This window comes from Gymnogyps californianus, chromosome Z, assembly GCF_018139145.2.
Source record: "Gymnogyps californianus isolate 813 chromosome Z, ASM1813914v2, whole genome shotgun sequence".
Taxonomy (NCBI): domain Eukaryota; kingdom Metazoa; phylum Chordata; class Aves; order Accipitriformes; family Cathartidae; genus Gymnogyps; species Gymnogyps californianus.
The window spans coordinates 81,614,170-82,189,322 of NC_059500.1; the positions used below are offsets into that span (position 1 = coordinate 81,614,170).

The 575,153-nt window shown below is 45.0% G+C and overlaps 7 protein-coding genes and 3 non-coding genes across 12 annotated transcripts; 2 read left to right on the top strand and 8 right to left on the bottom strand.

Annotated features, from left to right (window-relative positions):
• The first annotated feature begins 6,319 nt into the window (after positions 1 to 6,319).
• CTIF (cap binding complex dependent translation initiation factor) lies at positions 6,320 to 118,474 on the top strand. Its single transcript, XM_050913322.1, has 12 exons — positions 6,320 to 6,499; positions 11,756 to 11,817; positions 14,959 to 14,977; positions 27,146 to 27,219; positions 28,130 to 28,234; positions 31,755 to 31,830; positions 58,066 to 58,142; positions 81,984 to 82,425; positions 84,218 to 84,517; positions 102,264 to 102,419; positions 116,856 to 116,909; positions 118,259 to 118,474. The coding sequence occupies exons 1-12, from the start codon at positions 6,320 to 6,322 to the stop codon at positions 118,472 to 118,474; spliced, it is 1,761 nt and encodes a 586-aa protein (XP_050769279.1).
• Positions 118,475 to 146,595: 28,121 nt separating this feature from the next.
• On the bottom strand, positions 146,596 to 172,338 carry SMAD7 (SMAD family member 7). Its single transcript, XM_050913184.1, is given in 5 exon segments — positions 146,596 to 147,238; positions 165,964 to 166,038; positions 171,131 to 171,184; positions 171,812 to 172,021; positions 172,024 to 172,338. Coding segments are annotated over 5 exon segments (1,176 nt in total). The 5' UTR covers positions 172,322 to 172,338; the 3' UTR covers positions 146,596 to 146,699.
• Positions 172,339 to 215,106: 42,768 nt separating this feature from the next.
• On the bottom strand, positions 215,107 to 436,324 carry DYM (dymeclin). Of its 2 annotated transcripts, XM_050912964.1 has the most exons (18): positions 436,262 to 436,324; positions 423,439 to 423,616; positions 412,219 to 412,271; positions 411,447 to 411,540; positions 409,968 to 410,101; positions 402,887 to 402,959; positions 391,041 to 391,166; positions 389,378 to 389,520; positions 351,172 to 351,354; positions 346,856 to 347,034; positions 340,784 to 340,909; positions 329,451 to 329,564; positions 328,004 to 328,098; positions 306,821 to 306,985; positions 280,619 to 280,721; positions 255,996 to 256,178; positions 246,224 to 246,337; positions 215,107 to 216,045 (listed from the first exon to the last, which is right to left on the bottom strand). In XM_050912964.1, exons 2-18 carry the CDS (start codon positions 423,576 to 423,578, stop codon positions 215,896 to 215,898), a joined length of 2,175 nt encoding a protein of 724 aa, XP_050768921.1. In that variant the 5' UTR covers positions 423,579 to 423,616; positions 436,262 to 436,324; the 3' UTR covers positions 215,107 to 215,895. The 2 variants fall into 2 exon arrangements, with proteins under 2 accessions (XP_050768921.1, XP_050768922.1); XM_050912965.1 differs by lacking the exon at positions 306,821 to 306,985.
• A 6,120-nt stretch (positions 436,325 to 442,444) lies between these two features.
• CZH18orf32 (chromosome Z C18orf32 homolog) lies at positions 442,445 to 445,500 on the bottom strand. Of its 2 annotated transcripts, XM_050912716.1 has the most exons (4): positions 445,183 to 445,500; positions 444,772 to 444,877; positions 443,296 to 443,548; positions 442,445 to 442,641 (listed from the first exon to the last, which is right to left on the bottom strand). In XM_050912716.1, exons 3-4 carry the CDS (start codon positions 443,521 to 443,523, stop codon positions 442,567 to 442,569), a joined length of 303 nt encoding a protein of 100 aa, XP_050768673.1. In that variant the 5' UTR covers positions 443,524 to 443,548; positions 444,772 to 444,877; positions 445,183 to 445,500; the 3' UTR covers positions 442,445 to 442,566. The 2 variants fall into 2 exon arrangements, with proteins under 2 accessions (XP_050768673.1, XP_050768674.1); XM_050912717.1 differs by lacking the exon at positions 444,772 to 444,877.
• A 747-nt stretch (positions 445,501 to 446,247) lies between these two features.
• Positions 446,248 to 449,890, bottom strand: RPL17 (ribosomal protein L17). The gene is made up of 7 exons (XM_050912714.1): positions 449,849 to 449,890; positions 449,516 to 449,568; positions 449,388 to 449,428; positions 448,103 to 448,237; positions 447,694 to 447,792; positions 446,875 to 447,066; positions 446,248 to 446,346 (listed from the first exon to the last, which is right to left on the bottom strand). Exons 2-7 carry the CDS (start codon positions 449,553 to 449,555, stop codon positions 446,299 to 446,301), a joined length of 555 nt encoding a protein of 184 aa, XP_050768671.1. The 5' UTR covers positions 449,556 to 449,568; positions 449,849 to 449,890; the 3' UTR covers positions 446,248 to 446,298.
• On the bottom strand, positions 446,712 to 446,785 carry LOC127027888 (small nucleolar RNA SNORD58). The gene has a single exon (XR_007767851.1). It is a non-coding gene; the product is annotated as a small nucleolar RNA SNORD58 (small nucleolar RNA).
• LOC127027876 (small nucleolar RNA SNORD58) lies at positions 447,289 to 447,355 on the bottom strand. Its single transcript, XR_007767838.1, has one exon. It is a non-coding gene; the product is annotated as a small nucleolar RNA SNORD58 (small nucleolar RNA).
• On the bottom strand, positions 449,671 to 449,739 carry LOC127027889 (small nucleolar RNA SNORD58). Its single transcript, XR_007767852.1, has one exon. It is a non-coding gene; the product is annotated as a small nucleolar RNA SNORD58 (small nucleolar RNA).
• Positions 449,891 to 464,638: 14,748 nt separating the features above from the next.
• LIPG (lipase G, endothelial type) lies at positions 464,639 to 474,601 on the top strand. The gene is given in 11 exon segments (XM_050913424.1): positions 464,639 to 464,736; positions 464,947 to 465,143; positions 465,978 to 466,122; positions 466,125 to 466,156; positions 466,837 to 466,948; positions 468,111 to 468,335; positions 468,792 to 469,034; positions 469,544 to 469,664; positions 470,243 to 470,461; positions 471,311 to 471,403; positions 473,032 to 474,601. Coding segments are annotated over 11 exon segments (1,506 nt in total). The 5' UTR covers position 464,639; the 3' UTR covers positions 473,054 to 474,601.
• Positions 474,602 to 554,714: 80,113 nt separating this feature from the next.
• ACAA2 (acetyl-CoA acyltransferase 2) lies at positions 554,715 to 573,012 on the bottom strand. Its single transcript, XM_050912822.1, has 10 exons — positions 572,961 to 573,012; positions 568,374 to 568,540; positions 566,743 to 566,871; positions 564,885 to 565,001; positions 563,303 to 563,450; positions 561,133 to 561,308; positions 559,434 to 559,563; positions 557,104 to 557,174; positions 556,309 to 556,463; positions 554,715 to 555,371 (listed from the first exon to the last, which is right to left on the bottom strand). Exons 1-10 carry the CDS (start codon positions 572,974 to 572,976, stop codon positions 555,287 to 555,289), a joined length of 1,194 nt encoding a protein of 397 aa, XP_050768779.1. The 5' UTR covers positions 572,977 to 573,012; the 3' UTR covers positions 554,715 to 555,286.
• Positions 573,013 to 575,153: the final 2,141 nt, after the last annotated feature.

A 575,153-nucleotide genomic window follows, 5' to 3' on the forward strand; every position in this document is an offset into this window, starting at 1 on the left:
CCTCTGGAGTGGCAGCTCCGGCGTGTTGGCTGGCGGCCGAGGTATGTCCTCTGAATGCTGCTAAAAGCCAGCGTACGGGCGCAAAAATGCTCTTTGCCAGCAAACTACGGGCATGGTTTGATGGGGATTAAGCACCCTCCGCGCCTGTCCTGCTGCAGACCGGGGGATGCCGCTCCCGCCCCATCCCTCCCCACCAGCAGCGACCCATGGGATGGATTACTTCAGCAGGTTGACATCTCAACTTAGAGTTGGATGTGTCTTTTAGGATTAGAGGGCTTTTCACAGCGCAAGTGCCCATTATATTGCCTGGGTGCCCGGAAAGAAAAGATTTACTTTCTGATAATGGTTTCCCTTCAGTTATTTGCAAAAGACGGTACGTGGCGGCCGGCGCCAGCACACGAGCACGTGGTCGAAACGTGCGATTGCAAAGTGTATGGATCAGCTCATTATTATAATGCTTTTATTTAGAACGTGGGCTGTGCTCTCTGCCTGCAGAGTGCTGCCTGCAGAGCTCTGCCTGCGCGGGGAGTTTTGCACCCTGGCTGCTGCTTCCATGGGATCAGGGCTCGTCCCCTGGGATTGCGGAGGAGCTGGGCGAAATACACGCGTTGGTTGCCTGAGGGTTGCTACCTGCGGCGTGCATCATAGGGGGGCACGCGCATGTGCATGGTGTACCTGTGCAAGCTCTTCTGGCAGGAGAACATCCTTCGTTCCTGTCTTCTGGCGTAATTCCTGCGGCCGTCATGTCCTACCCAGCCTGCCGGTGTGATGCTGTGTGCTCTCGGAGGAGAAGCAGTGCAGCTCCGAAGAGGAGATCGTAGAGCATGTGTGAAATCTGCATTTTTTTGCCATTTCTTCAAATATTTTCATTTGGCAACGTTTCCTTTGTAAAGGTGAAAAATAACAAGGATAAGATGTAATGTGGCTTCTTGTTCCATTAGCTTTTAGTAGAAGCAGGGGAATGTGAAAATGGATTATGTCTGACTTAAGTCACAGTTTGTAGTATCAGCCAATGTAGAAACAGGTTATAAAAATCAGGCTGTTCTTGATTCAGGGGTTGGTGGTTGGAGGTTTTTTATGACCCGTTTCAGGTTTTATTTCTAGAAATGCTGATGTATTTCCATGTATTGAATTTGTGTAAAAATCAGGGGACAGGGAGTGTGCCTTGCTGTTGTGCTGCAGCCAGAGTGATGTTCCAGCAGACTCCTTGCCCTGGCATCCCAGGTAGTGGAGCATCCCACCATGGGGTGGGACCAGCGTCCATCAGACAGCCCATAAACCCACCTCCATTCACCTCCTGAAGTTCAGACAGCGGTTTTCTTAGTTGTATGCTGGTTTTCCCTTTCTTTTTCTTGGCAACATCCATCACAAGCCAAAGGTAACATCTTCCCCCCGGGCAAGGAAGCCCATCTGGTGGAAAATTGCTCCAACCTCGTGCACAGATTTGACACGCTAAAAGACTTTGTGTTTCTAAAGGTGACGAGGCTTTGGTTTTGTTTAAAAAGAAAAAAAAAAAAAATCCACCTCCCAACCGCAAAAAATACCTTATTGCAGTGAAGCAAGCTACGTAATAAATTATTGTCTGGGTGAGAATGAGGGATTTCTGGCTTTCTGGTTATTCCTCTCCCTTCCTTGCTGGATCACTGTGTCAAGGCGTCTGTTTTGGGTTGGATTCTGTGGCCTTTCACATTTGGTTGTCTCCTGGCTCGCTCCTTTTTTTTTTTTCCCCCATTTATTTCTGTGTTTATTTTAATGGCTCTGTTTTGATGCACTGTGGCATTCGCCCGCTCTGTTGCATGCCAGGCTCATGGATGGCACTGCAATGTGGTAGCTGTCCTGTCGCTTGGCCTTTTCTGCATCACCAGGTACCAGAAACCAGACCTGAGACTGGAGAGATGATGAAATATATAAAATGCTCAGCCAGCCATGGATGCATCAGTATCTGAAAAGCCCAAGGCTAGCTCCAGCAGCAGTCGCTCGATGTAGTTTTCAAAGGTGCTTACATTTTAATTAGAAAAGGGTCAGATCCAGGATATAATAATTTACATTGCTGCGTTTGATGTTTTGGCATCTGGAAAGATACCGGCTTTGGAGCAGCAGATCCAAACCAGACACGCGATACTTCGTCTGTGCTCGTGGAGATGCAGCAATACCTGGATGCGGGGAGTCATGGTTCATCTCAATTGCTTTCCTTTTCCATAGTAACTGTTCCTGCGGTTTGCTGGATACGAAAGCTGGCCGCCGGCAATAAAGATAAACTGCTCGTTTCATTCACCGAGATGCTCTCACCGCTTTAGAAAGACACATTGCTAATTACTTGTTGTTGGAAATGGGCTGGATTAGGAGAGAGACAATATTGCCGCTGAAGGAGCTCATTAAAAGGAGATGCTGGGAAGGGAGCCGGCTGCCCGCCGGCCGCGGCCGTGCTGATAGGCAGGAGTTCAGACCTCAAACGCAGACGGTCAAAGGTCCTTCTGCCTGTACTCCTGCCAGAGTGTTAGGTGGTGGATGGTTATTTGCAGAGTCAAAGTGTGCAGAGGGTTTCGCCTGACCTGAAGGTGCTGATAAGAAGCAGATAAGGAATAGGAGAGTTGTCCTGCACCACTTGGTTCCACAAGTTCAACAAGCGTGGAGCACCTTTGGGAGAAGGGGAATGAACATACAAATGTCATAAAAAATGCTTGTTCTTATTGAGTGTATTTGCTGATTAAGGGTAAAACTGTATAATTGCCATAAACTGTATAATCTTGCTAGAGCAAGAACCCCATTTAGATCACTCTTTAAAATAACAGCTATTAATAATAATAATTATACATTACAGTAATGCTGATAATTACTAAGTTATAATAAGCAGTTTGCACATCTATTGACTTTTTCTGCTGCTGATTCCTTGTTTTATGGCCATAGTAATGGGCACGGCATGGGCTTTGTAGGAAAGGCTTGGAAGGTAATTTTCAGACCTCCAAAACTTACAGACATTGTGCTTTGACAAAGTAGGGGGAGGAGAGGGGAACAGGAAAAAAAATACAGATTTGAGGTTGATCTCTATTAATTATCATTAAGGAATGTATCTGGGGTCTGGGAATCCTTGGTGGTAGGTGCTATGCCAACACAGATCCAAGGGATCGCCGCTCCCTGAAGAGCTCTCAAGAACACGCGTTTTGCTCAGTTTGGGAAGACATCAGCCGCTTTGATGCTCAAACGTGGTTTTGGGTTTTTCTTTGGAAGCCTCTTGTTTGTACATGTTTTGAGGGCAAGGCAAGATGGGAAACCTGCTCCAGGCACAGAGGTTTCCTGACACGCAGCACCAAGAAGAGCAGGAGACCATCCAGGCTGCGCTGCCTTCCCGGCGGAGAGAGTTAATTTTGGAAAGGGAGAGAAAGTTTAGCATTAGTGTGGAGAGTAAACCTTTGCGGGTAGACTTGAGTTGGTCTTAATCTAGGTGGATGCTTCCCTTCCCGAGGTGCCTCCTGCAAAGGAGGAAGGGCCACCATTTGTGCTCCAAAATCTGTTCCTCTTGAAGGGCCAGGCTGCTTGAACCAGAACCAGCTTGCAGGACCCAGCAAATGGGCCTCTCTAAACCTGTGATTATCTTGATTTTGTTTTGTCAAGCATGTTTTATATACGTGCATCTCACACTTGGTAGGATTAGGTAAAGCCCAGAAATCAATGGATAACAGCTGAAAAAGCCCTGCCTTGAAGAAGCTTCTAGAGGATGATGACCAAAACAACCCTTATCTGAGCGTTGGGACATCTCTGGGCAGGCTAGTGGAATTGGAGAAGGGAGTTGCGTGATAACTGGGAGAGACTCATCTAAAATGGGTGTGACTGCTCAGCAAGAAGTATGGAAAGTAGGCTGAGAGAGCAGAGGAGGCTTTCTTAAGCGATGAAGTGCTTGAGTATCATCTCCTGGAATCGTAAAACCGTTCAGGTTGGAGAAGACTTCAGGAGGTCTCTAGGCCAACCGCTTGCCCAAAGCAGGGTCAGCATGAAGTTCAGACATTACCTCGCTGCCGTAGTGATCAGGCACATGTGGTCCTAACCATGAACCCTGATATAGGAAGGGAACATGGTCAGAAGGGGAATTCAAAGGACAAATTCAGAAAACCCAGAGCTGGTCGCTACCAGGGAGTGCCAGGAGATGCCACAAAGTCAAGATGTTCCTCTGCTTGTTGAGCCTCTTTATTGACGCCCTGGGTTGGGTGGCGGTGGCATATTGGCAGTGGCCCCTGCACAAATCTCCACGTCGGGTGGCTGGTCTCTGTGTCATTACGTGAGTCACACCAACTTGGTGCACCCTAAGCGTATAAAGAAGATTACAGACCGTGACTTGTTAGTCTTTTATCTTCTTATAAGGGTTAGATGTCAACCAACTCGCTGCCCATGCCTGGACGTCTGCTCTAGGGATCTTTGTGTACAATGATGATCCTATCTCAGGTGTATGTTGTAACTCATCACCCTTAAACACAGGGGAGTTTTCTCCCTGCTAAGTTCTGGTTTCCTTTAGAGAGAGGTGAAGGTACTGCAAGATGTCTTGGTTTTAGAGTTTCCTACTAGAGATCCATAAATATCTCAAATACGTGGTTTGTGCTCATTTGCTGGACCTGGTGACTTCTGACAAACCCATTCCCTTTCAGTCCACCGTCTCCCCTGCTGCTAATCAACAAAATGCTGGTTGGGCACGGTGGTGAGCACCCCAAAAGTGGACTGATGTGTTAGGCCTTGCTCTGCTTTATGCTTTATCATGGGTGTTCAAGGTGGAGCATCCCCAGGGCAGTGCCCTGGGCTTGATTTCCTCCAGTGCCACCTTCAAAAAAAAAAAAAAAGGGCAAAAAACCTTTGGGTTTATGTTGCGTGGCCCCAGGGGATGGAGGATACGCTCTGACTCTGCTTGCTCCATCCCAACTGATGTCCCCTACCTCACGTGGTCACCTCCGCACGCCGCCGTGCCCTCCAGGACGCATTGCAGCCACCTATTCTCCCAACTCTTTCTTTAGCACTTTCTATTTAAGAATCGGTGCTTTCCGTTTGGTAATTGGCACTAATTAGCTAAAAGGGGAGAAGCGTGCCCTCCTCCAGAGCTCCATGCTCTCCGGGGCTCCTCTTTTTTTATTTTTTCCTTGTCTATTTTTTTTTTTTCTTTCTCCTTTTTAATACACCACATGATTTTTGTTCAGGAGCTAATGTGTGATATTGATCTACATAATGAGCCTTTTTGACAGTCTGGGCACATTTGGGAATAATTCCTTGAGCAGATGAAATCCTTAGGCCAGAACTGCTCGTTCTCCACAGTTTCCAAATGAAGCCGCAATTGTTCAGAAGTGACAGATGAGAAATAGTTCAGGAGCTGGAAATTACATGAGCTGGGAACAGATTTTTTTTTTTTTTTTCCCTTCCCTTCCGGATGGCATGTGACTCACTCCGAATTTGCGTGGTAATTTTATACTTGTCTCACAACAGACTGTAAATACCAGTTCGTCGTGAAAGAGAGGATGAGGGATGAAGTCGTCGTGTCCTGCAACGTGGTGGGAGCTCCCGTGTCTTCTTCTTCCCAACGGCAGGGAAGGAGGAGTATGAGTCTTACCACAAGACACTGGTCCAAAGCTTAATTTGTGTGCAAACATGCCCAGCCCAGGCACAGGAGCTGACGGTTTCTTTACTTTAAGGTGTGATTGGCATTCAGCCATGGAGAAATAGGAAGGAGGAGAGCATCATAAACTCCCTATATCTTCTATAGAGCCGTTCTCCTGCAGAGAGAGAGGTTTTAAACGTAGATTCTGGTGTGATCTCTGTTTCACCTCCACGTGCAAACCACCTCGCTGGACCATTTACAGTCGTGCTGTTGACTCAGCATCATTTACTGCTGCCGTCCTAGAGAAGCTTTTCAATTATCATCCTCTCCCTCACACCACTGTTCATCATCCCCGGCTTATCACCCTTATCCAGCACAGCTAATGCCATGGGCTTTTTAAAATAAGCTTTTAAATTTTGTTTTTCTCTTGTGCATGTGTCTGGAGGTTTTCAGGAGTTTGGGTTTTAAGAAGGAGGATAAGCAAAACATCCATTGTTGTCCTTAGATGTAGGAACATTACAGAAATGGGACTTTTTTTGTTTGTGCACGCATGGAAGCTCTAAATGTGACCACCTAGGATTATTATAAATGTTATTGGATGTACAGCAAAGGTATCCTGCCTGTGGTAACTGTTAGGCTTTGGCGACTGTTTCTTTAACCTTTTTATAATTACTGGGAAATCATTTCTTGCCTTTTTTTATTTTACTTTCTCAGGCCCCCTCCGTTCTTGGCATCTCTCCTGAAGGGATGGAGAACTCGTCGGTGGCATCGGCCTCCTCGGAGGCGGGGAGCAGCCGCTCTCAGGAGATCGAGGAGCTCGAGCGTTTCATCGACAGCTACGTCCTGGAGTATCAGGTCCAGGGGCTGCTGACAGATAAAACGGAGGGGGACGGCGAGAGCGAGAAGACGCAGTCCCACGTCTCGCAGGTGGGCGAAGGGCACAGCGTGGGGTGGGAGAGGGGCTGGAGGACGCCGGTGGCTTGTTGCCTGGGTTGGGGATGCACGTCCAGCTGAAGCAGCTTTTCGAGCGTTGGGGTGTAAAGCAGGACATAATAAAAGACTGGGTTTGGGGCAGCTTGCTTTTTCAGCCAGATACGAGGTCTCCAACCAGTTGGTAGAGGTCTCCTGCCAACTGGGTTTTGTTTTTCCATGGTCTCAAGGTGCACACCCTGAAGCTTTTTGACTTCCCAAGGTTCCCATTTATAAATGAAGGACATTTCATTTGTAAATGAAGGGTGCTTCTCTCCATCCCAAACAGCATGCTGCTTCTCCAGGGTGGAAGAATCCTGGAGGGATTGGGAAGAGCTGCAGGGGCTGCAGCAGGGGGATGCTCGGTAGTGAGATGTGCTCCCGTCCGTATGTATGCACACAGATATCCATGAAACAACCAGGACCAGAAGGTCAATCAAAAGCCCCAAACGCTCCCCAAAAGTGTGGATTTTGTGGGCATTTTAATATGTGTAATAACCTTGTATTTTAATATGTGTAATAACCTAGCTTGCTTCATGGTTGTTATGTCAGAGAAGGAAATTGCTGTATTTCAGAGGATGGGAATACCCAGTAAACAGAGGGATGGTTTTAGAGGGGATGTGATTTGGTGTTGTCATTAGGAACGACATGGTCCTAGTTAGGTGTTCCTAAAATGGACGTTTTGGGTCCAACACAAGGAGAAATGAAACCTCCTGAAGTGTTGTTGTTGTTCGGAGGGAAATTGTTCGTATCCTGGTGCCACAGCATGCCAGATGCGACATGCTGAAGATATGAATTGTCAAAGGGATAAAGAGCCTGTAGTGCAGGGAGCGGTGAGCTCCGGTCCGTGCCCTTGGGCTTGTAAGGCTGCCGTGATCCTCCGCTTGTGATAGAGGTGCTTTCCTACCCCACAGGGCTCCCGGTAGGATAAAATATTTAGGTTAGAGATCACTTAGATACTGGTTATGAGGACAAAATAAGAATAATAAGCCTGAAGGGTCATAAGGGTAAGGATATGGCCATCATTAGATAGCTGAGATGTGTTTGAGCTGCTGAAGGGGTCTGCTGGTCTGATTTGGGTCTTCGTCTCTTTATATGAGGTACAAGGGAGACTGATCCCAAGCAGAGATCCCTGGACCACTTTGCATTAAGCCTTAATGTTAGTTTAACGGTTAACAAGACTACATAGCAAAGCCGAGCTGGGGGTGCAATGATGGGGAGAAGGGCAGAGTCCAGGCTGGGTTTGTCTAGGACCATGACCTCCTCCAGCATGCAGAGAAATTTTGTTGGAGGTCATTTTGTCTCTCGTTTCATGCTCAAGTCTATTAATTGCTTACAAATGAGGCCCTGCCTCCCTAGGGGTTTGGTTTGCCTTTAAATTGGGAGGAATGGTTGGGGTAGCGAGGGCAAGGCGCTCTCCTGCCAGTTGCCAGAGGTGTCTGCTTCTCCTGTCCCCTGCCCCGTGCACCCAGCGTGCAAAAGCCAATGTCCCCCAGTCCAGCAGAGAGGAGCTTGCTCTCCCATGTGAACCTCATGAAGTTCAACAAGACCAAGTGCAAGGTCCTGCACCTGGGTCGGGGCAATCCCCAGCATCAGCACAGACTGGGGGATGGATGGGTTGAGAGCAGCCCTGAGGAGAAGGACCTGAGGACACCAGTGGGTGAAAAATTGGACATGAGCCGGCAATGTGTGCTTGCAGTCCAGAAAGCCAACCGTATCTTGGGCTGCATCAAAAGAAGCTTGGCCAGCAGGTCAAGGGAGGTGATTCTCCTCCTCTACTCCCAGAGACCTCACCTGGAGTACTACATCCAACTCTGGGGTCCTTCATTCAAGAAAGACATGGACCTGTTGGAGCGGGTCCAGAGGAGGCCACAAAAATGGTCAGAGGGCTGGAACACCTCTCCTGTGAGGACAGGCTGAGAGAGTTGGGGTTGTTCAGCCTGGAGAAGAGAAGGCTCCAGGGAGACCTTATTGCGGCCTTGCAATACTTCAAGGGGGCTTAGAAGAAAGATGGGGACAGAGTTTTTAGTAGGGCCTGCTGCAACAGGACAAGGGGTAATGGTTTTAAACTGAAAAAGAGTAGGTTTAGATTGGACATAAGGAAGAAATTCTTCACTGTGAGGGTGGTGAAACACTGGAACAGGTTGCCCAAAGAAGTTGTGGACGCCCCACCATAGGAAGTGTTCAAGGTCAGGTTGGATGGGGCTTTGAACAACCAGGTCTAGTGGAAGATGTCCCTGCCCATGGCAGGGGGGTTGGACTAGATGCTCGTTGAAGGTCCCTTCCAACCCAAACCATTCTGTGATTCTATATATGAAGGATCCCACCCTTATCTGATATCAGCAGTGTTTATCTGATTTACCTGAGCTATGCAGGTTTGCTGGAGCTGAGGATCTGATCCAGAGCTTTGGACCCTTTATATATTAGCTCGGTGTAAAGAAATTACTAATCAAAGGAACCTTTTCAGGAACAGATTTTGCTGAAGAGGTCTCTTACAATTTGAGGATCAAAGCTGTTAGAAGTGGGAGAAAATAAATTTAAAAATCAAGTGATCCAAAGTACTTTATAGTACATTTTTTTCACCTAAGGCTGGAAAATGGCTGTGTTTGAAGTGACGCTTTGGAGGGACTTCAGGTCAAAGAGGCAAGTGCTGCTTTATTTAACGTGTCAAGTTTAGAAATACTATTGAATTAGAAATAAAGTAATAGTCAAAGTTTTACAGCCACTTGCAGCCTGTCCACACCTCTGCCCATCTTCAGGACAAAAGCTGCTAATCCTCGTGGCAGCCCATGTACAATTTTTGCATTAAGATCCTTGGTTGCCACAACCGAATCCATCTTCCATGTGTGGCAATGGGATTTTAACTTCCCTCCGTCGCTTACCCTGAAAAATAGGAGCTGCTGGGGTTTTTTATTACAATGCTAGCGATGCTGCCTTTAATGATGGTCAAGTTTTATTTTAAAAGAAAAATGAATAATAAATGAATGATGATAAAATAAATAAATAAATAATGAATAAATGTAAATGAACATTGAACCCTTTAATTAGACCTCTTTTAGTGGCATCTCAAATTAAGCAGCTAAATGTGGTTGTACCCCAGACCATTGGTGTCTACGTGGAATTAAGATTTCTATGTGAAACTCCAGCAAAATGCAGTATTTCGTATTTTTAGGGCTGTATGTGGGACAAGAAGCAAGGATGGGCTTTTACATAGGTCACCTGCTTTTATCGATCCATGTCTTAAGGGATGCATTAAGAAGGAATTATCCCTTATCTCCCAAAGATATTAATTTTCCCACCTTGTACCCCAAATTTGTATAAGAAATAATCAGGAATTTTTATTTCTGATTTTCTCTTCCTGATCACTTCTTATCAAAGCAAGGAATAAACATGCACGTATCCTGCAGCTCCCTGGAGTAACCCTGGTGGAAGCCAGCCTGACTGAAGGTGACACGTTCCCTCTTAATGAGAGCTGGAGGAAAAAGGATGGGTTTAGGGGGAAGGCACTGGACTGAGACCAAGAAAATTGTTTTTAACTGCAAGGTTCTGCCAGCAACTTAATCTTTAACGTTGGGCAAGTTACTTAATCTCTCTGCGGTTCGTTTCCTTGTGGCTGTAATAATGTTTTCCCTGCCTGAGAGAGGATAAATCCACTCACCCATGTGTATGAGATGCTCGGATGGTACCACATCCCCAGATAACTGCTCTCCGTGCCGGGGGAAGGAGGAAAAGGTGCATTGTACACTGCTTCATCCTCCACGCCACTCGCAGGGGAGCTGAATCCATCACCAGTCTAGAGAATCCCAAAGTGTGGGTGTCCCCATGGTGGGGATGTCTCCAACCTTGCTCCCACCAGGAAAAAGAGGAAAGTCAGAGGGAAAATGCAATTTGCTTTTGGCTGTGGACGTAATAATGGGTGAGCTGTACCTTGGGAGACCTTTCTAGGCACATGGTTGCCCTCAAAATTGTTAAAGGAGATAGGCATAGGTCTAGCAGAAGGCTCTCAAGTGTGATGGCATCATGAGCTTCTCCAGGTAGGTCAGCAGAGGTGGCAGGAGAGTGATGGGCAGCTCTTTAATGAGCTCATTAAAGGCAAGGCTGAGATCCCCCCATCTGGGGAGCTAGAACGGGCTCTCCGATGAGGGCAGAGCTGTGCAGGGATCATGGGCCGTTCTAGTGGTGGCTCTTCCCCTTATTTTGTGGCCTCGTCCATACCTGTCAAGAAGCTCTCAGGTAGTTGCTGTTTGTATGGAATTGACTTTTCATTGTCTTGGTGCATCAGCCTTGGTGATGGCATCCAAGCGGTGAGTGTCTCTGGAACAGCCGAGCACTTCCAGGATGAAAGACCTCAAAAATGGGGCTGGTCACCAAGGTTCAGTCTCAACTTTGTTGCGGGGGGTGACAAAATGACTTTAGGATTAAGCAGCGTCTTTCATGTTTGTCTAGTGAAAATTGCCTTTTTTTTATAATTTTATTTTTTTCCCCAGTATGACGCAGCCCTTCATTTCTTTGAGGGGGAAAAAAAAACCCAAACAACCCCAAATTGAATTATTTTGGTGGAGGCACCTTGCTGTCAAACCTTGCGGGAAGCTGGCCTAAGCAGCTCGTGCTCCCCTATGGCCGGAAAGTCCTCTGATGCCCACGTCCTTCACGATGGGGCGAAGCCGGTGTGACAGCAGGGCTGCCATCCAGGCTGCACATCACAGCTGCGGCATACGGCAGCGGCCAAACCTGCAGCTTTGGGCTCTGTTTTCTGTTTTCTTTAAAAGAAAAACACAAGTTTTGGGCAGCTTAGGACTCATATCTGTCCCTGAAGCGAACGGAGTGGGGAAAAGCAGAAAGTTCCCAACTTTCCATGGAAGACTCCATGGAAAAGAGTAATCAAGTCAAGCTGCCCTAGTGTGTACCACACGCCCGAGATACCAAACACCGTCGGAGTCGGCAAGGAAATACTAGGGATGGATTTTATTGCAAAGCATCGTTTCAGGTGCCTTCCTGCAATTGTTCCTGCGTCTTCCCTCTGCTCATTGGCAGCGGGTGGAGCGTTTCCAAGCCAAAGCTTTTGGGATCATCCTCAAAAAGGGAGGGGGGAGCCGCACGCATGCAGTGATGCCCGCGGCCGGATGGTGTTTGCTGTGCGCTGTGGACTGACGCAGCAGTTTTCCCCAGCCCGGCTATTATTTTACACAATCCCTTTTTTTATCCCTTTTACAGTGGACAGCGGATTGTAGCGAGCAGCTTGATGGCAGCTGTTCCCCATCCCGAGGGAAGGGCTTGTCGTCTCACGAACACAATCAGGTAGGGGTTGTGTTTAGCTCTTCCTCACCAAACCTTTGCTTTTCTTCTTGTACTGCCTCATCTGACAGCGCGGAGCCTGCCCGTGCTGCCAGCTTTCCCCCTCCCGTGGAAGGGGAGACGTGTCCCTCTGCTCGGCATTCAAAAGCTTGCTCCCACCAAAACCATGGGAGATGGGCAACATCCCGACGTGCGGATGGATGCTTTGACCAGGAGCTTATTGCTCAGCGATAAAGGGGAAAAAATACGGAGTGTCCCATTTATTCCTGAAGAGCTTCTTATTGCCACCTGTGTGAGAGACCTATTTGGAGCATCAAAGCTGACTTGGAAGTATGAGATGTAGCTGAGATGAGGGATCTTTGTGTAGCTGTACTTCTTGGTTATGTGCTGCAGCACATGGATGGTGTTGCAGGGAAGAGGATTAAATAGCTGAGGGGGTGAACTGGGAGAAGAAGCAAAATTGCACGTGCTGAGAGCCTGTGTTGGGTTTGCAATGACGGAAGCCAGGCGTGAGTTGGTTTTGGTGGTTGTATGTGGTGTGAACATCAGTGAAGAGTATTTACCAAGCGCTGCTGGCATTGCTGGAGGTGGCTGTCCCTCCTCTGTGAGAGCACCAGCATGGGAGAGGGTTGGGTAGGGTGAAGGCATGGGTTTGACCATGTCACCTGGTTGAGGAGCTGCTGTGCCACCACGCAACCATCAACTCTGTAAGAGCAGCGTTCGCCCCAGGAGATATGAGACCGAGCCGGCTGCAGGAAAGGGTGAGGTGGCATTTGCAGTTGCTGTGGCTGATGGATGTCCTACCTGGAGAAGGGGCTTCAGGCTGGTGGTTTTGGTGCTCTTGCCCTGCTTGATGTCCTCCAGGCTTCAGTCCCATGTGTGGGATCCATGAGAAGAAGCCTGGGAGCCCCTTGCAGGCTGGTACAAGAGGCCGTGCCGGTCTGAGCACGTCTGAGCGCATTGCAGCTCCCGTTTTGGGCACAGTTTCTTCCCGCACAGAGCCGTGCTTGAAGCTGCTGGGCTGTGAGATGGGGGCTCACGTGTCCCCTCCCTGCCGTGTGCCTGGATGCGAGGATGCTGGGAGCATCTATACAAACACCTGCACACAACAAAGACAAGATCTTGTCATGTAGGAAGGTGCGTGCTGTACGGAGACGCTGCTTCAGATGAGCCTCTGAAGGTGCCAGACGGAATTGTGGATTTAATTTATTATGGCTTTGATCTGCTCCGAAATATTCGGCAGCAAAACCTCATCTGGGCTCCCTCCCAGCGTCGCAGCTGGCTGCTTGAAATTCAGCTGGGAGGCTGGCCGTTTCCATCGAGCCTCCTTGGGTGGCTCGGGGTGTTAGCAGGACCGGCTCTTTTCCCTGGGGAAGAAGATCCCTGGCTCTTCACCCAAGGGCTCAGCTGACGTGCCAGTCTCTCCTGGGTACCACAGGAGGATGCAGGAGTCACACACGAGTGATGCTTTCCTGACTACAATCAATGCAGCCCTGCCATCTTCCATCTACCTTGTGTCATGCTCTCTTTTGTTTCAACGTGTGGTTTTTCTATTGGGGTTTTTTTTTTTCCCTGGGCATTAAACCTATTTGATCTCCTCCAGCACGGAGCTTGTTTTCTATATACAAATAACATTCACTGATGCCCAAGCTGTTTTCCCTGCGTTTGGGCTCTCTCCCAGCCTGCAGCAGAGCTAGTAATTATCTCTCTCCATGTTGGGCTTCCTTTAACAGCGAGTAACAAATTTTCCTTGGCACCAAAGAGGAACTGCAAGCTATTGTTCTTCTGTCCAGGCAAGCGTTTCTCTTGCTGTTACTGATACACGAGTGAAACACTGCTGATGAGAATTAGGTTCAGTTTATTACCTTTCTGGCTGTTGATTTTTAACTAGTAGCTTTAAACATTAAAAAAAAAAAAAAACATTAATAAGCTGTTTGTCTTGCATGTAAATTGTCAGTCACTCTTCAAACCTGCTAAGGAAGAAGCTGGCTAATTATTTCCTAAGGGATGGTGTGGCATTTTTTGGTTGCAATTTTTTATAGATTTTGAGGGGTTTGGTTGGAAAATCGAATTCCTGGTTTTCCTGTTTTATTTCCAGCTGAGATTTCTGCATTGCTGGTTGTGCAATACTGTCCTGGTTTCGGCTGGGACAGAGTTAACCAGTCTTAGTTGAAAAATACTTGGATGTGAAGATTTCTGCTGGCTTCAGCTACTGTGAAAATGTGGGTTATGTATCGGTGACCATGATATGCCTCATGCAGTTCTAACCTGACGATCGGAAAGAGCATTTATGTGGAAATCCAGGTTAGTCCTGAAAATATATTCAGCATCTGGTTCCTTTTCTGCGAAGGCAGGGTAGTCCAGGGCCACATTTTCAAAAGTAATTGGCTTCCTAAAGGTTATAGGGGAGCCTAGAGTGAAGCTGACTTTCCCATCCCTGAAAATCCCCCTCTGTGTCCTGAAGTACCTGATGCCTTTGAAATTCTTGTCTCTAGCATCCAGCAAGGTTAAGGCAAATAAAAGGAAGATTTGTGTGTGTGTGTGTAGGTGTTTTATGTATTTATATAGACATTTCTATATAGTATGCGTGTATGTAAGCATCCACAGGATGTTGTGTAAGTGTGGGGCTGAGAGCAATTCCTGGATAATGTGCAATTGAAGGTATAAGGTGTCTTGATGCAACCTGTACTCCAGGATATTCCTAAATTGCTGTTTTTCTGATGCTGTCAGGTGTCTCTGGGAAAGACCACCCCATACTTGCCCTGCTGTTACGCTCCTTGGTGAGACATCTACTATTAGCAGCTGTGGGAGACTATACGGGGGTCAGCGCCCGTAGGCTGGCACTGTGCATCCCGTACAAAGCAGTTGCTTAAAAATGGGGAAAATTTCCCCTGGAAACCTTTTACGGTGGTCTTTCCAGTTCTCTGGGCAGGTGGCTGCGAGAAGATGGTCTGCTCATGGAGGATCTCATGAGATCCATTTCGTGAACTCCTGGTGCGCTGAGAAAATCCTGGCCTCACGATTACATTCAGCTCACCTATAATTCTCCTTGTTTCCTACAGTGAACGCTTTCGTTTGCTGCATGGCATTGCCGTGCTCCGCTAAGCCCCGCTGCATTTGAGCGATACCCCCCCCCAGAAGGTCTGCTAGCACCCTGTGAGCCTCTGGGGTGAAGACCACTCCATCGATGTACACAAGATACTATCTGAGCACCGTATTGCCTCTGTAAGTGAGGAAAGTTTAGATAATGGAATCATTTTAAATCTTTTTACGTTTGGAATTTTTTTTTTTTTCTAAAAAGACCCAGTGGGAAGATTTTATATAATACTTTATTTGCATTCCCCTTGTGAGGCTGTTGCAAGTAGGAAGCTCTTTGATATATTTCTGAGAGCAATTCATTAAGTAAAAGACTTCTGGTATGGTATGTATTTAGAGAGCCAGCGGAGCTCTTGGTACATGAAAGGCCTGGCAGCAGCTCCATCCCAGGCTCCCCTTATGTAAAAGGCATTAACAAAAACCAGAGCAACTCTGCGGGTTTGTCCCATTTCTCCAGGCGGTGGGAGAGGGAGAACTGAAAATCCTCCTTCCTGGCCAAGTCCGTCCGTTCCCCCATGGTGGCTGGCTGTCACCCATCGTCGCCAAGCAAAAGCCTGTGTTGTTGGCAGTAAATGGGGCTGCAGTTTATTTTACTGTTTATTTGCATGTGTGTCCATGTCCTACCAGGTGCAGCAGGGACTTGTTGCATGACTGGGGACCTCAGGGGCTTCTCCAGTTGATGGTCACGTTGCCTATCTACTGAGCAGTGAAGGAGCAGGCAAGGGTGTATGAATCATATCTGGATTATCCTACACCCTGCTGGTAGCACCCTTCTGCTGTCCTCCCCGAGGAGCTGGTGGTGGAGGAGATGACTTGGTTTGGTCTCCCATGAAGCCAGTAGAAACAGCAGCACGCCTGTGGCAGGCAGAGGTGGTGGGTTTCCACTCTTGGGCTTTGGTTGGAGATGGTTAGCTGGCCGGGGTCAAGAGCATCCCAAGGGCTGTGCTATCAAGTTAACAGCATAAGATGTTGAGTGTCCTGCGCTGTTCAGTAGCGTGGAGATGTAGAGGGCTTTGCAGGGATTGTGTGCCACCGTCACCGAGCCTGACACGTCCTGCCAAAGGATGTCTGAACCCAAGCCCAAGCCTTGCTGATAAGGAAAGCATGAGAAGTTCCCACAAAATCAAATGTAATATCACGTGAAACTTCATCTCTGATGTCTCCATGACTCAAAGAAGCACAGTGCTTCTAGTGCCAAAATGTTTCCAGGCAGGAGATGCTTCACGTTGTGTGAGCTCAGGCTGTAGGCAGAGGACATCTGACCTGCCTGCATCTGGGGAGGTGCAGTCAGGGGGAAGTGTCTTTGACTGCTGTGCGTGGGGTGGGAGCAGAGCAGATCCACTTAAACCTTTCAGGTCCCTCTTTCATGTGTCTCACCTGAACCTCAAAACCCCCTCCGATGATGAGCGCTTGGTTTCCAACCATCGGAAGTCAGGGCTGGAAAAGCTGCTGCGTTGCCAAAGCAAAGGCAGTAGTAAGGATGGGGCGGTGTGTGAAGGTTGTCTCTTGGGAAACAGCAGACTTCAGTGCACAGTGGAACTTAATTTTATAGAAAGTGGAAAAACCAAAGTATCAGTGCAGATTTCTCTTGCAATTCCAGAGCGTTTTTTTGCAGGCATCAGTGCTGCTTGACCGCCTAGGGTCAAACACCAGGAAGTCCTCCCCAATGGATGCTGCAGAGGCAGGTGGCAAGGGATCACTGTCTCGGGCAGTGGCCACGTCACTAGGTCCAGAGTTGGACTGAGGCTCCTGTGACCAGCACCACTGTCATATAAACTTCTCAAGTCGGCGGTGAAGTTGTCTTCTTGCTGGCTTAAATCCGGTGACATCAGCAGGCAGCATGTAATGCCCCAAATCCTTGGCTAACCAGATCAGCACTGGAGAGTGGGTGGGTGCTGCTTGCGAAGAGGCTGGCAGGATCTCCTGAGGGAAGGTGTAATTCATTTCCCCGTGCTGGTAGACAGCTTGTGTCTGGCTTTAGTTGCCCATCCTTGGGTCCAGATCTGAAGCACAGTGATTTCCTTACTCAGCAAAACGTGAGGGATGATCTTGGGGGGCAGTTTGGGGTTCTCCATCTCACCGACCCGCTTGTATCATAGCACAGCACCAGTCTGTACACTGAATTTGGTTGAGGTTGGCCACCACACTGAAGACCTGTTGGGACAAGTGGGTGCTGGCAGATGCTGCAGTTACCGTTGTCTCGTTTCCAAAAGAAAAAGAGAAAGTGAAAGACAGGGAGTTACTTTGAGGCTTTGCCAGTGAATACAGGTTGGTGTAGCCCTGCCTGACGGAGGAAGAAATTAAATCTTTAAGTGGGGTGACCTGCCCATGATCAAAGAGCAGCTCTGAGAAAACCAGTCACTCAATGGTTTTCTGCCTGTAATTGCTGGGTGACACTCCCTCCATGTAGTGAATGCAGCTCTGTTCAATTATGGTTGGAGAGGACTGCTGAGAAAGAAATCAAGTCCTTTAGCTAATATATAGGTTTAACTTTCTCTAGGACTTCTGTTTGGGATAGACCTCGTGAAGCAGCACCGCCTCTTGTGAAGCAGACACCTGCTTGAGTGTCTGAAGATCTGGGAGTGAAACGTTTCACTGCTTTGCAGCCTGATTTAGGAGAACTGTTGCTGCTTACCGAGGATGGAGGAAGGTGTCTTCTAGGCCTGGTGTCACTAGTGACTCATGTGGGAGGACATCTCATCACCCTCAGTTTCCATTTGTGTAGAGCAGACAGGGTGATGCCGGTCTGCCCGCTGAAGGGAGAGCTTCCCACACTATTTTCATGAAACTTGCAGTCACTGAGTTACCTTTGAGGCCTCCATTCTTCTTCCAGATTTGGTTGAATAGGTCAACAAGTGCCAAAGCTCTTGGCAGGGAAGGGATGACATGAGCCATTTCCTCCGAGGCTCAGGCAGGGGCTTGCTGCTGAGTTTCCATGGCATGTCTGAAGTTCTCGGTGCCATTCTGAGTGCTCTCAGTGCTCCTTCTCATCTTCATCCTTGTGCGTAAGCAAGCTATCTAGCACATCCTTGGCTAACACATCTCTTCTGATGTTGTCCGGTAGGAACACAACCACACAGGCTTGGCCCTTTCCTGGGGAGTCCAAAAAGATCTTGTAGGCTTAACCTCCTACTTCCAAGCCCATCAGGTCCTTCGGTCCTGTATTAATGCACAGGTATAGGTAAAACCTTACTTTTCCTGCTGGAAGAAGAGCTCCAAGCGATGTTTGGTGTCCCTTCTGTTGTGCCTTTACAAAAGCAGTGATCAGGTACCATACCAGATTGGAGAGGGCTGGGGAAGGTGGACATGGACCTGGAGAGGGAAGGAGCAGAGCCAAAGTGGTTGGTTTTTCTGCATGATATTTTTATAAGGGTAAGTTTTCTGGTTTTCTTACAGCTTTATGCAATACATTGAGAAGAAAGAAGCTGGAAATTTGTCCCTACTAAAATGTTTAGAGTAATGGTATGTTTTTTTCTTAAAAGGTGCATTTGAAATTATTAAAATAATTAAATCATTATTTTTCCATAGAAGAATGGGAGTGGTTGTTCTTGAATAGGTCTAGAAGAGCAGAGAGATAGTTGGAGTCCGGTGTCAAAATTCTGCATAACTGGAAGATTTAGCTGCAGCACAAAGTGGGTGCGTGAAAACCTGTGCTGCAGAAAAACCTCAAAAAGGACCTTTTACATGATAGCTGTCTTCTCTTCTGACCAGGATTAAGACTCAAAGTTTGGGAGTCATTTGAAGGACACCCCACAACTTGATCTAGGGAGGTCCTTGTTGGTGCACTGGTGAGACCATTGTTAATGCTGGGGGATATCTCAGAGGCTTTTGTGTCCTGAGAAGTCCTCTAGCTTTCTGTTGGTTTTCCTTTTTCTCTGGCCCACCTTAGGCTGTGAATGCTGTACATTGAATATTGAGGTTTTTACATACAATTGAACATGAATCCCGTCAAGAATCCACTGATGTCTTCGGGCCACTTAAAGCTTGTGCTATTGCCACGGTTGGTCTACACCTCTACCAACACAGCCAACTTCACCCGTACTTACCGTCACTGAGAGCAACCACATAGGTGGTCACCGTGTTTCCGTTTATTGCCTGTGCATTGGGGAAGGTTATCTCCTTTTTCTGCAAATCGGATTTTCAAACTTGCACTGAAGCAGCAGAAAGTATTAACTCTTGAGCTGGCAAAGGGAGCAGGATTAATTAGTTCATGCCTCAAAGAGCTAGCTGCGAAGGTGAAAATTGCAGTGTAAGTGAAACATATGATTATCGTTAATTAAAATGCAAATGTTAGATTTGACAGCTAGTTTCCAAAGGAGAGTGGCTGGCAGTGTTAATGTGCACAAGCTTCGCTGTTCCCAAGAGGGTGCAGAGCTTGGCCGGAAGGATTGGCATGGATGAGAGCAGCTGCTGGGAATCAGTCTCTGGAGGGAGTAACGTTTCCCTCCAAGCCCCAAAGTGTGGCTCAGAGGTCCCATCTCCTGCTGGTGAGTGTAGACCATGAATGGTAGGTGGAGGAGCCCAAATAAGAGCTGGGAGCAAGCATTCAAGGGTTATTTGGGGTGTTGGGAGAGACTGGGAGAGTCTTAGTCTTTTGAGGGCACAGCAGGGAGTAACGGGGCCGAATGATGGGGGATTGGGTTGACAAGAGGGAAGGGCATGGGATGGAGAACTTCGTGCCCTTACAACTGTTTCTTCAGCATTTGTCAGAGCTGCGGATAAATCTGTTCCTGCGACATGCTGAATTAATTTAGCAAGAGCACTGTGTGGGAGACATGTAGGTGGCCATGCTGTGGGACCAAGGGTGAGCAGTGCCACGTCTCACTGCCGCAGAGCCTCGGCTTCCTGCTGAAGTCCAGCTGCCTGTATGGGTTTGGGATGGGGTTTTTATGGTTTTTGCGATGATGCTGGTGGAGGGGTTTTGTTGCTCGGTTGTTGTTTTTTAAGGAACGATCGTTACCTGCATACGCTCGCCCGCTCCTCCAGCATCACCCGTGAGGTTGGTGTGAGCTTCCCTGCTCCTGCAGAAAGGAGGTCTGCAGAGAGGGTTCATTTTAGCACAAAAGGGCTTTATTAGAGGACACAGAGCCACCAGAAATGTCTGGGAGAGTTTCTGGTGGACGTATTTCTGTTCTGGAGATTTGAACGCCCGTCAGTAAGATAGCAGTAAAAAGTTGTTCATCTTTGGCAATTAGTCAGAAATTTAGGTAAAATATTGAGCTTGGCTGTGCTGGTGAGTTTGAACATGAGTGTATTTAGGCCATACTCAGTTGGACTGCTTCAGCTTCAACGGAAGTTTCAACAATTTTTAGTTCAACAATTTTTATTTTTAAAATAATTTGGTTTTAAATATAAATATTAATAGGATGTGATAAAGATAAGGAACATGAACAGGTAAAAGACCCCAGGCCATGAGTTAGAGCCGTGAGACAAGCTGATTTAGTGAAAGGGTACTTGTGATTTTTATCTAACTGGTCCGTGTCGTATCCGCTGCCTTGTCTTGGTGAGTTTGGATGTTGATGCATGGTGGTACCAGTCTCGCCATTTCTCACAAGGGTTTTATTGTGGCCAGCCACATTTCTGGAATTTGCATAACCGCAGGTTGTCTGCAGGCAACCACGGCCAAAAATTGAGTCAACTGAATATAACCAAATGGTGATCTTTATTTTCAGTGTGTCTTTTAAAGCGAAGGGTGCATATGCTGGCTTGGTCCCAGCGTAGCATTTGGCACAGAAATTTTTCAGACGTGGATGAACAAGATGTTCAGTGTGTAGGATACAGTAAACTGGTAATTAATCCTTCAAACGTCTAGGTGGTGAAGGTTCATTTCTCCCAACCACCTTTTCAGCTGGTGCGCATCTCTCCCACGACAAATGAGATATTTCTCACTTCTCAGGATGCCTGCAAGACTGGCTCTTCCCCAAGGCTTCCCAAAGTGGCCACCTACCTGTGTCTCACAAGTAGCATCGATCAAGTTTTTTTTTCCCTCCATGCCAATTTAACAACTCCCTTAACTTTGTGCCACTCGATATTTCTCAGCCATCGGGAGATTCAGGTCACGGTGATGAGGAGGGAAGAAGGTGCTTTCTACTGTTGTTGTAACATGTGGTGGGAATAACCACAACCTCTCAAGTTTCATCTATATACAACTTAAAAAACAGTTGACCTCCTCTTTTGAAGTCAGTACTGATTTTAGGCTATAGCAACCACAATATATTTGAGCTTGCTTGAGATTTGCTAGGTTTGAGAATGGAGAACGTGCAACTGGAGCAACACAGAAACCAGTACTGATGCATTTTGCTTCCAGTCCCTCATGCTGGGTAAATACTTACATGTTTCACATGCACTAAGGTCCGTGCTGGACCACTGGGTAGCATCACCTTAGGTAGCTTAGGGTCTGCTGTGCAGCTGTCTCCCTGTCCCATCCAACCCAGGTGGCAGTGGTGGAGCTGGGACCTGGTCTGTGCCCCCAAATTAGTGACCTGGACTTGGCTGTTGTGTGCAAAGAGGAGTTCATGTCTTGCTTTGCTGGCAAGTCCTTTTGGCTCTTGAAGGCCAAGGTGGCTCTGCCCTTGTCTTAGCCCATGGCAGCATCTGCAGGGACTCGTGTAGCCCCGCGAGGATGTCTGAGACGTGAGAAGCCCTCTTTAAGTGTCAGCTCTCACACCAATCCTGAAACACATGCTCCCCTTTGTATTTCCCAGATTTTCAGAGTGCTTGAAAGAGTTGAATGTTCTGCACTCTGTGATTTCATGTTTTTTTAATCATCTGAGGTCACTTCAAAGGTCTTTCCCAAGCCTCTAAGCAAAGCTTTTGGAGCAATGACCCTGAGAATGTCCACCTTTCTCCCCAAGCACCTTGTGGGATGTTTGGGTAGATAGGGCTGGTAGGGCGAGTCATGCTGGTTTTCAGATGACTCATCTTGCCCTGAGGGCTACTGGCTGAACAAGAAACCTGCAGGTTGCTTGACAGCGGAACAAGTGTTAGGAAAATAAAGGAGAACGTTGGGGACAGCTCCTTAATAGGCAAAATAGTTATTTGTGTAATGTGTCTCCTGGTGAACTCCAGGTGTTTTCAGGTATGTGAGTAGCTGGACTCCAACAGTTGGGCTAAGCAGAGGGAAAAACTGACTAAGGAGTTGATTTGGGCTTGGGAGGGGAATTAAGGATATAGGATAGGATAGGGTAGGATAGGATAGAATAGAATAGAGTAGAATAGAATAGAATAGAATAGACTATTTCAGTTGGAAGGGACCTACAAGGATCATCTAGTCCAACTGCTTGACCAATTCAGGGCTGACCAAAAGTTAAAGCATGTTGTTAAGGGCATTGTCCAAATGCCCTTAAGCAGTTTTAGAGGATGTGGGGTTGCTGAATATGCATAATTAATCCTCATGAAGATAGAGGAGGTAAGTATTATTTTTCCCCATGCATAGACTAGAGCACTAGAGCCAAATCACGTCTTCATTGAAGCCTCTCACAATGTCATCCCTTTGCAACGTGTAAATAGAACATTTTAAAGGACTCCAAGAAAGCCCCAAAATCAGGGCGTTGGGCATGGGTGAGGTTTTGTAGGTGCTTGCACGTGTGGTCTGGGAGCTGGAGCTCTCCTGGCTCACCAGGTCGGTGGTTTTTGTGGGCGCAGGATGGCGTTGCCATTGACTAAAGCGAGCTGTTTGTTGTTTCCAGGAAGAGTGGAATCACAGCAGCAGTGGGAGCGCAGGATCCCGGCCGGGATCGGGCTCCAGGCGTGGGTCTGGATCCAGGTCTGGCAGCCACGGGAGAAGCAGCCAGTTCAGGCAATCAGCCAAGGTATACCTGGTAGTGACGTGCTGAAGTTGTGTCCTTTGCTTGCTGTTTATCGGAGGCATCCTCCTAACGATGTGTTTTGTGTGTGTGTGTACACGTAGGGTGTGAGTGCGTGTCAATTATGAAGGACACCTCAGAGACCTACTTAATTCACACGTAATGTGTGACCCGGCTGCTGAGGGCTGTAGCTGTCCTTCAGCCTCAAGAAGTCTGTTGAGGTGTGCTGAGTGCCTTAATATTGGGAAAGAAGTCCCTAGTCAGCTGGTATAGTGCAAAGGAAATTAGGTTTTTTTCTTTATTTGAAGTCTTGGAGTATTTTAATTTTGGGAAATTAAGAGATGTCTGTAATTATTTTTTGGCAAGTCTTCCTTACAAGTTGATATATGAGTGGACACCACATAGATGGTGTTAAATGGTGACCTTGGGGCCAGCTGCCTTCCGTGGGAGCCGTCAGCAGGGCTAGATGGGGAGTTACCTTCCTGCCCTGCAAAAGACTGTAAGAATTTGCTTTTGATTTGGTTTCAGGTCCATGCCTTGAACTCAGACCAGGGACCTCTTCTGCATGTTTTAGTCAGCCTCTGGCCTCCTCTCTGTTCTTGGAGTTGCTCTCCTTCCGCACACGTGAGCACTGGTTGTGCCAGAAGTGGAGGACGGACTCTGGGAGATTTGGGGCCAGTGGTCAAAGTCCTGGTCCATTCATCCATCTCATCCATCCTGGAGAGTTTGAGGAAATAGTCTGTCCTCCTGAGCCATGCTGTGGTGGGAGAGGACCCACAGAACCACGTTGTTGCTGGAAAGCGGTGGTCCTTTCTGGTGGGAATGAGACTCAACATATCCTTCTTTCTTTGAGCAGGGATAATACGGTCCTCCTCAAAATGTCTCTATTTTTCTTATGAAAACTTGCAGTTTTCAACAAGGAACCTTTAATTGGAGCCTTTGCAGACAGTTTGGTACCTATCTATCTATCTTCTTTGTTTTCTGCCAAAGTGCAGCCAGCGGTTGTAGGCAGCTGAGAAGGAGGAAAGGTGGGGGAATCTTCTCAAAACACAGAACTGAAAAATGCTTAAGAAGCAACACATGACACAGGATAATCCCTGAATTTATACCACGGACTCGGCTGACCACTTGGCGTTGTTCTACATTAATGCCAAGCACAGCAATGAGCTAACGCTGTTGTAATCGTGCGACGAAGAGCATGATTATGTATTGGTAGTGGTTTGCTGGAGGATGGTAATGAGGAGTGGCGAGAGGAACCGGTGGGACGCTGAGCTAGGCTTTGAAAAGCTGATGCGTGCATGCAAATGCTGACTTTGTGAGGAATTTGCTGAAGCTGCATGCATGGGTAAACAGTCAGAGTCCACGCGGCCGGTGGCGTGGTCCGTCCCTCTGTTTGTGTGAGCAGCTACAGGGGTTGGGCGGCAGTGGATGGAGATGATGTGTGCTCACAGGGGCTGGAGGACAGAGGTTATGGACGTGCATTTACACCGTATTGCGTGTAGGATCTGCTTTACCGGATCTCTGATCTCTCTGAGTATTGATGTTATTCTTGTCAGTGTGTCTCTCAATCATCATTGCTAGTGGCTTAATTAATTTTCAGCGGTACTAACCCCTTTGCGGTGAAAATTATCGAAAGCTGGGTCATTGGGAGCTTCATGTTAAAACTGCTTATGGCTATAATTGCAGTCCTGGGGGAACTGACAGCAAGTCACTTCTTTTCTTAAATACATGCAATTATTTTTTTTTTTTTTGGTCCTTGGACTTGAGAATTGGCTTTTTTAAAGTCTTGTTATTAAGTCTTGGTACCGTGCTGTGAACATTTTACTAAACACCCTGCAGCTCAGGTTCACTTGGGCAGCAAGCATGCTCCCTGTCTTGTGAGCTGAGACAGAAACCGGTTATAAAGACAGGTAATCAAAGACCGAAAGGACGTCTCAAAATGACCATAGTGACTCACAACTTAATGACAAGTTGCATTATCGTTTGGCCCCGGCACCGTCTTTATGGAGCCTGGCTAATGCTTGGAGCGTCTCCGAGAGGTCACGGGGACATCGTCTAGGAGGACCAGGAGTTGCAGCCCGGTTTGGGTGGGAGCATCCAACCACTGCCTAGAAGCTTGCAGCCATCTGACCTCCTGCACCACCTGAACCATCGCTGCAATTTCCCCTAATTGCTGGGATTAGTGCTGGGGCTGACCTGCCTGTGCTCACCGGTAGAGCACCGATGATGCACCAAGGAGATGCAGGGAGCTGGGTGGGACGGCTTGTGCTGCCTCCGCTTACGCCGCGGATTAGGAGGTGTTGGCACCAAGGCTCTCCATCCACATCCAAACAGATTTCAAGCCGAGCGTCGGAGAATAATTGCTAAGCACTTTATTTCAGGGCTCAAGAAGGGGCTCTTCAGAAGCCCTGTACCGAGCTGAATTTGGGCAACAATTTTAGGATGCAACCTGTTGCATTAGGAATGCACTTTATCTTAAATTTTTGCTGTTTAATATCTTTGTTGCTGATTTGTCTCAGCCTCATTGCAACTGATTACATGTTCCCAGTCTTTCTTCCTGAGCCCAAATGCTTTACTCTTAGGAGATCCTATTGTAGCTGGCTCATTGACAGGTACTTAAAATTTCCCGTGTCCATAGGAAATGGAAAGAGAAATGGATCTGTCTGCAAGAAGTATCTCTTCTTTGGGTGATAGCTATAAAGACCTGCACGTATATTTTCATCATACTGCATGACGATGTTTCTAAGTATTTAGAAAACTAATTTCTCTCCTTGGTGGGAGAAAATTTTGCTTACATTTGCCTAAAATAAAAAGCTCTGCTTCCATGACTGATCGTGAGAATTTTACGTATTTCTGGTCGTTTGTTTCTGTGCAGAGACATGTTGACCTGCAGATCCCCAGAGGTTAAAATTGTAATCCAGAGACCCCTTGGAGGAGACAAAAAAAGGGAACAATGTGGCTGTGTTTGGAATATCTGGTGTCTAAATTGGTTGTTGTGCTGGGAATGGCTGCAAAGCGTGACCATCAGTAGTGTGCACTGAGGATGCGCGTCCTTCTCATTGGGAAAAGACCGATCACTTTATGGGCAGATTGAGGTCTGGGACTTCATTAAGAAATGCTCAAATTTTTATCAGTTTTTCGTGTCTCGGTTATTATTAATAATATTTGAAAATGGCAGAAATTATAGGATGGGGAATATATGAAAGCCGCCTTCTCCAGCACTTGTTTCCCCAGAGTGGGACCATTTGGGCTGAAATACTTGAATAGTCTGAATATGTGTAAGATCATGAAAAATCTGAATATGTGTAAGAAATGTTGGGGGGAAATCGGTAATATGGGATTCCCTATTTGTAATGTATTTACTTGTCCATCCCATATGAGTCTGAGTCAAGTCTGATTTCTTGAACGGTCCTGACAAAATCCAACCTGCTTTACTTCTTCGCCTGTAAAGGGTGGAGAGGGCAGCCCTCTTTCTGTGGGGAGGACACGTGTAGGCTGATGACTGTAAAGGGGCCATGAAGGATGGGTGTGAGGTCTTTGCTTTAGATGCTCTTGCTTCGGATCGCCGATTTTGCCAAAAGCAGCCGCACGGCAAAATTCAAGGGCTTTGCAGTTTGCTGGAGGTTTCTCATAATTCCCACCTGAGTATACTGTGATGCTTTTGCTTCTCGAGGGAAGGAACCGTCACCTTAGTGCGGGCGGGACGTGTGTCAGAATAACTGTGTGAACTCATTTGCTGGTGTGCATGGCAGAGGTGGCACGGTACAGGGTTCTGATGTCCCCCGCCTGTTGTTAGAGCAAGGAGAAGTCATGCCACCATGATTCCCTGAAGAAGCAGGATGGCTTTCCCCATCCTTATTGGTGACAGCAGGCTCTGGTAGCTGCTGGTGAAGAGTATCTCCATCCTTGGAGATATTCAAAAGCCATCTGGATGTGGTCCTGGGCACCTGGTTGTAGGTGGCCCTGCTTGATCAGGATGATTGGACCAGATGAGCTTCAGAGGTCCATTCCCACCTCAGCTGGTCTGTGACAGAAGCTGGGTGTCTTCATGGCCAGGATGTCAACTTGCCCGCTGGACCTTGGTGGGTCTTGGAGGTTGTGGACGGTGGGGTAGGAGGACAGGGCTGGAGTCAGAGCTGAGCCTACGTGTTGTCTGCTCCGTGTTGTCCACAGCTTTGTGTCCCCAAGGCTGAAACTGTGTCACTCCTTGCCTTCACGGTCCGCTTTTGCAGCGGGCGAGGGGACTCTGCGTTGCAGTGAGCGTGGATTCACATGGGAGCAGAGGAACCCACGTGCAGAGCCGGGACACCCCCATGGCTGGCGGTGGGAGAGGCTGTGCCGGGCTGTGCCGTGGTCCGGATAGCACCGCGTGCCTCCTGGTGAGTAACCGCCTTTCCCTCCCTCCTAGAATGGCAACAAGGAGAGCTCCCTTGACATGCTGGGCACGGACATCTGGGCTGCCAACACCTTTGACTCCTTCAGGTAAGCCGGTTTTAAAATGCTTTAAGAGAGAGATGGACTGTGCCCTCTCTTAGCCTTTTCCCGCGTGTCTGTCCTGCCGGTACTCAGGCGCCAGTGAGTACCCTGCGGGTACTCACGTCGCTGCTCCTCCTCCTCCTCCCCATCCCCATTTAGCCCGCGACACTAAGCACAGTCAATCTACTTAAAGCATCCTTTGTGCTTAGGAGAGGCCGCTGGATGGGTTTGCAGTTCAAATATCTGAAAGCGGTACTGATACGATTACTTGTAATCATCCGAGAGCTGTGCAGGCAAGACTTGAGGCAGCTCTGAGCTACCGCTCCAGGATTTGACTCTTCCATTAATTGGAGGTGCGATCATGCGTTGGCTTCACAGCTGCTGGGAAGAGCTCTTCAGCTGCTGCTTCAACACGGGGGAAGCGGTGAAATATGCTTTCTGTCCAGTTTTATGCATCTCTCTGTGCCTGGAGCACTGCAAGAGTCTGCAGGGGTTGAATTCCCACCTGGGACTTGCTCCAGGCCATTGGATCGGGCAGGTTGTGCAGGACCAGAGAGAACATCTCCATTGCATGGACCAGACCACTACCTGTTGCGATACCCTCTTGATACAGAGAGCAAGTATAGCTTGCAAGGTGTGTGCTGCATCATGCTTCATCATACATCAAAACTAGGGGTTTAGTGCAAGCAACAGGAGCTCAGCATCCCCAAAAAACAGAAGAAATGAAAAGAAACGTGATGCAGCAGCGTGAAGGTTGGAGGCCCGCATCCATGTGCTCTGCGGCAGGGAGTGGTGCTTCCAGAAGTACCAGCTTTCCTCATCTGCAGGCTCCGATGTGCCCTCTGCTCTTGAGCTCGGTGGTGTTTAATTAGCAGTGGACTTTCTTTCTTTGTTTTTCCCTGTTTTTCTCTCTTAGTGGTGCGACGTGGGACTTGCAGCCTGAAAAACTAGATTTCACCCAATTTCACAGGAAGCTGCGAAACACCTCCAAACACCCGTTGCCTCACATAGACAGAGAAGGGTGAGTGCCGTGCGTGCGATACCATGTTCTCCAGCAAGGTCTCTAACTTCTCCCTTGCTGTAGGAACGCTAGCTTGGTGGCACGGCTCACGTGGAGGACATGCGGAAGAGGCGCTGGACCACGTACGGGGTTTGAGGATGCCACCATCGGTCTAGCTGGCTCTTCTATCATCCAGTTCTGGGCTGGAGCAGCGTTGCTCACTGTATTTTGCATTGCTTGGTAGAGTTCAGTCTTTAAATCATGCTGGATCCAAGTCTTCTAGTTCCAAGTCTCCTAGATTTAAACATCTCTGAATATTGGAGGAAAGATTCTGGCTTAGTGCTGATCCCGGTTACGGTTCCCAGAAGTGACAGGGCTTCTGCTGTTCTCCCCAGCAAGACTTCAGGGAAGGAGAGAGCATCAATGTGATCCGTGCAGATGCAAGTGTTCATCCCCCAGCTGCTAGCCATAAAACTGAAAACATTAGACAGCTCCTTTTGGTGGTGACAGCTTCCAGGGGCTTCCACGGTATTGCTGGATTCCTCTCTGGTTGTTGGTTGGTCAAGCCAACTAAATGCGTACTGGCACCAAGTGGATCACCGATGTTGCTTAGATGGACATCACCGTTTCTCTGCAGATTCTCTGCAGATTGAGAAACAATCATAGTCTGGTTTTTCCTCTCCTTATCATTCGGTCCTGGTGCTTAAGGCACTGGCAGCGCTGTTCAGGGCTGCAGGCGGTATTACCTGTCCTGTTATCCCAAGTTATGACAAGGCTTCAACTCATCCCTGATGCAGCTCACTGCAAATCTCTGCTAAAGAAAAAATAGAGTAAGGACTCCATAACCACATTTTATCCCATCAGATTTTTGTCATTTTTTCCTAGTCATTAATCAGTTCCTGCCCATAGAGGAAGGAAAAAATGAGAACGAGTCTATAAGATGGGGTTGAGAAGATTGCAGGTGCCTTCTCATTGCCGTGTTGTGTGTAGGGATGGAAATCCTCTCTCAGAGAAGTTTTTCTGTTGGTAAGTTGCTTTTGCCAAAGTGCAGGCCAATGCCGTATGCATGGGTTGCACATCTTCTTTAGAAACACCAGGGTAGCAATCCCACCCCAGCCCAGGTTCAGCTTCTAAGTCACTGAGTGCCTTAGTCGTGTTTACTCCCATTTCTACAGATGGTTTTGAAAAATGAGATGAAGGGCCCTCTGTAAAATAAGATACAATGTGCTCCATGGTTGATAGCACTTGCCAGATGATCCTACCGGTGGCACGTGCTACGTATAGGGAGGATGCAGCAGGGTCAGCTTTGTGGTCTGCCTCTGGTTCCCGGTGTACTGTGAATGCCCAGGGTGCAAACAGGCAGAGAAGGCAGTATGGAGGTGAGAGATTTAATCACTCCTAAATATTACAGCTGTAAAAATGGGATAAGAATTAGTGTACATGCAGAAAAGTTAAACAGATGCTGTCAGCACAAGCAGCGCGTCTCCCCAAATGCAGGTCATATAAGCAACCTGCGCTAGAATAGAGGAAGCACAGACAAAATTGGTTTTATTTTTTAACTTTTAAAGTTGTCTCTGTTGTGCATTCATCAGCTCTCTGTGCTGAATCTGTGCCGAGCGCGATTCAGCTGGCTGAACCTCCAAGAATCTCTACCTGCTAGCTAGGCATTTTCCTTCTTGCATGAGTGGGGGTTTTTAACATGCTGGCTGTGCAATGAAAAAATTAATAGGAAAAAAAAAGGAGAGATGCTGTTCAGTATGTGTTTTCTACACTCTAAGTACCAAAGGGACCATTTTATTCCTTAGTCCGATCACTTGCCCAAGGCTGGCCATGTAGTTGCATCCAGTTGATTGACCTCAAGTGTCTTTTTCTTGGCTGAAGCATTTTCCTCCAGAAAGACATCTGATTTTATTGGAAGATACTGAGTTTGGAGGTATGCTGAATAATCAAAGTGGAGTGGTTAAGGAAAACCAGGGAACTGTACCTTGTTTCTGACCTGAATTTGTCTGCCTTTAATTTCCAGCGTTAGCTCTTGCTGTGCTTTTGCTCTTCCAGTTCAAACAACCTTTTGTAGCTGATATTTTCTCTTCATTCCAGGTGTCTCCCAAGCCCGTGTATCACTTTAGTTTTTCCCGTACTCTAAGAATTTTCTCTACCACCTCTTTGAAGTGTGACTGCCTGAGCTGCCTACGGTCCTGTAGTTCAGGCTTAGCCGTGCTGGCTGTAGAGGAAAGCTGCCTTCATCCTCCTAATCCCTGCCTCCCCTCCTCATCCCCTGCCTTTACGCCACGGTCCAGCATCAGACACTCACCCTGGGACAGTCCCTGTCCTTTTCAGATAACCTTTCCCTACGATACACTTGCTCATTCTGTACCTGCAACTGGTATTATTTGTCCCCAGATGTTTGATTTGATTTTTCTCATATATATATATTAATATTTTTTTCATATATATATTATATATACACACACACTGTATTTTTGCCTTTGCAAATCAAAGTCACTATTTCATCTATGAGGGAAAGTCAATTGTTGAACACCTCTGATGTCCCATAAATCAATTAGGGTGTTAATTAAATTAAGCGTTTCCATTCAGCTTGCTGTTTCTTGAGCCTGGTGCTTTAGCCATTTTTCTGGATTTTTCTTCCCCCATTTGCTGTAATTCCACCAAGATCTGTTGTTCTCTGACTTCTAGGCACTGATTACCTGGGCCTGCTGCTGTCAAAGTTTCCGTCTAATATATGTTATTTAACAATATCTTGTCACTAATCGACCAAAAAATACATTATTGTTCTTGCATAATAAAAATAGATCACCTCAATTTTTTATAAATGCAGAAGGATGATATATATTCACCATTTTTTCTTCTTCTGTATCATTACAAACTCTCTGCATCCAGCTAGTAATTATCTTTGGATTGGTTTTTTTTTTCTTTCTTGATACAAGAAAGTCCTTCAGCTGCCAGCTATGTGTTTGGTCTGTCAGTGCTTGGCTTCTCACCCCAATTTTTGTGCGTTTCAAATTGTATGTTTGTATTTATATCGATTGCTGTTTGCTGTCTGAGATGTATGTTTGTGCTTGTTCGCCGACACCTTTCCCAGCAGGGGAACTGGAGCTCCCGTGGAGACCAACAAATGAGCAGTGCTTCAAAGGAAACATTTTTCATTACATTTTTATGTCCTCATTTTTTTTTTTTTCCAGGTGGGCTGTGCTTTCAGTTTTGCTTGGTCTGGGAATTGAATCACCCAACACTACTGCTCAGGACTGCCTTTCATTTTCTCACTTCTGCTATTACCAAAAGCGTTTGAATGCTGTGGCGGATGGTGCAGGTGGAGAGGACTGAGAAAAGCATTTAATTTTGTATTAACGGCTTTGTGCCCGTGTGGGAGTCTTTTGGAGGCACAGCGTACTCGCTTCAGAGAGCCTCTTTGTTTTCATGAGGGTCCTTTGCAGTAAGAACTAATCTTCCCCATGTGCCATAATAGAAAATTAACTTTGGTTCCAGCGAGGTTTCACGTGGTTTTGTTTTCTTCTTGCCACAGGCTTGGAAAAGGGAAATACGAGGATGGTGACAGCATCAACTTGAACGACATAGAGAAGGTCCTTCCAGTGTGGCAGGTAGGTGATGAGGGCATCTCCTGCCTGTGGTACGGTGGAGACCAGCAGCTCCCTGCCCTACCTTTCCTTAGGAAACCCTCCCCAGAAGTAAGAAAGCTGCTGGGCTGGATGCGCTGAGCTATGATCCTTTGGGATTTGTGATGGTGGTTTCAGCATGCCTGGCTGTGAACCTTAGTGCTGGGCAAGGGCAGTTACCACGTAGACTTCATTGGGACGTGAAACGTTGCGGACAGTATATATATGCATGCCTGTATACACATATATATGTACATGTACACAGGGCTCATATGTTTTAGGAAAGGAGATTCTGAAAAGCATCAGCCCTCCTGACAGCTCCAGAATAAATTGCTGCCAGGAAGCCAGCAGTGACGGTGTGCTGACCCATGTGTTTCCCCTATGGCGTGTGCGTCTGTTTCTGTGCAGTGGTCATCCACTTGTACATTCTCTCCAGCCTGTTCCTTCTCCAGATCTCTCTTTACAGCCCAGTTTCGGTAGTTCTGGTTAAATGACCTTTGATGCTCGGATGTTGGGGAATGGCAAGGTGAGACCCTCAGGTGAAGAGTCCAATTGGATAGGTCAATTTGTCAGCATCATATAATTTTTCACTTTCCAGAGCCCTGGTCCTCAAAGGAGCTGAGTGGCCTGGGCTGGGCAAGTTTCTGAGGATGCTCAGCGTGTTTTTGCTGAAGTCTCCTCTTTGCCTCCAGAGGGAAGGACAGAGACATCTCATGTGCTGTAGTAGCGTTACCCTTTTCAGTGCTGAGCAAAGAGCTTGCCGGGCTTCTTGCTCATGCATCATGTGAGGAAAAGCTTTGCTTATCCTGCAAACCATGTGATGATCTGCCTTACTATTTCTTTTGGGTGAGCTAGCTGGCACTAAATACAGGAAGCAGTGGAAGGAGTGGAGAAGTGCTGCTGACTTTGGCAGGGAGGAGCGCTGCCTGCAGCTGCTTTCTGCTCAGTCTCTTCCATGCTCGGTGTGTCTGGACTTTAGGTCACAGGGAGAAAACGTCAGGTTCAGCTGATACAGGCCCCAGTAATTCTGCAAAATAAGGTTATTTTCCCTGGGGAATAATTGGAAATGAGGAATCAAGCCATCTTTGGTGCGAGGAGCTGACTTTCTTCTCTAGGGTTTAATTTCTTTTCTAATCAACAGCTATTAAATAAGCCGGGTCCTCCTGGTCTGGTTGTCATCTCGTCCTGTCCTAACACCAGGTTGCGTCCATTGGCTCCAGTGAATTAATTCCAATATATACCTTAATATCTAGCTTAATTGTTAGTGTGGCACCTCTGAGATGGAAGACCTAGTGGGAATGCTGGATTTGGCGTTTTGTTTGTGCCTCTGGGCAGATTCGTGCAATGCTGCGTTATTTTGGAGACGCGCTTACCTAGGCACGTACAGTGCATGTGGGAACTAGGAGCCGGGTAGTTCTGGTAGAGGATTTATCTTGTTCGGCGTTGACAAGTGAAATACTTGCAGACAGCTGGTTTAATCCTGACATATCATTGTTAACTGGATTTGAATGCAGTCGTGCAATGCCGACAGTGATTTTGCTGGTCTTTATCCCTTGTTTTAAATGGCTCTGTGGAGCACAGAGCGTGCGGGCATAAGGGAGAATACTTGTGTGAGCCTATGGAAGAAAAATCTTTCACTTTCCATGGGTTTTTCCCACACTGTGGTTATGTTCGTGTCATATCCTGAAGAAGAGGCTTTTCAGGTTGGAGATACATAAACTCTTGTTCTATCTGTGTTTAAAAGCTCGTGGGTTGCTTACAGCAGCCGTGCATGGACAGAGGGGCCGGTCTGAGCATCCTCCAGCACGACTGGGCTGGTCCGAGCATCCTCCAGCATGACTGGACCGGTCCAAGCATCCTCCAGCACGACTCAGATGCAAATGTTTTGCTGCTGAATGTGCTTCAGCAGCTATAGCAGGGTTAAGAGCACCAAGTTTGAGAGAGGTAGCGAGTCTTACTTGCAGGCTGCTTTGGAAATTTGGGTTCCTTTGATGGTAAGGTATGATAGACATAGGACATGAATCTAGAACTAATTTCCAGTATACATCCAAGTCTGTACGTGTATCTCTACAGAGAGATACAGTGGCACCCCTAACGGGTTAAGCAGAATACTCTGGATATCTGGACGTTAATATATATACATGAGTTTTGCTGCTGGAATCTATCAACAGTATTTTAACAAACTATTGCAAGGAAAGCCTGTGACTATTTGGCAATTAAAAGGTGAAAAAATAAACAAAAAGCAAAACAGCCTCCCCGCAAAACCCTCTTTCTTCATAGCTGTCTGAGGGGAAGATGCTTGTTGCCATCTTTTTGCTTTGACATTGGAGAATGCGTCCATCCCGCTCCTCGGAGATGCTCTCGGCTGCCTGCGCGGCACGGCGCGCTCTGCCATCTCGTGGACACGCACAGGCAGGCGAATCCGGCTCCGCTTCGGCGCTGGGCGCAGTTCCTTCGGGACAACTGGTATTTTGAAGCTTCCTCCTGCCCCATCTTTTCAAAGCTCATCTGGAGCGCTTGTTTTTACTGGTAAATAGGCTTTGTTTTGAAAGCTTTGTGGCTAGGAGCTCATGAGGTCATTGCTTTGGCTCAGCTCGTGAGCCGTAACCTCTTCATCTCTCCTTACTCATAGGAGTCTGTAGTTGGATTTGGGCACTAATTCACCTAAGTGCTGCCAAAAAGTGATTTTGGAAGAAAATAATCTTTTGAAGATAAGTATTCCCCATTCATAAGATCTGCTTTTTATTGCACGCCAGGGAGGATCGGTTGTCTGCTGCGTTAGAGAGGCGCAGCTCAGATGCAGAGCCAGTCTTCATCATCCTCTCCGTTTTCACCTTAGCTGGTTTGTTGGAGGAGACCATGTAACCATCTTGGCGTCATGAAGACGTCACAGGAAGGGCTGAGTCAGTGCATTTTGCTTTTCCTCCCTTTGGCAAACGCTTGGAAAGGCTTTCAGACTTGGATGGGTCACAGCCGAATACCCCAGTCCTAGATACGGTCTTCAGACTGCGAGCCCTTGGCAAACTCTACACTTAGCAGAGAAAACAACCCACAGGGTCATGTCCTACAAGATACCCCCCATCCTCCCTGTGAAGATGCTGTAGCTCCCGAAGGATACAGGAAGCTGCATGTCACGGGGACATGCTGTGAATGTTGCTAGACACGAGCAGAGAGTTTTGGGACGCATCCCAAGTGGTTTCTGGGCTGGCATCTTGCAGTTTTTGGCTTTCAGTTTGCTGGACTCGTGCCTTCAGGATGGGCCTGCCCTCCTCCAAACGGTGTGGCTGTGCCTTTGCTGGCCAGCTGCTCCCTGTCTTGTGTTTTCGGAGGTAGAAATTATGCGGCACTTTTGAAAGGTGTGCTGGGCTTTACTGCTGCTATGGGATAAACTTGGAAGACAGCATTGATATCGTTTGGTTTGGCGTCTTAATTGCCTCGCAGCTCATCTCCTTCCGTTTCCTTACTGATTTTTGACCCTTTTTGTCATATGCTTGGAATTACAATAAACTGCTTGTTTCTCTTCTGGCTACGGTTGTCATCCAGCTTCCTTGTTGGATGAGAAACAAGGGAGCAGCTCCTTAGGAGAAAGGCAGACTGTAAGTTGTTCATGTTCCTCTTAGCACCACTGTATTCCTGACTTTGTCCAAACAGGCTTAGAAGTGCCGGGATTCCTGACCGTGCTGGGATCCCACCTGAATTTAGGCACCTAACAGGCCTCTCTGACCACTCTCCTTGGGACCCCTCCTCATTGACAAGTGTTTTCAAGTCAGACCTTACAATTCAGTCCAGAGATCGTGTGAGTAAAGGTGGGACCTGTGCGTAGGCTGGTCACTTGGGGTTCCTGCCGTAGGAGAGGCATGGACACGTTGCGGCATGATTTATTGCATCTCAGTGTAGAGGTCTAGAGAAAGCTGGATGATTCCCATCTGAAGATACCCATGTCCCTTCCCTGCCAGCTCTGCAAGGAGCCCAGAGGGACCAGCTCACTCGTGGACTTGTTCAGATATGGTAGGTTCCTTCAGAGAGATGAAGCCAACCCAGGTGTCCAGGGGGAGAAGGGTGGATCGTGGGCAAGCATCCCCTCTGCTGTCACTCTGCATGTGAGGGGAGGAGGCCGGTGTCCAGCACTGGTGTGTGGGCTTGCTCCTGGACCCTACAGATCACTGACCCTTCCAGGGCGGTGGTGGCAGGGGGACAGGTCTCTTTAAAGCTCAGGGACGGTTCTTTGGTGGGGTGGTGTTATTTACTATCACCATGCAGAGTCCTCATCCTCTCCCCATCCTCTCTTGCCTGCTCTTTCTGTGCTACAAGGTTGGGCAGTTCTCATTTTAGCCAGCTTGTAAGCCAGCCCAGATCCCTCCTCTTTCAGAGCCTTGGCCACAACAAGGTGGCCCTCTCTCAGTAGGCTGTTCTGCATCGCTGGAGCTGGGGTGGGCTCATCCCTCTGTCTGGCATCCCCTCCCACTGGGAGTGACCTGGTCCATGTGGTGTGCCCCACGTGCTGTATGTCCCTCCTGCCACTCACCAGGTCTAACCCTGACGTCTTTTACGTGTCCACCAAACACTTATGAACAAGTTGGGGTGGCTCCCTAGGAGCCCCAAACTAGGGGGATTTCTTCTCCCCGCCCCCAGATCCTGCTGGACTCCATCCAGAGCGTGTAGGCATGGCATTGCTTTCAGAGAAGGTTTCTAGTCTAACAAGCCAGCTTCCCATATCCCAAGGGTCTTTCCAATACTGTAACTGTTAAAACCACTGTGGAAAGTCCCTGTCAAAGAGCCAAGGTTTACTTGAGTATAGGTCACAACATACTGGGAGTCAGATCTCCACTGCTGAGTAAAAAGCTTTTGTTTTGCCGTGACTTCCAGCAAGATATGGTCTTTCTGTGACCTGGTTTTTGTTGCGTTTAACCCAACTGACAATGACCATCTCCTTAGGCTGAGAGGACAGACTGCCATGGTCACCTGTCACCCCTTCAGCATCACTCCCATGTTAGAGTTAAGGCCACCGTTGACCAAGGAAGGCAGATGAGACCATTGGCATCTCCAAAGCATTGGAGAGGAGAGGACTGGACCAAGGCTGGCTTATCTTCCACGCAGGTCACCAGCTTGCAGGTTCTTGCAAGGTCCAAGCCTGGGCTCTGGCAGTAAAGCACAGTCGCTGTGAGCCCTGAACCAGGTTATAAACCCCATGGATTTTATCGGACATGCAGAAAAGGGGAGATCTTCCAGTGGGTTTTTCAGATTATGATGGTTTTCCATATCATATGATAGACTTACTGCACAAAGGAAACACCAGGGAAATGGCCAAGAGCTTTGATGTTTCCATTATTATTATTATTATTATTATTATTATTATTATTAGGGTTCAGAGCTGGTTTCTGATTGTAACAAATGAGATGGACTCTCCCTTCTCAGGGCTGGTTTTATTTTTCTGGCTGTCACCCAGTTCCAGTAGACTTAGCGATGTTGACTCATAATTCGGCGGGCTGTCTTCCCAACCCGGTGGCCACGGAGATGCCTTTTTTATTGTGGTTCCTGGAGCTGGTACTGGTCAGCTGGGCAGGGTTGGGGCCAGGCTGCCCTGTTGTTTGAAGAGTGGTGGACCTGTAACGAGCTCCTGCCAGGTTGGGAGGCGTTGGGTTGCTCTCACACCCCAGTTGGGTCGCTCTCGCCCCCCAGTTGGGTCGGCTGGGTTCAGAGACACGGGTTTGGGATGTGCAAGGAGGGTCGTTGGAAAGGGCAAGGGTGGCTTACGTTGCAGCTCTGAAGGTTGGCTTGGTGTTTGGTGGCCGAGGGGACAGGGCTGGTGGCAGAGGGGAGCCCTGCAGCACTAGAGGGCACTGCGGCCTCGCTGCATGGCCCCGAAACACGGCTCTGCGCAGAGGAAACAAGAGGCTTTTTCCAAAGGCTTTTTCCAAGCGGAAACCTCACTCCGCGGTGGCTGCGTCTCGCACCCTCCTGCGCCAGGTCATGCTGCTTTCCATCCCCCTGTGCCCACCTCGGGCTCGGGGTGCATGTCCAGCACGGGGGACGCTGGGGCTTTGCGGAGGGGGAAGGTGTTTCTCTGTACCCGGGACTGAATTTGGTTAGCACGGTGCATCGTCGTGAGCCTCAAAGCAGATGGAGGCCCTGAGCAGAGCGAGGTTGAAACTGAAGGTGTCTGTGAACCCCCCATCGTTGCCTTGTCCAAGTACCACAACCCTGAGGAGAGCTGGTGCCTAGGGGTTAGACGTGCCCCACAGCCCACGCCTCCCTCGCTTGCATCGCGACACCTCCCCGACTCCTCTTGGAAATCCCACTTTTGCAAATGTAATCCTCAACTCTGCATATTTCCTGTGGGATTCTCCAGTAGGGCTCAGTCCGAAGCGATGCTCCTCACACCGAGGAGCGGTGCCAAATGTGCTGAAGGGCCCTCCCTTTCTCGGGAAGATGCTGCTACCCCATCAAATTTAGGATGTTCCTCTGAACACCCACGTTTCCATTTGTCCATATGTCCCCGTCCCCCATCTACCCTGTTGTCCCCACCCCACTTTGAAGGACACACCAACCTCAGCAGGAGCGAGACGAATACCATGGTGGTGTCCATTGCTGGACCATCTCTGTTCCTTAGACCCCAGTTTGCCAGGCACTGGTTTGTGCTACAAAAAAAAGACGAATAATGGGATTTTGGCTGTTTTGCAGCTTTTCCTTGGAGGAGGAGGAGTAGACACGAAGCGGCTGAGTGGCAGGACTAGGCAGGGCTTACCAATAGGAGGTGGTGGGGTTTGGGTTCACTATCAGGGACCACAAGGAGATGAGAGAAGAGGATGGGAGAGCTGGATGGTTAAGTCTGTTCCTGGGAGGATGATGAAGAAGGATCCTCTGTTTTACTTTTAAGGAGTTCACAAGTAGTTTTAGACCCGAGAACTGCAGTTTTCTGGGGAATTAACTGATTTGGGTATGGGGACTTGTCCTGGGGTATCAATAACAGCTCGACAGGCATTTGAGGCTCAAAAATGTCACCACATTGAGCTCTGGCTTAAACACACCAGAGAACAACACAGGCTTTTCTCAGCCTTATACTTGACTTCCCTTTCAAAAAGGTTTGTTTTTGTGCAGCTATATAATATCCAAAGCAAGCCTGAAAGGTTTGGGTTTGTTTTTTTCCCAGTCTTTTCTATAGACTGTAACACACACACACCCCAAATCCTGCCTGAATTTTAACTTCTGAATAGTGTTACATCTTTTTCTCCCTTGTTTTCCCAGAGGATTCATTAGAAATCTGAGAGGGCTTTTGCTGCACTCCCTTGAATTTGCTGAATATTTTCCTGAAGCCGGTTGTAGAGTAATGATTAAGTTAAAAAAAGTTATTAAAAGTAGCTGAGAAAAAAAATCCAGATTTCTAAAGATCCCGAATAAAAACTCAGTGTCTCTTTGGTCAAGCAGCTATTTCTGCTGGCTTGGCTATTTCCACATCCTAATCCCCTTCCTCGCTCTCCGTGAAAGACCTGAATTTTTAATAAAATAAAGGGAAGGAAGGAATTTTCTCTCTAAAAAAAAGTAGACATACCACAGGACCAGAGAAGAGAGACGTGCATACGTCCCCGTTGGCGGAGGGACCTACAGAGCCTAGAAACACATCGCTCTCTAAAAATCCTGCTAATGGGGGATGTCCTCGTCCCTTGTCTGACAAAATACGAGGTTAATGTTTCCTGTCGCATTTAAAAATTTCTTCTTAACCAGAAGATGCTCTCCCCCCCTTTCTGCTGCCTTTCCTCTGATGTTATGGAAATAGAAACCCATACAATAAGTGAGACCAGAAGTTCTTAAAATGCGAATTTCCTGCCCGGAGGCAGCAGGTAAGTGAATCCCGTCCAGTTTGGGGAGATGTATATATAGCTATGGGTGTAAATATAGGTGTTTAGTGGCAGGATAAGTGTTTATTGCAATCCAAGGTGGTTTGGTTAAAGATTGTCCTTTAAGTGGGAAATTTATTGCTGCACACGACGCCTGGATGTCTCTTCCGCGGGGAGAATAAAGACTGTTTATGAAGGGAATTAAATGATGTAGTTGCCTGCGGTAGCAGACCAAGCTCTGTAACCCAGAGGTCCTTTCTAGTCCGACGTTCATATTGTCCCTCATTTTATGATTTTAAAAATACCTTTGGGGTTTGTTTGGGTTTTTTGAAGATACTCCATGAACTTCTCTGCTGGCTCTAAACATGGCAAGCGCTCAGCTTTACACGTGCTGGCATGGTCAGTGAAAGAAAACGCTGTGCTATCCCCAAAATGCCTTTGCTGGATGGTGGGGTTGAAGGATTTCATTAGGGCTAATAGAAATAGCGAGAGGAACGTGGTCTCCATGCCTTCGGTCACACGATGCTGCCCCGGTGTCCATGTCTCCCAGGGTTATTCTGCTCTGCCCTTCACCTGCTGGTACTGCTGTGGAGAAACTCCTCATTGCTTTCTTTTTAATTCTGGGGTTTTTTTTAATTCCTGTGATGTATGAGCAGAGAAACGACTGGAGAATGATAAAGCTTCATTTCTTCCTGCTTTTGTGACCCGCTTGATTATTTCGTTTCTCATTGTATATTCTTTTGAGGCGCCTTGTCTGAACGGAAAGAAAATACGTATGCTTATAGGAGCCGTTTGTTTCCCTTTGGCTGGGCAAAATAAGACGCCTTGGCTGAGCAAAATAAGCAGGTATCACGTAAGGTACGGATTGCTTCTACTTGCTGGTCCTGGGGAGGGAGCCACCAACACTCACTCCATCACATGCCTGTGAGCGACATTATTCCTTAAAGCTGGTGGTCTGCGTATGCCTTCGTTTGGCCAGCCTTCCTCTTGGGGCTATGAAGAAATACAACATAAAAATATGTGTTCCTCAAGTCTGGGTTGCTGCATGTTTACTAGATAAGAATAAAAAGGTTTGGGGTTGGTAGTTGCATGGACATGGTTTGAAGCAGCAGCGGGAGAGATGAGACACCCTGTCCTGTTGTTTCATGGTTGCTCTGCAGCGATAATAGGGACTGAAGCCAGTTTTTAAGATTGAAATGTGAAGCACAAATTTGCATTTGTTGTAATTTAAAAGAAAACATGAGTCCAGGATGATCTCCAGGTTTCCAGCCTGATGGTACCAGCAGGTCCCACCGCTGCTGCTGGACCTCCTGGGCACACCACGGCATGATAACAGTGACCAGTCCGCTCCAGCCATTGGGCCTGTGGTCAATGAAAGCTTAGTTTTCCAAAAGCAGGGATCTAGGGTGGGCTTTTTTAAAGCTTTCTTCTCGTTTGGGTTGTTCCGGTCCGCACCACTGCATCCATGGAGCTTGTTCAGCCCTACAGCTAGGACCTCTGGTGTAGACAGCACTGGGAGATGTCAAGGATGGAGGAGCTTCAGGGTTGCCTGTGGTTGTACAACCAACTCAGCCTAAAGGCTGTGGAGAACCTGGGGGCTAGGCGGTTGACCGTGAATCATGATTGGACTTGTAGATGCAACCAGCGTGCTAAAAAATCATCTCATTGCATGCAAATTTTGATCTGGAAACCCAGTGATGGGTTTTGATACCTGGATTGTTGGGGTAAAGTTTCCACTTGTGCTTTATTTTGCTTTCGGTGCAAATCAGCCCCGCATGCCTTAAGGCTTTGGGAGCCGGTGCGGTCCCCGTGCTCCCCACGGCATCGCTACCCGGCGCCAACAGTGTCCTGGCAAAACAGGTCACCACCCCGATAAGCAGAAAGGTGAGGAGTCGAACTCACACTAAAATGGCATTTCAGCCAGAAAGAGCAAAGGGTGTAAAAAAATACCCTGACCATTAGTGTGTGAGCAGCCACCTTGTCGTGCAATCACAATATCGTTTTTCTATTTTATTTTTTTTTATGGTTGGCTTAACAATTAAAAGGCTACACTGCACTTTGGTTTTTCCAGTCTGCTGCATTGTGTGACCCCGGTGACTCCGACTTAAGCCTCATTATATAATGGCGAGGTGTTTTTTTGGAAAACCTCCATTTAATCCTTTCGGAGCAGAATTTGCTGGTTTTGTTTTCTTTCATATCGTCGTCTTGTTTCCCCCACCGCCTACCCCTTCCCCGGCGGGCGCACGCTGGAGGCGTCAGTCTGGGAGCAGGGTCCTTTCTTCCTTCTTTTTTTCAAATCTGCGGAGAAAGGAAAAAAAAAAAAAAAAAGGTTTATTTTCGTTTGCTTGGGTTACAGCGCCTTTCCCCGCCGTCGGGGGGAAGGACTACGTGATGTGCAGCAGGTATTTTGTGAATGGAGCACAACCCTGTGACTCCCCGTCGCTTGACCGAAGGGGGAGGCAGGGGAAGGAGAAAGAAAAAAAATAATAAAAAAAAAAAATAAAAACCACCACCCAGTGACTCCATCTGACTCGTTTTGGCTGGAAAACTTTTTCAGCTCCGTGGTTCTTAAGCCAGGAGGAAGCTTTCTTCTGGCCCAAGAACAATAAAGGGGTCAGCAGCCTGATCCTCCCTCCTACACCCTCTTCCTTCCATTGTGAGGGGTCTGTGCAAATATCCCAGGCTGCTTCTGCTGGGGCCTGAGGGACCTGAGCCGCACATGTGACATTAAAGAGAGACTCCGCGAACTCAGTAATCCTGAGCTGCAAAAAGAAAAAAAGAAGGAAAAAACAGAATGAAGTCTCCGAGGCGCTCTATTTCTGGTGTAGCGTTGCGCTTGGAGAAGGTACTGATGGGTGTTTCTCATGGTGGGGGGAAATCTGTCCCCTTCCCGTCCATGGGTGCTCCTCCACGATGCCACGGCAGCATCTTCCCCAGCGTCTGCTCAACAAGTGGCCAAATCCCCACAGAGGGTAGGTGAACCCTCGTGTCTCGCCAGCCCTTGACCTCCTCCATTTCTCTGGTTGTCCAAGACAGGGAATTTCTGCAGCTCTCCTGTGCAAAGCCTGTGTGCTGGTGGTGTATGGTCTCCAGCGAGGACGGGGTTGAAGGAGGCACGGCTGCTTGCCATGTTGTGCTTGCTTCAGGGATTGACCGCCATCTGGCAGCACCCAAGTTTTGAAGCCGGCACATTTAATGACGTGCCTGCTCCTCCTCGGATGCGTATCACAGACCGTGAAGGTCTGAGCCAGCAGTCCCTGGAGTAAAAGGTCTTTGGAGCAGTGCTGTGGGGCCTGACCCACAGCAGTGTGCCCACCATCGTTAAGGCAGCCTGCATCTCTCTGTTGGGGGACGTTGTACCCAGATCAGCGGGCTGCTGTGGTTTCTGTGATATTTCTTGTGAATCGAAAGCAGGCACAAAACTTGCAGACCACGCTAGGTTCTGCCACCATGAATGGTGATACTTTTTCCAGGTGGCATTTGATATCTGCCAGGCTAGATACCACCTACCTTCCCAAAGGAGAAGGTGGGACCTGTGGCCTTCTATGAGAAGGCAAGTTCAATGCAGTAAGCTGTATCATGCACTGAAGACCTGATTCATTTGCCAGACGGAGAGTGGATGATGCTCATCAAATTGTAGGAACCCACCTCTTTTTTTTTTTTTTTCCTTTTTTTTACACAATAACCAGCTAATGGCATGTGTGACCTCCTCTCGCTGTGTTCCAGCTTGTTGGGCCTTGGCACCAAGCAGTCGCATGAATCATGATGGTGATTTTGCCGTAAGGCAGTTCCTGTCGTTATTATCTCCTTGCTGTGTCGATAACGCTTTGGTGGCGATGGTCAGGATTTCCTCGCACTACAGAGCTTTCCTGAAGATCAGCTCTGCGAACGGTGGAGGAAGTAGCCGTTATGAGATTGCTCCTGGCTGCTGAGAACTGGGTGGCCAACTTCAAACGTACGTGCGACCTGACATGATCCGAAGAGCACCGCGGCGGCTCCTCTTTCCCCTCGTCCGCTTTGTCGGCGCAGGCGGGTGGGAACTCCTCTTCTTCTGCAAATGCTCTGAGGGCTGAAGCAAGACCAAACCTGGTTATGGAAAACTGTCAGAGACCAGGACCCCTGGCGATGGAGATGGCGGGGAGTTGTCCCGTGTCTTGCTTGAAATCCCAAGGGCATGGTGGGAACACTCATGGCCAGGGAGAAACTCAGGGTCTCACACCCACCCCTCTTGCAGTGCCACAGCGTTGGGACTACACACACTACGGGGTCCTTTAGTTGAAAGGAAAACTATTTTTAGTTCAATTTATAAATGTTCTAGGCAAGCAGATTTGTTATTTAAACTCTTTGGTTTTTTACAAATGCCCTTGTTTGAAGGTAAAAGCAAGCAAGCTGCGAGTTCTTTCAGCCTTGGTATTATGCTGCTTTTCTCCTGGTACTGGAGCAGCTTTCTGATCCCTGCGTACAGCATCTAGCTCCAGGATTTTCCAAGCAGCGTAGCTACACAAGTAATAAATGATAATTACATGGGCTATGTTGACCTTGGTGGAGGGCAGGTGAAGTGTGACAGACTTCCAAGATACAACTCCTTTGCTGCTCTTCCTCGTCTGGAAGAAGAAATAGTGCCGAGCTGCCCATGGCCAGCGAGGCCACGAAAATATATCGCAAGTAGCTCCAAGGGTTGCAAGCGTACATGAGGCTGGGAACCTGCTGCGTTAGAGGTGGAGCTCCTTGACTACTTGACCATCCTGCCGTTCCTGTCTGAAGTGGAAGCGGATTGCCTTGTTTGGCTTCGTACTTGCCGCGACTTTTCATGGTGCGATTTGCATGCAAGACAGGACTTGAATTTATTGTGCCAGTCCTCAGCTTCTGAGAGTTGTTGGTCAGGAAGGGCAAGGCTGCAGTGCAGCAGCTGATGGCCGTGCCCTTCTTCTGGGAGGTCTAAGGTAGCTTTCCTAACACGAGGTTGGATCAAAAGAGGTGTTTTGGCAGCGCAGAAGTCTTTCTGCATGCGGTACGGTGAAAATTGATGATCTAGTGTGGTTTGCAGTTGGGATGGAGTAATCCAGGCATCTTTCACGGGTGCTTTTCCAAAGGTACTTGATTATTTAGTGCCATTGCTATGCGTAGCCCAGGCAAATCAGATATTCATGCCCTGGTGGGAAGGACTGACTGTTCAGGAGCAGATTATAATGCAGCAGAGGATGGTTAGAAGTGAGTTGGATGGGGACAGGTAAGGGATGGGAGTGGGACGTGGTGATGTTCCGTTAGTCTACTGTCAAGTCTGGGCAAGTTGCTGCTCCTTGATGAGAGCAATCCTGCTTCTGGAGAAATCAACAGCAAATCTTCATCTTCTGTGTCCAGGTTTCCCATCTTCTGCTCGTCTGTTTTGTCCGTATCTTCCAAGTCTTTCCTGTGCTGCCTGTTTGGAGTGGTTGCCTCTCTGTGCCAAGAGGGCTTTCGCTCTGCCAGAACTGCGCACGTGCCCACAGCCACCAAGGTTCTAGCGTGGGTAGATGCAGCTGAAATAAAGTAAAAAAGCTCATATGAAAGGGCATGGAATGCAAAAAAAAAAAGTCATGCAGGTGACCTCCAGCCCTTTAGAAGCTGTGTGGCCTCTTGGAAGATTCTCTGTTGGGTGCTACACTTTGCTACAGGGGAGAGCATGGTGGTTTCATGGATTTTGTGTTGCCACATGTCTCTTCTTCCCCTGCGTGTCCACCAAAAGGCTTTTCAGATCTTAACATGTGGAGAAAGCCACATCCAGGGGTGAGGTTCAAGGAGGTTCCTGCCCTGGGAGATGAGGACTGTGGTAGCTGGGGCTTTCTGCTGGAGCTTTAAGGAGTCTCTCTGGGTTGGGAGCTGTGTACAGTAGGAACAGTCATCAGCTTCATCTTACGTGCACCTCGTCTCACTGGTTAGGATCGTTTCCCCCATGGAAACCATCAAGAATTTCCGTTATTTCCTTTCCTGAGGCTTTGTTTGGGTGGGGATTTCTGGAAGGTATTTCACAGGCAGGTATAATTAAAGAAAGACATGCTTTGCCTGGAGGCTAGACAAGGTTTCTTTAAAGCCAAACCTTTAGCGTGGTGGCAAAACAGAAACCGTTTGTTGCCTGGTCCGATGGAGGGGAGGTTGGGGAAAGGGGGGAGCTAATCAGCTGAGAATCATCCCAGTTAAACGCCGCACACCGGGGTTAAGACCCTTATCCAGCAAATCCTTGAAATATGTGCTTAATTTTAAGTCCCCCTGACTTCAATCTGTTTACTCTTGTGCTTAACTTTAAGCATGTGCCTAAGTGCTTGGCTGGCTTACGGCCAAGGCAAATAGTAGACCTAGGAGCAGATTCGCATAAAGTAAATGCTTTACTGGACTGAGGTCCCATGGGACAGCGGATGCTGTAGCAGGTCTGGGATGATGGAAGGAGACGGTGCTGCGTATTCCAGCTCCGTCAAGTTATTCAGTGTCGGGTACCACGGACCTGGGGCTGTGCTTGCCTTACAGGGAGCATCCTAACAGTGTAGTCTCTAAACGGGTACCTTAATTTCAGTGTCTGTATTTCGCTGTTCTGAAGGCATCAGCCTCACCCGTAGCCTTATGTATACCACAAACACAGTCTTGGGGAAAAAAAATAATTTTTTTCTTCTTAATTGAGAGAGAGGAACGTTTTAGTGGAGGAAAATAGCCTTGATTTTATCATCAGAAGAGGAAGGAGAGCAGATTATATGACCTGACTAATAAATCTTCATAGGAATTTGTGTGGCTGCATTAACACTTACAACAAAAAGGACTCCTGTATTAGCACAAGCTTTTATAATGGCTTTATCTTCTTCTTTCCTGTTCCAAGCTAATTCCTGAAAGCCTTCTTTTAATCCCCCTTTTGCTCATCCAGCCTGGACTTCTTAGAATGGCAAACTTTTTTTTTTCCTTTATTTTTAATCTATGAATGTCAGCGCTTAAAGCTAGTAACTGTAGCTGTGGCACACACGAAAATGAAAAGCCACCATCAGAAAACAAGATCTGTGTTTTTTTGAAAACACCGCTACCAGGGGTTAAGGGAAATCTGCAGCTGGAACAAATACAGCGCTCATCTAACTTCCTCAATAACTCTGCTGGGGGAGCGGGCAGTTGCCAGACGAAGGAAGCGTGGTTAGCCATCGAGTCTTTGAATGCAGCTCCGTTTCCCCCTCAAACCCATGGAATTTATATTAACCTCCAGCTTTTCTTAGCTGGTGGGAATTTTTTTTTTTTACTTTTTTTTTTTTTTTTGCATGAGGAAGAGCCTCGCTTTTGTTGCTTCGGTTTGTCAGAGGAGTGGAGGAGACGGTTCTGCTCCTCGCGTGGCGTTCTTGCTGGCGAAAGGCCATGGATGTTAAATGGATAATTTTTGGCCTTGATAAGGAGAGAAAGGCTGAGGCTGCCAAGCGCAGAGACGCAGGCGTCTGATGACCTGATTTGGGGACGGGCAGGCTTGAGCCATCCCGGCTCACTGGGTTGTCTCTGATCCCAGCAGAGATGCAGGCAGGAGGAAGGACCCCATGTCCTCTTGTACACGGGCGTAGCTATATACAGTGGGCAAAGAGCAATATGCAAGTGAGGATGTCTAAAACCACTTTTGGTACGGTACTTGGCTACCTAATTTAAGCTATAGGTAGACCCTTAGGAGAGCTACCCAGGTGAGCGTGGAGTGTGGCATGGGAGACCTCATTTTGCATCCCGGGGCTGCCATAGGGTCCCTGCGTGTCTTCAGAGCCACCGTGAAGGCGTAGCATCTGTAGGATGCTTATGGCTGCGGTGCTGACGGCAGCGGGCAGGGGTCCTGGACAGAGAAGGGAGCCGGCTGAACGGAGATGGGGGATATGCTGGTTGCCAAAATTCCCGGCTCTCTTTGGTAGCGAGCAGTTTGACGGCCGCTTCCGAGTCGCTCGTGATGCAGTGCGTCTGCTCAGGGCTGCCTGCGGTTTTCCCATCATGTCCTTTTCTGCTCCTCAGTCATACCACTCTCAGTGACCGCTGTCTCAGACCCTTCCCAGCTTTTGGAGCCCAGTACTGCCCATCACACATCCACAATCCTGCCAGCAAGAAGGGCACCAAGGAAAGTAGAAAGGAGCTAAAAAAGCCCTAGCAAGGAGGGGCAACGTGACCCGAGACATCCCAGTAAGCAAGGTCTTTGGTGCTGGTCGCTTGGCACATGAAAATATCGAGGAGTTGGGTTGATTTGTTGAGTTTTGTTGCTGGTTCTTCTTTGTCCCCGCCTGGTTCTGTTGAAACACCTGAAGGTGCATCCTCTCGGCCGATGTGAAATGAATTGAAGGGGCTTCACTGGCAGTCATCACAGAAGCAGCCATAACTCATGCTTTCGCTGGCAGGAAAGCTGATGTTTGAACGATGCCTGGAGAACGTGCGCTTTCCCTCTATCTTTGGAGTTGTCATTGTTGTTGTTCAGCATTTCCAAGACACGGGAGAGCGGATACGGCCGTCTTGCTCCCTCTCCAGTAGCAACTTTTAGATAAAAAGCAGTTTTTCAGGACTTTTTTTTTTTTTTTTGGTGGAAATGCCAGATCTGTTTCCAAATGTCACATTTGGAGACTGCTGTAAAGCGGCTACAAACTTGCTTTTCTTACTCTTCCTCGTTTTACTGTTCAAAGTAGTCCATGGCTCCCAGAGGTCTAGAAAGCACCAGTGAAAAGCCACCGGTGTAATTAATATATGATGTGATATGATTGATACTGTGTGGCAAGTGCATAATGTTTTCTGTGCTTGTCCCTGCATTAAAACCCATTACAGCAGGGGGAATCTTAGTCCTCGATGAATAAAAGGAAAATCCCGGGAGGGAGCAGACGGACACTCAAGAAGCAGTTTCTTCTACCCAGGTACAAACTGCCGGTAACCAGGCAAGGAGAAAGTCAAGCCTTTGTGTTGCACAGCTCACACTCCTGCAAAGGAATGGGACTTTTCAAAGGGAAGAATGAGGCTTTTGTAGGATTAAATTGGCGGTTGCACATCGGGGTATTTTCCGAGTTGGGGTGGCTGCGACATGGGATCCTCGCTTGCTCTCTCTGGGCTGAGCTAGACTAAGCAGAGACTTCAGAAAGGAGAAAAAACATTTCTTTGTGGTATAGTCCCGGGGAAAGTGCGTTGGCTGTGTCTTCAGCCAACTGCAAACAGGAATATCAGTCGTGTGAAAATGTTTCCAGCACAATACAAGGGGCTTGGAGAAGGAAAGGACGGTGATATTCTGCACAGCTTGCTTCAGCCGTGAAGGTCTACTAGAAAGGTCCGCTGGTGGACCAAGAGGGACTGCCACCACCATGACCCTATTCAAGTTGATGGCAAAATTCCCTTTTGCTTCGGTGGCGCAGTGTATAGACCACAGTGATATGGATCATGGCAAAAAATGCTCGTTGACTTATTAACTATTGCCTGCGATCTTAGGGTGTTGCAAAACTTCATGCACTTGGAAGGTCTCCAACGGGAAGTGCCAAGGGCTGAGCGATGAGAAAGTTCTCCTAGCGCCTCTGGATCTGCCCACGTTGAAAGAAAAGAGAAGCCACCTCTTGTTTGTAAGGTTATGAAGTTATCACTCTGTAAATAAGGGGGTTTATCGCTGTGGGACTGTCCCAACCCCTGGGAGTTTGCATGAGCTGGAGCTCCTATGGGCTGAAACCCCAGTCCACCCAAGAGGAGAAGATTTGTCGAGGCCTGGTTCTGGGGGATTGCACAAATGCACATGGAAAACACACAATCTTTTGTTAATAATAAGGGTGAAAAGAAAATATTCTTGGATACAGCCCTTACCTCCTGCTGTGAGCGATGCTGAGGTTCGAGATGAGCACACCCAGCCAGAGGAGGCTGTACCAACGCTGGGGATTGCACAGAGGTTCAACAGACCCTCCAGCTTAGAGGGTGACCTGGGCTCTGGTCCCAAACTCCCTGATGTCCTATGGGCTCTGTTCATAGGTCACCTTAAAAATTCACCGAGGAGGTCCCTATTCTGCCTGCAGGTCTCTTCCTCGTGACACCGTCCACCACGATGGCGTGATGGGGAGGTGTTGAGGGTGGGCGGTGAACAAAGGGTCCTCCTGCCATCTCGCCTGCCCACTTCATCTCGGCTGGAGAGGCATGGTCAAACGGCACATCGAGGTGCACAAGTCGGGGGTGGTAGGCTTTGAAGGGGACAAGAGACGGGGAAAACCAGACTGGGGAACATGAAAAATGTAGAGGAAAAGTATACTTTAAAGAAATGCGAGGTCCCAGAGGGACTGAAATAGCTTGAGTTACAAATATTCCCATAGCAACCTCGTAACACTCTAAGTCTCAGCTAAAGCAATTCTTCCCTCACCCCCAAACTAGCACAAGCCAAGGAAAATGTAGGAAAAGCTTTTCAGAGCAGTGCAGCCCTTTCTCAGGATGAGCTTGGGCTACCTGGACAGACCGCAAACCAAATACCAGATGTGGTGCCTCCTGGTCGCAAGTGATGTGGGCAGTATTTATTCCCAATATTAGCTGAAAAAGGCTCCCTTTTCCAGGAGAAAGCAAACCCAGGTCACCAACACTATTGATTTTAATGATTCTGTAAATATTCTGCATTTAAGGACTCCAAGCAATGGTGTGGTTATATCTATATTTACTGGATAAATGTATTTATTTATGGATGGGATGCTTTACTGCTGACAGTAAGGTTTGTTTTTAAGCCTGACCGGGGTAGAGGAAATACATACAAATAAACAATAAACCTAAACAACACTAAAATAACATCAGTTAAAACAATTAGAGTTACTTCCACTCGTGAAGTATTGTTCCATTTTGCTATAACATGGGAAAAAACTCCGTTTCCTAAGTCAGCTTGTAACTGATTTTGGATTTGCGGATTCTTGTTAACAAAAGGGGATTTCTTTTGTCTGTTATTTATACTCTTCCTATGGCACCGCGTGTCCGTGTCGGTGTGTCTGGAGCACCCCGTTTGAATGCAGCAGCGTTCCCAGCCTGTCCCCATCTCAGTGGCTTAGCCGGGGCTTGGTGGCACTGGCTGGGCTTTTCTTCCTGCCCATCCTGGTTGCACCGATGTGCACGTGTGTGTTTGCAGAGGCAGTTCCTCCTAGGAGACTTTGTCCTGGATTTTAAAGTTTTATTATCTCTGAATTATGTATAATTCAGGAGCTTAGGGGCCGAGAGTTAAAAATAGACCCCGGAAAACTCGCTGTCAGTAATCAGCAGAAGGCATTGAGGAAGGTTCAGGGTACGTTTCACTTGGGATGCTTTGCCTAATTATTCTAATGCTTTAATTGCATTTGCATCCTTCACCCCGCACGGGGAGTTTCACGCTGTGTTGTTCTGCCATTCTGCGTGTCTTTTGTTTCATCCCCGAGCTGGCTGCAGAGGGATGAGGTGGGACAGCTTAGCTGCCACCAAGTATTTAATGCCACCAAGTATTTAATGCCATTTTAAATGCTGTCTTCCCTCTAGCTGGGTGTCCGCTGTCTGCCAGGAGTCGATAGCAAACGCCAAGGAAAGGCGGTGGGAAGATAAGGGTCTAAATGATCCTTCGGGTCTGGGACTGCATGTGTAGAGTCGGTAATTCGTTAAAACACCCACCATTTCGTGAGAGGGGCTGTATAGACCAGCATGAACGCTCAGCAAGCGGGAATCCAGGAGGTTGTGTCCTTGGGGCAACGTGGGAGGGCAGAGCCCTATAGGGAATAGCGCCGGTGTTTTTAATGATAACTAAAGAGCGGTGTTTAGCTGTGACAGTCATGATCACCGTCACAGCCATCACTCCTCTGTGCTCCCGCTCTTTCTTTGGGAAAAGAGTCTCCTCCAAGGTGCTCATCACCGAGGCACGCATGCTGCAGCTACGCGTTCAGCCTTTGCTGGCGATGTAAGATTTATGGTGTGCTCCCCAAAGATGCAGTTAATCAGGAAATCCTCCAAACCGGGACATCTCCCAAGAAGCAACTTCCTATGCCTCCCATGTGAGGCATATTGCGCCATGCCATGATTCATCGGGCAAGCACGTCCTACTGTCAAGGTCCCACGGAGCATCCCTCCTCTGCCGTGGGGCTTGTCGGATCAGCGGTGGCAAAGCCGGAGGAGTTTTGCTCCTTTTCCAGCTCCTGGGTGGCTGGAAACTAAGTCCTCTTTGCCAACCCTATAGTTTGATTTAGCCCTGGCTTCAATGATTGAGGTTGAAGAAAGCATCCTTGGAGGTGGCCAGGACCCATGTGTGCTGTGTTGTGGGTGAGGAGTGATGGGAGAGCCACAACCATGAAGCGCTGTAAGGATTTACCTGCCTTTTATCTTAGGTGAGGATTATGTTGTAAAATCATTGCACTTTCTGTTCCATTGGTGTTGAGCACCGATTGATTTCTTATACAAAAGCAACTATTATTATAAGCACCTTCCAGGAAAAATGAATAGCTTGCAATTTGAAGGAACAGATTTATCACTTAAATTTTAACGGAGAGGAAATCATTTCCAGGCGGCTTCCTGACATTGTTTGGTATTCTTCCATGGCTTCCAAAGCAGGTCAAGGCTTTGGTTTGTGCTTCAGCCCTCTCCTTTCAAGAGGTAAAAAATTCCCCACTTGTAAGAGAGGAGAGTGGGTGGCAGGCCAGCACCGTGGGAGTTCCTGCAAGGGGAAGAGGCAACGGCAAGTAGCCTCCAAGGAGATGGCTCTACTGGAAGTGCCCACAGGACTTACGTGTGTTGATAAATGCTGGCCTGGGGTGGGTAGAGGTGATGGGGATGATGCTGGCGGGGAGGTAGTGGCACCTTTGCCAAGTTTTTCATGTGCAATTGGATGGCTGGGGTGGTTGTACTGAGCATTGGCACATTCAACCCCATAGCCATCAGGAGAGTGGGACCGGCACAATAGAAGTTAAATATATCTGCAGCTCTGTGCTGTGCTGTCCTGGACTTTCCTGCCACGGATAATCCATCCTATAGGCAGATGAAAGCCTTATCGCGGGGTGCTGCAAGTCGTTGGGTTGGTTTCTGCGGATCATTTCTGGAACCACAATATATTTCTTTTTTTACGCTCCCTCCAACCTCGGTCTTTCTGTTGTCGCCTTTGCGCAGGCAGATGGGGCATCTTTGGGGCTGCCGTGAACCCAGCCCCACCTCACCCATCCCACTTCCCCAGAAAATAAATCCCACCCTGAACTTTGTGTGCAATAAAACCAAGCGAAACTCCCAGTGCCTACCGCAGGCCTAATAACCTGTTTGTTCAGTTCAGGCCTTCTGCAACCATTTGTTTAAGATAAGCAAGGGCGGAGATGTTTCTTGAGGGCACAAAAGGCTCTTGAGATAAAGCTCATGCAGACTGATCCTGTGATACGGCCGGATCATTTCTTTTCCTTCTCTCATCACCCCAGCATTGTTTTTTTCCATCAGTCCAGTTGCTTTTCTCAACCTTGCGTTCACTCTCAGGGTTTCAGTGTTGCTATTTCCCATTCAGGCGTCTTCGCCTGCTTGACCATCACGGTCTGGGAGCGTTTCTGCTGCATGGGCAACGTCTACGGAACAGGCTGAATGAGTGGGTATGAATGAAGATGGTCACTTTGTGGGGCAAAGTTTCACATCTAACAGTCAGGCTACGTTAAGCAGACATGAAGACCATACGGACGAAGCAACGAACCCCAACCTCTCATAACACCAGGTCTTTGTGAAACACCCATGAATTTGGCCACCCCAGGCAACAGTTGCACTTGAGAAGTGCAGATGTGGAGGAGAGGGAGGGAGGGTGCAGGTTGGTCCCAAATAGGACCATCCCTTTTATAAGGCAGTTGTTGTCGGATGCCGAAGGAGTCCCTAGGGTTTGCTACCTAAGGGTGGTCGCAGAAGGACCAGCAGCAGCAAAAAACCCTGCCTCGGTTCTGCTTATCTCCTTGTGATTTGCCGTGTGATTTACCGTCACCAGTAAAAGAGGCAAAGCTGGTGCCTTCCTCCAACTTCTTCAGCTGATGGTGCTGCAGAGGAGGCGTGAGAAAAACAATAGCAAAGCTCCTGCTCGTAGCAGGGTAGCTCTAAACCCAACCATTTCCTTCCTCTGGTCCTGCCCCTCTTCCTCGTACCCCTCCCAGGCCAGTACCCCGCAGGTTACTGGGCTGAGATGTGGGGTGGGATGGCTCAGGAGAGGGACGTTGCTGAGGAGGAGCAGGTATCGGTGGGGAGAGAGGCAGAGGCTCTTGGATTGCTGCAGATTGCCAACAAGATCTTGAAAGCTTTTTATTTGTTCTTTCATTAAACTTTGATGTAAATGGGTCTGGGGCAGCGGAGAGGCAGCTGCCGGCTTTCTGGATTCCCACGGGCAGGTGGATGGGGTTGAGGGTTGGGCAGACACCTTCATTAGGAAGGTAAAGCACAAAAAGAGTGGACGTGGGTGTCAAACCTGCTCCTCTCTGCCATCTGTTTGCAGCAATTTTGGTAGATGACAGATTTCCCTTGGCGTATGCTAGCTGGCCATATGACAGTCACCTAAGCTTGCCAGACATCGCCTTCCCTTCTCCAAGAGCTGCTTTCCCCGAAACATCTAAAAATGAATATGCACATCACAACATAGCTGATCTCTAGGGGACTGGCCTGGAGAGCAGACCAGTCCTGAACGCCCTTTCTTTTCCAGAGCTATTGGCCTTTCTTGTTAGAGCGTGCGTGTTTATGATTTAAACTTGACTTACACGTACATGCATTAGAAGTCCCATGGGCTTCTCAGGTTCTGCTCCAAGCTTCCCACCATGTAAACCTCAGAGCGTTTGGCTCCAAAATGGAAAATGACCCCTATTAGCGATCCTTCCTGAGACCATGGGCTCCTTGTTCTTTGCTTTTCCCACACCCCTCGCTTCCAGAAGCAGCAGCACTGAAATGTTGGGTTTGTTACATTCTCCTCCAGCCACCTGCGAATAAATATCAAAATAAAACCGATGTGGGAGAGAAACCAAATGTGATTTTGCTGCCCACTGAGAAGTTGCAAACCTGCCTGTGAAAACCATGAGCACCTGGGCTTGATGGTGTCTTCTGGCACAAGCAGGAGCAAAAACCATCCCTCTTGTGCAGGTCTTCTTGTAGACCCATTGCGGAGCAGAGGGTGGTCTTCTGCCTTGCAAGACATTTCCCTTTGGCTCTGTTCAGGGATTTCAGCTTCATAAAGAGTGTGTCCACTGAAAAATGGAAGAGCTGCATTTCAGATCCATGTTGTCCTCAGCGAGCCAGCTCTATTGAAGGCACTTCCATTGCTGTCCTGCATGACCCGTGGCAGGGAGCAGCCTCCAGACAAACCCAAGAGCCATGTCATCAAGGTGCTCACCGTGCCCTTGGGACTCTGGCCCGTCCCCACCCACGCAGCACCCTCGGTCTTCTCCAGCCACTCCGCTCTTCTTGCAAGTTGCTGATATTTCCTTTTACATCAGCTTGCTGCACAAAAAAAAGTCGACTTTTCTCCCTTCCAAATTTAGCTCTGTTTAGGTACCAAACAAGAGTAGGGATCAGTGACTGGTTTTTTCCAAAACATTGTCTCATGGCTAGGACTAAGGAAGGGAACTGCTTGGCTGGAGAAGGGAGATGTTTGATTTTCCTGATGGGGACACAAAGTTCTCCTCTGTTCAGGCACAGGCAGTGTCCAGGAGTGCTCCTTGGATTAGGAGCCTTATTCCCGTGTAATTAGTCCATCCCTCACGCTGATGCTGTCTGCTGCTGGTGGGCAGAGGTCTGAGGAAGCACAGGGATGCTCTGCAAGGAGGACATGCAGCAGTGCACCACTGTATGTATGGTTTCTAGTTGGAAAGAGGAGAAAGGCAGCTTCTGAGACTTTAACGAAGGCTTTGCGTTGAGGAAATCGGTGCTTTAGGTCCTTGTGTTCTGCAGAGATAGTTTCATTTTTCCAGGGTAATTGTATTTGCACATGTGTCTGCAATGCAGCTTAAATTCTTAAAAATACCCCAAGTTTAGCCTGCTGTGGTAGTACAACATTTGGAAACAGCCTCACAGAGTATTGTATTATTTTTAGCCTGATTTCCTAAACTAGCACCGCTGATGTGATTGGGCCGTGTGTGTCTGCTCCCTCCCTTCCTTTTCTCATTCGGTTTGGTACCCATTGGCCAATTTCAAGCAAATTTTCAGAGGAACAGAGATCTCAGAGATATTAAGCTCCTCCTCTGCATTCAGTGAAAATAAGTGATTGGGAAAATAAGTGATGAGGAAGACTCAAACCACAGCCCTCAGTAATGAAGAAGGTTCAGTATGATTTTAAGCTGTTAGACATCAAAGATGCCACCCAGAATTAACCATGAGGTGTTTGGCTGCAGGAGAAGCCCAAGTCAGACCTGGTTAACTAGGTGATAACCCAACCACAGCCCCAAGAGAGCAGGTTGCCAGCTTTCCCTACTCCCAAACTACCTCTTATTAGTCAAAGATGGGCTATGTTTGAGCGGTGAGGTGAGATCTAGGGAGCATGAGGCGAGCTCTTTCTGGTGCTGGGTGCAGGGACGTGAGCAGAGGACCACAGAACAATGTGCATCGCCGAGCAGATCCTCACTGGATGAGCAGATCTGCAGGAAAGCTAAGGCAACTTCATGTAACGATGGCCCCTGTACCATTGCTGTGAGGGATCACGTAGGATGCTGTGGCTGGTGTGGCAGCTCTGGATGTTAAGGGTGTTTTAGTGGAAGAGAAGGATAATTTGGTCACCGAGAGTGGGTACTACTCTTGAACATGTTTTCTAATGCCTGGGCTAAACCGTATGATCGTGGCACATCCGATTTTCTCTGGAAGAGTTGAAAGTGAAGAAGAAAGTTAAAAGGGAAACTGCCTTCTCAGGAAGCACACTTCAAGACTGCAGCCAAAGCAAGGTTCAGATGGAGACATGCAAGCCAGCAGCAGGACTTACCCAAGGGCTTGGTGAGTTCTTCATTGCCCGAAGTCTCGAAGAGCGAAGGTCTCCTAAGTGGAAGGCTCCAGCTGCCACGGGAGCTGTAGGGTTGTTGCAGTAGCAGTTTCTCCAGGCTCTTTGCAGATGGCCAGGATGGATGGTCACGATGAACCCTGTTGGTCTTGGACTTGGGGATGCCTTCTGTGGTCTGCAAGCCTAAATTCATTACCATCCCCAGCAATCTTTCTCCTCCGTTACATCTTTCACCAGAGGAACTCAAAATATTACTATCTCTCTCAGTAACCGCTACTAAAATTAACTGTCATTTTTAAGGCTCTTCACGCAGAGAAAGAGGGACTTTTTTTTGAGGTCGGTGTGTTATGTTGTCATGCCAATGTGACAAAGCTGCTGCTCGATGAGACGCATTCCCACCCAGCCCTTGCCCTTGCCCAGGCTGCTCCGTCGTGGCCCCTCGCGCGTGGTGATTCACCAGCAGCGGCTGGAGCTCCGAGGCTAAGATAGATTGTGATGGAAATAAAAGGAGCAACTTTTACAGGGCTTTTATTGCCAGCTGGGGAAGTACAATACTGCATAAATAAAATTCATTATGGTTATGACAGCTCTGTGGTCCCTGGAAAATAAATAATACTTTGCACTTACATAGTGCTTTTCGTCCAGGAACCTCAGAGCTCTTTGCTCACATTAACGAAGCCTCAGGATGCCCATAGTAGGACGGTAAATACAGCGTCCCCCTTTTCAGATGAACATACCAAGTCAGAGAGTCGGCACCTTCAGTGGAGAGAGGACAAGACAGCAGCCTGAGTTACACCCAGCTCTTCCACTGACATGGCTGGGGCAAATCATTTCATGTCCTGGTCATCTCAGTTGTTTCTAGTAGGTGGATGCCACCTGTCCCTACCTCAGGGGTGGCATGGGTTGACTAGCTCACAGTGGTTGCCCAAGCACAGCAAGATGCTCGTGACAAAGTCGTCGACTTGCTAACGGCATGGGGGCACAGCCCCAACAGACCAGCCAGCTGTGGCTCATGTTTACTTACTCCAGTATCCTCAGAATGCTGCCGAGCATCGTCCCCATACAGACATTTTTACAGCTCAGTTTTAGATAAATAAATAAATCCGAAGGAGACAACCCACTGAAAGTGGATGGTTTAGGTGCACCAGTATCAGCAGTGTCGTGTGTGAAGTCGGTGAATTCCCTGTAGATGGTGTATACTGGGCTCCATCCATATGTGGTCCAGTTATTTATCCTGTGTGGTTTCTCCCGTGCGGAAATTGCAGATAACTTCATTCCCTGCTTATTGCAGTGGCCCTGAGAGGGTACAACAAGTCAGTGGATTTCCAGACCTGCTTCGATAGCGTCTGAGATGTTGTAAGGATGTTTGGATGGGAACTGTTTCTTTCATCATGCTCACATGTTGGGTGTACAGCTCTGTCTCACTCTGACCCCTTCCACGTTGATGCGTCCTGTATCGTGGGGCTGATCGCTGCTTTTCCCTCTGTTTTACAGGGTTACCATCCGTTGCCTCATGAAGCTGAAATCGCACACACCAAAAAACTGTTCAGAAGGAGGAGAAACGACCGGAGGTAGGTGAAACCTCCTTAATGTTTTTTTTAATCTTCTCTTCTCCATTGCATATCTTCCCCCACTGTCTCATGGAGTGTCTTTGGACAATGCTGCTGTTTAGCAGCTGCCAGTGTTGGGTTAATGTATAAACCCTTATTTGAGCACTAACGTCCTGAAAATACAGTCTGTCCATCCCCCTGGTTTGTCTTTTAAATCCGGAGTATGTGCTATATTGCTCCAGGAGTATCTTAAGGACCTCCTCTTCCCCTTATACTTATTCCAGCATAGCCAGATCCCCCCACTTGTATTAGAAGAGGCAGCTGGCAAGGTATTATCTGTAAAAGCTTTGAGTCCTTGCGCCTTGCTTCCTCTCTTCCTATTGAAAAGCAAAATTTGCTGACTTTCAGGGTCGCCTGCAAAGTGGGTATGGTTGCAAGGGGTTTGCAGCAAGCATCGGATGCCTGTCTGCGTGAAGGAGGGGATGTGTTAAATAGGCAGCTCAGTTCCTGTGGCATTGGTGATTTCAATCCATTGAGTTAATTTAATTGGGTCAATTGGATATTTAATTGTGTAAATTGCATATTTAATTATATGAGGGCATCTAGAGTCCTTGATAGGAATCGTGACTATGGTTAAACATGAAAATAAGCAGGGAATAAGGGAGTTAGTTGTACATGCAGCTTTATTTCTTCCGGTGTGTTCTGCTGTGACTGAGACAACACAACCAGGGCAATAAAGCATTTCTAAAACCAGGAGTTTGCAAGGTTAATGTTATTTAACAAGAGAAAAAGTGGCCAATGTTTTCTCCTAGAGTGATCTGAAATCTGTGTCTGAGCTGTGATGCCTCGCAGGGGGATTTTTGGGAGTCCTACAGACACCTGTAATAGTTGTTGGAGTGTGTTATCAAATCTCCCCATCGCTTCTCGACTCGTGAACAGCCATGATGTAGTTAATTCTGTGCTTGGTTTGGTTTTCCCAAATTTTACCGAGCGACCAAAAAACAGCTGAAAAGAGTTTGCTCAGGCATCCTAGAAACATTCTTCTGTGGGCAGGGCAGTTCGGCAGCAGCAAGCTCTGTTTTCTCTCCCCTTTGGGGCTCCCTCCTTTTTTCCTGTATGCAATTTAAAAGACAATTTCATCTTGTCATTTAGGGGGGAAAAAAATAAGAAGGGCTTGTTTCAGCTGGGTTGCAGCCCTGTGATCACCGAAACGTGGTTAAAACCACGATGAAGTCTGCTTGTGTTGCAAAAGAGAGCTGGGTGGGCTTCCTCGCAGTGCTGGGCTGGGCTCCCCGAGAAATCGCAGCGGAGGCTGGAGCATCCTGCTCCCATCCCGGCTCACCGAGCGGGTCTTCCTCCGCCATCTGAAGAGCGCATGATGCTGCGGGAGAGGAGATCTGCAGAGCCAAGGGGTCTCCTGCCTGAAGCCCCATGCCCAAAGCTGCGCTGGACCGAAGCCACGCAACTGCGTGTTGGTTCTTCCCTCCCATCCAAAAACCAGCCGGTCCGAGGGATCACGCCAGACCTGTGTTTCTATTTCTTTTTTTTTTCTGGTACCTTCAGATAAACCATCAGCAGACAGAAGCATTCAGCCCCGCAGGGCATCCCTGCACAGATGGCAAGGGGAGATAGCAAAAGAAACTGCCTTGGGCTGGGGTTGGAAGATCTCGGGGTGAGATACAGCCCAGACTAAGTAGCACTGGGATAATATCCCAGGAGGAGAGACAGAAGCCTTAAAACCCAGCTGATATGGCATCATGCGGGAGGAGACATGGGACCATTTCAGCCCTAAGCAGTCACAAATGAAATAAAATGGAAAGAGCAGAGGGGATGCGGTCCTGCCTGAGTCCTGCACGGACATCCATGGTGGTGTCCAAGCTTAGACAGAAAAACATACTGATTTTAATTGCAAAAAGCTAAGAAGCCCAAGTTGAGGCAGTGGACTGAAACAGCAGTCTCTTAAATAATTATTTAAGCTGAAAAGGCATGGTCCCATCCCCTAGACTTCAGCTGGGGACCTCAGCAGCCCCCCTCTCCCTGCGCCACATGATTTGATGCTGGGGGTTTTCAGGGTCCCCTTGCCTCTGCAATGCTTTTGGGACTAGGAGCGGAGTTTTAGTCCTTCTAGTGCCACTTGAGATGCCCCTAGAGAGCACTCGCTCCTTAAAATTGATTTCTAGCAGTAAGTGAGGTCTCAGACTGGTTATTTTATGAGATAGAAATAAGGAAAAAAAAGGGTAGAAATAGGGGAAAAAAGGGTAATAGGAAAAAAAACCCAGACTGTATTGGAGCACAAACAGGTTACAAAGCTGTTCACACTTTATTGCAGTGCTATTATCTTAATATCCCAGGCATCATTCTGGGCGAGAAAAGCTTCATTTCGGAGCTCGTGGAGCCACACAGGTGGTATAAACATCCTTCAGGATGAGATTTCATCGCCAGCAAAACAGTCGGAGTTACGGGCTTTTTGATTTAAACCTCATCTGGATATGGAGAGGCTCAAAATTGCAAGACCGTGGATGGGGCATTGGAGGCAGCGAGGCTTGGGAGAGGCTGAGCGGGGCCATTTGGTGTTGCGTGGGTTGGGAGGGGGTTAGGAAGCAGCTCTGGATGCCTGGACCCAAGGGAAGAAGAGCTGGTTTCTTAGAAAGGGGTTGGTAGCAGCCAAGGATGGGAGTAGGGTTGACATGCAATGGATTTGCAAGAAGAAAAGAGGTTGTCCTGTTCCGTTGGGTTAGAAGCAGGTGTGGCCCCAAAGCCCTGGCGCAGTTGGGTCTGGTTTTCATCGGGCAGCTTTTCCCCTTCTCCTGAAGGTGGTGAGAACTTGGCACCAAGCAGCGCTCCAGACCCCAGGAGCAATGCCTATCCCTGGTGCACCGGCTCTCCCTGCCCAGGACCTGCCTCATCCAAGAAGGATGACACATCCCAGGTGACCATGGTGGGCATTCCTCCTGCCCTGTGCAGGAGTCACCGCTCGCAAGTGGACCTCCAGCTTGGGTCGAGGAGTCAACCCCCAGGCTGATCTCTGCACGATGCACAGGTCCAGCTGGCCTTCCCTGGTTGTAGCTGAATTTCAGGTTGGCTGGTACTTTGTATAACACAGCTATTATAAAAGAGCTGATAAAGCACATTGGCGCCCAGAAATCTGCCTGTTTTTTTCCAGCGGGTCTTATAAACGATACCGATTCCCCCTGAGAGCGCATGCGGACTCCTCTCCCCTCCCTGACAGTGACATTCAGAAGGGGCCATGTCTTGGGCTAACGAAGCACCTTTTGTTTCTCATGCGAAACAACGCTGACGTCCGGCCATGCTGTAAATAGCGCCCGTCCCCGCTTCCTTCCCGTCACCTTTCCTCGGGAAATGCTGTCACTGCATTGCAGAGGAGTGCGGCTCACCTACCCCGAGGTCTCTGCCGTGCACCTTTCACTCCCTTGGGGAGAAACAACCCTATGGGCATGCAACCATAGCTTTCTCCTTGCATATACGATACTTTTTTACGTTCCACAAGTCATTTTTCCATGGGATTCATGCTTCATTTGTTGCGTAAGATAGATATGAAGAGCGAATTAGAGGTGTCATTAAAACAGGCTTCGACTTTCCCAGTTAAGGACCACTGTGGGTCTGTTGGGCACATTTTCGGTAACAGCAATCAACATCAGAGCCACATCTGGTGGAGGGTTTGGTTGCACAAGGTGTTGTAAAAGCTTACAGGAGGTGGTGAGGTCCTTGCTGCGAAGAGCTTATGATCAGGGCAGGAGACCAGGGAGAGGTATCGCCCTCCCCACCTCACCCGGCAGAAGTCTCGTACCTGGTGTTTTCTCTGTTGGTTTAGACATACGAGGTGTAACTGCCACCTCCTGATGAGGGTGATGGAGAGCATCACCGCTTGACGGGATCATTGAAGGAGAGCAGCAGAGGCAAGTTTTTTCATAGACGTCCATGTGAGCGAGTGTTAAACACCAATGAGGGTTTTATTGTCCCAAACGCTAATCCGCTGTTCGCTGCCACACAAGACCCACCCTACCTAGATATCACCAAAGGCAACTTGGTTTGACCTCCCATAGGCAGCCACCTCTAGGGAAGGAGGGACTTTCCCTGGGCGGTGGCAGGACCTCTCCTGCCCTTCTCTCCTGCAAGCAGTCGAGAGAAAAAAAAATACTCTGGGATATGGGGCACAACGGACCCATTTCTCAAGTCCTCTCCTCCGACCCTTCCCAACCCAATGCCTCTCTGCTAGCGGAGCACAAGCTGGAGACGTAGTCTCCTTGGGCAGGTGGGCTCTGAGTTTGGCCCCTTGTTTTTCAAAAAGTTCCCAAAAACGCTGTTTCTTAAGTATCTATCGAAGCATTGCAAGTCAGCTTGGTGCTGCACAGGGTTTCTCCAGTTCCCGTGGCATCCTGGTATGATGTGTTTTGGGATGGAGGGTCCGCCTGGCCAAACCCCATGGCCTGGAAATGGATGCACAGAGGCTTGCACCAGCCTTGTAGGAGTGATAAGAAATGTTGCCAATTTAGACAGGATTTACAAGGAATATATGGAGTTGCAATGGATTAAGACAGATGAGTTTGTACCTATTTCTTGGTCTTCTGGTTAAGAGAGCGCTGAAATTGTCCTGCATCACCTAAGGAAGGGGACAGTTTTGCTGAGGACCAGGAAAAGGTTGCTGTGGAAGTCTTAAAAAGTTTGCGCTGTCATAATGACATTGGTTCAATCACATCTTGTTGGATTCAAAAGTCAAATCAGGATGAATACCTTACCAAAAGGAAATCCTCATGTGTGCGTAGGTGCTGGCTGGTATCTCACCGGGCTTTTGGTGGTCAGTCTATGGGCAAGGACAGGAGAGGATGACAGAGGGAGGCGCAGCCCCATGGCTTGGAGAGGATGGAATAAAAGCCTAGGAGTTAATCAATCCCCTTTTTCCAAAAGGCATCTGAATTCCTCTTTTCAATAGAAAAGGTGTGGATCCCTTGTTCTTCCTCCGTGCGCAGCCGGTGTGTCTCCAGGCTTTGAGATGACCAGAGCTACAAGGGGCTGCTCTGCCTGTCCCGGCCAGGGCTGTTGGGGACCACAGCCAGCCTCGGGTGAAGGACCTTTAGCTGTGGCTGAGCTTCGTGTCATCTCTTCCTTCTCCTGTTGGATGGGGGTTTAAGAGGAGTGTTTCTGCACCTGGGAAATACATCCTTCATGAAGTCCTTGCGTTGGCATAAGGAGATGGAGCAGAAGACTGCGTAGGTCCTCCTGGCTCATACCTGGAGAGAAGGGGTGGGAGCAAAGAGGCTCGTTTGCTTTCCCCATCTCCCTTTAGCGTGCCCCAAATACTTACGGCTTTTGACAACAGGATTACAGAAATGTCCCCAAGTTTTCTCTTGCGTTGTCCCAATTTGCTTCCTACCGTTAACTTGGCTTTACACTTAAATGATCAGGAAAAAACAGTCTGGATTTTTGTGTGTGTGTGTGTGTGTGTGTTGTTTTCTGTTTTTAATTAGATTCAGAGCTGGGGGAGGCAGAAATATCCTCCTTCCCCGGAGAGCCACGGGTGGCTGTCAGGACCGGTTTCCTCTTCCTGAAGCAGGAGGGTTGTGTAAGCCCCGCTGACCCCTCCTGCTCGCGCCCACGCCGAAAACTGGGTTAGCTGGGGTGAGCGCGCAGGGGCGGGCACCCCTGTCCTGACTCCCCGGTCAGAGTCCACGTTGCTGAAGGACCTCCCGGGGCCCATCCCAGCCCATCCACGTGGCCCCGGCCGGGGTCTCACACGGAGGCGAGTGTGGTCCTGTATAGGGACAGCCCAAAGGACGGTCACGGCGGGCTCGGGGCCAGGCAGGGAACGTCCCAGATCCGCCGGTGGCTCCGCCGAGGAGCGTAGGCAAGCTGTGATATATTTCTTTTCCCATTATATTTGATTTTACAGACCCTGAGGGACACTCAGCCACCTACAGTGATTAGTTCCACTGATTAAGCTGCTTTTCCTCTTGTGGCAAACTCCTTTTGTGAAGGATTTTCAACAGCCACGCTGCTCGGGACATTGTTCCTGTACAATTTCCTTTCAAAACACCATAAAGGGCACTCTACCACTTTACCCTGTCATAAAACATCACAGGAATCGGCTTTGCCCAGCTTGCTCCTTCAAGGGCAAGACCTCCTCATTCAGGGAGAAGGTATGAGGTCGGGTGGGAGCTGCAGGACTGCATGATGCTGGAGTGAGATGGAGCCATTAGCAAGGGGGATTTGAGATGAGATGAGATATAAAGCAAAAGTTTTCTGCTTTTTTTTTTTTTTTTTGCTATCTGTTAATATGAGGATCCAGGGTCACCCAGGGAAGTGAAGGATAAAATAAACTTGGAAGCCCAGAGAGGGAAACGCTGCTTCGCACATATCAGCTGGTTCAGCCTTGCCTGACAGAGGCTGGGAGCAGATGCAGATGCTCTCGAGGTACCTGGGGGTAAACGGCGCAGAGGGAGAAGGGATGTTTCTGCTGAAGAAACACGCTGCTGTGAAGAGCAAGCAGTTAAAACTGGCCATTTAATTAAGACTGGAAATCAGAGGAAGGTCTGCCTTGATTGCCTCCAAGGGAGTAACAGATGTAGGGAACCGGAGGGGGTTGCAGTGGCACAAGGTCCTTCCTCCCCATGTTCGTAGTTACTCCCATACCCTCTCGCGAGGCTCTCGGGTAGGTCCATACGAAGACCTGGTGTCGTTGGGACCTGGTTAGTCCATCAGCTGCTCTTTGGGCAAGGCGGTGATGGAGCAGGGCGGAGATGGTATCAGGAGGGGTCAAGCAGGAGCCCCCTTTGACCTGCAGAGCCGCGCTGGCCAGACACGCTGGCATCGCCCAGCCCCGCTGTCCTTCCTTCCAGGCGTCAAGGAGAAGGCTCTGCCAGGGGTCACGGCGCTGGCACCCTGCTCCCGGGAGGAGGTTGTTGAGAACAAAGCCTGCACCAGGCTCCCCGTTGAAGGAGCAGTCCTTGAATGATCAAAAAGCCGCCTCCTGACGACCCGCGGGCATCCGGCTGCGGGTGACTCAGCCACGGGTGGAGCTGCTGGGCGGCACTGCTGCTTCTCATCAAGAGGGACCTCCTGGAGCTGAGATCTGGAGGTGGTTTGGCTCTGTCAAGACCCCTTGCTGCCTTTGCACCACGCTCTGGGCTCAGCGAACAGGACACAGCATGGCATGGGGCTGTAATAGTCCAACACCATCCCTGTGCAGTAATCCCAGCCCCAGTACCTACAGGACACAGATGATCAAATAGCTTTGCAGAAGCCACCTGAAGTTCAACCAAGTTTATATCTAGCATCAGTCTTAGACTGGCTCATCTAAGAGCCACTTGCCTGCCCTAGCACCCGTAGGGTCTTCCCATTAGCCGAGCGGTCCATGTGAAACACCAGCAGCAGTAAGGTGGAGCAGTTGGTATTTAGCATCCATCGGGGAGTTTGTTTCGCCTGTCACCCATGTCTTGGTCTGTGGCGGGGTGAGTAGGAGTTTTCCACCCAGCTGCTCTTGTTTCTGCCGTTGTGATCAGCGCTATAAGCCCTTACGCACTTGAGGGTGTCGGTGAAAATATGCCCAGCCGTGAGTCACCCCTGAAGGCAGATGGTGCGGCTGCGATCCTGCCGGCAAAACACACCGCGAAAGGCGATGCTGTATTTACAGCTCCTTTCCCGATGCTAGCAACAACTAAAAGGATTTTGCATTTCATGTAATGTGGGGAAAATGTACTTCTGTAAATATCAGAGTGCTCTGTGGGCCCAAGATTAATGTAAAGAGAAAGATAAACCTTTGTGAGTTCAACAGGACACGCTCCACATGAGCAGGACTTCAGGAGATGCGTATCCATTACTGTTCTCCATATCTGCCCCGTCCTCCTTGTGTGCCTAGCTAAAGGCATGGTGCAGAAGGGTTAAAAGAGACTCATCTAAGCAAATTTAATCCTTTCCTTTCATTGTTCCTTTTTTTTAATGCCAGGAGGCAGTGGCAGGAGAGAGCTGGGTGCGTTTCCCAGCTGCAGGGTTGCCACCTCTCTATTGAGAGCGGCTTTGTCATTACATAAAAACTCTACAACACAAGACTTTTTATTCCCCCCCCCCCTTTTTTTTTTTATGATCTTGGCGACTGAAGTGACCTCTGTCCTGCAGACTAAATTTAACCTGAATTGCCAAGCTGCCAGTAGACTTTATGGCATCGGGAGGCTTTTGCAGGTTGTTTTTCTCCATCTCTGCAGCTGATGATTGAAAGACTTCATGTACCACCGGCAAAACATTTTACTGTTATGAAACCTCAATAGAAATGTAATGGCCTGCTGGATAAGCTCAGGGTCTTATGATGTTACTTCACAGAAAGCAAAGTAATTGCTCCAGCAAAAAATCCAGGAGAACTTCAGTGTGTGGCTGTGGTGGAGGGACACCTGATTTCATCGAAACTCAGTATTTATTAGGTATCTTATTCCTGCGTGGCAGCAGAGGCTGGTCTGGAGGACAGTGAGATGTTGACACTGACAGCTCTTCACTCCTTTTCTGCTGCTGCCCATTCTTGTGAGCATTAGGGAACGGGGAGCAGGAGCTCACGGTGGCTGTACAGCTAGGGAGAAGGTTAGCAAAGCAACCACTTCTGTGTCCAAGGCCTTGGCGGGGGGACATGGGAGACCTCATTTCAGTTCTCACCTTTATCAGAGACTGCTGGGCTTCACCTCCATGATCACAGGCGCTATTTCGGATGCCCTAGCGTATCGTGAAATCCATGCAAGGAGCTAGCAGACACCAGACGTTGTGAAACCTGCTCCAAAATGGGGTGGGAGCCAGACAAGATGCCATAAAGCATCTCCAGTGACACCACCGTCTGAATCCCACTACATATGTCCATAACTATGTTGACTATATATGAACAAGGTGCCAAAATTCCCATTAGGCTCAGAGGGGATGCAGTCAGTGGAGTTCGGAGGATGGTTCACCTCAGCATGAAGCAGGCGTTTGGCCAGGTGACTCCCTCCCCAGTCTCCACCACCTGTAACTGGTTGGGCCGCCATGGACTTTAGATCCCCACCTCACATTTGGCCTCTGGACATCGCAGACACTTAAAATTAGGCAAATTGAACCCACCCTCTGCGTGATGCTGTATAACCCCCTCCCCATGCCTATGTTCTCCATGCGTTAAATGCATCTTGCTGCTGTAAGCTGTTTGGGGAGCAGTTGTTCTGTACGCTAAGCACGTATGCACCAGGCCTGAGGGTCTCCACCATGGCACTCTAGTAAAAGTCCTGCGCAAGACTGAACTTTGTGAGCAACCTTACAATAATCTGGTGCTGCATGGCGAGGAGGGAGGATTCCCCTTCCCCTGGGACAAGGTGGGAATTCCCAAAGGTGGCAATCATAGGTGCTGGGAGAGCCCTGGAAGGCTTCTCACTGAGATCTTCTGGCCCCCACATAAGAAAAATGAGTCTGGCCATCTTACGAGAACAGGTTTCCTTGCTTTATTTTGCCTTCCCATGTTGACCAGAACCAAGGAAGTCTGAAAAACAAAGAGCTGTGGGAGGAGTTGAGCCAAAACACCCCACGCCGGAGGAAGCGCTGGGATGGGGATTTGTTTCTGGGCTCTCTTCAGCAAGAACAAAGACTTGAGACTGGGCATCCCGTTCTCTCCCGTCTCATGGAGGCGAAATCTCTTCTCAGCCAAGGAAGGCAAGGATTTCCAACAAGATATTTTCATGCTCGCAGAGAGTACCACCTTGGCACTTCTTGAGAAGCTTTAGGGGCAGCAGTCTCCACTGCAGACCATGCTTGCCATAATTATTTCTGGTCTCTGTGGAAAATGTGCTTGTGTCTGTACCTGGAAGATGCACGTGGCTGATGAGATCCCTCACCAACATTTAGCTCAACCCCTTGTTGAGGCTGCCTGGCTTCACTGGCCAGAGCGAGCCCCCCCTTACCCATCAGCTGGGTAGGTAGACCCTACCAAGGTCTACCAGCCAAGCTGGCTTGGTGCTGCTAATGAGCAGGAGTTGACACCAGTCACTGGTGTTTCAGCAGCCTGGGTGAAGTGTGTAGCAGGCTTTTTTTGCCCTTGGTTTTTCATAAACAGGTGTCAACAGAACTGTTGTCATCACAGGTGGAAGGGTTTAGCCCTGAGCCCCTTAAAGGCATTGCCAACTCCTGCTACAACCCCTAACTCGTTTTCACTTCAATTAACAATTTGCACCTTCTTCTAGAAGGTTTCTTCCAGAAGGGAGCTGGTGGGTGGATGCCCAGTTGATGAATCTGGTATGTCCTAAGGCAGGAGCTGGCTGAACTGGAGGGGGATCTGAGGAGATGGTGGCATCTCAGGACGTGCATGGCAGTGATACTTTTGGCACTTACATTTCAGACAAAATGTGAGCTGACCCAGACCCTTGGGGTTGGGTGGGATTTTGGGAGTTCGTTGATGAGCTGTAGAGTCCCCAGCTCTGCTTAAGCTGTGTTGTGGATGTATATGTGCTCCCTTGGATTTTGTCCTAAATGTTAAGAGAAGAGAAATATATGTGCCTAGGTGTGTCATGGGCACATGAAATCATGGGAGGATCAGGAATGGACCCTAAAGCAGTGTGGCTCGTAATCCTATGTGTGAGTTTTAAAGCTATTTTCTAGCTTGTATTTAAAGGACAGTATTACTTTATTTTATGTGAAAGTCTGCTACTCTGCATTCATTATTATCTGATTGTGAGTTCTCAGGCACCATCTTCCTGTCCACTGTTTCATCTCTTATAAAAAAAGTGGTTTTCCCTCTTGTTTACCCTCCTTATCTTTCACTCTCTGCTTAAAGTTATATACGTATACACACATACATAACCAAGTTGTCCCAGCATTTTGTCTTGCAAAATGTTTTCTCAGTGGGACTTTACCAAAAGAAAACTCCATGCTTGTTCCCACAAGCATCACGTTGGCAAGTCAAGAGGTTGGGATCACACTTGCACGCGTCCTCTTCAGGCCAGGTAGTTTTTGTGCTGGAAAGATTGCTAAGAAAAGCCTGACCATCACTCAGGAGTGTGCCATGCAAGGTATTTATTTGAAAACTCTTTACAATAAGCTGACAGCCCATATTCATGTCAATTTTCACGCTGTCTTGAAGGGTTGCACTATTTCCAGAGCCACTCCCATGCTGGTCTATTCATGGCCAGTGCTAGGGCTCCTTTCACAAATAAAAATAGCCACAGGAATGGCCCTCACCCTGGATTTTAAGATTGCAAGTTATTTTGGGTGAAGGCGAAGGTGAACGTGTTTTATGGCTGACATGAACGTGTCGTTTGTAAGGCTGCGAAATTTTGGAAAAGCCTTAGAAATCTGTTCTCAGAGGTCACCAGGACAAACCTCTCCTGCTGGGCGAGTGAATAGAAATGAGTTCATAATTACAGAGTATAGTAGTGACACGTTTGCTTTTTCACTGTTTTAATTGAGGTTTTCAGAAAGGAAGAGAACTTAAAACAATACAGAAATGTCTTTTGTTCTTCCAGGGCCGTTTACTGAAGGCTTTGCAGTGAGAGGAGAGGATGTTTATTAAAGAAAGCAACAATATCAAGACGTTATTTTAGTGCTGAAGTGCTGTTCCTAGCTGGAACAAAACAAAATGTTTCGGATGGACTGGGTACTTGCTGAAAACTAGCATTGAGCTGAATGATTTGCAGTGCATTTACTGAACTCAACAAATGGCGTTGAAACAGAAGAAAGAGAGAGGAAGGGAAGGAATTGAAAAGGTTGAAACACCCTTTTCCTTCTCAGTAGGATTTCCAAGTCAAATTAATTAGTTTTAACGGCACGTGGGTCTGAACCCCTGAAGCAGCATCTGGAAATCAGGTTTTCATCCTCCTCCTTATGCTCCTGTCTTCTCCATCCCCTCCTGGGAGCTGATGGGGATTACTGGAGCCACCATGGAGACTCTCTTTGGAGGTGCAGAGGGAACGTCCCAAACCCACCGGGGATGTCATGGCTGTCCACGCTGAGCACGGTGCAGAGGAGTTGAGCCAGTGTAATGGGGGCTGTGAAAAGCTGCCATTCGTGGGAGAGCTCTTCTCCTGAGCAAACTCAGGACCAATAATTTTTTTTTCTTTTTAAGGACAAAAGTAAGTCTCTGGTGGTGTACTTGCCTGCAATGATGAGTAGCAATACTAGCATGTAGCTAAATCATAGTGTTTAGAGTGTAATGATGCAAAAAAACTCTTCTAGGCAGCTGAAAGCACCTAAGCAGAGATGCTGTTAAAATAATAATCGCTGTCCTGCTTAAAATTTAGAAACTTTGAACCAGTGGTGAAGGGCAGGCCAGGTTTTCAGAACAACGACACTAAAGATGCATCTCAGAAAGGAATCATAGAATATCTCAAGTTGGAAGGATCCCATAAGGATCACTGAGCCCAACTGCCTGCTCCTCGCAGGACTACCTAAAACTAAACCATATGACTAAGCAAGCTGCTCTGGCTGAAGCCGCGCATCCCGGAGAACAAGGTGAAGAACTCCTTATTGGAGTGCTGGTCCTTCGCGATGTGGTTCCTTAAGGATTAAGTGTTCATACACATGAAAGTCCCAAGTAAACAGTCAGCGCTTGGCCCGCCTGCCCAAGCAGAGCCGATGGTCGCAGGGCATCAGCCGAGGGGTTGGTTACAGGCAATTTAGAGACAGATCATCATTTCTTTCGGTTTGATTGTCCGCAACATCGCTGGGAGTTATTACGCTAAATTAATTCTCCGAACTGCAGGTCCCCAGAGGACAATATTGTCTTGGCGGTTTGTTCCTAAAAGGGCTCAGCTGGGTGATTGCGTTACTGCGGCTTAATGAATTACAGCACGTGAGCTGGGCGGCGGTAATTGCCTGTGCGTGCTGCTGGCTGTGCATACAGAGCGCCTTACGCTGCAACTCCTCCACCCAGCTGGGAGATAACTCGCCTTATCTTATGGTTGCCATGCCATCCTGCATCAGCAGAGGGGCAGGAGTTTTTTCACTTGCAATTAGATGTGCTAGCGGTGTGCTGGAGCTGGTCAGGAGGTCAGTGAGAGCAGGAGGAGAGCTGCGATGGGTCGCACCAGACCACCTGGCTTGGTGACCAGCAATGGACACCAGGAGGAGCGTGAGAAGAACAGGGTATACATGTAATGCTGCTTCCCAGCAGCGCTCTCCTCTTCTTAACGGTTGGACTCGATGATCTTAAGGTTCCTTTCCAACCAAAATGATTCTATGATTCTCCAGGAGTTTACACTTCGAGGATCTGCAGGACCACATTTGCTCACCTTTGTGTCCAGTAGCTCCTGATGGATTTTCCTTTCATGACTTTGGCAATGTGCTTTTTGAACCCTTGTAAACTCCTGGTACTCACACCTCCTATAGCATAGCTCCACAGTTTAACTGTGCATTATGTGAAGAAATACCTCCTTCTGCTTATTTTGAACCATCCTTCTTTTCATGTCGTGAGAGTTAAAGTGCTCATGTGGCTGTGCCTGCAGTCTAAGTGCCCGTTGAGCACTACCTGAGCTCTTCAGTTGTTTTCAGCAAAGTGGGCGTCAGAATTTGAAACAGGTTTTGCCATTTTGAAAGCAAGACCATCAACAGAAGTGTTCAACAGTGCCTGCTCTGGGATCACAGAATCATAGAATGGTTTGGGTTGGAAGGGACCTTTGAAGGTCATCTAGTCCAACCCCCCTGCCATGAGCAGGGCATCTTCCACTAGATCAGGTTGCTCAGAGCCCCGTCCAGCCTGACCTGGAATGTTACCAGGGATGGGGCATCTACCACCTCTCTGGGCAACCTGTGCCAGTGTTTCACCACCCTCAGCGTAAAGAATTTCTTCCTTCTATCTAGTCTGAATCTCCCCTCTCTTAGTTTAAAACCATTACCCCTTGTCCTATCGCTACAGCCCTACTAAAAACTTTGTCCCCATCTTTCTTCTAAGCCCCCTTTCAGTACTGGAAGGCCGCAATAAGGTCTCCCCGGAGCCTTCTCTTCTCCAGGCTGAACAACCCCAACTCTCTCAGCCTGTCCTCACAGGAGAGGTGTTCCAGCCCTCAGATCATTTTTGTGGCCCTCCACCCAGGGCACCTTGGTCATCTTGGTTGTATTGGTGTTGCTTTGGTAGCTGATGATGTGACTGACTTATTTGTAACCAACCTGGCAGGAAAGTCCTCATCGTGTGGGCAAGCATGAGGTGCTGTTGGGCCAGTTGGCTGTAGGAAGAGTCACAGGGAAGCAATGCAAGAGCTGTCCCCAGGGAAGACAGCCAGAGATGAAACAACGCTGTGGTGTTTTGTCGTCCATCAACCTCAAAGTGCTTTTTGGCAGAGCACTCACCCCCCCCCCCCCCTTTCCCTGCAAGGAAACTGATGCAGAAAGGAGGGAAAGGGCTGTGGTTGGACCTTCCCCCACCGCAGACCTTGCAGTGAACCCATGGCTACCAGATTCTCGTATGTGCGAACCCCGTCGCCCATGAGACTGCCCTTCAAGTCTGCTCTTTTAGTGTCATGTAGTGCAAAACACAACCGTCTACGTGATGCTATTTCAGCCGGCCAGAATTGAGGGAAGGAAATATAGCGGCAGGTTCCTCTGCACTAGGAAACCGATCTGTTATTGAAATGGCTTTCTCTTTGGTGGAGTGTTTCCGGCACGGCTCCTCAGTACTGGAAATGGGTTTATCCATCTATATGTTGTTTTCCAGCACGAGTTCATGGGAGTGTTGTCAGCAGCTGGTTGCTGGAGTGAATATAAAGTGAAATAACTTGTTTCTTTCTCCTGCTTTCAATCCTCGAATATAAATGTGCCGTTGCTGGTGATCGCTTGGAACGAGCACTGAGGGCTTTCTGCTGCCAGGTTGCTCTCCAAAGTTAGCTGGCAACTGAACTGAGAGGTAAGGGCAAGCAGAGGTTGATGCTTTTGATGCGTAAAAAAAAGGTTTTATGGCATCCCATGTGTCACACAAGGTCTTTCCATGAGACCTGGCCCATTTGAAGAAGCCCAGCAGCGCTTCAGTGGCGTGGCTGCACGGTTTGGGTGGTGACTTCCAGTTTTTGGCCATGGCAAGTAGCTGCTCTCTCTGCAGGAGAGCTTTTACCACTCGCTCCTTCTCCCTGCAAGCCCAAGTTGGGGACGTTGGCCCTGGAGACCTGGGAGGGAGCAACATGCTGAAGCTCTGCAGGGCCTCCTGGCACGGTTAGTGTGTGAAGAAGTTGCCAGGTCGAGTTGTTTGGGCTCTTGTTGCAGAAACAATATTTCTGTCTGACCCCAGTTAGCAACTGATGTTTGCAAAATAAAGAAGTCAAGGCACTGGAAATACTTTCCATTCCCGCTCTTGTCTCAGCCCAAAATATTAGTATTAAAAATATTGCATCTATTATATGCAGCTAATATCTCTGCTGGCACGTAAATCACCCAGGGATTTTTCATCTCCATATTAAAAAAAAAAAAAAGTTAACTACGCTCTATTTTTGGATATTTGTTAACTGTTTTGTTTCCATTTATTCCTACTAAAGCCACAGCAGTCTGTCTCCAAGGGACCATCTGTGGGAAAGAGAGTCCCTAGATTGATTCGGAAGGTGCCGGGGTCATTAACAGGCATGAAGGCGCTGAGTATCTGCTCTTTTTCTGATAATGTCTTTATTTAGCGTGACAGCCTCCGGGGCACGAGTGGACAACAGGCTTCTTTCTTTCATTTAAACTAACATTGCTCCCTCCATTCCCAGCGTTGTGCAGATGCTACGGATCATCCCAATTTCCTGATTAAAGCTGGGGGTGCTGGTCCCCGAGCGGCAAGGGCCAACAGCTACGTGGCACTGGAGCTGCAGAAGGTGACCCAGCTCTGCGCCTCCCCCCGAGCAGTGTGTTCCCATCCAAACTGATGAGTGGAAACTCATCCAACAGATAGTAAATTTTTAGAGTGGATCAGACCCTGGCACAGCTCAGCACATCCATGCGAGCATTAGGGGTAGCACGAGAGAGGAGGCGGGAATGGGGTCAAGAGGAGACAACTCTTCTTTTGACAATGGGCCAGACTTAGGTAAATGTTTGGGAAACTGCTTAGGATTGTCACTGGGTTGCAATAAGTCAATATCCAGATCGATCCTAGCTCCCAAAGCTCTACACTAAATGCTATAGCATGCCGCATCATTTTTAAAGAAATTTATTTAATGTGTTTGATAAAGGTTTCTGGCACACATAAGTCCGAAGCATCTCTGCTCCTTGGGTTGGTGTTTTACCAGATCCCCGTGTCGGAAGTAATTGCTTGCCGTTGACTTTGGGTCATCTCATATGTCTGGACAGCTGTTAGGAGATCCTGTCAAATCTTGCCTTAGCTTCTACAGGAAAGACATTTATTTCTTCACTAGAAAGCACTGGTATAAATAGGATATGGAAAAAACCTAGGATGTCTCCTTGCTGCAGGTCAAAGAGTCACAGAGGTCTAAAGGAAGACAGCTGAACAAAAAGGCAGCAGGTGGGGGCTCGTACGTACTATTTAGGATGTGTCTTGAGGGATAGGACCATGGAGGGATGGTGGTGGGCTGTGTCTGTGCATCTTGGCAGGGGTTTAAAGTTTATATCTCTTGGAGGATTATCAGATCTCAGGATAACCGATCAGCCTTGGTGTATTTTTAAAGGAGGCAGCCTGGAGTCTGAGATATAAGCTCTTTTATTGCAAAGTAGTAAAAGATAAATCTATATTCATTCAAGTCACATTCTTACCAGTAGTCCAGGATCCGTGTGTGTTTGCGCTCAGTGGATTTTGGGGAAACTTTGTGTACTGTGGTTGTGTCTTTCAGGTTTAAACTATTTCAACTAAACTGGATTCAGTTCTTTGTCACTGTATTTTCCTATGGTTTTCATGTAATTTTTGCAATCATGTTTACAGTACGCTAAGAATCCAAAAACATAATTCCAAGTACAAATTCATAGTTTATGAAGAGAACCATTTCCAAGCAATTTCTACATGAAATCACTGCAGTGATTTCTACACCAGTCTGGGCAGTCAGCCTTGAAGTCCGAGGGGGTGTCTTCCTAGCTGGTTGCCCGCTCTGTGCAACAAGGGCCTCCATCTGGACATCCCTAATGATTTGTGGGAGATCCAGTAAAGCATTTAAAGAGCTGTCTTGGAGCTATCTCGCATGCCATCTGTACTTGGGATGTCTTTCCCAAGCTGGTGTTGCAAAACAGCTACTTAAATTCCTCCTGAAGATTCATTTCCATGAAGCTTAGAAGAAAATAGCTGACTCAGGCAGCCTGTGCGGCCAAGCGTTGCAGAATGTGAGGACTTTCATTGGACTTCAGCAATAGACAAGTTTGCTCTTCAACGCTTTGCTGAGTCTGCTCCGATGGACTTTGTGCCGTGTCCTTTCAGCCCAGCAGCGCTGTCTCTGCTCCTGCAGCACAGCCTGCAGACCGGGTGCTCATCTGGTGGTCCTGTGAATGGGGTGTCCATCACTGTGGTGGGAGAAGTAGTGGACACCAGTGGTGTGAAGTGATGCTGCAGGAAGGCACAGGGAGAAGTCAGGTCCGTTTCTGTGTTTGGAAAGGCCAAATCAGTCAGCATCCCATAGCAGAAGATAGCACATCCCATGATGAACCGTGCTTTGTGTCAATCCTACGTCCATTTTTTGGATGCGTTATTGTGTGAGCACCTTGGGTGTCTCTGTGTGAAGCCCTTCAGTCATAGAATCATGGAATCACAGAAGGGTTTGGGTTGGAAGGGACCTTTAAAGGCCATCTAGTCCAACCCCCCTGCCATGAGCAGGGACATCTTCCACTAGATCAGGTTGCTCAGAGCCCCGTCCAACCTGCCCTGGAATGTTGCCAGGGATGGGGCATCTACCACCTCTCTGGGCAACCTGTGCCAGCGTTTCACCACCCTCAGCATAAAAATCAATGCTAACTCCTTGGTTTATAGTGAGTCTAGGTATGTTGTAAAGGTCAAATGAAATCATCTCTAGCAAACAAAGACAGATATCATGTCCAGGCCCGAGAGAAGGTTGTCAGCAGCGACTGTACCCCAAGACCAAGGTGGTGACAAGAGGAGTGTGCCCAGGTAGGCAGCTCATCTGAAGGTTTCATAATGCTTTTCCCAGCAGCCAGATGCTGTGAGCCTCATCAAAAACATCTCTACTCTCATAGCATTGTTTTTGTTGGCTGTGCTTGTCTTTTGGAGCTCATTGTATGTTTTCAAGGATGCGTACGTGTAAGACCTAAAGCACGCATTACTTCTCAACTGTTCAAAGATGATTTTTCGATCCTAGTCGCCACCATTTTGACAGGTGGATTTCTACGCTTCCAAAATGCTGTGTCCATCCAGACGCGTGGGCTGGGTCTAGTGATCGGGATAGACTTTAACCCTAGTGATAGAAAGGCATAAAAGAAGTGTGAATAATTTCATTTTTGTTTTCAGGAGTGAACATGACATCTTGTTCCCTTCTCATCTAAGAAAAATGCAAACAAAAATGAAACTGGAGCCAAGCGAAACCAGTTTGAGAGAGAAAGCCAAAGGGAAAACACACAGAAGTCCTGTGTTCTTCATCCTTGGAGCTGGTGGTTGTTGCTTTCTGTGGGATTTTGAGGGTTTTGATTAAATTGTGTGGAACCGTCAAGCTTATTTGAGTGTTTCCCACTCTCAATTATAGCGAGGATAGAAAATGGCCGTGGCTGGACTGTGATGCTCCCTGCACCACAGCAACACTGAGTTATCATTGTATGTGTGCGTAAAACATCAGAATGCCTTTGATGGAGGTAGGCTTGGTGAAGAATACTTCTGGGGGAAGTCAGGCCTCTAGAATAGAAATTCAGACCTTTCTTCTCATTGTATTAATAGCAATATTCCCCAGACCTCCAGGACCAGTTTTAGATGCTATAAAATCCCACCAGCTCCTAACTGGGATCCTTCAGGCCCTCCAGTTTGGACCGCTATGTCCCTTAGGTGCCCAAAGCCAGCAATGATGAGCGTTTTTGACCTACAGCAGCACTGCCATGCCCAAACCCCTCCAGCAGCGCCTGCTCGGGGGTGCCAGTCCGGTTATTTGTGGAGCTGCATCCCGCAAGGTGAAGGAGCTGGTCTGGCTGGAATATGCTTAGTTCAGAAAGGCTGGGCCTGGAGAAATTGTTTTGTTCAGGGGATGTTTCAGAGGACTTTGCTTCTTCCTGCCCTTTCCCTTTTCAGGCTCAGTATCCTGGGCAGCTAGCTAGTACAGCCGGGAAGAACCCAGTTGCTATCAATCTCTGTGAATTTAACTCTTTCAGTGGTGACTCTAAGAGGATTTTTAGTTTCCCTCCCTCAATGAAAAATTACTGGGATTTTCAAAAAGAAGGTGGAGAGAGGTGGCCCTTCATCCCATAGAGCCAGCCCCACCAGTCCTCCATTCGCAGGTACAGTTGCTGCGTGCCTTGGGGGTGCTCTGCTCCTCCAGCTTTGAGGGGTGTCACAGATAAGTGGGATCTGGGGTGCTCATGGGAGTGGAAGGTCCCACAGAGTCCATTTGTGCCGCAGATCTTAATCTATCCCTTATAATGGCAATCGCTAATTAACTGCGGGCATGTTAATAGCGAAGCTGATCATGAGATACTCCCAAGACTTAGCATCATATTCCTGGGCCTGATCCTGGAACAGAGACAAGATCCTGCCTGGGCAGAAGAAAGGGTGGAGAGAAACTCTCTGCAAAATGCAGTGAGGAATGTTTTCATTGAAGCACCAGAAGGATGAAGGGGACGCAGAAGGTTTGACCTTGGCCACGGCATCACTCTTCATTCTCAACCTCTTGCCTGAGAGCCTGCAAGTCCGTATTAGTTGTTAATTGCTGGGTGGCCCTGGCCATGCCCACCGGGTATCAGGCTCGGCACAAAAGCAGGACAAAACCAGCATCCCTTCCCTGCGAGGAGCTTAGCGTGCCCCAGAGGGTTTGTCCTGTGGGAGAGTTGCCTGGGATTGAGGGCAAGCGTGGTGTCCAGGCAGGTTCTTCAAAGGCAAGAGCCAGGATGTCCAGAGCACCCAGTCCCTGAGCCCACGAATGGGATCTCGGTCCGTTCGGCCGTACGGGGTGCTCTGCGCCGCGGGGTAAATGTCTCGAGTGCCGTCGGAGACGTAGCTCCTTACCTCTCAGTGTTTGTAAGAATTGCCTAACCGAACCTCCGTGCAACCACCAGGAGAATGTAACCCCGCGTTGTCCTCCGGCTCTCCACATGCCAGACAAATGGTGGGGGCTCTCGGAGGACTTGTCTCGCTCCGGGGTGGGGATATGAGCAGGCCTGACGGGACAGAGCAACTGTGTTTTAGACCACAGCTGTCCACGTGTCTGGAGTTATTTTCCCCAGCCTTGTGCCTTCCAGCCCCTTTCCTTGGGAGTAAACGATGTAGTAAAAACTTGCAGGAATCCCGTATTTCTGAGCACGTAGGCTGGTAATCACCGAGACAGCTGAAGCCTTAGATTTGTTTGCGTAGGCTTCTCCAACAGAGCAGACATTTGTCAGATCTAAATTCTGTTGAAAGGTATCTCATTTTGTTAATTAAATAAAAAAATCAGTGGAGAAACGATAGCACAAGCGATATCATCCTATTTCCAGCTTGGCAACCCTGACTGTCTCCCCTTGGTTTTTAGTTCTTCTGCAGTTTCTTTGTGACTCTGAATGTCTCTTTAGTTTCCACATTGACCGACAGCCAAATCTCCGCTCCCACTGAAGTCAGGGGGAGTTTTGAGCTGAATCAGAATTTGGCCTTTGAAGTGAAAATAGTTATTTAACGTTAAATAGAGACAAGAGGTAAGAGACCATTGTGCTGTCTAGATACTTTTTCTCGTAGCTGAAGTAGGGTCCCCCGCAAGGCACCGTGTCCTTACAGCAAAGGATGAGCAGAGAGGGACGGAAGAAGGATTTCCCAGTAACTGCGGCATTTTTCTGGGGTGAATTCTTGCTTTTCTTGGAGATGTTGCTGTGTGATTCAAGCTTCAGCTGTTCCTCCCTTCGGCATCGCAAACCTAAAAGCCCGGGTTGGGAGGTGCCTTCGGGTTCCCACATGGTCTGGTTCCCTAAGTTTGGCAGGTCACCCCAAGCTGCCATCTTAGCACCTACACTCCTGCCCTTGAGCAAGCACGAGATTGTTTCCATCAACTCAACCCACAGCGGGTGCGTGTGGTGGGGTGTCCCGGTCCCCATCTTGCCCCTTCCTGGGGCTCTCTGTGTCCCCAGCACCTTGGTCACACCTGAGAGCGAGGATGGGTCATCCCAACCTCCCGGGCTTTGCGATGCTGTGCAGTCAAAAAAGTTTTAAGATCTGGGCCCCGTTCTCCCTGCTTTGGCTCTTCTTTGCTGCAGAGTCCTATTTCTTCTTGGCTTTTCTTCTTCACTGGGGTGTTGGGAAGATAAAAGCACACAACGAGTCTTTGCCTGAATGCTGGATGATCGTCTAGACCCCTGCCTGCTGCCAAGTCACGGACGTTGCTTCTTGTTTGCCGTTCTCCTTCCTTTGCCTTTTCTTTCTTGCAAATTTTTTTCCCTAACTTGTTTAACTCTGGTGTTTTCCATCCTGTGGTCAGTGACTGCAGAGCTTCGGTTTGTGTTTGCTCTGCCTCTTGCCATGGGGATATTGCCTTTTAGCTGTCCTGTACAGGGACGGAGCTGCCTGTCCTCTCCCTGTCCTATTGCAAAAGCTCCAAACCGAACAATCTTGCACATTCCACATTGGCTTAACTGTTTGGTTTTGGTTTTTTTTTTAATCTTAAACCTTTTTTCTTTCACAGCCCTTAAACAGAAATGGTTTGGTTTATAATATCATTGTGTCTTTAGGAAAAAAATGTCCCTGCACGTATTTCTTGCAGGAATTTACAGCAGAGGTTGGTTCCCAGCTCATTTCCAGGCGTTTTGCCTTACCTCTGCTTAAATTAAAGCTGTGTCTGTGTGCAACTTGTATCATTTCTGTGCAATATTTGCAACCGAAATACAGTAGCAGCCTGTCTGGCTAATAACCCAAGACTAAAAGTGCACCCAAACAGTTAAACTGAGATGTTTGAGACGAGAGAAGAGCAAAACCACAGAAAGCAAACGCTGAATTATAGCAGCAAAACTCTTGCACACTTAAGCATGTGAGGGCTTAATACTAGATAAGGGTTTTAAGTAACTTTTATTTTGACATTCCTCTTTTAATAAGCATTGCTCTTTACAAAGCGGTTTATGTGATTGCGTTACTGAGAGGAAACAAAGAAATGCCAGGAAAACTTGATGTGGAGAATCTGTACTCATAAAATGCTTGTAAGCTCCAGCAAACAGGAAAGCTTCCCCCATCTCCTTTTTTTTTTTTTTTTTTTTTTTAATTCCCTGCCATTCAGCTTGCAAAAAAAAAAAACCCCACATTGAATATCTCAGAAAACCGGATCTGGTGGTCTGAGACTAAACACAAATTCTTTCCACTGCCACCATGAACAAGCCTCTTCGTCCTGCATTCGCCAAACACGAGGCCTCGCTCTTTATGGTTAAGAGCCAGTTGGCCCCAGAAAATAGGTTTTAACTCCTGGGGATGCCAAGGAATACAGATTTGATGGGCAGATGGCTTTGGCAGGCAGGGTTGGAGACTGTTTAGCCACTGACCATTGAAATGTATTTGTGAATGGCCGCTTCCTTCGACTGAGCGCCCTTAGCCGAGCGGTGCAGATGATGAAAATAAAATTAACTGCTATGCCACGGGTTTAAAATAAATGCTGCTGTTTTTCTGAATGGAGGCGGGGATTTGGGGTAAGAGATGAGGTTGAGCAGGGGCATTTATAACAGCTACAAAACCCGTACGGATACAGACCGGTGCGGTCACCACAGCGCTCACAGTTGTCTCCCTGTTTCACGGGATGATGCTGGGGGGATGTCCCATGCGAGCCTCCAGCGCTGCTCCCAGCAGCCTTGTAAGGAGCCGAGCATTAAAGCATCCCACGTGCTCTCAAAGCCAATACTGAGTGTTAAAAAGGCAGCAAGCAGGCAGGGAGCTGCCGCCATGCTTAGGGCTAACCCTGCACTGTCCCGGGTGAAGGCAGCCAATGCCAGGACCATCTCCATCTTAATTGCATCCTTGATGATGGCATTCTGGCTCTGCCTTCTCCGCTTGGGACAGCCACGCTGCAGCCCGCGTGGAAATCTGAAATGTCCGAGACTGCCAAAGCATTTCTTCCGTTTGACCATTGTTTTTTTGGGGACCTGCCATCTGAGCTACCGATTACGGTCAGCATACGGGGGCTTGCTGACCTTAGCTTGGTTGGTCCTCAGCTTCTTCATCCAAGCACGCGTCCTGTCCCAGTGTAGTAATGATGAAGGACATGCATAAAGAAAGGCCAAACAAAACCATTTGGTGTGGGCACCTCTTTTACTCGGTAATTTGCATTTTAGCTTTTTTTTTTCCACTTAGAAATTCCTGATGCACTTAAAATGGTTCCCTGCAAACCAATGCAGCAGTATGCCGTGTTGGTACAGCAGAGGTGGCAGGCAAGAGGAGCAAGCGATGCTGTAGGCCAGATGTATCAGGAGCTCCTTAGGTCTTCAGAAAAAAATATCTCCTGATATTTCTTGCCTGCCTGACTTCCCGCTGCTCAGCTGGGACTAACTAGGTCTTCCCTGGTTTAGTGTGGAAGCAACACAGAAAACACGGAAACCTGGGAGAGATTTTCCTGGGAACCAAAGTCACGTTATCTAACCGTTCATGGAAACTTTCAGCTGAAATATGCCTGTTATTGAAAGAGATTTAGAGGCATGAGTTGGTACTAGGTTGTGTTAGATGCCAAGAAATTGGCTCCCCTTTTGTGGTAGGGAGACCCACAGAGCCCACCTGCCAAGGGCCAGGCTGTTTGGTGGGACAGATGTGTTGATCAAACAAACAGGACCATGCAGAAAAGGGTGAACTAATGACTTTCTTTGACTTTCCAGGCGACAGCAGAGACTTCCTGGTGGGAACAAGTCTCAGCAGCACACAGATCATCAGCAAGGTGGCACCAAACACAACAGGGACCACCAGAAACTCTACCAAGGAGGCCAGGCCCCTCACTCCTCAGGCAGGACGGGCCACCACGGCTACAGCCAGAACCGGAGATGGCACCACAACCAGAAGCACTCGCCCAACGACAAAGAAACGCACAGAAACGCCAAAGAGACTGAGAATTTGAAAATCGAGGACACCTCCATCTGCACGGTGCATATTCCCGTGGAGACGCACCGGGGCCCGGAGGCTGTGGAGAAGCAGTCTCAGCAGTACATCCAGGAGTCAGAGACCAAGCGGAAAGACAGTATTCACGAGCGCATTGGGGAAAGACCCAAGATCAATTTGCTTCAGTCTTCCAAAGACAGGCTGCGGAGGAGACTAAAAGAAAAGGTACTATTTCTTAGGGAAACGTTGAGTTTCCCTTTTTCCAGGAGTCTGGCTGTTGGCTATTCTCCATACAAAGGGTGGGTTGGGCTCAAGGGACCTTTCCATGAATGCACACAACTTATCTTAATCTCCCACTGTCAACACTTCTCTTGAAGTGTCTTCGTGCTTCTTCAGGAGGCCTTTTATTGACACAAAGCTAAGGCTCTTAGCTTGACTTCTTAGTTGAGGTACCTACCAGCTTGAGTTGTCCAAGAAGGACTGGGAACTCTCCCCCTACCCAGGCAAAGACCCTTGGGGAAGGCTGGTGCACACATGAGCTGCAATGTCGGTGCTCCTTCCCCAGCGGCTGATCCCAACTGACTGCCTCCCGGTCTACAGAGCTCATGGGCTTTGCAAAGAGGTCTAAAAAAGGCAATTTGTCTCCACAATTACAGAGCTTTGACTTCTGAGTGCTGAACAGTTGAAGTCAGCTACTTAAAAGTTGATATCCATTTATCTCGGCAATGAATTGAAACGCCCTTATCTTTCCCCCTTCCTTCCAACAACCCAACAATAACAAAACTATTGCATGCAAGTGACGGAGGAGAAATCCTTTTTGGAAACAATATTCAGCCTCAGATTCCTGAGGAATTCAGAGTTAATGTCTCCATTTGCCCCCTGTGAAACTCAGATTCTTTCTCTTGAGATTCTTTTGTCAGACTGGAAAATGCATCCGTGGGGGTATCTCCAATGAGATTTCCAAAATGCGTAGCAAAAATAACCTGAACATATACAATTCCATGGGAGTGCATGTTGGAAATGTATACCTTTGAATGCGTGTGCATTTACTATTTATGTATGTGGCATGAGGGGGAGGAAGAGATTTTGTTAGTTATTTTTATGTTCTTTAAAGCAATGGGAGTATAGCAGAGACTTTCAGAGCATTCATTTTAATGCTCTCCCTCCAAATTTTTACTCTTATAAGAAACACATCACGTAACCACCCACTCTTGGGTGGGTGTTGTCAACACAACTGGCCTCCTGATGGGAGTTTTGGACAATTCCAACTGCTGGTTGGCATTGGGGTTGTCCGAAAAATTGCTACAGGTTGGTATTGTATAGCACGTTTTAAGATTGAACTAGAGGAGGAGAAAGGAGCAGACTGGAGCAAGCAGGATGCATGCCTTACACTGGGGGAAAGGGGCAAATGCATAATTAAATGTAGAAAAGAAGCAATAAATTCTGTGGTAATGACATGAAGTGAAATGTGTAACAGCCAAGAGATGGAAAAGTTAAGAGTTCTTCTAATGCTAGGATCATGTGACATCTTTGGTCTCAATTTAGGTCATTAAATGTATATTAAAAAGTAGATATTTTTGTAGGATTGTTATCTGAGCATTTTGCAAACATCAGTGCACTTTTGAAACAGAGGCAAAAAAAATGTCCATTATCACCATTATCACACCCCCAGAAACCCGTCCAAGATGCCGAAGGCAGTCAGGGGTGATCAGACCTTAGCATCCTGGCTCAGGACCCTCGAGCACATCTTCTCCCTGAGCTGAGGGGGAGGACTCTGGGATTGAGCGCTGTGGGAAATGGGGAAAGAGAACATTTCTGGGGCAGGACTCATTCACTTGTGGTTTTCAATGCTGAGATGAGACCATTGTGCCTCTAAAAGATGCTTTGTTTTTTCTGTGTCTGTTTATATGTCTCCCCAATCCCCTTCCCCCTTTGCTGTTTGTGGAAGGACAAGGGCTGATATGTCTGTTTTTTCCTTGTGTAACAGACGCCTTGTCTTTCCCTTTTCACGGACCAGGACGAAGTCACGGTGGAAACCACCAATCCCGAAAAGAACAAAATGGACAAATTAATTGAAATCCTCAACAGCATGAGGAACAACAGCAGTGACGTTGACTCCAAGCTCACCACCTTCATGGAGGAAGCCCAGAACTCTACCAACTCTGAGGAGATGCTGGGGGAGATAGTCAAGACCATCTACCAGAAAGCGGTGACGGACCGCAGCTTTGCTTCCACGGCAGCCAAGCTCTGTGACAAAATGGCCCTCTTCATGGTGGAAGGAACCAAATTCCGGAGTCTGCTCCTCAACATGTTGCAGGTAATGAGATAAAATTAGTTGGTTAGAAGCCTGCAGCTTCACCCTGCCTGGTCTTACCATGCGTTTGGACAGGAGCTGAGCTGTTACGAAATTCCTTTTGAACCCAGTTGAAGAGAGGAGAACAGAAGTGTACCTGCAATTTTGTCTGTGCACATCTTTAATGGTTACCGTAGATAACGTGGCACTGAGGGCATCGTGAAGTTGCTCGTCATTCCCATTTCATGAGCTGTACGTGGAATTATGGTATCTCACACCAGGGCTCATCTGTGAAATGAGTGGGTTGCTTGTGGCAGCATCCCCATGGCGTGAAGAGAAGTGAACTCGGAGGGTCTTACAGTGGAGGGTCTTTGCCACCCTTTTCGGCTGAAGTCCATCTCAGCACCAGAGATACCAAGTTAAGTCGTGGTCCCCGAGTAGGCTGTTGGTTGCATCACGTGGCTGAAGGGCTCGCTCCTGGTTTCTGATTGCAACCCAGGCAGAAATAATTTGTGTATTTGCTAATTATTCTGAGTGACTTGTTTATTGGTGTACGCAGCACTGGTTGATTGTTCTGCTCCAAAACCATCAGTGACAGCAAAGTTGGGGGGGGCAGGAAAAGCACTGGCTCTGATAACTGGTCCGTGATAATGGTGGATGATGGGGAAACAGGACTGTCCTCAACTGCCTGCGGTCTGCTGGGGGGAGCGTGTGTTACTGTAGTGCCACCATCAAGGGGGGGTTGCTTTCTGGGGAGGGCGTCACATGGACCTCCATCTTTTTGCCTCTCTGGAGACAGGACATGTAGAGCTGAAACCATGAATTTCCATCCTTAATTTAATACGCGTTTCCATTTGGCCGTTCCCTCACACACACGTGTCATCTGCGGCACGTACAAAGCTCTCGTTTCATTTCTTTGTTCTCTACACGTGTTCGGTGCCCAGCAGTTTTTGACACATCTTCTTGCCCCTCTTACTCTTGTTGGAGATCATCCCTTGGATGCTGTGCCTGGCTGCCTGTACCTTGTGCGGGCTGAGTTGGCTTTTGGGCAACACGGCAAGCAGGGAAATAAGGAGCGAAATAAAATAATGAAAATCAATATTTAACGTAACCTAAGATAATTCTGCAAAGTCACTGGTCCAGTTTTGCTTCTCTCATTGCTCTGGGCGCGTATCAAACCCAGCATCTCTCCCTGCGCCCACTCCTTCTCCGCTCTCCCGTGGAAAGCCCTTGGGCACAACACACATCTGCCCGTCGCGTGTACTGGGCAGTGATTTTCTCCTGATTGATTTATTTCCAAAGCTATTATAAAGCAGGAGGAGATAAATTGCTGTCAACATCAGTCCCAAATTTAGCAGCGAAAGGGCTCTAACCCATCCGAGCATCCCACTCCTCCCATGCCAGGTCACTCTTGTGTCTTCCCCCGTTTGGCTGAGCGATGCTAAGAAATCCAAAATAAAGTCCAGGAGCGATGGCCAGGGAGCAGCAGGGTGTTATCCAAAAACTGAGGATGATGGCAGTCCTTCTGGGTTAGGGAGGACTCTTCCAACTTGCTTTCTTCTCTTGCCCCAGCATTTCCACCCCTACCAACAGACCCAGTAGACCGATTTATACTGCAGCGTCATGTGCAACAATAACTGGCTTCACATTCAGCTCTTCATAGCATGAATGTAGGATAAATAATATATCTCATATCTCCAGAGAGTCCCAAAGCGCTTCCCAGGAACATGTAGCCAGTCTCGGCGCGATGGGAGCGCGATGTCCGTTGTGGAAAGCTGGGAAGAAATGAAATGCAAAGACTGAGCAGGGTGTGCGGGTGCCTGAGTTCACGTGCTGGAGCATAGAAAAATATGCGAAAGGGATTTGCTTAGCCCCAAACCGCACATCTTTTAAAAATGTCCTGATGGGGCAAAAGGTGACGGATCACTACAGGTCAAAAGCAATGTGCTATGTGAAATTAAATAATTTAACATTTCCTTTCTGATAGTAAAGGATTTTGACTTTCTCCAAGCACAGTTTCTTTTTCCAACCAAAATAGTCGGATGCGTTCACACAGATTCATGGAATACTTTGGTCAAGCCCTAAACTGGGAATTTTTGTGATGCATTCAGGCTTGATAGCCCTGGCTGGAGACAGACCCAGGTATGAAGCACAAAAGACTCATCGCAGCTGCCTTGATGTGAAATAAGGGGGTTGATGGTATTGATATATAATGTATTATCAATATCAATATGGTATATTGGATAATATATGGATATTATGGGGTAACATGGTTATCATATTGATATATTAATATATCTATATGATACATTGATATATGGTTGATGAAACAATGTTGATATATCAATATCAATATGATATATTGATATATATTTCAGTATCAATATGATATATTGATACATGGTTGATGGTATAACATTACCCAGCTCCAGTCCTGGCCCCTCCACCATCAGGTATTTTCCGTCAGCCATTTCTAGATAATTTACCATTAATTAAAAAAAAAAAACCAAACCCAACCAACTTTAATAAAACACTTGCTCCAGAGCTGGATTTATGTCTCTCTAGCACCTTTCAGACTAATCTGATCCCCGGACGTAAGGAGCTCAGCTCGCCGGGCACCGGCGAGCTGGGGAATTACTCTGCTGGGGTGTGATAAATCGGGATCAACGTGATCCCCCCCCAGCGCTGCTGGCGCCTGGGGCCGGATCGCTCGCCCCCCCATCTGCTCCCGGCAGATGCTCCTGTTTTGTAGGGGCTTGTTTGTCCCTTTCTCTCGGGACTGCGATGGCAACGGCTCAGCCCCACCGGAGGATCTCATAAATTAATGCATTAACCCGTTCAGCCGCCCTACCAGCATCCCGGTACCTATAGACAGCATCCCTATACCCCGACGGACCTTAAAACAAGCAGCAAGGGGTTTTCCCACAGAGCAGGCGATAAACTGAATAAACTGTCTTTTTAACCTGGCTCCTCTTATATTTTCAGCTGTTGACAAGGTGCTCACGCTCGGGGGCTGCACATGTTCGCGGCTTATCTCAGGGGACTTGTTTTGATCCCAAAACAGATGCCAGCGCCGCGGCACAGGAATGCTGTCATGTCATCCCCCTCCCTGCCGGCAGCTCCTCTACAGAACATCCCCCCGGCCGGCATTGCACCATTTCAGGCTCTAAGGAGATCTATCGGGAAAATTCCGGTTGGAATTTATCCCACATTCTGTGTTTTGGTCCCAAATCTTGGCCGAGTCTTGAATTTGGGTGCTGCGAACCTTTCGGGATGCCGAAGGGAGACGTGGAAAGGGGAGTCACGGGGTCGAGCTCAGGGAGATGCTGCCATGCGGGGGCTCGGCACTGCGGAGCTCATTTGGGTTTGATTTTCTCCTCATTGAGTTTGGTTTGGTGTTTGGTCCAAGAAGCGATTTGGGGCTGCGCAAGCCCTTGGGATGGACCTGGCCGAATTGGTCCCAGGGAGCTTGGGTGGATGGAGGCATGCAAGCACGTCTTGGTGGACACATGTATGGTTTCTTCACCCCTCTAGAAATACCTTCTTAATTAATAAATTGAAAGTAACTCTCCTGCGAGAGGTTTTTGCTTGTCATAGTTTCACTCACTGGCATGTCCAGGCTGCAGTGCTTTTTTTTGGGGGGGGGGGGAGCGGGGAGTGTTAAGCAATGTGCCACAAACCCTTCACATGTAACATAAGTTGGAGTATTCCTCTGTTGAAATGGCCGTGCTCTTTATAGCAGAGCTGTGTCTGCATCTGAGCTATGCAGAGCCAAGTGTATTATTAGAGTGGACATCACTGGGGCTGTAATTGTACACTGCTCCCCTTAGCAACCGCGGCCAACAACACATCAAACAGAAGGCTGATACCTTCTTTTAATAAAAAAAGAAAAAAAAAAAAAAAGAAACCCTGTGAAATGCACATCTCGACACAGAGCAGCAGAGCCCGCTGCAGAGCGCACGCCGGCGTGCAGCCAGAGCCGGCGCCTGGTACGTCCCTGCGGTTGGAAGTGCCTTGGTGCCAGTGGAGAAGGGCTATTTGTTGCATACCCTATTGTATACCCTATTGCATACCCTCATGCATATCCTATGGCATACCCTAATGCATACCCTATTGCACACCGTAATGCATACCTTGTTGCATACCCTATTGCACACCCTAATGCATACCCTATTGTACACCCTAATACATACTCTATTGCACACCCTATTGCATACCCTATTGCACACCCTATTGCATACCCTATGGCATACCCTATTGCACACCCTAATGCATACCCTGTTGCATTATTGGACACCCTAATGCATACTCTGTTGCACACCCTATTGCACACCCTAATGCATACCCTTTTGCGTACCCTATGGCATACCCTATTGCACACCCTATCACACACCCTATTGCACATCCTAATTCATACCCTACGGCGTACCCTATCGCGTACCCACGCAGGGTTTCTTCATCGGCTTAGTTTAATCTCTTGCTGCCCCAGGAATGGCCCGCCCTTGCTTCGGTGCTGTGCTTCGCTCGGGTTGTAGAAACTTGAGTGGAATCCTGTGGTTTTTGGCAGAGGTCGCGCTTGTGTTTCGGTGGACTCGGATGAGTTTGAGATGGTCGGTGTGACCACTTCTGGAGGGGCTCAGCCAGGAAGGTGGCCAAAAATCTGTTGTCGTCAGCCCAGGCGGAGGATGGAAGAGGAAAATTTAGGTCGGATCCCTTCTTGGGATGTAGATGTTGTGGCATTAGGTACTGGAGAATCAATCGGGGTGCAATGGGAAGTGTTTACCGTGCTGCGCATGAGGATTTGGGAGGAATGAGCTGAAATCCTTCCTCTCCTGTAGGCTTCCTCTTTATTTGAGCAAACGACTTCTTAACCTCCCAGTGACAGCAGCCCTTTCTGCATCATAGGGGTTGTGAGGACAAAGACACTGAGGGGATACTGCGGGAATTGGGACGTGGAAGTAATACACATGGTTAATGCTGAGAGGCAGATTTTTTTCCCCCTTAACATGATTAAGATCTGGGTCTTCGGTGGCGAACGGTTTGTGGTTTGACAGAGGTGGAGGCAGGAGGATCCGAGCGTGGCTGGAGAGCATCTGACCTGTACGCCATGTCCAGCATTGACTGCAAAACCCATTGACCCTCTTTCCGTGGCTGCTTTTAATTTAATTTAATTACAGATGGTCCAGTTCGTGCACCGAAAACCCAGTGGTACCACTTGTCTCGGAAAAGACATTGCCCAGGAGACATCTTTACTGAAAGATAGGTAGCATTTAAGGGGGAATAAAAGGTCCCAAGGTCCCTGGAGCAAACCCCAAGGCCAGAAATATGTGTGTCTTGAGTGCCGCAGCGGTGAGAGTTTGAACGCTCGGCTCCATGGAGCAACACCACATCCGTCTCTTTGATCTGTGCACGAGCCCAACGTCGCTGCCTTCGGTTTCTCTTCCAGAAGAGTTTAATGAGCTCTTCCCAAGGTGAGGTCGTGATTCAATGGGGAAAGCCTCCTCGGCTCGAGCTGCTCCCCATGGCTTTTCGGGGGGGCGGTGAGGGACATCTCGGTGGTGAACCTCAGAGTTGATGCATGCATGGGCTCTGCCGGCCCCGCAGGAGCCCAGCACAGGCAGAGAAATAGCAAATGATGCTGCCCTTGTGTAAACACCTTCGTTTGGGGGTCTGCAGAAACTTGCAGAGCTTAGAAACCTTCTTCCTTACATTTCTGCGCTGATGTTGACAGCGCTGTCCTGGTTTTGTAAACCGTGGTGGGACTCACCAGCAAAAGCTGCCTGCTAAATGCAGCTTTGCAGACGGGATTTATTTTCTATACGCCATGGGAATTCAAAGGCAATTCTAAATTCATGCACGCACATATATATGTAGTACATATAGAGACTTGGAGGGGGACGGGGAGCACAGCCCCATGGGTGGCTCTGAGGAGCATCCCCAGCTGCCTGCATCCTCCTCCTCTCAAGCACAGAGAAAAGGAGGAGTGGGAAGGAGATGCGTTCCCTCTTGTTTGCCCCCAATTGTGTCTCTGAAGATGCTCTGCAATTCTGTAACAGAGTATATATTATCTTATTTTTATTGTTATGATTTATTTTATTACTTTTATAATTTTATATCTATATTTTATTATTTATTATTCTATTATTTTTTATAATTTTCTAATTTTTAATTATTTTATTAGAATTTCTTTATTATTTTGCATAGTCATCGGGGGCCAAACGTAACCCGTGCAAGTGTCGGCAGCGGGCAGGAGAGGGAGCCAGGGGAGCGGGCTGGCACCCTGCCCGCGCCGGCAGGTGAAGGGCAGAGCCGGGCATCAATTAGAGCTGGCCCTGCCGTTACCCGTGAGTCTGGCCAAGCCATCGCCGCCCGCCCGTAGTAATAACGCTCGCTCGGCTTTGCCGTTGAGGTTACGGGAGGCGCTGGCAGACAGGTCCCATGCGGGTCTGTGAGTTATTGGAGAGCCCCGGATTAAATATCGAGCTGCATGCTTTAAACTTGCCGCTTTTCCCAAGCGGAGCAGTGGCTGTAGGAACCGTCCGGCTCCTTCGCAGCCTTTCCGTGACGTGGGAATGTGGCGGGGGCGAGGGAGCGCTGGGCATCACTTCCTTGGAGGCTGATGGGGAGATGAGGTGGGGTTTAATGGAGCGCAAAAAGGAGTTTCACCCAAGATCTGGGGTTTTAACGGAGTGCAAAAAAAAGGCAACAATTTCCCACTGATAGGAAGGAGGGGATGGGAACAGGAGCTGTGCCCCACAAGCACTAGGAGCCCTCCGAGCTGGGAATAGCTGAGCCAGACCCCGCATTAAATCGGCTGCGGGGTTGCACCGCACATCAGTCCTCAGCCCGAGCCCAGGGGTGGGTTTTGGGGCTCACAGCTCCTCGAGGAGTTGAGTTGCAGCTGGAGGTGGCCATAGGGCCACCGATGTACCAGTGGGCATCACAGGGGATGCCAAGCGGGTGGTCCCCACTGCCCTGCAGGTAGCTGGGGGCTGGAGTCCATCCAATGCAGCCACGCTCATGGCTCCGCACAGAGAAGGTGTTTATTTTTGAGTAGCAGGGCATCGTGCAGTTGAGAGATTGACGGGAAGCAGGACTAAGTTGCCAAAAAAAAAAAAAAAAAAAAGCCTTAGAGTTTAAAGAATGGCATAGTCGACCTGAATTCAATGCGCTGGTAAGATTTTATATTGCAATGCTCAAGTGTGTCGTGAAAAAATAGCCATCACCTTTACTCCGTAAATAAGTTGTGCGTGGTTTCTCCTGGCTCCTTTTCACCCTGGAGGGGCCGAGGCTGGAAGGCCGTGGTGGGGACCAGCCCCTGCTCCGGAATGTGGTGTGACCTCAGGGATGGTACGTGGTGTCCCATCATCTCCGCTGGCCAGTGGATGCCCTATCTGGGCATCTTCCACTGGTGGTGGGACTCAGCAGGGGTTCTTCTTGGTCCTGCAGGCTGGCGGTGAGCAATGTCAGGAGCATCCCTGGCTGAGCTGCTGCCTGCTGCTGCTGCCTGCTGCCGCTGCCTGCTAAAAGCCCAGCCAAGTTCAGACCAGGGGTCTTTGGGTGGTGGGACCCGTGTGCGTGGGCTGCAGCGCGGAGGCAACGCGGAGCAGAGGCTCCGCCGGGCTCTAGGTGGAGACTGCAGACTGCGCAGCCTGCCTGCAGCCTGCCTGCAGCCTGCCTGCAGCTCTGGGCCAGATCCAGGCAGCAGGCTACCGGTGGGGTGGGCTCCTAGCTGCTCCCAGCCAGTGCTGGTGGGTGAGGATGCTCGGGTCCCCCTGGGGCTTTGACAGGAGAGGCAGAACAACAACAAAAAAGCCTCAAAATCCATTTATCCATTGACTGAGAGGTGAGGAGATGCCTAAGGACCCCCCTCCACCCGCTACGCTGGAGGCAGGGGGGGCACTTCAGCCTTGAGATTCCCTCAGACCAGGCTGGACTGGCATCAGCTCCGGCTCTCCGTTTTCTCCTGAAAGGCTCAAATCCAAGCCCGGGATGCGGGAGCATGTTCTTGCCAGCCCAGGGACTCAGCCGGCCTACGGCACCCTCCTGCCAGATCATCTGCTCCTGCCTGCTCCGGCATAAATCCGGCTCAGGCTATTGCAGCTGCCCCGAGGTGGGGATTTTGGGATGCTGTGGGGTTGGAAAATCCCCGCTGCCGGTTCCCGCAGCCGCCCTGCCATCCCCAGACCTGCTCTTAGCTGGTTCCCTTCGCCTCACGTGGGGACGGGATTTTCGGAGGCTCATCGGGACCCTGCGATGCAGCACCCTGCCTGGGACCCATCCTGCAAACCCCCACCTTCCCCAGTCACTTTGCTAGGGGATGAAGCATCCTTCTGGCAGAGGAGCACGTTGGAGAAGCAGGTGCCGCGGACGTCACCTCCTGAGCCAAGGCCAGAGCAGACGCAGGCACCAGCGTCAGCCCAGAGCTGGGGTTTGGGCAGAAGGACGTTGGAGAAGGCAGCACCTCTTTTTCTTTCCTGGGAAGGAGGGAAAAAGGGATAGCTTGTGCTTTGCCCATCCCTGGCATCGCTCAGCCGTGGGCACACGGGACACGGGGGATGCTCTTGTGCTCGCCAGCAGGAAATCTCTTTTTTTTGAAGGATTTCTAGCTGAGCCGCAAGATTTTGTACTAAATTCAGTTTCCAACCGAGTGGGCTTGAGTGACGTGCTCAAGCACAGGCTGTCCCGAGCAGATTTTGGCTGGTCTTTACAGCTGGCCTGCTGCAGTGGCACCCCAGAGGGATAGTCCCGTGGGACCTGTAGCGTGGGTGTCACAGTGCGGGCACCCTCAGCATCCCCCGGCCAGGCTTAGGCTCAGTTTTTTTCACTGCTGGATGTTTTTGTGTGTACCTACCTGTCAAAATCTGGATTTGGAGAATCAGTGCTGCCGTGGAGTCCACATCCCCTTTACCCCCCGCCGTGGGTATCGTTTTGCACAGCCTCATCTTTTCCTGCTGCTGACATTTAAACAAGCAAATGCAAAATGTTGGTGTGAAGCGGCTTTGGTGGGATGAGTCCCAGGAGCGGAGGAGCCGGATGATATGTGGCGGGTGAGGAATGAGACGCATGAGAATTGTTTCAGGTCCCTGTCCCACGCCTGGCTGGGGCTGATACTGGTGCAAAACACAGAATCCAAGTCTTGAGGACAGGAGCAAACGATGCGTGGCTGGGTGATGTCACCCCATCGTGACACGTCCTCCGGGCTCATCAGCGGTGCTGCCACCCGTGGGGTCCCCCCCATGCTCTCCCCCCCTCGCCAAGCATCCAAAACCATTGCTTCCTTTTCCCCTCCCAGTGATAAATTCCTCCACTTTTCTTTCTTTTTTTCTTTTTTTTTAATTACTATTGCTCTACGTATTATTTTTTTAATAAAGATGGGCTAGGAGGAGCATCTCTGGCAGCACTGGGAACCCAAACCCAGCGATACCGCCTCTAGTCCAGGAGCAGCGGGAACTGAAAGCAAAGACAGCGAGAGCAAAGTGTGCGCCAGCTAAGGAAATAGTGTCAGGCTGGAAAAACAAATCCTTTCCATTTCTGCTTCGTTAATAAGAGTAAGGCGTGTTTCCTTGTGTGTCTCTCATATTCCAGCCCATGCCATCCAGTGGTCTTACACGGTGATGCTCACAGTCAGCCGCTCTGACAATATGCTGCAAAATATGCCGTGAGCATCCCTTTAGAGATAGAAAGTTTGGAGGGGTCGAGGGGTTTTGCAGGGTTTTGCAAAATGTTGTTTTCTGCAGCTCTTTTCTGTAATCCCAGCTTTTCTGGCACGGATGGGCGGCTTCGGAGGCATTGTAGGGTGCTCCGTACCTGCATACTTCAGGGGATGAGCAGAAACAACTAATGCATCTTTTACATCCGTTTAAAAAAAAATAGCCAAATACAACATTTGCTATAGCAGAAACTCCCTGGCTTCATAGGATTTGTAAATATTAGCCCCTGAGAAAGATTTTCTGAGCTCTTTTGTGTAAATAACATTTTTTAGCAGACTGGTACTTCACCTGCAGGTCCCGGCTTTCAGTGGTCGCCTGTCCCCCATCCCAAGGAGCCCAGAGCTGCGTTTCCAGCAGGGAGCTCCGGCACCGGTACCCGATGCCCATCGGATGCTTGGCGACGGTGGTGGGAGAGACGGGGTGAAAAGCAGGCAAAGGAGATAAGAGGGTTGTCAGCCCCTTTGCTTTCCAGCATGTTTGCTCAGCGACGTTGAGTGCTGGGCCAGAGCCACCACCTCCCTGCAGACTAAACAGTTGCAATGTTTTCTCCCATGACCGAAAGAATTTAGAAAAGGGTCCCGGTATGAAACTTTACACGAACTCTGGGTGCCACGAATATCTCTGGCTGGGAGTCTGTTAACTCCTCCGGTTCCTTCCTTGCCCGTGCGGTTCCATCTCTGGGCAGACGAAGGGAAAACCCATCCCACGATGAATCTGGCCGGCTGCCTGCAGGACCCCCCCTGCTCTCCCACCCGCCGTGTTTCTGTGCACCCATCTTTTTCTGGGTTTTTTGCTTTCTTTTAAAGGAGATCTGGCTGGGGCAGGCCATGGCATTTTGCTGTGTGATCGTGTCTGGGTTCATGGGATAACAGGGCTTTAAAGTGGTGATGAACTGCTGTTATCCAGCTGAGCTGACACCATGGCACGTGTTTGGGAATCCAGAAAGGTGCTAGATAGGAAGGGCGGCAATAAAAATTAAGTAACGAGGAAGACAACTCTGTCACCTGGGTACCACTGGAGGAGGTGCTGGCAAACATCCTCTGGTGAAGCAACCGGAGCTCCCAGAGCATTCCGCTCTCTTTTCCAGAGTATTTCTGCTCTGTGCATTATCCCACTTGGAAATTATTTGGAGAAATAGTCCTGCAATAACACGGTATAAGCCTCGGTAACTCAGCGGAGATGCGAATGTGTTCTGGTAGAAATGAGATTTGCTCCAATTCAGTGGTAAACTCTGCTGGCCTGTAGGACATTATGTCTTCCCAGGATGTGGCCACATCTCAATTCTGATGTTTTCCCCTCCACGAGAGAAAAGAAGAAGGAGATAACGGGAGACCAGGGGATTTCCTTTGGGCTGCCTTTCCTCCTCACTCTGCTTTCTCTGCACTCAGAGGGTCATTAAAGGTTTTTACACCAGGACAAAATGGTGTTTGCTGTTCGTGGTGTGCAGACCATGCTACTTCACCCTCCTGGTCATCTGAGAGCTTCCACTGAGACAGTGCTCCAAGATCTCTAGCAACTGCTAGGTTAACGGCAACGCTTTTCTGTTTGCACATCCATCATTATATTCCCACTTGGGTGCCTTAAACCTCAACTAAATCAATAATTAACTGCTTGCACCTCTGCAGCCCCCAAGGACCTCAGAGACATCGCTGGCTCAAGCCATGAGACACCCACGTTGGGTGGGTAATTGCTGTTGATCCCAGATTTGGAGCCAGACGGAGAGGTCATGGTGAGACCAGGGTGCAGGAGGTTCAAGTGACCACCTACTTGGTCACCTCGGGGTGTTTGGAGATGTGGGAAGTACCCACAGCTCCTGTTGGCTCTGGTTATCGGCTGCCTCGGTTACCCAAACCTGAGGAATTCAAAATTCATGGATGTTCCTAATCCTGGGAGTTTGCTCAGCATCTCCTTTAGAAGAACCAGGAGTTTTCTGACCTTACTTTCCCCTTCCTGCCCAAATCCTTTTGAGAGAAATAAGCGCTATTTGTGTCTATCCGATAGCTGCAGGATCTTTGGTGAGTTGTTCTTGTAGAATTGGTCAGTGGCATTTAATGCAAGTTATATATCGTCTGGTGGTCGGCTGATGGGTGGTAGGTGCCCGCGGGGTGGTGGTCACAGTCCTGGTAACCTGGACCTTCACCACGCGATGCATTTTGGAGACCTCTGTGATTAGAAATGTTCACAGAGCTGTGGCCATCGTGAAACTAGGTCCACCCTGAAGGCCACCGGTAGGATTTGCTGCTCTTCCCAAAGTGGCCGAAACACCCCCGAGAAGAAGCTGGCGCACGTTCATCTGGTGCAGATCCACCTTGGAGGAAACGGCGTGATGCAAGTCTGTGGGAGTGAAATGCCTCATGGCTGGGTGAAGCCAGGACCTTTGCAAGGCTGGGCATTGGGTGTCATCTGTAATTTAAAGGCTTTATCTGCTTTAAATGTCAATAGCTCCTTTGTTGGAGTAATAATAATTGCCGTGATTTGCATGTCTCAGTCACACGCCCCAAAGCACTTTGCAGAGGAAGATGAGTAAATGGTTCCCGTTTGCCAGCTGGGAAATCAGGGTACAGAGGTGATGGGAGCCCACACAGGACTGGAAATAAATCTCAGCCCCCTGTGCTTCTGTTTCCCAGTCCTGTGTGGAAGCTGGTGGCTCAAAGCAGGTTTTCCATCGTCGTCTTACTCTGTTTTGTCTTATTGTCCCTGTGCTGGCAGTAGCATGGGCTGCGATGGTGTGGTGGGATCTCGGTATGGTTCAGTCCTTGGGGAGTGTCAGCAAGGTGCAGGCAGAGAGTCCGGGAGTGTTGCTGCAGGTGGTTGGAGGAAAGAAAGGTTGCGGGTCATGGAAGAACTGATGGTCCCACCTCATGACCCACCGTCTCCGGTGGTTTTGTACAGCAAAGGAGTTTGTGTAGTGGTGTCCATGTGGAGTGAGATGTTCCCGATGAAGCTGTGGGTGGTAGCTCTGCTTCAGAGGCGCTCAGTGGGACCCCGAGCATCCATGGGCGGAGGTGTTCGATCACTCCCTGGTGCTGCCACAGGCTTCTCCAGCACCTCCTGAGCTTCTTCTGAACGCCGGTGCTATAAACGACTCATCTCACTGGGTTATACTCCCCAGAAAGCAAAGCTCCGCTCCAGAGCCTCCTCCAAGCCAGGACCTAAATACAAGTATTATTTAAAGTATAAACAGGGAATAATGCAGCAATGTTAAGTGTGCAAAATGTCATTTATTGGAGTCCTTTCTGGGAGGGTTTAGGGAGGGAGCAGGCGGAGGGTGTGCTCCTCCAGGAGAGCGACAAGGGACGGATGCTGTCCCAGTCTCTACCCGCCAGCTCCCTCCTCCAACCCATTTTATTTCTCTCAGGCCCTTTCCAAAGAGCCTTTTAAGGCTCCAACCTTTTGTAGCACATTGCCAGTAAGATCAAGTATTTAGCACAGCCTCTCTCAGCTTTTTATATAGCGCCTAGCACTGATATCTACGCGTTATATATTTCTTTTTGTGCAGTATTTCTGACTCAGTATTTCCTGCCTCCTTGACAATGACTGAGTAAACAGCAGAGCTGCCAGAGGAAGAGCCCTGTGTTTACAGAGCAACAAGCCCAAATGTGTCTTTTTTTTTTTTCCATCGGAAGGTGGCGATGCTTAAATTAACCCTCATTTTTATCCCGCACTAAACTTTTGCCCTCTAACTTGCTGCTGACAGAGTCAGCCATGGGTTGGTGGGCCCAGATCTGGGGAAAAGTTATTTGGGACTCATCTTAAAAAAAGTGTGGCAAACTCCCAAGGGATGAATTTTCGGCTGCAGCTGTCTGGGCCGGAGTGAGGGCTTAGATCCGATGGCAAAATGCTGCTTCTCGTCCTGCTTGACTCTGCTGCCCACCAAAAATGGTAGAGGATGGATTTTCCTCCTCTCCCATGGAGTGGCCAGTCCTCTTGGCTCTTCTAGCTTGGTCCTGGTCTTGGAGAGGTCTCATGTCTGGGCCAGGAAAGGATAGCATTGCATGAGCTGCATCTACACTGAGATGAGGAGTGGGCTTTCACTTGGGTGCAAGAGTGGAGAGCCCCAAGATAAAAGCATTTTTCTATTTCCATTGCTGGCAGGAGCTTCAGCCAAGCTTAGAAAAGGTCCAACGGGGGATGTCAGAGGGTTGGCTGAGCCGTGGCCCATCTCTGTCATGCATGAACACGGGCCCCCCCTGATATGGTGAGGCCCAGTGTGATGAACATGCTTAGTCTTCAGGTTTATGCCCCAAACTTGTCCTGCATGAGACCTCTTTAGAGGTTCCCTTGGCATCCCTCCGCTTGCCACATGGTTTCCCAATGAACTCTTCTCTCAAACCAGGCAGAGAAGGGAGGTCAACCCTGCTACCTGGTATAAATACATTTTATTTTAAACTCTAGGCGCTGAAGGAAGGTCATCCAGTAAACGCGCCCAGATTATCTACAGACCAGGGCACCCCCAAATTAGTAATACAATTCGTGTTTAAAAATACAGCCAAACTGATGAAAGATAATTTGCTTACTGCCCTGACATCACCACCTAAGCATGGGGCAAGCCAATCCACAGGTTATTTTTATATAACTCCATGAGGCATTTCCAGAGCAAATAAAGTTCACTGGGCAGGGCAGTGACCCAGCCGTCTGGTTTCAGCGCTCTTCAGCCTCCTCAAGGCTTCTTGTCGGTGGTGCGGAGGTCTGTGGGTCAGGGCACGGCTCCATCGGATGTGCCCCGGGCACGTGGAACATGGGTTTTGTTCTCTGCCGAGCCGCTCTTCGCTGCCGGCCAGCTCTTCACCTCTCCCACGCTGTTGGTCTGGCTCACCCGTTTTGGTCGCATACCCTTTGTAGAAGTGATTGAGTTGCTCTCCATGTTCTCCATGCCCGGCATGGTGGGTCGTGGGTCCTGCTGGGAGCACGGCTGACGTGCAGCCAGGTCAATCGCATTCGTAACTCCGTTGACCAAATTACCTGGATGACGGCAGTGGTCTCCTCAAACATGGACACCCCAAGGGAGGTGGGACACCTCTGCATGGGCGGCGTTCGTGTTGGCTTGCCCGTCTGTGCGTGCCGTGGTACTGGTCAAACCTGCTGTCTGAAGGTCAAATTTAAGGACAAAGCTCCCCAGGCCACCTTCCTCGTGCACGCTGTGACACTGGTGTAGCACTGCCCTGCGGGGCTGAAGCAGATGGTTATCTCAGGATGCTTCAGGAGAGCTCTGGTGCTGCAAGTCCGGCTACCATGGAAGTTCAGCTCCTGGCAAGCCCAACTCTTGCCTGTAGGCAGGCATGGTCCAAAAAAATGTAATTCCTACCTCTGGCAAGGTGCTTTTCCTACTTTGTCAAAGGAATTGGTATCACTCCCCCCCTTTTGCAGAGTACCTGTAAACAATCTCCTTTTGCGAACTTTGGCCCAACCAGAGGCTGCAAATGGAGCAAAATTATTCCCGCTGCGGTATCACATTCTGGGTGAAAATGTTCATGGTGACCTCTGCATCCATCCCACGTTCCATCCCCTGCTTCTGTCCTTCATGGGGGTCCATCAAAGTCTGCATAAGCGTTTTCGTCACTTGGGGGGGTTGGGAGAAGACTCCAGTCCCTTTTCTTTTGCAAACGTCTTCTTCAGCTGCAGAGTTGGGGACAGAGTGTTCATTGATGTCTCTGCTGGGTGGCATCACCCAGCGGGTGCCATAGGATGAAAAAAAGGGAGTGCTGGGTGGTGGCATCCCTTCCTGCCCAGCTCCCATCCCAGGCCTGATGAGTTTGGTTTGGTGGTTGTTTTATGGAAATTTTTTTGTTTGGTTGGTTGGTTTGATGGGGTTTTTTACAGAAAATATTTTTTTAAAGAGACAATGTTGAAGAGTCAGTTTTCTCTCTTGCAAGGCTCTGGAGCGGGGTGACGTGTTTGAAGCAGGAACGGGAAGGAGGAGAGTTTCCTGCGGTGGTTTTTATTCTTTCCCAGTAATCTGGGACCGCAGAGCCCACGAGGTTATCCCGAGCTGCTCGGAATTTCCCAGCATACCCCAGGGATCCCGAAATACGGCCCGGCTCCCCAGGCGCATCAGTGTGGACCTTCCCAGGCAGGACAGGGGGGCTGCTGAGGGACATCCAGCCTGGGAGGGGCAGGATGGCTCGGGGGCTGGAGCCAGGTGGGATGCTACGTGAGATGCAGGAGACAGCTCAGTGCCAGGGGATGGAAAGGTCTTGGAGCATCAAGGAAGAGCTCCAGGGTTCAAAGGGTGCTTTTTGTCCCAGGGCAGAGGTGGCCGGTGGGTGACCTTATGGGTGGGCGAGGCTGGAGGTGCCCGTCGGTGCAGACAAGGGGCACGGGATGCTCACGCTTGGTTTTTTAATTTCTCAATAGTCAGGAGATCATTTCTCTTTGACTTTTTTTTTTTTATTAAAATTCAAGTGAAAACTCCAGAACAAGTAACTCGGTAACCCTGGGGTGATAACCTGAGCTGGCAAATAACTCTCTCCTCCATCACCGCCCTGGGACCGGTTGGATAATGAAAGGACAAACTCTGCAAACTCCCCCAGAGAGTCTGAAAAGACCCAACAGGATTTGGCTGCAGGTTGACTTTGGAGTCGCAGACACAGTTGGGCAATTGCCTTATAGAAATGGGTGTAGAGAGGAATTAGTCATCACTGTTTGGTTAATAAGTGCCTCGGTTATTTTACAAGTCTTTTTCCTGCATATGCAAATACTTTTTTTTTCTTTCCTTTTGTAATGAAACATATAAATAGCTCCTGTCTTGGATCTTCTATGCATATGGTTGTGTCATGAAAATAATCATCGCGCTTTTGCCTGGTTTTCTTTAGCAGCTGCTTTACTTACCTTTGTTTCAAAAGAAAGATCTCCCATGTGTTGTCCGGGGCATGAGAGCGAACTTTGGTGTGGTGGCTTTTATATCTCCCTGGCTTTGCAGAGTGCAGCTGCAGGTCGGAGCGTTCGCAGCAGCAAAGCCCTTTGTCTCAGGCAGTAGGAATAAACTGAGATGAAAAAGATAGAAGATAATTTATTTAGTTGCTGGATTTCAAATGTTGTGCAACCCACACTGGGAACACACCGTGTTGAGAACGGACTTGTCCTGTTCTTTAATTTTCCCCTACTTAGTGTCTACTAATTTTTAATACCGAGGAAAGGTCACTATGGAAACAGACAAGCAAAGTGGTGTGGGACATCTTACAAGAAGCTCTGTGGCATCGCCGAGAGCCCAGGGAAACCCTCTTGGCTCGGAGTGCGATGCACTCTCTTGTGCCATCCTCTAGAAAAGTTTTTATTTGCTTTTCTGTGTTGCCCCTTGCTCTTTGCCACACACTCCCAACACACAACCCCCTTTTTTTCTCCCCAGCTGCAGGACTGATGAGGAGGCAGCTATCTCCCCGCGCGCTTCCTCCTGATGTTGCTCCATAAATCACGTCATTCGGATAATCCTTGGTCATGGCAACCATCAGCTCAGGAGCAGGGTGACCTTTTAATGCCAAGCCCGGGCTGCCCTGATCTTCTTCTGGTCGGGCAGGGAGCCAGTCTCTGCCGTAATTTCGCGAGACCCCAGGGAGCAGCCAGGCCATTAGGATGCCACTGGCCAGACGCTGGGTCTGCTGAAGATACTGGAATGAACGGGCTGGGCAGGTCCACCTGGACCACCAAGCCCCGGCATGGCCACCAGCATTCATTGCATTTCCCCTGCATTTCATTTAACCTCTTTGTTGCTGCTTTTAGTCGATCTTGGTTGTGCATATGGAAAAAGAGTCCCCGTGTCTGTCCGAGGGGGAGGGCAGGGCACAGGGGACGCCGTCTCTAGCGCAAGCCGTGACAGTTATTGCAGGGGTTGGTGATATTTCTACAGTACCTGCTTTCTGGTGGCTTTGCTGTGTTGAAATTCCAGCCACTCCGCGTGCATTGAGTAATCTCCCCGCTGTTACTAAAGAGTCAGTCTGTCTGTCTTCCTCCCCCCACCCTGAGTTTCAATTTCCTCCTAATTCTCTCTCTAGACAGCCGTTGCCTCTCCCATGGCGATGCGGTTTTGCTGATGCAGCCTGTTGTCTCTGTCCCTCTTGCAGAAGGATTTCACCATGCGGGAGGAGTTGCAGCAGCGGGATGTGGAACGCTGGCTGGGGTTCATCACCTTTCTCTGCGAAGTCTTCGGCACCATGAGGAGCAGCACCGGAGAGCCCTTTCGAGTCCTTGTCTGCCCCATTTATACCTGCCTCAGGGAGGTAAATGCCTTCAGAGTTTGTCCTTCTCCATCTGCGGGCCAAGCCATTGCGTTGCAGTGCTGAGGTGCCCATGATTCGTAGATGTTTGCTTTATGATTCCTAGAGGTTTGCTTTGCCAGCATCAACACTTCTCACCCCAAAAGTACCGACGTCTGCAGGGATGCTTGGCTTTTTCTGCAGATTGTGTTTCTGCTAATTAAAAGCACGTGCTCCAAGCAAGACCCCTTTGTCCAAGGATTTGCAAAGCCCAACAGTTGGGATTGCAAACCCAACGTTTGAGTTTGCAAATCCCGACGTTGCGAAAATCCCCACCAAAGGGGCTGTAAAAGCTTCTTAAAAGCAGATGAAGCCACCTGAATAGCTGAGACAGACTGAGGGGAGGGAAGAGGGAGAGAGGTGAGGTCCCATATGTCCTTACTCCCCACCTAGTGCAGCAGAAACCCAGCCCTGCCACCAGGGTTGGGGACATTTCGGAACCTGAGCTCCTGATGAGCTCATTTCGGAGCCTGAGCTCCCCATGGTTCAGGGTGGTGGCAGAAACCTCAGTGAGGACAAACAGAAAAGGCAACTCAAGTGTTAATGTTCAGTAGAGCAGGAGAGGGCTTTCCCCCATCCTGTTTTAAAGATGGTTTTGTCTCCTGCTGCTGTCTGTAGAAGATTTTCTCAGAAAAATCTGCCTCGTTGCCCAGGGTTGGAACTGTGAATCTCAAATTGTCAGTAGTGCTTCTGTCAGGCCATAAATAACTCGCTGTAACATAAGTTCTCCGCTAGACCTTGGGCGAGGGAAGGATAAAGAAAGTGCCGGCAACGACTTTTTTACACGCATGGGAAGTTTTCTCTGAATGCAAACAGATCATAAACATTTTGTCTTCGCAGTAATATTGTGGGTAGGGTTTGCAGACGGTGACTGTAGCAGTGAGAAAGAGTCCAGGCATCGTGACGAGGCACACATATCCAGAGGAGGAGGTGGGAGAGGGATGCTAAGAATAGCCTAACTTCCCCAAAACCTCTGCCCACAGCGGTATGTGTCACCTTATGGGGAAGAGCTTGGCGTCTAGCAAAGTCCCCATTCCCTTCCGCTTCCCATCACAGTCGTGACACAACCCAGTCCTGATTCTGCCAGGATTTTTCCCTGCCCACTCCTGTCTGCCCTCGCTGTGCTGTCACGGTCCCTCTTGTCACCTTGCCGGTATCTGGGGACACGGTGGCGATCTAGAGGTGCGCGGAAGGACATGAATTTCACGTATCAGGGATATTTTTTGCTACAGGACAGCTCCATGAAAAGCCTTTACTAATTATATCAAGACGTCATGCATAAATTTGCTTTTAAAAATACATCTCTCTGTTCCTTAGCAGGACAGCTCTATCCCCATGGTGTCGTTTGTCAGAGAAGAAGACTCTTAGCTTAGCTGACATGGGTGAGCCTGAGTCTTCAAGCTCTCCTGGAAGCCCCATAATGGTTGATCTGTGACTGCTTGCTCCACAGGGTTGTGACCTTGACTCACGCCATTCCTCTTCCATGGCTCTGGGATGGGTTTTCGTCTTGCCATCATTTTTTGCTGCCGTCAGCTAATCCTGACGCACAGGGCCAACCCAGGAGAACAGGATCGCCTATTTATCAGCAGTGATAGGTGCCAGGCTCTGAGGTGGTTGCCAGAGCCAAAGCCAGGCTGTAGATGCGGCCGAGGAGGTGGTGGTGAGGCTCTTCCAGCTGCACCCAGGAAAGGACAGGGACATTTGCACAGGCTGGCCCTGCCGGGTGCTCCGTGAGATGGTGGGAACTCCCTAATCGTGCAGAGTGCTCATCCCTTGGTGAGCTTCATGAAGCACATGGGCTGGTGTCCCAGGGCGGGGGGGGTGTCACGATGGCCTATAAGGTTTGGGACCTCCAATTCCCTCGGGACAGGTTCACGAGGTGTAGTAGCGCTCAATCATGGGTTTTTTCCCCTTCCTGCTGATCAGCACGTACGTCCCCGTGTACAACCTCAGCCCCTCACCCCTAAGTCCTTCCCCCTTGGGCATCCCCCAGCAAAGCCCCTCCGTGCCGCCCACAATCCTGCTTAGCTCCCTCTGCCTCCATCCACCCATCCTTTGACGATAAATCATTACCAGAGGCGAGATAACATCTCTCCCTCTGCCTGTCCGTTCAGCTCCTCTTGCTTTTTAGTTTCTCTGTCTCTTTTATTTTTTTTTTTTCCTTTTTCCCTTTTCCTCTATAGCTTTGGCAGACTCAGCCAAAGGTCAGCGAGGGAGTGAGCAAGAGGAAGGGGAAAGTTGCCTGATAACTGAGGCAGGAATGTCTCTTCCCTTCCCCCTGCAAAGCTTCCTCTCTCCAGCTCCTTTCCTTTCCCCCCAAATAAAAGCTTATTAACACCGTCGTTAGTTGTGGAGCTGGGCCGGGTGGGAGGAAGCGAGGATGGCAGCGAGGACATCGGTGCTGGGTGGCCCGGTGACGAGGAGCTGGGGACGTGGCTGGGGCATCGGGTGGCAACGCCAGTGTTATTTATTGAGCGGTGTGGATGGGTTGGTTTTGTGGGCTGGTGGGGGGGGGAAAAATCAAAAGAGAAGTTCATTTCAGGCGAGGCTGGAGTGATAAATGCTGGGGTTTGCTGGTTAATCGAACCAGCGTTCATCACCGTCCTCGGGGAAGCAGGCAGACGGCTGCGTTTTGATGTCAGCCACGGGAACGGGTGTTTAATCACGGCAAAGGAAATTTGGGTCAGAGCTGCCGCCTCGCCCGGGCAGCGTTTCGGGAGCCAAGGGAGTGGCTGTGCCCCTTGGCACAAACGTGGTCCACGCCGAGCCCCCGTCTCGGGGGGCTCTGCCGCATCCTCCTCTGCGCCCGCTGCCTGAGCTGCCTGCTGGAAAACAGGGTGGGGGGAGAAGGAAGGGTCTACCACCACATCCGACATGGTGACCGCGTCTCCCGGGAGCTGAATCCCCAAAGAATCAAAAAGTTTAATTTCCAGAACCATTCTGAGGGTTCGGGGTGAGATTTGTGCAGGCGGAGAGTGTCTTCACAACAAGGTCTGGTGGGGTCAACGTTGGGATTTTAGGCAAAGCGGTGGTTTGCCAAGAGAAGTAAAAGGTGGGTCCAGCTCTCGTTAAAATGGTTTGAAGGAGCACAGGGAGTTTGGATGGTGGTTTGGATGAAAATGCGTTTTTCTGCTTGGAATAGTGCATAGTTTAGGTTGGAGAAGGGAAATGGATACCCAAGCTCAGCCCAAAGATCAGCATTGAGGACAGTTGGGGGAAAGGAGGGATTTTTATGGCGACCGGAGGAGAGCCCTTTGCAGCTGAGAACCAGAGGACTATTGCAGCCATCAAATCTGGGGAGCCTGGGAAAAGAATAACAAAGCAGAGGAGTTAAATAGAAATAAAAGAAAGAGCTTTCCTCCTATTCTTCCCTTGGAGCTTTGGGGAATCGAGGGCGAGCTGGAAGAGGGCGTTGTTCCCAGGGAAAGGCTTTCCCCAGGGATGGTTGTGCTGCAGCCAGGGCACCGTGGGCTCGGCCCTTGCCTGCTTTCAACCCTGGCTGTCCTCACGTGGGACCAGTGGTGGCATCTTCCAGGACCACGTTCCTCCATGAGTCTTTTATCTGGCTCGATGAAAACACTTTTAGCAGTTTTAGGAAGTTGTCCTGGCTCCCGCACTTGATGGTCTAAGCAAGAGGGATGTCCCACTGTCTTCTCCCAGCCCTACAGCCCATGTGCTCTCAACTCTGGCCTCACTTTATTTCGCAAAACCACGCCAAATTTGTCCCTGTACATCTCCTTTTGCCCCTCCAGGATGGTGAGGAGTGAACGTGCTGACATCCTTGCTGCCCCGAAGCCTCTGCCCCATGCCCAAACACCAAGGACCACATTCAGCCCCGCTCCAACAATACTTCACATTGCACACCCCCCAAACCCAACTAAAACCAGGAGAACAACCAAGGGACTTCGGTTCTTGCAGCCTGGCCATATTTCTTCTTTTCTGTGGCCTTCAGCAGAGTCAGCGAAATGTAGAAAATGGGTGAAGAGCAGGGACCAGCAAATGTCAGTTGAACCATCAGTGGGGCAGGAGCACTCCAGAGCCATGTGCCTGCTGCAGCAAGTGCCCTGTGGCTACTGAAGACGTAGCGATAATAAATAATATTACTTGTCATCTATTGTTCACTGATTATCACCACTTTTGCCTTTCCTAGCTCTTTCCTAAGCATGGTTGGAGCTGCCCGTTCCTCATCCAGCTCCGTGCTGCCCATGGCTGCATGTGTGTCAACGGGGTTGGCACGGGCCAGCCCCGCTCACTGCCCTCCCTGCTTCATCCCCTGGTGCTGCTGGGGAGGAGAAGCATTAGGACTGGGTCCTGAGGGACCTGGCCCAGCTCTCGGTGATGGCTGAGGTCTGCAGGGAAGGAAGGATCGTAGCCAGCTTGGAGCCACAGTCATGCTCTGCAGAAGCCGGGACAGATGAGTGGTGTCGGGAGGTTTGGCTCCTCTTGCGTCTCGGTCTCATCCTCAGCGGATGTTGTTGGGACGCCAACCCAGGAGGTGCCTCTGGGCCTGGGAGCTGCCACCTTCCTGCCAGCCCTCTGCCAGGAGGAGCCGCTTCCAGCCAAGGTGGTTGGTGTCGAGTGCTGCTTTGGATGCATTTGTTTATTTTTATGACGCCATTCAGCAGTCAGACCTGGCTTTACAGCCAGGTAACCTGAGCAGTTGCCTACGGCAGCAGAGCGAGGAGGTGGAAAAACTGGCTTGCGGGACCTAAAGCTTGAGAAGATGCCAGATGGCAATGTCACTGCGGTCCCCTCAAGGCACCTTGCCGATTGGGGTCCCACGAGGGCAAGCAACACAGGGTGGGCTCTGCCACCTGCTCCGGGTCATAGATAAGGATGCTAAACAGGGCAGGTCCCGGGATAGACGCCTCAGTACTCCTCATCGCTGGCCTCCAGGCGGAGTTGGGTTGTAACCCAGTAGCTACAACCCTCTGAGCCCAACCATCCAACCAGTTTTTTTCACCCACCTGGTTGTCCACCCATGATGTCCTAGCTTGGATACAAGGGGATTGGATTCCAGGGGTGACAGGGAGCAGCCTTGCTGTGGCACCGTCCCACTCTCAGCACCCGCGGGTGCATCGGACGGGGCTGTTGGGGCAGGTTCGGAGCAAACCCCTGGAAGCAACTCGTCACAGAGAGAGTAATTAAACGGCAGAACTCCTTCGTGCAGGAGGCTGTGGCTGCAGGAGCAATTCAAGGAGGTCCCTCCAGCTTGAGGGGGTTTTTGCTGCTGGGGCTGGGTGGGTACCCTGGGGGTATCACCCTGAGCATCACCACCCATAAGGGAGATGTGGGCATCGACCTGACCCAAGACAGATGCTTTTATGGTCTTATTACCAACCCTGGGGACTGAGGGCAGCGCCCGGGAGTGGTGAATCAGCCCCACAAAGGCAGCAGGGAGCAGACCTGGCAGGCTGGCAGCAGGCAGGACAGTTGCTCCTCTGCAGGAGTTGTCTCCTACCTCCAGTCTGGTTGGCAGAGACGGTCCCATTTCAGCATCATTTAAAATCTTGGCACGCTCCCATCGCTTCCCTGCCTTGGTACACGCTGCTAACTGAAAGCCTCGGGGTGGTGGTGCAGGGAGGATAAATACTCCCCGTCTAATTGCCTTTCCCCCACGTCTGAGTCTGCGGTGCATGTAGACGGGTATCCACTCCCCTCCCTTCTCTTAGTGCCTGTTATCTCCTGGGGCCATGCTGTGTAATTTAGCAAAATATTCTAACACGGTAATTAACGTCTAAACTTCAAGAGGGCACTGCCTTTTCACTGTCTCCTTCAGAGGAAGAGAGAGGAAAACCTTCCCGGCTGCAGTCAGATGAGCGGAGAGGGTGGTGCTGTTTGGAAAAGAAAATTGTATCTTTTAACGTGGGGGGTTTTTTTTAATCACTCTCACTTTTTAAAAAGCATCAGCCTTTTGAGTCAAAAAAGGGTCTTTGACAGTATAATGAGACGCTAGGATTTTTAAGATTATTCTCCTAGTCGGAGAATGAGACAGAATTTTTCCTTTATCGAATGAGCAAAGGCACCGAGGGGGCCGGATTCTGACCCCGTGCCACTCTTCCACCCAGGTAGCTCCATGAGGCCAGATCTGACCGGAGAAAATAAGTCCTCTATGAAGAAGGGGACTTCTTTCCTCATGGAAGTCCCCTTCTGGTCCCCCCATCTGGTTCTGCAAAAATCAGTGGTTTGGTCTCCAGTCCAGCGGGACTGGGACAAACTGGGAAGTGGTTTGTAGGGGGAAAGGATGAAGGAGGGATGCGGGATCCAGGCATAGGAGGGAAGGGATGCCAGGGAAGGAGGGAGAAAGAGGAGACTGGGGGTCAGGCACACGGGAAGGAAGGAGAAATGGGGAGAGCAAACAAGTGGGGAAATGTCGTGGGAATCCAGAAGAGGAGGACTGAAGACCTGGAAGAGCTGGGAGAAAAGTCTGGGATTTAGAGCAGGCGGGGTACACTGATGCGTGGGGTGATGTGGACCTTCAGAGCCATGGCAGGAGGTAGCATGTGGGAGCAGGGGTCTGCAAAGAGGAGGGACGGGCGCCTGTCTGTCTGTAGGACCACGCTCCCGGCAGGAATGGATGTCCCCGTGCCTCGGCGCCTGCCGTGCAGTAAATAAATAAATAGCTGTGCAAAAAGCTCCCGCGCACGCAGACCTCCCGTAGCTGCGCTGGCAAAAACCCTCCTGTGAATGCAGCTTGTGTGGGGAAAAAAAAATTCCCTTTAATGGGCATCGTTTCGGTCAAAGGGCAGAGTTGAGGTGAAGGAGATCAGGTGTTATTTGGGAGCGGATGAGGACAGACGAAAACGAGGAGGGCTGTGCGATGCCTTTGAGCCCAGCTGCTCTGTTGAGTATTTCATGTGCAGGAACATATATCCTTGGAAAGCTACAGGACTCGTTTAGTCCCAGCATTAAAACCGTAATGGCATATTTTAAATAGGGGAGGGGAAATGCCACCCTTTTTTCTCTGGGACCCACGGAGAAGGCAGAGGAAGGAATTAGGGCAGATAAAGAAATGAAGCTAGATACCATCTCACAGGATGGTCCCTCCTCCTCGCGTGGCTTTGTTTTTCTCCTTCGCCCTCAGTACCAGGCATTGTTAGTTCCCAAAAACCCTTTCAATGGGATGTAAACACAACTATTTGCGTCTGCCGCCATGCGCTTTCTCCCTCCCATGCGCTTTCTCCCTCCGCAGAGCCAGGAAAGCGGAGAGCGTCCGGCGAGCCAGGGTGGAGCCCGTTGCAATCAAGCGCGATGGTCTCGCCGCTGTTTCTTTCCATGTTTTGTGTTTCCCCGGGACCCTTGGGATGAGATCACATCCTCCTCTCCCAGGGTTATTATGTCTTCGGCCGGGCAGGATGAAGCCGGCCGTCTGGGTGGCTCGATCTCCCTGTGCGCGCAGACTGGGTGGCTCTGTCCGTCTGTCTCACCCACCTTCGGGTCCTGAAGGTCCACCTCCAGCCAGGGGATGTGTAACCACCTGTTGGATTGCAGTGTCTGGGTTGATGAGTGACCAGATTTTCTTCATCATTGTCTCCAGTAATTGCCTCTTAATGGTTTCCATCTTTGCAGGAATCCCTTCTGCTGTTCCAGATCTGGGGAGAGAGTCATGTTTCATGGTTTCCCTTGTCTACAGTGGAAGGGAGTAGGAGGAGTTTCCCACGACTGGGTACGGGGTTTTGCTCCTCTGGCCTTAATTCAATTTGCTGTTAAGTATCTCCGAGTTCCTCAGGAGCCTGACAAGGAGGATAACCAACATTTTGGTTTACTCATTGCAATAAACAAACTAATCTCTTCTTACCATCCTCCCATGGAGTCCTGCTTGGGTAATAGGAGAAGTCTCCTCCTCAGCTGAGAGCAGCACGTCACTGCGAAAGGAGTAGGTGCCACCAAACAAACTCCTCCAAGTTGTCCAAAATACATTAGAGAAAGTGCCTCCTATGGACACAGCTCTCGACACAGCCGTGCCGGCACAAGCAGCTCCGGCCCAGAGCCTCTTCCCCCTCTGCCACCTCCTCTGGGCAGCTGCTTGTGGGACCAGCAGTGACCCATGCTGGTGGCCTCTTCCTGTCAGCATGTTCTCACCAGGGCTGAGACCAGGCCGCCCTGGTCAGGGAACTGGGAAGAGGGACCCCTCCATGAGATACATGGGCTGGTGGCACCTTGTGCATCTTCAGCGGGCTTGAAGACTTCACCAGATCCCCAGAGAGGCGTGAGCAGAAGGCCGTGCGGAGAGAAGCACCGTTGCTAGTGGATGCAGCCCGATGCAGCTTGCCTTTCCCAGCTCAGCTGGGTTTTCAGAGCCCAACAAATAACCTTTTGGAGCACGGCAGAGCCTGTGCCTCGTGCTGAGATCAGCACAGGCAGCTCCGTAAGGGAAAGGTTTTCCCCAAAACTTCATGTTTGGGCAACCTCAGCATCAAATGGGTGAGCAGAGAAGACGCCACTTTTGCCTGTGGATTTCTAAAGGGCTTTTGTTTCCAAGTGCTCACTTGTTTCTTCTCTAGGGAAAGGTCTCACCTCGCTTCCCTAGCTCCCAGGGTACGCCCAGAGAGGGACTCGGTACCCCTTTAGAGACGGTGGCACTGGCACAGCTTGTTGGTGGGTGCAGGATCAGCCCAGCTGACCTTCTGATGTCCTGGGTCAAGGAACTGATACTTCTAATGGGAGCAGATTGCAGAAATCCTGAAACTGGCCTTCCTGGTGGAGTGTTTTGTAATTACTCATCCCCCACACCCTCATTTGTACTTTGCATTTTCCCCAGTCTCGGCTGTTTTCACCACCCCGTGCCTTGTGACAATAAGAAAAGTGGAGTTGTAGCAATTGCTTGTAGCTCAGAGAAGTGCGTGACTCTCCCCATGCAGAGCAGCCGAGCAGTCCCATGGATCTTATCTCGGGCATCTTCCTTAAAGACTTGCGACAGTAGGTCGATAAGGGGCCGCTGGAAAAGCAGAAAATTGCTATTGATATCTTTCTGCGGAGAGCCTGTGAAGTGCAGCAGAACTGGCTTGTGCTCCCAGGAGGACCCATCTAGCAGACTGCCGGGCTTCCAGGAAGTTTTTGGGGCAGGAGTTCCCCAACTGTGGTCCATTAGACCACCAAGAGTGCCTGCAGAGCCGTGTCAGCAGGACAGCACACCCTGTGCCTTAACAGTGCTCCCAGTTGTAGGGGATGATCATAGAACCGTAGAATCATAGAACGGTTTGGGTTGGAAGGGAACTTCAAAGGTCATCTAGTCCAACCTCCCTGCAATCTTCCACTAGATCAGGTTGCTCAGAGCCCCGTCCAGCCCAACCTGGAATGTTTCCAGGGATGGGGCATCTACCACCTCTCTGGGCAACCTGTGCCAGTGTTTCACCACCCTCATCATAAAGAATTTCTTCCTTCTATCCAGTCTGAATCTCCCCTCTTTTAGTTTAAAACCATTACCCCTTGTCCTATCGCTACAGGCCCTACCAAAAACTCTGTCCCCATCTTTCTTCTAAGCCCCCTTATAAGGGGGTCTCCATGATGATCCCGACTGCAATGCTGGAACAGATCCATCTTGTTGAGGACAAAAAGTCCACCACGGCCCTTCCCAAGGCCTCCTCTGGTTAAAAACAGTTTGGGAAGCCCCATCTCTCTGGCACCCTTTCAAGTACAGTATGTTCATTCTGCTTAAGCTCCAAGTGGCACAAGTAGCTGGTTTTTTTCCTTCCTAAGCGAAATGTGTCTCCGTTTTCACCCGTTGTGTCGTTTTACACCAGTGAGCTGGTTGCTACACCTGGATGATGCGTTTGTAACACGCTGGTTCCTCTGCGGTCGTGGTCCACGCTGCCCAGGGGGAATACCGGCAGGCACCTCCTCATGACCTATACGTTAGACGAAAAGCATACCTGTGGGCAGGGACCGCAGAGCGGTTGCGAGGCTGGAGCTTCACGCCCGAGGCTGTCTGGATGTCCATGCGTGTTGCCACCTGGATGGATGAACTTGAGATGCCTGTCGGGGAGCCGGGGCAAGCAACGCATGGGCTGCGGTCGGTCCGGCTTTCGCTGGGTCTCAAAGACATCCCAACCTCTCCATAGCTCTGGGTGGATATTTTCAAGCTTTCTGTGCTTTCACGCTGGAGTCATCACCCAAGCATCAGAAAACACTGCATGCCAAGAGGTAGTTTGTGGCAAGCGTTGCTTATATGTCATTTTGCAAGCGATATCATACACAATAATTAGTATTGTGCCTTGCAGGGGAAATATCGTTGCAGCTGGAAAGGGTAATGCATGCGTTGGGCTGCTCCCACTCCATCTCCCGGGGAGAATTGCTGAAGAACACAATTAAACCTGCGCGGTTTGGTGATAAGGGACGGTGGGGCAGGTTCTCCGGTCCTGCTCGTGGCGTGGGGCACCCCTGAGAATACCGAGTAAGCACTTGAGCTTCTCAGCAGCCCAGATGGTCTCAGAAAGCAGATAATAAACCCGAATATTCGTGGGTATGTGAATCCCATCAGCTTAGCTCTCTGGTTCGCTCCTGGTGGTCTGCACCGCATGCATGTGCATCCATTGCTGTTCGGGAGGACCAAGCTGGTTCTCTCCGTGATGAAGCACAGCTGCAGTTTTGGGGCTTCTTTGCCCCCTCAACCGCCACTGCATGCCCACCCCACGGGGCTTATGATGCTTACCTCTGCAAAGAAGTAAAGAGCAGGTTTTGGGGCCACAGAGGCCAGGGAGGACTGGTCCCAGTAGCATGCCACGGAAACCAGTTGCACTCAAGAGCCACCCTGCAAGGCACTGCAGCTCCCCCACCACAGGCAGCACTTCCAGGAGCAGACCCTACAATTTATTTTGGGTTGCTGACGAAAATATTTAGCACCCAGAGCCACCCTGGGCACGCTGGCCTCGCAGAGGACCTTGCCCAGTGCTCCATCTCTCAGCAGGACACAGAAATTTGGAAGAGGAGGAGCCCGATACCTTCCACCAGCCTGCAAAGCTGCTAGTCCAGCACTAGAACCAAGAGTGAGAAGTCTTTCGCAACCGAGGTTGGGTATTATATGACTGGCCGGGCAGATTCTGGCATGCAGCCTCCTCTCTTAGGAAATCAAGCAGACTCTTTGTCTGCTTTCCAGCAGGAACTGCTGCTTTCATTGCCCGGCTTCGCCCGATACGGGGGAAACCGGCTGGAGAGCAAAGGGAAGTTTTTCTCGCAGACAGCCCCAGCCTCCGGGGGATGATTACAGGTTAAACCGAGAAGCGTGTGAGTCTCAGCTCACCTGCCCTGTTGTCTGCCTCGCGCTCCTTTTTCGACTCCCTCGTCCACGTTCGTCAGGCGGTTTGAACCGTGTGGGAACCTGGTGGAGAGGGGTGGGATGGTGCCCACGGTGGGATTTGGGCAGATGCACGCAGCAGGGAGGAGCGGTTATAAATAGTTAAATAAATAACAGTTCCAATGTGGGAGTGCTAATTTAATGGGTATAGCGTGTTTACGTTAAAATATTTTAAGTAAATGTGAATTAGATTGCAAACAATGAATGCGATTGGTTGGGTTCAGGTTTATGGTCACACAAGCGCGGGTACTTCAGGGTTGTGATTTCCCTGGAGGTCTCGAAGCGTTTGCACCATTTTTTCTTGCAGTGCCGTCAGGGCTGACACGGGGGGGGTCAAAGAGCTTTGGGAAACGCTGTGCTGTTGCTGAAGCAAGCTTTGGGGTGCCTGGTGCTCGCGCGGGGCAGCCATGGGTGGGGACGAAGCACCCTTTGAGAAGGACATGCAAGACGTCGTCAGTGGGTGAGGACATCGATGGCAGGACCCCAGGCAGCATGGTCGTTGCAGTGTGACCCTTGCTGGCTGCCTTCAGCAGTGGTTCAGTGCCCATGCCAGACTAGGGAGAGTGAACTGGGCTCCTTGCTCTCCTCCTGTCCCACCACGCAGGGGTCAGCAGCAGATAGATAGCTGGTGCCTACACCCCGGGGAAGCTCCAGAGCCCCCCTCTAGCATGCTAGAAACATAGTTATGATCAGGAACACGCAGAGAAACAGTGACGTCTTTCTGATCCTCCTGAATTGAGATCGTTGCACTGATGCAGGTGGCCGACAACCATCTGTGGCCACGGACTTGGGCCTCTGGTTCCCGGAGCACCAGCGGATCTGCCTGCCGGGTTCTGCTCTGCTGCGCAGGGTTTGGTGCCTGGGTTTGGTGGGCAGGCTGTGGGCTTCCCCAACCCACGTATCGCACGCAGAGGTTGAGCTGTGGCCCTTGAAACTGGTATCTCTTGGTGCCTCGATGGAGCAGTTGGAGCACACGGTGCCTCAGCGGAGCACATGATGCCCTGATGGACAAGATGGAGCACATGCATTCTCCTTGTTCAGCCAAGTCACGTCAGATGAGCTCCAGGAGGGCAGCGTGAAGGTGGAGGGTCCTTCCGAATTAATCCTAACTCTACTTTTCTTGCTTTAACTTTCACGTTATGTTCTTTACTAAAGAATAGCAAAAATAATAGGAAAGGTGAATATATATTTAATTTGCAGCCCTGCTTCATGCCATGCTCACGAGCTAAATACCCCAGGAGTGAATTTCTGGACTACTGCCTGTTTATATTTGTCCCTAATTGATATTTTTTTTTCCTTGTTGTTGTTGGGTTTAAAATAATCTCATGCTTTTTTGCAAAGAATCTGTGAACTGTTTGTGAGAACTTATCTCAGAACGTGCAGCCTGGGCTTAACATTTTCCAAACAACTCAGCAGAGAGATAAACTGGGGGGGGAACTGTGGCATGACTTCAAAACCCTGGCTGAACCTTTGGCTAATGCGAGATAAAAACCATTGGACCGCATGCTCATCGAGATGCTGTAAACATCGTCTTCAAAGCAAACAAACTGCTGTCTGCTGAAAACAGAAGAGGGTGAAGACAAAACTTTTGAGAGCAATGATAATTCCTTGAGTTACCTCTTTTTTTCCTAGCTGTTTTCCAGCAGTTGTGGAGCTGGTAAACAAATAGGCGTTTGTTTGTAAAGGAAAGGACACGTGAAAAAATGAGAGTGGGAAGGAGAGATGATAAGGCTGAGAATCAGAATTGTGATTTTAACTAAAGGATGTGACTTTGGAGCACATTTAGTGACGCTGAGCAATTTTTATATGGGCAGTTTTAATTAGTCCAACCACTTTTCCAAAGTTTGCCTTTCCCTGATGAATTTCAGATACTAATGAAGCTGGTTTCCCCAATTTTTCTCCTTTTTCTCAGTGTTTAGTGCATGCACTCACCTCCCTGCTGCACGCAGGGATTAGCTCAGGGCCAGCAGGGCTTGTTCAACCCAAGGTGATGGAGTGGAAATGGCCGTAGCTTCAAGTGTTGCCAGCACTTGTAATTTTATCAGCCGCCTCGTGGTACAGTGTTTTTCATAACGCTTCAGCTCACTTTGTCGGCTGATTGAGAATCTCAGTATTTTATCTACTTGAAAAACAACTAGAACAACTGTGCTTTCTCTTGTGGTTTTAGCAAAATACCTGAAACGGCATCTTTGTGTGCGTGACAAAGTCGTAAAGATGAAAACAAAGAAAAATGTGTATTTTTGATCCAGTTTCAAGGGTCCTTGCTCATGGTTTCAAGGTTTGTGGAGTGAGATGCTTTGCCATTGCCAGGTAGAGCCGTTGACCCTCACTGCACGCCCTGAGTCTGAACCAAGAGAGGCAAGCTGCTTCCTTCACCATCCCATGCCATGCACAGCAACATTTTGGGTCTCTCTTGAAAGTTGCTCGTGCTTACAAGCTCGTGTTTGGAATGCAACGTTCATGGAGAGCAGAGCAGGGTTGGAGTTGGTGCACATAAGACACCGTAGTTTCGCTGCAACCCATTGCACTTGCCCCACTATATGATCAGCCTAGGAGGAGCCGTATTAATTAGGGTGTATTGGATGTAACGCTTTCCCATCAGGTAATTTTGTGGCTGTTAGAAGTGTCCCCACAGGGATGGAGAGGTTTGGTGGTGGGTGGCTGCCTCTTGGGCAGAGCCCTTCCCTTCCAAACAGCTGTTCTCAGGGCTGTCCTGCTCGAATGTTGTCGTCTGATGGTTGTATTTAGTGGCTGTGTATGTGAAACGAGTGCATTTTCTCATTGCCTGCCGTGGGATAAAAAAAGCAATGTAACCTAAATAAAATTTATTTTGAAAGTTGTTAATCTAAATTCTCTATATTCTGCCCCACTTGCCCGCTCTCAGCAGTGGATACGCTGGTGGTGATACCCTGTACCCTGCGTTTTGTCACTGTTTATCTGAATTTTTTGTGTCGATCATCTCTTTCCTCCCCTCTTTCTGATTTTCTGTCCTTTCCTCCTGGAAGTGGCAAAAGCCAAGCTGGACGAAGAGATGGAAGGCAGGTCGTAAGGGAGGAGGAGGAGGAGGTCGTGCATTTCTCACCGCCTCTCTCTCCTCTCTTTTGCAGTTGTTGCAATCTCAGGATGTGAAGGAAGACGCTGTGCTTTGCTGCTCCATGGAGGTAAGGAAGCACCTGCACCCGCCCCAGTCCTCATTGCTTTGCCCCTTCTGTCCTTGGCTACACACGCGTCAAGCAGCTATTAGATGTTTCTAAACCCAAACAGCCCTGTTGACTCTTTGCATTATAGAATCATAGAATCACAGAATGGTTTGGGTTGGAAGGGACCTTTACAGGTCATCTAGTCCAAGCCCCCTGCTGTGAGCAGGGGCATCTTCCACTAGATCAGGTTGCTCAGAGCCCCGTCCAACCTGACCTGGAATGTTGCCAGGGATGGGGCATCTACCACCTCTCTGGGCAACCTGTGCCAGTGTTTCACCACCCTCAGCATAAAGAATTTCTTCCTTCTATCTAGTCTAAATCTCTCCTCTCTTAGTTTAAAACCATTACCCCTTGGCCTATCACAACAGGCCCTACTAAAAACTCTGTCCCCATCTTTCTTCTAAGCCCCTTTGAAGTATTGAAAGGCCACAATAAGGTCTCCCCGGAGCCTTCTCTTCTCCAGGCTGGACAACCCCTTTCCTTTCCTTGCAGAGAGTGGTTGAAATTGCAGCCTGAATGGTTGAAATTCAGCAAAGCGACAGGCAACCAAGGAGGAGAGTTTGAATTTTTAAGGTTAGGACTTCGGGTAGCTCTGCGTTCAAGCCCCACGAGCCTTCCGTGATGGTGGACTCATTGCTGTCCACTCCAAGCTTGGACCTTCTCCTCTGTAGCACCGCCTAGGGCTTATGCTGCTCCATGGAGGCTCTCCAAGGAGTAATTGTTTTAAAAAACCCTTGGCTGTCCTCAGAGAAGCGGCACGACAGGTATAAATGCAGATCTCGGCAGGGCAGGATTTGTTATGCATACAGGAGGGCTCTGCTTATTCCGAGTAATGACTGGGAGTCACTGACAGCTGTGAATCAGCGAGTAAATGAAGGGCCAGGTAGAAGGCAGGAATACCACATCACAGCCTGCACTTTGTTTTGACAATAGCTTCATTTTTAGGTGGGATTTTTTTTTTTTTTTTTTTTTTCAAAAGCAATCCAGCGTTACTGCCTTTGAAGTCAGTGGGACCTGAACCATTCGCTCCTCCAGCAGCCTGGCGCGGATGCTTTTGAAAACCTCACCCTTCATGTTCAGCTCTCGGAGCCTGTTGCCGGGTGGTTTTGGTTTTCAAAAGCCACGACGCCTTTAACCTTGCCTGTTCGCCCCGCCGCACCGAGCAGGGGAGAATTGGAGGGATGGAGAGCGTCTGTAAAAGCCGGCGGGGTGTTTTAGTATCATAGAATGATAGAAGCATAGAACATCTCAAGTTGGAAGGGACCCGTAAGGATGAATATGCCATGGTTGACCTCTTCTTCTCCTGACAGCTGCAGAGCACTGGCCGGCTGCTGGAGGAGCAGCTGCCCGAGATGATGACGGAGCTGTTGGCGATAGCGCGCGACAAGATGCTGTGTCCCTCCGAGTCCATGCTGACGCGGTCCCTGCTGCTGGAGGTCATCGAGCTGCACGCCAACAACTGGAACCCCCTGACGCCCACCATCACGCAGTACTACAACAAGACCATCCAAAAACTGACGGCTTGAGGGGCAGGGCAAGGTGGGGGTGGGAAGGGACGAGAAGAAGACATGCACCTTGACGGGATCCGGCAAGAGCTTTTCCGATTTAAATCCCCCAGCAGACCAAACCCCAGCATGCTCGAGAATACGTTCGTGGGGTGGGGAGGGAGAAGCGTATTTCTTTTTTCAGCCGCATCGCCAAGTGCCACCCCTCTTCCCCGCCGTGGTTTTGTTTTAGGGGTTTCTTTTTCTGAACTCATTGCTCAAGCAGCAGCAACGCATCCCGCCGGGTTATTGTTTGGCTTTCGAAAGAAGACGGCAAATTTGGGGGGGGGGGGGGGGGGGGGGGGGGGGAGAAAAAAAACCTAATCCAAGTGGGGGCTAGTATTGTTTTCACGCCGTCCTCCTGCCTTGCCCCGGCCAACTGGCAGGAGACAGCAGGCAGCAGATGTCTCGGGAGGACAAAGCCAGACACACACTACACCAGACGCTCATAATTGACGGCTTTTGTCGAGCGGGGCTTGCGTTAGGTTTTTTTCCCCCCTCCTCTTGTCTTCGACTTTCTGTGTGTGTCCCCCTGCTCGCCACCCCTTCGACAGCGGATCGGAGAGCGGGATGACTTTCTTATTTGCACTGGGTTTTCTTTTTCTCGAGCATTTGTATTTTCTTCTTATTTTATTGTCTCGTTGAACGGACAATTGCGAGCAGCTCGGAGACGGGGAAAGCAACGCCTTCCCGTGAGCTGACTAATGGTTTACGTGAAGATGCTGAAGCGGAAGGAGTATTTTAAAGGAGTCCAAAAGCCACTGCAGAAGTAGCATAGCCACCGTCGTCTTGCCAGTAACCTCCTCGATGGATTGAGAAACATGTCCTCTGAGCTGGGAGCTCTAAGAAACAGGGGATTCTGCGGCTCTTGCTGTTCAAGTCGCCGTTATCCCTCAGCCACTATAACTCTTTTTTTTTTTTTTTTGGTAATAATTTTTTTTGTTTCCATTGAAGGAGTGCTTTATTGTAATTACTGTCATGGTTGTAATTATACATTTAAATGCAGGCCTGTTATAGTCGGGCCTAATAATGTACAGGGCGAGGGAGAAATGAAGGTTTGATGTTCTTTGGAGACTAGGAAAGAGAAGACAAGATGTGAATAGCAAAAAGGAGGAAAAAAGAAGAGGAAAAAATAGGAAAAGCCAAAAATAGAGGTTTTGAGCCTGGCTTCTAACTAGCTGAATTTGCTATCCAGTGTTTCTAGGTGTGCGGTGTACAGGAGCGGCTCTGTCCCGTGGTCGGTGTAAGTGGCACTGTGTCCTCGAGGGATGGGTGACGCGTTCGGAGGAGGAGAGTTTGCTCGGGGATCCCCGGGTTGCTCCATGCTGGAGCATCTCGAGGGAGAGGGCGGCTGCAGGGGGTGATGGCGAGATGCCGCCTGGGCGAGGAAATGCCCAGAAGGCGAGGAGGCTGGTACGGAGGGACGCGCCACGCCGTTGCATCGCTCCCCAAATCATGAACAAGACTTGGTGGTCTCCTTATTTGCTTGTCTAGCGATGCTTTTACCTACTAAATCACTTCTGGTGCTTATTTCGGTGAAGCCTAATGGGGGTGCGAGCTGCCCATCCCATCTGCGCAGTGGAAGAGGAGCTGAGGAAGGCACGATGCCTGCAGCCTGTCCTGTTTTCCTCCCATTATTCAATCTACTTTCCTTTCCCAGTGATAAGAAGAGAATATATGCCGCAGCACCGGCACGCACGGACCCCAGACCAGGCAGGCTGGGTCTCAGCAGCTCAAACCCATTTTTCCAAGCAAAACGTTGAATTTCTGGTGGCTTGTAGAGAAGAGAGATTTCACCCCAACCTCTTTGGATGTGCAGTATGTTCTCGGGTGCCTTATGAATGTGTTGGTCTGTCTGCGATGGGGAGGAAGCTTTCGCTGCGAGATTTAAAGGGCAGGAATTTTCAGCAGAAAATGCATTGCAGGAGATGAGAGTCCTGACGCTGCGGTTCAATATTATTTGAATTTTCATCTGGTTGTCTGCTGATGCGGTTTCTAATCCGCACATGGAGCGAGAGGAGCGAGCTGGAAACAGGAGCTTCAATTTTCCTGTCTGCCCAGAAAGCAGCAAAATTATTGCTGGCTGCGCTGGACTTTTGTCTGGAAAAATCAATTTCTGCTTCGTGGATTCCAGCCTGGGAGCTTCACGTGGTTACGGCGCCTTGCGTTGGGTCAGCTTCATTAGTAGCAATGGGGTTTGATAGTATTAATGAGCAGTTGAACTTGATTAAAGCGGCAAAGCCCATCAGTATTACAAGGCTCAGGGTTGCGCCCGTTGCTCTTGGCTTTTCCTGCTCCCTGATTTCTCGGGGAGCAGAGGAGAAGGGGATTTAACACCCATCGCAGTGTGCCTAAGCACAGCATCAGTCTTCTGGGAGAAGACCTGAAAAACAGTTTTGTCTTGATTTTTTTTTTTTTTTTTTTTTAAAGAACAGAAAAGTCCTATAACAGGGACACAGCCTGATGGGTCGGGGTGCCAGGGATCCTGCCGGCAGCGATCCAGACCACTGCTCCGGCCCCTGCAGCTTCTCCCTTCCCCTTCCCCTGGAATTTGCTCTTGGAATGTAGTGAAAGAAGAAAAAAAAAAAGAAAAAACCCAGAGAATTGGCGATTTTGCTTCTAAAAACCTGAATTTTCACCCACCAGTGCATCAGGAGGCATTCAGAGGCGAAGTGTAAGCCATGTGGCAGTATTTCTGCTTAAGCATTTCCCTACCCCTACCAGCAGTGAGGGTTTATTCAGTTTTCCCATTGAGGTGCAATCCTGCAACCCCCACCGACCAGGCTTGGCCCATGACTTTTCCCCTCCAACACCGGGATTTCTTCCACTGGAGAATTTTATGTGAAATCCGTCATTTTTTAATGTCTCGCCATTTATCTCTGCTATTAACGTACGTTCATCCAGCCATTAACCGCTTTGGTACGTCAGTCGCTCCGTTGATACGTGAGAATCAAAATGTTGACCAAAAATGGGGGGTTTTCTCCCCAAAATTACGTGCTGCCAATGGTATCTTTCTGAAGTCCATCGGTAGGAAGCCGGCGGGCACGTGGCATCATTAACCATGGTACCGTGTTGGGAAAAGAGGTACCACGAGGTCATTTGATGGGGCAGGATGGGGAGCAGTGCTGGGAAGGTTCTGAGATTCCGAGGTGAGAGCACCTAGGGATGTCATCAAGTATTTTCTTCTCTTTTTTTGGCTTTCTTTAGAAAAGGTCACTAAAGAAGGTAATTCTACAACGTGCGTTTTTGAAGGCGCGAAGCCACCGGCTACGTCTCCCCGAATTAGCCAGATTCCATCTTCGCTGCTCAATAAAAGTATCCGTGTGGGGTTTTAATACATTTTCCCCATATGGCTACATCCGCAAAGGGGAAAATAACCTCCTCGGGCCAAATATGTGTGGGGCCAAACCTCGGGCTGGTGTAAAGGCGAGTGGCTGATGCATCTGCGGAGGAGCGATGCTCTGCACCACCGCCGTGCCGGTCCCCCTCGGATGCAGAGCAGGTTTGCCGGCTCCCTGCCAGACTCCTCAACATCTAATTCACCTCGTTCCCGGTGAAATCATTTCCAAACTGAAGATTTTTGCTCGCCGCCAAGTGATTTGCTCGGTTTCCCCATGAGGGATTTCACCCCTGTTTGGAGAATTCTCATGTATATGGAGGTGAAACAAAAATGAGAAGGAAAAGGGAAAAGTAAGTGATTTGCTCAGTTCCCCTCTTCCCCCGAAGGAGATTAATTAGTATCTATTCTTGGCATGATTGATGGCTTTGAAGGAAAACTTGTCAGAATAACTTATGATTTATTTTCGTGCTTATTTTTATAACATCCCTCACTTGGAAGTCTCTCAAAATCTTAAATACGATTTTTTTTATATTTCCCCGCTGGGTATTTTATGGCTTTACACTAATTTTGCTCTTCTTGGTGTTAGCTGTTAGCCAGTCCCGGTGATACATACTTTCAGTATTTTTTCAGGAGAAACGGCACGAAGGGTTGCAAAGTCCACTGTCAATAGCCAAGGGAGCCGCGGTGTCCTGCAGAACACGGAGTTGAACGCTAGCAATTCATTAATTTTTTTTTTAAAGTATTTATTTGCATTTGAAAAAGCGACATTTTTAATTTAATCATATTTGTTAAACTAAGCGCTTTAAAAAAAAAATTAAAAAATTTAAAAAAAAAAAGGAAAAAGGTTTGGGGGAGAATAAAGACTAGATATTCATACTAGAGAAAACACAAACTCATCGTTTTCAGCATTTCAGAGACTGTTAAAACAAGGGAGCTAATAACTCTTTGTGGCAATTCAGTCTTTGTTTATAGAACATCCAGACCCACTGTATGCTATAAAACGCATCATCTGAGTAATAAATGTTTAAAGCTTGACATGTCCCCATCTCTTTGTGGGTACGCGCTATCACTTGTGCTGGGCTGGGAGAGACCTTCCTTTTGTTTAGGATGGAAGAAAAGGAAGATTTGGGGGGGGGAAATATCCCTAATGGTGGCTACTTGGAAATGTAGCAGAGGGACTGATCCTTCCCTCTGTGGGGATGGCTCAGCCCATGCTCCTGGCGCCGGGTCGGATCCTGTGCGGTGCTGCGGCTACCGGTTGGGGTCGGTCCCTCTCCCCATCGCTTCTGACGGGGGTGAGGATGAAGCCCGTGGGAGCGGTGCGAAGGGCTCGGAGGTCCGTGGGTGATGGATTGGCCCCCCCCCCCTCCTGGTTCTGCCTCCACCTCCACCCGCTCCCCTGCTCCCCAGCCTCTGTCCCAAGGGAATTGCCCATCTGTTTGTGTCCTACCTCGGCTGGACCTGGGGGTCTGTTGGAGGACACCTCCCCCATTTATCACATCCATTTCACCCAACAGCTACAGCACGCAGCAGCGAGGCCTCGCAAACCGCTTCTGCCTTTTAGCGCATTCGACCTCCTTTTAAAAAAAAAAAATTTTAAAAAAAGCAGTTTTTCTAAGAAGCCTCCTCTGGAAAACTCTTCTCTAGCCCCAGCCAATTAATTTTTGGCTAATTGAAATACATGCGTTGGCCCGGGAAGCCGCATGGATCACTGGAGGTGAGCAGTTTGTGCCCGTGTGTCATCGGGCTCCGGCCGGAAAATCAGAGGTGAAATGGTTCCTGCTTTTGAAGAAGTATTCTTGCAAAATGCTGTACATGACGGCGTGTGTGCGCTCGGAGCTCGCTGCAACGCAGCCGAGCTGCAAAGTAAATACAAAGAGGAGGTGGAAGAAGGTGGGGCAGTGGCAGAGGGATCCCCGCTGCTGGCGGGGGCTCAGCTCGTTGCTGTGAGGCCATGAATAAATAGATGAGATGTTAAAATGAGGTGCAAGCCACTTGCAAACCGGTGCAAGTCACCCAGTGCTCCGTGCAACCCCGTATCTGCTTAGGGAAAGAGCCTTGGCTTTATTAAATGCTTCCTGACTTGTGCTGCTGGCCTTCAGGATCGTCTCCTCTTGCATCTCCTAGAAGCTAGATATTAACCTTAAAGTCCATGCAAAGCATTTTATATGAATTTAACTCAATTTGCCAAAAAGCTCACTTCTGCTCTTCTGCCTGCAGCCGAGGTCTCAGCCATCATAAGCAACGTCCACGCTGGCATAACTAGACATAGCCAAGGCCAGGCGGTGGAGAGGGACCCATGTCCTTAACGTAACCGAGTTGATCCACGATGCTTGCTTTCCTTTTTCATAACCCCTTGTGTTTTATTTGCCCCCGAAAGCCCCTTTCTGCTGCAGCTCCCCGAGCGGCACACCCAGGCTGGGTCCCCTGCCCAGGGGACAACCGTGTCCCCACACCTGATCTTTTCTGCACTGCAGGGAGACGACATGACCTACCAGGCAGCGTTACTCACGATGTGGGACATCACCTGATCCATCCTTCTGCCCCAAAGCAGGATCAACCGCACCAGCACCACCCTTCCTGGGGCAGTTTGTCCAACCTGCTCATAAAACCTCTGGTGATGGAGGGCAGATTGCCCATTGCCTCCCCAAAATTCCTTGTGATGGACAATGGCGTCATTCCTGGATGTTTGCATAGGGCTATACATTAGAAATATATAAACCCCCTGTTTAGTCCTTCGCACAATATCACCAGACGTTGCTTTGGGTTATTTTGGTGATAGCACAGGGAAAAACAATAAGCTGGTTTGTGCCATCTGCCGCTGAAAAGCTGACCCAGTAGGAACTGGTTTTGTCATGTTACTTCTAATTACTCCTGGGTCCTTCCTGTAATTTCTGTTGCTGCATCAGCTGGGCGGGAGAAAGTTTTGCGGCAAGTGAGACAAATCACTGCTGGTAAATGAGGGATAAAACCATCCAAATCTCTCTTCCAAAGCCACCCTTTCCAAGGATCCATCCCTAAACGTCCCCATCAACCGCCCCAACCTACAGCCAGACCCTACAGCTCCAGGGTGTGCTGGAGCTGGAGTTTGGCGTGTTCCACCAAATCAAGGTTGTGAGCATCGGGACCGGCTGCGGAAAGAGTTTATCGACACTGGAGTTGGGCTGGGAGCAGCCAAGCCAAGAGTGGGGACGGTCCCTGGGCCCCTGGGCCACCAAGATATATTAAATGAGAGAATAACCTGCAGTAAACACAAGATTTTGGAGCAGATGGATGGGCATTGCTGCAGATCTGAAGCTTTCAAGATGCAGGAATATTTCTGTGAATTCCTCGTGGCTGCCAAAAACCCAGACAGCAGCGAATAAAGAAACCCCATGAATCAGAGTAAGTTCGCTTGGCTTTCCTAAAACACGGCAAGCCTGCAAAGAGCTGGGATGTTCTCCTCTTCCAGCAGCTCCACTTCTAATACTGAATAATAAGCAGAGTTTTTAAATGCTCATGCTGGCGGCAAAATGGATAACAAAGATAAATCTGAAGTGACAAAGCACATTCACACTTAATGTAACAGCATTGCTGCTTTATGTCTATCCCACTCCTTAGGACTTCTCTGAATTAATTCCTAGAGCTGAATTTCTGCAAAAAATATCCCATCCCTGGGCTACAAATTAATGATTTAAACATTTCCAGGGATGCAGACACTGCCTGTAACTCTCGGAGAGTTGCTCTGCTCATCCTCGCTGTTAAAGATGAGCGCAGGGTCTCAAGGATGGATGGTCCCAGGGCAGGCCACCGAAACGGAGCCTTCTTAGGCAGGTTCGGCTTCCTCCACCCCGTGCAAAGGCAGCGCTCCCCTCGGAGCCTTCCAAGGGGGTTAGCAGCGTTGCAAAGGGCAAAGCCTTTGTGGATTGGATGCTAAGCCGATGCCTCATCCCGTGCCGGATCAAAGCCGGCTAACCATTTCCCACCAGCCGTAGCCATGCCACAGAGTTAATGGGGAAAAAATGCAAAGTCCCTCTCAAGAGAAATGCCGAGATTTCAAAATTCCATTCTGTCCTAAATTGTCTGAGTTTTTCACCAAACAAAGCATTTCGTTTCAATGTATGTTATGTTGCTGTAGCAATAACATTTACACAAAGTGTTTGGACTTTATTCGCACAGACCTTTTCAATAACTTCCCATAGAGCTTTCCCATCAAAAGTTTCCACTTTGGGAAAGCAATGCCAGGAGGTGGCGAAGGTCTGATGGGAGCAATCACCTCCACCGTGCCTTGCGTGGTCCTGGGCTTGCTTCAACCTCTGCGCCTCTTCTCCCAGGCCTGCCGGAGGGAAATGCATCGGCGTTTAATGTCTGTCCCCACACGTGTCGTTCTTAGACGCCCAAACACATGACATGAACGTGTGGCCTGGCAGCCAAGACGGGGAGGGAGCTGCACAGACCCTGCTGGTGACCCCACGGCGGTCATTGATGATGGAGGTGTGAGAAGAAATGAGGTCTTGGAGGAGATCAGTGCCTTTGCAGCTGGTAGAGATGTGGTGAATACAGCCAGCTGAGGAACTGGACTGCAATGAGTGTCTGCATGTGCATGAGAGGTGGAGAAAGCGGGCCATGAGATTCCCCAGCGTCTAGGACCTGTTCAAAGTCCAAACGGGTGGTTATGGAGACCATTTCCACACTTCCACAGGCAGCACCGAGCCTGGGTTTTACTTGGGGGATGCTCGGAGGTACCGGTGGGGGTCCCCAGGCTTCCCCGTCCAAGAGACAAATCCCATCGGCTTTTCCTTCATGCATGCACCAGAGAGGAGTTCCTTCTGGCTGTTGTCCTTGTGCGTGGAGATGGGGAACAAGCAGCTCGCTCTTACCTTTAAAAATAATAATAGTGAGCTCTGCAGGAGCCTGGGCTTTCTTGGCGCGCAGCCCCATGCTCCAGCATCAGGTGTGCAACCCTTTGTGCAGAAGCCGGAGCCAGGGTGCCGTCCACAGGCGGGTCAGGAGCAGCATCGGCCCAACGTGCCGTGGTCAGACCAGGTTCCCCAGGTCCCATGTGTCAACCACAGCCTAGTTGTCTGTCATTGGCACTTCTTTGTCCACGGAATAAAACCCGAAAGAAATCCTGATCAGCATTTACTACACCCTGCCTTGATAACTTCTCCTCAATCCTAATGGTTCTCCTATAGGTTGGACGTATCACGGGTAGGGAGAAATCCTCCTGTGTGCTGTCCAGCCATGCCCCAGAGCTGCAGATCTCTCTCACTGCAGGTAAGTGTGTCCCAAACAGGTCCCAGCGTTGGTGCCAAGGGGAAATTTGTGTTTTAATGGATTGCAGAAGGGCCCATAGCAATGGGATGGATCCAGTCTCCTGGAGGTTCATGCCCTCCAGCAGCCTTGCAGGACCATCCTCTTCACCTACCATCTTCTCTCCAAAGCCTCCTGGGCAATCAGGGACCATAGCTGGGACTTGGTCCTCCCAAAAACTCCCAGCCCAACCCTTGATCCTACAGAAACCTCCAGGCATTTCTCCTCGTCCATCAGCCCCGTGGACAGAGAAGCGACAGCACGTCTCCCAGTAGTTAACGCCACCAGCACGCCGGGGCGAGAAGATCACCCTTCAAGCTCAGAGATCAATTTTGAAATTACGTTTTTTGACATTTTTAAATTTTGAGCTCCAAAAGAGCTGAAATTCACCTTTCAAAGCAAGTCTGGAAGAGGCCAGATTCGGTAAATCAGCGACTACGCAGCATGAGGGTGGGAGGAGAAACTGCGTCAGGAGATGGGTTACCAAAAACCTGTCTGGTGGTAATTACACATGTCGTCTGATGAAAAACTGGTTTGAGGGCAAACGCTGTAAAATATTGCTCTGGGGAGAGAAAGACGACAAAGGTTGTGAAATCCAGTTCGTGGATTGTTTTACAGCTAAGGTAACTTCTATCCCTAGGGCTGTATTTTACAACTCCTGCGACAAATCAAACCCCAGTTCGCGGGGCTGCTCTGCTCTTCTTTTAAAGCACAAAAACGCGGCGTATTTGTTAGAAAAGAAGGTTTTGTGCAGGTTAAATGCAGTCTTATTTTTTTCGGGGCGATGAAGCATTTGGGAGAGGGATTGCGTTGCATGTGGAGACTGCAAGTGGTTTTTACAATCGTTGCATGGACGCATCCTCCTGTATATATTCTTTATATAAAATTGCATTTCTGTTGCTTCTGTGAGCACTTAAAAGTGGTGCTGCGGGGGCTCACCGCTCTCCCAGGGGGGCTAAGCCCAAATAACCCGGCTCTGCTGCTTGGGTTCTGTTTTTCAGCCCAATTTACCCGTTTTTTTCCCCCATTTGCTCTCTGTCCTCTAACTTAAATTCCCCTTTGCTCCCTCTGTGTTTGCAGACAGGGCTCCTTCCCCTCTCCAGCTCCATGCTGTCACGTTTGGCCACCTCGGCTCCCTTTCCACATCCAGTCTCCTCCTCGGGGATGATGAGTTGTCCTTGTGCCAGTCCCCGTCTGCACTCACCTTTTTGGGGACAGGCGACCGTCCCTGGTCCCTGCAGTTCCCATTTAGATCCCCAGCACCTTGCACAAGGGTTTTCTCCCTTTTTAACACTTGCTGCTGCTGCAAACACTTTGCCTGGGGGGTGCCAGGTTTGCATCCCAAAAACCCCACCAGCAATCGCCACTGCCCGTGCGCGTCGATGTCACCCATGGTGACAAGGAGGTTGCAGGGAGCCTCATATCCCCCTGCTCCTCCCGCCCCTCCACGCACAACCCATCGCCTCTCAATTCCTCCCCTAATTACCCTCTCCTCCACCTAATTGCCCCCGTGGCGCTGGATCAAAGCGCCTCTCCTAAGGGAAACAAGGAAAAAAGAAAAAAACCCGGAGGAGCCCTGAGCAAAGGCAAGTCCAACAGCAGTCGTCACGTGGAGACCTGGCCCAGCTCAGGGTGGCCCTGGCTGGACACGGTGGAGGACAACTAGCCCCATGGGCTGGTGATGCACCGTGGTCACCTCCAGAAGAAGCTCACGTGGGGTGGCTGGGGCACGTGGCCTCGCGCTCGCTGTCCCACCTGGACGTGGCAGCCGGTGGGCAGGGGGGGTTTGGGGACACTCAAGGGGGGGGCTGGCGGAGGGGTGAGGGTCAGGGCTGCCTTACCCCCACGGCGCCGCGCCGGAGCCGATTTTCTGGTGGGAACGGTCGGGATAAAATTAGAAGTAGGTTGAACTTTATCTACGACTTGAACTGAGGCTGAACTCAGCCCTGTTTTGTTTTGGTTTTTCCAAGTTCAAAAGAGTTCATGGGGAGGGAGGCAAGGGGGGGCCACTGGATTTTTTTTTTTTTAAACTTGCTCTTCCTGTGATTTCGCCGGAGTTTGACTGCCTCATCTGCATAGAAAGGCTCTTCTCGCAGTATTTCCAGTTCGAGATGGTGATGTGGTGGTTCAAATACTGCCACAGTCATTTATTTCATGTCAAATATTTGGGGTTGGGGTAATGCAGGGCTGACCAAGCCTCCCCTGTGCCACCCTTAAGCCCAGCCCTGGGTCTGTCCCAGCCCAGCCCAGGATGGGAAAGCAAAGGGGAAAACTGGAGTGGTTTTGGTGGGTACCACACTGTGCGAAAGGACCACAGTACTCCGCGCTGGGGGTGCTTCAAGGGCTTTTTGGCACGGTTTTGTCCCATGCCAACTAGCTGGGCCTCCAGGCGACATTCCACCATTGCCAAGGGGCTCACATGGACCTGACACTGCTCCTAATCCTCAGTTCTCATGTGGCCACCCCGTAGTGGAAATGAATTTGCTTGCCTGGATGCGCGCCAAGGGACCTGGGAGCCAGAGCTGTGTTCCACGTCCCTGACCCCGGCCCCGTGGGTTGTGCAAGCTGCTGGCATCCATACGAAGGTGTGTGGGTGGTGCAGAGAGCACGTACGGGGCCGTGCACTTCGCTCGGGGGGGGGGGTGACGGTCCCCTCTGGGCCATGGGAGCTGGTGCAAGCAGCAGCATGAGGACACGGTCGCGAAGGTTTCACATCGGACCCCTAGCAGAACTGCCAAGGGCCAAACGGCACGGCATCACTCCTGGGCGAGTTGTGTTTCCCAACGAGCCGATCATCTCTTCCCAGAACAGATGGGAGAATTTCACCGCGTGGTTATTTCACCTCCTAAATTACTCAAGAGTTAGTAAAAACTTTACCAAAACGGACCTTCTAATTTTAACAAAGATGCCTCCCAGATCACTGACAAATTTAGGGAATGCGCAGGGCAGACTCATTTCCTGGAATAGGAGCTACTGGAGAAAAAGTCCCTCCAGGCTGGCTCCTAACTATGACACATTTGATAGCCATTCAAGGACTACTGGGAAACATGTGTCATTTGTCTCCGTGAAGCTTGAGACAGAGTTTCATCATCAAGTCTGACTGCTCCGTGAAATAAAACTGGCTAACATCTACTAGCAGCGATACAACCACTGGTGTTTACGTAGGATGTGTCATGAGGGTGATTTCCCCCCCCCCCCCAAGGTTTTATATACGGGTGCAAAGTGGCTTTATCCCTATTGCACCTTGTTTTCTTTCCTCCTCGCTGGGCGACCTGCGTTGTCCCACGAAGGGTGGCACAAGGCTGTGGGTGTGCCTGAGCTGCCGGGACTGTCAATGAACTTTGGCACCTTAAACCGTGGAAAACCCGACATGTCGGAGGGAGGGATAGGGAGGGAAGGATAGATAGGTGCCCGGCGTCCAGGAGATCGGATTGCCCCGGGGGATTTGCTGGGAGTCCCATGACGAGCCTGGAAGGGAGCCCAGACGGCAGGGCACCGCCGCGCTTTCCACCCAGGGTGCTCAGCCGGGGTCTCCGGAGGACAACCGGCGGCCTCTGTCCCTTACTGTCACCCTTGTGTGTGCAAACCCCAACCCCACATCAGCCCAAGGTCTCCCCAGGGGGTGATTTGCACCCTACCATGTGGGACCACCAATGCATGGGACGAGGGCACGCGGCGGTGGGTTGCCCTGGTGCAAATCCCTCCCGTGTTTGCATCGCTGGTCCCAGGGGACCGTACCTGTGCTGGCCTACAAGGGGTATTTACCACGGCTTGACCCACATCACTCACCCCACGGGCAGTTACCTGACCTTGCTGCCTCGGGGTGTTTTTTAGGACAAGTCTCGATCTCCAGCCATGACCCACTTCCCTGCGCTGCTTCAGGCGCACGAGCTGCCCCGTTCATTCCCAGTTCACGGGAGCTGCAGCTGTGGCCACCAGCATCGTCCATCCTTCCCAGCCTCCCAGGGTCATCCCAGGTCCTCAGGGTCTCCTGCCGCTTTGTTTCGCCTCCGAGGTGTCAGATAGGATCTCAGCGCCAGCTGTTTTGCAGGCAGATGAGGAATCCAGCGCTGCAGAGGGGTTTTTGTAATCTCACCCATCTCAGCTTCGCCATCCCTGCGAGCTGTTTCTAGGAGTCCTTGCCCAAGCGCTCCGTCTCCAGGAAACGCCGTTATCAGCCGCCCCCATCGGCCGCTCCATTTCGAGCTTCCCGCCTCGCTCCCGGGGCGCCCGTTCCCAATCCCATTTCTACTGGAAGCCGATAAGGCAGAGGAAGGAGAGAAGGGCCAGCCAGCAGCCTGGTTACCCTGCCGCTGTCGTCATCGTCCCCCGACTCACAAGCGACAGATGTCAGTGGGGGGGGGGACACACGGGGACACCGTCGGAGCCGTACTTGCAGCCCTGCGGGGCAGTGAGTGGGCACGGCGCGGGCAGCCCGAGCTGCCCAGCCCTTTGGGACAGGCGGGTGGCATCAGGACCAAAGCATTTGGGGTAGATCGGTGTGACGCATTCACCCTCCTTCTTGGGTGTGCGCACCCAAAACCGGCCATTCACAATAACATGCAGGGAGAGGGTTCAAGTTCACGCTGGACTAAAGGGGGCTTTTGCATCGCTCAGTCTTTCATCCCTGTGCACGCTGCAGCATAAGGGTTTTCCTCCCTTTCCTCCCCAAAAGCTCCAGCACAACCTCACACCTCTTTTCCTAAGCACCCCCTTTGCACCCATCTCCTCCCCTCCTCTGCAATACCAAAAGAGCCAAATCAGTGAAAAAAAAAAATAGGTGGATGTGATGGTTAGGGACCACCCATCTCGTCTCCCAGCTGGGCAGTGACAGCTGACTGGTGAATGCCTTTAATTAAAACTAAATGGTTAATAGGAAGCTAAGCAAAGGTCTCCCGCTTGGCTCCCGACGCAGGTGCCAATGGAAATCGTGCCGAGGGCTGAAGCGCTCAGTGTCGTAACAGCCAGCCTCCGCCGTGTCCCTTTGCCAGGCCACTAACGTCACCGCGAAATCTTGCTGCCCAAATACTGCTGCCCTGGTGCAGATTAACCTACGCCTCTGAGGTGGGACATCCCCATGGGCATCCTTCCATCCATGGACCCCTTTCCAAAAGAGTTCTCTTGTCTCCGACCTGCAGTTTGGGTAGGAAATGGTTTTTTAAGCCTGGGGCAAGTTGTATTTTGACTGTTGTCCATTTGTGAACAAAAAAAAAAATAGGAATTACCCAATACAGAGCAGTTTCCCAAGGTTGAGAAGCAGGAAGATGGAAGTAATAATTAATCGGCAGCCGCTGGCGGGGGCTTTGCTCACCTAAAACGACCTGGTCTAAGGGTCACTTCACAAAGGTACCTGGAACTTATAAAAGAAAAAACCTTGTCCTGGCCTGAGGGAGGGAGAAAGAGGGGAAAAAAGAGGAGGAAGGTGAAGCAAGGAGTGACAAAGCCACCAGGATCCCTCAGGGAAATTCATGCCTCCTCCCCAGCCCTCGGTTTCCCCACGCTCCCCCTCGGTTTCCCTAATGCCCGAGCATCTTCTCCCCCTCAAGTAATGGGCTGACAGGACATGACTAAGCATCTCAGAGGCCCAAATTCCCCTGGGATCAGCCACCCCTTCCCAGATCCGACATGTTTGCTCCGGAGAGGAGGGCTTTGGGGGCAATTCACTGCTCTGCCCATCATTAGCGGAGGTGCCTCAACTCCAGAATGATGTCCGCTCCGTGGACACCTCACCTCCTCCCACCTCTTTAAGCAATAGTGGGCTTGAAACTGAGCCTCAGAAAGCTGGATTTGTGATCATCGCCCTTGATGGAGCTGACACCATTAAATGCTGGTGAAGACACAGTTAGATGTATTTGAGCGGGTATTTTAGTCTCAAATGGCCTGAATTAAAATCTGAAGGAGAGTAAATGGAGCTCTTTGACCAAAACCTCTGCAATGCATGCGGACATCTCCACCAAAAACATACCTTTCAAGCAGAAAAAAAAGTGCCCTGCGTCGTTTTTGCATTCAAAACATCCGTAGCAGACATGCAGTGCACACACAGCAATTTGCTGCTTTATCGTACAGATCCCAGGCCAGGTCTTCAACTGGAAAAAATATTTCTAGCTGAGTGTGTTTGGGTAGGGCTGGACGTTTTTATTCTAGCGGGGGGTCTGACGTCCTCCGTCTGAAACGGAAACCCGCTGTGCACTGATGGCTGTTGCTTATCTCACTGGTGATGCTGTTTCTGCAGTTCCAGGGTCCTTATCTTCAGCGGAGTCAACTGTATACTCAGAGCTAATTGCAATAAAAAACACAAAATACTTTTTCTTATCAAAATGCCTTTGTGGAGAAAAACATGGATAAAAAGTGGTGTTCTTGTCCCCGCTTTCATGTAATGCCCGGCCAGGCTGCTGTGCTCCTCCCTGCCCAGCACAAATCTGGGGACTTCACCCTGATTTTCCACGGGACCCTGCAAGTCGGGACTGGACCAGTCCAGGGGTTCCCCAAAACCATGTAGACCTCAGAGGAACCACAAATTTCTGATGCGTGTTTCACACCTCTTTGGGAACGGGGTCCTCGAGCGTGTCTGAGCGATGGTTGGGAAGTCTGGGAACCGCTGAGCTGGTTCTCGTTAAAACCCCCCAAGCTCCCTACGGTCCTATTGCAATTCGGTGCCGAGAATAACTGCTCTTAACACACCCATCCCTCACCTCTGCGAAGCCCTAAAGAGCTGGCAGATGGCTGGACAACAGCTTTTATATTCTATAATGAGAAGAATAAAGATATTACAATAAATAGCATTTACCTGAATAAGTAATGTCTAATGAATGCTAGATAATGATTTAGTAATAAAGGTGGTGAACTAGTAATAGAGGGAGTCTGGAGGAGAGTGTGTAAAGTGCTTAGAAAATTAAAAGATATCCCAAAAAGGAAGCTTGAAGGACCTGGGGTTGTTTAGTCTAGAGGAGAAAAAGCAGCGAGGGGACATAGTAAATCGTAAAATATAGCTACTGAGAGAAAGGAAAGAAACCCTTCACAATCACAGAGGAAGGGCTAAGAAGTCATGGGCTTAAACTGCAGGAAGGAAGATGCAGCCTGGGTGACAGAGGGCAGTTTGCCAGCGGAGGGGATAATTAAGGTCTGGAAAAATTGCCTGAAAGAACAGTAGAGTTGCATTTAACGTTTTTAAGAACAGGTTGGAAAAACACGGATCACAGGTGGTTTAAGGATAGCTGAATTGCCCTTGGGTTTAGGGGTAGAGCAGCTGATTTTCAGTGCTCTCTTCCAGCCCCATTTTCTATTATTCAGTTTATTTTTCTTCCCTGATTGGGCTGCATTTTGAAATTTAAGGAAATGTCTCACTTTAGCATTTTTCTCCCTTGTCTGCAGACCAGCCTTCCTGCAGGGAAGACGTCTTCTCCTCCGGCAAGGCTAACAAATCTCTGAAGGACACGCACCCCGCGCACGCAGGGGGCCAAAAACCCTAGAGCAGAGATTACTAACGGCAAACCCCAGGGATTTAGTAGACATTATTCCAGATATTTAAGGTCCAATGCTGAACAGATGGGAGCTCGGTTCCTAAAATGTCATCTTTCGGAGAGACGTAACCAGTACCAACCCTGAACGCGGGAGACGAAGACTTGTTTCCACGAGATGTTATGTATCTGTCGATAGTGCGGGCTCTTGCGTTCCTGGCACAGATAAAGACCAGCGTAAGCGTGATAAATCCTTTTGATGTTCCTCCAGCTTAAGCTCCAAGGACAGACAGAATGATAGTAAGATGGTGATGAAGAAAAAGCAGACAGTGCTTTACATCTCAGAGCTTTTTATGGAGGAGGCATGTGGCATGGAGAAACACTCCGAATAAAGCTGGGTCTGGAGAGCCTTGGCTTGGGAAGGTCCCAAAAATGAATGAGGTTTTAAGGAGGGGTTACAAGACGAGGGTGAGCAGGGAGCGGTTAGGAGGAATTTTAATTAACATCAGCATTTGCAATGTTATTTAATAAGGTCCAAAAAACATCTGAGAGCAATGAAAGCTGAAACCAGTGTTTTCGGAGCAAACAGAAGCAAGTGTGGGGCTGGGGGAGCAGGGTTGGCTTCCCAGGGGATGAGGGGCACCTGAAGAGATGGAAGCTCCTGGGGAGAGAAAAGCTCAGAGATGGGGTTTTGGGGGACTGCTGGGTCAAACAGCCCTGGGTGGAGGAAGGGCTGAGCATCCCCGGGATGGGAGATGCCCCGTGTGTGCTGGCTCCTGAGGCTGTGCGCGGTGTAGGGGCAGAACCAGCCATCTGAGGTGGCATTTAGGGAGGTAGGAGACCGGCAGCATCAGAAACTGAGGCCCTTTTGGGACCCAGGCACCCCCCAGCCGAGGTGCTGGGTGCGTTGAGGGTCTGGTGTCTGGATTAAGCACCCTGCAGAAGCAGCTGAGCCCTGCATTTGCAAAAGGATGCCAATTCAGGCATGAAATGGAGGAAGCCAACCTTGGGGAAGGCAAGGTGGTGATAGATGGGCGCCCAGATTTGTGGCACAAGGGTGGGGACAACCACGAGACTACAGCAGTGGTGCAGGGGGACAGTGACCACACACCACGCGAGTCCATCACGCCTCCCACGAGCACCTTTCTCCCCCAGGACCCTGGCACGCGTTTTGGCCCCACTGGAGAGGACAACCACGGGGTTCACCAGCCCGAATAACCCTGATGGCGAGCGCGGGAGAGGTCACGGTGTGGGCTGTGCACAGTGCGGAGCGCGCCAGCCTCGACCGTTCAGGCTCTCCCCGTGCCCGAACTTGTCGATGGGGTTGTTCAGAGCGATGACATAATTACAGTTTCAATCGCAGATTAATAAGAAGTGGGTTTTTTTAGCAAACTCCGAGGCATGCCTGAACTGGAAGGGCATTTCACCTCCCTGCTGCCTGGGAGCCGAGGGTGCCATACCCTCTTTGATGTCTCCTGGCATGGAGGTTTTACAAACACCGGCAGCGGCGGCGGCGGCACTAATGTGCCTGCTGCAACTACCCTTCCCATGGCGCGTTCTCCTTCAGGAAGCCACGCAGCTTTCATCTCCAGCACTCAGTTGGGCAACGGGTGTATAAATAGACTGGGGAGAAGCCACCACCAGCCTCTAAAATAAACAACTTCTGCCGGTCGAGGAAAGTCATCCCAGATGCCGTCAAAGGCGCAGGGGCTGATAATTGGGGATGAAGGGGAAACTGAGGCAGAAGCAGCTTGCCTGAGGTTGTTCAGAGCGTTTCTGCAATGTGGCAAGCTTAGGGATGCATCCGAAAGGCTGCAACAGTGGGAGGAACTGGCAGAGCGAGGCTACCATGGACCACGGACCGCTGCGTAACCGTGAGATGCGAGGGAGAGATCATGCCCGTGGGCCGGATACCAAAAGCCAAGCTTAAAGTCCCGTTTTTAGGGTTCTGGGGCAGACCCTGAGATACAACCGCTTAGAGCAAAACCACAGAGGGGCAGAAATTTGTTGCTTCAGGAGATGATGGATATGGAAGGATATATCCATATCCAGTGTGACTTCTTGTCTCTGTGTAAGGTCTCCCATTTTTCCTCCTCCCCCATCACTCAGCCCAGCGCATCTCCCTTGGACCAGGTGAATCTCTCACATCATTCGGGTTAGGAGGTTTCAGTGCCAGACGGAGCAGCTTTTGCATACCCCTGGGCATGTCAAGCCTGGGGCTGTCCCTCAGCTAATCCCATCGGGAGTCTCAGAGCCCAGCCAAGCTCTGCCAACCCAACCATTTAAAAAAAAAGAAATAAAAAATCACCCAGATCCTCAGGCTGACTTAAAAGTCAAGATAGCTCCTAATAACCCTTTTATTTTCTCACCCATCCAGCCTCTGAGTCTTCAGCCTGCACTTTGCAAATTTCTTCTGCCGTTGGAGGACCGGAGAGCTGCGTGTGCTTTCAGCTTTTTCATGCCTACACAGCTCCTGGAGCTCTCGGATGCTTGTGAGCCTCTGGTAGACACCCAGGAGCCACCAAGCAGAGCCCATGGGTGGGAACGCTGCACGGAGCTTAAAAAAGGAGCTGAGACTTTGGGGCAGAAACGTATGACCGAGATCTGCTGTTCCCTGTGGTGTCCTGCTCTTCGTGTCGACCGTCTCCACTTTCAGGCCCATTTTAGACATTCCTCAAATTCTGCCTTATCATGGTCCTGTGCCCCTTATTGCTTCAGCCGAGGTTGTTTTACTGGACTGTCCAGCTCCACTGGAAGGAGGTGAACGTATCTGAAGCTTCTGAGCTCTGAACACCAAAATCGCCCTGTCTCCGTCTTCCCGGAGTTTCCCAAGCTACGAGCAGGTCTGTATCTGGAGCTCGGTTTCCTGTAACAAAGCAGGTCCCTATCTGGAGATCTGCTTTCCTGCAACAAAAATATGCCCCAGGTGAGAAATTTGCCTCCTGAACTCAGCATGACCTCCAAGAGCTGAAAGGCTTTGGATTAGGAGCATCGGGGTTGACTGCGCTGAAAATCAATCCAACCCCAGAGCCGTGCTGCCAAGAGTGGTGATGCATCCCTGCAAAAGACCTCAAAAGTCCCAAGAAATGTTGTTTTTATAGGATACCCACTAAAACATCAGTGCCTGCTAGTGGTCCAGCCCAACAGCCTCTCTCCGGACGGAGGTCTCCAGGGGATGATCCCAATTGTGGGTTGAGGCCCCACTGTCCCTCTCTCCACGGGCAGCAGACGGAGCCGGCAGCGCCTCCAACTAACGATGCTGCTGCATGGGCTTAGTGCTCCACCAGCTGCAGCCTCACGTCCCCCCCAAAAAAACCCTAAAAAAAAAAAAAGGGCCTGAAGAGTTAAAGTAACAATGAAAGTTTTACGAGTCCAGGCTCCAGATGTCGCAGGCAGGAAGATGAAAGCAATCCCCTCTGCCTGGTTGTGGAGGCATTAAAGCCCTTAATAGCCCGTCCTGCGGAGGCAATGCCCTGCCTCCAGCCCTGCTTGACTTCGTGTCCCCGCTGGAAGTGGTTCGGCCGGGGAGCCCACAGGCAGCGAGTCGCTGCACGAGGCCTTTCTCTCCCACTGCTCGCTCTTGATCAATTATTAAAACCAGAAAATTCTCCAACCATGAAATTCATCCCAGCTTCCCCATGGCGTGCCGGGCTGGAAAAATCAAACCGCAGGGCCTACGCTTCCAGGGGAAGGAGCAAATACCACTTCCAGTGGGGCGTTTTGGGGTGCTGGGGCATCTCCAGGGGTTTCGTTTTGTTGGCACCAATGTTTCCCCCTCGGCTCCCGTGGCCACCTTGGCCGAGCACCCTGCCCACCCGCTGCTCTGCGGGGTCCCACCACCCTCCTAGCTGCCCCAGCTCGCGTCAAGATCAAGAAGGTTGGTTGCCCTTCTTTCACCTCCCTCAGGCTCTAGCAAATGCCTTGACACCTGGTTTCTGCTTTCTTTCACTGGACCTCTTTTACAATGGCTTTATTTTCTGTTTTCCTCCTCTTGCCAGCTCTCAGCCTTGGCTTGCCTTGCTGATGGGAGGCAAAACTTGTTTTCTGACCCATTTTCCACTGGAGGTTGGCTCTAAAGTGAGCTAACAAGCTCCAGTAGATGTGATACTGGGGGCCAGTTATGTCCCTTCACTGGTTGAATGATGGGACCACAAGTTGTCCTACTTGTGTTCTTTGCAGGGTGCCTTGTGCAAAACAGATACCTTTGGGGTTAGAAAGTGATTTTTCCTGATTTTAAGCATATTCAGATTGGCATTCTCATCTGGGCAGCTGTGGGGAATAATAGGGGACCCCCTCAGCTCTCACACAACAACTCCCCAGAGGTCTCTGGTGGCCCAGCTCCAGCTCCGGGTATGCACGTGCCTCAGAATAACTTACATATTTTCTACAAGACAGAGGATATAAATACATCCATGGTAATGCCAGTCCTAAGTATTGCCACTACAGCAAAATTAATAGTTAGTTCCTTGCAATAGATGAGATTTTTTTTTTCCTTTTTCCCATGCGTGTTGTAACCCTGGTAACTGACAGCACCCTTATCGTCGTCTGACTTAGGCTGCTTTGTTCCTGTCTGATACGAAGAAAGACTGCAAACACTTCGCCGCCGCTGAAAGCTAATGAAACCAGCCAGATTTTACTCTCAGAGCTGCTCTAACACCCCGCGGGCCTCAACCTCCCTTCCTTTAGCCCTAACCCTGCACAGATGCGGGACTGCAAGCGATGGAGCCAAGAGCTTTGAGCATCTGCCCACAACATCGGGCTCAACCGAGCTCAAAGGGGCTCAACACCTCTTGGCTGAAGGAGCTCAGAGCCCCCACCTCCCGATGGTGCCTACAGACTGAGCTGCGGGTGGTTGGGTGGGTGTAAGGGGACCCCCTCTTGTTTCAGCTCAAATGGGTGCGTATTTACAGGAGAGAGTGCATGGGCTTCCCATCCTCTGCAATAAATATCTCACTATTGCATATGGCACCAGGCACACGCCGGGGCTGGGACGGGGACATCAACGTCCCTTTGCACAGGGTGTCTTAACCACCGAGATAGAGTCCTGCTCCTGCCCAGTCCTGCTTTTCCTTGCTCACTGATCCAATGAGCATCTCAAAAGCCTGGCCACCGAAGGACCGCTGCCCCAGCCCGGACAGCAAAGCACACCCTTGTTCTCACCACAGGGTCCTTCAAGGAGGACGAGTCATGGCACAGCTCGACCTGCCTCTGCTCCAGGACAGCTGCTAATTTGGGTCTTCTCCCTCCACCCAACCTTTTTTGTTTCTGAAAGCGGGAACTGAATTCGCCCTCAGATTTCCATCACACTTTCAGGCTTGGTTGACATTGTCACAAGGTTCAGGAGTTATTTGGTGTGCAGCTGACAGCCAGACAGACGTATGAGCATTGGAGCCTCTTGGCTTTCAGAAACCAGAGTGTTTAGGAAAAAAAAGAGGGTCGTCAGATTCATCACCAGGAGTAATTTGGCAGTTTATGATGCTGGTCCAGTCAGCATGACGAAGAGGAAATGTCCTGGGCTTTTCCACCGAAGCTGATGACAGGGACCTTGGCTAGTAAACGTGTCACAGCGGTGACTTCCCTGTTAACCACAAGAGCTACCTGAGCCTCTCAAGTGTTTCAGGTTTTGTTTCATTTCCTCTTTAAGCCACCCAAAAATTTGTACAATGACTCACTGGAGTGCCCAGGGATGTCCCCCTGGCTCCGCTGTGCAAATGTGCAAAGGCTGGGAAGGGACGTCCTCCTCTCAAAGCCTGGTGACACAGTGGGGTCACGGGGGATAGACCTCTCCAACCATGGGCTGGGGGTTCAGGTCCAGTCCTGGCCTTGCTGTCACCCCCAGCACAACACCTCTCCGCTGCTTGTGCATAGGCTGCTTGGGGCAAGGTCTTTCTCTTGCCCAAAAAGGCACAGGACCACATGTGAGTCCATACTACTGTATGAATAAATGGCACAGGAGAAGCTCCATCCATCACTTCTTGCTGTGAACGTTTCTCCCAATCAGTTGTCCCAGCCCACGTTCATCTCCTCCCTTAAACCGCCAGAGAGGTATCCCCACCTTGACATCTTGTCTCCAACCATGTGCCCAGTAAACCAGGATGTATTTTTAAACACATGTAGACAACACAAAGCAAATGCTGTTTCCATGTATGGGTGTTTTTTATTAATTCATCTTAAGCCAATTCTTCACCACTTTTGCCTCCAGAAGCCCTTGCAGACCAGGACATGCATATATATATATATATATATATAGACCCAAATGAGCTACCATTTGCAGACTGAGTTAAGCTCCACTGGGGCAACTTTACACCAGTAAACAGTGAGAGCAAAGTACAACCAGCATAAGGCAAATACTTTTCCAAGGATTCACTCCTTGAATTGTCTGGAGCTGCCAACCCATAACCACCACATCATCCCGAGGGCCGCATGGACAGAAGGGTCCATTCACCTAACAGGCTTGCAAACAACCTGCAAGACAAGAGCCCACAGATGCCTTGGGGAGGACGGGAACGAGTCAGATGCTGAGCATCACCTAAGTGAGACTGGGATCATGGCTCTGCCCCATGATCCCAGTAGAAATCCATTTGCAAATGGTTTTCCCATGTGGAAAACCGTGATCGCAAGATGGTGGAGTTGTTTTACCTCCTTCCCTTGCAGTACATCAGCAGTTGACACTTGGAGCATATTTCACGTATGATTTAGCAGCAAAAAGTTACATCATTTGACCCTTCTTTATTGCACTCTTCAATTACTGCTCGGCAACGTTGGGGAAAAAAGGCCCAACCGTGCTGTAATTTACTGTGTTGCAGTATATCATTAGGAGATTTAGCACTGATTATGCTGGAGCCGTGGTCCAAAGCAAGAGTACAGTTAACTAGAACAGACTGATTTTGGACATTCCAAATTTCCAGAGAAATCCTTTTATAAGGAAGAGAGGAGGGAGACATGTCCCGCTGGGAAATCAGGACTTCAGACTGTCTCAACCAGCTAATGTCTGAGCCTCTTAAGTGAATGAGATTTCTGTAAGGTGATTTCCAAGGAGAGAAGGGTGGAAACCACAGCTAAGCCGTCCATAGCACGATGATATGTGAGGTCCCAGGGCCACCACTGCTCTGTTGGAAGATGTCCATGGATGTCCATGGATGTCCGTGAAGCTGAGGGTGCTCATACCTGGGGAGGTGCCTGAATTTAGGTGCTGTGGGCATGGAGCAAGAAGGACATCATGTTGCCGGCCAGGAGTGACCTGGAGGCTGGACATCAGCGTTTTCATTTGGGCAGGAGCCGGCTCTGCCCTCGCCCACAGCTCCTCCATTCAAGGGCAGGTCGGGCTGTGGTTCTGCTCCTTAATCCGGGCATCACTGGATCATCCAAATTTGACCAGACCAAGAGCGGTCACATAACTGCATTTCTGACAAATTACCTCCAGCACTCGGGGTTTATGTAAGCGCGTATGTTTAAGCCTGGCTTGGCGCCAGCGGCAGAGGGACTCCTGTAAAGTGAGAGGGGTACAACCAGACGAAGTCTCCGGCTGGACAGCACAATGCCAGCAGGACCGCATCGGACCAGATTTATACCAGGTCAGCACTTTTTGCTTTATGTGGCTGCAGCTTTTCTGAGCCCTAAAGAAGGATTTACAGCATCAGCAAACCCCAGCCAAGGGGAAATTCTTCCTCGCTTTAACCTCCGATCTCTATTTTAACCTTCAGACTACTTCCCACCCTGCATCTACCAGCCCTAGAGCTGAACAAGCTCTGGGTGAATGGGGACACATATGAGCTGGTGCTCAGCATCCTTCTGTCATGTTCTTTTTTCTTTTCCTTTTTTTTTTTTTTTTTTTGCATTGAATGAGGGCTAAAATTAGCTCAGCAGGAGGTGAAGACTGGAACATTTTAGCTAAAGCTGCTGTAGTATTGAAAAGCCATAGTTTTGCTGATTATTTCCCAGCTTTCTTACTGCGAACGGCGTCGCCTGGTCTTTTATTTTGACAGATGAATGCAAGTAAAGATCCCATAAAATACAGTGCTCTGCGAGGTGTTGCCAGACAATCACTGTAACATTTGACCTGGAAAGCCATGTCCAGCTGAAGGTCCAGCCAGCTCAACACGTCTCTAACCATGGCCAGTGGTAGTCACGTAGGACAAGGTGTAGAACGGGGTTCGTGGAGGGTATCCCAGGCTCAGCAGATCCTTGTTGCACCTTGCAAGTGATGCAACAGCCCACCAGCACGGCGCCCATCATGTGGACACCTCCACAGCCAGCCTCTGGGCTTTGCTGGATCATTTTTCCTCTTTGCACTATCATAGAACCATAGAATGGTTTGGGCTGGAAGGGAGCTTTAAAGGTCATCTAGTCCAACCCCCCTGCCGTGAGCAGGGACATCTTCCACTAGATCAGGTTGCTCAGAGCCCCGTCCAACCTGACCTGGAATGTTGCCAGGGATGGGGCATCTACCACCTCTCTGGGCAACCTGTGCCAGTGTTTCACCACCCTCATCGTAAAACATTTCTTCCTTCTATCTAGTCTGAATCTCCCCTCTTTTAGTTTAAAACCATTACCCCTTGTCCTATCGCTACAGGCCCTACTAAAAACTCTGTCCCCATCCTTCTTCTAAGCCCCCTTTAAGTACTGGAAGGCCGCAATAAGGTCTCCCCGGAGCCTTCTCTTCTCCAGGCTGAACAACCCCAACTCTCTCAGCCTGTCCTCACAGGAGAGGTGTTCCAGCCCTCTGATCATTTTGTGGCCCTTATGTATTTTGGAAATCTGTGAAGAGTGTTCATTTAGGGGTACAGTATTTCCATCCTCTGCTTTCAGCTCTCAGGAGGAACAACGGTTTGTAGCCTCTGTATCTCACAAGTGGAAAACCTGAGAAACAGCAAGGTTAAATGAGTTGGTCACATCGCATGGACCGATGAGCGGGGACAAGAACCCTGATCTCAATTCAAGGGACAATGTCATCTATGCTACAATTTGGCTTCAGGGCTTTAACCACCAGGATATGGTACAAGGTGAAAACATCTGCAAAACATCTCTGAGTCCTGAGGTGTGCCCACATGGCTCGTTGCTACTTTGGTGTCATACATCAGGGACAAAACTATCATCTCATCTCTTCTGGGTAAAGACCCATGCCTAGTTGCCAGCACAACAGCTTGGAGGTGGGAAAAGTATGGTGAGCCCAATATTCCCTATCTTTTGGTTACTCCATAGTAAAAGCCAACTGCTCAGCCAGCTGACTGTAACCCTAGTGTGGCCATTGACCTGGTGGCTCCTAGACTTGGAGGGATCTTTCTAACCCCAGGTCCCTACTGCCTGCACAGCCCTGCTCCCGCAGATAAACGCTACAAAAGCTCAGAGGAGTTGAGAGTTGGTTTTGCAATAAAGTCATCTGCTTCATCCTTCATCTGCAGAGCCTTTGATGGTGTGTGGCCCGGGTGGGTGCTGAGGACACCGGCAGGAGCGGTCTTCCTTGAGCTTCTTGTGCAAGCCATCAATACTAGCTTGGCTGCCGGACCACGAACGTGTGATGTGATTATTGGGTATTTCAAGTCCGCCGGTGCAGAATGGAAAGGAAATGAGCCAAATTGTAGAGCAGATGACATTGCCCCAACATCTGCCCTTCCTGGTGTCTCTTAGTGCATATCATGCAAGACAGGGTGGGTGCATCCATCGTGCCCTCAGCCTTCGATGCTGACTCCCACCTGAAGGACGAGAGGTGAGAGCCTGGAAACTCCCATGCAAACCTCACACATGATCAAAAGCTATTTTGAAGCTGGTTCATGGGTTCAGTGACATGAATCCAAGTGAAGGCACAGTTCATTCAGAGCAAACCAAATACTGTATCTCCATAAATCCCTCTGGGTGGGGCACATCTCCATTGAACAGAAAGGCATGGCGTTGAGCGAACCTAGTCCAGATGCTCACAAAGCCTGATCTACTGCTATGGCCACCAACCACGTGAAGGACAGCAGAGGCTGGAAGTCACATTCCTGGGCTCCAGGTGCTTTGGCAGGGAGGGAGCTTACAAACCCTTCTGGACCTTCTACTTCTCCAAATCCTTCAGTCTCCAGGACTCTGGTGGTTGCCACTCAAGGTCCCTCTCCACAAAAAGCAGGAGCTGTAGGGACCTTCTCCCTGGCAGAGGACACGTGCAAGCGGGATGTGACACAGTGGAGCAGTGAACACGTGAAAGCAGGATGAGCCGGGCAAAAGGAAAAATAACTTTTACTTCCAGAGGCATGAGAGGTGAAGGGGGCAAGAAATAGTTGAGGAAAACCCACCGAGAACTGGCTTTCCCCTCCTCAAAGCTTCCTCCTCGCCTGGTGGCATGGGCCACCCGTGTCCCAGCACAGAGCAGAAGCTTGGCCTCCCCGGCACTTCAGGGACTGCGACAGTGTCGAATGGGAGCTGGGTCCCTAGCATGGGGTTTCTTTCAAGTTGAAATTACGAGAAATGGGAATAATAACAAAAATAACCCCAGCAGATTTCGGGCAGCGAGCTGGGGACCCCTGTGCAACCTGCCCGGATCCGGCCAGTCCCTCCAGACTTGGGCTGACTGGGTGCATCCAAGCCGGGGAGCCCAGAGGCACGTGCACCGAATCAGCCCAACGGAGCCCAAAGCTCAGGAGTGACCCTATCTGGGTGCTACCCACGCCGGAGCGGTCCCACACGGGGCTGGGGTGGGTGCCCCCACCGCCGACCCCACGCGGTATCCGCTTAGAGCAGCATCTCTCCTGCCTGCCTCATCCCCGCCACTCAAAAAGCCACTCGGCACAGCCTGGGATCAAGTGTACGTTTTTATTTTTCAATGGAACATAAAACTCCTTTAGAAAAAACATTCATCTGGATGATGACACCCATAGAAAAAAACACCAATCTCGTGTTCTTTTTTTTTTTTTTTTTAATTTGGCATTTGTTATTTGCATTTATATTAAAGCAAAGTGCATCTTTTCTTATTTTTTTCTCGTTTATACACATTGCACAATACATAAATAATGATGCTTATAAAACGTCTTTATATTTACAAGTAATAATATATTTATATATAACATAAAATACATTTTTTTCTTTAATAAATCTCAGGGTTTTTTTAAGGAGTCCTTTTTTTTTGTGTGTTTTATTTCCAAAGCACTACAATGCTAAAGTTCCAATGAGAATGCTCTCTTGTTCATTTAAACCTTTATATTTAGAAAAATAGCTTATGTTAAGGTCTAAACATGCTCATTGAGCTAAGAACAGTGTAAAAGTATCATACTCGTGTATGAATTCAAGAAGAAATGAAAGCACAACTGCATTTCCAGATAGGATGGTACCGGGATAACCTGATCTAAGCAGGTTACAACAGACCAACTATCGTGAACACTTTTTCTTTTGTTTTCCCATTTGTTTTTCATTTGTTTTGTTGGTTTTGTTTTGTTTTGTTTTGTTTTTAGGCTTAGGCTTCTGTCGCTTCGCATCTCAGCTCAAATTATAAAGCACGGGCCATGCACGAGGTTTCTCCGCTGTTGTTTTCTCCCCTTGCATCAATCCATGACCATAAAAAACAAAAGCAGTGGAAGGATGAACACAGTGACAAGACGTGAACCCAGCAACAATAAAATAAAAATTAAAAGGGTGGGTAAAGACCTGGTTGGGAAGGTTTTGCACCATCCTTCGGCAGCAACGTGGGGTTAGCACCGCTGGGGAAGGGGTCTTGGTGTCACCGTCACCAGGGATGGCTGGCGGCAAGGGGAAGGTGGTGCGTAAAAAATACAGGTATCTTGTTGTTGTAATCCAAGAGAAGGAGCTGTAACATATAGCAAGTGGCTTCCGAATCCATCGATCACATAGGATAATCCTTTCAGAGGCGTGAAATAATTATCGTATGCAATCCATCCCCCCGCACCTTTCTCTCGCCCTTCTGAGTTATTGGTCATTCACACTTTTAAAAAATAGATAATATTTATCAAAATACCCAAGGCAAAAAAATCTTTCCATAAGCTATTTCTCAAAATGGGGGGGGGGGACGACGACACGGGGGGACAAACAAAACAAAACAAAAACAAAAAGTTTGCATGAAAAGCAAGCACTCAGAAGGAAATAATAGCAGCAAAGTAGTATAAATGTCATGAGTCCACTCTGTCTCAAGTCATCGGTTATTAAAAATAACCTCCAACCAGCACGGGCAACTGCTGATAAACTGTCTCGTGTAGCACTGGCCCCAGCCTTTCACAAAGCTGATCTGAACAGTAAATCCGGTCCATGGTTGCTGCATGAACTCATGGTCGTTGGGTCTCTGCAAGCTGTACGCCTTCTCGTAGTCAAAAGCCTTGATGGAAAAACCTGGAAACACTTTGTGAACCAGCAACGTCCTGGAGTCGGGGTTGTCCAGTGTGGCCGACTTGATGAAGATGGGGTAACTGCTGCGGTTGTACACCCACACGCCGTCCACTTCCTTGGTGAGCTGGATGCCATAGCCGATCTTGCTGCGGACCTTCTGCACCAGTTGGCTTTTGTTGTCCGAGTTGAGCTGTCCGAGGCAGAAACCATTCCCCTGAGGTAGATCATAGAAGATATCCAGGGAGGGCTCTTGGACAGAGTACAGCCGACCCACACGCGTCTTCTCTTCCCAGTATGCCACCACGCACCAGTGTGACCGATCCCCCGGCTCCTGAAGAACTTGGGAATCTACAGAACAGGAGAAAAAAAGGAAGGAAAGGAGAAATTGAGCACCGGGGGGGTAATACGACCCAAAAGCGATGCAATGCTGGCAGGTCCTTGCTTCATCATGCTCTCCATGCACCCACCAACGCCCACAGCACATCCACCGTTTCCAAAAGCCATGGGTTAAGGCCGCTATTAAGACCATGTAAGTTGACCCAGGTTTGGGGGATTCCCGTGTCGCTTCAGCGCCTAGCTCTGGTTGGAGTTATGAGTCCTAAATCACCAGGTCCACCTTCAGACCCACCAGCAGCACCCGCGGCACAGCCATTCCTCACCCAAACCATCACTAGGACCACCTTCAGTGCCAACAGGAGAGACGAGATGCTCCAGCCAGCTGCATCCAGCAAGACCAAACACCCTAAAACCCCTTATTTGCACCCACCAGACGATGGATCCATTTCCATAAATACCTACTGTGCACAGACGCCAAAAAACAAGGAGGTGCTGCTAAGAAAAGCACATTGAAGGTCACCCCATGGGACCGGAGGGGACAAGGACTTGCCTGCTCTAGTTCATGGGGCTTTTCCCTGCCCGTAGGCAGACCCTGGGTGATGGAGAGGATGGAGATGTCGGATGAAGCCCCGACCCGCGGGAAGCGCTGTGAGACGGCGGCAGGGCGGGGACCAGAAATCTCAGGCTTGTGAACAAAAATAGCCTAAAAAAACTCCAGAAAATCCAGAAATTCATTCCCGTAGACCTTCTTTCAACTCCCTTGCCCATAGCTACCCCATGTGAGCAGTGAGGATACCACATAGGAGGAAAAAGCAGGGCGGGGGGGGGAAGCCATTGAAAAAAGCCCCTTTTCCTGACGGAAGATCCTTAGCAGCCCAGCACTGCTCAGCAGGTAATTCCTTCGAGCCTCGGTAGGCATGTTAAGACCTGGGAGCTATTCATCTCTATAATTGTATTTAAAAAAATAATAATATATTAAACAAAAAAAAAAAAAATCAAGCTGGGAATGCGAGTTAGTGAGCGCTACCGAAATAATCCCCTGCACCATGGGAGCACCTATGGGACTGGGGAAGGTGGGTGACCCAGCACCCCAAAGCTCTCCCTGCATCACCTTAGCAGCCCCCCAAACCGCCCCCCCCCCCAGCATGAACAACGGCAGCGGCACGCTGGCTGCCCTGTTTTCTATATTTTTTGCTATGAATAAGCCCGTTTCCCCAGCACAGGCGTTTTTCTCCCGTCTCCGAGTTGTGCTTCAAGCCCTGCACTGTGCTTTAAAAAAAAAAAAAAAAAAAAAAAAAGAAAGAAAAAAAACAGCCCAGCCACACACTTTTAATTTCCTCATTTCTATGCCAGCGAGGAAAATATTTCTCCAGTCGCTGGAGGCAGCTACTAAAAATGGGCCTGACTGCGTACACCCCAAAAGAGGGACCCTCGCTCCCGGGTGAAACCGGGGATGGGGGTGCTGGCGGCAGGGGGGTGGTCCCCGGGACAGCATCTGTCGAGGTGTGCCCCTGTTTGTCCTTCCACCTCCCCTTTTCGGTGCCTCCCAAGACTTTGTTGCGGATAACTTTATATCCTGCTGAAACCTGGCACCGCACGAGGGAACCGAGGGGGGGACGGGGGTGGGCGGTTTGGGTTACCTTCCCCCTAACCTAAATGGGGTGCCCCCCACCCAAGGGTGCACGCGGTGGGGCAAGAAACACCTTCAGGATGGCGTTTCCCTCACCCGCTCGGGAGACAGAGGAATTTGGGGGGGAGATGCCCAGGACATAGAGGAATCTGGGGCGGATGCTCCTGGATCCAGGGGGAGGATGCTCCTGGATCCGTCCCCATCTCAATCACCCCTCGCCCCCCTCCGCCGCATCCTCCCCGCCGACTGCCTGCCAGCGATGCTCAGAGCTTCTTGGGTTTTGTTTTACAGCAGTTGAGGGAATTTTGGAGCAACAGCCATTGAACCCCGCTGAAACTCCTATAGGTTTTTATTTATTTGAACATAAAAGCATCCCTTTCAGGAGGAAGCGGGGGGAAAAAAAAAACCTTTTCACCTGATATTTGTGCTTGCATTAGCGAAGACCACTTAACAAGTAGCTCATTGCCGCTTACAAAGAGTTATTTAATTGCCAGCGCACTAAAAAAAAAAAAATTCTAAAAAAAAAAAAAAAAAAAAAAGAAAACTGCCTTGGCTATGAATGAACAGACCTTTATGGAGGGCTGGAAGTTCATGAATGAATCCCACTAGGTTTTTCAATGACATGGGGTGACCAGACCTCAAGGACAAGTCTTAGGTAATCCGGGATATTTTTTTTTTTTTTTTTTAAGGAGCCAATGCCAGCACACAGTATAAATATGCCAGAGCCTCTTCCGTTTGCGGGATTCGGCTGTTGACTGGATGTCTAGTCAAAAAGCCATGAGAATATAAGGCTTGAGCTCGGATAAACAGGATCAGGCCTCCCTGCCAGCCACCGCCAAAGCCGCTTTTCACGGTTGTTGGGAGCCCGGCGGAGCCTCCCCGCTCCCACCCGCCTCCCTGATTCTGGCATCCGCCGGGAAAAGGGGTGGGAAAAGCCCGTGGCATCACTCAGGCGACGGAGGCAGGAGAGGAGGTTGCAGGAGAGGAGGAAAAAATGACACAGAGATGCTTCCTATGGGGATGGAGATGTTCTTCCCCAAAAGGCTTTTTTGGTGGCAATGACTACGGGTCTGGGCAAATGAAGCAAACAGGTGGATTTTGCCCCAAAATGCCCCACCAGGTTCATCTGGACCCACCATCCAACTCCCATCTCCGCCTGCTGCAAACCCACACAGAAACTCAGATCCCGGGAAATTTGCAGCCGCATCACCCGCAACGTATCCTCGTGTGCGACAGCCCAGAAACGGCTGAGAAATGCATTGGGATTCTTGTTTTGAGTTAAAAGCATCGTTTTTACGAGCTCCTCGGAGCAAACACATCCCTTTCTAAATGCCTGGAAAACTCCCAGCAAACTGGGAGCGTTCCCATATTCCAGCAAACAATGACAATGTTTAATACTATAAACATCCGCGCTATTATTTCGTTATTAAGCATCCCTCCATTTGCTGCTATCATTGGTTTATTATTATTTTCCATGGTTTGCATTACAGCCTGCCTAGGGGCTCCGTCAGGCTCCCCCCAGCGCATTGTGCAAGCTTATTGTGAAAAAAAAAAAAAAAAAAAAAATAACTGAAAATAAAGCGAGTCTGCCCTCAGGAATTTAGAGAATTAGTCGTATCAATCACCTATAGTTGGGTCTACAGAGAACAGCCATCCAAAGCAGAGCACATTTCTGCATGGAGGGGAGAAATCAAGGCAATAACTTGATATCCCAAAGTCTTTGGGGTAACATTTTTTGGAAATTTGGTGCAGATGATTCATCACCAGCGATGCCCCAGCACAACCACGTTATTAAATATCACATTCCCACCAGAAAACTGATTTTTTTTCCAGATGATTTACACCCTCCTGAATTTTCCTGAGGGGCTGCCCTGACTTTTACCGGCGCATCCCTCAATGAGGAAGGAGTGTCCTCCACAAACGCATCATCCCAGCTACTTCCCAACACACCAGCCAGCATGAGAGGCTCTGAGGTTTCCCACCACCTGCCTTGACCCTCGCGAACATCAAGTCCTGCCCAAAATTGCTCAATAAAAGGCCACAGCCAGGATTTCTCCAGCTTCGGGTGTGCACACGTTGCCTGTGGGCTCGGACATCATCCTGCTCCGGCAAGGGATGCTGCAGAAAATGCTACATCCATACAGAAATCCTGGAGGATGGGATACCAGAGCAATAACCCCCCAAAATTAAAAGCTGCTGAAACCAAGGAGGTCCAGATGAAGGTGAGTATGGGAGATTCACACCATGGAAACACCCAAATTTATCAGTAACGACCCCACACTTGGTTCTCCCAAGCTGCGGCAGGAAGACTCACATTGCACATCGCTTGGAAGCGGCAGAAAATTTCTGGTGTGGCTTTTCTCCTCGACACATGAACGCTTTTAAGATGATGAAACCATGTCATCTGCACTTTTTCTTTCCGAGCTCCGGCAGTTTTATTAGGAGTTTGGGAAGAAAAAGTTTTTTCATTCAGGAAGAACCGAAACATTTCAGCAAAACTGAATTTAAAAAAAAAAAAACAAAACCCAACAAAACCAACGCAGCTCCTGGCCGGCTTTCGGATCGCAGCTTTGTCCCGGTGCCAAGTTCATGAACGTAGAGGGGAGGTGGGCTGGGGATCTTTTGTTTTGCTTTGTTTTGTTTTGACATAGCTAAAGGTTTTCCTGTAATCAACCGACCTCTAAAGAAAACAGCAAGTTTAGCACACACTGGGCTATCTCACCCGCCGGGACTACTCCCATCTGATCAAGTCAAGAGCTATCTAAATTGTCACCGATATCTGCGATAACAACAACTCGTCCCTGAAAATGGGAATACAACTGCATTCCTGATTAGGTTTTTAAATGCCTGTAATTGCATCTTTCCTCCATGATATCAGGATTAGACACAGATTACATTACCCAACTGTAGAAATGTTTCAAACTACATATTTATATTTCTTTTTTTATATATAGAGAGAGAGAGATAGATTTTTTTTTTTAAGAGCAGCTTTGACCCAAAGCATCTTCTCATGCTCTTCCAAAACTTCTCACCATCACACCCCCTCCTCTCCCTGATTCCTCTGTGATCCCTGGGGCTGGATTTCCCACCAAACATCAACCCTGACGCAATACTCACCATGGCATCATCTACCCTGAACTGCTAACAAAAGTCCCCTCATTTTCCTAGAATCATTGAATCATCGAACGGTTTGGGTTGGAAGGGAGCTTTAAAGGTCATCTAGTCCAAGCCCCCTGCCATGAGCAGGGACATCTTCCACTAGATCAGGTTGCTCAGGTTTTGTGGTACCTTCACCTGGGCCACTTACGGAGGTGACACTGCACGCACAACCAGTAACACGAATGGGTAAAGGCAACTGATAAATTCATGTAGATGTCCACCAAGAAATCATAGCACCAAAAGGAGATTGGTCTTACGGACCTCTCCTAGAAGGACCAGGACCCAGACATGAGCTCCTGGGGCAGCAAGGAGACCTGGGGGGGTGGTGAGATCCCTTGCTGGCTTCCCAGGAGGCAGCTTTCTGCTGGAAAACGAGCGACGTGGGCCCCGCCGATGAGCAAATGAACCTATGGTCCTTCCTCCTTCATCCGTCAGCACGCGCAGAGGGCATCTGTGCTTAAAAAAAAAATGGGCTGGACTGGTGTCAGCACAACGTGTCGTCTGGCTGGGGCCAAGGCTGAGACCAAGCTCAGCACGTCTCGCGCCCGGTAATCTCTCTTGGCTGACCTTATGTGGCATTTGCGAGCCTGGGGCAGAGCCATGCCCCCCATCTTCTCCTGCTCGTCGAGACGGAGGAGATGGAGACGCAAACCCCGGAGCTTTTTATGGGCTTTTGCGTGCTCTTCTTGAGGGTCTTGAGGGCAGCTTGGGGCACTCCAGTTGCAGTTTTGCCCCTTGTATTACTGGCAAGTGCTGTTTTTGCAGGATCTCAAGAGAAACACACCCCTGAACTCTTACTCGAGAAGTGAACAGGCATTACATCAAGGTGAGGAGAACACCGAGCATGACGTGCAACCACACAGCTCATCAAAGCAAAGAAAAACGGGCACCAAAAAGGGAAATTTTACTTCCTTTCTAGTCTCCCGGGTAATTTACAGGCTACTTGGGCGGGGGAACAAACAAAAAAAAACCCCAAGAAAAATCCTTCAGAGCCAGATTTCCAGGTATGCTTTGCAAAAGCAAAGAAAAAAAATCCAAATTAAAGGATATGTCCTGCTGCAGAAAAGGGTCTTTGTGCCTTTAACGGAGTTTGCGGGCAGCCTGGAGACACCACCCACAGCAATGTTTGCCCCAAACCTTTTATATCTCCCTGCACACAAGGGCTAGACAGCTTCAGCTTCCTCACACCCCCCCCCCCCCCCCCCCCCCGCTTTTGATGGCTGGGCTGATTTCTGAAAGGCTAATTTAGAGGACGGTGATGTGTTAAGCTCCTGTTGTTTGCAGAGAAAATAAACCCTCACCTACTGCAGGGATGCCACCGCCCAAGGTGGCCCGTGGGGTCCCTCCACCGTGCCAACACAAGAGCCCCCAAAGAGCTGGGACAGTCAGTCACGTCAACACATACTTAGGGAGCCCTTAATCTGTGGATTATTGACACGATAGACCATAACATCTCTTTAGGAGCCATTACAGCCCATCATGTCAGTAGGTACTTACGGAGTCCTTAATCCGCGGATTGACAGGCTAGACCATAAATTTGTGTCTATGTCTAATTAGGCAGCTCTTATTACTCAACATATACAGTAGTCATGCAGGGTAAAGAGCCTTAAGATTATTGCTTTAATTTATTAACAAGTTGTCCACCCAATCACTTAAATGGCTCCTTGCTCCTAGCAACGTAAGTCAACCTTGCATGAAAATCAAAGTCCACCTGAGTTTCCCCCCCAAGACTTCAGCGTGCTGAAGTTTTCTAAGGGCTGGTATCCAGAAGCCAAGATGTTGCCAACAGATCTGAAACCCTGCGAGTCTTGGGGACACGGAGGATAAAATTTGGCAGAAGCCATCAGGGCAAAGAGTCTGGGATTTCCCGATATTTGTAACTAGGGCTTTGGTTCAGACTCATGGTAGCAGCGACCTACAAGCTTGGGAGTGCTCTGCTCTGTCCCCTGGTGACCCAGCCAAAAATTTCCATCACCTTCACCATGGCTGGGAAACCCTCTTGTGAAATCAGGACAAAAACGAGGTTGGGTTAGACGGTGGGTAGAGATGACTGATCCCTGAGGACATCCCCTAAAGTTCCCACCCCAACCTGGTGGCACCTTGAGTCAACCTTCCCCCAACCTGGAACCCAGCCCTGAACTTTGAGGGTTAATTCAGGGATGGGACTCAAAAACAAGAAAACAAATTGAGAAAGGGTCCCTGCAACCATGTTGGTGCAGACCTACAAAGCCTCAAGAGCGGGCACCAGTACAGCAAACGTCATGGCTGGCCCAGGAGGGATGTCCAATCTTGAAAAATACAGGGTGATCAATATATATGTGTGAAGGAAGCCCGGCTCCTCGATGTCCCTTGCATCAAAGGACAGCAAAGAAAGAACCAAAGTGAAACTGCTGAGTTCATGGAGTCCACCAAACCAGAAATTTGATTCATAAACATCCTATTAGTCACTGCTACTGTCTAATTACAGTGATTAATCAATTACCACGGCTAAAAATGACTCGAGAAGAGAAGAACCTTTTTTTGTGCCCACTTTCTTTAAAAGCCAAGCAAGGCTGCAGCTACAAGGGGTGTGTGGGGGGGGAAATACGCAGGCACACACCAAAAATGCCTGTCTGCCTGTCTCCAGCGGTTAGAGAGGAGCCAGCTGACTCCAGTTTCCTCCGTACCAGGCTTCAGGCCTCATCAGCCATGCAAATTATAGAGTACCGTGCTGTCTGAAGGCCGAATTTCGACTCAGCTCAGAGAAAAGCCTTAGAGGAAGGGTGGGGATGAAGAAGCCAGCCAAATCCATTCATAATATTTACAGTAAATGGGCCTCTTTGCTGTTGTTTAGTATACAGTCAGTCTAATTATTTTTGAAGTTTTAATTTAAAGAACCTTCTTTATCTGCCTCTCCTTCTACACTCCTCAAAGGTGTGGGAAAACTTTTCCCTTGTTTCAAAAAAGCAGTAGGACGGGAATCCCTTCCCCAAGCTCCAACCCGGCAGTTGGGTGGGACGAAGGGATGCTTCAAGAGGGGAGACCCTTCCAGAGGGGTGCTGCCAACATCCGTGGGGTTTTTAAGACCCCCGGGTCACCCAGACAGGCACGAGGGCATGCAGGTCCACATGGAAAACCCCCAGAAATCCTATTTTTGCTGCATGTGTCCCCGTTGCTGTTCTCCTGTGCTGGTGGGGATGTCCTGGGAGGACTTGCTGGCTCAGGAGGTGTTGCAGGATGCTCCACAGCCCCCTGCACCCTCCGACCTCCTTCCCTGCCTTGATAGCAACCCGGAATAATCGCATTTTAATGACAATCATCCAAGAGGCTCCTCTGGAGAACACGGGAAGCCCAAGCCAGCGTTCACGAGATGCTGCCGCACGACCACCAAGCGACTCAGGGTTGGTACCAGCCCCAGCTCCTGCAGACGAGCAAACACCTCCGTGCTTCATCCTCAGCAGCTACCGAGACACACCTCTTCTCCACCCACACCCAACCCAGATCTCAACCAGGAACCTTCTGAGAAGGAGAAACCAGCACACAAAGGGCTCCTGACTTACAACGACGCAAATCAGACCTGAAGATGGGCTTGCCAAAATATCTCTCCCGGCTTGGGTTGCGCTGGAGGCTCCCGTGACAGCGTTCTGCCCATCACCTTCCCGGCGCGGGGATAAACCACTGACGCGGATGTCGAAGCCACCAGAGGCCACTGGGCCATGCCAGCCCCGGGTTCACAGCCCCCCCCCGCCTCAACGCAGCCACTGAGCTCGGTTTTAGAGGATGAAGACCTTAAAATGCTTTTGCAATTAAAAATAAAGCTCCGCTGTTGCAAGGAGGGGGAAGGTCGCCTGGTACCCGGCGATGCCCCGGGGAGGGCACGGATACGGCCCCCAGGAAAGCCGCAGCTCTCCACTGACAACATGTAGCTATGTGGGTTACACGTTAAAAACCTTGTAAAGACCTTAATAAAACCTGAAGCAGAGCAGTCTAGGATTTCCAAACGGATACCTAATACACAGATGTGTGTTAGGATTTTTTTTTTTCCCCCCTAACTGCATTCCATGCACACACACGGCATCGCTGCCGCTCTTATTTCAATACCCAAAAAAAAGCCTCTCCCCGCAGCACACCGACCTAGAATTCTACCCAATGACTGAAAACAGACGTAAATGTGTGTTGTTCCCCCCCCCCCCAAAAAAAGACCACCTCCCCCAGCTCCCTTTCCCAGAGCAGCATCCCTCGCAGGGACGTAAACCCATGGAAAAAGCAGGGTTGGAACAAAAGTCCTTTTCACGCTCATCGTGCCCCACTCCGTAACAATTATGAAAACTGTTTAGCTGGGCTGGCATTTGGAGCATTTACTGCATTCCTGCCAATAAATTCCAGTCCCGGATCCGATGGAAAAGGCTCCCCCCCTTTTCCCCTCCCTCCCTTGCCTTCATTCCTCCTGGCTTTCTTTACAACCTAATACCCTGTCGACGCGGGGCCAGGGCCTACTTAGGGGGAAAAAAAAACACCCAGCGCCAGACTGGAGACAGCATGCAGACTGAAAAAGTTAATCATTACTTCTGTCTGCCTTCATAATCTAATCACGCCTATTCCTAAGAGCAGGCGGCAAAGCACGCTCGTGTACAGGCAGGGTCGCCGCCCAGGGACGGACGGACCGACGGACGGACAGCATCAGCCCCTACCTGGGTAGGGGGCAAGCAAGGGATGGACGGACGGACGGCATTTGGCTGGAGTTCACAAGCCTGGCCACGCACACACCCCTCCCCTCGCCTCTCACTTTGCTCTGGATTAATAACGCTTAGCAATTACAGAGAATATTACATTCATTAAGTAATTAACCCTCCCGGCACTCCGGCGGAGTTGGCACCCCCCTTTCGCAGACGGAGGCCGGCAGAGGTTTGCCCCGGGCTATAGAACGGGGCAGGTCGGCAGCACCCAGATTAAAAAAAAAAAAAAAAAAACCCAAACCAAAAAGCTCCTTGTGCTCATCCCACCCCGCTTTCGGTGGCAGCGGCAGAGCCGTGTTCCAGGCGGGGACGGTGCCGCAGCCGGGGTGGCATCACCGAGACCCAGCAGCATCCTTCCATGGGGGCAAAGCCCACGGGATTTGGGCATCACCGAGACCCAGCAGCATCCTTCCATGGGGGCAAAGCCCACGGGATTTGGGCATCACCGAGACCCAGCAGCATCCTTCCGTGGGGGCAAAGCCCAGGGGATGTGGGGCTCGGCACTGCCGCTCAGCAAACCCAGCACCATGCTGGCTGCTCCAGAAAATAACCTTGGTGCAACATCTCAGGTGTGTCAAGGCTTCGTGCTCTTGACACTCGGGATACATTTTCCATGCTCGGCTGTGACAAAGAACAGGAAAACTACGAGCCTCTGCGTACGAAGATTTATGGGTTTGTTCCTTATAATGAGCTAAAAAGTCTCAGCCCAGCTTCCAAAGAAAATGAATTCATCAGTTCAAACGCAGTGATGTAACTTCAGGCTCCCAACTCCTTTTCCAAATAAAACTCCTGTTATTTGATTCCTGCTCGAAGGATGATTTTATGAGGTTATTTACTCCGTCCGCTCTGCCCGGGAAGGTGCCGCCGGAGCCCAGCCGCGGGGTCACCGGCAGCCATCCCACGTGGGCGAGCAGCACCCCATCTCACAGTTTAATTTCTCAACTATTTTGCTATTTTCCCTGCTTTTCTACTCAAAACCTCACCTTGGACACCGATGCGCAAAGAGACACGCAACCCCTCCAGTATTATTTTGCACCACCCGCCTTGGAGGGAGCTCCCCCTCGGTGGCGATGCCCGGCAACTTTTAGCATCCATAAATTCAACCCATCGGTTTCCATCACTGAAAATCACCGGATCCAGAGCCAACTTCACCGGTTGTAAAAGCGAAGGATGTTTGAACTTTCACCACCTTCCCAACACCTGAGTTTCTCCAATGCAAAGCCAGCTCTTACTGATGCAGTTTTGGCGGCTCTACAAACAAGATCTATTCAACCTATATATATTATTATTATACATTATATATATATTATATATAATTATATTCTATATTCATGCTATAATATATTGAATACATTCAACCTATATATATATGCAATTCTATATATAGAATATATTCCTTATATATTGAATATATCCTATATATTATATATATACATATATTCAATATACTAAATATTTTCTATATTTAATTTTGTTGAGTATATAACCATCCATAGCCTCGCTTATTATGTACACATATAGGTACGTATTTGCAACAAGGCTTAGCAGCCCGAGCGGTTCTGAGTTATTCATTTAACGGAGAAATCTGCCTTTCCACCTGCTCAGGTGTTAAGGGAAAAGCCAGGAAAGCCCACGGGAGGCAGGACGTCACCCCAAAGACGGCTCGCCAAAACCCAGCGCCCCACTGGGCATCTTACTTCATCCCCGAGGGAGGATGAGGAAGGACCGCAGAGCCGGGTACCCGCCATCGCACGTGGAGGAGCATCACCGAAAGCATCGTCGGGGACCTCCTGCAACCACCCCGCCGGCATCTTACTTCATCCCTGAGGGAGGATGAGGAAGGACCGCAGAGCCGGGTACCCGCCATCGCACATGGAGGAGCATCACCGAAAGCATCACCGCGACCTCCTGCAACCACCCCACGGTGCTTCGGTGTTGCCGGCATAACCCAACCGGGGAGCTGAAGCCGGGAGGTTTTTTATGCAGCGAGGTTAAAAGGGTAGAGAAGGGCTGAGCCAGCTCTTACAGGGTTTTTTTTTTTTTCCCCTTGCAAGTTAAAACCAAGATAATGACACTGGGTGGGGACCAATTTGAAGGGCTGAGCAGCCAAACCAAAATTAGTCTCCTGGCCAAGAGCTTCCTAGGCCTCACAGTTTGGGGAAGGAAGCTGAGAAAAGGCACGAAAAAAAAAAAAAAAGATTCCTCGGGAAGCTCGAGCGTCGCGCTCAAGCAAAGGTGACCCTGCTAGTCAAATATTTTTTGACATAATAAAAATAAAATCAAGTACTGGAGCAGCCTCCCTCGGAAAAGCGGGGCCCATGGCATGGGGTTTTTTTCTCCTTTTTTCTCCTTTTCTTTCTCCTCCTCCCCCGGCACTTTCTTTCCTTTCACTAATAACTATGTTTTCTTGTATTTTTTTTTTTTCTTGGCTCTTTCCTCATAAAAGACTGATGTAATTTCCTGTCTTGTCCCAATGTTTCCTGTTAATTAACAGGGTGAAAGTTATCATCATGTATTTAAATGGCTACCCAAAAGAGGGGAGGGGAAAAAACCAAGGGGAAAATAAAAAAGAAAATAAAAAAGAAAGGGGAGAGAAGGGCTGTCTGTTAGCAAACACCACGTCACATCCCCAACAGCACAAAACCCGCTGGGAAAAGCTTTTTGGACCCAACGACTTGAGCCCATCAGCAAAGACCCCCCAAGGGTGGCTCCCGCAGCAGGCCGGTGCACAGGGGATGCGAGCCCCCACCCTTCCCTGGATGGGGATGGAAAATCCCTGCAATGCTTGCCCAGAAAAGCTCTTTCCTTGCATTAAAAAAGTGAAATAAAAGAGAAAGAGGAAAAAGAAGAGAAAGAGGAGAAAGAGGAGAAAGAAGAGAAAGAAGAGAAAGAAGAGAAAGAAGAGAAAGAAGAGAAAGAAGAGAAGAGAAAGGAGAGGAGAGGAGAGAAATAGAAAAGACAAGAAAAGAAATTTAAAAAGAAAATAAATTAAACTGCAGAGAAAGTGGCAGTTGGCAACACCCAAGACGCTGCTTTTCTTAAGAGAAGTTAAAAAATAAAACAAAACCAAGGGGCTAATCCAAAGCCAGCGGGTGGAAATCCTGCGAGACGCCGAGCTCCTTCCCTTCCCCGACCTCAGCCCCGCGCAGGATCAGGCCGCTCGCTTCTCCGTGCCCTCCCGTTCCTCAACAGCAGCCGTGACGCAGCCGGTACCCCGGCGGCACCGGAGCCAAGCCGGCGGCCTCGGCACGCCGACGGGGGGTGAAAACAAAGCAATTTAGGCAAAAAGCGAGGGTGGTTAGAACAGAGACCGTGCCTCAGCGGTTAATAATATCTCAGTGCTGAAAATAAACTGGAAAGGAAGCTCCTTTGTGACAGTAGGCAGGCGGCCAGGCTGCGGCGTGGGTCATTCAAGCCGGCCGGGGACGGCGGTGGGGCTGGCACCCACCCGCGCCAGGCCCCGGCCAGCACCCGCCGCCCAGCCCCATCACCCTCCTAAAGCACCCGGTCAGGGGCTGGAGGGGCTCCATACACCCCGTTTTTTCCCTGTGCACCCTAAAATGGGGTGCACCCCGTTTTAACCCAGCATCGAGGTTTTACGGTCTTGGCCCGCTGCGGTTAGAAATAGGCATCCCCCCCCCATGCCGGCGGCAGGGAAATGCATGTGGTTAATGTTACTGGTTCCTCTAGTGTAAGTGATACCCGCTGGCAGACAGCGGGGATGGAAACGATGCAGCCCGCATCCCTGCCAGCCCGGGGCTGCTCCTCTACGAGTGTTTTTGTCCCCACAAGTTTTAAATGTCCCCAACGATCAAGTTGCCGGCGCTCATCGGGACATCTTTTGCGAGCAGAGCGTGGTTTGAATTGACACGTAACTTCCAAAATTCACCTTTTTGTCCTCGTTCCTCCCTAAAAAGCGCCAGGGTGCGGGATAAAACCCGAGTGGTCCCCATCATGGTCGCCACCATGAAAGACTCGCTCGCGGTGGGGTCGTCTTCGGCATTTTATTGTCAGCTGCTCTCAAGGTACCGTTTGGTTGGGAAAATCTGTTGGTGTCCGGAAAAATGGATTTAATGGAGCTGTACAGGGATGGATTGAAACACCCAGCATTTAATGGGGGGGGAGCACCTCTGCCATCAGGTTTTTTTTTTAAAACCCATCCTAAAAGAGTATCCAGGAAAGGATCAAAAGGCTCTAGAGGACTTAAAATTAATTATTAAACGGGTCCTATTTGCTTGGGGGGATTTTCATTAGCTAAGAGACAGGAGCCGGGAGGAGGATGCCCCCAGCATCCCCACAACAGCACGGGGGCTATCCCGGCCGTGTCCCTGGGGGGGTCCCCCCAGGGTGAGATCCCCTTAAAAAAAAAACCAAAAAAAAAACCCACGGGGCCAAAGGAGCCGGAGCGGGCAGCCAAGCCAAGAGCCCCGGGGTCGGTGCCAAGCGCCGGCTCCCTCCTCCCCGCCGGCCACGGTCAGATGATGTGCGAGGCAAGCCGGGAGGCTCCTAGTCTGGCAGGCAGCCTGCTTTGCTCCAGAGGCTCCAGTGCTGTCATCTTGGCGTTAACCCCTGATAACCTTGTCCTTTCCAGGACTGGGACAGTGTTTTTTAGGTAAGCGGGGCTGGGGGGGGTGGGGAGGCAGGCCGTGTCTCCAACGAGGCTGGGAAGGAAAGGGTGCAACACCCTGCGATGCTCAAAGCAAATAAAAAAATATTAAAAGGACGTACGCTCAAAAATAAACCAAGAATAAGTGACTCTAAAAAAAAAAAAAAAATTCCCAAGCAATTGTTTATCCCTGGGACAAATATACAATCCTAGTTCCACAGGAAGATGTCTCAATTTCAGATTATAATAGGATGCCAATTTGTAAATAAAGGCTTTTCACAGGAGGTTATAAACTCTGTACGAGAGGGAGGTGGAAGGAGGGGGGAATGGGAGAACACAGGCAGGACTCTGCAGGAGAAACCGCGCGGGATCCTGTTTACATGGTGGGGGGGGGACGCGATGGGGAGCCGCTTCGGGGGGCGAATAGCTCCGGATTTGAACAAGGTGCTTCTTCCTCGGCGAGCAGATACCAGCGGGGATCAGAGGCATAGTGAAACATTCCCGGCCTGCTCACGATTTCAGAATGAAGTGTCACTCAGCCAAGCGGTCCCTTAAACCAGACGAGGTCCCACCGCTGAGAGAGTCGGGGCAGGGAGCGATGCTGATGCTTCTCCAACCTCCAGAGGTCTTCTCCCGACTTTTCGGCGCAGAGGAGTCAGGAGGGAGAAACTGAGGCCACACTTGCTCCAGAAGAGCCTTGCGGGTCTCCCAGCCTCAAGCCTTGCAGAGCCTTGGTCCAGCGCCCACCAAGCACCATCACTCAACATCCACTGGCTCCAGGAGACCCTGGGGTGGTTCCAGAGTCAGGGCAAGTCAACACGATTGGGCTGAAATCTGAGTAAACTCTCAGGTTTGGTATTTTATGAATAACCCCTATAAATAAAAAAGCAGCGGAGGTGACGAGGACACAAGTCAGCTCATCTTGCTTTCCCTCTGTGATGGCCAGCTCTGGGCTTCTTGGAAAGCTTCGCTTTGCCAGCAAATCCAGCACCATTCACCTGTCCTGCAGGAGAGCCACCTTCTCGCCCACCACGGGCACCACAACCTTCCATCAGCCAAGAGCCACCAGTCCCACACCACACACAGGTCAAGTGGGAGACGTCCAGGGCTGGGTGGAGATCATCCCATGGAGAGCCAGCACCAACACCATCAAGCACCATCAGCTCACTTCTACCCTCAGAGCAGAGCTCCTCCGTGGGTCGTACGGGAATTTGGCTCCCACCGACTGGATGCCACTGGACCACGGGCCGGCTACCTCCAGGCTCTCCAAGCATGGCTTTGCTTGTTTGAAAGAAGAGTCACAACCAAACACATCTGCTGAAAACGAGTCAGCTCAAAATACAGGAAAAACCACCCTCTGTCTCCTATTTACAGAAATTATTTTTATCTCCAATGGGCTATTTTTGCTCTCTTCTTTAACCACGTCGAGGATACAAAGGATCTGGACTGGTAATACCTGAGCACAACCATCTCGGTGGGAGACACTGTGAGCGAGGAGTCCTGACCTACCCACAGAGTGACCACCGCTAAAAATAAAGATCTAAGAAAATAAATAAAGGCGAGAAAATGGAAGCGAGAGCCAGCGCCTCGGGGGGAGTGAGGGGTGCATCAGCCGGAGAACGGGATGGCTGGGGAAGAGACAGCAGAGGTGGGATGAGAAGAGGACACCAGCACGGCGTGAAGGACTACCCGATACTGCATTCCTGGGCCAGGAAGGAGAACAGAAAGCAGAGGGAGGGAAAGAGCGGCTCAGATCGGTTATCGGAAGGGGGAAACACTCCCCGTACATCCCCCCCGGCTGTGCCACTCCCCCTCCCACATCCTCCAGTGCCTCTGGTATCCATCAATGAAACTGCCTTCAGCCTCCAGAAGGAGATTACAACCCCGGTGGTGGCCGGACCTGAGACTCCTCATCATCAAAGGATCCTCATGGAGAGCTGCAAGGGCGCTTGCTTCGATCATCTTTTTAATGCTCCTCTTGCCATCATCCTCTCCAACCTCCCCCCCATGCGGTCTCCCTGCCAGAGGAGCTGTGAACCCCAGGCTGGCCCCATTCCCAAATTCTCGGTGTCGAGAGCAATCTGCCTCATTAAATCCTGCCCTTCCAGCTTCCAGACGTTAGGGCAGGTCTACTGACTTTGAATACCGCTACTACACCAGCATCACTGCCCATCGCTGGTGGCCAAAGCCTACAGTGCGAGGTGGCCAAAGCAACCTGCCCACGATGCTACAGGAACCCACCCACCACCATTCACCCCCGATGTCTTCCTCAGCCTCCTGCTCCAGCTTCCAAATCTACCAAAATTGGGGTTTTTTTGCTTTTCTTAAAGCCGTCCTTTCATCAAGGAACCACAAATCGAGCGTGTACAGCCCTGGTCTGGAGGGGATGAGGGATGCTGGATTCTCCACCCGGCATCACCGATGCCCATCTGCCCAAAACTTAGATAAGACCAAGCCGAAGCGCTCCCCGTGTACCCCGCCAATAACTCATTAAAGCCCTCTTCAAATACGCTCTTCTGCTAACTAAAATACGCAGGGGAGGGGGGTAGAAAAAAGAAGGAGAAAGTGAGCTTTGGAGGATTGCTGCAAAGTGCGTTTATTTTCCTTTCTCGACTGGGTCCCTCCAGTTGGGAATTTTCAGCGCTGCACTTCTGCGCGCGGAAGGGAGATGCCAGTAAATCAGAGCAAATTCAAAACAAATGCTCTTTCATGTGGAGGCATTCGGCTTTGTTTCAGGGCTTGGGTAGCTAACCGTATCCCTTCATGAGTCAACTCTCCTATCAGCTCCTCATTAAACTAAATGGCTACAATTACATTTGGGGAGGAAAAAAGAGCGGTTAATGATTGTAAAAGGTTCTGTTTCCAGGCTGGGGGTGGGGGGGGAAGCCTTTGATAAGGAAGACCAAGGAAAAAAAAAAAAATCCAATCCAATGAAATAATAAAAATATAATAAAATAAGTTAAAAAAATGCATTTTCAGGGGGAAACGTGCTTTCTTTTGGGGAGGAGGCTCTACTAAGGAGCTGGGGCTCCCCTTCCCGCAGCCCTTTGGGAGGCACCGGGAACGAGCCGTGTTATTTCCTGCAGCCCAAGCCCCCACCTCCTGCCTTCCCTTCGGGAGCAGAGCAGCCAGACGAGATGTTATCAATAGGCTGAACCTTACAGAAAGCCCCCTTTTAAAAGCGAGTACTTCCTCTGCTTATTTCATGTGGTATCCTGTGGAACTGAACTCTCTCCTCCCCTCCACAACGGGTGTATTTCAGGAGGAAAAAGGAAAAAAAAAAAAAAAAAAAAGATCTAACAACATCCTTATTGTGTTGTTTTGCTTCTTGTCTTTTTTCTTTTTACAGTCTCTTTTTTTCTTCCCTAAAGCTATAGGCTCCAATAGCACAAAAATAAAGAAAAACCCAAAAGACTTCTGCATTAAAAAAAAAACAAACCAAAACCAGCGACAAGTTTCTCTGTTCCCTCTCCCCCTCCGTTTGATTAATTCTCATTAGGGCCTTTGAACAAACAATATGCTCCCCTCTCAAATAACAGACAGGGTATATATTACACCCAAAGAAAAACAAACAAGGCTCACTTAAAGACATCCACACCAAACGCAATTCCTGGAGAGAGGCAGGGGCAGATGCACGCGCGCGTGCGGCCGCCGCCAACCTATTTCTGAAATTCCAGTTTCAGGGCGATGAATAAATCATAAATCAGGGAGACGTCCCCACAAAGGGAAGCACCTTCAAACATCGGCGAGTACATGCAGGTACATGGTTGCAGACAGTTTAATCCTGGTAGAGACAGAGCCCAGCCACAGACTTGGCTGGTCCGGGGTAGGAGACGAGGTGCTGGAGACATCACACCTTGGAAGAGGTGTTGGGAGTTGGACTAGATGACCTTTAAAGGTCCCTTCCAACCCAAACCATTCTAGGATTCTATGAAAAGCCCAAGAGGGGTGGGGAAACCACCCTCCGAACCCCCATCCCGTAATGGCACCTGGAGGCTGAGGGAGATGGCAAACGGCAAAACGAGGGAAATCATAGAACACCTCAAGTTGGAAGGGACCCAGAAGGATCATTGAGCCCAACTCCCTCTGCAATGTCCTCTGCAAAAAACGGGGTCAGCTTTCCTCCCTGGGCACCATGAGCCTCACGCATCAGATGTGGGATGCTGGTTACCCTACCAGGAGCAAAGCCCAAGCACAGCTCTCATCCCAGAGACAAGAGGTGCCGCCACCACCGCCAAGTCAAGGAGAGCTTGACACCGAATCCTTCCGCAAGGCATGACCGCACCTGCTCCGATAATCCATGCATCCGAACGAACGGGTGGCCAACACCGCTTAGCCTTCCCCAACACGCCTCTTCCTGCCTCGCTCCGAAAATTAATGGAGCGTAAGGCTGGAATTCAAAGGAAATACGGGCTTTCGGGGATGGAGAACCTCGCCTGGGATTTCAACACATCCTCTGCATGAGAGGTACACGGCTGCTACTGAAACGAAACCTAATTCCCCCTTCGAGCATGCCTTTCTCAACGACGCGCATCCCCAAAACTCCCCAGCATCATGTCGCCTTCCGTCGGGACCCTCGGTCAACGCAACCCGCGGCCAAAATCCAGGGCAACAAGAGGTATCTTACCTGAAAGCCCCCCAGGGGCTAGACAATTAGTTCCCCCTGTTTCAGTGGAGGAAGGCACAGAGTCTGGACAATCTGCTGGAGCAGAGGAAAAGAAAAAAAAAAAAAAAATCAGTATATAGGCGGTTCTTCGCAGGCTCCCAGCATCGCCGCAAGCAGTACACACATTCCAAAGGGTTTAGCAGGAAGCGATTACTAATTGTCCGCGCAGAGACGGCAGTTCATCAAGAAGCATCCACCCTAACTCGTCGCCTCAATCAAGGCTGCGCGCTGCGCTTCATCACCAGCCAACACTGATTATAGACCGGCAAAAATTACAGACTGGCTGCCACCTCTCCGGCCAAGTCACTGGGTAATGAGATCAAGGTTGTCGTCGTTCTGATGTAAGCGAGCTCCCAAAAATGCTTAAATCGTAGCTTTACGCACTCAATTTAGTCAACACCTGTAACTCACCGAAATGGGAACCGAAAGGGAAATGTCTCATCGCTGCCCTTTTGCGGCAAACGGTCTACGTTGGCGTTCCCCCGCTCAATTTTTGTCACCGCCAGCTGCTGGCAGATCTTACACCCCGCTGTCACCTCCTGGGACAGGTGGGCAACTGGATCTACTCCTCCATGCACCACCGAAGGGCAAGGGCAAGGTAAGATCGGCCGCCCCATTAGACATTTCTCCTGATGCATGGAGGTGTCTGAGGTCAAGGTTTGGACCCTTCCATCCCAAGCCTGCTCCTCCAGGTGACAACAGCCAGAAGCCAACACCGATCCCCTGGTCCTACAGGCAAACTCCAGCTTTTCAGTCACTACCATGGGGGAGACAAGCTCAAGGACAAGTCTGAGAAGATCCGTGAAGTTCACGCAACCTTCTGGTCCTCAGCAGGTTCTCGGGGACTTTGGGTTTCATCACATTTGGGCTCCCTAATGACATCATTTTGCTCATGGCTGTATCACAGTGCAAGGGCCACCACTAGGAGAGCCGAGTTAATTTTCTCCCTACTGATAAAAGTCATTTTTCCAGATTTCATCCCTGAAATCCCAGTGAAAAAGAAATTCCTGTCTGCATAACCTCATTTTATCAGAGTAAAGTAGCAGCCCTAACAGGAATATACAGTTTAACAGGATATACTTAATCAAACCAAAAACAATAGGGGAGGCAGGAAATGGACTTACTTGTGAAATACTGTATACGATACACTCTCTAAATGCCTTGTAGTGCTTTCTATGCTTTAAAGAAATACGTTTTTTTTTCCTTTTTTTAACCCTTTCTAATCCAGTCAGAAGATTCCCCACGCCCTTCCCCTGAGATGTCTTCAACTGCTTGGGCTACAGATGCTTTCTGAACACAGGCTGGACCACCCTGCCCTGTGCTGGGCTCCATCTGCCCCCGGTTACAGCTCCCTGATGAGTCCCTGCGGGATAAAGGACATCATTTGCCCTTTCCATGTTGTCTTGCCCTAGGGATCATACATGACCAGGTCCTCTGCTAGCACATCGGACAGGATGGCAGGAGAGAAGCCTATCCCAACTTAAAATGCATAACCCTAGCAATGGGGTGATGTGCTTTCAGGACTTCTTTACAGCTGACAGCTCCATTCCCGCGTCCCATCGTCCAACAGCCAGTTCCCTTCATCAATTAATTACCCTCTGAAGACTCTTCAGAGGACACAGAGCTGATGCACCCTCACTCCAGACCAAGCATGATGGTCAGGTGTGGGCTAAGCCCAAAAGCAGGACCCTCCTGGGCTCTCTGCCCTACACATGGCTGGTTTCATCCTTGCATTCCTCCCATCACCCACAGATCTGCCAAGGGCTCCTCCTAGGAGGGGGTACTCAGGCTTGTTTTATTTTCAGCACCAGAGAGGTCGTAGGATCAGAGGTAGGATCAAGCCAACTGCATGTGAATCTCCTCCCAAAACTGCCTTCCCGCAATATAAAACCATCACAGAGACATACAATTATTCCTGGTGGCCACCAGCCCAATCTTACAAGGTGCCGGATAGTTCCTGGAAGCTGCCAAACCTCCAACTCCCCTGAAAGTCGATGCCACAGGAGGGCATTCGGCTCTGCAGCGACATCTCAGTGGGCTTCCTGCACTCTCATACTCCAGCACCACCATCACCAGCTGCCCAGGAGCACGCTGGACACAACCACTTGCAGCCCCTTGTCCCACTCAATGATGGGTCAAAATATCTGCTTGAATTATTTGGGGGCACCACCATTCATCTCGCTTCCAACACAGCCGCGAGTGGCAGCTCCTGCAGGGATACTGGGGATGCTGAGCGCCCACACGCCACCAGGATTGCAGAGCGAGCCTGGCCCCGTGCAAGCCACCGTCACCCATCCCTGCAACCGTCCCGTGTAAGGAAGAGGGAAAGTCCACTCCTTGATGAATGAGCAAGCCAGCCTGGACCTACAGCCTTCCCGCGGGTAACCCGGCTGCCAAGGGCAGATCTTTCCACTCTACGGCAAGTAGAGGAACACCAGATCTATCTTATCAACACACAGACTGACGGGACATTTCACTGCCTGCAGCAGACCCCCCCAGCTCCCTGTCCCTCCCTGCCTTCCTCCAGCTAGCGACACAGCCTGTCCCAACCTCCATCACCTCCAAAAAAAAAATGTAATCCCCTCTTTAAACTAAAAGAGGGGAGATTCAGACTAGATAGAAGGAAGAAATTCTTTACGCTGAGGGTGGTGAAACGCTGGCACAGGTTGCCCAGAGAGGTGGTAGATGCCCCATCCCTGGCAACATTCCAGGCCAGGTTGGACGGGGCTCTGAGCAACCTGATCTAGTGGAAGATGTCCCTGCTCATGGCAGGGGGGTTGGACTAGATGCCCTTTAAAGGTCCCTTCCAACCCAAACCATTTGATGCTTCTACGATCATGGGCACTGGCGACCGCTGCCAGAGCCCATGCTGGTCCAGGTATTCCTGTCTGTCTGTCCATATGAAGCACTTCCAAGACATAGCACTAAATGCTTAAATATTTTTATTACCACTATTGCGCTTGATGGAAAAGCAGAAGTTTCCTGCTGGATCCATGTTCCCAGCTCCATTGGCAGATGCAGCTGCCCAAGTCTAAATGGAGGGACCGTTCCCACCCAAGGTCCCAGGGGAGAAGATGGCTCACATGCATCAGCCAGGTAGAAGGCTTCACACCTTCCCATCGTCATCTCCTGTCCCTTTTCCATCTAGCCAGCCCGTGGCGAGCAATCCTCAACATCCAGCTGGGAAACTGCCGCAGGAGATGGCACCGATGCTGGGACGGGAAACCCTCGGTCCCTCCGCAGAGGAAACGCCGAGAAACCCTGAGCTTGCAAAACCCACCTGCAACAACAGACTTCCAGGCTCCGCTTGTGCCTGTCGCGGCCCCGTCAGTCAGAGTTCAGCTGCCAAATGGATTTTTCTTTTAAAAAGGAAAAAAAAGGAGGACTTTTTGGTGAGTAACCCAGTTGTTTCTGCGTTTCCGATGGGCAGCGTTAATCACTTCCTATTGGCCGATAGGAATAACTTTTCCTTTCGAAATGGCACATTCATGTTCTGCGGCTTTTCTGTTTACACACATTTTGCTACCTTATGTCAACACTTGCTAATGAATAAATATATCACTCGGCTAACTGAAAATGAGGTCCTGGCAGAGGCAGATTGGATGTTTAAACCCTGCTAATAGATTTATCCTAACATCTTCACAGGAAACCAAAGGCAAGCTTTAACCCTTCTCTCCTGCAGCTCCGAACCCCTTCGCATCCCACGCCGGGATCATCGCTGGGTAGAAAGACAGGCAATAAAGGCAGAAATAGAAACTTTTGGGGGAGCATTCCCCAGCAGGGACGCAGGCGAAATGATGCCAATCTATCTCACCCAAACCCACAAAACTCTGCGACCCAGCAGACTCTCAGAGTCTATTATGGAACAACCCTTCTGCATCCCAGCACGTGCTCGGGATGTTGAACCTACTCCCGACAGTCCTCTTTCATTCATGAGCCTTTATCTCCTGTTTTTTCACGCTGAGGCAAAATATTTCTTGCTTTGCAACCCAACTGTTTGTTAAACAGCTTTGCTTATTTCCACAAGGCGTAACAAGACTTATTAGTCTGTCTCAGAGTTCGCAGAGGGGAAAAACAACAGTCCAGCCTCCGAGGGAGTAGTGAGTGGGATGGGACCCCACAACGGTACCCCATGTGTCCGAAGCAACCTCAAGTTTGGGGTTTCTTTTAGTCCTGAGAAACTGAAGAGCAGCAGTTTTACAGAAACTGCTCTTTTGGCCCCCAAAAAAAAAAAAAAAATGACCTGATACTGGTCTTCAGAGATACATCTATCTTTGCCTCCCTGCCACCACCCTGCCCTTCTTGCCTGCTGTGACCAAGGGACACGACTACAGAGACCACCGTGCTCCAGCCACCACTCCAGAGCCACTAATCCTCGGGGAACCAGGAGCCGCTCCTCCCCGAGCACCCCCCGTTTCCGATTCTCCCCACCTCTCCTCCTTCTTCCAGCCCGATTTATCTCACACCCGGCGAGCTCGCTGCCAACCAAGAGTTTATGCAGACAACCGCAAAAGAGCTGGTGCCAGCCTCAAATGGGCTTCTCCCCTGGCACCCTGACATTCAATTACAAGCAACAGGCATGCAGAGCAGTGCTTAAAAAAAAAAAAAAAAAAGGAAAAAAAACCCCAAACTTTTCAACCCCCTTTCCTAATTTTTTCAACCTGACAAGGCGGGATGAGGCTCCTTTATAAAACACAGAAAGACTTCTACCAACTCCATTTGTCAAGGCTCACTGGGATTCCCAGCCATCAAGGAGATGCTAACCCGAGCTGTGCTGGATCCCAACCTAAATCCCTACAAATTCACCCAGGGGTGCAGGAGCACTGCCATTTACAACTGGAGCCCATGGTTTTCCGGCTTTCCAAGTGACTTGAGCGGCGAAGGCCTGTGCTGCATTGCAATCCCTCCTAAAGTTTCCTGCCAGAGTTTTAAAATCCTACTTTGTGCAGAGGGTGTCTTAGATAAAACTGTATGTTAATTCTTCAAGGGGTATCAGAAGGCACAGAAGCACGCAAGCAGCCCAAAAGCGAAATGCATCCCGGCATGACAAAGGCAGGAGACGTTTCCCCTGAGAAAGGGGCTCTTTTCCCTTTTTTATCTGCAGCCTGCATTGAAAAAGTCCACTTACCAGTTGGTTTGAGAAAATCCATTGGATATCTGGAGTAGGGTGGAGGGGGAGACTCTGGAATTAGAAAAGTACAGAGAAAATAAAGGCAGAGCCATGAGAAAGAAAAAAAAAAGAAAAAGAAAAAAGATAGGAACTTATGATAACAGTGGCATTCTTTTAGCAAAACTGTTTGTCTTAGCTCTGGGGGTTGGAGGCAGGGCAGCGAGGCGGTGATTGCCTTGATATTTAGCTGTCAGATAAACAAAAGGGGCCGTCTGGCGCCAGTCTCCCTGCTATCTGCCGCTCGGGCTGTCTGATCGGGGCCTCCTTGGCTCGGCGGAGCCGCGGCAGCGCCGGGGCCGGCCGGCCGCGCCAGGCGGCCCCTAATCCCCGGCACCGCGCGGGGACGGCGGGGAGGCAGCGCCGCCCGCCGCGCCGGGGCCCCCGGGAGGCGGGGGAGGGGTGTCTCACCCCTCCCCTAAATAAAAAAAAATATATATATATACATAAAACACAGCAATGAAAAGTTGTGGGTTTTTTTCTGTTTGTTTGTTGGTTCCCCCCCCCCCCCCCCCCCCCCCCCCCCCCGGTAAAAAGTTTAGTGGGCAGGGAGCCGAGCGGGGCTGCAGCCCCGCCATCCCCGTCCCCATCCCGGCCGCCCCCCCGCCCCCCCCCCCCCCCCCGCAACCTCCCGCCGCCTACCTAGCTCGCAGAGCCGGCTGAGGTGGTGCGGGTTGCAGCAGACGAGCTCGGGGTGAGCCTTGCCGTAGGATTCACAGCAACATAACCGCTTCACTTCGGAGCAGTGGCGGAGGTCGGGCCAGCGGAACACCTTGCAGAGCAGCACCGGCAGCGGGTACCAGTGCTGGCCCAACCGTGAGTCGGCCTTGGCGGGCAGCAGCAGGCAGGGGTCCGCGCCCCGCCGCGGGACTCCACGGCGTGCAGCAAGCCCTCCAGCTGCCGCTCCTTCAACCGCTTCAGCACGGCGTGGGTCAGCGCCTTCAGTTCCGCCTCCGCGCCCGCGGACGCCCGGCCGCCGCGGCCCGCCTTGCCCGGGCAGCACCCGCGCCCCCCGCCGCAGACATGCGCCCGGGCCTCGGCCGCCGCCGCCGCGCCGGGTTCGCCCGCCGCCGCCTCCTCCTCCTCCTCGCCGCCGGGCGCACGGCTCCGCCAAAGCCGCCGAACGAGCACCGAGCGTTTGGTCCTGAACATGCGGGACGAGAGGAGGGGCCCCCGGCTACAAAACGGGCATGTCGTCCGCCGCGCATGAAGGGCCGGGAGCCGAGACGCGGCGGCGGCGGCGGGCAGCGGCAGGCGGCGGGCGGCGGGGGGAAGGCGGCGGCGGCGGCGGCGGGGCCGAGGCGGGCTGTGGCATGCGCCAGTCTCCGCGCTGGGGGCCGCGGGTCCCGCCGCCTCCCGCGGGGGGCTGCGCCGGCCCGCGCCTCTGCCCGCTGCGAAAACAAACAAAAAAAAATTTAAAAAAAATAAAAAATAAAAATTAAAAAAAAAATTAAAGGGGGAGGGAAAAAAAAGGGGGGGGGAGGGAGGGGGGAGCCGCTGCTCGCTCTGGCTTTGCCCAAAAAAGAAAAGAAAAAGAAAAAAGCCCGTCTACACTCTGCGGCGCATCGCGCTGGGGGAGGCGGGTTGAGCTTGCCGGCGCCGCGCCGCCCTGCGCGGCTGCGGAGCGCGGCTGGAGCCGCGGGGGATCCTCGGCCTCCCGGGGGCCGCAGCTCCCATCAACCCGCCAGTGCTGGGGGGGGGGTGGGGGGTGGAGGGGGGTGCGGGGAGAAGGGGGGGGCAGAGGGGGGGAGAGCCGGGATTGATGCGACGCAAGGCAGAATCAAAAGATAAAAATAAAAAAGCAAGCCAAATGATGTCTATTAAAAAAAAAAAAATTAAAAATTTAAAAACCCAAAACACCAACCCTAAGATTCGGACGTCGGAATCGGTTTAAGCATCTGTCACAAAAGAGAAGAACAAGCGCATCCAGAGTGTTGTATCCCTTTTTAAAGCCCAGGTCGTCCTGATGTGGGGCTTGGGGTTTTTTTTTTTCCTCCTTCTTCCCAAAGGTTTTAATCCACACACACACACACGGAGTCTTGATCCGGCTGCTACGAAAAGAAAGAAAGAAAAAAAAATAAATTTAAAAAAAAAAAAAAAGTGGGGCTGTGTCCCCTCCTTCCCCAGAAGCGTACTGCCGGCGGGGGAGAGCCGGGCTGCCTGCCCGCCGCCCCCCGCTCCGCGCCCCTCCGCGCCGGGGCCGCTGTCAGCCGCCCGCCTCTCCCGGCGCAGCTCCCCGGCGGTGCTTACATGGGTGCGGGGCAGCCCGCCGGCGACCCTCTCCGTGCTGCCGGCGCGTCTGGCTCGGTGGTTTTTTTTTTTTTCTTGGGTTTTTTTTTTTTTTTTTCCTCCTCTCTCCTCCTTCCTGCCTTCCTTCCCCTCCTCCTCCTCCTCCTCCTCCTTTCTTGGGTTGGTTGCTTTTGGTTGTTGGTTTTTTTTTTTTTCCTCCTTCCCCCCCCCCCCCTTCCCTCCGCTCGGTGCAATGAGGCGCCCTCCCCGCACCACCGTCTACCGTCTTGCTGCGGGGGGGGGGGAGGAGGGGGGGGAAGCCCCGGCGGCGGAGCCGGGAGCGGCAACCGGTAGCAGCGCGGTGCCTTGCGCGTTGGGCCGCGCCCGCCTCCGCCCCCCCCCCCCCCCCCCGTTCCCCCCCCGCCCCGGCGGCGGCTCGCAGTGCGCAACGGCGCGGCCCCGGCCCGGCCCGGCCCGGCCCCGTCACGTGGGCGTCTAGACACCGTGTCGCTCCGGGGGGAAAAAAAAAAATAAAAAATTAAATATATATATATATTATATTTATCTCAAACCGCCTTGCGCAAGCGGCGGCTCGGGTTGCTGAAAGGTTGTGGGTCCTTTCTTCCCCCCCCCCCTTTCTTCCGCGCCGCGGGGATGCGCCGGTAGCACCCGGGGGTGCTGCCCGCCCGCCCCGGGAGTGCTGCGCGGGTGCGGAGCGGCTGATCCCCCAGTCCCCCCCCCCTTCCTCGGCACCCAGCGGGGGCAAAGCGTGGGGGAGCCCCCCGAAGCCTGGGTGCGCCGGAGAGGCTGTAGCCCGCTGTAAATATTGAAGTATTCAACCCGATCCAGCCATAAAAATAAAAAAAGAAATGCAGAGATATGATTCTGGGCGTCGAAAAGAGGGCACGGCGCAAAAAGCAATAACGCTAATAATACTTTGCACTCTTACAGCACCTGTCGCCAAAGGAAGGGAAGGTATTTCGTAGGGGGTAAGCACGCTCCAATTCTCACAAAATGAGAAGCAGAAATGATTAGCGCGTAGCACTATGACTATTCTTGTTATGGGTACTACTAGCGGTAGTCATTCCTGGCACCCGGGGTACTCCACAGATCCCCCATTCGAATTCTGCCAGCGAGAACCTGCAGAGGATGGGGAAACTGAGCCACCAAGAGGCTGTGCGGCTCGTACAGCCCTGCTGCGGTCTGCAGGCGAGCTGGGAAGTCCGGCTAGACTTCCTAGCGCCAGGCTTTGCAGGGCAGGAGAAGTCCCCAAGGGTCCCCATCCCGCACGCACTCCCACGGATGAGTAGCTCCTTTTTCCTATAAGAAGCGCGGGCGGATAAGTTGCTTAAGGTCACTCGGTAAGTCAGTTATCGCGTTGGAAGTAGAAGCCAAGACTCTTAAACGGTGGCTGCTATAAGCAAATCCGATTCTAAAACAATTGCACCCAACTGAACACGACACCAGCCATAAAACACGGAGGGGACAAAACTAATGCGCCGTGCGGGCAGGGTGTTCCCGGGGTTGTCTGTCCTGGATGCCACAGGAGTGCAGGGATAATTTTAGAGCCCGGTCTTGCAAATATTCACATGAGCAGGCCAGGGAGACTCCTAACAGGCCCGGAATCGCTCACGGCATTTGCAGAATCTGCATCTAAATTAGTTAGAAAGGGGCTAGATTTTGGGGCAGCCTTATTAAATGTTTATGAGACTATACCCGCCCAGGCCCAAAATCTGCTCAAAATCTGCTTTGTGATAAATAATAGTATGAAAAAATTCAGGAGGGGAAGAACACTATTTGCTGGCATCTAAAAGAATAATTTAGGAAGGTTTGTTATGAAACTGGAGGCCGAGGAAAGGGACGGACTCCTCACTTCACCTCCAAATAATGAACGGCACAAGGATAAGCTGCCTATTAAATGGCCCGTCAAATTCTGCAGCTGCTGATGCCGCAGCCGAGGCCGTGTCAGCGGTGGGGTGAGCTGCACGGTGCCCAGGGTGCAGCCGTCTGGCCTTGGGGTGACAGAGGAGGGTGCCAAAGCAGAACAGCATCAGCGTCTGGGTCTGCTGCGCTCGCCAGAAAATCCCACGTTGCTTTTAACACGGTCACTTCCGCCTCCTGAAAAATGGCGATTTGATCACATTTTTCGTTTAACATCTTGTTCACCAGCCTCCGGAGTGACCTCACGTACACTGAGGCCGATTTCCTTGTTCCCTTAGAGAACCTCAATCCCTTTTCCACTGTGATGCATATGGTAAATTGATGGGGGGGGGGAATAGTTCCTTCTCATTCTGGTAGCTGCTGGTGAAAGACACCCTGGACATGTCCATTAATACATGCATTATACTTTTTAAATTTTTAAAACTTTCCAGGCTGTTATAAATGAGATTGATATCTTTAGGGTTTTTTTCCCTTTGCGGTTCCTCTCGCCTCACCGATGACGATTGCTCTTACTTTATTGTCATGAACAGAGTGACAAAAAGCATAACGGGGTGTATGCTGTGAAGGGATGGAGAATAGGAATGGGGTCCAGGAGTTAATAATATATTTTTGGGGCCCTGCCATAGGTACTTTAGGTGATCTTGGGCACATCCCTTTCCCCGTGAGTAGAGACCTGGACTTTGGCACCTCTGGTTGCCCATCCGTACAGCTGGGCCAGCAGCGCTTGCCTGTCTGTGTGATCTCTGCAGGTGAAAATTACACCAGAAGTGCTAAATATTAAATAACTGATAAAGAACTGTTTTCTAATTAACCCTGCAAACTTGTTTAAACAGACCATATGTATGTGCCCATATGGAAAAATACAGAAATAAGCATAATGAAGCCGATAAAAATGGGCATGGTACCTGGCTTGGGGAGACGCTGTGAACGGGGGGTGATGATACCCACAGCCTGTGCTGCTGGGGATGGCATTGCTCCTGGGCGGGTAAGTGTTAGCCTGGACCAGAAACCTGTCCCAAAATGTACCAGGGTTGCTGCTAACCCAAGAGAAGGAATAAAATCTGGTTTAATCGTGGAATCATAGAATGGTTTGGGTTGGAAGGGACCTTTAAAGGTCATCTAGTCCAACCCCCCTGCCATGAGCAGGGACATCTTCCACTAGATCAGGTTGCTCAGAGCCCCGTCCAACCTGCCCTGGAATGTTGCCAGGGATGGGGCATCTACCACCTCTCTGGGCAACCTGTGCCTGTGTTTCACCACCCTCAGCGTAAACAATTTCTTCCTTCTATCCAGTCTGAATCTCCCCTCTCTTAGTTTAAAACCATTACCCTTGTCCTATCGCAACAGGCCCTACCAAAAACTCTGTCCCCGTCTTTCTTCTAAGCCCCCTTTAAGCATTGAAAGGATTCGTATAACGTATTGCATTTGTATAATGTATTTGCATAATGTATTGCATCCCTCATGCGAAACACGTTAGGTCCTGTATATAAAATCCCACCGAGCCCACACTCCCCATCCCTAGACTTCAATTCTCATGGAGGTTTCTGGGGACCTTTCCTGAACCCAGCTGTCTTTGAAGAGCTAAAAGCCGAGTTCATTTGCATTGCAATTCAGCCTTTGACAGACAGTTGGAGCCAAGGCACTGTTAACCTAATTGTTTTGCTAACAGCACCAGGGTGTGAGACTCACCAAAGGCACTTCCAACAAAGGGGATAAAACCGGGCTTGGGGGAAAAAAAACCCTTTTCCTGACATCATTACCGGGTACAAACAAACAGAGCTGATCCCTCTTCATACACTTTCGAGGCGAGGGTCAATAACAAACACACTTTGCTCTTTTGGGGGTATGTCTCTCTTTTTTTTTTTTTAACAGCAGTGAAAAGCTGTTCAGGGGAGGTAGGAGAGAACAAGCCAGGCTGAAGGCAGGCAGGCTCCTGGCACTCTCCCATCCTTTTGTGCACATTAGGAATAGCTAAGCTTGTGGCCCTGCTTCTATTTTTACGCAGTATTTTCAGAGCAGAGCTCTCAAGCAATGTTCAAAGTCTGGGTTACGATGCCATTTTGGCTGTATCCGAGGTCTCCTTCCGCTCCGGCAGTTCACATCGCACACAGCAAATTCAAGCTACGAGACCTCAGGTCTGCAAAGAAAACTCTTCGCCGAGCAACCTTGCTATGTGCTGAGCAGCAGGTCACAGGGAGACACGGACCTCACGTGCTCTTGCTCTTCTCACCCATCATGGGCGAGCTAAAATCATCATTTCCGTGCTGGTGCTCTTGGGTGCTGTCAGCCACTCCAAGGTTGCATCTGTTGGAAAGAGATTCATTGCAAGTGGGTAGAATAACTGAGGAAAAAGAAAAACGTGTAGTGAGATGGACCCTTGCCTGTGCTTATCAGGCGTGGGGAAGACCGCTCCTTTCTCCATCCAAATCAAGTGGTCCATCAGTAGCTATCAGAGGCACCGGCACTGCCTCTGGGGGACTCATCAGTCCTGGGAATACTTGGATTCATCAAAGCACTCACGCATGCCTGACTGTACCTATGTGCTTTGCTAGCTGAAATTCTGTTGGCTTTATGGTTTGACCACACAAATGTTGTATTGCTTAGGTTTTCTATCTAGAGAGGCGTTAAACACAAGGCAGTCTCCTTACCTGGACTCCCTTATGCCAACATGAAGGAAATTACATACATATAAAAATATATATTAAATCTATATAATCTCTCCCTAATTCTAGTAGAATTTGCTGTTTTGAACATAAGATGCTGGTATAAAGATGTCCATCTAAAAGGAATATACGTGGTGCAGGGATCAGGCCGGACCCAGTGTGCTGCGGGGAAGGGAAGAACGAACGTGGGCCGGTGTCGGAGGGCAAGTGCTGCTGGAACAGAGGATCTGGTGTCCCACAGCCGCGATGCAAGCCGAGGTGGGCAGGAGGAGCGGTGCCTGCCCTTCGTGGCACCGCCAGCGGTCACTCACAGCCGTACAGTGTCCATTAAGCCGTGTCACACCTATATTTTTGCCCACATCACACCGCCATCCCCCAAATAACCCGTGACGGCAGTGCCACGTCACTAGTGGGGCTGAGGTTCAGCCCAGCTCCTGCCGAATGTCGCCGGTGGGATTTATGACCGGGAGGTGAGAGGAAAGGGATTTAGGACAGGCAGTCCGGGAGGGGATGACCCGGGAAGTGGGGACTGCAGCGCAGGAGAATGTGACACCGTTTGGGAGCCACCGGCCAGACAGAGGAGATGCGGGTCTGCTGAAGGGGAGATGTAAAGGGGAGGATCGGAGGCAGGTGGAATATTTAACTTCACAGATAAAGGAAAGTCTGCAAATCCTTTTTGCTGGGACACATTATGCTGAGGAAGAGACCGGCTTCTTCCTTCAGCAGTCCAGCCTGGAGATCCCAATGCCTTTGAGATCTGTGTGGACTCTGTGGAGCTCCTTAGGATCTTGCAGAGTGGGAAGCTCAATATTAATACAGAATATAAAACTCTCATGCACCACCTTATGTGGAACGCTTTCTTCATTTATATTGTACCTGTACTTCTGTGTTTCGGATGCCCAAAATAGTAAATACATGTTTTCAGACTGGTTTTGGTGTGTAAGCTCTCAAAAAGGGATTTTTTTCTATAAGGAAACAGAAAGCAAAGTGGCTTTGCTGGAACATTTTAAAGGTAAGCACACGTGGACAATATAGCTGGTATCTTCCTTTCAGCATTTTAGTTTCAGTGGTGTAAATCAAAATCCTCTTTATTTCAAGTAAGTACATTTGCCAGATGCATGAACTGCAATGTTTTATCTGTAGTTACCTATGGTTACCTATACCTATAGTTACCTATGGCAAGCTCTGGACCAGATAACGGGGTATATGTAAAGAGCTGGGGCTGACACGAGATACAGGGGTGCTTGTTACCCTACAATTCCTTCTCCTGAAACCTCTGGAGTCCAGAGTGGAGATGGAGACAGCTACTTTCTGGTTTCAACCAGTGGTCCTGATTTGCCTGTAGACCTCAGGGTACATCCCACGCGTGGATCCACCGTCTCCTGGATGCTGCATATATGGTATATACAACATTGCAACACCTATGCCCAGGGGGCTGGGGAAGGGTGGGGTGTCCATCACTTAAAAGCAGCATTTCAGTCCTAAGATTATCGAGCTAACCCCTGACTTCTGGCGCGAGGTATCCAGCTTTAGGGGGATTTATCAGATTCTGAGAGTTGGGCTGCTCAGATGGCAGCCACAACGCAGGGACGTGCCCTTCTTCAGCATCAGCTGCTTACCCAGAAAGAGGGGGCTGCCGGGAGCCGCTGCAGATCAGTTTACCAGTGGGATGAACCCACAATTCCTTCGTGAAAAGCAAAAAAAACCTACCAAACCCCTTTTTGGCAGAAGGAAATAGTTGTAAAGGGGTCGGGAGAGTAGCAGGCAAAGCAAGAGGGAAATCACCAGCTTCTGTATTTCCTATTGCTAGCAGGTAGGGGTGTAATTTTGGAGTTCCTTCCTCTCTAATGGGGTAGGTCGTAACCTTGCCATCATTTATGTGTCTTTCTGTATTTATTGCGGTGGCCTGGCCAGGCGCGTTGTGGAGCCGATTCCTCTCCCTCAAACATTAGCCACGTCCTCACGGGTGGTGAGATACCAGCCTATGCTTTTCACAGACTTGTCCAGGGAGAATTCCCACTGACGCTAGTGGGAATTTTGTCCAGTCAGAGACTGGGATCAGCCTGTTGTAAAAAGAAGATTCTCATGTTTATGAGGGGTTGTTCGGGATCAGTGTTCCTTATACTGACCTGCAGCTTGACATGAAAAAATAAGTCAATGATCAGACATCTGCGATGCAAGCATTTTGTAAAGCACTGACATTTTCAGCGTAGAGTATTGCAGTTACATGGTGCAACAGTCTGCTTTAAAGAACACGTTTTAGATTTCTTGTCCTCAAATCCAATACAAATTCTCATTTAAAATAACAAATTCTTGGGTGCTTCTTTATGTTCCATTTCTGTGGGAGCATTATATCTCTATATGACAACATTTTGGGCTCTGTATGATACACCCCCATGATGTGCTTAAGAGGGAACTGAGAAGATGCATGCAAATAATTAAAAGATACACCAAAATCAGGACAATTGCAGACAAGTAATGTCTTTTATCTAGAAGTCTGCAATGACCTAGTCACAAAATACCTGCATGAGAAAAAAAAATGGTTTTGATAATGGTTTCTTGAGTCTCTCAAAGATACAGAATGAGCCAAAAGCTGGATGTTCTGCTAGGGGAATACAAGTGAGAAACAAAGCATCGTTTTTCACCGGTAACGATCCAGGTAGAGTAATTAACCACTGGTTGTGGTGGATGCTCTGTCAATAATAATTTTGAAGTGAGGTTTTGGTGGTATTCAGAAGATGAGCTCCAGCTGGTTTCAACCTGTACGGATGCAGGGAGTCTTTCTGCCCTGAGTTACTCAGGTGGGTAGTCTAGACAGTAGGAATAGCCCTTCGTACCTGATAATTTATGAATTAGTAGAGCCAGTGTATTAAAACAGATAATTGAAAAGTCCTCATTTGTCTAAATGTAGGGTTGGGATTTTTTTTTAATAGCTTTTTACAAATATTAAACCCAACAGAAATGCTTTCATGACAGTCTTCCACATGGCTCAGTTCCAGGGAAAACAACCTGCTCGGAACTGAATTTTTCTCTAAAATATCCAAGTGATGGAAATTGCTTGAGAACTGGAGAGTGGCACTGGAATGAAACTGGGACCCCGTCTGATAGTCACTGCCTCCAGGGTGAGAAATTTCCTTTGAAGCTGAAATAAGGGAGTTTCAGGTAAACAAGAAATATAGGATCGGACAGGAACTGACTACCCCAATTTCACAATCCAAATTGCATAAACTGAAGGGGAAAAAAAAAAAGTATTAATAGTAAAGTGTAATTTAAAGATTGGATTTTCAAAAGCATGTTACCCAAACCTGCACATTCATTTCATCTGGAGGGAAGAAGGCATGCCATCTGATAGCAATGATTAATCCAAAGGAGGCCCAGACTTGTTCTCCTCATGTAAGAGGAAAAATTACATATTCTGTGAGAAGGGAAAAGCAGCCGTACTGGCTGAGATACCTGAGGGCTGCTGGATGGGTCTTCTAGGGACTGCAGAACATGACCCACCATTTCTCAAATGTATTAATATTTGGGTTTTTTTTCAAAGACATAAAAGTAACTTTGGATCTGAAATATCCAAAGGATATTACAGGCACTTTTTTTTTTTTTTTCATTTTATGGTTTTTTGGGGGGGGTTGCTGGCATAATTTAATGACACACAGTTGAACCGCTCACCACCACCTATGGAACAGAGAAGAAAACCCATTTGAAGCAAAGAGGGAAAGTACGCTGTAATGGATCCTATGCTAACTGTGCCTTCAAAGACAGACACAACTGAAGTGTATCAATCAACTACAATGAGCAAAATTAAAAATTGTTTTTTTCATTTGACAGCCCTAGTGATGGTATTTAACTGTGACCTCCCCCAACGCCTTCCAACACTCACCCCCCCCCCCAAATCATAGAGACAGGGAAGAGCACTTTACAAAGAATTAAAGGACAAGTTTATAGCCATTGTTTAAAAACGTAATTAACACTGTGTTTAAAGCAAAAGTGAGACAATTACCACCTCCTAAAGGCCTTAAGAAATCTGAGCTGCAGACCTCCTGCCAGACTGAGTGATATCACCGGCACCATAAACAGAGGTTTGCAAGAACCATCCCATTCACAGCCCCAGCAGCTATTGTCCTTACCTGCTAAGTATTATTATTATTATTATTATTATTACTGTCACTGGCTTTGTTTATGGTGACGTGCTAGGAAGTCTGCAGCTCAGGTTTCTCAAGACCATAGTGACTCCTACAAGGAGTAGCCTCACCTCCAAAGGGTGTCAATGGGAGTTTAGAGTTCTCAGGGCTTCCCCACCAGCACTTGGCCCCTTGCAAGGCCCTGCTTAGGGAGGTAGTTTTGTTAGGCTGCAGCATTAATTCCAACATGTGCTTAATGGATAGGACCAGCTACGTCAGCCTGGTAACAGATTTGACCCGTATATACGGCAAGCAAATACAGAGCTGGCCATTTATGCTTGCAAACTCCAGCTCTTCATGTTCCGCTCCAATAACTTGAATCCATAAATTCAATGCAAAATTTGAATGGAGAGGGAAAGAAGGGACAGCAAGATCTCAGTTTCTCGGCTCGAGCTCGAACCGTCACGACACGTTGTCCCGATACCTCTAGTGAGTCTTAAGGTGAGGCGAAGCGCATCATCTTCCTCCGTCTCACGCTGGCCAGCATGTCAGTTTGCAGACCAGCAGGTAAAGTAAGCTGGCACCGATTTGAAGGTTCGTTTAGTTTGGACTAGTTAAACTATTTTGCAACGTATTCATTACAGAAAAATGTGGTAAATTAGATTAAGTAAAGCCAGAAAGCCCTCTTAATTGCTTTGACTTACCGTGAACACAAGACTACTCAGAGTCTCAGAAGCCAGGATGCGTTTTCTATACATCTGAACTATTTTAAGCCCTACCTCCCTGCGTACAACACCCCCCTCCGCACCCCCCCCAAGGCTCTCGCACAGCACCACTCGGGATGCAGCCCCGGGATAAAAGATGGAAGCCGCGCCACGACTCCAGAGCATCCTCCAGCTGCCCAAACGTGAAATAGTCGGTAAGCTAAATAAGTAGGTGTTATTTATTTAACGTACAATAAGACCGCGACCCACGGTGCTTGCCCTGCTTAGCCCCCCCCCACGCAAGACCCCCTGCCAGTCTCGGGTGCAGCTGAAACCGGCCGCTTGCCCGTGGGGCTTCCTCCCTCGGGTGGGGAGGACCGGGGAGAGCCACCGGGGGATTCCCTCCTTCCCTCCCGTCGCCACCACCACCTCCCGCCGCCCTTCGCCCTCCGCCGGCCCCGCCCGACGCCGCCGCTCCGCGTTGCCACATCCCGCGGCGGCCGTGACTCAGGCGGCGGCGGCGGCGGCGGCGGCGGCGGCGGCTCCGGCCCCGCTGCGGGGGAGGCGCGGCCGGGGGAGGCTCACCGGGCTGGGTCCTAGTGCCGCCCTGCTGACGCTGCGTGGGGCTGGTGGATGGTGCTGCGGTGGCTGGGGTGGAATTGTCACGGCATTTGATAGGGAATGTTGAGTGGCCGGGCGTGGGGGAAGCAGGCAAGTAGGGAGAAGAAAAAAAAAAAGTCATTTCAGTTTGAAAGTATGTCGTTCTGTACTAAATAACGTAAGTTTTATAGAGATTTTCATACACTTACAGAGATTTTCATACACTCATAGAGACTTTCATACACTCATAGAGGCTTTCATACACTCATAGAGATTTTTATACACTCATAGAGATTTTCATACACTCCATGGAATTGCTGGTTCAATCCCTGTTCCACGAGACCCTTTTTTAATAGGGCCAAACCCCTGCCTCAGTTTACCACGCTGTAACCTTGCTTACTAACCACCTTACTTGCTTACTAAGGTACTAACCTTACCTTACTCAGGTTCCTCGCTGAGCTATTACTCCAAGGCTGATGAACTACTTGCAGTCCAGAGATGCGCAGTTACTCCCCCAAGACTCTCAAAAGGCAGGTACTACAAAGCAGAACATATTTTTTTTTTATTTACAGTTAACGTATTCGATGGCGTGCATCTCTCTGAAACCTAAAATAAGAAATAGCTAAGAGGGAGGAAATCATATAACAAAGCTAATTTCTCTCTCCCTCCCCCCAAACAAAGAGAAGAAAGTCTGTCATTAGATGACATGGTTTTAAAGGAATGTTGTAACGTACAGAAATCCCATGCCATTATATGCACCCCTGAGGGCAGTGTGTATTTCTGTTCCAGCATCTTCCAAGGCACTCCATCTCTATTCTCTAGACTGGATAGGAAAAACTCAATTAACTCATAGACCATTTGACATTGATTGAAATAATTAATGTCACTATTGATGCTTACCTGGCCAGGCCGTTTATAAGATGGTGTTCACCTTACCTAAATTTGGCCAAAAGAAAGTTAGATTTCTGGTCTAATGTCATCTAGGATCTCTTCAGGGTCCCTGAGAGGAGACAAATCCCTCCAGAGGGCAACTCCTCTCCCTTCTCCTTGACACCCATCACTGTGTGGGTGAGGCACCCTTGGTGGGACCCCGCTTGCTCCCAGGAGATGCCCAGGGAGCTGCGTGGTCCCAGCGAGACGCCAGGGTAAGGCACAGACGAGTGATGCGCTGCAGCTCAGCAAGGTTTGATTCGGGGACCGCTGCTTTGCACCCCAACAAACGCTTGCATCCCGGGAGGTCTGCAGCAGCGCGGAGGGAGATGGTGCCACTGCCCAGCTGGGAGCAGCTGTTTCATAGAACGGTTTGGGTTGGAAGGGAGCTTTAAAGGTCATCTAGTCCAACCCCCCTGCCATGAGCAGGGACATCTTCCACTAGATCAGGTTGCTCAGAGCCCTGTCCAACCTGCCCTGGAATGTTGCCAGGGATGGGGCATCTACCACCTCTCTGGGCAACCTGTGCCAGTGTTTCACCACCCTCACCATAAAGAATTTCTTCCTTCTATCTAGTCTGAATCTCCCCTCTCTTTGTTTAAAACCATTACCCCTTGTCCTATCGCTACAGGCCCTACTAAAAACTCTGTCCCCATCTTTCTTCTAAGCCCCCTTTAAGTATTGAAAGGCCGCAATAAGGTCTCCCCGGAGCCTTCTCTTCTCCAGGCTGAACAACCCCAACTCTCTCAGCCTGTCCTCACAGGAGAGGTGCTCCAGCCCTCTGACCATTTTTGTGGCCTCCTCTGGACCCACTCCAACAGGTCCGTGTCTTTCCTGTGCTGAGGACCCCAGAGCTGGACGCAGTACTCCTGGTGAGGTCTCACCAGAGCGGAGTAGAGGGGCAGAATCACCTCCCTCGACCTGCTGGCCACAGTCTGGGCTGTACCTAGCCCGTGTGCCTGGCCTCGGTTGCCGCTGAGCAGCTGGAGGCAGAAAGCAGCCGTTTCCCTAAAAAAGTGATGGCATGGCCCCGTTTGATAGAAAGCAAACAATGATATGGCGTTTCGCCGTGTAATCCCGCTGAGCTCAGAGCCACCGAGTGCTGGGGAAGTAGGGACGTCCTCTTGCAAAAGCCCGTGTCCTATTGCTGTCTCCCTCTGCGTGGCTGCGAGTCCCGGGAATCCTGAGTCCTGGCCTCCCCGCCAACTTATTGTCATGCAATGGTCGCGATAAGGCAAAAGGTCTGCATTCTTCTTCCTTTCTGGTTCAAGAGTTTTATCGGTAGGAATAGGGGGAGCAGTGAGCGTGGGGAGGTTGAAGGGATTGAGCTGCGGAGGGGAGGGGAAGAAGAACAACGGTAGAAATACGACAACAGTCAGTGCTCAAACCCCACATGTTCTAGGTGTGTCTGTTCACTTGCCCATGGCAGGGACCTGTTCCCTTCTTTCTCCAGATCTGGGTGCCCTGGTTTCCTGCCTGGCAGCAGGTCTCTGTGCCCCACTCACTCTTGCATGTCTGCCCGTTCCCTCGATAGCACCATCTTCATTATTTGTCTGGGAGAGAAATCTTTCAGCCGGCTGGGTGAGCCATCATGGTGTTACGCTGGCAGGCATCAATGGGAGTCACCAGCCACTTGTCTGATCCACAGACGATTACGGAGGCATTTGAAATCCCCTTTTACTTCCCCATCCTGATTTCTGCTTCCCTCTTTACCGCACTTAATTGAGTTTTGCTCACTGAGAGCTGAATTTCCCAAACCAACCCATCCTTAATATTTAAATTACTGCATTACAGGTAGCAAAAACAGCTCCGCATGGCACTGAGAAACATCAACCTCTCGACCCACAGCCCAGCCTGACGTTGCAGGAGCAGAGATGAGGCTGAATACTGCGTCCCGATGACACGGAGGGAGGAGTGAAGCGGCCAGAGCAAAATAACGCGTCAGCCAGAACACCCAGTGCTTCGGGCTCAGTGCTACAGGGTCATTAATAAACACACACACATATATAGGGTATAGAAGGATCATACAGCTGCGTTATAACCCTCCATCATATTGCACGAACTCATAGTGTATTATCTGAAAGAGTCCCCCAACAGCCTCCTTGGGAAATACGTAGTGTTGCATACTAGAATGAAAACGTTCAATGAAAAGGTCATTTTTATGAATGAAGCTTTGGAAATAGAAAAGTACTTTTCCATCTTGAGTATGGTGCATTGAGGAAAGCACAGACATGACTATAAAAGCCAAAGTAAATTCCTTTGCTATGTACTTGATAACAGCGTAGGGTCACTTTGGCACTTATATACGAACATATGTAAAAGTGAGGTGTCCCTTCTTTGTAATTCCCCAACATCTCTTCTTGAGCCAGCGTTTGTAAAATGATATTTCTATATTTACTTAAGCATCTATTTAAAGAGGAATCCCTCATAATTACTCACCACACAGATAGATGACACTGTTTGGCTGTGTTTATTTAGTTTCTATTAGTGATTGGCAAAAAGTCTACTGTGGCTTCAAAGCAGATATAGATGAATGACCCGCTGATCATAAAATAAAGTATGATGATCTTTTCTAGGCCTCGTGGGAAATGGCATGTTTAGGGGATACATATCACTATCTTCTCCTGTCGCTTTGTGATATAATATTAAATCCAGTCATTCTGGTAGGGTTGGCTCAAGGGAAGATGTCCATACAGCGACGGCAGCCTATGGTATAGAATAATGTGAGGAATTCAAGGGAAGCTGTTAGCTTCAAAACATGAGTTCCTTTGTCACTGCAGGTGAGACAGCTGTCTCCAAGTCCCCCGTCAGCTACGATGAACAAAATATTAGCTACCAGAATATTAATCTCAAATTACTGGCTTGCTCTTACCTGCTGGTACGTGGTTCATCCTCCGGGAACCCAAGCACAGGCCATCCTTCGCTCAGCTTCACTCATCCAGAGCTTGTTCACGGAATGACGTGGATGGCACAGAGAGAAGAGCATCTGGACTGGGATCAAAGGGCATATGAAAACATACCGGTTGTCATCGTGTCTTTCGTTGCCCTCAGTAGCTCTGCTCATGGAGTACTTGCAGAGTGCTTCATCCCCCACTTCCTCTCCCTGCCTGGTCTGCCCTTTTTCTGGCTTGGGTGTTGGTGCAAACACCAGTCAGGCGAATAGTTCTGAATTCATGCCTTTTCAGCAGATTTAGCCCTCCAGGTGAGGATAGGTAGGGCAGGAACTGGTCCTGTCTATGCTCAGAGGAGTTAGCAGCAGAATTGTACCATTGCAACCAGATATCCCTTCCTCACAAAATACATCTCATAGGGACTGTAAAACTCTTCCTCTTGTCTAGCTTAAACTGATCTCCCAAATGGCATGAGCTAGAAGAGCAGGAGGACCTACCTGTCTGTGTTGATCATCAAAGTTTACACTACTGCGAGGATATTTTTGCTGATACGTGTTAGCCCTGCCTGTGAAACCTCAAGTCTTATCAACAGGCCATGTTCTTTCTTTTCATTTCCAAGGTGTTGGTTCATGGCCCTCTGTTGACTTGCCCAACCACTTGGACGCTAAGCCATTTATGGAGCAGGAACTGCTACCTCTTGAGAATGAAGAAATCCTCCAGGATTGCGAGGGTGCTAACACTGACAGATAATAAATAACACCAATTACGGTTTTCTTGTGAATTTTCAAAATATGTGAGGTGAGAGGAAGATAACACAGAAGCAGAGGATTGAGTTACTTAGTTCTCGTGCCGTAGCCTCATGCTCTGTGGAATGCCGGACAAACCTAGTACGCACGGTCAAAGCAAGAGCCCACTGGGATTATTTCAAATGAGATGCCAAAATAACCTGAAGTATTTTTAATATGCCTGGAGACAAAGCTTGTTCCCATGGGAGGCAGGGCATCCTCAGTTACTACTGGTATCAGGGAGAGCTTGAAAGTATTTACAACTTTTGTTGGGGGGACAACGCCTTTAAAGATAGAGCTGTCCCTGCCTGGGAAGTTGGGTTTGGTCTGCGTTACACCATGAGGAGCGCATGGTGGCATGGACCTCATTTTCCTAATGTCGACCTTACCGGCAGATGGGTAACCACGGGCCAGCCATAAATGAAGCGAGCAACGAAGGTGGTAGGTCCTAGGAAGAAGGAGCGGAGAGACACGTCTACAGCCCAATTCCAGTCCCAATGCTCACCGCACGCATAGGACTTGGACTTCTGGGCTTTAATAAAAGAGTAACCCATCAAAAAATCTTTTCAGGTAACCGCCTGGTCATGTGTGATTGTAGGATATGCGCAACGAACGGACCCTTTCTGAGCTCTCTTACACTGGCACGTGGTGGGCGAGCTCGTCTCCTCTTCTGGACAAAGTGACCGCAGGAGCTTCTTGGCTCCAGACTCCCGGTCTAGACTGTAGGATTTTTTTCTTTTAAATTGGGAAATAGGCTTCTGTATCATGCTGGCACCTTTGTTAATTTTACCCCAGATCTGTCGTTTCATTCCTCTGAAGTGTTGCATGCTATTTCCAGATTTTTTATATATACACACACACACATATATATTTTTATATATATACTACTGCTGTCAATCATTGTATCTCCTATTCTTTCACTGTACTCATTAACACAACACCTTGTAGACCCTGGCTTTGCTGAAGGCAATTCATCTCCAGTTTGAACTTACTGACTTGAAACAGTTAGATGTTGGATGAATTTCGTCATTTATCCTCGCCTTTTGATAATGCTGCTGTCTGAAGGTTATCAGTTACAGCGATTTCATAATCCTTTTGGGTCTCTTTCATATCTTCAAAAGGCAGGAAATAGGGTTTTTTACCTATTCAAGAGCCACTCGTCTGCAGGTAAAGAATTTAACAGCTTGTGGGAGTGCTACTTACTGCCAGCAATAATGTGACTGATCTTTCTTGGCACTGAAAAAATGCTTCTTAGAAGTCACACAGTGAAAGGCAAAAATGGAGATATTTTCTTTCACGCGTCTGCTAGGAACACTTAATACAGGAAAACAAATACCTAGCGTTGAAAGGGGGCCTGTCTGCGTTGATTTCTGTGGCAGAATTTAATTGTTCGGGTTTTTGGGGGTTTTTTTTGTTTCAAGATTTGGAATAGAAAAGGAACAGCTTGCTCGAGGATTTTCCAATTTAGATGTTTGTGGTAGAAAAAAACCTGTTTAAAGTTAACTTGCCTTTTTTTTTTTTTAGGACAGGAGAATTTAAGACCAAAACCCAAATTGCATAGATTGTCGTATGACATATGTATCCAGATGGTTAGGCTGGCTTATCTTTATTCCGGGATTTGTATGTACTGAGCCCCAGTACATGATTTTGGCATGTATCTCGCTATTTTTCCATTCAGATTTACCTGACGAACTCTTCCTGGTGTAAGCACTGACAGCTATTTCTCTCGTGCTTCAGGAGCTGTACTGTTTTATCTCAAGGCCACGGTGCTGCCTCACGTGCAGTATTCCCATCCCAGGCCTGCAAAAATAGGCAGAAGCACAGGGTCGAAAGTAGTTTAAGAAGAGAACTGATAGCTGCATTTCATCTGATTTGCCTAAAATAACAGGTTGCTGTTGATAGGATTGGTCCAAAAGAACGAACACAGCAACGTGTCCGGCTCCACCTTGCCCGAGATGGTTGTGTCTTTGGGCATCAACAACAAAGTGTTCATTGGGGCACTTCAGTGATGTTTCCAAGGTGTTTTGGATCATCTTGCTTGAACCTAGAATTACGTTAATGGCTCAAGTCAGTCCATCCTGGGGAAAAAAGATTAAAATAACAAGATCAGTGTTACGAAGGGTAACTTTATTATTATTTCACATGCACTTGCAAAATATTCAGATGAAACCATAGTCTTCACTGAGCAGAAACATTACACAAGAACGCTTGAATAAGTTTCTCATCTGGCTTTTGGTCTCCCATTGTAGAAGGTTTTGGAATCCGGAGCTGATTTTGTCTGGCAAATGACTGCTTAATGTCCTGTCTTCCCACACAACAGAAAAACAAATAAATGCCTCCTGTAGGTCAGAAACCTTTTTATGGCTAAGGATGTCTACTTGCCAGACAAGGAATATGGACTTTCTCTCAAGAGGAGATACACGGAGGCGGGAGCACGCTGGGATGGCGGCTTTTATCCCAGGGTTGGCTTATACAGAGCTTCCCAGCCCACTGTCCGGGAAGGAAAAGGGCTCCTGAAGCCCTTTTTGCAGCGGGTAATCCTCTCCTGGAGCTGTGCGACAGATTAGCTGACTTCATGAGCTTCTTTCCAAGCCTCATTTTTCATTTAGTTTCCTAAGAGGAAATGAGACTCCTATTATTTTGGTCCGATGCTCTCATCGGCATGAAAATTACGATGTGAAAATATTTACTAATGATTTTCTTCTAATTAAAACCAATAAAAAGAGAAATCGCATTTTTGTGTTTGTTTTGGGGCACGCAGTCTGGATTTGCTTCCACTTGCCGATGTGTCCCAACTCCTGTCAATGGTTTGGACGTGATGCCAGGAGAGAGCCTGTAACAGGCAAATTGCAGCAACGAACTTACTGGCACGGCTTTTTCTAACAGTTATCCACCACTGGTTGGTTTATACGTTGAAGCTTGGGGATTATCTGTGCATATAAATGTTTATTTTAGCAAGTATAGCTAGGTGATATTTTTAGTAATAATAGTAGTTAGTAGTAGTTTCATGTGAAAGTCTGTAGTTCATCAGCCTTCGCTGCCATGTATCTTATCTAGGAAATGTAAGCGCCTGCCGAGGAATATTGCGTACAATGCCGCCTTCATTGCACAGCACTTAATCTACACAGGATTTATTTATTTTAGCAAATAGAGGAAGCAAATAACCTCTGCGTGTCTCGCTTCAAGGAACTGCATTAATGCTGCGCGATACAGTATCACTCTGTTTAGGATGCTTTTTATCCTTCTTTTAAAAAAAACTCCAAAACACAGAAGCAAAAATCCACAGCCCCAGGCAATGCTGAGGCTATCGTCTGGCCTGGCTTTTCCAGGTACCAGGCATGGTGGAGGGCAGTAGAAAAGCTCTTCAGCAAGCAAAAAAATGCCAAAGTCCTTACTAAAACATCTTCTTCCTAACCACTATCACTGCTTGCGTTATAGAGTGAAACTGGAGAGACATTCTCCACTTAAGTGTTTATTTCTGCTGGTATAATTAGCTGATTTTTTTACTAGTAATAGTGCTTAGTAATGGTTTCCTTTCAAAAATTGTTTTAAGCTGTGCAGATCTTCTTGGCTTTGTGCGCGTACAATGCCTTGAACTGGTAGGACCCTGATGTACTAAGGCAGTGCTGCTAATTAATTCTTGGCTGCAGAGGTCCTGATAAGAGTAAACAAAGAGTGAAATTAGCTCAGGAGAAGACACAGGAATTCGCAGGCAAACCCACATCCTTCCATGATATCATTGGGAATCCACCCACACCCCACCCATACGGTCGACTGAGCCCTGGCTGAAGGCAAGAGAGCTGATTTTTGGGAGGGTGAGTTGTAGATCCTAGACACTCAGTGTAATTTACAGCCTGTAAGGATTTTATTCCCATACGATTAGCTTGGATATAGCAAGATAATTCACATTTACTCTCACACAGGAGAAGCCAAAAGCCTGAGCCTCCACACCCACACCGGCCGTCATCACATCACCCAGCAAAGCCCCTTAAAGCGCTTGATCGTGTCAGATGGCTGCAAAGACGGCACAAAATGTTGGTCCTGGGCTCTTGCAGAGGTTGCTCTATTGAAAAGCTCTGTGCGTGCTTGGGGGAGGATTTTAATAGCGGGCAGGGAGGTGCTATCAAATGCCTGCTGATAGTAATTCTGGGCTGGGCAGAGCAGAGGCAGCTGCCTGAAGGATGCTCGAAACGGGGCTGGCTGGCGATGCTCCCCCAAATCCAGCAGACCTGGTAGCATGGGTAATGCTTCCCCAGGAGCGCTGCTCCCAGGAAACCTCGGTGCTAAACTGCTGCCAAAAATACGATTTTTTTTCCGAGGGAGGGCTGCAGCGAGGAGATGCTGAGATCCTCACAGTGCTGGCATGTGTTGCCATGACATTGAAGTAATTGCTGTTACCGTTCTCTCAGTCTTTCGGAATTAAGTGACCAATTTTGCCAACACTCATCTGCAGGGGGAAAGCAATTTTCTGTAATTCAGTAAATAGATACATTATACCTATGCTTTCACAACAGCAGCGAAGTAAGTATTTTTACTGTTCCTACTGTTTCCTAACACCTTGCAGTTTGCATTAGCAAATCATGGAACTGATGGTAGAAAATAACGAAATGCAATCTCAGAATTTTCCCCGAAGGACAATAAGAAGAGAGCACGCGAATATAAAGGTGCAAGGTGGTAAAATTACGTCTAGACTGGCTACCTTGAAAAACAAATCCAGTTCCCTCTGGATGGCTGCCTTCATGTCTGAGTTGCAGCCCTTTGACTAGGCAGACACTCTGGATGTTCAGATTTACCATTTTTTACAACGTTCTTGACCACGCTCTTGACAGAGCCGCCTAAATACCAAATTGCAGGACCCAGGCTCCATCTATCACGCTTTCTAGCTCAGCAAGGGCCGTTACGTAAAAAGCTTGTTCTAGATAATCCAAGGTAAAAAGCAATTAACTAAAAAGCAGACTGGATCAGGAAAAACTGTAAACTAATAAAGAGACCGAGTGAGCTCTGGCTTAGTGAGCGCAGGGAAACCTGATCTGGTTTAAGGAGCATCCTGATGCCTGGCCATCCCTTGTTCCTGCAAGGAGTTGGGTGTGACCCGTTGGGTTTGGGTTTAACCTCCTCTGTCTTCATGCCCAGCTCTTCTCTTCCTACGCCGCTTCCACCAGCTCTTCCTCTCCCTGCTCCCTCGCGAGGTGGGGTAGAGCTTAGCAAGAGGACTCACTGCAGCCCACGTCTCTCCTTCCTCCTGCACAGCTTGCGTACTCCATCCACCTCCCCAGCCGCGGTGCCTCGTAGCGCACCTCGGCGGCAGAGCTGGAGTCACGATGGCCTTTTGATTTCCATGCGTCGTCCTCTTCGTCATGGGAAGCGGGTCGTGGCATTCCTGTGGGGAAACCCTGCCAGATCCAAGGTGGTATCAGATGTTTTGAGACAGTTCCTGCCAGCTACCTTTCTAGGCAGCAGATTATCAGTCTGCTGATGGAAGACTTCTGCCCAATTCCTCCAGTTTGGAAGGGGTCCCGTTCAGGATTTGGCAGTTTTTGTCCATCTCCTTCCTTAGGGAGCAGCTGACATATCTCTTCTCTTGGATCCCCTCTATCTTAAAAAAATCTCTGTGATAACAAAGGGTAAAAGGACTCCTCACCCAGGAACTTTGGCTTTTGCTATGTAACAAATAGCAGCAACACCTCAGATTTCTATAGCACTTTCTAATTTTTTAAATTTTTTTTCGGAGTTCAACATTCATTAAAGGGGAGCGGGGAATACATAGTTTTCCTCCCCATCTTGCAGATAGAGAAACTGAGGTTAAAGGGATTTGACTCGCAGCAAGACCACCCAGCCAGCCTGTGGGGGAGCTGGCAGATGAACAAAGCCCTCCTGATTTATTAGCAAGCATCCATCCTAGAAGATGTTGCTCTTTCCTCCAGCGAAGTGGATGGACCTTTAATAGCACAGTTAATTAGTGCTTTGTTTTATTTTTCTTTTAATCAGCTCATATTGCACCCCAAAGACTTTTCATATTTTTCCTTCTAGCACCAGTTAGAGGATATTGGAAAATCTCGTTGGCCTTTGACCGCTCCAGACGCCCGATGGCCTCAGCGCCGTCCATGCGGCGTTGCTCTGCCTCCGGCACTTTCCACTGCTGACGCACCGTGCAGCCTTCCCGTGTGAAACAGCGAGTCATTTTGCTGAGGCATGTTTTAAAAAAAGGTTTGGATGTGACCGAATGAGCATCTCGAATGTTTCCTTGAAATCCTTTCACCTCCGAGGCATCAGAATGCCTTTGGAAAGCAACCAGAGCAAACAATCCCCATTCTCTCAGAGAAATGGCAGTCCTGGGTCCCTGCTGGGCGGCATCAGCCCGTCGTGCCTCCACCCTGTTTCCGGACATAAGCCCTTGTCCACTTGCTGAATCCAGAACCGGATTATTATTTCCATTGCTGCATCTCTAGGGTTCACTCATTTTCCTTGAAACCTGTCCTAGGTGTGCGAGACTCTCGCATGTCTTTTGATGACGGCAGGCTCTCTGCAAAGCGCAGCTGGGAATTGCACCCGTTGCACTCCAATGGGAAAAATCCCAACAAAGCAACAGCCACCGTTACTTGTGACGTATGGACCTTCGCACAAGATATACCCGTGTGCTCAGAGCCCCCTTCCTGAGAGAGAAGCTGGATGGCTTCTCAGCATCTCAGGAAACCCCAGCGTGAGCGGGGTCACTGCTCTGCTGGACCACAAATAAGGAGAAAATGGGGACTGGTGGCCTTGAGGTAAGGACATCTCTGCCGTTCAGAGCAACTTGACCAGTACACCAGTCTCCTTCACCAGACGATAAATTGTAAAGGCATTTTTCAACCTATATTACAATATAAGTGTCAGTGCACAAAAACAGCAGACGGAGTACTAAATTGGACCTCACAATTAGACACCAAAATATTAGAGACAACGTCTTCTTTTCTAAGAATGGCTGACAAATAAGATCAGGTCAACCAAGGTGTATTACTAAAACCTGCACAGCCTTTTCCAAGTGTAACAGTTGTGACTTAAGAGCGAAAGTAGGGATCTTGATATTTGGTTCATGCTGGATAACCCAAAAGACGACGGGTTACTGTTGTCAGCGTTGATTTGCACTAAATACCCTATGAATTAGCTTCTGGGTCAGCTCAGCATGCAAAGAAGCAGAAAGATTTTATATATGACTATATGCAATTGGAGAAACAACCCTGTTTTAAAAACACTGAGTGCAGTTCCTTGGGGTAACATCTTGGGTACGCACAAATACCAACCTGATCTCCCCCCAGTCTGCCTTTGGCATTGGACCCTTACCTTGGGGGCAGATAGGATGCCAGCCCTGGGTGATGCTGGGGATCCCCATCTCTCGCTGTTCAAGAACAGGTTTACAAAAACGTTCGCAGATCGAGGCCATTTCGGTGTCCCCAGAGTTCAAGCAGCCGCGAACTCTCGCTGCCTATGCTTTTTGCCAACAAGGACCTGGTGCACAACGACGCCTCGGAGGTGCTGGGTGTAGCTCTGCACGAGTTGTGATGCGCACGAGGAAGGCCAGCATCGTTCTGACTTGCTCTGAAAAGATTTGCCAGGGAACATAGAGGGCTGCTGCAACCAAGATGCATCAAAACGCAACAAGAAAGTCCTCCTTTTCCCAATACAAAGAGTATTTTAAAGAACAAGGGCAACCCCCGCCACCAGTATATGATTATATGGAAATATATGTGTATGTGAATAAGGTACCCAGGCAGACAGTTACGGAATACAGTTTGGCTGTGCCAGAAATGAGTCCAGGAAAGGTGAATACACGATTCACTCTTTTCTGTTTCATACATCAGCTAATTGGTCTTGCAAACAGTGTTTTTATTGATTTGGCACCAGCCTTTTCTTTAATGGGTTTCTGAAAAGTTTTGATCTCAACCATTTGTGTTTCGAGTTAATCACTGATGCTTGCGGAGCCCGAGCTCTCGTTGATGCAAGTGGTCTTTACTCGAGCGAGCAGCTCTGTGGACTTCGGGAAGTCCTCTCCTGGGCCAGGGTTCACAGCACACAGCCATTATGTTGCATTTGATACATTAGTATGTGTTTGTAAGTATGAAAAAGCTGAACATCAATATCTAATTCATTTTTTTAGGAAAAGAAGTCTCCACCTATCCTATGAAGTGCATCTAATCTAAATACCAACAGTTGACAGGAACGCCCAGTGCATTACTTCCACGGCTGCTGAGAAACTGGGGGGCTGTTGGAGTCCTTTTATCGAGAAGGTTTCAAGATAATAGGGCAGTGTCTGATGTAAGGCCTCCAAGCTGATACCCATGGCTGTTTGTGAAGCAAAAAAAATTGTTTTGCATAGTGAAAAATCCCCTAACCTTCCCTAACATCACAGCATTTGCTGTCCACGTTCAAAAAAGAAATGGGGAATACTTTTTAAATTGAATGCCAGGGAATAAGGCACATGGTAGGGCTTGTTTTTAAGGGGAAGTTGACTGGCACAGTAATAGTATAGTAATTTTTATTGTTATGGCATAAGTCCTGCATCTAGCACCCTCTTCCAGCATGTGAGTGATTTTATTGTGCTTCCAAAGAAGACAAGAACAGCCCTACTGTCCGCATGTGGCTGGTTGTGGTTAAGCAACGAAGACACAGACCCCTTAACCCATGAAAATTCAAACCGCTGACCCCAGTCCACATACAACGTACATCACTTGGCTTTCAGAAATGTCAATACACATCTCTGCCGTTGGCTTGTATCATTTCAATGTATAGCAAAATCAATTTTTAAAGAGCCTGTCAATGTGTTCTTGTTTTTTCCTCAACCAGTCGGATTTGCAAAGGTAAGTAATACCAGTACATAAAGAATAATTTAACTCTGGTAACCCATAACTGGAACAGCAAAATTTTCCTCTGGGCTGTCTGCAGAATCCACCTTTCACCTTCTCCTCCCTCCATCGGTCTCCACCAAATGAAGGTCTCATGCGCCGGAAAGCCCAGGTTATACCAGAGCTTAGACCTAACAGAACTTACAGACATGCGAACTACAGCAAATATATTTGTAAATCTGGCCCATGTCTGTACTGAGGTGCTGTATTTCAGGCATGTAGGATGAACTCACCTTCCCATGCAGACCAAGGGTAAAATTAGCTAAACAGGTTCAGGCAATATTCAGAAAACTAGCGATCTGAAAGTGCTCTCTGCTCGTTGCTTTCATTTATTGTCCTATTGTGTCACTTAAAGCACTTGCCTGTGATAGCTAGCCCTTTCTTGTCCCACCTGCTCTGCCTCGGTTTAGTTGGTAGCAATGAACAGTCATTGCTGTCCTCTGCTTGGCCCAGGCTGTAGAAGAACGTTTCTCACCGGCAGCTGGAAAAGGTCAGAGCTCACCCTTGCTGGTGGTGGTGGGGATCTTGCAAGAGCTGGGGTGCTGCCAGTGCCCAACCGGCACCGTCTCTGCTCCAGGAAGAGCATCCTCGTGCAAACCCCGCTTCGCCGGTGGTTTAAATGGTTTGCGGGAAGGGTGATCAGGGTGAGGGACACAGCAGTAACGCAGGGTGTTGGGGAACTGCCTTGCTGCTGACCAAAGGTGCCAGGGTTGGGGTCAAGCTTGCGAGGAGGAGCTGTACGAGGACTGGCACAGCCACCGAGCGAACAGCAGTGGTGTTTCACCATGTCTCTAACCGCCAGCTCTTTGCTTCCACCCTGTTGCTGGAGGGCGCGGAGCTTGGTGTGGGATGACTGATGAAGGCAGGCTGAGCCTGGGCTCCTGGACATCACGCTAGGATGTGTGCGCTCCTCCCCTTCCTCAGGGCACCATCTCCTGGCATGAACTTTTAATGAGACATATTGCTAATTCCACCTAATAATACACGCTGGGAGTGGCGATCATGTTGTAGACCACCTCTGGATATCCTGGTGAGCCACAGATCAGAAGCTTAGCTACATTGAATTAGCACTTATTTGTCAACGTCTTGGGTCCCCCACTGGCCTCAAACCCTGCCATGGGCAGCAAGACCGGCAGCACGCCATGAAAAGCCTCGTTGCCCTTAGATCTTTGTACAGTCAAAGGAGGGACTCGGCCAGGGTGACACGAGCCACAGCAGGCAGCACCCTCCCAGTACTGCTGGGGACCTGGCGTTGAAACACGTGCTCCAACTGGAGGAGAACAGATCCGACCTACGAGGGGAGCAGTGATGGAAGGATGCTGACGATGCGGCCTGCTCGATACCCCAGCAAAATATAAACACCCTGTCATCTGCTAATGACCTCTTGCAGAGGAACAGCTCCTCTGAGGTTGAAGCACACTTGCAGACCTTTCAAACGCAGGATCACTCGACCCCAGCAACTATCCTTGTTTGTATATAAGAGTACACGGACAGGTGAACGGGGCCAGACAAGTCCCTTCCCTGGGAGGCTTCGGGTTTGAAGGCAACGCGAGTGCAACAGCCCCGTTCCCCGACCAACTGGTTTGAATAAGTTATGGGCTAAAAATCTGGAACATTTGTTCTTGTGCATATTAATGGTGATCCCTGGGTGCTGATGTTTATCTAACCAGGCCATTTAAATAATTGGAAGGCATATGCATGAGTTCAAAGCCACCAGCTAAGCTGCGTCGCCTTCTTCTGCCGTTACTTGTGTGCATGTCAGGCGAGGCAACCTCCGCCAGGTCTTCAGCCTGATAGTTTGTGTTCGGGCAGCTTCAAAGATGTCTGCGAATGGATGCAAGGTGCTGTGCTCAGAAGCATCCCTGCCCCACAGAAATGAGCAGGAAAGAATTCTATAAAGCTGCTTTCTTTACCCTATTTTTTTTGAAAAACCAGCATTGCCATTTCCTTAACAAGCACTGATGGGCCACATGCAAATCCCGCCTTCCCTTTTTACTCCCTGCAGCCGTGCGGCTGTTGCAGTGGTACTGATAATTTAAACATCTCACACTTCAGGCAGGTCCCTGATGGCAGAAAAAAAATTTTTTAATTAAAGTAGTTCAGACAGAGTCTCCCTCGCTGGCTCCTTAGATGCTGGTTTTACAAAGGACATTTGTTTATAAAGCTCAGCTGGATTTTTCTTAAGAAGTTCCCTAAGCATTTCAGTTGCCATCTGTGCACCTTTGTTGTTCAAGTGCATTAGCAGAACTTCCCCAGTTCAATCTAAATTGATAACTTTATCCAGTCTCCACTTAATATCACCATAGAGCAGCTGCTTGTGGAGTTGTTTAATCTCCATTAGAGCGCTTAGGTTAAAATCCAAGCTTGCATCCATATGAAAGCATGACAGAAGCAAGATGCTCTGCCTCGGCAGGGCTTTCCAGGCCAAGGGTGTCTGAGGCCGTTCAGAGCTGGATATTTAATATTTGCTTGAAAACCGGGCTGGTTGTGGGTCTCCCTGGGGACCTCGTGTTGCCTCAGGAGGCGATCCTCTTTCCTTGGTGCGTTTTGCACCCCCAGTTTATTTTTTCCATCTGAAATTCATTTTGTGAGATGCTGAGATCACCGTGGTGGGCTACTCGGTGCCAAAGCCGGGAAGGAGAGCTGGTGTTTATTCAAGGAAATATGCTCTATGAAAGCCTTTCTTTTAATCATCTCAAGTGCTTCTGAAGGGATATATGTTACACCTTGTTTTGTCTGCAGGCAATGAAATGTGGATGGTTAGGCTCGCTTTAAATTATGTCTGATAGAGAAATGGAATCTCGATTATTTTTAAATCTCCTTATTTTGTTTCTACATCTTCCCATATATCCATCTCAGCTGACAGCCGGGGTGAAATGCCCGTCAGAGAAGTTCATCCCCAAGATTTATTACAGGGAAGAGAAATTATTTTCTGGGCTAATATTTACGTATTGGAGAAAAGAAGAACTACTTTTCCCACTCATTCCTCGATAATTTTTCATCAAACAAATAAACCAGACATGAAGTATCAAGCTTCCTCAGTATTAGTGTCTCAGTCCTCTCTCTGAGTGTAATACTGTTGGGATTACAGCCAGAAATCACTCTTTCGCGTGCCCCACTGCTTTAGGAGAACCATTACTCCCTGTAAGACAGCTGGGTTTTTCTTTGTGCTCTGGCCCTACTGAAGACAACAGCAGTTTTATCATTGATCTCGAAGGATTCAAGCTTCCAGCTCCTGTATTTCCATCTACATTAGATTTTGGCTGGGCTGTTCCTACCAGACCTTAAATTTAAAAGAACTTACTTGATTTCAGCCACCAACTACTATTGTCCCACCTTCAGAAAAGTCCGTCCTTACTGAGCCACATGTCCCATCAGGAAAGGGCAAGAAAGCAGCTCACGGCTGCAGGATGCTGTTGTCCAGCCAAAGCAGGGAGTAACCCAAATTTCCTGTGTCCGTGTCCCCCGTGGCCACCAGCAGTGATGAAGGTGGAGCAACCATCGTGGACCAGCCTCTCTCCTCAGGACAGCGGGGTGGGATGCAATATAATATATAATATAATCCTATAGGGCCAGGAGTTGCACATTTTGGCTGGGATTCATCTCTCCTAATTTTAGCTGTCTAAAAATTAAACCCCCACACTGGAGTGATTGCCCCTACCTTAATTATAGTCGGGACAAGGGCAGCGCAGCCTTGGACATCCCGATCCAGGACTGCGACCTCCGCCAGCGAGGGAAGAGCCGTGCAGCATCCCCGGGCGGTGGGAGCCAGACAGTCTCGCACCTTGCAGAAGCTGCGATTCCCACTGTGAAACTCGCGGCAGCCCTCCCCTCGCGCTCAGCTTGCTGAGAGACGGGAGAGCTGCTCCTGAAAACATATGACAGTAACCTGCAGCTTATTTTCTCCAAGTTTCTGAATAAGCTGGGGGGCAGGAAAGCGAGGGGACGTGACCGTTATATGGGGGCCTCGTCTCTTCTTGTTAACATGCACTTCATTACATCCCCCCTTGGCATGCATGTCATTACATCCCTCTCTACACCCCTGCACCTATTGTGGATGCGGAGAGCCCTGAGACAGCCCGGCACGTGCTGCCGGAGGTAGCGCTGGTGCAGACGTGGCTGTGCTTTCCTGCCTCCTCCACCTCATTTGCAATGACCAGGCAATATTAAGACATTGCGATGGGCAAAGGGGATCAAATCAGAATAATTTGGTCCGTGCTGTAAAATTATCAGCGTCCCTCCTGCCATCCTGCCTGGAAGCAAGCTCCCTGCCTTGGCATTGCCATCAGCACCAGCATATTTGTCCTCATTTCACCGAGCAGCTCCTCCGTACGCCCGAGACCTTCTACCCTGATGGAGGCACTCAGTGTTTGCCACCACCGAGTCCATCTGCATCGTTGTTATTCGTAGAATCACAGAATCACAGAAGGGTTTGGGTTGGAAGGGAGCTTTAAAGGTCATCTAGTCCAACCCCCCTGCCATGAGCAGGGACATCTTCTACTACATCAGGTTGCTCAGAGCCCTGTCCAACCTGCCCTGGAATGTTGCCAGGGATGGGGCATCTACCACCTCTCTGGGCAACCTGTGCCAGTGTCTCACCACCCTCATCATAAACAATTTCTTCCTTCTACCTAGTCTGAATCTCCCCTCTTTTAGTTTAAAACCATTACCCCTTGTCCTATCGCTACAGGCCCTACTAAAAACTCTGTCCCCATCTTTCTTCTAAGCCCCCTTTAAGTACTGGAAGGCCGCAATAAGGTCTCCCCGGAGCCTTCTCTTCTCCAGGCTGAACAACCCCAACTCTCTCAGCCTGTCCTCACAGGAGAGGTGTTCCAGCCCTCTGATCATTTTTGTGGCCTCCTCTGGACCCGCTCCAACAGGTCCGTGTCTTTCTTGTACTGAGTTATTGCTCACGTCAACTCCGGGACTCGCCATAATTAACTGGGACCCGACGCTGTGATGGCCGCGAGGGTCCATCACATCTCTAACCCCGCAGCAGCATGGCAGCTGCGCCGACGGGCGATGGAAAGGACCTTCCCCCGTTACCTCCTCTAAGGTTTTCTTGATTTTTTTTTCCACAACTGACTTCCTGAGTGCATTACCCACATTAAGAGACTTTCCCCCCCGCAAACCGCACGCATTACGGCGCCCGGCCCTGCGTCACAGCGTGCCGTGAGAAAGAGCAGGAGCCCGGCGCAAGTGGGAAGCCATCCATATGCTCCCGCAGGCCGGGCTCCAAGCATTAATGTTATCAAATTACAGCTAACGGGAGCAGATTAATGCACGGCGTGCCCCGCGCCGCTGGAGGAATCACCGTGCCGATCAATGCGGGGCGGAGCGTGCGGCGGCGGGCAGCCCCGGCTCCCCCAAATGCCGTGAGCTGTTTGGGGAGAACAGCATGGACGCAGCTATGGGATCAGTCGGTACGATCTGAGGGATGCAACAAGGAAATCAATGAACGTGGAGTGGGGTGTCTCCTGGGTGCAGGGAATGCGGCTATCCCCCGCTAAATGGGCAAAATATAATGGAAAAAATATGCTTAAAAAATATTTGTTGTCCCAGCGGTGGCTTTTCAGCAAGGATTTAGCATAACCCTTGCCAACACCCTTCATGAAGGGTGAAACACAGGAAAATGAAGCAGCTCAGCTCAGGTCCCCCCCAAGATGCGGATGGGGGACCCCATCCATTATCTTTCTGCTGGGGCACTGAAGGCTGGACCTCACACGGCAGCAGCTACTGCAGGCAGCGATCAAGCAACAGGCAGAAATTTGGGCTTCGCGATGAGAGATTCTGGGGCAACTCAAAAAATGGGAAGTCCTCGTTGCATCTCAGGGCTGCCCAGCAAAAATAATGTCCCCAGCTAGCCAGGCACCATCGCGGTGGGCTTTCTGTACGTCAGGGCATGAGATTTGATTGTTCAAATATAATGAGAGGACATTTGCTTCGCTTGCAGTGAGCGTTTGTCAGGCTTAAGGGCATTGCTCAAAGGGAGTGCTGACAACAAAAATAAGATTATTCAGCATTTCTGTGGCATTTTACATTTTCAAGATGCCTTTCAGGCACTAACCAGACATTAAACATGAGCTAATCTTTTGTTATAGCTCCTCTGCAGCCATTAGATGGGATTAATTCTCAAATTGGGTGGATGTTGCAAAAAAAAAAAAAGAATCAATTAAAAATATTCAAGTGCTTTTAACGATTTTAAAAGGGCCCATACCATGTTCCATGTGTTATGAACAATAATGAGCACTCACACACTTCACATCGGTCTTGTAAGAATATCCTGGGCGACGCTGAGTCAATGCAATTCAAAACTAGTCAAAGCGGTGGCAAAATCAGGAATGTGAAGAGCCCAGTGACCAAACCCAAATGCCTGTACCTCATCGGAGCATCATGTTGCCCCATGAGGACTTTGGGACGTGTCTTTGATGAAGGATGGACTGTGACCACTGCTGTCGCCCAGCGTTGGGTGCCAGCAGAGAGGAGAGTGGTCCAGCATCTTGGTGGAGATGGGTGAGCTTCCTGGGCGGTCTGGGACAAATCCCTGAAATCTTGGTTCACCACCTGCAAAGTGTGGATGAAAGCACTTCCACAATACACAGGGATGCTGGAAAACGCCCAGATTCGATAATAAGGATTATATACAGACCCTAGCTAAGGAGTGATGAGGTTAATTGCCACCGCTTTGGTTGAAGACTATTTTTTGGTGTCCTTAGTGGGTTCTTGGGTAAATGGCATTAGGTAGCTGAGGGATCAGCAGCACCCATGGGTGATCCCAGAGGGGACGGCTGCAGGGTGGCCACTCTACAGGGTAGTTTTCCCATGAGATGGGTTTTGTTCATGGGAACTGTCCGGTTTCAGCGTCTCCCTGGACCACGTGCCAGCCCGGATGCGCCCCAAGCATCTCCAATAGGGAGGGGGATGTTGTCCCCTCCCGGCAGCCCTGGGAAGGTTCTCAGCAACTGCCGTTTCCTTCGATGACGAATGGTTCAAGGAACCTCACTTTTGGGTTCAGTGTTTTCAAAACAGAAGAAGTCAAAGACCATTAGTAACTTCCCCAAGCTGGAGCAGGACCCTGCCTTGCCACACAACTGACCACGGAAGGGCTTTATAAGGCAGGAGCCAGCATCACCGAGGGTGAAGCAACTCGCCCGGCGCAACACGGGACATCGGTGGCAATCCTGGGAGCTGATTCAGGAGATCTGGGTACGGAGTCCGGTCCCTTAACCGCAGTCCTCTCCTTCCTCTGACTCTTCCCACAGCGCGGCTGCATGGGATGCTCCAGGCAGATGCTCTGGGAAGCAGAGTAGCACTGAGCTACTCCTGGTGACCTTGACCACAGAAACAATGGTTGGCACTGACCCCAAGGAGAGCACGGGATGGTGCTCCTCAGCACCACGGGGCTGCTCAATGTCCTCAGACCCACAGCAGACCTTGCTCAGGGGTTAGGGCATCGCTTCCAAGTGGGTTATGTTGACCAGCATGGTCCCCCATGTGCAGTTACGCGCACCCCAGCACACATCGCTCCATGGCCCTGCTTGGCTGGAAGATGCTGGTCCCCCCGGTGCCGGTGATGAAGCAGATGGAGGGGAGCGGGAGAGCTGCGTACTCGATAATTCCCAGCCAGAAGATTGCCAAGAGGAAATGCACTTCCCGTAAAGTAGGCACTGTTACCGGCTTGTTTGCTGGAATTGCTTGAGTGGTAATTATGCTCCCTTAATATTGACATATTTAAATAGTTTCCAAGCATAATAAGAGCCCTACCCCGCTCCCCCCCTTTTCCAAATTTCTGTGGCGAGCTTTCACTTTGAACAACGGATTATCTGGAGGGGCGTGACTTGCCCACGTCTTGTTTATTGTACAGCATGTCCAGATGTTTTGCTCTTGTGTGCCGTGCATTCGGATGTGCTGAGCGTTTGGTGGTGCGCTGCCCCGTAAAGGAGCTACAGGCGTCCATCATGCAGAAAAAAAAAATATATGTATCTCCATCATGCTGCTTCATGTGGGAGTCTGCTGGTCACGGCTCCCAGCTCACGCCTTGATCCTGACGGGGTAACACACAGCGGCGTCAGCATCAGTCCCACAACATTTGTCTTTCATTCGTTATTTGTCAGAAGTCCTGAGACACTCTGTCCTGAGCACGGCAGCCAAAAAAGACCATTCCCTTTTTACGTTGTTTCGTGCGTGGGCCACTCTCATGCATGCTGCAAAAGAAGTTTGGGTTTTTTTTTTTCCCCCAGAAAAAACATCTCACGCTAAACACGTGGTAGGAATCTGGGTTACTTAATGCCCCGAGTGGTACCCCGGTTTCCTCGGTCTGCGGGACGTCTCATGCATAAACTTATCTTGGTGGATGCAGACCCCCAAATTCGGTACCTTTCTCCCCCCCAAATAAATTCCCTTTTCTCCTACGCTGCATTGCTGCGGTTGTTGGTCCCTGTATCCCTCTGAGCATCCATCCAGAGAAAAGTCCAGGCACGGCTCGTACAGACTCCTGTTCCTCCTAGTCCTGGGCAGCCTCTGGGAGGACTGGTCTTCGCAAACATCTCCTTGGGTTTTCCTCTCCACCCCAAGACGGGATTTTTCTATCGCAAGTGCTGGCTGACCCCAGAGGTAACCTCTCTTTGACTTCTGCTCCATGCCCAGGGTCATGGTACCCACGCCGCGTGGGCTGGACATCCCGTGGGGCAGCTCTCCGAGGGACGGTGGTGGTGGTAAGGGACCCATGACCCTTTCCACGGGGCAGGACAGAGACAGGCACCTTGCAGAGGTGCAGTTGTGCAGCCATCGGTCCTCATCTTGATCCGAGGGCACGTTTCACTTAAGCCGAGCATCATGTTGGCGCATTTGCTACATGACCTCGGGTCCAAAGGAGAGAAGAGCTTCTCACCCTTGTTTGGTGAAAGCCAAAACAGGAAAAACTCTCACGCAGGCCACAAACCACCAAAGCTGGGCTGGAAAATGAGCCACTTCCCTGGGAATCTCTGTAAAGGATGGAGGAGAGACTGCTCTTTCTCCCAGGGGTCTGGTTGGGTTGCTTACACCAAAGGGTGTGTGTGCATATTTTAAGCTATGTCAGAGGGATGAGAAAGCAAAGAGAAAGCCAGCAAAGTGCCAGGGAGGTACCAGAAAGGGATCTGGAGAAATGCAACGCAAAGCGAGGGAGCGGGGAGGCACACGGGGCGTGCAGGAGTGGCTCCAGGCAGGCTCGGGCTTGGGCTCAAGGCTGTTGCAGCCTACTTGGTCCTGCGGTGTTCGGGGAAACGGGACTTTACGTACTTTCCCGATTAATACACAGAATTGCATCAAAGAAATACCTGGCTGTCATCATCAGCGTATCCTCCCAGTGAAAACGATCTTGGCAAGACCTTGAGCGAGCCCAGCGTCTCAGGCCAAGAGCCAACAATATGTTCAGTACAAGTTTCTTCACCTCCCCGTCTTTCATCATCTCCCACACTCACGCCACCAACTTGCCGTCCCAAAGGTGACTGTTGAGGTAGGAGAAAGCTAGTAAGCAAAGACACTCTTAATACTTGAAAGGGCAGCGCTGCAAAGGCATCATTAAAAATCCTGACCCCTATCCGCCTGTCCTAAGCCTAACCCCTCTCCATCTCGCCTTCTCCTGGGAGTGCAGGGTGCCAAATCCTCTTCTGAGTCTCTTAAATCAAGAGAATTCACTGGGCAACTTCTGGTCCTTATGGTCCATGATGGGGGACGGAGGCACTGCTAGGATTTCTTGGCCACATTTCCCAGCTTCATGAGTCCCAGATCCAAGCCCCAGACCGTGGAGAGCTGAAGAAAAAGCCCTGGGTCCACCAGCCATTGCCAGTAAATCTCTGCAGGCCATGATTTGGGACGTTTCAGAGATGCTCTCCATCCTATTCTACCTTTTTTGGGGGGTAAGGTAGGGTAAGGGTCTGCCATGGCACGGACGGCTGCTGCCTTTGCTGATAGCTGCTGCTGGTGCACACCAGAGAGGTGAAAATAAGGGCTTCCCAGGACCAGGTCCTAAATAGTTTTCACCTGAAGATGACTGTCAGCCCCTCAAAGCTTATCAGAGCCAGTTGTGATGCTGAAATACATCAGTGCAAACAGGGTTTTTGCTCTCCGTTGGCTGCAGAGCAGCCCAAGGCCACAGGACAAGACACGGGATGTCAGGTCTAGGTTGGAGGGAAGGCTTTGGGACTTGGAAACTGAGGGCTGGGGGATAAGCTGCCCTGCCAGCCCCGATGTGAGGAGTGGGGAAGGAAGGGATTTCTTCCTTGCTCTTGATTTCAGTGGGAGCAGAGGGTTATACAACAGCGAGGCAGATGGAAATGTCACAACAGCGAGCTTGGCAGCTGCACAAACACAACTAATCTGCCCTCGTTTAATGCTTGTAGCCACAACATAAACATACGTGCCGCACAAGGTAATAGATGAGGTAAATCCGTCATCGGCAGCCTCATTACACGGGGCGCACTGCCTCGCCGCCCGTGGCTCCTGCTCCCCGGCACCCTCCTGCCACCCTCCCGAAGCCCCAGCGTGGCGGCCAGCATGGCTGGGCTGGCTGAAACCAGCCTGGGAAAAGCCTGGCATCCCCTAAAAATCTTGCCCCAACTGCAGCTGAGATGCTACCTGTAGTCATTACTCACCCATTGCCTCTTTATATATGTAGTGTACTATAGGGCACCCACCCAAACCCAACCAGCAGTGTGCCTCCACTCATGGCCCTTCAACAGATAGGGTGGTACCATGAAAGGGAGTCATTTTATAGATAACGACAGAATAGATAATAATGATGTGCCATTTTGACATATATATGTACATACTATACATCTACATTTACATTTACATCTACATCTACATCTACATCTACATCTACATCTACATCTACATCTGCATCTACACCTACATCTACATCCAAACTGCCTGTCTAGGCTCAGTCCCTTCCCAATCAGTGTATTTTCTTCCTAATTATTAGCAATTTGGGTCAGGACCACGGTTTCTGGTTTATTCTCTAGCACTGCTCCTCCGTCTACTCCCTGGACTTTCCTTTGGCTGCACAGAGTCAGTGACAACGAGCAGGAAGGTATTGCTTGAAAATGGCTGTTTCTTCCCCAACAGTCAAGAAGGGCCTCTGCCGTCTGTCTCCAGCACACACCAGCGGGGAAGTTGGTACCCTCAAATGTGGCATCAACCCATCCGTCCCCATGCTCCAGCCTCCTACCTTCTTCCCTGCTGCGGGGAGTCACGGGCCAAACTCTGCCCCCTTCTTCCCTGGTAAAGGAGAGCATCACCTCCATCCTCTCGAGGCCACCCTTGGTCCTGGTGGCCACGGTGACCTGGACACGGGCCCCTTGGTCTTGCTGCTGACGTATGCCGGTGTGGCTCTGGTGTGGTTGTACGTCCCGTGCAGCACAGCTAATTGAACAGAGAAACACAACGCTGTGATGAGTGAAAGAAGTGCTACTGGCAAACGTCTTCTGGGTCTATGTTAGGGATGGACATGCTGCAAATCCACCTCCTGACCAGACTAGCTGCACCACCAGAAACGGTTTCCAGTCCAAAACTGGCCAGACTCAGGCAGCTGGGAGAACGTTTGTTAAACTCAATGTCTTTGGTCCTACAGCAATGGTTCTGTAAGACGTGCAAGTGGCCTCTGAAACTGCTAACGTGTCCTCCAGGAAACCAAAGCAAGAAAGACAACGAAAGAAAGAAAAGAGGCAATCCCGCCTCCTGTGGTGCTGGCGATGCTCGTGTTCCTCCGGGACCGCTGCGGATGTGGGGCTTTATGAGCTCTCTCCATGCCACCTTCATCAGGAGCTGCCACTTCCCCGGCCCAAATGTGCTCTGTTAGGAAGGAGAAGCCAAGCGAGGAGATAAAGGCAGCCTAAAGTTTACAGCTATTGTTTAGGTCAATAACGTATTGATTACGTATTTTGTGGGCTAAAAGGTTGACCTTTTAAAGGGCAATTGGCGCCTGTGAGATTTGATTTAGGAGAAAGAAAAGAATTTAAATTTAATTTTCACTTCGTATTTCAGCTGGGAGAAACTTGCAAGATTGCAGACGCCAAAGCTGCTTTTTCTTGGGGGGAGGTTGAGGGTCTTTTTCTGGAGCCATCACAAAGAGCTTCGTTTCAGAGTGAAAATGGCTCTGTTGCTTCTCTCCGCTCCACTGCTCAGCGCTGCAGAGACATGTACAAGACACAAGGCACGAAGCAGAACATTTAATCTGAAGCTCAGCCACGTAAATATACCGGATACTGAATATCCCATCTCAAGGAATGAAGGTGGGTTTTCCCCCCTGTAGGAACAGCCTGAGCGACAAAACAACCCGCAAGGCTGTATTGGCAAAACCCCCACATTTTTAGGCAATTCCCAGTGACCGATTCTTTGCCCACCATTTACTCCCCGTTTCCCCAGTGAGGTGCCTTTCCCACCCAGGGCCGCCATCCCAGGTGCAGTCCCTCTTTCCCCACTGGTTTTGCTGACCCAGACCCCATCGGAAGAGGCCACCGGCGGTCCCCAAGCACCTGGTTTGGAAGAGGAATTTGAATTTCCAGATCCAGTTTTGTCCCTGGATGGTTTATTCCCGTTATTCTCTGGTTGATACAGTCCTTCAATAGGGACAGCCAGCTCTGATGGGACTGAGCACCCCAGGTCCCCCGTCCCCTGAGCACCCGCGCTGGGCAGGATTCACGGTGGGGGCACTGCAGACTGGGATGCAGGCGCTGTGCCAGGAGAGGGGACGGACCCTGACGATGGCTTCAGGGACGAAAATAGAAGCGGCAGAGCGAGGACAGCTGTTCCTAGTTTAAATTGCCAGTTTTTAATAAGCTGCTTTGCTCTTTGAAAAGCATGTGTTTCGTCGTTTCATAAATAGGAGGAAGGGCCGGGATAGCATCACTGGGGACGTCACTTGAGTTTGTCACCGCTCTGTAGCAGCTCTCCGGATACTCGAAGATCTCCAATTTTCTCCCGGTGCCATTGGATTTAAGGTTTTCAGCAGCACAACGTGACTATAAGGAAGACTGAAGTCTGCCATTTAGTTTGCCAAGACAGCTGGCAAAAATTTTATGTACAGCTGAACATTTCATCACGTCTGCGAAGACATATTCATTTTGGATTAATTTTAAGACAGTTTTTAAAGTGATGATGAAGGATTATGCCGTGCGCTTCAGCAGCATTAAAAAAAAAAAAAAATCTCTCTCTTCTTTAAATCTCTCATTCAAATTGTCCCAGTTTGGCAGCTCAGCGGTGTAGTTCATTTGTGATTTGGAGGGATTCACCGATAGTGACATTTTCATTTATCTGAGTACATGTAAGTGCTGGCACAATCCGTGGGTGGTAGCAGCACCTTCAATATTAAACATGGCTACTTGAAGTAATTCATTTGCAAGAACGCAGCATAGCCCTAACATATGAAAAGCATCCATCCAGCAATAACCTAGCATCTATGATTAAACGCTTACAAGCTTTTCGTGCTGTCATCTCAGCTGGAGCCTTGCAGTTCAGGGTTAACTACTCTCAAAGAGCAAAGTATTTACAACACTGTTACTCCAGAGTGGTCCCAGGTCTTCCCAGTGAAGGGATGCCAAAATCTGTAGTCAGGGACACGCAAAGGAGGGATGTAGCTCGTGTGTTGCGGCTTTTGAGACCCCAGCTCATGCAATCGTGCAGCCATTTCCATGATTACCTTAAATCATTGCCTCCACGGCCCATAGCATCTCCCTGCCCGGCTCCTAATGAGTTGTTGTACCCAAAGTCACAGCAGGAAGTACAGCTCTGCTGTCCCGGTCAACTGAGGTTGTAAGAGTTGCCCTTTTGTCTTTGAAATATCATTACCTTCCGATAACAGAACTGTTATCAGCGTAATGAATGATGCTGGTGACGTGCGTTGATGTCTCATGCACAAGGAGGACTGCCCCGGGGCACTCGGGCAGCGTCTCTCGGTGATGCCACAGCAGCCTGGGGACGTCCTGCCAACAGGCTGCTTTCCTGAAAGGGAAAAAACAGGCAAACTCCATGCTTTCATGATCCTTTCCCTGAACCCATCCGCACGCTGCTGCCCCCAGAGCCCTGCTGCTGAATCTGAATGTCATGAACGAACTGTGCAAAGGCACCATGAATGAGTAATTCTTTGAGTTAAAAGTCAGCCGTCTAGCCAAGCCCAAAATAATTGCCAGCCCCATCCAGCACAACCCAGACAACCAATCTTGTGACATCCAGGACATCCTTCCCCGCAGAATTTAGTCTCAAGGGATATCTGCACTGTACTGAGAGCTCGCGGCCACCACGGCTTCTGCTAGAAGATGTCCAGGAGCTGATGCTTCATCGTCCAAGCGCTCAGGACGCCCCGAACAAATTTGCTGCTAAGAGCTCTTTGGCACTAAACCCAACTGGCTGCCTCCAGCCAGCTCTTAATGGTCAAGATGGAGCAGTCTGGATGGATCCAGCAGATGGATCTAGAGGCCACCTCTGGTGGAGCCGAGGAGAACATCGCTCCTGTCTAACCAGCTGACCGCAGCTTGCCAAGGGAGCGGACAGATATTTTCCTCCCCTTTAAATGACAAATGACATTTGACTGCCAGAAATGTTAAAAATGATTGGGTCTGTGTCATGCTGCTGAAGACAATTTTATGGATTATCTGTCGTGTAATTAAAGGGAAAAGAGCCCTTTTGGTACCTTTTGGGTGCGGGTATGTGCTTGATACAGGATTTAACCCAATAACATTGGCTGGAGAAACCTCAAAGGTAAAAACCTTCATGCAACTTTCAGTACCAGCAAAAGCTCCCCGAACTGAACAGTTGTAGCAAGAGTAGTGCCCTGATCCAGAGCTTAGCACCCCGATCTGGGCTTGGGGTGGAGAGGGAGAGACCACAACTATGTACAGGTATGAGACACAACTGAGTAAACATTTCCTTCCTCTGAATCCGCTAACTCCATCGAGGCTGTTCTGTGTTGCTATCCATCAGATGCGCAGCCGTTACCTTAAACATTGCTAGTTGTGAGTTAGTAGAGTCTGTTATAATAATAGAGAATAATTATTATAACTCCCCCGAAACCAAACTAACAACAAACCAAACACAAAAGCAGCTGGGACCCTGAATTTTGCAGTATTATGGGTACCAATGGTACAAATTTTTAAAGCTAGCTAGGTAAAGTGGCCAAAGCCCTGCTAATGGGCGAAGACCGGAAAGGATTTACGGTGGTCAGGCGATTATAGAAGTGCAATCGTACAGAAAACTCCCGGTCTTCAAGCACAGAAGCCAGGGTTTTCGCAGGCTGAGCCCAATCAATGAGGAGAGAGCCTGGGGTCAACTAAATATAAGATGGCATTTGACCTTTGGTTGGCTGAATTAGACAACGTACGCAAGAATAAAACCGAACCGCCCAGTAGAAAAGGTTGTACAAAAAGCTTTAGAGTTTCCAAAGAAGCGAGGGGGGTTGTTTGCTTCTTCCTTTCCTGTTTAACTGGTAGATCAACAATCTAGCAGGCACGTAGAAAACAGTTTGGGTTTTTTTCCTGTAACTTGCCTAATACTCTTCGGTTTTAGGCTAGTAGGGTCAAGAAATGCCATGAAATCTGGAAGGTTTTTGGACTACTTTTGCCAAAGTGAATGACGCCCGACTCACTTGTAGCTTCCAACCCATCACCTCGTTTTCATAGCGAGATCAGAGTTTCCTCTCAATTAAGTGAGGAAGGGCAACTTCTCCCTCATCAGGGACACGTGCATCAGGCTTCACATGCACAACCTCCGCTTCCCTAACAACTTACACAGCAACTTGGTTTCCTGCCTGTTCTCCCAAAAGCTTCAAACCCCGAGGAGACTCATGGAAGGGATGGTCCTCTGAGTGAGGACAGAGCAGACCTCCCTTCTCCTCCCCAACCCTGACGCAATGGACTTCCCTCTCTAACGCTACTCAAGTCGCCTAAGCAGATGGTGTCACCAGTGATCAGCACTCAGAGCAACAATATGGGCACATTAAGGCTAAGAGCCCGGTACAACACCCAACCCAACCCCCCAAAACCAGGGAGACACCATCTGCCTAAATGGTGTGGCCGGAACAACAGGAAAGAGCAACTGAGGGTGCAGCAACCCATCACGTCTGGTCTGGTCTGGTCTGAAGGGAACAATCCTGTCCCTCTCCTCTGCTCCCCCCAACAACTGCATGTTCCCAGTGCCTCCTCCAGGCTGTACCTATTGTGACCGTAGAAGTTGAGCTGGCAAGAGCCCTCCGTTAGGTGGGATTCAGCACGACATTGCAGCACGCCGTGTCCCTTCTTTCACCAAGCACAGATTTAAACAACCATCTACTTAATACAATAAATAATGTTCTTTTTACTGCCCGTCATGGAGAATGTTATAAAACCTCGTGCACGTTAGGTCTGATGACCACACCAAGACCCGCTGGCCGAACGTCACCACGTGGCAGCTATCACGTAAAACAAATACAACTACACCCTGTATTTACTGTTTTAAAATTTTTTTTTTATTACGCATAATAAATCTTTCACACAAAGTAATGAAAAGGATCCCTAAGGTGACACTTTACAGATCTGAAGGAAAACAGAGTATTTGCGACCACGCCAGACTGCAGGCATCAGGACACTGCCAGACCCACATAATGCTCCAACTCTTGGAAGAGCCAACGGGGCTCGCATGGATTTCAGCATAAATCTTGGTCTGGCTCTGCTGTTTCGGCTTTGGATTGTAACTCCAGCTGGGCCCTGGGAGCATTGCATATTAATTAAATGCACAAGGAAATTATGCGATCGGAACAAACCTGTTCCTTCTGTACTTCAATTCAATGTCATCACAACAAGAGGACAGCGAGAAATAATTTACTGTGCGACGCCTACATTGATTCAGCAGCTGGTTTGACCTATTCTATCAGATTGCTGCTTTATGTACCCTTCTCTTTATAAAAAGCCCTTTCAAAGAAAAATCAGGTTCTCTCCAGTTTGACACCCGGCTGATAAGCAGCTGCTCTGGCTGAGCCCTCTTTCATGAAGCGCTCCACTTCTGCTGCAGGCAGCGGGGTGGAGGGTGCTCACCTCGGGGCAGGTTCAAGTGCTCACGGGCGGTTAAGACAGATGAAAACTGAGCCATCCCAGTAGCTTCAGAATCCACAGTTTAAAAGTGCATCTTCAGACTGACCTTTCCGAAGGCTGGGCAGCCCTGCTGACTCACAAACACTCTTAAGTCTTTTAATAAAGACAAAATTACAAATCACTACAGCAACCAAGAAGAGTCATTCCCCTTTGACGTTCGCTCAAAGACAAAAAAAAAAAACAAACAACCATAAATCCAAAACACAGCATAAACTTATGTGCAGCTCAGTCATGGTTCATTCATTTCTCCTATTTTCCTAAGAAAAACTGTATCTCCAGTCTTACTATTGCCTTTTCTCAAAAGCTTCTGCCATTTTAAAGTCCTAAATGCTCTTGGGCTGTATATGGCGCTTTGTAGCTATATTTAAATAAATTTGGAAAGCTCTTTTTTTTTTTTTTTTTTTAAGCCAGCATTTCCATTTGTGTAGGACTCAAATGGACTTCCACCTCTAAATAAGCAGATAAAAGGAAAGTACAATCCTAGCGCATCCTTCGGGGGGGGAAAAAAAGAAAAGGGTGCAAGAAATTCTATTTAAAGCCACTCGAAGGACTGTCTGAAAGCAAATGCACCCCATTCTTCAGGTCACTGAACAGAACATGCTGGAGCAGGCAGTGAATACGGGGGTTGCCATGTATGTTTAGGAACTAATTCCTTGATATTTATGTTTCGGCATGCAATGGACTGGTGACAGTCCTCCACACAGCAGCATGTGGGATTAGAAGTGTCTGCACGCATGTGCAGCGGGCACCGTCAGGAGCCTCCCCAGAGAAGAAATGAGCCTCATTTTGAAAAATGAGATGTTCTTTCCAAATCAGGTCAAGCCACTTCTTTTGTTCTTCCAACTGCAGAAACAGGTAAATCAGGAAAGGACACTTTAAAACAACAAAAAAGAGAAGTATTCTACATTCAGATAAGTTTATACTTCTGCCATAAAACCTTTAATAGCAAACGGGGGATTTTCAACACAGAACTTTGCCAAGGATCCCCACGACACACTGTCACCATTACACACAGTTGTACAGGACACTGGTCTATTTTACAATCTTATAACTATTTTCTTTGGAGATTTCCCACCACACCACCCCCCCCCCCCGTTCAATTTCCAGGAACAACTTTTGCACAGAAGCACAGTAAAACAAGTCTGTAAGGGACCTGACTCTGAAAGCTGGTGTTTCTAGCCCTCTATAGAGTATTTGCCAGTCAAACAACAACAAAAAAAGACTTGCTATTGAAAATCCTCCCACAAACATTTTGACATCTAAATCAAGTGTTTTGAATCTGCCTGGGAGCTAATCTGAATAATATGCTGCTTGCTTAGTTCACTCGGATGACAGTGTAGACACCAATTAAACGACTGCAGCCTTGACAGTGCCACCAAAATGAAGGGCTGTGAGCGAAAGCATGGGATTAGGTAATGAGCAACCCACGGCAGAATCCAACAGACCATAGAAAGCTTCACCCAACGAAGCTGCCTCGCCTGAAAGAAACGAAAATACAAAGGCTGCTTCCAAATCAAAGTCCGCAGTCTCTTTCCTCATTTACCCCGTTAAGTTAAAAGAACAATCAGGTTTGTGGTTGGTAGTGACATCATACCCCATGTGTAAGGCCTCATTTTCATCAAACAAGCTCTAGGTTATAGGACTATAAATACAAGGTTGCCTACAAGCCGTCAGTTCCTCACACCACAGTCTGCTGCCAGCGTGTCGGTGGCAATCTGCTTCCAAAACGTCGACGCTGGACTGTACACTAGCGGCAAGCTTCATTCTCCGTAAGCTTTGGGGTCAGAGGGTGCACACTGGAAGGGGTTATGTATTAACACGCGGTGCGGAGTTTCGTTTTCTGTAAGAAGACGGAGTTGAGTTGGCTTGGCTGGGGCATCTCCTTCAGCCGGAGTCCATAGTGAAGAGCTGGATGTCGTGCGGGTTCCAGTACAGGGCCACGGCGGAGTTGTAGACCAAGGACCAAACGTAGGGGATGAAGAACTCCTCGGGCTGCTCCTCCTCCACGTACTTGAACTTCAGCTCGGGGAACTTCTGCAACAAGAAACCAAAGTCCGCTGAGGGAAGTTTTGCATGTCTGTTTGCAAACACGCAGCCCACATAAACACTGAAGAAAGAGGTCTGCTGAAAAAAATAATGGAAGGAACTGAACCATTAGACCCGAAGGAAAATATTTACGGGATAAAGAGATCATTCATAATTTCTTCTTTGAACTGAATGCTACATTGGCATATTGTATACAACCCTTTTACTGTTGGTCACACTCAATTTGCCTGTTAACAAAGACTAAACATGTGAATCCTTTACAAAACACAAAGGTCTTGAGGAACACTCATTTTTAGCAGCCCCACAAAAGCCGCCTTGCTTGCGCACGGACAGACCTGTTTATTGCAGTTTTCCCTAAAAAGCATTTTGCTATTAATTGTACTCAGCTCCTTAGCAGTACAATCCTTTGGAAAGGCTGCAAGAATAAACACAGTCTGTGACATGTTTTCAGGAACCCAGTATTACGGCAAACTGACTTTTTCCACCTAAGTCTCAAAAACTTTATGTATGTACAAGTTTCCAGGAAAGAAATGCTCTTCCTCCAGGAAGCACGGTGGGCAGTGTGTCTAGGCTCCGTGGGTGGGCTCCTGGGGTCCAGGAGGCCACTTCCAGTTTTGCTACAGGTTCTTCTGCGGTTTTGGGTAGGTCATTACCTCTGTGCCTTGGCTTCCCCGTTGCCGAGGAGCACACTAATGGCATCGCTGTGGCAATTGGAGTGCAAAACCCTGCAAGCTCCTCAACTGCAACGCGTCACGCATCTATCCCACTTCAGCTTCTAAGGCTGTAACTACAAGACCTGTGCACGTAGACCTTATTGCCCATCCATGCAGATATCTCCCCCTCCTGGAAATTACAGGCTAGACAATATCATTTCCAAAAAAGCCCCGTTTTTCAATACCAGCTTTAAGCAAAGCACTTCCAGAATTAACACGCATCAGATGTGCTAGCCCAGCCCATCCTAACTGGATAGACACACTGAATCCTCAATTTTCCAGTTTTCTCTCATTTCTTCCCTTCCAAAGCAGCGTGTACACTGCAAACCCACTGCGTTCGCTCTCGGTAAGCGTGTGTTTTGGGGAAGAGCTGAGCCTACTTTTGTACTGTGCTCTTCAATCACTTTATCTACTTCTAAATGTTGCCTGTGTCAAGAGCTTGGCAGAGTCTCAGATAAAAGCCGCATTACAATGATCACTGGGGTAAGATAAAACATGACCCATTTTATTATTTATAAGGCTGTGGCTAAGACTAAGAATAAACTCTATGGTGTGACATGATCAGAACAAGCACGGCAATGGCTAAGAAGCCTCTTTGCCCATTAATAATGAAGGGATATCCTATCGTCCTTCTTGAGCTCCCAGTGTCCTCTTCCCTTGCATTAGGGTGCAAGACCCTTCTGGCTGGAACAGTCTCCTTTGAAGGGGCACTTCTTGGCCACTTGGCTTTCAGAGTTATTTATTTAACTTTTACACACCCAGGTTATTTGTATTCTTGGAGTCAGAAAACACGGAAACTATTCTACTCCTTCCTCGTGTTGCTGCTGTCGCTACAGCAGTTTGGTGCAAATACTGAGCATACAATTACACCAAGCCACAAAGGTGCCACCTGCGTTATGCTTTACGAGGAAGATGTCTCCGTGGACAGCTTCATTCAACCACAGGTGACAACGTGCCATCTCCTACACGTCTCCATGGACAGCTTTTTCGGCTTCACTCAACCACAGCCTTGGGTGACAACGTGCCATCTCCTCCATTGATGAAGACGACGGTGTCACCTTCCAGCATGCTCCAACGTTCCGGAGCTGCTGCGGTTTGGCTTATGTTGGGGTCAGGCCCTTCACCACAGCTCTACTTAGCTGGATGCCAATATTTAGCTTGGCAGGAACCATTTTGCCCATCGGTGTGGCTGTCAATATTGTACTTGATGACTTTGGAACATGTGGGGAGCTCATCCTTGTAACAATCAGGGAGGGAAGGAGGGCAGTATTGTTTCCAGCAGTATCATCTCTGTTTAAGGAACTAAGGCAGCTAAAAGATAAGGTTGTTAAAGGCACTTCCGCATCTAACTCCTGTTGAGTTCAAAGCCCAGAACCTCAAAGGTACATCAGCAAGTTTCATTTCCTGCGTCAGACATGCAGTTTGTGGTAGAGCAGCTCTCCCATAGCCCTTTTGTGCCCCTAAACCATTTTCTATCACCTCTCTACAACCTCTCTCCCCAAGTCTGTTTTGACCAGCCTGTTTAATCTTCCACATAATTTAGTTGCCTCACTCTTAAGTGTCTTGCACCTATACTCACCCCCAGCTCTAATATCCTGTCTTCTAGTCTCCCATCCCCAACTCCCTTCCACTGCACCTTCATGGTCTCTCTTTAGCATATCTTTCTATTTTATACTTGCCCAAGATTTCTTTTTTCTCATCAGCCCTGCGAGATCCTCCTTTGCATTAACATCCTCTATCCTTTCCCATCTCGGCTCCAAGTCCTCAAGCTGTGCCTGCCTTCCCCCTCTGCCGCCCCATCCCTCCTCTCAGGACACCACGATTCTTTTGGTAGGTTAAGCCTCACTCCAATCAAGCCCTCATGTAGATTTTAATTATTTTTTTTTTTTTTAAAAACTGATCTTCTACTCTGCTTATCCTCAGTGTAATCTTCCCCACTTCCCTCCTAAATGCTTCCTGACTTGTGGTCAGTGTAGACAGGAACATGTTCAGTTCAGCATCGCATCAGCAGAATGAATGGTTAAACCTCATGATTAAACCACTGCAACATTTCCTAGCAGAGAAAAGCCCTTACACAGCTGTCGTTCTTCACCCCAAAGGTGGCTGCACGCCAGTACTGCAGCCTGTAGTAGTCCTTTTGGGAGGGAAGGGGGAAAAAAGTGATTGAAGATGCTAATTTCAGTTGAATTAAAGACAGATAACTTTTTTCACCTTCAAGGTCACAGATTATAGCTACTGGATTTGCAAACACTCATGGCAGTAGTCTGGGACCATTCAGGACTCTCACGCAGCTTAACAAACATCTTTAGCTTTAAAACAGTAGGTAAAATTGTATTAGAAATTCCAATAGCTACATCTGAGATGCTCAGCTCTTACTATCCCATTATCTCTCAGCTGGAAGGACAGCATAAAATAAATCAGCTAGCATTCGTATTTTCAGGCAATAACAGTCATGCATCGATTTTATTATTAAGCCCTTCTTCAGACTGATCAATGTTGCCATCTATTGTGATCGTACTGTAGCAATTTAATAATCAATTTCAGATTAAAGACTATAACTCACTGCAATCAGCCTGGACCCTCTCACACTCAACATATGCCTTGAACAGTCTGCCGGTTTATCTTGGAAATGTAGACAAGGATAACGAGATTTTTAAGGAGAGATATAATACACATTGCCATTACATACACACAATTTCAAATGTACCTTTATAAAAAGAAGGTAAGTAACGGCAGAAGTGATGGATTTTTGGTGGTCCACCCGAACAGCGGACTCAGGATAGCTCAATGCACTGCTAACGAGACATGGAGAATTTGACTTCCAGGTCAGTAATTCAAACCCAGCTTCTTTAGATGACTGCACTGATCCATGGCTGTGTGATGGCCATGCTTTCTCATTCATTAACAACAAGAAATCCTAGAGGCTCAGCATGGAGGGAACTGCACCAGTGTCTATCTTGCAAGATTTACCAGCATGGCAGTCATCCACTGTTAGGATAAAAAACTACCCATACTGTTTCATTACTAGGGTATTCACTGAACACAAAATTTGTTAACATTCAAAATCATCAGATTTAAGTCACCTCAAAAAGTTTCTGACTTATCAGACTGACTTTAAAACAATTTATAACAGCAAGGGTTAAACACCACATAAAAAGATTGACCGATGCCATAAAGCTTTAGGACTTTTGATGGGTGATAGTTCAAGGGATGTTTAAATTCAGCTCTGTGCCGTTTATCTCCTGCACGCTCTGCTTCCAAATGACTGATCAGGAGCCTTCACCACGTGCTGCAGACAGACAGGAGATGACACCAAATGAATGTTTCAGGAGAGCTGTAAAACAACCAGGTCACAGGAGTCTCAGGGCACTCCCAGAAAACACCCCAGCCAGCGCTGGTGAGGGTTTTATCACGGTTAACAAAATTCCCAAAGTGGCACGTCAAAGCAGGAATGTAGAAAACCATTTTCGTCTGCTTTGCTGCTGTTGCGTCCAACTTAATCCTGGAAAGACATTTGCTCCCCAGCTGGTGACACCCAAATGAACCTGATTTTTAGCACTTTCTGAAAAGAGGGACCACTCTAAGGCATCTTAAATGGTAGTCTTAATAATAGAGGAAAAGTCTTGGCATGGGATAAATCATCCCTTTTTTTCCTTCACAGCCCTATTCGTTCAGCTGGACGGTGTCGAAAGATGTACAAGTACTTCGTTACCCGTTGGCTTCGCTATTTAAGTTTTTGAACTCATTGCCCTGGCATAAACGGGTCCAGCGGAGCCATTAGTTGCATTTCTCTCCAGTCATTACCAGAGGAGAGACAACCCCAACCTGAGACAGTACTTGAAAACTTCAGAGCTGGAGGTAACACTAGGATTTGAACTGCACAATTTAAATACAGACACCACTTATCAGCTCTGGTGAATCAACCTACCACAGCACCCTATCTTGTTTTCTTCTGCCAGACAAAGCAGAAGTCAGATTTAGTGGTTGGGACGAGGGTACAAACTAGACAGACCAAGAACTTTGCAGACTGTCTGCGCTGTCAATCATATGATTCGATGAAAAACCACAGGAAGTCCGATGAACAGATGCAGAACTGAACTGCAATAACTCCCCTACCGCAAAAGTTCAACAACATCGGGGTTTGTTGGGGTTTTGGTTTTTTTTTTTTCGCAGTTAACGATTAGGAAGATAGCATCACGGCCAGCCAACAGCACCTGGCACGGCTCCAGGCAACTCAGTGGCATTTGAGCTAGAAGACTTGAGCCATACATTAAATAAAAAATCCCCTTCCTTTCACAAATGAACCGTCGGAGCTGCTGTTAGGCTGCAGTGTCATGTCAGTGGATGATCTCCACTCAGATAACATAAACAAGGGCAGATGGAGCTGCTTTAAGAGCGACGGAGTGAAGCTATGTCTTTGCTTGTTCAGTGATCTAGATGCTTGACTGGATGAAAAGCAGCCCTCATCAAAGAAACGGGGCAGTCGCTGTGGAAAAGAAAGAAATCAAACAACTGGATTAACATAAAACTGGAGAATCCTTTTTTCCTCGAGTCCTCGGTTAGAAACACTGGTTTCTGAAACAGCAATCCAAGGCAAGTCAGTGTTTTCAAAAGCATGTGACTAGTTTAGGAGAAAAGTACCATTTCCAAAGGAGTCGGAACACATTCGAGAATCAAATTCACATTAACTTTCCATCAATCTGAAGCTTCACTGTCTTTCTGAAAATGGGATTTGTGTGCGTTTGAAAAGCTTACCATGAGTCTTGTTTGGTAACCTATTGACATGCTGGCAAATTATGTGTTTCATATTGCTTCGGCTAAATATAGTAGTACTGCCTGGGGAGCATCTGCAGGATTGGACCTTATTAGCAATATATATATAAACTGGCAAAGAAAAATAAAAAATAAAGAGCTCAGATTCAGCACCATATCAAGTCTTCATTACAGATGCCGTAACGAATATTTACCCCAGCAAGGTTTAGTCCTACAACATGCCTTGCACCAAACATACCAACCCGGAAGGAGTTTGGGCTGGGGAAGAACATTTACACTGGTCTGCAAAATCCACAACGCCACTTTGAGATCTGGTCCCCAAAATCCTAATCCGAGTCAAATCGATGGCTCGTGATCTTGAAAACAACTCAACAGTCATGCCTGGTACACTGTTCACGGTACAGATATACATGCACATATGTAAACATTGATATACTTCATTTTTATATAAATATAAGCATTTAAGTGCTTTGACAGAGCACAATTTATGGAAGAAAATTTCTCAGTACTTCTTCTAAGATAGTGATAGATTGAATTTTTTGCAATCATTTAATTCTTCCGGGGAGATAACGCTATTTCACCTTTCTCTGGTTCTCTCTGCATTTCGTTACAGTGCTTCTTTTAGACTGAAGACAGAAAGTCTATGTGGCTTTGGTGAAATATCTGTATAGGCTACACCACACCTGCCCGATATCATCTTTGTCTCCTTCGCGGGCTTGAAGCACAGACAGCCCAGCAGAAGATGATGGTGGGGAGATGAAGGAAGCAAACAGGAAATCTGCTAGACTAAGCACGAGCTGCACATCTTGTTCAAAGATCTGTGTAAGGAATAGGTGCAAATTCAAAGACGGAGAAGAAAACAGTGGCTCGAAGCGTGTCAGGAGGTTTTGAAAAAGAAATAGAAAACTCAAGATGATAAGAAGAGGTTCAAAACAACCTATGCACGGGCTAAATATCCCCAGTTTAAGCAATCACACGAGCTGTAGTAGAAAACAACGTTTTTCCCAGGGAGTAAAATTCAGTAAGTAACCCATACTCATCTAACGAGATACAATCTTCCCGGTCCAGAAGGGCAGGGAAGTTTATCTATAGAGAGACAACTCTTTTAGCAAGTTAGGATCACTGATGTGCGATTTCCGTTTTCAGATCGCTCAGAGTAAAGGTTTGCACCACTACAGCTACATGAAAATAAATGCTCAGGGAGCGAACAGCCAATTTGTGCTGCAAGATCTGAACTGCCACCAGAGAAGCAGGCGTGCCTCTAGTGAGAGTTCAGCAATTATAGTTTTTTTTTATAGAGTACTGAGAAGCCAGGTCAGTTTTGGAAAAATCAACCAAACAGCTGTGCCTAGATGTTTATTGGTAAAGAAACAATGATTTAAAGAAGTGAAGTATTTGCAGTAACCCTGCCAGGGCGCAAAGCTTTGCGGAGTATCACATTGCTAAAAAGAAAAGGATTGCATTTCTTTCTAGGATAGGCTGGCAAACACTGACAGCTTTCAAGTCCTTCTAGAGAGTCGGGGATGCACATACATACACACTTCTTTCTTTTTCTTACAGCTAGGAAATATTGCTGATAAATGTCAACAGCTCCAAATCGTGCCATAGAAATTATTTTCGTCTGCTTACCGAGTCGTTAATCTGTACAAACTCCAAAAGCACTGTATAAAAGCATAAATTTGAGTTTAGGATGAGGCCAGGTACCCACTTCAGGCTGCCCTGGGTACCCACCTCAGAAACATCTGACTCCGGGCTACTTCTAGACAGGACAGTAAATAAATTGGACCACTGGTCAGCAGCTTCTTCAGCAAACCTGGCTGAAAACGTGCCACCTGAAGAGCTGATCCAGAGAAAATCCCTGAAGTGGTTAGTTTGAGAAAACAAGGGGATCCCTGCTCAGCTTCGCGGATACCGCGTCTACCTGGAGAAATTTCAGAATGGGAAGAAAAGATTAAGAAGATGATGAAAGACTAAAGCAAGACTCACATATTATGCGCTGTTAAGCATCATCAACCTCTACATAACATTGTCAACCTCTACATAACGTGTATACAGTCACAATTCAAGGATTTACAGTTATAATTACAATTTGCTTGCCATGTCAGGATTGTTCTGGATACCGTGTTGTCTAGATGGATACACGTCTTTTCAGAACATTTCCAAGATGACAGCTCAACAGCCAGGAGCCAGACAGAGCTGGGACTTGCTGCCAGACCAGAGAGAGAGGGAACTGCAACAGGAACATTACAGCGACGTTTGCAACACTGCAGAAAATACAATATATGCTGGTTTTGCCAAATAATAAGAAAAAAAAGGACTAGAGACCAATCTATGTAATTACACTTTAAGCTTGAGTATGAAGGCACGATGTGTAGATGAGGTACCATCAACAAAAAAATAGAACTTTCATCCGCTTCAGGGCTTAACCTGAAAGAACAATAGTTCTTTGAAAATACAGAGGCTTTTTAGAAGAAAGAACATAGGCATGGGATCTGAGCAAAAAACGAATCACCTCAAAATGATGACAGGTAAAAATGAGGAATGTTTTTAAAACTGAAATAAAACTAACCAAGAAAAGATTTAAACACGTGGAATGAAGAAAGCTACTGGCCCAACTCACAAAAATGGTTCTAGTGCCTGACCTCGCTCGAGCATTCATGATCCTGTTACGTACACACAGCGACTACTCAGATAAATAAGTAAAATCCTTTGTGTGCTTTTGAATTTAGGGAATTAAAGCCTGAAAACCAGAATAATCCCTGGACCCATTTCTCAGTAGCATTAAAGGGCACCGCTGCACAAATGGGGATGAACCTATCAACTCAGAAAACTTTTATCGATATGAAGTGGATTTTTAAGTTGTCCTACCACGGGATTTGCAGAAAATGCACATTTCATAACAGCAGACCCTATTTTTACCAGTGCTGAGGAAGATGTAAATGAGTTTAAGCCCTGGCTTCCTGCGTTTCAGCTCGCAACCCATCCTTCTCTAGAATAACGTGCAAAGCTTTACACAGCAGTGAAAACCAGTATGTTTGCAGCAAACACGTTTCTTAAAACTGGAATGCGTTTAGAAATCACTCATTCACTGCCAACTTTATACAGAAGATTTGTATAGTTGCTAAGAAAAGGTTACATGATTAGGAGTAGATTTTGGACACTTTACTCTTCTACAACTCACAATTAAATCAATGGTGCTTTAGTAGTACCCTCAAAGAAGGGCTTGGACATCCAGGAATTTCCTAAGTCTCAGAATTAAACCCTGCAACCTTATAAAGACCTCCCAAAAGGCAAAATACCATTCTCCCCCCAAACAAAGCAGATTCAAGGCTGAATTTTTTCTTTCCAGAATTTTATGAAGGAGACAGTTCAAAATCTGCCACTTTCAAGTATGCAAAACGTAAACTTTAAACAAAGAAATTGGCTTTAATAACTCAGTTGGGAACCTCTCACTCACTTTTGCATCTTGTGTAAATCAAGGTGGGGGGGTGGGAAATATCAGCTCTTTGAAGGTCTTGAATTGGGCAAAAACTTAAGCTGTCCTAAATCCTTATCTGTACTGTTTGGATCACTCTGCCAAAGACAGAAAATATTAAGCTCAGCAAGCAAGTGAAGGCAGGGGAGGATCAGTTATGCAGTCAACCAGCAGATCTGTGAGAAGCTGAGATGCTTGGTCCCTCCAGAGAAAGCTCATGGTGCCTTCAGAGCCCCAGCATCACCTGGTCAGTGGGGAAACCCTTATATAAAACAAAAAGGGCTTTTGATGGGTCAGGACTTGCCAAAGATCAAAAGAATCCCTCCCATACAATTTGATTATTTGCAACAGCATGGAGGAACTCAAAGGAGGGTAAAATAGGGGTGAAAAAGGCAAAGTCTCCTCTTGGAGATATCATAGATGAGAAGAGAAGCCTGCTAGGTGAAGACAGCAGAGAAGAATTAACTCGTGTATCTGGGCTACAAAATCTGCTCCAGCTTCTGGATAAAAATTACAGATCTGTGTCCCCTTCATCAACCTTTTTTTAAAACAAAAACAATACAATAAATGCCAACCACTATTCCAGTTGTCACATCAGAGACAACTATCTGCCATTTATTTTCTGAAAAGTGAGTTGCATGCTTTTGGTCTAATTGATATAATTTATTAAACATTAACAATAAAGAAAAACTCACCTGAAAAGTTTTAAAAGGGCCTATGAAGCATATGAACAATGGAAGGTCTGGCGAAAATAATCCTGCTGAATAATGAATGCATACTAATATGTGTAGCTATATGCTCAAAGACAGGGCGAATCTACTCTACACAAATCTTAGAGCCAACTATATATTTTAGATTTCCAGCAGCGAGTGCTGCTGTTTAAGTCACAGCAGCTGTTCTGATTTTGATAGCAGACTAATCTAAAATACGAGGAATGTTGTTTATCGTGGAAATGCTTTGCGCTCCAGATAAGATCACCGACGATTGCTCCACCTAGCCTAACGCACCATCCCATCGTCCTAAAAGAAACCCCAGATAAACCTCTCACTGCTGCCCGACCTCTTCTACTCCCACCAAAAACCCAGCGGCTGTGCAAATAAAACTCCTGCCATGGTGTGCGTCATGCAAACAGCAACGCAAAATGAGCACAAGTTGTTTGCTACAAGCATGGCAATGAAGGAAACCATTAAACTTCAAGAACATGACCCACGTTTTTGTGTTTTGGTAAGGCACCAGAGCAAGCACTCTGCCTTGCTGCAAGAGGGACTCGCCTCAAGAACCCTGTCCGGACAATGTACAAATTCTGACCCAGTAATATGTAAATATTACCCTTTTCTCACTTTTTCATAGGAACTGTCATGCCCAGGGTTAGATTTTTCTTCCCCCACCCTGGGAAAGGAGCTGGAGATTTCACCGTCCGTCTTTACAGACGCAGTCCCACCTTGCGCTTGCTGGTGGAGTTGGTGACCACCTAGGAAGTCTCTAGCGCTGATCTCCCTGCTCTTCAGGATCCAAGATGGGAAGGGACTGAAGCATGCTGACAGCATAAACCACACTAATTTCATAGTTAAAGGATTTTTCCTCTTGGAAACTACCTATATGAGCCCTCTCTGCTGCCCTAATACAGTCTTGGGATTATCCAGTTGAAGCAGAGAGGCAGACGATCGAGAGGTCGAAATGCTGTTTTCACCCGCCTGTTGCTTTCAACCCAAATTCAGAGCTACTACAATGTCACAGTTGTTTGTTTTCTCATTTAGTTGCGTAGAACATATTCCCCCAACACAAAAGGTGGCAGGAGAAGAGCAGAGTGATTCAGTTTGCATATTTTTCCAGTGATGAGGTCCCAGACATGCTTTCACTGGAAATTGGTGCAATGCTGCAGCAGCATCCAAAACATCCCACCAAGCCAAAAAGAACATTCCTTTGGACAACTGGGACCAAGCTCCTCTCAGTTATCACCGTACAGGGGTCCAAAACACCGCCTAGACTTTGGCTTTGTGCATCAACCAGGGAAATGAGACCCCTCTCCCCGCTGAGTTTAACACCTTCGATTTGCCTCGCGGAGGCTGACATTTACAACACATTTCCTCGCGCGGAGGGCTCCTTGCGGCTCGTTTTACGAGGTCTGACTTTTACATAACAGCAGCCACAAAGACGAAGCCCGAGCCGACATCCTCCTCCGGTCCCTCCCACCCAGCACGGCGGCGGGGCGGCACGCCAAGCCCAAACATCCTTCCCCTCCCCGCGAGCGCCCGTGGAGGAAGACCTCCTTTTGATTTTGTACTTTTTAATCTGAGAGAGCCAGGCCTGTAAATATTACAAAAAATGATAACAATGACTTGAGAACAGAGACAGACTCGCTGTCACCAACTGTTAACTCTCAGATCAGGCCAGCCTAGGAAGTGGACCCTTATCTGCCTGAGGTTCAGGACATGCTGACTAACACCTCTATTGAGCCTGCAGACCTTTGGCTCCCTAATCTCCCCGAACTGGAAAATGTACACCCCGACGGACATACTCCCTTCTTAAGTATTTCAAGCCTCAGCAAACAGACAAATCGTGCCGTGAGATGAGCAGCGCTGCCCCGCTACATGCAGGAAATCCAATTTATTTGTCTTGAGGAGCGAAACGTGAAATGACAGTAAAACTTCTCCAGCCGTAGCACGCGGTGCCAGACTGCAGCCTTATCTCTGCTGGGACCGCGAGCCGAGGAATCGGTGCCAAATGTGGACGTTTACACTCTTTATTTTGCGGATGTGGACTTCACAGTTGGTTTTTTTTTTATTTACCCTAATGCTGAGAGTCCTGTGAAGACAGACCCAAGCCAGGGGGGTTTAAGTTGACCTCAACATATAACCAGGGTGCTTTTTCTTAAATGGATTTTTAGGTTGTTCGTTCCATTCTATATTCTATTCTATTCATGAAGGACATGAAGGTTGTGATAGCACGTTCAAATTAGCTACTGGAAACAAGCCTTTATCAATGATAGAGGCAAGTAGTGTGAAGGAGGGAGAAATGGATAGCTACTAATGAGTAGGACAAGGATTCCTTCAAGGTGGAGGACATCTTTATGAGTCTTGAAGCTGGGCAACTGCATCTCCTTGACCAGCTAAGTATGGGGACTCAGGAGCTGACTGCATCCAAAAAGTGATCTGTATGCTTGGTGTCCTCCTGGAGAGTGCTAGTTTTTAAACTGGTGGCTCCTATAGTGAAACTGCTTTTTTTTGAATGCAAACAATCACCTCAATCTGAAAAGGGGCCTCAAGTGAGCTGCTCTTTCAATAATGCATGAAAATTACTTGTGTTTTCTGTTTTACTACGCTTTAGATGCAGTATTTCCAGATTTGTTTGCCTTCACTGACCTTAACTGTATTCAGACCTCCTACTCTGCTAAAGACTGTCTTTAGGACATGAATCAAACTGTTCTAGAGAACACCCCGCCTCAGGCTTGGGAATTTAAAAAGTCATTTATTCATAAATGTTATTATGTCCCTTTGTTATCGAACACGTCTGCCCCCTTCCTCCCTGTGCGTTCAGGTCAAGATTGTTTACCCTGGTGACAACAATCAGTCTTTGCTGGTCTTAGCACAGGAGGACGCAAAACCTGATGGGACAGATAAGCACGAGGAATTCAAATAAAGTTTTGCTGCCTGACTCTGAGCTCAGAGCTACAGGCCCCACTTGAATCTCACGGGTCTCACATTAAGGACTACACGTAAGTTTAAGGGCTGTGCTCTTCTCCCACTCTACTCCGTAGATGCAAAATTTCCTGCTCTATTTTGGAGTTGCCAGTTGCTCATACCATCTAGCAGACCTTCCTTCAGTGAGCTATCTGATATAAGCCTCTGGTTTCCTATCTGTACAAACCAAACCTTGCTGGCGTTTTTGATACCTAACATGTGGCGGCAAAGGAAGGGAAATCTTCCTCCTGGAGCTTCTGGATGCTGCCGCAGCGTTATCAAGCTGGGAAGTTCTCACCCCACCGCTATACTGTCGGTCCTCAAGCCGAACTCAGCTCACGAGCCACAGGTTGATTGCTCTCCCCATAGTTTAAACATCTTTTGTGACAAAGAACTAGTATAGATTACCTAGCTAGCATGCAAGGAGGAAATGCAATGTATGTCCTGCAGCACTCCCTGTCTCTCCTCATCTCCCGTGCTCTAAGAGCCCATGGTGGCTGAAAACACTTAGCACCTACCTGAAGTGCTAGTATGGTCATTAAGCGCAAGGAGAAAAGTTGGGTAGAAGAGAGTATAGTAGGGTTTATCAGGGTAAGGAGTCAACACGAGAACATGGTCAAGAAAAATCACTCTTTTTTTGCAAGCTCAACAGATTGTGGGTTGGGAGTTACAACCTTAGGAACCATAAACCCAGCCTAAATCCACACGGATTCAAGATTCAATGCAATCATCTGATACTACATAACAAATACAGCTACAGGAAAGGCACGGCGACCTAAACCAGCTGCCCTCTAAATCCTAACAGCAGAGTCCTCAGCAGCGATGCTGATATACATGAGAAATCCCCTGCTCGGCCAAGAAAAAGCCATCTACATCACTAATCATCCTAAGCAGGAACAAACAGCCTGTAAATCAACCGGAGAGAAGCATTGCAACTTGTACCAAAGGTTGTGACAAAATTAAACTCAGTATGGGAATGCAGTTGAGGCACCCATCAGCTGACAAAGTACATTTCTTCCTCATTCTCACTTCTTGGTGTAGTTGCTGTAAACATTCAAGACATTTCTCTGATTTATGCATTTAATTAAAAGATATCTATAACATTCATGCTGTTTACATTTAACTCAACGCTGCAATGAAAGCTCTAATTTTGTCTGGGATTTATATTCTGTACTCAAATTTATTTTGATTCCTTGATTTAAACATACACACAGAAGTGAAAATGTGTCAAATCATGAAAATGGAAAAGATTATACTCCATTATCTAGTTCATCTGTCAACCAGGGCAGAAATCTTCTGAGGACTGTTTTTCTCAATCTGCCACATGTTATGGAAACTTAATTTAAAAGACTAATTCAGAAAAGACAGCTAAACCTTAAAAGTGGAAGAGCAATTGGACCGGTATAATTGGAAGTTAGTTACATGATTTTTCCTCCCTCTATCTTGTACTCAGTTGTTCATAACTCGCCAAATCTTGCACCTTCTGGGATAAAATTGTTGGCCTCTGCCACAATATTTTATATTTTTTTTAAAAAAAGAGATTAATCCTTTTTTTTTTAATGGAATGAGAAAAAAAAATGTGGGGGTTTTTTTAATCAAAGTAATAAATTCATTTCAAATGCAACTTTTTTTCCTTTCCAGCTACCCTGCCTACACTGAAGGTTTGCAGTAGAAAACGAACACATGGGTTGGAAATAGCTCTCAACTGAGGAGAGAGAAAAAAAAAAAAAAAGTCAGAGCATTTCAGCGTAATTTTACTTCGCTTTGACCAAAGTTGCAAGATATTTGGAAACAACACGTCATGCACATGCACTGCATTTGGCACTGGACTTTTCATTAGACTCACAACATATGCAACTAAGTAAGGGAAGGCTGCACAACACATGCGAAGCAGATTTAGTCACAGCGAAAAACGTAATAAAAGTATAGGGTGGCTTTCTAGGGTATGGAGGAGGGAAACTTGGGAAATGTTATTTAGCTTGAGCAAATGTATAGCTCTTAAGTTAATAGGGGATGGGCTCTGGCTCGGAGCCCTCCTGTAAGATGTACTGGACGGGGAGTTATGGGCTGCTCATGAGCGCTGGGCTCCTGCCAGGCTGCTGCGAAGCCAGCAAAGCTCTGCAGCTCTGGGCAGGGAAGCTCCTCTGTGCTCTCTTTCAAAAAATGGGATCATCCTTGAAGGCTAACAGAGTTCAAACTCTGCGGCAGGCGAGCGGTTAGCAGAATGGAAGTAGCTTTGCGAAACGTACACACGCAAAACGTTGTTTACCAGTGTCAGAGATCTGTTACTGTGGGGAGCGACTTGGAAAGTCTCACACTGCTTTCCCATCCTCTCATTTCTCCAGTGCTTTCTGTCTGCCTTATATTTTATATGTCTTTCTTGTAGTAGCTTCCTTAAACCAAAGAAATCAACCAATTTAATGTAGCTGGTGACAAACAATCAGATACACAAAGATAGACTGTTTCATGTTAGAATCTGTAACGTTTAAATTCTTCTGCTCAAAGTCTCTACATGTGCCCTTCCTTCCTATAGAGAATGACCCTATCTTTCTATACGCCACTGAAAAATTAAATTTAGGGAATATTTTTTATTTTTAAGTTGCACAGCTAAATCAAAGTAGATGCATTGACAGGCAACGCAGCTTCTCAAGAGCTCACATGGAAACATTGGATTCTGTTGCTACGCTCACTTCCAGTCTCGTTGGGTATTATTTCACAGTGCAATGAAAGGCCAAGACCAGACTTCAGTTGTGCCTAAAGAAATATTTGATTGATCTCTTTTGGCAATCCACGCTCCTTTTAGTGACTGGAGTTTGTATGTCATCTCCTGACCCTTCCCCTCCACAAAGTTTGCAGAGCACCTGACATCAGGCCCCACATTTATCACCGCCGGCAATGCCTTGTGCAAGGATGCTCCGCCATCTGGAGAACGGCAGCAGGAAGGCAAACATTCCTCATCCTGGGTGACAGTAGGAAAACGCCACCACTTACCACTTTTTTCTCCTCCAAAACAATATTCCTAACAGCGATGGTTCCTGCTCATCACTGCAAAACAGCCGCCTTCTGGGTAAGAACTGGTTGGGGCATCTTTCACCGGACATGAAATGAAGATGCTGAAGGGCCTCTCTCATGCTGACTGTGTCACCAGCAGAGCACAACCAGACTCTTCTGATTCAAGGAAGGAGAAGATCGTTGCAATGGACTTCCCTTGTGTCCATTACAGAAATATTTTTCTGCTCCCTACAGGATGCATAAAGAATTACATATTTATTTCTCAAGATTCGTATTTAGACACCTGGATATTTTCATACAACAGCAATTTTTATCTGTCACTCTATTTCAGGAGAAAAGGCAAATGTTAACTGTTAGTTAAGAGGTAACCAGCCTCCACAAGAATACCACTGCTGCTTCTTCATTATCATTTGTTATACTTTCCTTCATACTCCCTTCCTCGTTTTTATGACCGGGGGTGAAAGGATGCTAACGAAACCCTTAGCAAATGCTGAACAGCCAATTCTGTGCTCCTATCAGTGCTGCTCTTTCCCAGGCTACATGTCGAACAGCTCTTTCAACCCGTGGTTTTGGTTTTTTTATTTTTTTGTTATGAACTTTAATCACAAACACGAATAAACAACTTTCTTATTACCTGGCCACATGATGCATTTGAAAATCCTGATAACTAACCCTCCACCTTCTCCTGTTCTGCCCAGACCCCAGCTCTGCTCCTGCTCAGGTTCAAAGGAATCCTTAACTTTACAACAGCGATAGTTTCCCGATGGCCTAATCCTGGGTCAGAAAGAAAAAAAAAAACCCCAAACCCTTTAATAACCGTTGTTATAGGACACTATTCCATCTTCTAAAGCTGCTGCATGTAACTGCATGAATTCTCATCTGTTGTCTTAATGGGAAGCAGTTAATTACAATCCACAAGCTGCCACAGGCAAGGCTGAGACATTAATCAGCTCGGCTGGGTACGGGGCTATAACTGCAGTTACAGTTCTGCGTAGCAGTGAAGGGACTAAACCCGGGTGACGGCAAAGTGAAGACAACCACAGGAGAAACACACTGGGGAACAGCAAAACTCTTGCACTGCTGCTCACCCTTGCTCTTAGAAGGGTTTATTTTCCCTTTTACATTTTTCTTGGTTTGAAGAATTAGTCTCAGAATCACTAACAATACGTATTCTTGTGTTAATATTATTATATTTGCTTTTATGCAATTAAATTGTTATTATTACGTATTACATTTCTCCTGCCTGGGTAGAGAGGACCTTGTCATCGGAACATTTTCAGTTTATTCTCAAAACTGGTTTTGGATAACCAAAACACTGTCCAGACTTCTGTGGAAGGCTGACCTGCGTAACAATATTATTGAATAGCTCTTCTGAAGTAGCTATGGTAACTCCAGAATAAGGTGATTTCATTCCAGTATAATTGTTCAGCTTTGTGAAGAAAGCAATTACCCTGGAATGAAGTGACTGAATCCAGAATGCAGCTTCCAGAAGGTAACTGGAAGACTTTTCAAGGGTGGAGGGGACAGACGTTAAGCCTCCATGTAAATATTAGTCTCCATGTAGACAACAGCTTGGGAATAGGAGTGTCCTGTGCTAGCCCACCCTTCGTCTTCATCTTGGCCAATGCACCTCATTCCTGAACTGCAGAATCACTGTTACTCAAGTCACTCACCCAAGGCACCACCCTCCCAAGCTACCTTGTCTTGTTTTGCAATACCCAGCTCTTGCTGCATTCCTTCATCCCTGGATGAAATTTGCTTCTCTGGATGCCAGTAAGATAAACAAAGCCCTCTGTATGAACAGGATGCATCTTTCCTAGAGAACCGTGATCAAACTACGAGTAGGAGGTAAAGGAGATAATAAAAATACATAAAATATTGGATTTAAAAACCACATAATCCTGAAGCCGACGAAAGCCTCACCAGTGCTTCTGAAAACCCTACATGTAAGGTTTTCCTACATTATATTTGCATTTATACAATTCACTTATTATTATTACCTATTACTCCAAATTAGTCTATTTTCAGCCAGTCTTTTATCTTGTAGGTCTTAAAGAAAATTAAAATCTTATGCAAGGCTTGAAGAAAGAAACTGGATTAAACTGTTTGGAGCTTCCCCTGATGATAGTAATGGTCCTTTTGAGACCATGACAAGTTCACCGATTTTTCAACATATAAAGCAAGCATGGATTTGAGTGTCAGAGCCACTCTGGCCTTGACGATCATCAATAGTCTCTCGTCAATAGACATGAGGGATCTCCAAGCGCGCACAGACCTTAGCAATCTTCTGGCTTCCCTGGTTCAGAATGGAAAGGACCAATGTTCTGAGATTCTCAGTAGCATATATATGGTACGCTATTGTAAAACGTCTGGGTTTTTTCAAGGAAAATCATATTTATACTACTAAACCACAATTTTTTTTAAAAGCAAGGAATGCTACATTTGTAATATTTTTAAGTTAACTTCAGCTGCAGACAGAGCTTTGAAAGCATCTGATTTTTACCAGTCCCAGTTATGTCAGCAATGAGGCCAAGTCATCTCCTTATCTTCTTCTGCAACGGCTTAGCCTTGGAGGACGCAGGCTGTGAAGGGGGTCCCTCGCTGGCATCAGCCACACGCTGATCCTGCGACACCAGCTGAGTCTCAGCGAGTGGTAGCTGAGACTGACATGGCGCTTTCATAGGTTGCAGACAAGCTGTTTTCAGCAACTTTTTGTTTACGGACAAAGGATCCAAAATTGGAACAAAGTTAAATGAGCTAAGGGAGCTCGAAATATTTTCACGGTGATCCATTCTTAACAAAAAGGAGAAAGAGCTCTGATATAATAAAGTGCAAAAATTCTCTTTACAGGATCTTCGTATAAGAAGCAATGAAATTAAGTAAGGCTGTATTACTTGCTACTGCTATCAATTAATGCAGCAACCACTTCCAGACATAATAATTACCATATGTGCACTGTGCTTTACCTCTGGGCTTATTAATTTCATACACAGGAGGTTACAACTATTGATTGCATTAAAACCTATTGATATGTTACAATAGAAATGCTCCCGCTGCAACGCATCATTGCACAAACTGAAATGATTCGAGCGATATAGAAACAGCCATCTGCACCCATCAGCGGACAACTTGCTAAGGGTCATTTCTCCATCCCCTCTTAAACACACAAACACAGGATTGCAACAGGAGAACGGCAGCAGTTAGCTCAGCTGCTTAGGGACAAAAAGCATAGGGTCTTAAGAGACAGATGTTGACCACTGGATAAATGCAAAATCACTAGGAGTACCTATCAATATAAAGAAATGAATTAAAAAAAAAAAAAAAGGCTCTTATTTCTCACTGCAATCTGCCCCACTGAGAATTTGCTCACGTAGAAGCAATTGCCACCCAGCGCTACCCTACCAACTTCAGAGCAGCCTGAAGTTTGGTGAGTCTCAGAAAAATAGGCATTTGGATTTTTAAAAGTGCGTTCGATTTTTGACGTTTGCTGAAAACTTGATATGTAATGAAAGATAATGACATCCAAATAGCATCTAAAAAAGGCGGTGGCTGCGTTGGCATAAGACAACTGGGATTCTAACTACATGCAAACACAGCAATACATTCAGAAACAACTGCACCTTGGTTGCACTTGGTTTTTTTGCTGTCATCCTATCTGCAACATTAAAGATACATTTCTATTCAATTCCGCTTCAGCTTCTATAAATTATACAACCTGCTTTAAAACAACAAAACACTGTTTGTATTTTTAATAAATCTTAATTTTCCCTCTTCTACTTTAGACGACACATTTCAAGCAAGACAACACTGAATTCAGTAGGCAAATCTCACATTAAAATAATTCAACTGTCCTAAAATAATTCAACTGTCCTAAAATAATTCAACTGTCCTAAAACAATATTTATAAAGACAGTGGCAACCGTGATGCAAAGGAACAAATGTAACAGGCAAAATTCTCGAGTTCGCTGCATTGGTAGTACATTCACGTACTGTGAAAGCGTGTCGGCAATTTTTAGAAACCTTTAAAAGTTAGAAGGAACCTGGCTTTTTTTCAGCAAAACCAATAAAAACAAGTACCAAGCACAAAGAGTTAATGCGTTCTTCCTACTTCTGAAAGCAGGAACGAACCCGATTTCGTCAGTGAGGTTTGGCAACGTGCGAAATCCTGTAACCAATTTCATTTCCTGATAAATGAACGGTCCGCAGGGGAAAGTCAGCCAGAGGCTTTGGGAACTGTCGAGAGCTCAGACATGACCGAGAGGCTCCTGGAAGGAGCCAGACTGTCTCTTTGCTTATCGCCGCCCAGCCAAACGGCACCATCCGAACGCCGGCGCTGCCAGACTCCATTGCGAGCCGGAGCTGCGGCGCGATGCGATAGCGCTTCACCAACACGTGGGTTCCCCTGAAAAAATAAACCAGCTCCAGCACACGTCTTATATTAACCGGGCTGAAAACACATGGTTGTATAAAAGAGGCGTTGGGATGCAACTTGTAACCGTCTGCATTGTTTATGTGTTTTAAAGCCAAGTGCTAGGAGTGACTTGGTATTCTGGAGTTTAGAATCTGCCCCCCCCGCCCTTCCAGCAGGAAAAAGCCAAATACAGAAGGATAAATCATTCATTATTGGATAGATTTTGGCATTAGTGAGACTGCGGAGGATGCATTTTCAATAGGAACTATAGGCTGCGTCGCGTGGAAAGCCGAACGTCACTCTCAGTTTTAAACTATAAATCGATTTTTTAAAAAAGTTATCCCCATAAATGTGACTGATAGTCTTACTGAATCTCAACAGTAAATATCAGCTCTAATTGCGAAATGACAAATGTACCTCAAGACAAGCTCAGCTGTGAGTTTCTGATCTATCTGAATGCCACCTTTTCATACAGAGTTAACCTGAATGTTTGTTCGCTTTTATATTATTACAAATTGATTCACAACTCCAACATTTTTACAGGAAAATCAAGTAGCTTGACACACAGAGATTTGAACTTTTAAAAGTCTAAAGTTTGAGCTTGTAAAAAAAAAAAATATTGCCAGTTTGATGACCCCTGAAGGGAAGATAAAAGGAAAAAAAAATAGCTCAAATAATAACTTCAGGCCCTTCATTACCAAAATCCTGGGTAACTTTTCAAGTGGCTTGCAGGCTTATAATAGCAACAACGTCTGCAATTGATTAGCTACCCCAGCACAACCAGATGTCACAGTGACAGGGAGAAAGTACCGTTGGTTCTAGAGTTTACTGGGAAGCAGAACATCATTTCACTGAAAAACAAAATATCTACAAAGGAAGTTGGGGAAGCTAAAGAAATACTATATTTGTTCTCAACCGAAGTGTCTGAATTCAGTTTTATTGCATCTTCTAGTTCTCTGGAAAGCCTGGCATAAATGCTTTCTTGCTCCCAAGGAAAATGCTGCTCACTTGACTCAGTCTGCCCTTTGTCACACCACCACCACTCATTGCTTTGTTGGGATCTTTGATGCGTTCTGCTCAAGACTGTGACAAACACAAGCTAATATCAAAAAAGACCGTTCTCTGTGTTAACTATCTACCCAGGTTTGTAAAGAAGGTACATGGCCTTGGAGGAATACCAGAGCACGACTCCAGACACAGCAAGGTCCATGCTTAGAGCAAACAAACTCAGGAGCCCCATCCCCACTGCTCCTTCCATGACTTTACTCATGTTATTTAATGCACGCTTTAGCCCCCAAATGAGAGAAGCAATGAGAATACCCGAAAGGGACATGAAGAGGATCAGTTCTTCTTTCAGAAGATTTATTTAGGTATTTAAAGAGGTATTTAAATACGTCATATTAACAATACTGCTGCCTTTGAAAGTATCATTGATACTTTTTGGGCTACTGCTATGCTTTTACCAAATATCGCGACGACTCCACGCGCATCATTGCAGAGTGAGCAAGAAACGCCACGGCAGGAAAACAAGCAGTCTACTTTCTTCTCTCTTCAGGCTGCGGCATTAGAATGGGGGACAATACTTCAGGGTATGATATACCGTAGACTGGTTGACATAAGCAAAAACCGGCACTGTAATACTAGTATTCATGTACTACTTCTAAGACAAGCAGTCAAAGCACATTGAAGGGATTTAGCCATCAGTGTCTTACTTCAATTATAACCTGTATAAGAGAAATTCCTCGTTGAATAGTTCACATTTTACCATCCATTTCAACATGGGAGCTTGCAAAAGCCGAATGGATTTGGTGTGGGTAACCAAGACTCACTCCCAGCTCCTTCAAGCTGATCGTTCACCAGTTAACAGGGCTCTACCTCCATCTCTCCTGCTCCTTCAGCTGCTTCTCTCAAGCCACTTCAACCAAGTTGGCTGAAGCTCAGAAGCTCACAGATTCATTTTTGCTGCTCTGTTCGCACGCAGCATAGGAAGAAACACAAAGATCTCATGCTGTGAGATCTTCACCTGACTGCTGACCACCGTGGGCATGACTGCCTTGCAAAGGCATGGACAGCTTTGCTTGGTAGCCCTTTGAACTACTGCAGATGTAGGCGATGGGGCTGCTCTCCTTACACCTACAATGATGCAATACAAAAAACCAGTCCTATACTGTCCTTCAAAGCAACACAGGAGACACAAAGCCAGGACACATCTTCTCAATTTTCTGAGCTACTGCTCAATCAATTTGACTCCAGCAAACAGCAGCCAGGGAAACGAGGGAGGAAGGGGATAGAGAAAAGTGAAGCATAGTCCCTCTTCCCTCCTAATTAACACCAGTCAGCCAGAGCCACATACTCCCCACCATACGATAGGCAAAGTCCGAGGCACCTGCCCCATGTCCTGCTCCCATCGTGCCTGGTAGCATCTCATAAGCGTGAAGACACGGCTTGAAAACCTTAAGACTGTTGTAACCAACAGCAAAACTCTCCAGTGAGAGCAGGATTTTTCCCATGGATCTCTGAAGCGTTAGGATATAGCAATGAATGTTTCAGTGACTAGGAAGAAAACAAGGTTGAAGTTCTCCGTTTATTCTTCATCTGTGAAGAAAAGCTTTATACAGTGCTCTCTCCAAGTTGAAAGCATGATTATTATTTTCTGTTCAAAGAGATTTTGGCTCCTTTACAGTAAAAAACTGATATTACATGAGAAACAGTTTAAAGATCAGAGATCCAAGAGTTTGCTAATGCATATTTTCCTATGCTGATGCTGCAATGTTTATATTACTCTTCAATAAGGAGGTGTCAGAAAAGCATTAGTATGTTTTTAACTGTGTGCCAGGCAGACAAGCAAAATAAAATAGCTGGTTTTTTTTTTTTCTTTGTTCTAGTCAACAATGCCAAAAGTTACTGTTTATTTTTCTCCACCCCCATGGAAGAATTTATAACCACTGAAGTAAACTAAAGTTAAAAAGCTGTTTTTAATTCCAAAATTGACTGACAGCTGCTATGTAAAAGCAAACCTAATTTGTCTGGGTTCTCAGGAGCCTTCACATTTGAAAAATTAAGTTTCCTGAAGCCATTTGAGGGGTGGGAGGTTTTTTTTGGTCCCTTCCCTTCCCCCTTATGCTAAAAAAATAATTTAAAAAATGTGATTCTGTGTCATTTTTACATTCAGAAGACAACTGGGGAGAGGTGGAGAGCACATCCCCTTTTTCGAATAGCCTTGAGAGTAACCTACAAATATGGTATCGGTTACAGCGTTAGCTAACTCTCTTTGGGAGCGCCAAAGACAGGTTGTGAATGCCACGGTACGCACCACCGCTGTTACACCTGGCAATATTCAAACAGATAATATACTCAGCTGTAACTATGACCTTATGTGCAAAAGGACTCGTCTTACACCACACCAAAGAAAACCAAATCTTGACATGTATGACACTCAAAATCCATGCAAACACTTACTGGAATGGTAACTGTACGAAGAGTTCTGGTTGGTTTTTTACTTAAAAATATTAAAGCAAACTTTGAAAAATAAATAAATACGCTTTATAAGTGACTCACCACCACTACCAGACTATGCCAACTTTTCAAACGTCTTGAGTCCAGCAATATGAAGCCCCATGGATCGCAAGTTTCAAGTCAAACTGCATTTCAAAGGACTGCAGTATAATTTATTTCACTTTCCCTAAAGCTTCTAAGTTAACCGATTTCTTCTATTTTATGAGAAGGATGCTTCTGAAAATGAAGTGGTGTTAGTATTCAATCCAACTCATCAACTGTATTTGCATTACACATAGCTACAAACAAGTCTCTCTAAAGACTGCTGAAACCCACTTCTAACCATGGAACAAAAGGAATCACCACATTTCAAAGACTTTGAATCCACAGATGCTAAAGCTAATTTACTTCGGCCCTTGGCTTCTTCGGTGTTAAAAAAAATAACCAGGCATAGAAGAAAAATGTTTGAACAAGCATAAAGGTTGCAATTTTGCTTAAAAATATACACGGCCTTCACTGCAAAATTTGTTACCATGCTACATATTCTAACTAGCTACTCAAGTCTACATCCTACTAAGGAAGCATTTCTGTGGATTATCATATTAACATTCCAAAGTGACGGTGGTATTCATTTCTGAACTACAGCTCCAAAGTTTTGGTTCCCTTCTGGGATTATGGAGCTAAGAGCCTGACTTCTGACTTTCTTTCTGTAAGTTTTTGCAATGCACAGCCAAGAGTTCCCACATGATGCAGTATGTCAGCAAGCATCTAACTTTAAGTACTATAATAGTCACAGTTTTTCCATAATATTTTTCACATACTTTAGATCTTGCCTACACACAAGTTTGCACCTTTAATTAAGTAGATTCAAATGATACAAACTCCTGCTTGGACATACTTATTATAAAGTGGTGTCATTCGGTTTAGTTTCAACTCATTCTCAACAATTTAAGTAGCTGGCCTTATATTAACAGAAGAGTACCTGCATAAGGGTTTGCCCTGGTTCAGACAGACAGACAGACAGGTTTATAATCCCACTTTAAGGTTAGCCAGAGTCAGCTGACTACAGACATGTCTTTGACTGCCTGCTCACAGCTTCATGATGATAAGTTATTTTCTGAGCACAAAGCCCATCAAAACTTTCAAGATCATTTTTCCTGGAATTTTGATTACCCAAAATCATACTTCTCAAGGGATGGGGAGTATATTCTTCTCTACCCGAGGTCTCTGAGAATCTGACCTCTAAAACGAACGCCTTCAAAAGAAACGTGAATTATTGTTCATCACTTACAGGTCAGCTCGTGGAAGCAGGGAAGTCTGACATCTTAATTGAGGGTATAAATTGCCAGAGGGAAATATATAATCCATAAATATTATTATTCTTAGCATATGTTTGGTGTTTTGGAAAGGCCCCAAAAGCACTTCTCTTACTAATCTGATCTTCTTCAGGTTAAGGGTTAACAGCAGTTGAGGGTCAGCAAAAGCAAGCCTGCATTATAGATACCTGCCTAGCATCAGACCTAAGGATGTAGAACAAGACCTTTGACCCTTCAGCCAGAAAAACATAAATATCAGGAAGAATTTGATGAATTAATTTTTTAAGGAAGTTTTCTGTCTCTCTTGCGTAGTGCTATGCCCTAGAGCTCTGTAAAGGAGTTGCTGGTCTCCATAACTCCTCTGCCCCTACCTCTTTACAGTGTCATACAGAGCTAATTTATGCGGTCTTCTACCTAAACCCCATGGTAGTGAGGTACTGTTACAGCAGTAAAACAAATGCAAGGAAGCTGTACATAGCTTAAGAATTACAGATCTGCCCCAAGGTTTAATTTAGATCATTAAAGACCACTGGGCTGGATTCTGAAGCCAGCATCTTAGCATGGCCAAATAACAACCACTGAGGACTAAGGACATCAGGGCGCCGGAAAAAAAAACCCCCATCATCAGGAGCAATTGTAATGGAAGATGGGGCAATGGATGGTCCCTCAGGATCAACATCACGTTAGGTAGGATGCATACATATAAAATCTTACCAATTTCCTTCGCAATCTGGGGCACTGTGTGAGTGCTGCCCATGTCCTGCCCCTCTGCATGGTGTGACGGTACAAATAACTGTTGAACAGATGATGTTTCCTCCCTAGGAAGAGCATCTGCAGAAACAGGGTAACCTTCCCAGAGAGAGCTCAGTAGCCAAACCAAGAAACTGTTTAGTCGCCCTCAGTTTTGGGGACTTCACATGCACTTTCTTTTACAGCTATACCTTCTTTCCAGAGTTGAAAGTACCTACGCTTGACGTCCCCCATCGAATTCACTGCCACCTCAGTCTACAACCGTGTTATTTTAATGACATTTTTGGTAGCCGAACTTTTGGTGTCGGCGCCGCTTCCCCAGGAGCGGGGTGATGTGCCACGACAGAAAGCTGTTCTGGCCCAGCTACCATCGCTCCGATGACAATTTACTCTTTTCCCCTTCGCTCTGGTCCCTCGATGAGTAGGGGCTTTCTCCAATGAAACAAATGGAAGTTGAAGCAGTTGGAAGTACATCGTTAATAGAAGTGGACACCTACGAGAAGTGCTTTTAACATCTAAAGCGAAACTTGTTCTGTCAAGAGACTGAAGGCTTTTACCTCTGCTCCTGTTACATATTCTGTGAAATTTTAATGCCCGAACTAGAATGCACTTCAATAAATATTAAATTTTGTACCAGACCAAAAAGGTGCGAGTTGATGGCATAATGGCATGTCTGCATAGCACGTCAAGAACATATGACAGAATGCACACTGATGACAAAATACTCATTGACACAGGGAGAAAAGGAAGAGGAGAAAAATAAAAGCAGCTCAGAATATGTTCACGAAAATGAAATCTCTGCCTTAAGTGGCTTAGCTAATGGGAGCTTTTCTTTTCTAAAGCATTAAACGTGGTCTCCCAAGTGTGATCATTCCATGAACTCAAATGTCAGCTTCCAGTCACTAGCTGGCATTCGAAACAAGTTTTCCCACTTATTGTAAAAGAGCGGTTATCTGCTGGCTAACTCCCCTTGAAATCCTGAGATAACTCGCCGACTCCAGACGCAGTCCCACTTCTCTCACGCTCCTAATCCTGAAAGTACAGATACTTCACCAAAGGGAAGAAAGGCAGCCTGAGAACTTTAAAAAAATAAAAATAAAGAAAGAATGAGGCCAATTTTCACCTATCACTATGATCTCTAAATTGCCTTTAATAAGCTTCTGCAATAAACCAGGGAGCCTGGATTGTGGGCTGCTCGTCTGCGAAGGAGACAGCTCTATCTCCACGCCGTGGCTTCTGCCTCCGTCCGGGCATATTAACTTCATTTATCTCCTCCCACAGACTGAAGGAGAAATAACCAGCTCTTGATTTCAGCACCTGCCCTTTATCTCTCTGTTTATGCGGAAGTCTTCTAAAAGGCTAATTACTCAGCTTGGACTTTCCCTGCCTTCTAGAGAACACGGCAAAAAGCGTATGCTTAAAATAATGTTAATTATATTGTTTGTCTCCAGTCAGATTGCTCCAGGACTGGAAGGAAAATATGAGTTAGATCTCCTATTTCCCAATAATCACTTGCTAAGAAAATGCAGGATATCTTTCCTAACACACACACAAATATATATATATATATATGACCTACTGCTAACACACATGCTCCCTTTGCATCCCATGTTGCTTCCCACAGTGAAAGGGAGCAGGAGCACCAGGGTGTGCTACAAAACTGATAAGCTCCATTATGCAGATCAGGATCGTGGCTCTAAGTGCTGTTATTTTTAGTTGACGTTTATTCATGTTTGAACTACGGTCTAAGCAACAGACTCAAGACCTGAATACATGTAACGCCTCTTGAATGCTCACTTTCTCGACAAAGGCCAAGATAAGCAACTCGAAAACATTCCCTATATTTATCTGTGCATACATTAGGTACTTATACATAAGAAAAAAACCCCACCGTTGTCTGAGCTGCAGGGAAGCAAGTGAGTAAAAGCGCTGCTTCACTCCTCATTTTTTCCAAATCAAAACCTCTTTGTGTTTCAACTGCCTCCCTCAGAGTGCTTCAGCTGAAAATGGTAATTTCTCGGAGGTAGGAGTAATATCTCTGCAGGTCTCTTGTACTTTAGAGCACTTCAGTATGTTATGGCAAAAGGCAAGGATGGCTTGAAAATTAATTAGCAATTAACTGCAAAGCCCATCTATAAATTCTCAGGATTAAACTCCACCGCTGTGCATGTTGTAATTACGTGTAGGTCATGTCAACCCAGACGCAACAGACCCATAATTCCTCCACACGCTGTCCAAGCTGGCCAGGCGCAAGCCAACTCCTATCCAGAAGCCACTTCTCTGAACTGGCTGTGCCCAAACCAGCCTGTGTTAGAAAACTGTCCCTTCAGCAGGCAATATTAGTTGGTCGACGCAGCTAGAGAGCTTCCAGCTCGCAGACTCGAGCTTAGCGATGCGAACAGCCACGGAGCCTATTGTGCAGGCACAGCGACTGTGGGTAGGGCTGCTCCCACCCATCCAGACATGCCCAGAGAGCGTCATTAAAGACATGTGGATTAAAGCTTTCTCCTTTATTTAGCTGCTGAAATTCCTCAGAGTTGCCAGAGTTGTTGCGTAACTATATCTTTAGTCTGATCTTACTATGATTTTGTCGGGCTTTAGAATAGCTTCTCCTGAAAACCTCAGAGACTGAAGCGGGAAGGCCTGAGGAACTGTGGGACTCCTAGGAGAGAGGTAGAAGGACAAAAGGCATGAAGACTCACAAGGTCATTTCTACAGGAGGGAATCGTGCGCTGCTCATCATTACTGTCTGTGCAAAGAAAGGATGTTATTTGCATTTACAAATTAATGCGTGACGTTACAGATAACAAGGGCAGTGTCACCAACTTTCCTCCACACAGGAGTAACCTGCTCTGGCCAACAGGCTGCTCAGCAAAAGGATTTTGAAAAAAAATGACAAAACTCAGTGGGTATAAGCGGGCAGTGTAGAAGAATTATGTGCCAAACTGTGTTCACTCGGTAACCCTGCCCCCAAACTCAAGTCGTTCAGAGGAAAGGTAAGTGCTCTAAGTCACACTATAAGCATCCTTAAAATTGTAAGTACTAGACTGCTTGGTGAGGACTTACAGACCTTGGCACCTGTCAAAAAATTGTGATCTGTTGATTTAAGTGGCAATATAAACATGTCATTTTGAACGCCGCATATCATTAATGCGCAAAATGTAAACTCGAGGGGATTTCACTCCAGAAACAACATTTCTTTAAATTGTGGCCCAACATGTAGGTCATCTGGACAATAAGTAACTGATGAAACCTTCATTTTTTTGTAAGCAGAAAATTCATTGAGCAATGGCTCTATGTCAAGGAGGAATCGCTGTAGCCTCTTAACATAAGAGCTTTCAATTATCTGCGTGTAAGAATGAGCTGTCATAGAAAAAGCAAAAGGTCCAGTGTTTCTCTGTATTCACAGCATCACAGCGTAGCAAGGACACAACCTGAAGGGCTGGATTTGGATCCAACAACTCCTCTGCTGTTACTTAGGCTATTCCTGTATTACGGCTCAGGACTTGGACTCTAGACCAATCTCTCCCGAAGTAATTCAGTCTGAGTGACTAAATACGTGCCATCTCAGGGACAGAGGGAACTGTAGGAAAGACATTAGTATATGCAGCCAGCTAGACAATTCCCACTGGGTGTTTTAAAATTATCAGGGTATAAATAAATTACCAGCCGTCGCCAATGGCCATGCGTACTCAGTGTGCCTTATCAGATGATACTTTCCTAAAGTTACCATGAAAGAAACGGGTCTTGAGAAGACGCTCATGCTCTCTTACCATGGAGTAAGAACAAAAATGGTTCTGCAGAAAGCAGACAGTATTTAAAATACACTTGGCAGAACGGAGAAGCAAAATTTGTTGTGTGTTTAAAAAACACACGTAACTCCCATTGACTTACCTACCTACTTACACAGATTTCATTATTGCAGTATTTAAACGTCACACAGCCATTAATGGATTTTAGCCTCACAAAACCTGTCAAGTTAGTAAATCCCTCACAAGATTTGAGAGATTCTCAGAAGGGAACGGAGGAGTCTGCTCAGGATTATACAGAAAGCTTGTCATCATGTTGACCAGACTTACAGGTCCTGAACTGATTTTCTCTAGGTTGGTTAATTCTTAACTAAACCTCAGAAATTTATCTTTGTAGCATTTTATATAGACCCAGATGGAGGTGCAGAACACTAGAAAGAAGAATAAGTTAACAAAAAAAAAAAGAATGATCAAAGTTTGGTTACAGCTTAACTAAACAACGGATGGAGAGGTGAGACTGCATCTTCGAGATATGATGAAGAAAACCTTAGCCTCAGCAAATTTTGAATCCTCCACACGCTTCAGTTTAATAACTAATCAAGAAAACTCACCCAAACACTTAGCACAAACTAGGAATTTAAATTAAAACATACACATATGGCAATCCAGAATGTAACCCCTTATCAGCCGCTATTGATAGGAGAAATGATGTTTTGACATTACGGATATAAAGGGTATGTATGTAATTGATTGGAACAGTACACTTTAATTGACGAGGTCTTGAGCACTTACTCTTAGCCTGTCTTTGGGCAAAGCAACAGCTCCTTGCTTGATGATTTCCAGAACTCGCTCCACAGACAGCTCAGCTCCAGCTTGCTCTAATCGGGAGCTGAAAAAGCTGATCACCTGGAATGAAAAATCAGAGCACATAAATAATAGAAAAGAAGAGATCTTTGTATCAATTTACACACGAAGCTGTCATCTTCTTTCCCCGGATCAATGTATCTGTACTTCTTAAAGAATAATCATGTTATTGCTTGTGTCACGGCCAGGGAGACTTTGTTAATGTCAAATTAGCACAATTATCAGTATCCTCCTGCAGTCATTTATAAGAGATAGATGATTTTACAATTTAACACGCACAGCTGAATTAATAAATTTACATTTTCCAGTACTGTGCACTGACATATGCTTGTATTTCTCTCTCTCAGTACTTCTGCACGTCAGGATTTTTGAGGCCTTCCAGTCTACTTTTTATAGTTTGGGCTAGAAATTTACTGTCATTTTCAAGCATTAAAGTAAAATCCTTATAGTTTCAAAGACTCCCGGACAGAAGGCTTTAAGACAACTATTAAATATCTCAATACAACTACAAGAGCCTACATGACTTCCTGGGGGTTTTGTAGCGTTCAAAGCCACAGCAATTGGAGGAGGGGGGAAAAAAAAAGCCGACAAAGCTCCTCTTCTCCCCAAATTAACCACCCGAAGTGCCCCATGTACCTTCCCCATCACAGATTCCAGGCCCAAGGACCTGTACGTTCCCTCTCAATGCTCTCCTCCTCCACACATCTCCCTGGTGAGGCCAAGCTGATTTTCACCATACTTCCCTCCCCACCCCCTTTTCTGTGACCCAGCTGGTCCTTGTTAGCTAGAACACAGTTAGGTCAGGCTTTAACTTTTATCCCTCTCCAAGCTCAGTAGGTCACACCAGAAGCAGACATCCCACCGGCAGTTCTCCATGTGGGACATCAGAAAACCTCCATTTCTATAGCGCCTTTCATCCCAAAAGAGCACACTTTGTAAACCCCATCCCTTATCCCAGAGGAACTCATCAGTCACGCAGGAGATCCGAAACTCAAAACAACTCAAAAAGGGTAAGGGGCAAAATTTCAACACCTACTTAAGAGTCCTTTGAAAGTACCACAAGATGGTCAGAGCCACTCGGTAGAGCCTGTCTACACGTGAGCACCCTTGGCTGGAGGCAAGCACAGCTTTCGCTCGCTGCCCGTGCTGCTGGGTAGGTTCCCCAACGTCTCGTAGGCTTCAGACACGCTCTCCTCTGAAAAGCACTAATGTCCACTTGTATCTGAATCACAGCCTCCAGCACATCGAGTAATCTTTGTTAATTCTTCTGAGTAGAAGGGAGGGGGGGAAAAGTGTATTATACTACAAAATCTCTGCTGAGCTCTCTTTGTTCTGTAGTGAGACACAGCTGGAGCCAGAAACCATTACCCTAATTATGCCTCCCAGCTCAACTGCTGTTAATAAAACAAAGACAGCTGATGGCTTGCTTACTGTGAGATTCAAATTTGTTGTTCCTCTCTTGTGATCCCCAAAACCCTAGCCCTTGTTTTGAGCAGGTAGATTTGCTGGATCGCAGAGCAATTTTCTCTAGAAACTGAAGCACCAAGCGAGCGAGATAGAGAGAGATGACCCTTGCTGGAAGTTGCTTTTTGGGGTTGTCGTGGGGTTTCGGTGGGGTTTTTTTTTGTTGTTCTGTTTTGTTTTAAACAACAAAAGCATGGAAATCAGTCAAGAGAAAATTCAGGTTTAACCTTCTGTACTGTCCTTACAATTATCTCCATACTTGAATAGAAGGGAGAATTTCACTGCCTCTGGCAGATGCTGCAGGTAGGTTTTATATTCTTACAGATAAGGACCCAGGTAGCGCTGTGATCTCTGATCCTTGGAAAAAAAAAACCAAACCAGGAGTAGGAAGATGTGCCGAGTTCATAAGCAAAGGAGCTGGAGGGAGGAACCAGAAACTACAGAGGAAAACGGCAAGAAACAGCTTGCGCAAAGAGCGTGAGGACCTTGGAGCGAGGCTGACATGGGTTTGGCATAGAGTCTGGGACAAATTGCTGGTAGAGGATACACAGCTCATAGAGGAACGAGAAAGTTGCCCACAAACTTCGAAAGAAAAAAACATCTTCCTGCATTTCAACACTCCTCTGATGTCAGTAATCACTGGTGAAACCTATCCTCGCCCAGGGCAGGCTCACGCAGAGAATCCATCCCACTAGTGCTGCCTTGTTAGCTCAAGTTCTGCTCAACCACAACAAAAGCAAAATTTAATACTTGGCTTTTAATCAAAAGGATAAAATACTATCATAATACATACGCATAAAAACCTGAATGAAGCTCACAGATACTACCTGAATTCTGGCGTTTCCTATTTTGGAAAGTCAAAGCCTCCAATCTTAACATGTTTTTAAAAGACTTTTATGTTTTTGTGGTAAAGGTACTAAACTTGGTTGAGTTATATTTCACAACGAACAAAAGCAAGACAGGCTTCCAATATTTTCAGGCTATGTTAGCATTTCACAGAACGTTGAATGGCTATTTTTGGTATGCAGTTGATGACCGAAATTAAAAATATCTACTTTAATAATAACACTTATCTCTAAGCGTTATTTGCCTTACTACTTCAGACAATGTAGAATTGGAGTAGTATTGGAGTAATTCTCTTCCTAACCCTGAGAGCACAATATCCTAAAGAGATACTCAGGTACCCAATGAGTACCCCAATGAAATAAGGAAGAAAAAAAAAAGATGAGTTATACAGAGGAGATCCTAAAAGAGGCATTTGCTTATTACCCTTAGATCAGTAGTAAAACCCAAAAGCATCCAGCACTGCATCCCTACTGCCCAAGCTCCCACCTCTTCTGTAGCAGAAGGTCTAACACTTTACCTAGTAATCTGCCCAAATATAAAAACATAAAAGCTTAATATAATATTACGGAAGAGTAGCCTTTTCCTTTGAAAGAGCTTTAATTATCTTCCACACGTAAGTAACAGAGCTGTGTTTAAAATAATAATGAAAATTAACAGATTTCAACTCCTTGTCCACTTAAAAAGAAAACGAACCAGAAAAAGCAAATTGGCTGGATAATATTAAATGAGTTTCAAGTTTTAGCACAGGCTTCAAAACCCAATGCTGAGCATATTACTGTAATGTATAGAAATAAGCAGATCGCAGGGCAAACGAACTAGGCTGAGAGATGGTGTCCATTTTTTGATATTCTGAAAATTGTTTTTCTCATGAATTATTTGGGCAACTGGTCTAAGAAAACAGAAAATAACTGCAAAGACGGCTTAAGAAGAAGAATAACAAGAAACTTAACGAGTCGCTGTGAATTACTTGTATCCAAGTCATGCTGTGTGCTGAAAGGCCCTCTCCACGCAAGGAACATAACCCGTTTTAAAAAGCTCTCTCTCCAATCTGGCTTCCATATTAACAGAGATTAAAAGGCATGTCTAATCCTGGATTAGACAACCCCTCATCAGGAATATCTTATCAGCGTCCAGATAAAACGGTGTATCTACAGCGCCTTGCCCTGTGCAGAGAGCCTAATTCTGGTTGTGCAAGCCGCCCAACCACGTGGTGTGATGGGCATGCAGCGACATGGCTTGGTCACCATCAGCTCAAGGATTTCCAGGCTTTGTATTAATATACCATTAATATAATCAAGATCTCTAAACAAAACCTGTTTACTATAGTGATTTCCAAAATCGGTTTTCATAAAGCTTTTCCATTTAAGAGGTCAATTTTCCCTGAGAGACTCATCTTTAGTCCTTTTGTTTTCTAAACAATAAATTTACAAAATATTTCCAGAGATTAAAAGTGCTACAAGAAAGCCACAATGACTTAAAAGAGCCATTTACAGATTTTTTTTTTTTTAAGATTGTGAGGGAATAACCACAATGTCTATTATTTCACCCATCTATTGTTTTCAATAAGGCTGAAAGGCTGAAGTAAAGAAAAATTTCTATTTACTGTAGCATGCACCAAGCAGCAGAGCTATCAAGGACAAGATGTTTTCTCCACTTGGATTTTTTCAGTGGATGCTGAAGTGCTGTGATGCCCCAGCCCCATTCCCAGGCAGTGCCACTGCCTAACTAACACTACAGCTCCCTCGCTTTCTCCTCCAGCTAAAAATAACAGCGCGATTTGCTGCTGCCTCCTCTGCCCGCAACTGTCAAGGTTAACTCTGCAAAAGAGGGGAAAAAAAAAAATAACTTGGCACCAAATGAAAAAGTTCTGATGCCTTTTTCGTCTTTTTTTTTTTTTCCTTCAGAAAGTGATGAAAACAAAGAGACGCACATTTTGACATTGGCTATTTTACATTTCCAGCCGTGTTCGTCACTGGGAGAATAACACGCTGTATTGACGGCACACTGAAAGGAGAAGAAAAGGAGAAAACAAAACTCTTGTCATAAAGTACCACAGGATTAGCACTTCAGCTAAGTAGCTTCCTTAGGAAAACAGAAATCACAGCTATGTTCAGTAGCCGATAGTCATACTCTCTGTCCTGGAGCAAAAGTGAGGCAAAGCCAACCCTCGCTGATTTAAGACGGGACAAAATGGCTTCAGGGGATTCAATAGCAGGAGAAACACAAAGGCTTATCAGCAAGCTTGAAGTACTGAAGTTTTTCAGATTCACCTTGAAACTAGGAGCGTGTTCAAAGACACATGAACTTCCCAAGGTACTCTGCTCTCCTCATCTCCCCAGTCCCAGCAAAGAAAGTGGGTAGGAGCGGGGAGAAAAAAAAAGAAAAAAGAAAAAAAAAAATCACTTACAGTTTTTAGCCAGGCTCTAGTAATCAGCAGGATCAAGATTTTTCTATGGGCATTGTAAAGAAAACCATGAAAGGTTAGTTCTCATGTCCACTGCAAGTCCTGCAGGTCTTGAAACAGGAGCTGCTATGCCAGAGCCAAGCCAACTCAACTGATTTTAAAATCTAGCAGGGAAATGTCTTTGGAGAATTAAATTCCTAGTAGGAAATTGCATCAATCGAATCCTTTGCATCACTAAACCATTGCTCCCGACCTCCTGATTTCTATCACACTATTTTGCAAACAAAATTCTAGCAGCTCCTAGTTAAGCCTGTTCAACCACATGGTATCTATCACTAGCTCATAGGAAATATGAAAGTAATGAAAGCCAATGAGTTCTCACGATGGCCATGAACCAAACTCATCTTTAGGAATTACTAGCGGAGAGTCTCTATCAAATTCCTGACACATCTGAGGTTGCTGACCAAATTACAGACCACCTCTGAAACAGAGGCATATAGATAGTTCACAGCTGAAACATTTCTGCAGGAGGCCAGAACAGGAACCATAGCATTCCTCTTTGTTCACCATCCAGAGGAAGAATATCCCATTTAGCTAAACAAGATGCACAATATCCTATTAAGATGACTTTCTAAAATGAAAAGTAAATTAATAGGAAACAGAAGGTATTTTGATTTCAGTTTCTTCTGTACAGCATTAACTGTTCCCATATGTTCCCAATCAGCTGGCAATGGTGATTTTTAGCTTATTTAAAAAAACCCAGAGGCAAATAAGTAGTTTTCAATTAAAAAGTGTTCTATACACTGATGACCCTTAAACATTCACCCGTTTTTGCCTCGACGATGAAGCACACAGAGGTTACGTGTTATCTCCAGGGTAAACTGAATGGTCCAAATCCTGAGGGAAAGTCCATAGTTACTGTGACCAAGTCTGTAGCGCAGTTAACGTGGGCAATCGCCGCTCTGGTCTGAGCAGCTGGTGGAGCTGCAGAGCCATCCCCATATTTACGTGCGCCTACAGACATGTTCTGCTCTGTCCTCTGCCCCAGTGTCATCCTGCCAAACGTCTGCTATCCAGAAGTCTCCAACGCTGAAGTCCCTGGAAACCTACCACAGTGCTTCGTTATTATTAACATTAGAAAGTCTTTCCTTATGACCTGCGAATCCACAAGTATGTGAAAAAGGTTATTCCCTTTCCTTTCACAGCAGCGTTTTATTCGAAAAATATCACATCACCTTTAGCCTTCCTTTGGCTAACCAGCACCCATTCTGTTTGTCCTTAGAGGTCCTGTTTGCCACAGCTCTTGTTTCTCCCCAGAATTTCTTCCATGGTGCTGGCTGAATATGAGCCAGCAGTGTGCCCAGGTGGCCAAGAAGGCCAACAGCATCCTGGCTTGTATCTGCAATAGTGTGGCCAGCAGGACTAGGGCAGTGATCGCCCCCCTGTACTCGGCCCTGGTGAGGCCGCACCTCGAATCCTGTGTTCAGGTTTGGGCCCCTCACTACACGACAGACATGGAGGTGCTGGAGCGTGTCCGAAGAAGAGCAACGAAGCTGGTGAAGGGTCTGGAGAACAAGTCTTATGAGGAGCGGCTGAGGACACTGGGACTGTTTAGCCTGGAGAAAAGCAGGCTGAGGGGAGACCTTCTCGCTGTCTACAACTACCTGAAAGGAGGTTGTAGCGAGGTGGGGGTCGGTCTCTTCTCCCAAGTAACAAGCGATAGGACGAGAGGAAACGGCCTCAAGTTGCGCCAGGGGAGGGTTAGATTGGATATTAGGAAAAATTTCTTCACCGAAAGGGTCGTCAAGCACTGGAACAGGCTGCCCAGGGAAGTGGTGGAGTCACCATCCCTGGAGGTATTTAAAAGACGTGTAGATGTGGTGCTTGGGGACATGGTTTAGCGATGGACTTGGCAGTGTTAGGTTAACAGTTGGACTCTATGATCTTAAAGGTCTTTTCCAACCTAAATGATTCTGTGATTCTAAACCCAGAGTAATCCAGCTAACATGTTGCCAGCATGAGGAGGCTTAGAGGACACCTCTGGGCTATTCTCCCTTTGCATACCCACACAGGACTGTAGCAGATGCCTCTTTCTATCTGGACTGTCAACTACTCATTACTACCTTCTCAGTACATTTTCCAACTAATTTTGCATCCAATTTTTTAGCATTTTCACCTCTTCCGTGCTTCCTATTTGGTTTATGAGAACATTATGTGCAACAGAGTAAAAACAGTAAGTATTAAACTCAAGATATGTCAGATCCATTTTATACATTCTTGACAAGGCAACCTGGCAACTGTTCTGGTGTCCAAAACTCATTACAGATTGCACATATTCTGTATTTTGGTCAGATTTCTTCAGTATAGAACATTACCATGCTGTCTGTTAGTAGTTCTGTATGAAATACAAATCTGGACTTATTTAGGATCAGAGAATCTTACACCCAATGTAAGGAGGATTTTGCTGAAGCACAGAGGGATGTCACAGTGACCCAGAGCATAACACACACTTTCTGCTCATGTGAACCTCTAGTAGCATCTGATGATGGAAATTACACTCATGCTTCCACGGTAGCGTGGGTGGAGACAATCCAAACGTACTTTGCTCTGTAATGACCAGAAAAAGTACCAATGGAGGGAGTCAGGATGCAGCAGAGCCCCTGCAGATGTGCTTTGGGAGCTTCAGAAAGGTAACTTCTCTTCCCCACCGTTCCATTACCAAAAGCTGCGACATTTACCATTTACACCTATGATTTACAGGCTTTGGGCCACCAAATTACATTGAGCACAGCAGCGTGAAACCCAACAGAGCTCCCTGATACATGGGAAGCTGGTGGATCCTTCCTCCTCTGAACAACCAGCCTTGGCCACACGAAAAGCCTGGCCAGCTCACTATTCTGTCTCTCACAGCAGGCTGGGATGGGTGCTTAAATAAGAATGTAAGAGCAGGTCAAGAATAAGGAGATCCTCCCCATGAATACACCCTCCCAGCTTCCAGCAACATACAGTTTAGGAAGTTATTGAGCCAAATCTTTAAAGATTTTTTTTCTCTGCTATTTTCTGACTCCTTTTGGAGCATAGCTACATTTCAGACATTCACATCGTCCTGCATGGCAGTAAGGATGGAGCTCCCACCTCCATTACTGCAGAGAAAAGCCTGAGCAAAGTCTGGGAGCCAGGATCTCGTTTTGATTCTTCTCAGATACTGCCCACATGGTCCCAGACAAGCTCCCCCCATGCGTATAGTAAAACTAACATGATTTGCCACTTTTTCAAGGGACAGGAAGACCTGTTAAAACATTTTGGTGGCAGCACACGAGAAAAAGACGGGTTCTGTCTGGGATGGTAGTGCTGCCGATACCATGTATGAAGTGGAGGACGTGACAGGGTAGAAGAGGAGTCAGCTAAACCTAATCTTTTGTTCAGATCTGCAAGCCTGACAGCTCTCAGCACTTGCCAGCTGGTGACAGGTACATTTAAAAGAAAAAAAAAAAGAAAAAAATCTTTTTTTGACATCCTCGCTTCTCTGACAAAGGAGCTATTTAAAAATTCAACATGCTCCCTTAGAAAGCTTTAAATAGTTTCTGAATGTAACTGGCATTACGCCGTAACCCAATATTAAATAGTTTGGGGGAGGAATTGTTTAAATTGTTGAGGAAAACCTACATTTAAGTGTTACAAAGGAAAGGACGTGCTGCTATCTGTGGGAGGCACGGGGCTGTCATGCAGAAGGATCTGGCCACCACTAGTCTTCCTGGATCTGGACAAGTAACCAGAAAAGGTCCCTATCTCAGTCAGGAATGAAGACGACTGTTATCCTCACTGCACCATATCCTCTCTTTACACAACTTGAAGACATCTTGTCCTAATCATCCAGGCAGTATCCTGCTAGCTGTAGTCTGCAGCTGCCAAAAGTTTGGAGAGTTTTGAGTTCCGAATCCTCTGCTCTCCAAGCTCCTGCATGACCAGAAAATATGAAGTGAGAACAGAAGAGGAAGGGATAGGTACAGAGCAGGATTTCAGTGCGACATTTAAAATTACTTTCCTTTATGGATCATCAGAAATCTGTCAATCTTCTGTAATATTTAAAATATTTTAAATAAAAGCAGATCAAACCAGAACCTCAGCAGATCTTTATTCACACCAAATAAATGCGCTATTCACTGCAGCAAGAAATTCAGCATCCTGTTCAGCCTCCCTTTCCAGTATTTTGCATCCAGTGGTCATAGCGTGACTTCAAGCATTGCTCAGCTCTGCAAATACTGACTAGAGGACAGAGGACCATTTCTTGCACTTAAAATCTGTTATTTTCTAGCAGGAATCATTACTCGGGTTCTCAATATGAACATGAAAGCCACTATCAGATGCAGCAGTAATTAATTAACAACTGTTTTCCAAAGTCATACTCCGTGGAGAGCCACCCTGGTAACAGCTTCTGATCCACAGCTATTTTCTTTTGTTTTCTTCTAAAATGTTTACTTTCCCAAAGGGATTGCTGTGGAGAGACACTTTGCAGGTGAAAGCAACGCACATTCAGATACAGCCCAGGGAATAAGGCAGCTGAATGCCTGCTCTTAGCTATTTAAAAAAAATTCCCTGTAATCATTAATAGGCTGGTGATGGGAGTAAGAGAAAAGAAAAAGATTGGTTGATGATGAAAATCTGCTTTTTCTCTCGTGAAAGACAGGCTTCTAACAAGGGGCAGTTAAGAGAAGCTGACGCTGTGCTTCCTTAGGGGAATGAAAGATGTGTCACAGGTTGGGAATTCCTTACCAGAGGCATCCCAAATGCCCCCTGGCTCTGCCGAGTTAAAGATGTTGCCCAGAATAAGTCACAGTGGAGGCTCAGAAAACAGGGGAAAGAAACTCAACATTTTAATACTTTCTAAAAGAAACTGATAGACATGATGAATATTTTCCACCTCTCAAAAGGATAAAGAGATCAAATAGCAACGTGTAAGCATCCTTTAAATAATGTATCACTCACCAGATCTATATTTTGCATTATGTCCTGGAAGGAAGGGTGAGTTCGAAACTGCTCAAACAGATCCCGCTTGTAAAGCAGCGCGTACACCAAGTTTGGGTTGTGATGAAGAGAATTTGTCAGGCAGGAGTTGATGATCTCCAACATCATTCGGATCACTTCCTCGATCACATTCAGGTCTTGTGCCTTTAAGAAAGGAATAAAAGGTTAGTGTGCCCTTTTCCACTGTAAAATATATTAGGTAATAAAGACAGCGCACAGGTAATTATTACTAATGGAGCTATTAGCTGGTTAACGTCTCAATGGTGAGCAAATCTGGCATGCCTGTATCTGGAAAGAGATCTGTTTTCTCCTGTAATAACCAAAATTTCAACCGAAATGCATTGCACGCTAGTATTCAGCCTCATAGCTTGGTTCTCTCAACAGAAGCCATCTTCTCATGCCAAAAAGCATTAACATACTGTAATCAGCCAAATTCACTAAGGGTTAAGTGAACTTAGTCTTTTCAACCCTTCCTATGCTAAGTAAAAGCACTTCAGCATACATTTAATTTAATACATTTTCTGTTGAGCCCCTGCTTGGGGCGGAGGGACAGGGAGAGGAAGAGAGGGGGGAAAAAAAAAAAAAAAATCAGAAAAATAAAAAGTGGCTGGTGAAAGAGAAAAGCAAAGACAGGAGAAGGAAAACTGACTGGACTGAAACCCATTGCACCTTGAACATCTGCCACCGTTCTCCAGACTTCGTCCTTGGCCTTTTTTTTTTTTTTGTATTTTTTTGGCATTGAAGAATACTTGTAATAAATGAAAAATCTCCTTTTGTAGTGCACTAAAGCCTTAATGCTCAAGATAAACTTGTAGAGCTTTTCATCTTGCCTTTGACAAACCATTCCTGATGATTTTGAAACTCATACTTTCTAAGCTGAACAAGCTGGCACGTGAATCCCTGCTAGCCTTCTGGATTTCCCTCCTTGGGCTGCACATCAGGATATGCCTGATACGGTTGTTCAGACCGGAGAGCTGTCTGTCCTCCCTTGGGATAGAGTCAAAAAGGCAAATCTACTTTGTTTGTATCGTTAGGTCTCTCCACCACATCAAACGTTGGACTGTGAGACTTTACAGATCTGGCAAGAACGTGAATCATACCAAACCGGCTTGAGTTTTTCAGTTTAATACGAACGCTGAAACCACTGGCATTTCCTTTTGCCGACTGCCTACAAAGCAGTCATTTTCTGAGTTATCATAAGGCACTTAAATACTTCGTAACAAGGCTGTACTCGCAACAGCATTTTATTGGACTGTCAGTCAATCTGTACATAGTTGAGTTATTTTCTGCTATAAGGTAGCGTTGGAGGAATCTTCACTTGTCAGATATATGTTCTTACCAAGGCAGAAGAGAATATGGGAACTTGTCATTATCCTGGTTACACTCATACAAAGAGCAAAATTCTTTGCTACCCCTCTGCTCTGGCTACTTTCAATGGAAAGCAAAGATATGTTTCCTCCTGCAAGAATGGATACGGCCCTGCAGAAGGCAGCGTCATTCCCCTAACCCGCTCCTCCATTTCTTCCACGGCGCTGAGGACCGTGGAGAAGGCAGTGCCATCCTCATACTGCTGCTGAAACGCAGCAGCACTCTAATTTGGTTATCCACACGGCTTGTCTTCTGTATGTACAAAGGAGATTTAAGTGATGAAAGCCTTTTGCAATTCTTGTTTGAAGAACAATATTTGCTGCACACGCTACAATGAAATTTTCGTCTTTAGCAATGATGTCTGACTGACTGGAGGTTATTTTTTTTTTTCCCCGAGCGTGAGGATCTCCTCCTCTTTTTTAATGGCTTTGTCTCAGCCACCTGAATTACCGTTGTAGTGTAGCTAACAATGTTGGCAGAACTCCTTGCAAAGCTGATCACCGCAGCTACTTAGTCTGTCAATGGGATCGCATTCTTCTATGACAGAAACAATCCTTGCATTCAAAACACAGGTGGTTCCTCCGTCTGTAGTTTCCTAGTTAGCGTGCTACGAAATAGCACCCCAGTTAGATGCTGTCAAATGTGTATCATGCAAAATACTAGACAAAACCTGAAATAATTGCTTCAGCTGGGATCTGAAGAAAAATCCAGACCTGGATAACTCATCTGCGGACTGGTACGTGCCTACCAACTTGGATTGAATTCAGAATATGGTATATCATAGTGGCTTTTAAAAAGCTCTAAGCATTGGTGTAATTCTGTTCCCAATGCAGCAGGATGACCTGGTGACTGACACACTATCCTAAAATACAGAATGCATTACTTTTGCAGAAACATTATGATTCAAGATCAAGTGAGATCTATCCAGTTACCAGAAAGGTAACAAGCCACACAATTGCTTTTCAAAAACTAAATGCTTTTTAATAAAATATGTTCACCTTAAAACCCGGGCATGCAGCTAGTTTAAACAGAAGCCGTTGCTAACCATCTCCAAACATGTCATTTCAAGAAAAGGCAGACTCTGCTATCGGTCAGCTTCAAACAATTAAAAGTTACCAGAGGTTATTGCTCAGTAATTATATTTAAAGTTTTTAGAAGCTGATGGACAGAACCAACCGTCTGTTTTTCAGCTATAGTGTTCCAGGTGAAGAATCGCGGACCCAAATGAAGAGAACCAGGAGCTACAGTGAAGATTTTTACCCGTAACTGACTATACCAAAAAAATCATTTCTGAGAAGAATGAGCTCCATAAAAGACAGAGAAGTGGGACTGAATCCCAGTATTGCATATATGTTATCTGGAGAGCTGTACGCTCCTATAATTAGCAATTAAAGCATTTGTAAAGGCTTAAAAGTTTTCAAAACAGGAAAAAACAAGCCGAAAGCCAAGGACAGCATTTGGATGAGACAATGGAGAAATGCTGTAAGAGCTGATAAAATGCTGTGTGCTTTTGTTGCTCTGTATCACCAGTATCAAGCTACAGCCCCTCTGCATCTAGACATGGCGTCACGACAGATATAAATAAGGTTACAAAAACATTTCGCAGTTGAAGAGAAGTTTATCACCCTGCGTATTAACTTTCAGACCAGCTGAACACAGCTGAAACGCTGAACATGTACGGCCAAGACAAGGACTACCACATCAACCTTGTAAGACTATTTTTTTGACTGAATTAGCTGTTATATGAAAAGCAAAGCCAGATATTGATTCTGGGGGGCCAGGTAGACAAGTTTCAATCTATTAAACAGTACATTTAAATAAGAGAGGAGTTAAAAGTAATGGCATTTTCCTATTCCTTACAATTGACAAATTCAACGTGGCATTCACATTTAAAATTATTACAATATTCCTTTACAAAACAGGGCTCAGTTGCCTCTGTTGATACTGATGAGTACCAGCCCTCTCCCTCTTTTTTTTTTTTCGTTTATGCCCATAGAAATAATTATACCCATCATTAAAAGAAATGTGGAAGCTAAAGCTTGGTACCAACTTTTTGAGACTGCAATCATGCCTACAAAAGGGATGGTAACGTAGGCACAGCACTAACATCACCGTGGGTAATCCTAGGTAACCACCTCATGGTTCCTTCTCAGGATAGGAATTAAATGTGGTACTTTTTTGCAAAGATTTTCATTTGTAAGGCAAAAAGCCAGATGCTTGGTCTAGATGTTCTAGTTGCACAAGGAACAAACCAGGCAGCGACAGCTAGGAGAGATGCAGGTACAGTTCTGGGTAGTTCTTTCTTTTGTTAAAAGAAAAAGGAACAAACAAGGGATAATGCCAGAGAAAAGAGAATGGAAACAAGCTGAGAGGATGCAGTGGAAAACATGGTGAGCACAGGAATAAGAACATTATCTGGAGAAAAATAATTTGAGTTTGATAAACACTAACAAGGAACGCACAAATGTGCAAAGCCAAGGCAAACTACGGGCAGAGCTGGATGTCCTTATCTCTGACCATCCTGGAATACTGCTGCTTTCCTTACTGCAATATCATTAGTAATTAGCATGACATCCTCCTGGGCGAAGACTTCCAGAGAATTCAATACTTGCATACTGCTGGAAAGACACTGATGCATAAAACCAGTTGAAAAGTATATGGCTTATAAAATATCAGAGAAGTCAAGCAGCCTAAACACCAAACCCTGGGCAGGTGCTCCCAGTTCGGTTCCTTACAGGCATGGTTACCCGTCAAAAAATAAAGCAGTGGAATCGCTGTCAGTGGAGGATGCAAGATCTCAGTCTCACCAAAAACCTGCTTAATTTACGGTACCCATCTTCTGTTTCCTACATCGGAACATTCTGAGTGCTCATCCTTTTAATTTAATTAGACATTAAATTAATTTTAATTTTTATAATAATAGAGAACGGGTTAAAAAAGTTCTATTATGAATGAATGCAAATCTCCAGCCTCTAAATGTTAACAATTCTTAAGAGAAAAAGGGAGGCATGTCCATGTGTCATTCAGGTTAACTTTGCTTAACCATCCCTCATGGCTTGTACTGTCTAATAAAAACCGAGACAAAATTGTTCTGCTTTCTGTTTTCTTTCCTCTTATGCTAGTTTATATGGAAAATAGTCCTTTGAAAATCAGAATTTCAGTCACTTGTGATGTTATGAAGAGACATTTATAAGCAAGGGTGGACATGAGCCTGTCTTTCACGATGCAATAAGCTTTGTATTAAGTTTCAGAGAAAGGAACACTTTTAAAGGTTTCTGGTAGTCTCGCTGAAGCCATTTTCTCTGCAATTAAAGCCTGCGATCTCAGCAGCCCGATGTTCACTTCAGCCATTTGAGTGCTCCTGCCCCTGCCTTGGCTCCGAGCCGCGCAGAAGCCCTTCGCTTGAGCCCAGCTCGTCTTTTGACCCTCGGTCCCGGGTACAGACTGTAAGCCGAGCGCTGCCCCGTTTCTGGGTGGTACCCGGGGTATTTCACAGCACGGATGCAAGCTGGATGGTGACAGATTTCTTAATGACATTTTGCATTTTTGACCATTTACCCAGAAAGATGGCAAAGATCTGCTGGACGCTCAGCTACAGCATCCCATCCTGGCCATGCAACCTGAGCTGGGTTAACCAGTCAACTGCCAGCCACCAGTTACCAGCAGTGACAGTACAGCTGAATTCAAGGAAATATTGAAGTCTTGATTTCAGGGTGAGGAATGAAATAATTACAGTTTTCTTTAGGCTAAAAATTTAGCCTTTCAATACTTAAAGGGGGCTTAGAAGAAAGACGGGGACAGAGTTTTTAGTAGGGGCTGTTGCGATAGGACAAGGAGTAATGGTTTTAAACTAAAAGAGGGGAGATTCAGACTAGGTATACAGAAGAAATGTTTTATGCTGAGGGTGGTGAAACACTGGCACAGGTTGCCCAGAGAGGTGGTAGATGCCCCATCCCTGGCAACATTCCAGGGCAGGTTGGACGGGGCTCTGAGCAACCTGATCTAGTGGAAGATGTCCCTGCTCATGGCAGGGGGGTTGGACTAGATGACCTTTAAAGCTCCCTTCCAACCCAAACCATTCTGTGATTCTAAAAAGCACTAGTGCACAAACTTAAGTCTCATATCGTGTCCACACGATGTATTATAATATGATTATATATTTATTTATTGCAAGCTAGAATTCACTTAAATGCAACAATTCTTTTTTTTTCTTTTTCTTTTTTACCTGGATGGATAGTAATCCGCAATCCAAAGCAACAAATAATTGTAAGCCTAACCAGGTCTACTTTGCAACTTTTTTAAAAATCACAGATCTAACAAAGCAACTTTTCCTACGTGGCAAGATCCATATGAATGATGCTATGCAGCATACAACAATACGGGTATACATCCAGGACACTACTGCCTACTAAAAAAGCCCCACTTCTCACCGTGCACTCACATCGCAGCAATTTTCCAGCTAACTGATACTTTCAGCTAAATAACTGCTAGACGTTTCTGCCTCTTGAAATGGCACGACGATGACTGCTATCAAGAAGGCAGTTATACAGTTAGCACAATCTGAGCAGGAAGAAGCTTATCTGCCTAAAAAAAACAAAACCCAAGCAGGGATGGGTAATGCAATATGCTACAACTGCACAATGTAAATAGGGTAAAAAAAACAACTCAGGAAAGGCACACTGTAGTGAAGTCTTAATCCAAAGAAACCTGATGAAATGAAGTGGAAATGTCACCTATAATAGCAAAAGAAATACATGATGGAAATGCAGGCTGACAAAAAAACATGTCCAAACACAACTCTGAACTTACTGCTTATGACAATGAACGGCTTTTAGCGAGTGGTATCTCGCTGCCAGTAATAGGATGCCTTGACATTTGAATTTTCAAAAGTGCAAGTTTCTTTATGTTGAAGCTCGGTGGCTTTAGTTCACAATTACCGACACTGCAGGCGCCTCTCCGGCGGAGCGAGGAGCGCGTACAGTATGCAAAAGCTGTAAAGAAGCTACTTAAAGGAGCTTTAGCTCGAGATGCTTTAATAGTTTCCTTCCTAGCAACTCCACAATTCAAAGCAGCAAAACCATCTCTGACTTTCCACTTTCCCAGCTAGCTCTGACTGCCCCCTCAAGGTCATTTGCTCCCTTTGCCTTTCTCTGCAAGTTCCATCCTCCTCTCCCAGCCAGGTAGCATGGAGGAAGAGTCAGAGGAAGGTGCAGCAAGCGGCGGGTACGGCACTCTGCATACCGGACAGGGCTGCATCACGGTTGTGTTGCTGCATCCATGCGGTGGGGACCACCCATCCTCCGATGTGAGGCCGAAGGCTACCATATGGATGAGGGAATAGATAGAGGAAAGGTGAGGGTGAAGGTTGCTGTCGTGGTTTAACCTCCATCCCAGCCGAAACCAGGACAGTTGCACAGGCAACCTTAATCATGGCTTTTCTTTATTCTGAGCCCTTATCCACGATGCCTCGCTGTAATTCTTCACGTGTAATATTTTCAGTGAGATTCCCCCCCCAAAATATAATTTGCAAACATAAAACATAAAAACTTGTAATCGTAAACAACCGCTTCCTTCATGATGCAGATATGACTTTAAAGGCAATTTTGTCAACAATAGAAAACAAAAGGATACACGTACCATATACTCAACACTTATCAAAAAGACTAAGAATGCCAAATTAACCCCAAACAGACAGCTCTTGCCAGTCATCTTTTTACCAGGGAGAAACAAGGAGGAAAAATTTGGTAAACTGTTCCAGATCCATCAGCTGCATCCACAAAAAGTCTAGCTGAACAGACAGCTTCAGTTCATTTTCCATTACATTTTTTTCAGCTAGCTTTATACATGCTAAGGAACACTTCAAATGATTATGGTTTTGGACATTCAGTAGTTAGCTCTTCCTCACCTGCCTGTAACGCAGCTACTGTAAACTCCAGGGTGATGTACTCTTTCATATGGAACAGACAAATTGGCACTCCAGGGAATTTCACCTTGATAACATAATTTAACAGCATCCACAATTATAATGATGTAAACTTCCCTTTCCTCTTTACAGGGGAATTTCTACAGTTAAATAGTTTCAAATAATTTACTTTATTTTTAGTTACTTTAAGAGAAGCATATGTATCTTGTTTGTATTAGCTTTGGGGAGCTTCCAAGAGAGCTGTCTGAATTTCCTGCATTTTCAGCAGAAAATAAAACCTTCAACAAAATAAACTTGCTCTGCCAAAGGATCGGAAGAGCGGAGGGGAAAGAAGGAAGCGCACAAGAAACCTGCTCTTACATTTAATGCGCAAATGAACCTCAAAGCCAAGCCTTTGGTGACAGAAATCTTATCTTCATCTATTTTACTGGCACATACACTTTGGCTGTTCTATGTCAAACCCAGATAACTTTTGGCCATAATGTTGAATTGTGGGAAAGTAGATATTAAGTGAAAAATTGCAGGGCTTATGGTGAATATAACCTCAAAAACTAGCCCCGGCATCTCTGATCACTGCTTACAAATTAACGTAGAGCTGTCAAATCGGGAGCAAAGTTTGTTGCCAGACACTTTACTGAATAAAAATACCATCCTAACACCCACTATCGTTGCCTTCCCAAATAACCGAGTAAGCTGAAAAAGCAGATTTTCAGCAATGTCTCACCATTTTGTCAAGCCAGCCCACGTGGCAATGCAACATTTCCCAAGAGAAACACAACGCTTTCAGCCCGTATCACGATGCAAACCTCCAGGACAGCCTGCGACAAGGCTACACTAGAGGAAATGCCGTGGTGGTGTCCTGTCCCAGAGAAAACAGCCTGGGAGCAGTCTGCTCCAAGGGAAAACAAGCCGAACGACACCTGCCAAGGTACCAAACCCAACTGCTTCGATCCTCCAAAGACCTGTTTGCCACAGGATTTTACTTCAGTAGCCACTGACCAAGAAAACATAAAGCTGCTTCTGAGGACATGAATATATCTGAGTGAAGGTGCAATTCTTTTATTGGTACTTCTCATGCGACTTCACCGTACCGTGTTTATTATTCGGCCAACCTACAGCTAGTCCACAACTCATCTCTTGGTCACATCTTCCCCTTCATCTCTTCTTCCATCCACGCGCTTGCTATCTTTCAAATTCTAATCCTGAAACACTTCACGTTGAAATACTTTAACTTATCCTCTATCTCCCTACAAAGTCAGGCTCCCAAATTGATCAAAAATTTCTAGACATTGGCCTAAATTCCCTCAGTGCTTTACTGATTCTTGGTGATGCTTCCCTCTCATAGCCCTGTGCCCATTCTACCTGTTTACTGAGGATTTTACAATTGGGAAATCTTTCCGTTTATTTAATTCTTGTACTGCATATCCCTGTGTGACATTAATAGTGACATGGGAAGTTAACTGGCAAACAGTTTTAGCAGAGTAACTCCTTCACTGAATGAACAGCGAAGTATATTCTCTTTTTAGAGAGGATCTCTGCTGGCAGCATGGCAAAACTTCATCAGGAAGGACAGATGATGACTCCACTTGCCGAACCTACAGTCTGGTTATTAGGGAGACGTGACCTAAAGGTGTTTCACTTCCCGGGGGAATGCTACGACTACTAAGCTATTCTGTAAGTAGGGCTCCTCTGCTTTAAAGGGAAAGAACGAGCAGCCATCCGGACCCAAAAGGACGGACAGGCACCTAAGTGCAGGAGAGATACAGACTTTGGCATTTTTGTGAGACTGGGATTCAGTATCACGACTGCAGAAGGCGTTCAGTTCCAGAGAACAGGACTTTAGATAGTCCTCCTCTTTGGCATTTTATTCCAGCGTCCCAGCTTTTTCAAACTCCATTCTTGGGAACCTCCCATCTAATTCAAGTGCTGAATTCCACCCTGGAAAGCAAAGGCTTGACAAGTCTCCTTCTCCAGTAATTTCCTCAGATGGTAAAATGACAAATCAAATAAAATGATTTTCACCCCAACTGGCTTAGAAAAAGTAAATGACTATGGAAGGCGTTTACTCAAGGTCAAGCTTCAGAGGCCGGTCTAAGCTGACCGAGAAGCTCCAGCATAATAGAATCCACCACAGTGCCCAAAATACCGACAGTCACCAGCTAGGGGCTCTGACACTGTCCACGCCAGAACACAGTATTTCCAAACCACGTGCAACCGCGACAACAAAATGCAACTAGTATTTAGTAGAACTAAACCCGATCGTTTTCTAAGGTCCCACAAAACCTGGGAAGCAACTGCTGCGAGGAGAATGACAACGTTCATACTAAAAAAATTAAAGTTGAAACTGTGAATCTGTACTTTTCTCAAATCACGCCTGAAATAATAATGAAATTTTCCTGCTGTTGAAAGGAAACGGAGACTTCTCCATTTCTCTTTGCAACTAAGCAGTATTCCCTAAAGGTATGGGAAGATTTTGCTTGGTTTGACTGGTAGAACAGGAAAGGACAAGTTCCATGTGCAACCCCAACTCCACCATACAAAGGTAAATAGATCATCATGATACAGGCTTTAATTAACAGAACCTGTCTACCTTGAGGAGAGTTCAAGGACTTTAAAGATGTTACTCAAGTGAAAAAGTTTCTGATTCTAGCACTACACATGCAACTTAGCTGTAAAATGTCACCAGCAAAACTGTTCGGAGGTGTTATGCAGTAATTACTGCCACGTGAACTGAAACTTCGACACTTCCTAATTCTTTTTTTTTTTTAAATTGCATGGCAGTCTTATATAACACTCACATCAAGTTTCACATTTTTGCATTTAATATGTAAGTGCTACTTAACGAAATCTCTAGACCTAAAAGCTTATTCCTTAAAGATGACTTCTGAGGAAACTCTTAACACTTTTTGCAGGAGGGTACAGTTGCTAACATACGCACTGATGCTTGTGTTTTAGCATGTACTTAAGTCCAGATTTAAGAATCCTTATCAGATCTTTAATGCTTGTTGGGAATGGATTCTTATCCTTTTTATCCTACGTGATGTTTAACTGAAGTATAGAAGCCCTTATTTTCTATCATGAAGTAGAATAAGATGGAAAAACATTGCATCTTGCAAACAGATAGAAAAAACACCAATTAGCAATTTAAAGCAAACAGTTTTCTGCACATTTTCCCTTCACATCTCCCAAACTTTCCTCCATACAGTACACCACAGTTATAGGAATGTCATTTATCCACCAGTTCCTTATAGCCCCAGCATTATCTCTGACTATATTATCAACCATTTTCTTCACCCTTGGTATTATGTTTGGCAGTAACAACTACGACACTCATTGCAAAATACATATACATCTAAGAGCGTATTTCCAATGAACCAACTGCTGTCATTCAAGAAATTCACTCAGTGCTACAGATTTTGCAGACCTACCTTCAGTTTCTAAGCAAATTTAATCGAGAAAGTATCAAAACTAACTGAATAAATACCAATCCCTCCCTAAAGCTGTCAACTGCACAGAAGCTGAATTCAGAAGTTCTCGACTGGTTCCTCACTGATTAGATCCTGTGGTTCAGCATCTTTGCCATGACATTTCAAAACCATCATTGCCTTGGAACTATGACAGTCATCTTCCACTGGAAGTACCACTCTGAATAATTTTGACCCTACTTAAGAGAAGAAACATCACAAGCGAGACTGTGGAATCCAGTCCTCAATAATAAACATGGACTGCATCAAGTTTCCATAATTTCCATACTATCCAAGCAGATCTTCTGGTCCTGATGACGCACAGGATGTCAGTGGGAAAAGTCATGCTACTCTCCACACACTCAGGAGCCAAAAGACTCTGTATGCTTGCCCTTAGGGTGAAAATTGCTATTGAAATTTGTGTGGGAGGCATAAGAAAGTCAGAAGGAGTTTCCAGAGTAGACATTTCCATCATTACAATTTGGGGAATGTCAAGGAGGCAAACGAAGCGGTGTTGCTGCTGAGGCCACCCGGCATTCCTCCCGTGCCTCAGCAGTGTAAGACTCCTGCTTTGCTCAAACAAGAAAAATCCCTGCAAAGGTAAACTGAGTTGAGGAAGACATTAACAGAAAATCACCACAAAATAGAAGAAAAACCTGTAGACTGCCTCCTGACAATATTAGCCATGTTTAAAAATAATAATAATAATAAAAAAAAGGTTGATTTAACCCGTTGCTGTTCATACAGAACGCGACAGCGTGCACGCAGAAAACTTCGGATGACGGTGCAGTATTCTTTGCATGTTGTAGCTCCTTAAATACCAGTGAGTGCATGATAAAAAATGTCAGGTCCCAGATAACAGACACTTGATAAGGGATTACGGTACAAGATTCCCAAACTGTTGTGAGCCGGAATACGCTGCTTTACAGCCATCGTTTTACCCCAGAGCTGAAGATAAATCATGGAGAAGGCTTTTACTTCTTCTGACATATTAAGATATAGCAGCATGGTTAGAAAAGTAATTCAGAAATACAACTCTCTATGAGACCACTTGGCATACGTAATATACTTTCATAATTCTTTCAGTGGTGTTAAATACTTTGAAAATTAAAGGGGATAAACAAAGACGTGAGAAACCTATCATATTAAAAGGAAAAACTGCATTATTGATCTTTGAAGTGGTTTGCAGTCTAAAGGATCTGTAGGTAAGCCCTTCTAAAATATAATAAAGTATAAGAAAGTGTTTTTTATTTGTTTTCCTTTTACCTTACGACTTCTTCAAAACTAGTCACTGCCAGTAGTAGTATCATTTATTCTATTAAGATGGGCTTGAAAAACCTCCATAACCAAACTTCAAGAACTGCTCTCTCCAACTGAATAAAATGCAAATAGGAAGGAGATGAGAAACAGCCTTTTGAGAGCTGATAGCAGGCAAACCAAATAAATGGAGTAACTTTTAGATTAAATGTTGTTTTTACTACATTCCATCTTATTTTTCAAGTGCATTCCCCTGGACACTGCATCAATTCTGATAAACACAGCAGCTGATGACCACTGCTCCGCTTCCTGCCGAATGGTCTGGAAGCACACAGCAGCCGTAGCCTGAACGCCGAAAAATGAACCTTTAACTGAGATTTGGAAAACCTAAAACTCACAGAAAATAATTCTAGAAGTCTATGTACACAGGTACCTGGTCCAAAATGAACTATAAGCAACAGACGACATCTTCTCAAATCTTGAAGCAAAACACTCTTGATAGAAATATGTAAAAACTGCATTAGCCAACTAAATAAAATTTCCTGAAAAACTTATGAAGTCTCCTCTATTTTGGGACAAAACTTAATTTTGTGTCGCCTGGTTCATAAAGCACAGCAGTGACAGACATGGACAAGATGAGAGATCACTGAGTTTGAAAGAAGCACTTGGGTGTTTTATATCCATCCTGGAGTCAGTCAACTGTTCCTTGCCAAAACCCTGTAAGCAATTATGATTGTTTACCTATAAATTAAGCTACGTTTTCTAATGAATTCTAATTAACAGAGTCCACCACAAGGTAAGATGGCTAATTTATTGCGGAAAAATAATTTTATATTTCAGAAAAATTCAATGAAGCTTTTTCCCACGGGAATGTGACATGACTCTTCCTATCATCTCGATTTATCAAAATCTAAAAGATTAGTGGGGGAATGGGAAAACTTGTCATTATTTGTTCAGATAATTTTTTTCTTTTTCTCTGCATTGAGTAAGCGTCTGATTTCTTTGCAAGTGCCACGGATAAGCTGCTGGTGAGTAGCTTAAAGACCTGCCTTCAGGAACTGCAACATCCATTCTCTTTTCAGTTTATCTGGAGGGAAGAAATATACTCAAGTATTGCAATGAAAAAATTCAATCTAACCTGTAATGTTACAATCCATCTTCTTTTCTCTTGAATAGGATGGCTGGTTTTTGTTATTAGTAAACAGTTTCTTTAAGGTCAAGAGTTTGGGTTAGCACGCACACAACTGCTGGAGTGGAACAGCCTCTGTACACGCTGTACCAGCTTGATATCAAGAAAAATGCAGCAGAACACAGTGTCTTTGAAGAAGATGTCATATACTTCAGTAGCAGGCCACAGCTCACTCGGCTTGGGCTCAAGCCTAAATATGTGCAAGAGCAGTTCTGGAAAACCTCCACCACATTCCAGTAACATATCTGAAGGGCAATAAAAAAAAAAAAAAAAAAATTCTTACTCGTCTCAACTTTGTTTCAGAGCAGCGTAGGCAATCACAGACATCTCCCAACAGCGTTGGGGATAAGAATATAGCAGGATTAAATAACGGTAATATATTAGAGTCTTCTCTTGTTATGAATGTTTTAAAAGATACTTCCCTGAAATGGCTTTATGTTTGGTATCTCACTGGCAGAAAACAGATGTAGAATAAGACTATCAGCTTTTTGTTTTGGTTTTTTTTACTTTCCCTCTTGAAAAACACTAGAAAATTTTATGTTGGTATAAATCAAGAAAAAAAAGAGTATTTATGTGTTAATCCAAAACCTCTCCTGCTGTTGCTTTAAAATTAAAGCTGCAGCGTTAAACCCTCAAAAGCCAGACATCAGACTGAAAGCATAGGCTTCCCCTTATCCCAATGTATATGAGTATTTATACACATGTATATGTGTAATTAAATACAATTTAATTACAAGTCCACATAACAATCATCACACAGAGTCCTGTAACCATTATGTTTGTATCTAACTCATAGCGTGTTAAGAATTGATACTTTTTGTCCAATTTCTGGGTTGCTGTTTCTGTAATTAACCAATTCTTCCACAGAATTGGTTAATTACAAAAACTGATTTAGCGTATGAGATGTGGAATGTATTCCTCTATCTCACTTAGCTCCTAAACTACAAAGAAATGAGAACTTAAGAGAAATTGCTGGTTACATGAAAGGGAAATAAAAGTGAATCTTTCCAATTACGCCTGTGAAAAACATTAGGGTGACTTTATAGAATTCAATAAACACAAAAAATAGAGAGTCTTCTAAATTTCTATTTCTTCTAAATCTGCTCTTCACATGTTTTGACAGGTTTCCCACAAGTTATTTCACAGAGAACAAGAAGCCACCACTGTCAATAGGGATAAACAAAACTAAAAGTCTCTCTTCCACATTTCTTTAATGCGCTTTTCAGGCCAGGTGATGAGGAAATCAGTTTTCAGTAAGTGGCTTAGTTTGCTCCATGTGATGCTTCTTATGCGCAGCAGGAGAGGAACCAGCCCTGGCAGGGTATTTTTGGTTTTGAATTTCTGCCTATATCAATTATTTTCCTTCTCCACACCTTTTTCTTTTTCACTTCATACCAAGACTGTCTTTCAATTTTATTTGACTCATTCCCTTTAAAATATTCTCCTTTCCTTCATCCCGTCATTCGGTCCCCTGGCCACCCACACTGCCAATTAACAGCAGTTAACTTGCATGACATTATAGGTAATATTAAAAACAGCCATTAATGGGAGAATTGCCATCAGCGAGACAGCGTGTTATGTTGTTGAGGGGGATAATATCTCTCCAAGAAAATAATCCGTAAGTTGGTGAGACCGTGCTTCCCTAACTTGGACGCGACTGGAATAGATGTGGCTCTGTAGAGGTCACAAATGGTCCCGTTTTAACTTCTTGACGCTTCAGTTCAGACAGATTTGAGCAATAATTTGACAGGTGAACAACTTCATGCATGATTTTATCCACAGTCTGAAGCACACTATCTTCCTCTTATCTTTTTCAAAATCACTACGTCTTGATCTTCCTTCATTTCTCTCATTTTCTCTGGCTGTCTTTCCAATTCCAAATCATAGATATCTGCAATGAAAGAATCTAAAGATCTCTGTTATGCTATTTTTCTAACTGTTTACTACCCTTCGATATAAATAGATGGATTTTTTTTTAAACAACAACTAAAAGAGTTCCCAAACCTCACTGGTTAGTCCATAAGCGTCCCTGTAAAATTTGAAGAGAAGAAGTTGGCAATAGAAGGCGCAACATCAAAAAGTTCTCATGTTTCACCAATATCTCATCTAGAAAAAGTAGCGTAAAAGATTCCAATTCCAATTAAGTATTTAGTACCAAACAGCCTAAAAGGGCCTGAACAGACTTCCTTCTGCATCCATTTCCTTTACTTTATATGGCTGCATGTTTAAAAAAAGAACTACTGAGATGTTTATAACATATGGTAACATACTTCTGGTTTTGAAGCACTACATTTTTCAATCAAAACCTTGCTTTAGGAACACGAAAAGTTTGTTTTACCACATTGTTGAAATACACAGCAGTTACAAAAATAAATCCTACTCTTTGGAGAGCTACTGCACTGGGTTTTTCTGTTTGTCTATGGAGGTTTGACAAAGACGAACCATCCAGAGCAATCAACTTCTCCTGAAAAGCTCTGAACAACCCACTCGTGTGAAGGAGGCAGCAAGAAAAGTGTCTAAAGACCAAATCAGCAAAGAAAGATGCTTCGGAAGATCAGTACTGTTACTTTTTTTCATCCAAGCACTTCAAAATTTGTCGTTAGTCTGAACTGAGCAAATGTTGGCTTACAAGGCAGCAATAAACAGTATTTAGAGAGAGGCTTGTGAAGTCTTTCTCTTAATATATCACGTATTCTATCTATAGCTTATGTTGTATCACACCTCAGGCCCTTCTAAAATCCCTGTATTGCATCAGGCTGCCAGCTCTCTCAAATGCAACACAAGTAGATGCACAGCAGAAAAATGAGCGCACAAAATTCTACTGCTTAATTTGGGGAGGCGTGAAGGGACCCTGAGATAGTGCTCATCCATTTCTAAAACAAGCTCTCACGTCTTCTTTAGCTTAATCGTCTTCTCTTTTAAGGACACTCGTTTAAACGGTCATGTCAAAAAACATGTCTTTTAAGTACAAAAATGCAAACAAATGCTATCATTTCTATCCTTTACTGCAAAATAACGACAATGCCCTAAACCTATATAACTATTAAAGGAGGAAAATAAGTAAGAAATTATGATGTTCATGTTTGGCTTTCTTCAAATGTGTGTAATGACCAAAATAACTGTTTTTTTAAAAGACTTCAGTAGGTGTTTATATTGCTAATGTCAGAAGTTCTTCCCACTTTACAAATTTGTTCTCATGTCTCATAAAAACTGGAGAATGAAAGATTTTCAATCAGATGATCATAAGATGCTGCTGCCACACTAAATGTTCTTTTTTTTGAAAAAAAAGATAGTAATTTTGACCCTTATTTTCCCAAATATTGAGAATTTCTAAGTGAAATAAGGCTTAGTGCCATCTACATAACACGAATACCAGACACCAATGGGACTTCTGTGGAACTCCTGAACAACGAAAGAAGAACGTATTTTTGAGGAACATCTTCTTATGCTCTTCAATATATTTGTTCAGAAATCCTTCAACCACAAGCATATTATTAAAGACACAATAATGTAAAAACCAACTGCAAATAACTATTAGTCCTTCATACTAATATACGGAAGTTTAAACAGACTGAACTTCACCATCATCTTTGTCGCAGGATTTTAGGATAGTTCCTTCTGTTTCAGGATAATTTATGCAGCATTTTCTCAGGAAAGTTTCCAATTCATTTCAAGGAAAGAACTGATTAAGAATTCAGACAGAACTGCAGAATTTGGCTATTACTTAATACAAAAGCTTGCTTTAGATTTGGGTTGGGTTGGTTATTTCAGTCTATTCTCAAATTGCTATTTTTTGATGACACAAAAATAGGGGGATTAGGTAGGAGTAATATTCTTTAAACTAAAATATAATTAATCTGAAGGAGGGTATGACTAACATTCAGAAAATGTATTTATAGGCCTTTGGCTCAAGACTGGAGTGGAGACAGGCATACCCAAGAATAACCTGATATTGAAAATGTTACTTCTGCTCACGAGCCATCAACCCAGCGTAATCAAAAAGAAGGTAATTTACTGCAAAACAACGCGATTCTCCTATTAAATGCAATTTCAATTGCTAGAATCCACATACTATACAAAAACATTAAAATATTATATTGATGTACCATATACTACCTTCAGTAAACAACATTCTAAAAAAAATTTTCTTGTATAATCATATTTTAAGTTTATTACAGTAGACAACAAAAGGATCTAAAAATTCACACACAAAAATGAAGTTTTTTAGACTATTAACAACGCATGGCTAATGCAATCAAAAAATCGTACCAAGTTACTTAGTGACATATAAAATGCAAAAAACAGAGGCAAAGAGAGTACTGAAAGAGAGCTAGGCAGTGCTTTTGGTGAAAAGTAGGTGGCTTCTGAGTTTTGAAGAAACGTTATGACAAAATAAACTACCTTAGCCTCCCCCCCCCCCATATTTGACAAATACGGACATATCTCAATTAGGAGTCTTGATTTAATTTGGTAAAAATTTCCCATTCTGCCAACAGTGCATTCAGTTCTACAGCTAAACAAGTAATACACATTTTGTACGTTCACAGCAGTTACCACCAAGCAGTATTTTTACAGACTACCAGCTAAACAACGTTAATTGCATCATACTAACTCTATTATGGCTGACCAGTTTATTTGGAAGTGGGTTTAATTTCATTTCTGCATCATTACTAGAGTCATCAGACGATCGCAGGGAAGACTTCCTATTTCTTCACAATAGCACGCATTTATAAGAAAACACTTATGTCTGGTGGCAGAGTTCTGCATTAAACCAATTCTTTAGATAATTAAAAAAAAATCAGATAGAGCTGCAGCATATCTAATGCAATATTAGATACGTAAGCACAGAACGTATTACAGGACCCCAAAACATCACAACATTTATTTGCAGTTGAAATACTGTTCACATCGATAGTAAATGAAATACTTGTTTTCTATGTGCTGGATAATGGCTAAAACCATTAACTTATTTGCACGGCATCCTTTGTAAAAATATGCCTTCAGCACAAGATCCTATAACCTTAACTGAAATATCAAACTACTACATGAAAAAACTCTGGTTAGTGCCATGAAAGGGACAGAAAAGGATTTATACGACAATGTAATGGTAGACAAATACAATAGATAAAACATTTTAGTCTACAGCTGTTAATATTACATATTTCTAGAACATTAATTTTGCTTTAGTTGTTTAGCAAGGCCACGACTAAACTGCAGACACTGAAAATAAGGCTGACGAGTCTTTTGAATCTATGATACTATCATCTTTCATCCACGGTAATGTAACTGAATCCAGAAAATTTATAGATTTTAGATTTGTTTCATTATGTTTAAAAGACAGCTAATACTGCAGTTCACAGACCTTATTTTACCTAGTCTTTAGCAATTCCAAATTTCTAAGATAAATATGGAGCCCTTACTTATAAAAGACAATTTCTTCCTAAGGAGTAAATGAAACAGAGGAACCTTTTAACATCTATCCATGTATAGGAGGGAGATTAGGTTGGTTCTCTGTTGGAGAAACTAAAATGAAGGACTATTTATGAAGTACTTGCAGCTTTGAATATAATCAACTGTAATAACAAGATACAAGTTACAAAAAAAATTCTTTTTGTTGAAACCACTTTTGTAATACTGCTTTTTAATAACCCTCATAATGGCCGAATTAGAAGGACCCCAACTGAAGTCATTCATCCCACATAAAACAAACATTGCTTTTTCTTCTTAGCTTTGTTTTACAAGCTACATTATTTCCAGATGACGCTTGAGGGGCCTAGGAGTTTCAAGAATTAGATGCTTAAATAGACAGCTGCTTTCTATTTACCATATAAATCAAGGATAAATCAAAGAAGAATCTAAATATTGGACTTCATTTAGCCCATTATGGAGCACAAACTGAGAAGGAAAAGAAAAAAGAAATACAGAAATCTCATCACCCAAATGCAAAGTTTAATTCTCATTATTAAGACAAGAGAAAAAGTCATTGACATTCGCAGAATTCCAAGCCTCCATGTAACACCAGCTCTGCACAGCAGGTAGATTTAACTGGATTGGTAAGGAGCCAGGAAAAGAGTCAGCTCTGATCAGGAACTCTCCCAGTACCACCAGGCTTTGCTACTGCAGACTTTATATATATGTGTGTGTATATATATGTATTTACACAGCTCACTGCATTCATATTCTTTACATTTTTCCCTTCGGATTGCCAACATGCATTTATTTCTGTGCCTTAACTAACACAGAAACAGCAGATTTTGGACAGGGGGTTAAAGGATGGCTCTTCATATATTCACAGGAGCACATTTGTAAATATGAAAAGTCTAATACTACACTACATTGTTTCTATCACTGACAAAATTCCTCCACCATCAAAGTGCTGTTTAAGTGACAGTGCTATATATGAAATAATTGAAGATATGGGCACTAAGTGGGATTATTTTTAGAATTTTTCCTAACACATTTAAGCTTCATCTGGATAGAACAATGCCTTTTTTTAACAGCCAAAATTTAGAAGGTTAAAAAAAAAAAGTTAAACTGAAGTGCTTTTTTGGAATTTTTCCTATGTGGCTAGTGATCGTCTTACCTCCACTATTTTCTGTTAATATTATTCCATTAAAGCAAGTGACGGCTGTCGGTAAAATCCCCATGGATAGTAGAGAGAAGAACTCCCAGCAGACGGCAGCGTGGGGTGCTCAGAACCGTGACCCCTACCCTGGGTGCTAAGTGATTCTGAAAATGTGCTCCAAGGAGTTTTCCTTTAACTCCTAAGCCTTCACACCCACCACCAGTAAGCAAGAGCTTGGGCTCCCACTGACATAAAATCCCTTGTCCCTCTGTTGCATTAGATGACGTTGAAATAAATTTAGAAACCAAATCAAAAGCTACGTATCCAAATACAGACTCAAGTGATGATGCATGCTAAACGATTCGAATCCGAAACTATTCCTACATTTGATTTTTATTTTCCTCAATTTTTGCATTAAGCAATTTTTTTTTCTTACATCAGCAAGAGAATTCTGAACCTCTGACATAAGCTTGCCAACATTCAAAATTTACTCTCTTCTTCTCCATCTCCTCCCTTCCTAGAAATAGTTAAGGAGAATCTCTCGTTACCAGCTGCAGTATAACGAGCATTGACGTGTTCGAAAAGCATACACAATACTATGAAATCCTTAAAAAGCAACTGTTTGGGTAGATGGTAGCTCCAACAGGTCTGACGTGCTACTTTCCAAGGGAAGTTAGCATGCCACCAGTTACGCTGTTAAGTGTCTATGATTTAACAAATCACATTAGGCTGGAATAACATTACAAAGAAAATCACTGATATGTTTACTTAAGTAATTTGTCTTGATTTGAACTGAAAGAAGCAAAATTCTCAGTTATTTTATTACCCGTCTTCTTGTTTGTTAAAAATTTTGGAAAAAGTGCTTTCATTGAATGCAAGAAAGCAATAAAAAAACCTAACTGGATTTTTCCCATTTCGTTAAGCGTGGAGATACTCGCGGACAAGGACAACTTGACCGAAGTGTGGTATTTCAAAACAGGTCATTGCTACTATGAAAATAATGCTTAATAATAAAGCTGATTAAACAACTACTAAATGAAGTAGCATGAGAATTGGTCTAACCAAGGATCCTGTCTCTAAGGCAACAGTTTCATGACAGGGGGTTCTTCTCTCTTCCCCGCTGGCTTCTCCATCCTGCTCCTGAATCCCATCACATTGACTACAGTTTATCAGGAAAGGACCAGGAAACCGGTCCAGTCTTAATAAATGAAACAACTTGCTCTTTTCTTTTTTAAAGCTCAGAAAACCTCAGAAAGAACAAACTAAAAGCCAACTGGGTCAGTTCCTTATTCTAGTTCACAGCAAGATACCCGCAGCTTTGTTGGTACACCAGAGACCTGACAGTAGTCTGCAGCAGATACTCACAAAAAGACCACAAGAAACACAATAGAGGAGAATCCCAGTATATTCTTAGCACCATCAGTAATCAGCAGCTTAGGGACTGTATATTAGGTCAAAAACTTAGGTTTTTACAGTAATGAAAACAAAGTACAGTAGAAACGCTACTACTGCTCGAGCACTCAGAAATCAAGAGATGTCCATCTCATCTAATCTCCATTTGCTCCCTTTGCCCGTATGCGTTACGGCACAGGCATACCGTGCCACAGCACCTCTCCATCATATGACGTTCACAAAGGACGGGGCTCAACTCAAGAACACTGATGGTGCCTTTTTCCTTCCGTATCCTTCCTGGCCCTTAGAAGGAACACACAGTATTTACCGTAATTTGTTTTTCAAAGTCTAGTACTCACAAATGAGCAGAAAGGCATGTAAAGGAAGACAAGACCATAAGCAACACCTAGGATAATTTTATGTACGATTTAACCCTTGTGACCCAGGTACCATGAAAATTCACTTTTGGATTACACAACACCGTAAGAAAAAAAAAATCATTTATGAATTAATTAAATTGAAAAAGAATTAAAATAATGAGAAATCCATTTCTAAAACACATATTTGACTGATCTGAATGAAACCTATGGAGAGAATAGCCTGCTAAGCAATCCTCCTCTTCTTCTCTAGACATAAACCTGGGCAGAGCAGGCAATCTCGGTGCTATCCCTTTCTTTAGCTCCACACTGGGATACAGCAGTAGAACAGGCTTCAGGACTTCAGACACTTAAGTTATCTCAGTTCCTAGATTCTTCACTCTTCCTACAGACAGCACAAACATGGGCTTTCAGAAGCAGAGTATGCTGAAGTAAATGAAATCCGGCCTCAACTTTTATTTAGTCAACTGCCTATGCCTCAGATTGAGCTGGAACATGAGCAATTTGGAGAAAAAAAAGCAAGCCACGCATAAAAGTATACATTCTTCTTTCAAAATACAGGCCATAAACTTCAGTGATTTTACTCTCCACTACAGCAATCTTTCCAACTGCTCCCCTTCTCTCCTCCCTCCCTACGTCATACCAACAATAAAAGGGACGAAATTCAGTGAGGTATCTAAGTCGCTGAGCTGTATTCCAGAGCGCTTTCCCAGCGCTGCTCCATAAACTGCATTTCTCAGCTGTCTCCATCTGTAAGGGGACAACTTTGTACAGAGAGCACCTTGGGTGTTCCCTTAGCTGCAGTACAGTTTGCATCCAGTAAGGTAAAAAGAAGTCCAAAACTTATAAAATAGTTTTCAAGCATCCAATTCATACACACGCTGAAATATATACCTATATATATGTATGTATACCCACATACATGTAAATATATGCCTCTCTGTGTGCACACATATATATATTTATTTATATGTGCCCTTTTACAAACGTATGTGTGTATCATGTTGGTTTTTTTCCTCTGAACAGTGAGGATGGTAATTTGTTTGTCTAGAGAAGAAAAATACAAGGGTCTCTCTTCATAAATCATGGGGTTGGAAGGGAGCTTTAAAGGTCATCTAGTCCAACCCCCCTGCCATGAGCAGGGACATCTTCCACTAAATATCAATATCCTCCTTCTGACAACAGGCCCTATACAACTGCCGTCCCTGCATTAGGGATACAAGTTAGTGTTAAAAATTTCAGCCCTCTCCTCTAGACATCTGCAGATGCTTGACAGTTATTTAACCAAGACCCGACCATGTCTCAGAGGTTAGCTTCAAAATACACAGCCTTTAGCAGCAGTTCCAGCTTATGGAGCCCCTGTGCCCATAAACCCAGTCCCAAGCGCTCACTCCAACCCCTCTGGGCTGTGATACTGCATGTTATGTGGAACTATCTCATGGTATGGTATGGTATGATATGATGTATCTCAGGTATGAAAAGCTATCACCTCCACCAAAGCAGCCTCCCTTTGCCCTGGAAGCCAACTGAGGCACCACAGCTCTCCAGGACAGCTCAATAAAGAGCCATGAGACCACAGGAAGAATTTGAACGTGTAGCTGTGTAATTACTTAAGCTGAACCCTGGCATGACACTGGGGTTAATCACCTCTGAGAAATACGGCCCCAAGAGCCTTATCCATCACAACGCTCAGAAACGCTCAGTGCATCCAAAATACTGCAGTCCTCACAGCCGTGGAAGCCCCTACACCACGAGCTCCTATTCCTTGAGGAGCGAACCCATGGGAAAGGGCCACCAAATCCTCTCCAAGGTGTCTGAAGTCCTGGGGGCTTTCAGTTGTTCACACCCATGCAGATGGAAGAGCTTTATCCAGCTTGTGTATCACCTTACCAGGCAAACAGAAATGGGATCCCTTGCTCTTTAACCACAAACTAACTTGAGGGGGTTCTTGCTGAAATGTTTCAAGTTCCAAAAATTAAAGGTCAGACAGCAACTTCTGGGAGAGAAATCAGAAGCCCTAAAACCACAGGTGGTGTAAGGAGCTTCACATGAATTAGGGCATGGTAAGACAGCAGGAATACACAGGAAAAACCTGCAAGTGGTTCATTTGCTCTATAAACCTGCACGTCTCTGAATAACAAAGTGCCTCTAGTTTGTATGGTACGGGTCAGCAATAACAACTAAAAGATGCAGGTTAAGAAACCTGGTTAGTTGAATTAGATTTAAGTCATTAAACTACTATATCAAATTATCTTTTTAGGTATTTTTATACTTCATGCTAGAGTAATATGATACGTAAAGTCTCAGGCAGGCATATCCTGGAATGTGTATTAACACTGACAATAAAACAGTTGTTACATTTTCATCCTCAAAAATCCAGAGCAACTGATAAATCAACTGTTTGGTTTTTTTTTTTTTTTTCCTTACACAGTATTGCAGTGAGAGTTCAAATGAGTACAAACCAAAGATACTTCAGTAGTACAAAGATATTATTCAAGTCCTTGGAAGACGTCTCCTTCTTGTACCAAAACTAGAGATTTTCCAACAAGCCGTGCAATTAAATTACAAAATTGTTGCCTATTTGTGGGTATTGGCTCAGTAAACTGAAGAGGACTGCATGTATCCACGTGTTCAGAACATACCAATTTGCCCCATGACTGCAGTACTCCCCCAAAGGCTCACTGGGAATTGTTTTCAATCATTTTTAGGCATTTTAACATACTGTGGATGCCAAAGCCCTGTTCTTAAAAATAATGTTTTTAACTGTATGATTTAAATTATCCTGAAATACAAATGGCTTGAAAATTGCAAGTTGACAGGGTACAGTAAGTCTCTTAGCTATGAATAGTTGCGGTTTTGTTTTGCCATTTGTAAGTGTAATTTTTTTTTTTTTTAAAGACGTTTCAGACATGACATCATTCATACAGGTTCCTGTATTTTGGTGTTGGTGGTTGCTTAGCTGTCACACATTTTGATAAATCTTTGCAGATTTAGGGATGTACCACTTCTATTTTGAAGCACCGACTAAAACATTATGTTCGATACTCACATAATCAGGAAGCGGAGAGTCATTTGAACCGAGGGAACCTCTTAAGGACTGCGTGGCTTGCTCCAGCACTTTGTTGTGTTTTTTAGACAACAAAGAAAATAAACTGGAAGGGGGAAAAAAGAAAAAAAAAATTAAAATAAATTCACAATAATGTTCTGAAATAGTTAGACTATCCAGTTAGAAGAGATGTTTTATTATATACACGAACTTGAATAAAGAGATTTTTAGAACGCAATGCACAATAGTTATAGAATTTATTTATTTATTTAACATCTGGGCTAAGCAACAGCAGAATTTGAATTAGAAATATTCTATACAATAAATGATGTGAAGAATATCGTATGTTCATGGTTAAATTCTTAGAAGTCAAACTGTAACAGAAGGAATGGTATACATGCAATTTTAGTTCATAACTAGTATGTGTTTGCTAAAATGCAATTTTTAAGTGCAGTACCTCATGCAATATATTGCAATATATCCTTAAGCATCTTGTGTATTATTAATTTCAATAACCTAATTGCTTAATACAGGAAGAATCCAAGTATATGACAAAAGCTTTGGGTATTTGGAGGCTGAGTTTTTGCATTTTACTAGTATATATTGTTTTCAAATTTATTTTAGCTTAAGACAAGGAATAAAGTATTACCTTAGCTTTATAAATAATCCATGAAATCAGAGGTCCATATACAGAGAAATAAACATATTTTTTGTGCATTTTGAAAAAAAGCATGGCAATGACACCCAGAGAAACTGGTATAATCTGATATATAAGGAGAATGTAACTTGACTGCACTGGTGGAAGGAGAGATGAGAAGTAAGCAGAAGCAGTGGACAAAGGCTACCAGCTAGTGCTCAGCAGCTTCAAGGAGTCAAATACTTCTGTAAAGCCGCTGGATACCTCAAACATGGTTTTCAATTCATAGATAACCCACTTTCCTCGCTCCCCATCTTGGTATAGGTCATATGTTTTAAGGCTTTCTCTGTTTAGAAACATTCTTCTGGCTTCTTTTTGGAGCATTACAGGACTCCTATCAGGCTTTCCTAGGATGATTGTGCTGGTCCTTAGAGGGTAAAAAGGCTGCCTTGACAAATAAGCATCAAGAAAATTCACTAATGCCTAAGCATGCTGCTCTTGGAGTTGGTTACACTTGTTGATGGGACAAGGAGCAGTAGCAGACTTCTTGTTCACCAGACTCAGTTACAAAATATTAAAGTCAGTTTTGTAATTAAAAAAATAAGTGGCAAAATACCACCTCAGTGTTATATTCTCGATAGCCTCCATTTCTTGGAGCTGGAGGACAGCTTCAGGGCTCGGAAGCACGTGCTTGGAAAGCTTTTCTGCCTCACGAAGTGATGCTCAGTGTTTGAAGAGGCCCTCTTTATTTTTTTTTACTTAAAATATATCATTGATATTGTATCCTTCACAGACGGTAGAGCAGATTCCTCAGAGTATCAGTCCTCGTCCCCTCGTTGCTAGTCAAGAGCCTTAGGAAAAGGCTTTTCCAACATTTCTCACCGCCACAAGGAATTAGTTACACTTCTCAAGCCCAAATCTTACCTCTCGAGAGCCAACTCAACAAATTCCACCATTTCCCAACACCTCTTCAGCCAGATATTTCTTAGACCAGATTAACAGCTTCCTTTTAAGGACAACCTTCGCCGCACTTAAGGCAGCTAATTAACCCGCGTGAGAGCCCTCGAGTAGGTTGTACCATCCTCAAGGTTCAGCCAGAGTCTGCCAGCACGAGGAACAGGCTCGAGATGGCACGGCCGAAACCAGGGTCGGTACCGCAGCTGCCCAACTCCCGGTCCCACCAGGACACTATCGCTGAGGTGGTGATAATCGCAACTGGACTGATATGGCAAGAACGTCAGATAAGATTACAAGACCTCCGTGGTGGTTACAAGGGTTGAGAACATTTGGTGTTTTCAGGATAACACAATATATTTGAAGTCATGAAAACTGGAATCTTATTTTTTTCGTTCATGCTATCCAACAGAGCCTTGACAAGACGTGTCACTCCTGGGACCAAATGCCAACCTCCCACTAATTCACAGCTATTCATTAAAACCACTAGAAAATTCCCTGTTAAAAAGAAGCAACACAGAAATAAGATACACTAGTAGGGTTTCCATCTTTTTCCCCTCCATAATCAGTCTGTATTCACAGACTGAAATTTTTGTTCAAATCAAAATTTGGATTTGCAAACTGGTCCTTGGCCTGAAACAGCAGCGCTACTTGTCGAATCGCTGGTATTTTTGAAGGCTCAGATTTCAGAGATACTGTCATCAGCACCATCTAGTGCTGCGGAGACAGAATAATCGGTCAAAACCAACCTGGTGATGCTTATGGGGGGGCTGCAGCAAGAACAGGTTAAATCTGGTGTGTCTCTGCTAATTTCACAAAGAAGAATTTGGAACAAAAAGAATTTCCAACTAGTAGATTCTTCTCCAAAATACATAAAGCATTTTGGTTATAAAGGAAATTTAAATATAAACAAAGAAGTGGGATCAGGATTTTGAAAAGTGCATTTATTCAATACATGTGGAGAGGAAAATGCACATACATCGGTATTCCGCATGGAATTGGAATAGCAAAGACCAAATTTATTTTCTCTGACAGAAATGTAGACAACTGGGAAAAAGAAGGAGAAAGGAAAAAGACGGAAGACTATTTCTTTATATCCTATTTTTGCTTCCTTAAATATTTTCCTTTTTTTTTTTTTTTTTTTAATTAAGTGTAACGTAACTAAACTACAGTGCTTCTTTATGGCATAAGCAAGCCCTTGGTGGCTGATTTCTATTTCCAAAGCAGCAGCGAGAGGGTAAGCTCTATCATACGTTGTCTTTGGCACCGGGGCTTCCCCTTGCAAAGTTTTGCTTTCCTGCCACAGCTCATCACCTTCGCACTTGTGCTGAGACACTTCTTTGTGGGACCGCTGCCCAGAACACCAATATTCAGGTTGAAAAAACCCCAACACAATTCTATTCTTCATAAATTGGTTATCCTTCTCAAAGAACCATCCCTTAGAGGAGCACGAGGGCAGGGACACGTAGGCAGGAACTTTTTATACTGAGAATAAAAGCATATCACAGAACTGCACCCACAGCAAACTGCAATCCCTCAAAGGGCTCCACAGAACCACTACAACTAAACAGAAAAAACTAAGGCCAAATACTGTGATTAACTACCGAATTTGGAGGTCCAAAGGAAGTGGCATTGCCTCCCGAAATGGTGTAAAACTTCACCACCAAGTAATTCACTTACTATGCCTCTATGTCTACCTCTGAAAATCACCTTGATAAATATCACCTTCATTTTTAAAGTATCGGAACAAATTTACAATCCTCAAAAGGCATTTGCATGAAATTTAGCTCATAAAAATCTTTTATCATTGACAAACGTTGTCTTCTAAAGGAGATGCGTGATTTTGCGGCAGTCACATCTGCAGTGTCTGTAAGGTTTGGGGTTTTATTTTGATTTTTAAAGCATGAATAATGCAATTAAAAAAAGGAAACAATGTTTTACAACAAGGTTGTTCCCCTCCCCACAACAAGGTACAAGAGACAAATGCCAGTTCAAGCAGAGGTGGAAATTAAGACCGTCTCCCAAATTTCCCTCACATGTCTTAGTCACGCTTCTATTTTTGCCCCACTAAAAATCAAGTTGAGATCAAATTGAAAAATATATATGTAGTATTGTGGTCACAGAGGGCAGCCTGCACAGGCTGACAAGAATATGGATTTTTCTACCAGAATACTTTTCCTCTTTCTTCCGTTCTTCTCCAGCGACTGACAGACAGGCTATGGAGCTCGACAGCCCTTTGATCTCACTCATTATGCCCATTTTATAATAATAACTAATTCTGTTCAGAATAATGAAAATGTCCTGGTACCTCAACCCATCTCTCGCTCACAGAAGTACTTATGGACCAATGTTTAGCAAGCAAAATAATAGGTCGGAATAACAGCAAGATGAAATAACAGCTGGCATCTATTACAGATCATCAAATCACACCGTGGATGAGCTCAACCAACGAGGAAGACTCAAGGCTGAACAACAATCTCAAGGTCTTGTGTTTCTGATTTTTAGGAATTAAGAAAGCATTGGTTCCTTAACTCCCTCTACACAGATGAAGTTTTTAATTTAACACAAGGCTGAACTTCGATCAATAAAGAAATGATTACAGACTACACAGTAATGGTTGCCTAAATGCAAGTGATTTGATTATGTGTTATTTGCACACACAATAGAATTCAAACCAGTAATATATGAACTTAATGCTTTCATAAAGCCAATTCCACAAAGCCTGTGGATCCAAAAAAAAAAAAAAGCCAATAATGGGAACTCATTTAACAACTTTCTTCTTGGTCCACCAAAAATCACAAGCCAACAATCATGAAAAAAAAAAAAAAGCTTCTGCAAGTTCTGCAGAAAGTTTGATTTACGGCAGATTGAAACAGCTCATAAAGTACACTTCTCACATACAAAAAATGAATGTATAAAATGGATCTTTTATAACTAAAAAATTAGGAAAAAAGATAAGGGAATTAAAATTAGAAGTTGAAAGTAAATCCAAAGTTAGAATTTGCCAAAAACTGGAGCTTTCTGAAAGCTCTGGGCAACGAGAAGGGAAGGTACCAGTGTACTTTATTTTAAGAAAGTAAATAGGATAACCCAAGATAATGACATGCCAGTTAATCCTGAGCATAATAATGGAACAGCGACCATGAGACTTGTTCAAAGAAGAATATCACCGGCATAGAAAAACAGACCTTGTCAAGCACACTCAATTTTTTTTCAATGAGACTAGAAAGAAAATAAAGCACGACAGTACCTCTGTTGTAACAGGCCTCTACACGTCATTTATATGACTTTGTTCCACATAGGATTTTTTTTATTAAGAAACTTGAACGATAAAAAGCAACATGGCATGTGTTATACGAACTTAAAACGAGACACCTCAGCAATCTGAAAAATCTTCAAATTTGAATCTTGAAACAAGTTTTCTTAATAGGGCCAAACAGGAATATATTCTTGGACCTTCTAAATACCAATAGCTATTTAACGTTTGCTAAAGCTACTGAAATACTTTCAATGATACAGAGATGATATATAAGATGATGCATATCACTGATACACATCATCGATAAAGAAATATTATGGTTAAACTTCGCAAATGGCACAGTCATTACAGGAGTGTCAAATAAAGAGAAAAGGGCATTTTTATTAAATCTTTCTTTATCTTTCAAGAAGTTGGACACAAAACAAACTTGCTGAGATTTAAGGCAGCCAATCTCGAAGACCTAAATTTAGCAGCAAAGAATCCAAGCTGCTCCCTAACCGTGAAGGATCTCACCCTGGGAGCAGCAACTGAAGACTACCAGACCAACAAAAAGCTGCTGAAAGAGTAACTGTCTTTGGTACTCACAAAAATATGGCCCCTCACTACAAGAAAGACACGGAGGTGCTGGAGCACGTCCAAAGAAGAGCAACGAAGCTGGTGAAGGGTCTGGAGAACAAGTCTTATGAGGAGCAGCTGAGGGCACTGGGGCTGTTTAGCCTGGAGAAAAGGAGGCTGAGGGGAGACCTTCTCGCTCTCTACAACTACCTGAAAGGAGGTTGTAGCGAGGTGGGGGTCGGTCTCTTCTCCAGGTAACAAGCGATAGGACGAGAGGAAACGGCCTCAAGTTGTGCCAGGGGAGGTTTAGATTGGATATTAGGAAAAATTTCTTCACCAAAAGGGTTGTCAAGCATTGGAACAGGCTGCCCAAGGAAGTGGTGGAGTCACCATCCCTGGAGGTATTTAAAAGACGTGTAGATGTGGTGCTTGGAGACATGGTTTAGCGATGGACTTGGCAGTGTTAGGTTAACAGCTGGACTCGATGATCTTAAAGGTCTTTTCCAACCTAAATGATTCTACAGTTCTATATGCAGCAAACTTTTGCTCTACAGCACCTGCCACTGGCATCCTCTGTGCAGATTTCACCATGATGGTTTGAAAACACAAAGGTTCAGAGAAAAATCAGGATATTAGTTACTGAACCAGAAAACGCACCTCTCCATGAAACATTCAAGAAAATAAATTATTTCATAGAATCATCATAGAATGGTTTGGGTTGGAAGGGACCTGAAAGATCATCTAGTTCCAACCCCCCTGCCATGAGCAGGGACATCTTCCACTAGACCAGGTTGCTCAGAGCCCCATCCAGCCTGCCCTTGAACACTTCCAGGGACGGGGCATCCATAAATTCTCCGGGCAACCTGTGCCAGTGCCTCACCACCCTCACAGTGAAGAACTTCTTCCTTACATCTAGTCTAAATCTACCCTCTTTCAGTTTAAAGCCATTACCCCTTGTCCTGTCACTACCTGCCCTTGTAAAAAGTCCCTCCCCGGCTTTCTTGTAGCCCCCCTTTAGGTGCTGGAAGGCTGCTAGAAGGTCTCCCCAGAGCCTTCTCTTCTCCAGGCTGAATAACCCCAACCCCAATGGATTTGAGAAAAGATAAAAGGGTGATTTGACCAAAATACAGAACTATGTACATGGAGAAAAGAAGTTTGTTTACAGAGGAACCTTCAAGCTATCGGAAGAAAAAAAAAGTTATTGAAACAGAAACTAAAGTACCGGTTGCATGAGCACAGCTCTCTCATACAGAGATGGTTGAAACCAGGCTTGAAGCGTAATAAATTCCTATTTACACTGTCACAGCAATGGCAGAGAGGAGAGAAAAATCTGGGAGGAAAGAAGAGAATCTCAATACCAAGCGTATGAGTTGAGCTTAGACTGATGCTATGACACAAAGAAAGAGATGGAAGTCTGAAAGAAAGGGGCACTGTCAGAGAGTGGGAGACAAACCGAACACATTAGCAGAGGAAGGTCAGATCAAGTTATATGACAGAAAAAAGGAATAAGGATTGGACTTCTCTCAATCCAAATCCCTTGTGAGCTTCTCAAGGAGAAAAAATTTCAATTATCTGAATACTTAAAAATATTCTATATGCGCTGAGTAGAGAATTACTTGAGGACTAAAGCACGGCTCAACATAATTTATTTGAAGCTTGGAAATTCAGATGTTCTGAATCTTTTCTCCTCACTCTCCTAGTTCAGAAGTATACTGCAAACAAACTGAACGGCACACAAACACAAAACACTATCTGGTGATGGAAAAAACCAGTTCCATGGATCAAAAAATTTGATGATCAATGTTCTCAAACAATTCAGCAATACTCCATGCTGTTCCTTCTCTCCACTCTCATATACATGCCAAATGTACTATTGTTCTCAATTTTAAAGAATATAAACCCTAAACACCGAAACCATGTTATGCAAACACTCCCTAAACAATAGGGTTTTACAATGCCTGCATGAACACCACAATCATATTAGAAAAAAACTCCTTTATATAGCAAGCTCTAAAAATATCTTCATTTCGAAACCTGACATCTAAAAGTTAAAACCATACCTTAATTCCTATATACGTAAGGAACACTTCTTGGTTTTGACCTATTTTTCTAATGGATTGCAGCAAAAAAGAGAGTGCTATGGCATGAGAACTCTACACATGTACTGGATAAGATGCCTGCACAGACGTTTCCAAGCAGAGGACCTAAATCGCTCATCTGCTTGAATAACAGTTCATGTATGGTCACATGAGCGGTGACACCAAAACAAAGGCACCACACTGTTTCATAGGAAATACAATAAATGCATTGTCCTATAGTCCTATACGGGGGGACTGGTTGCAAGCAAGTGCCGTAGGGGCAGTTGAGCAGCCTTTCTGTGGGCAACGGAGAAGTGCTTTGTAAGTACTTCAGGAACCAGGCCCTGGGAGAAATCCATTTAGCATGAATAAGTGCAGAAAAATCACTAAGTTCCCAAATGCCCATGTCTACTGAAGAGCCCTTGAGGCATTTTGCATTTGAATTATCCAAGCTGTAACGGCACATAAATAGGAATAATGAGAGAGAATAGCCATGGAGAACTCCAAGGGCTATGCGGGGCAGTTTACTCCATGGAGGGACACTGCTCTTACTTGAGCCCAACTCTAATGCCTGGGAGACATTTGGGATCCCAGAAAGAGAAGCTAACCAATTAAGATATCAAATTGCTAAACAGAAAATAAGAACGTACTGTATATCTTTCTTTTTAATCTTCTGAAGTGAAGCGTGACTAACTGCTGCTGAATAAAGCTTTGCTATATTTACTATTAGGTCCACCTGGCTTGTGAAGATGATGTGAAACCAAGAGACTTACGGTGTGCAGTCTCCACAAAGCTCATATATGCAAATAAAATGGTTTGTATGGGTATCACTGACGGACTTGTTCATCAAAGAGTGTTTAAAGAGATCAGGGAAAGAAAAGGGCTTCTCCCAGGTAGCAAAAGGTCCACGTGAGGCTGGTATTGCCACGTTCTGACTTTGCTGGTCGGTGATCAGACTTTTTTTGACTTTTCTTGTCTAGTGCCTTCTCAAAAATGTAAGTTTGTGTCCCGTTGGAAACAGGCTGTGCACCTCAGCTGCCTGCTCTTTCAGGGCAAATCCCAAAGCATCACAAATGATTTTAATGCATCCTGGGTAAACAAATGATTTCTATCCCATCTTCCTGTTCAACAGCAAGCATTAAAGAGCATTCTTTTAATTCTACAGTCCTAAACTTGATCATAATAAATGAACTATTTCAAGGTATCTTTAGTTCACGACGAAAGCTTCTCATTAATTTTAAAGAGTATCCTTTTATCTGCCACTGCTTACATATGAACAGAGATCTATAATTCATGTGCTATAAAGACATTCCAAATTCTGTCTCCTAAAGAAATTTTCTTATTAATAAGTAGAAAAACACGCAGTCACCATACACTTGTGGCACAAGTAAATAAGCAAATTCAGAAGCAATTTAGAACAATTAATGGAGGCTTTGTATTAACAAGCAGGATTTCCTGTTAAAATAGAATCAAAAAGACAAAGAGACTAGAAAAAACATGGAAGCAAGGAATTTGATGTGGTGAGACAAAAGTAAATATTTACAAAAGTAAGCTGAGAGTTTAATTTGCAGAGAGCGGGAAATGTATTTTTCAACTGAAGGCATAAATTGTTAGGCAGCTCATGGCCACTTTCCAACGAATGTTGGGGAATTGATGCTCCTATCGCTAGAGAAGTAAAAGGCACAGAAAGCAGTAAAATCCTTCCACGGTATCTTGGTACAGATAATTTCATTCCCCTTTTGTCTGGCATGCCAAATAACATCCTCGTAATTCCATTTAAAGGATAGAGTCAGGCAAGGATGAGGAGCACCACCTAGAAACAACGTCTTCCTAACTCCACTTCGTATTAAAGTCAATAACCAGACTGCTATCTACTACAGATGTAACCCCCCACGCAAATCTGCTGTATTTTTCTCTAACTGGCAAGTGGCAAACTAAATTCAGAAAGGCTTAAAGCTATGGGGGAAAATGTATGCAGTCCAGGATAAACAGAATACATGTTTGTAAAGCTCAGCCTAATTATAAGGTTTATTCTGAGCTAAATATTCCTAAATCTGCCTTAGGTGTCTCAAGGCATGAATGTAATTCCTTTCAATGTTCCCTGTGCTTGTCCTGTTAATATTTTATAAGAATACTGAATGGGCAGAGTCCACAATATTTCAATTTCATCCACTTGCTCTTAATTCAATAGGATAAGCGTTTCATAGCTGCTGAGAGAAGACATTTGTCTTGAATTAGGACAAAACTCTGTGGGTGAGAATCAGAGGAAATTGCTGGAAAAAGCAGCCTGAGCAAAACTCCCACCCAAAAACCCAAAGACAGACTCTGAACAATGAAACAACAACAAGACAATTAAAAAAGACATCACTGCCATGCAATCTAAGGTCCAAATCCTTATCCTTTGAGCAGCTTTTATTTGGCACGGCTTTGCTCAAGCACACTGGGTGTGTGCGTACATATGTATTTATACGTATTTTTGGTCATTGCTACACTTACAAAGAAAATTGCTGTGCCTCTCTGTACTCTCTGACAGGAAAGAATCTGGATCCACATTAGGAGTTAACAGACTCATTCCATACGCAGAGGATCACAGGGTATGTGCGTGGCTAACAGCCCTCTTTAGGCTAAGACTTAAGCAAAACACAAGTCTCGAACCGTGCTTCCGTCACCGAGAGTCCTCACCGCTGGCATCGCACATCACCTGCACCCCGTCCTTACAGCAACCCCGCTCGGCACAGGTCTGGCTTTTTAGTGCCCCGACATGGTTAAAATGAATTGTTCATTGCATTCTCCTTTGAACCTTGGAAATAATATCATGGCTTTGACCTAACTTCATAAAACTGAGTTTCAATACTGAAGCAGTAGAACGAGAAACAAGCTGCTAGAGGACACATTATCATACTGTAGACAGATAATACTAGTTTTGTCTTACACCTTCATTTCCTTTTCCCCACCCTTCTTCAAAGCCCTGTCCTAAAGGTCTCTTTGCCATTCTTGCTCCACAGGAATGAGTTTTATTGTTTTCCTCACGGACTGACCTTCTCTTCGGTCGGGTGTCCTTCCTGATCACGTCCTCCTCCCTCCACAGTGATCCTAGCGTGTTCCACTAACGGTCACAGAAAGCATCCACGTGCCTCTCCCGAATCACTACAGATAGTTTAATTACCCTATTGACATAAAACCTCTCAAATTTTAAATTGGAAACATCTTTTTGGAGAAAATAAAGACAATCAATTGCACCTATCAGGACTCTATAGTAAAGCTATTGCTACGGACCTTACAGAAATGACCAAAAATTCAAACCACATGTAGGTCTCGCCGCTAAGACACGCTCCCAGATGTAATCTTGGATGCAAGGACTGTCTCTTGCACAACAATGAGGTCATTTCTAGACTTCTAAAACCCCATAAGGAAAGAAAATTTGAAAGATTATGCATTTGTATCTGTAGATAACTTCCGTAATTGCTCATAATGGGTAGTAATTTTTTTCAAATCCAAATCATAAATACTTTGTATTTTCTTTGTGAGTATTCGTGAACCACTGAGAAACTGATATGAGTACCATGGGATCTAAAAAAATCACTAATTAAGGAAACGAATATTTCTTGTCTCCCAGACAGAGTTTAGATGGCGTGTGTTCAGTGTGCCCTGAGGCCACACAGGGAATAAAGACGATAAAAACAAAAAGCATGAATAATACTACATTCACTGAATGATGCTCTGCTTCAGAACAAAAAACAATGCACAGTCACTCAAAGATTGTGTTTTTGCTTTTGAAACAAAGACGCTGAATTAAAACTTCACAGACAACCTTAATCTATTATTTCCTAAACTTTGAGTGAAATTCAGTGTTGATCAAGGCAATTTTATTTTTTTATGTAGTAAGTGTGTAAAACATAATACATGGACTTGAGTTTATTACAAACTCCTTCAGCAGAGTACCTCCATCCATGCTGTGTTAGTGATTTTGGCTCAGAAATCTAGCTTTAACTGTATTTCCAGGCATGAAAAAAAAAATGTATAGTTTGAGCTGCACTACTAAAAAGCTAACGTCAGAGCGGCAGTTTGTTCATCCCCCTACAATTTCACCAGGCAGTTATTCAGAAGGATGTTCCTTCTTGATACACAAACTGCAATTCCCAAGGCATGTGTATTCAAACCAGCAAATACAGAATTTCTAGGCAATTTTCAGATTTTACTTATGCATTCCTTTCTGAATAAATCACGTTGGACATGAAATACATTGAAAGGAATAGAGAAGACTGCTTTCTATTAAAAGTGTATGGTACTTTATCATGAACTCAAAATTCACACTACAATATTTGGTATAACATAAATGTACGCACATACGTACAGATACACACAACTTCCTCCAAGAGAGACATTTGTTGGAAATATTACTTCTGTCTGCAAATAGCACTGACATGCAGGTATACTTTGAAAGAGACTGAAATGCTTAAAATTTTTCAGAGGCACATGAAGGTACTACTACTCGAAAAAAGGAAAAACGCAGGATAATGTCAAGTAATGTAATATATTAAATACTTTTCAACACCAAGACCAAGATTAAGTTTAATCTCTATTACTAAACCTTTCCTGTAAAAGCATGACAACACTGTACTTTAGAAATAAATATCACCAGTAAAAATTGTCTACATCCTTCATTGTAATGTCAACATCAATCCCCTTTGTTGAATTTCTGTGGATTTATGTACCTAGATATAAACCTGCAAAATGTAGCCAATCATAAATAAACCTCTTTGCAAAGGAAAATTCATGTCAAAATAGATCGAAAATAAAAAATAGGTCTTCTCATCCTGAAAAATATCTGTGTCACTGAAAGAAAACATTCATCAAGTACACTAATTTTTTTTTTTTTTTAAAAGGGATGTTAATATCCAGTCAGAATCCAACAGCAGCAGATGCTGAACAAAACAAGGGATAATGAAGCATTTCGTAAGAGTTCAATTCACTATGGAAAAAGCTACAGTTAACGATCCACATGGAGGTTAATTTGGCTTTAGGAAGCCCCAGCCTGCCCTTGCCCAGTTCAGTACAAGTGCTGCGCCAACGTCCTGGGAAGCCAGCCCATGGCATTTTCTTAATTCCTGTTATTCAACATTTTTCTTTATTTTCTTTATTTCTTTCTTCTTAGTAGCTAGAGCCTCTCAACAGCACGCATGCCCATTCCTACATATGGGTTGGAAGTAACGCCAGGGCCTTTCATCTGCTTTATTTCCCATGCATCTTTATTATAAACAGTAAAGCTGCCCTTCCTAATATCGCATCCCAAATTTGAAGAGTTCAGTGATTTTCTGCCCCTTGTTCTACAGCTCTTAAAATCCCCCCCCAAAACGTAAAAGGGAAAAACAACCTGTGCAAATATAGAGCAAGGACCTGTAACAGTTACAAACACAACTCCCGAGTACGGCATATACGTTATCAAGAACGTAACATGGTCTTCAGCATCTACAGAACATTTTTAGAAATATATTACAGACAGTTTGAAACGCTCTAAACTACTCGTCATTGCAGAAAGATGACAGTTTCGGAACAGATCATCTGGAAGCCTTTAAGGAAGGAAAAATTGTTTGGAGTACTGAATTCGCCCAGCTTTTGTCTCCATCACCAGTACTGCTCTCCCAAATGACAAACGCGTGCGATCAAAATCGCGGCGGCTCACAGCAGGAAAAGGCTTGTCAGCATCCTGAAGGAGCTCTGTCTTTGACCGTCCCTTCATCTTTTATAAAAATATTTTCCATATTTAGCAAAAAGCACGTCTTACCCATGTTTCATAATCCAACCTTGACAGACCTAAAATGTAATCATGTTTCTTCCTTGTAGTCTGCCTCTCAGGGTTTTTAATTTTGTTCTTCAGTTAAAAAGGTGTTACAGACATTAACGGTAAGATTTAGAAGTGTCACACAGGCATGAAGAGCCCTTATGAAAGAGAAAGCAGATTTTATTTTAGGTAACGCTTCAAAGTTATTGTTCGTTACTTTTTCAGTAGGAAAAAGGTCATTATTTCCCACATACTCTGTCATCCTAAATTACCTTATTCACTACTGAACTTGTCATTCTAAAGAGAGGTTATTTTATTGCCTCCAGACAAACACACTCAAGTCTAGGGATCGGTGGGAAAACTGATACAGATTTGATTTAATGATTCATTTCAGCATACTTGCAGTTGTGCAATATTTTTCCATCTTAAAAACCAACATTTTTTTTTTTTAAGTCCCAGTCCCTCAAGCTGCACAGTAATTAAATTTACATTGTCTTCAATTTATTTGGAAATTAACCTCATTCCCACAGAGAGAAGAGGTTGTGTTTTTGCACTTTACCTCCCACTCAGCTTTATACATCTTATTCCCCTGTGTAATTCTTTCTGCCTCTATCAATTCAAAAATCCTCCCAAATTCCTAAAAAAAAATGCCCTCCCCAAAATGTACTTTTTAAAAAGACAAATTTCTGTGATGTTCCAGGTCATTCTCCGTTTTTCATAAAGCAAGGAAAACAGTTCCAAGAACTGAATTAGCATGATGATAAAGCAAACACCAACAGTTTTCTATTCTATACTGTACAAAAAGCAAGTACAACCCTCATGGGTTGGGATGTTCATTCCCCTCCACGTTGGGAAACAAATGACAAAGCTAGAGCATGGGACCAACTACAAACTGTGTTTCAATGGGATATTCAAAAGAGACACAACATGGCTTTCTAGGCACATACAAATATCTTTCTGAATTTAAATTTATCCAGGTGACAATGAAAGGCGTGCAAAGAAGAGTTTTCACAACCCTGCCGGTGTGATCTGGATTAACCTGAGGCCAAAACTATTCTGGATACTAAAGCAATTTGTAAATGTGATCAACTACACACACAGTATAAAGGCTCTCAAAAGTACAATCAAGATAATCACGGTATTTTCAAATTAAGCCAAGTTGTGACAAACTGATGAAGTTGAGGCTAGGTAAGTGGACAGGGAGGTGGACAGAAAACTGGCTGAACGGATGGGCTGGGAGAGCTACTGTCAGCGGCACAAGTCCAGCCGAAGGCCAGTCATGAGTGGTGTACCCCATGTGTGGATTCTGGGGCAAATGGTCTTTAACATCTTCATTAATGACCCGGCTGGTGGGGCAGAGGGCACCCTCGGCAAGTTTGCAGGCGATACAGAACGGGGAGGAGAGGCTGATGCACCAGACGGTTGTGCCGCTATTGAGGGAGACCTGGACAGGCTGGAGAAACAGGCCAACAGAAACCTCGTGAAGCTCAACAAAGGGAAATATCAGATCCTGCACGTTGAGGGCCGGCCAGCTAGAAAGTAGCTTTGCAGAAAAGGACCTAAAGGTCTTGACGGACACCAAGTTGAACGGACGCCAGCAATGCAACCTCACGGCAAAGAAAGCCAACGGCACCATGGGCTGCATCAGGCAGATCGTTGCCAGCCCATCAAGGGAGGTGATCCTTCCTCTCTGCTCAGCACTGGGGAAGCATTATCTGGAGTGCTGGGCTCCCCAGTAGTAGAGACATGCACATACTGGAGCGAGTCCAGCAAAGAGCCACAAAGATGATTAAGTGATTGGAGCATCTGACATGCAAAGAGAGGCTGAGAGACCTAAGACTGATTAGCCTGGGGAAGAAAAGGCTCGAGGGGATCTCAGTGCATACAAATATCTGATGGGAAAGTGTAAAGATGATGAAGCCAGACTCAGTGGTGCCCAGAGAAAGGACAAGAGGAAACGGGCACAAATTGAAATACAGGAAATTGCATTTAAACATAAGAAAAACAACCAAGTTACCCAGAGAGAGTTTGTGGAGTCACTATCCTTGGAGATATTACAAATCAATTGGACGTAGCCTTGGGCAACTGGCTGTAGGTGACCCTGCCTTGGGCAGAGGCTTGGACGTGACAATCTCCAGAGGTGCCTCCCAACCTCAGCCACTTGGTGACTCCCCGAAATCGCCATGAGCATGGCTGAACATTTAGCACAGTTGCAACAAACAACAAAATGCAAGGAACACTGCCTGATGGAAATGAGCACCAAGTCAATGTAGAAACCAGCAAAGCCACAACTGCACTACAAAGCGCTTTGGGAAATACAGGAAATATATTTTAGGGTAAAATCCTGCAGTAGCAAGAGGATGGCTTGGTGATTAATTGAAGAATGCAGCATCAGAAAGACCTAATTTTATTTATTTATTTTTAGTTTTTTTTATAATCACCAATTTTTAATTTCTGCTAGGCGAACACCACATTGAAAGCAAGGACTTGCATCTTTTTGCACTGTGGAGAAAAGTAAAATATCTACGTTGAATTCTCTTAAAACTATTCTGCAAAACTGAGGAGCAATCACAGCAGAGTTCACAGTAAAACTCTAATTTACGAAAACATGGCTCTTTGTAGGACCGTGCACTACCAAACACATAACAAGAACTTCAGTGCTGTCTAACAGTCGGTAGGGTTGAGGTTCACCTTCAGTACGGTAGAGGTTCCTCTGAGGCTCACTTCTCAGTGGAAGACCACTAAGCTGGACTGCGCTTCAATCTATGCAAGCTTACAAAATGTAAGGGTTGAATTTTCACCAACTGGAAGTCAAAAAACCTATCACACTATTCCTGACGGGTCACTTCCCTTAGAGGTACCTTATTTTATCCTGCCTACAAAATTGGATTTTCCTCTGTCATAAAATGTTCTGATAACTAATAAGGAACATAGATGAGATGTGATACTGCACATTATGCACCCAGAAGTATTTAAAGTAACCAAGTACGTGAGGCAGGAACATTAAATGGAAACTTTAAAATCTTCTTTCATTAGTGTACACGTATTGAACTAGTTTTCAGCTAGGCTGACGCCCCAGAAAATTTTTCCAGCATTCAGAAGAAAAGCCAAATGCTAATCACTGTCCTGGAGGTTACACTGGGGCTGCAGGATTAGTCATCTTTGGAAACCAGTTGTGGTTGTTCTTATTTTCCTCTCCCACTGCTTTTTCTGATCTGCGGCTGGTGCAGTGGGAGCATTCTCATCAATGTTTTCTCACAAATTCAGCTTACAAACACGAAAGAACAAAAACACTTAAGAATAGCTCACAGCTCTCAACCCCTACATCCTGCTGTAGAGTGGGCATCCAAAACCTCCTTACACAATTTAAATCAGTCCTTTGGAGGATTAGAATAGAAAGCTGACTGATTTCCCCCCCCCCCCCTTTTTTTCCCCCACCTCTGCATTTCTTGGTCATACAGGCTGTGGTGAGGAATGGTGATACCAAAATGTGAGAAGAAATTACAGTTCTTGTAGTTGGATGTTCTCATTAGAAGCTGGAAATGAAACGAACAGAAGAAATAGTTCTTACAGTGTTACTAATTCTGCAAATCTGGAATGTTTTGGGTCACTTAGATCAGTATGAATGGAACTGGATGCCAGTTTCCAAGACTTTAGCAGCTACACCTCCGTTAAGCAAGTCAGCAACGTTCCCTGTTCCCTCCCATCCAGCTCCTTTCCTCCCCATCCTGCCCCAGCCACCCAGGGGCTGTGCAGCCTCCGTGTCCCCCCCCGGGGAGCCAGGCCACCTCTGCGGGACCCAGCAGTTTGGGGGCTCTGCCTTCGCTGCAATGTGCTCGCAACACCTTGCTGGTGGCACTTGCCTCTTTGCTGGAGAATCACTAATTCAAACTGAACGGCTGACCAGCTGAGAGACCACTCAGAACTACTCCGGAAGGACAACCATGAGGATGACGCTCCTAATCACTTATATGGTTAATCAAATATTAAATAAAGAAGATTTTTTTTTTTTTTTTTTTTTTAAACTTTTCTACACTCATGCTACTTGGAGCTGCAATTAATTAGGAAAACGAAAACTCTCAGGTATTTTCACTAAGCACTTCTACCCTGTGGCTCCTGTGCAGAACATCTCTGCAGCACATATCACAACATCTGCGTTGGGACAGTCTGGGCTTACGGAACAAAACTCTGGATTTTACTATATCAGGTTTATCTCTTGGACTCATCACTTTTAAACTAACATACCATTAAGCATCCTGAAGTCAGCCAGCACGTGTAGAACAACTAGGTGTGCTTACACAATCAGCCTAAAATCAGCAGACCGCTCGGCCACACATCTTATGCACGGTATCCCATTAACCAAATCACATTTCAAGTGAAAGCCACCTATGATGTTCAGAGTATGTTGTGAGGTTTACTTTTTTTTTTTTACTTTATTAACTGCACTATTGATTGTTGGGTTTATTGATTAAAAATTACTGCTGAACTAAAATTTTATATATTTTATGGAGCGGGATACTTTGCATCCCACCTTAAAAGCCAATGTCTTGTCTCCCACATTAAGAACATAAATCTCTTGTTGCTTCTGTTCTTCAGAGTCCTTTCCCAAAACTTCATTCATCACCACTGTTCATATGCATGATTTGAATCCCTTAATCACCTGCATCTCTGTCTCCAAGAGACTCCTGCAAAGTTATTTGCTCAACCTTTCTTCCAGGGTACTTGTGAATCATTTGTTACTCAGGTTTGCAAAGTTCTTTGAAATGTTTTAGTACTTAAGGCACTACCCAGTTCCAGGTAGATACCCAGATCTCTCGCTAGACATGCACGTGTATGGATTAAACATTTAGTTCTCAATTCATTGCAAGATGTAGATATTCCTCACTATTTAAAAGGAAAAAAAAGTATACATTTTGATGCTTAACTTCAGGCATTCTGGTTGGACCACCTTAATCACAATTATCAGTTATGATAATTCTAGCTGCAGTCAGTACTTTCCACTAGTTTCATCGGAACATAAGGAGTGCTGGAATCACAGCTACAGTCTGTTGATTTGCAACGAGAGCTCATGATGAAGAGGACTTCTGCATAAGCCAAAACGTAGCTTTGGTGAGAATCTGTGCTTTAATTTGACAAATTGGAAGATGTTTTGAATCAGTAACATATGTTTGTTATTTTCTAAGTGAATAATTTTCTATATTTAGGCAATAATTACACATTTTACTAAGTTGCCTTCACTAGCCAAAGTTCATGCAATGCTGTCTGGGAAACCAAAACAGATAACAGCGCATCACCTAAACGGACAAAACAAAGAATGCCCACGCTGCGCTCCGTGCTGCCAGCGACAACGACTTATCGAAGCTGCTGGAGAGGTGATGTTCCGCACCCTAGGGAAGTCCACAGATACGACAGAGGAGCTGAACCTCAGTAAGGCTTTTTGGTCTGAGCAGAAGATTGGCTTACATGAGCATAAATCCCTCCTGCTTTCAGCTATAAACTATTAGACTATATTCAGTCTGACATTCATTTTATTAGCGTTCTCCTGAACTCTTCAGGCAAGCTATAGAATATTTCTCTTTTTAGTCTCCAAACAATAGCTTATTTACATACTTGTAAAAGAATAAGACACCCTCCCCAATCCTGATTAATTGCCAGACATTACGTATGAACGCAAAACCCCCGGACTCTGAACATACTGCTACAATGGAAATGTGTGAAAGTAATTTTGTTCCAATTTCATCTCTTGGGAACGTGGGCTCATAAGCATTCAATTAAAAATAATTCCGTCTGATCGAGATGTGTTTTAGTTTCACAGGCTAATGTGGCAGAATGCGTCTAGATCATGTCTGTCATAAATTTTTACCAGGGTGGGAGGAATAAAGATTATTATATAGAAAGAACATGGCTCTTGCAATTTTTCCGTTTCAATTTAGGTTTTTTGTGCGCATGAGAACGTAGGGTTTTGGCAACCCGTGCTGTTTTCTACTATTTGGGTCAGATCACCTGGGGGATAGTACCTGAGAAGATAACATTTGGAATGAGAAAATTCTGAACCAAAATGCAGGCTTTTAAAGAAATCTGTAAGACAAACAAAACGACAAAATCCTGCATGGCAATCTGCCTGTCACTCCGATTTTTAATGCCAAAAGAAGCCACTTTGATCAGCTTGTCTGACACAAGCCATAGGAATTCCCACAGCTACTTCCTCCTTCAAGTGCAATAGCTGTGGCTGGACTTGGACGTATCTTTTAGGAAAACATCCAATCTCATTTAAAAATTCCAATCTTGGGAAATCCAGAGCCCTTGTTAAACTATTCCAGTGAATCACCCACCGTGTAAAAAAACATGAACCAGTCTCAATTGGTTTTGCTTCAATTTCCAGCTACTGGAGTGTATTATACTTTTGCATACTAAAGGGCTCCTTATTAAAGAATTTATTTACCCTTAATCTCCCCAATCATTTCAGAGTAAACTCATAAAACTGCCTAGAGTACTTGTGAGTCCTTTCAAAGTCAATGCTACCTGGAGCTCTTATCCCGAGAGCGTGATCTACATGCATGAAATTCTACCGGCTCTATGAAAATACACCTTGCTTGCATCAGGCTTTGATGATTACTTTTTGATATCAGCTATCTTTCCCCTTCATTGATCATTGCTTCCCTAAAAAACTATTCTTGATACATTATTTTAAATAGGGCAGGAGTTAATGAACCCATGCACAAGGGTTTCCACTAGATGCGCACCCACTTGATGAGCATCCAGTTAAACTGCATTTTGAGACCTACAAGCTAGGCAATTTTTCACCCACCGAATACCCACAGCATTGATTTTATATCTCACTGGTTTCTTGATCGATATGCTGTGCAGTACGAAGACGAAGAGTCTGTAATAGAATTATTTATAAACAATTCCCCTCTGCCAAGTCACTCAATGTTGAGTGTACAGTGATCCTTCCATAATAAAAAACCCCAGCCCTTCAATAAAATTATCAGCAGCTGACTAAAAATCACAGTCAAAAAGCAATAAAACATTAAATTATACTTATTCAACAGACCTCTGACCATTTTTTTTTTATTATTCTATTTTTTTTCCCAAATGAAAATGATTAAATGAGCTGGATTTCAGGGCAATGTTGTTCCACACCATCGCAGTGGCCAAAGAAAAAGCCTCATCTCATGACCTGTGATCCCAGATCGGGAACTGAGTCCACACAAAACATCTTGAGTGGAAGCTCAGAGAACAGTTTCCATAAAAACTTACAGGCTGCTCTACAGAAATCTCAGCATATTGGTATTAATAAACTAGCCTGCATCTGCAAAGAAATACTAATGTAGCTTGATTGTCTCTTTTTTCCTTTGTCCATTTTTACTTATTCTTACTTCTATTTACTACTTAGGTGAGTTAATTAAATTTTGTCAGCTGCTCCATGGTCTACCTAGGACTGAAATTTAAAGTGCACGTACCATAACCATTGAGATTAATGATTATTACAGCAACCCACAGCATTGGGTTTGCATTAAAAATAAAAAGTAAAATAATGAATCTTAAACCCATTAGGAAAAAAACCATCTTTGAGTCTTTAGGTTAAACACTGGTAATTGCAGCAGTTGGAATTTGTCAGTGTACAGGTGATCACATTAAGAGAAAACTTTGGTTAACCGTCACAAAAATGCACAGTTTCCAATTCTGACATTAGAAGCTGGATGAATAACGCCGTATGTCTCAATAACCAGAAAAATTTCCCGACCAACCCATAATTATACTCTACGATAACGCAATGGTATTGTAATCCCTGAATGGGTACCAATTCTGTTCTCATCAGCCTTCTGGCTTGGCAGGATGCCGAGCGGAGCACACGGATTAGTGCTTGTGGCAGCAGAAAGAAAAAAGGAAAGGAAAAGGAAAAGCACCCACAGACTGTTCGGTCAGATGCCAGTTTTAGAGGCAAGGTGCAGATCCTTACTAAAACGTCCTGCAGAAAAGAAGTTTTTATCAGTATTGTCAAAAAAGAGTATCAAGTTAGTTTAATTTAGACAAGTCCTTAAATCTACCAAGATTTGCAGACCTTTTCATTGGAGAAATTTTTTTCGGGGGGAAAAAAAAAAAAGAAATTAAATTTTTAAACTAAGTTATCTACCAATCCAAAAAAAGTTTGCTTTAGTGATAAATGAAGTGAAGCTATTTCTCGCCTGTGACAGGTCCAGACTCTGCCATTTTCATTATTCTACTTCTAATCCTATGACATAAGTGGGTTTATTCATAAAACGTGAAAAAAGCGAGCTGTTGTTCAAAACTTACAGAGACTTAAAAAGCCTTTTCAATAAGGTCCAATTCCTACATCACAAATTATTTTCCTTTCTCACAGATTTTTATTGAGTTATCTATCAATAAAGATTTTCAATAGGTCCTGTAACTGGGGCCCCTTATGAGGTAAGACTCAAGCATAATTTTCCTGCAGAAGCAAGATCTTTGTCACCTTTGGAAATTGTCTCATCCTCAACCAATTTCGTCTGCCTACACCAATTTACAACAACATTTTTGTTTTCACACCCCACTTTGGATGGAAGCCTACCTGCACTGACTTCACTCTGTTTGGGAGGCTTGTTTGCCGAGACAGCCGTGTTTACCCAAGGTGTGATACCAAACAGAGACCTTCCCATTTAAATGATCGTTAAAGTCAAAATAATATTGCTCATCTTGTTGATTGCTGTGTTTATATGTTGTCCCACCTACTAGATGTTTATAATAGAACTGTTATTAATTCTCAATAACGCTTTGATTCTCTTTCCATGGTGAACACTTCCAATATCACCTCTCACAGGTTAAGCTCCCAGTGAAGTAAGGATCAATATTTGGTACTTCATATTTAGAATATCACACAGAGCAAGTATCAGAAGTGATATAAATTATTTTCAAAAGTTATAAATAACTGAGTGCTTTAACTGGAAACAGCAGGAAAATAGAAAAGGACCAGTTTTCAGAAGGCTGAAGGGGCTCTTGAAGAGAACACCCAGATCTTCCGTTATCCAGCCAGTACTCATGCAAGGCTGATGTGCTGACTATTTTACTTGCACTAACTTAGGGTGAGATTTTTATATTAACTGCTTAAATACTGAGTGTAAACAAATGCTCAAGATGATCTATAGAATCAGAGAAAAAGAATTCACACCCGTCAAAACCCATTTGAAAGAATACTAACTGATGTACTTCTCCATATTGCATTAATCCACACAAAAACTATTTAAGGTTCAATAACAAACATAGTTGTCTCATGTTTCTCCCCACCTTCCCTTCACAGGCTAAAGCCAAAGAAAATACGTCAGACTTGCAAATGTTTTAGCTGTTTTCGAGGATGATACTCTGACACCTTTCCTGTCTGTACTGAAGGACGGGCCAGTAACCCATATCATGACAAAGCGCTGTCTATACATTCCCGAGATCCAGCCCCGATGCCCCAGCACAGCTCACACTCCAAGGAAAAAAGGAGCTGGCAACTGGATTATGAGTACAAGTTGGCTTTATGCAGTACTTCACCATCACATTGCAGCAACAGAAACATTTCTGGTAATTGGCAGTATTTTTCAAAGCTAACCTCCAAGGCCCGATCTTGCAAAGACTGCACATTCTTAAATTAATGTAATTGCATAATTCCATCGACTCTGATGGCATGGGAGGAGTATGGTTGCAAAGCTTATCCTCTACAGGCTTCAGACAATGTGCCAGAACACTTCTGAAAGGGAGTATTAAAAACTTATTAGATAAGTTTTGCTGTTTAAACAAACCTAGCATTAAGTAATAAAAGATATGCAAAATGGGTAAACTGTGTGAATTTGACATCACATTCCTTTGTCTTTTTTTCTCCGGGCAAAAAAATTTAATTCAAATGAATCCATATGATTTTTCCTTTTGCTCTACTGCTTCATGAACATGTTTACTCAATTTACAAGGCTCAGCAAAACCATATTTCCTGCTTTCACACACACAATGTCAAGCTAGCTATGAAAATAAAACTGTCCTTAATTTGTGCAGCATCCCAAAACAGATCACTGCTTGCTAGCTGCCTTTTGCTAGTACATGCACTAAGCCAGTTTCATTTTCAAAAACAATTTTCCTGAGATTGACTGCAACCCAAAGAGGTTTAAAACAAAAAGGGAACACACACGAGCATTAAGAACATCACACGGTGAACATGCAATTCAAAAGGAAACCGTAATGGTAAGAGTGGGAGAACATATTTCACATCACGAAGCACAGTTACTGCAATAATCAATACATAGCACAGCCACAACAGAATTATTAGACAGTAGCAATGACACATTACAATCCCAGGCTCAGTATTTATGCTATGCTAATGTGTTGCATAATAAAATAGGTATTGTCTCTCCTCTGTTTCTATAATTTAGAAAAGCCACCAAAAGCAACACTGGCACTAAATCCCAGCTAAAGTTGCCTGGAGACCTAGTGTTGCGGGCTTACTCCCTGCGGGATACCAGAATATTTACTATTTTCCTTCCCCTCTCCCCCACTTTAACCAGTGTTAGCTGTTCAGGAAGCGTGGGATGTGGCGTGCCTATAGATTTGACAGGTCACCACCAGTATCTTACACAAATCCATGGTAGCTTGGAAATGTGGACAACATTCATCAGCCAGCAGCATAAACGCACTTTTATAAGTGCTTTAATGGAAAACAGTGGTTATTAACTACTACTAATTAGTCAGAGCTATCGTTCCAAAGCCACCTCCATCTTTTCTCCTTTGTTTTACTTTTATTAATTCCCTCTCCCCACCTCCAAATTCAAGGTACAACTGTTCATGTACGTATTCATGTTTGCACACAGAATGTACCAAAATAGTAATAAAAAACTTTAATTCTGTGGGACGTCTAAAGACAGGCAACATCTTCTAGGGGTATCAGCACAGCGTTAGAGACCAGCCGTTACTCAGGGCTAAGTCTAATATTCTTTACCAGGAGCACTGCAAAGAGGCCTGGACGGGAGGGTCGTGATTTATAAATTGCCACAATTAATGATCCTCTGCCTTTAGTAATTTATGCATTCCATCTCTTCTCTAAGCAGGCTGTTCACAGGATAAAATACTGCAGTCCTTAATACAGGATGGATGCACAGATTCACACAAAACCCACTTTTTTTGACACCTCCATTTATGCCACTGTATTTGATGCTATTTACAGACTTACGCAGGCAAGTTTCCTGAGCACACACTTTTCTAATCATATATTACCAGAACAACAACAGAGAATTAGCCACTAAAAACTGCTACCTATATATTTTTCTAGCAGCAATTTCTATTTCAAATACTCTGTCCTCCTCCTATCTCATAAAAGGATAGTCTGTAATGAAAACCTGAGATTTTACAATCTCCCAGGCTGATATATTCTAATATATCTCAACTCATGCATAACTCCCATTTCAGAAAGTAATGCCAGTAAACTATTTCTCCATCAATTTCAGCACGGGGACTAACGAGATGAACTTTTTGCTCTAAAAACTTCACAAGCTTCTATATAGTGTTATCAGTGCTTATTTTCATCCACAAAGCCACCTGAAAGACGCAATATCCATGGAGTAGTACTTAGTCTCCCAAGGATGATTTTGCCAACTTAATGTTGTAGTGTTGTCATTGTACAGAATTATCATAATTTCATTGAAACAAGCTGGAATAATTAATGCCATTTCTTTTATGTTTTCAGGATATCATTCCTACATGTAAAACATTCCATCTTAAAGAAGATTTTGGTGCGGACTGCCCTCACTATTATTATTCATTTTTAAATAATGCCTTTGAAATCTTAGCGTTTTGCCTACTTTAATACAGTACCCCTGTTCCAAATTAATCTGGAGAATGCCCCTGGGACAGCTAGATTTTCATCTCCTGTTGAGATCCTTCAGTGTAACTCTCCATCATCATGTAATACTATAAAACTTCTTTTGTACAAAAAGAGCTATTTCAGCTTGCATGCCATATTTTCTTCCCTTGACAATCAAGCTGGTTTTACTTATGTTTACTGTGTGGTCTATTGCTATTGTATGCCGGCTTAGCTGGGAAGCTGCGTTTCCACCCTGGATGCTTTCCATGTTCTGATCAATTTTGTCATGCAATTTTTTCCTTGTTTTCCTAAAACTTCTAGCATCTTGGTTAATATATTTAATTATCCGCAGCATCAACAGTGAAATAGTAGAACTTAAATTTTTACATGAAGTAAACATCTTAGAGAAAACATTTGGGCATTGCAAGTAGAATTTATTTTTAAACTCCTGCTATTTTACAGTTTTGGTAGAGCATCTGTATTTCTGCATCATGAACAGGGGGTTTGTGTTGTCATTTTGGGCTGATAGATTCTCACCATTCTTATTCTGTATAATCAAAACGGATCACGCATATCAAAAAAGGTAGATCTTTCTTAATTCATCATTAAGTGCCATGACTATTTACTGAACTTGAGGGAAAAGTTCTATCGTCCTCATTCTTGAAAAGCAATTTATATAGACAACGTTACCGAAATAACGGGCGTCAAGGAAGTATTAGACACTTACATGTAAGACAACTTATATCTCTGCACTAATTCCAAACAAACTGCAGGGAAGCTTTGTGAATCACAGCTTATGTTTGTATGTCATAGCTTTGGAAAAGGATTAAAATACTTTTACTCTAACATAAAAAGCGTTTAGAACTTCCAAAGGCCACCCATTAATTCCAGAAGTTGTCTTCTAAATTAAAAAAAAAACAAAACCAAAAACCAAACCCAAACCATTATTAGACTCCCATTTCTACCACACTTTTTAGGACATACATCAAGGATGCCATAAAGACACAAACCATCCCCTTAGAAATTAACGTTATTCATCAGTTCACGGAAAACATGCACAGATCAGTCACGGAGCATGCAGCATGCAGTAAATGGAGAGCAGAGGTTAATAACCTGGAAGCATAGGATCTGAGAATGTGAGAACAAGTTAAAGACAAGAGTTCCTCTCCATTGTCACTGAGGGTCGAGAAGCAATGCTGCAGCGTAGAGCAGTGAGAGTGGGGGAAATACAGTTTGTCCAAGACATATACATATCTCCGCAAGTGGCGGCAGGTATAACTGAAAGACAAGGGTAAAGGGAGAAAAAACAGAAAAAAGAGGAATTTTCCTTTAAGAAAGCTAATTTATGGTTTAATGTCCTTAGTTTTTGTGCCAAGAGTCAATGGAAGATGCCAAGTAAGCAATGGAGCAGTTTGACATAAAACAACAGTTTCAAAAGACAGAAGGATCTGTTAGCCTGTGCCCATACGCTGGTTCTGTCACTACCGCAAAGGGAACTCGCCAAGCCTCACATGTTAGAGATGCAAGAAATCGGGCTTTTTTTTTTTTTTTTTTCTTTTTTTTGGTTGGTAGTATTAAGAAAAGGTTTTGCCTCTCTCCATTTGCCCCGAAAATATAAATGCATGAGTCTGAACCTGGCTTACAAAGTTTACCATTAAAAAACCCTGAGAGTATTCACAAAATTTAACTGATTTTCATGGAAATTGACATCTGACTTTAGGGGAAAAAAAATTCACACAGAATTACTGATCAGTGCAAACTGCTCTCGCAGCCTGGGATTCCAGTGGTAGAGGATTCCTGTACTCAGTTCCAGTTCCTCAAACATGGTGCTTTATCATACCCAAGTTACACACTTAAGACCTGGTCAGCTTTTTCATGAAAAACTACAATCACTTCCATGAAATAACTATAGAGCAATCAATAAAACACTTAGCATTCATACTAACCAATTCTGAATGCTCTTGAGTAAGAGATACTGCCTATACCTATCCACAGGATATCCTCCCACTCATAATGGAAAGGAAAATAAATTAATTAGAGTAGTTCACCCGCAACAAACTGCATCACTGATAAACTATGAAGCACATACATCATATAACCTCGAACATCTATTATTACAGGTTTTGCATAGAAAATACTTCACTCCATAACGGTGGACGGCATGGACGGCCCAGGGTACAGAGCGTGGCAAGTCCTCCAGAAAGTGCCTTAAGCAGCCTAATACATTGTGAGAGAAATAAGACAGCTCTTCATAAGCATCAAGATGCTCCTACCAGACTGTTTGCTGTCCCCGTTGCAGCCAGGGTATCTCTCCAGTACAGATGTACCCTTGGAGGGCTAAACTGGGAAAGTTTCCAGTGCAGAGAGTGGAGACTAAGTGATTTGCGAAATTGAGTCTCCTTTGCTGACTTTGGCAAGAATCAGCAAACACCTCAACTCTAGGCTACAACATCCTTACCAAATCAGAAAAACATCATTTCATAGCTTCATAGGTTGAAGCTTGGCCAATGGGTTATCTACTCAACTGTCTGCATTTCACAGGCTAGTATCTCTCTATAATCCCTTTATTGGACGTAGTCATGTGTGGCTAAAACACTCCTTCAGGAGATCAAATTATTCGTGTACCTTGGGCAAAGAACAGGACAGAAGAGCGTGCCACCAAGAGCTGATCCTTGGGTGCAATCAGTGGGGCTCTGAGCCTAAGACTTTATCAAAACCAATATGTCTCCCATTGCTTTAGTTTAAATAGCATTCACTACTGGGTTAAAGTCAGTCATCTACCTTTGCTCTGGAAGCTGAGGAACACACAAACCCTTCTGGCACTTCATTTGCAGATATACTAGTTTTCAGGAGAGGAAGCAGCTGCAAGGAGGCAATTTCTTAAGCCATCATGGCTTTTTTTTGACCACAGCATGTTTTGAGCAACACAGGCTATTCTCTTCACTCCACAGGCCGGGGATGGAGAAGATAAAGAATGGTATTTACAGGATTCCATACCGAGGGGAACCCTCAACACATGAGCCTGCCCTTCCAGCTACCCACAGAGGCCACAGAATTTTTTCCGAAACCAGATTAAAGAGCATCTTTTAGAATGATGCAGCTTAGAAGATTTAAATGGTCATGAGTCCACCACTCCCATTTAGTATATTGCACCAGCCTTGTTACGAGAAAATTGTACCTTATTTCAAGCCTGTATAGGTCTCATGCCAGCCATTTGATCTTGCTTGACTTTTGTCAAGAAATTGAGAGCGCCTTCTATTATCACTTATCTTTGATCCCTGTCAATGCTCTCCGTAGAAAGGAAAAACAAGACTTGATCCCCAAAGCATGACGACCACGTTTAGGCTTAACTGACAAACTGGACGAGAACGCAGCAAGCAATGGGAGGAGGAGAAATTTCCCAAAAACTTCACCCAGGGGTTTCGTGTCCTGTTGAGACAGACACAGGGTGAGACGGTGCCAGCAGCACTGCCCTCCCACCGCTGCCAGCCTCGGTGCCATCACCTCGTCCTGCCACAGCACGGATGGGACGGAGCACACGAGGGAGCGCTTCTTTGGGCGGACAGCTTTCAGAGCCAGCTCCAGGTGCTGGCGGAGCTGCTGGCTGAAGGTGCCACTTCCTCCAGTGTCAACACTTTGGAAAAACAACCTTCAGGTGTCACCAGTCCTCTTGGGTATTTATACAATATGGCCAATGCAACTCTGCAACCCTCCCTTTCAGCATTTCAGGTAACAAGGGCAAGGCAATTCCTGTTTTCGAAGTTGAACTTGTTTACTGAAAGGTGTGATTTTAAACCCATACCAAGAGCAACGCAATCCTATAAACGTGCATTTTCTAACTTGCTTTACAGCCACTATGACCAGCATAGCTTAAATCATAAAGACTAAGCATCTCCGTTATTAAATCCTCTAAGCTAAACCTGAATAAAATCAAGGCCTAGATCCCTCAACAGGTATGTACATTAAGAAAAATTTACATCCAACTTTCACTGACTAATTGTGGATATTGAGTTTGAAATCAGACTTACTTGATCCACCAGAAATCAGTTTTCCAGCAGCCGCTACATCTACGGTTACATGTTACTGAAATTTGTTTTCTGTATGTTTTATGGGGCACATTATTTTTACTTTACAGCAAAAGGCAATCTTCAACTACAATATAGTACTGAAAAATTTGAAAAGGCAATATTGCAGAAAATAAAGAACATTATATTTGATTGATGGCGTGTGCGCGCATATTATTCATGTATTCTGTTTACCCCGAGGACAAAACTTCAGCTCATATTGTATTAGAATCCCACTCCAGAAGAAGATTATAATTCCCTCTTATAAAAAGTAAAAGCCATCTGATCAACATTTTGAATTCTGACAAGAAAACATTACAGTGTCAACCTCTAATAGCCAAAAAGTGGAGTGTCTGGTTACATAAGTCTGGGAAATCAGGGTGGACGTGAGTTATCCCAACTAAAAAAATAATACATACTCATACATAACAATAAACTTTCACTTTTTTTTTTTGAGGTAATGAAAATAATAAAACTCCTCTAATGCCTTCTCACTACACAAATATTACCATAGCTACGTTCTCTAGAAATTTAAAAATATTAAAGAAAAAAAAAATTCCATATGCTCCATTAAACTTTAAGTTATCAACATTCTTTGTCTTTAATAGCCATGGCTATTAAAACCACAGAACCCCAAAATCTTCAGATCCAAACCAACAGAGGTTAGCATCAGTATTTTGGAGACTAAAGTGACAGGATCCTTTCTGTCTGGTAGTCATCCATCTCTCACATCAGGTCAGCTGTGATTCCTTGTGATTCCAGAATGCAAACTGGATGGAAATGAACGTGAACATGGAAACCCAACGACATCTTTAAGATAAGTGAAGATGCTCAAAACTGACAGGGATCAAGTCAAAGCACCAAATTCAATCCTTTTCAAGTCAGGAAGTGGCATTTAGAAGTCTCCAAGGGTTTACTCCCATGAGCGGTTTTTTGTGGGTTTCTTGTTTGTTTTTCACTTTCCCTGCTACACATAGCAGGTGGGGAATTGAAAGAAGAGAGACCAAAATTGAACAAAACACCAAAACCAGCACAGAAAAGGCTCATTTGCTAACCATGAATAATGTGTATTTTTGAATAAAAATATACCTAAAATAATTTGACGCTAGAAAAGACAGCATAGAGAACCTGATGTCTGTGAAGAAACCTGTAAACTACGTACTACTTGAGAAAATCTTCTACTTAAGTTTCTGGCATCTATGAAAATGTTTCCTTCCCTGATCCCGGCATTGGCTAGTCTTGCCCAGCAACTGGGATAAAATGAGAAGGCAGGGAGGCAGCTTCAGTATTGGCTGGGCAAATGAGACAAAAAAAGGAAAAGAAAAAAACCCAACAAACTCTTTTAGAAAAAGAAAAAAAAAGTAAGTTTGCTCAAGAGGGAAACTGCTCTTCCTTGTAACTCTCCCCAACTTCTGGAGTCGTCCTTCCCGCTGCCACCCTGCAAGGACAGCCTGTTCTCATAAATCTTCAGAGGTGAAAGCCTACACTCGACTGCCATCAGTGTATACTCTCACGGGCTTATACCAATCTCCTGTAATGCTGGAGCTCTGCTCCTCTCTTCCCGAGAGCTTTTTAGATTTGTCTGAACCAGCAGTAGTTAAAATGAATGCTCTCATCATCACTCTGACCTCAGAGAGGGCAGAGACCCTTCCTGTACACACTCATCACTGCCTGCCACCCAGGCACATGCAGGGGAAACATATAATTTTCATATACACATAAAAATTAAACCAATATATCTATATTTATTTGTAATTTAGCACACATTTGATGAAGACAAAGAAAGGTTTCCTTTCCATAGAGTCTGGACAATCCCGATCAGTAAAGGTATGCTGATGACAGCAGTTAAACAAGGGCATCAAAAAACCACTTTAAAATCAATTGGAGTTTGATGTCTAGAGCCACTGGGGAGGTGGAGGTTAGCTGCGAGCTGAATTGCCGCTCGCCTGACGGCAGAGCCGCATCCCACACGCGTACAATAGAGTCTTTTCAGTGGGAAGGGACCTACAATGACCACCTAAGTCCAACTCCCTGACCAATTCAGGGCTGACCAAAAGTTAAAGCATGGTATTAAGGGCATTGTCCAAATGCCTCTTGAGCACTGACAGGCTTGGGGCATCGACGACCTCTCTAGGAAGCCTGTTCAGTATCTGACCACCCTCTCAGTAAAGAAATGCTTCCTAATGTCCAGTCTACATCTCCCCTGGCGCAGCTTTGAACCATTCCCAGGCATCCTGTCACTGGATCCCAGGGAGAAGAGCTCAGCACCTCCCTCTCCACCTCCCCTCCTCAGGAAGCTGCAGAGAGCAATGAGGTTGTCCCTCAGCCTCCTTTTCTCCAAACTAGACAAACCCAGAGTCCTCAGCTACACCTCACAGGACATGCCTTCCAGCCCTTTCACCAGCTTTGTTGCCCTCCTCTGGATGCATTTACGGACCTTCACATCCTTCTTAAATTGTGGGGCCCAGAACTGCACACAGTATTCAAGGTGAGGCCGCATCAACGTTGAATACAGCGGGATAATCACCTCTTTTGACCGGCTGGTTACGCTGTGTTTGATGCACCCCAGGATGCAGTTTGCCCTCTTGGCTGCCAGGGCACGAATGGATGCCCTGGCTTCCTGCAGCTTTACCGAGTCTCCCTGATCGTCTGGAAGCCCTCTGAGGACCTTGTGTGGAGCACGCAGATAATCAAAACCAACAAACAAATGAGACTTTGCTAAAGATTCTTCCAAACCTACTGTTTCTTGTGTTTAATCTGAAGAAAATTCGATGTCCTAAATGGCCATTGCAATTGTTTTGGTTTAGGTGATCATATCACTTCCAATTTTTAACTCAAACTCCACATAATTGAAGAGGTGTACACAAGACTACAGCCACAGACTAAACACTTGGCAAAAATAAGAGTTAAAAAATAAGAAGTGCTGAAATTCATGATATGCTCCCATTAATTTTTTCATCCAAGATTTTAAGGACTTGAATGAGATAACAGCACTAAGTAAAACATGCAAAGCCACTTACATCCTCATCTATTTAAACCAGAAAGCTGATATTTTCTCTAGAAGTGAACTGTAATTTTAAAATAAATATATCAAAGACAAAAACATGAACAGCACCAGGCCAACATCTTTTTAACAACACAGAAATGAAGCAAATTGGGCAGGGTATAGAAAAGCGGTATAAAAACACTAACCCCTCTATAAATACAACCTAGTCTGAAATAGCATATACAGGATTCAAAAGAAAAATTCCCAGTGCTAACGTTTAAGCAATTGTAATTCATAATCTTCCTCTTGGTGCATGCCAGATTTTACGAAGGCTACAAATCTTTAACATTATTGAGAAAAAGTAAGGTCTTAAAGACATACATGCCACATGTATTAGCTCAGAGAAACTAGATTAATCTGCAGCAATAAAAAAAGCCAATTCTGCTAAGCCTGATTAAATATTTAGGTCATATTGTTTCTGCGGCAGAATTTGAAAAATGCACAGCAAATAACATCTTTCGCTGAGTTTGAAGACTTAATCACTATACTTTCAAAAGGGAGTTATGCTACAACATGACTCTATGGGGAAAGCCAATACGAAAGCCTTTTTAAAAAAACAAGCCAATGAAAGTATAAGCTAACTAAACTAGCACATGTTAGTCAGCACCCCACACTGTCTGTATACATGCGGGGAGAATGTCGTGACGTGCTATGAACATTTTATTACTGTGCATGTTAGATAACTTGTGTTCTAGGAAGTCCTACTACTCATTACTCTTATGTTCCCAAAGACAAACTCAACCAAAATACATTCTATACTCAAATACTACAGAGATGATGACAACAACTTATTAGATCATCCACTCCATGAGAATGGTCAATTTATTCTCTGCCTAAAACATCACCTATAGATGTTATTTCATACAGTATAAACAGCAGAAAGGCAAACCATCAAAAGCCTATCCACCTTCTTGCCAACAGTAAAATACATCATATACATCATCCAAAACTAGAATTTTGGATTTAAGTTTTCATTTCTGTTTAGTACTCTGCCATTGATGACATGATGAACTGTGGTACTGATGAACCGCAGCAGAAAGAATACTATGTTTTTCAGTACCGAGACTGTTATGAAAGATTTACATGCGTATGTCCACGGAAAGGTGGTCTGGGATCCTTTGGGGTGGGTTTCTGCCACTGTGGTGTTAGCACAGTTAAGCTGCTTAAGGTACAACAAAAGTCGGTACTGGGGATGCAGGAGACCGCATTGGCCTTTACCATACTAGAACACTTAAAACAATTCCTCCTTTTTCAGCCAGTTTCAATAATTTTTTTTTAATTATTCTTATCTTACAGTCATAAAGTTGAAAGGGACCTTAGGAGGTCTCCAGCCCAACCGCCTGCTCAAAGCAGGGTTAACACTGAATCCAAACCAGACCAGGGTTTTGTCCAGTTGGGTCTTGAAAGCCTCCAGAGAGAGAGACTCTACAATTTCTCTGGGCTGCTCTCCCAATGCTTCCCTGAGCATGAAAAATTGTCTTCCTCCATCAGGCTGGAACCTTCTGACTTCAATTCATGACCATTCCCTCTCATCCTCCTGCCACACTCTTCTATAAAGAGCCTGGCTCCATCTTCTCAGTAACCTCCTCCTACGTGTGGGAATGCTGCTAACCCTTTCTCTGAAACTCCTGCCCTAGCCTTGCCCTGAAGCCTTCTCTTCTCCAGGCTAAACAAGCCCAGTTCCCTCAGCCCATCTTCTGACACCAAGTCCTCCAGCCCCCAACCATCGTGGCAGCTCTCCACTGAACTTGCTCCAGTTTAGCAACACCTTTCCTAAGTCCAAGGGCCCAAAACCTGGATGCAGTTCTCCAGATGTGATCCAACAGACAGTGGTCTTGCAATGGCATGAGTCAACTCTCATAGCGCTCTCAGATGTGTTTCACCAGGTCCCATGGACATGTATGTGTCAGTTCTCAAGTAATCCCTGACTTGATCCTTTTTTACTACTGGTACTTTCCTTCCTCCCTGATCCCCACCTAACTTCCTAATCTAAGTAACAGGGTGACTTCTCTTAGCTTTCTAAAAAGACTTCATTCTTGCAGGCTTATTTTTCAGATTCAAGTATCACTAAATTTATATCTTATAGCATAGAGTGATGACAGGATTTTAAATTACATTATTGCAAAACAGCAGTTTGGGGGCGAGGGGTCATTATAGGGTTAAAGGTGCCATAACAACACAGAACAGAGAAGCATGAAAATTATTTAAATACTTAAGAAGCGATTATTCGTGATAATGTGTCACAGACATAAGTTCCCATGCCCCGAAGCAGCACTCTGTCACAGTACTGGCCAAATGTACACAACAGGCTTATGAGAGGAATATTATCTTAATGCATGGAAGTATTTATAGTGAAGGAGGGCAAGGAAATGAAAACCAAACAAGTTCTGGAGATGTTTGATAGACTGAAGAACTAACGATAAATATATGAGATTCCTCTATAGAAAGGCTAAATTACCTCTGTACAGATGAAGTTCTATCAAAAAGAACAAAAGGATTTGTATATTAGAAGCAGACACAAGCATCTGATGACCCATAAGAAAAAAAGATATGAAAGAGTTCGGAGGAAGTGTCTATTCAGTACTGATGTTTCAGACAAAGAGAGGAGGCTTTAATCACCCAGATGCACCGGTTACTCGGAAGGCACATATCCCCGGCAGCTTAAGAGATGCTACTATGGGAATGTTGCTTTTGAAACCTCCTGCGCTTTTATCCTTTGGCTAGACACTTGTGATAATTCACAGGCTCTGCACGGGATTACAGGAGATGCCTACGACACCCGCATTAACGCAGACATTTGCATCTCAGTCTGCGTAAACCTGAAAATCCTCCGTCGGGAGACAACGGCTAGAGCACCGCGAGAGAGGGCACCGCGAGGAGTCGGCAGCGCTCGTCTGAGCCCTCGCCCTGTTCCGCAGCAGGATTCATCCCATCTGAGCCCATGTAAATTGTGGTATTTGGAGAAAGACCTACGTGTGGACCCAAGAGCACAATTAATGAGTTACCGAAACATGTCTCTACACAACTTCACAGCAAATTTATTTACTCATTGCAGAACTAAGTGAATTTACTTTACCTAAAAGCCTGCTCTTTCCTAAACTTGCTGAAGGCCATTACCATTAAAAAGGTTGAGTCATTCAACAGTTAGAAAGACCTGATGCACATTAAAGTTGTTAAATCTTGATTCTTTCTTCTGTACCTATAGTTTCACTCTCCATTTAAAAGTGGCAGATGTTTCAAAGTGCAATATTCTCTTTGCGAGCCACGCAAACTATGGTGAAAGCATATGGTGGTGGGAAATACCTTGGCTCGAGTACTTAAGAGACTCAGAAATTTCATAAACTGTTATCTAGTATTCCTAAAAATCAGTTAGAAAGCCTGTTTGAAAATCCTCACTTAAGTGTGGGGTCTGAATGAATTAAAAATTTCCATGTGTGGCAGAAAGGAAGGTTTTCAGGAGCAATTTGGAGGGCACCGACACAGTTCAGTTGGGTGTTATCAGTAACTGCTCTACTTCCCTCCCTGCAGCCACTCATACCTCTCCTGGCTTCACGCACCTCAAGAGAGAAATTAGTTCACTGAACTGCAAAGCTGGAAAAATGTTAGACATATATAATGACGTCAGTTAAAATGTGAAATAAGCAGCACCCTGACAAGAAAAAAAAAAAAGATTTATAATCAATGCTGTATTTTTGTTTCGTACTAATGCCTACTTATAGCCATAATACTATTTTAGTTTGTCAGATAAATCCTTGTAAGTTCATTACTCATTCCTTTCTTTAGATCATAGTCCACAGTTTTTTCCAAAGAGAAAATTTCTAAAAAGGAAGGAGTACATGTTGTATCTCAATAAAGCGGTTAATGAGCCAAATACCCTGCAACTGAAGATAAAAGACAGGTTCAAGCAAGTCATTATCTTGAGTCACCTCTATTTCTGTTAAGGAACTCTGTCCTATAAATACGTTCCATTCAAAACAAACTGGGAAGACAAGACTGCAGTTTCTAGGATTCTACAAGAATAGCAAATAATAGTAGACTTAAAAAAAAAAAAGAAAGAAATCAAAAAGAAAATCAAAATTGCACTAGCAGGACTGGAATAATGCTCCTGGCTTTCTCATTTTTGCTTCCTTTCACTATTAAACATGCAGAAAACTTAAGTGACACAACTCAGAACCTCAGCCTACTCTGCAAATTCACCTGTAAAACAACACTGGAAGTGTATCACAAAAATAGTTATTTCTGTACAGGTTTCCTCAAATATTTCTTCCTCTGCATCGTAACAGATTCGCAAGATGAACAGTTTTAAAAGCTGTAAGGTTCCACCAAAAAAGAAAAGTTTAATTCCCCAATTTGAAGACTATTATCAAACCGTACTGTTTCCAAAGAGCTTACGTGGCACAGTAACTATGAATGGGCCATTCATAATAACTAAAGATGGGACAACGGGACCTTCTACCTCCAAACTGCTGCTCTTGGTTGCATGCAAGTATCTGTGTGATGCTCTAGATTCCCTGAAACAGGTATCAAGACTTCAATAAACCTCAGTTCTACGGCCAAGATTCTGTGCTAATTTGCGTCACGTTCATTTAATCACACATTCTGCCAAGCGATGACTTGCAGCTTGTAAGGCACTGAGGTACCGCACAATTTCCTGGGTGGCAGAAGACTAATGAGATGCTGTAATGACTTCCCCCCACAAAATGACAGAATTACCACGATGGCTATGTCTTACAAGTCAGCAGAGACACAAAAAGTGGTCAAGGGAAGAGCAAACTATCTTGTCCAAACTTGAGCTTTTAGAGTGGTACGTATTTAGATATTAAAAACCTTTTTAAGCCAGATCAGCAATCAACAATGGCATTTTTAGGGAGTCTTGTGCCATGATATGCAGAGCAGAGGATAACATAGTTCAACCACTCTGCTTCATGTGAGAAGACCCTGAGACAGAGAGAAACAACAGTTTGCCCAAGACCCTCCGTGGTTCACACTGATCCAATCTATCTCAAAATAAAGCTGTGAGTCTGTCCATCTGGGAAGTCTCCATAACCCATGAGCTCCGGGGTCCCGGGCTACGAACACTTCCAATGGCATGCAGGGCACTCAACTGCTCATGCCAGATGGGGGACGAGGGTATTACTGACCCATCAGGTGCCCACTCAGAATCCCCAGCAGGTTCAACCAGGCTTAAACCAAGTTCAATGATATTTCCACGTTGGAAACAGCTGATATCGGCCTAAAACCTCACCTCCATATGTTACACACAGGCAAAAACAGGCGAGCCCACATGGAGTACTCCTCTTTCTGTTGATACAGCTAAAGCAGCATTTTAATACGTTTGACCACAACTACACTCAATGCATAGTAACAAAGGATGCTTCGTTCCTTTTAAAATTTAACTCAATTACATTTACTTTGCTAAGTCACGCCAGCAAGAGGACGTTTGCTACTAATATTCTCTTTTCCCTTATCTGAACAATTGTTGTCTCCCCTTTTGTCACAGCCTTCCCTACTAATTGCAATGACATCTCCCAATTTTGGAATGGCTGATCAGCTTATAAGCTTCCCCACAGCTAATCTAGGTCAACAAGCTACTAATAAGGCCAGCATATGTTTCTTTTATTTAACACTATTGAGATCTTTATAAATTGCTTCTGTCTCCCAACAAAAGCCACTCCACAGATTCAGGAACCTCTGTATAAGAAGTAACAGTGACACAGTGGAGCATGAAGAGCATAAAAAGCATCTGCAAACAGACTAGTGCGTCTGTGCCTGTGAACAGCTCGTGAAAGAGCAAGCCAAAGCTGCCCAGGGTTGACCAGTTGACACCAAAATCTCTCCAGGTATCCTACTGTGCACACAATGTCCACTCCTCAGAGTCCACAGATTAAAACCAAAGTTCAGACTCAGTGGCTTGGAGCTGTTTGATCTTCCATTCCCACAATGTCCTCTTTCAAACACGGCCTGAACATGAGAATATCCTGAAGGCCCTTTTTCTGACAAGCCATTAGTTTTCACTCGGCTTGGAACATCTAATAAAAACGGGATTATCATTTTTGTAACATACTGCACTGCGGGGGTGGGGGATCTCATTATAAAGCAGCTTCTCGTAAGTAGAGTACCATTTTATATCCAGGTTAGATAATAAATGTTTCCTCCTCTAAATTAAAATGCTACAAAACTATTTCAAAGTTAAGAAGCATTAAAAGCAAAATGTCTTTGAGGGTTTTAATTCTTATTTTTGAGGCAATGTCAACCAGTCAATTCTGTGGCCTTCCATGCTGAAGAGAATTTATTGCTAAATTCTAAGGCATACAGCACACGGTAAATGTCACCAAAGCGAAGGACACAGGGCAAAAAAATTAATACAAATATTTCAAAGTAACAAATTCACCAGCCAGAGTACTACACGGCAATGAAAGTTTGCTGGGATGAACAGGTCATTTTCTACTGCTTTAAAGCAAACACAGAAAATCAAACAAGCTGGTTGAGTTGCAGATAAATCACCCAAAGTCAAGTCCACAGAAAGGTGCTTTTTCCTTCTTTATTTCAGTGACATGATGTCTGCATGAAAATATTCGGGGACGGGAATTACTGAAAGCCACTGTTTGTATCAACAGGTCCCCCCAAAGCACCGAATCAGAGTCCAGGGTTGCAGGGCATCCTGCACGGTCATGGACCGCACCATGAGCACCACCAATGAAATCCAACATAAGCCTGACGTTAAAAAAAACCCTCTTGTTTAGAAAACTTAGAAAATAGGCATACTGTTGCAATAACTTTCATTAAGGTAATTCCCTTCTAGCACAACTACAATCCACATGTGATGCAAAAGAGGAGAAAAAATTACCTATTATTCTTGAACAGCTCAGACCAGAGATCCTTAGATTTCACTATCAGAAACCAGGGATTCGTGACTATGCCCCTCCCAGTATCTGCAGAGGCAGATATCACTGGTTTAGTGAAACTGTTCATTACCCTCAATTCCTTTCTTCTTTTCTTTTGGTTATAAAAAAGGAAGAGGGAAGCTGATGCTCAGAGGGTTCAGTATTTAACAGCTCTGGCCACAGGACATTAATTCCAAGAACCCCTTTCAAAGCTTGATCTTTTATTATTATATAATTAGACTTGTGAAGTCTCTTGATGTACACTGGTGTGAGAGCAGAAGCAGCCTCTTTTCTCTAGGGTTTGCTATTATGAACACTCCTCTATTATGATTAAGAGATCAGTAAACTGAGATTTCATTTAATGGTCCAATTAAGATTTGAACCCAGAATATAAAAGACTTGTCTATTGATCGTTCTTACGGTGGCATTAAAGCCTACCCGAAGTCCAGGCTCCCAGTGTGCATGGTATGATGCAAACCTGCGTGTTTCAAAGCATCCTCGGAGCCACGCAGCTCTAAGCAACAGAAATCCCTTGTTACGACAGTACCAACAGAGAAGTAATAAAGGAAGCGGGAACTAGTTTTCATATTATGTGTTAACAAAGGTACAGGTTGGCTATTACGCTATAAATCTATCACTGACATCTTACTAGTATTATGCTGCTTTTTGATTACTGAAAACTGAAAGTTGATGTTTCTGAAATAAAACTTTTCCAAAATAAGGTTTCATAGGGTCAAAGGGTTCCAACTCCTAAATTCGGAACAATTTTAGGAAATTTCCTATCTGAAAAATGGCTCTAATTTAACACCATGCGTTCCCTGCTGTAAGAAAGAAGCCAGAAAGATGACTTTAATAGAAGTACTGCATACCCTATTCACCTAATTACTTTTGCTCAAGTCACATATCTCATCTAAAGTTTGAAATGCTTACTATGCTAATACTTTATCTTTTAAAAATCACGATTCCTGTATGAGACGCCACTCTTCTGTTCCTATACTTAAGTTTTCAAATACGAATGAAAAACAAATGCGAATTAGAAACCAAACAGCTTTGAAGCATTCCTGCAGCAACCTGGCTTTTTTTTCCAAGTTTTTCTCCTTAAGGAGTGCCTTTGACTTGGGTAACTCAGTTTCACTAGTTTTCTGCACCACCTGTCCCATCGCTATTCTCCAGTGAAAGAGGAAGCTATATGTTAAAGAGCTTCCCGAAAGCACTGTGGACATCAAAGAAAAAAAAAAAAGGCAGGAAAACCAGAATGCTCACAGAGCGTAAAGCCATGTGGGAGAGAAATTTGTTTATCTTCCTATGCGAGCAGCCTAATGAGTTTCGAGCCAGCAATTACATCTCATTATTGGCACTGTTAAAAAATTTTATTAAGCAATTGGTAAATTGTAATTTCACCACATTCACCCACTAACAATTTCAGATTTTTCAGTTGAATGTGGCCCCTAATAAGCAGGTCAGATCACACATGTCTTGCTGCTGCATAAACCTTCTTCTTCTTTGCTGAACACACATACTGGGCTATTTGAATAAACAAATGCCCAGCAAACTCAAAACGTCTTCTGCTCTATACACAGAGATCCTTGTTGAAGAAAGTTTAGGTTTAAAAACACTTCACCAATATATATATAAAATAAATTAAAAAATATTTTCAATAAATACTCATAGGCCAGAAAAAAAGGCCATGGTAGCAGATGGAATTAACACATGCTTTACAGAGTCATCATCATTCTGCCAAACACAGCAACATGTGAAAAATTTGATTCGTTTCCTCCTTATCCTTAATTTATAAAAGCAACAACTGACGTAATCTAGGGGAAAGCAGAGGGAAGTAATATGCTTTCTTCTTCTAAGGACAATACAATATGAAAATTGACAATAACAACAATTAATCTGATTACTCACAGCCTATAAAAAGGTAGGCAGGAAAAATAATACGTCACACACTCCATCAAATAACATGCGGGATATTACAAAGATGTGCAATTCTATAAAGATGACTGAAAAAGGAAAACATTGCAAGAAAAATTTAACCACTTTATTAAGGGACACTGTGAACTAACCAAAATTCAAATTCACAAACCCAACAGGTATTTATATTGTAAGCAAAACCCATTCTTGGATAAGCAGTGAACTCTGTTCTGCAGAAAAACTAGTTTTCATTTCTGCAAACCCAAGTACTCAAGAATTATACCAGTACCCAAGAACAAGGCACACATTTAAATGATTAAAAATTGTGTGCTAAAATAGAAAAAAAAATTTCACGGCAAATGTTTTTATAATTCACTTTTTAACGTGGAGTTACTGTTTTAATCACAAAAGTTTTACAGTACTCTCACAATTTTACTTAGAGCAATTAGGGCCATCATTGAAAAAATGGCTGATAAACCTGAAATCATTAGATTCTGGATGCACATTACTCCATATTTTAATAAACTAGCCACATGGTTTCATATGCAGGAATATAAAATACATAGCTACATGCATCTATTATCAAAATTTGGAGACTTCCTCAGGAAAAAGTCAAGTTAAAAGACCAGTCATGAGAAATGCATTTTCTCCTCACGCCATGCGTTTTTTTCCACTCTGTAGCATTAACCACAGTTAGCTTTTTTCCCTCATCCAGCATTAAATTTGCTGATGAAAGCCACTTGCAGCTGGCAAGTACTTAATTATTAATAAATACATTGCAGTAGCAATACAACGTTTCTACAGAAACTCACACATGACAACTTAAAGACAATTTTTAATCCAGCATAATCTTAAACTGAGTTTAAAAAGTGCAGTTTAAAGCAACTTCATATGCTCTTGTTCTTAAAGAACTGTCATAAATATTTTCACTCAAGAAAATCCCGTCAGACTCCTGTAAAAGGAAACAGCAATAGAAAAATTAAATAACTAACACAGGAAACCGTAAAACAAATGGTTTGGCCGGGGAGGTGTAACTTCTCAAATACAGCAGCACATACCAGAACGGACGGGAAGTTTTCTTGGTAGCTTACGAAGCATAATTGACCCTACAAAATGACGAAGACTTTGCTGAAGAGCGCAAAGGGAAAGAAGGGCTTCAGCCTCCTCTCAGGTGAGAAAAGGCAGACTTAGGGAACCACAGGGATGCAGTCATCCTTTACAAGCATGGATATTTAAGCACACTACTTACAACTGTACTTAAAAAAAAACAAAACAAAAACCAATATTGAGCTACTCCAGTGGCCAGCCTCATGCTCCAGGATATCCTACAGCATTCATCACCATCAGCTTCGAGACTGGCTGACCAGTGAGAAGCAGGGTTACTATCTCTGCTTCTTCCAGACAGCAACAGAATCAGTACGGCCAGCTCTACGTCTCACGCTTTGCTTTCGTAACAGGTATAGCAGGGCTACGATGACACTCAAGTACAACATACTGCATCCTACAGCAAGCACAAGTTAAAGTCTCTGATCCGCACCCCTTTTAAGCACACCTTTTTTCCTAATTCCACCCAACTCCTATGAGCATCAGGAGGATGACAGAAACCTCTTTCTTCATATCGTTCCCTGAATCCCACTGAACTCTCTACAACAGCCAAAGAAATCAACAAAATATGACACTGATATAAATACGTGCCATCTTTTGATACTTAACTTCCTTAAGTGATCCAATGGGGAGAAGTGCAATCAATAAAGTGTTCTTAGCGGCTCACACAGCCCTGCATGTGAACAGCTGTGGTGACAGTGCAGAAAAAAAGGAAAACTGGATAGTGTTTCTAGCCCCCTAAAGTCATTTAATGTTAAATGTGCATGTCTAATTAGCGAGGTGTATGGCAACCTCTAGTGGTATATGCCTACTTAGAAAACAGCAAACATTCCAATATCTGAAGCTATAGGAAAAGCATTTGCTTTAAGTAATCAGTCGTCTTCTGGTCACTAATTTTATTAGAAGGACGTGGTGATGAGATGTCAGAATACAGATGTTCAGAGAAAGACTCTCCTCTTCATTTCCAAGTGTCACACATACTAGAGCAGGCGGGCTAGCTGTAGAAAAGCTGAAGATCATGAAAGCTGTTTCCAAATAGGTTAAAGGAATTAATGCCAACTGACTTGCAGTTTTAAGTGACAAACTGAATACCTGCCCTAGTATGCTGGTTAGGTGCATGGCTTTACTTTTTGGTAATTGTAATAGAAACCGAGCAAAGGAAAAACCTACCCTCATTGCAGGTATGTGACACTCCACCTGGTTGTGCTTTGTTGCTTAGAGACTATACAGCCACCTCTGGTAGTCATTTGTGACAATAATGACATCAACACACATTTTATTTTATTTTTTTATAATAGTCTACCAATATAACTTAAAGATACTACAAATGTCAGCACTCCACAAATGAGAGACACAGTGCAGTGCAATATCACCCTTGGCACTATGCTGATAAAAGAGCTCTGTGAAATTAAAAACAAACCAGTGGTAACAGCAGATAGAGAAGGGAAGGATCTCAAAGTCAGGGCAGTCTACAATAGAGGACATCCAACATTAAATGAATACTGCCCTGGATCTTATTATAAAACATCTATTACATCTATTTTTACTTCCAGCAGCTGCTTGTGATAGATTTATACAAATCTGTCAATTTTCACGCTCGCTGGAATGTGATATAAATTACCCAACATTATGAAGTTGTATTTTACTGAGCTCTTAAGTACACTACATTGTTTTAAATTCTGAAGACTATTTTCTACAAAAGAATTAGCCGGGAATATTCAATTGGCAGTCTCTGCTCAGAATAGGATTAGGAAAAAGCTTGCATGGAAATGGAATTACTTCTCACATTAAGGAAGGAATCATTAGAGCATCTGGTGAGGCTTAAATTATGACTGTCTATTCGGTTGTATTGCTAAGCAGATTTTAAGTTAAGTGTTTCACAGCTACTTAATTTAAAAACCTATACCTTAAAATAATATAAAGTACCACCTTCTTTTTAGGCTTTTCCTTCAGAGAAAACACTTTTTCATTATGGATACTGTGGTTTCTTCTCTCAGAGATGCTTACACTCTGACGGTAGAACCAGAATAGGAATTTAAATATAAATATTCTGCTTTGGCATCATGGAGCAAGCTGGGTCCATCAGCGCTGTCCAAATTTAATAGTAGTGGCTAACAGACTTCATAAGGTAGGAAAAGGAAGGACAACGTATGCCTCGAAACATCAATCTCTTAGGAAATATATGTATTCCTGTTGCTTTTCTTGATAACTGAAACTTCATAACAAATCTGTGTATTTTGAGCGGAAATCAGATTAAAATACTTCCTTTATGATGCTTAAGCCTGCAGGGAACCCAAGGTTGTAAAACTCCTGAGAAGAAAATGTTACTATACTTGCAGTAAAGTCTTATAGAAGGCAGACTGCCCCTGGAACTGACTCTTCCTTCCAGCCTGCCCATGTCCTAGCCCCACAGGACATTTTACAACAGATTTTAATACATTTTTATAGTAGGGTCTTTTGATTTATAAGCAATCATGATCACAGTGGCAAATCAAATCCCATTTTTGCCTATTGTCCAGGTGTACAGTCTTCTACCTGCAAAATAAGATCTTCGCTTAACATTACACATAGAAACTGAGGGGAGGGCAGGGGGGAGAAAACCAAACATATTCCCTAAACCTCCTCTTGTTTTTCTGGTTCTGTTTTAAATTTAAATTCACCTCCTTCATTACAATTTCTACATTATACTAATATGGAAGCGTCTGGCTACAACAAGGCAGAAGCTTAAAAATAACAGCGTGGAATATCTTTGGACTATGTAAGAATATCATATTATATATGATATAATATATATATCATACTGCCTTTTTGTTTTGCTTTTTCAGTTGATGAGTATGTCCATTTTCTGTACCTATCCTTAATTATATCCAACTACAAAAATACAGCTCCAACCCTGCTGGCCACCCACCGGTTGGTATAACCAGCACCCTTCTCAGACTGCTATCCTACCACACCACAGTTGGTTGGATATCGTTTGGTTATTTTTTGTAACACTGCCCAGCTCAGATCCCAGGCAAAGTCTCTCTGCTAAAAGCCATACAGAAACCAACCCACAGTAGCTACTGAGAGCTTACATCTTCGGAAGAACTAAGAGTTTTGAATACGCCAGTACTGTGTGTTTGCTCTAAGGTCTCTCTTTCTATCTGGCACATTTCAAGTGTGGCTGTGTTAGTCCTTCACACAATAAAAACCAGATAATTTGACAGACAATTTCAATGTGACAATCTTTTTTTGCCGTTTTCTGCCATTCACCCCTATTGCCTCTTTTCCCCACGCATCAGTGTCAAGCAACAACAGAAGTCTGTCTGCCTTCAACGAGAATATCAGCACAATTATTTCACAACTAAAATCCAGCAGCAATGTTAAAGTCACATTGTAACTATGCATGTCTGGAGAGATGATGAATAAGGCACCCAAACGTCACAGCCGATTGTTGAAACATTGCGTACACGGAGTGCAAGAGGATTTCTGGGTGTTGCACGTCCTTCCTTGCGTCTTGAGATGGGTCTTAAACATCAGGGAGCCAATCTGCCTCAAAGATGCCATTACAGACAGTGAAAACCGCACGTGAGAAGGCTGGAAAAGGCTGGTGTAGGGAGGAGCCTCACAGCACGTAAAGGCTCCTTTTACGTTACTGAGTTGTAAGGTTGAGGCGAGACGTGTGTGCAAAGGTACTGAGGTTGCTCCTTCTCTACTGATGGCTGCCACCTCTTCTGACAAGCCAGCAGACCACATGCTTAGCCATTTCATAACCCAATTAAATCAAAATAATCCAGCTGAGCTTACTTTGAACCATGAGTTTAAATTTTGAACAGTAGATGTCCATAAACTCAGAGCATTTTGACAAAAGCTGAGCCACACAGAAATACACATGCAGTTACGCTAGATGACTACAAGATTACTGAGTGGCGATAACAGCCGGCTGTAACGGGACTAGCAAGATAACCTCTTCCTGGCCCAAATATAACCGGAGGAACACATCTTGCTTTGGTCTCTGCAGAAACAGCAGTAGAATAATATGGAACAAAATCAGAAACCGGGAACATAGGAAAAAGCTCTGAAGTAGCCAACAAACTATCACACTAAAAACCAAACCAAGTTTTTGAGCATCAAGGTAGCGTATCTCACGCCACGCCAGGATCTATGATTTCAGAGGCCAACATTTGTAAATGTTTGGAAAACTCAGACTCCATGTCTATGATTTGAGAAATGAAGAGAGCAGGTATTTGAGACAATGTCTGTGATACGTAATGGGAAAATAGCTTCAACTGAAATTCTGAACGCTCATTATCACTGCCAAGGGTATGAAAAGAGGGCGAGTATCAAGCAGGGAAAAGGTAATGGCAGAATGCTTTCATCTTGGTTACTTGTCCATACTTTTACAACCAACCATTTCCAAAAGAGAAGGGGCTTGGAGACAATTAAATCCTAAAGAGCAGTGGTTTAAGAACAAGATGTATCTCTTGTAAAGGATCCCAGTCCTTTACAAAGTGTACAGGCATGCAATTATCATTTACTTATTTTTGGCACGCTGTCTGTACTTAACAAGCACTTTAACAGTTTATTCCAGATCGCATTAACAAGGACCTTCCCAGTTTCCCTTGGAGCGTGGAGCAGGGCTGGCTGCCAAGACGAGAAGGATGCCTGACGCACGATTACCTGCCTTTACAAAGTGGTCTGCAGCACAGATACAAACTACGAAGGACCGACTTCAATATCTACTTCTTTAAAGTTATGGCCCTGTTTTAGAACCAGACCAGATATTGGCTCTTTATTACTATACATGCTAACAAACTTTATCAGCTGAGAAGCACGGGTGTGGGTTTTATTGCCCATATTTGCAGGGCCCTGTCACAAAATGATCCTTGCGTTATGTCTGATTTAACAAACAGATCTTTTGCCAAATACGCAGGAAGAAGTAAAGCAAGTTGAAAACCCACTCTGCGTAGTACTTGAGAACCACCACTCAGTGCGTTTTTATAATACCGTGATACATGACTAAAAAAAGCATGATTCACACAAATCCCTGAAAACCTTCCAGTTTGAAAGCAGCTACTGAGCTGTTCTGTTAAGAGAATCAAAAGTCAGACAGATAAACTAATATTTTTTATGCATTCAGAACAGATTCGAGTATAAAGCAAATAAAATTTATTCTGGGATTATTTAGTTATTCAGTTATTTCAGCTATTTAGTTCATCAGTATCTATTAAGGCATATAAAATTCAAGTTTCTCTACTCCTGAGTTTCAGCAAAGATGAGTTTCAAGAGAAGTCTTTATATTTACCTGATGATCCTCTGAGCAGCATACTGATGAAGTGAGCGGAACTGTGCTGACATATTTGCTAAGGCTGCCAGACAATTTGTATGAAGGTATTTGTCCTGTCAGAAAGAGGAGGAAAGAAGAAAAACCACATCAAACTGTCCTTCTGATATACACTGACACCTACTGCAGGAATCATTCAAAAGACTGAGTAACGTATGTTGCTTTAAAGGACACGGTCAAAAGCATAGAGCAGAAATGCAAAGTGTATATACTTGGTGAGGTTTTAAATATGTTTTCTTAAAATACAAGGCTTATAAAAGAGCGATTCTTTCATACAAATTTCAGAGTGTATATGTGCATATGTACACACACACATGTATATGTGTATGTCTTCATATCTTTAGCAGTGTTGATTTACAGTGACATCATAGATATAACAAATACTGAAAGACATTCTCCTCCTCTCCCTTCCTCTCTCTCCTTTTTGTAGTCTTATCCTAAAATTTTCTGCTTCATAACTCATCTCCCTATTAACTCTTTCAAAGTATTCGATATATCCCACAACTATAACCATACGATACTTCAGAGATCCCCTTGTTAGCATCCCTGAAACCATTTGACCAGATAAGCATTTAAATGATGGCCCTATCAAAGTCAAGGGTTTCCACAGAACCAAACTTGTCCACTTATCCAATCCAATAGGGATTTATTTTCCCTATTCAAGTCTAAAATATGCATTTACAGAACACAACAGATTCCAAATCCTACAAAAATATGCCAAGAATGTCCTCGTTTCTTCCAATTCTTTTGATCAGAAAAGTGACATCCTTAAGTTTTCCAATTTAAAATACATTTAGATTTTTTTTGCTACTTTTTCATGTAAAAACTTCTGTGCCTTTAACTGTTGAAAATATTCAAAAGTGTATGATACCATGCTTCTGTGTTTGAGATACGGTACAGAATCAAATGCTTGAAAAAATGCACAAAAACAATCTGATACGAGGCTATAAAGTCGAAGCAGTCTTGCTTTGCTAGAGCTCAAAAATGTTTTATGGCCCAGTCACTGTCCTACTTCATAAAAACACTAACAATAAATAGAGTGGAAATTCCCACTTCTGAGTAACTGAATAGAGACAAACAACCTATAAGGAATCAATTCTTCTCATCAACCTAAGGAACTTTTCCTTCTCATCTGAAGATGAGCCATTCGGTGCCTGAATCGTGGACTTCAGAGAAACCTACTCAATGAATTGAACGATAATACAGAGATGGTGTTACAAGTTCAGAACCACTTAATATTGTGCTTAGTTAATACGGCTGATCTTCCCATTCCTTCCCTCCTGTAAATTCAGATGCCAACCGGTTGCAACAGAACGAAGAAAAATCCCACACCCTGTTTGAAATTGAATTCATGCTGTTGAAGTTAGAAATCCACACTACGTGCGCAAGTGATACACGTAACTCTTACCCTTGTCCGTGTCATGTTGTACTGGATGGTTCTTATCACGACTAGTATCAGGAGACTCCCAAGTGAGATCTCTGTTAAGACACGCTCAGCATACCAAGTGATATTTTTCAATATCTGAAAAAAAAGAACAAAGTTCTTCAGCACGTAGGTCTGAATAAGAACATAGAAAGTTGTCTGGACTCTCGCATTCATTAAGATAGGCAAATTAGCTTCCAGCCTCAAATGTGACCAAAACCTATTGTATGCCAAAGCAAGAATTAAAAAAAAAAAGAAAAAAAGAAAAAGAAAAAAAAGACCTCTGCAGTATTACCACCTAGTAGATCTCATCAATCATAAGTCATGTGGAAACACAATAAGTGTAGAAAGATGCTTAAATTTGGCAATTCCCTAATTTCTAGGCCCTGTGCCACCACACTCCTATATTCTTTTTGATCTTACCCTTTACACTTTATAAAGTCTCCAGTTCCACCCTAGCCACCTGAATCATGTTGCCAGTTCCTTCCCATTTTCCCTCATTACAAGTTGGGCAAGAGGCAGCACGTACGAGCTCTGACTGATCGGCAAGAGCGCACATGCTGAAGGACGCAGGGCAGATCAACAGGTTAACTGTTGACTTCACACTGAAACCTTCCTCTTGCCAGCAGTGAGGTCTCTTCCCTTAATAGGTTAGAGAAAGTCATCAGCTAGGTTAAGAGCTTCCTGTCTTTCAGTGCTCTCCGCTATCAGGGTGGATGAAGTTTATAACCGTTTCGGAGTTTACTGCAGAAAGAGAATCAACCCACTCTTTCCTCTTAAGAGTACTCAGCCGACCAACCTGGAGTGATACAGCAAACAGATGCACAAAAACCCCCTGCCTTAAAGGACAGGTAAAAATGAGTCAACAGGAACTGCCCGAAAAACATGGAGAAGATCCTCTATATAACTTTGATATATTTGATATATTAAGTATGTTTCATTCAAACTTCACGTTCAGATGTCTTAAAAAAATCCAAACCCCACCAACCTCACCGATCAACTTCATTAACCTCTTCTCTTAAAAAGTTATACAAAACCACACTTCTGACTATATCCCTTCTTCCCACCTCTCCTTCAGATGAGTGAAAAGAATTGTCACCCCTCATTTTACATCATTTCTGCTTTTAGAATTCCCTCTTCCTCCCACTAACAAGATCGCTCAGCAAAACTTCTTCTTTCTTTAAGAGAGAGGATGGAGAAGTAGCAACCGATTTCCTATGAGGAGATATGGAGAGTTGGCCACTGAATGACTTGCAGAAGATAAAGGGAAAGGCAATGCTGGGAACTACTTCAAGCTCCTGCTGATTTTATACTATCTACTCCTTCTGTCTAAGATATACATATTCATATAAACCGTGATGGGAGGAATCATAATTTTATTTCTGAAAAAGAAGGGGTATCTGGAAAGCAAAATTAAAATCATATATATATTTAGTGAAATCCTGAAATATTTAAAAAACAGCACTTTCAGAATCTAAAGCCTCATACAGCTACCTAAAAAAAAGGATAATCTATGCAATGATATCTACACAGGCTTCTGAAGGAATATAATACTAAATTCTGCAAAATCTGGGGCAAAATCCAAGCCCAAAGTTTAGGCATCTGTCATTACGAAGCGTTACACCATAGCATCATCCCTTGGTTTGGTAGTGCAGGACTCTTCTACTACAAGTCAACATTGCCACAGAGAAATGATTCCACATCTGAAAGTAAGAACATTGGTTGTACTCACACATTCAGGTAACCTGGAGAAATGGACAATCAATACATAGGTATTTAGATCTCGTTATTTATTTGTTAAAGGTACAAAACACCGCCTTGTGTCATTAATGGTAATGGCAAAGGGTTACTTTGTTTCCCTGATAATCAGGTGTTTACTTTACAAACAATTGTATGTCATGTTTTTAAATGATGTAGTCACTTGCTAATCACTAAGAGAGCACAGAACTGGAATCCAAAAAGGTTACCCTATATTTGTAGTTTCCATAATATTAAATTTGCAATTTGAAACTCTGTATTTTATATATTTAAGGGGATTAATAATTATGGTCATGCACACTGTTCAGCTCAAAGGCAGTATGTCAAGCAATCTTTTTCACTTTGTCTATATTTGAGAGGGAAACAGGAGACCAAGAGCTATTTTACTAACATAGCTTCTTCCATTCAGCCCAGAGCCTGGATCTGTGCAAACCTTTCTGAATTACAGAATCATAGAATCATTTAGGTTGGAAAAGACCTTTAAGATCATCGAGTCCAGCTGTTAACCTAACATTGCCAAGTCCACCACTAAACCATGTCCCCAAGCACCACATCTACACGTCTTTTAAATACCTCCAGGGACGGTGACTCCACCACTTCCCTGGGCAGCCTGTTCCAGTGCTTAATAACCCTTTCGGTGAAGAAATTTTTCCTAGTATCTAATCTAAACCTCCCCTGGAGCAACTTGTGACTGTTTCCTCTGGTCCTATCGCTTGTTACTTGGGAGAAGAGACCGACCCCCACCTCGCTACAACCTCCTTTCAGGTAGTTGTAGACAGCGAGAAGGTCTCCCCTCAGCCTCCTTTTCTCCAGGCTAAACAGCCCCAGTGCCCTCAGCCGCTCCTCATAAGACTTGTTCTCCAGACCCTTCACCAGCTTCGTTGCCCTTCTTTGGACACGCTCCAGCACCTCCATGTCTGTCGTGTAGTGAGGGACCCAAAACTGAACACAGCATTCGAGGTGCGGCCTCACCAGGGCCGAGTACAGGGGGCGATCACTGCCCTAGTCCTGCTGGCCACACTATTGCGGATACAAGCCAGGATGCTTTTCATACAGTGGAATATGAGTAGGCTATATAGGAGTCCTATAAGAATATTAACAGCACAGTTGTCATTGCAGATGACAACTTGTTTTTAAATAGAACATATTTCTTTGGAGAGAAAATTAAAAGTTGTATTATAAAAAGAACACTTCAACTAGGAAGTTCTTATTCTCCCTTTCTAATTATCTTCCTGATCTCTGTTTCTCTTCCGTCAGTCTGCTTTGGTTTTGAATTTTCCCCATGCTCCCCATAGCTGGGTTTGGAATATCATCAATATAATCAGCTAACAGACCGCTGTTGACCAATCCTTCCGAATATGAGTCGCAGCAAGGCAGTTTGATGTATATTACAGCACGCCTGTTGCGGAATTTCTTTTCTAGTCAGCAGTCTTAATTTTTGCAGTACGTTTAAGACACATACACCAAGCACATGCCTTCCACAAAGCCCCATAAACTAAGCAAATGATTTATATTACAATCCGTGAAGCACCAAAGATCTTAAGTACTATGCTGTTTTGAGGACCCAATAGGCACTCAAGTATCGCAGTAATGCAAGTTGTATTAGTGTTGAGAATGGAGAGGTTAGACTATAATTATGTCACCTACTCTGAAATACACACTCAAAAAGCCCTGTAACCTACATATAATTCTGCTTCGTTTTATCCATCAACTTTTGCCCTTAAATCCCAAACATGTATGTCACAGGCTCTCTTTGCTTTAAGGGTTTCTTTTCATTATCAGTCAGGATCAAGTCCTCCTTCCCTTTCACACCACACTCCCACCTATGCCTTTACAAGCTTTTTTATCAGCTCCAAAACCAAAGCAAAGTAAGACCTATCCTATCAAATACACAGCACGATGACAACGAAGACTTTCGAGAAATGCGTCCAACAGTTCCTCTCACAGCAAAGTCTGCAGTCATGACAGACCTATGTGTGATTAATCTGAAACACTGAAAGCAGCAGAATTAAAAGGAAAAAATAAAATTTTTTTAAAGGAAGCATTGTCATAGGAGTCCTCCTTTGGGGCAGAAAAGCAGCCCCCACTTTCACGTAACTGATTTTCTCGGCTACCCCCAGCTTGATGCCCCCCGTAAGTGCCCAGCTGCCCAGGTCACCCATCGAGGCACTTGCTTTTCGATTACTCCACCGCAGAGCACCCCAAGCCGAGCTCTGCAACGGGTACTGTGGCTTCTCCCAGCATTTGTGATAGGAGTATTGCCGGCAAAATCAGGGTATTATTTAACACAAGGCACTGGGGGATATTATATTTCCCTTAGTACTGTGTAGGATCCTACCGTAAGTAATACTTAATACTCAAGACATAATTACACGTACATTTTACCAAAACTCTTAGTCAATAGATTCTGAAGCAAAACTCGAGTGGAAAAAAAAGAATCCTATGAAGCTTATTCTAGACAAGGGTAATACCTTATAAGCACTATCTTTAAAACGCCTTTTTTTGGTTTGTTTTTTTAAACTTTTTTTACCCTTCCAGGCTCTGCAAATTCCACGTGCACGTACATTTCTTTCATTTACCTCCCACTCTCATTCTCACCTTAACTCCGTGTCTCTTGAAGCTCTTTTATAGTACAAGTGACATTTGAAATAGCATCTTAATTAGGATTCATCAAACTCTCTCCTCCCTCACTTTACTCCTAGCATACCTGAAAGCTGCTCATTTCATAAAGTATTTCAGAGAAGATTGTATTTGCCTATGCTGAAAGATCTTGGTGTTTTTTTGATGAACCTCCTAAAAAGGAGGAACCTCCTAAGAGGATTCTTACCCATTTATGCTTTGAAAATCATGCCTACAAAGGCCTATGCAACAAGAGGTACATCCCAAATATCATTACAGACTGGATACTCTAAAATGAAAAAAAGATATAGCCACTGAAGACATTTGGTAGCCTCAGGAAATTAATGTTAGTAGGTAATCTGATGCAGTTTGAGATACAGAAGTCATTTCTGTACCACATATGAAGAGACAAAATAAAAGTTTTTTAAAATAAAAAATAAAAAAAGGTATCATCTCCTTTATCACATGCTACCTAGTACCTGACTTTTTGTCAGCACCTTCCTATTTCCCACAAGGGAGCTAAAGTGAGGCCAATGACTATAACCTATAGATGGGAAAACCATTGCTTAACAGTAGTGCAGTGCTGGCTAAGGTGACAAACATCCCCAGTAACAGGCTCAAGTGTGCCAGTTTCTGGTAAACACCTTTTGCTAAAAGGAGAGAAAAATCAGAATACGGGGAAGAGGGAAAGATTTGAGGTATTTAAGGGAAGAATGGTCAAGGCGGAGGAACAAATAGGAAACATGAAATCACTACAAGAAAGGTTTCCACATATAGCAGGCTATGAGTGGATGCAGAAACAGGTATAATTTCTGGTTATAACAAGTCACTAATACTATTTCAAGACAAAGTGATGATGGTATAAATGAAAGTAAGTCATCCAAGGAGTTCCAGTAAACAAGGAGAACTAGTCAGGACGGACAACACAGGTGATTAACAGCAATAGCCTGAAAGACAAAGAAAAATCCACATGTGTTTTCACAAAAAAGCTGTTAGTTGTGTAATTAATGAATTATACATATGAACTTCACTGCAAGAAGATATTCTGCTAGAGGAGAACTTGACCATCCCGAGGCTGCTAAGCATAAACCTATGATCAGATATAGCAAGTTAGTGGGTTACTTCACAACTGCAAAATGCTAAAAGAAGTCTAGACAGTCACTTTGGTTGCAATTAATTGTTTGCGATTTCTTAAAACCAGCTGATTTAGGACTATGTGAATATATCTATTTTCAAGAGAAGATCTTATATAAAGAAATAAATGAACCGCTTCGACAACGAAAAATATCTCAAGCTGAGCACTTGAACCTTCCAGAAAAAAAAATATACTGTTATTTGAAGAATCGTATATGATCATTAAGTAATGATTACACTCTGTAATACATAAATATAACAGGGATAAGTTGTGGTTGCACATTTCATTTCCTGACTTCTGAATGCTTAGGTTACTGAAAATTTAACGTACTCTTTAAAACAAAATACAGCTATGAAAATGGGTAGTATAAAACACTATTTGTTTTGACATGACGCATAATGTAAATCCAAACCAACAGGACATAAAGGGACATATTTCCAGATGCTTATTGAAAAGAAAGAATTTCTCTCAATTTGCTCTAAAACAATACCCAAGGGTTGGGTTTTTTCCCCTCTCTGAGACACTTACCCAGACAAAAAAGATCAACTTCCTGATTAAATCTCTAATAAGCTATTTCTTATAGTCTCTCATTTACGAGTGAAATAGCAAAGCAACCTCCTCCCACAAAAAAAACAAGGCCCACATTTCCTCCCACCCCGTGGTGCTATTCTGTGGGGCACATCCCTGTACTTTAGCAACCAAAGTGGAAGTTCCTTGATTCACACTGTGATGGAACGCAGGAGTCTCAGGTCCCATCATGTGCTCTCTCACAAAGGGTGTCCCCACGGGACAAGAGGAATGGGACTGGAACAAGTGAGATAACCTCAAGTAGGACCTTGAGCCCTCCAACATCTCCAATCACACCTCTCATATCCACCTACAGCTCCCTGGGCTATGCACAAGCCGTCACCCTTCCCGTTTTCCCTCCCTGTAGCTCATTCCCAGCTCCTTGCCCTCCCAAACCCCAATTCCTTCTCAGATTTTTCTCTTCCCAGCTTCCACTTCCCCACCCACATCTTGCCCATTCCAGTCTCTCATCAAAAAGAAGCCTGACTTCACCTTCTCCAGCATTTTGTCACTCTGTTCCTATCCTACTTCTTCTCTCATTTCTTTCCTCAGCAATCCCAAATCTTACCTGTTCCTTGTTTAATTCATCTCTCTCTCCCCCATTGCACCCATCCCATGTTCCTTGTGCAGCCAGCCACAGCCTCTTTCCAATTTCTCCTAATCGTTGTCATGTCAAGCTCCTGTTCCTATACGCCTTCTTCAGACGTATAGATGTGATGCTTAGGGACATGGTTTAGTGTTGGACTTGGCAGTGCTAGGTCAACGGTTGGACTCGATGATCTTAAAGGTCTTTTCCAACCCAAATGATTCTATGATTCTGTGCGGCTTCAACCATCGCCAAGCAGCAACAGAAGCATCACTGGGAGCACAGTCCCATCCCACAGGAGCTGGAAGCTGCACTCACACAAGCTTCAGCTTGTCCCTATGTATCTCAACTGATACCTGATCCCTGGGCAGGGGAGGATGCAAACAGCCCAGCTGGCTCTGGGAGCAGCAAAATGAGGATATTCAATCACCACGGACATCAGGCCACCTCCGGCTACGTATCTGCTGTGCAGAGGGAAACAGACTGCTCCTCTTCCCCCGGAGATTTATAATTTGGTCAAATTTAGTCAGATATCAGCAGCGGAGCCCTAGCACAAAGGCCACCTGCCAAATTTCGAATTCCTAATGCAAAACATGAAGTCACCAGAGCTTGTTAAAGAACACGTTGACAGTGGTAACCATGGACAAGACATGTTCGTGCCCTAGTCTCACTCCAGAAATGGCCAATGGTTCTCACTGAAACTTTAGAAACACCAGCCCTGGAAAATGACATTCACTGAGACAACTATGCCTTGGCATAGTCCACTACTCTTAAAAACAAACAAACAAAAAAAACCAACCACAACACAAAAAACCAACCAAAATTCAAAGTTACAAAGTTACATACCAGTCCCTGTCACCTCTACTCTCCTCTCCCCCATACTGAAGAAAGCAACCATAGCAGGGACGCAATGAAATGCCTATTTGAAAAACAACAGCAACCGCCACTATCCCTCACCTGGTTTTGGGTTTCAGAAGCATGAAACATGCAAGTACCTTAAATTTCAAAATCATCTACCTGAAATCAGTGCCACAATTTGAACAATCTCATTGGTTTGCAGATAATATTAAAAAGGGAAAAAAAGAAAAACAAAGAGCTTAGACCTGGGGTGGTCTTGCAAGAATAATTAAAAAAAAAAATTAAAAGGTTTTGATTAATTAATCTTTAACACCAGGCTCCTGGACACCTACAACTCAGGGTGCAAGAACTGCAGATGCAAATAACAGGAACTCAGTTCTATATATAACGAGCACCGAGATTCTCAGTTTCCCATAACTTTGCTTGTGAGATATTTCTTAACACAATAAACACAGTTAAATTGTGATTTACAGTCTACCATTATTTACTACAGCATACAGTACTATAGTAGTACTATAGGTTACTGCTACGTTAAGTATTATATGATGTTATTTTGACATCTGATGTCATTTTATTTACAGTTTCACAAATCAGAGAAGAAAAATCACCAATACTTGTCCCCTTTAGGGAATTCTTGCATTTACTCGTTTACTCTGTTGTTATTATTAGTGAAAGAAATTGAGCTCTACGTGGTTAGAGGGACCTAACTGCATCAAGCCAACTGCAGGAACAGGACCTATGGTTTGCATCATATTTTCCAGGCAGTTAAGACCACATTCATTTTAAATAAAAAATGCTTCAGCAGTCAAAAAGAGTTTCTGTGGTTTCCTGAGCTCTTTACCAGTCGGTATAATCACAAGATTTATAAAACTGTGCTTACTAAAATTAATCTTAAAAATCAATAAATAAATGTGGGTCAAATACCACAAAGGAAAATAGCCCATAAATGGACTGTACACTCATGGTTCTTATAAGAACAGTACACAGGATACACAGCAGGAGAGAGAAAAACAGGTTGATCTAAAATACATCAAATCTTTTTTTCTTCATACTTTACCCAAGTGATTAATCCTGCTGTAATTGCTAAAATTTGATAAATATTTGCAGTCAATAAGAGTTTCATTCCAGTTGTGTGACCGATGCTAGATGTTCACATTTTACAGAAACACCGGTACAGCTTTCCTGACTCCATTCATTTTGCTGCCTTATAATGCCCTCTCAGCCTTTAGGAGATGTGCAGTTAATATTTAAGAAACTATGAGACTAATTTCTTACTTTATACTGTAGTTTTCGAATAGTAACTTGGTCATTCATACCTGGAAACATCCATTTAAATAACGCAAAAAGATGAGCGAGGGGAAGTGATTTATCAGTATGATTTTGAATCCTTTTTCCACAAAGTGGGGCACTAACTACACTTAACTCCCCATCACGGGATCTGTAGGAACCCACTACCCTATATTCATTCCCCAGCAGTTCACAAGCTAAGATGTGACGCTCACATTTCTATTCCGATATCCACATCCCTCTGTAAAGTTCAGGAATGGCATAGATAATGTCGGTCAAGGTAACTTTATTTTTTTAAAGTATAACATAATGTGGTGTTTCTATAAATAAGGAATCCTTTCTACAAGGAATCCTTAGGAGTTGGTATCACAGTCATCAACTCTCTTGTCTATATCATAGTTTATTTAGGTGACTTTCGGAGGGCACAGTTTAAGATCTGAACAAGGGGAGACCTCCTCTTTCTCCTTCACTGCATCCAATCCATCCACGTGACACCAAGATTAAGAGCATGGGGCAAGAAAAAGCCTTCAAATTCAATAAGAAAAGCACTGCAAGGGTGGAAAAGCATTCCGCTTTGCCTACAGGTTTGCTCTCTCCTTTGGCAGGAAACATGCCTCATCCATCAGAGAACGGAGAAAAGGGTAAGAGAAAGAATAGTAAGGAACAGAGGAGACAGGAGGAAGAATTAAGGTTATTCCATGTCTATCCTTTGCAGTGTCATAGAGTTCCTTTGGCTTTTGATGGTAAAAGTTCCATTTTCACAGCTTTTTCTGCAGTAGGGCTGACAGAAGAAGTTCACATAGACAAGCCTGTACGCTCAGGCACTTTACAGCCACCTCTCATTATCTAGCTAAGAAGCAAACCCAGCCAAACTCTGGCCACATAACGCTATTAATAAACGGATGCTTCACACCAGACACTATGGAGTGGGAAAACACAACCACAGAGTAAAAGAAAGCAGCAGTTCGTGAAAGTCTGAATTAAAAGCAAAGATTAAATTGAGAAGAAGGTGGAAGAAGCAAAGGCAGAACTGAGAAAATCAGTGCAGGGTAAAAGGAACAAGGCAGGGTTTGGGTTTGGTTTTGTTTTTATTAAAATGGAAGTCGTAAACTAATATCCACATTACACAGAAAACACTACAGCTATATTGGCAGGGTTAGCTGCAAAGGCAAGGATAAACTGGACAAGAAAACTTGATTTATGTTTTCATTCCACAGCTGGATCCTCATTAACAATTTTAGGGAAATCTTCCACTTTTACTTATCCAGTAAGGAATTTATTGAAAGACCATGTGTAAAGCCTTTAAAATGAATGAAGAATGATGGGGGAAGAGACTGAGGCAGGAGTGAAACCTTGTCTGCTGTACTCTAACCCTCAACAAGCGCTGTTTATGAGAGAAGTTAAATGACTTAGTGATAGGGAACTGAAAAATACACATCACACATGTACGTGTACGGGGCGTATGTATAGGTTCAAGGCACAAGAAGGTGAGGCAGAAGAAAGCTTCAGGAAAATGTTGGTTCAGTCATCTGCATGGTTACTATAGGTGCTCCTCCTAAAAGCTGCTTCCTAAAAGGTACTCCCAGGAAACTGCATATAAACATCATCTCTTCTTCCTTTCTATATACAGAGCCATAGGAAATAATCTGAAATTTCAGAGAGTAAATACTGTAAGTCTCTACCGCTTGGCACCAAGAAAAATGCCAGTTCCCTCCAAAACAGGCAGCAAATTTACCTGGGAGAAGAGTTGTGCTTAGACACCTTGAAACTTGCTTCCAGCTTTTTGCATTTCATTAATTTCACATAACCCCAAAAGAGAGTTTCCATGTCCCAGGCAAAAAATTAAACAAAATCAATGCAGACATCTTCTGCATTATCGTAGCTTTAGAAGCGAGGAAACTAGAACATAATTGTCCAAGGTGTTCTCCAGCACAGATAGTCAAGGCCCATCAAAGCTAGTCAAAGTTTGGATCTTATTACATGGACAACATAAAATAGATATTAATCTAGCAGAAAGACAGAAAAAGAAATGCCAAGTAAGGAAGTAACATTCAGTCTGGAAAATAAAACCCCAACTAAAAGCTCCTCTCAGCTGCTTCAAACTGGTTAAGCAAAGTTTTTCAACAGAAATAAAAAAGGTTTTCTGTTTTTTTCCTCTCTTCTAGCCCCTCCACTTCCATGGCAAACACTCAGCATCTTTGAGGCAGCCTGCCTGGCTATTACTACGTTAATTTGTAACAGGAAGCACCAAAAAAAGACAGAAAAAGAGGTATATGCAGCATCTCCTCTACAAGAGGGAGCGTGTTTGTTCATTACACTCAGGAAAGTCTTGAAATGACTCTTTTAACTTCAGGTTAGCAGTCCTTACGAAAGAAATACGTATATGCCATCAAATTTTGACGAACACAGCCTCTGCTGAGGAGACAGATATACAGATGTATCTTTATAAAAATAAATATTTAAGCGACTTCTAGAGCTGAAGAATTATTTACCAAAACAACAACTCACCACTTCATGAATAGATCGGTTGAAGCCATCATCCTCTGTAAGGATCAGCAAAATGATAAGAGCCATGTAAACGTGGTGTGAATTCCTTTCTTCAACGTGATACAGAATTTCAAGAATTGGCAGAACCTTTAGGGAAGGAAAAAAGTGTGTATTAGTTTAGTCTTCAAATACCTCAGACAATAAACAGAGGAGACTCTAAACCTCCCGTGTATCACCCTGCCCTTAACAATATCATAGCAATTCCTCCCTCTTGAAATAACCACCCCTAAACAGTGACGTACAGTGTTCAAACACCTTCCATCTGTTTTATTCTGTCTCCACAAGAGAGTCTAAACAAATTCTTTCTTGTGGTCAGACATGGAATTTCAATTCCTAATAAATGAGATTTCCAGCCATACCAGTTACCATAGGCTCTGAAAGCTTTAGTTCCCCTCTAGACTATGGGAAAATAAAATCGTTAAACAAGATTTTCACACATTCAAGCAGGAAAACAATTGTTTCTAACCATTTGTGCTAGCACAAGCCTGGTCTGAAAGGACTGTTCTCATCAAATATAGCCAGACATATTGGAGCTGAGGTGCACAGAGGCATTTTGAGACCTGAAACTCAAACCCCATTTTGGTGTGTGGAGGTAATCCCAGAAAAGAACCAGTTTGGGTTGGGTTAAGACTAGAAAAGGCCTGTTTTTCCAATTCTAGATAATATGCAGCCAAAGAGAACTGACATTATGATGAGAGTTCAGCCCAAGGTCTTGCAACATTTCCACCAGGATGAACAGCTTAAGCCAAAGTCTTGCAATAATAATGAAAATGAGATTTCATTGCAACAGCAAGCATACCTGAATGCTAGTCTAAAGTTAATCCAGATGCAAACGTTGTCTCTCTACCAACTGAAAATTAGCTTTCCACTGGCTCAGTACAACGTGGCTTCCCCGGGCTGCAGAAATAGGCCTAAATCGCAAAATACCCTGGAAAAAGGAACTGGAGAAAACTCTCAATTCCAAGATAGCGGATGAGATGCAGAATTCGTTCCAAGAAGCTTCTAGACACCTAAAGACTTGCTGTTTTTCAAAACAGGCCGAGTGCAGCAGGATGAATCATGTGAAACCTATTCTGGTGAGCGGCCAGGACACCGAGTGCTTCACAAGCCTCTGAAGTTACCAGAATGTTCTCCTACAAGCAACCAGTCCCAAAACAGTTGGAACATATTAAAACACACAACAGTTTCTATTAAAACCAATGAGATTGATCTAAATGCTGCAGGCCACAAAACCTTTTGACAGATGCTTTGGCCAGGGTCAAGAAAACACCACAACAAAAGCAGAGGGAAAAAAAAATATTTACACATTGCAAACATCCTTGATTTACCATTTCAAAGGATCCTTCACAAAGCTCTCTCTCCAGTTGATACTGGAGTCTATGTCTTTGTGTTTTGTAAATATAGGTCTTGAGAGTAAAGACCAGGTTTTCCCTAGAATATCCACGTAGCACATAGCAACAAACCCCACATTAGTCCTTTTCCTTGGATGGGGCAAAAGGGAGACAAACATCGCTGCATTAGTCCACTGTTCAAATTATTTCCATCTCCAATATTTATATTGCACGTAGCTTTGCACTGCATAAACTCGGAGTCATTTCCAAGTCTAAGCGTTATGATAAGCTGCATATAGCAGGAAGCAATATAAAACTACCGAAGAATTGCATTTACGACTTGACTTTGCAGGGAGAACAACAAAAGCCTTTCTGAAGGTAACCAGTGGAACAACTTCTTAGTTTTTAAGACAGCTCCCAAATAGCCACGTCTTAATTTTTACAGCTACTCAAAATTGAATATACTGCCTTATACAGTACATGCCTTGCACTCCGTCAGTATAACTGTGATCCAGTCTGGTTAGTGCTAAATAATACCATACAAAGCACTCTGGCGAAACAAATTCCTTCAGAACGGCCCAACATATCTCCTCTGTCAATGCACATTAATATTAGGTCAAACTGTTGCCGAAAAAACGCATTTGTGTTCCTTAAGTGCTCGAAGTCCTTCAAAGCGTGTTGCTACAAACTACATTAGAAAAGGGTACCTTGATTCTGACATTGAGACATTATAGACATTTCCGTATGAGCCGATACGTGAACGTACTCTTACTAAAATTTCATACTAGCTCCTGAAATCACTCTCACTCTGAAGAGTGATTTGGCTCTCCAGATCACTGCATTCAGTCTTCCTGCCCCAAACACACCTTGAAAGCTTTCGAAACCTCTTCTTCCCACCTCTACTCCTCTGGCCATGCTTTCCTTTCCACTCCTCTTTCAGACTTCTCTTCACCTACATACCAGACCAAACTCAAGGAGGCAAACGGCAACCTAACTCTCTCTACCTGCCATTTCCAGATGAAAACTGAATCAATTCACACAGTTTCTGTAACCCTTCCTCTTTCAAACACTTTTTCCTTTGTATACTGATTGCTGAGGTATACAGACCTTTAGGACAAGTATTACTGTTCTCAGAACAAAAACTACTTGACAAGCCAGCATTTAAATAAAAAACAGTTAGGATATAGGATTAAATTAAAATTCTAATTATATTAAAATTTATGCAGATTTGTAACCAAAATGCAATTCTACACTTTTATGTTACACACATAGATTAAAACTTTTATATCTGTCTTCTTACTCAATGGCACTGTCCAGCCACGTACTGAGAAGACAGTAATTGCTGGCCTTTTTATTCACAGTCATTAAACCATCATTACTGCACTACTACTAACACTCCTCCATCAGGAGCAACTTTTTACTGGCAGGACACAGCCACCATGAAAAAGTTACTTTTAATCCCCAAAGCAAGGGGCAGGCAAAAACAGACACTGAAAATTGCAGGTGCTATATTCAGTCCAAGGTCAGGAACAGTTTCCCCAGCAAAGAGTTTTAAAATAGCTTGTCTTTGGTATACAACAAAATACAAGACCACATAGCCACAGGAGTAACCTGCTTAAGACAAATTTATACCACAGGAAAAAATATTGCTGTACCATCAGTTGACATAAATATATCATCATATACGTTATTTCAGTCCAGACATGTTGAGCAGAAACAAAATGTGAACTCAGCAGCCAAAGCAAACATATTCAATAGAAATAGCTTATTTCTTATAAGCAGATATCTCACTGGTATTTTTACCTGCAATATGGGTGTTAACTGCTCTTTCAAACAGAAGGCGGCTCAACGTTCTCCCATCCACAGACCATGACACTATGCTTCTGAACAAATTTGCTAATTGCCCCCTATTTCACCAGTCCCACCCCTTCCTGGAGAATCCTTGCAATTACTTTCCATAAGATAGCCAAATTCCAGATGTGAACATCCCTAACGGCATCAGATATTCAACCCAATTATTTTATAAAATTATACAAAGTGACATGCTACAAGTTATGGAAGACACACAAACATCCTATTCATTCTACCAAGCAGACTTATTATAAGAGCAAAAAAGATGCACTGCCTTACTAATGATAAAGCATTATAAAGCACAACAGAAGACGAAGGTATTTATCTATAACTGACAGAGGTAGATTCATATACAAATTATGAAGCAAGCTGAGACATTATCTATTACAACAGTTAAGAAAAACACACTGAATCAATTTACAAATTAAACTGAAGTTACAAAAGAGCAAAGACACATTTCAAAAACCCCTAGGAAATGTCACAGAACATCTGCTAGTGATGCTTCCTGCGCACCAAAACTGAGAAGAATTAAAATAGGGGAAAACACAACAAATGTGATGCACTGAGTGCAGTGAAACAGGAACAACCTGCAAAACCCTAAAAGTTTAAGATGAGCACTCAGCTGACTGCTGACGTGATCTCTCATATAGCACAGACCCCTACACTTCACCCAACTGCCTCTGTATGAAAAGGCCACTGACTTATGCCATATTCCTCCAAAAAGTCATCCACCCTCATTCAAAGATATCCATAGAGAGCACTGTTTTGCCTCTGAATTAATTACCTTAACTGTTTTGCTCCCATATCTCTAAGTTGTGGAATTCAACCTCCAGGCTTCAGTTCTTATCACACCTCTCTGCAAGCGGAGAGTCCTTTCTGTTCAAGGCTTTCCCCTTGTGAAGGCACATACACATCCTGATGCTTCTCAAGCTCTTTTCTGACCAACTGAGCTAAGTCAGCTTTCTAAGCCTCTCACAGTTTTATTGTTAATTTTAAAGCAAAGGAAAAAAAAAAGTTCCTCTACACTCTCTCCATTTTTCAATAGCCTGTAAATATTTTATGAAGTATGGTACTACACCACCAGAATAGTATGCAGCGTGTTAGCACCGCTCTTGCAGTTGCCATATAGGGAAGGGAATAACCAGCTCCATTACTCCTGCCCCTTCGTCTCGTTTACAAGCCCAAGACTGAATTAGCCTTTTTCACCACAGGGATGTAATTGGGAGATCATGATTTCTTTGTCCAGTAACCCTCCCACCCCCAATCCTTTCTGGGTCTGGCTCAGCCTGCGTTACTAAGCAATGAAAACTGCTCTGCTCAGTTGGCCGCTGCTCATCCTTACCTACTAGCCCACTAAAACCAAGAGGATTGGACAAAGATGTCAGTAATGTGTCAGCAGCAATCACAAAAAGGAACAGTATGCATGAAGAGCAAAATAAGAGTAGACAGTTTCAAATTTTCGTACTAAAAAACATAAATCAAACATGCTGTTGACTTTTCAGTGATGCTTTTCTCAATTTTCTCAGCTTTTCCCACAAAGCGTTTAACGTTGCTGATTATTTCTGGGATTTTCTGGGTTTTTTTTTTTTGTTTTTTTTGGTTTGTGGGGTTTTTTGGTTGTTATTGAGGGGGAGGAAAGATAGGTGATAATATATGAAAATATCCCACATTGCAGAGCATCTGAGTACCTGCATCTGGAGTTGTTTTGACACACGCACCTCATGCTTTTTCTGGAAGTTTTACAATATATCAGACATCATAATTCTAAAACAATGCACACATCTAACCTTTATTTCTCTAAAGATAAATTGATACGGTTAGCAGCTGTGAAACATGTCATATCACATACTAACAGCCCAGAAAATAAAATATGACCATTTGTTCACAGAATTCATGCAAAATGACTCAGCCCTCACCTAGATAATCTGCAGTGGACTACACAGGAGTTCAGTCTTGAATCAATTCAATATCAACCATCTCACCCGAGTTTGCCAACAGTGGCGTCTATCAACTCTGATTTTAGCAATACATCTGCTAGAACTTGGACCGAGACCAAAGTCATTCCATATCTGCCATCAAACAGGCAAGGGATCTAATTATCTGGCAAGATTTCAAATATTAAAATGGAAAGGGTTCTCTATTCCGTTACCAATTCCCCTAGACAGCCATTATCTTATTAAAGGAATGCTTTTTAATAAGTAAGATTTGTTAAAGTGGTTTGTGACATTACTAAACGTAGTGGGGAGCATAAGCTAATTTATAACCTACAAAAACTGTACCAGGTGTCTGTTCTATTGGCCATTAACCACAATCCTATTTAAAGCAGCTAAAAAGTCGCTACAGTTGCATTTCTATAAAATCTGTCAGCTGCTCCTTGAGGAGTTTCAGCCTCAGGTCAACCCTGAAAGACATTTGGCATATTAGTCAAGTTACAGCTCATTTTGTTAACTATTATCCCTGTATGCACACAGTAAGCTTGTGTAACTTTGTGGCCTGAATATCTAAAAAAAGAAAAAGAAAATAATGAATAGTACGATATCTGCTACCGGTTTCTTTACACCGTGCCTAGAGGTCAGCAGGTTTGACCTGGATCAGACAGTGGCACTCAGAAAAAGGGAATCAAAGACAGCCTGGTAGCTTTATCAGTACTATCTTTTACCGCAGTGACATGTTTAGCATCATATGCCTGAGATGACATAATAAAAATGAGTAAGTGAGGTAGAACTGGCGATTAAGTGAGCCAGAACCTACTACTCCCACCACAGAACAGGGGACACTGGCAGCTGGTGACACCCAAGCTTCCAGGACCATCCCCTCGTGATGAGTATAAGGCAAGCAGAGCAATACTTACAAGATTTTCTATGTCCGTTCGCGCCAACACGTACGTCCGTACGTTGCCGTTTTGATGCAGAAGCATGTATAAAAGAAGAGTCGCTTGATCAGATTTCTGCTGCTCACACAAAGCTGTGTATAAACTGTTAAAATTAATCTGGAAAGCGTGTGGATTTGATGATGAAAAAGCAGTGCTATCTGAAACAAAGAAATCAAAAAAACAATTTTAACAACTACACTTACCATCCAGCTATTTGTCAACTTTATAAAAATCTCTCAGTGAAATATTTTGTACAGACGCGACAGTAAGGAGGAAACAAAAATCATCCACAACACTTATCACCGATGGTCATAAACCTCATGAAACTTCAATTGTGCCAAAAAATTGAGGTTGTCCTCCCACATGAGCTCCAGTAAGACCCCTGTATCAGCACAAGACACTCATCTTTTTTCATAAAGCTATTCTGTTCATCCGAATGGCTTCCACTGTTAGAAAGGAAGGCAATCCCAGGAGCTGCTGCAAGGAAGCCAGCTACAGTGTCTTCTCTGGAACCGATGTACTGATGTCTCACGTGTTTCCAAACCCTGCACCCCAAACTTCCAGGTTTAGTTCACTGGCATCAAGGTGGAGTACCCCCTATCCATTTCTCAGCATGAAGGACAGATGCGCATAGGTCAAGACTACCAGTATCTCCTCAGTGAAACGTAAGTGTGGTCAGGACTTTAAAGATGCCTGTGTGGTGGGGAGTTTAGCGGGTTAAAGTGATTGAAAACATCATGTCATATAGTCTAACATCCCTCAAATCAACAGCAGTTTGTTCATGTTCACAATATAACCCATGCCAGAGCTGGAAGGGAGAATAAAACAGATTTCTGTTCACAGAACCTTTTCACAAGAAGCTCTACCAGTTTCAACAAAAACGTCCACCAGCACGGATCTCTAACATCTAGGAATTTCCAGTGGAAATGGAAAAAGCAAGTGCGACAGTCGATGCACTCATACTCGTGTCAAAGCCAGATTCATGTCCTTGTTCAGCCTCCCAATCTCCCCAAGTCAGAGATTTTGCCTTTGCTTTCTTCACAAAAAAGCCCTTTGAGAGTACAAGGTTTTTTGTTCCAGTGCAGAGCAGGTACATTTCCCAACTCTCAAAAAGCTTCACAGAAATTTGTATAAAGTATTTTCCTGTCCAGCTCTGTCCAAAACATCCAACCAAAACACGCATCTTCTGTGATGACACATGAAGTAGGACGAGTCTGCCTTTTTGGGCTGATTTATTTCAGCACCCTGGCAAGTGAATACAAAGGCTATCTTTTCTGAGCGCACAAACAAGCTATGCATATGGAAAAATTACAGCAATTTCATGGCAAGATGATATTCTGGGAACAATAGCAGTTTGGATACTAAAGTATACTAAAGGTCTGGACTTAAAAATTTCTGTATTACTATGAACAAGATGTCCGAAGTTGAAGAATTTAACTAAAATTCCTTAGTTCCCACAATAACAGAGTACAGATTTCTGAATTGTTTATCGTTTATTAAAAATGCATTAACTTAGGAAATCTCCGTTGTATAAAACAGCGTGAAAATACTACTATTACTCCTGCACAGTGATTTGTGGACAGAAGGGATTTTAAGGAGAGGAAGAACAGACTCAGAAGAATAAAGGAAAAAAAAAAATATGCAAATTTCAAAACCTGCATTTTTACAAGCCATTTTACAGCCAACTGTATTACGATAGCTGGCATAACAGGCAGCAACTATTGCATTTCATCCAAATCTTCCTTCTTCCTCAAATCCTGAAAGACTTCTCAGATATTATAGACTGCATCACCACGGAAAACTGTGAGAACAGTGTCACCACGCGTGTGCCCATGGGCAGCAACTGTGAGCCAACATAAATTTGGCTCTTAAATGAATACTCCCATGGTATCTTACCAAACTTTTCCACTCTTCTGGAGAAACCTCTATACTGGTAGGGACTGATCACACAAACACTCCCTACACCCACCGAGACGTGGGTGTCTCTCTTTCCCCTTTCTTTTTAGCCTGTATTCTTAGCAAAGTTTCTAAATAGCTTTCAGCATGGAAGAATGTGGTAGCTGTCACTTATTTTGAACAACATCTCCACCCTCTTTGGAAGGAAAAAGTGCTTGGAAGACCTGCAGGAGCCCCACAGGAGCCCTGGCTCCCACCGGATTTCTGGGGGCCCGGCGGAGACGGCGTGCCGGGGAGCCGCTGCTTCTCTTGGCCTGGGCGAGGAGCGACGGCTCCAGCCATTCAGCTGAACTCAACAGGAGGCACTGAAGCAAACGCTTCTCCTTTCTGCAGGAGCTGGGAGGCACTGCCACACACACAGAGGCGAGACGCAGCCCATCGGCGATGGAAACCTTGCCTCTCCCCAAAACGACGTACCGACAGGCAAAGGAGAGACCAAACCTGGCTTTTCTGAACTACTATTTCCACCCCCAAGCCCCCTTCAATCACCGATCGTGATTATGGACCGCTTGGTTTAAAACCGTCCCGCTTCAGGCGAGTATTTCTCTTTACTAGGGAAAATTTGGAAGTAGACAGCAAAATCAGATCAATTCAGCGTGCTCTATTAAGCAGCAACTTGATGCCACGGTTCGTTAGCTGAGGAGCATCCATTGACTTTCAGGCTTCACTTCTGTGGATGTTTAAACTGTGCCACTTATATTTATAGCACTTCACTACCTGTTTTATTAAAGGATATTTAAAAAACTGTAAAAAAAATCTAAACAGTATTAAAGAAACTTATCAGCAACAGCAGCATAACCTGTATTATTCTACAGAACATTAAACTGACCAACAGAAAAACTAAACTATTCTAGACCACGTAGAATAAAAAAACTATCCTGAATTTTATTAATTTTGTCCCAGTTAAACTGTATAAATTACTTCAACAAAAAAGCCAGTTTTCATTTTATAGTCACATACTATAGATCATTATGACAGTAACCAGCCTTTCTTTTTCATATCATTCTCCTCTTACCAGCCCCTCAGAATGTTCACAGGAATCAAATTTAAGCTCAGTTATACGAGTATTGCTAGTGGAAACAAGTTTATGGGAAACAATAAGTCATTCTATAAACGTGCACATCTGGAGAAAATACGGCTTTTCATGCTACTTTTGACATAGACTAAGTTCTTTTAAAATTTTATAATGATAGATGTACAACAGTTTTCAGTGAAATACATTACTAGTTACTGATGACATGAAACAAAGTCAACCAAAATAAAACATTCATAGAAGTTCGCAGTTCAAAAAACAGAACAAAACAAAAACCTTATCAAGAATTTGATGTCAATTGCCTGTAAACAGTATCCAATAAATCAAAGGGGCACGTTAGGACTAAGAATTCTTCTTGTGAGAACAATCCTCCATCCTCATAACCCCCAAAAATTTCCTAGGTAAAGGTGAACGAATTTAGAGCTCAGCCTGCTAAAAACTTAATGGTTAAAGGAATATAAAAACTCCTTCCAAATAAAGCGAATAACTCAGAGGTATTGATGTGGCTTCACAGGTTATCACGCAGCACCTGAGCTGTGCTGAGCAGCTCTGTGCATGCTGTCGACCTGCATAAAGCCAACGAAACGTAAAACTCAACGGCTAAAACTTGCAGAGATCTAAGCGTATGGATAAAGTACGTGTGAAAACAAGCACACTGCCTGCAAGCTGAGCTAGCTAGCTAGCCCAGGCTGTGTCAGGGCATTACTGTGTCCCAAGTAAGACCCTCTGCGGCAGGGCACTGTGAGTCAGTACAGCATGGCACCTGCAGTTACCTGATACACAGACTGGAATCAGCCTTCTCAAAAACCAGGCAAGCACTAAAACAACTCCGAAACTTTCCGTATGTGTAAGTCTCATGAAAGCGTTTACATTAACCAGTTTCTCCTCACATTTGCCATACAAGAATACAGTTAGCAAATCAATCCAGTTAGCAATTCAATTGCTTATCTTAGCTCTAAGGAACATGACTCCAGTAAACAGAAATTCCCGAAGTGCTATAAAGTTTTAGGGGACTCTTGGATAACCGACCTACTTATAGGTCAGTTTTATTTATATTTTATGAAATTACAAAGCTTTCTAAAATTTCTCAAGTCTGAAGGAAAGAGTATCCTTCTCCCTCTGCCCCTTCCATTAAGTTCCAGCAGCCAAGGAACTCCACCTCAAAACTCCCAGAAGAAAATGTATGCTCCTCCACAGGCTGGCTGGAGGGAAAACAAATTTTGGAAAGAGAACCTCTAAGTAGTCGCAGCAACTTAACACTTCATTTTCATTTAGTTCGTGCTTAGAAGTAAGAACGGATACAAACCTTGTGTGTTTTTGAAGGACATGATAGCTTGCCTGTAGGGATTCGGCGTATCTGGAGCATCGGTCAGATTAGCCAAGACCAGGAGAAGCAGCAGACTCTGGTTAGCTAGAGGGGAGCACTGCTCCAGCTGCGGCGTTGGTTTACTCCCCACCCCGCCTAGCGTGAAGACTGTCCACAGGCCAGCTAGAGAGAAAAAGCAAAAAATATTACGTTTGTTCACGTTTTAATGAACAAAGCTCCTTTAGAGGAAAAGAGAGCATCTGACACACAGGTAGAGAGAAGAGGGAAAAACAGTTCACCCCTGTACAATGAGATGACAGGTCTGGCTACTTGATTTCTCAAAGCAAAAATTTCAGGAGTAACACAGCAGTGGGCATGGAGAGGTGGGAACTGAAAGATTACTGGAAATTCAAGAAAATTAAGTCACAGGAATATATGAAAAGGAAATAAGGCGAGGTGAACCAAAAGCATATGTTTGAAAGGGAGAACCTTAAACGCAGAGCGGATACCAGCTGAAGGATTCACGTAGCAATCCTGATGCTGCTAACATATTAAGAGAAGAAAAGGAGATTGTATGTTGCCTTTTTAATAAAACCAACGTGGTCCATCACGCAGCGTTTTTCTCATGTATTCTATTTTTAATAAACTCAGCATATTTTAGGCAAAACACAATAACAAAAACTAATACTGCTTAAACTAAAACCTCCAGATTTAGAGTCCTGTAGAGATCATCATCATTGCTCATTATTGTGGGTAGACAACATAATAGCAAATAATAAACTTCATGGAAAAAAAGACAGGATCAACAGCAATTTAAGCCTCATATTTTTGCATTCATACAGAAAATGAAACAACTTGAAAAAGCACTCCAGTTGGAAGTACTTACACTGCTCTGAAATTCCTTTTTAAGAGACTGCATATAAGATGTAAAGGTATGGAAGTGCAAATTGTTTACAATAATTTGAAGTTAAAAATCTAGTTAAAAAGAAATAGAAGTTTGAAGTGACAAATCACTATTGATACTGTCAAAAAACCAGACTGATTGATTCCTCTTGCGTAAGCAAGTTTTTGTCGTCTCACAACTGCCTCGAAAATACACATGTAACAAAGCACCAAAACTTCATTCATTTTAGACCCGCAAAAATTTATTAGGTACGAAAATGCAAATAGCTCATCATTCCACACCAACTCTCAGTTCTTTGCTCATGAACTACAATAAGAATGCATGTTAGCATACCCCCCCCCCCTTTTATCTAGGTGTATATATATGGTGCATATACAGCTCCGGTATTAAAGCATAAAGTATAAAGCCAGTATAAAGCACCTGAAGGCTGCTCGTTAAAACTCTCATTATCATACTGTTTAAACTTTGATGTTTGAGCCTGAAATGCAGAGTCGTTTTCATACTTAATCTTTACAGCGTTAAAATAAAAATTAGCTCCAATACTAAACTACTGCATTTGAAATTCCTGTTCCTAATTACAGCAGCATTGGTGAACCAAGTTGACCAGCTACGTGCCCAAATACAGATTAACAGGAGACTGGAAGGGAAAAGGAGCAGCAGGGGAGGATTAGAGGACTCCCCTCAGCCATCTCCAGCAGATCCATAAAGCCTTTTTCCGTGCCATCACTCATGAGACTGTATTACACTGGGGGGGGGGAAGAAGAAAAGCACCAAAACTGAAGCAGAGATGCTGCAGACTCAGCATTGCTGGGGAAAAAGTGAGGGGAAAGGATAACACTTGCCCCCGCCACGGCTATGGTGGCACGTGACAACTTCAGTGTCACTGGGCATCTACCTTTATCACATCTGGGCTCCTGATACATTCCCAGGTGATAAGAAGCAGCCCCTCCCAATCACATTGGATTATATTCATCCCCAAATGGCTGCTTAACAGTTAATTTTTTTGAGTGTATCTTGAAATTTTATGGCAGAGACTGAGCATTTCATCAAATTATTCATTTAATAGGCCAAAGTCTTGAATTCTACAGCACAAAAATATGAAATAATCTCAATTTTTAAAAAATCCAAAATTCTTATTTCCTTTTTTATTAATGCCTAAATTAAAAAATAACACACTTTCTTAAAGACAGAAAAATTAAGAAAGTTTAGTTTTCAATCTTCTAGTCTGCAAGATTCAAGGTGCAAAGGATAAAAATCTGTAAGCTATTTGAATGCAAAACGTAAGTATAGTATAACCAATTAAAATAATTTAAAGTGCTCTTAGCCCTACAAAATTTCAAGCCAGCCAAAGAGTATTTTTCTTCAAAATGTAATTATATAGTCAGATTTTGTAATAAACCAACACTCTCTTCATCAACACAATTGCAAGGCAATTACTGCCATGTCAAGGGCAAGGGAACTAATGCCATTCAGTGTTAAGCAGCTTGAAGGAGTTCTTATAATAAAAAGCACTATAATTACAGCTGTCTTAACAAAAATTTCATGTTACATTAATAATCCTTTATCACCATGTTTTTGATCCACTGTCCTTAAATCAGAACAAAGCTGAATAAAAATGCTGACCACAAAGTTAGCTTTTAAACTCACCTGAGTTATCCAGATAGGTAACACGCAAACAAATTATTTTTTTTAGAAACTGAAATAACCATATATTTATCGTCATGTGTTAAAGGAATTCAAATTCTGCACATTTCCTTTCTTAAAGTTTAGTGTAGTCCTCATTTTTAATTTTCCACCACCCCACCCTTCTGTGGCTGGCATCTGCCATTACTACACCTTTCCTCAATAGTTAGGAAAAGAGGGATATGGCCAAAATACTGGCGAGTAAGTTGAATCTTCCACGAGGGAGACTGAGGTAATTATGTCCAAGAGAATTGGTCACATGTGTACCATATATCATATATATCAGATTGATATATGACCCAAGCAACGTCCTGAAGTTCTGTCTCTTGTTGGCAATTGTATTCCTCCAGAAAGGCAATCCCATACTAATGGGTTCATGATATTCCTTTCAGTTCTGAAATGCAAGGTCACATTAGGTGCTAAGCACTGGCTGGTGCTCCCAGCGTACTCACGTTAAGAGCCATTTGTAAGGAAAATAGTGTTTCTGATCATTAACAGCAGATTAAAGTGTGAAATAGATAAACAGCTTGGGAGGACAGAGAGACAAGCAGTCAGTGTTTCTACTTGTATTCTATATGTTCACAGTGTTTGAAATACCACTTTGCTACACCTGGTTTTATACTGATGTATATTTCAAAATTAAGCTATATTTAAGTTTTTCAGCACGCAAAATAAAAATAATTTATGCTGCAACCCCTTAGAAGCTCTCCTCACTATATTCTTTTCAGATCAGAAGTTAGAGTTAACAGAAAACAGACAAAGAATATACACTGATACAGAAAAAATGGCCAGAATCACATTTCAGATTCTGCTTCTTCGAAACATCACAGAAAAAAACAGAACAAAAGGAAGAAAATCCCATGTTTAAAATTCCTGTTTAAGCCAACTAAACCACCGAACTGTGAAAAGAATGAAGCGGGTGGATTGCCTGCAATAGCATCATGACCCAAACTGCTTCTGAAGCTCTACAAACGCTGAAAAAGCTCCACATTACCAAATACTACCTTTCTGGTGCTAATTATAAGTGATGGAGTTAATAATCCATAACCCTGTAACAGTCTCTTCAACTTCTATGTATTTGGATCACTTATTTAATCTATACAATTTACTGTTTTCTGAAAAATACTCGTAATCTATTTTTAATTGTAATTCTCTAATATAACTTTATTTCTTGACTCAGTTCCACATCGAACCACATTACTAGAATTTTTGTCAATTAGAGAAATATTAAAATTTTGCCAATTATTTCTGGCAAATACACAGATACTTTGAGAAGCAACAGACTGCTTTTACCTTTAAAACAAAATGAGCAGATCCATTTTTTCCTTCTCTTCCACAAAACTACCCATCACAACTTCATTTCTCCCTATTCATACAATTCTGTGTAAGGCACAGCAAGGAAAGCAGGTCTTGCTTAAGAGCAAGGTATGTTTTCTTGCAACAGAGAATCTGAGGTCTTCTGTAAGATGGCTAGAAACGCTGCTCATAGCCATGAAAACAAACCCAGGATTTTAATCAAGTTTGACAGTCTGTGGAACAACACTTAATGGCAAAATGAAGTTACGACACATTCGTCAAAAAAAGAACTTTCTTTCACCAGACTTATTTAAGGTAAACACAATTCTGCAGAAATCTCAGCCTAACGCTCTGGTCTCTGTTACACAAGAAGAAGATACAAAGAAGGTGCATGTTTGTACCTACTTGGAGAAAAGTTTCAATGCACTTACTTACAGTTCCATGTGATGAAGCAAAATTTTAAGAGCTTGATTTTAAAGACATTTTAAAACCAAAAGACAGGCAGGAATGCAGAGGGTACTTTAAAAATTTACTCAGTATAAAGCATTGAAATTTATAGCCAACTGAACTAGCACTGCATACCATTATTTCAAGTTAGTGTATCAACAAACAGTGAGCTACAATTGACTTGTGAGCTTTCTTGGGGTATTTATTAAACTAGTTGTAATTCTTCCACAAAACATGTCTTACTCACTTTCCAACCTTCAGTGTAAAGGCTTGGAAGATAAACCCTCCGAGCTCTCTCCCTGGCAAGAGCATTAAATTAACGCAGAGGAAATTGGTGTTACTTATTTCAAAGTATCTTTCTGGGAAAAGGAGAATTTTTTTTATTCTTTATGTAATAGCAGTTGCAAAATGCAATCATGTTAATAATTGAACTTCATCAAGTTTTCCTTTGAATGGCCCGTCCTTCATTAAGTTTAAACATAGGCATTAAATTTCAATTAATGCTGGCATAGCCTTTTTGAGTATGCTCATTTCTCTCCTCACTGGAGCTTGGTAACAGAGCAGATCCTTTCCTCATTCCTCCATACACACAACCTGACTCCTATCATACATCACTAGCATCCTGCCAATGAGTTTTATTGCTTTTGAAACTATTTTGCAGAGTGCACCGGATTGAGGTGCAGCCCCGGGCTGCTTTCGAGACTGAAAAGGAAGACGTGAGAGTTTTGGTAGACATGAAGATCTTCAAAAGACCTTCTTGATCTCTTCCTGTCATTTTAACATTTCTAAAATGACAATCCTGCTCCCTTGTTGCAAAAATGGAAAGAACACAAGTCGATGAGGCTAGAGAAGTCGGTTAAAAAGCGTTAAATATCAGAAAGAAAACCCAACCACAAAAAAAACCACCAAACAGAACAGATCTAACTTATGTTTCAGTAGTGTGTTCAAATCAAGTCCTAGCTCCACACCCTGCTTTCCTATTTATGAAACTTTCAGCATCCAGAAGATTGTTCAATGCTGCAACAACATCTAAGACAGCAGTAAATATACATTATGAAGAACTAAAGCAAAAGTGATTTTCATTGCATCTAATTGATACCATCATGTACTTCCTCCACCAAAACCAGTGAATAACGTATTATTCAAAAACATTACAATTACTATTTCACTCTTATTACATTCAAGCAGCAGCTCTGGGAACTTGAGGGTTGGGGTTTGGGTTTTTTTTTTTATTTAATGCTTATTATGTGTGTCACATTTCTTAAGTCAATTCAATGGTTCTCACACTGTGGTCTGATGAACACTTTCTGGTGGCCCACGGAGAGCTGGCAGTTCATGTTGTGCTGGCTCTTGTCCTTGTTTCCAGCTGCTACATTGTGTTAGAAGAAAGCTAAAAATACATAAATACTTTCCTACGATTACTTTTCCATGTAAGCAATTTCTCAAGTTGCCACGGGGATGTTATGTGATAATGAACGGGAGAGGAAAAAGTGGTCCATGGAATCATAAACAGGAGAGGCTGGATCAGTGAGGCAACTGCTATATCAAGATGCAGTTCACATAATGTCTCAAGTCAAAGTCATTTTATACTTTATAAGCACATCCTTAACATCTCAGGTCTTTATTTAAGCAACTCAAAACTGCTAATGGTGAAGAGCACCGGGCATACTTGCTTAAAAGACTATAAAAACAGCAGCTACATTAATTTTAGGAAAGTCCCATTGCAAGTTTTTGGAAGATTCATTACAGCAAGAAACTAGCAAAGCTGAAGTATAGGAAATATGGAATAATTTTTATGTGGTTAATGAACTTGCATGTTAAGTATTCCACGCTCAAGCAACATTAAACTCATAAGGAGCATAAACACACTGATGTATACACAAACTGCAGCCTCTGACTGAAAAAGTGGATCTGATTACAGTGCAGATTTTTTAGGTAAGGAGATTATAAAACTCAGAAGCATAAAAATGGCTGTCCTAAAGATGGCAGTCACTTTTTGTTTGCAGTAACTTTTTTATTGCAGTGACTTTTTCAGCTGACACAAGTTCTTATAAATGATAGATTTTTGCAACATTATATCTGATATGGTAATACAGATGACAAAAGTAACAATTTTTAGTTTTCAGCAGTATTTCTCATGCTTTCCACAGCCTGGCATTAGACTAACAGAATTAACCCAAGCTAGCTTGAGACATAGAAGGAAAGACGTTTTAAAAACAACTATAAATGAAAAGTTTCTGGGCAACACACAGTCTAGCAAAATAAATTCACGTTTTAAATACTGGTAGGCTAGCTGGTTTCTAAGTCATCAGCAGGCTGCAGCAAGAATTCACACGTGGGAGATGCTAAATTTAAAAGCTTGTGTGCAATGCTGTAAGCATTTTGAGACAACAGCTATGTACCAGTCCATCTTGACTCTATTTACTGTTTGGAATATAGGAACGGTAAAGGATGTATATCAGGGTAAATGCGTGATCGGTTGAAATAGCGTATCTAGGCTTAAAATCCTATCAAACTACTACTTAGTCCTTGGTGCAAAGTGCTGTGCAAGGTCAAAGTCACACACGTCTCAACAATTTACACTGTGGATTGCCATGGGCTTTATTTCAGGTGCTTTATTATTACTACACTTTATTTTCAGTATTTAATTCCTAAATACTCCAGAAAAGTGACTGCAATGCTATAGAAAGACTAAGAGCATGTTTTAGATAACTTCTTCAAATGTTTAAAAAAAAAATTGTAGAAGACATGTTTTAAAAACAAGTTATTTTCTTCTCATCAAATCAGTGCAACAGAACCACTAAGACTGGCTCATTGAAATATATGACTGAGTACAACTTATTTGTTCGAGGTTTTTCACACCTAATAATACTATTCTAAAAGGAGACAAGTATTTCATCCTACTTGCCAAGAACAGCAGAAGGTAGTCATTTCTGTGAAGCCAAGCTCTGCAACACAAATTCTGCCGCCCGCCCCACGCCTGATCACAGCCTCTCCAGGAATAGCCCAGTTCGTGTCTATGTGCATCTGTATTTTTAAAACGCACCGCGGGCACCTGATCTTTGCCCATCCCCATTGCTCCCGGCAATGCTGCAGCAGAACGGGAAAGCTGCGGGGAACGGCTGAGCTACAGGAGCCACTGGAAAAAAAGACAGCCCAGCAAAACTCCAAATAAACTCTCCGAAAGCCGCAGCACCGAGAAGCACCGACATGTCCGAGGAGGCCGGGGCCGTGATGTCATTAACACATTCTGGAAGCAGTTTTTCAGGAAATGAATCATGGAAGCAAGTGAAACGCGAAGACGTATTAGGTAACTGTGTTCATCCCCTACCCATGCAACAGTGTTCCCTCCAGTACATTTTGTTATTCTATCCAGTCTAATTTTAAGGGACTAGTAATGGAGCTTGAACCACATCCTTTGGGAAGAGTGTTCCATAATCTAATAAACCTCAATGTTAAGATTTTTTTTCCTAATATTCAGCCTAAGCATTACTTTGTTCAACTTGATCTACTTATTCCTGTAAGTGGTTCTATGTAATACCATAAAACACTTCTTCCCTAGTTCAGTGTTTACAGCCTTTAAATAAAGGGCACAGTCACGTCTCCTTTGTTGCCTAGCCAAGTTATATACACAGATTTTTCTTTCCTTTCTTTGAAAGTCTTTTCCACTTCGCTTCCTGCGATTAATCCCAGCTCCAACACTTTGCACGATCTCTCAAACATCACTGCACTGAAAAAGATTACAAATACTAAACCACATAGATTTAATATAATAAACAAGCATATTCCTCAATTCACTGCAAAAATAGTGTTTATTTTATGTTTAAACTATTTATCCTCTTTTTATCACTAGATCTCAGGAGTTCTTTACTGACATCTAAAATGATTTTTTCAGGGCAGGAGTCCCATCTATGCCATTAGATTGCCTAACTCTTTTTTTGTTGTTGTTTTGAACTTCAAAACAAGGAGAAGACCACCTTCTCCCAAGAGCCTGAAGTTCAGCTGCAGACCTGCGTTCCCACCAAAGCTTTTGACACTATGGCTGTATCAAAAAAGTATAAAGACAGCCCCAAAAAATTACGTCATCTGAAAAACTACAGAAACATTTATAAACAAAGTCAACACCTTTAAACTGTCGCACTGAAGTTACACATTTAACATTTCCAGACGGGGTCTACTTCTCTTACTTGCACACAGACGCTGAAGAACAGGATAGCTTTGTTAGCTGGAAACCTCTGAAGACATTTTTAGTATCTGCAACGTGAATCTGAGTGGTAGACATATCTGGTGACAGACACCTTGAAGAATTAAGTAAAGCAAATTACATACCACATTCCTGAATCAAAAGGCTATAGAATTGCCAAATAAAGCTGGAAATAACTCTAGTAAACCATTAATTCACTTCAAGAAACATATTCAAAAAAAACTATAGAAAGGGAACATCTTAAACAACGAAGGAAATCTTCACATTTTTATTAGCTCCACTCCTGCCCACTGCTGGAAACACCTATTTCAACTCCTCTAGACACAAGTGATACAATTTCTGAGATGGAACGATATTTCTGCTGCACATTTGAAGAGTGTCCAGTATAACCGAAGCTGCAAATGTGACCACAACAGAAAAAAAAAAAAAAAGGGTTTATGGTATTATATAAGAACAAAATACCACAGTATTATGACTATTTGAAACCTGGGAAACTAAGTGCAAGCTAGAAAAGAAGAGGGTGAGAGGAAAACGTATGAGAAATGTGGGAAAAACTGCAAATCCACCCAGTGCTGGATTCAGTTTTACAACAACTGTCTGACTCAATCAGCTATCAGCTTTGGAACAGCAAACCTCAAGCCAATAACAAACTCACATAGTCAGACATTAAAAAGGAGTTGTCGGGTGTTGGGTTTTGGGGCTTTTTTGGTTTGGGTTGGGTTTTTTTTTGGGGGGGGGGGTTGTTTTTTGGTCTTTTTTTTTGTTTGTTTGTGGCTTTTTGTTTTGTTTTTTAAATAGAAAACTCCTCTGGCTTTTGCCCAGGGCACTATCCTGGTACTTTATTGTTGTGGTCAGAACAGGAGAGAGCACAGTGAATGTGTATAATCCCACTGACAGGGGGATTTTCAGTAACTTTTTTTGTCAACACAATCAGACAAAACTGGGGACAGAAACAAACATGGAAACATGTTCAAAAAATACCTTGGCAAAGTGAGGGCAACATTTATTTGCAGCATTGATTTTGACAAGAAAACGATCAAGCTAGTCCATTGAAGAAAAACACTTCCAGGACCAAACCGATGGCTCAAAGAAACCAGATGAAGAGGATGGAAAAGACAGAGAAGTTTTAAAAGTTCAGTAGAAAGGAAGAAATAACTTTTCAGAGCGTAAGATCACAGGATGATTCAGGCTGGAAGGGGCCTCAGGAGGTCTTTGGCCCAACCTCCTGCTCCAAGCAGGGGCAGCTATGGGGTCACACCAGGTTGCTCAGGGCTTCATCCAGCTGAGTCTTGGAAACTTCCAAGGATGGAGATGGCACAACCTCCCTGGGCAGCCTGCTCCACTGCTCAACTGTCCTCATGGTCCTCACGCATAAATATTTCCATAGGATTCCAGAATCTCTTATTTTTCTTTTGAAACTAATTTTTCATTTATAAAACGGAAAAGAATTCCCCTTCCAATCCTACACGTTTAAAACAGGATTAAGGGAGAAGGAAGACAAGCAACAACAAAGTTTTCAGAAGTACAAAATAAATTTTTCAAGAAGAAAAATGAGACGTAGTGACACCGATATCTGATCTTATAATTTCACATTCATTCCTCCCTCTGCCCTCAACAGAGTTAAAGTCAGGTGCACAGAACTGTTGGGGAAACGATTTTAAGATGCATACATGCTCAAAGAGGAGGTATTTTGAATGAATTAAAGAACACCTTTAAACCTAGTGCCAGCACATGCAAACATTTAAAACAAACTAAATACTAGCTTTACTTACCAATATCAAAGTTACTTTTGCTAACACAAAACCAGTAAGTCCAACACTTGTCAGCTGTACTTGCCAGTCATTATTTCTTTCGCAATGAAGTCGCTAGGCACTTATCAGCAATCTGAGCTACACCTACCTCTGCGCAAGGCATTGTAATATGCATATAGGGAAGGCATGCATCTGTTTTAAGAGTTTATAATAGAGAATAGAAGGAAAAACATAAAAGCTGAAAGAAAGGTGCAGAGAACAAAACAGATGAAGGTAATTACATATAGTATACTATATAATAGTTAAGAATGATTAAGGAATGTATAGTGTAATCCATCAAGGTGAATCGATGATACTGGTCTGGCTATAAACAGCTTGAATATTTTGACAAAGACAGTAGTCAGAGTAACATGTGAGTCTTCTTGGAAAAAAATCCACAACGATCACGCTCACGCTACCCTAGACAATAACGCCTACGCAGCCATGTCAACGGTGCCCAGAGAAACGATTTACTAGAAGTGATCAGTGTTGTAAGTTTGGAGATGGAGTAACAGTAAGACTGTATTCTGAATTTAACAAAACTCTGGAAAATTAAAAGTGAGAAGTCTTTCAAGGGTCAGGTGTCCAGAAGTGCTCCATACACCACATACAGACATTTCCAGGAAAAACTATCTCCCATTTACACACTGCAGAAGAGGTTTTAGATCTTCAAGTAATGATCGTGGTAGAACATAAACTATGAACCATAAGAACAACTGGAGCTGCTGACTGCCAGACATTTCTGGAAGTCTGATTGCTATTTACTGGAGAGTTGCAGCCAAAAGTTTTTAAATAGCTCCTAGCATACTGCAGAATACTCTCCAGATTTATCCTGATAACCTTGTCCTCAAATTATTTTTGGTTTACTGTGCACTCAGAGAATTGCAAGTATTTGTTATCACAAATTTATGCACACCTTGATTAACCTCCCTTTCAGAGAGAGGGAAGAAAAACCTTTTAAAGCCCACTTAACAGAACAGAGCTGCCAGCATGAATTCCTCTGCATAGCAAAAAGGCCAAATATTACTTTAATGGTTTTTTTTATGTAGATAGATACATTTTGGGATTTATATATGTATATATAAATGATATTTTATATAATAATAACATCTAGTTATATAAATTATAAAATATAATCTAGTTATATAAATTATCAAATATATATTATATTAATGATAAACATATAACTAAGGCAGAATCAGGAAGTACTCATCATTTCTAAATACATATTTGTAACATATGCATTAAGTGCAAATTTTCTCCAAGCACAAGGGCTTCTCCTATGGGCAACTTGCTGGCATTCCATGCAAACGGGCTCTGCTGCACTTCAAACACAACGTAAGACCTAACTTAAAAGTGCGGCGTTCAGGTACTGAAACAAGCGGTAATAACAGTTTGTAACACTTTCTCATTCTTCTCCTACCGCAATGTCGATCTGTTCCAGTCATGAACCGCAAGATACACAAGCGACACAGACGGTCACAATTTCAGGCAACTGCAAAAATCATGGTTGTCCACGCTGTTTATGCAGAAGATACCAAAACACTTACTCACGGGCATCCGCATTTTCTAGGCCTTAGATGATCCCATCATAAATGAGAGCACTCAAATTTTCCTTTTTACCACCAATCTTTATTTCTTGGATTCCAGTATTATTTTTAAATAGTGCTAATCAGGGTATCGATATTAACTAATGCTTTTGAAGCAGTACCCTCAGAAGAACTTCATCCTTACATAGAGAGGGAAGAAGAAATTCAGACTGCTGTTGACAGAAGCGACCTGTAATGTTGCTAGACAGATCAAGGCATCCAACAACTGACTTTTCCAGAGCAGCCAGGATTTTGTATCACTTAGCAAGTTTAACACACTGCTCCTGTTGACTTGTTGTGACTGCAGGCACTCAATTCAAAATGAGCTCGTTTCCTAAGTGAGACACGAGAACATGGGGAACATGAGCAAGTGGCTCCTGGGAAAGTCTCCCTCTCGAACAATCTGCCTAACGTCCTAAAAAGAACCAAAATAAAATAAAATGCAAAGAGGCAAGGGAGAGCTACTTTTCTTCTGAACTCAGTTGCCTAAAACACAAGATAATTTTCATCGTTCTTTTCCCTTACTCGTTGAATGTAGCAGCTCAGTTTCCATGGCAAGTATCACGACAAGACATATCCCAATTCCATGACGAGACATACCCCTCGTTGGAGGACTTCAGAGCTCATTCTTGCTACCACTCAAGGGGTCAAATCCAGACTTCTGTTCAAGCCCAGTATTCAGGAAACAACAAGGGTCACCTTCAGCACGGCAAAACTCGGCATCTCTCTATCTGTGTTTAACCTAAGGAATTGCGACGAAGCAGGATGAGGTAAGGGGTGAATTCACCACCTGAATCACAACCAGACTGGTTAGCAGACCTGCTGGTCCCAGCTCTGCGAGGATGCACCTCTCCTCCTGGTCCCAGTTTTCATTATTCCCTCCATCCCATTACTGAATCACATCTCGACAGCTAAACCTCAGCATCTTCCCCAGCCACTTCATGCCCTTCCTTCTATTGAAACAAATGCCTGCTTGCTCCTTTCCCCAGCCTGCTGCACATATGCCAGATAAAGATCCCCCAATCTCCTGGTTTTTGTACCAAACAAAACTAAGAAGGAATAGGTAGCACAGCAGTCATCACAGATCTGCTGCTTTCTGCTAGGCCTAAGTTTCACTCCTCCAAACTTGTGAAGCACCTGAGCACTGGTACCTGCAGAAGTTCCAACCAGCTTCTCTACTAGAGCCTTCAGGAGAGCATTTAAAGTGACTAAATAAAACTCCAAATATAAGTACAGTTCGAAAACTCGGTGCTACATAGTTTGGGAGTGCTCTGGCTGCCACTCTGTCCTGGTTTCAGCTGAGACAGAGTTAATTTTCTTCCGAGTAGCTGGTACAGTGCTGTGTTTTGGATTTAGGGTGACAATAATGTTGATAACACGCTGATTGTTTAGTTGTTGCTCATATTTCTGAGGAGATTCGCTCACGCTCCTTGGACCCCGCCACCTCTCCCCGACGCACACATGCAATGGGCATGTTGTTTTTTAATCCACCCCAGTCCATCCCTATTTTTGTTCTAAGCCGTAACATTTTGTAATGCAGTGAGATAACTTCCTCCTCTACACTACCTGCTGTACCAAGGAAGAGAAAGTCCCCAAGTGTTAATTCTCTTGCTTGAAACCTGGTCCATCAGCAACTGGATAAAGCAACTGCAGGGAAAGTCCCCCCCCAGCATCCTGGGACAGGCTCACAGACTTCACGAGGAGTGCCGCATCCCAAGCCTCACTGGCATGACACTCTGTGGAACACACTTCACGAAAACTCAACTTTCAGACAATTTTGCTGCCAGTTTTTCAACAAGTTTCTGCTCATATGCAAACAGCGAGTTTCAGGACCTTGTAACTTGGCCAGATTTAGTAAACTTTAAGAGGGACTGCAAATGGCACATCTTTGTCCACAGTTTCACTCCCCTAAGCCCCACTTCCCAAATCTCAAGAGCCTGTTCCAAGGCATGAAGGCTTTAAAACTCCTCAATAAAACAGATGTAAGAATTCAGCATTGGTTAAGTAACATTTTTCCCTAACCTCATTCTCAGAAACAGAAGAACTGTTTTCAATTAAAGCAGTGCCAAAAAAAAAAAAATTAAGAAAAAAATCAGCCTAAGGAAGATACTCAGCATGAAAAGTTTCATCAGAAACAACTGAAGTTTGAAAAAAATTATGAGCAATTGAAAATTGGATTTCACTACAGAAAGTTCTATATAAGCTTATCTACAGGCATCAGTACCAGCTCCAGCCATATGAACATTATTAAAATGGTACTTTTAATGACAAAGCATCGAGAAAAATGGCAGTCCTGAAGAATGAAGTCCTATCCCTAGAACAAGCGTACCACAGGCAAACCAGGGTAAAATTTTTCATGATCTTGACTAGCAGAAAATGCCACCTCAGCTGAAAGAAGCCGGTCTCCCTGCTCGCTCTTCAGAGCAGGACATAAATTACTGCTGATGTTGATGAGCTGTTTTATGTTAGCACCTGCCCTTTGGCTTCGGTCTCTGAACTGCAATCAACTCCAGAGGCATCAGATAGTAACAAGTTTTTGTCACCAGGCACCACGGTTGGATTCAAACCAACAAAATGGAGCTGCAATACCCGATATCCTATTTGAAGTCCTCTTATGCATCTAATACCTATTAAGTTGCTTGTCTTTTGGGTAGATGGCCAGCGGTGGAGGGAATGGTGTTGGGAAAGGTTTTGGTGTATCAAATTTGCTGACGACAAAAATACAACACTACGGGGGGAGGAAAAGGCTGACTAAGTATTACTAACTCTGCCTATATATACACACACTTTTTTATAAAGAGATATTTTTTCCAACAAAAATTGATAGTTAACATTGAAATTATATAGAAACATGTGCTAACACTCATCAACTTTACTATTAAAGACTTAAATTACATACAATGTATTAAGAAAGTTTTGGTTCCAAATACTGATTTGCCAGTTGTTATTAACCTACCTTATGGCATGAATTATACAAAGATTTGCATTTATCCCAATATGAGAAGTCACATTTAGAGGCATTTTATTTTGTCTCTAACATGCATGCTCAGTTCCAAAATGTTTCATCTTCAGTACCCAAAAATGTTTTACCACAGGGCAAGGGATTCCTTTAGGCTTTTCCTGTTCATAAGGATTTTGCAATAGTGCCAAGCCATAAACAGTAAAGCGTTTGCTCTCTGGGAAGACAATTAGGAAATACTGACAACTACCCATGACTGCCTTCTCTGCTATCACCTACAATAGGTCTAAGCCCACGATTGAGAAAGAGAAGTTAATACAGCTTCTTAATATAACCGACAAAGTAATTCTCATTCTGCGCAAGACTAAGCAAAGCATTAAAAACGCCGATTTGAGCAGCAGGACTGCCCTCGAGGGTGACAGCTGGCATCACTGCCTCCAGGGCTACTACACTCGCTTTGGAGAAGTGCTCCCGATTTTCATGGAGCGCTCTCTTCTGCCGAAACTATTTGGCAAGCTCTACCTAACCAAGTCCTGCATTGTATACAAGCTTTGCAGGCCTTCAGCATCAACAGCTGCCACTTGTGCAGAGTGATCCTTTTTAGGCTACCTGTTTTTGAGTAGACAATTCGAATACTGTAATATTTCTCATAAAAACATTTCTGCTTTCCCATCATTCACGCCATATTCGCGCAACCATTACTCACCTAACTTTATGCAAAATCACAAATGCTGCCAAGCTGTTTGGTACGTAGGCTGTCTCGCAAGCCACAGCACGGAGCGCTGACAAGAGGACCTTGCGACCGACCCCTGCCCAGGGCTGGCACTGGTGGGGCTGGCCCACGGCTCCGGGCTGCCTTGGAGCCTGGGCACGACGGCGTCCCGACTGCCTGGACAGCCAGCCGAGCTCCTCTTCCTGCTCTTCTCCTCCTTGGCTGCTCTCTTACCTCCCATAATCACCCTTATGGAGGCTGGCTGATGATACCGTCGCTTTTAACACACAATTTCAAGCTCTGTCAACTTAAATACTCATATACTAAAATATTCAATGGTATTTGTATCTATCAAAATTGTAGTTGATCTGACAGTGTTTCGCATTAATTACCTTATTACAGGGGTTCCTCAGGAATACTGACAACACGCTTCCTCAGAAGGGAAAAATGGATATTGATTGCCTACGTCCTAAACTCCACTTCGCAAAACAAAGAATTACGATTAGCAAGACCAGACAAAAAGAGACACACGTATATGCTGTATATACATCTTATAAAATCATCTGAAATTGTTAGTTAAGTGGGGATCTCACACAAGTTATCACATGCAAACAGCATGTTTTATTAACCTTGAAGCAAGGCCTAGCAGTTAAATCATGAGGATAAAGATCAGGACACTGGAATTTTATTCCTAGTTGTAATGTCAACTCATTGTATAATTTTAGTCAAACTGCAAGCATGTTATTTCCTCTATTTCCCCTATCTGTAAAAATGAGAATTTTCTACTTAATAAGGGCATTTACCTCTTGATGCCCTTGGCCTGAACGTGAGCTGTTTGGCCTGGTTAAGGCACTGGACAATATCCATTTATCATCTCCCCCGACATCCCAGCTCAGGAAGGTACTTGAGCACAAGAACAATTCCACTGGCTTTACCAAAATTACTCTCATAATTACAGTTTCCCATGGAGGTAGGGAGTGAAATAATATTTCTGGAAACAATCCTTAGCTTTATAAGCGATTCCTGAATCTGGACCAAAGAACAATTATCAACGAGTACTAAACTACCCAGCTTCCCGATTACTGCTTCAGGAAATAAAAACAACGCCGCGCTGGTGCAAGTCAGGGACGGGACCGACGGCTGCCGCCGCAGTGAGAAATCCCGAGCTAACATCCCAATTGCCTAAGAGATCTCTGAATCATTGAAGAGAGTTCAAATAGATTATACATACACTGGAAAAGATTATATATACATTGTGTATATATATGCACATGTATATACACATAGAATTATAGAAATACATAGATATAATGTATACATATAGAGAAAGATAGATCTTCCATTGGCAGACATTCTGAGAATGCCAATTGCTGAGAGAAGCAGTTCCATAAATATAAGCTATTGAGGCTCATTTCAGACGTCAGCAGTGAGTTACGTGGATAAACCTGAAGCCAAAACTAAAATCATGCAAGCCAAATATGTTTTTTTAACAATATTTTTATATTTTTATATTATCTACATTCTACATATCTACATTTATTTTAATATATTTATATATATTTTAATCTTTATATAACATGATCTTTAGAGTTGCATAACAAATTATTCTGATATAAAATTTATATTTATTTTTATTTCTACTAGGTATTTTGATACCTACCAGGTATATATATTTGTATATATACACACACTAAATTTAAATATATATAGTATACAAGGTCATATATATTTTTATATTATAAAAATGTACTTATGTTTATATTTTAAAAATATAGTTACTATGTTTTGTTTATATCATATAGTTTTCCTATTACATAAATACACACACACACACACACACAAAACTAGTGGGTATCAAACACCCATCAACTGCTGTGGTGCCTAAAAACATCTCCCATTCTCGGCGGAATTAATTTGACCCAGATTTTCCTTCCGGAGTAAACTCTGCTGAAACCTCCCACAATTCTACTTTCCCTTCTCTTTCAGACAAGGAAAATCTTTGCTCAAGGTCATGATCTGATTTTCTTCCTAAAACCCAAAACCCTCACCAACCTCCCACATAGGTATTGCCCACAAGCATTCTTAATTGAAGTCCGTTAACTATAAAACGTTCAGAGGATTCTTCCAGTTTCCAAGTATCTTATCAAAGTGGAATTAATTTTGCTAGTTAGCAAGTTCAGCGTTGACACAGCATTTACCCAAAAGATTAAGAAACAGGTAAGAAAACAGGCTCAGCTTATGAATTGCTTGTAGATGGCAGTAAGACAACTTAAAGTCACTGCATTAAGGGCTCAGAGGGGATGTATACCAGATATTAGAGGCCCCGAACAGAACAAAAAAGCACCGTGACTCAACTGCAGAGGAAGGAGACTATTAAATGTAAAAAGATTAAGTCTTTTCCAAATCAGGAAAGAAAGAGGTACATAAGCTTTGGCAAGTTCAGTGCTAAATCATATCGAGTCAAGCCAAAAATAACTTAGGAACAGCTTGCTAAAGGTATAAAAATTAACAGTAAAAGCTTTTTCAAACAATCTGAAGTAGACAGCTCCTCAGAGAGGCCAAAAAGCGATGGAGGCGTTAACAGAGCACTCCGAGAAGGTCAGGCTCTAGCAGATGAGCTAAATGAAGTATGTTGGGTGCATTTTCCAACACACTCTGGATTCATCATCATCAGATCTGACGCAAGACCAGCGGAAAGAACAGTTGCTGTGGTGTCCCCGCTCAGCCTCTTTTGGCAACAGGTCATCTTCACTCAGATTAAGGCTCAACAGGAGGCTGCCTTTGGAGAAATAGTCTTCAAATGAAGGGTCAGGAGAAGATTTAGGAAGAAATTCAGAATAGCCACAAATCATCAAGACCAGAGTGCTCACCTCGTAGTGCTAAAGTAACTCTAGTATAAACCTCAAAGAGAATGAGTCTGTTAATAGAGAAGCATAAGCTGGTAACTGCAACATCAATCTGAAGAGCTCCTTTGGATGCAGGACACGACATTTCCGTACCATCACTGTAGGCAACGCATAAGCAGAGGAGTGACTACAAGCAGGAGACACATGGATAAATTATGATTTTTAGAGAAGATTCAAATCAGACTCTTACATAGGTAAGTCATACCTATTACAAAAGTTGCACTGACCCTTCGCATTTGCTTAACATTTATCCATATGTTTATCTTGCAGACCTTTCAAAACTTTTTGAAGGAGTCAAACAGGAGTAAGAGCGATCTAGTTGATACAGAGCGCATGTCAGAGTTTTTAATATAGCTTCCACCAAAACCAGCAGCCCCTTCCCTTTGCACATTCCTTCCTACTTTCTGTACCCTTCTAAAAAAAAAAAAACCAAACCAAAACAACACCCCCCCCCAAAACCCCCAGTATTTGTGTAGCCACACAGGAAAACTAATTTCTTCAGCCAAGTTGAGGGGAAGGACAATTTTCAGCTAGCTCAATTCTCTGCGACAGCTCACCACGTGGCCACACAAATGCAAATATATGGAAAAAACGGAGAGGCAGAAACAGGCAGGCAAAAGCGGTAGCGTGTGGTTTAAGCTTCTTTCAACAGCAGCTCATACTTCTGTTGGATCTACAGTGAATGCGGAATCACATCCACTACAACTGGATTTCTAAGAGACTTTGTCTTTTTTAAAAAAAATATAAAATCAAACTTCTGAAAGAATAAGAAAAGCATTCATAAGATTTAACAGGGACTAAATAAAGGAATAAATGGTCAGTTTGCATAATGAAGATTATCTGTAGATTATCATACAGCTAACTGGGGTACTACTACCTCTGATTTTCCATACCTATCTTGGAAACCAAGAAAGCACTCGGGGGTTAGAATCTGAAGATACAAAAATCTAATGCAGATCATCAAATCTAAAGTGACTAAGAGTCACAGAATAATCTCCTGATGGAATGCCAGCCAACTACTAGAGTGATAAATGCAAGGTAGGACATACATACACATCGCGGGCTAAGAAATCTAAGCTACATGTCATAGCAAATTCTAAATTAACTAATTCCATTCCAGAAAGAAATCTCAGAACTATTATGGATAGTCCCCTGAAAGTGGCACCTCAAACCTTACAGTCATCCAAAAGGCAAAGTGATGGGTGTTCAGATCTGTGGAGTACAACCATCCTTTCCCCCACGCCTCTGATTTGAGGCTGGTCAAAGTGAAAACACTGGAAGACGTTTAGGTGTTCTGACGGTGGGAGACAGAAACATAACTGAGAGTGGCGGAGGGGGGACAAACCACCACACTCTAAGCCAGCGTCTCGCCCCCATAGTAGTCCACCCACCTAGACCATAATACCCCATGCAAAGATGATACGGGAGACTGTCAAAAGCCTTAATAAAAGCCAGGTAGACAGCTTCAACCACTCTTCCCTCATCCCCAAGCTTTGCCATTTCACCATTGCAAAGGCAATGCAGTTGGCCAAGTACAACTTACTTTTGCTCCAGCCATCTGACTGCTGTAGCTAAACCAGCACCATTTCTACAGCTGGCTAGCGCTGCTGCAATAGCATGCCAGACAAAGATTCAGAACTATATAATTTCATGTTTAAGACATGTGGCATTTTTAGATTGTCCCACAAGACTCAATATCCACATCGAGTGTTGATTCTCAGCATTTATCTGTATCTGGACTACAGAGCTTCAGCTGTACAACTGAAGCGATGCACATCTTTACTTTTCACTGTTCATATGAATTTCACACCTAGGAATCCTCACCGTAGATATAATTACGGCTAAGCCAAGCTTCTCTTGCTTGAGTTTATGCATTTAAGTAAAGCATAAGGAGCTATAGAAACACCTGCCTCCACAATAAGGTACGCCCTGACGTAGTTATCCCAGTAAAAGCCTCAGTTCTAACTCAAATACCTAAGATCAGTACAAAGTTGTGTAAACAGGCCTTACATACTCGAGCACAGCCTATGGACCTCATTAACTAGTTTTTAATCACCATTTGGTACAAGCCTAAAGAGAAAAAGAAGACACGGTACTGCTTACTTAATATCCCAAACACAGCATTAATTTCTTTGAAGATGATGTGAATTAAAGGACTGCAAAACACATTCAGAACAAATTTTAAAAAGAAAGTGTACAATATATCAACTATTATATCCCAAGCTTTTATTACCTCCCACACTTCTCACACAGACATAAGAGTTTAACGATAAGACACCCACACGCATGCATGATTATAATTTATGGATAGTGGACCACATTCAATTCTAGTTAAAAGCATTTGGCATTCTAGCAGATTATAAAATCCCTTCCTACGCTTGAGAAAGGATACAATGACGATTTCCATAACGGACACCACACTTCATAAGGAATTATGTCTAGCACGACACCCACACTAACCAGACAGAACTATAAATTTTAATTTATACAGTCATTATTTCTTTTCAAAGTTTGCCTCCTAAGGAGGATAAAGTGACAGGGAAAATGTCAGCTCTATACAACAGAAGGATTAATTTGTACATAAGGTGCAAAAATTACAAGTATTTCAGGTTTCCATCCTTAGTAGTTGCCTTGTGCTTGTTTCAAGTATGTGCCAAACCACAGTGAAAATTTAATTTGAAATTAATTAACTGGAGAGCTCTAAATATATGCCGAAGCAAATTTTCTTTTTTTTTTTTTTAAACACAGTTTATATGCTTTATGAATTGACTGCTGCAATTTGCATATACGCCAGTTCTTGACATACCAATCAGATGCTGAAATGACTTTAAAAAATGACTTCAAATATCAGAGCATGCCATAAGTTTAAGAGACTGGTGGTGGTTGTGGTGGGGGGAGAGAGTGCAAAACACAGAGGGGAAAAAAAGATGCTATTAAAAAGACAGGAAGAGAAACACTGTAACAGTGATTGAGAACACATTATTTTCCAATACACAAACTGCAAAAGCGCACAAGGTTATTTTTTCTTCTTCCAGTGAAAATACTAAGAAGCCAAATGGCAAAGATAAACGTTTTCTGTTTAGCGAGAAGAAAAATTCCACAAGTAGCTACAAATTATGTGACAAATCATTAATCTGACTAGACAAGCTACATGGGACTATGTTTAAAACATTTTAATTCTAATTATCTTGAAATTAATGATTAGATTTTATTCTCTATATACTGTTTAAAGTAAGTTTACCTAAACCTTCATTTCTGAGAGACTTTTACAAGTCAGAGACTTGTACAAGACAGTCAGAGACTGTCTACAAGTAGACAGAGTGCACCAAGGGAACAGAAAAACAGAGGAGGAAGAGACAAGACTCTTACAGTCTGCTATTTGTTTTCTTCATATCACTTGATGCACTTATTTAGTAAACTTACACAGTTCCAGGAGAGCCCATATTAAACGTAATGTATTTTCAAGTCATGAAATAGCACTAGCTTAAATGGCAAATGCACTCAGACCTGCCACCCTCAATAGCTTTCCCTGCATTTGTTTATTAAACCACTCGGTTGCACCAAGTGCTGTCACCAGAACTTTGTCTTGTGACCGCACAGCAGCTAAAAATTGTTTGTTTGGGAAACAGTACAACAACTTTTGCAAAGCTTCGGAGTGTTTTAGAACTCAGGATAGGGCACGTAAATAGATCTCAAAAAGGGGAAAAATTATATAAATCTTTACTAATAAGCAATTCTAACCAATACAGCAATTATAACAAAAAAATGCAGTGACAGCAGCCATTGCAAGTTAAAAGTTTACAGAAAAATTAAACAGAACATTGGGCAAGAATAGGAATGTGGCTAATGAGCACATTTTCCATCTATGCTAAGACTATTTCAGGACAACTTAATTGCAGAAAGGTAGAATGCTGCACTTTGAATTGCATAAAGCTTTTACATAATAAGCAGTTCTCTAACCTAGATTACATGTAATTCCTGTCCAAGAACAACTGTTACAAAAATCGTAGGCTCTATAGCTTCTGTCCATCTCCCAGGCTGCTCTGACCTAGAAGCAACAAACACCTTGAAGGCTACGTTGTGCAGCAAATCCCTAATTTAACCTTTAACAGAAATGACACAAACAATCTCCAAACTGAAAAACAGACGAGGAAGGCAAGGAGGAAAAAAATGCTCGAAATCGGTGAAGATTTCTCCGTAACAAAGTGAGATTATGTTTAAGCGTGGTGGCAAACTCCACTCAATGATCACCGAACTATTACTGAGATTAGTTGAAACAGCAGGCCTACCTCTAGAAGTTGTGGTGTGCAGATCTTCGATTTGATTTTGGGAGCAGATGCTCCAGATGCTGTTTGAGAGAGACCTTGGAAGACCAATGCTTCTTCTGAAAACGTCAATGGAAGAACACTTTGCCTCCCCTCCCTTCTTGGTCACAGGCAGGATAATTTAAAGAAGCTGAACAGAAGTCATCTCGATGACTTTCTGATTACAGTCATCTGATTTGTTCTACCAAATGTTTGGCAACAGGAAAACCCATGGATAATCTCAAGTAAGGTCAGACTTTGTAGCAATGGAGTCCCCTATTTATTCAAGTATGGGAATGTGTCTGCTTGGAGTAGCGCCCAGACTTGCCATTATTCTCATAATGAATCTGGTTGGTTGGGGTTTGTTTTTTTTTTTAATTCCAAGAAAACTACTCCAGATTTGTTGCTGTTTGTTTGTTTTCTTGAGACTAAACAACTGGATCATTGAGCAAACTTACAGATAACTTATTTTACTGTATGGAGATACACGTTTGAACCAAGTCCTTCATGTGCACATACTAACACTCAGAGTGGCTCACCATGAACAACAACCATTCTGTTTCTGTTCCCAGAAAGTTATCAGCTTTTGAGGACAGAGCTTATTTCCAATATCCATAATTTCAACTGAATTAAGATTCCTCAGTGAAAGTATGACTTTATGATAAGTCTGGACTAGTGCCCTGAGAAGCTCTGAAGTCGGCCACATGCATGTTTGGGTGAAACGCAGTCTCTCTCTGTCTTGGCTTTCCATGTTGTGAAATGGAAAAGTAGCACTCACTTTAGCAGCATAAGGAGTGGTTTTGCTTTCATTCCCATTGCCAGAAGAATATCTTGGTCTAACAAGCCTACACAACCTCAACCAAGTATTAATTTCACAAAGTCCAAAATCATTGTTCAAAACACTTGATATTTCAAATTACCTGACTTTGTAAGCACAGGCCGACTAGCTGGTTGTCTTCATCGGATTATTAGGAAGAGGAATTTTTATTTTTACTTTTTCCTCCAGGAGATTGCAGGTGATAGAGCTGCAAGCAGCTGCTTCACTTCCTCCGATCAGCTGTTTGAAATGCATGTTTGGGAACAATCCCTCCTACCAGAATTTAGTATATATTCCATACCAGGACATACAGCTTCCTAGCAAATCCTCTGGATAAAGAGAATACATGTGTTTTTAGCAGTGTACTTTCAGATTTACAACAACTACTTTTTCTCCAAGGAGACACTTTCCAACCCAAAGGAATCTTTATTCCTTTACCTAGTACAGGTGTTGTTTCTGGTTAGATACGTGCAGTCGTACAAATCATTTTTGGGGTAGTCACTAGGTCTCAGAAGCACGATGCCAAATTCCGTTCAGAGCTGTCACAGGCATTCCAGCTGCTGTGCCTGACTGCCACCGCCGCAAGATCATAAACGGTTTACTAATATATCCTAGCAAGCACTCTTTAAGCAATTTGTTGTTAAACTCATTACATTTCGAAATTTGCCTATTACTATTCTACTTTCCAGCCACGTTTTTATAGCAGTTGTTATATTTTAGAACCTCTGCTCTGAAATTGTAAGAGAACAGTTTCCTGTAGAGGTAATTTGTCATGCACATCTTGGTATCTTGCTTGACCTTGCACTACAGAAATCCAACGGAGTTCCAAACATTGTACTTGGAAAATAAAATAATTATGTCCTCTGTTTAGTAGAACTGTTTTCTTTAGACTTACTTTGTTCCATTTGCCACACTCTTCTGTAAGAAACAGCACTTAACACAAAAGACCTAAGTGCTCGCAGCTGACTACAGAAATACAAGTTCTTCATAGTACTATTTAAATGTCTAGATATCAAGAAATTTTGAAATTGCATCTTAAGCTTTAAGCTCTTTCATCTGAAAGATGTCATGGACAGCCTCAGGACTGAAAGTGGCTGGAGACATTTCATCACAATGTTCCCACCAGACATCAAGGTGCTCCACATATGTTGTACCACATGACGTACCTGGTTTACAACTGGAAGGCTGCACCATCTTCCTTCTTCAAATGCTTAAATACTGTGACTTTACACTTGTTCTAATTGTGGTTTCCTGATTGTTTTCAACATCATTGTTTAAAAAAAACCCAACATACTCCACCTGGTATACCAGGAAAAATGAAATGTTCCTGTATTTCTTCCATGACTACAAATCACAGAGCATCATCAAGAAGTGTCCCTTCTTCCCTACAAGCATTCAGGACCTTTGCTAAAGCTACAGAGTTGAAAGTTCAGGCTCTCATCTCAAAAGATTTCCACTGAACCTACTGGGATGCTGCACAAGCACACAATGTCTCTGTGCATAACCACACCTCAGAATCAGCACCATACCCAGTTTTGAAGCCATAAATACATGTCCTTTGCCATGTAGAGCAACAGGAAGGCTTTTATACCACATATCCTAGAATTTGCCATTGTCATCTATGTTTAATGGCAATCCTCAGGGTCTGTTCTCTTTTGTGAAAGAACTGCATAGCTTCTGATATGTTTACACAAAAACTTCAAAAGCAAAGTATTCAGAGAGTAACATAAGAGCAGCTTATGCAGTTGGAAAAAAGACAAGCCTTCAGGCATGCAGCCTCTAGTTAAATTTCTGTTTCAAAGAAATGACATGTTCCTTTGCCAGTCCAAAATAAAAGTTTGTAAGCCTGATAACTATAATACAGGATTTTCCTTGAGAATACAGAGGAAAAAATAGCTAAGCAGCAAATGATTCACTTCTCGTATATTCTACTGGCTAATCCTTCTCCCCACTTTTTTTGAATTTCACTTCACAACGCAATGTATTCAGGCAGATATTACATGACTGGTACAGTAAGAACCAGTTGCGAAAAGAGCTATTTCTTGCCTGCAAAGTCCTAGTTCATTTAAGCCCTAATTCAGATCTGCTTAAAACTAGTTGGTTCTAAAGGCTCAAAAAAATTTATAAACCCACCTTTCCCAAGGGTTCAAACCTAGCTATATGACAGACATCACAGAGTTTCTAACGGTTAAATTTCTCTAACGTAAAACTAGGGCTTACGTACTGACAATACACTGAGTGGCAGAGTAAACTTGGTTACTTCAGATGGAGCAGTTGAGGGTCCTGGCAGTCCCCTGCAGTCCCCCCTGCAGCCTCTCCTGAGCCTCCGCAACAGGAGGAAGGGTGGGCGCGCACGCCTGCATTTTGCAGGAGGAGGAGTTATAGTAGGATTGTAAGAGAAGAACTTCTTTTTCACTTAACAAAAGGAAATGCAAGACTTCAGTTTCCCACTCCCCAGTTCTCTAAAAGAACAGAAAGGAGGAAAAGAAAACAAGAATCCCAAAGAAAATGAAAAGCAAACCCCTGTGTAAGCCGCGCCTGCTACCCCTTCCTAAAACCCTTCAGCTGCAGCACTAGCTGTGAGCACGCACCAGGACATCTCACTTGCGTAGACTCTGCCTGCCACAGACAGAAATGACCCAGGACAGTGATTACAGGTGTCTTGGTGGAAAGAAAGAAGATCAGATGCAGAACGTCCTCTTGACAGCCCTGTGCATGCCGTTATAATCACCGTGTGTTCTAGGAATGGGGTTTCTGATGAACGTCTGCACATTTTAGGTATACTCTTCACAAGACGTGAAGTGCAAAATAAATCTGGGAAGCCAACCTTAAATACCTTATTGAAGCCTTATTATTAAGGGCTAGCTGAAGCTGACCTGAGAAAGCCTACTGATATAAGTCTGTCACCCTCAAGCACCCTAAAGACTTGTACGTTGCCCCAGACACATGTTAAAACTTGAAGTCCTACAACAACTGTTTAATACAGAAGTAAGCCTCATGTATGTGCATGGCAGAAATAAATGGGCTTAAACTGATTTTCAATGTTAGCTGCAGCATAAAATCAGCTCACTTAATGTGAGGGTTTTGTGTGAACTAAGACCAACGGGAAAGTAAAAATTTTCAGTTCCGTCAGACTGAGACTACAGGTCTGTATATTTATCAGTTACAGGTTCTCATAATGCTGAGCAAAAATCCAAAATATTATCAGGAATGCTAAGAAATTTTGTCTTTTAACAATTATAAGGAATTACTCCAGTTAGACTCATTCTAAAATTTTTCATTTAGACAGAAAACCTTGTCCTGTTCCTGACCACAATTCTCTTACGAAAACTAGTTTCGAATTTATTACCTACACTATTCAGCAGAAGAGTGACAAGGTCTCAATTCTGTCATTATTAATATTCACAACAGGAAGACAAGGTTTGGATCTCGGCCAAAGAAAATCTGTCCATTGAATTGCAGCAGTTCCCCTGATAACAGTCTACTTCAAACCTCACAAAATGTTCCAAAATGAGTGGGAAAAAGGGCGATGCTTGGCACAAAGGAAGAAATACTATCCAGAGACCGATCTAGAAAGGCTAAACATGAAAGCATTTGCTTAACATGCTAAATAAAAATAACGTGCAAGAGCTTGTCAGACCAACACGCTCTCCATTTTGCATGAGCAAGCCCCTAATGATACCCCAACAAAGGAATTTTGTTTACATTAACTTCTTTGTATATACACTCACATCAGGAATGTTTTTATGTCCACAACAGTAATTTACATATAGGCAAGAGCTTTCATGTCAGCCAGCCAAATCATAGCTGAGTTGAAGAGATACCAGAAAGTCATCCTCCTCCCTACACCTACTTTGCCTTCCCAGCTCCATGCCATCCCCATTCCTTCTGTCTTACAGGACAGAAACAGAAGATGGAAAGGACCAGAAGATAACATGGGAAATTCGTGCAATAAGGCATTTGCTTCTGTGCCTTCCTCTCCAGCCCCTCATCTATCTAGTCCTTCTCTTACGTTCCACGGTGAAAGAGATACAGCCATAAGTTTATTAGGCTTACTTTTATTAAACTCAAATATTTGTTGATGAAAGATTAAATGAATAAAGCTGTATTCCAGCTATGATGCTGGTAACAGAATTTATACTTCAGGATCCCAATACTGTTCCCAGTAAAATGGTTAGAGAAATCTTCCTTTGGGTGCCAACATCCAAGTCTTTAAGCCCTCTCCTAAGGTTAAATTCTTGGAAGCTGTGCCATCTGAAGATGGTTTGGGTAGCACACGTATGGTGTTACACTTCACATACATCCCTGTGTTATTCCAACTGCAGCAACTGGTCTACTGAAAAATATTGCCTCTCTCTACAAAGCTCCCCTTTGTACATCATCCTACAACACCACCACGACAACTTCACAGCTATTCCTGTCAGACTCAAAGACCTTCTCTTGCGGACACCTTCGGGAACGCCACCATATTAAACTGTCATCAGCAAAGCATCCTTAGCACAGCAGACACCAGCAAAATGCCATTTCTTCCCACTTACTCCAGCCCATCACCCACAGTAAGCAGGGGGGGCAGAATGATCAGGGTGAAGCTTCGTCATTAAGCCTGTCCTAATGTGGCTGCGCCCTCCCAGTCAGCAGCCCAGCATGCACAAAAGCAGTACGTCACTTAGGTCTGAGCCCTGTCCCCCCCACCGATGACAGTTACAGCCGTCAACCAGACTGACACAGCTTGGCTGCAGCACGGCTCTGGACTTGGTGCAAATTCGAAATCCAAATAAAAATCAAATTACTGAGAAGCAAGCAAAAATTCACACTTTCCTATAAGGATAGTAATTGAATTTCCATGTAATACAGAAATTTATTTTTCAATAATGGAAATCCATTCTTTTCACCAGGATGTCTATTCCTAGGTGCCACATTCTTTTCTTGTTAATAGTATTTTTCTTTCCCCAAAGTGAGTCACTCTGGAAAATGCCACTCGCTTGAAAGAGAAAAATTGACAAACAAACCCAACTGTCATGAAAATGAATGTTCAGTGCTCTATACTACAACTACCACATACCGATAACTTAAACTTCAATCAGAAAAGAAAAGTTCCAAATTACTCAACAATAGTAACTGGCTTCAGGACAAGGAAATAAAATTTAAATCTGCAACTGTTAAAATAGTTTCTACTAATACACTGCTAAGCACATGATCTGTTTGGCTTTGCTCTAATTTGGCTGGGAAGTCTTTCGCAGAAAGACGGAAAATGTTTTTGATGGCTTGTTCAAAAGGAAAAACAGCCATTTATCAGGTTATGTAAAAATCTCATACTTGTGTTGGAAACTACAGTTTGGCAGAACACATTTAATTACCATTGGCTCTTCTAGAACATTAAGTAAAAAATAACTATGTTATAATCGCATTAAGGGTTTGTCTTTGTTGGTTTAAGACAAAGATTTTAGTCAAAGGCCTCATTAAATCTTAGATCATTCTTTGCAGAGCTTAGCTCCTCCACGGGTCTACAAAAACAAGGAAGTACAGCTATAATCCATAGAAATAAAAGAAAGATGGAAAGACTTCCAAGCTTTTTTATGCTCAAACGTAAAGAGGAACTTTTTCCCTCTCAAACAAAAATTGTTCATTAGAAACTATAGCTGTTGAAATGAAATTATTTGTGAAATCAGTCCTCAAAATCAGTCAAACACATCAGTCCATATAGGCAATACTGTAAATATGTGCTCTTAAGTACATACCCAACGAGGCTCAAGAGAAAACACACTATGAGCCACATCCAGATGGAGTGTGGCTCCAGCAAGGTTATACTACCTCAAAATTACAAAATTCATTACAGCCAAGATTTTCATAGCATGTCCACTTATCCTCCAAAATATTTTTGTCTCGCACTATGCAAATTCAATGTACTCTTTGCATAGAAAAATGCCCTACACAACTGAATTAAAAACAATGTTGCACAGGAAAATAAAAATTATAGTTCTATGATCCAAGTCAAGGCTGAAAGCTTCTGTATGAATCTGCAAGACTGCAATTTTGAACTACAGATGTCCTAATGCACACAAATATTTTCATTACAGATTAATCAGATTCAAGTGTTCATCTGATTTTGAGTTTTGGCACCAGTGAAAGTTTTGCTTTTATAAAACACTTACTGTTTTGCTTCATTTCCCTTAGAGCCCCTGCAAAACCTACCACAGCCGTCATATCTTAAAAGCACAGTATTCCTTTGCACCATGTATATTCAACAGCCAGAATGACATCTTTCTACTTGCATTAACGACTTCATTAACAAGGTACTTAATTATCCACCTCCTTCTGGACAGGTTCTAAGCATTGGCAAGACAGCTACCACTTTTTCTGCAAGGAACATTCTTGTCTTGTAAGTACCAGTATTAAATAAAAGTTCATCTGCAAGCTCCTTACGTAAACTGTTCTTTATATTTAAACATTGCAGTTGAGTAAACTGACACCACAGATTAAGGCTATATTCATACCAAATTCATACACTAGATCTGATCTGTTATGTAAATTAAAGTGTCTACTGCTGATTGGAAAACCATAAGCTCTGCTGTATCTGCAAGGTGTATACTTAGGAAGTTCTGCTGCAGTAATTTAAGGATTTAATTTAAGGATTTAATGCAATTAACAGGTAAGCAAACTCACTGCTCCTCTTGTCCACTTAAGTGACAGACGTTGCCTCCCTCATCTCCCAGCCATGTATGAGTACGTCCCTAACTGTGAAAATGTACTCTTTAGTTTTTTAAGTTCCACTCCCTTTCCAAGGCAAAGGCTGTTTTAATTTATTTTAAGCTTTGAAGTAATTTCTCCTCTCCCCTGACAAAATTATTGGTAAGGCAAATAGAACTGTTTCAGAACTTGAACTAATTTGATCATGACACAATACTTCCACAACTGACTTGTGCCGCTCCTATCAGTAATTCTATGCCCAACATAACAGATATCACACGAATAAACTTCTCCTCTTTCACCTTCTACATGTTAAAAAACCTACCAGACTTCAGGAGTTATTTGAGGAAGGGGTTAAAATACAGATTGTCATTGCAGATGCACTAAAAAAAAAATCCATCGTCACTTATTTTGGGGAAGGAGCAGGAAGCTAAAGGTGAAAGGGAACGGGGAACTAAACAGAAAGCACACAGACACTTTCAGCTTCCCCACGTGTCACCTATAATGTGTAAATAATAAAATAAATAAAATTAAAATGAAAACATAAAGAAAAAATGCAAAATAACGTGGCAACTTTACAGAACTGGTACTCCAGTAGCCTACTGGAGAAAAAAAAATAAAAACAAAAAAAAAAAAACCAGGAAAATGGAGCTAGCTAATCAATATTCCCAGGCAGGCAGTCCACAGCATAGCCTTTTTATTTCTTCAGTCTTTACAGACATGACCAATAACTGAAAAACAAAATTTAACAACAAAAAGGTGTTGAAGTAGAAGTGCACGCACCAGCCAGGATGCAAAGCAACTCCCCTGCTACGCTGAACCTGGGCAATGGTTAATCTGAATGATCTGATGTCCGAACCCTCCCACCCCAAACCACGGTACAGACACCTGGCAGGAGAATGAAGGGAAACCAGTTAACATGTAACTTAACAACAAACGTAGCTTTGGATGAATTTAATCCATTAGCAGACCTGAAAACCAAATTTTGACACAGAGCAGTAAGAAAAAAAAGAATTTGTTGTCCTTATCACTGTTCCTCACCCCAACCTGAAATGCAGCTCAGTTTTTCCTGTCCATTCACTTTCCAACCTGTCCAAGGGACCCGCCAGTAATCAGACATCAAGTGTAAACCCATTCATAACATAGTATCGGTGCATCTGAAACCAAACAGACCATCCTTTTTCCTGAACTACTGAGGCATTTTCGTCAGAAAAGGTGCAGCAGAACACCACATCCTGAGTGATTCACTGCAGATATTTTCAAAATTATGAAGACTAAATGCCTTATAGAATTAGAAGTCACAGGTGTTAGTTCAATACCTCATATTAGTGCAAAAAACCCCACTCTTTCGGTCACATATTAACCCTACATACTCTGTATCCATCATCCAGAAGGATGACCATCAAAAAGTTTAAGATCTGTTAATACTTTACGAGAAGCACTGTGGCCTACTGGAAGAAGATGCTGAACCTGAAGACTTTAATTCCCAGATTTTGGTCTGTTTCTTAGATGGCATGGTCAAGCCTCTTTATCATTTGCAATACATTCAAAAATGAAGTGGAAATAATGGTGTTTACAATCTTTTTAAAGCATTTTCACATTTATTGCTAAAATAAATGCTACGTAGGAGATGAACACTCTTGTTGACACTGGATTGTAAGGCAAAGAGGTACAGATTTCTTACCGTTCCCTAGGTGAAAATTGTAGCACTTTAAGAAAAGCTCAAGTATAACACTTTTTTTTTTTTTAAATAACTGATTATTGAAATTTTATAACTATAAACATTGTCTTTATCTCAATTTCTGGAATTCTCTAGAGCTAAGAAGAGTTTGGAAAGCATGAAACACCTCCTTCTCACAAATATAAAATCCCTTTTTCCTAGCCCTCATGCTTGCAAGATATCAAGTTTTAAAACTTTTGTTGTTACAATACATCAGCTTGATTCTGGGTTTCCTTTAACAAGCAATTTCCCCTGAAGAATTAAAGAAGAAAAATCATTTTTGAGCCAATAGGTTTTCTTTTTGTTTTATAATGGGTTATTTGAAGCTGCTCAGGTTTTGGAATATCAGGATAAATGTCAGGGAGATAAATCACCAACACACCTCGTGAAACTTGCTACAGCACTCTCAGTAAACAAGCTGGAACATATGGTTACAATTATGATTTGTATGACCACAGAAATCAGAGGCTCTAGTCACGAACCACAGCCTCGCTATGCTATGTATTGTACATACTCAATGATGGCCCCTACCCTAAACAGCTTACCACCTACATATAGGGCAAGAGACAAGATGGATTAGCACAGAGAGGGGCTGGAGAAGAGGCAGCACAGTAGCAGAGCTCCCAGCACACCGTGAGCCTAGGCAGTGTCAGGTACATATCACAGAAAAGAGGCTTTACAGAAGACTTAAAAACACATAAGCCTTGAGAATGTTTAGTATGAAATATTTTGTCACTGCTGTAAGCGTGGAGTGGTGGCAGCCAAGGGTCCCCAGGAGCGTCTACCTCTCCGAAGGAAAGAAAAAAAAAAAAACAAAAACGCTACCGTTTGCTCCCTGCAAATGCGTAAGTCTCACCAATGGAAGACTCCCAAGAACTATCAAGCCCAGGACCTGACAGTATAAATTGCTCTTCTGGGAACGGATGCTTTGCTATCATTGCCATCAGCATCTATGAAAAGAGCGGGGGTCCCAGAGCAAAACTCTATGCCACCTGTCCAGCTAGTTCTAAATCACTGGTGGTTTACTATCAAAAATATGTTGGTGAAGCTTGTAAGATTGATCAAGAATTTCTTAAATAATTATACTACAACTCTTTTGGTTTCAGATCGTTGTGATTGAGAGCCCCAAGAGTTTGGTGGACCTGGGGCCAAGGCATGCTACCAGAAGTGCTACTGCTGTGTAACTCTTCTATACTCTCGCATCATTCAAAACCACAAAAATAAATTAGATTACAAGAAAAACAAAAAACACAACACAGCGTATGTCAAAGGAAGTGTGCAAGAGCTTGATAGTGAATACATCTGTGGCCTGCAGAGATTTATGCCAGAGGCAATGTTTTTCTGTGCTGCTGTGATTAAGACAGAAGATGAGTTTTATCTCACGAAAAAAAGGCAACGAAGACCCTGAAAGGGGACATTTGGGCACCGCTCTGACAGTAGTTCAACCGAACTTCAAACCAGCTCCCGCGGTCCTCATAGCAGCAAAGCACAGATTTCAATCAGGATGAATCTGCTCTAGAAGCCAGCTTGCTGGGTAGCTTTTACAGACTGAGCCTGCCACAGCTACACTACTATTGATACTCAACTACTTAGTCTCAAAGAACGTGTGCTTGAATTGCATCCACACGTTTTGCTCCAGTTCAGACACATCTTTGGAGAAGCTAAGAGAAAGGTTAAAGATCTGGACACTATCTAAATCTTCACATTCAAGCAGGTCAAAATGCCACGATTACAGTGACAAAAGGATGACGCTGTTACGGACTGTAAGCAAGAAGGAAGATGAACGGACAGAACCGGGAAAGAAGTCTCAGGTCTACATTTTCATTATGGTGAGCATGAACAGGCAATTAAACATTGACTAAGCACCAGGGAGACAGACAAGGTTGTAGTTATGTAGCAGATCATACACCAGATCTGTGACACATCATGAAAAGGCTCTGGAAGGTAGAAACAAGCAGCCTGAAATACTTGTTAGTAGAAAAAAAGGTTGATGGAATCGTAAGAAATAACAGACACATCGTTAGTAGCTTTTTGTGTGTCTCTACTTCGACATGTTTTAATCTAGATATTACAAATCAGACTACATAAAATGGAAGAGGAAAAAGACATTACCATAAAATGCTAAATACAAATAAATAGTTTTCTTGTAAAGTTAAAGATAACCATGCAAGCGCTCCTATTAACCAGAATGTAACACCAAAAAAAAATAGGAGTAAGCTATAGTATATATGTCACAGATGTACAACACAGGTCATTAGATGCCTTCAAGTACACTAATGCTGAATGACATAATGCAGAGTGAAGCATACACTTACATGATAGAAAGTCATTAATGGTCAGGAATGTTTGTCTAGTTCCAACCAAAGAATACAGACATGAGAAAACGGGTCATTATTGACCACTATACACTGAATTCTGCAATTTATATTAAAGCTACAACAGTACATTTGTGGGCCAGATTAGTTACGATGATTGCTTAGGTGATTAATGAAGATGAATCCGGCTACTGCCTTTTCAGTAGTTTCTTACAAGTACAACATTGTACCCATTACATCTATAATCATCTAAACAGCACAAACTAAGTCAATTAGATCTTACTGTTGCAGTAACTCCTAAGTACTGCAAGATGCATTAAAGTGCATTGCTTTTTTTTTTTTAATAGCAAAGTATCAACTGGATCAACCATTTCAAATGAAACCACTTAAATTGAGTTATTTTTCAATAGTCTTGAGTAGCACTAACATTTTCCTGTCTTAGCATCTGTTTGGCAGTTCCTCACTGTAACATGAATTTTATTTTGCAAGAAATAAAATGACTAACTAAAAAATTTTGCTTGCCCACAAAAAGTTCTCTCAACTTGGTTAACTGTGGGCCATGAATTGGCAAATGCTAATAATGCTCCAAAAAAAGAGGAGGGGATTTAAAACCACCAACAAAAATATTTTTTGAAGGTAAGTTGGTTCAATGTACCTTGTGAACCAAGAAAAATGAATTTCTAATTTCTAATATATAAGGTCTAATCTCTACTGCCACGCATATTGATGTCATTTATGCCTTCCCAACACATCAACAACATAGCACCAGATCTACCAGCACTTTACATTTTGCACACCTACAAAAAGACTGCAAAGACAAAGCAAAGTTGACTCAGTATAGAACAATGTCCTTTATGAAGTTACAAAACTAAAATATCATTATTTCCCCCCTCATTCCAAACCCACAATTGTTTATTTAACTACTGGAGGATAGCATAATTGGCAATACAATTCTAATCAAGGTATTTTATATGCAGGATGGAGAAAGGTACTCGTACACAGATAACTTGCACGCAGTCAGAGGCCAAACCAAGGAGGAGTAATTGGTGTGAGGATGTTGGCTGTATGGTTTCAGGGTTAAGGAGGCTCATGAGAGCGGAAAAAAAACAAAAGGCTAAGGAGGATGAGAAGCAGGAGAAGGTTAACTGTGGGAAAGGGTAAATTTCTGCTCATAGCACGTATAATTATCACTCCTGCCGAATCACAAGGAAGGAAAGGGGGGGTGGATTTAAAATACCGTGCTTATAAGAGTTTGTTGATCTACTGCTGCTGTGCAAGTGACTACAAAATATGCATAAGGTAATACATGGTAACGCAGACGACTGCGGTATCAAGTTAAATAATTTCAAATTAACAAATACAGTAATTATCTTGGGCCTCGAAATTTTGTATGAAAAATAAATGATTTTTAAAACCAGGCTCCTATCTCCTTTCATCTTAAATAGATTATATTTAGACCATTTCAGGAAACTTATTTTAAGCATTATGTGGTATTTAAAAGACACTGAGCAACATAAAAGTGAATTTTCAATTCTTCCATTCTTCTTTCAATTCTTATCCTGTAAAGATTATAAAATACACAAAAATAACACAATACAGAAACCATCTCTAAGTTTTCCACATCTGTTCATTGCTCAAAACTTCCTTCTGTTCCATAACAGACTATCAGTTTGTGTTGCTGTCTTCTAATCTGTATTGCACTCTACCCATGTACCTGATGCTATATAAAACAAAGGATTGCAAAGGGTTAATTCAGAGGTATTACGGAGGGGCAAATTCGCCATTTACTCTACCAATCCTATTGTGTGCAAGTTTCATTTATAGTCCAACGTCATACACAGGCAAATAATCAGACACAAAAAACATTAACCAACTGTTTGGGCACAAACAGAAAAAAATTTCAATTTTCTAACAGGATGTGGTACTTATTTTTTCCCCTTTCCCAGGCAGGTCATTAGAAAGCTCTTTATAAAGGCTCTTTTACTTAAAGCTTTAAATGAAGATACTTAATTCACTGGGAGAAGAGATGGCGCTTCAGGTACTCATGAAAGAAGCAAGAAAATAAGCGTAGGAGTATGCCAAGGGAGTTGTTAAGAGAATGGTTCAAGAGGAGTGAAGGGGGTGGAAGTGTAGGAAGAGACAAGAACAGACGTAGGCTGAAACCTTAAGAGTTTGCATTAAGAAATGCAAACTCCATATACAAGAAGTAAAAAGCCATGGGGGGATATGAGATCAGAAGAGCTACAGAGGAAGGCAGGAGTGGTGGCAATTTGGATGGACTTCACAAAATAAATCAGGTAACCAGAAGAGGAAAAAAAACTATTTTGCCTGTGGCAGCACTAAGGCAGAAAGACACTCAAGCGTGACTAGAGATTAGAACCAAGAAGAATGAAACCATCAGGTAAGCAGAGGTATCAAAACACGCAGTGAGAACTGCTCTCCGGTCACAAGCGAAAGTACAAACCACATACTGAAAACTGCTTCGGCAAAACATTATAAGAGCATTCTTCTCTAGCAATTGAAAAGAAGGAAAAGAATGTACCTGTTGGGACTCTTGAATAAAAATGTTGTAGAGAACAATTTAATTAATTTCTTCTCTGTTTAAATAAACTGCAAACCAAGCAACGGGTTTTTGACGCATTTACGTTACGGGCACAACCCAAACATGGCAGTGGTCCACCCTTGAGTGTGTAAACTGGAAACCAGAAAGGAGACGCGTGTTCCAGCAGCACACCGAGCTGTGTGTAACCTCATCTTACGCAGAAGCAGGGATGTGTTTAGGCTACGCTGCACCGAGACGTGCTCTTTTACTGCCTCCATGAGGAGATCCACATGCACTGTCGCAGACTGTAAAATATTTTCTGGCAGACCGCTTGCGGCCTGAACTTTAATATCCCCTAGGGATGCTGCCAGTGAATGGGTTTCACAAAAGAGCAAAATAAATAGTATCAGTTTTAACAGCGACTGACTTGCAAAGTGTTACTCAGTTTATCGGGGGAAAGAAAATAACATATACCTTTACTGTTAGCAATATATTACATTTTATTCTTATTATATGGAAAAGAAAAACCTTTAGGAAGAATTTTTATATGTAATACACACACCAATAAAACACATCTGGTGTGGGGAAGAGAGCAACCACCAACCAAAACACGGTATATAGTATAACAAACACAAGAACTCTTTTTCTTAACAAAAAATGGCATCCAGTCTTTCATATTGTTCAGGCGATACCTCTCTATAGCAAGCAGTCCACCCACAAAAGGTCAGAATCTAGTCATACTATTCAGGAAAAAACATTAGTCAAGCTACTGGGAAAGGCATACACTACAATACGTTACAAAAATTCCTATCTAGGTCACTACCTTACATCACAGAATCCTTGAGACTGGAAGGGACCTCTTGAGACCACCTAGTCCAACCTTCTGCTCAAGCAGAGCCACAGAGCAGGTCACCATACCCACTGAGTAATTATAAAGAATAAAATACACACATAAAAGTATTTCTTACAACATTTTAAGTAACTCGAAGCACATGATTTATCAAACGGGGCACTACTTGTTTGTTTGTCTGGGTTTTTTCTAATGTCTTAATAAAAGAAAAACAGGGACTAAGAGCTACTTTTACCACGTGCTGCTGTCCTGCACGTATCCCTGCAGTGCCTGCAGATATAATTGCTTCAGATTCTAACACATCTGCAGATGGACCGTATACGATCTTAATCCAAGCAGGCCTGTGGACAGCTTTTCCATAGTGAGCATGCACACTGGTATCACTTGTTGAAAAAGAAACGGGCTATAGGTGTAAGAGAGGTCACATAGAAGGCAATACTTCATAAGGTTTGAAATATAGTTTCTAGAAAATAAGACTCACTTGCCACCCCAGATGCAATTCCGTAAAGTAGTCCTCCTCCATCTGTTTGCTGCTGAAAGACATGGGTCCCTGGAGGAGGGCTTCTTTCTTGTCTAATGAAATTATATAGTAAAGTTTTCACAAGTCTGCTGGTATACGGGAGACTGAAAAGAAAAAGAAAACAGCTTTAGTTGATTCACAGCTCGCAAAGTTTGGCACAACAAAGCCCAGGAAGGGTGCAAAGGCTGGTGTTTGGCATTAAAGACAGACAGTAACTCTCCCAGTGCTGAGCAGACTGGAAAGGGAAAGAACGCCAAGGTCTCGCCCATGCAAAGCTGCACTGACTTCAGCAGGGCTCTGCAGGAGCACCTTCAACAGCAGGATGATGGAAACTATTTTTTGTTTTCTTTTTTCAACACTACTTTTAAATCAATCATGTAGTTTGTGGAATCATTGTATTCTTTTACCTCAAGACACAACTGGAAAAATATTTATGCAAGGGAAAGAAACATTATATTTGTTTAGTTTTCGCTCCATGCTTTGGTTACATAGAACAGGGTAACAATAGTATTTCTCCACCCCCCCCAGTATTTTTGTCTGTGTGCGTGGCTGGGGCCAATTTGCAAAGACCAATGAAATATCTGACCTCACATCAGTGATTTTGACAAATGCACATAAAATTTGTTGGATTTAAATAAAAGGTTACAATATTTCCAAAACAGAGAAGGATTTCCACAGAAGCAAACAGTTGGTTCCCATTCCCATATGATTTAGAGGTGAACAGACAGGGGCTGTGTTATGATGAACTCCAGTTCCCTCTAACCAGTACCCCTCCAACACTTCCCATTGCCCTAGATCCCCAGCCACCAAATTCCCACCCCTCTCTCCAGAGGCCAGGTACCTGCTACTCCCAACTTAGACCTACACTTACTACCTCTTCTCCCAAACATTCCCCATTTTGCCCCAAACCCTCAATTCCTTCCTGAGCCTCCCTCCTCTCCCTGCATGTCACCCTACAGCAGTACCTCTCTCTTACATCTAGTAGAAATTCCAGAAAACCAGACAACAGCTACCTTTACTAAAAATCTGCCCACATGGAATTTGAAGTTGAAAGAGGATGAATGGTAGCCTGACTAAAATGCGTATAAGCCACCATGACAAAGCATTTAAACAAAACAACCGACTCGCCAGAACAAGTGGTATTACTCACACGACCGAGTTTACCACCTGCTAAGTATTTCCACTATTGCAGCTTAAAACGCAGCGTAGCACATATTTGCAGTCTTTCGAGGGGCTGCTATTTATTTGTATCGCAAGAAGGCTCATCAGCATTTCTGAGGTACGCAGGCTCTCTAGACTGCAGTGTTACAGGAAAATACCCATGGCTGAATCAAAAAAAAAAAATCCCGAGAAGTAAAAGCTGGTTTAAGTTAATGAAATTACCCTCAAAAAATGAAAATGGCTTCCAGAACAGTTTTATTGAAGTCTGGGCTGTGAGATTTAAACCTGAAACCTTCCAACAGCTTTTACAAATGTTTGCTTTTGTGTTCTGCTTTCTTTTGAGCAGAACAAGTTTTGTATCAAAATGTATTTTGCTGTCTTTTGTTTTCAAGTACAAACAGTCTAAAAAAGTGATCAGAAGCATTAGCTTTGCCATTAGGTACCACCCCAGAACACAACATACCATCGACCATGCATCAGGTATTTGTGAATGATGCTCTCTCGTAGAATTTCTTTGTGGAATAATTGGCAGGAGAGGAAGACGATGAGAGTTGTCACAGCTTCCAAGGAAATGCTGTATGTAATATCTCTGCAGGAAAAAAAGGAAAATTTATAAAGATTAGTCTACTGTGTTTGTTTACAAAATGACTTCCAAGAACACTTGGTAGCTTCACCTGAGGTTATACACTGTTTAGCACAGCAAGTTTCAATTGGGAACACATAAACAACAAATTCAAAAAAACCACTCAAAAAGCAGCATCACTTCATACCAACAATGGGTTGTTTTTCTTCAATATAAGCTTTGCCCCCCCCCCGATATGCCAGAAGACAAGACAATGTAAAAACATTGAGGTATTGCCCAGAACATTCCAGCTGCAATTTTCAGACTACACTTCACTCTAAAAATAATAAATATATCTCAAAAGCATGTCCTTTGTCCTGTTAAATAAAATTGTCACAAAACCATCATGCTAAGTCAGGGAAATGTCCAGCTAGCCAAACACAGCTCCATCTGCCAGGAAAAGTGGATCCCTAAGACAGGAATAAAATACACAAATGCTAGTTTAAGCGCCAGAAATGCTCAGGATATCAAGATACTACACATAGTTGTTCAGTTTTAAACAATATTTTTGAGGTAACAATGAAGTCTAAAGTTTCAACATATTACAGCCAATCCCAGTGAATGTGCTGTAATGACTGAATACTGACACCAGAGAGTTTAGCCAAGCTCATTAAGCTAAGGTTAATTAGGAAAGCCTATGCAGCAAAACAGATGAGAGAGAGATCCACTACTTGGGATGTCTTGTGCTTTCTGTTCCCACCTCTGCCCATGACAACTTTGTTACATATCTTATTTTTAAAAAGGGGGAGAAAAATGGCATTTGCCTCCTTAATCAGTCATAAATTGCAGACTACATGAAACCTTTTAAACACAATGAAATAACTTGGACATGAACCAGTATCATTCTTGCTTTCAACCAAAGACCGTTTTTATCTCCTCCAAAAGTAAGGAGATACTTCATTTGGTGCAACAGTACCATCCTGTAATCCACTGGAAAGATTGTTAAGTACTTTTAATGTTTCCCCCACTGTTACTACTTAATTTCCACAGTATGCTTCACAATCCAGCATCATGGTTACAACAGGTGTCCAGCATCACTTATCAAGGTTTTTTGACAAGGCACCTACTGAAAATTCAAAATCTATTTATACTTCTCAAATTCAAAGATTTTTATAGTATCTCTATTTAAAATTAAAAAAAAAAAAAAATCAGCATCAATGTGTGTTCAAGCAGCGATGCTAAGTTTTTCTTTCTTACAATGTCACTTTCCAAAAATTACATGTAAAAGAAGTATAAACACAAAACTAAGTGCTCTTTCAAATAACAACAACTTAAAAACTACAGTGTAATCTCTCTTGAAACAAAATAAATCAACCACAGAAAAGACTGGCTAGAGTAAAACTCTTCATTAGTCTCAGGATCAGAACTGGTGTGGTCCTTACTAAAATGAACAGGATTTCATTTAGAAGAAGTCATTTCATTTAGAAGTTTGATTTTTAGCACCCTCAAATACTTTAATATTCTCAAGCGTGGTGCTAGAAATGCTGTAAATAGCATGCATTACCGTAAAGCATGAGAAGAGGAGTTTCATGCATCATGGTGTATAGACAGCTTAAGTTAAGCTCTTCTGCAGTAGCTCTAGGCCAGAGTTTCTGAGCAAAGAGAGTGCTAGTTATTTGCTCAAAGTCAAGAGCAAACTGGAATCACAATTTCCTGGATCGCGGTCCACAGGCCCGCACTACCTCCGATACAAAAATGTTTTTGAAAGTGAAGGTTATGCAAACTCGCTGTTTTTATTTTCTCTCGCATGATTTAAGTATTTGAATCTGTAACATTTTAAGCTATGGGTCAGGAAGACACGTACTGCTTGAACAACATTCTTCCTTAAAATCATGAAGCACATTTTAATTACTTCTAGTTTTTGTGAGTTACCTGACTTTTTGCCCACTAGTGAGGAAGTTAGCCAGTGTAAATGCTGATAATTAGATCAGGCCAGAGGTTACACTGTGATCTGGTTCCACTGGAAATTCATCTCGGCCAGAAGCAAGGCGGAGCTAGGAACGGCTCCCACTCCCTCTCCAGAACAGTGATGCTTTGCAATCCATTACCCACGTTCACCCCAAGCAAAGCAAGGAAGACCTATATATTTCAATTATTAGAGGTTTAGCCACCAGCAAAAAAAAAAAATAAGAAACGTTTTTCCATCAAAATAAAAACAACAGCTTGGAAAAAATACTTTTTAGCTATAGAAAAAAAAAATTCAGAAGCTTATCATTACCAAGGCTGAGAATACAAGAATAATGTCTCCAACCCTGAGCTGATGAATGAAAAGGCTAACTTCATGACTTCAACATCCACTGGGTCACTTTGCTGAGAGGAAACAAATTTTACAGTCTACTATGCTTTTTCTCCATTTCAATCATTCATTCATTTTTCTGACAAACCATACAAGTGGAATAGCAAATTTGAGGAGACATTACAAAATTCTTCTCTAGTTTTATAAGATTCAGTGTAAAGAAATAAACAAAGAGGTTACTGTAATGTATTAAGTAAGTTTTTTGGGGAAAAAAATCCGCTTTCAATATCCTTATATAACTCTGAAAGAAAAAAAAAACAGAAAGCAAGCTAAATTCATGCAGTTCCAGTTAGTGAGTTATTCTCATTTTTCTATTCAAAACCCCGTTAGGGCACATTTAACTGCAGAAACATTCCACTCAACCTGTAGAATCTGTTCAAATTCAATCTGCTCTGAATAAACACAGCCAGAGTCCTGATATCTGGGGTAACTCCTCAGCTACAGTCACCCTTAATTTCTCAGCACAAGGATAAAGCTTCAGAGCAAAATTATTTTCTCCACCAAGGGTCAAGTGTACAGTTTTCTGAAACTCAAGCATTTCTAAAGAGTCACAAGAACTACCAGGAACCTCTTTTAACTTCAAAGAAAATACTGTTTATTTATATTGAGAGACTATAGAATAGAGGGTTTTGTTTTTGAATTTTTTTTTATTATTATTCAAAGCTATCAGTCATATAGAATGACTTTACATGGAATTTATGCTGATCTCCAACTTCCTCTGAAAACTGTTTGCCTGCAGATAAGGAGGAAACTAGAAATAATGAAGTCATGTATCAATTACATGTCAAAATTATTTAGCTATTTATTTCAGAAAACCAGAAGAACTGCATGATGTTTTGAGTTTCTGTGGGTTTTTTTCCTTCCCAAGTGTCTTACAAAACAAACAAAAAATCCACAGAACTCAGATAAAGCTCACGTCCCAAGTAAATGGACTTCATAGAGCAAGGTACGAAAGCACACACAGTTTTGTGGTTGGTCCCCCCCCCCCCCCCCGCCTCCTCCTTCTGGATTTTCTCTTTTGGAGATTTCAATAGTTATTCTCACTTAATTTTTTCCTCTTTTTCTCCCTCTCCTTCCCACTGGAAGATATATTCCCATATCAGGTAGACAAGCTAACATGATATTCTTTTGTCCCTCTTAAGACGTATTTCTTTCATGAGGGAACAATCTGGCATAGACTGAACTCTAGAAATCCTGGCAATCGTTTCTCTCCTGTATTTGGGTTCTTTCCTTATTATAAGTAGCTGTCCTCCTTGGTATCACATTTCTTACACAGCGACACAAAGCAAGCGCCTGTTTCTTTAACCAGATGGAAAAGGTCTAGGTTCTTGCATGTGACACCCAAGTTAAAACTGATTTCTGGCAACAAAACTTAGATATACACATTTAGTCTCTAAAGCAAAGACGTATCATATATATCCGTGATCATCTTAAATTAGGAATTCTTCAGAGAATGACGACTTGAGCTCCAAAATGCAAGATTCCTAGATGCTAGCATAACATAAATGTGTGCATGTATTTAGCACACACTTTAGTATCTACATTTCAATGAGAAACAGTTGATACGCCGATGGGTTCCTTCCAAAAGCAATGATACCAGATCATTTCAACGAATGCTTTTAAATTAAACAACCACGTACAATTTGTATTATAGCAATCTTTAGACAACAACTCTTTAAAATCAAATGACAAAAATTCTACCAAGTCAGTGACACTTTCCATCTTAATCTGTCAGGTAGATAGCAGAGATCCTGGGCTCCTCTTTGAGAGATCTATGGCCCTGGGAGTACTGCTTTAAAGCAGTACTGCATTTAGACTTAAAAGAAGTACTGCTTTAGAAGAAATCGGTAGAGTAACTAATTCTTCCAGGATACAAACTGGAAAGATTATCACTTCTCTTCCGGCCTTCCATCAAGAACATACATTTTTATTGATTTTTTTTCTTTTTTTATGAATTGTGGTGGCAGACTTGTAAGTTCCATCAGAGCTATCAACCTTCAGGCGTTTGGGGCCGGAGAACCGCCCCAGACCATCTATCTGCACATCACACCCTCACAAGGTTTTGTCTGCTTGAACTGGACCAAGACTTCACCTTGCCCTTTTACAGATGCTTATTTCAAATACATCACAATGCTGACACTGCACTTAAAAAGTTCCAAACATCTGAAAAAGAGGTCTATGGTCAAAACAGTAATCTTTAACAAAAATAAAAGATCATCTTTGCGGTAGAAACAGGAAAAGAGCACACACAAGCAGCCAATTAGGGCAATCTGCCTGAGCAATAACTCTTCCAACTGCAATAGCGTGAACACTTGCCATTACTTGCTTGCACCCACAGACCAGTGCTCACACTAAATGGTACCACATATCAAAGAGATGCCACACCATGACACACCACTAGGTTTGTAAGTAGATTTCTTTTGAGCTAGAAAGAAAACGCTGGAGTCTGAAGCGGACCAAAGCATGAAGATCTTAATAGCAAGGTCATCTGTCAGTTGTAGCCTGTGGGGAAAATACAAAACCCAAAATACTCTTGTCTACTCCTGCAGACTCAAGTAAAAGCAATAGGAGCAGTCTGTAGGAGTCTGATGCTACCAGCAGCTTATGTATCTAAATCGGTAAGGGGAGAGGTATTAGCATAACTACTGTTTCCAAATGATGCACTCGCCCCCCACAGAACAAGAACTATGGGCCTGTTAAAACCTCAGCTCCCCAGTGTCCTGGCATTGGCTTTTTCCATTCAAAACCACGTGGATGACCTTCTATCAGTGTCATTACCGAGAACTTCAACAATCTACCTATGTGTCACCATCTTGCTGCTGCTGGCTTCTCTCCAACGCCAAGCACTGCTCACAACTGGTTTCTGTGCTCACCGCATCATTCAGCTTTGTTCCCTGCCTCCAAGAGAGGTCTGTGAAAGACGGACCAAGATGAAGCATAGAGGCAATATATATTGAAAATCTCAGCTAGGAACTCCAATTACCACTCTGAAGGCACATGCTGTTGTAAACACTTTAATTACTCAACGAAATGCAGCTATTTCTATACCTTAGCAAACAGAGGCTGAGAGCTCATAAATGATTTCACACCTACAGAGCAAACAGCCTGAACAGTCAGAAACAAACCTCTGAATTTCAACTCACACCACGAGACCAAACCCCCTCTCAGTTTAAATATTTTCCTGAACTTTCACCCAGCCAGAGCTGTCTACTCGGAGTATTAAAAGGTTAAAAGGTAACTCATTTTCTAATTTAGGAGAGTTGCCAAAAGGGCTGATTCATACAAAAACTCTCAAATCGTACAGGAACCAGGTTTCATTTCCCTGCTTCCTGAGGGCCCACCAGAAAGGTGAAAGAGGAGTCACCACAGAGAATAGGATCAGTTTTGAAAACTGAAAAGCAAGTAGAATATCTGGTTATCAGTCTCAGGATACAAGTACAACAACCCAAAGTGAACATAATCTTTCCTCTTGGAATCACTCCTAATTTTACACCCACTGATGGCACATACGCACCGTGGCGGCCGATAATGCACTATCAGCTCATTACAGCCGACTCCAAACATTTGGGAGATGTCCCAAAGGGGCACTCAAGAAACACCAACTGGAAGCAGAGAGCATCTCTGACATTTCCTACTGCATCTCCCCCGCACCGGCTATTCTTGACTGAGAGACAGAATGAGAGTGAGAAAACAAAAAAGATGGGAATACTCTAAAGGGAGTATCTAAAGGATCAAAATGACAGTTGGATTCAAGACCCTTTATTCCCAGACCTATTCCTAAACCATCTGAGACTACATGGCCGTGTACATTTTCACCTCACTGGCATTCAGTTCTTCCCTCTACAGATTAAAAATATCAGAAAAAGTCCAGGACTTTAAAATGTTGCACAGAGAATCTATATTCTTCTGTATTTACCTTTCATATCAACAAGTCTTGTTAGCAATACCCACTAAATCTAAGTAAAAGACCTTACCCTTCGAAGAACAGAACACAAGAGAGCAGTCCAAATACCCATAAAAAAGGACAGCTCAAATGACTGGGCTTGTGTAGCTTTGAACCCCCAGGGAAAAGGCAGCCACAGAGAAGATGACCCATGTGCTCAAAAAGCTACCGTAGACCGTTGCAGAGATCCGGACAGACCCAGGCCACAGGAATCACGTCCTGCGTTCCAGCCGCGTAGCCCGTGTGAACGGTGGACCTGCTCCACGGTCTCTCTGTAACACCACTTCGCTCAAATGTGCTGGTTTCAAGGCAGAGCCATCTGGATGTAGTGGCAGCAATCATCTCTCTGGGTCTCATGCTTGTCTAGGCAACGGAGAAAAAAAGGCTTACGCCTGTCAACCCAGTCACCGTCACTGATTTGAAACAGTCTGCAAACTCTTAAGGTGCCAAAAAGAGATATGCTTGACTTCAGCGCCTAGGTGTCTTTGCTGCCCAGACCAAAGACCAAACGCAAACACTAACAAGTGGGTGTTTTTCAAGATCCAATATTTTTTGTGAAAACAGGGCTGAAAACCACAACAGAAAGCAGATTATTAGGAGCTTGAGTATACAGCACAATGTACGATAAACAGTACAGACCTCTGATACTATGCTCTGTGATTAGAAAGTTTGTTACAAGTTGAATGTAAGTTAAAGCTTGCCTAGTGAAAAGACAGGTCAGAGAAACACTGATCTAAATCCAAAATAAAAACTAAATTAGAACAGAATTAGAACAGAAAAAAGAATATGTGACACAGATAAAGATTCTTCTGCTTAGGACTTTTAGACACTTAAGAGGCCACACATCTGCCATCAGAAAAGAGAAAAGGATATAAGAGCGATGAAGAAAATCTTCCAAATAAATAAATATTTTTTACTTGCTGCACCACCGCAAGGTGCAGCAGCAAATAAAACTCTCTTAACACTCATCAGATCCCTCCTACACAGAGCACAATAGTCTTAAACTTTGAGGACCTTCAAAGTGAAGCAACACAAATCTCTTTCAGTTTGGATATTTTTGCTAGCTTCAACATAAGTTCCAACAGATGGAAGTTTCCCTTTGATGATTAGACAAAGTTGCCAAAAATGCTGAAGTCAAATAACTCTTCAAATACTGGAGCTACTATAATCTTGATAAAAGTTCCTTGAATAGTCCTTTTTAAAAAAAGCACTATTCTGACCTATTGTTTTGAAAGTAACAAAAAAATTAAAATATGACACTCCTGAAATAGGAGAGAAAACAGTTCTTAACCTCTTCGCTGCTCACAATTAGCAAGGAAAAAAAGCCTGAACATTTCTCATCATCTCTACATGGCATCGTTCCTACATTGTAATGATTCCATAGAGCTTTATAACCAATTACATCACCCTTCTTCCTCCTACATTCGACTTTTAAGCTCCCAGAAAATGTAGCTGGCATCCTTAAACGAGTCAAAACCTTGTTAACATTTAAATTTGGAATTAACTAAATTTGCAACCTAAAACAATTGTAACTACAGAAAATAATGGAATGTAATAGAAATATCAATTAACTTCTACTGGCACCACAGGGTGCTACTTAACAGTGATGTAACTAGATCACAGTATTTCATTTTTCCTCCATATGCATTTATAGGTTTTAATGAAGTGAAAATGTACTGATAACAACCAGATGTTCAGTTATGTATACCAGCTCTTAACAAGCTGCTGAAAGAAGCCTTCATAATTTAAAGCTTTGGGAGCTCTATCTTACAACAAAATGTTAGCAATAGTTTCTACATAAAAGTCATGCAATTAAATAGTGAAGTTGCATCTTTTTGCTGACTATGCAGTTTTACTCATTAATGTACACTCGAGTGCTAACATTAACAAAACCAAAGAAAAAGCAGAGTATCCGTAACATACCCAAGGGAGCCATAAATCAAACATCAACATACTGTAACACAAGTGTTATAAGGGACGGCAAAGTCTAATTCTTGAAAAGCAATAATGTTGCAGTTTCTATAAAATGTCTTAAAATTAAACGTGAAACCTTTCTCCTTGGCATTTTGTACAATGCAGCAGAGCCTGCTTTTCAAAAGGGTAATTCAAGATCTTTTTAATAACTCTCAGATACAGAGCCACAATGCTGCAGTCCCATGGTCCCTACTACAACCTCTTTTAGCTATGCTGAGTGTTACTGCCTTAAAGCACATTTGCCTTGTCCAATATAAACTACCTTCGAGAAATAGTTTCTTAAATTCATCGTAGACAATTCTGAGACACTCCTAGATATGCTTTGCTGTACATCCTTGCAGCCTTTCCCAACAAAAATCAACACATTTTGGTTCTTCAGTTATATTTCATAGTGAGGTATACGGAGAGGTGGGTTACAGACTTACCATTTGTCGTCTTCCCCATCTCACACACCTTCCTTATTAATTTTGAGCCGGACTGCCCACCTGCATTTTCCAATTATGTCTGTAGGTTATTTGTAGGCAGACATGAGCTCATTCTGCCAAGGCTTCTAGTAGAGCAAGCTCAGAGGTGAGAGTAAGCTCTGCCCACGCTCAGGAAAGACTCGAGCCTTCATGAACTCGGTGCCCCTGCCAAGCCCAAACTTTTATGCCTGCTTTTGGTCAGTCTGGAACATGGGTTAAGATTATGTACCTGTCCGCAAAATACCACACACAGATATCCTAAGCTCTCCTCCCAACAGTACCTGTCACCTTACATACACATCTTCACAACATAATACTCAGTGAAGAACAACAGGATCTATGTTATAATCACAAATTTCTCACTACTTCATAACGGTATCTACACAGCATCATCCAGCAATGCTGTTTACTCTTCAGTAACACATTTGCAAAAAAAAAAATTAAGACAGCACATCTGAAATTATATATAGAGAGGGGAAAAACAATTACATTACCTCTGAAACGTACTGCTTTCACCAAAAAGCACCTGACGTGACATTTAGAACAATTTCAAAAGCAAAGAGCGCAGGCCTGTTGCACAGGTACCTCTGCTCCTGCGTTTTGGACAAGGAAATGGTCTTCCATGCTTTAAAAATAATCTTAGTATTTCAGGGAAGGAGAAAAAAAGAAGCTTGAACTGGGGTATAGAGAAGCAATATATTTAGACAGCAGCTGCCAGCTGTATCCACTCCTTCATGAAACTGCATCTACAGAACCCAAGGGACACACTAATTGTGACAATCCTCTGTTAAGGCTATTGAATGCTCCTAACAAAAACTTTGCTATTCCAAATGACGCTTCAAAGACAGACTCAGCATGGAGATTTTAATGGTCTGTCACAACAAAAAATCATCTTTAATAGCAGCTTTACAGACACTCTGTTAGCAGTGCCACTGTAAGCTGCCAAAGCTGCCTATCCTCTAGCAAGTGATCCTAAGTCCTGCTACAGAAATCATCACAAGTTTGAATATTTCATGTATTCCACTCAATGTACTCGTTCCCAAAATTCACATACTAGGCTTGTAATTTTCTTGATTTATTCCAGCTAAAGACAGAAGTGAACTACTCCCTTGATACAAAGTAGGGAAAGAATTTATAGTGTAAGTCTGACCAAGGAGAGGGAGGGAAATAAAAAGTAAACTCACTACTAAAATAATGCTGAAAATTCTCCTGAAAAAAATTAATATTACAGTAAGCAAAAATGTCTCAGCCTTAAGGCATCTTTATGATGAACAGAGTTGGACCGTGTATTAGAGAAAACAAGTTTTCCTTATCTCCTTTCCCCTACCCTACTTCCCCTTCGATGACATGGGGATAAAATCGTTAGTTAAGGCATTATCACATTGTTTACCAGTATAGTATGTTTAACAAGACAATAATATTCACTTTTGTAAGTGTTAGTATCTTACTAACAATTCAGTAGCATGCTTTTTCAGGAAAAATTTAGCTATGAAAACTTATTTGACAAAAAACCCCAAAACCTTCCACATCTATCTCTTATGAAAAGTGAGTATGTTTTCAATATAGCTGAACATTAAAGATTATAGACAGGCTTTATAACTTCTTCTTTTTTAATAAGCCATTATTGTCACTATATTATATAGTCAACTAAGTGCTTTCAACAGCTACTTCCATTCCCAGCAACCACAGTCACACAGAAACAGAGATGCTGACAGGTTCAGTTGTTGAAAAGGGTTAAGAACAATCATGCCTGCAAAACTTCTTCTGCCAGAAAGACAGAATAAATGATATTGGACTGCACCCACACATTGGAACTTCCAAGAAAGAAAAATAAAACCCTGCAGGATTTATGAACTTGCCCATATATCGCAGTCCTTTCACCCCTTTGTACTTCCTCTAATCTGCTCCAAACAAAAAGTGTATCTGTTCCAGGAAGTCCTGACAAGCTTTGCAGAATGACACTCTAAATCATATCACTAATTCATTACACACTACCTACACAAAACCCTCATGTAATGTTGACAGAGTTGTATTTAATGAGAGCAATGTTTCAAAAACTATTGCATCTTTGTCAGCTTTCCAACCAAAAGAACAATCCGAAGTACAAAAACTAAAGCATCAGCAGAGCTATATACTACACTATAATAGATAATCTGAAACTCTTCCAAAGCTGTGATGCTTTAATTGGGGCACTACATTTTAGGCACAGATTACGATGCAATTTAACACAAAAGATACTGCTAACACTATCTTTGGTAAAGTTTACCTTGGGGAAAAAAAGACATTAAAACTTATCAGGACAGGTGTGGAAAAACATTTTTATTTCCAAAGAACAAAGTAAGTTCTCCTTCACATAATACTGAAGTACGTTTCATGACGCACATCCCAATGAGATGTAGAATCAACATATCTCAAATACAGCAGATGCATGAAAAAAGCCATGTAAACAAATCTGGAGATCTACAGAAACATTCCACTTACTCTTTTCTCTTCTCTCTTCTTCAGACATCAATCGCTGGTATTTCAGAAATTAGTATTAAATAAGTCATATGACTTATTTAATGCACATGCAGTTCAAAAACCCACACAACTGCAGAAGAACTTTTGTTTGCACCTTGCTGCATCCCCCAGAGATGAAGTGACACCTCCGATGTACCTTTCCCTGTACAATTAGCACAACCATTCCTAGCCAAAAGTTAGCAGTAACGGTCTGTGTGCTGACAGAGGTACTGAAACAAACGTCAAAACTCCTACAAAATAAAAGAGGATAACTTCTGTTGACGGTTGGAACTGGGTGTGAGATGCTCATCATGTACTTCTGCCACCAGAATATTCAGGGCTCGCACTGGCAGCAGGTTATCATTATCAGTACTGCACCATCACATGCAGCGTTCATATACAAGTATTTAAACATTATAACCCCATCACTCTAAGTTTTATATTCTCTCAAATGCTCAATTCATAGAAAGAAGCCGGGGCGGGGAGGGGAAAGGGCAAAAAGCAAACTTACAAGAGGGGAATTTCAACAATGAGCTGGATGAGGCAACACAGCAACTCTTCTATGAGGTCTTCACACTCTGTTCCTGAAAAGAAGCATACCAAGGGTTTTCTGGATGTTCAAATAACATAAGAAAGCAAAGATTTAAACACATAGATCCAGATAATCAATATTTTAATTAAGGAACAAACACTAGAAGAGTTTAAGGAGATGGCATTCTTTCCTGAAAGAGAAAGCACTTGGGATTATCACCAGAGAAAATGGTCATGCTTAACCTTTTTTATATATAAAACACATAACTAATAACAATTGGATAAATTAAATGAGATGTTGCTATTGTAGGAATATGCTAATATTAAGCACATCAAGCCTTACTTTACTACTTACCTAAGGTCATATTAAATGGCGTTATTACTAACAGTTGAACTGATCACTAGTGACTTCTCACTGGTCCACAGTTCAAGTCTCCTCTCAAAATTGCCTGCACTCTGCATATTTCCCCACCCCTTTTTTTTAATCCCAAGCAGAGACAGACAGAAAACACAGTTTCATTTGCCTAACATACACTGAACAATATTCTAAATTGTGCTCTGTCAAATGAATGCAGTCTACCGTACACATCACTGCTGCTCTTAAGCAATTAAAGCTACACACTATTTTTTCATGAATACGCATTTATTTATTGGAGCGGTTTTACACATTTCAATGACAAGTAAGGATTCATGAATTTGCAAAGTCCATTTTAAGTGAGCAGAAATTATTCTCTACTCAAACACAATGTGACAAAATGCATGGGATGATTAAAAATTATTTTAAAAGTGCAACTATTCTAAGCAATAAAACATTTGCACTGCAATTTTTAAAAGCAACTCTAACAAAAGACTTGCAAGACTTACTGAGGAAAAAGCTTATGAAAGCATTTGAAGTTGTCATATAATACTAGAAAAACAGAAGACAAATCTCTTTGCTCATCAGGATTTTTTCTGCTTTCAAAATAAAATTATAAGGAGAAACCTACAGCACAAAGAAGTGTAGGGTTTGATAGTGCTGAATGGCCTAAGAGCAGTCTCAGTTTTTGCCTCTGCATTACCTGACAGGCACTACAGCACTGCAGCACACTGATTACCCAAATGCTTGTTTATTTTGTATTTTCAAATAAATACATCTTGCAATAAACACAACATTATAGCCAGGTTATGGCAGCTTTACTCTGTTTAACCCAAGTTTGTTCTTAAATCAAGGACTCAATTTTAAGAAGCACACCAGAGGGAATATTCACAATAAAGCAAAATTATTTCTTTCCACAATCGGTTTATTAAAAACACATTAAAAATTGTCACCTAGTGAACTGCACATTCTAAAGGAAATCAGTTTTTTTACCACAGAAACGTGGTTTCCTTTATATAGAATCCCCCATGAGTAACACAATGTAGCTCCTGTTAGTAAAAACCGAGAACTGCTAGGAGTATTTAACCTTAGACAGAAACCACAGCCAATAATGAAGCCCAGATAACATATTCTAAAGTAACTTGAACATGACAGTTTCCTAAGGTTTTCTGAATCTAGGAAATGCTTATAGAGCAAGACTGCTATTAGTTCCCAAAAGGTACCTAATTTTTTCTCTTGACAATTGAGGAAAGGGAGGAGGAGAGAGGAAAAAGGGTGAAAAAAAGTAAAGAGTGCATTTTAAGAATATCATTTCTTCCACCATGCTATATACACAACTCATTTGAATTATGTTACTTGAATATGAAAGAGGGCTTTTCCCCCACACTATACTCAAAATAAAGCAAGAAAATACGGGTTAGCACAACCACGTAGAATGGAAGATGTTAGTCTTTCCTGCTCTGTTCTCAAACTAGTTTTCTTTAAAAAAAAAAAAACAAACAACCTTAATTGCTGCAATCGATGTCATTCAGCTACAATAATTAATGTATCCTTTTCCCCATTGGGGCACATGCATTCTTGTTTAATTCTTGTCTTGCCGAGACAATGAGGCAGATGCATGCCAAATCTATAACGTGAGAGAGAGCTATAAACATGGAACACTATGTGTTTTCATAAACAATGCCTTTTTCAATAGCAGGATAAAGACAATACACACAATACTCATTCACATTAATAGATCACATACTTGGATCAAAGACACGTGTAAAGCCTTGGGGAAAATAAGTAAAGGGTGAATCTGTCCAGATAAGATTAAAGCAGACTTGCAGAGAGAGGAATCATAGGTGCATCTTCTGAACTCTATCACACTGCACAAGTAACTGCAAAAACACAGTTTTTAAAAAAGTCCAGTTATGCTGTGGCACCATTTTTCATCAGCCATATTTAAGTCCTCAAACATGTGGATTACTTGCATTGTGGGTTTTTTGGCTTTTTGGTGGGGTTTGTTTGTCTTGGATTTGTTTGGTTTGGTTTTTTGTTGTTTTTTTTTTTAACATAAAAAAATACTACTTTGGGTTTAACTTTTTCAAAGCTACGCAGATTACAGACACTGGATTAGCAGGCACTACACAGGCAAAATGGCTTATCCAGCGGAAAGTATATACGCCAGGAGACACCAGTTCTAGTAGAACCAGCCCAGCTCCATCCTTGGCCATGATACAGGGTCTGACAGTAAAACATTCTTTCTTCTCAAGAACCTAACTGCTGTGTTGTCACAACCTGATGTGAGCTGCTGTAGCAGCTGGATGTGCCTAACGTTAACAAGATATTCAGGCATAGCAAGGTATAGCTTCACCTTAGATGCTACTTGGTTTTCTGCCCTATTGCTCCTACAGATAGGATAGAACCTGGACACCAGTAATGAAATAATTTCTTACTTGTAAAACAGTACCTAAAGCCTCACCCATTCAATTCATGACACAACCAGCAGACTTAAAGCTTCTTTGGGTTTTGTGGTTTGATCTTCAGCTCTGAGGACTCTCAAAAGCTCCCAACTTTCACTTAAGACTGTTAATAATGAGTACATAAACTAATTGCCATGCCTCATTTCCTTTATACGATAGCTGAACACTCATGAAATCATTTAAGGGTTGCAGTAAATGTATTGTTATTTATTCCCTCCTCTATGTCCTCTTATTTGCTATAATACATCAAATACAATCCTTAGCAGCCTTGTGATAAAAACTTCTCTATAGGGAATGAATAAAGTTTCCTACTACGGGTCAAGGAATAGGTTAAATGAATTGATGGTTTGATTTAGAATACAATACACAGCATATGCTCTCTTACACCCCTGAATCACAATACAGTTAAAGACCGTGCAGAAATTATGGGATACGGACAGCGGAAGCCTCATTGCAAGATGAAAGATTTGTGTTAGCAAGACTAACTCCAGCTTCAGATCAGCATATGCTCAGTCTAGTTTTGGATTTATCAATATCAGGATTTTTTAGCTGAATCTTAAAGAACATGGTTTAAGTCTCCATAAGGATTTTCCTACAATCAAAATTGTGCAATATCCTCCAAAGTTACATGCAAATTCCCAATTATGGATGAAGAGGCAACAGTTGCGCTTCCTGGGCTAAAGAACCATCTGAAAAATCTGAAAACTGTCAAAAGGAACAAACTTCTACTAATGGTCTGACTATTCCTGAAGGAAGTCAATACACAGTGCTGTTAGCAGGGACTCGATCCTGTGCAATTTATTCATTACAACTTTATACTGGTAGGCTACAACATATCCATGCACTCAAACTTTTTGCAAAATGAAAAACCTCGATAATCACACAAAGCACAATAGCACAGCTTTCTTCTGAGCTTAAAACACAGTCCAGCAGGGAAAAGCACAGATTGGACATTCAGAAAAAGTGAAAGCATATGAATTGCAAAATCTGGGAGGAGAATTCTTCCAGATAAGACAGTTATAAAAAAATGCTAACTAAACAATAGTGCTATGTCATATATAACGTGTCGAAATACAAGACACATTGCTGAGTAGCCGGTGACAAGGATATTTTCCATACGTCATTACTATCATACACTATACACTTCTGTCCAACATACCAAATATTGCACAGCAGGGGCTGATGCTCTGACTGACTGCAGCCTGAGCAGCCTGACGCGCTGACACTGCAGTTATGCACTCTAATGCTATATTTAAACTCAGAGAACATGGTACTAGGATACATCCTCCAACTAGACGGGGAAAAAAGCGATGCTCATAGTTTAAACAGGGAAACAAACACCACCACACAGTGATTTCCAAAGGAGTTTTAAGATGATCCTGAAAAGAACGGTTACCTTTTCTCAGAAGGCTGTGAGACTGAACAAGGCATACGAAAACAGATCACAGGAGAGAGAGGTTGTTTGTGGTGTTAGTTGGTTGTACTGTTCTTTCCAATAACTACTCACCAGCCATTAAGAAAATAAGCAAACAGTACTTCAAAATTCAGACACTGTATTAAAGCTTTTACCTATATGGATATTTTATTTTCATTATATAATTAATACAATAATGTATTTTATAAGGTTTGTTTTATCGCACTCGCAATTGAAGAATAGTAAAATAATATCAAGCTCTGGTAAATGAAAAGACAGCAAGGACGACTAAGAAGAACTTAAATTTTTAAAAAGCATGTTCAGCAAAGATAGTGTTAAACTTGTAAAACTTTAGTAAAAGTACTAATAAATCTGTGTAAACTTCACAATAACAAGGCATGCTCTAGTTTCCAAAGAATAAAAAAAAAAAAAAAAAAAATCAAGAAAGCTACACTTGACTTAATTATGAAAATACAAACAAAAAACCATTTCATTTTTTTCTGCTCCCTTTAATAGGCCCTAACACAACAGCATTTTATTACACTCCATTAATGATACTTCACTTTTCCTCTAGCTAAGCACAAAAGCTATAGAAAGGCATGCATCTTATTACCATGCTCTATATGTATTTAAAAAAACGTACGTGAAGATTTATTAGGAACCAAAAATGATGGCTATGTAAACACAGCACGTCATGAACCTCAATACCTTGAGGAAGGTCACAAGAACCATCTCCAATTGGAAACCCGAGTCGAAAGCAGCAGCGGACTCGAGCCACGGCTGAGCAGGGAGAGCCGAGGAAGAGCTCGTTTCCTGCCTCCATCCCTGCTCTCACCAGCAGACCACACACAATTATCTTCCTAATCAAGAACATCCAGCGAACGATCTGCTCAAAGATAATTGCTAAGTACATTTTCCATCAATATGCACAAAATTATCACTAATAAATGTCACTGTGAATTACAGTCAAGTGCTACTAGACATGGTATAAACATGGATCTACCCCAGCGACAAGAATCACTTTTCATACCGTGCTGCGAGGAACTCCCAGCGTAAGGAATAAAGATCGCAGGGGTTCAAGCTAACAAAACGTCTCAGCTTTTCCATCGGTTCTGCTGTGCTACACTATATCACTGAAGCAAGAGGTGGGCAATTTTTTTTTTTTTAAACCAAGTATAAACCCATAGGCAGTCTGCAGTGATAGCTTATGATAAGCAGGTGTTACTTTCTAATGCATCGGTTAGCCGACTTCATTCTTGGAGATTACTCATCACAGTTTAAAATACATTAAACCATTTCAACACGTAGCACTTAATCTTTTGGCACCAGAAGTCCGATTTCCCCAGAGCAACGGCGGGTGCCAAGGAGTTAAACAGATTTTAATGAACAGTTTTCACTATTCAGTGAGCAAGCAGCGATTAGGCATTCTCAACACATGTCCTTGCTGGACAGACTGAGGGAAATCCAGTCAGATACTTTTGGTTGTTCTTCCACATTTCACTCACACTGTATTAGCATTCTGATATCAGTCCTTTTTGCCAGACCATTTTTGGCTTTATGCAATAAACAACATGCAATTACAAACTCAACAGTATCTTTACAACAAAGCAAAGGAAATCAAGGCTCCTGTGCCGGCATTATCCATCATGTGTTCTGTAAGAGCGTCTTGATACAGCGCTACACAAAGATTTGTGGCAGACAGTGTTATGACTTTCTTTTTGCTGTAATCAAATTGATTTTGAACGCATTCACATTATTCATGTTCAAAAAGAAGGACCAGATAGCAGAAAGAGAACAGTTAGATTATTTGAGCGTCTTCCCTGCCATCTTGCGTCTTGTGTTATACATGCTCCATTTCCTGGAGATGCACTTATTTTTGAACATTCTGCCTAATTTCTCTGACTTTTCCTGTACTCTTGTATAAACTACTGCCCACTAACTAAATCTTAGCAGTTGCCTTTTCAATGTATCAGTTCTAACCACAGTACTGTTATCTTCCCTCACTGGATTCCTAAACATTGCATTCCTTCCACTCCCTGGCTGCTGCTGGTTTATGAAACATATGTGGAAAGAAACACTAAATAATCGCAACATCACCATTCCTACAGTAGTATGTGGTCAGCTTCACCCCAATTCTATTCTGTTCTTCTGAAGAGGATCGTTACCACCTTTCAAACTGTATGAAAATGACTAAAGCTAAGGTAGGTCTACAGCATCACTTCTGAACAACTGTTTAAAAAAATGCCACATTAAGTTTCTAAATAAATGACCATGTTACATTTAAGACAAATCTTTAAAGAAAAAATTAAACCAAACAACTTAAACTCTGCCCTCAAAGAGGTCTATTTTGCTACAAGAACCTGTAACATGCCAACAGCTTGTTAACAAACATTTAATTCTAGCAGAAGACGAGAGTCAATACGTTATTAAAAGCTGTCACCACATTTTGAAGGCGTTCTCTTTCACATGTATGATACAAAGGAAGATGGTTTACACCAAATTACTTCAGACACCAAAAGAAGTCAGTCAGTTTTACTACTGGCTACATACTTTCAATCTCACAGGTTGTCCTGAACAGTAAACATCTTGTATGTTACCTCATTGGTACATCATTTCTAGTTTTAAAGCAGAGTTTGGGATTCTTAGTCTAAACAAAACACAGAATCATAGAATTATTTCGATTGGAAAAGACCCATCGAGTCCAACCATTAATCTAACACTACCAAGTCCACCACTAAACCATATCCCTAAGCACCACGTCTACAAACATCAGAACTTTTTCGTTTCTTGTGGGATATATGTTTCACTATGGCTAGTGTGTACCTACCATATGAGCCTGGTGCTTTGTCTTCATAAGTAAAATGAAGTTGCAGCTCCTCTTCTGACATTTGACTGATGAATACTTTCAGCAAACAGCAAATAATAAAGAGTGCATTGTGAGCCTGCCAAATAAAGAGGTGACTAGAAAAGAAGCAGAAACAAACAAGAATCAGTAACGCTTAACCTGCGAACATGCATCAAAAACCACAAGAAAATATATGCTAGAGTAGACAAAGGGGTTCCTACAGTTAAAGCAAGGAAAAGCCAAAGTGCTTAAGCAGGGAGTCTTCAGTTGATTCTACAGCAAACAAATTGGAAGTGTATTTAAAAGTAGTATTTTTTTTCTTCCCCCAAGAGAACACAATCTTATTCCTAACTAAGTTTGTACTGTTAAAAACACCACAGTTGCCAGAAGTACCACTCTTCGAAGAGCTCACCCAATGGTTCAGCATATTTCTTAAGTTTTCTCAATACTATGGACGCAAGCCACCCAGACATCTGAAAATTTCCAACAGCTTCAGTGTGAAAGCTGCTCTGGCTCCCTGAACCTTAGCACTTTTCCCAGGCAAACAGCCCTCAGATGACCGTAGGCATTTAGGGACTTCAGGAGCACAATAAAGCAAGATTTTTCTATGCAACACACACAGGTATTTCCCAAGCTTTCTGAATGCAAGGGGAATATAGCTTCATTATGTTTTTATTGAGTCCCAATAAGCAACTGCTGGGAAGCCCATACAACAGCGTATAGTCAAGCTCTTGCTTGAAGCTATATTTTCAAGGTATTTTTGGATTAAAGCAGCAGGAGCTATCCAGGCAGGAATAACTTCTTTCTTCAGATATAAGCAAAAAGGTTGAGGGCAGTCCTGCGAGCAAGGGGGCATTAAAAAGAAAGTCTTCCTTTTTGAAGCCCCAGACCTGATGAGAGTTGGACATTTGTCTATGGGTGCGGGGGAAAAATTACAGAAAGCTTCCTGCAAAAAAACTACAGTGCTGCACACGTAACCTCTTGGAGTGCCTTCCTACTGCTGAAAGGGGCAAGCAAAACCAACAGCAGTTGCATGATATGATTTGAAAGCAATGCCTTTATAGAGAAATTTGTGTTCACATCCAATCCAATTTAAAATATTTCCAAGATAAAATACTGGTTCATACATTAAGATTTAGCCTAAAAGGTCAGGTGATTTTTAAACAGCTCTAAACCCATAGTAACCAGAAGTTACACCATTTGTACACAAATGTGTTTATGTAATACACAGGATGAACACAAACATGTCTTTTTCCCCAGCAATCTATTTACCTATTACACTTAATCTTCTGTGTTTGGAAACATACTAGATACTTGTTCTGTTTCAAACAACAATTTAAGAGAATTCTAAGTTTTGGTCCGTGAGTATGTTAACTAGCAAAGTAAAAAACTGAAGAGCTAGCAGCAAAAGGAACATTTAAAAAGTGAAATGGCACACACAGCCTTTCTCCAGGTACTTACTTCTGACATTCTGCTGAAATTTTTAACTCTTTGGTTCTAGAAAGAAAGACTTTAATCAACGACCCAAGGTTTCCTGTTCGAGGATTCTTCTCAGCTAGATGAGGAAAAATAAGATATGATTATATAGCATGCGTAAGTTGACACCGTTTAGTTCAAACAATATACAGAATGAAACCAAATTTCAATGTCTTATATTTCTACATAAAGCACAGTATGTCCGTTTTTCTGTACAGCTGTTGTTCTTCTTTTAAGATTCTCCGGTACATGCTTTACTACTCCATAATTGTTTTCTAAACATACTTTTTATCCTAGATTTAAAATATCCAAAGTGTGGAGCTCATACTGCTTCCTTTCCAAGACTTGTCTACAGCACAATAGTCTCCTGTCACAAAACTGGGCAGGTTTTCACAACTAGCTTTTACCTTCTTGCAACATCGTTGATGACATTTACATCATCCCTTCCTTTCGTCCTCTGATTAATTCTTTCCCCTTAATGATCAGCTTAGAGCGCAGAGGGAAAAAGAGGTAGTAGGGATGGAGTTATTTGTTTTAAACCTTTCAGTCATTTCAAATTCTACAAAACAGTTAACGATGGAAGTTTCTAAAAGTCTGGGATATATATAAACACACTCTTTACACTACTTTAATCTTATTAGTGGAACACACACAAGTAGAGTTAAGTATACTAAAGACATGGATGTGCACACGAATGCTGTTTCTTAATTTTTCTGACAAAGCACATGGAAAAAGTTAAGATGTCACAGTTTCTCACCTAAAGACTTGCAGACTGAGATTGTGGCTTCTTCCAAGAGCTTTAAGTCAGCACTAGGAGAGGGGGGAAAGAAAATAAAAATGGTTACATAAGCAATTGGGTTTCTGTACTTGGAGTGAAAATTCATCACAAAACAGTAGTAAAATACTTCCATGAAGCACTTAATTTTACCAATCCATTAGCTGGTTTACATAGATATCACAGAAGCACAGAGTGGTTGAGGTGAGAAGGGACCTCCAGAGGTCATCTTGTCCAACCTCCCTGCTCAAGGGCCACCTAGAGCCAGTTGCCCAGGACCACGTCCAGATGCCTTCTGAATATCTCCAAGGACAAAGACTCCACAACCTCTCTGGGCAACCCATTCCAGTGCTCGGTCATCCTAGTCTCAAGCAGTACAACATGCATTTGAAGTACGGGGACAATAAAACAGGAAACTAATATTCAGAAGTGAATTGTTTGTCAAAGGGAAATGATGTCACTACATCATTTGCGTTACTACCACCTTTGTGGCTTCAATGCTGCCATGCTTACCTTGACGCCACCGAAAATACACATACAACAGCAGCCTACAGAAAGAATTTGATTTTTTACAAGAACTATCATATGAAATAACGTCTTTTTAAAAAGCGTAAATTAAAGAGTCCTCAACCTGACATTGAACCCCAAGCTAAGCACCACTTTCCTTTAACTAATGTTATTATATTAATGCAACAATCACATCAGATACACCAAATTTCTCGTAACTTCATTAATTGCTTGTTGGTATGCCTCAATGAAAACCATCAGCTGAAAAGAACAATAAAGCACTAAAGCAGAGCCTGCCAACAACCACTGAAAGTAAACACCAGCTGCATCAGACACATAAAAACACATTTATATACTTCTATCACTACAAACCTACCAGTAGAGAGTAACTGATCCTCGAAAACAAAACAGAAGCATACAAGGGAAGTATATTTTTTCCTTAACAGATGGGAAAAAAAGACAAACAGTCAGATATTGTGTCCGATGCCACATTAAGCAATATGAAGGTGTCCCCATATTAACACCTAAAGGGCAACCTATTCCAGTGTTTCACCACCCTCATTGTAAAACATGTTTCTAGCCTGAATCCACTTCTATCTAGTCTGAATCTCCCCTCTTTTAGTTTAAAACCATTACCCCTTGGCCTATCGCTACAGGCCCTACTGCTCAGGATATTGGAGAAGATTGTACAGCCTCTATACACACTCAATTAACATACAGTCTGACCTACAGGAATGGCAGTCCTTCTAAGTTCCTCAAATTAAAAGCCAGTCAAAAAAAACCAGTTCAGTGCTTGCAGACATAACATAGTATGTAATACAGGCTGAACAATTTCAGAGCTCATGCAGCTACATCCTTGTAATTAAAGGTATGAAAATCACCATCCTCAGAATAAATAGGAAAGTAGCAATGTAATGAAACCTGAATAGTAACTAAGCCTATAAAAGTCAGTGGTATGGCCTCCATTCAAGCACTCCTCATATAAAAATATTGCAAAACTTAATGCTGCCATAATTAGATTGCCAAAGTCGCTGTTGCTTCCTAAGCATTAAATTTTCTGATGAGTAACCTGATTTATATATAACATCAGAGACTGAAGACAAAAAGGGCATGGTACCGCATGCACTCTCTCTGTCCCACCTGCTCCACCCCATCTTGGCAACCACCCGCAGCTCTGCCAGTGAACTTCTAAAATGCAGTGGTGGGGGAAACAGTCCCCTTCTTTCTGTTTTTAAATTTAGATGGTAATCCAGTTTACAGCACAGTCCTAAGAACTGATGCATCAACCTGAGATTAACCGTGGTGCTGTGTGGGAAGCCCCTAAACCAGCTCCACTGTTGAAAACCCATGTGGAGCTGTGCTCTTGGAAGATGTTGAATTTGAGCTGTGCCCAAAACTCCTGAGGACTAGAAGAGGAGGTAAGAATATTGGTGGAAACAGCAGCCAAAAGAATTAATTCAAAACTTTTCAATAGGAGATGCTTCAAGATAGAGGCATCAAACAAATTAAGTTTTAAGATGCCTGCAAATTTTCCTGTATATCAAACTAATTTGCTGTGCAGTGAGCTGACAGCAGAGACAGCTCTTCACCTACAGCTGAATATCCCAAGACAACTTGAGATTATGCAGATTGGCTTTTTTTGATATCAAATATCAGCATTCTTTCCTCCCTTACAAATTGCTTTGCAACAGAAGTTTCAGAAAGAACAAACTTACACTTTCACATATACTTTAAAAACATTAGACTTAGTCTCAAAGGTGGTCTCGTTTCAGTGCTAAAAACATGCAGAGTAAATAAAAACAAATGGTATAAAGCTAGAACACCCCGCCAGCAACTACAGACACCACAGTTTTCTAGGTCTATATGAAACAAGGACTTTTTGCACTTTTTTTTTTTTTTTTAAAAAAAACTTCTAAATTTGTCCAGCTGGCTGCTTGTCATCAGGATGTATTCCTTCCTGCGAGCTGACAGGCAGGGTGAATATTATATTGGACACCGACTGACTAGAGAGTTCTTAGATACTGAATAATCGTAATCAACACAACGTGACCCACCACCCACCATCCAAAGATGCTGGGGACTTCTATAATACAGACTGAGTGATTATTGTAATTGCTCCAGGATTTAAACTATAAATGTAGACATACAGCTTTTAATTATGGTTCATTTTTCCCCTAATTTCTAAGCAGTTAGGTTTTAAAGTATAGCATACTTACAGGGCTTTTTTTTCTTCCCTTTAAGTTATTAAAAGCCACACAAAGTCCTCAAACAAATTCCACAGAGTTGCCTAATTTCTACAAGTTGCCAGGATCAAAAACAGTGGCAAAGAAAGCAAGACCTTCAGGTCTTCAGCAAAGCTGTTAACACTTGAGCCATTCTTTTTCCTACCAAAATGAAGTTTAATGCTTAAAAATTAACTACATCCCACTCCCCCTTATTCATACAACAAGAACACAGAACTGAGTTTTGCCATCCTCAAGACTAGGCAACATCATCTGCAAAATTTCAGTGCATGCAATAGAAACACCCAGTGAGAAGGAACTACAGCAGAACACCACCCCAACATGCACACACACAGTGAAATGGTGTTCTTACACTCAACAGAAGTAACACTACTGCTACATCCCCAAGGATGGATTCATAGAGAGAGTAGGAGGGGGGTACAAAAAATAGCAGCCCATTTCCAGGTAACTGGGGCAAAGCTTAGCAGTGGCTTGCTTTCCTTAACTTGGGCAGGAAAGAAAAGTGAGAGACGTGGAAAAAGCTGTCTGCCTATTTTTTTGTGCTGTGAAGACAGGAGATACATTATATTAACACTTGGGCAGAAAATGCCAGGGCCAAGATTCATAAGGTGGCACAAAAAAAATGCTACAACCAGCTACAGTATTGACTTTGCTTTATAATCCCTGCGGAGATGACATTTGGTTATAATGAATGAATATAAGAATGGAAACCTAACACTAAAACATCCGTCCTTTCATTAATCCACAGAGCAGCACTGGTAGTATTCAAACTATTTTTCAGCACTAACAACAAGAGCAAGCACTGATAGAGTGAAGCTCCTTCACTGCACTGATCACAAATAAAAGTTCCAATTCTCTCTGAAAACCCTCACCCGAGGAATACAGACTGCCTTGTTGCCGAATATATGTGTATACACATGCACATATATAGATATATATTTTACGAGCTCGCTATTTGGGACAAAAAAAGTCTACAATGCATTTAAATTGATCCCCTTCAATGCATTACATTAAATTTTAATGAAGCACCTATGGGAGGATCCAGGAGAAAAACACCTTTCAGAAAAGAAAAGGAAAAAAATCCCACACATTTTCCACTCTGCAATTTTATCTACCAAGAACTGGGAAAAGAAAAATTACACTTTTTCAGAACTGAAAAGAAGCTTCTGAAAGACAGTATTTTCTAGAACATGTAAAAACAGAAGAGAGATTCACTAGGGATGGAGGAGTAAAATATCCCCTGGTCTATGAGAACTGTTAGCACATTCTCAACAAGAAAAAGATTATCAGTTTCTAGCAATAAACAAGCTGCAAGGTAAGTAAACCCTTCCTGCTGCTTGATGGCCCTGCTGAGCATCGCTAGGAGAAACCCAGGCACCCCAGTAACATCCAGTAAGCCCTGCCACGGAGGAGACACCACTTTGGAAGCTGCTCACGGGCACATGGCAACAAACAGCAGCTTCAGGCCACGGATCCTAGGTAAGTTCGTACATGTAATCATATATTTCAACTGGCACTACCTGAACTAAACCATTTGGTTTTGGGAAAGCAGTACATATCCCAATCATATTTACCAGTTCTACAATTTTCTGAGGCATGAGCAAAAGAAATCCCCGGTCTGGGGATTCAAACAGGTTGTGAGCACTGGGGGAAATATTAAGAATTCAAAGAAAAGTACACTTAACCAGACAGACTTGACTAGCTCATTTAGATCCAAGCAAATGTGTGAGGTGCAGGATTGCTTCCCACACACTTTAGGGAAAAATTCCAGACTTCACAGGAATTTCTGCCTCATCCTGTGATCTGGTGGCCAGCATTTTCAAAGTCTTTATAAAAGCAAGAAATAATTTTATTTGCTTTTTTATGTAGAGGGTAAGCCCATAGGCTTCAGCAAAACTATAATTAATAATAATAGTGAAATTTGCTTCCTGACAGCACAGACTTCTTTAAAGAAAATGGTTTTATCTTGTTTTATTTTAAAGGTCTCAAAACATGAGAGGTTTTACAGTGGCAGTGATTATTGTCTTGTAACATCTCAACACGGCAAGCAGTAAGAATATTTTGTGTACCAACTGTCACTCCAAACCCATCTATGCACAGGAAGCATCTGTGTGACACCAGGTAGCACACATCAGTGGTCGAAGTAAAGAGTAATCAAGGGTAATCCCCTTCTGTAGGAAAGAGGACAGCACAACCACTACACCTAAGTCACATAATAAGGACTCCGAACTAGGAAGGGGAGAGAAGAAATCAAAATTAAGTTTAAACTTGCAAGCTCAAACACTGCCTCTCTGATACTAGAGGTCACCTCTTTTTCCTGATACAAAAGTTCAGTCCCTCAAATCTGTACTATCATATAAATGCCATTTGGGAATTTGATGCACACACACCCACTCAAACATACAGGAATACTAACACAAGCCAAAATTGCCTCTATTTCACAAGGAAGAGTGAAAATTATGAGTTATCTATCATGTATAGGCAATGATTATTGACCAAGTAAAACATATACTGCAACAGTATTTAGACAATACAAATTCTGTTTTGTCTTGCTGAAATTGCTCTTCTATCATTTCATAATTGAACTTATGTTTTTTTATTTTGTTGGGATTTAATCACTTTGTATTTGTAGTTACTGATCATAGTACAAGGAGTTTCTTCATCAGCAAGTTAGTTTTCTGTAAGAAAGCATCTTTTCAGTAGAGGTGGGGAAGAATGGTAAATTAAGCAGTCTATTGCTCAAAAAAATTTCATAGTTTTCATTGACTGCAGATTTTTATTTCTGGCTTCATGCTACCAGAGAGACGGATTCTGCGGTCAGCTATTCTGGCATATATTGTAAAATACCATTACTTCCAAAAAGAAGGGGGGGGGAGGGGGACGGGGAAAGGAAGGGGGGGGGGGGGGGAAATCAGTGGAGTTATTTTAGAGTGGTTGAATTCAGTTGTCTTACTTTAAATTTACTAACAATCAGTCCCATAGACTTCAGCAAAACCGTAATTAATAAAAGACAGTGAAATTTGCTTCCTGACAGCATTCATCTTTGAAGAACATGGTTTTATCTGCTTTTATTTTATAGGCATCACGATGTAAGAGGTTTCAAAGTGGCAGTGACTACTGTTAAAATATCTCAACGTGGCAAGAAAAAGTATTCTGCATACAAACTGTAATTATAAACATATGCATACCGTGACTCCTACCCTTATTACCTATCCTATCTTAATTATACCTTATACCCTATACTGATCTTATTATGATAAGAATAAGACCCAAACCAGAGCAGACAACTACTCCCTCTAAAAGAGGAGGAGAAAAAAAAAGAAAAAGGGGAGCAGCTTTCCTGACAGTTTTTTCCTCTAAGTAAAGCTTTTTTCCTTGCTATCAAATACAAAACAGAAGAATCAGCCCATTCAGTAAATTCATACTGTGGGAACGCTGACTTTAAGGGACTGGTTGGAGGAAAGACGTCAAAGAATAAAAAGCTGCATATAATTTATTGTACCAATTTCAAAATGTACCATATTAAGGCAACATAAAAGTTGCTCATTTTTATGTCTTTCCATTAAAGGCTCATGCACACTATTCTTGAACCAGGCACTCATTAAAAACTCCGGGGAAGGAACAAAGTGGAACAGTAAATATTAAGCACATGATTTTCAGCAAGTTCTGTGTTAGTTAACTCTGTTTTAAGTTTTCCATCAGGAAAGAATTGTAACTAATACCACCGCTAAGGAGGAGGTTGCATTCTTGGTAGCAACTTGTAGGAGAGCCAGACAAACATAAAGGTTTGCCTAAACTGAGAGCTAAGACTCCAAAGTAAACCTCACAGCTCCTGCTTGTAACAAGAACTAAAAAAGTCATCCAGAAAAGCTGTTTTGTTTTTTTTTTTCCCAATATCCAAACATTATTCAGATTGATAAGTCAGCCACTTGAAATGTAGGGAGTGGCAGATTTAAGAGCTTTTACATGATGTTAATTCAGCTCCCATGAGTCCATTCTGTGCAACAAATAAGGATCCGTGAAGGAAAAAAATGAACATGCAGGAGTGTGAATTTAGACCACCAAGTACTTCCTAATGACTGAAACCAGAAATTTCTCAGCAGACACTTCTGTAGCCCAAGGGGATTTTACCTGCTTAGCATCCATGACCTGCTTTACAGAAGAGGCTATCACAATACACCTTTTACAGTGAAAAGCATGAGGCAACCTAAAACTAAATTGCTGGTAGCTTTTCCTTTTACTATCACTTATGCATATGTTACTTATCTCCTACCACTCCTAAATTGTGTAAGGCCCCAGTGGCTTTACCTGCCAGATACCCGAGACCGGCTCTGGCTGTTACTATCACTCATGCCAGGGGAGTCACAGGCAGTGAGCAGAGATTCAGCGTCAGCTCATTTCTGATTACTAAAGGCTGATTCATAATCAGGGTTTCTGAATGCACAGACCAAAATTACTCCCACTTAATATTCTCTCTTAATACTTGCTTAACTATTAAGAAAATCAACATTATGAGAGGAAGAACAAATGCCCCAGAAAAGCAGAATATTACACTCCAGCAGCCAGTTCTGCTTTGACCACTTGCTTTCACATTCATTTTTGGATGGCACATCAGGTTTAAGCAATCCCACCTTTTAGCCCAACAGTCTGCTGTGCCCCAAAAATCAAACCCTCCTTGTGCCAGAATTGTTTCGTGGTGCCATACTATGAATCACTCCAGGGAATTAACTCGGCTGAAAAAATAAACACTTCTTTTTGCTGTGTTGTTTTTCAGACAGATTAGTTCCTGATTAAACCCACAGCAGACCCGAATAAACACCGGAAGGGATATTGAAAGGGCAAGAGTATCTTGCATCAGTACTGCTGACAGAGACACAGCAGCTTCGCAGTCAGTAGTGTTGGTATTTGGCAAACTTTATTCCCCCTGCAAACTACCTTGTGTTCTTCACAGAAACAGATGAAAAAGTTAACTGGACTGAAAAAATAAACCCAGTAAAGAAGACATGGCTGAGTAAACGAGCAATGCTAAAGAACTATACACAGAACAACACAAAGAGAGATTGACGTATACAATCAGGTAGGGGTGGGGAGAGAAAGGAAAAGAGAAAGAACCAGGAAGATGAGAAACGGATGAATGGAGGAAGAGATCAACCAAACTGAAAGGGGAATGGGAGAAAAGCAAAACAATGACAAAGAAAGAAAAGAGTACAAAGTGCTGAGAAAAGCAAAGCATAAGAAAATGAAGACAGAGAGAAGAGCAAAGAAAGCAGTGCCATTAAAAAAATCAGATATGGCATCATGCCTTCATCTTTCTCAGAGTAGAAAGCCAGTAATTCACCAACTCTCAAGCTAAGGCCCCGGGCTTCTGATTTTGGGGATTAAAAGACTATTGTTCCTCAGAAGATCCAACTCTGGCAGCCTGAAAGATCTTCCTTTGGCAGCTGTGATCAGCCGTACCTGGACTAATTCGGAACAGCTTCTGTGAAGCAAAGCACTATTCACATATTCCTCACTAGAGAGAAAGCATACACGGAGAAGTGTTAAAAACCCCACATACTTTACTTATACACGCTGATTCAAATCTCCCTTAAATGTATCAAAAGTACCCTTTGTATTCCTTGCAGACACTGGTTCTTTGCTATGGGCAAGGTTTCGTGAGACCGAGGTGAATGTCAGGCATCTGTCGCTGAAAGAAGGCAATCTACCCCCGCCCCACCACCTCCCACATGTCACTGGTTTTTGGTTGGGTTTGTTGTTGATGGTTGCTTGCTTGCTTTTCCTATGACCACGCATTTTCCTACTACCTTCTCTTTTCATGTTTTTTTCCTCCTCTTTCCCTACAGTACTGCCGAATGCAGAACAGAAGTATGTCCAAAGCAGCATCCAGAGAATACAACCCTCTTCTCCCTGGGGATCATATCAGTCCCATCTTTGCAAAAATTTGGGGAAGTAGGATAGATCTTTTACTCTAGAGTATCACCAATTACCTCCATGAAAACAACACACAACATTTATATGGCTCCCAATAACACTTGCAAACAGTCACTGATTTTGCAACAGACAATTGGAAGAAGTATAATTTGAAGAGAAGAAAACTTTAAAATTCTGTCCTGTTTGACAGGTGAGAACTGGCTCCTTTCCACAACGGTCACAAACTAGCATCTTGCTCCTGTCAAAAGTATGACCTACACTCAAGCCTCATTAAAACAAAACAGAGTTGACTTGATATTTCGCAAGCTTTCAATCTCAGAAATGAACATTGACCTCTATTGTTCTGTTCCTGCAGGCAAGGTTATCTGATTTAGACAATGGCTGAGGGTGCTGTGCAGCCAACATCATCTGACATCGTTTGTCAAATGGTTCTCTCAGGTAGATGCAACTTAATGGGAAATTTCTGTTTCCTTCCAATTACTAAGCTGCACAAAAGATGCCTCTAAAAATATTTCTCTTCTAGCTGCCAGGCAAGAGCACCATCTGGTGTTCAGCTAATTAAACTTTCAACCTGCTTGTGGATCAGCTTTTTTGTTTGCTTGTTTTTTTAATTATGTTTCTTGTTTGGGGTTTTTTTGGTTGGTTGGTTTGGGGGGGGGGGGGTTGTGGGTTTTTTGGGGGGTCTTTTTGTGGGGGTTTTTTAAGCAAACTTACTCTGCATTGCAGCTGACTCCAAGAAATAGGCACAAAAAAGGTGCAAAGCAAGCTATGAAAAACTCCTTTACTTTGGTGGGGGAGGGAGGAGCAGTAGAACAACTGAAAGAAATTGCTGGGGTTTTATATATAACTATTTCCCCCTAAAAAAACCCAAACACTGTGGTATTATATGACTTCTTAGAATATTGTCCATCTTGTTAGTCATGGGCAGGCTGTAAACAATTCTTGCATCTTCAGGGATCTTAAGAGAAAAAACGACTGCTCCCTCACCCGCTGCCAATTATGTACCACCCTTTACAAGCTTTACAACCCTTCACAACACTGTACACCTTCTTGCTAACCTCTGGCCATTCTCTCCAAGCCAAAATCCTTCCTCCTCCTCACTCTTTACAAAAAATAAAGTCTATTAAATGCCTCCCAGTTGTTTCCCTTATCCATTTTCCCTCCCAGTTATCTGAACTTTCGCTTACTCACAGGCACACAGTAGGAGACAGATTATCCACCTGACCTGCTCCTAAGTGTTACGAAAATAAACGTGTCTCTTTGCCTTTCAGAACCTACTGTGCACAAGACACAGCACAGAGGTAAGTCATGTAACATGTAAACTATACCTCACTAGAAATTGTATTCCATTCTTCATTCAGTCACTAATTTATAGTCAAGGTTTGAGAGCTCAGGGTAGTCATAAATCTGCACTCGTTTTTCACCTTCTGGAAAAAAAACCACCTTTGACTACCATTCATTTTGACAGGAGCTCTGTTCTAACAAAAACAAAAAAAATTGAAATATGACAATAAAATTGGCCAGAACAGCTCTCAAACACGTTTCCAATTTTAGCAGTAACACATTGTGGCCTATTTAAACCTGTTACACAAGTGTTTAGATGTAGTCTGTTACGACCCTTTACGAAAAAGCTAGATCCTTTGCAAGGAAATACTGCTAATAATACAGGGCGCAAATAAGACATTCACCTGACAGGAAAGTATCAGGTCACATTATAAACTGTAAAAACAGTTTAAGTACTACTTAAAGTATTAAGTAAAAAGTATTAAGTAATACCAGATCGTTCTTGTAACACTGATATTCAACACACAGGCCAATGAATTTAGCAATGGACTTGGGTTAACAGAAGTCACAAGGACTTACGTTCTGTATTTCTGGAGATGTGCTATGGATCCTCTCAAAAATATTAATTCTGTTTATATCTACACCACTTGCTACAGTGAAAAGACATGCAAAACTTGAATTCTAGATATTCAGAAAATGTTTTTATGGAGACAACGTGCCAAGCTTCTTTTTAAAATGTAAAAGAAGAGGGGAAAAAAAGCCATACAGACTAAGTAACTCAACTGCTAACCTACAGTTAAGTCAGGGAAGATGTATAATTCACTGTAAGTTGAGAGGAAACATCATGTGTTGGAGTCTTCAGCAACTCCGGAGACACCAGAGGTTTTCTTAAAGGAAAAAAAAAAAGGCACCCCAGAACAACCACCAAAAAAAACCAACCAAAGAAAAAATGAAAAGCTCCTCCCCAACACTACAGACCCTACTTCTGATCTTTCCCAGCTATCAGGAGAATGAACAGCAATTACAACTATTATGAAGAAGAAAGGAACCCACAGGAATGGAAGAGGTGGTGGAAAAGAGCTTCCAAAATTAGAAACAACAGTCCATTTTACATAGGCATTTATTCCTCTGCTACCTAAAACAGGAAAAATTAAGATAACCACTCATTTGCTTTCAGACTTGTCACTTCTTATAAATATATTATCAAAGTTTAGTTCTTCAACAAGCACCCTCTTACCTGTTTGTTGGAGTGGTAAAGCTAAAAGACAGCAGCTGATTCCAGAACGGGTCATTCTCGGAGATGGGCTCTGCTCCTGATAATTTTTTTAAGTACTCGTTTTCTGGAAGCTCACTGATGCTGCTGCTATTTGCTCCCATCTTCTTTATTTGGCAAATCCCTTTCTAAATTTTCATTTCTTCAAGGAAAGGGAAAAAAAAAAAAAAAAAAAAAGAGAGAAACATTTAAAGTCTTTTGTACAAATAAGGAATATACAGACCTTAAACTAGCTATCAGTAAAGCTTTAGTTCACTACCTTGAACAATTACTGAAATGTAGAAAATGGGTGCATAGGAAGACATTAAAAAGGTTTTCTTTCAACAAACTTAGGACAATAACATCTTCATCCAAGGAAGTTAAAAGTTACTGTGCTATATACTTCAGTTATCGTCTCACTTGGATTTTCATAAATTACACTCGGCGAGAACACAGGGTCACAGTTGTATCAATATCAAGGCTGCTACCAGTGGTGAAAACTGCAAGGAATTCACAATTTAAAAAGGGGTGTCAAGTTGACAAGCTATTAAAAATATATTTTCCAACTGAATATGCACAGATAGAAAATGACTCCTACTGTCAAGAAAGGGAGTCTATCACGCAGCAAATTCCTGCGTGCCATCAATGATCTACACCTTGAAAGCCCCCACCTTGCCAGAGTAAGCATAGCTGTTATGCTGCGCAGTTATCCTGAATCAAGTGAGGAGAAAGGTACTACTGACCATACAGGAACCTCCTGATCTTTGTAAAATAATGTGGCTGGTTCTAGCCAACTACTTCAATGGAGGAAAAGCTAAAAAAATTGAACACATCAAAAACACAACTGCTTTTTGAAGCAACACCGCAGAAGTCGTTAGAGATGCACTCCAAAACCTCTTTTCATTACTAGCGGTGTTGTACTTGACCTGTGCGAAGAATGAGAAGATTTCAATTCTCCACGCTGCTTGTCAGCGCTTCTCACCTTTATAAACAACTTAATTAAAGGAAAAGCCACCATGACGCTATTAACTATGTGCCAGGGATGCTCCTAAGCATCTTACATCTTTCCAGGACATCAGCTTCAATAACCTTCCATCTTTTGAGAAGAAATAACTGTGACTAATAGCTTTAAAAGTTTATATTTAAAAAAAAGCACCCCCATCAAGATAAAAGCACTGTGCAATGTATCACTGTGTAACCTAAATACTCCTGAGCTGGCATAAGACATAAGAACAGGGACAGCTATATTAGAAGATGTAAGCTACTGCCCAGCAGCAACTCTTCCCTTGGTCTCAACAAAGATATAGGATCTGTTTCAAGAATGACTCCAGTACTGATTCTCTTCGACTCATCATCTTTGCAGAAGCAGTTACTTCCAGAAGAGACCATTCTAGAGGCAGTTAGTATTAATAAAGAACTGTACAAACCAAGGAAAACTTACTAAAAAGAAACGAAGAGATGCAACAAAAAGCTGCAACGTTTGCAGCCATCATGGAGGCTATCTGAAGAACTTATATTCGAGATTTAGAGTGCATGCACAGTACTCAAATATTTCAGAAACAACAAAACGCCAGCACAGACGGAGAGTAGAATATAGGATACTATTAAGTAATACAGAGGTCTTTAAAAGCTGAGATCCTACAAAAATGAGAAAAACGTTTATTATTTTCTGAATTTTGTTTGTAGGGGACACTATAGGCTGGCAAAATACCACTCCACACTCCTTGCCTCCATTCTAGTACTCTATCCTCCACCATCACTATTAGCTGCTCTAGAAGACAGAATACAGCGAGATGAAACTTCACACTTACTCAATATATCTGCTCTTTTAACAACTGCATCACTGTAGCTCTGCCATCGTGCACCCAGGGAGCTCTACTTTTATGAGGCAGTTTTGTTTCTACCACCTCCCTTTATATCTGACCAAAGGGGAGAGAGACACAATAACCCTATAACCTCATGTGCCTCATTTAGCAACAAGCTCTGAAGACACTGTCTATAGCATTTTGCAGAAGCCATTTTTGTCATGGGGACTACCTGCAGGAAGAGAAATTTAAAAGTGGCCTAGGAGTGAAAATGGAAATTTGCGCCAGGGAATTCTGTGGAGAAGCATTAAAGGATTAGAAAATGTAATTAGTTTAAGAGGATTTCCAGAACTTTGGTTGAATATTTACTGACAGAACAGAATGAATGCATCTTACTTGAATACAAACCTTGCCGCTTCAAAGAAAAAAGCCCAAGACTCAGTGTACGCTACCTTTGAAATAAAGCCAATGAATCCTAAAGCTACAGAATAAAGTAGAAGAGAAACCAGTTTGCATAATATATGAGAATACTGGATCATCACTTCGAAGTAGAAGAATCAAGGTTCAGCTTGTACATGGACACATCCACTCTGCAGCCGCTGGTTTGCACATGCCCAACTACTGCAAAAGCCAACAACAACGCTCTTGGCCCTGGACCCATATTTTGGCTTAAGTCCCTTCCCTGCACCTTTAAATGACTTAAAGGTCATACATTTAAATCTTTATTTCTTGGAGTACAGACAGTTCAAGTCCGTGTCTGCTTCAAGTTCCAGTCCTCTGCTCATGCTTTCCAGCTCACGTAAGGAGCAGCTCACTTGCTCCAAGATGAACACCCAAGGGAGAAGATAAACAAGAGGTAGCTGGAGCCCTGCCTTCCAATTCCTCCACCTTAACCTATAACTCTTGAGTTTCCCGTGTCAGCGCTCTGACCGTGCCCTAAATCCTTAGCCCATCCTCCTAAAGCGACTAACTCCACTTTATTCTCTATTTCACAAGCTATTCTCACAGCTTGCTGCAGCCCCAAAGCCCCCCAATTTAACCCATTTCCCCTGCAATATGAGAGCGATGGGAACAGGTTGCAAGCTAGTTCTTGAAAAGAGTCTGCGTACTTTCCAGATTTCCTGCAGTATCCCAGCAGATTAAATTCCATTAAAACAAATCCTCCAAAATAAACAGTGCTTTAAAAGCAAGTTTTAGCAAAATATTTATTGTCTATTTTCAGAGTCATTGTCAAACTCGCATAGCCCAAGAACATGCCTACTTCTGTGGCCAAAGCCATACTCTCGAGCAACACAGCAAGTTGCTGGCTAGAATCCTTTGTGAGCTCTCCCTGTGCTGTAGCACCTGGCTGGTTCCTTCCAAACTGCAGAGAACATTTTTTTATTCCACAGTGCTTCCTCAAAGTGACAGAAAAATAAGGCACTAGCTGATTTTTTTTTCCCCCCTTTAAATGAAATAAACATCAAGCCATTGAGATCTGTCAAAAGAATCCAACTGCTAGCTCGAGCTCTAAATACTTGTAGACCTAGTTAGTAGGTATGTGGACTTTGCGAGCTATGCCTTCTACTAATTTGTGAGTCAACAAATCTTAGAGGATCTCAGCAAGTTCTACTGATACTTATTGTAGATGACCATACTTAGAAACAACATACAATGGGTGTAACAAAGCTAACTCCTTCAGGAGCTTATGTTATCTCAAAACTTGCTGAAGCGCTCTGCGATGACTTTATGATACAGCCTGAGCACCTTCAGCTCCTAAACCTAAACAGCCATAGGCCCAGCTTTAAATAAGTAAGACATTTCTGAGGAACTCCAGCCATCAGGTGACAGAGGAAACAAGTCTTTCCTTCGGCACTCATGAATATCCTACAGGACAAATGTCTAAAAATAATTAAAAAATTTTAAAAATAACCAACATTTAATTTCCTGGCATTTTAACAACAGTAACAGATTAACCCCAATGCTTTAACTTAGATGGTTACATGCTATCCGTGATCTCCAACACATTTCCAAGACAGATGCTATTAAATAATACTAAATTAAATTCCAGTCACCACCTTAAATAATTTTCAAACATGCCATTAAATAGCAGATGCATTTCTTTTAGAAACAGCTGCCTTTAGCTGAAAAGATCACTCATATAAAACATGTAACCACTTAAATTTGCAAATTGGTTTTGATTAAGAGGCACTACTGCTGTAGACAGTAGAGGTTCAAGTCTTTAGACGACATAAAAGGTTGGTCAGTATTTGGAAGACAATTAACACAGTATTTTTTTAAATAGTATCTAATCCTCACTTATCCATGATTTTCCCTAAACCTGACTTTCATAACAGCCCCCGCTGCACAGAAAGGCTGCTCCAGGGGATCCCAACATCACTGCTGAACACAAGGTTAAACAGATTCTGCTTTCTCACATGCGGAAGTAGGATAGCCGCAAGAAACACCAAATAATAGCAACTCCCCTTTCACTCCAGAAAAGTCAGTCCTAACCCCAGCAGTAAATTACCAATGAAATCTAAAAATTTTTTTCTTGAAATACACGCAATAAATGCATGGTTCATAAAAAAAAAGTTCAGTCTTCTCTTGAAAAGCAATTAATCTTATTATTTGCTCAAAAAAACCACAGACACAATTTATTAGCAAGTCATTTAGTTTAATACGGTATTATTACCTCTGCCAACAACAACTCACTCTTTCTAAATAAGCTGGGAACACCCCCAAAGAATCATAGCCTGGTCTACAATTGTCATGCTCTATTAAACCCAACATCTGTTTTGTCCCAGAACTTGGCTCCACGATGCAGAAGCAGACACTTCAGAGCAAACACAAGGGAGTTTGTTTTGCACATCAGGACTCATTCCAATCTCAAATAGCTAGGGGTAGATATAAATCCCAAGTCTACTGTCCCTTCTAAAAGATTTTAATATTAATTATTAACAATGTTTACAAGAATATCATTTTTTCCTCTTCAAGTTAAAAGCAATTCAGCAATACATACATGCTGTGTCTGAGCTCGTAAGTATAACTCAAGGTACAGTATGTGTACTGTTGAACTTGGAAAAAAACTTGTCACACTCTCTAAGCCTTCTATTTAAATAATTTTAGACAAGTAATTATAGTTCCATTAAGTATTAAATCTCCTACTGGTCTCACAACTTAATTGCCAACGCTGACATTTTGCTAATCTGTCCAGTATAGCCAGCTCTCCCTTCCAAAACTATCCTTGCCACGATTGTCTGGCTAAGTCTGCAGACAACCTGAATAATATAGATGATATATACCTTTTTTTTTTTCAAATGAGTACTTTAAAGTGTAAGAATTTGAGACGGTCATGCAGATGATTTTACCATGCCATCTGAGATCTGGTCTCTAGGTTGGGTCTTTAATACAATCATATGAAAATAAATTAAGAAGGGATGCTATTATACATTTGAAAACCTAACAAAATTTCATTTGTGTATATAACAGCACTTTGGTTACCTTTACAGTTTGCTGCTTTATGAACTAAAACAAACGGACATTGTTTCCCTTTCAAGCAAAGCAGCCAATATCACTGTAAAGACGAGAACATATGAGATGTAATGCTGCTTACACAAGTATTAGCAAAGCTGCTGCACTGAGGTTTTTGGCTGATTCCTATTTGCATTCAAGAACTGTATGTTTCAGACCGTCTTTCCCCTGTGAGACATTAAAACATCCCACAAAATCCTAACATAAAACTTCCCGCACAGTTATGAGACTACTGCAATATATATGTAATTCTCCATGCAACAGAAGACACAGAAGATATATTAACAGGAGGTATTGTTCAGCTCCAATATTGGAATTTTACTGTCCACACAATATATTTGAGTTCTGTCTACTCATTCATATTACAGTAATATTTATACCTAAGGATCAAATGCTTTGTGGACCAAGTATCATACACAACACATACTTACACAACTTACGAACAGGTATCGCATCCACAGATAAAGAACAGTCTAAAAAAACCCGAAGTTACACCTTGTAGATGTATTTTCATGTGCAGGATCAGAGTTAGTGGTCTAAAGCACGCCAAAGTTAGCGGTCTAAAGCAGCTGCACAGCCCTCAAGTTTGTTCATGGGAAATATTTGTTTAATGTGTTTCATCCTGCTTTATTAGAGCAGGGAAAGCTGCAGTAAACCAGAAGCCCTGCTTCTTTTGCCATCCTTATTAAGATCCTCAACTTTCTGCTCCCAGCAAACCAGCTTTTGCAACTCACTAGCCTACTTTTGTCACAGTCTCAATGCTCTGTCCTAGCTTATTCCCAAATACGAGATTTTATTCCTATTAAAATATTCCTGTTTTCCATGCAACACACAAAATATCTCAAAACATCTCTAGGCACACTGAAAGGGAGGTAGTCAAACCAAAGATGGGAGATCAAATAGGTCCCAGATGATCTGAGCAAGCGCTTGCATGTACTGGTTTAATCCTTGCTCCTCTGCACCTCGGCTTTGCTACGCCTGTACCACGTTTCATCACATCCCAAAGACTGCAAAATCTTCATGACGTAAGAGATGTTATTTCTGTCCATCAGTAAACAACCATGCAGCACTTTGGGACACAAAAGAAATGTTCCAAATAAAAACATATGCCTAAAGAAACAACGTCACCTGGTCCCCCACTGTACCTAAAAATCAGAATCTTTGTACTGACTAACTTTAATTGCTGCTAGAAACACCTATGGTGTCTATACAGAACAGTTTTCCAACAGGAAAGTGAATTGGGTACCACACATACCCAAAGGTACCAGAAAAGGACTAACAGATCTTAACTGTAGAAATGAACACTGATGCTGTAAAAATCAAAAAGCTTTGATTTCAGCAGCTAAACTACGGTTTCTTTTATCTACATACCCTCTAGTTGCTTTCTGCCCACTTCCAGAAAAGAAGCCAACAAACATTAAGTAGACCTTGTCATTCAAATCACAGTTAAGTTAGCTTTCCGAAGCATGCACTTATATATCTGAAAAGCAAAGTGGCAAAGCTCCCTTAATAAGGACGGCTTTGCAGCTTTCCTGGCATATTAAGTGTTTATTCAACTGCACTGCTTGGGGAATTGTTTGGGGGAAGTGTTGGTGCTGTTAGTGAGGCTGGGAAAAAAAAACCAAAAACAAAAAAACCAAGAAATGTGATCTGATCTTTCTTCAAAGATAAAAAGCAGTTATACAAATATTTCACTCATACCAAGAGATCATTCATTAGACTTCACATATACTCCAAAGTGAGGTACAAAAGCGTAAGAATTTTGGTTTTACCAATTAAATTGGTAAAAGTTTGCTAAACAAAACTAACGATGCAGAAATATACAGCAATGAGAATTCATGCCTATAAAAGGGATCTTTAGGAAAAAAAAATCTTTACAACCCTCAGAATTTAGGAATTTTTGCCATTTTTAATCAGAGAAAAGCACTGAAATAACCTTTGTTTTTAAAGCATGTTAACGAGTCAAAATATTTCAGCTATAACTTCATGCCTGGCAATCATCAAATGCAATCAAACTACGACTAAGAATTCACCTCCTCTTATACACCAGTCACTTACAACCAAGCGGCAGGGGAGATTTCAAAACGAAATAAATGCATCCTTCACAACTACAAATTAAAACATCTCCTACTGTTTGTAAGTTAATGAGTTACGCAGAAAAGACTGTTTCTGCTCATTTTACTTTTCGCTGTACTGATTTGTAATTTTCCTCCCCTTTTCTACTGCATATTTGGCGACCACTCCTTTCTCCAATTCCCTTTACCCACGCCTCTTACTTTTCCACGCTGAAAGCGTTCAGACACATACAAACACAAAAAAAAAACCACCAAAAAAAAGGTTTTGTGCAAAGTAGGGGGAGACAGGCAAGCTGGTTTTGTGAAAGATACAACATAGGAGCTCTTTCAGAGAACCTGGTTGACCATAAAGGGATCTATCTTTGCAACACGGGGGCAAATACCATCTTTCATAGCTTTCTAGATATTCGTCAAATTCTCTCTCTCTCCTCTACCCACTATTTTTCAGACTCTACCAAGTTTGATGGCTACCGTCTAGGGTCATGAAAGTCTCTGCTATATCTACAGTCCTTTAATATATTTTTGCAGCAGCACAGCACACTAACCATTCACCAGGTACCAAAGTATGTTTCCTTAAAGCTCAATACCTTAGGAGAGACGTACTTCTGGACAGCAGTAAGTAATGCAACGTAACTATGAAGTGGTCCACACAACGCTTAAGTACAAGAAAAATAAAGAAAACCCCATCTTAAGGTCTTTAGGTAGCTCTCAACATAAATTATCTGACTTGTCCACTGTTTACTCTGCTGGATGAACAAACAGAGCATCTTTTTTGGTCCTCCTGGCCAGTAACTTGTTCTAGTAGCAAGAGCCTGAACAAAGCAGCACTGCAGTGACATTAGTACGGTCCTTATGGGTTCCACTGAAGCCTAAAGAGTCTTGCATGTAGCAGAAGTGATTAATCTCGATAGATTTACTGCAGGCAAAGAAGGCCCCTCCTAGGGAAGGCAAACAGCAGCTGAAAAAACTAGTGACGATACTGTGTTTTCTGCTCCAGTTCCTTTTCCACAGGCATTTTGCGTGGGAGTCAGTCGTCAATAAAAGCCGAATTCTGAAGAGCACAATCTGCTTACTTCGCGTCCCACCTACGGGACAGTTGTTCCGCTCACAACTGAAGAAGGGATTTTTCAAGACCTTCTTGGTTAGGCAGCCTATTTCAAGCAGAAGAAATCGGATGTGAGTGAGCCCAGACATTGTCGTCCTTGACCAAACTGCTCAACAAGAGATGCTATAAATCACCTTTGTCTTTGCCAGTTCACCCTACGGTAATCCCACAGTTTGCTGACTTTCAATAAAGTGTTCTGAAAAGGAGGTGAGAGAAAAATGAAAACCTAAATTCTATAAATGAGACTGAGACATACAGCTTATGTATTTTCTCAGCGTCATCTCAGGAGCCTCACACACGTTTTCTTTCATTCTTTATAACAACATATAATCACTAACCAACAGGTTACTGTTGTGGTGATCAAATCTACTAATTTTGATCACTAAGGAGATGCCTGTTTACTAAGCTCAAAATAGGTTATTTCGGATGAACCACTAGTCGCCTTCAGCAGTCACGTTCACAGCCTTGTCCTGAACTGGAACTACTGACTCATAGGGGGGAAAAAAACAACAAACCTTGCTCAAACTGCCTTTCTCTAAAGTTAGACAAGACCCAAAAAAGCTTGACATAAAAATGCCATTCCTTCTTACTGTTCCAACCTTTTGTCTCAGAACAAAAACACCTGACACACAGTGCTCTAAAGAATAGGAAAATGTTACATTATGGCACTGGACACCAACAAGCAAATATATGCTTGTGTCAAATGATAATCTTGTTTTGAAGACCTAAACCCCAAAACTATCATATTTCCATCCACCATGTATCAGCCCTTACACCAGCACATACCCACGAAGTGGGGTAAGAAACTCCTTGAGATGACTAATTTATATTAAGCTTATTTGTCCTCTCTCCCCTCAGGCACAATGTTTTGTCAGAGGCAAGACAGCATTACCAAACCTCTTGAAGGAGCTTTTGCTGACGGGATTTGAGTCCCACAAACACCTTTCTGTTAAGAAGCTGATGTCACTTCAGAGAGCTTTCATTTCACTTTTACAGGTAAATAAACATTTATAGCATTTAAGTACTACTTTATCTAATTTACACACATGCCAGAAAACATGTCTCTAGTTCATTAATATAAAATTCCACAAGACCTCTTAGGGACTCCTTAATTTTGTCTATTTTTAATGCTGCTAGTTACACTCCCGCTCTAAAGCATGACACTTGTGGCCAAATCTCCCTGACGGTTCAAAAGCCTCTAAAATTTGTCATGAATTAACAAAATTTAAAGCTACGGAAACGATAAAGATCATTTTTCTGACCTCCTACATCATTCCAGTCATACCATTTTATTAAATAATTACTGCACCAAGCCTACCAATTTGAGAGTAGAATGACAGCATCAGTTTTAGAAATACATCCTATCATAGAGGGGAGGAGAGGTGGTGTGGGAGCAATTAAAAAAAATTACCTCTATCCTTACTCTGACATTCCTACGTCCCAAGTAAAAGTCAGAACTCAAACACAGCAAGCGTTCTCTGGAATACATGCAGGAATAATTTCTTTAATCTGATTAGCAAAACACCATTAGAAGGGAGGAAGGCTGGCTCAAGCACACTTTGTATTTCTGTGTAAAAGGCTCAACTTTTCTCCACCTGTTAAGTAACTACTACAGGTACAGAACATTTTTCAAAAGTTTCAGGAAGTGAAAATTCAAATACTAATTCTGCTCTTCGCAGTGGGCAGATATTTCTTTAAAGGTTTTGTTTGCCCTCACCAGTGAGATTCCTGCTGCGTGTAGGACAGCTGTACTGGAACTATAAAACGAGAAGAAGAAATTGAACTTTAAACAAGAATATCAATGGAATACGGAGCTTAAAAAAAAAAAAGAGTAATCAAGAATATGCATAACCCATACTGAGACCTGACTTTACAGCTTAAGAATATACTGCATATCAGTACCAGTATTACTGGTTTGACCATATCTTCTTCCAGTGGCCAAAAAGAGACTTTTATTACCACAAATACAGCAGTGGTTTTCAAAAGCACAATTTTACACAAACTACCTGACAATCTATGATGGATTATAGTGTTGGAAATTTTGTTCAATATGAAAGTGTTTTATGATTACTGATGCATTTGTCCCTCTTCTTTTTTTTTTTTAATACTCAGTATACCTACCTAAAAATCAATTTATAGTAATACATTCAGTTACTACCATAATTAAAATGGGCAGCTGGGTTGGATATGACACAAGTCATGCTAAACCTAGCACGATTTAATAATCTAAGTAGCTACTAGCTTGGTGTAATTATCTCTTTATGGAAGGGATGTTAAGATTATCGTTACACATATTTAAGACTTTCTCCCTATTTCACACTCAGGCATAAATAAAACTGGTCTAATGAAAGAAGAATTTGACTCCCTTTTAAGCTTCAGAAAGATGCTTAGATGTTCATTAAAAGGTCTGCAATTTTGTGAATATTGGTATATTTTGCTATACATCAAAGGTTATACAATTCTTTTGTCATCTGTACTCTTCCCACAATTGGGCATTACGCATATTTTTACAACAGAGCAATTTGTCTCTGCTTTAAATGTTTCCCACAGCTAGAAATCTATCTACAGCATAAAAAAAATGCATTTTGTACAGAAGGCCAAATCTGTTTTGTATGTACAGCTAATTTTATATTATACTACACATCATGATTTATATCGCCTATCTCCAGGGTCTACCGCAAATTAAGTTATACTTACTATAAGGTGCAATAGGCTTTCCACTCTAGAGAATACACTTTGAAGAAATATCGTTATCATCTTTATCCATCCACTTTGACAACAGTTCATCAGCCACCAAACAGGATTTCTTACTTTTAGTATCTTCTGTCAGTCATCAGCATGTTAAAAACATCCTGGGATCTTCCTATTCATCTGATAAAATCACTGGAAGCACCAGCGCCATCTAAGTTTAGTATTAATTTGCTATAAATACTTTTCTACTGAATTTATCACAACATATTAAGCATTAGAAGCTGTGCTAGTAAAACATCAGCACAGGACTGGAAGAGAAGTAGCTGATGGTTGCTTCAGCCAGGTGAGAGTGCTGAGCAGGGTCCAACATCCCCAGGGCTGTCCATGGGCTTCTCCTGATGCAGCAGCAACGTGAAAAGAGAAAACAGCCCAGGGAGAGGGCAGAATGAGGCCTGCCTGAGCTCCTGACAATCTAAGGAGCAACGACAATTTTTAAGTCACCCCAACCAGAGCAACTTCAACGGTTTTGACTTGGGAATTGACAAAATGGGGGATTACACAACCCAGCGGCCTGCATTAGGAAACCGGACCCAACCACCCAGGAGCTTCTTTCCATTCCCCTGCACTCAAAAAGTGCTCAATGCAGGAAATATTAACAGTCTACTTACTTCTACAAATACCCCAAATGATTATAACTGCAGCCCAGCATGTTATCCCTCGGTACACACAATGAAAGAAAACAGATTACAGCCTCACAGACTCACTACACTCAGCACAAAAGATTAAAAAAAAAAATACTAAACAAACAGTGTTTGGCATGAAAGCATACAAGACAAAACCTGATGTCAATTAAGGTAACATACAAATCCTCTTTTAAACCAAAATATTTCCCGCTCTTGCTAAATATTATCCTTCAGAAGTATGAAAACAAACTGGCAAGAGTGACCAGGAAGCAGAGTGAGACTGAGCAGACCCGTTATATTGCAAAAACAATCTGGAGCACTTTTTATAGTGGAGCACTATAAAAACCCTCCGGTTCACAAAAGCAGAATGGAAAATATGCCATTTTATAGTCTTTTCATTAATAATAAATGTCCCTAAGAGTACAGAACAAGAAATACAGGTATGAATCTCTCCTATTCTGGTTTTGACCGTGTACGAAGCGACAGCGGGCACAACTCCGCGCCCCAGGAGGGTCCCTGGGGACCCTGCCAGGGAGTACCCGGAGGGGCACCGCAGGCTCCCCTGCACCCCAGCCCGGCCGGGGACACAGCGGGTGCCGGCGGCCCGGGAGCGGACACCCGGCAGAGCCGGCAGCCCCGGGAACTCTCCGCAGCGACGGTGCTGAGAGTCACAGCACAAGCACAGCCCTCTGTCGCGATATGGGGCCGAGCAAGAGTGGGTGTCGGGACAAGGGGACAACCGGGACGTTTAGGGGCGGGCGGCGGCCCCCCTGCGCTCCCTCCCCTTTCGGAGCCAGCACTGAAGGGAGACGGGGCGCGACGGGGCAGAGCCGCTGGGGTCCACCCGCCACCGGCCCCGTTGCCCTCGCCCCTCGGCCTCCCCGCCAGCCCCCTGCGACGGGACGGGCCCGCAGGTACCGCCGAGGCCCCGCTTACCCCGTCAGCGGCGCCCGTCCGCTCAGCACCGCCGCGCCACAACGCTGTACGGCAAGAGGCGGCCGGTACCGCGGCCCCGGCACCCCGGTCCGCCGCCGTAGACGGCTCTCCGCCGGCCCCGGCAGCCTCGCCGCCGCCGCGGGGCCACCCGGCCCGCTCCCCTCAGCGCCCGCCGCGCTCACCCCCCCCCGCCGCCCCTCACGCCGGCTGCCCGCACCCCTCCGCGCGCCGCGGGGGCGCTGCCCAACGGCCCCCGCCCGGCGCAGGCGCGCACCCACCGCTGCCGCCCGCCTCCAGCCTTCCACGTCGCCAGCGCGTCCCCGCCGCGCATGCGCACAGGCCGGCGGAGGAGGGGGGGAAGATGAGGGGCGGTGCCGCGGGGCACGCCGGGAAGTGTAGTCCGGCGCGGGAAGGCCCAGCCGCCGCCGCTCCGGCTTCCCCGGGCCGGTCGTCATCCTCCGGGTGAGGCCTTCCTACGGCAAGAGGCTTCTCTCGATAACCCGCGGGGTGGTCAGGGGCATGGGCCGGCTGCCACGGCCTCCTCTCCTCTGCGGCCCGCTTTGTCAGTCAGCGGGACATGAGGTAACTCGAGAAAGCGGGACCGAGAGCCAGAGGGAGGGGGGATTTATCCCTCCCTGCCCTCACACTGCTTTTAGTCATTGCTTGTGCCTCTGGTAACCTCCATCTCTGAGGTGTTTTTTGTGCCATCGGTAGCTGGTTCTATAAGTACCCGATGGTTCCTTCAAAAGGGAAACCCTTCCCAAGCGTCTGACACTGTCCCGCACGACATCCTTCTCTCTACATTGGAGAGACATGGATTTGACAGATGGACTGCTCTGTGGATAAGGAATTGGCCGGATGGTCACGCTCAAAGGGTTGCAGTCAATGGCTGGATGTCGAAGTGGACGAGTGGCATTCCTCAGGTGTTGGTACTGGGACCGGCGCTGTTTAACACAGAATCACAGAATGGTTTGGGTTGGAAGGGACCTTAAAGATCATCTAGTTCCAGCCCCCCTGCCATGGGCAGTGACAACTTCCATAGATCAGGAACTTTGTTGGCGACATGGACAGTGGGATTGAGCGCACCCTCAGCAAGTTTGCCGACGACACCAAGCTGTGTGGCGCGGTCGACACGCTGGAGGGAAGGGATGCCATCCAGAGGGACCTCGACAGGCTTGAGAGGTGGACCCGTGTGAACATCATGATGTCCAACAAGGCCAAGTGCAAGGTCAGGGCACGGGAAAAACAGGAGGGCTTTTCTGTGCAGGTCAGTTATGTCCTGGGCTGCATCCAAAGAAGCGTGGCCAGCAGGCCGAGGGAGATGATTCTCCCCCTCTACTCCGCTCTCGTGAGACCCCACCTGGAGTACTGCGTCCAGCTCTGGGGCCCCCAACCTGTTGGAGCAGGTCCAGAGGAGGGCCACAAAAATGATCAGAGGGCTGAGGCACTTCTCCTGTGAGGAGAGGCTGAGAGAGTTGGGGTTGTTCAGCCTGGAGAAGAGAAGGCTCCGGGGAGACCTTATTGCGGCCTTTCAATACTTAAAGGGGGCTTAGAAGAAAGATGGGGACAGAGTTTTCTAGTAGGACCTGTGCGACAGGACAAGGGGTAATGGTTTTAAACTAAAAGAGGGGAGATTCAGACTAGACAGAAGGAAGAAATTCTTTATGATGAGGGTGGTGAGGCACTGGCACAGGTTGCCCAGAGAAGTTGTGGATGTCCCCCCCTGGAAGTGTTCAAGGCCAGGGTGGATGGGGCTTTGAGCAACCCAGTCTAGTTGAAGATGTTCCTACTCATTGCAGGGGAGTTGGAACTGGATGATCTTTAAGGTCCCTTCCAACACAAACCATTCTATGATTCTATGAATATAATTAGTCCTAGTATAATCCTGTTATGATGGTGCGTGACACTAAATACGCAGCCCAGCTCTTACACGTACCTGTAACTGGGCTGCACAAGCAAACAGCACGTATGCAAACAGCGTATGTGCAAAGGTGGGGTGTAACCACTTCATATACATTGCCTTGTAAAAGCAAATATCTTGGCTTAGGGTTTGGCCTCATGTTCATACCGTGTTTGATCAGACCACTACGGCAATAAAAATGGCGCACAGTCAACAGTTAGAGTGGCTATAAGAGAGGTAGGACTCTGCACAAAAAAGGAGTTGAAAAACAATCCTCATGCAACATACAAGTATTGCTACATCTATCTACATATAAATACATCTATTTACAACATTTCAAATAATTTATGTTTCAAATACAACGAAAGAAAGATACAGCACTATGATCTAAAAACATTTCTAAAGCAAGAGAATCACTGTGGCAAACATGGTCTTCTAGACCATTTCAACTAAACTACTGCAGTCAGGTTCATTGAAAAGCAAAAATAATGACAGTCTGCAAAACCCAAAATATTATTTGGTTCAGCAAGCATGTTCTAATGATCAGAAAACTGCACAAGGAAGATAATCCCTTCTTTCATGTCTTAGGCAGTTTAATGAAACAGAATTAGTTCTCATTGAAGGCAGATTTAGTTAATCTAAGCGTAAATTAAATTTCTCTTCATTTCCTTTACCTGCAGCCTCTCAAAGACTGTTCTTTCAGCAATAATGTTCTGCATTGTACAGAAATCAAGAGGGAATGACTCCAAGGATTGAACCTTAGCAGCATGCCCAACAGCTCCCAGAACGCTGGAGCGTGATTGCTACATTTGGGTAATAACAGCATATTGTATTACTGTCATTAGATCAGCTTTGTGGATAGAATTTAACTGTGTTTTATGAACACATCCAAATAAAGATCATTTTACACAGAATTCATTGTCAGTTTAGACATCCTTAGAGGTTGATCATGTTCCATTTAACCTGCTAGAATTTCCTTTGCCTGCAGAATCAGGCCCATCAAAATAACTGGCAACATAAAACCTTCTCAACTTTTATTTAAGAATTTTCTGCATATACTCGCAGTTTTTTAAAGGTGTATTTCAATTAAGCTTATTTTAAGTCCTTGCCACCCAGCTACCTGTGCAAACCAACACATGGAAGGTACCATGTCACATTTGGACCTTCCCATAAAGAAAAAATACTTGGAATTAGTTGATTTGAATGTTATTTTTTCAAATATTGCTTCATTTCTTGATTCTTCCTCAATAGTATTTAAACAAAACCAAACAGCTTTAATGCTGAAGATCTTAGGACTAAATTTGCAGAAGTACTTTGGTCCCTAAAGATGCCTACTCTGCAATTTTCTGAAAGTCTTCAGTGTCAATGAAGCTGCTACCTGCTCTCGGAAATTCTGATAGATGTCCACCCGCCATCATTAGGTGCCTAAGCCCTTTTGTAAATCTTGCTTTTAGGCAGTAACAAACACACGGAAATTTTCTCAGTTAGATTAAACTTACTTGATATATATTGTTCTCTCATGTGAGGATTTCCTTAATTTCTATCTACTTATTTTTCTCAAACAAGGCTTTGTGCACTTCTTTGCATCCCAGCAGATGATCTCCTGCACTCCTGCCCAGGCTCTGGCAGTTCCTTTGCTTTTACCTGTTTTTTGACTCATTTTTTGCTTAACTGTTCACAACACAATAAGATTACTGACCTATTCTTGGAAAATTTTGCAACACAAATCTGCCAGGACTTCCAGTGAAGTGCCTCATTCAGGAAAGCTTTGTGATGAAGCTTAGTCACATTAGTGTTTAACTGCAGCTAATAAAAGTACTGAAGCACCATTCCAGAAAGCACAAACGGTGTCATTTTACTTGCATTATCTGCCTATTTTGCTTTTTGCAGTCTTTTCAGTAGGCCTGGTGTTTAAATATCATGTTGGCACACAGCTAGAAGCCCAGTTCAGCCTGCAGTCTAATTTACTATAGTTTATTTTCCATGTTACTGTCTGATGCGCTTCCTTGGATAACAACATCCTAAATAACTCAAAGTAAGTAATTATGTACACTTTATAAATCGACTGCGTACATTTACATTTATGAATTAAAGGAGCCCAGGTACAGCTCTTGCTCTACTTTTTGTCCTGTTCACAGCTGTTAGAGGTGAATATATTACTCCAAAACTTTGGCCTGCTTATCAGATGCCCAAGATTTCCAAACCGTGGCTAAGGTTACCTGCCCTGGGACAGGAAGCGCAGCGGAAGGGACAATCTTTTCAGCAATGCTTACAATGTAAGAATACATATGTATGTTCAGCTGCACACCTGCAACGAGTCTTCATTGCTATAGCCATTTGAAAGACCCTGTGCATGACCTCAGTTCTAGAGTGACTTTCTCAGGCAGTTTACTCCTTTCTCATTGCAAGGTCATTTCAGACCCTTAGAAGTTCCTGGCTTTCAGATTGAGAGCGCGAACTTTGACAGTAGTGGTAGCAGAGGAATTTATTGTCTGGGGTGAGGTGGGGGTTGATTGCTTTAGAAAACCCAATCCACCACAGCAAAGATTACACCCACCTTTTACCAGCTGAAGTTTTGATGGATAGGGTACGGTTTGTTGCAACAACATGGGCAAAATATCCAAAGATACTGAGGACAAAAACGATCGGAAGCTAGTGTGGCCTCTTACCCTTGCTTCCCCTATCCAGTCCCTGTCTTTTCTACTACATGATCCACACAACTATATCTGGGAGAAGTTACAGGAGTGCTCAGTTAGTATTGTTATCTTTTATTGTATGAATTATACCATGCGTGCATGCTCAGAATAATAAAACCAGGTTTTAATATCACACAGGGTAGGTACTTCACCAGTCTAGGAGAAAGCTATATCCATGATACACGGATCAGATGGGGGATTACGTTCCAAGGATGATGCAAAGCTGATTAAACAGCAATACCAAATTCACTTCCTAATAGACTAGCTCATTAAGGGAGAGCAAACAGTATTAGGCAACGCCTTACAAGGAGTTTTCTGTGATTCAACTCATTACAGAAGTAACGGTTGTAGCAACAAGGGCCTGATATCCAGCTGTGAACATTGCAGATCGATTCACACAAGACCTGACAAAACCAGGTAGTGGCAGGAAACAATACACCTCACCAGAGGCATTTGGCGGGCATCAAGCAAGTCTTCGGAATAATCAATTATCTGGTAGGAGAAAAGACGGTTGCAAGAACAAGACTGGACCTCAGTGACGGTTCAAGGACTGCAGATATGAAAAGGCATGCCTTTTTAGGCATACCTTAGGTGGGACTTTTGTGAAAATGATAAATCCTAAAGAGCAATCCAAAAATCGCTGAAATGGTTTTGTTTTGAACCTTTTAAAGAGCGCTCTGGTTTGGCAGAGAGGACAAAGGAGGAATTATCACTTCTATTCCTTCCTAGGCTCAGGGACATCTAAAACGCTTCACAATTGCACTACCACGTTGGGATGCAAGTCACTACCAGAATGCTTCCTCCCTGGAGGAGGCAACGCTGGACTTGCTGAGTTCACTTTCTTTATCATGAAGTCAGTAGTTTGATGACCTTCCTTCTGCCTGGGGCCTGTCTACAGGTTTTCAAAGATTTTGTTACCACGTTAGATATTTATAGCTCAGAAGCAAACTTATTTTTAAATAAAATCCTGGTTTATTATAATTCAAATTCCACAAGCATGTTAAAGAGTTTTTAGTTGGATTTTTTTTTTTAAAGGCAGAACTGCACCATTTTAAACCACCGCAACAGAATACAAAGCAACAATTCTCTTGCATCATGCCCCTGCTGCTCCTCTTCAAGAAACAAAAGGCACAATGTTTCAAGGAAAATAATTAACGCAAGTATCAAATCAAGACTTTCTGCTTTTAGTAAGCTAAGTAAATTTTGCATATAGCATAACTCCTTTAGCTCATCCACAGATTTGACATAAAAAAATCTAAACTCTTCATAATTTAACCATGACACTTATGTTGCCACAATGCAATTCATAGCTCTTTAGCAAGGTCAAGAACAGCCATAGTTTTTAAGGTGAAAGCCTGAAGTATCGCACCAGCAGTTAGTGAAACTAAGATGCTAAGATAACATTTACCTTCCAAAGCTAGATTTATTCATACATTATTTAACCTAAACTTGAATCACACCAAATAGATCATAGATGAAAAGTAGTTCATCATTTCCAAGTGAGGAAAAGAAAGAACTTCAATTTTCAAACATTTTAAATTAAGAAATGTGCTAGCTGCCATTTTAGTGGCAAAAGAGACCCTCTCCTGTAAGCGGTAACGGTTTTTATTCAGCTAAAATGTGCAAAGAAAAAAAAAGTCTGAAAGTGAGAGAAATATCACCAGTTCATATTGGACACAAGGGAATAAAATCCTTATGAATGAATTCCTTTAATCCGTTTTCTTGTCAGAAACTTCTGTGGATCTCTTTGCGGCAATTCCATTTGCAACGCCATTGCTTTCAAACTGCAAATAAAAGACAGCATCATTAATGGGATGTCAAAAAAGGACTTCACACCCAGAACAGTAACAGTCGGTGATGAAAACGGCTTTTAGAAGCAACGCCAGTGAAGATCTATGAAGAAATCTGCAGCGAGAACCAAAGTGGTGGTGTCTCTTTAGATTTACACATAATTATTGCTTTGGGGGGGGAGGGGGGAAGTGAGGGCAGAGACAACATATACAAATCTTTGCATTTTGTTAGAAGAGATAAATAATAAATGCACAATTTACACACGCTAAACATTTTCCCCCATTATGAGTGGCAGAGCTGGCTGAAGAGTGGTGGGTTTTTTTTTTTTAATTCTGCTTCATGTATCTGGTGTGATGTACCAATTATTTGACTTCTTCCTTCTCTGCAAGAATAGCCAGTCGTTTAAAAAAAAAAAAAAATTAACTAAGCTGTTTCAGAAAACAGATGCAATTCCTGTCCTTCCAAGACCTACCAGAAGCTTGCTATTTCTAGCTGGCTCAGTACTGGTAACTCCCTTTCGTAAGAAAATAGCCACAAAAATATCTGTAAAAACACCCAACTATTTACTCTTTTGTGGTGCCCACCCTGAACTATTGCTGGGTGCTTTATCTGGCATTTCCCTGGTTAGCTAAAGGCATTAATCTTACTTTATAAATTCCAGATTCATCCTCCTGATCTCTTTTCGTGGCTGAAGGTGCCCGTGGATTCCCAGCGCTGCCTCTTTGACCTTGTTTTGTGGCTGTTGTTTCTTGCACAGCTTTCTTGGGCCATACACGCTTAATGAAAGGTGCGATGACGGGATAGATATACGGTTCAAGGAATTTCTTGTAGACCCAGAGGAGAACCGGAATGACTATACAAGGAATGCACACCATGGCTTCCTCTTGTTCTGTGACAAAGCTGGTGAGGGAAAAAAAAAACCCCAACAACTTAGGATGACAGTGTTTGTATGCCAGGAGCTAAGAAAACAGTCTTAAATAATGAATAAAGTTTGTAGTTGATATTCAAACATAAAAGATTCTTTAATTACAGATTAACTGTTAAAAGTTTCAAAAACGCTGTGTGTTCCAATGTTATGAAGTCCTCAACAACCAGGGAAACGTTTTTGACATTTTAACAAAAAAGGAGTAGAGTTTGCTATTAATTCATCAGTCCTATAGCTGCAACCTAGGAAAACAAATTCAGAAAATAAAAGTTTTTGCTTAAACCACACAAAAACAGTTTAAGCAGTGAGCTGCAGATATTAGCCCAGTTCTTACTATATTACAACAGAAGGTCCAAAAGGTTTGTTTTTCTCATTCCCTTTTTATTTAAGGTGAAATTAAGTGGCAGGACTCCGATCCATCTAATGGCTTCCTACAACTGAAGGGCAGGTCGGTGGGAGGCGGGGAAGAGAATCCCAGTCAGGATTTGAGAAGAGGAGCATATGGGTTACTTCCTTCCTCCTGCACAGGAGGAATCCCTTGATCCCACACCAATCCCATACAGTTGGCCAAACTATTAGAAAATTAATCCTTCCCTCTCTCCTAAAACCAGGAAGAAGCCTTCAAAAACGGCAGCCTGAAGTCTGCAATGAAATAAAGCAGAAAACCAAAGCACAGGGGCGGAAAGGTACAACTGGGAGAGGAAGCAGTTAAGCAGGATTAGAGCTGTCCCTTTCAGCGCTGATGCGCAATATGTTAGATATACACTCCGCTGCGAAGCTTTGCCCTTCACATTCCTCCTTTCTAGGCTGCTGACATCTGAATTCTTACATTAAGAAGCGAAACAAAAGCTTTCCAGGATGCAGAATGAAGAGGCAGATGTATACACTTTGTCTGGGATCAAAATTTCACTTTCTTTTTAAGCTATGCTAAAGATTTTTAGCCCCAGGGTGAGGGGCTAAAATAATGGCTATATAATGGGGGTTATAACTAACCTATTAAAGCCGTTCAAAAAGACAGTTCAGGTACTCTTTCTGCCAGAACTTCCCAGATACTAACTTTCCAGCCAGATGTTGTGGCTTCATCCGTTAGCTAAAGAACGTGGCTGGAGGGAACACCCCAGGCTGTCTTTCTGAGGCAACAGCAAGTGTCTCTGCAGCCACGTCGCGTCAAGATTCCAGAACGAAAAATAATTCATACCTCTGCCAGATACAAAGGCAAGCCACTGCAAGTACACCACCAGTCCTAATGTATTGAAATACCGCGCACGAGTTTCTTCTGTCATTTGGTGATGATGCTCTGTTGCCTGATGAGCAGGCAATTAATGTTTAGAGGAAAAAAAAAAAGAAAAAAGAAGAGTAAAAGGGCAAATGGTCAAATTTGAATAGCGAGCTTATTTCTTTGTGATACAAGGTTTTGTTTATCTCTGTAAGCCACCATACATTAGGGTCAGCAGAGAGAACATGCATGACGTTGCAAATTTAAGTACATTTGGTCTTTGTTTCCCATGTTTAACTCAGTCGTTAGTCAACTATTATGGAAACAGAAAAAAAAAAAAAAAAGCCTACACAGACACAAGGGCTTTCCCCTCCCGCCCCCATAAAGGCTGACCTAGTCTGGAAGGGCTAATTTATGCAACACGCTCCAGTTCTGCTTGCCTGTAGGACGACGTTCAGGCCGGAATATTCCCCAGAAGCCAGGCCGACCTTCCCGGTTTACGGTAAACGCCGAGCAGCGGCGGCGTTTCCCCCTCCCGCTGGTACTGAGGTACAGCCTGGAGCGCAAAGATTTTCCGAATCGGTAAAGTTCCACTCAAACACGCGTTGAAACCAAAGAGCTCCACACCTCAGCGTGAGCTGTTACGTTTCGGGATTCACCCCGTCCGCTCCCGGTTAACGGAGCCGCTCCGGCCGCAGAGAACAGCGGCAAACGGCGAGGCGAGGCCGGTCCCCGCGGACGCCTCCAGCCGGGCAGCCATGCCCGGGCTCCGGCCGGGATGGAGGACTAGCAAACCACGAAGGGACCCCTCGGGAGAGCAACCCCGGCCCCGCCGGAGGAGACGGAGCCCAGCCCGCCCCGCACTCACCTCAACCGGACCCACCGCCCTCACCGGCTGCCGCAGCCTCCACCGCCGCACCGGAAACAGCCCCCGCGTTTCCGGCTACCGCCCACCGCGGATTCGCCACCAATGGGAGAAGGCGGCGTACGCGTCACGTGCCCCACGCTCCGCCTGAGCTCACCCCCGCGGCCGGGAGCCGCTTTGAGGGCCCGGCCGTCCCCGGGCCGCGCTCCGCCGGGCACCGGTACCCCCCCGGCCCTGCCCCGGCCCCCGAGCTCTGCCCACAGCCGCCGCCAGCCGGCCACGGACGGACAGACGGGAAGGACGGACAGACCGAACTGCACCGGGGCTGGGGCACAGAACCGGTTCTGGCTTGTGCCCAGGGCACCGGGGTAAGGAAACATCAGCACCCGTGTTTGCTCCAAATTACCTGGGTTTATGTACGAATACTACCGGTAAGATGTCATCAACACCCCCACCGCTGCAGGGACACGCTTTCCGACCGCAGCGCGTGCTGCCCAGGACTCCCGGGGCGTCCCACAGCAACGCGCCGGCGGTTCGGCAAGGCGAAGCAGATTTCCAGCAAAACCCCTGAGACAGCAAAGCAGCGCACGCAATGAATCTGAACTTTTTAATTTTATTTATGTACATCTGTTGCAGCGTCAGATTTACTCCCGAGCCATTAGCTTTTGCTTCTTCAGCTTCTTTTGGGATATCTGAAAAACAAATGCAGAAATGAGAAAACAGCGGTAGCCTACACCTTCCCAAAACATCTCACGAGTAAGTTTACAGTCGTCCTTTGAAAGAAGTACTGAGAACTGTTAGAAATTTCTTCACCCGTTTGCAAAAATGATCCGCTAATCGTACTTGTGCGCAATTAGGTGTTCTCACAAGTACTACGTTGCTTGCAGGCTGTCAACTCGACTTAAGTTTTATTGCAACACATCACACCTTTAGACGCGCGGACGGGGAACGCTGCGACCGCGCTGGGGGAGGGAAGAACAAACCATCTGTGCCGTATAAACCTCCGAGAAGTATCTTCCCCCCAGTTCTCAGCGTTGTGTTTACGATAAATATTGAGGTTGCTCAGAAATAACAACTTATTTTTTTTTTCACGGGTATTCCAAAGGTGTCCTAAGATAGTCATCACAGCAACCCCTCTGTCTGAAAAACGCAGAGCGTTCACGCTCGGGATTTCTCTACAGGGACATTAAAAAGAGGACGAAGGATACGACGCTCGGTACCTTTTTCTTTTGAGCAACTTCTTCCTCTGGTTTGGGAACGATCTGCTCCTTCTCGGTGAGGATCATCTCGATGTGGCAGGGGGAGCTCATGTAGGGGTTGATCCTACCGTGCGCTCGGTAGGTGCGCCTGCGCATTTTGGGAGCCTTGTTGACCTGGATGTGCTCGATGACCAGAGAATCCACATCAAGACCCTGAAAGATAAAAAAAAAAAAAAAAAACACCACACTTGTGACTCTTCAAATAGATAATCTCCGCAGCAAAAAAGTGAAGGAGCACCCACACACACGCGTCGCTGCCGGCAAACAGAACAGCTTAACAATACAGAACTGAGTTTTTACCAAGCAAGCACCAGCAGAAGTCAGAAAGACACCGACCACCCTTCTACGGGTCACAATGAATTCAAAATGACACTGATGGCTCAGAAAGAAGGAATTATTTCATGGTTATTCCAAAGGTGTCCTAAGATAGTCATCACTGCCATCAAAGTTACCAAATTAAACGCCGAGTATATGACAAAAATACAAATTGACCAAGAGTCCACAGATTTTGCTTTGGTTTGTAGATTTTTAAGAGATCTAAACCCTGCTTATTCTAAACAGTCGATAAACCTGCACAAACTAGGTACCTGTGAAAAATGACTACTCACATTTTACCTTGGAAAACACCCGCAGCCTAATTCAAACGGACGGTACACCAAAAAGCCTCTATACAATTCAGTTTCATCGACAAAGCCGGCCTTATCCAGCCTCCGAGTTGAGGAGCGCTGCCACGCAGCGCGCCACGGACGCTTCGCATTCAGTAACGCCCAGGCGGCCTACCTTGAGCTCAGCGTTGCTCTCCGCGTTTTTGAGCATGTGCAGCAAGAACTCCGCGCTTTTCTTGGGCCAGCGTCCCTGCGTCCAGCCCCACTGCTTGGCCTGGAAGAAGAAGAGAGTTCCGTTTTTGCCCTGGAGCAACACAGCTTGCTGTTTATATGCCACTAGCTCGCCGTTACGTCCCCTTTTATTAAGACTGCAGACCAAAATAATTAAATTTGATCAATTACTTGACCCTGCAAGCAGATGCAATGCTTGCTGTACTGGAATTAAGAGTAACTCTTACATTTTAACACGACGTTATCACCACCAGCGACAGACCGTTCCCCACGCTGTCTCAACGTCACCTTTTCCTCTTCTTTACCCAGCCACAGCCAAAGCCTCCTTCCCACATTTTCATCTCGGACCTCACCTGGGCGCATCTACCGACTCCCCCGTTGTAGCGACGGAAGGGAACGCACTGCTTCTTCAGGGTGACGTCCTTCAGGTACTTGGTGGCCTTGCGGATGTGCATGCCCTTGATGGCCTGGGCGGTCTCTCGAGTGTTCTAGCAACACAAAGCACAGCGAAGTTCCTCTTTAGGCATTTTTCCAAGTTACAATGGGAGCAAAAGCACTCCTCTCCCTTTCCTGGATCCTACTCTTTTTGCTACAAGCTCAGTTTAAAAGAAGCCCTCACACAAAAAAATAAAATTAAAGAATGAAAAATAATTAACAACTTTTTTTTTTTTTTTGCTACATGCTCTTCTAAGCCTTGGTATCACTTCCATTACTGAATTTGGCATGTCTTTATTGTTTTTTACCTAATGCCTAGATCTTTCCAACCAGCAAAATTAAAATTTGAGTATTTATACTTTTCATAGCTCCTCTTTGGCCACTAATCCAAAAAAGCAGGAGCCTGAAGGATAAATTCCTACTAAGGTGTCAAATACGGCATCTCAGAGGAAGCGATGAGAAAACAAACTACACAAACAAGCTACAAACAATGTAATTATCTCTGTAAGGGAATGATAAAGGGGAGAGAAAAAAAGGCTCAGGAAGAAAAATCAAGGATAAAGTATCAGTGCTTAAGACAGCATACTAAATGTGGAAGTCAGAGGAACTATAACGCTACCAGATCATAATAAAAGAGCAAACCAAAATAAGTGAAATGTCTTTTCACCTGCACTATGTAACACGAGCAGAAAACCATCCGCTCAGCTTTGGTTTTGTGGTTAACTCGAACGCGTCCCGAATTCGCTGCCGCACCTAAACCTCTTCCAGAGGAACCTATGTCCTCATGCCAAACACTGCCAGCCTCCCCTCCCATACTTCTTGACCAGCAGCAGCATCAGATGAACCCGATGTTCTTTCCAAACCAAAAAGGCAGAGTAAGGCAAATGAAACAAATCTCTCATCTAACACTAGCCCAATTCCTCCTCCTAAATTCACCGCAACTGTTTTCCTATTGTATTTTCTTTTCTACGTTAGACAGGACACACCATCTTGGTTTTGTTCCTGTGGATAAAAAACATGAGAAGCAGCTAAAGCAAACACAGGCCATAAACCTACGCTGCCACCCTTAAGTAACTATGTAATGACACAGGAGAGTAAAAGACGCTTCCTTCAAAAATATTACCAACAAAACAACAAAACAATAACCAAAAAAACCCAAACACCAAATGAATTTGCGTTCCCTGCCATGCACACACTGCGTACCTTGAAATGCACTCGCAGGTTGGATCCCCGTGACTTGCATGCTGCGGGAAAAAAAGACCAACTTTTGGAATTAAAACCTCAATGGCTTCGGTGAAGTCCTACGCGAACGTTCACGAAAAACAACTCACATTTCGTGGGGTTCTCCGGATCGAGAGAGTAGCGCACCATTTTTGGAGCTCAACTGCAAAAAAGCAATTAGAAAAAACCCCACCCATATTAAGCTTCTAACACAGATATGTAGAACCTGGATGGTTCACCTTACTGCCGACAGCTAACTGAAGGAGCTGCTCAGAAATTACGCTTTCTTTTCACAATTAAATCCAAAGGTGTCCTAAGAAAGTCATCACCGCAGCCATGGCCTACTCCCTAGGGCCTGCTTCCACCTCACACCCGCCGGCCACCCCCGAGCTCCGCCACCTCCGTCCCCCGCCCGCCCTCCCCCGCGCCAACCCCGCAAATACCGAGGGCGTCCGGCGAGGCGGACGGAGCCCTCGCCCCCCTCATCGCCTCCCCGGGGCGCCCTGGGCAGGATGGCACCGGATTGGGACCGCTCCCCGACCGCCATGGCTCCCTCACCTCAGGGCGGCGGCGGGGGAAAAGGAAGAGCAAGGCATGCCGGGAGCCGGGAGAGCCGCCCGCTCTCGCGAGAGCCTGGGGCGGGATTTCGGACAGGGAGCGTCGCGAAGGTGCCGCGCCGAGCGCGGGGCGAAGTTGAGCTGGAGGGACCGTCGACAAAGGCGCGGCGGCGAGGGGCCGGTCAGGGCGGCACGGCCCCGCGTGTGAACCCGAGATGTGAAGATAAAACGTGCGTGTGCACCAGCCCACGTCCTCGTGTCTGTGTGCGGGAGCGTGGGCGCAGGCAGGCACCTGTGCAGGGCTCCCCGCGGCCCCAGGCCTAGCCCCGCAAAATGGCGCCGGGCCCGCCGCCCTGAGGGATTAGCCCCTTGGTGTACGGGGAAGACTCCTGTTTTAGTCAGGAAAGACTGACATTGGAGCCAAGACGCGCTGTTATTAACCCTCAGCTCAAGGCCAGGGGTGGTTGCAGACCAGAAATCAGTCGAGGCTAGACCCAGGCGCAAGCCCAAGGGCTGCAGCTAGATGGCAGTTCAGGATGAGAATAGAGAGGAGCACACCGCTTAACAGAGGTATCCAAGAGGTGAGACCGAAGAGATTCATGTTTATAAATTGCAACTGGTATTTATTGCACCATTACAAAAAAAATCAAAGGCTTACTTGTTAAAAAAGATTTTTTTTTCCATTTTCAGCTGCGTTCGCAACTAGAACTGCTTGAGAAATTTGACAAAGCAGCGGTTCAACAAAACCGAAACGTTTCCTGAAAGCGGTACCCAGCTCCAGCAAAAGGCTCGTCGAGAAAAGTTTGACAGAGTGGAAAAAAAGAGAAACATCTTCCCGAGCGGCCAGTAGTCTGGTGCCCAGGCACCTCCCTGGCACGAGAGAGTCCGGGTTCAACTCTGCGTTTAGAAATAAGCAGAGCGGAGCAAGAACTTACTGCCTGTGTAAATGCTCTGACCAGGAGGCTATTTTTGGCTCTCTTGTTTAGCGCCAAAAAAACCCCAAAGCTTTGAAGCTAGGATTTCACCCAGATGGGAAGAGGAAAATTTTTGAACCGTCACAAATATTTACATGGCTGGAAACTGCAGAGCTCTAATTTTGACTGCAGCTCTCCATTTACCTGCCTTAAAAGGTGCCTTTTACTTTGCTTTCAAGGAGAAGCTTTCTGCAAAGTCTCCAAGTAACTTCTAAGCACCGATCTCAAAGCAGGGAAACCTGCTGGGATGCGGGCAAATATTATGTCTTCTTTTTATGTAGAAAGTTCCCCTGAAAAAAAGAGTTAGGAGCCGTGACTCACAAGAACACACACTAGCTTTCAGTCACGGATGCTTATTTTGAGATACTCAAGATGAGTTTTCACCGATTAGCACTTCCATCATCATCCATGGGATTAGAAGCCACTCAGCACCTCAGTACACACAACCATCTCAGAACAGTCGTAATGTGAAGAAGGATCAGCGCCGCCAAAATACACGCACGACAGCCTTTCTAAGTAAGTCGGTCGAGCGTTACTAGAGACAAATAAACAGACAAGAAGAAGTGTCCCCTCTGGGGTCTCATGACTTCGAGGAAACAGTAAATATGTAAAAAGAGATCTCAGCGATGACTTCCAACACTTTCTTAGTGTTTCAGTTCTCCTTCCTATGGAACAAGAACAGTAATATTTCCGAGAGCACTAGGTTTCCAGATGCGATAAATTAAAACTAGCAAAAGCTGAGGCCCTCAAACACTTCCATGGCCTTCCCCACCATACTGTGGGAATCTCCTCGCACAGCCCACGTGAATGCAACTTTATTCCTTCGTCGTTTCCGCCCTCCCTGCCGCACGTGCCTCCATGTAGGAAAACCAGTGCTGGTGGAGGAAAACCAGCCTTTCCGTGGGAAGCACCTTTACACGCAGCTTCTTCTTAGCAGCAGAGCACAGAAGCAACAAGACATTCAGAGAAAGCTGGAAGAGAGGTGTGAAACATAAGTAGTTGACACATGGTGGGAATTATCACATGGTCATTGTGTTCATCAATCGAATCCAAAACAAGCAGGGCACGTTTTCTGCTACTTACGTTTTCTGTTTCCCCGACATGTGGAACTGTTTATGATCAGCTGCTGAGGGCTTGCGGTGGTGGAAGTGTAGAGGTAGGAGCTTCTGCGGATGGTGTCAGGAAATGAGATGCATGTTTTCATCTCTGTTGGGAGGTTAACAACTGCTCTCAGAGGCAGCCTAGCACATATCTGGTGCTGAGATCAGGGCTGAGGCAGCTGAGCATGTGCCCTTGTTGAGATTTACCCAGATTATTCCCCCAGTGCACCAGCTGCCTTGGATATTTAGCTTGCATGAGCTGACTCTAAAGGAGCTTTTGGATCCTAAGCAGAAAATTGAGGCACGTAAGTCCAAAATCATGTTGCTGAAAACCCCTGCGTAGGAGGCAGCTGCCTTCTAATCCTACTGGAATCTCAACTCCATAGGACTTTACCTTAAACTCCCCAGGTGCCGTCCCTCTCAGCTCCCCTGTCCATACCACCCAGCCCTGGGGATTGTGCTGTGCATGCCCAGGAAGACCTCAAGCTCTCAGCAGGCATTGAAGGCAAAGATCCGACTGTGTTCGGACCCAAACCGTTCCTCTGCTTTGCGCTCTGGAAGCTCCTGCTGGTAGCATCCTCCCGCGAAGGGCTCATCACAAGGGCAGCAAAGGTTTCTACCGTCTCCTGAGGTAGAAACCTGCAGAAAGCGATAGTGCCCATCTCAACCCAGCGGCGTGGTGGCCACAGCACACTCCCAGGATATGGGACATCCACTTTCAATTTTCTTCCCTTGAGAGGTTTCAAAGCCGCAGCCTAACCACGAGGCCAGAGGCTAGTCTGTGGCAAAGATGTTCCCACCCTTCCTGCTGCAGGTTTTCTGCCGAGCAGCCCGCAATGCGTTGGCTTCACACCTCGCCTCTGGATGTGTTCCTGGGGCTGGAAGGGGGCTGCACCCGTTAATCTGCCCTGGAAGAGCCCAGCAGACAGCGGGGAGCGTACAGGTACAGGAATGTTGTATCACGTAAGTCCTTTTGTAGCTGTGAATAAACAAGCGGCCTTATCGCTCCTACTGGAATTGCCAAGCCAAATGTCATCCTAAGCAACAATCAGTCAACGCCCTTGATAGCCACCATCCCTCCTGGCCAGAGGGAGAGATGAGCTCCGAAACTGGCCGGGGCTATGGTTTCACGGCAGGTCTGGAACCAAAAAGAGGGGTCACTTCCAGCCGTAGGACCCCCCTGCTCACCTTCCAGCAGCTCTGGAGTTCAACCACTGCCACAGCAGATGCTGTGACAGAAGCAAACCTGTGCCTGTCCTCAGCCAGCCGGTTCAGAGGCCAAGGCATCACTTTCAGTCCCTACTCTGTCGCAGCTCGAGTGCCTGACCGTCGGCTCAGGCACACATCTGCCTCTGCCGCCTTGCTTGGGGGCAGTAATTTCTAACAGAGGGGCAGGTGGAGCGACAGGAGGGTCCGTGCTAAAATCCCCGTGACAGATAGATCCATCGGGGCTGATCGGCCAAGCTTAACTGGCTCGCTAAAACACACCGCGTGTCCGCCGTGCTATAGGAGGGGGTTTTCACCTGTTCTTTGCACAGGAACGGAAGCCAATTCCTCAAACTTTTTTGTAGATTTCTTGGCGTTTATCTTGCAGACCCAGTTTTTCGAGTCCAAGGGTTATGTGGGGATATTAACTGTCATTCACAAAATTACATACAAATGGGTTGCTTGTCCTAATGGTTAAGCAGAAAATCTTGGAAACAAAGACATTTTAAATTGAAACCAGCTTGAACGCTGGAAACACTGAAGCTTTCCAGCCTTCAGACAGCTGCCTGCACCGTCTTTCCCTGAACTCCTCTCTCCTGAGCAGCCTGCGGACTCCTGCACTCCTCCTCCCAGATGCGTGGCTCCTCCAGAGGCACAGCTCGCTCCCGTTGTTTGCCTTTTCCTCCCACGGGCAGCAAGGCAGCGGCATTTGGACACGTGGTAGGTGAGTCCTCCAGCTAAGCCACTCTCCACAACCATGTCCTAAAATCTATTGACCCAGGCAGTGAGTCCCAGGAGCAAGATCTGTGGGCTCGGAAAAGGAGGAAATGCATCTCCAGAAGATGGACTGACCATCGTCAGCAGGACAAGACACTATAGGAGTTTTGCTCTGCATCAGTAATTCTGTCTTGGTCACTTGAAGAGCTCAATTATGTTATATATTCCTCCCTGTAATTTTTAAGAAGCGATGCTTCCACAGGGGACCGAAAGTTCCTTACTTAAGCAGATATATAATAAAGTTAGTTATTTATATATATTTATGTGTATATATCTGTATATCTGTGTACATATATAAATCATCGTAAGTGTATCATCTGAAACATGTAAGCAACTGGAATGCTTCTGAGGTTACCTACACAGCCTATTTATTTCTGTTGTGTATATACTGTACCCAGTCCAGGGGTGCGGAAACAGCCAAGGCAGCTCGGCGTCATGACGGCTGAGTATCTGTCCTCTACCGTGACCACTGCTCAAGTGTGACGCAGCAGGCACAGCACCTTCCCCACGCTGCTGGTGACCAGCCGGCCAGGAGCGTGGTCAAAACAAAAAACCACAACAATCGGTGATATTATCTTAATACGCAACTTTTTTGGCATATTGTCCTAGAGCTACGGGTTCATCCACCCCCTGCACGGCCAGCCAAGAGGGAATCGCCAGTAAAATAAACCCCCTATGCGATTAACTAACCTTGCAGCTGAAGTTTGTGTTTATTCAGTGTATTTCTTGCCAGCAAACCATTTACGCAGGTTGTGCAGGTCTATGACTGCTTGTTCATGGCTTTAATTGCCAGAAATGGACCAGCCAATTGCCTTGATGAGTAAGGCAGTAAATAAAGACATCATGCAAGTGCCTGATCATAAACACTATTTGGGATAAATTAAATCCTGGGCTTACGTTTGCTCTAACATGCCTGGCCCATAACTGAGAAGTACTGCTTTAAATGTGCTTTAACCAAACTGCTTTTGGTTAATGAAACCAAAACTATCCCTGGAATCAGGGATATTGCCCACAATTTGCATCCACAACTTAGGCACAAATTAAAATATGGGGAATTCTGTTTAAACGTAAGAGAAAACCTTTTTTTTTACTGTGAGGCTGGTCAAACCCTGGAACAGACGGTCCAGAGAGGTTGTGGAGTCTCCATCCTTGGAAGTATTAAAAAAAAAACTGGACCGCATCCTAGGCAACCAGCTCTGGCTGACCCTGCTGTGAGCTGCAGGGGGGTTGCTCCAGATGATCTCCACTGGCCCCTTCCAACCTCAACTCTTCTTGATCTGTGACTCCTATCAACATTTCTAAAGCTACGTGTGCTCTGTACTATGAAACACAGCCTCAAACTCCATCCATTTGTTGCATTGCATCCCCTAACCAAAATGGATCAAAGAAGCTGCCTCCTCTCCTCTGTTATTATCTGCTCTATCTTCCTGTGGCTGCCCTGGTCAAGAGCTCCTCTGGATCAGCTGATGAACCACAATCAAACCTGGTCTTCTCTTCCAGGGGCTTTTGCACCTCCACCTCCCTCCGGACAGACACGGCACGGAGGGACCCGGAGCGGGAACGGTCCTCGCAGGCAGGAACCATCTTTGTCACCCCTGCAGCTCTCTTTGTTGTGAACCGAGGCGGAGATCTGCTCAGAGCCTGGGAAGTGAGGTTGGATGATGCCTGTTAACGCAGTCTGTGCAAAAGTTGCAGCCAGCAGACGGGGTTCTGTTCGTGGCATGGCAAGAAGCGACAGCCCTGAACATCTACTCTCTTCCAAACTTAAGGTCTGTAGCAACCCTTCCAGCATCTTCATTTATCATCCCAGCGCGTGGTTTCTGTGTTCATTCCTTCCTATTCTTATTGCCAGAGATTTTCACCAAGCTTCTGCTTGCTCCTGCTCTGACGATTGCAGCACCTTCCTCTCCACAAGATGCAGACTTCCCCACTTTGATCCCAAATGTCACCTCTGAGGTCATCGCTCCCTCCCGGCTCGCTCCTTCCCTCCCTCTTCCAATCATCCAGCTACCTCCCCCTTCACTATTGTGACAACTCTGACGCAAGCCCCCTCTTTCAAAGCTTTCCCTATCTGTCCACGCTTACTAATCCTGTCTAGCTGAGCCGCCCTCCCCCTCGCCAACCTCTCCTCTCCGCTCCGCATGGTCTTTTCCAGCATGCATGGCCCAGTCACATGCCGGTGCTCGGGAAGGTCATATGATGGGTAGGGACCGCCGGGCAAGGCTGCGGCAGGCATCTGCTGAACGCGGGGTCCCGCGAGGTAGCACACCTCCAGCTCCCAGCCCATCTCACGGCCATCGGCCACCCCGTGACTCGGTCAGGTGCTGGACCTGCAGCGCGTGGGGACGCGACGCCGATGGCACGGGCACGGGACGGGAAGCAGAGGCTGTGGGGTTGCATTGCAAATGCAAGGAAGGAGCGTTCCGCATGGGGAGGCGGTTAGCGGGACGAGTCCTGCACCCGTACCCCAGAGCGGGCAGGTCTGCTGCCACTGCTCCCCTGGCCTGCCTGCCCGGCAGGTCTCTGCTGACACCTCCTACATTGTGCTCTGCTTAGAAAATACCACCCTTTATCTGCAAAGCATATTATCGAATCATGGAATCATAGAATAGAATCACAAAATGGTTTGGTTGGAAGGGAGCTTTAAAGGTCATCTAGTCCAACCTCCCTGCAAATCTTCCACTAGATCAGGTTGCTCAGAGCCCCGTCCAACCTGACCTGGAATGTTGCCAGGGATGGGGCATCCATCTCTGGGTGACCTCTTCCAGTGTTTCACCACCCTCATCGTAAACAATTTCTTCCTTCTATCTAGTCTGAATCTCCCCTCTTTTAGTTTAAAACCGTTACCCCTTGTCCTGTTGCAACTGCTTAAAACTCTGTCCCCATCTTTCTTCCAAGCCCCCTTTAAGTACTGGAAGGCCGCAATAAGGTCTCCCCGGAGCCTTCTCTTCTCCAGGCTGAACAACCCCAGCTCTCTCAGCCTCTCCTCACAGGAGAAGTGCCTCAGCCCTCTGATCATTTTTGTGGCCCTCCTCTGGACCTGCTCCAACAGGTTGGGGGCCCCAGAGCTGGACGCCGTACTCCAGGTGGGGTATCATGAGAGCGGAGTAGAGGGGGAGAATCATCTCCCTCGGCCTGCTGGCCACGCTTCTTTGGATGCAGCCCAGGACATAACTGACCTGCACAGAAAAGCCCTCCTGTTTTTCCCGTGCCCTGACCTTAGTCTGTCCGCCTGTCTGTCCTTGGACTGGGAGTTCCTGGGATGAATATCGGCAATGTCTGTACATCACAGGCAGGAACACGAGTACAAAGTACTAAGAAATGCCCCAAGCTTTTCTTAATTAATTACAGAGCCACTGACTCTTCCTAATAAGATCCACACACTCAACAAACACAATAAATGGGAGAAGTTAGGCAATTAGGAATAAATGGCCAGAGGGTGAAGCAGAGCCTGGTGGGGGACCAGCATCCTCAGGGACATCTCATTCTTTCCCATCTATTTCCTCATCTTTTCCCATCTATTACCGCATGCGATAGATGTCCTTTTCATTGAGACACCGAGGAATGAGACCGGATTCAGGGATGGGATAACCGATGGATTCTCAAAGTCAAATGTGCAAGCTGGTGAAAAACGAAATTAATAATATTGTTGGTATAAGTAGAGCCAACATCTGAGGAAAGCAGGAGACTCCACGTATCTCCAAGGATGGCTCGAAGTTTTCTCCTGTCTCAGGCAGATCCCAGCGCTACGACCTGCTCAGATTTGAGAAGGTAAAAGGTTCAAAGGAGAGGGTAAATGAAAAACAGGGTGCTGGAGAACAAACGATACCGACCTTGATGATGCACAGCACCATCCTGTGCTGCTTATTTCTGTGCCCCAAACTGTTAGTCACACTTTTTCTGAAATACGGAAGATAGTGTGTAAAGTCTTACGTTTGTGGTTTAAAATACCATTCCCCTTTAACGTGAATCACAGTAAAATACTGCCAAAGGATCTCCTAAACACCAGCCAAATCAGCAATCAGGACCACAAAGAGAGGAAGAACATGCATGAGCTGTCTGACACAAAAACAGCCCAGGAAGAAAGAATTATCTGAGATTTGCAACCATAAAGCTTGGGTGCAAATTAGCAATAACGGAGAGAACTAACATTATATGTTTTTATAGGGCTTTGCTAAAGTAAGTAACAAATTAATTGGTTTTAATAAATAACTCCCTTTCTTTCCTGTAGGCACTGGGAAGTTGAGTGGCATGCTCAGATTTTCCTTGTTTTGCTGTCCATCCAGATTTACAGGATCAGTTTTGAAAGCCTGAGCGCCACTGAGATAAATTTAAAGTGGATTTAGGAGTGCTGAAAAGGAAGCTCTCGATGGCTGGTTTGGGGTTTCGTCTGGGAAGTTTTCGGAGAAGGAGGAGCTATCAGCTTTCTAATTATTCTGCCAAAATGCCAACTTGCAAGATCTTTTAGCTGCTAATTACCAGAAATGAGCCCAAAGACAGAGCTGTGCCCCAGTCTGACAGACCCATCTAAGCAGGCAGGAGAGCCGCTGCCTGCTCTGCCAGTTCTTACGGTCTCCTCTCGAGCTACTGTCCAGCTGAGCGTTGAGTACACCTCATTGATGGTGCTACCACATCCACTCCAGACTTGGGCCAAAGATTCCTGCAGATTTGAAGAAAAAGCACCTGGAGAAGGGTATGCACTCAAAAGCAATCCCTAAACCAAACAACCGCCCCCCAAACTCCTCTCTGGACTCCTCTAGCAGCTCCAGGCTCCACTTACAAAAAAGGCAGGGGAGCAGTGTTAGTAATTTACTATTTTTTTAATCTTTTCCCTTTGCTGGATGCAGGAGAGTTAAAGCAGAAGCGCCGCTGGGGGCTCACCATCCACCATCTGAAGGGTCAAGTGATCACAAACTTCTGAGACATTTCTCCAATCCCCTACCAAAATAGGACCTCAGAAATGAGCAGAAGCAAACATCGCCCTGGCCACCCACGACACCTCTGCGCTGCCAATGGGCTTGGCTCCAAGGCCATGTTCAAGCCCAAACATGCTCAGCATTCATACAGCTTGGGTGGAAAAGCGTGGGCTTTGGATAAAGGCACGTGAAGAGAGAAAATATACGTCATTCCTCGGCACAGACCTAAAGACATCCTTGTCTGCAGAGTGGATGGAGCAGGCCCACCACCCACCACTGGGTCTTCTGTCCGACACAAAGCAGCCAAGCGGTCTGGATCCATCTCACGTACCACGGGACGCGCTGGGAATGACAAGCCGCTGAATTACACTTATCCGCTTGGACACAGGGAATAGGCGTCAGGACACACTGAGCTCTCGCTGACTTTCGGCCTGTGCTGCTGCACAGCTCTGCTGTGGCTGGAGATGGCGTAAGATCACCCGAGGGTCTCTGCAAGAACAACACGCTCAGTCAGAGCAACCGGGGGACTAATGCAAGGCATGGGCAGGGGTGAAAAGAGATAAAAAAACATCATAAAAATCACTTCATGTAGCTCGGCACATCTGGGAAAATGACACAACAAAGAGCGGCCAAGAAGAAGTTTGTCCTTGGTGAAGGGTGGTCCAGCGGCAGGACCGGGGACCTGCCATGGGGAGGGGGCGGCTGGCGGGGATCAAAGCCTTCTGGAAACCTCCCTGTGGATGGCGATGCCTGGAGGCAGGTACAAACTGTACCGTTCCTCCCTGTGTGACAACGTTCACAAGAATTAGCATTTCGCAGGAATGCAGGGATTTATTCTTCAAGGCCCACCGTATCCGCGAGCGCTACAGCCCAAACACTGCACCAACAGAGCATGTGCTTGATAAGAACCCAGGAACAGATGCCAGCGGATTTAATGTGGGACAGGAGGCCCATTGCAGGTTTGCAGGCTGCTGGCAGGGTCAGCTGTAAATATTCCCTCACAATCAAAGGCATTCATCTAAGGATTACATGCTGGGGGCTTTGTGGTAAAGTAAATTTGCAACTAACAGGACCATTAATAGTCAGACAGTTTAGTTGGCTCGCTGGCTGCCATTTATTTTCCCCCCAGTCATTTTTACTACATCTAAATACCGTGGGGATGTGGGACTTGAATGATGTGGCCTAAGAAATCAGCTTAGAAGTGGGAGAAGGGGTTACTTCTAACAAAGAGAGCTCAACGGGGATCGAACGGGGATATCAATAGCGGGTAATGCCACTGAAGCATGTGAGCTGATTTCATAACCTGATGGAGGTCAGCCTCTTCTGTAAGCAAAGGAATATGAAGTATTGGTCCTATAAAGCATGTTCGTAGAGGGGCTGTATTTGAAAGGCTGAGGAGGGGAGGAGAGACTTTGTGGGGTAAGGAATGGCTGCGAAACAAAGACACCACGGCCTGCTTTCACCCCAGTTTGATGCTCGCAGGACAAAAATATCCAGAGCAGAAACTGTGCCGCTTAAGTAATATCTCCCCCCTCTGCAGTAAGCGCTAAGTATAAAATAATTGGTGGCATGACGGGATGATGAGAAACCAAGAAGTCCTGGGCTGAGCAGGCACAGGCTGATGCAAGGATTAACCCGGCATGTTATTTCACCGCAGAGCTGCCTCTCCAGGACCGCAGACCCTTTTGGGGTGCAGTCAGCTCTGCGCACCCATCCAATGCGGGGGTCCTTCGCCCTGGCTCGATGCACCCCGAGGTTGCTGCCATCCGAGCAGCCCTTCCCTCCCTCGGTTTGTTCTCCAGCCCCGTCTCTACCCCTCCTCCCCCATCATCGCAGAAACAAATTAGGCAGAAGGAGCCAAGAAGGAAACTAACACCAATCCCATTAAATTCTACTGCCTGGGCTGTGTTTTATAATTGAAAAGAAAAACTGTTTTATAACTAAAAAAAAAAGAGAGAACAATCCCTTTCTCTCCCCTCTCCTCCTATCGTGCAAATCCTACTCCCTCTTTCATTGGAGAAAAGGGATGAAAATAGGGAAAAACCAGGCGGGAAGAATGGAGGGTGTGTAAAACACTCTCAAGTTTCTATATGTGGAATTAAAAACTTGCAGAATAGCAATAGTCACTCCCTGACGCTGAATAAGTGACCTAAAGCAATGAATTCAATCTTTGGCTTGTGCAAATGAGCAATCCTTAAGAGAGGCATCTTTGACTCTTGTCGTTGTGCCATTGCTTTCAGTAACAAGCACTCCAGGAACCCAAGAGCCACAATTTTTCCCCATCAGGAGGGGTCACTCCGGCCCAGTGCTCCACTTACGCCTTCCTAGCGATGTGAACGTGACGGGTTGCAATCGTAGCCGTGAGAGTACTGTGCAAATCCCTCCTGCAGCCATTCACCGAGGCGGTGGTACCCTGTCCTGGGCAGCAAAACACTCTCTCTGCTGCTCTCTCCACGGCAGATCATCCCTGGGAGAATGCGGGATGCAACGTCGGCAGCGCCGTTCATGCAAAAGGCTGCTGTTTATTTTCCTTGTGATCTCCAGAGCCGCTCACACCAGAATTAGTCTACCTCTGCAGGTCTTTAAAGAGGTCGTGTGATGCTGAAGGCTTTTCCCCCTTTTCCCTTAATGCTCAGCTCTTTGATGGTGCGGTTCATCCGTACTTCTTGCTGTGATTTCTGCAAGGAAAGGAGGTGTCAGCATGCTAATTTTAAAGACAGAGAAATAGAAGCATTGAAGACAATTATTTTACAAAAGGCTCCTGACTTCAGTCTCCTTGAGCAGGACGGTGACAGCCTATTTCTATCAATCAGAGATACCGAGCTCCCGCAGAAGACACTGACCATAACCCAGGTCTGAGATGTTCTGCTCATACGGAAACGGCATCGAAAGGGTCTCATTGCTGGATGCATGGACATGGGAACCTCTCAAATTAAATGCTGCTGATGACAAACCTGTCTAATCCTGCCCCGAGATCACCAGCAGACTCCAGACCTTTAAATATTTTGGCATATTAATTTACATATCGTACTGATTTTAGCTTTTTGCTACTAAGAAAAGAAGCTTAACTCCTCTCATGTCCTTTCTGCCTCTGTATCTCATGGCTCTGCTCTGACTCACCACGTTTGGTGCTGAAGAAGAAACCAGCCTCGGCCTCAGCCACCCAGCACCCACAGCTTGTGAGGACAGCTGAGTGGGACATTTTTCTATTATTTCCTATAAAGATGCTCATGATTTCAAAAACATTCCCGTTCTGCTTTTGGACTGAACTGAGGTCTTTAGGAAATCACCGTGGGGATGGAGAGAATAAGAGAGCCAGAAAGATGGGGCCAAGAACAGCCACTATCTCCCCGGGCATTGCCCCACTCACACCAGCTGCTGGATAAAGCCTCCGACATCCCTACCAGTGCTGTAAATATTGAGCTTCCAGCTCTTTTAAGGTGGATTATTTACCCTGGTTTATTATTTATTACCTATTACAATATCCAGAAATTCCATCTGGGAGCCATGAAATCTTTCCCAGTGAAAAACTAATCAAAACTAGGAATTTCTCCTTAAAATTATTGGGCTTAACGAACTGTTATTTTCCAAGCAGCTCTGGGTGGGAGCCTTCTTCTCCCTAGGCCATCAGGGTTACAGAGAGGTCAGTGCAGAGCCGCGCTCTTTGCATTGATACCATGCCCATCACAACAGTTCCCGAGCATCTCCCCCGACGATCGTCACCTTTTGGCCGAAGCAGCCAGGAATTATTTTGATGCACTTCTTCCTTGCTGTTGCTAAGCTGTTCTCACTGCTGCTGTCATTCGTGGAAGCCCGAGGCGAAGAGCAGGACCCCCCTCCCGGAGAGCCTGGCGTTGCACAGACAAAAGGAGGACACGTCCCCACCGATCGCAGCTTTACAATGGCAAGAGGCAACAGCTGAATGCAAAAGCACGGGAGGAAGAACGAGAAGACGTCGCAGTGACCGACGGCCTGGCAGGGTTTTGTTGGCATCAGGAATTTTTTAAAATGATGAAGCGTTTGGTGATGACCTTTAACTGATTCATTTCCTGCAGGAGCAAGTCCGGTCGTGGGCCAGCAGCTGAGAAACCTCTGTCCTCTTTTTTTTTTTAGGCAACTGCTGTCAGGATGCTGCTCTTCCTCGAGAGGGACCACACAGCTGCGGGAACGGCTGCATCCCCAGGACGCTCCGCTCAAACCCACGCTCCCTGGGGAGAAGCAGGTAGCGTCATCTCCAGCCTCCTGAAAGGGGAGGTGCTCGAAGAGCTCCCAGAACACGTATTCATTCTGCAGAGTCAGAAACAAAGAGGTTCTGGGAACGATCCCCAAGAGGAGAAGAGCAGCAGTCCCCAGCCACGACCTGCTGCACGTATGAGAGCTATAAGAAAACCTTGCAGAACAGAACAGAATAGAATATTTCAGTCGGAAGGGACCTACAACGATCATCTAGTCCAACTGCCAACCCACGCGGAATCAGGAGGTGGCTGGGTTGAGCAAGGCTCGTAGGGGCGTGGGGTACGAACTCAGCACTCCGGGAAAGCGCTGCTGGAAAGTCAGATTAATTCTCTCCATCGATATCTACTCGCGAGGGCTAAAGCAATTCCCACACCTGAGTTCCCATTACTTCCCTTGCTGTTGACCGCTTTTAGGCCTCCACCTTTTCCTCCTTGTCTCTGCCCATCATTTACCTGCCCCTTTTTCCTGCCTTCTCCCCTACCATTTTTATACACCGCAGACCCTGGTGCCTCCTCCTTCCCTCCTGCTGCGAGTTTGGAGGGAAAGGGAAAGAGCCACAGGGCCGAGGAAGGGGAAGAAAACGAGACCAGGAAAGCCACGTGTCGCGGAGCATCACCTCTTCTCCTTACACCGTGTGAGGCGAGGCGGCAGCAGAATAAAATGAAATATCATCTTCTTACTATTACTAGTAAAAATACAGGCCATAAAAAGGGAGGAATAAACGGTCAGGTTTTCACAACAGAGGGTTCAAAACTCTTTACGGCATCGCTAACGTGACTGCAGAAGCCGACGGGCCGCGAGCCGGGTGATGCCCTTCGGGAAGTACCTTGCGCCCATTAGGTCCAGAGCACCCCGAGTGGCAAAGAGCTGGGGGTTCCCGCGGGTGGACCTGAAAACCGCAGACCCACGCGGGCCCCTGGGTCGGTGGGTGCGGCAGGGGAGCGCTGCCGCCCCATCCAGCCCTTTGCCGCGCCGCGTCCCGCTGCCGCCGCTTATGCCCACGCGAGGGACGAGTTTCCGTCCCCGCTGCCCCTCGGGGTAACGGCGCTGGGTACTCCCCCGCTGGGGACCCACCCGTGACCACCCCGCCGGGGACCCACCCGTGACCACCCCGCCGGGCTCACCCACCCAAACACCCCCGCGTGGCCTGGCTCTCCCCCCCCCCCACAGCAGAGCGCGGGGTCCCCACGCGGAGCGCTCCCGCGGGCCGCCCCCACGCGTGAGCGCCGCGCCCCGCCCCTGCCGGCGCGTGGCCCTTCCATTCAAGCTCTCCGCGACGTCAGGGAGGGCGTGACCAATAGGAGCGGCGCTACGGGCCGGCGCCGCCAGGGCCGGCCCCATCGGGCCACGAGCGCCGCCTCGGCGCGGCCCCTTAAAGCGCCCCGCCGCCCGCGGAGCCCCGCGCCGCCGCCGCCGCGCACAGCCCCGGCCCGCCGTCCGTCCTTCCCTCCGTCCGTCCTTCCGAGCGATGAGGAGGCTCGTCCTTCTGCTGTGCACCGGCGTGACCTGTTGCATCGCGGCGGGGAGCGCTCCGCGGGGCGCGGAGGCTGCGCTGCTAGGAGAAGGTGGGTGAGCGCGGTCCCACGCGGGACGGGATCGGTGTGTGTGTGGGGGGGGAAGGACCCGCAACGAGATGCGCGGTGGGGCAGCACCCGGCTGCTCCGCTCCTCCCTGCGGGGGTGCGGGGAGCAGGTTCCCCTCTCCCAGGTGAGGCTGAAGCCCAGCGGCGGGTTCAGAGGGGCTTTGCTGACCCTTCCTCCTCCACCGCTTTGCAGATGCCACCATCACCGAGCTGCTGGAGGACAGGCAGGAGCGTGTGCCGGCACCGAAGTCGCAGGTGAAGTTCAACCTCCGCTCCTCGCCGGACGCCGAAGAGGACGGTTGCGCGCTCGCCGTCGGCCACCGCAAGCGTCTGGAGGACTGCAAGTTCAACGTGACAGCGAAAACCTTCTTCATCATTCACGGCTGGACAGTAAGTATGGAGGATCCTGCACGGCTCTGGGCGATGCTTAGTGTTCAGTTCACTTAGAGAGAGCAAACTGCCCTGTAAGTGGTCCGTGTCTCTAGAATACGTGGGATTTGGGACAACTTTTCATGTTTTGAGCGCTATAGCCTCTTAGTAGCTGCACCTGAGGTCTCTGGAGCAAAGTGATGTGGGTCATACTTAAGAACTCTGTGAAACCACCCGACTCATTCACAACTGCCCAGGATCACTTCATATCTGTATAATGTGAACGTGGTGAAGGGAACTTGAGATTTTCCCTAAAATCCAACTAACTGACCGCTGTGAAGGTGGCACTTGGCTTGTCACGCATCCAGACTTTCTGTCATTTTAGCTGCGTGTCCACAGTCTGCACTTCTGCGTGGTATCCTCGATAAAGAAACAGAGAGGGGAGACAGACTTTATCAAGCTTTCTTCTTCTGCATTTGATGTGGCCGAGTGTGTGGCACTAGGGGACTTATCACCTCTACCAGGGCTTATGCAAACAGCGGTGCCAGGACTGGAAAATAATTTTGCAATCCATCAGAATTGCTAAAACTCTTGAGGAAAAAAAAAAGAGCGATAAGGTGGCATGTAACGAATGCCTCTCCCTCCTGCCTTAAAAGGCCAAGTGGCTAATTGCATCCAGAGTCTCTCAAAACCTGTTTTTCTTACACCATTAGCGCAGCGCTGAGAGGCAGTGGGGTTTGCAGAGGCGCGGCATACAGCTGGAGCAGAATATGTAAATGATATACAAATAACTTAACCATGAATGTGTAATCTTGGTCCTGGGAGCTGGAAACTAACACCTGAATCTCTTTCTAGATGAGTGGCATGTTCGAAACCTGGCTGGGCAGCTTGGTATCTGCCCTTCAGGAGAGGGAGAAGGATGCCAACGTGGTCGTGGTGGATTGGCTTTCGCTCGCCCACCAGCTCTATACCGATGCTGTGAACAACACGCAGATTGTTGGAAAAGCATAGCGCGGCTGCTTGACTGGTTACAGGTAACGTGAGTTAAGAACGGTCTCTGTTGTAATACTCCGTGAGGGACTGTTGCACAAGGGAACGGAGTATTCGCCAGCTCCAACGCTCACGCGTGGGGAAGGCTGGGGTGTAATCCCAACCCCAAGGCTTAGCAGGGCGATGGCTCGTAGCTAAGGTGCTGCGTTCAGCCCTCGCGCGAGCAAGCGCTACCGTGCTTTCCTGGGAGATGCCGCTTTGCGGCGTGCTCGGATCGGTGATGTCGAAGCGGACCTCAAATTTAGGAGTCGTGTCTGAACGACGCGAACGCGGGAGTTGGGCATTCAGAGTCAGCGCTGGCTTGGCAAGAGGGTGGAAAAGGAGAAGGAGAAGGCCCACGGTGCTACACTTGGACCCTCGAGTCCATGGCCAGCACTGAGGTCTGCTGGCAGCTCCCTGGGGGAAGGCTGCTCCAGATGCTGCTTAAACAAAGAATATCGTAACTGGGGTTGGAAACTGGGGACTGTGGTTGGGGGCAAGCCACAGTGCCATCCAAACCATTCAACTTGTACTTGTCGTGATGAAATAAAGAATGAAGCATGCTTGTCTGCCCCCTCCCTCCAATCTCTTCTTAGAATGGACTTCAGAGTCCTGCAGATAGGAGCACTGCAGATGCCCTGAAAGAGGGGGGGAAACTATCATATCTTTTTTTTTTTCCTTGCAGGAGAATCCGCTCTTCCAGCTCGAGAATGTCCACCTGATCGGGTACAGCCTGGGCGCCCACGTTGCCGGCTTTGCTGGTAACCACGTCCATGGGACAATAGGCAGAATTACAGGCAAGTGGCTTTTTAAGCAGGCTCTTACCTTTCCTTTGCGGCAGTGAGTTTCCCCGAAAAGGCTCGTTTCCTGTGTTGCTGCGATGTTGTTTTGGGCTTGCTCCTTCGGAAGTGACAAGTTTCCTACCTGTGGCGGCAGCGGGGAGCGCGCGGCTCTTCACATGAGAAAGTACCTTAATTTTGAACCCCAAATGTAGGGGGAGGTTCAGTGAAAAACCTTTCAGAGGACAACCTGATCTCGAGTATATTTGAAGTTAAACATGGGTTCAAAACAAGTCCAGCTCAAGCTCTTACTATCCAAATCCTAAGCCTCTCAGTGATACTGTTTTTGTAATTACAGCTCATAAACTAATGGAAGTGAGAGCTATTGGGTGCTGCTTGTCCCATGGGACGTTTGGTCAAAAAAAAAACCCCAAACCACCCTAACCCTTCGTTCTGAAAATATCTTGAAGAGAGTGCTCCAGAGGAAAGCTGATTTCAACATGTGAGAACTTAGGGCATGGTACAAGGGCTTAAGCGTTTAAATCTGACACTGGCAGTGAGAATTCCTCAGAACCTAGCAATAAATATCTGTATTTAGTTAAGCAGGACAAATCACTTAACAGTCAAGTTGGGGAATGGCTCAGGAGCACAGCTTCAGGTTGGGGGTGAGGCTCAGAGGTTAACCAGAACATCGCAACCCCATCATGGGATCTCAGATGCAGGGATTACCTGGCTGCTGCTTAAACTCGTATTAGTCCCTCCAGATGTCCAGTCTGAACAGAGACTAAATGTTGCCAAGGCAGCTTTGGCTACCAGCGATCTCTGTGGGGGTGCTGGACCTCTTCTGGTATTCGGTCAGCTGCTCCTCTTGAAGTATCTCTTCACTGTGACCTAGCAAAGACTCATGGCTTCCAACAGGCGATCTGAAGCCATCGTTGTAGAGCAGACTGGTGCTACTACTGGGTTGTATCGCAGCAAGAGTGGTATTCTGGGACATCTTCATTTGTTCCCTCAGTGAGCCCATGGTGAAGAGATCTTGGGGGACAGTATCAGCAAGGAGGCAGGGACTGTCGGTGTAGCACCTGGTTAGGAGGGCTGCTAGCAGCAGGCTCCTGGCTATGTTCTGAATGAAATAACCCAACTTCTTACCTGGCATCTTCCGTACTGTCTCTAACACCAGGCTTGGATCCAGCTGGCCCTATGTTTGAAGGAGTGGACCCTAGCAAGCGCCTCTCCCCCGATGATGCTAACTTTGTGGACGTCCTTCACACCTACACAAGGGAAACACTAGGTGTTAGCATTGGGATCCAGATGCCTGTAGGCCATGTTGACATCTACCCCAATGGCGGAGACTTCCAGCCTGGCTGCGGTTTAAGTGATGTCTTGGGAGCAATTGCCTATGGGAGTAAGTTCTCATTACTTATTTTGCCTCTGGTCAGTGCAGACTCCTCACAGATAGACTTGGGTGGATGCCGGGGGATGATCTGGTTTACAAGAGCAGAGAAAACTATTTTTTTCCTTTTAAACTGCCTGCACTACTGGAGATAGTTGCTAGAAACTAGACCTGCTTTTAATTCTGAAATAGCACGTTCTCAATCTAACACCTGATCATAAACTATGGTCTTCTTATGCTGGGTCTAGAACCCTCTTTAAAGCTCTCTTCATGGTAGAGACTAAGAAAACCACCCTCTTCAAGTATCTTCCACTAACCTCTTGAATTGCTACTGTTTCAAAAATGTTGAAGTTTGGCCATGGTCAAGTCATGTTGGGCTACAAAAAGGCATAGCTCACTGTATCTTGCCAGCTGCTGGGGTGACAAATGTTTAAACAAAACTTATCCCTTGCAACTCTGCTTCTCTAGCAATTGGTGAAGTTGTTAAATGTGAACACGAGCGGTCTGTGCATCTCTTCGTGGACTCCCTCGTGAACCAAGATAAACAAAGCTTCGCGTTTCAATGTACCGATTCCAGTCGCTTCAAGAAGGGCATCTGCCTGAGCTGCCGGAAGAACCGCTGCAGCGGCATTGGCTACAATGCCAGGAAAACACGGAACAAAAGAAACAGCAAGATGTACTTAAAAACAAGAGCTGACATGCCGTTCAAAGGTACGCTTTCCCTCTTAGAAAGAGCGTAGTCTCACCTGTAAGAGCAGACTCCCAAAGTCAATGTTGGGAAAGATATAGAGGTGGAAGAGTAGCATCACCTCAAAGCAGCGCAGCACCAGGCATTAGTCTTTTGCTGTTACCTGGCTCCATTGCTGTCCTGGGGCATTACCGTGCTCCTTCCTCCATGTAAAATAATCATCAGGACTCTGGCCATAAGGACACTCTGCCTTTTGAGCAGGACTACAGTTTACACATGACATACTTGCAAGACCACCCCAACCTTAGAGCAGCGTAAAGTTTGGGGAGCCCTCCCCTGAGTGGACTTGCTGTTGTTGTTGTGTAAGTGTCAACCGTGCAATCAGTAAGGGCAGGAAAAAGAGATCAATGATGTCTTGATAAAGAAAGGGTCTAGCCTTTGCCAGCCAACACTGTTTCACAAAGAGCGACGCAGAGCAATGCTGTCTCTCAACAAAGTTGGTTCCATCTATGCTCTCCTTGTTTCTCTCCAGTCTACCATTATCAGATGAAAATGCATGTCTTCAGCTACGAGAGCTTGGGAGAGGCTGATCCCACTTTCTCTGTCACCCTTCATGGCACCAACGGAGACTCTGAACCTCTCTCTTTAGAAATGTAAGTAAGCTGGCCTGTTGTGTTTACTTAAGTAAGGCGGCCACTGGGACTAGACCAGGTGGCATCATTCTTTTTCCTCTGGTGACAGACACTAGCATTGCACCTAAGCCTAGCGGCCTCACTTCATCGCCATTCAAAAAACTTTTCACCCAGTAACTTAATTATAATTTATTGCTGAGAAAGCAATTTGATGTGCCCAGTCGTCTACATATTAGCCTTCATGGCTCATTGTTGAAGTGCTTTGTTTTGCTTTTCCCCTCTACCATTTGGATATGGTCTGAAAGCACCCATATCTCTGGAGGCATTGTTGACCTCCTTTAGCCTCTCCCAGAAGAAACACAAGGATGAAATTCACCTTTAAGCTATGGAAAGATGGCTGAGCCAAATACACGATGCATCGTATTGAACCAGCTATCCAAGCTCACTTTCTTTACTGTAATCAGTAATTAACTGGTGACACTTGAACGTGGAGTACTTGATAAACTGCAAAGGGCTCTGTTTAACTTCTTGCATGGGATGAATGAGCATCTGATATGCTTCCACAAGGAAGAAACGTTGAGGCTCTGCTTGTCTTTCAGGCTTGATCAAATTGGCCTAAACGCTACTAACACCTTCCTGGTCTATACTGAAGAGGACATGGGTGAACTTTTAAAAATAAAGCTCACCTGGGAGGGAACATCTCAGTCATGGTACGATCTATGGAAAGAGCTGAAGAGCTACTGGTATCGGCCTGTGAAGACTCCCCAGGAACTGCATATCAGACGTATACGTGTGAAATCTGGGGAAACGCAACAGAGGTAATAATTGTGTTAGACTGCATACAAGCTGACTCAAAACTTCAATCAAAAGGAGAAATATTCAGAATCTAGCAAGAAAAGTTGGGGTTTTGAACTTAGTTGGTATCCTGAACTGTCTTTCATTTTTAGTGTTACCAGCTCCTGCTCCCTCATGGTGTAGGAGAGGGGGTTACTTGCCAGCATGAGGTTGCAAACTAGGCTTTAAGCAAAACTAGTCACTGCAGATCAGATCTGGGACGTTCTTTTACTTTATTTAGATACTGTGACACTGTCTTGCCTGCCCTTGGGGACTAAATTAGCTTACCTCAAGGTTTAGATGGTTTAGATCATACCTGAAGGGTTAAAGTACTGACAGCACCAAAAATACTGAAACATAGATGGGCTTGGCTATTATTTACAGGCATAATGTGCTGATTTGGCACAACAAGCTAGACCTAAAACTGCAACCGGTAACACGGTGACACCAACTCCTTGAGCACTATATTGCTCCTTTTGAGATCTCTCTAATTGGAAAGCTACCCGAGCAACCAACAAGAAGTAAAGCTGCCAAGCATGTAGCACTGTACTCCCAAATCTTGTGTTAATGTTGTTCTGAAGGTAACCCGGATCTGTCAAAGAACAATTGACAATTTCCCACATTTCTCAGAGCTTTAAATAAGCATCACCTATTATCTGTAAGGTATCCTGCATCCTAGTTTCTATAATCTATGAAACATAGGGGTAGTAGAAGCAAAGATCCCCAAATAAAATATTGAAGTAGGAAGAATTAGCTGCAATCCATATTACATGTTATTTGTTAATCATGGAGACAACAGGTACCTTCTCTTGACTTCCGATTCCTCCTCCTAGGTTTGCTTTCTGTGTGGAGGATTCCCAGCTAACCAGTATATCTCCTGGCAAAGAGCTCTGGTTTGTGAAGTGCACAGAGGAATGGCAAAAAAGGTAGGGAAAAACACCTAAGAGAAATCCTGTCCGATGCCTGTGGCTGTGCTGGGATGAGTGGAGCCTTTTTTTTTTGTTTTGTTTTGTTCAGACTCCTAGAGCCTCTTTTTCTTTCAAAAAAGTTAATAAATTCTAGCCCAAGATTCCCAGCTATTGGACTTAATTTTCCTGTGTGCCTTAACTATCACTAACTAGGTGATATTACCCTCACTTCTGATCTTGGTTTGTCGTCTTGTACCTGCGCATGCTTACTACCAAATTGGTATAACACAATCCTTGGGCCTAAAGAACTTGTCTGCTTGCTATCGTGGTAGATGCTAAAAATGAGGTGCTACCGATACCCAAGATCCGTGCACTAGTGGAGAGCCAAGTAGAGGCATCTATTAACTGCCCTGTAAAAGAGAGGAAAGCTGGGAGTGCAGGGGATTGCCTCAAAGATCGTTTCAGCCTGGTAGAAGATCTTGAGCTGCCAAGGAATCTCTTGATTAAAATTTGAGCTCAACTGCATGAGCAAGACAGAGCTGAGGACTTGCCGTGGTGTTACAGTACCGACTCCTACTGCTTCATCTCCGGCTACGCTAATCTCTTCTGGTTCAGGAGGGTGCAAACTCAGCCGCTGCCAGAGCATCTCAGCCCTGCTTAACCTCTGGGGGACTTTCCAGGCACCTAGGATCAGTCCTCAGAGCATGACTTCCAGTAAGTCTGGTCCCAGCAGTGACAGCTTGATTGCTTCAGGCTGCCTCTAGTCATGTTTTGAATGAATCCCTGTTCATTTGACTAAATGACGCTCTCCTTCAGATGAAGCCCAGCCTTTTGGCCTCTCTTAAATTTCAATTTGTAAACTTAGAGCTTTGTCGCTTCTAATCCAGAGACGAAGCACTTGTTAGGGCTAGCAGAGCCCTGTGGAAGTCGTGCTTTGCACAGCCCTCTTGGGCGGCAGAGCTCAGCTCAGAAATGCGAGCTGGTACTGTTCCAGGTTTGGCAGAAACCAGCAAGCTGTGCTACATACAGTAGCAAACAATTCTGTGAATGAAACCCCTGTGCAAAAACTTGTTGCTCTGCCGCAAGTCCTGAAAGATCAATTAAGTATTCCTGCAGGTACAATAAAAGGCTGTTTTGATATGCTACTCAGTAACCCCCATAAAACAGAATTGCTGGCAGATGCGCCCTGACTGCTTGCTCGTGCGAGTACAGCTTTTGCACGAGGCAGAGGAGCAGATCCGAGCTCCAATGCACTCCGGTTTCTAGGAAATGATCCTTCCTCCCACAGATCACGAGCAATTACTTGCTGTTCAGCTCTCCATTCCTGCCAAGTCGCTGGAAGATTATAGTTCCCTACTTGGAGACTGAGTCTGCAGACGTCTGTCCACCCTCAATGGCTCTGAACAGGCAGAGTCTAGTGTCAAGACCTGTAATTTCTGTTTGCAGCCTACTTGCGTGCATAATGTCTGCTTCAGGCTCTCATTGAGTAGCTACTGGGCAAAGTGCTGCTTTGACAGAATAAAATACCAACCTGTACTGTCTAAACCTGTTCTTAGTGTCCCAGAGTTTCTTAGGAACTCTTTATTACTCCTCTTAACTTCTGCATTTAACTAGATCTTTTTTTTTTCCCTCTCTGCTTTTCCCAGATCTGTCTCAAATTTGCTCTGAAGACTTCTCTAAAGACTCACAACTGAGCAACCTAGAGGCACAAAGACCACACAGGTGGCAAGATGCTCTGGCAAAAAAATCTGGCTTGGTAGCACTTAAAGCAACGAGCTCTTCAGGACAAAACATCTTGGATCAGATGCAAGAAACTGAGGAGCAATTGATGGACTGTGGTCCTAGACCTAGAATAACTAAAACTACATTCTCCCTTCCCCAACGAGCCTGGCTTGTGCATTTAACCTTACCTTGACTGTTACACGCCGCATTTCCCGCCCTGCTCCCATTTACCAGGACTACAGATGAGATCTTCACAGATCTGGACCTCAGCAATGATCTTCTGGTCTGCCTGCCAGTGGAGTTGAGAAGATAACCGTGCTAACTGCCCATCAGACTGTTGGCGACAGAGCTGCCAAGAACAAATTAGCACCTAGTGTAGGAGTTCCCGTGGGTCCGATAGCGCTATGGGCTGTGGGAAGATGAGACCAGCGCAGGTCAAGCGTGTGGGGTTCTTCAGGGGAGGGCTGGGAATAAGCACAATGCCACTTAACTTCAAGTTGTCCTTTGCTTGCCTTAAAAATAATCCGTTCTGTGTCTGGCTGATACTGAAATCGCTATGTATTTATTACCTTATAAGAAGGTAGTACTCCGTCCTCCCTGTACCTAGGGCGGAACACGGTGCAGATGGCAGGTGATGGTGTTGGCAGCTGCTCCTTGCTCCCCAGTCGGCGTCTGCAGCGAGACTGCCCCGGTCCCACGCGTTGATCTCTTTGCAAGAGGCAAATGGCAGCTGCCCTTCTACTGACTGTAGGGGAAGAGGAAGGGAATGAACCTTACTGCTTCAGGAGAGCTTTGCACCCGTCCTTTTAACTACTGAGAATGCGTTCCGCCTCTGTTCAGATGCTGTTGTAGCACCAGTGCATGATCAAGACCTTATTTTTGTGCAAAGTATTTAACTGAGCCAAACGGACGACATCCAGCCCTCATTGCCACAACACGCCGGTTGGATTCCCTGGTGCCAGGTGAACTTGGCTTTGCTCTGAGTTTGACAGGCTCTACAGCAGTCCTGTTTGCTACAGCAGAGTGGACCTTGTCAGAGGTGAACTAGATTGTTTTTTTTTTTTTTTTCTTTTTGGAAGGAGATTTGGTGTAACAACCCTTGAACTTTTGGCATGCAGAAAGGCAACCTCAAAAAATGGTGTTGCCAGATGGTGCGCCAAGTTCTGAAGACTTAGCAAGTCCTTCCCAGGCCTGCAATTCTCTGAGGTTTTGTAGAGCTTCAATCCAACCAAAGCAAGCACATTTTGGAGATTTCTTTTCCCCCCCCCATGGTTTTATGCAAAGGCTTCAATAACTGAAGCCTTTGGTAAGTATCTGTGACTTGTCACCGTGCCATACTTAGAGTGGTTTCAAAGGCCTATTTGTATATTGTGGTTTTGTATGACTTAAAACATAATTTATTTCTCATATTGTACATATGTAAAGTTTTAAATGTTTTGGTTTTGAGTAACAGTTTTTATAAGCCTTAAGACAAAAAAATAAAGAGCTTTGTAAAAATCAGTGAAATCTTGTTCTTGATCTACCACAAGCTTTGACGTGCCTTGCCAGAACAACAGCGTATGGCCATCCTGTCCCTCTCCTGCAGGTCACTGAGGCCAGCAGAAAGAGGACATGAAGGCAGAGCAGCAGCCAGGTAGGTGCTGGCAAGTAGGTGCCCTTATCCAGCACCCTCCTTCCAAGTCCTCTCCAGGCCGCGTTGCCAAGGTAGGCTTGTTCCCTCCACCCGCGCACCACCGAGTGCCTTCAGGAACGGAGCAAAGTCACTCTATATCTACTCCTGCGTTCTAGCTCGAGATGCCCATCATACAATGTCACAGGTTTACTTCTAGCTTTAGCCTAGCAGCGAGAACATGGTTTCTACAGTGTCCAAGGGACCTTTTTTTTTTGGCAGAGTGCATATTACAAAATAAAAATCCCTGTCTGGGTAGCAGTGGAGGGGTTTTCTGTCTGCCCTTTCCCACAATGGCTATTCGACCTGTTCAGCAGGGGAGACTACCGAAACCATTCACCTTTCCTTCCCACCCTGTTTTCTTTCAGCCATAGCAACACCACTACTGCTTTTGGCTGGGGGAAAGCAAGATTTTGTGTTACTTGCTCTCTATGGCTATTGCAGCGAACGCAGCGGACTCTGGAAAGACCATTGCTGCTGTGCCAGGCTAGCCAGGACAAGTTAGGACAAACTCCCTCTTCTCTGTCGATTTCCTGCATTAATGCTTTTTTCTTCCATTGAATGTCACATTTGTTTTTTCCTGAAATGCTTCACCTTTGCCTGACTCCAATAGCTAGCCCACTGGTGAATACTTTTAAGAAAACCGACCCAAATCTGATCACTAACTGAGTTTTCCTGGCTTTTCCCAGCAGCCGCACCATCAAATTTAAGGAAACCTCTTACTGTGCTCTGCCTCTGCCTAACACAAATTGGTGGCACAAATCCAGCAGCAACAGAAGGACTTTGCAAACAAAGTAAATACCTCCAAGCTGCGGAAGATTTACATGAAATCACTTAGTTAACCTTTTCCTATGAAAAGCCCGGCAATGGCTGGACTGCAAGGAAAACTACCTTTGTAGATTCGGCAGAGTGATGGGGAGGCTGTGTGATGCTTGTAGGGCCCCCGGTTATTCTGTACCCCAGAGCAGAATCATTTTTCTGATGCCTTCCTGTGGGGCTACCTTCCACCCTGTGCAAAGGGGGGGGACACCAATACCAGATGTCATTCCAGACATCCAGGACTCATTTCTTGCGTGCTACCCCTTGGATACAGCTGCAGTGGAAAGGCTGGTACCTCTTGCAAGGTGATGCTCCTGCAAGGAGAGGTAGAGGCTGGCCCCTTTCACATCCAGCTGCTCTCTACAAGGGAAAAGGTGAAGAATATAAGCTCGCAAGAGACGAGGAACATGCTGCAGCTCTTTCACATCCATGGGCATCCCTTTCAGGCACCTGGCCCTTCACGCAGCAAATGTGGGCTCCCAAATGCATCACTCCTGTTGCTCCGCATATCACACCTCCTGGCACATCAGCATGCATCCCTGCACAGCTCCCCTAGTTATGAGTTTGGTTGTGCATCAGACAAGTGAAAAAAAACAAAGAGAAGGGGGCATTTTTTTTTTTTTTTTTTTTTTGAAGTCTCTAATGAATTTAGGATCAGCACAGCAGGCGCATCCCAAATCTGTGCCAGGCAGGGCTGAGGCTGCAGGCTGGACCTGCCGTGAGGCTGACCACCATGCTCTCAGCCGCCCGGCATCCCTCCCCCTCCCCCAGGTTTATTCGGGATCGCTTTTTCACAGTCATTCCATTCAGCCCCACGAGTCGGGTCCCACCAAAGGTCAGGCTGTGTCTCTGGAGGAACAATACGCCCCGCACGGGGAATGTTTTACAACCCTCCTCGCCTCCCACCCGGGGCTGCCCCAGCTCCAGCATCCGAGTGCAAGCACCAGCTCCCGCGAGCAGCAGCAAATCGGGCACCGTTTCACCAAGTACACCCCAGCATCCCTGCTTTTGAAGGGAAGCTGAACGCAGAAGTCTCTTTGGAGTTTGCTTCTCCCCCATTTCCCAGTGTAACACCCCCGCTTTGCCCAGTGCTGTGAGATGGGTCGGCAGAAGTCCCTGACACGGGAGGTGCCGGCTGTCTCATGTAGACAGTTTCCAAGCTACAAAAATCTGGGCAGAATAAATTTGACACAACAGCTGTGTTCGGGAAGAGAAAGACCAGCCCGTCCTTTCGGGAACAAGGACGGCACATTCTTTGCCGGCTTCCCGTGCGGAAATAACGAGGCATCCCCACTCCAGCAGGTAAAGCTTTTCAGCGGTCCCCAAAAGCAGCCTCACCGAAAGATGACCGCAACTGTCCAGGAAACCCAAGATCTTGCTCCTCGGCCCGCGATAATGAGTTGTAATTTTACGCCTGTTCAGATGCTGACATTCCAACATAAATTATACAGCTCATTGCCTTCCTGGCAATCCCATCCAGCCCAGCAGCAAACACAAAGAATCTGGCAACTTTTGCAAATCCATGCAAAAGTATCGGGAGACCTCATGCTGCCCAGAGGGATGAGTAAAGCAGCTTGACCCAGAGCTGACCCAACTCTAAAAAGAAAAATCAGATCACTTTTTATTGCTTGATTATTGGGTTTTTTTTTTCCTGTCTGTGTCCTTTCTGTTCTAGGTTGTTTTCCAGCTGCTTCACAAAGCTTTAGGATGTTTATGGCAAACCCTATAAAGAAGACACAAAGCGCAAACGTTCAGAATCCTTTTTGTCTGACCCAACTTGTAATAAGATTGAAAAATGAGGAAAAGGGACCAATAAAAGTAAGGCTTTCCAGGCCATGCCGTTCCACGTCTCCTAGCCAGCTGTCCTAATTATTGCAAACAGGCAAACCGCCTCAGACAAAGTAAGAAATGACACAAGACTTGGACCAAACCTTAAGGCAAATCTGGTTGATTTTTTTTTCCCCCCTCCTTTCCATATGGCTTTCCATATCCTGTTTTTGGCTGAAAACAGATATATCCTACCAAATTATGAAGAGAAAGGCCGCATTCAGCTCAGCTGGAGCTAAGCAAGTATAACTGAAACAATCTTACTCCCATGCCATAAAATCTGCAGATGTTAACGAGAAGATGATCCTTGCTCTGCAGATCTCTGCGAAACAGCCAAATCTGTTGGTTCTTTGAATAACCCGTTAAAGAAACACCCATGGAAAAGCTGGATTATATATTATTCATGCATTGCAATGGAGGGAACTTCCAATGCCAGATCTCAAAATACCTGTTGGATAATAAAGCTTGAAATTTCCCTCTAAATTTCAGAACGGTGGATCTGGCTGGTTTACAGACGACTAAGGTTATTCAGAAAGCTTGCTGCTCTCTATACAAAGAGTTTATTAGCATTGACTTTATTGTTGAGGAACACAAATCCACGCGATAGTCATCGCTAACCTGCACCGCTGTGAATAGCATCAGAGCACAAACCAAGGAAGCCTGGGAGCGAGAGCAGCACAACTCTCCTTTCCGTGATCAGGCAAGGCTGCAATCCTCGATGCCTTAACATGCAAATAATTAAATTCAAAGCCAACAAAATCAACCGATAGCACAACAAGATTAACAGCTTTGCCTTAAGAGTGCTCCGCAAGTCAGTAACAGCGACAAACCCCAGATGCCTTGACCTTGGATAACTGCTCAGGACACACACCAGAAGGGTGCATGGTCTTCTCTTCCGAGCAGTTTTCAGGCACAGAAAAATAGCTGAAGAGTTTCTTTTGCTTACTGAAGCTTTCTCCTACTTGTTCAGCCTGGTCTAATATGGTCTACACCCCCATCTCCATATTATATACCAGAAGGTGAAGGAAACTGGAAATTAAAAGGGAGAGAAGGACATTCCTAATGGCTGTTACTGTAGAACATCTGTTCTCAGGAGAGAAGCAGCGCATTTACACACCGTACGTATTTGCCTTAACGATTTCCGTAAGCAAAGCCAAAGCTGCAAAAGCAGGGACACGTTAGCTTTTCTGCGAGTTGTGTCTGCAAAGCTTCCTCCCGGCTGAGAAGGCGGTCGCTCCGGAGTCCTCGTCTCAAGAGCTCTGACCAGCCGCTTTCGCACCAGTTCAGGTTCACCCGCCGGGGCACCGCTCGGTAGGACACGCACACCGAACACAGCTAAGCACGTGCACGAGTCTTCCAGCTGGGTTCCCTTTGAAATCTGCGGGAGTTTTTCCTCAGACTTCAGCAGAGGTTTGGTGGGTTGTAACCCACGGAGAGATGCTGGTTCAGGCAGGTGCCAGAAGCGGACCTGTTGCTGAAACGCTTAGGTGAGGAGCACGCTCTGCGCTTCGCGAGACTGGTTGCAAAAGGTGTAAATTTAGAAAAATTAAACTTCACACACTTTTTTTTTTTTTTTTCCTGTTTCTTCTTCCCATCATCCTGAGTTACTGGCCTAAATTCCTGTCTGGAGTCCAAGCCACACGCTGCCTCCAAGCCAGCTCCAGTAACAACATCAAAGCCCTGACCTAGACCGATTCTGCGTTCTGGCCAACAGCTACTTAACAGGACACAATGAACTTTATATCTAGTGCATCTTTACAAAGCTGAGCCAAAAGAAGCTCCGGTTTTTCAGTTTGATCCAAAGATCCTCAGTTAACTTTTGCTGCTCTGTAATAGGATTTTAGTGTTCTTTAAAGTTGTTTCCCCTTCCCAACTGGAAGACCATGAGAAATAAGTGGAGAAAACCTGCCAGCTACGTGGGAGAAGCAATGAACCTGACTGTATAAATGCAATGCTGTCAAAGGATCAAGGAAAAAAAATGGAAAAAAAAAAAAAAAAGAGTAAAAAAAACCACCCACCCGTCAGTGTTTTCTTTTCTTCCAGTCCTATTACAAGTTATTAAGTAGTGGGGGAAGGTGAGGACAAAAATCAAATAGACTTATGATATTTAAATAGATACTATCTCCTTAAGATAATAATCACTAATACTGGAAATAACTGGGACAGGCGAAAGTAACCAGAAAAAGTTTTCCACTCTTCCACTTATACCAAAATTGTGTGTTAAAAAAAAAAAAAAAAAAATTTTGATGAAGACCATGTTAATTCAAATCACATCCTGTACAGGCCACTGGAGCCAAAGCCAAGCTCTGCTGTTCATCATTAGTTTCCAGAAACTGTATAGAACACCATTTTTTTTTAGTTATTCTGCATAATCACAACCCCTCTCACCTTGCAGCTTGTGAAAGCCAGCCTGCACCCCACGTTTCTGCAGCCGCATCCTGCGGTTGGCTCCCACCCACGAGCCACTGCCTCTCCCCATATCAACGTTCCTCATCGCTTTTTCTGCCAAGCTTTAGAAGAATTGGCCCCTTCCACCCCTGCCTACATTTGGAGAAAGAGCGAGCCCACGCTTGTCCTCCAAAGGCTCAATATCTGCACCCAAATACTAGCTGGAGAATTAAGAACCCCAGCGGCTGCTGGTGCAATCCCACCAGCAGTGCTGCGGCTGGGGACGGCTCCCCCTCCGACCCCCAAGCCCACCTCTTTCTCGGTCTTTTCCTTCCACCTTCTCTGTTTCCCATTACTCACCCACAATTAACTCCTCTCCACCATGAAGTTATGCTCCATCCATCTGGCTCAGCCTCACCACTTCCAACCTACCCACTGACATGACATTACCCAGGAGGTTCTTCCCACCACCATCGCTGAGAAGCAACCTCACAGCACAGAGCTCAGCAAGGACAACCTGCATTTCGACTCTCTCCAAAGCTCAGACACCATCCTGAGAGCCTCCTCATCTTCTTCCCATGTGCTCAGCACCCCCAGATGTAACTCCTGGAATACTTTGAGCACTCTCCCCCTCCTTAGCTGAGGAACGGCCAGGTATAGAAGAGCATCCAGCGCAAGCTTTGAAGTACCTGAGGATGAGTTGCTCGCACCCTGGAGAAGAAACCCCGCTCATGACCCCAGTAACACCCAGGGTAAGATGAGCAATGACATTGCCTTAGCGAGTGGACAGTGTGGACGTGGGTTCCCGTATCCCTGCGCCTCCAGAGCCATGTATCAAAGTGGCCGAGATCAGGGAAGTTATTTTATAAGGTTTGTCCGTAAACAGTGATGGAGGAGAGCTTGCTCCAGCCAGGCCACCATCTGCACCCTCCCTTTGGGTGCTGGCGAGGCTGGAAGAGATGCAGCCCTTAGCTCTGCTTGTGCAGAGGCACTCGGAGCTCAGTCTTCTCAATCTGCCTCCTCTCCTAGGACTTCTCAGGAGAAGCACAGCTAGGAGCCCCTCCTCACCTGCATCTTACAAAGGCAAACCTCTCTGCTAAACTTCCACAGAGAGGTGGAAGGCACAGATGGGTGGAAGGAAGGCACACGTGCATTGCTGGGCCCCATCCCTCTTGGCTGGGTCATGCCGCTGCCGGCCACGTTGGCCACCTCGTAAAGCCAACGCAACAAACGCCTTCCAGGCAGTGCGGAAATACCCGCCCAGAGCTGTGATAACAGCGGCAGGCATGGTGCACCCAGCCACGGTGGAGGCCACCAAAGGTCAAGCCTGTTTGCCAAGTCTCTGCCCTCCCCATTTACAGTGCTCCCCCCTCAATATCTTTATGGATCCTGGCTTGAGCATCCGGAAGAAACAGCTACGACTCATGGCAAGAGCAACCTTTCCTGGGAAGTCCCCAAGATAAGCTGGGGTTGCAGCGCTGGTTCCTGCGCTCTGCTGTCGTATCAGCAACTTCGGAAGGATATATGGGATGAGAGCTCTCCTCCTGTGTGCTTCTAAGCTATCATCAGCTGGTGATCGTATGATCATATCCAGCCCTTACCTAAATTTGCAGCCAGTTTGGGAATTCAAGTTGAAGGACTACATCCTCCCCCAGCCAGGCTCCTTGCCCTGCTCGGGGGGGGGATCCGCAGTGGTTGTACAACAGCAGAGCTTTGCTCTCTGCTCACTCTATCAATTTAATTTTCTTTTTTTTTTTTTTTTTTAAATCAGGATAAAGCCACCTGCAGCATCTGCTTTACAGCAGCTCCAGACCTGGCCCAGAGAACTGAAACAGCTGCTCACTGTCAGGGGCAAGCTGGGGCTGATTTACACCTTGGGAGATGGGCACACGAGCAAGCATGTGTGTTTGTAAACCAAGGATGATTTATTCCTCTTATTAATTCAGTATCCTTCAAGAAGGCACACTATGTGAGCCCCATTCAGCAGCCCTTTTATTTATTATTTTATTCCTGCATAATCTGTGCTTCGAACAAAGATGCACATTGTTCTACTCTGTGGCTGACAAACTGATTTTTAAATTCCTGCTGTGTTGTTTTCTCCCAGTTTTGCCGAATCAGCTTTTAACTTCCATTAAAAAAAGCTTTCTATTTAAGAAAGAAGCAAAATCTGTTTTTCTAATCCCACTGAGTTACCTCCTTACCCAGCTTCAACAGCATTTTGTTGCTCCAATGAGCCAGGAGCTTGTTTGTGCCAGCTTACCCAGACGGCTCTGCCTAGAACATCCCATCCCATAGATTTAATGGGACTGAGCTCAAGAAACGCAGCACAGGACTGGGTCCAGGCTTGGGCACGTACTGATGTAGCCTTTCATCCTGCTTTTGGGGGAAAAAAAAAAAAATATATATATAGTTGTTAACAGGTTGTAGATTTTAGGAGCTGTTAATTTGAATTTTGCTGTTAACAGATCCACTGCCCCATGACAGAAAGGTCCAGGGAAGATCACAGGAGCCAAAAAGATTAAATAAATAATAATAATAAAAAAAAATCTCACAGTGCCTGTAAGACTGCAGATGGTTTCTGTACCCATTGCAATTAGAGCTGACCATTTGCAAAATACACACCAAGCATCTCCCTCCTGACTATTGGACTCTTGTTGACTAGCCAGAGTCTCTGGAGATGATGCTGAAGCAATCGCAGATGTAATATTTTGACTGGCTGGCTGACCACAAAAAGGGTCCCTGGTTATAGCACAGAACAGCAAAGTAGATCCAAGGCTGGTCGTCAACACTGATACTTAAGGACAACCTTAAGGTCACAGACTAGCCCAGACATACCAAATATGCTATAAACCCCGCAGAAAACTGCTGAAACCAGATGATGAGGTTGCTGGCCTCTGCTCCCGCAGGATGCTTGAAGCCTACCCAAGTATTCAGGTCTTGAGCCCAAAAATCCCCCAACAGCATGCCCATAACTCCCTGTTCTCGCTGCACCTACTGTCCACGATTGCAGGTGAAACTGCTTCAGGTCTGGACATGAGCCACTTGTTGAGGCTTGAGGGCGGCAAAGGATGTTACCGGCAACCCAGCCTGGTTGAAGGTGATTTTCGAGGGTGAAATCTATTTAAAGAAAGACAAACATTTATGCCAGCCCCATCTTGAGCTTGTGGTTTCTTTCTTTGAGCTGAAAGTCTGATGGCTTAAGACAATTATATTGCAGATCCACAGCAAACGCAGGACGATATTGTGGAGTGTAGGAAGGCTACCAAGGGACGTCTTACGACACGCCAAGTGTGACCCCAACTATCCCTGTGGCAATCCTGTACACAGCTGTGCGTAAGCACAGGTTGGAATAAGCAGAAAGACAGAGTCCCTCTCAACCCCACGCGTGACATCAAGGACCAGCGTTGACCAAGGGTGAAAAAAGGACACGCTTACTTTGGCAACTACAGCCTTTTTCAACAGTAGGAGAATGCTATCACAGCTCCTACCTCATTGAAGTCTGCAGAAGAAATAGTCCCTGACGTTGGGTCACCAAGCGGTAGCTTTGAATTCCCAGCTTCTGGGTACAATCTGGTCCCCAGCACGTTACTTGCACCCTCAAGGGAGCACACCAGAAAGACAACATTGCTGCTGAGGTCCCTCGTTAATCCTGCAAAGCTGCAACGCAACCTCCCACCAGTTACGGGAGTAAAATCAACTTGCTCCACTCATCCACGACCAGACCTCTTGGGTAAGAGCAGAGGGATGCGTTCCCCAAGCACCTCCAGTTTGGGGGTGTTCAAGCTGGGGGGCATCAAACCGGAGGGGCCATTTGCTGTCAGATTGCAAGCCAAAGCGGTGACAGCCTGCGACTAGGAACTTTCTACGGACCATTGGCATTCCTGCACTGCCCTCCGAGTATAGCTGGCATTGCAAAATAAGCGAGGAAGAGTTAGGAAAGGGGATTTCATCCTTTTTCCTGCTCAGCCACTTTCTAATCACACAGAAAGTCCAGAGAGGACAAAGACACAAAAGAGTCCGAAAGAAGAATTTGTGCAGTAAGACCACAGATAAAGGACTTTTCTCTGCCCATGACAACATGTCTGGTCTTACCCGTATTGGCCTTTATGATCCAGTTCAGGGTCCTAAAGTAACCCAACTGAGTACTTCTAAGGGGTTCAGGTGCCAAGGGAAGCAGGTGGGAGCAGAGTGGGCTCTTCTGAAGGGCTTTCTTCAAAGGGTGCACCCAGCCATGCAGAGGATGTGCACCCCGCCTGTCCCTTGATGACCTCCCCCTTTGGGTTCATCATCTGCTGTTATCATGTCCCTTATTCTTCAAAACTCTCAGAAACCAAGCCTAAGATGATAATACTCCCTGCAAATATGCCCTTTCCTACAGCAGAGGAGATCGTACCGTACCTAAACCCGAGGCCCCAGACCAGTTCTCCAGCATGTTTGCAAGGGCTCCCGCCAGAACTTGGCATTTTATGGACTTTGCGGTTGATGCTTTCACTTGTCAAGAGACAAGAAACACAGGTTTTGCACAGGATTTTCTACATACGCAGGAATTTCAGTCTTGGAGCACCCCAGATTTCTAGATCTGTAGATAAATCCTCTTCTCAGGTCTACGCTCACCTGCTGCACCCGGCCTGGACTGTATGTCAACCCTTCCTTGACCTCTTTCTTGTACCTCCTGGAAAAGCTGGCCCAAGTAAAGTGAGAGGACACTGAAGCAGATCTCAAACTGCTGGAAGCCCTGCCTTCGACATGAAAATCGGCGAGTTCAGGTTATTAAAAAGGTGCTTTGAGTTCCCAGAGCCTCACGAGCTGGGGAGTGCCTCCTACCATGTGCTTGTCATCCTCCCATCACGAAGGGACCCTGCCCTTGCCTGGGTATGGGACAGAGCATAAAGACCTGAGAGAGCTCCTCAAACAACCGACGACTACTGCAAGAAGCACATATTCTCACTTTTTTGCCCTTAGACCTCACTGACAGGTAGGGAAACCAGGCTGGAAGAATAAAAGAGAAACAGGAGCACACTTTGGGATGAGTTTTGGAGCATATGGCTGCATGGGCCATGTGTGCTCAGCCCCCAGCACAGTAGAAGAAGGAGAGGTGCATGCGTACACCTTGTTTAAATTATCAGCATCCTGTGGAGTATGGTCTGCGGAGCTGAAATATCCATCTAGCTATCGATATACATAGCGATAAAAAAACCCAGTTACCCTGATAACTCCTCTGCAGCTTCTATATTGAGGTCTTTATCCTTTTTTCCTTAAAAAAAAAAACAACAACAAACAAAAAACCCCACAGTCGACTCCTCAGCTCTTATGACAGCAAAATTTTAGATGCAACCTAAACGCCTAAGGTGAAACTTGAGATCCAACTTAAACACCTAAGATGAGGCTGTAATAGCTGACTTTTTGGAATTTAATCAAGGCTCCTCCATCTCACCCAAATTACAGCCAGCTTAAAATCTTCTTTATGGGTACTGGGAACAGCACTGAAAGCTTTATCAATTTCCACATCGTACAAAGAGACCTTTGCAAAGTCAGAGTCTTACATCAATATATTGCCTTTATCTACCAAACCCATAATCTCCCCAAGGAACAAACAGGGCTGTTTCGACAAAAATCTGCCATACGGCAGCGGGGAGCCCAGCATTTAACAGCGCCAAATCCTCGCTCTGCGTTTTAACACAAGACACTTTCCCGATGGCTCGGTCACGATCAAGCCTGCTTCAGCATCACAAGAAAATAACACTTTTCTCTTTACTTAGCCAGTTTACCTGCTGCTGGTTGCTGGTTATTTGTCACCTGCAGGTATGATCAGCTCTTCACTAAGTCAGTGAACTGGTCCCGCATTGGCAGAAGCCTGGGAGTGGGAGCAAAACTACTGTTTTTTTGATATTTAAAACAGGGGAAGAACAAACAAGGAATTAGCTAGTAAAATCATCACTGCTACGTGGTAAAGAGAGAAATCTTGAAGAAATTGTGTCAGACGTTGTAGCATCTGAACCCTATTTGCTACCAAGGAGAACAAGATAACATATATTTTATTTTGTCTCTCACAAACCAGTTTTGTTTTGTTTCGTTTCAAACCAGGTTTCCAGAGTCTGGCTTTGCAATATGATATTTTTCTTGACCGAGTTGAAGGATAATCCATTTTTCTCTCATCTGGAAACACCTTACAACAACATAGTCTGCATTTACGGAGTACCTTTCATCTTGGCTGAAGTGTTTATGGACCATGGGCCTCATTCCACTTTCAGCTGCGTCTGTGCAAGCCCGTGCTGGTTGGGAGAGAGGTGAATTAAAGGAGGGCAAAAATCACTGCACTGTGTGCAACAGCAAAACAAGAATTAACTCCATATGAAGCCCATTTGGCTCTGGCAGGGCTTATTTGTTTTCTCTGTTTTTCTTTATTCCTGCTGCTCAGTGTCAAGAGAAGACAAAGAGATGGCTGTAGATCACCTTGCATAATAGAGCAGAATTTCTTCCAGGGAATTTAATTGGTATGGGAAAGATAGTAGATCTTGGAGGCCGCAAAATAGATCGAAATCCCATTTTTCCAGATGCTGTACAGGTACCCACTAAATAGTCACTTCCCCAGGATCACATTACATAAAGCAGCAATATGAAGTGCGGGAAGGGAAATTAAGGTATAAAAAAAGCGAGGTGAATCAGCCAGGTCACAAAACCCATCAGTAGCTCCCAGTCCCCTGCAGTACCCACTAAATACCTACGCACACAAGCGCAGGTTAAATTATCTCCCCAGGGAAGCACAGCCTCCCTCCCGTGCCCTCCAGGCAGTCTCAAGAACCTGAGGTCCATCCACGAACGAAGATCCCATACAACGCTAACGTAACACTCAATGTTCCTGAAACACCAAAAATCTTTTGGAAATTATTCCAAAATTTTGGAAATCCTCCTTCCAGTTTGAAGCACCAGGTCAGCCGAAGGCTCAGCGCCCGGACGGCACGCAGCGCTCGCCGCATTTGCTGCGGAGCGGGAGCAATAACGCTGTGCATTAAAAGCACGTGCTTCTTCACGCCGCTCTGCCGACAGCCAGGTTGGCTTGGTGGGTCTGCAGAGGTTGAACATCTGCTAAGGCTTTCACCTGGAGGGGCAGAGATGGTGCCATTTCTCCTTCAGAGATCTTGCCAGCGCGTTCACTGATGGATACCAGGAGGAACTCCTTTGCCAGGAGTTTTCCCCAGATCTCCATGGGTTTTAGAGAAAATACAGAAGTTGGGACGCTCAGGAATTCTTACCTTAAAAAAACCAAAACAACACACAACCCAACACTGGCACCTTCTCTAACCCAACTGCTTTCTCTGCCTAGATGAATCAAGGAATTTCTTCTCCAAAACTTCCACTGTGGGATTCACTAAAGCTTCAAACACCTTTTTGTCATGACAAGGACTGGAACAAGGTAGACCCGTGCTCATGACACACAGTGGGCGATGGCGCAAACCCCTCCTGCTCTCACTGCTGCCGTAGCACTGTCGTCCCGGGGTCCTCTCTGGCTGCTCCCAGCCCCGGAGAAAGTAAGAAAGACCCTACAAGAGGAACTATTTTGTTTGAAGGGCTTAGCCAAAAGGCTGCCAGGTGGAACCTGGCCAAGAGGCAGCAGACCATGATGGCCAGACCCACAACATTTAGACAGCAGCAGCTACCCCAGGGAAGAATCCGGCCAAGGACAGTGAGCAAAACACGCACACACACACGTACACATCCACACTCACATGCGGGCCCATTGCAGCCGGGGGTCAAAGTCCAATTAGGTACTTTATTACTCGTTTAAGTCTTGTCTGGCTTTCAGGGCTGGAAGAATGGCGGTGTGTGCACGTGAATCTGCGCCTCCGCCGGGGACGAACAGTGATTTGCATTTGAAGTGAGCCACTGATCCCATTCCCAGGAGGTTTACTTGATGCATGGCTTAGCAGAGGGGCAGTTCAGCTTTATTTACCGCCGGACTTGGCACACGCTGGCGGCTCCGTATTCAGCAGCGGCTCCAAGGACGCCAGCCCCGCGAGCTGCCTCTCATTTGCAGAGACCACATAGAAAGATGGTGGCTGCAGGTTTGCACAGGAGTGTCAGCTCCTTAGGACTTCCCACCTCCTGAGCCTGGTCCTCTCCTCTATAACTGATACTCTCAAGACTTTCCTGAGCAGTTTTGGCACTCTGGGTAGAAGCGATGTTGTGGTCCTCCTTAATAATTTTTTAAGATACCACTCTGTCTAAAGTAAATATACTATTTATATAGGAACTTGCTCATCTTTAAGTATGGGCGGCTGGGTGTGAACCCCTCTGGCTTTTGTGCTGCTGGAAAAGGAAGGTTGTGCTACATGTCACCAGAGGATCAGTTGCCTCTCAGTCAGCACTAAGTTCTCAGGTCTGACCTTGACCTTTTAGCATTAGCTAAGGCCATGTTGTCCAAAACACGGAGTCCCAGTTTCTCAATCTCTGTGTGGCTGCCCCAAGCACAATTAAGACAAAAAGCATGTGACACGCGTGCAAAAGTAAAGAATTGCTTATACTCATTCAACAAAAAAGGTCACATTGACCAAATACCAATCTCAGTAGGACTTGTACTCACTTACTCTTCGCCTATTAGGTAGTAAGTGCTTTCACAAAGTTAAAAAGTCAAGTGCCTGCACCACAGAGCTCCTACTCCAGGAAAAACTGTAAAATCCTTTTTACGGTAGCCAGTTTTGAAAGCTGGAACAGTTATTGGGAAGATCACTGTCCTTAGGCTTGCAGTCTTAGATGCAATCGACATGATAGGTGGCCGCCACAATATTCTTATTCTGCTAGTATAGCATACATGCGGTATAAGATGTCATCTCCCACGATATTTTAACTATACTCAATGCTGCATATTTTTGTGAGCAGAGGAATATCAACTTCAATATCTCAGCAACTTGCACGCCCAAATTCCTAGTCACCGTATTTGTCCACAGAAGGCACCAAAAGCTTGTGAAGATATAACAAAAAGCTTACCAAGAATTGTGTGTGTGTGTGTGTGAGGGGTTGTCACCAAACCAGTTACAGACCTACAGGGTATTGTCCAGGTCACTGGTGTATCTTCCTGAAAGGTTTTACAAAATCCCCCATTTAAAAAAAAAAAAAAAACAAACCAACAACAAAACAACCACCAGCAGTAGTAGAGGAACCAGCCACTAATGATTCAAGTTTCAGAGATCTGAGAAAGAAACCATCAGGGTTCAGTGGAAAAGTGAGGACAGCAACTGAAAAGCAGCTGAGAATGGGAGACTACTCTAACCTTGTATTTTTAGGCTTGTAACTTCTGTGTTTATGAACCGCAGGCTTCCTACTGAAAAGAAACATTTTGCACTTACAGACAAGATAGTGGTTAAACGTCTTCCCTTCCCAGGAATGTGGCAGTTCAGTTTTTGAACAACACCTCTCACCAATGCATGACTACTCAGCTGGCTTCACCTGGGTAAGGACAGAGATTTTGGTTCCCCGTCCAGAAGGCACCTACAGTAGTGATCCAAGCTCCTTTAATCATAGAATCATTGAGGTTGGAAAAGACCCTTAAGATCATTGAGTCTAACCGTTAACCTAACACTGGCAAGTCCACCACTAAACCATGTCCCTAAGCACCACATCTACACGTCTTTTAAATACCTCCAGGGATGTTTAGTTAATTTTTGAAGGTCATATTCCTTGTGGCAAAAACACGGCACTAAAACATGCTAGGCATCAGCCAAAAAGGAGAAAAAAAAAACCAAACAAAACAAAAACCCAAACAATTTAATTTGAACCTGAGCAGCTTGTGGAGTACTGCATTCAGCTCTGGGGCCCCCAACATAAGAAGGACACGGACCTGTTGGAGCAGGTCCAGAGGAGGCCGCGAAGATCATCAGAGGGCTGGAGCACCTCTCCTATGAGGACAGGCTGAGAGGGTTGGGGATGTTCAGCCTGGAGAAGAGAAGGCTCTGGGGAGACCTTCTAGCAGCCTTCCAGTACCTAAAGGGGGGCTACAGGAAAGCCGGGGAGGGACTTTTTGCAAGGGCAGGTAGTGACAGGACAAGGGGTAATGGCTTTAAACTGAAAGAGGGGAGATATAGACTAGATGTAAGGAAGAAGTTCTTCACTACGAGGGTGGTGAGGCACTGGCACAGGTTGCCCAGAGAGGTGGTAGATGCCCCATCCCTGGAAGTGTTCAAGGTCAGGTTGAATGGGGCTTTGAGCAACCTGATCTAGTGGAAGGTGTCCCTGCCCGTGGCAGGGGGGTTGGAACTAGATGATCTTTCAGGTCCCTTCCAACCCAAACCGTTCTGTGATTCTATGACTGGTGGCCTCATTCACTTGGTGAAGATAAGAAAGAGCAAAGCTTGGAGAAGCCGAGGCGGAGCAGAAGAGGCGAAGTGACAGACTCTAAAGAAGAGGGTTAAACCCCCTGCCAAAAAACATAACCAAGAAAGGCTAGGAGATACATAAGTGTCAAAAACCTAAATGTAGTAGGAAGCAAGCACGTGGTAGGAACCAGAGTGTTCTGAGTCTTGGTTCAGAAATACCACCAGCCTCAGCTGGCAGGAGCCGAGCAGAGAGAAAATGATGGACTAGGGCAACCAAACAGTCCCAGGGAGACACGGCCCAGAGGTTACCGGAAAAGAGAGGTTGATCGAGGACAAGGGCAGAAGCTGGATGTGGTCGACACGCATGGAAAACCGCAACGATAACAGGGAATGTAACAAGGGAGCGAGTGAGAGGGTTTCAAAATAAAGCTTTATCGGCTTCCTAAATATGTTTATGCTGACTCAGATCTGTCCTCGCACCAGCCTCCCGCGTGATGGAAACAAGTCAAGCGCAGCCAAACAGCTGAGAAGGTCAGTTCAACAGGGTGAACACTCAATACATGGAAATACAAAGCAGTTGTTTCAGATGACAAGTGACTGAAATAAGAGAGAGATACCGGGGAAGACAAGTCATTGATTCATCAGATGCCCAGGCACATGGAAAAGTGACCACTGATATCAAATTCAGCTCCAAAGGAAGTTATTTAGACACCAAAGTAAGGCCCTGGATCTTGAAGGGAATACAAAAATACCAAGGGGTGCACAAAAGCTGGCTGCAAGGATCAAAACTGAAGTTGCCTTCCCTTAGCAGTCTAAACAGGACCTACGCTTTTTAAAATCTGTTTCAACTTGCAGTACTTGGGCAGCTGAAAACCCAGCACAGGCTGGGGCTGTGTCACAGGAGGAAAGGCTTTTCCTCCCAAATCTAAAACCATGTGCAAATACACAGGCAGAAACCCGATACATCCAGTCCCAGAGCCTGGCCAGCAGCACACTGATGCACACAGACCACTCTCCTGAGCTTAAAAATAAAATAAAGTAAAATTCTCTGTTTACTTGTGGATTTTCTACCTGGAACATTAATTTGGAATATTATCAGCTACACACGTTTTGGGAGAGTCCGTTTGTTTAATATCCATCTGTTCCTTCTGGCATAAAGACACAGGTTTCCCAGATCTAGCTGCTTCTTTCAGGCCAGCACTGTACTGGTTGGGACAATGAATCAGGAGCCTTAGCCCTGCAGTAGCTGGCAAAACCAATACTCTTGGTGGAGCGCCTGATTCTGCGACCGGTGCATCCTAAAAGGAGCTGCTTACATTTATCCAACTGCCTAAAGGCAACGTGAGCTTTTTCAAAGTCTGGCCCTTGTTGTATATCCTCAGCGTCTGAAAAAAAAATGTTGCCTGAATGCACCCCAGAGTGACTGCGTCATAAGGGTTGGATCGGCACCCGAGAGCCTGAAAGCTCCAAATGTCACGAACCTGCAAACCTGGGCAAGAACCTCACTCCCTGTATCACTGGTGTTCTCCGATTTTGCTTGGAATGGGCCCGTACTGCAAAATATAGTCTCTGTACAGTTTCAGGGGTTTAGTAAACGCTAACTGGGATATTCACGTCTCCATCTATTAATGTCATTATTATCCAGTGTGTGTACTTACGGGTCAGCTAAAGGGCTCGCTATGCTGACTCGGGCTCTGCACGAGTCTGACAGCATCACCCCAAAGAGTTTGTTATCCAGAATCTGTGCTGGGGACTCAGGTTACACCAGACTCTGGGGAAGTAGTGGTGGGAGCCAGCCTTTTCATCTGGCCACCTCTGCAGTTGAAGCAGTTGGAATCTGGGTACTCAGAAAGTCTTGGGGGGGAATATACTATATATATATATATATATAGTAATATGGGCTGGGGAGATAAGGGGGAACAATCAAAATTCTAAACATTGAAACAGTAGGAGACAAAATTCAGCAAAATTGAGGGGCAAAAAAACCATAAAATCATAATGATTGCATGAGAGGAAGGAGGAAGAATAATTTGAGTTGATAAAAATATTTCAGATACAGCTGCTGAGCTGAAACCTTTGCTAAGGGGAATTTAGCAGTTGGCAGATGTGGATTGCTTGCTATCGCTGTGCCTAGAGGTGTATCTTCATTTTTTGGCACTCCCAATCCGTCTGTTTTCTTTTTCTTATATTCAGACCACAATTCGTTTGGGATAGAGACTCTTTTTGGTGTATGTATGGAGGACTTTGCCCAGTGGGATTCTAAGCATCGAGTTTTCTACGGGCAATAATAACAATAAAGACAGCTCAACCCTGAAGAACTGAGTTTTGACAATCTAGAAACAGTCAAGACACTCATTCTTTCCTGCCAAAAGTTTAACTTGTGAGTTATGGATTTAAAGCATACATATGAAGTACATACATAAACAGGAACACTAACTTCTGTTTGTGGGAAACCTACAGAAACTCACTGCATCAGAACAATAGCAACGGATCTTTCCCCATCCAGCCTCCATCACGGGGTCCTCCCGAAAGCCTCTTTCCAATGGGCACTCACCAACTTCTCCTCGACTTTCTGAGATCTGCCGCAGGTAATTTTGAGCCAGGTTAACCAGGCATCTCTGCTTTACTGCCTTTGCTTTTTCAGAGTGTTTTAGGGATTGCATAAATGATCAGACAGACATAAACGGCCCCAGTGAATATCTAATTGTTAAGGAGCATATGTGTTTATGTCACAACGGGCCTTCTTCCCTGCTAGGATCCTGTTTATCTGGCCATGGACCTCATGTGTATATTCTATCCCTCTACTTCAACCCCCAACTGAGAATCTCTGTCAAATCCTCTGAACGCTCCTGGAAAGTTTAAAATTAGATCAGATCTCTGTGGGTGGCTCTTACTTCTACAGTGGATGACATCCAAACACGAGGCTGAACTGCACACAGTTTGGAGGCTGCTCTGGAAGGCTCCATCCATCGAGTCACCCTTGTACCGGGGCCAAAACCTTACATTTGCCCAAAGCATAACCCCCAGAAATGCATTAAGGCTGGGATCAAAGAACAGAAGAAATGGAGAATCGCTGCTGGACTGCTAATCCTCCTCATCCCCAACCCAGTACCAGTTTCATGCCAATAGAAACACAGCGATTATTTGTTGGTTTTAATCACTTCAAGGTCTAAAACTTTTTCTTAAAAACGCTTCTTCAAGCTTCAGCCTCTAAATCAGCCAGAAGGGGTATACGTGCATTTGGCAGGTGTCCTGCAGAAGGACACGACGGCCCATGTGAAGCTGGAAGGTCACATTTCCATCGCAGCAGATCGTGGTTTGACCAAGTGAAACACCAGGTCAATAGGTGTGTGATGGATGCGTCTATGCATTCTCTCTACATAGGCATTTCCCTAAGTGTAATCAGGCCATTTTAGTCACCTCTGGGACACTATTTGTGCCAAACCTGGATCTCTAAATCAGTTCTTCAAAGAGAAAGGCTACACTTCCCTATGTGTTTACACAGCACCGAGTGCACTAAACTTCCAATTCTGAAAGGGCCTCCAGACAACCAATACCAAAAATAAGTATTCATGCTAAAATACAGTCGTTTCCTTGTTCAACACAAGACAAAAATTCATCAAAAAGTCCAGAAATATCTTAGAGTAGAAGCGCCCAGACAGTCAGATAAGAAACAAGTCAGTACTTTTTTCAATTTCAAAATTCAGACCTAATACAGAGATTCACTTCCCATTTATCCAGGATAAAAGGCTCACTGCAGGGGGCAAGTTCAGCTGAAGAAGGAATTTGGTGAAATAATTCTCCGAGTCTGTGAGGTTGGAATGACTCACTCTGAGCAGATGCAACAGGACCTCAAGTGTCTGCAGCCTCAGTCAAACCTCCTGCCTGATTACCCCCCCGACATTCCCTGGAAAAATCTTGCACATTCCTTTTTGCACCACAGAGATACATTGCCAGACTGCACACACCTATGTTTGGGAGGACTCCACGATCCATCATGCTCTGGCTACGAGTAACAACAGATTTCCCATGTATTTTGTGAATTAGTAATACCGATACTTGCAGATAAAAGGATTGGGTAAGGAACAGCTCCAAGTCCCTCTCAGTTCCTAAGGAGTTACCAGTCTTCACAAGAGATGGGTTTTCCCTAAAGCACGGCCACTGCTATGAAACAACGCAGGAGTCTTGATCTCTTGCTTCGGCAAGAGCACTTGGATCCTACGAGGACCAGGGAGGTCAGGGAAGGAGGAGGGAGAGGAGGTGCTCCAGGCGCCAGAGCAGAGATTCCCCTGCAGCCCATGGGGAAGACCATGGTGAGGCAGGCTGTCCCCTGGCAGCCCACGGAGGTCCACGGTGGAGCACATATCCAACTGCACCCCATGGTAGGGACCCACGCCGGAGCAGTTTGTGAAGAGCTGCAGCCCGTGGGAAGGACTCACGTTGGAGAAGTTCATGGAGAGCTGTCTCCCATGGGAGGGACCCCACGCTGGAGCAGGGGAAGAGGGTGAGGAGTTCTCCCCCTGAGGAGGAAGGAGCAGCAGAGACAACATGTGATGCACTGACCACAACCCCCATTCCCCATCCTCCTGCGCCGCTGCAGGGGGAGGAGGTAGAGAATTCAGGAGTAAAAGTTAAGCCCGGGAGGAAGGAAGAGGTGGGGGGAAGGCGTTTTTAAGATTTGGGTTTATTTCTCATTATCCTACTCTGATTTGACTGGTAATAAATTAAATTAATTTTTTTTCCCCGAAGTCAAGTCTGTTTTGCCTGTGACGGTAATTGCTGAGTGATCTCCCTGTCTTTATCTCGACCCACAAGCCTTTCGTTATATTTTCTCTCCCCTGTCCAGCTGAGGAGGGGGAGCGATAGAGCGGCTTTGGTGGGCACCTGGTGTCCAGCCAGGGTCAACCCACCACAGGAGATTAAGAGACTGCCAAGATCTTTGCCCTTCCTACATCTCCATTACATCTTTGCAGCTACCAATGGAGGTAAAAAAAAGGCAATTTTGGCTCTAAGGCGTCAATGTTTCAATGCATTGAATGTCTCCTGCCTATCACCTGCCAGACAGACACTAGAAAGGACATTACCAAGCCAGTAGCTTTCTCCTCCGTGGGCTACGGGTACATTCTGCACGTTATCCTGGCTGACAGCTGAGCCATACCTCTCTCAGTCCCTATGGATAGCTTTGCCAGGGAGGCTATAGACGAGCCCTCTTTGGAGGGGACCCAACAAGCCATGTCTCCTCTGGAAGCTGTTGCACCTCAAGGCAATCCAGAAAACCCAATTCATTATTTGCAGAGAGCAATCCCCAACATCTGAACAACAGGTCCAGCTCCCCCTTCCAGTAACGCACAACATCTCTGCAAGCCTGGGGATGCCACTTCCTTCCTGGGGCAGAGGATCCACCCACACCACCAGGTTATACTCCGGTCATGTTTTTCAAGATTTTTTTCTTTTTTTTTTTTTTTCCTTACAGTCAAGATGGCCAGGAGCTTTGTTTGTTTATTTAATGAAAGCTGAGTTTCTCACAAACACAAGAAATCAGGCTTTAGAAAAGCATCACAGCAAATTGCAAGAGTTATGAAAGAAACCCATGACTTGGCAACGCTACAATTATATACAGGAATTTTTGGATTTAAGAAATCAGGGCTTCAGAAGAATGCTTGTACCAAGAAACACTGTGCTGGAGAACCAACTTCAAATCCAACACGAAGCCAACTAGTTGTGCAGCAACAATCCTAAATACCATCAGTTTTGCCTTTCACCCTCACCCCATAAAAATCCAGAGGAATTAAATGAAGTAGCTTAGCACTGAATTAGCAACTGAGTTCTTCATGGCCAAGCAATTCCCAAAGTTAGGTGTTTTCCCTGCATTTAACTGGTATACAGGCTTACTTAAATTGGAAGTATAAAAGGGAGACTTGAAAATATAAATAGGTTGAGATTTGCTGAACCATGCCCCTTGCAATATTATTAGTTATCTTCTAGAAACATCACTTTTCCTTCTGCAGAGCCAAGGGTTGTGTGGCACATTCAGGGCCTTAAAGAGCTTCAGTGTGTGATACTCAAGAAGTTCTGGGAGACTGAAACTCCAGATTATTCAGGTTAGCTAAAGTAAAATTCAGAACATTTTTTGGGTTCAAAGAAAAAAAGTCTCCATATCCGTTTAGTCTTATAATTATAATGGTTTAATTTTTTTAAAAACCTGTTCACAGAAGACTTTGGGATTCTTGACGACTTTTTGTTGTGTGGAACGTTACAGAAAACGGAAGAATTTCTTTCTTACTATGTTTTTGAGAAATCAAGTATCTTTCTATTTTTAGTTGTCTTTGGTATACATGTCTGCAGAAGAAAAAGCCTATGGGAAAAAACAGGGTTTTTTAAAAAAAAAAAAAAGAAAGGCATTTTTGGAAAAAAAACCACCAAAGAACAACAAAACCAACCAAACAAGCCACCGCAATTTGCATTTCCCACTGGTTTGGCCATTACTGTGGGCTCAGACCTCTCCGAGAGCAGGAACAAGCTTGGAAAACTTTCCAACTTCTCACCACTCCTCCTGATGAGCATGCCATAGCCTCCGTGTTGAGGGACCTTCTGCCCCCTCATCCTTCACATGTTCCCCTTCCTCCATTTTTATACTTTCTCATCAAGTCTTTATATGCCAAAATAAAGGCTATGAAAGGAAATAGTCAGATGTACTGTACGAGGTGTGCTGCAAAGCAACGCGCGGTGCTGGTATTCCACGTGCACCGCACAGCTATTCAGTATCTGTCTTGACTCTTTTCCTCTACAAAATTAATTTTTCATATCAGGTATTTGTCTCCCAAGAAAGAAATCACAAGATGCGTGAACAGAGTGACCCAAAATCCTGACTGTGCCTTCCTTATCCAGAGCAGCGTGAGTCAACAAGCAGCAAATACACCTTTGAGAAGGTTCTTGTTGGTACTTGCGACTTCAATTCCCATTAAACTTCATGCGAATCAGCTAAACTGAACCCATTCTGCCTCTCAGCGTCTCGTGGCTTTTGCCAAACCTCACCACCGATATCAACAAGCTACAGATCTTCTGAAGTTGCCCACATAGCACCTGCTCCTGCTGGGTTTGAATTTTCCCCACTGTGATCCCTGTGGTCCTACCTCAGAGCTGCAGCTTTAACTTTCCACGGCTGCTGCGTGTCTTGGGATCTAAGAAAGCTTTGTGCCTGCTTGACACTCTTAACTCCAGCTGGACACTCAAAATGAAGATAGCAAAGCTTGGCATGGAAAGATGTGCCTCCAACGTGGACGCCAGCTTTAGAGGAACATTGCAAATGCCTGGCTGCATGCAGGGTTTTGTAGCTGATGGCAGCTTAAGGGAAACAAGGAAACTGCCTTAAAAGAAAGAAAGGTGGTGTAACTATGCCCAGGAATAAGTGTTTATAGTTAGCATCTACACGTAATTAGAAGGTGCATCTGCAAAAACTCAGACACAACTGCCTGCTTTTGTGCAGTATTAAAAAGATTATCGCAGATCCCATTTCGATGCCCAAGGTGCCTATTTGGCATCCACACTCTTGCAACCCAAGTACAGGGGGGCAACAAATGCAATTACCAGGTAGAAGCTTCAAAAAAAGGCATCAGGAAGGTCCTTTTTCATCCATTGCCTCACGAAACTGGGGAAAAACCATAGACATAACGACATTGGTCCCAGCAGCAACAGGTTGGAAGCAGGATTAGGCACTTTGAAGGCAGCAAAGTCCATCCCAGCTGCAGATATCACCTCTGGCTCAAGAAGTCCCAGTGGTGCAGCCTGCAGGAGGGCATAGCTGCAGAAACACTGCTATGGCCTTGTCCTTTTTTTATACTTTCCTGGAGCATCCGCTATGTCTGAGCGCACCCATTTGCACCGATAACACAACCGCCCAGCTTATTAGACGCAGCGGTTGCAAACTGGAGAGAGACAACGTAAATACCAGCCGTTAGCTGCACACCCTGCCTTTCCAGCCGCCTTCCCTGCTGCTAACAGCTGCTGCCTCGCTGGTTATACGGGTGGAAATCCTACGTAGAAGTGCCAAATCAGAGACTTAAAAAGGCCTTTTCAGCGGGAACACGTCTCCTTTCTAACACTCTCCCTGACGTCGGCTGGAAAGACCAATGCAAAACAGGGAAATAGAAACAATAAAATATGTTAATCGCTCTTTTGCCTACCGGAGAGCAGAGCCGGGCCCCAAGGGGCAAGCGACATTTTGGTGAGTTTTCTCTCAGCGGCACCGCTCCCTTCAGCTCTGAAAAAATCAGTGGTAGCAACCGCTTTTTCATTACAACTATCTGAATACTCAATATGTAATTTCAACTGGCCTCGGATCTGTTCCTATAGCTGCCATCCCTCTGAGAAGCCCGGTGAGTCTAAACTGCCGAGCTGCTATCTCCCGTCAGGTTGTTTTGTCTAAGTCGGAACTCTCTTTGTTTTGGGAAATGAAAACAACCCTGCCTGCTTCAAATGACTTTCACTAGGATTTCACACACAAGGACAATTCTGCAGCGCTCCTGTTGTACACGATGACCAAGACAGCAATTAGCTGAACAGCAAGAAAAATCTTCCTTCCCCCAGAAATTGAGAGGGCTAACTTTTCATTCTGTTTTGATGCCGAGTGCAGCATCACAAGCGGAGGAAAATCAGCGTTTGCAGTCTGGAAGGGATTTTAATGGAAGAAAACATTCATTTTGAAGAGGAAGAATAGAGCCTTTGCAGGAAAATAAACTTGCTGGGCTTAAAGAACTCAAGGAAGGGCCTTTGAGATGTGAAGGGTTCCCATGTCCCCCTCCCTACCCCCAAAAGCGACACTTCGCCTGCCTGTACCTACTAGGGAGGTGATGGAGTGCATGTGGGCTCTGCATTCAGGACTCCCAGCTCACGGTCCCCTGTGTCCTGGTAAACAGATGGTGCCCTCTTTACCTGGGCACTGCACTGCAAAACAAGAGCCACAAAAGCTGCATCTACCTACTCCTAAATAAAAAAGTCAGGGAGTAAGTTCAAGTACTGAAACAACTGTATTTGTACTACCAAATTATCTGCATACTTACTAGCACCTTTTTTTCCCCCCCTCCGAGTTAACATGACCCCAAACATGATTTGGGCATCATAAGGAGGATAGTTCACACCATGTTGCCAAAGGCAGCACAAATAGGACTGAGCCAGGCTGGGCTACCGCCACCCAAGGCTGGGCTCAGCAAGGTTAGCACCCAGGGGCACACGTACCCCCTCAGGACACTATTGCAGAAACTCCCAAAGCCTCAGCCAAGCTGCTGCAGAACATGCCTCCAAGCTCCCAAAGCACATCCCAACCCAGTCAAGGAAGGGATAGCCCTTTCGACTCAGACACTGGAACATTTTAAATGGGGTGAGGGAGCACCAGCGTTAAATCCTCCTTGCCTAGGTTTGAGCTTGGGTCCTCTGCCCTCAGCCACCATCTCCTGTTGAAGCAGCTCCCACTTATATAAAAATAATTGTGTATAGCTTGAAGAAGAACAGATTGCAGCTCAATGCTCTTCAACTTCTCAGGTGAGCGGTCTCTCCGTTGGACTACTAAACCTGAGATAGGAACTGCTTTGCTCCGTTTTCATAAAAAAAAAAAATCCCCCTTATCACCCTGCCTTAGTTTTGCCTCCCAAATTGAAGAGAAATGCTTATTTATCTCAGAAGGGCCAAACTCCAGCGACACTCGGGAGGATGCTCCAGTAGCTCCAGCACTCCCCCAGCCTCCTGAGCTCTCTCCTGGGGGTCCAACCCTCCCATGCGAGGAGAAGAGGGGAGGTGGTACCCTGGTCCTCCTTTCCCCAAGTCCCTCAGGGCATTTAGCCCCTTATTTATAGTGGATCGCCCTAGCAAGCCTCTGCACACAGACGCCTCCGTTACGCAGCGTGCTGCCTGTCTGCATAGTCATTTCATCACTACAGATATTGTAGCAACAGCATCTCTTACAGCATAAAATACCTTCAGAGCAAATTAGTTTAAGTCTATTGCTTGAGGCGCGAAAATCTAGAGTGCTCAAAATAATAGAAAGCATCGGGGTGTGTAGAGGTTTACTTATAAAACTCTTTGCTCTTGTTTGGTTAATTGTGTTCGACATATCAACCTTTGGGCAATCAAGTTACTTACATTTGAAAGTGTACTGCTGCATCCATGTGATATCAGCAGCCTTTTATAGTCATTTTTGGATTGTTGCACGAAATACGGTACCACTGACATCAGCTTCAAGAAGCATTTTAGTTTTCTGGAAAGTAACACAGCTGGGAGAAAGGAAAATCTCAGCAGCTGCGAGAGGAAGAGAGAATTCCCTGCTTCCATTTGTTTTGCGCGTGTGCCCAGTTTCTGTAGTCTCTGGGGATCTTTCAAAGACCGCAATTACAAAACGTGGGAAGGTGTGTTTGGGAAACTGCAGCACCAGACGAAAGTGTCTCAAAATGTCTTCAAATTGATTTCCGTAAAAAATTTACTACCTTCATAGTTAATTAAATCCTTTGAACACGCTGGTGTGATACACAGGAGATGAAGGATTTGTTGCTGTTATTGCATGATGTCAAGAGAGACACGCCACGAGCCCACGTAACGCTGGGAGCAATGCGCTCCCCTCGTTGTGCATTCACCCAACGCGCTCCTCGAGGCTTCAAGGGATGCCGCCGCGGCCGAGTCAATGCCAAGGAAAGAAAATAATAAGGGCCAAATGGAGGAATTAAGTGTCTTGTCATTTGAGATCCTTTTTCCTGGCACCACGGAGAACACCCACGCTATAAGAAACTATCTTTATCCTGAATAGGCTTTTACTTTTCCCCCCTCTTTTTCACAAAAAAAAGGAGGGGGACAGAGAGGGCAAGCACACCACACCTCCTGCTTTTTTGGGAATCATGATCCTATTTCACTGTATCAGGACAACACTGGGAAAAAAAAAAATAGATGTCAGTTTGGGAATATTTTGCAGGTGGAGTCATAAATCAACTAAAAAACAAAACATAAAATCTCTTGGCATTCCGTTTTCACATGCACAGCCAAGATTCCTGCTTTGACTTGATCCGGAGCGAGGGAGGGACCACAGCCTGTTCCTCTGACATGCTGAGATGCAAAGGGTGTTTGTTCTCTGTTATCAGCAAAGAGCTGTTATGAGCTTACCGGCCTGCACCATCCATGAGATAATCTATTTTTTATTACTGTGGGTTAGGCCAAATGCACTATGGTTCGGAACAATAACAAAAGACTTAAAAATCCCCCCCAAAACTGAAAAAAAACCCCCACCCTTCTCTTTTGCATTTGTGATATAGTGGTATTTTTCTGTCAGAGTGCCCACCCTGAAATGTGCTTTAATAATATTAGTGCTTATTACATGTAGAGCCGGCTTTTCACGTCACACGAGCCAAGCTTGAAAGCAATTCTCAGCCTCTCCGTGAAATCCACTTGATCCCCGTGCTGAAACGCAGCCATTTCCAGATGATACAAAGCACCTGTTTAACAGGGGGCTGGGGCGGGAAAATCCCATATTCCAGCCAAAACAGCGGGAAGAACTTCTGGACGATTTAACCGAACTACTCAGTTGGCCACGTAAGCTAGATTACGGGTTACTGTCGTGCTTCGACAAAAATTATTCCACCAGGAAAGTGTCCCAGCTGCTTCCTGATCAGGGCTGAGTCAGAAGGAAGCGTCCTCTGCTCCCACCCCAAGCACACAACCAGCACGACCATCTTTTGCCGCGACTACAGGGGACCCACGTTCAGCTGGCATGGCTGCAGGCTGACCAGTTATTAACGTAATTACGGTGTTTGGAAGAGAAAGAGATGGTACAAAGATCAGCCACACGACTAAGCAAGTCAAGGCTCCTGCTTGTGGAGGAGACCTTTGAGCACATCTCGGCATGAAGCAGGAGATGCTGCTCAGATTCTCCTGTAAAACTCCACAGAAACATCTTCAGAGAGAAGAGGAGCTGGAGGCTACTCAGGGTAAGTGAAATTATTTGCTCAGGATGAACGGCTGGAAGGCATTTGGGAACCTGTTCTTCCCATGCTTGCAAAAATCTGAATGAATAGGCTTTATCCAGATTCAGTTCCTAGTTGTGGCAGGAAGATTACAAAATAACTCATATTCGCAGAATAAAAGTAAACTGACCTCTCCTCTTCCTGTCTTCCCAACCCAACATAGTAATTCACAGACTCTGATTACTCTTAACCTATAGGTCCGACACCATACATCACTTGCAGGATCATCCATAAAGCATGCGGAGCCCATGCCACCCTGCTCCAAACGCTTCCAGCCTCTGTACCACAGGAGTTAAAACAACACAGAAAACGTCAAGCAAGTCATAGTGCCCACAAGATATGCTGCCAAAACCTGACGAGGATGTCTCTTACGAGCAAGAGTGCACGAATAAGAGAACAATGTGATTAAGAGCAGACAAAAGGCTTGAAAGCTGAGCCACCAACATATCCAGGCAGCAACTGCTGCAAACGCTCCCCAGGCAGAGCCTGCTAAAGGAGAAGGATCTGCGTACACCCAGCTTTCTCAGGTGCAATCAAAGCAAGAAGAATGAAGATATCTCCACAGACCTAAAGGAGCACAGAGAGAAACAAGGGACAGCTGGAGCGTCCAGCCCGGGCACCCAAGGCTCCTGCGAAGGACAGAATTTAAGAAGCAGCTCTGAACGTCCTTGACTGTCTAGATGTTGTTTCTGTGCTGTTGCATAGGCAGTGCCAACATTCGAAGCTGAATAAATGAAGGGAAAAAAAAAAAACCACCACCCCTAACTGAACAGAGAAGGGGCTTGCTCATGCCAAGCATTCACAAAGGATGAGTCACAGGCCTTCTAAAACATCACAAAGTTAGAAAACAGAAATACTTCCGTTGTGACATCTAAACACCCAGGGCACGGTTGCTTCATGCAGAGTTCCCCTGCCATGGTGATGAGCAGACATCATTTTAAACTAAAACAGGGAACCTCGACATCCTTCCTGAAATCCAGCACATGGGACCCTTGGGAAAGAAACTCCTGGGATGTCACAAAAACCATCACGCCACCGGGCTGGGTGACGCTGCTGTGACAGGGGTCCGAGCCTCCCCGGCAGGACAAGGGCTGACACACCAGGATGGAGACACCACTGTGGTCCACCACAAAAGAGCCAAAATAAATATTTCACAGGTCACCAAGTCGGAGTCACCTCACTTAATCTTAGACTGCTAGAAGTTTGACATTCAAGTCTCACCAAGAGGATTCTTACAGTCAGTGGAGATAATGGGCACTTTAGAAGATGATTTATCTCATGTTTATCCTTTTCCTTAGGGCAGGATGGAAACTCTTGAAGAGCCTCTCTGGCTCTGCTGCCTGCAGAGAGGTTCTCCATAACCATGTGTGGGGAGTCCGCCATGAAGCTACTCTATTTCCAGATGTGTCTTCTTCAAGGAATCACTTTTATCTACATTAATATTTGCGTTTTTCATAGCCTCCTTTGTTTCCCCACTCAATGTCAGCAACGTTGAAAGAATTTAGTCTTTTCAGAGCATTTCATTTTCAGGATGTTCCTGAAACAGTTTTCGGTGCAGTTCTACTGATCACATCACTAGTACGTCTTTGAGCATCAGGCAACCACGAGTTAAGTGGCAAGTGAAGCATCATCAGCTGCACACAGGGAAGGGTTTTGTTGTTTCTTTTTTGTGGTTGTTGGTTCAGGGGGGGTTTTGTTTGTTTTTTAAGTAAAGGTGGCCAATGGACTTGGGGTTCTCCCTGCGTTTTCCAGCAGGGCATATCTGCAGTACTACAGCCCTGAGCTGCAGGCTAGGCACACTTCCAGTTTTCACCGGCTTTAGTCCCAGTATCAACTGTTTGCAGACAGTTGTCCCTGTAATCTGCATGCTGCAGCTCGTACCTAAGAGAAGCCAAAATAATGCATATTACAGGAAAGGTGGTGGGCAGAGCTGGCCAGGAACGTTCTCCCTGCTACTGGTGGAGATATGTAGGTTTTTTGTTTAAAAGCCACATTTTGGATGGAGAGGGAGAATCTTAAAAGAAACCTGTTCTGAGGAGTTATTTGGAGCTTTTAATTTGCAGCCAAATTTTTGTTGTTGTTCTTCCATTTCCCCGAATTTGTCTTTCGGTAAAAGAAAAAACGCATTTTCTTTCTCCTTCCTACCTGTCGGGTGTTCCTGTTGTCATTTGCTGACAGTGACAAAGAGCTTTTTACATTTCAGTCCCTTAGAAAAGCTGAAAATAGCTATAGAGCTTCTGCTCAGAGACATGCAGCGGCCTGCGTACAGCTGGAAAGTGCCACCAATTCGTTATTAAGGATCTCTGCCCGGTGGACATTTAAATCCAGCCAATCCATCTGACAACGTACATACAAAGAGGGGAAGCAGGAGCAGAGAAAGAAACCACCAAACAGGGTAGCACTGAAAAGCTCTGTTCAGTGATCCCCTATAGGAAAAGAGGAGTTGTTTCTATTGTTTGGTTGGGTTTTTTTTCCTAATTTCTTTTTTTTTCCCCCCAGGGTGGCATCAAAACTTGGAGGCCACTTGCAAAACGACAAGGGTAACCCCAACAAATGGGACACCTGCAGCTCCCGCCATGCAGACCCATGGACATCCCTCATGGCTTCACCTGGGGAGGTCTGATGTTTTGAAGGCAGGACAGCTCATCCTTCAGATGTATCCCCAAACCCTCTTCATCCTGTTGCGGCAGTTCAAGCGGATGAAATTTCCAAGAAACGTTTGTGCCAGAAATGGATATGTTATTATGGATATAAACATGGATAAGCCATTTTTAGTGAAGAAGAGACAGCGTTTACTGTTTCTGAGCAGTAGATAGATAAATAAAAGTATTCTCAAGTGTGTTCAGCTGCATACTGTTACAGGGAACCACAGTGGTTGTTGATAAAACCTTTACAGACCAAATATCAGCAGTTTTTCTCACTCAGTGCTGCTTGCACACCTCTCCTTCCACAGGAGCAGCTTTTTGTTAGGAGCAAAATAATTGTTAATAATTAAGTCCATCATTTTTTGGTGAAGTGTTTCTGTGATACTGGTCCTTCGCTCAGCAGGAACTGGGAGGGAGCCACCCTGTCTCCCCAGCATCTTCATCTCATCCACAGCCTGGGGAGAGTTTCTGCTCACTGCAAACATGACTTTGTACCCATTGCGTACAGGTAGGGCATTCAATTCTCTCGTTTTGGAGATATCATTAAACAAAATTATTTCTTGCAGGATACCTGTGACAGATACTCAACCTCAAGAAATTACCTTGCATCTAAGAAGGTGAAAAAAAACCCCCACCAACTTGCCACCACCATAAATCAGTCACATGCAGAATGTAAATTGGTGTAATGCGGCTCTGTCAGCACTTACAGCAACGAGTGCTTCCCGAAGATTTATACAACATGAACATTTTTGTCTTTCCTAAGAAATCTTGCACTATAAGTTCACAAACTTTCCAGAAAATGTGACAAAAATCCGCTCATCAGTACTGACCATGAGGGTTCAGTCACAGAGCTCATAAAAAGGAGTTTTCCTTGTCAATGAAAGGAACCAAAAAGCTACGTTTATCTCTAAATGTTTAGGGAAGAAGGTCACTTACGGCACATCGTGATGTCATTGCAACGTGAGAAGGTGTTTTGGGAAGAGTTCAGCAGATGATGAGGGGGGAAGCGAGCAGTAGACCAACACACTCCTGGCCTTTACAGGCTCTAAGGACATAACCCAGCATCAGCCTGAAACAGCAGTGAAACTCCTACTGAACCCAATGGGGCAGGGACAGATATTACTCCATTTGTAAGACTTTGCTACCCACTCATATTTTCAGCTCTGCAGCACTGGCTGCAGGAGCAGAGGCTCTTCTCCAAGTGCAGCAACACTTTTCGCCTATGTTTTCCCATGGTCGCTTGCCTCTTAAATCCTGGACGCAGATAACGCCGCTGCTACACCAACCCTGGAGCCAAGAACGCACCACAACATTGTGCTTCTCCTCTCGGCTCCTTCAAAGTTTGTACAGATGGTCCGTTAAGAGCAACACCCTCTCCCTCGTGCACACTGACTGACAGATAACTGCTGATTCTAGGACATTTCAGCAGTCTGAAACACAAGCAGGAGGAGATGCAAATATCCATCGTACTTTGCAGGGTTGTATCAATACTGGGTATAATGTGGGGTTGGGGGGGGGGAAAAAACCACGGGATTGATTTCTCCCTGCAGAGTCGCCTTTGGGAAAAGCAGCCAAAGAGGTGACCCAGTGCATGCTCCTCCTTTTTTTTTTTTTTACCCCCCCACCCCGGGGAAAAGCACCATCATTCCGTAAGACTCGCCAGCACTTAACAATTTCTTAATACTTGGTGTATTTGTAAAGCTCTTTTGCTTCCTGTTTTGTCTACTCCAGTTCTCAAGGCTTTATGCAGCATTATAAATCAACAGCGGGAGGGAGCTTGGGGTATCAACAACGAAAGCAGACACACAGACGGATTTTACTTGACTTTGTGACAAGACAAGCCTTACACCGGTTGTCTTTGCCTCTCCTTTGCCATACAGAGCGGCTCTCTTTTTAATGGGATGCAAACCTGTTCAACGGAGCCCCCGGGGTGCCCATACTACCTGCATGGTAGTGCCAAACCTGCTAAAGTGGGCCCAGAGGCTCGACTCTGCTTCTAAAAAACATCCTTGTCAAACAATAAAAAAAGCCAAATAATGAAAACAGGAAACCACAAGTGGTTTCACCCCTAGTAAGTTAAGCTGTTCAAAAAGAAAAAACAAAAAAAAACCCAGAACCAAAACAAAACCCCAAAACACACTGAGCTGCATTTTCTGAGACAGGCTGTCCTGACACCCTCTCATTCCTGGCTGTTTTCTGTCATCCACCATGCCCCAAGATATCACCCTGCTTTTCAGAGTATCGCCTTATCAGTACCCAGTTAGTAGTTTTGCTCACAGCGAAGAATTCTTCTTGTTTTGCTGTTGTCGGCAACCCTGCCCTGCAGCCAAGCCTCCCTCCAAGCAGTCTTGCTAACAGGAGAGGAGGAAGTTCTCAGGGACCTTCATCCCAAGGGAATTTGGATTAATCACCCCAGGAGGAGGCCTGGGAGCTCTGAAGTCTCCCTGGTGCCCTTCAGAAGTCAATGCCCGTCCACCAGTGAAGAGACTGCCTTGCTCCCGTGCCCTGCTCCCAACCCACCCCTGGTACTCCACGTCCATCCGTCCTTCCTCCCCTTGGTCTACCAGTCACGTGCCCGTGAAGGAAGATGGTAAGGGAAAACATTCTTGCGTAAGAAAGTTTGATTTCACATTGGGGATTTAAAACCAACAAACAAGCTAGCCTCCCCTCCCCAGCCCAGAAAGTCCCTAAAGGGGGACTTTCCAAACGCCAAAAGAAGGAGCCAAAAGTAGCGAATTCCTGCTTCTGCCCCAAAACTGAGGCAGAACATACCTCTTCAGATACAACCTAATAGAGAAAATGACAGGGCTTCAGGCGGGTGACCGTCCTGCTTTCTTTCCCCCATCTCACTCGTATCACAGGTCGCACAGCCCTCTCCCTCCCCGTGGAAATCCTTTCGTGATCAGGCAGACGTGCTGGAAGGCACCCGACCCATGCCCAGCTCCCCGGCCAGCGACTGCTTACCCAGACAACACTGCCCAGCCTCAGCTCAGGTTTGTGCAAAAAAGGCACAACCAGGTTAAAACATAACAACAAGAAAGCACCAGGCCAAGTGCCGAGCAGGCAGGGTGAAGAGATCATCCCCTGACAGCCCTGCCGGGTGCTCTGCTTGCTGCTCCGTTTCATTACTGCACTCCCCTTCTCCCCAAGCATGCTGCCCTCTCCCTCATCACCGCCTCCTCTCGCCCTGCCTTCCTCCAGGAAAACACAGGACAGGGACATCCAGTCAAAGAAATCACATCAGCTCCACACGTGGAGCTTCTGGTGTCAACACCGTGGTCTGGAGACGACACCGATGGCAAGCAGTGTTTTATCTCACTCCAGCCATCGCCATAGGAAGCATCTCATCTACAGCCAGCAGGAGCATTTCCAGAAGAGGGATGATCTCAACATAAAAAGCAACGTGTAAGATGATACATGGGCAAATGACTTGGAGAAGTCTTGTCCCGGCATAAAAAAAACCCTAAAGAAACAACAAAAACCCCAGCGCAGTTGGGCTGATCGCTTCCTGAAGCTCTCTCTCTCCAGCAACTATGGAGAGAAGCGGGATGGCTAACTTTCCTCCTTCAGCAGCCAAGTGAGACAGCGAGACACAGCTCACCTTCACAACAGGGAACAGATCAAAGATTATTTTATTGTAAATGGAATTTGTATCTAATAACACAACGCTGCGAAACAGGAAAAACATGCAAAGGATGTCATGCAAGGGTGTACCTTGACTCCCCAAATACTCAGGGCTGGATTATTTGTACGCAGAGCGCTGCATGTCAAGCGATTCAGTAACATGCAGTGCTTCTGGGACCCTGAATGAGGAAATGATCTCATCTTTTTATCGTCAAAAATCCCAGCTCTTCAGTTCTGTAGAGCTTCTGGAATTTGTTGTCTTCATTCCCTATCCCAGCGAGGAGAGAATTCTGCTTTTATAAACATATAATTTGATGGATTTCTTCATCTCAATAATTCTATTAAAACTGAGCTTCAAATGGATGTTAGTTTTAACGGTACATGTACATAATTTCAAGAACTGATTGCAAAATTGAAGATGTATATTCATTATATATTCTGAATATATTTAAACTGACAATAAGTATGATTTTAAATGATAAAGGGAAACTTTGACAAATGAACCTTATGCTTGAAGATTAGAAGTGTTCATGCTATATTAATGAAAATTATTTTTTCCCCAAAATTTAAGAACTGTCACTTATTTTTCCAAGTAGTTCTTCCGTATTCCATACAAGATATACACTCATACTGTATTCTCTGAGAATAACAACATGTAGATACATAAAATAAAAAAGCTATTATGATAGAATAGGTAAACAACCACAAAAAAAAAAAGCAAGCCAGGATATGAATAATTCATGATAACTTGTTTTCCAAACACTATACTTTCCAACTCCATTACCATTCCAACAGTTATATTAGACTCTTAGCCAGGAAACATTTCTCAAGTAAGTCTAGTAACTGAGTAGAATAACGTCTCCAAGAAGAAAAATCCCCTACTTCATTTGTCAGTATAAACCACTCCAAAATCCCTAAAACCTGGAAAAAATACAGCAATATCTCTATTCTCTAGTTTGCAGTCACAGTCTGTCAGAAACAGATGAAGTGCAAAAGACCCTAATTACCAGAGCTGGAGATACTGTGTCCTTAGCTACACAAAGCTAATATTCAACAGCACGCTTGTACAAAGGGAACAGGAGAACGCCCCACCGTAGCTAAACGAGCAAACACCCACGCCGCTGTTTGCACGTCCGTCCACACCAGCACATCCTCCTCCCTGCCCCTTCAAAATAACGACCCCCACCAGCCACAGCAAGCGCTTATGAAGAAAATCAATAGAAATAAAACACTTATCTTTTTTTGAAGTGAATGTCTCAGCTGGAAATAAAGCCAACGGAATAGCTTCTACGCCATGGGGTGGCTTGAAGACACTACTGCTCCATCACCCATCCTCCTCCTGCTATCCCAGTGCTGCTCCAGCCTCACTGCCCAACTCCTTGCAAGGTTAGCAGGGGGAGGCCGACCTAATTACCCCTCCTGGCTGATGGGGTAATTAGCAGCAGGGGTGATTGTGCTCTCTGCCAGCAGCAAGGGCACGTGTCCTTGGGGCCAAGGCCTCCTGAGGAACCATCTGTGCAGAAACCAATGCAAAGCTGTTGAATTTAGGCAGTGGTTTTACTACAGGGTTATCTTTACCTCCCATTTTCCACCCCTGTACCTGAACTAGGGATGAACACGTCGTTCTGAGCTTGGTGAGCTCAGTGACGTTCCTGTGTGCAGGAGTGGACGTGCCACATCTTCAGCGAGGTTTTTTTCCTGAGCTTTTTGATTGCATTTGGGTTTCTGAAACAAAGCTACGCATCCCCTGCTGACGGAGAGAGACGCTCCTTGCTTGGCAGACTTTCGGTAATTAATTGCGGATGTGTTCAGAAACAACCCACCAGTATTTCTCCTTGTAGGTGAGTCGCATCTTCTGGTGCTAATTCTGAAGATGTTCTCAGTGACAAAGGACACCTGCAGACAGACTGCGCTGAAGGGAGAGGGGAGCTACTTTATACCAAGATAAGACTGACTTTCATGGCTGTGTAGCTCTGGATGCGGGAACCAGCAGTGATTTATGGGCTGCTGAGACCGTCCAGATCTGTGTCAGTTAAAAGAATTCCAGGCACTGGCGTTCTTCCTGCCATAGGAGGAAATACACAGGTAATTAATTGCTCCAGGTTCTCGCAGGCACCCGCAGCAGCTTCGTCATTGCATAAATTGGATGATGAGGAGATTTAGCTTCTAGGTGAAAGAGAAAACTCTGACTAACTCCTCCAAGTTAATTGATAACTCAAGTAATCCACCTGGAACTAACTGTTAGCTGGCTTCCTGCGGTTATTAGGTGATTTTCATAAAAAAAAATAAAGAATTTCCATAAAAAAATAGAAAATAGGGTAGGATAGATTTTTGAGTCCATCCCTCCGGCCAAGACCGGAACAGGTAGTACATAAAGCCATGCTTCAGCTCTGCCCCAGACAAAGTCTCATGATGACTGAACTGAGTAAAAAGTTTAGCTTGTGTCCTGCATATTTAACTTTTTCCCTTATGCAACACGGTATGACGTTCACTGCTTTTGCAACAGAAAATCTAAGAGGTTTTTGATCTCCAATGCATCTTTGAAGAGCACTTGGAGGTTCAGAACATTTCCGAATATCAAAGTATGCTCTCCTTCCCACCTGATTTTTAAGCACAAATCAGTTCACACTTACTGTGTAAGTGTGGATACACAATGACCTCACTTTAAATTAATTCAAATAGGAACGATTTCTGTTCTGGAGAAGCACAAAGGTTTGATCCCTTTGCTTGCACAAAGTGACCGGGAAGAAGGTGAAACAGGATGACACTAATTTTAGAAGGATGTCGCATTTTTGCAAAGTCAGAGCGTCATTCACATTTGACAGTAATGAACTGAACCCATCTTTGTTTCAGACTTTAAAAAACCTAGAACAAGTGGAGCTGGTGGTAATCCCATGGGAAGAAAATGCAATTCTGTTTCCAAATTCTTTAGGTTTAAAGATATAAATCATTCATCCAGCACAGGACTGCGAGGGGTGAGCTAACACACAGCTCTGAATCTGACACCATATTTCTCCTGTCCTTATTAATTAACATCAGATGAATATGTCAGTATGAGCACGCATTCTCCAAAATCTCCAATATACCTTTATTTTGAAAAATAGCATCCTTTGACCTACCAAAACCACATCCCTCCCTGGTAGGAAAACTCATCAGGACAGCCACTATATTAATATCGTGCGGCTTCGGTGAGCAGTCCCCATAACTATTCCTGGGATGAGCAGATCAAGTGTCCTGTGTATTTTTGGTGAATAACGGTCAGCAGAACAAAAGGTGTCAGTGAGAGTAGCAACGAGATTCAGCCCAAGATGAGAGACACCTGAACTGAGGTGTCTGTATGTGTGCTAAACATCTGAGCTCCCATCAGAGTCATCTGAGATCTGATCGATGCAGGTGATGAAGGCTGGAGAGCACTTTGCGCACCCTAAAGCAGCCACGGGTCATCCTCCAGCCGCTTGACCACACGGATTAGATCTCTGCCAGCTGATGGGAACTCAGACACCGACCACACACGGAGACACCAGCGCATATCTACGTTTGGACACTGACAATCTGGACCTGAATCCCACCCACTGTGTCCTTCTTAGCAGCTTCCCAGGATGGAAATCCTCACCAGGATGCTGGATCAGGCCCGCTACAGGAAATTCGGCCTCCTCAGCCTCCCCCAAACTTCTCTAATCTTATCCTCAGCTACTTTCTGCTTTCCGTTGGTACCTTCTCCTCTTTCAGTTTGGCACACTCGAAGGTGAAGAGCAGATTTCAGGTAGGACCCTGTGAAAGTCCTATGATTTCTTCCCCTACACACCCACAGGGAACACACGTTGTCTATCGGTCTCAACACCGACAGCCTGGGAGGTCTGGACTAAACAACATCCTTTGCGAGAAGAGCTGAGATGGCAGAAAGGCGACTTTCTCCGAGGTACCACTCATGCCTTCCCTTTGCTGGACGGAGCCCAGGAATACGTAATGCATATCAGCACTTGCCCATTCCTAGGATATTTCTTAGCGCTGCAGAAAAACGTACTCAGGCATCGTCTTCCACTTCGAGCACATGCACTATTGTTCTCCAAAGCGTGTGTTGAAGTCCTTGGCAAGCCTGTGGTCCCCCAAAGGACAGCTCAGATTCATCTGCTCTCTCTCCCAGTGCCAAGAACGGAGGTGAGAGGTAGTAGATATATCATCACACACATTTGGGGCACATTAGCTAGGGTCACCCGAGATGCACGGTGCAATTTTAGGTCATTTTTTCCTCTCTCTTGTCTGTGCACAAATCCAGGTTAATCCTTGCATGGCTTGTGGCCTGTAACTGTGGTGACCGAATTTCAGACAAGAGGTGTGTCCACACTGAGCACTTTTCCTCTCTGAGGTTGGAAGTTTGCAATTAAATAAGGAAATAAACCACCACAATCAACATTTTGAAGCCCTGAAGTCTGCTCTGTGGCTCTTATTTCTACAGTATTTGCCTTCAGCAGTGAGGAATGAGAGACTACGAGGCAGAGATGGGTCACCACGTCCTAGTACTGCCTGTGACACACAGCCCTGCCTGCCCTCCACACTTCAGAAAGATTTATGAGTTCCTCCTTCATCTCATAATCCTTCATTTCACCACGTAACCTCCCCTGAACCCACTGTGAGTCAGCAGGACTTGTCTGTTAAGGAAAGATAGAGGCACAGCTTTGGAGCAGATAAAGCATGTTCCTCGCTCAGCCAGAAGGCGTTTTGGCAATATTAACCATCTCTTCTCTCATCCCCATGCCCCAGAAGAGGGATGGAGCGAGTTCAGGACCTGCACGAAGATGCTCCAGATGCTGTTGCCTCGCTGACCCTTCCCCAGACAGGCTGAGGTCTGTGCTGCACAAAACCGAGGGCATCTTCCAGCCCCTTTGCACAAATCCTGTGTCCCGCAGCCGTGTTTTAGGCTGCTGGAGAAGTTTTCTTCCAAATGGGAGAAAAACATGAACATTGTCAATTGGTGCGTATTAGGGATGGCATGGCTGGCAGAAATGTTTACCCTGGGGTCCTGGCCAAACCCTTCCCACATGGTCAAATCCTGCCTCCCAAAGCTCTCCCAGAAAAAAAACATACCTAAAGTCGGTGCTGTAGTTTGCTTTAGAGGTGGGTACGTGTCAGGAATGAGAGATAGCTGAGAGCAAGCACTCCGTTTCCTGAAAAAAAGCCCCAGAGCTTGATATGGGAAGTCAAATCTGCCAGCTTAAATCACTTTATTTCTTAAAAGTCGCCACTCTTGGTGACTATATCACGGCCTTCATCTAAAAGCGACGTTGCCTGTGAATGCCATTGCATCAGATGTGGACCGCAGCTTCTTTCATCCGCGGCAGAGGAGGGCTGTGGGCTGCAGGCTAAGGTTTGAAAAGATACTTTTCTTTGGAGATGCCAACAGTTTCCTCAGCAGATTTCTCCCCCTCACCCCCTCCCACCCCAACCTACTTTCACAAAAGAAAAAAAAAACACCATATAAATGGATCCTGTAGTGTCTGCAATGTAAAGAATTAGCTGAATGGGAAGAAATGAACCATGGTCTTTATGTCCTAGTTACAGTCAGCGCAAACATTGCCGCTAATCCCTGTTGTTGGAGGGGACTGGGGAAGAGGCACGGATAGATCCCACTGGGAACATTTTGTCTCTCTCAATCTACACTTGAGATCACATTTTTTTTGTGTAATAAGATTGAGTTGTATTAAGAGGCCTGTGGATAACGTAAAGCTGGGGGGGGATATTGTTCGCCGTCTCTTCCACCGAGTGTAGCACCTACAATCTTCATATGCAGGGAGGTCTTAGCAACCCATTCATTTCAGGGGAGAAAAAGAAAGCTATTCATTCCCAGCAAATCCCATTTTGCCATGGCAACCCCCCCTTCCCGCCCCTGGCGCACAACAGTTGTTCACAGGGGCTGTTTAAAACAAGACAACAAAACCAAACCATCGCCCATCCAGCCCTGGCATTTTCTGCTTTGAATTTTCTGGTGGCGTCCGGCCACCGCGCCAGGGCAGGGATAACCCAGTGACGGGGAAGGGAAGGGGTAAACACGCCGCGCTGTCACCTCGCCTTGTCCCCTGCCATCCCTGGTGCCATCACACCTCGTGTCCCTCAACGGGACCCATCTCAGAGGTGGGGTGTCCTGTACCCCTGGAGCTCCCCGGTGGGACAGCGAGGGTGACCATGCCATGGAAGCAGGAGCTGACATGGGGCACTTCTTTTCTACGCTGTTGTGCCAAGGAGAGGTTTTTGGCGTGCCAGAGCCCTCGCAGGGGCTGGGGAAGGGAAAAGCACGTGCCCTCCCAGCTCTGCCCCAACCCAGCAGGACCAGCCCTGTTTGCAGCTCTCCCTTCCATGGGGAGCGTGTCCACGGTCTCATCCCAACAGCCGCTTGGGACTAGCCCAGCTCCCACCAGTTTGGGGGCCTCCAGCTGTCCTGGCCCCCTCCAGCCATCCTTGGGCACGAGGCCCGCAGCTCACAGCCCACAGCCACAAACAGAAAACTCCAGTTTGTGCTGCTCATGGAGCATTTGGGGGTTACTAAAGCTGTGTTCAAGCTGCTGGAGAAGCCCAGGAGATGCAGGGCTTCCCCCGGCATAACACATCCAGCTCAAGGTCTCCCCTCTGCCTCTCCGTCTCTCTCCCTTCCTGATGTCCCATCCCTGTGGAGCCATTAGACCTGCAGGGAGGTTTGGGGTACAGGAACGGCACCCTGGGTGGCCGAGGTTTTTTGGGACACTGAGACCCAGGCCATTTTGATCTTGCACTCAAACCACATCTCAAGCTACAATTTCAACCAGAGCAACCAAGAGCTGTGTTAGAGGAGACTCATCTGGCAAGCAACGAAGCAGAGAAATACCAGCCAGAACACAGCCAAGCAGTGTTGGGAAGACACGACCTCCTCAGCGTGTGCTATGCGGGCTTTAACTTTGCAGCGTCACCTCTGCCGACCGCAGTACTTCCCACAGCTAAAAATCACGCCAATTTTTGGTTAACCTGAATTCACATTTAAGAGCGAATAAGGGATTCCTGGCATAAACACAATTTCAGTAAAAAGTAGAATTAAGAAGTGGTTTTGATGAAGAATTCATGGCTCGTTTTATTTTTATAAATGCAGAGAGAGTGCAAAACGTCGGGAAATAAAAACAAGTGTTTGTGCCAGGTGTTTTTAGAATAAATCTCAGCAACACCACAGATTTTATCCTGCACTTCATTGTTGACTGAGGTAAACGAAGCCTTTCTGGTGACCCAGACTTTTCCCTGCTCTGTCCTGGCCATAAAACCCTCCCTCTCCACAGACAAACAAGGTTAGTCAGTTGGTCACACCACAGCCTATTAATATGTAGATATTTTAAACACCGTCCAGATCCTTTGGCAAATTGCTCCGCGTGGTTTTTTCAAAGTGCACAACTAATTTCCTGATTTTTAGTGGCACTTCTCCTTCAACGGTTTCTCGTCTCTCCAGAACACCTCCCCTTCCCAGAAGATCCAGCGCATACTGGGATCTACCCCCAGCGCTGCAGCCAGAAAAAGTAACTTTAGAGTCAGACAAGACTCCTGTCTTCAGAAAGCGAATTGTCTTTCTCTAAAACCAAGAGCTAATTCAGCTGAACTGACCATTCCTGGATGCTGCTCCTCTCCATTCACAAGAATGAGCATTTGACTTGCTCAAACATTTAAAATAAGTTGCAATGAATCCCACCAAAAAGTCTCCCTAGAAATAAATCCCTTAATGACAGAGTTTGGCTCACACTAGATTCACTGCAATCATGGGGTGGAGGGTGAGAAAAGGGAGGAAAATAAATCCAAAGGCTTCTCCATTCTCAAATTTTCACTCAGAAGGCTCTGACATGAGCAAAAGCAGATTAAAACTAAGCGGCTGGAGAAATTACTGCTCCCAGCTGTCTGTCCTGCCTCTTTCCCCTCCAGTGTCCCCACATACGTGACACAGACAGCCTGGCTCAAGCAACAGCTGTTAAACCACTGGAAATTTCACACAGATTTGGGGTTTCTTTCATATACGAAGTGTAACCTGCAGCTGTTGGGCAGCTGCTCCGCGGGAGCTTAACCACCCGTGCAGCAAAGATGGGGATCCCGGGCGAGGGGGAGAATGAGTACCTGGGGGCAGTGACAGCCAGAGCACCCACTTTTAATCTGCCTGTGTCCAAAAGCTTGGCTGTTGGTCCACATCAAAGCTTCCTTTTGGCTCGGGAGCGTGCTTTTGGGGTAAATCTCTGAAAGGTCCCCGCTCCCTTGGTTTGGCTCCCAGAAGGGATCTGGCTCTGGGTGCGCAAACCAGCTCAAACCCAACTGGAGGATGCATTGAAGAAGTGCTCTGACCTTGCAAACATGGTCGCATCATGGGAGTCCTCAGAGTATTCAACCATGCGATATTTGGATTGAAAGATCTGCACAGCAATGAAATAACAGGACGTATTTGGGAGAAGTTAAGAGACAGCCTCTCTGTTAGTTGACTTTTTTGCTTGGTGAGGACCAGCGTATTTCTCATCCCTTGGCTATGCCAAAAGCCTTAAACATTGATGGCCGCTTGGCGTTTGCTAAGACTCCTCGAGACTGAAATGAAGCCCTGGGTTCAGCACAGGGCGTCAGGAACGACGTTGTGCGGCCGCGTGGGAGCTGCGAGGACCCTGTTCGCTCCTTTAAGCCTCATTAAAAGCAAATGTAGCTTTAGTATCTGGGGCAAACTGCCTTTAGACTTCACAAGCCAGGCTGAAACAAAAGGTTGCATTGTTAACCCGAAGGGCCACAGCCACCCTGGGAGTGCAAGGATTCAGGTGCCCCTCCACCAAACCAGAATTGGCAGCACTGTTGCAGGATTTGTTGGGATTTGTAGCTCCTGAACCACCCGAGCTGCCAGCAAACACCAGGAGCTACCCTGGGGGCTGCTGTTTCCACAAGCTGGGCCACACTTGTGTCTTGGAGCTGGCCTTTTCCTACCCTCCTCTCTATACATTTCTCTAAGGCAGTGAGAAGATGCTCAGGTGAGATTGTCCTAGGATCCTATGATAACTTTAACAGATTAAGTATGGCCATTGGTTTATAATATCAGCCTCTTGATCAAGAACTGTCAATTTTCCACCATGCGCAGAAAAACATCTTAATTTTACCATAGTTCCCTCATCCACTCTAGACGAGCAAAGAAAACCAAGCAGACATCAGCAAAATCTCTCCTTAGAAAAAGCAGTCAAATAATTTCTGTACACCACCCTTCACATAAAGAGAGTTCCGGTTCATCCCATCCCATCCACTATATTTCCCATAGGGATGATCTTGTCCTCTCACCAGTCTCAAAAAGGAACTGCATAAAAGCTTAAGACGAAATCAGATTCCTCATTGCTTCCGCTGTATAAGCTGTTTTATTGATAACTACAAGTGAATTTGTTTAACCTGTTGGTACCCATTTAAGAAATACTTATGAGAAATGCTCCAGATCAGTTCCAGTGGTGTTTCATCAGTGGTTCCCGATGAGACGGACAAACCTGTGTACTGTCCACTGTCTAAAGTGAAGGGAAAAAAAAAAATTAGCATTGCAGAATTCTATTCTATATCCACCCTGTCGGGGGCCATGTTTTTGCCACGCACATCATATTGCAAATGCTTTCCTAATTTCTTTGCATGAAATCAATTGTGAAATTCGGGCGGTACGTTTTAAGCATTCACACGCCCCACGACAGTTTCACTGAGGGTGTATGTTAAACATAAATAAAACATTTGCTCTGGGTTGTTACTTCATATCAGCCTCGGCCGAAAGATATCCCACTGTCAACACTGGACTCCCCGGGGTGGAAAATACTGCTACTGACAGCACAACCCCTGCGAGAGTACCCAAGCCTTGCCCACGTGCTTTGGGGTGACGGAGCAGAAGAGTTTCCAAAGAGAAGCAGTGGCAGTGCCGTTGGATGGACTGTTTCAATTTAGGAATGGACCCGGGGCAGAACCTCAGATCTACCCGCCCTTGAATTTCCCAGAGTTTTTCTGTTTGTGTTATGGCATGAGTTTGTCTGTTCTTGCTCTTTGACATGCTCTCAAAACCAACAAGGCTGTTGAACTCCCACTGAGCAGCACTTACAGAGGCTGGCACGTTTCTCCCAGGAAAAAAAAAAAAAAAATTCCTACACAAAATTCCTACATCACAACCAAACCATCCTCATCCCCAGCTACGTCTGCCCCACAGGTACTGTGATGGGAGAGAGTGTACCTGTAGATATCAGGGTGGGCAGAAATGATAAAAATCTCCAACTCAAGAGGCAATTTCCTTCATGCAGCATCATCTCTCTGCTGCTTTTAAAGAAAGACTTTCACAGCTTTGGAATCTCAAGAATTTGGAATCAACTCTGATTTTTTTTCTTAAGTGGGAAATATTGCAATGCTAATTGACCTTTTTAATCAATATGAGCCTGAAATACGCCTACACAACGCTGCTGATAAAATCTGCGGGTAATATTAGCATTGGCAGGACAGCAGCTATCATTGAGGGCAGGGCAGTTGCACACAGGATGACGGGGATTCTTCAGCCAGCCAGACATATTCAGACAAATCCCGCTTTCACTGAGCTGTACGGAAAGTTGCAGTTGTAGTTGTTATCTATGTGGTGGGAAAATGTGTCCTGGAAGGTTTCAGCTGGAAAAGATGCAGATGCAATGATATCGCATTGATGATGCATTGCAGACGCATCTGCAATGCTATTGAAAAAGCTGGTAGTGATGGAAAAAAAAAGGATTAGACAAATTATTTGAAGGTAGTAGAAATATTTTCAGGTCTCTGCACCGCAAGGAAGGACAAAAAGCAAATGCAACTGCATATTCATCCACCTTGCGGGGGGGGGCTTCGCAGCTCCGGCTGGGGCTGCGGCATCCCCACGGCAGAGGAGCTGGGACATACCCGGCTCCTGAGCGTGGCAGGGTGAGCTGCGGGCGCTGAAGCACGGGGAAATCCTCGCCAAAATGCACAGGCGCAGACAGACCCGACCTGCCCCTACAGCGGTCACCCCAGACCTGCAATTCGGGGAGAGCGGGATGAAGGTCTCTCCTGAGCTGCCTGCAGTCAGGACTGCTCAGAGTTGAAGCAGGATAGCTGGGCATGCCCTCTAAGCTAAGAGGTTGGCTCTAGGCTAACCAGCTAGCTAAGGAAAGGGGTTATTAAATCGACACCTGAGCTGGTAAGATTTTTGAATATTGCACTCAGCTATGGGCATTTGCAGGCTGACATCCTTGCCCACTGGAAGGTCTCACAGCGGACTCCATCCACCTTGGGGTCCAAGGGCACCCTCCTCTCTGGTTTAGCAAAAGGAGGGTTGAAGGGTGTCTTGGTCACCACATATGAGAGCCTGGATTGGGAAAAAAATAAATGGGTACTAAGGGACCCCCAGCAGCTGAAGCCAGACTACTGCAAATTAAGAATAAAAAGTGCCTTTTTGCAGAGGGTTTGATTAACCACATGGGACAACCGTCATGGGAGACGATAGATCTGCATTTCTTGATATCTTCAGCTCCAGACAGCGCCTTTCTCAATAGCGTGCTTTAGCCAAATACAAGTTATTGTGAATAACAGGGGGAAAACAAGGAGAAACTGGATAATGTTCCTTTGCTGAAGAAGCCTTTGGCACCATGAATCAGCCATTCAGTGGGAAGCACCACTTAGTAAGCAATACAAGAAGGATTCTCTGAAGCATGGTCTCTCCTTTTCAGAGAGAAAAAAACCTCCAAAATCACATCTTGTTCTTCCTGCTGTGCTAGCCAACCCTGATCTTACTCGGGGGACGGCTTTGTCTTTCTCCAGTTGCGTCAGGATATTTGTCATCACTGCACAGGAGAGTTTTCAGTAATTGCCTGATGTTTTAATCCTTCCCCTGCAGAAGTCAGTGTCTTTCCAAGTTGATTTCTCCTCCTCTTGCTAAGGGCTGAGCAAGCATGAGGGCAGCTGGCGACGTGGGCATGCCAACAAAGACCTAGAGGGAGCAGAAAAGCCACCAAGCAACACATTTAGCCCTCAATATCGGTAGAAATGCACTAAACTGGAATAACCTGCCAGGGGTGCTCGGCAGGGCTGAGGTTGATCAGCAGAGAGTCTCTGCGCCAAGCACAACCCATGGCAACAACCCAACACTTTCTAAGAAGGTGGCCTCCAGCCACTCCTCAAAACAAGGGGTGCAGCCCATGGAGATAGGGGCCCCCAGCCTACAGCCCTCCCTCTGTAAAGACTCCAGATGCTGCAAAGAAAAAAGAGAAGCAGCCTTTTGAGAAATTAAATCCATTTGGGTAGGGGGCTCAAATTAGAGTCGTATCTCTCAGGTTTTAGAAAAACACGTGTCCGTGTCCTTACAGCGTCGCTGCCGGGGCCAGCTGCTAGCGGCCACCACGCCAGAGAGGGATGCTCCGTGCTGGAAGGTGTTCGCTTGTTAGTAAATCCTTGGAGAAATTCAGGACAAGCTATTATTTGCTCTACTTACGACATGATGTTTTCTGTCCGACTCCTGGTAATGATGAACTGAGCAAAGTGAAGGGAAGCACCAACTTTGGGGGTTTTTTTTTATTTTATTTTTTTCCATTCTTAGAGTTGTACAGTGTAAAGCTCATTTGCTTAACAGCCTGCATCATAGGGTTTCCCTTCCGTCTGAAGGCTCCTCATAGACACCTTGCAATAATTTTATGCTTATGAAATTGTTCCAACCTCTGCAGCTCGGCTCTCCTTCGAACAATGCATTCTCTGTGAGCCCCTGAATAGAAAACATCAGCCCATAGTGATAGAGCTCCAGTTAGCGCCCAGCCCTAGGCATGGGATAAAAGTGCTTTTCAATGTGTACTTGGAAGAAAAAATGTCTTTTAATGCTCACACAGTACTCCTTTTAAAATGCTAACGCCACTTACAGCTATTGATAGGAAGAAGTTGGACTAATCTTAGCAAGAGGTTCCCATGACCTTTCAGTATCTGCAATACTGCAACTTTTCTTAAAATTATCTTTGCAGGGAAAACAATGTAAAATATATCAAAGGATTTATAGCAGACAAACGACTACTTGTTAAGAAGCCAAAATACTAGAAGAAGAGATTTGCGGTGTCTTTACGAAGCTGGTACTGAGGCGAGCAAAATTCACAGTGATCAAGTGGGAATATTGAAGAGCAAAATAAAAGTGAGTCAAAGGGTTCAGCAGTGTTTTCATACAATGTGAAGCATACCTGGGGAACTCCCTGCCCTGTGATATCGTCTCAAATTAGCCGTTAAAAATGAAGCAACAGGGATGAAAGACTGTGACCCCCTTCACTTTCTTAGCAACAATAAAAAAGACTCAGGAAAAAAAGTTTCAAACCCTCTTTTGTTAGGAAGCAAGCCCGTGAAAGGTTGGAAGAATCAGCGGATTAGAGATGGTAAAATGAATCTTTAAGCAAATTCACATCGAGCAGCAGCACTGGGGTACCAGATCTAAAGGAAGAGGAGGCTGAATTAGAAAAAAAGAGAAAGACAGAAGGAAATTTCTCCTCCCTGATGTCTTTGTGTACAGTAAACCGTGCTCACCGAGAAGTTATTCAACACCTCTGCCAAACAAAGCTTTTATTCTGGCCTCTACATGTTGTAGCTGGCCAGGCTGACCGAAATCCCAAAGAAATATGACAGCTGGAATAAAATAGGAAACCTGGCAGAGCAAAGACGTCAAAATGATACAAAATGGTAACAGAAAAAAACAACTTTGAGGGACCAGGAAACAATCAGAGGCCAGAACTGAAAAAACGAAATGCAAATAGGTCTTGCGGTGCAGGAAAAAAATCATGCTCTTGAAATGTGTCATCTCATGACACGTTTTGGGGGAGTAATACTGAAAACCAGCGAGCTGTAAAACAGTCATCTGTTTCCAAGTGGGAAGTGCACAATTTCAGAACCAGACCTTTTCCATACATAAATGGTGGGAGAAGCACTTCATTCTTTTTATGGCATGGAACAACAACAAAAAAAAACACCCACAAAAAAATGGGACTATCTTTGGCTGCAATTAAAATCCGATGGTGGGATGCACGCTCGTATCAGTCTGGCTCTGCTGGGACTCCTGACAATGACTCTGTATGGGCCAGCCTGCGTGTCCTGATGTGATCTCTGGGTTTTGCATTTCAAAAGCGAACCTCCAGTGCTTAGCTCAAAACCTAAAAAGCCAGATTAGCTCGGTTACTTGGGGATTTTCAGCACAGAAGTTTGCCACGGCGCAGGTACGGTTACTCCTGGGGGGATTGTGGTAGTACACTTGGGAAAACTGTCCATGAGCCTAATGTTTTTTACATGTATTTTAATATTTTTAAACACAAGCAAGCTGCTTTTTATGCAAGTAAGTGTGCAAATATATGCAAAAATTGAAATAGATTCCTTTATTTTCATCAGGCCTTAGAGACAACAACACCAGCTCTTTACAAGCTGTCCTTTTAAGATTTTTTTTTTTTTTTATATATGGCTATGAGGAGACAGGCCCTGCAGTTTCTACTCAAGTAAAACTCTTTTCTGCTGTCAGTGAGTAGTTTTTTCCTAGTAAAAACAATCATTATTTTTACTAGCAACAGCTGTTGTCCTGGACTCAGCTTAGCAGCACCCGTTCTCCTCATTAGATGGGGCTGGTAAGCCCTTCAATCTGGAAAACACCAACCCAAACTCCGATCTTTTTTTCTTTTAAATTAGGTGCAGCTTTGCTTGCCCAGCCCTCGACCAGGGATGAGCGGGGCCCGAGTCCGGCCCCTCGCTCTCAGAAACAGCTCAGTGATGTTCGGCACCGCAGCATCGCGTCGGCAGCGGAATAACCTGGGGGGGATGCAGATGGGTAGCGATGCTCATGGCTGGGCACTCCACGCGGCCAACCTACGGAGAAGAGGTCTACAAAGCTGAGCCAGATCGAAGACCACAGCTTGGGCACCTTGAACGTTTGCACGCCGAGCATCCCCCGTGTCCGCACCAGCCTCCCGCTGAGCATCAATGGGATTTGGGTTCCTAAACCCCTTGGCATTTCTGGGAAACTCCAAAAGAGAGGAAGAGGATCCTTTCCCCGACGTTCGGTGCATTGAAGGTTTGCGACGCCAGACATTTCGGCTTCCTACATTCAGCCTAAAGGCCTCTTTGTCTAATATGACTTATTCGTAATTACTCAAGCTGCTAATTTTACTCTTATGTAAATGATGTTGGGAGGCAAAGCACGAAGGCAGCTAGGCACGTATGGGATAATGGATGGCAGGAGGAAAGAATAAAGCCAGCACGACATGGGAACAGCTCTGGGTGCTGAGCAGCTTCCAGCAAACTGAAATGCTGCTGGGAATTCCCTAGAAATTCAGGTGGTACAAAAAAGTTCCGCTTCAGATTAACGACCAAAAAGGTGGAAGGGTGAACGTTCCCTCTCATCTGGAAAAAAAATCAGTTCTAGTGCCACGGTCCTCCCCAAATCAGCCCCATCACTGCCTCTTTTAGCACTGGGGCCTTCGGTTCAGCCATCCCAAAGGCACAGCCCTTGGAGATGGCTGGGTCAAGACTTCGGAGGACATCCTGTCTTTATTTACTCTGCTGGCAAAACTTCAAATGAGGCCTTATAAACAAGCTCATATTTTTTCACAGCATCTCCACCTGACAGCTGAGCGGCCATCTCCTGGGAATACGCAGTGTTTAGCACGCAGCCACCAAGCACTCGCTTGCTTTTGGATGCAAAGTAAACACAAGCAGATGCACACAGTAATTATCAGGAGGCTATCCTAGGCACTTTGATTTCGGTGCTGGTATTTACCCGCATAACCACCACTTGTTTTCCATCTTAAACCTCATTACTCTTTAATAAAAGGAGTTTACACTCACAGTGCATGCCTTAGCTATCTGGCTGGCTGCACCGTGTATTTTGCAAGCCATGAAGATGTCAAGAGAGGACAAGACTGGATTTTCACAGAACGCTGATGTTGTTACTTGTCTCACATAATGTGGAGAAGTGCCGAAAAGCAAAACGCAGCCTTTAAAAGACCTCCCAGAAGTCCAGCGAATTCAACAAGTCAACAGAGTTCAGCAGTAATTTGTTCAACTGTAAACCTTCGCTTATGAACCACAGATGTGGGTTGAGGTTTTCACAGGTCTTTGTTCATTTTTAACATAATGGGTCTGAACCCTACGGCCAGCATTTTCAGCTCTTATTTCCTGGGCCTCTGACTTTTTCCCACGGAAGCTTTGGCCTCGTGTACGGGAACACCTATTGGCAGCACGTCTCCTTTCCTTGGCTACCTTGCACAGACCCCCAACAAAGTACCCATGGACTTCATCATATAGTGCTTCTAGGGAAAAAAAAAGTTATAAACTCAGCTAGCAAAGTCAGGATATTCTCAAGATATAAAGAGTTTTACTGATACATCTTTAGACAGCTGAATAGGGAGAAAGCAGCCAGAGGCCAGTGAAGTGCTAACTAAGATGCAAACGTTCACAGAAGGCTTCAGGAGGACAGGACTTCACCTCTCCCAAGTCCATGCACCGTCCCACCGCCCAGTCACAGAGAATAAGGTGCGGAGCTTTCTTGAACAGACACACACAACTAGAGGCACTTGAGCTTGGGCTTGTTAACAGGAAGGGTCACAGATTTTCCTCTGGACCTTTTCCTCTTCCAGAGGAGAGGAAACAAAGATGTGGGATCTGTCTCAGTTACTGGAGGAAAGAGGGAGTGATTCCAGCTTCTTTCCAGGAGAAGGAGCAACATGTGCCCGTCAAAGTGCTGAGTCAGCTAAGCACCATCTCTGTAATTAAGCATAACCTTAAGAATGTGTTTTCTTGTTTTATCTTCTTTTATCTTTGTTCCTTTACTCCAAATCTATGTTTTTAGCCTCTTGTACTCTTTCATCTGTCTGTCTTGTCTAGTGGTACAGCTGGGTGAGCATGAACTGAGACCCAACAAGGTATTCTCCTCCCCTGGGGTTGGCAACTCTTCAAACCGGGGTACAGGGACATGATCCCCCAGCGCTACCTCCCCAAAGCACTGCTTTGATGGGCATGGAGGTTTGCTTTGGGTCAGACACTACTTGGGTCACGAGCGGCTGATGGTCAGCTGCGGGAGAAAAAAAAGTGTCTGCAGTGATCAAAAAAACTCAAGAACGGTCTCTGACCTGCAGCAAGATAGTTGAACGCATCCGTGAACTCACGGCCCCTAAGAAATGTGCAGTGCTTTCCACCTAATATCTGCATATTACTCAGCAGGAACATCATCATCGCTCACCTACGCCTTGACACGCTCCTTGGCCCAGGCACCTCACTGAAACGGTTGTGTCTAAGTCAAATAACGGCCTACCTTGTGTGGCACCAGCTGGTGCTGTTCAGAAGTGTTCTTCAGCTTTTCAATGCTATTTTTATTTTAGCTCCCCCGCCGCCATCTGCCTCAACGTGAGCCATCTACCACACGTAAGGCCTTTCAGCTCCACCAAGCCACAGCGGGCAACTTTGTGCATAAACCCCTGATTTATCATACGGTTAAAAACCCTCGTGCTTCGCATTTTCAAATGCAACTTTGTGAAGCAGCATGCTCTTAGGAAGTCACCCGATGGGTCTATTCCTTCTTTCCTGCCCAGAGACACCCCTCAGCCTTCAAGGACTATAGCTCAGGGCAGCAACCTACCCCTCCTAATTTCTGTTTACCAGTCGGGCTCAAGAGCACAAAATGGGGCTGAGAATACCGTGATGTCAGTAGTCCGTTTCCAAATTGCTCCATGTTCTGCAGAGCTTCGTAAGCACTAAGCCACCTCCTGTCAGATCTCTTCATCCCTTGCTATCTCCTTTTTCAACAGTTGGGTTGAGGCTGCATGAATCAGTGAGTTGTAAGAGAATAAAATTATTCCTTGAGGCTTAACTGTGATTTTACATGTTAACCTTTCCAATATTCTCTGGAAGTCAAATTCTAGCTAAATAACAGTCTGGGGCACCGTACTGAAAACCAAAATGCTTCCATGTTTGTTCAACAAAGGTGGTACAAAACTACTGAACAGCTACTCTGCGTGGGGCTGAAGTTTTCCGCTCCCGGGGAGGATATCAGCACAAGCTTCCAGTTCCACATGGAAACCTCACGTTATCGCTTCATGTACTAAAAATCATCGGCACCATCGTATCCCTTCACAGAGTTGGAAACGTGCCCGAAGAACCTTCACCGTCATTGAGCAGGCATCAAACAGCAGAAAAGACATCTCTGTTTCCGTTGTACATCTTCTTTATAAACTAAAAGCACAGCCAAGTAGTGGAATTACACACAAGCTGAGCCTCGCATGTCCAAAGCAGACTGGTACCTTTCACGACGGGATAATAAATTAAATCAGAGCTGCCTCACTCTTCTTCACTCTTACCACCCCCTGAGGTTCATGGTGCTTAGTGCTTTCTTTAAAATCTTAGCTCCTGGGCTTCTGTGCTTACAGGGAAAATTTAGCTGTCGCCAACATAAAACCAAAACCTGTTTCTTGTGGATGCTGGAAAAACAATGACCAAAAAGCTCAAAAATGAAAAGGTAAACAAACCTCACTGAACACATGATTTCAAACAAGCCGCTGTGATTTCAAGCAATTTTCTGTGTTGGGAAGAAGAGATAGGGAAGTGATTAAGTTTTAATTAATGTGAGAGGGCCAGGGCTGAAGCTGACACTGAATTCAAATGCCTCTGTAAGAGAGAGGTGAGGAGGGACTGTTTCAGGAGACACCTTCATTTCTGGCAATTCCTGGTTGAGTTTGCGATCTCTAAGCACTACTTCTACTGTATCTTCCCATAATATAATCCTATAAAAACAGAAGGAACTATTGGGAAGCAAAATTTTCAGTTTCTCTTTTGAACTCTATCATGCAACAGTTACTTCCCCGGGAAATAACTGGCCAACAAGTTGGGCCAAACAGAACTTTTTTCAGGGATTTTTTTGTTTTGTTTTGTTTCATTTTGTTTTTTTAAGTCTCAATCCTGATAAATACAAAAATGAGAAACTAATAGCACCAGCACCCAGGAAAGGTTCTGCCTCTCTAAAGTATTAAAATAAATCCATTTTCAAAATTTTTTAGGGGGAAAAAAAAAAGTTGCAAAGCATCTATTTCAGCAAAAATACTAGCTCTTGGTGCTGTGTTATTTGAAGATTAGGCTACAGAGATGCTAATCAGACAATGGAATAATTTCAAGGCAGATCGTCAGAAGGGACAATTTTGTTATTGTCAGATTATAGCATTTACCTCATGAACATCAGCTACAGGTGAGAAGCAAAAAGCATCTACCTAGGAACGTGGTCCATCCATAGAGATTGGTTTGAGGGGAAAGAAAAAAAAAGGGGGAAAATCATGACTGGGGATGTGGGTTTCTTCAGAATGGCAAAACTAAAGCCAGGTATTAATAAGCTTCAATCAGCAAAATTAACTGACATTAATAGGTTTTAAAAAAATGTGTTTTCTGAACACTCACATGCAAGATCGATATATCTGATTCTCCCCAAAGTCATGCCTCCCAGGCTTACAGCAAGCGATCCAGGCATGGGACTAGGGCTCAGCAGAGATTTTTTTTTATGTTTTACTGATATGAGATTGCACTGGGGTTTTTCTTTGAAGAGCAGCAGCTGATGGCAGCAAACCAAATTCCCCAGCTAACATTTCAAGGAAATGAGAAACGTCTCAGCCCATGTTGAAAGCCTCTTCTGTCACTGCATAGCACGAGCATATCCGCTGAATTAATTCTGCAAAAACCCCCTTCTCGAGTAAGAGCTCTGAAACTTTCTCAGAAGATGAAACCCCACAAATTTCTCTGTAGTAGAATGTAGATATTTCTGTCTGTCTGTCAGAAGCGTAAATTTGCCGGGAAAAAGAAAAAAAAGAAAAGATAGCTTTGCAGAATTTACTTAGGGAAAGCCTTTGTAATTGGGTTTTATTTTAAACACTTGTGCAATGATAGGCTTTCCCTTCTCCAGTCAAAGATGTGGAGAGAGAGCAGGGACCCCACAACCCTTCCCGGCTCGCAGGACGGGATGCTTTAATGGCACCTGATGCTTTTACAGGCTGGTGCATTCCCCTAACACCCATCTTATGCAAACAGCAACAACCCGTCGGGTAAAACACGGCTCAGCCCGGCTCAGGGACAGGCAGTTCCTGGCTCTCAAGTGGCAAGTTTGGTTCATGGTCTCACTGGGACCCTTCCCACACTGCGGGGCATGGTGGGGTCCCTCAACAGCTACCCTCGTTTATAGAATCATAGAATGAATCACAGAAGGGTTTGGGTTGGAAGGGAGCTTTAAAGGTCATCTAGTCCAACCCCCTGCCATGAGCAGGGACATCTTCTACTAGATCAGGTTGCTCAGAGCCCCGTCCAACCTGCCCTGGAATGTTGCCAGGGATGGGGCATCTACCACCTCTCTGGGCAACCTGTTTCTTCCCTTGAAGATGGACAGCACACGTACATAGTGATTTTTGGCCGCGGGGAATTATTGTCCGTGGACCATAGGATGAGGCTTTCATCAGAGAGATCCTGACGGTGACATGTCTGGTTGTCATTTCCAACCGAGGCCCTTTCCCACTAACCCTGCAAGTAAAAGCCAGGTACTTTGAGTCCCTGCCCCAAGCCTTTACCAGCTAACGTGAAACACATGCAATGGCTGGAGAGTGATAAATAACGGGAAGAGGTAACAACGGGGAGATTAGCTAAATCTGCTGGCTGAACCATGTCCAGATAAGTGCTCCCAGCTCCCCCAGCCATCCAGGGAAGCTGTCACAAGTTGAGTCCCGTTTCGGTTCTCCTCGGCACACGAGTCAAAGCTGCCCCGGCCGCAGCGATACCTTCAGAGCAGAACACGGTCAGCCCGAATCTTTCTCTTATTATTCACAAACCGTAATTAGACAGGGCTTTCTCCACCCATGCGGTACGCAGCGGAGCTGGCTACATCATTTGCTTTGATGCTGAGCTACATCAACCAATTTGGCCCTATCCAAGGAGCTATTTGTCCAGGAGACCCCCAGCCTGGAGAGGAGATCGGGTACCTTGAAGGGTACCACCTCAGAGCTCCTCTTGGACGTGGGATGAGCAGCATTGTACCATTCTTTGGAGCAGAGCCATGAGCAAGCATTGCTACCAGCTCTCCCTTTAAGGCAGATCTGAGAAAATTATTTTCTAGCTCCTTTCCATATGAAAAGCCCTAAAAATGTGAATGAACCAGTCAGTATGGCTGAGACCAGCTGCACTTTGTTTCTTCAGCAGGAAGCCAAAGGGATGAGAACAGCCTTCCCGACACATATATTTGATGGGAAATGACTTAGTTCAGCGTTGGTAAAGCTCAGGATAACATCCAGCCTGGCACAGCAGCAGAAGAGAGGCGGACAGGGTCCTGAGGAACAGCAAATTTTTTTTTTTTTTTTTTTTTTTTAAAGTCTCATTCCAAAAATACTAGAACTGTATTTGCTCGTAGAAATATTTAGTTTGGCCTGGGACAGCCCTTTCTGAAGCCGGTGTGGGATTATTTACCTAGGCAGAAAATCGCAGGGCATAATCAGGTAGGAATAGCGTGACCTCAGCCGGGATCTGATGCCGTCACTGGTCAAACAACCGGCCCGGCGGAGCAGCCCATAGGGCCAGGTGATAGAGAATTCCTTTTCCCTCCTGCCTCAGAGGAGGATGCAACGTGAAAGCTATTGCATCTCCTTGCAGAGCCCCCGAGCAGGGTGAGAAGAAGAAGATGAAGGTCGTTTTACTCACACTTCCCCCATGCACGCGGGGGCCCGGTGTTCTGTGGCATCCCCCTGTGCTACTCAGCCTGTGGTGGGATGGGTGGCAGAGTCACGGGGGATTAGGGGAAAAACACCCATTTCAGGCAAAGGCAAGAGCTGTTAGAAGGTCAAAGTCTATGGAAGAGAAAAATCACTGTCCTGCTCGCAGCTCTTTAACAGGGGGGTATTAGGACCACAGACATCTCCTGTCTTCTGGGTATCTGCATCAGGTGGAGAAGAGTCCACCTGAAGACCTAACCAGCAGCTGTTGATCAGAGCTGTGTTGCAGCCCCCTAAACACACAGAGGGACTGGGACAAGCCTTGCTGAATGCTTTCACTCCCTGACAAAGTTTTGATCGAATTCTGCTGGGAAATTGTCTTCAGCAGTTTTCCCAAGACAAGGGAGGCAGCTCGCACCCCCAGCAGTTACCTGCTTCAGCCGAACACCGTATGGGTCCCTCTCTCCTTTTCTTTCCCATTAAGCCACTTCTGATCTGATGTCAGGAGGTTGCCGCTCCGTAATTCGCCCCTCTTCCCATCCTCCCCATATTATTCTTGCGCTTTCCCTGGCAGCTGCTGCTGCGGTAGCAAAGGTGTGTCAGAATTGCGCCCATTTCTCTCCTGCAATGAGGTATGTAGGTCAGGAGGGTGGCAGAGCACGGGCTGCAGGGACAGGCGTCCTCAGGCATCCCCATGCTTGCCGTCCAAGGGGGACGAAGGTCTGACGGCAGAGCCAGGACTACGGCATTTTGGTGGGGGTACCACAGACGGGGCTGCAGCCCCCTGTACCCTACGGCGTCTTTCATCCTATGGATAAAACAGGGATCTCATCATCTTTGGTTCTGGCACGTCTCATGCACATTAGGAGGAACACAGAGTAATATAAAAGAGAAATATTTCCCAGATCTGGCAACCTCGTAGCCGATAATGAGAAACATTTTCTCTAACAGAAGACTTCCAGGGATAGAAACATTAAGAAATCATCTTAATGTTAAAAATGAAGGCAAATTATTCCAACCCAAGACAAGGATTATAGGAATCTGTGAATTGGTCCCGGCAGTGGAAAGGGAGAGACAACAAGCATCTTGTCAGGAGGCCACGCAGAGGTGGGTACCGCTCCAGGAAAACCCTAGCTAAGCTGTCGGGGGCTGACCTGCCCCTCCATTTTACCCCAGTGCCGAACAGTAACGGGGTCCCGGGGTCACCATCCCGGCCAGGCAGCACTGCTGGGGACAGCGGGCAGGACACCGAGGAGCAGCCCGGAGCAGGAGGTGGAAACCTGCTTCAAAGCAACCTCGGACAAAACGCCGCAGCTAAAAATCCTCTGGGCCAATTGCTCTGCAACTCCCAAAGTTTCTGTCTTTGTCCCGGATAGGAATTTCGTGATAAGAGTGCCAGCAGGTATGCAGAGCCCACAGAGCATTTACAGGACTGTATTTCACCCAGGATAGCAGTGACTCATGCTCGGTTAAGTAATTTCCACCCCCCCCCCCCATACTTCTTCCCCTGCCCCATCTGCATGAACCAACGTGGGTGCAGAACCATAGAAACTGTATTAATAATGGTCTTTTATGTGGGTTTAATCATCTCTCAGGATCTACCAGACCGCAAACTTGAAACTTTATGAATATGACTCACTCCCAGAGCAAACGCTCATTGGTCGACAAACTCTCCTGATTTCGCCCCGTACAAGTCCTTTTCCTATTGGAAGAGAGGGCCTGAGGTGTTACCTGCGCTGCAACTGCAGTTCACTGACTCGAAGTAACCCCAGATATTGGTATCACATGATTTTATACTCGTTCATTCATCCTCGAGCAGCCTGACAATAAACACTGACCTCTTCAGCAGAAACCCTCGCAGAAATTCCCCTTTGTACAGACACACTTCCCACTTTTGCAGCCAACGTGTTTTACAGGGTAAGACTATCTGCAAGACTGGGGGGAAAAAAAAAAAAGTTATTTTTCTCCTCAAATGTATTAAACATCCAGATTTGCCACGGTGCACTTGAAGAAAAGGATTTTGATGAAAAGCCTCAATCTGTTTTGAATCAGTATCAGATCTCACTTAGGAGCTGGTGTCTGATCTGGAGATAAATGCAGTACAGCTAGAGATGAATGAATTTTAGAAACATTTCTAGAGTCAACTATGGGCTTTGCAAGTGATTCATAAGGAAGAAAGCTGACACATATGGATGCTGTATAGTTCAGCCCTGGCAATTTAAGGTGAGCCGGGGTTCCCGCAATATTAAAACTTATTGAATTGCTGCGTTGTACAAAGATCTCTCAAGTTCCTGCTCTTCTGCCTCTCCCAGAGCTGCAGATGGACGGAGGATCCCCGATCCGGCTTACGGACAGCGTTTTGCACGCATGAGCCACGGAGCGGATTAGGGGCTCATGAATATCATCACATCTCTCTCCTAGGCCAGAAAAACAGAAAGGAGAAATTTCCTGCTTACAAAGAGCCAGGAAATGTCAAACTTGGCAGAGGCGTCAAATTCAAACCCTGAACACAGGTGATGGGCTCAGCTGCTAAAGAGGAAACTATTCTCAGGGGGGACATAGAGAGACGTATAGATTTGACCTCCTTAACAAGCATCTGGTTTTCAAGTTCACCACGTACATGAGCCTAGAGGGGTATATCTCCTTTGTACGTGTTTATTTATACATCTGCAGTCGTAGCACTATATGGAGTGTATCCCACCAGGACCAGGGCTGCTCTTCAGGTAACCTCCCAGGTTACCATTCCAGTGGAACAGAAATCACCCCCAAAATCTGGACCGACTCATTTCAGTAACACATTTACACCAGTTAAAGCGCCTCATTAGAAAATTCAGAGCGAAGCAGACAAGCAAGAAGTAAATGCATTCATAAATTGCTTCTCCAAGGCACTGGTTTCTCTGCGGAACGGGACATCATAAAAAGCCAGCATCACCACAGCTTGTCATCCCCAAACTGAGCATTGGCTCGAACATTAAAGAAAACATCTTGGATGTCTGCGTGGAACATAGCCGCTTGCCGACAGCCTGCCGTAACATTATATACATGGCTATTTTACCTTCCAATTACACCCCCCCAGGATGTTCCCTAAATAAGACTACGTTAGATTATATTAGGTAACCCTCCTTTTTTTGATAGACACTTATTTCCTCCCCCCCCCCCCAGTTTATTCCAGGCATACTAGAAGGCTGAATTAAAAGCACTGTTGAACCCTGAAGCACACTAAAATCTTACTTTAAAATCATAACTTTTGTTTTACATGCTTCTCAAAAGCCTTCAGTATCCTGGTGCATCATGCTGATTATTCAAGTTACCGATACATTTTTTTTTCCCAGAGCAGATATCTTTACTGAGTATTTTTCTCCCTTCTCTGCAAGGAAGTTGGTACTAGGGGCCAAAGAGGAGTGGAAAGTCCCAAGGATGGATGGATGGAGAATGAAAGGCTGTCTCTTCTCTAGCTACCCGCTTCGGATGCAATAGCCCACTCGCAATACTATAGACTTCCTATCACATAGGAAAGGTCACTCACATCACCCTTTTTTTCCATCCTGTATTTGCACAATATATTCAGCTTTCCAGTGAGTTGTGACCACGTCAATGTTGGCAAACTCCAGTCCAATGTTGACATCTTTTGCAAACACCCATTTCATTCAACAAATGGCATTAAAAAACACACTAAATTATTTGAGATGTCAGCGGAGCTAAATAATACACACATGGATATTTTTCCCACGTACTCATGAACTGGAGAAAATCCTTAATTACCACAGATTAGCAGACCTCATCTGTTAAAAGACTAAAAAAACCTCAGCCTTAAATAGAAACAAACAGACTTATTTGGTAATCATGATGCTAAGATCATTCCCGTGTTCCTGTCAAGCTCTTTGTCATCCAGCCTTACAGAAGTCAAACATGCCTACAAATTGTTGTGATTGCAGTCATCGATGTGTGGTGAGCAGTTGGGCAATGCTGGGAGACATCGCTGTGCCGCATCCATCACACGTTTCAGAGCCTTGAACCCCAGCCAACGACCCCCAGTTGCCGTCATCCTGTGCTGAGCGGGAGATGCAGTGGGGCAGCTCCTGAAACTCACCGTCTAACCGCTTTCTTAGGGGCTGATACAAGAAGAAAAGAGGTGCAAAGCCAACCTGACAATAAGTGCCCAGCCTCCAGCTGCCATACAAGCCTCAAAAAACCCCCAAACCTAATCAGGGATTGCCAGCGCTAACGTCTGGATTCACCGAATCCATGTCATGGCTTTAATTTGCTGTAATTCACCTGTGAGATAAATTCTTCAATGAGCTGCATCAGCTATAAGGTAGAAAAATATATCCCTATACGCTTTTTAGAAAACCTAAAGCACATAGATATCTTGGTTGAGGTCAGGCTTCCCGGCGCTCGAGGATGCCTGCCCCGTGAGCCTACGGGGCTCCCCAAGGCAGCGTGCATGGCAGACTTCCCTAGAAGCCTGCTCCAGTAATTCTGTCGTCAGATCATCTCTATTTAAGGGTGTTCATAGAAGACAGAGAGGGATAATCGTCGGTGAGCAGGAAAGCGCAGGCTGGATGAAATCCAGAGCGAGCGTGCTGCTTTACCACGAGGTAAAGTGCCTGCTCCGGCCCCCAACTCCAGTTAACTGCAGGGAGATGGTTATGGAGTGATGTGCTGCAACAGAAGCATTGGGGTTTGGGGTTTGGTTTTTTTTTTTCATAAAGAGCTAATATCTTGGGAAATCTTCCATGGCGGCTAGAAACAGAGATGGACATGCCAAAACATGATGCGCGCTGGACACCGCTCCCCGCTGCAGCCTGCCAACTAGCTTCTCCAGCCGGCTGCTTTACTAGACGACAAGTTTTTCCATGCGCCAGGATCAAATTTAGAAGCGGCGATCAAGCTAGCAGCGAGACGTACAGATGGTTTCTCTGTCAGGACAGCAGCAGGTATAGATCTTCCAGCTCAGAGGCTTAGGACCCATGCCGTCTGGCCTCAGGTCTCCCTGTTGACTCAGACCGGTCATCCATTTTCCTAGGAAAAACCTTAGCAAACTTTGATGGGATTCAGGCTGGAAGAACCAAACCCACCCCAGGTAGGAGATGCCAGATGGGCCCTTTTATCTCCCCCATCACCTGCACCCTTGTTATATGATCCATATGTTTATTTGTTCTGCAGGTGTGGCTGCTTCCCGGCCTCTTTGGAGAGCCACCACCTGCTCCAAGAGACCTTGGTGACTGCCGTTTTCCAGTCATTATGTTCGCAATAAAATTCGAAAAAGCCCATAAAACCAAGGGAGAAATCCAGCTCGAGTGCGAGTTCAGCCCGGGAAGAAGCAAGAGTTACACCGGGTTTAGCTCGGAGGGGCTCAGATCTCAGCCTGGGCTTGCTGCCAGGCACAAAAAGCTTCCTGCAAACCCGGTCTGGAGACAGAGCTTTGTCATGGCCTGGATTTGGAATACCTCTGAAGAGGGTTCCAGGAATCCCCGTGCACTCGAGCAGGGACCCTGCCTGGAGCGAGGTGGGATGGACGGCAAGGAGCCAGAAGACAGCGCTAGGCAGCAGGTTGGGGGGGGTAAAATTTTAAAGTTCGGGTCTGAACGCCACTTAAATCTCATCTTAGGCACCTGAGCTTTGTGGTGGGTCACGCTCCGGAGCGGGACAACTGCTTTGGCTATCTCAGTGCCTGGGCTGCTCTCTAGGGCTGACCTGCACAAAAGCAGCAAAATCTGTCTCCATCTCTAGCACTGAGCCATTTCCTCACCTCCAGTAAGGACCAAAGCTGCGTGCCTCGGTTTCCCTACCTGCTACAGGAGCCCAGCAGCACTTATCTAGCAGTGCTTTGAAGTCTCGCAGTGAAACTAATACCACATGTGAGGCCCAGGTATCATTGCAATGCAATTATAACAATTTTCCTTATTAAATGTGGCTTTTTCTTCTCCGCTGAGAGCTTTCTCTGCTGGTTTGCAGGAGGTGGAGCACAACCGCAGGAGTCCTGCTCACACCACTGCTGTTTCAGGCCATGTCATTCGACTCGCACCACCCTCCCGCAACGTATTTCTTTCCGGAATGCAACACAAAGAGCGTGGGAAGCACGGAGGGACCAACCCATTGATCTACAGCACTCAGAAAAATCCCGTCGCGCTTGCTCCTTCTCCCTTGCCTCTGCTTCTTTGTAGTCGTGACCTCTCCCTGGCAAGGCCAATCTTCTCCTTGATGGCATTTCAGAGCTGACCAGGGCACTGAATGGAGAATTAGCCAGAACACAGCGTTCTTTGTTAAAATACTTATTTTAATATATGTAAATGGGGCAGGTTACTGTTCCAACTCATACCCATCAGCAGGTATGGACCTTCCTCGAGTGGCAGAAGCCAGAGCGTAACCAAGCCCACGTTTCTGTGTGAAACGCAAGCTGCATTCCTCCATCCCAGCCTTCCCAGCAGAGAAACCTGGCTGCCTAAAATAAAACAATCAAACATGCGATATTTTACAGGGCAAGAATGCCCTTTTATCCTCTCTGGGAGGCACAGGGGTTTCATGCCATCTCTTCTTGCTGCCAGATTACTGCCGCTCAGCCGGGCTTAGGGATCTTGAACATGGCACAACACCCCACAGTGCAAGCTGGCAGTACCTCCAGACCCTAACAAATCTTCTTGCTCCTTGCCCTTGTTTTCTTGATATTCTTTTGTCCTTTACCTTTAGAGTGGTGACACTAGCTGTCCTGGATGACAACGGATTGGAAACCTTCACAAGAAGGCGGCAGTGACTTGCAGATCATAGCACTACTCACAGGATTTCATCATCTCGTCATGCTTTGGGGCATTAAGCTGATGTTTAGATGTCTGAGATGGGAGAAAAGGGTCAGAGAGCCTCATTCACCATATCTTTCCTGTCAATGGTAAAATACTCTTTTCAGACACTGACTGCTACTATCAGGTTCATGCTGGGGCTTCATGGACCCAGGAGCAGGGAGTTTGGACCCCCATTCACAGAACTGTCACTTGAAGCCCAGGACTTGTCCCATGTTTTGGTCAACCTAGTCAATAAACACAAAAATCAAGAGTTGACTGAGGGGGGACAGAAATCTTTCACACATGCACAAAGGGAGCTCCAAGATAGACCACAGGCTTTCATGCCACGGTGTTTCAGCCACTAACAGTCTATTGCAACGCTATCCCGCGGCAGAAAGCAGTTGAGTGGAGCCACCAAAAGGAAAAGCAAGGTGGGATTTTGTTCTACGCGGCCCCTGTTGCACTGCACAACGCTTTTTTTTTTTGCTTTTAGTAGCAAATACTAGGGCTAAAAGGCAGCAAAGGAAGCAAAGGAAAGAAAAAAGGAAGAGGAGGAGACAGAGGGGGAGGAGGATCAGAGGCTAAAGGGCACCCAGAGCCTTGTACAAAGCACTTCGCTTTCTTTTTGATCTTGTCCTTGATCAAGAAGGTCCATCCCACTTTTGTACAGTCACAGGCCACATTATGACTTGTTTTCTTGACCAAAAGGAATACAACACCAGATATTTGCAGATATCAGCTCTCACACACAAACCTGAATAAGGGTCACATTTTCAAAGAGGTCGGTGCCTATTATATCCTAAACCGAGCACATAAGAGGGCCCAAAAGATCTGGGGTTTGCCTGCAGCTCTGCTTTCTGTGTGAATGTAGCCAAGCAGTTTAGGATCCCTCTCCCTCCACCATGCCTCATGTTGGCAAGTTTTTAAGCAAATTGGACACAGAAGGAGTGACCTCAAAGAATTAGTTTTTCTAGAAGGTTTCTGAAAGTTTGTGTTGGGGAGAACAGAGAGAGAAAGAAAGACCCTGTAAGTGTATCCGCTCAGAGTAAGAATCAATCTATGGGTCCATATCCTATTAAATATTGGAGAAACACACACACCAGAGACGCCCTAAAATGCCTTGACCATCAGAAAGCTTTCAATCAGAGTTCATACTTTCTTAAACACCAAAGTCAATCAACCTCAATCACAAAACCAGAGGAAATCAGGCTTCCTTCTTGCAATGCTCACAGGAACGTGGGTTTTTCCTCTCTTTTGGACAACGTACAAGAAATAGAAAGCTAGTTTCCAAACCATACAAATTTGAAATGAGCAGCTGTTCACCAGGGAAAGACCCAGAGCTAATTATCAAGCTCGTCTAGCAACCTCAACATTAGGCTCACAGGATGATTCAGGTTGGAATGGGCCTCAGGAGGTCTCCAGCCCAAACCCCTGCTCAAAGCAAGGTCAGCTATGAAGTCACACCAGGTTGCTCAGGGCTTTATCCAGCTGAGTCACAAAAGTCTCCCAGGATGGAGGCTGTACAGCCTCTCTGGGCAATGCTTCTCCCTCAGATCCGTAAGCTGCAACGCTCCTGAACGGGATCGATCGATGGCAAGTGAATGACAGAAATCTCATCGTCAGAGAGCACTGACTGGTCTCTCTCTTGGGGTTCCTCATCTTATCAACACTTATTAACACCAGAAGGACTAATAGTTTTGGTGGAGTCCAGAATAAATCCCACATTATTTAAAAACATCTCTGCAAAGTAAAGTTCTCTAGGGAAAGTGCAGAGCACAGCCTTTTTCCCTGCAGCTGCATTAAAAAAAAAATTAAAAAAAATCCACCCATTGCCCACAGTGATCTCAATCCCTAAATTTAAACTAGGAAATCGGCTGCCGTCGAGAAAGTAACCTCGGTATTTTCAGCCACCAAAGAGGAGGATTCCTGACGTAGCCTGGAGCTCCTCCATCGCAATAACAACGCTCCAGCGAGCCGCGTTGCCTTACGTGGGAATATGCCTCCGCCGGTCCCCGACTGGCCCCGGGGAGGAGGGCTGCACAAGCAGGTTCAACTGGTGTAAAGTATGATGAGTGCAAGTCGTAGCCCATGCCAAGGCTTACTTCACATACCCTGCCACCCCGCGATACGATCAAGCCCTGAAAAGACTCTGGCAAGACCAAACGGATCGTAAGAGTGGTTAGTAGATCCAAAAAGAGTTAGCCCCTAACTACTACTAGGAAACAGCCGGATAGGTCCATAAATGCAGGTACATGGGATTACAGCCTAACACAGATGGGGGCTGATCTCAGTTAGCCACGAGGTTCTCCCAGTTCAGGTATTTTTACATAATATTTCCTACATTACGTACATATTTACGTACTTATTCCCTACTTTCCTGCACGAATAGAGCCCGTTTCCAAGACCCTGATGCACACTTTATGCGGTGGGTTAGAGACAGCGGGAATTAAACAGTTTAGATCCTGATCCAAAACGAAAAAAGCTGTAACCACACCGTTATTGCAGCCCCGGTTTTGGCTGTCTCAAAGCGCTTTCTGCAACTAATGGCGAGGCGAGCTCTGCCCCAACGCTGGAGCAAGCCCATGTGCTAAAATTTGGACAGGACTAGAAAAAGAAGGTGTCTCGGTACAAGCAGCAATTTCTTACTTCAAAGATACGACTGCAACGCGTAACTGTACCGGCGGGGAGGAACCAGTGCTAATTTTCATTCCTGTATTATTCACGGGCTCGTTTCCCTCTGCGGTTCATACCTCGCCAGAGGCACCGATGAAGACCCATCTGTGGGATTATTCCTGTTAATGAGCAAATGGGAAAGAGCCCAGAATGACTCTCGGTTTCCAGACCGAGTTTCAGGGATTGGCACTCAAAATAACTACCTATTTATCTGTGATTTGAATTTGGTTTAGGTGGGAAATCTTGTTTAGGCTCAGCTTTTCTCTCAGTTCCTTAGTCATCACTGTTAGAGCGCACACATATCCCAGTGAGACCGGAGTAGGGTAACGAGCACAACGCTGCTATGGGTCTTTATATCATTTCCCTCGGGCTGTAACTCTCTAATCCTTTCCTTCACACAAAGACAGGTCTCTGGTGACACATACCTAAGCGCAAGGCATCTGGGATCAGCTCAGCATTCTTGTACTTACTCTAGACTCTACTGCAAGACTCTTCTTCATACCAGTGTTAGGAAAGTATCCGTGAAAAAGTTGCTGACTCAAGCTTTTTTCTCATGTACCGCACCTCTGCAATACCTGAATGAAAGGTCACCCACCCCATTTTGGCACCCAGCATCTCCCAGCCCCTCTCCCCCTCACTCACTGGGCTGCTGGAGATTTTTCCTTTGCAGACTAACAGTTGTGATGCTCCTAGCAAGGGGACTCAATGCTGAAATGCAGACACCGCTTCTCCGCTTTGCTTCTAACTATTTGAGACATTTCCCTTCCCTCCTCTTTATTCATCACTGCCTCTTTCATCTCCAAGAGCCCATACTCACGAATGCCACACACCTGGTTACTTGGCTTCTTGCTCTTAGGTGCAACTCAAGCTAGATCTTCCGTGGGTGTCGGTAACCAGAGCTCAATTTTCCTCTATCCTCCCTCCCAATTTAAAATCTAATTTCTTAGTACTACCTCAGACTTTATCACTCTCCCCCCGTTAGCACCATTCGAAGCCGCACAAGTCTCTCCCTTTCCCATCAGCGTTACGCTCCACACCTCCTGGTAGCAGAGACATCAGAGGAAGCCAAACCGCAGGGACAAGCGCTGGATGGCAGCGATGCCAAGAAACTCGCGGATTTCCTGTTGGAGCACCTGTGGAAAAGGAAGGACTTATTTTTCCTTCGTGTGCTCCCATTTATTCACACTGAGCGCTCCCCGGTGTTTCCTGTCTCGGCAGAAGCTCCATTTGCTGTACGCAAAACCCTCATTCGAAAGGCACAAGACATATGCCACCAGGGTAGTTGCCCCTGGATGTTCTCTGAGATCACAGCATCAAATAGGTTGTATTTGTATTATTTTAATCAAAAATAATTCTCCCCATCCTCCAAGAAGCAAGTTCAAGCACAATATTTTAAAACTAATTTAAAAAAGAAGTCTTTAAATTATTTCAGAATTTCTTGAAGACTGCTTATTTTACTATCAACAGAAATAATCAGATTTCAGAAGCTATTTGAAAAACCTTGCGTTGAGTAAGTGAATCCCAGTACACTCAAGAAGTCACATCTCCCAGTTATCAGAGGCCACACACCTTTGTAAGTACTTGCATATATATTATTTCAAAAAACACCTTGCAGTATTAAATCTAGTCTTTATTAGAGCTACTAAGTGCTTTAAAAAAAAAATCTTGTTACTTATTTAAGAACTTAAAAGCTTTCTGAGGGAAGGTGTAATCCATTTTGGAAAGCTTGATCCGCATTTCTGAACCTGCTGATAAGGTCGCTGTGTTTGTGCCAACAGCTCTGTCATTTCCACAAAGAGATGCAGAAGGTATTTCTATACCAAAAAAGTTGTGAATGCACTTTCATGTATATACTTAACACATACAAAACGCCTCATTTTTAAAGATGATAGAGCTGGATATTTTTTGCAGCCTCTTTCTATCACATCTTAATTATTTTTTTCTTCCAACAAAGCAGAAACATTTTTATTTCCTTTTGATTTCTTGAAACAAGGAGACTTCATGCATCATTTGGCAGCTCTGTGCAAGCAGTTTGTACTTGAATTTCCAGAAACAGCGTGTTATTTACATTGCCAGTTGCAACACTTTTCTGTGTAAAAGCTCCCTTAGATTTCACCAATCGTTGCCTTTTTTTTTTTGGTGACTAAACAGTCGCTGAAGGCAAGAAGAACACTGCAGGGCAGGAAAATAGCCCAGCTACTCTTAGAGCTGGAGGCTAAATACAGATACCACAGCTACTGCTGGCTTAAGTTGATAAATTTGCTGGGATTTCGTGATGCAGCCCCAAAATTTCAGCTTCCCAGTGAGAGAGTTGATGCACAAAATATCTCTGCCTTTTAACACGATATTTTTCAGGGGAAGGTGTTGATTAGCCCTCAGTTTGTAGCAAATGCATTGCTCACCGCTGTTCTTCTGCCCTGAGGAAGTCTTTGAGGATTCTCCAAGGAGATGGCTGGGTAGGAGAATTGGCCAAACGTTAAGTTGTAGTAGGTCTGCGGTGTCTGTCGCTGCTCTCATTACAGCAGGTATCAGCTCTGCTCGAACCTCTACCTCTTCCCAATTGCTTTCTAATGGGAGGCCACAGTTGCAGGGAGACATTATCCCTGGAAACACGTACTAATCCTGGAATGTACAACTCCGCAGAAGTAAGACATGATACCAGAAAAACCTCCAGAAAGCTCATTTTTAACTCTAGAATTTCACATTTCCAAAACACATGGCCTGCCCTGCATTCCCACGCCTGCGAAAGAGAAAGAAGGAGCTGAAGGTATTTAGCAGACATTAGCATCTATATTCTGCAAGTGGCAGATGCAAAGGAAGGGATTAATTTCCCCCAACACAAGCCATCTAAAAATTAAATGCCTGATAGTCATCTTGGCGTCTTTTTTAACACAGATTAAAATAGCTGCTATGTGCAGGTCTCCCTTTCTCTCTCCCCAGAGGTTGTAGAAAGCACTCAAGTGCCAAAATTAAACAGGGGGCTGAAATTAAATCAGAGGTATCCCACCCTCAGCCCAACTCCGGAATGCATGGCCCGAATCCAAAGCGCACTGGAGTCCCTGGAAAAATCATGGCTGTCATTCTGGAAGGGTGTTTTAGTCCTCTGCTGCTGCTGCCCAGAGGTTTGGGGAGGTCAGGACGAGCCGGAGGTGCTGCGGCAGCCGACCGGAGCGAGCTGCCGTGCTGAGTGGCAGCACCCCCAGCATCCAGCATCTTCCAGGAGAGCACGCCAGCGTCCATTTGCTTTGGTTCAAAAGGAAAGGCAAACACAGAAGCAAGCAAAGTGCTTGCACTCTTAACCTCTCTGCTGAAATTAATTGCTTAGGATATTTTTACTGTTAGATACTGCTGACCCCTACCAGAGCAGCATCGCTCTGCGAAGGCACGCTCTGAAAGCATTTGAACCAGCATCTCCGAAGTTCAAACGCAGGAGCTACAGTCAAATCCAGAAAAAGGTCCAACGGGGGGGGGAAACAGAAAAAACAAAAAGAATTTAAATTTGTCTGTGACCTCCAGCCAGTGCAATTTTTCATTGCACTGTAACAACCCCGCATGCAAGCAAGCAAATGTGTGCGTGCATGTGTGCATGCACAAACCCTGAAGAGAACAGAGACTGACCAAACCAGCTTCTCCTCCTGACAGCAGCACCCTGCACGACCCCCACACTTTCACTTGGGCGCCTGAGGCAAAGGGTGTCCCGCTAGCATCACCCCAAAGGTACGGTGAGGCAGCGTACGTGTGTGCAGGGTGCTGCGGGGATACAAGCCCCCAGCTGCCAGAAAAGCCTTCCTGGATGAGTGGGCGCGACCGGGAGACATTTCGAGATCTATGGGGGGCTGCAGGGTTAACGCCCGGGAAGGAGAAGTCCTGGAAAGGAGCCCCCATTTTTATTGCGCTGCAGAACCCAATATAACGCTCGCAAGCGAGGGCTTTGCCCTTTATCAGTTGCATATTTAGCACCCAGCTGTCAGGGGAAGGTGTGCGGGGAGCAGAGCAGGAGCAGGGAGGGGAAGAAGCTCATCGCCTTTTTTTTTTTTTTTTTTTAACCACAGCAGATGCTGGTTTTCCATGCACGCTGCCAGCTCCGCACAAGCTTGCTTTTTTTTTTTTTTTCTTTTTCTTCTTTTCTTTTTTTCCACGTTACATTGAGAAACAAAGCTTAGAGACGCAAAACGCTGCCCCTGATGAAATGTGGAAAGAGCCCGGGCTGGCTGCTGGTGACTGCTGCTATTCATCTGACTAAGCAGCATTTGACATTTGGGCTTGGTGGGTCTCCAGTTTCCCTCTAGTGAGACATGGGCTGACTCCGCCGCAGCCAATCTCGGTCGGAGGCTGCAGATGATGCCGGAGGGAGGCGAGGCGAGGTATGCACACATCCCAAATGACAGAGCACGCTGCCGGACTGCGTAAGCGCAGCTCCAGCGAGCCTGACCTCAATTGCACCAGATGCATGGCACCACTGCCCTGTCCTCCTGCACCTTCTGGGGATGCTGTTCAGCTGCATTCCTCTCTTTTTTCACATTTCTTGGTGGCTTGTGCTTGTTTTTGCTTTTCTTCACCCAGTTACGAGAGTTTTGTGTTTCCTGTTGCCACGTGGTTTACCTTCTGTTGTAATCGGAGGCAAGTGGAAGCTGTTTTACAAGACCAGCACTGAATTTCCCAACCCAGGTTAAGCTTGGTGCAATATAACCAGAAGCATAAAGGGAAATCCTTTCTGCAAGCCAGTGTTTCAGAAAAAACCCAGTTAAATTGAGATCATACCAAAAGTGACAGGCTTGCTGAGAGCTGGCTGCGTGTTGCAAGGAGCCCGAGCTGAATCCACAACTCAGACATGTCTTCCCTGGATGGAGAAAATCCGAGCCAGACATCAATACCACAGTCGAGTCTTCTGAGAGGTGTAACCCACAAAAAAATCCCACTCTGGGTGGACGTGTCACTGCCCAAGCACAGCGAGCCAGCTGGAAAGAGCTGGCTGTAGCATGTTTTCCTTTGATGCCTAAAGCATTAAGTACGATTTGGTAGAGAAACTCTGTGGTACTGGGAACATCTATCAAATCCTTTAAGCTTTACTTTTCTCTGTCTTTGCCGCATCCACATGTTTCTTCCTCCTCCTCCCCACCCCGAGATTTTGCATTAACTACAAGCGAGGACTAACCCAGGGCAATTGCAGCATAAATACTAAAATGAGTGCCATTATAAGGGTTGTTAAAAGTATTACCTGTTCCTGATTTGAGTACTAGAATCCTCCTTGACAAAATTTAAAACAGATTTGTACAACACAGTTTTTCAATGAGTAAAAATCCTTTGTCACCTTATTTTTCACCAGACCCCTCATGACTGTTGCTTGCAACATTGCCATGCAGGCTCCTAGCTCCTAACAGCGCTGTCCCTCAAGACTCGCTTGTCACCCTCACTTCCACTTCTTGAGACCTCCGATGAGTGGAAATGAGATTTGCAGAACTGCTTGCATAACTCGTGCAAAATAAGTTGAGCACGAACGTAAATACATGGCTGGGATGACAATAAGCCTCTATGAACCCTGCAGTCCCAACAGGCATCCACTCATCCAAAAAGCTGTATAAGGACCCTGACCCCAGTCCCACTGAAATGAGTGGGGAAAAAAAATCCCGTTAACTCCAGACCACAAGCACTGTTGAACACTGCTAAGCCACGGTTCATGAACTGTATTTGCCAGGTATCCCCATCCCTTGCCTTCAGGTGGTGGATGGCCTCCTCCAAGGCTGGTTTTCTGCATGGCACCTGGCTGTCCCAAAGGAGAGCCCAGTAGCAGGGATCGGCAAGACTTTGGGCAAAGCTCAGCCCGCCACCGAGCCACCTCTTTGTAGGAGGAGATGCTGGAGCCCTCCTAAGCGGGGCCTCAGGCCATCGTGTCTGCCTGTGATCAGCCATGTGATGTGACTGCAGGGACACACAAGTTTCACAGGTGCTGCACATTGTCACAGTCCGGTCATGCAAGATATGGCGTGTTCCTGAGCACAAAGTACACCTGAGATACTCATCTCCTCTGCAAATACCAGCCGGGCCTTTTCAGAGCCAGTTTTGAGAGTGCTAATGTGGACAAACGATGGGTATGAACAGTCTGGCCACAGCGGCCTGCATGAGCAGCCCTGTAAGAGCAGCTACAGAGGCCATTCAGGGCATCTTGAGGGATAAAACTGAGGCCTCACCTCTTCTAGATCATCCTAAAGAACCTCTGCCAGCTGTGAAAATAGTATAGCACATCCTGACCTCCCCCTGATGCTCTGCTTGGCTGAAGGCAACAGCCCCAGAGCATTCAGTCCCCGATGAACAACCCCCAGCCATCCAGCCTGCAGAAGACCTCACGCCAGCTGACAAGTAAAGGAGCCGTAGGTGGTGACGGAGCAGGTATAACCAGTGCGCACCACCTGCCAGAGAGCTTGCCGCTGAGTAAGACCGAAAACCAAGCCCGAATATGGTCCAAAATAAACAACAGGAGAATCCACTTCTCTGAGGAACAGTTTGTCCAGGTCATGCTGTTGAAACCTCAAGTGCACTACAGCAGCGTAACACCATCTTGACAGGCACCTCTGCCGTTTCGAAGGGTGCACACTCGAAGGTTTTAAGCACATCTACAAAATGGAATAAAGAGGTCAAACCCAGGAGAACGGCCATGCCTTCTACCACAGACTGATTCCGAGTCCTGCAAATTTGCTCTGATTGTCTCTAGTAGTCATGCACAGGTGAGAGGGGACTACCACAAATCCAGCTCTGAGTACTGACAGCGGTGAAATTCTGTGTCTCACAAGAAAGAGAGAGAAGTAAGCCTTTCTTTCGCCATTCCTCAGGAAGGGTACAAGCTTTCGTACTCATGGGTTTTTGGCTGTCCTACAGGAAGACGAGCAGGTTTAACCCTAGCCCACAGGGAGACAGTGGGCTGGAAGGGCTCGCATCCTAAGGCACGCTGCAAGCAGTACAACCGCCATCTCTGACATCTCCCTGGAGGGCAAGGAAGAAGACAGGTTGCTCAGTTCTTTAAACTGCCCTTTAAAATCATACATAGGTTTCCTTATTCTAGCACTAAACTGCACCCCTACCATGTAACCCCAGGGTTGAGACTGGGTGAGTCCCACCGTGTTTAGCAACTACATTCATATACGTGCATAACTGTGCTTCTCTCATCCAGGCGTCAAGACCTGAAATGGGAGGAGAGGGATCTCCTTTACTCCTTTCTCAGCACAAGGAGAGCTTGGAGAACACTACCAAGAAGCCTGCAATAGCCAGCTATGCCTCCGCTCACGGGCTGCACGGCCATCAAACTATCAGTCAGCACTGTACACACACATGCAACAAGCAGCTCCATAAATCACATAAAACATTTTTAGAAATATAGTCGCCATCACTAGAACGTTGTTTTCTCTGGGAAGAGTCCTCCCTTTGTTTTTCAATCACAAACTCTCATGGTTAGAAAGGGGCAGGGGGAGCTCCAGTTGCAAGTTTTCTAGCAGTCTAACAAATACCTTGATAAACTTCAGCATATTTGTGGTGGTTGTTGACCTGAAGGACTTTATTTTGTATCAAATACATGCCTGAAACAGCTGATAGTCACTTCAAAACATGCCAAACTGACCCCTGTACTGGCCTCAACAGGGCTCACAAATCATGAATTTACATAAGAAATAAAACTTCCCCTAGGACAAACAACAGGCCGTACAAATGCATTTGTTCAGCAACTGCTGAGAACACTCATTTCTTAATCAGACTTTGTGAATGCGGCACACACCAACAGAACCTTATCGTACCTCACCTGGGATTCAGACTACGTGCTCACGCAGCGGTTGTGCTATGCGAAGAAGTACAGCAGGGCTCAAGCGCCAGGTCAGGCTGAATCGAGCGGTTGCACAAAGCAGTAAGGACCGCCACGCGCTCTTAAATCTGCATTGCATAGCCGCGTCCCCGTTTTTGGGAGCTGAGGATCCTGGGCATTAAAATACCTCGCTTTGGTGGCCTGGAACCCTTTATCACAAGCAGATCAGGAGCTGTTTCAGCTGGCGATGCTGCATGTGACTGGTTTGAATGTCGGGTGTTGAATCACGCCACGGAGCTCCCCACTTGCAACCTGTTTTTGGCCAACATCAACAGCAGGCCTCGGCTGCTCAGGTCCGCATTGGGAAAGAGCCATCTAGCCAGCCTGGTGCCAGAATAAGCTTAAGGGTTGGCATGGAAAAATGAGAGCAGGGCCATGGATTTGAAAGTCAGGTTTTGACTAATTATTTAAAATACGCCAGATTCTGATATCCATTTTATGCAATGTGCTACAGCATTGTACCACGCAGCTATCCTGGCACTATCAGGAGTATAAAATAGTTTAACGAGCTGTCTCACACAGGGAGTCATTTCAGGATTTTCATGTCCTTTATTTCACAGAAAAATAATTTTCTACTGTTCAACTTTTAGCCAAGGGTTGAACTAATAGCTCTGCTCCTGAATTCTACCCAGGGCTTGACCCAAAGACTGCAACCTACTGACCTGAGCTCAAGCTTTGCACAAGGGAATATGTTGAGGAAAGAGGTAAGAAGAAGGGGGATGAGGAGGGTGGGAGCTTGGGAATCCAGCCTTTGGGTGCCTGTGCTATGCTCTATAGCTTTGCATCTTGTTTCCAAATGTCCCTTGCTACTTATGCAGTAAGTACTTATGTACGGTGAACAAGGGGAGAACAGGGAAGTAAAGGAAGAAAGAAAGGAAAAAGGGAACAACCCTATATGGCAAGAGCCCCAAGCTACGTCTCCTCCATCACACATGCACTGATGGGAGTCACTGACACTCCCCCTTCCTTCCCAGGAGAGTCACACTGAAATCCTTCCCATCTCAGAAGCCCGTGATGTAGACTGGAATTACACAGGTGGCAGCGACATACCGCAAATTCTTTGGGTTTGATTGGCTTTGAAATGATTCTCAGGGCATCTATTTTGAGGCCTGTAATTGCATTTTTCCATGGCACTCAGTCACCCTGCCTCCCACCCCAGTACCGGGCAGAGCAAGAAAAGGCAGCCACTGTTGGCTAAAGAGCGAGACCAACCCTCCGGCACAGGAAACAAACAAACTTGAGCAAGGAGCAGACCTGCTTTGAAGTACAAGAGTCATAGGTCCATCACTGAGATATCTGGAAGCCATAATAAGAGGCATCAGTGCTGAGCAATATGAAGTTCCTGAGAACCTGACTCAGCTTTAGTGCGTGGTCACCGCGTTACTGCAAGCGTAGGAAGAAGTTCCTAGAGGAACTCACGCTCTGTGCGTTGGTAACAGAGAAGGCACTTAGGGGAGGCTGAAAGACAAACTGCAGTGAAGGACAAGGGCTGCCGTTCATTCTGCAGTCACATCAACCTGCATTCACTGATCTGCTAAAGTCACGCCTAACTACAAGTAGGCAAGCAATCGCGCTAGATTCGATGGGACTAATCACACACTGAAACGAGGCTTACGCTCGGGTACGTAGCTGATCGCAGCTTTCCCCTGACGTGGGACGTTCCTGATCTCCAGGATGTAATGCCATAGGTACAGAGGCCAGAGACAGGGCATCCCTGGTCCTTGCGTACAGCACCCGAATCTCACCTTTTTTTTAGAAATAGGAGTAATGAATAAATAGGGGTGTTTGCGTAGGGTAGTTTTGTTCTGTGTTCAACACCTGTCACAGTGAGTTCTTGGTTCATATCTGTACTTGCCCTTTCCCTCAACTTCAATTTACTCCATACTCAATCTACTCCATACTCTACTTCCTTACTACCTTCCCCTGAACCTTAAGGATTTGAAGGCTGACACTTGTCACTGAGTGGCTGAGCTCTGCTTTTTGTTCACCACAACCTTACATGCTTTTCTCCAAATTAGTCACATTTTTACCATTTTATGAACTGCAGATTTGCTGAATTAGTTATTATTACTCTTAAAATATGCTTTAGAAGTTTCTGGAGTCTGGTGAGTATACTTTTTCTTAAAAATAATATAACTTTAGTTTTGTGTAGGTGAGAAACTTTAGCCTTGTGAGCATGAGAAAACACTCCTGAAAATGATTTGTTTAATGGTCAATTCAAGGATTAGAGGTCCAGTAAATACAACTTCTCAATGCTCTGCCATCTCTTAAGTTCTCCCTTCTGTGTTTAAATTCCGTTGTCTTCTGCTTCACACTCTAGATTTTGCAAATCCCTTTTTAAGACCTGAAAAATCTCTATTTATAAATAACCGCAGCAGAGAGGAAAAACGTTTTAAGTGTAAAATATTCTTACAAGCAAAACAAAAAGCCCAATGATTTTATCATGTGTATCTCACACTAGAGCTAAGTGTTTATAAAGAGGGATTAAGATTTTTTTTTTTTTTTTCCTCCCTGGCAACAGCTATAATAAATACGCTGCTAGAGAAAATATGTGAAATAGAAGACATTCACTCAACACTGAAGAAACATGTTTGGATACAGTACTGCGAGGAACTTGCAGAAGAATCTAACACCATCAAAATTCCGAGCTCCAGCTTGCTGCCAATGTTAAGATCTCTCAAAGTAAAACTCGGGTGAGTTTTCCTTTGAGACATAGTCAGATGGTGTTTCCAAGCTTCATTAACGGATCAGTTAGTAACAGGAAGGATAGACGTTTCACACAGGTTATCAGGCAGCAACACAAAAATAAAAGCACAAAACTTTTCCCCTTCTCCTGCTTCTTCCACCCCCATAGCTCATAGATTTTGGCTCACAGAAGCAAAAAATAAAATAAAAAATTAGAAGTATCTAAGTGGCCTGGGGCTAATGCCGAGGACCTGCTGTGACACCTGTATTTGGGACAGCAGTGAAGCATCCAGCCTGGTGGCAGCACAGCCCGGCCAGGCTCTGCCCCTCTCCATCACCACTATGGGCAGGAATTCGGTCTGCTTGCTGTTGGTGTCTAGGTGAGGTGCCACAATCTCTCCACGGACTGCCACGCTACCTGTCCTGAGCTTGCTGTCTTAAGCTCCTGTGCAACAGCTCACTGTCTCGCTGACTTTCAAAGAGATTAAAGCTGCGGTTTCACAATCATTAATGCCACAATGCCCAAAGGGCAATTCCTGATCTCTCAGAAAATTCAGCCCAGGTAGGGTGTGAACAGACAGCCCCGCTTCTGCTCCATCAGAGTAAGAGCATGACCACCAGCGGAAAAACAATAGCTGCTCTGGCTTAGTACCCGCCAGGATGAATTTATCACGCTGACAATTTCAAATAGCTGTGGACTAGCAGCCTGAGTTTACACCTGATTTGCCCTGCAATTCCTACAGCTACAGCATTTTGATCTGGCATTACTAGCTCTAGTGCTGGATTTGTTATCAAACAGCAGCCTTAAATATGTTTAAAAATGTTACCTTTTTCTCTTAACTCACCTTCCATGAGAAATACTTATCCATCAGAAAATTAAAACCAACCATCACATGTGTACTTCAGACTTAACTCATGCTCCAATCTACCTGTTCATTTCAATTTGATTTTTCATGTAAATGTACCTAAGACATCACCAGCACTAGTTCCTTGTAGCTGTTTTCAGAAGAGGAAAACTGCACTCCCATTACTAAACCCTTAGCTTGTGAACTCTCAGAAGGATTAATTTCTCCTCTGATCCCCCTCAGCATCCCTGTGCAGCATCCAGCTGACCCAGTCGGACAACACAGACTCTGCTGGGTGGAGAGGCAAGACAGAGCCCTGCCCGGCTTAACAGCATCACACCAGATGGAAAACGTCTGGATTTACAGATTGAGGAAGAGCTTATTAGAAATACTCTCACAATGAGGTGAGACTTGCCTGAAATGGTGCACCTTAGGAGCTTCAAGAGTTACTTTTTTTTTTTTTTTTTTTTAATAGAATGCTACACAACATCCCATCTTAATTACTGGACCCCCACTAGCAACAAAACAGAACTGCTTATACATAATCCAGAAAGGAGTGCAACAGTAAGTCTATCTCTATTGGGTCTCTGTACCTTCTCCTTCTCTCTCACATACAGTTGCTTAGGATTAAGGTTTAATAGGTTTTTTTCTGGACAAAGGAATCATATAATCTATCCTCTTCATCTTCTGCCAGATATCGTACTCCAGTCATCCTCTTCTTGAACAAGTCCTCTCAAATTGCAGTTGGAACCCACTCTGTAAAACAACAAATGCTTTCTAATTCACTTGGAATCCAGCAGCACCAACAACTCTGGGGCGTACAGTAGCAAAGATGCGTTGGTATCGTGGCACCTGCCTGTTTAAAACCCACAAAAGGAGAAATGGGACCTGAAATTTTGGGTGATTCAGTTTCAAGTTTAACCTAGCCTGCACTTACAAGAAAAGCTGTGCTACTCTACAGAGGACAAATGCCTTTGTAATACAGTGAGATCTGCAGGGTGTTTAAAACGCACCACCCCGTGGTAAAAAGCTACATCTACATTTAAGAGTAAATATAGCACAGCTTTACGTGGGCAATGTATACTTTCCACAAATGCTTTCTTTCCTCACACATTTCAAGAAAGAAAAAAAATCAACGTTTTCATTATACTGTATAATAGACTACTCACACAAAAATAAAGAATACACCTGAGCCTAAAAAGAAAAAAATAAAATGCATGCACTTGGTACAACCAATGTATGTAATTATCCCTCCAAATTCTAACACATTTCTTTCGTATCTTCTGCTCCTTCCAGGACACTGTTAAATTGCCCTAATCCCAACTGCTCTCAGCAGAGACGCCTTCATTTCCCAAAAGCAGAAACACCGTTCTACCATTGTTATACGTGGGAAAGCGGAGAACAAACTTTGGAATGATGTACAAGGATCAGATATTACTGCTGTTATTCTGTAATAAATGATCGGACTTGCTAGTAAAGACAGGCTCAGACCAAATCCTCTAGGCTAGGTGCCCCTATATATTGTGGAAGATTGGCTCAGGAATCAAATGTCAATGCTCGTGCTCATCTTTAATAATAACTTAGTAAGAAAAAGCCAATGTTCTGAAGCACAGCAAACTACATTTGTGCACAACCTAGCACAGGACCCGGGTTTGCACTTCTGGAAATACCACACTCCAGGCTCAAAATTGAAATCAGGAACTACAGAAGAGGAACGCAGCATATTCCCCCAAAACCCAGAGCATCCGTGTACCTTTCAGAAGAAGAACTTCCTCCTGGATACAAAGTCACCGACAACTCACTTGTTGACTGGTAGTCCACATGGAGCGATTGCCAATGATCTCAACCGTTCAACGGTTTCACTGAGACAAAGTACCCCTTTTGGCAGCAGCCTAACAAAGCAGCCACATTTCAAATGGGCAACAGAGAGCAGAAGCACATGTTTGGACAATCCACACATAACTCACCCTAACCAGAACACCTAGGTTGGTTTTAAACCTAAAGAAGGGATTGCATTCTCCCTAACCAAAATGAACCTGGCATCCTTTAGAGGGAGTGTTCATACCAGCAGGCACTGCAACCTGAGACCACAGACAGGCAAAAAGGAAGAAATTAAATTGACTCCCCAAACAAGAGCATTTTCCCTTACTGCCCCTGAAAAAGCAGACACTGAACTTCAAAACCTGGAAGTTGTGGAAGAAGTTGCATGTGTTGGAAGTGCAATACATTAAGTCCCACTAACTTCATGGGAAAGGATTTAACTGTTTCACTTTAGTGTGACAAAGTCCCTCATCAGGGGCTCTTACAGGAAATGGACAGGATAAAAATAGAATGATATGTGTGAGCAGTTGGCTCACACAGCAAAGAAGGGTTACTAGCAGGATATACAATCATCTGTGCTGATAACACGTTCGTAAGTTATCTGGAAAATGAGGTGGACATCATGATGCATTTTGCAGAAAATACACAATTATTCAGGATGACCAAATTCAACTCTCACAGCCAGAATTACACATGGATCTCAAAAAACTGAGTGATAAAAGGGGGAAATGAAACATTATGTGCAAAATAAAGTGCAGGAAGGGGATTATTCTTTACTGTACCTACACAGTGATGAGCTCTGAAAGAACTGTTACTACACAGGGACGAGATCTTGGAAAAATGCGGCCAGTTCTCTGAAAATAAGAGTCAATGATTATCCACAGTCAAGAAGGAAGAGGGAATTCATTATTGGTTCTTATGGAAGGAACTAAGAATAGAAAACATCTTGCTTTATAAAATCCATGTGGCAACTGTATCTTGAAGAGTGAAACCCCAGTAACCCTAACTTGCTAAGATATAGTAGAAACAGGAAAACAGATACTGTATTAGATGAACATCTGGTTTGCTGCCTTATGGCAGCTGGGGTTTTTTTAATCCATATAAACAGCGCTAAATATTTCTACAGTCATTAAAGATGCTGCATCCATAAAAACCCCAGGAACGGTGATCAGCATACTTCAACTGTTATCCACCAGTTGTAACAATACTTGCCTTGACCTGAATTTCTTGCTAGGCTAGGCAGTCAGGTTTTGAATAACCTCCCGTCTTTCACAATCATCACAGCTCATGCCAGTGGAGTGGCAAGAAGAAGTTGCAGATAAGCAATATTCTGACAGTGGACAGAGGATGAGAAAGAGTAAAGGTTGAAGTCTTTGCTACTATTTTAGTCCATGAAGCACAGTACAGGCTGTGGAGAAGTGCATGCTGTCTCTGACATGGGATCTGTCCAACTAACTGTGAGTATCTAATGTAGACGTCTACATCAGAGCAAGCTGCAAGTTGCTCTTGACAGCACAGCGAGCCTAGAGGAGTTCAGTGAATACAGTCAACGGAGATCTCGTTTCATCCAAATGTCATGTATGTTACGTCAAATGATTCAGAACTTGAACTCCACCACCTGTGAGAGGCAAGACAACTTGCTCAGATGTGTACTTCTCAAATTAGCTAAGAACAGCACCACATCAAGTGACCCAAGAGATACGGGTGACACTACAGACGAAGTTAAGAAATGAGTTGTTGTGTGTATGCAGTTACCATGCAGCAACGCAGTTAGATGCAACTACCCCCCTTCTTGGGAGCCTGGCAGATTTGCTAGAGTTCTCTAGAAACTACCTAGTAAACACCACTTATTCCTCGGCCAGGAAAAACAGTCTCTCCAAAAACAAACATTGACTTACCAAAAGTAACAATTCTCACAGTGATTTACTTTTGAAATAAACAAACAAACGAATGAACACCAAGCCCTTTTTTCTGTTATATTTATTGTTCTTTTGGGAGGCACAATGGAAATTTCGGCTTTCACTCATTTTCTTTTCCCTTGCAAAACAGCAGGGTACAGGCTATAGCCATCAGTCTACAATCAGTATATACTTCAGAAGGTCTCCAATTAAATTTTCACATTTCCTAATGATAAAAGAGGCACATGTGCCAGACAGCAGCAGTAGCTGAAATAAGAATAGTTTAAGCAATACTTGCTTAAAAAGCTGCACTGACTGCTATTTTAAGGCAGGTTTGGTGAAAGTTTGACAGGCAATTTCCTCAGGAAATGATAAGGATTTTGCCTACAGAAATACATTAACTTTGATTGAAAAGAGGCTTTTAGAAAATACTTCATCAGTGTGAAATTATATCGATGTTATACTTCCTTTACTTAGAAAGACATTAATGAATCTTTTTGTTCAGAATTCAGACTTCTCAGCTATTCCTTTACCTTGCAGGAATGGCACAAAACGAAGGCAGGTAGTGATGCTGTATTGTCACAAAAGGCAGAAGTTTCTCAGGGAATTAGTAATCTGGGTAACACTGCAGTCTCCAGAATCTCTCAGGCTGTGTTCTCGATGATAAGAGCAATACCTTGTCCACCGCCAATGCAAGCTGACCCAACCGCGTATTTCCCGCCACGACGCCTGTACAGAAAAAGTAACAGTGAAAATTATTTCCATTTATGAAACCGTAGTAGCTATTGTCCTGATTTTATGAAAGGAAACTAGCTATCAACTAGGTACTGCTAAAGATGACGTTTTAGAATGTGTATGTTCTTTTTCTAGAAAAATATCATGAAGCCTCAACTGATGTTGAAATATTTCTGTAGAAAAACAAGGAGTTGCAGGTCTGAGTCTTTTGCCATCTAAAAGATGGTACGTTATATTGTTCTTAGGAATACAAAATGGCAAGGAATGACATTACGGGATACTTGTGGTTTCAACACATAACAAGAATGGCACAAGTAAAATACAGTTTTATTGCTAAGGTAGTTTTTAAAAGCTAAGTTTTCTACAGCCACACTCCAAGAAACAGTTTTCTGCAAGGTGCAAATTAACTGAGGCTTTACGGTTGAACGCTAATATAGTGTTGCAAGTACAAGCAAGAAGATACAGTGATTTCTGCCCTGAGGGGAAAAAACAAAGGAAAATCCAGATTAAAATGGTGCCAAGCACATCAAGCAAGCCAAAAAGAGTCAAAATTTCTGAAAATGAACTAAAGGAGAAAGAAGGTGACGACAAAGCCTTTTAAATCCACCCTGTTATGAAAAGAACAGGCTTTGCTCAAAGGCCATTTCAATAAAGGAAACCTTCCCACTGACTACTGTGGGCTTGGATCAGATCTAGAGGAAGCAAAAAATCCTGTAATGACAACAGAATGGAATATGAGGCAAGCTGCAGGACCTGGACTACAGCACAAAGGTAACAAATTCGTACAGAAAGTGGTACACTTCAGTGAGGAGAGTTTTAAGCCAGTCGACTGGAAGATTTTAGTCACACAGTATCCATGCTAAAAATCTTTTGCAGGTGTAAATACATCAGCATTGCATTCACTACCAGCAGCTATTGGCTACGTACATACCTTAATTCATGAACCAGATGAGCTGTGATCCGTGATCCTGAAGCACCCAAAGGATGACCTATAGCGATGGCACCTCCGTTGACATTGGTTTTTTCAGGGTCAAGGCCCAAAACTTTTTCGACAGCTAGATACTGAGGTGCAAACGCCTCATTCACCTAAAACACCATAGAAACAATACAACTGTTCACGTCCGACTTTCCACACAAGCTTTCACCAGCACGTGTGCACACAAGATTAAACGAAGTACGCTTCGTCTCCAGGTCGTTTTGAGAAAAGTATTAAACATCATGTTTATAAAAGCGCACTCAGACAACATACAAATTGTCAGGCCAACTCAATGTAAATTCAAATCCTTCTGGCACGTGTGATACAAAGCAAGTATGTAGTATATTTTATAAAAAAAAGGCGTGGTATATTCGGGTGCAGTGTGTTCGTGAAGAGCCTATTGCTCCGACAAAAAATGGCCTTGCTCATAAATGGAGAAGTGTGACCGACTTCAAACATTAACAGCCCAGCCAACAGAGTAAAACTTCATGTCACATGAGCATTTTTTTTTTTTCCCCCCATGGAATGCTATCACGCCATTTTCAATTTCCACATGCCTGAGATTTTTGTCATGACTGTGCAACTGTGTGGCAGAAACTAGATGGAGAGAGGTCAGGCAGGCGAGCTAAGACAGGTGGGCTCCAGACATGCAGAAACACCTACCTTGTGATGACGGGCTACACGTATGAGTGGAATGTTTCTGCTAAAAAGATCAGGAGTAACCTCACTGTTCATGTTAAAACTCCTTACCTCTACCAAATCCATGTCCTTCAGGGTCAAGCCTGCTTTCTTTAGAACCTCGGTAATTGCAGGTACAGGGCCTATTTGGAAATTGTATGCAGTTAGTTAAATAAAAAAATAAATAAATAAAGGCTTATAAACATGTTATACATAGGATAGCTTCATAAAGCCTCATCAGATCCCCTCCCATGAGCCTCTGTGCAGCCAGTGAATTCTGGATATGCCACTCACCTGCTTTATTAGCTGGTAAGAGAACTCCTAAATCTCAAAACTATTTGGCAGTCTCCTCAACACGCTGCCACGGAAAGTTCGGAGTGTCATTACTGCTGCACAGGTATGTTGGTAAACACACGCATAGCTTTCAAGTCAAGAGAACTGACAGTCCCCAGCCAAATAAAACAACTTCACGACAGTTTTGAGGCATTATCCTTCCCAGTACTCTTGGTTCAGCTTATTCTTTCCTCATAACTTGCAGCCTCCAGGTAAACAAAAAAGAAAAAGGCAGGCTGTTCTGGAGTTTGCTGGTCATGTGTTTAGTTATGGGTGTTGTTGTTTTGGTGTTCTTAATGTAATTTACCTGAAAATCTTCTAGTCAAAAAAACTAACAATAAAATGTTCCGTTGGACCCAAGTCCCAGCCAGCTGAAGCCAGTAAGATCTATTTTTTTTTTTTTTGAGAATATTATCGAGTTTGGCAATAAAACTGTTCTCTGGAAGAAAGCTGACATCTACGACCTGGTATAATCCACTAGCGGAGATTAATCTGAAAGCACAGCTACCTAAGGGAAGAGACACTCAAAGAGAATTTGAAAGGGTTAATTAGATATGTGCTTGTAGGAAATGCTAGATGGCAGCTGATCATTAGACAAAAAAACCCAATCCTAAAATGTTAACAATCCTAAATGCTATCTCACTACCAAAAACTGGTGTTGACAACTCATAGCTTAAAGAAAAAAAACCATAAAAATATGTAAATGACCGAAGAGACAGAAAAATTAAAAGAAGAAAAGGCCCAGTTCAAAGCTCAGTGGATTATTAGAAAGCCTCAAGCAGCTTAATACTAGACTCTAAATGCATCTCATTACGGATGGATTTTAGTATGCCCGTTACGCGTGAGAGTAATGGGAGGGTCTCATGTGGACAATACAAAGACCATTAATGACAGCCAAGTAGACTTTTTTCCCCTCTCTTTCTTCTGTTTTTTTAAATAATGAATTGTCTCACTAGACATTGTGAGGCAGGACTCCCTATCACTATCAGTATGTGAAAGGGCAGTTGCTCAGTCTGAGCTCCTGTTCTCAGATCTGTTGCTGTCATGTCGATGAATCTCATCTGGTCTTTTTGAGTTGCTGGGGACAAGCTGTGGTGTTAAGGAGTTAGGATACTAACTGCTTCTCCATATGATTTATGAAGTTTTTAAACAAGCTAAAAGAGTTGCCTGACCTAGAAAGAATGGGCTAGTTTAGAAAGCATAATGACAGCAGGAAGTCTAGCGAAAGAAACCCTCCCTCTACATTTGCTTTGAAGGTTGTGTTAGTCAGATAGTCTGATCAAGAAAACAAATCTGACAATGCTTCATTTGCATTTCTACTGACACATGGAACCAGTCAACAATGACTTCTCTGAACAGAATGGCAGAAAGGAAAAGCGATGCTGGGATACAATGCTGTCTACAAACTAAACAGAAGGGAAAAATCCTGGGGTGTCTGGACTGGCTTTGAGGGTTTGTTTGTGTTAACAGCTACTTGATTAGGAAGCGTGAAATATGGGACTAACAAAAAAAGAGAAGTAGTTGGTTTGCCAAAATAATACCTGAACAGATGTGCATCCTGGAATCCAGTCTTAGCTTGAGCAACTGAGTAACTGCTGAAAGGTGTACGCATAGCCAATACTCCTTCAGCAAGAAGTGAGGAAGACAACTCATAGTTACCCATTTAATAATGGGATTTAAAGCTTACACGAAACTGAAGTGAATTTCAGGAGAAAACTGGTTTTAAAAAAACATTGAAAGAGTACCTATTTTCTTGACTTACTAACAGAGAGAGTAAAAAAGGACCAAAAAAAGGTGCCTGGGGGACTATAGTTCAGTGCTAATGCTATAGGTCAGGCACCACACATACCCTTTCAGCCAAACTGAGGAGTAAGTCAGTCCCTCTGCATAAGAGGGATGGACTGATGCAGTGGAATGGACAGCCTCTCTGTAGTAAGCCACACAAACGTCTTCAGCGCTACCAGTCTCAGCACACTGCAGCCTCTCTTTCTTTCCTTTAGAATGCCCAACACAAGAATATTTTAATGCTGCTTGATGCTATAAAATAATGTGCTTTACTGCAAACTTACCAATGCCCATTATGGAAGGGTCACAGCCAGCTGAGTGATATGCTACTACTCTTGCCAGAGGAGTAAGACTGTGCTTTTTAAGTGCGGATTCACTGGCAACGATGACTGCGCTAGCTCCATCACACACCCCCTTGCAATAAGAGAGGAAAGCATTCTTAGTGGAGAAAATACAAACAAACAAAACCCCTCCACACTTTAAACTAAATATGCCCCTCAAAAAAAAAGCTTGAGTCCAAGACCTTATTATTAACGTTTAACAGACAATTGTACTGGTGTTTATTCAAAACAACAAACCACAATCTTTCACTATTCTGTGGACTGTGAAAGAAAGTTAAATATAGCTGTTTAATTAATTTCAATGTTTTAGAAAAGTAAAACGCTTTTTTGCCACTTAAAGTCTCCCTTACACTGGAAACATCATTCTGGAGACTTGCAAGAACCCTATTAATATTGGATAATGTATGTACTATTAATTATAAAAGATACTTTGCAGACGCCCATACTTACTGTGGCTATGATCTATTTTAGGCAGGAATTCAGATTATACAATCACAGTGGTCCTTCTGGCCCAAAGAACATTAATCAATTGATTAAGATAATGACTGTAAGAGGAACAGTCCGTAATGACATGCGGCTAAGCACCCAGTGTCCTGGTTTCAGCTGGGACAGAGTTAACTTCTTCCTAGTAGCTGGTGTGTTTTGGATTTAGTGTGAGAATAATGTTGATAACACGCTGATGTTTTAGTTGTTGCTAAGTAGCGCTTATCCTAAGCAAGGACTTTTCAGTTTCCCATGCTCTGCCAGCAAGCAGGGTGCAAAGAGCTGGGAGGGAGCATGGCCAGGACAGCTGACCCCAACTAGCCAAAGGGCTATTCCATACCATGGAACTTCATGCCCAGTATATAAACAGGGGGGAGTTGGCCGGAAGGGGCGGATCGCTGCTGGGGCATCGGTCAGCGGGTGGTGAGCAACTGCATTGTGCATCACTGTTTCTTTTTTTCCTTCCCCCCCTCCTTTTTTTGTTATATTCCTTTTAATTACTATTATTATTATTATATTTCATTATTACTGTTGTTGGTATTATATTTTACTTTAGTTATTAAACTGTTCTTATCTCAACCCACAAGTTTTACTTCTTTTTTTCCTTTCCTCCTCCTCACTCCACTGGGAGGGGGGAGGGGGAAGTGGCTGCGTGGTGCTTAATTGTTGGCTGGGGTTAAACCACGACACCAAGTCTACTCTGGGTAAGAGCAAAATGTGGTTTGGACTACAGAGGATACTAATTATGGTACAAAGATGAGCAGCAGCAGCATGCCCACAAATATAATGCATGATCTGTAAAGCAAATGTTCAGTAATCATTGCCCCCAAAAGAAAGTAGCATGGCTAATTCTGCACAGCCACTGCAGGTATCAACTGCATAATTCAAGGCTGATGAGGAAGTGTCAATGCCTCACTAAAAGAACAGTGACAATCCACAGAACCAAATATTAGGACATAGGAGCAGACTGAAGGATCCCCTGCCATCTTGGGGCTGGAACAGTCAATCAGCGGCATTCAACTGCAGAATTAGAAATCATTTTCGTCAGGAGACACCGTTGACAGCCAAAGGTGGCTCAGTAAGACATAAATACAGTGACAATAAATTTGGAGAACCTTAGAGGTGACACTTTCACAACCCAAGGCTTTGATATACTCACTGAAGCATTCCCAGCAGTCACCGTTCCATCCTTTTTAAAGACAGACGGGAGTTTTGCCAATTGTTCCAGAGTGGTCTGGGGTTTTGGGTGCTCATCCTTTTGCATACTTTCTTTCCCCTTTTTTGTTTTCACTTCTATTGGTGCCATCTCAGCACTAAAGTAACCAGCATCATGAGCTGCAACCACAAAAAGAAAATAAACGGACTGATAAAAATACCAAGATGACTGAGCAGCACGACCAATAATCCTATTCTCATGTGCACACAACTTTTGCTCTCTTTTAACCAAGAGTTCAGGGACAGTACTGTTTATGCTTTATTTTGTTTAAATAGGCTGGTTAGTGTTTTACTGTTTGTTTTTTTTAGAAACTGGGCAAAAACTCTACAAATACATTCTCAAACTTCTCCAAGGAAAGTCTCAAATATTAAAGTGTTATTTCAGCTTTAAATAACTGAACTCTTCTTTTTTTTAACCACTAGATTTATTTTTGGTATATATCCCTGGTTTTTTGCTTTATTCCACAGCTCTGTCACTTATCAGAGGGCCAAGAAGCTGTAAATCTCACTCAGAGAGGAACGTGGGAAAAAATCCTGAACCACATTTTCTCTGTTGATAACCAGCATAAGCTATTGTATATCAATTAAAATCCTGTCCAAGGTGCTCCTCCACAGGATCTCACAGTCAAGTCACGATCTTAGAATGGGGTTCAGCTGCCTAAACAACCTGAGACAATTCAAGACATTGTAGATATCTAAGAAGCCCAGAAGAGCATCTGGCCACGTCACCTAAGATGACATTAGACGCCAATATTCAGGCAACTAAACGCTACCTTTTGTGTCCACAATGTTGATGTGAACACACAGATTTGAAACCAAAACAGCTCCTATCTCCCATAACTGAGCCAAGACTCCCAGCCACTTCAAGTCATTCCACAAATGCAACTCTAAGGGATTTAAAACTAAGACACTGAAATTGCCATATCTGATGTTGTTTAGCCACCTCTGAACTTTCTCAATGAATTCTACAAAATCTTTTTCTTTCTTGATTAGCCACAGGACTCTCTCTTTAGTGTGCAATAAGATGAACTGGTCATAACAAGTAGAAATAAAAACAGCAAGGCAAAATCCTAGAAAACAAGAAAGAAGCAAAAGCCTCTTCAGGGGCACAGTTTCTAGCAAAGGCTCCAGGAATGGCAGCAGTTAGCTAACAAGATCAGCAGGGAAGGTAACACACGACTGAGAAAAGTTACAAAAAGCACTGCTACGCCCACTGAAAAAACCAGAAAATCTTCCTTCAAGAGTAGCAGCTGTTAAAAAGCACCATCATTAGAATCTAAAAGTATGCTTAGATCTTTGCTGCTTACGTTCACCTTTAGGTTGCAACGTATGTTGAAGTCCCAGGACAACCACTACGTATTCTACTGGCTTTTGGCACACCGTCCTGTTTACACTATCAATCAATTTCACAGTAACCCAATGCCTCTGAATTACGGCTTTGGCCATGTAAACCACCCACAGAACAGTTGAAACACAGGTCCTGAACAAATACCCCTTCTTCAGATTCCATCTGCTCTAACTGTTCAAGGGCTGTAGAATAGCATATGATTTGCAAAAGAAAGAAAAAAGATTTAGATCAGTTATAGCACACGCTGGCATGCAAGAAGGATGTGGGTCGCTGTGGGAGAGGACTGTTCTGCAGTGGAGAGGAAAGAAAGGAGGGGAGTCAGGCATGCCTGGCACAATGCTGCTCTGCCGCAGGGAAGACAAGGGCAAGGCATCCCACCAAAGGGGCATCAACAAGCTACATTCATGAACATGAATCCTGTTCAGGCAGGAGGTGACATCTGACAGGCCGACGGCATTTGCTGCCTCAACGGCTACTGAATGTCCACTAGGAAGACGCAGCAAGCCAGCGGAAAGGGGCTCGTTACTTAACCTGCGGATAGGCACAACACCTGACGCGGTATATTCAAAGTCAAACCCCCTAGGAGCGGGCTACTTGTATCACAGGGCAAACAAAAGCATGAATTGCAGTACCTGCAAATCAAAAGACAAATTACACCAAGATGCACAAGCTACACAAAACTTAAAAACACTTTGAATCGATGCTAAAAACTGACTAGATTTGAAACTAGTATCATATAAACACTTCCATTCCTAAATTTACTAACCAGCTTTGCATCTCTGTTGCGTTTTGAATGCGTATCGGTCACAGTCCTCTCGCGTGATGTTGTATTTTTCAGCCAGATTTTCAGCTGTAACTGCCATAGGTATTTTAACATGCGTATCTCTTAGACCTTCCCACAACGTGTCTTCCAACTGCATGGAACATAATGAAAAGAAAACTATAAAGCACAGCAATATTAACATTTATTATTGACAGTTTCTAATTATTCAGCAGTCTCTTGGAAACTAATGTCTCTTTGTAAAATTAACTCAGGTTATCTACAGATATTTTATTTAAATTAGAACAAACACACTGCAAAACAGTATGCAAGTTCTTGTGTGTTATTTTAGTTAATCTACCTTTTGCTCTAGTGTGGTTCTTTCCACTCACATGTGGCCCTGAGAGGTTTCGGAAAAGCCTATGATTCTTAGCACTTCAGTGTATTACACTGCTGCAGGAATTATTTATTAGAGACCTACGAGAAAACACACCTGTCTTTCTGGTTACCAAGAAGGAAAAGTGAGGAACTGTGAAAAGGCACAGCAGCCTACTCATTCTCTGGCTCCTTCTCCACTGTCAGGTAAAATGACCGTACTTGAGCCAAAGGTTTCTGTTGGTAAAACATCTCAGGTGAGAAAATAGCCAAGTCTAACTTCACTTAGCCTGATAAAGGCAAGCCCAGTCAGTCCAGCTGGGTTTTGTCATCTCTCTGTCACCAGTAAAGTTCCGCAAGATAAACCACTCATTCACCTGCAACTGTGTAATTCAATTATCTTCGTGATAAGAACCCAGTGGCACCTATGGAGACTCAGTGTATCAGCAACCTCGTGAAGGTGTTCTCTGTAGGAACTGAGGCTTAGTCACAGTGCCACACAAGATTCACAGAACAGAGTCAAGCACACTTCATATTCACCACCTTCACAACGGAAAAACAGCGTAGAAAAAACAAAGGGCTGAAACACTGAAATACGTTAATTTAGCATTTTGATGTTGGTTATGGTCCACTGAGTAAACGGTAATTACCAAAGCAGAACTGAATCCTGCTGCAAATTTCCCACAGTATTCGCTAAGGATTATCTTCAGAAGAAAATGTAAATTAACGTATCTGTCAATGGATTTAACTTCAAGTTTCCACTTTAAAACTAAGAGATGCTTACAACTTGGAGGTATACATGTTCTTTACCAGTCTCTCCACCCATCGCTAGCCATACTAGCTTTACCTAAACTGTGTATGCCTCTATTTCACAGCCTCTGACAAGTTTTTATATTATATACAGTACTTCGATGGGATGTACCAAGCGAACCAAGTTTTGTGTCTAAGAGTTTATTGATATATTTAACATGGAAGAGGAATTCAAATATGGTTTTGGAAAAGCTAGAAAACTGGCATGCTTAACGAAATTGCCTGAACCTACTGTTTTGATAATGTTGAATATTGGATAAATGCTTTGAACAACTAAATCCGGATCTAATCTCCAATCATTTCATTTGCAAGGGTATAGTGTCTACAGGCCTGATACTTTACGTTGCTCTGTAAACATGACTTTATTCAGAGGAAAAAAAAAAAGTAAAAGAAAGTACTAGACCTTGAGTTCTGCTCCTAGTCTGGTTCCAAATCGAATATTTCGAACTGCATAAGGAGCCTGGCTCATATTTTCAGCTCCACCACACAGAACAACTTCTGAGTCATTAAGGCAAATTTCCTGTTAACAGAAAAACAAAACAGATCTAGGATTTAGTTTGCTGGTTTTGTAAGACAGTAACAACTGTTTTAGAAAAAGACCTCGTCACCTACAAAGCCACACACAGAGAATGAATTCAAGCTTAGCCATGTGTATATTTATGAAAGGTTTACCCTTCTATTAAGATTGGGGTCTGTCTCTTTCATTACATGTTCTTTCTTCCTCCTTTCAGCAAGGAATGATTATATCAATGAGGGAGGAAGAGAATGTGGGTGCACACACATGACAGGACAGAGGAACAAGGCCATTAAGTATCTGCATGCTTGTGTAGTTAGGTTCACAGACGGTTGAGGTTTTTTTTTTTCCTGAGCTCCCAATCTTCTCAAAAGGAACACAAATTAAACCTCAAAGCCTGAAACTAGACCTTACGATTCTAAAACAATGGGACATCATTTTAGAAAACATTAGCCAGGTAAGCTGCCAAAAGAAACCCCCAAAACACACTAATTCGTCATTGGCAAAGTGCACAGAACATAAAAGCCTTAATTCCTAAACGCACCATCACACCATTCAAAAATTCTGCTTCCTTAAAATGATTCACTCAGTTGGACAGTTAAGGTTATTTGTGTACTGGAATGGAAGCAGATGAAATTATCTTGATATGCATTTGAGATGACCAGTTAATAACTAGTAGGACTGATTTGTAGTAATACAGATGCTTCCTATAGTTACCAAAAACTTTGTGTACATTTAAGCAGCTCAGAATAGAAGCTGCAGCTTTGTTGTGTGCCAGAGAAACACAGAAACATTAGCTGCATTGATGAAATGCCATCTTTGGAAAAGACCTCACAACCATACTTTCGATATAAGTGGTCAAATTCTCCAACAGATTTTTTCAGTGTAGACCAATGTGTGTATAGCCTTTGCAGAAAGCACTAGAAAAAAAAGAGTCAGACGGATATTACTGTAAACATGTAACCTTAACTCTACGTTGTCTTCCACATTTTTTCCTCTAGAGGATCAGACCTAAAATAATTCTTTAGCCAATGGGAACTTTAAAAAAAAAAAAAACACCCAACAAAACAAAACAACTACGTGGTTGCTCAAATATTAATAAAATACCCTTTAATTTTGTAAAGTCTAGACCACTGCTAGTCATAGACCACTGGTCTGTATGAACAAATGAAATAAAAATCACTGTACCACTGTACCATCTTACTCAGTGGTTTTGGCCAACTGCTCAAAGAGAAGTTGATTTTCTTCTATTTTAAAAAAAGTGACGCTATAAATTCTCTAACCCGTGAGGGGGTTTGGATCTTTGAACAAAAACGCACTTAAAAAGCACAGGTTGCTGCTTACACAGCTAGCTAGGTGAAAATATAAACAATGATCAAAAGATGAAAGCCTCCTGTTGTGGTTCTGATGCCCAGTAATTCCAATTCATACAAACAGGATCACCAAATGCAACTATTGCACAGCTGAGCTCTATTTCACTGGCTAACACTTGTTGCATTCCTCATATTAAACTCTAAATAGCTACAATGATGATTTTTAAAACCAACCACAAAAAAATGGCACTGTGAAGGCTGAACTCCTGCACAAAACCACGCAGGACAACAGAAAGTCTCTACCAGTGGTAGCTAAAAATCCATGTTAAGACTCATCCTAAACACAAAGTACATGTTTGTACGCACATCTCGTCTCTCATGTTAACAGTGTGATAAAGATTACAACTAATGCAGAAAAAAAAAGAGCTTTGTACCTGACATCCACTGACAATGGATTGGAAACCAGAGCCACAAAGTCTGTTGACAGTGAGGGCTGGAACTGGGACAGGAACTCCCACACGTAAACCAACATGTCTTGCAATATAGATTGCATCTGCGGAGCTCTGCAGACAGAAAAAATAGGAGGTTTTGTTACACTCTCATTTCTTCGGAAAGTAAAAGTCTTGATGAAAAGTCAGAACGGTGTAATTGCATCACTGACAGAAGATAGTGTATGTTCCACAGAAATCCTACTAGTCATAAGAAGCACTTTGATTCACTTCAAAAAACCACCATCCTATATGATCAAAAAGGGCCAATGTCTTAATATGTATTTTAAAGAAACTCTGTGTCATAAAAGCTAGGCATCAGGCCAAAAATGGTACTACAGATGTTACGACTGAAGTCAGCAACTTAATAGTCTTATATTTTCCCTTATCCTTTATTTTCAAAACAGCATACACACAAGGGGAAGTGTGAAGTGTAAAGGGGAAGTGTAAACTCCCTGAAGAAGGGGAGTTTAAAACAGTCATACATTTGTAATTATTTAAACTTAAATCAAATAATACTTAAAAGGAATCCAGGACCAAAAAAAGAAAATCTATTGGGATGGGGAAGTATGATGCAAAGGAAAAGAAATATAATTTCAACATGAAAAGACATTTTTTTATTAGGAGAATGCTATTATTTATGTGAAAGCATTACAAGAGATTTGGATGCAGCAATTTTTTTTTTCTAGGCCACAAACAGTTCTTACAATACCTAAAAAATGGCATAAAAGAAGCCGAGATGGTAGCTGTAGGAGACAGAAGAATCAAAAGCTACTCTTTTGGCTGAAAATCCTTAAGAAGGAATACTGCACGGTTCTTCACTTACCATGCAAGTCCTCAGTTATTTGTTTCTTCTGCACCCTTGAAACACTCAGTGCAAAATAAGACTGCCTACCCTTAATAATGGTGAATCAGAATACAAAACAAAACAAAACCAGAAATGCTCTTTGCTGTCTTGCCTAAAAGAAAGACCCTACTCTAGATATGTGGATAACTGCAGTTTTGTAATGCTGGTGCTCTGCATACAATAGCATCTATATCAGAAACTCTTTGGAAAAGATACGATTGTCCAAATGTCTCTGCCAATCAAGGTATGCATCCTTCCAGCTCAAAGTAAACTCATATTCACTCAAAAAAATTCTATAGAAAACTCAAGGGAAATGGGCTCAAATCAGTTACAGTCTCCAGAAAGAAAGGGTTTTATACAATCCAGTGAAAACCCACTGATCATTGAGTTACACAGCTCAAGTCATTAAAATAGGAAGAACGTACCAGGGATTAGCAACTAACCATTTAATGAATCCACATTTTTTAGAAGATCAGCTTGTCCTAGGTTAAACTACCTTTGGTAGTAAAAAAAAGAAAGCTAAGCCTTGCTCCCAATAATATCACAAATTATGCAGGGTATGTCCCTTAAACATGAACAGGAACCACTACACTACAAACGCTACTTACCCATTTCATTTCCACCCCTTTCGTTTATTCTTGGCTGCAAAACAGAGGTAACTATCTATAGGACCACACCGAAGGAGACGACTGAAATCATCACTGACTAGTACCTTTCCCATGCTACCAACCTGCATGACATTGCCGACAATGACACTGTCAATGATCTCAGGAGAGACCTTGCCAGCAGCCAGCGCAGCTCGAGCAGCATGTTCTGTCAGATCGGTGGCTGTGAAGTCCTTCAACAAACCTCCATAGGTCCCGAAAGGAGTTCGCTTCGCTGCAACAATGAATACACCTGCAACAGAAGCAAGAATTATCCAGATGTGCAGAATCTAACAAACAGAAAATCACCAAGTCAGCCTCAACTGGATACCGTCCTAAATTCACAAGAAGCTTTGTAAATATAGGCAACGTGAACCCACACAGTTCAAAATGAATAAGACATAGCAATGCTTTAGACCGGGAAGGTATGCAGAATTAATGGTCAGAAAGAAAAGCTCTGAAGATTCCAGAAATACCTCCTTTCCACAAAGAGGTTTGAAAAAAACAGATAGTTTGGATACCAGGTGGACAAAGGAGGCTGCCACATCACATCAGACATTAGTGCTAGTGTACTAAAAGCATGAAAGTAACATCCATGAAATCCCAGACTGGACACCTCCGAAATGATCAGATGAGCAACAGTTCTTTTAAAAAACAATGAGGCCATTCCCTCATCCTCGAAAAATCAGCAGATTTCCGGCTTATACTCTGAAACAGTTTTCACAAAGAAAAAAAAACCCAAAACAATAAAGCAAAACAAAAAACCTTTTTATATGCATTTTAACTTTGATTCCTTTCACTTAAGAGGAAAAACATTCCTTAATCAAAAACTTCATGCTATTTCCAGACTTATATAGGTCATGTAAACTGCATCAGCCTCCCAGTTTCTGAGAAGAAAATCCAGTTTTCAATAGACAGGAGAGCGTGTGCAAGCGCTTGTGTACAAATGCATTGGCCAGAAGTAGTCTATATGAATTTCAGCTTGGGAGAAGCTGTCTCTGAACGAAACCGAACATCTACTGCCTGCCTGTCACAGCGGCTCTCTGCTTCTGTGTGCAGAAACAAGTGGGAGGCAGGCTGTGAACTTTCCCCCAGTTGAACAAGAGAGCTCACACACCCCTTTTCTACAGCTGCCATGAAGCACCTACAGTTATTTTAAGTAACACTGGAAGGATATATACAGATAGAAGAATGAAAGCAAATGAAAATGCCTGTTCATTAAGCTGCTCATGAACACTGTTTTCAGGTCTTCTGTTAGAGGCCGTGTGATCCATATTCTTTGGCTGGTTTGTCAGAGAGAGGGTGCTCCTCTGTCTCTCACGTATTTGGATCCCAGGCTGCCTGATTTATAGAAAGGGACTTGCCAAACTGGTGAAGGTCAAGCTTGCTCCACTGACAAGGACTTGAACACAATGCTGGGATCTGAAACAGGCAACGAATATGCTCAGAAGATCATTTAGGAAATACCCTGAAGTAGACTAAGCAGGAATTGCAGCTTCAAGGATAGGGATGAACACGAAACACAATGTGGCTCTCAAAGCCATGAAGATAGCAAAATAGAGTAACACCCTCACACCCCGATGCTGCCCATGGGCTTCTGTCTGGGGTACCTGGAAGACCTTAAAAAGAAGTCTTTGCTAAGCTCGCTACTGCTGCTCCCTTAAAATGTAGTGCTGACATGACAACTATTCAAAAACTGTGAGAAGCAGAATTTATTTCCTCAAAGGAATAAATAGCTGCTAACTATTATACATCCAAAAAGCCCACCCTTCAGGTTTTTAAGTGTAGAGGGAACACCACAGTCATTAAAAATACATATCTCAAGAGGCCTCTGTATATTCAGAGGTCTGAAAAGTACCAAAGCTGGTACCGCGGGGAAGGTCCTGTACCCAGGTTTGGAACAAATGCCCGGAACCGACCCCCTGTATACACACAGTGTATGCTATATCCATCATCGTTTTTTCACTCTTCATTTAATCATCATTCAACTGATACCAGCAAGTAATTCAATTTAATCCAAAACAATTCTTAATCCATTGACTGAACATTTTTTACTTTGGTTGTATGAATTTTTTCCAAAAAAGCTGAAAACTACTAACAGACACAAGGTGTGAACCCCCACAAGTTTTTTTAACAGAGGTGAGGATGCTCTAACTGATTTATGTTTATGGAAAACACACATGTGTTCAATACAGTCACTGCAGAATTAGGCCCTGGACTCTCTAAGTATTCAGGTGACAGATTTAAATTTAGACCAGTAGTTTTCATTTAACTATCCAAAATGTATTGTATTAAGAATAATTTATGGAATGTTAAGTTTGAGTCTTCATTAAATGTTAACAAAGCTTGTAAAAAAAAGACCCTTAGCTCTTTTAAGGATGATCTCATGTTCCTAAGCTTATCTTCCCTGCAGCAAAGCAGGCCTTGACACTCATCTTGCCACCACTCCTCCTGCCCACTGATTTCTGTCCCTCTGTCTCCTCCAAAATTGTGCCAACAATAGCGGATTACAAGGCTTTGCTGCGGACCCGCTCAGGGACCTGACCCAGCTAAAAGAACTCGTTCTCCTCCCTTTTGGCCAGGTGGTTGGTCATCCACATTATTTGCTGAATCACATACACCGTGTTGCCTTACAAACAAACAGTCCGGGGGCAAGGACGGAACTTTGCCCTTAAACCTTCCTTTCACAATAACAATCTCTCTCTCTCTCTCTTTCAGCGGGGCTGCTCACTGCTGCCCACTTCTTCACAACAGCACCGCGGGGCCAAAGCGTAAACCAGAGCAGATCACACAACTGCGGTAGCTGAAGACTAACCCAGAGTCGGCGGAAAATGAGGGGCTAATCTTCATTTCGATCAGTTCTGTGACTGAGTTTGCCTTCTGGCTGCTCAATAAAACATAACTCCAGACTAAGAGAGAAAGCTAGACTGAACCAGTAAGGGAAGAAGAAGCAGCAGCACAACCTGTGTTCAGTTATGCTGAATTAAGCTCACCACAGAGCCATTCCCCTGAGGGTATATTACTCCAGAGCCTGCCTAGTTTTGCTTGATTGGAGAGACACCTACAAATGCTACTCCCTCCACAGAATTTCAGGAGGGGCAACAAGGGGTGGCTGAAGTCCTGAGTCAGAAAGGACTCTGGCCTTTGACAGCTCTTCCCAAGTTTCCATTAATTAGTACTGTCCTACATTACCACGGCAAGACTTCCAGAGTCTCTGCAATTTTCCAAGGTGATAAACATTGGATGAGAGCAGAATACTACCAAATGCATAGGGATCCGGTAACTTCTGGGGCTAGAAAGCAAAGGTCACTTTGAATCCTTATCAAACACTCAATTCAAGACATCTTTTAACCTGTTTTTGTTAACCACTTGCTGCCAAATGGGGATCTGCTATTGTAGGTCTGAAACATTCTCTAACCCTCCAACATTTCTCAAATGCGCTTGGTATGAAAATATTTCTTTGTCAGATCCTATTTTGAAGGCCTAAAAAACAATCATTAACCTCAAAAAAATTAAGGAGCAAGAACAGTGAATGAAAAACATTGTGGCATGAGATGAGAGAAGATCCTGAAACAGGCACAGAAAACTAACACCAAACAAGCATGGGCAAAGCTGCTCTCTGTATTATCCAGCTCAGTAGAGCAATACAGAATTACTGCAACACCGACTAGACAGGCTTTTGGCACTGAAACCTCAGACCACAACTTACACATATGTTATTATTTAGGTACAGTCTGTCAAGTAGCAAAGCACCGTCAAACAGATAAAAAGCCCTATTTCAATAAATTTCAATTTTGTTTTTAAACAAGATCAGGTATTAAAGGGTGTATTTATCTCATTTTTAAAAGACAGAAAACTTAAACCACACAGAGCATAAAGTACTTCTTTACGCAAAACACTGTCAGGAACTGTTGGCACTTACAAAGAGAGTTTATCCTGCACTGTTAGTGCTAACACAGGCAGGGGCTGGATGTGACAAACTTTCACGCACTGACACTTCAAGTGTCACTTCCAGTGACTTCTTAGTCACTGCTCGTAAACATGGCCAGTTATTGGACATGTATACGCACCCTTTGCTATAGGTTTGTTTGTACCACCACTGGCTTGAGCACTGCAGAAAGTCACACACAGTATATTCAAGATACATTCAAACAGCCCTCAAAACAGAGGCGCTTGCGACCGCGTACCCCTTCTCCACCCTCCGCACCTAACTGCAGCTCAGTGTTTTTTGAAAGGTCCCGTTTCTTCCCAGCTGTTTATCGCACGGATGCTGACAGGGCATGGACAAGGCAGCGGGGAGGAAAATCCCCCCGGAGGCAGAGGAACGGCTTCAGAGGCTCCAGTTTCGATTTTCCTACGGACAAGACGAGCTGCCGCCGGGTTCCGAGCCCATACAAGCGGGCCGCCCGTGCGGCCAAGGCTGGGCCTGCTCCGGCCAGGCCTACTCCCGCCACCCCGGCCAGGACAGCCGCGGCACCGCCCGTCACCTTTACCTCAGACCGGACCCAGCCTCCCCGCCAGACCGGCCGGCCCTCACAGAGCCAGGCCGGGCCCCGCTCCCCCTCAGGGACTGGCGGCCACGCCACTCCCGCTGAAGAGCCAGAGACCCCCTATCCCCCACACGGCGCCCGGGGGCCGCCCGCCCCGCCGCCGGCGGCTGACAGGAGCCTCACCCCGTAGGAGCGCCATAGCCGCGCCGCACCGCTCCGCTCCGCTCCGCTGCGCCGCGCCGTCTGCAGCGCCCGGCCCGGCCCCTCGCTTGCGCCTGACCCGCCGCACATTCGCCACGCTGGGGTCGCAAGGGGCAGGCAGGCGCAGGCCGCACTTTTCAATTTATTTTAAATTTCTGGGTTTTTTATTTTTTTTTTATTTCACTTTAACTTCATTCGATTTCTCCTTCCCTGCCGTCCCCCCTGCCTGGAAAAGGCGGCGCGGTCTTTAGCGAATCGGCGGCGGAGGCGAGCGGGGGGCGCGGGCACCGCCGCGTTGCCCCGGCAACGGCGGCCGCGGCGGAGGTAGGCCCCCGAGCGGCGGCGGGCGGACCGGGCCTGCTCCGCTCCGCTCGGCCCGGCCCGGCCCGGGGCCGCCGCGCCGCGGTCCGTGATGAGTAGCCACTGCGCAAGCCGAGTTCCGCGGGACCGGTGAGGAAGCTTGTGCTGGGGAAGGCACCTGAGACCCGCGGGCGGCAGCCCGGCAGCCCCGAGGGCAGCTCCTCTCCCTCACGGGGCGAAGTCACCCCCACCCCGAACGCCTCGCCTGGGGTTTTAATGGAGGCCTGCAGCCCTGAGCTGCTTCGCAGTCCGTGGCTGGCCCAGCGCTGCCCCTTATTTCCAAGCATCAGCCTTTCTGGGCTTGGATGGAGAAGAGTAGGACTCGGCTCCCGCTCTTCTCCGTGTCCCCTGGCCATTGCAACCCCCCGGCTGTGCGCAGGGGATCCACAAACCCCCCTTTTTTCAAAGTTCTGGTGGTTGAAAAATGCATGTTGAGGTATGACTTAGGTGCATAAAAACGTTAGTGGAACCAGACTGTCAGGCAGAAGATGGGAGGATCGGTAAAAATATTTCGTGTACAAATAAAAATTGCCATATGTCTTCATTGATGCAATTTAAGTTTTATAAATTTTTGAGAAGAAAAAAGTCTCCTGTGAAGACTCCCATTTTTCATTAAAAAAAAATCTTTCAACTGCTTTCCCTACATAATTCCAATGATTTCATGAATCCAGAGGTCAGTGAACATACAGCGACATGCAACTTTGTCTTTAAAAAAAGCAGAGGGCTTTACTATATTTTCTCTCTCTGCCATTAACTTACCTCATTTAAGCACACGCACAAGGGCTGGCACGGCATCCCCTCTTCTCCATTCATTTGCAGCGGCCTTCAAGGCCGCAAGATCCCACGCTCAATGAGTTTCTAATTAGCTCACAATATTTCAGCACCTCTGAAATTAAGTTATAACTTCTAAACCTTTCGAAGTCTTAAGTAAAAGCTTTGAGACTGTTCATTTGTCTTTGTGAAGTACTTTGTCATTTTGAAATAGAAATGTTTCCAATATATAGAAGTAAATATTGAAAGGTGTTATTTTTTACATTCCTATTTTTGACCAAAAGTCACAATTTCTTCAAAAGTGTTTATTTCACAAATTTTTTTTAACCATAGCTGAATATTACAGTGACTATTACAAGCAGTTTCCTATAAACAAAGTTGTAGTTTACAGATTTGTTCAAAATGGAAAAATATTTTATAAGCAGTAGTATTTCATCTACAGTATTCACTCCTGTATATCATTCAACTTCTTTGAGAGCAGCTATACCTTCTGCTTGTTAAGGTAATGAGACTTCACAGCCCCCCCAAAAGCCCCAAACAAACAAACAAAATAGACATTGCACTGTAGTAGCACATTTTTTGATAACTTGGTTTCTTCTAATTTCAACTTAATTTGAAAGCCTTTGTCCACTGGCATTTACATTTTGAAATAATTCATATACTTATTGGGGAATATGTCCTCTGGATTGTTTTACTTAACATCGACATTGCTAGAACTTCTTTCAGGGGAAAAAAATATCAATTTATGACTGTAATATATATGTGAATCAATAAAGTTGGAGGAAGAAGGTTCATGGCAGTTCATGCAATTCATTTTAATTAGGTTATATTTATATGCAATGGCAAAATGCTTATTTTTCAGTTAAATATGGTCTGAAAGAATAAGTTTGCACAGTTTTGTTCATTTACTATTGAAAATGGAGGAAAACAACCTGTTGTTTCAAGTGCATCTTTTTCACTTGTATCTTTTGCAAATCACACAAACGGAGGGTCGTATCTTGCAAAGACTTTAGGTGGTGGTATGATTTCAGCGTTTAAAGTTGC

Coding starts and splice junctions, on each gene's coding strand:
- CTIF (XM_050913322.1), top strand. CDS start 6,320: ATGGAGAACTCGTCGGTGGCATCGGCCTCCTCGGAGGCGGGGAGCAGC. Junction 58,143..81,983: donor AGGAGGAGAAACGACCGGAG/GTAGGTGAAACC, acceptor TTGACTTTCCAG/GCGACAGCAGAGACTTCCTG. Junction 82,426..84,217: donor GGAGGAGACTAAAAGAAAAG/GTACTATTTCTT, acceptor TTCACGGACCAG/GACGAAGTCACGGTGGAAAC.
- DYM (XM_050912964.1), bottom strand. CDS start 423,578: ATGGGAGCAAATAGCAGCAGCATCAGTGAGCTTCCAGAAAACGAGTAC. Junction 389,521..391,040: donor TACCTGATGCATGGTCGATG/GTATGTTGTGTT, acceptor TTTTCTTTTCAG/TCTCCCGTATACCAGCAGAC. Junction 347,035..351,171: donor GTCCTTCAAAAACACACAAG/GTTTGTATCCGT, acceptor TCTTTGTTTCAG/ATAGCACTGCTTTTTCATCA.
- CZH18orf32 (XM_050912717.1), bottom strand. CDS start 443,523: ATGGTGTGCATTCCTTGTATAGTCATTCCGGTTCTCCTCTGGGTCTAC. Junction 442,642..443,295: donor ATGAATCTGGAATTTATAAA/GTAAGATTAATG, acceptor TTTTATTTGCAG/TTTGAAAGCAATGGCGTTGC.
- RPL17 (XM_050912714.1), bottom strand. CDS start 449,555: ATGGTGCGCTACTCTCTCGATCCGGAGAACCCCACGAAAT. Junction 449,429..449,515: donor TCCGGAGAACCCCACGAAAT/GTGAGTTGTTTT, acceptor TTTTTCCCGCAG/CATGCAAGTCACGGGGATCC. Junction 447,793..448,102: donor GAGTCGGTAGATGCGCCCAG/GTGAGGTCCGAG, acceptor TTCTTCTTCCAG/GCCAAGCAGTGGGGCTGGAC.
- ACAA2 (XM_050912822.1), bottom strand. Junction 565,002..566,742: donor CCATTGTCAGTGGATGTCAG/GTACAAAGCTCT, acceptor TTCTGTTAACAG/GAAATTTGCCTTAATGACTC. Junction 555,372..556,308: donor CATCTGGTTCATGAATTAAG/GTATGTACGTAG, acceptor TTTTCTGTACAG/GCGTCGTGGCGGGAAATACG.